Genomic DNA, 556,354 nt, shown 5'->3' on the forward strand with positions numbered 1-556,354 from the left:
CAGGCTCAGGGAGGGGCAGTCTTCTGCTGGGACTGGTTGGGGCTGAGGGAGAGAACCAGGAAAAAGACATGCTGTGGAGGGGAGCAGAGATCAATCACTAATGATTAAATGCAGAGTGGTGCATACAGAGCAAAAAGAGAAAGAAACACTCAGTGCATCATGGGAACCCCCCAGCAGTCTAAGTCTATAGCAGCATAACTAAGGGATGGTTCAGGGTCACCTGATCCAGCCCTAACTATAAGCTTTAGCAAAAAGGAAAGTTTTAAGCCTAATCTTAAAAGTAGAGAGGGTGTCTGTCTCCCTGATCTGAATTTTGATCCTGATCACTAAGCTTTGATCCTGAATGCTGACCTTTGATCCTGATCACTCTTCCTTGAGCCTGATCAGAAATTTTAAAAATCTATTTCCTAGTCCTTGTCCCTGATTAATGCATGAAGAACTTTATTGTTGAACTTTGATCCTGATCACAGATATTTGATCCTGATGAATGATTTCTGCTCAAAGAGTCTAAGTGCTTAACTTTGGTCCTGGTCTTTGATCATGATCATTCATCTTTGAAACTGAACTTTAATTCTGATCACTTAGCTTTGATCCTGATTGCTGATCCTTGAGCCTGTTCACAAATTTTTAAAATCTGTTTCCTGATCCTTGACCCTGATCACTGCACTAAGAGCTTTATTGCTTAACTTTTATCATGACCACTGAGCTTTGATCCTGATTGCTAATCTTAGATCCTGATCACTCCTCTTTGATGCTGATCATTCACTTTGTTTTATCCTGATCACTGATCGTTGATTCTGGTCACTCCTCTATTATCCTGATCACTGATCTTTGATTCTGATCACTCCTCTTTTATCGTGATCACTGAGCTTTGATTCTGATCACTCCTCTTTTATCCTGTTCACTGATCTTTGATTCTAATCACTCCTCTATTATCCTGATCACTGAGCTTTCATTCTGATCACTCCTCTTTTATCCTGATCACTGAGCTTTGATTCTGCTCACTCCTCTTTTATCCTGATCACTGAGCTTTGATTCTGCTCACGCCTCTTTTATCCTGATCACTGAGCTTTGATTCTGATTGCTGACCTTTGATCCTGATCACTCCTCTTTGATGCTGATCATTGCTTTCTTATGTTGATCACTGGGCTTTGAGTCTCGTTACTCCTCTTTGATCTTTATTACTGAGTTTTGACTCTGATTGCTGATCTTTGATCCTAATCACTCCTCTTTGATGCTGATCATTCATTTTGATCCTGACCGCTGATCTGTGATTCTGATCACTTGTCACTGGACAAGGGGTCTAATTGCTGAATTTTGATCCCAGTCTGGGAACTGTAGGGGCTTAGTGGTTAGCACTGTTCCCTCACAGCAAGAAAGTCATAGATTCAATTCCCACCTGTGGCCTTTCTGTGTGGAGTTTGCATGTTCTTTCCGTGTTTACATGGGTTCCCTCCAGGTGCTCCTCCCACATCCAAAGACATGCTGGTTAGGTGGATTGGAGACTTTAAATTGTCCATAGGTGTGAATGCAGGTGTGACTGTTTGTTTGTCTATATGTGGTCCTGCGACAGACTGGCATCCTGTCCAGGGTGTACCCCGCCTCACGCCGTATATCCCAGTCTTTGATCATAATCACTCATCTTTGATTGTAAACTTTGATACACACACACACACACACACACACACACACACACACACACACACACACACACACACACACACACACACACACACACACACACACACACACACGTATCTATCTATATATATATTTATATATACTTTGAACTTTGATGTATATAATAATTTAGAATGAATCCAGATGAAGGATTAAAGGAATTAGGACCAGATGCCAAAGGTAAGCTCCACCCCTGGATCTGGATCGTCACCACACAGGAATCGGTTTTCATTTTAAATGAACTAATTCTTTTATGTGTGTCATAGAAGTCTAAAACTTTAAAGCTACAGTCTGTATAATTTAGGGGCGTTTCTTAGCAGAAATAGAAGATAGTATTCATAATTACCTACCATATAATTGCCTGCAACAATTAATGACCTGTACATATGTACAGTGGGAGCGGGCCCCCCTCATGGAGGCCGCCATGTTGATAGAGTAGCCCATTTTGTAGCACGTTTGGAAGAGTGAAGAGAAAAGAAGATGACTCAGCGGTTGCTCCCCTGTACACTGGATGCTTGGTTGCTAACGCCGGCTAACAAGTTTGAAAACCTTCATTTTTTTTCTGAACTGGAGCATCATAAATGTTGATTTTCACAAGAGAAGGCAAGTAGAAAATCACGACCAGCAATGACATAATGCAATCTGCATTATGCAACCTCACTACTAGATGACACAAAATTAGATTAGATTAGATTAGATTAGCTAGAACTTTATTAATCCCTTGGGAAGACTCCCTCAGGGAAATTGAGGTTCCAGTAGCATTTTATAGCAGCACACAGGGTAAGAAGCACACAGAACATCAAAAGTGAAAGTAAAAAACAAACAAACTACACACTAGCTTTAAAGCTGGCGAATTCCTCCATGTACCATCATAGAATTTAGGAATTTGAAAATGCTTAATATGAAATTCGAACCATATAAAAGGAATGTTTAAAATGGATTTTGTCCATGTTTTGTGAATTTCTTCACAACCTGGCAACATGAATGTTACGCTGTCAACCCCCCCACCTCCTCCTCCCCCACACAGTAATTCACTCACGCCTTTATTGGAAAACCAAGTCATCTACATGTCGCTTTTGGGGAAATGTGCTGCCACTTCGGCAGGCATTTAAAGCACCTGTCATGAAACCCGAGGTGACTTTTCCATAACTTCTTAACGCCTTAATGTATATATGTTTCCAATAAAGTCAGTTGGTTGTAAAGACTCATTGAAAAGCAGGCGCTTGATGGCGTGTGACAGCCAAAGCACTGGATAGAGTTTCACATTCTATATATAAGACTGGTGACTACGTGTCCCTGCTGCTCTATTTAAATGCCACAGTCTCAGTGGCAAAACAGACGTGAGGACCGCAACAATATGATGGACCTTTTTGAGACCAGTGCCTATCTCTTTAGTGATTTGCGCTACCTGGAGGAAGGGGATCATGGGGCATTGCAGCCCTTGGACATCGTTGGGGTGTCTCCACTTTATACCGGCCACGACAGCCCGCTGTGCCTGGGGCTGGATAATGCTCTGTCTGAAACCGGGGGTGAGAGCAGCGGCGGGGAGGAGCACGTCTTTGCCCCACCAGGACTCCGTGAGCACTGTGAGGGCCAGTGCCTCATGTGGGCCTGCAAGATCTGCAAGAGGAAGTCGGCGCCGACGGACAGGCGAAAAGCCGCCACGCTGAGGGAGAGGAGGAGGTTGAAGAAGATCAACGAGGCCTTCGACACGCTGAAGAGAAAGACAGTGGCCAACCCCAACCAGCGGCTGCCCAAAGTGGAGATTTTACGCAGCGCCATCGGCTACATTGAGAGACTGCAGGAGCTGCTTCAAACGCTGGATGAGCAAGAGAAAATGCAGCAAAATGGATCGTCATGTGGTTTTAACAGCAAAGAACACAGTGTAAGCTTCAAAAAAAGAAAAGTCCGCTTTAAGTCCTATACAAGTCCTGGGGTTCATGGGTGCTGATACTAATCCCTGGATTCTGTAGTGATGGCGGTCACCATTAAACACACATTAGCTCAATATTGGACATTTTTGCTTAAGATCAGCCTCAACAAGTTTGTTTTTGTGGTACTTGTATGCTAATTAGCCATTGTAGCTTGCTTGGTTATGCATCTGCATGGTTGACTATCTTGTGTTTGGGTATTGGGCATCATGGCAATCATTTGATGGTGAGGAAGATTGCCTCCTGATTGACTCCCATGGGATAGCTACATCCAAGGTGGGGCTATAAACCACCACCTCCTCCGCTGTTGAGGACTTATTGTTTTGCCCGAACCTGGTCGATATTTCATGTTGAGGGTCACTTTCTGGCCTTCATGGCTACCATAGTGACTATGTGCCACACAAGGTCCCAACTGAATTTAATCCAAACTGACAATCCCCTAATTAATTTGTTACCCAGGTGTTATGACATGGATGAGGGGTTGGATTTTGACACTCAAGGGAACTGGGTACTGGTGGCATGGTGACAAAGCCTGCTGTAGTGTAGCACTAATCATTATACCTAATATCACAACTCCAAGATTAATTTATTTTGCAAATTGTTACATATAGCAGCCTTATGTTTACCCATAAAGACTTATTATATAAATAACTGATGTTTTTGCTCATGAGAGATTAGAGCATGCCATAGGTATTAAAGGCACTGCGCTGCGGTGGTTTGAATCATATTTATCTAATAGATTACAATTTGTTCATGTAAATGGGGAATCTTCTTCACAGACTAAGGTTAATTATGGAGTTCCACAAAGTTCTGTGCTAGGACCAGTTTTATTCACTTTATACATGCTTCCCTTAGGCAGTATTATTAGACGGCATTGCTTAAATTTTCATTGTTACGCAGATGATACCCAGCTTTATCTATCCATGAAGCCAGAAGACACACACCAATTAGCTAAACTGCAGGATTGTCTTACAGACATAATGACATGGATGACCTCTAATTTCCTGCTTTTAAACTCAGATAAAACTGAAGTTATTGTACTTGGCCCCACAAATCTTAGAAACATGGTGTCTAACCAGATCCTTACTCTGGATGGCATTACCCTGACCTCTAGTAATACTGTGAGAAATCTTGGAGTCATTTTTGATCAGGATATGTCATTCAAAGCGCATATTAAACAAATATGTAGGACTGCTTTTTTGCATTTACGCAATATCTCTAAAATCAGAAAGGTCTTGTCTCAGAGTTATGCTGAAAAACTAATTCATGCATTTATTTCCTCTAGGCTGGACTATTGTAATTCATTATTATCAGGTTGTCCTAAAAGTTCCCTGAAAAGCCTTCAGTTAATTCAAAATGCTGCAGCTAGAGTGCTAACAGGGACTAGAAGGAGAGAGCATATCTCACCCATATTGGCCTCTCTTCATTGGCTTCCTGTTAATTCTAGAATAGAATTTAAAATTCTTCTTCTTACTTATAAGGTTTTGAATAATCAGGTCCCATCTTATCTTAGGGACCTCATAGTACCATATCACTCCAATAGAGCGCTTCGCTCTCAGACTGCAGGCTTACTTGTAGTTCCTAGGGTTTGTAAGAGTAGAATGGGAGGCAGAGCCTTCAGCTTTCAGGCTCCTCTCCTGTGGAACCAGCTCCCAATTCAGATCAGGGAGACAGACACCCTCTCTACTTTTAAGATTAGGCTTAAAACTTTCCTTTTTGCTAAAGCTTATAGTTAGGGCTGGATCAGGTGACCCTGAACCATCCCTTAGTTAGACTGCTGGGGGGTTCCCATGATGCACTGAGTGTTTCTTTCTCCTTTTGCTCTGTATGCACCACTCTGCATTTAATCATTAGTGATTGATCTCTGCCCCCCTCCACAGCATGTCTTTTTCCTGGTTCTCTCCCTCAGCCCCAACCAGTCTCAGCAGAAGACTGCCCCTCCCTGAGCCTGGTTCTGCTGGAGGTTTCTTCCTGTTAAAAGGGAGTTTTTCCTTCCCACTGTAGCCAAGTGCTTGTTCACAGGGGGTCGTTTTGACCGTTGGGGTTTTTCCGTAATTATTGTATGGCTTTGCCTTACAATATAAAGCGCCTTGGGGCAACTGTTTGTTGTGATTTGGCGCTATATAAATAAAATTGATTTGATTTGATTTGATGAACAACCTCAACAGCTTATGTTTTTAGGGTAGTTGTATGCTAACTAGCTAGGCTAGCTTGTTAGGTTATGCAGTTGCATAGTTGACATTAACATGCCTTGTGAAGCTGATAGTGGTGATGAAACCTGTTATAACGTAGAGCTAATCATGATATGTTAATACTGAACGGTTAAATTATTTGTCAAATATTGTATGGACAAGAGGACAACATGTTTTTAAGACAGTTAGATGCTAATTCACCAAGTTAGCTTGTTTGAAGAACACAGTCTAGCATCATATGTGTGGCGGGAAACTTGGTGGTGTAGTGATTTCTTACGGAACCTGTCATGTTGTGACGCTAGTAATGGCACAAAATTTCATACAGTCACTTGAGTTTTAAATTATTTGCAAAATTACTACATGTGTAGCAGCCATACATTATCCAGCAAACACATACAGATCAGATTATCAGGAGCATTTGACATTAACAGTCTTAGCAAGCTTATTTTCAACTTAGATGCTAATTAGCCAAGCGAGCTTGTTTGGAGAGGTATTGACTGTTACATGTGTATCAGCCTTACATTACCCAACAAACACATATGATCACAATGTCAGGAGTATTTGAATGAACAACCTCAATAGGTCTGGTTTTAAGGGAGCTAATTCTTTTAACTGTTCTAGCTGGTTAGCTCAGTCATGAACTAAATATTAAGTTGAAAATGAGGATTTTTGTACTAGTTGCTTTTGTTTTACAAATGGCTGCTAACTATATCACTCTGTTGTCAAAACCTGTAAAAGTTCTGCAGGGCAGAAATATATGAAATCATCTTATGTGATACAACAAGCTAATACAATATGCTGATGTTAGCACAAATTTATGTGCCAAAAACAAAAACAAAAAACCACAGCATAAACCTGATATATTCACACAGATAAGCAAATCTTTTGCTTCAGCTGGCAGATCCTTGCAAATATTTGCATTGTATTGAATTTCTCTGGAATGAATTGCTAGCCTCTAAGCTAATTTTTATTCGGCTTCTCCCATGTAGCTCGGGGTCACCACAATGGATCCGGTATTATAGATCAACATGGTGATTTGACAAAATATTTCTGCCAGACACTTTTACTGGTGCAAATCTGGTTCTAGAGAGAAAGGTTTCCTCAAACTGGTAACCTTCTTGGTGGAAGACAGCTAACCCCTTGCACCACCACGCGGTCCAACATGCTATCTAACACAGTGATATTTGGTATAATGTTTGCAGTACTTGAGCTCAGTGGGATAAGGAGCTGGGACACCGATACATAGACATGAGTTTGATTCCAGGTCAGTCTGCATTGTCTCTGGTCACCCACCCATAAATGTGTCCGGGCCTTGGCTGGGGAAGTGTTCTGAGTCAAACTGGCATCCCATTCAAGTGGTGTCTTATCTAGTTCACACAACGGATGCTTGGGATAAATACCCGATGGGTCATTGGGTCTCGGGCCGTTAGTAGGACTTACAGTACTTGTGACACTGGTTTATTTTGCAGTTTTTTCCTCTTGCTGCTCTGCAGAAGTCCAGCCACGAGTACCCCTCGGAGACCTGGGTGACCTCTGCAGACCATTCCACTGCAGCAAACAAGGCAGAAGGTAAAGACGCCTCACGTCCAGTCTGTGGAGAAACAAAGGAAAATGAACCTGACAATAATGTGCGATCACAATTTATTTTCTGGTGTTTTATTTATTTATTTTTCAAGGATCCAGTGAGTTTTCTGCGTCCTCTAGCCTCCTGCGTCTGTCCTCCATCGTGGACAGCATCACCAACGACGAGAAAATCAGCCTCAGCAAGGACGTCTCTGAAAATTAAAATATTAATCGATCAGAGATTTTAAATTTTAAATTTCCACTATTCATCACTAAATTATTTCCTGTGTTTGATTGTTTTTGTGTTTTCATTTGTACAGCATCAGCATCAGACATATTTCACAGCTGAAAACTTGTACATATTTTTTAACGATTTATTTATTTTATATTCAGAAGATGGCAACGTATAAAAAAAGAAAAAAGAAGAAAGGAATGGATGTTGCATTGAAATACTTGTACATAACTGACTCAGAAATAAAAGTCTTTGCAATACTCTAGACAACATGTTTTTATTTTAACCTCTATCCAGGGCTGGCCCTAGGCAAGACTTTGTTTGGGGGCTCATGTGTTTTTAAATATATATATATATATATATATATATATATATATATATATATATATATATATATATATATATATATATATATATATATATATATATAGAGAGAGAGAGAGAGAGAGAGAGAGAGAGAGAGAGAGAGAGAGAGAGAGAGAGAGAGAGAGAGAGAGAGAGAGAGAGAGAGAGAGAGATTGTTGTTGTTACTGTGGCCTTTAGTTGTTCGCATTCTTTTTTAGATTAAAGATTAGATAAAACTTTATTGACCCCTTGGGAGGTTCCAGCAGCATTGTATAGCAGCACACAGGGTAAGAAGCACACAGAGTATCAAAAGTGAAAGTAAAATAAAAAAAAAGATTATATATAAAAGTATACTTATATAAATATAAGTACACAAATATAAATTCCAGAAATACTGCTCGCTATTGGTTTGTTCCACCACCATTGTATAGCAGCACACAGGGTAACAAGCACACAGAGTATCAAAAGTGAGAGTAAAAAAAATAATAATACAAATACACTTATATAAATATAAGTATACAATACAAATACCAGAAATACTGCTCACTACTGGTTTACTGGCTACTACTGTTCCTCTCCTTCCCGTCCTCTGTCTTCCTGTTGACTCTATATTTGATGAGTACATAAGTAAACTGAAAGTATACTCACTTATTTTTAATAAACAGCTGTGCTACTTGTAAACTCGTGAAAGTTTTTTGTTAGTGTTATTTTGCCACTAACATTTCAATGGATGAAAGTGTTGGGGGACCCATGTAAGTTTGGGCCCCTAGTCTTCAGCCTAGTAACACCCGTGCATAGCCCTGGCCCTGGTTCTGGAAGTTCATTCACTCTAATCCAGTCTGTTATATATATATATATATATATATATATATATATATATATATATATATATATATATATATATATATATATATATATATATATATATATATATATATATATATATATATATATATATATATATATATATATATTTTTTTTTTTTTATTATTTTTTTTTTTTTTTTCATGACATTATTGTGAAACATTTTGGACATTTGACACATTTTCTTGAGGCAAAACTCTTCAGCAAATAGATTTGTGGTGAGTTGACTCTTGGCTCCATCCTTTTGTTTTGCCTTCGGACACTTCAGGATGCCCCTCCCAGCGTTCATGGACATTAGAAGTCTGTAAAGATGGTCTAAACGGGCCTTGCTGTACTTTGCTGCCGGCCTGTTTCTCTTTGTTCCAGCTGGCATCCAGCAGGCCGAGTCCCACAGCGGTAACTTGAGTCCCCTCCAAACACAGTGTGGCCCCCTCCCATCATGTTCTGGGACATGATGGAAACTCACAGCAGCAAAACCCAGTGGGATAATGAAGTTATCCGACCTGTTGGGTCTTAATTCATCGTCACATGGCGAAGCGTTTACCGCGCATGTGAGCTGTTTAAAACGTGACACGACGCAAACAAATCCATTCAGGCTGGTTGGTGGTGTACTGACATGGGGGGGGGGGGGGGGGGGGGGGTGGTTGGGGGGGTGTCGATGATGTCGGGTGATGAGTGTTGAGGTTTATTCCTGGAACTCTATAAAACTGCCATTAGTCGAGCCTGGAAGTACGACAACAAGTCTTGTTTACAAAATCAAGTCAGTTTTGATCTGTTTTTGAGAGATTTTTGACAGTTAGGGTCTCGTATTTCCATACAGGTGATCTTTCGAGACTTTATTATTATTATTATCATTATTATTATTGCTATATTACGAAGAATATTGGCTCCAAACTCTTTGGGTTTAACTATGATCTTCAGCTTCACCTTTCAAGGTCAACCAGGGTCAAAGGTAATCTGACCAATAGGAAGGTGATATATGACTTTATATTAGTGACTAGCTGAGGTACTCGTTCTACACACGTGTAATAGAGAAGAATTTTAGCCACGTCATTGTATATTTCATGTCACTTTAGTTAAAGTGTAGTAAGTTGCGCTGCATTGTGTTGCATGTTGTCATTAATTTCCATCAAGCAATTTGTGACATTTCATTAGACTCAACTGAATGATGATTAAACAGTGACGCCACGTCACGTCACTGCAATGCTCTGGCAGCCGCCGTACACAGCGGGTACATTTTAATTCGAAAAATGTGCGCTTTAACTGGCACACGCCGCACACTGGCCCGTTCAGATTGTAATAAAAGTGTGATGCTGCTGCCTGACTTGAGTACAACTCCACCCCCTCAGTCCGGATCACCTTTCCTCTCTTTGCCACCTTTCGCCCACATTTATCCAATCCGAATGACATCCCGATATCCGCGCCGTAGATTCTGGAGAGCCGGATCAGTGAGTCAGTCTCTTGCTCACTCTTGGCACACAGCGTGATGTCGTCTGCATACAGGAGGTGGCTGATGGTTACTCTGTAGCAATCGCCTAGTTGTTCCCGATGTGTAGTGAGCACCTTGTACGGCAGCACCCTCACATTGGGGTGAATGTGAGTCATTATTGTAAAGCGCTTTAAGCATCTGATGCAGATGGAAAAAACACTATATAAATGCAGTCCATTTATCTATTTAAATTTAATCTATTCTTTCTCTGCATCCTTTTGCTCGGTGTCGTGGTGATCGGTGAACAGGATCTTGAAAAAAAAAAGAAAAAAAAATATATATATATCTGCGGCTGAACACTGCTTTTGTCTTTTTATTTTCATTCGCTTTTGTCTTTTTATTTTCATTCTCTTGTCCACACAAAGAAACTGCACCATCAAATTCTTTCTTTTATAACTTTACAGGGTTTTTGGTGTCGCTCATGACGCCGTATAATTCTCATTCGTCTGCGTTTTAAAAAGTCAAATCCGATGAAAGCGGAGCTGCTACGGCAGGATAAACTGTGAGGCTGGATGCCGTGCTTTATCCAGAGTTTTCTGGAATATCCTGCTTGGAAAGGGATTTAAAGTTGGCACCGCACCTCTGCTCGCTGCCAAACAAATGCTCTTGCCACTCAAATGTGTGTGTGTTTTTTTTTTTCCTTTTTTTTTTGGCACTATTTCTTCGATGGAAGTTAAAAGCATCTTATATTTATCTTGTTGAAATATGCTTCTCTGTAAGATCTTGTCTTTTTATGAAATTCCGGTTATCCACATGTAGAAAATGGGAATTCATTTACATTTTTTTTTCAAACAAAATCGACATTAAAAAGCAAATAAAGTTTGAGAATTTTGCACAATATTACAAAACAATTCCATAAAAATTATACTTTTAAAATTTGCATGATAGTTCTCTGTAAAAGAGAAAGTTTGTGTGCAACATCCTTGTTAGTGAGCATTAGCATGTGTGTTATTTGACGAGGTTTCTCCGTGTGAAATAATTAAATTCAGATACGAAAGCTCACAAATGGAAATAATGTTTGTCACATGACATCCAAACACACAATTCTGGTGAATAGTAGTCAGTCATATTTAGCTAGTGCTGCTACATCTAGCGAGGTAATGGTTCTTTAAAAAAAACCATGGTGGGGTGAGGCTTCTACAGTTGAATACAATAAATAATATGTAAAAATGATTTAGTGTGAACTTTGCATGAACACAGGTATTGTGATTTGTGGAGTTGTAAGCACGTGTGTCAACAATAGGGGGGTGTTTTGTGGGCTGTGGTGGACAAACTACGCAACACCAGCACTTGTAACAAAGTTGAAAGATATCTTCTGTCTCCAGTTCTTTTTTTGTCATTTATAAAAGCAGATTCCGATTTATGTGCGATTAGCATATGTCAACACGCTGATTATCAGGTGTGCTAATGTAAAGTACTGTTTTTTTTGTGTGTGTGTGTGTGTGTGTGGATTTTGACGTTGTATAACCTTAAGGCTGAATGATACTGAATAGTGCCCTCTGTAAGCGCTCTATGAGCCTTGTAACACACAGCCCCAGTCTCCCCTATTTTTTCCACACAAACTGGATTAAAAGTTCGAATATTAGTAATCTGATAACTCAGCATATTAAGAGTGACACTAAAGGAGTTTTGTTTAACAAAAAAAAAAAAAAAAAAAAAGAAGAGTGTTTTGGAGATGAGTCTTGTTGCAGGAATTTAATGAGTAATTGTTTGTCACGTGACGTGTCCAACTCGCAGGCAGGAGGCAGTTTAGAAGAAATAAGGCTTTCAGACGTGATGGGTATAAAAGATCAACCTCCTGGCCTTCACTTAACTCTGTCTGTGACCCCTGAGAACAACAAAAAAGCAAACACAGTTCAAACACGGTTCCCAAGAGAGCGGCTGATCATGTGCGCAAAGGCTGCGCACTAAAGCCACGTGCTGCGCAGATCTGCGTCCGGCCGCAGTGCGGAGAGCATCAGGCAGGTTTTCTCATCGTCTTAATGGCTGTTCGCAGTCCAAACACACTTTGATCGTCTCACACCGATGTCTTCTTCAGCTGTGCTGCAGGTACAGGCTGTTTTTTTAGCTGCGCAAAGTTCCCAGAGATCCGCAAACGGTTTGGCACATTGTGAGAAATATCCGCAGAGTTTCCTCGGAAGCTGTCAACAGCGCAATTACCCCAAAAACCCAACAGCTCCCACAGAAAGTCAAGAAAAACGGTGCAGTTGGTGATTTATAGGAAGTTTAATATCATTTGGAATTACAGAATAATATGTTTTACTCTGATTGTGTGAAAAAATATTTAAAATGGTCAGTTTTTTTCTGTTGTAGAAGTAAAAAATAATTTTCGTTATGCAAAAAAAACAAAAAACAAACAAACAAACAAACAAACAAACAAAAAAGAAACACGTGTCATTACCCCATCTAAATAATTAGAGTGGCACTCAGAGTGCCAACTTATGCCAGGACTTTTGCATGGTGATCCTTAAATATTTTGGCAAAACAAACCCAGGTCGCATCAAAATTTCAGTTATTTGTTATCTATCAACGGGTTTGCCTGCTAAGTTTGACTGAAATCGGTTTGTTAGAGTTTAAGAAATTGATCAAAATAGAAAAATCTACTGATAATAAGTGATCCAGAATCAACACCAAAATTGTATAGAATTGTCCTTTTAATACTTTTTTTTATTTTTTTCTGTTGTAGAAGTAAAAACAAATTTTCGTGGCACAAAAAAACCCAAAACAAAACAAAAAAAAAAAAACAACCAACCAACCAAACAAACAAACAAAAAACAAAAACGTGCCATTACCCCATCTACATAACTAGAGTGGCACTCAAAGTGCCAACTTATGCCAGGACTCCTTATTCATAGAGTTTTGCATTGTGATCAGCAAATATTTTGGCAAAACAAACCCAGATCGCATCAAAATTTCGGTTATTTGTTATCTATCATGGGAAATGTTCGGCTGCTAAGTTTGACTGAAATCGGTTTGTTAGACTTTAAGAAATTGATCAAAATAGAAAAATCTGCTGATAATAAGTGATCCAGAATCGGCACCAAACTTTTATAGAATCGTCCTTTTAATACTTTCACCAGAAGGTCGTTACAAAGCATTGTGAGAAATTTCTCAAAATGATGCCAAATGTGTTTTTATTTATTTATTTATTTATTTGTTTGGAAAAGTAAAGTAAATAATAATGTAAAGTGTATTTAGGTTCAGAATTCAAATCTGGAGTTTGATCAACACCAAAAACCTTTCCCACGAGTTTTCATGGAAATTAGCTAAAACATTTTAAAAGAAATTCACTGTAAGATCAAAAAAAAAAAAGAAAAAAAAAAAAAAGAAAAACTGACTTCTTCATAACGGCAACTTTGCAGAATCCAGAATCAACATCCGAATCCTGATCAGCACCCAGATTTAACAGATTTTGGTGGTGGTGATCGGTGAAAAGGATCTTGAGAAACGTGTCAGAATTATGTTAAATTTCTTGTTTTGTGTGAATTTAACAGATCATCCTTTCACCGTCATGTTGATCAATGCAAAACATTTTGAGATTTTTTTTTATTTCAAAATTCTGTTAAATGTCCTGTTTTTGCGATGCAAAAACTAAATAAACTCAGTACCAAATCTTAAGGAGTATTTGTTCATCATGTTCAAATAAAAATTTTCACTTAGTTTTATGGAAACTGGCTGGAAAATGTTAAAACAACAACAACAACAACAACAAGGAAAATCAAATTGACCTCCTTCACTACAAGAAATAGGCGGGAAAATGATCCAGAATCCACATCGTAATTTAACAGAGAGAGAGAGAAAAAAATCATCATTCAACCAAACGTTTGTGACAAACGTTTTGTGAAACACTTGTAGACTTCGAGCAGACAAACGCTGTGACTCTGGAGCGCCGTTCACACCATTTGTTTGACACGCATCAGTAACTTTTAACGGTTAAAATTTGTCCCATTCAGGCCAAAATGGCGGAAGAGGTTTGCAAAGCGGTGTGAATTGTGTGATTAGTGTTTTTAATGAGCTTTGGCAAACGGGGACGCCTCTTTTCCCGCCGTGATGAGCACTGAGGCGTTTTGCAGGAGGCTTTACTGCTGCGGCGGGAATTCATGGGGTTTGAAATGTTACACCTTCCCTTTGCAGCTGGGCTGTATCTGCAAGGGCGTTTTCTACGCCGTAAAAAGCGGCACATGGTCGTCCTTCTTCTTCTTCTTCTTCTTCTGCTGCCCCTCAGAACACGAGTCATATTCTTGGGGGGTTTTTACACATCAATCGTGCAAAATGAAAGAAGGCGAAAGCTGGCGTTCCTGAAACATTCCCAAACGTGGTGTTCATCGCGGCCTTTTCAGGGGTGTTGGAAGCTGCCAGTGGTGACGAGTGGGAAAACACCCGTGAGTGCAGATGTGGGAAACTCTGCATGGTACTGGGGTGGGGTGGGGGGGATTTGGGGGTGGGTGGGGGGTCGATAGTGGACTGGGACGGGGCAGGGAGGGAGCTGAACTAACCCCTGTCTGCCTTCTGGCTGGGCCAATGGGCCATGGTAATTAGATCTGGCCAGTGTGGGCCCTGGGCTCTGGACTGGGGGCATATAAAGGGGGGCCCAGGGCAACAGACCCCTCATATCACTCAGAGGTCTCCTCTCCCACCCCACGCCTCTGCCATCCATCCATCCTTTCTTTCAGACAACCAGCCATGGACCTCTTCTCACCATGCCAGGTCTTCTTCGACAGGGCGTGCGCCTCGTCTCCAGACAGCCTGGAGTTCAGCGCCGGCGCGGAGCTCGCCGGCTCAGAGGAGGACGAGCACGTCAGGGTCCCCGGAGCCCCTCACCAGCCGGGACACTGCCTCCAGTGGGCCTGCAAGGCCTGCAAGCGCAAATCCAGCTTCGTGGACCGCCGGCGGGCCGCTACCATGCGGGAGCGCCGCCGGCTGAAGAAGGTCAATCACGCTTTCGAGGCGCTGCGGCGCTGCACCTCAGCCAACCCCAGCCAGCGTCTGCCCAAGGTGGAGATCCTGCGTAACGCCATCCAGTACATCGAGAGCCTGCAGGAGCTGCTGCGGGAGCAGGTGGAAAACTACTACGGCCTCCCTGGAGAGAGCGGCTCAGAGCCCGGCAGCCCGCTGTCCAGCTGCTCTGATGGCATGGTAAGACCCCCGGGCCATGTGTTTGACACCCCTCACATTCATTCATCACATTGCTTCTGTTTCCCATCAACATTTCCTTTGAATTTTCCATTTTTAGCAATTTATCACATCAGCTTCTTTGTGTTATTTTGCCCCAAGACCTCACGTACTGCACGTCTGCGCAGTATCATTTGTTTTTCCATACAAATTACTGTATCATCTTGTATTCCTGCCCTGTCCTGTGATGCAGCTCTGATTAAAAGAGCCTTTCTGGAGGTGACAGGGGGCGAGATAACACAATAGAACTTGTAATTCTGGATGGACTAATGTCTTTCCCACCACTGGACACTTTATAGCCCTAATAAACCAAAGTAAATCCACCTCACTGAAATCTGGCAGGAAAACCTGGATGCTGTTCTGCATTCCATCCCGACTGCATGTTCTGCAGCCCTGCCAGGATTTTCTGCAGATTTACAAGGAGAAAGTGTCATCTTGCACAAACTGGTGTTGCTTCCACTGATACAATCGATTGGCCACGCTCGGGGGCGCGGCCGGATGTGGGAGCGCGCTAGGGACTCTTCGGCTGGAAGGTGGAAGTGAAATAAAGAACCCCCCATAACTTTGGAATTCAGGATTTATTAGGTTGTCCGAGATATCCGGAATGCCATTGATTGTTGTTGTCTCTCTTTTTTTTTTTTTTTTTTGCAACCTTTCGACTATGATTTTGCAAACATAACGCATCATCTATCACTTCTGCATTTCTCAGAGTGTTTGTGCACCGAGTCAAGGTTAAATGAGATTCTTCATCTTCTTGCAGACTGGAAGCAACAGTCCTGTGTGGCAACAGCTGCATGTAAACTACAGCAGCGGTTATTCTTATGCTAAGGATGGTAAGATATTTGGAATGGAAGCATGAAGTCATGCATGATCCATGCATGCATATACATATATATATATAAATAAATCCCTAAAAAAGTATGTTAAATTTGCATGTTTATTTTTTTCTTATGTGTGTCCTGCAGGATAAGTTAAAGATGCACATGCACACGCTGACACGTTCACGTATTTTCATTCATTTTTGCAAAAGACAATTTGTCCTCTTCAACATGTGTATCTTTCCTCACTAATCCTTTCATTTTTCCCAGAAAATTCCGGCACTAAGGAAGCCGGCGCCTCCAGTCTGGAGTGTCTGTCCAGCATCGTGGACCGCCTGTCCTCGGTGGAATCCGGCGGCCCGGTGGCCCTCAGAGAGACGACCACTTACTCCCCCAGCGGCTCCAACTCACAGCCCTGCACACCAGAAAGTCCTGGATCCAGACCCGTCTATCACGTCCTGTGAAGGGAAAATTACATTCCCGAAGACACCAGAAGTACTTTTGTGCAAATCTGCAGGAGAACGTGGCACCAACCAGCTTTTTTTTTTTAATGTACATAAGACTGTAAATAAGTGATGTAAATGCCCATTTATTATATTCATTCTTAGACTCATTAAAATGTATTTAATAATGAAATGTTGCTAATTCGCTGTGTATTATTCAAACATGATTTTGTATTTAAACAGTGCTGTAATTTCTACTTTACATGATGTTATGACCATTAAATCTTTCGTTGTTTTGTGCAAAAAAGAAAAAAAGGTGTTTGTTTCTTTAGGATTAAGAAGAATAAAATTAAAACTGTAAGTAGTGAGGATGAAAAAAGTTGACACTATCAGCATTAAGAACAAATATTAAAATATCAAAGATGCAACATTTATTGTCACTTTTGGGTCAGTTTCTTTTTAAAGCAGATGCCGATCACAGTGTTATTTCCTGTTATTGATACCATATTTTACTGACTAGTCATAATTTTGTAAGTTTTAAATGTGACTTGTACAAAATGCATGAACTGAAAATCAGTTACCTACAAAATTCCCTGAATTTGTATAATAATGTGTTTTTAAAAATAAAAAAAAAATTGCATGGGTTTGCAGAAATCATCCTGCCATATGCAGCTCCACAAGGGTGGCCTGGGTGGCCAATGCCACCTGTGCAATTTGATTGGGCACCACAAATTTTCTGGCAAATCGCTGGGTTTTAGTTTAATAAGGACCAGGTGCTTTAAGGTTTTTTTTTAATTATTATTATTGTTTTTTGCAGCAACTAGGGGGCACTGTGGTGCAGCGTCACCTTCAAATTAGTAAAAAAAAGGATTCAGAAAACACTAAATTCTTCCCTCACATTTCCTGGTATCTCCAGTCATAAAAATTATGAGTTTAACTGCAGCTTTGAAAATCGAAGGTTGATGAATAATTAATGTAAAAAATAATAATCAAACTGCCCCCTGAGTTAGTTTTTTTTTTGGGGGGGGGATTTTCATTGCAGCCACATTTTGTAGATGGTTCCGAGATAAAGCTGCTGATTCCTGCTCAGGAAATTCATCTTTACTGCAAAGAACTAAAATCGTTTGTTTGCTGATGATGGCGTGGTGAGTACACAAAAACAAATTCCATGAAAAGTTCTAAGTGCGTTGTGCAGATCTGAAACGGCAGAGATGGAAAGTTCACCTTTTAAGGTCACTGTGAAGATTCCTACAGCTGATTTTGGCCCCAGCATGCGTTTTTGTGTTGTTGCATTGTGTGAATTTATCATGCAGTAGATGGTTTGATCGGCGGTGCTTTTAGGGGATAACTTTCAGGACAATGAACTCTGTTTTGCACGTGTGTTTATTATTTTTGTGCCACAATATGTTTATTTTGGAGGAGATGGACAATGGGGATGATGAAACGTGGTTCGGGACACCCTGCTGGCGATACGTGGGTATAGTACACAGTGTCATGCGTCATGATATCTGTGATAATTAATCAATTTAAGATATGTTAAGCCATAATGTTATGAATAATTAGGGGCGTTGCCGCTTTGAGTGACAGGTAGGTAGTGTGTGCTGAGCCCTGCTAGCAGAGACCACTAACAGTGGCTGTTAGCTGTTGTGGACTGACAGTGTTTGTCCTTTCTGATGATTTATTACCAATCTCTGAGATTATAGCGCTTGCTGTGCAGTTAATTGTGCTAATGCACCGTCTAAGAAGTCTGCGCTCCAGTATTTCTGTCAAGTGAAATTTTCCTGTTGTTTAATTTGCTAGCAGGTATAGCTAGCACTAGTGTTACACTACAATTATTGATGCAATAAGCTGGTTAAACCACCTCCTAGTCCACAAAAATATGTATTAATAAAATAGCTGAACCAAGGTTAACCTGTTAGCTTTAGCTTGTTCTGTAACTCCGAGATGGAGGCGTGTCTGGGTTTCATTCTTCCCTCCCAGGTCACACGTGTTCTTACCCACATTCCACGTCTGGTAGGTGGAGTTGGGCACCGCCAAGATGGTGTAATCCAGGCATTAAAACCGCTCTTCAAAAAAAAAAAAAAGAAAACCTTTGTGACATCATAGGAGGTTTGTCTATTCTATATATAGTCTATGTTTTGACATCTTTTTTTCACCATGGGGGGGTAGACCCCCCAAGTCCCCCCTATAATTCCACCATGTGCGTAAAATTCTGGTGCCGCCCCTGTGTATCCATCAGACAGATCAGTCTCGTCTCCTTAATCCCACTAACGAGGTGTGGAGCTCACATTTAGAAACTAATTGATGTCAGATGACACCATTAATCATTTGACTCTGCTGTAATTACTCATGGCGCCTCCTGCGTATGTGAAGTGCACATTGCAGGTGTTAAATAGATCTGTACTTCTGCATCACAGCAACAAATTAAAGAAAAAATAAAAGGAGATGGATGTTATAGATTCTCATCATTCTGAGTTAAACGGAATACTTTGGGTTTTTTTTTCCTACCAAATGTGTTACCGTGAATTTTCCCGTCTGCGTTAGAATTGGGAACGAATGGCCCCTAATTGTACTTATTGTGACTGAGGGTGAGACCGTTTTATATGTGTGTCCACTTAAGTTATTCTGAGCCCATACAGCAAAAATTTTGATAAGTGGGTGAGTGAGTTAGTCTGTCCCAGTCAACTTTATGTAAGCACTAACTTGCAAACAATAAAGGATATCATTTTGTAACTCACCAAATTAAAAGAGCAGGTAAAGACAGTGAACTGATCAGACTATTGTCAACTTTGATGCAGCAAGACATTTGAAAAAGTAATTTTGTTTTATCCGTGTAACATCTCATAGGCATGTCTGCCACCTGCTGGATACAGTGGCCATTTTCACATGAGAGACAAGCTAGCAACCACAGGGAGAAATGTGATGTCCGTTATGTGGCTAAATATGGGATGAAATATACAACAGAAAAAAAAAAATTCAGTGGAGATGTGTTTTGGAAGAGTCAATGCAATGGTGTGGATCCTGCCTTTAATCATTAATCCTGATTCACTTGACCCTAATCCAACCATTGATTGTTGTTCTTTGATTGTGCTCCTGCTCACAACAATCATGAATGCAGGATGAAAGGATGCTGGATCAGAGATCTTTTGACAGATCCTGCTAAGAAACAATCAAACTGAAAGACAAAAGGGAAAGAAAAAACCTTCATCAAAGAGGTTATGTTTTCAGCAAACTGGATCAAAGTAGGTCAGTTAGGATCAAAGCTTAGGATCAAAGATCAGGACCAAGGCTTAGCAATCGTAATTTCAGTGATATGGATTACAAGTATGTGATCAGGATTATAGACCAGAATCAAAGATGTGTGATTAGGATCAAAGAACATGATCAGAATCAAGTGATGAAGATCAAATGCGTGTGATCAAGATCACATACCAGAATCAAAGTTCAGGATTAAAGATCAGGATCAAGGATGAAGCATTCAGGATCTAAATCAAGTGATAAGGATAAAAGGTATGTGATCAGGATGACAGATTAAAATTAAGGATCAAAGATAAATGATCAGGATCAAACATCAAGATCAAGCAATCAGGATCTAAGTGCAGTGACAAGAATCAAAAGTATGTGATCAGAATTGCAGACCTGGATCAAAGTTCAGGATCAAACATAAATGGTTACGATCAAGGATCAAGCAGTCTAATTCCAGTGACAAGGATCAAAGGTATGTGATTAGATCAATGTTAAGTATCAAAGATGAGTGATCAGGATGAACGATTAAGCAAGGTCATGGAATGTTCCATCTTTCATTTCATGAAATATTCTTACCTTTGCACTCATAAACCTTTATTATTTGTATAGTGTTTAAGTGTTGCGGGCGGCCGTGGGTGACCATTTGTCACCTGTGCTACTGTCACGTCTGAATAACCGCTTCTTGTTCCTGCAGAGGATTTAAAGTACAGAACATGGTGTTAAACATGCGCTCGGTGCAGCGGCAGCACGTTTTCTGCTCCTTCCGCTGTCATTGTTTGACTTTACTCCCTGTTACATGAGTCGCCTTCAACAGCTGCGTTTTATACCATTAAAAAATTCAATAATCACATCCTTCACAATTAATGGATACTTTTTTCAATTAAACTACTCTGTCAGTAAAAATATGTATTATATTTTCTGGAGTATAGATCACACCTGTTTACAAAATGCCTCTTGAAGAGGAAAATCCTATTAAAAATTCACATCAGGGTATATTTCCTGTATTATCAGCTCTTTAATTGTGCATTGGTGTAGTTTTCTTTTTGTCATTTTTTTCCCTTTTATTATTAGAGTTTAGTTTATTTCAAAAAGAATAAACTTAAAAAGTTGTTTCAATTTGTTTGACCTTAAGTTAGTAAGTTGGATCAACTGTAACTTACAAACATAAGTTCAAACAACTTAATTAATTTAGATGTTACCAATTGAATCAATTCAGTTAAGTTTTGTTCAACTATTCACATTTTTCCATGTTGATTCCAGGGAATTCCTCTATAAAAACAAATTCTAAACATCAGTATTAATAATGAATGTGCGATTTATCAGTATGTAAGTTACACCAAAGTATAAGTTGCACCTCTTTTCCTGTATTATCAGCTCTTGAATTTTGGATTTTGTGCATTGGTGTAGTTTTCTTTTTGTCATTTTTTCTTTTATTATTAGAGTTTAGTTTGTTTAGTTCATTCCCTGAAAAAAGAATCAACTTAAAAAGTTGTTTCAATTGGTAACACATGAATGAATTAAGTTGTTTGAATTTAAGTTAGTAAGTTGCATTAACTGTAACTTGCAAAAAGTATGTAAGTTACACTGGAGTATAAGTTGCACCCTTTTCCCTGTATTATCAACTCTTTAATTTGGGATTTTTGTGCACTGGTATTGTTTTATTTTCATTGTCATTTATTGTTTTATTACAAGACTTTATTTTGTTTAGTACATTGATTCCTGGGAATTCCTTTATAAAAAGTCATAATTATCAGTATTAATTAACAAATGTGTGATTTTATTTATTTATTTATTTTGGTGTATAAGTCACACCGCCATATAAGTCACAGGACATCCCAAACTAGTAAACAAACAATCAGCAAATTGTGATTCTATTGTGCAAATTGAAAATACATTAAAATCCTTTTTGCAAGTGCTTCAGTACTGTTTTCAAAAGCTACATACAACAATTTCTTAATTTTCTACAAGGATCTTATTCACAGCTGTGTGAAGCACGTGACAAGTGACAATTTCCCTTGACAAGCAAGTTGTGCTTGTCAAGGGAAATTTGAACTTTCCGTGTCCTAAAACTCAAGAATTCTAAAAATCTCAAAATCTACATTTTTATACATTAATACTGGGAAGTCAAAGCTCTGTGTGCCAACAAAAATTATGCATTTCTGACATTTATGCCTTTTCCCCCCCTGCATCTTGAGTTTCAAGTAGGAAATGTACCAGATACCCCGAAGTGTTCACATCATCCACTAGATGGTGACAAAAGCTGCTCAAATGTGTGGCAAGGTGTCGACTGTTTGAATTTTGGTGAAAATAAGACAGGCTAACAGCCAAAAATCATCTTACAGATGTGTATCTGCCCTTATGGGAAATTTACCTGTTGTAGGGGACAGTTTTAACACACCTTTTTGTTTGTTTTGCTTTGTGTTCTGAGAGTGTGCATCTCGTGTGTAGTTACAAAATATCCACATCTGCAGTGATGCGAACTTAGAAAGTGACACATTTCATAAATGCAAAATGTACATTTTTATAATAATATTGATAATAAGAATATTTAATAATAATATTACAGATTTTTCCACCATATTTTATTTGTATATTCAACATCACTGGCTGCGTTTTGTTGCTGTTTTGGACTCCTCAGCTGCTGTTATGCAGGATCAACAAATTCAACATTATCTGATAAAATCAGTGTATAAGAAAAACGTTTCTGCACATGTTGACTGTACACAAGCACATAGATTTATTTATACAAATATATTATGTATAACAATTGCATATCAACAGTTTGGAGTCTTGTTGTCTTTACGGTAATTACAGGACCATCAGTTTCAAAAATGCAAGTCAATTAAGAAAGAGTTAAAGTTACAAAAAGGGATCTGTCACACAGGTGGACTGATGTCGGGGGTGAAAGACGGACCCAAAATTTCCGAGCCTGAGCGCAAAAATGCCAACGCGTCTCAGCTCGTTAGAAAGAAGACTTTGCACACAAGGTCAAAATAATGCTTTAAAAATCAAAACCCTCCGTTTGTCAAATAATCAGCAGCAATAACGAGTAAAGACGTGAAATACAAATCTTTAAATTTAGGAATGTTTTTTGTTGGCTTTTCTTTTTTAAATGAAGAGAACAAAGCAAAGATCATCACATACAAAATAAATCAAACAATAAATAAATAAATAACAGACGCAGATGAACAGATGGGCAATTTGTGGGATGTGCCGCGCCACAAAATGCTTCAAACATGAAAAAAATAAAAATAATAACAATAGAATGAACAAAAGAGGAAAGAGTCAGGTAGTTTTTCAAAAGATTTGTTTCCACGTCGATAGGAAAGAAGACAAAACATTCAAGAGAGTCACGTCTCCGCTCACAATGATTGTCAAAAAGATAAACAACACGTCCACATTTATCGACAGAGTTCAGCTTTTATATAATGAATATGCCGTAAATAATAATCTGCAGGTCAAAATGTACATCGTCTCGAACAGGAACAATAAAACTCTGTTAATCTTTCACAAACTATAAAATCTGAAAAATAAAAATAAATCTACCATCATTTGAATTTATTCCCACTGTTTAAATGGAATCTGGCAACATTCTATTTGTCTGTCAGGAAGAATTAAAGTTTATTTCAGCTTGGGGTTTTAATAGCTTTGGTGATCATTCCGATCAGTTCTGATAACATTTTATTGATTACTGACAGAACCACTTCCAAACAATAAAAGCAAAGAAAGTGTCTTTGAATTAATTTTTTACTGGTGTTCCAAACCAAAAATATGCACAATTGTAGGAACGCTGGCGTGTATATATATATATATATATATATATATATATATATATATATATATATATATATATATATATATATATATATATATCCATTTTCTTCCGCTTTTCCGGAGTCGGGTCGCGGGGGCAGCAGCTCAAGCAAAGCCGCCCAGACCTCCCGATCCACAAACACCTCCCCCAGCTCCTCCGGGGGAACCCCAAGGCATTCCCAAGCCAGCCGAGAGATCAATCAATCAATCAATCAACTTTTTTTTTATATAGCGCCAAATCACAACAAACAGTTGCCCCAAGGTGCTTTATATTGTAAGGCAAGGCCATACAATAATTATGAAAAACCCCAACGGTCAAAACGACCCCCTGTGAGCAAGCACTTGGCTACAGTGGGAAGGAAAAACTCCCTTTTAACAGGAAGAAACCTCCAGCAGAACCAGGCTCAGGGAGGGGCAGTCTTCTGCTGAGACTGGTTGGGGCTGAGGGAAAGAACCAGGAAAAAGACATGCTGTGGAGGGGAGCAGAGATCGATCACTAATGATTAAATGCGGAGTGATGCATACAGAGCAAAAAGAGAAAGAAACAGTGCATCATGGGAACCCCCCCACAGTCTACGTCTAAAGCAGCATAACCAAGGGATAGTCCAGGGTCACCTGATCCAGCCCTAACTATAAGCCTTAGCGAAAAGGAAAGTTTTAAGCCTAATCTTAAAAGTAGAGAGGGTGTCTGTCTCCCTAATCTGAATTGGGAGCTGGTTCCACAGGAGAGGACCCTGAAAGCTGAAGGCTCTGCCTCCCATTCTACTCTTACAAACCCTAGGAACTACAAGTAAGCCTGCAGTCTGAGAGCGAAGCGCTCTAATGGGGTAATATGGTACTACGAGGTCCCTAAGATAAGATGGGACCTGATTATTCAAAACCTTATAAGTAAGAAGAAGAATTTTAAATTCTATTCTAGAATTAACAGGAAGCCAATGAAGAGAGGCCAACACGGGTGAGATATGCTCTCTCCTGCTAGTCCCCGTCAGTACTCTAGCTGCAGCATTTTGAATTAACTGAAGGCTTTTTAGGGAACTTTTAGGACAACCTGATAATAATGAATTACAATAGTCCAGCCTAGAGGAAATAAATGCATGAATTAGTTTTTCAGCATCACTCTGAGACAAGACCTTTCTGATTTTAGAGATATTGCGTAAATGCAAAAAGGCAGTACTACATATTTGTTTAATATGCGCTTTGAATGACATATCCTGATCAAAAATGACTCCAAGATTTCTCACAGTATTACTAGAGGTCAGGGAAATGCCATCCAGAGTAAAGATCTGGTTAGAGACCATGCTTCTAAGATTTGTGGGGCCAAGTACAATAACTTCAGTTTTATCTGAGTTTAAAAGCAGGAAATAGAGGTCATCCATGTCTTTATGTCTGTAAGACAATCCTGCAGTTTAGCTAATTGGTGTGTGTCCTCTGGTTTCATGGATAGATAAAGCTGGGTATCATCTGCGTAACAATGAAAATTTAAGCAATACCGTCTAATAATACTGCCTAAGGGAAGCATGTATAAAGTGAATAAAATTGGTCCTAGCACAGAACCTTGTGGAACTCCATAATTAACTTTAGTCTGTGAAGAAGATTCCCCATTTACATGAACAAACTGTAATCTATTAGACAAATATGATTCAAACCACCGCAGCGCAGTGCCCTTAATACCTATGACATGCTCTAATCTCTGTAATAAAATTTTATGGTCAACAGTATCAAAAGCAGCACTGAGGTCCAACAGAACAAGCACAGAGATAAGTCCACTGTCCGAAGCCATAAGAAGATCATTTGTAACCTTCACTAATGCTGTTTCTGTACTATGATGAATTCTAAAACCTGACTGATCCTCTTCAAATAGACCATTCCTCTGCAGGTGATCAGTTAGCTGTTTTACAACTACCCTCTCAAGAATCTTTGAGAGAAAAGGAAGGTTGGAGATTGGCCTATAATTAGCTAAGATAGCTGGGTCAAGTGATGGCTTTTTAAGTAATGGTTTAATTACTGCCATCTTAAAAGCCTGTGGTACATAGCCAACTAACAAAGATAAGTTGATCATATTTAAGATTGAAGCATTAAATAATGGTAGGACTTCCTTGAGCAGCCTGGCAGGAATGGGGTCTAATAAACATGTTGATGGTTTGGATGAAGTAACTAATGAAAATAACTCAGACAGAACAATCGGAGAGAAAGAGTCTAACCAAATACCGGCATCACTGAAAGCAGCCAAAGATAACGATACATCTTTGGGATGATTATGAGTAATTTTTTCTCTAATAGTCAAAATTTTGTTAGCAAAGAAAGTCATGAAGTCATTACTAGTTAAAGTTAATGGAATACTCAGCTCAATAGAGCTCTGACTCTTTGTCAGCCTGGCTACAGTGCTGAAAAGAAACCTGGGGTTGTTCTTATTTTCTTCAATTAGTGATGAGTAGAAAGATGTCCTAGCTTTACGGAGGGCTTTTTTATAAAGCAACAAACTCTTTTTCCAGGCTAAGTGAAGATCTTCTAAATTAGTGAGACGCCATTTCCTCTCCAACTTACGGGTTATCTGCTTTAAGCTACGAGTTTGTGAGTTATACCACGGAGTCAGACACTTCTGATTTAAAGCTCTCTTTTTCAGAGGAGCTACAGCATCCAAAGTTGTCTTCAATGAGGATGTAAAACTATTGACGAGATACTCTAACTCCCTTACAGAGTTTAGGTAGCTACTCTGCTCTGTGTTGGTATATGGCATTAGAGAACATAAAGAAGGAATCATATCCTTAAACCTAGTTACAGCGCTTTCTGAAAGACTTCTAGTGTAATGAAACTTATTCCCCACTGCAGGGTAGTCCATCAGGGTAAATGTAAATGTTATTAAAAAATGATCAGACAGAAGGGAGTTTTCAGGGAATACTGTTAAGTCTTCTATTTCCATACCATAAGTCAAAACAAGATCTAAGATATGATTAAAGTGGTGGGTGGACTCATTTACTTTTTGAGCAAAGCCAATAGAGTCTAATAATAGATTAAATGCAGTGTTGAGGCTGTCATTCTCAGCATCTGTGTGGATGTTAAAATCGCCCACTATAATTATCTTATCTGAGCTAAGCACTAAGTCAGACAGAAGGTCTGAAAATTCACAGAGAAACTCACAGTAACGACCAGGTGGACGATAGATAATAACAAATAAAACTGGTTTTTGGGACTTCCAATTTGGATGGAAAAGACTAAGAGACAAGCTTTCAAATGAATTAAAGCTCTGTCTAGGTTTTTGATTAATTAATAAGCTGGAATGGAAGATTGCTGCTAATCCTCCGCCCCGGCCCGTGCTACGAGCATTCTGACAGTTAGTGTGACTCGGGGGTGTTGACTCATTTAAACTAACATATTCATCCTGCTGTAACCAGGTTTCTGTTAGGCAGAATAAATCAATATGTTGATCAATTATTATATCATTTACCAACAGGGACTTAGAAGAGAGAGACCTAATGTTTAATAGACCACATTTAACTGTTTTAGTCTGTGGTGCAGTTGAAGGTGCTATATTATTTTTTCTTTTTGAATTTTTTTGCTTAAATAGATTTTTGCTGGTTATTGGTGGTCTGGGAGCAGGCACCGTCTCTACGGGGATGGGGTAATGAGGGGATGGCAGGGGGAGAGAAGCTGCAGAGAGGTGTATAAGACCACAGCTCTGCCTCCTGGTCCCAACGCTAGACAGTCACAGTTTACAGGATCCAAGAAAATTGGCCAGATTTCTAGAAATGAGAGCTGCTCCATCTAAAGTGGGATGGATGCCGTCTCTCCTAACAAGACCAGGTTTTCCCCAGAAGCTTTGCCAATTATCTATGAAGCCCACCTCATTTTTTGGACACCACTCAGACAGCCAGCAATTCAAGGAGAACATGCGGCTAAACATGTCACTCCCGGTCCGATTGGGGAGGGGCCCAGAGAAAACTACAGAGTCCGACATTGTTTTTGCAAAGTTACACACCGATTCAATGTTAATTTTAGTGACTTCCGATTGGCGTAACCGGGTGTCATTACTGCCGACATGAATTACAATCTTACCAAATTTACGCTTAGCCTTAGCCAGCAATTTCAAATTTTCACCTGAGAGATGTAGTCCCCCCAACATGTCCTGGGTCTTCCCCGGGGCCTCCTCCCAATGGGACGTGCCCAGAACACCTCTCCAGCGAGGCGTCCAGGGGGCATCCGGAAAAGATGCCCGAGCCACCTCAACTGACTCCTTTCGACATGGAGGAGCAGCGGCTCGACTCCGAGTTCCTCCCGAGTGACCGAGCTCCTCACCCTATCTCTAAGGGAGCGCCCAGCCACCCTGCGGAGGAAACTCATCTCGGCCGCTTGTACTCGTGATCTCGTTGTTTCAGTCATGAGCCAAATCTCATGACCATAGGTGACGATCGGAACGTAGATCGATCGGTAAATTGAGAGCTTTGCCCCCCTACTCAGCTCTCTCTTCACCACGACGGTCCGATACAGCGACTGCATCACTGCATATGCTGCACCGATCTGTCTATCGATCTCACGCTCCATCCATTCCTCACTCGTGAACAAGATACACGCACACACACACACACACACACATACAGAAATGATTTGAGATACAGTAGTGTTCAGAATAATAGTAGTGCTATGTGACTAAAAAGATTAATCCAGGATTTGAGTATATTTCTTATTGTTACATGGGAAACAAGGTACCAGTAGATTCAGTAGATTCTCACAAATCCAACAAGACCAAGTATTCATGATATGCACACTCTTAAGGCTATGAAATTGGGGTATTAGTAAAAAAAAGTAGAAAAGGGGGTGTTCACAATAATAGTAGCATCTGCTATTGACGCTATAAACTCAAAACTATTATGTTCAAACTGCTTTTTTAGCAATCCTGTGAATCACTAAACTAGTATTTAGTTGTATAACCAGTTTTTCATGATTTCGTCACATCTGCGAGGCATTAATTTTATTGGTTTGGAACCAAGATTTTGCTCGTTTACTAGTGTGCTTGGGGTCATTGTCTTGTTGAAACACCCATTTCAAGGGCATGTCCTCTTCAGCATAAGGCAACATGACCTCTTCAAGTATTTTGACATATCCAAACTGATCCATGATACCTGGTATGCGATATATAGGCCCAACACCATAGTAGGAGAAACATGCCCATATCATGATGCTTGCACCACCATGCTTCACTGTCTTCACTGTGAACTGTGGCTTGAATTCAGAGTTTGGGGGTCATCTCACAAACTGTCTGCAGCCCTTGGACCCAAAAAGAACAGTTTTACTCTCATAAGTCCACAAAATATTCCTCCATTTCTCTTTAGGCCAGTTGATGTGTTCTTTGGCAAATTGTAACCTCTTCTGCACATGTCTTTTATTTAACAGAGGGACTTTGCGGGGGATTCTTGCAAATAAATTAGCTTCACACAGGCGTCTTCTAACTGTCACAGCACTTACAGGTAACTCCAGACTGTCTTTGATCATCCTGGAGCTGATCAATGGGTGAGACTTTGCCATTCTGGTTATTCTTCTATCCATTTTAATGGTTGTTTTCCATTTTCTTCCACACGTCTGTTTTTTTGTCCATTTTAAAGCATTGGAGATCATTGTAGATGAACAGCCTATCATTTTTTGCACCTGCATATAAGTTTTCCCCTCTCCAATGAACTTTTTAATCAAACTACGCTGTTCTTCTGAACAATGTCTTGAACGTCCCATTTTCCTCAGGCTTTCAAAGAGAAAAGCATGTTCAACAGGTGCTGGCTTCATCCTTAAATAGGGGACACCTGATTCACACCTGTTTGTTCCACAAAACTGACAAACTCACTGACTGAATGCCACACTACTATTATTGTGAAGACCCCCTTTTCTACTTTTTTTTTTTTTACTAATAGCCCAATTTCATAGCCTTAAGAGTGTGCATATCATGAATGCTTGGTCTTGTTGGATTTGTGAGAATCTACTGAATGTACTGGTACCTTGTTTCCCATGTAACAATAAGAAATATACTCAAATCCTGGATTAATCTTTTTAGTCACGTAGCACTACTATGATTCTGAACACTACTGTACATGTTAGAATTGACTTAAAGCTCTTAAATAGCATAACTCATTTCTGAATCTGAGACTATATTTCTTTTAGTGTTCCAGTTATAATACTAGTCTTCTACTGAATTACTTTAAAAATAATACTACAAAACCATGGAATACACAGGTCCGAAATAGCCAAGCACCAGATCAACTCTGCACATTAATCTGGATTTTACTTCAGAATAACTTTTTTGTTGTTGTTGTTTGTAATTGTTATAATTACTAATGATAATTTGTATGTTATTGTTATATACTGCACATCATTCTTAGAATTGCTTTCAACTTTTTGCCACTTGTAAAGCACATTGGGCTATGAAAATTGCAAGCTGTTATTATTATTATTATTATTATTATAACACAAATGCTGCATTTAAAAAAATATACATTTTTATATTGTTTAAAGCTATGACAGATGTGCTCTCCAAATGTGTATTATTATTATTATTTTACTTTCATCTTATACTTAAAACAGCATTAATACCATATTTTAAAAATTACACTTTTAAAATAATTGAAAGCTACACTTTAGTGAAAATACTTATTGTCACACTTTGATTTTCTTTCCATATTTGAAATGTTCTGCTGTTTATTTATAATATGTTAACAAATTCCATCAGATTTATATTGTTATTTTGTAATGAAAAATTGGTAATAATAATAATAATAATTATTATTATTATTATTATTTAGTGTTCAGTAAGAATTAATTATAGTATTTGATGATTATATTATGAAGCAATTACAATTAGAATATTTTCAGTAAAACACATACAGAATTGTGTGTGTGTTATAGAAATTTTTAGATATTTCCCAGATCAATGTGTGAGTAAAATGTTATCACTAATAGGAATGACAGCCGAAACCCCCAAAAATACATTTTTCCTTGAATATTCATGAGGACTTAGTTGGACATTAAAAAATCTCTTGGTAACGTATATTATCTGGAATAGAGCTCTGTAGTTGGGACGAGCATTCAATCTGCTAACAATCGTAATTATTGCACATTAAGTGTACTCAATCTCTTTAAATGGCACTGAACAGATCTGGACTCAGCAGTTGCCACACTGGAAAAAGAGAATGTTTGAGCCAACTTAAAAAAGTGTTACAATTTGTAAAGACCTCAATGAATTAAGTTGTTTGAACTTAAGTTTGAAAGTTAAATCAACTCTAACTTTCAAACTTCAGTTTAAACAACTTAATTCATTCAGGTTTTTAAAAATTGTAACACTTTTTTAAATTTAAGTTCAAACATTCTCTTTTTTCAGTGCAAACACAGTGCACACACCCCGTTTACATTTCATGGTGTTTACGTGCAGTAATCCTGTAAAGTCGGGGAGTGTAAGGAACAAACTCCTGCTGGGTCAAATGTAATGTAGACTTTGCACAGCGAGAAACTTGTGCTTCCCATCACAGTTCCAAATGGCAACATCATATCGTTCACCAAATACTGAAATTCAACAAAATACAAACATATAGCATTCTAATCAGATATTTCTTGGTGACACAGTGACCCTAATTTGAATTGTAGGCTCCACTTAGCAATGGAAGCTAGCAAGAAAAAAATGCTTTGTACAATATGGCATTTTTAATATACAAATTTTATATAAAAATGTATGTAATCGTGTATGGATGTTAGTGTTTATGGATGACAGGGTTGGAAAATGTTGTAAATCAACATGAAGTATGTGCTATACTTAGCAACACCGTAGTTTATGTTTAATATTAACATCAAACTTAAAGTGTTAGTTGTTTGATATGATACAGGTTTGTATTAAAATATTTAAGGGTTTCCACTATGCCTTACAATCCCCTCCCATGCTGTTACAGCTAACCCCTGTGTGTGATAAACCAAACCACGCATTGATGGCCAAATGGCACGCAAATGGCAAATGTTAGAAAATGTGGTTCAAGTGCACATAGTAGCAAATATCTGTATGTCGGTTGTCATTTTTAGTCAACTCAAAAATGTTACGTTGCTCCCCTCTCTCCCCTATTTATGTATGTATCCCCTTAGAAATTGAGTATGAAATGTAAAAACTGAAGAAACTGTGTTATTGCTAAACCTACGAGATACAAAATATTTTCTTGCTACAATATAGAAGGTAGAAAAGAGTTCACGTTTATCCAAACCAGAACGAGGTTGAGGCAAAAAAAGGAAAACAAAAAAGTTCATTCATACTGGGACACGAGCACCAGTTTCAGATCCAACAGAAACACCACTGTACAAATGGGGGTTAAAAAGGCAACCAAAAAAAAAAAAAAAGACAAAACAACAAAAACACAACATGAGGACTTTCATAAAATCACAACATTGACATCTGAGGAGAAGAACTTATAAAAGGGAATACAAAGCTGAAACTCCCGCCTATGTGGGTTCAAAGCACCAGTTTGTTTTTTTTGTGGGGGTTTTTTTTGTGTGTTTTTTTTTTTGTGTGTGTGTGTTTTTGCTCAGCAGTCGGTGCGCTGCAGAGGACGGCGTCCTTGATGCAGCGTCCTGCACGACAGAGTACTTTGGGATCCTCAACACAAACAGATGGTCTTTGAGTTGCAGCGTTCACTCTTCTTCACTTCTTCTTCTTTTGGAAGAACCTGCAGGTGATTAAAGAAAAAAAAAAGCCAAGCTGAGAGCAATGCCTCAGGGAACACAACAGCGCCCCCTAGATTTGTAGCACCCAAGCTAAGAACAGTAGGGTTTGGGGCTACTGTTTTGTACTTAAACAATTATGAAATCGTGTCTCTTGAATTCTTTATTTGTGGACGTTTGGAATCTCAGGACAACTAACTACGTTCTGCCGACAACACCGTGTGCAGGAAGATGCTGAAGGGCTTTTTATGCTTCTACTACTCTGTAACTTGATGGCAAAGTAATTGCTTGGATGCTGTCGTGAACTTTTCAAAGTTCTCTGTTGGGGTTAACGCGCTGGTGGGTGTCATAATGCAATGCACCGCCAGGACAGTAGGGGGTGCAATGTTTTTTTTCGAAGACTGGCCTACTATCCCACGAGGTCTGTGGTCGTGAAAGTTGTTTGTTGGTTGTAAAATCGGAAAAGCGACATTCTGGACATGACGTAGCTAACAGACCACAGCTCGTGTGGCGTCCATCGGAAATTTTTGGGAGGTGCATGTTGGGAGGGGTCGGAGAGGGTTCACAATGATGTAGAGACCCCTGTTTGGCTACAGAGTAGCATAAATTGGTCTTAAAGGCTGTAATAGATAGGTCGGGCAAATTTCACATCCCCTTGTTTCGGAAAGAATTCCCTAGAATATAACAATTCATTGACCTTTGAACCCAATGACTTTGATTGACTGACCTTACTAGGGCAATTCTGGTATCTGTCTGTATATATCTGCCAAGATTGGTCAAAGTGGAGATGAAAAAACAAACATATTCCTTGACCATGATTCCAATGACATTGGACTTTCCCTAACTTACCCTTTATGGGCACCTCCAGGGTCGACACTCGTACCAAGTTTGGTAGAAATCAGCCAAAGGACCTGGAAGGAGTAAGCTGACAGACAGACAGGCAAGACAGACCAAACCTTAACCCCACTGATCGACCTTTGGCAAATTTGACCTTGCCCTGTCCAATTGTAGAACCCATCTATGGTGCAAATCAAAATGTTATATATATATTTTTTAATTTCTTTCATTTGTGTAGCGCCAAATCACAACAAAGTTGCCTCAAGGTGCTTCACACAAGCAAGGTCCAACCTTACCAACCCCTAGAGCAAGCACACAGGTGACAGTGGTAAGGAAAAACTCCCTCCGATGATTTGAGGAAAAAACCTCAAGCAGACCAGACTCAAAGGGGTGACCCCCTGCTTGGGCTATGATACAGACACACTTGACAAAAGGAATATACGGGAAATGTTCGTCTTTGGCCCCAATTATCTTGACCCCCAACGGCAAACTGGACCTCTTTTGGGCAGTTCTGGAAACCATTTACATGTGTGTGCCGAGTGAAGTCGGAGTGAAAAGTCAAACTTTTTACCTTTCACCCAAAACGAACCCTTGGAGTGCCACCCTGGGGTCAACCTGCATGCACAGTTTGGTAGAAATCAAACCAAAAGATATGAGAGGAGCTGAAATAAACAAACAAATGTTGCTCAAACTATACTATGGTTTTGGATGCAAGATTCTTTTCCAGTGATAAATGGGGACATTTTTGATCTTTTGGCCAGTAAATGCGTCAAAACCTTTGTCCGCTGAGGGTGTGAATTCTCCAGCTTCTTCAAAACTGCAATATAATTTCCCCTATAATGTTGCATCTTTTAAAACCTCACATTTCCTAATCTTCAGTGCAACTGTTGCTCGTATGAGGGTGATTCTTTAACTATGGGCACTACTGGCCTTGTAAATGTAATTTCCACCACACCACTGCCTTACAATATAAAGCGCCTTGGGGCAACTGTTTGTTGTGATTTGGTGCTATATACATGTGCTCTGATGTCACTGTTTATCTCCATAGAAACTACCCAAACAATCTTTCATACAAACTGTTTAAAGGGACATTACAGTGTTGTGGTGGAAATTACGGCAATAGTGTGGGACAACTACATTTTGTTTAAAAAAATCACAACAGTTGTATGACATTGAATACCCCAATTATGTTTTGATTATTTTACTGATATTTTATTCAGAGATATTTTAAAACATTAGAAAAAACGTTTCTTTACCATTCATTTTTATCATTGAAGATCAAAAGTCTGGGTGTGGGACAAGCACAAAACGGCAATATTCGCATATAATGATGCTGAAAAAAGGTGAAAAAGTCATCATAGACTACTAGAACAAATTTCTTAACACACTTTCATTGTAAAGATAACTATAAAAGTGTGAAATGTTCCCTTTTTTCTGTTTTTCATACAATATGATCAAAGGACATAATAAGTGCCCGTAGTCTAAGAATCACCCATGAATTACAGTAAAAATATCGCTGCCTCGGGCTCGCCCCATTTGACTCTCAGTCAAGACGGGCATCAGTCAAACTAATGGCTTGTCTACTATGTGTACAGCAGCCTCTTGGCCGTGAAAGCAAACCTCTGTGGTCAGCATACCAGCGCCGATAAAACATGATCTCTGCAAACCTCCATCTGCAGCTCGGCCACAAAATGCTGTTCCAAGCCCCTGAATACCTTCCCAAGCTGTGCTCGACCAACTGTAACACCACACATGCCCTAGAGGGACTTGGCTTCAAATAAGCAACGCCACTGGGATGTTGGTCCTCGGTACATTGGGGAAACACCTAAATACACTCAACAAAAATATAAACGCAACACTTTTGGTTTTGCTCCCATTTTGTATGAGATGAACTCAAAGATCTAAAACTTTTTCCACATACACAATATCACCATTTCCCTCAAATATTGTTCACAAACCAGTCTAAATCTGTGATAGTGAGCACTTCTCCTTTGCTGAGATAATCCATCCCACCTCACAGGTGTGCCATATCAAGATGCTGATTAGACACCATGATTAGTGCACAGGTGTGCCTTAGACTGCCCACAATAAAAGGCCACTCTGAAAGGTGCAGTTTTGTTTTATTGGGGGGGGGGGGGGGGGGGGGGGATACCAGTCAGTATCCGGTGTGACCACCATTTGCCTCATGCAGTGCAACACATCTCCTTTGCATAGAGTTGATCAGGTTGTCAATTGTGGCCTGTGGAATGTTGGTCCACTCCTCTTCAATGGCTGTGCGAAGTTGCGACGACGAACTGGAGTCAGGTCGAGACCCCGATGAGGACGCCGAGCATGCAAATGAGCTTCCCTGAGACGGTTTCTGACAGTTTGTGCAGAAATTCTTTGGTTATGCAAACCGGTTGTTTCAGCAGCTGTCTGAGTGACTGGTCTCAGACGATCTTGGAGGTGAACATGCTGGATGTGGAGGTCCTGGGCTGGTGTGGTTACATGTGGTCTTCGGTTGTGCTCACTATCACAGATTTAGACTGGTTTGTGAACAATATTTGAGGGAAATGGTGATATTGTGTATGTGGAAAAAGTTTTAGATCTTTGAGTTCATCTCATACAAAATGGGAGCAAAACCAAAAGTGTTGCGTTTATATTTTTGTTGAGCATAATTCAAAGGTCTGGGTTGAAATACCCGTTAATGTCAAAGAATTTGGTTTCAGGGTCTGATTAGTCTTTAAACCTGATGTGTCGCCAGATGTTGCCTTCACTTTGCAGTGCAGAGCCTCCTGCGCGAGTTCTAAAACGGAGGTCTGCAGAACTCCCAGTCATAGCTAACAGCATTGCACCAACTTAACAGTGAACCTGCTGCAGGTATAATCCATTTAGCCAGAACCGGTAATGTTTGCATGCACAACGGCACATGCTCTGTTTGCAAAATATACCGCTACGGTTCTAAGGCCAATGCCTTAGCCATTGGCGAAAATAACATATTGTTATTCTCTCTTGAAACTAATTGTTCTAAACTTGGAGGTCAGAGCCCACTGAGAGATTGTACAGTAGAACAACTTACTGTCATTGTTGATGAGGAGGATGAAACGGTTAAATAGATCGACAACATAACCCTGTCCAGGATATTCTCGCCCCCTACTGGTCGAGGCCTATACAGATCAAATCTAGTTTACCATCTTTATTTATTTATTTATTTATTTATTTATTGCAGTGGCAACAGTTTCTTCTTGGCCGACTTAAAATAATTTGGTACGTTAGTACTGAGGGTTGTAATATAATGTGAACCTAGCCGTTAACGGGTGCTTTTTTTTAATGCCATCTCATTAGGGTAGCCGCTGGCTGACAAAGTAGGAATGTTAATCCAGATAAACAACAGATTTAAAACAACTTGAACAAATGCTTCACCGATTTCTCCCCATGAAACCAGAAATATTTCAAATTTTAGCATGTTTCACCTGTGGAATTTTTATTGAACACTAATGTTACTCTTATGATTTTTGTTTCATACTTTTGGCCCTACTGTCCATTAAAGGCCCTACACACCCATGATACGCTCTTCTTAAAAATGTTTTAATTTTTTTTTTTTTTTTTGCTTTGATTAGACCTCTTCTCAGGACTGTAATATTTGCATTTTGGATATGAACTTTCTTACCAAATTTAACCAAATCTAATTCAATATGATATGAATATTTGTCAGAATTTCCCTTTGGGACAATGAACATAATTTGTTCACACAGTTTTAAGGAAGTTAAGACAAAAACAGACAAAAGATAATGCTGACTGTGCTGTTTTCTGTATATTCTCCAAAATGTGTTATATTTTTACAATATAATGACAAATGTTTGTAATTCTATTACAGATAATGATAAGATATCTTACTATTACTGAATTTTGAGGCAGTGGAAGTCAATAATATACAAAATGGTGATGCCCTTAAACTAGCTAGCTAGTTAGCTGTGTCGCACAATACACTTTTTAAGCATTGTGCTCTACCCAAGTAGAAAATATAGTAAAACAGATTGATATAGTCTGTGGTCAGTTGTAAGACAAGACGAGACCATCCAAACATCTTTTCACAGAGTTGTTTATTATCTGGGTTCTGTTGCTTGTTAGCTAGCTAGCTAGCATGGTGGCTAAAACTGCTGTGGATGCTAGCTTGAGGAGTTAGCTTGTAAATTATTGCAGCTGTTTGGAGCAAACCATGTATTCTAGTCAGCGTATGCGTCAACCTCTTGTTTTTTAGTTTAAGAATAAAACATGATGGAAATACATGATATTTTCCCACTTTTTCTTTAAAAAAAATCAAACAAAATGGGACATTTTTAAAAAATGAGAACAGTGTTTTATGTGATCATTTCATTTTTTAAAAATATTTCCATCATTTGTTAGCCTTGTCACAAAGCAGAACGATGCTATTGTAATGTTCATGTTTGTCAGTTTGTCTGTGCGCGGGGATATCTCCAAAACACAAAGAGCAATTTGAGTCAAAGTTGGTTGATAAACTCGACGGACTGTCCTCTCACAACACCGCTTATGTCAAGGTCATAGGTCTGAGATCAAGGTCAAATCAGAGGTCATCATCTAAAATACTTTAACGGCTATATCTTAGGAACTACAAGAGATATTTAAACGTGGTTTTCTGCGTAGATGTCTGTTGTCCTTGAGCTAATACGTAAATGTATCCACCTGATGACGTCAAGGGAAGTCGAAGAATGAGTTGGTGGCGGTGAGGCACTACATCAGCTGTAGACCTTGTTTACATGAATGAAATTGAAGCATAGCCTGATTTATTCCTCTAATAACAATTAGCCTTTAATTTGTGCCACTGTATATTTATGTACATTGCTTAGTCTGTTCTGCTGGATTGCACAGATAAAATGTGCAATAACGCTGAGTTTGGCGATGTGGCAACCCTGAGCAGAGGTCTAATCTTCTCTAATAAATAACGCGGGTGTGCAGGGCCTTTAAAGCAATGAAGCGCCTCACCTACGACATGTGGTTCTGCTGGGACGACAGGTTCTGCTGTTGTTGCTGCTGCATGAGGAGCTGTTGCTGCTGGCGCCGCCGGGCCATACGAAGCTTCTCGAAGCGGGCCTCCATCTCCTCCAGCACTTTGGGGGTATAGCGAACCACCAGCTTCACACTGTCCTTGGCTGCCTTCAGAAGCTCCACCGCTTTCTCGTGGTGTTCGCCCTCCACGCTCTGCAGGTTTTCGTGACAAAGCAATTTTAATATCCGGCTAAAAATAGCAGGGCAATAAGATGCTTTGATGAATTTTTAAGTGGAAAGTGGAAATGAGCAAGCTTAGAGTCGGGATTATTCCAAGTCTCACTCGTAGGTGTAGAAAAATTTTCGATCCTTATTTCGAGAGATGTTCAGCATTTGTGGTGTGTAGACTTGAATAATAAGGGCCTCGGTGCACCTGGCTTTGCATTCCACATGCTGTTCACGTCCTAATTATACCAAATGTCAGACCTACCATGCCGTTGACAGACAGGAGCTGGTCGCCTCGCTTCAGGCCACCGTGCCTCTCAGCCACGCCCCCAGGGATAATCCGAGAGATGTAGATCGGTGAGTTCTGCTCCTTGCCGCCCATCACATTAAAGCCCAGCCCTTCGTCTGTTTTGGGGAGTTCCACCACCCGCGGGTGGGAGTGACCCTCGCTGGCTGCAAAGGCAGCAACTGTGGCCTGAAGGAAACAAAGCGCAATCACCGCTGTTAAATAATTACAAGGAAAAAAGTGCATGAAGAATGAAAATATAGGGATAGTATTCGTGAGGCCACGCCCACATGTACACTGAAAAAAGAACCAACTTAAAAAGTTGTTTCAATTGGTAACACCTGACTGAATTAAGTTGTTTGAACTTAAGTTAGTAAGTTAGATCAACTCTGACTTACAAACGTAAGTTCAAACAACTTAATTCATTTAGATGTTATCAATTTAAACAATTTATTTAAGTTGGTTCAACTATTTTCATTTTCTTCAGTGTAGCTCTCTTGAAAGTGCATTTAACTCATAGGTAGAGATGCTGATGGACACTTTCTGTGTCAGACAAAATAACAACCTCCACCGCTCCAACCTCCATTGTTACATAATCGTAATTCTTCTGTGTTTTTCTTCTTGGCTATCCTTCAAAATCCAGATTGATTGTCTCCATTGTCAGCAGCTGTGTTGGTGTTTCGGATATGGCTGCTGAGTCCAATTTTGGCTGCTCATATCTTACTGCTGTGACAGCAGCTCAGTCCATCAGGGAGAAGAGATTTGGATCGGTGGGTGTCAAGGCCAAAAATCCATATCGCAGTATATATCAAACATTTGACAGTGTGCTGGTACAAAAACAAAAAAAAAAAACCTCCCAAACATTCAAAGTGAGTGTTCTTCAGGTTTTTGCTACACTGATAAAGAATTGTTGGGCCAACTTAAAAAAGTGCTTCAATTGATAACACTGAAATGAATTAGGTTGATTCAAATTAACAACTTGTTAACTTAATTTGGTTCAACCTACACTCTAAGAAATAAAATGTAGAATATAATTGATAAAGATAAGGTAACTTTTTCCACATAACTTTGTCAGTTAAGTGCAAAACAATATTGGGATTTAAGTAACAATTTTTCATTTGATTTAATTAATTTCAACTACAATATTGTTTTGTACTTACTTGACAAAGTTATGTGGAAAAAAATACCTTAACTTTATCAATTAAATTCAACACTTTATGTCTAAGACTGTATGTTTCATTTCTTAGAGTGTAATTCACCTGAGTGTTACTAACGCAAGCAATTTGTTTAGTTGTTAAAAAGAGAAAACCTAAAGAAGTCGCTTCATTTGGTAACACTGAAATGACTTGTTTGTCTAAATTAAGTTAACAAGTTGGTTTAAATTTAAGTTAATTTGAAGCAACTCAATTCATTTGAGCATTAATAGTTGAAGCACTTTTAAAAAATTGGTTCAAAAATTAGTACTGAAAAGGTGTAGGCACACACACACACACACACACACACACAGATTGCTTCAATTGATCATACTCAAATTAATTAAGTTTGTCTAAAATAAGTTGAATTTGACATAAGGAAAAAGAATTGTTGGACCAACTTTAAGAAGCACATAAATTAGTAACCTTCAAATGAATTAGTTCCGAAACAACTTAACAAGTCATATTTATGCCAACTTTTAATTGTTACCAGTTGCTGGACCAACTTTAAAAGTGTTTCAGTTGTAAAAAATTATGCTGATCCAAATTAACTTAACAAGTAATATTTATGCCAACTTTTCAAGCTTCATTTCGGGGAAACCTAATTTAATTGATTGTTACCAATTGAAGCAGTCTCTTTTGGTTTTCTCTTTTCTTCAGTGTACTATACTTATTTTCACCACTGTGGGGCAGTGCCACATGTAAAAAGAAAAGAAAATAAAGAAGATGTTTTGGTTTAACGTTAAAAAGTTAGTATTCAACCTGCCTTAAAAAATTTAAGCCACCTGAACTTGAAAAGATAAATTGAGGCAACTTTTGAAATTATTCAACTATTACGACACAAGATCATGTCTTTTCATGTCATAGTCATGAATGGTTGATCTATGGATATATTGTATGACTCCTATATAAAATTGTAACAAGTGTTTGAGCACAATTCCGCTGTGATGTTGAAGTTGAAACGGGAACGTCTGCTGCTCCTTCACATCACAGCGAGCGCAGCCATAACAAAGCGGTGGGATTTAGTCGGAGCTGGGGATTTAGACTGCACACAAGAAGTTCTCTGGCCTTCTAAGTACAAGGATTAACACATCCACGTTCACACCGAGAGGAGCACCCTGACAACTTTCACCCTTTGTCTCTACCGGCTGGCTGGCTGGCAGCTTTCTTTGAAGTGCAACCTCCTTGTACGCTTATAACAAAGCAGCCATGAGCGTGTTCGCCGAGCCTGGGAAAGCTGACCGCAGATGAACTGAGTAAAGAACACCTCGCGCCCCCTGAGCCACAGGTGCGTCGTGATCAACTCGGCCTCATTTAGACACGGGGTAGATCGGGGGAAGAAGGGAGTGAGTTCCTGTCGAAAGCTTTTGTAGACGTACATCCAGACCCCCCGGCAGCTCCTACGTTTGGCACGTTGAGGTCTTTGATGCCTCCTCTTGGTCGTCTCGCCGCGCCTGTTCCCTCTTCCACATTCGAAATGTTCACCCCATTTGTTTGTGCTCAAACTGCTTCATCCTGCCTATTGTATTCTTCCAACCTTTCCTCTGTCCTTCTCTTTGCCTCCCCCCCCTCCATGTCCCACTGTGGAGCTCTTCAGCATTCACGCCGTCGCCTCCCGGGCCTCACAGCGCATCGACCTTCACAACTTTATCTGGCTCTCCGAGAGCGAAAAAAAAAACAATCTGGCAGATGGCCGCCTCCTCTCAGACACCCAGACGTTTTAAAGATGAGCAGAGAGGAGAAGTCTGGAATAAAAACACTCAACGACCAACATATCTGACGTCAGTTTATTATTTAGATTCTGCTGTTTGTCAGGAGTACACGCGCGGCTACCTGGATAGTTGCCGCCTCCATTAAGAGCAGGAATAAGAGCCTCGGGCCACAAATTATAAGCTAAATTGATTTAATTAATGAAGCGATCACAACTGAGTTGTTGGGGTGAAACACAAATCTTAAGTGTCTGGAGATTGGCCGTCTCGCTAACTAAAGTACACGAGAGATACGAGAAGAGACGACTCCTTGAGCATTTCACGTATTTCGTCATTATTGCTGGCGCACTCTCTAGGCTTCTTTCAGGACCATTAAGAGGCATCTCTCTTGTTTTCGAACCACTCCGTCTGCAGTGGTGTTGAAATGTTGTTTGATGGTGGTGATGATGATTGTGCCCAATTGGCGCAGTGGTTTGGTTTCACCTCCATTAGCTCTTTGTTTTGTTGCCAGGTGGAGATTGATGTGCATTGTAGTTTTCATTGTATATTATACCTTTTAACCGCAGATGCCACAAAGTGGCTTTGCCGCTCAAAAATTGGAAGAGTAGACGAGAGCTCAAACTGCTGCCAAGGCACAACAATCCTCCATTTTTGCATTGTCATAACCATTGATTAAAATTTTGCAGTAATTACTATATTTTCCAGAGTATAAGTTTATATTCAAATTCAAATTTCAAATTCAAATTTATTAATTTATATAGCGCCAATTCACGATAAAATCGTCTCAAGGCGCTTCACACAAAAAACAATTAAAAAATTTAAAACACAATAAAAAAAAGACCATAAAAGAAAGACAACCATAAAAGAATAAAAAATAAAAACACTTCATAATACTAATGATAAAACAGAGAAAACAAATGAGTCTTTAAACATGACTTAAAAGTCTCCACAGTATCCGACTGCCGAATGTGTGTGTGTGTGTGTGTGTGTATATATATATATATATATATATATATATATATATATATATATATATATATATATATAAAATAAAAAGTCATGTTTATTGATGATGATGATGATGATGATAATAATAAGTATGTATGTAGGGCTTTCCCACTAATCCAAGCACTAAACAAATTAAACTCTAATAATAAAAGAAATATGTCAATAAAAAGTACACTACAACAATGTACAAAAATCTCAAAGAGCACATTTACTAAAAAAAAAAGTTAGCAATTATCATGACCACATATGCTAATGCCAGCTACAGTTGAGGCTACCACAACCCAGCGCCAGTTGTTAGCTATTGTTAGCCATTACCTAATCACAAATGACGCTAACAATAGCTGATGTTAACTGATAGGTATTGTTAGCTGTTAGCTAATTACGGTTATTGCTAGCGTGATGGAGGCAGGCTGGAGTGCACGCTAGCAACAGACGCTAGGGCCCATGGGATTTAGCCTTGCGGTTAGAGTTCCAGCCTCCCGTCTGACAGATTGTGAGTTTGCACCCCGAGGGGAGACACACAACACATAGGTTAAACTAACATTAGCCAGTGTTAGCTATTGCTAACCATTAGCTAATGTACAGAATAAATGAAAATATATGCTATATTCACAATGAATGTTAACCATAGTTGATGCTAGCTGGTAGCTCATGCTAACCACTAGCGCCATCTCGTCAGTTGGTGTCATTAGTCAATCACGCCACATCGGGGTAACGTGTCTGGCATGAAGAAGAGTATACTCAAAATCTGGTAATTTTAAGAAAACGTTGTTCAATAATGTTGTTATTGTTGTCATGTGACTATATTTGGAGCCCAACTCAGGACAAACTGAACATGTTTGCTCTCACTGAATATTTATGACGGCCAGGTTGAATCAGGATTAGTTCTAGTGTTAGGACACATTACGGTTCGAGAAATTGCTCCCGTTTGCTGAGTGCTGGCGTGTTTATTGGGCACGTTTTACACCGCGAACCCTTCAGTTTTGGTTTTTGTACGTTTAAAATGGTGGGAGGAAACCCACACAGAGAGAACATCCAAATAAATAACAAGATCAGATCTCAATAAACATGAACATGTTGTGGGTTCTTATTCATGATATACATGATCAATGCAGAAAATTATGAACAAATCGGTTAGAAATGTATCAAAAAAGAAAAAACCCAGAATCCATTTCAATGGATCTTTCTTATTCAGATCAGTTAATTGACTAAAATTTGCAGATTAAATTTGGTGAAACGCTGTTTGAGAATCTGATCAGAATACAAGTTTTTCATCCGGCTAAATCAAATTTAAAAATAAAATTTAAAGAAGAATTATTGAAATTCTCAAACTCTGACTCTATTGTTGGTTTGACTGTTACCTTTGTTAGCCTTTTTTTAATTTTATTTTTTGGGGGTAAAAATACCAGCATGGATTCTGATGTTCTCCTGAAACGTGGTGTGATGTCGTGTAGCTCAGCACGATCTGTTTACATTTCAGGCGGCTTTTGGAGAGCTTTGACTAAAGTTCTAAACCTCTGAGCAGAAGGATCCAGCTGGTGCACATATTTTCCTGCGTATATAGTAAAGCAGGAGCATGGATGTGAACATCAAACATGACTAAATCTCATCATTCTGAGCCATACTGATGCTTACTGATGGTTAGAAGCATCAAATTTAAAACATACCAACAGTTATGGATACAACAGCGTGACTTTAATACTGGTTAGACCCAAACTCACCCTATTAGCTGATACCAAATTATCAAGCAATCATTTACAAATGCACATATTTCACTCACTTCAAGTTCCTAATATTTTTTCAGTGTAAAGAGTAAATATTTAATCACGCCCAGTGCTCAGACAGTAAGTAACGCACGCTACACTTGCTGTCTGTAGGTACTCTGCCTTTGAGATTGGAAGATGCCTCAGAAGAGCGTTTGGAGTCAGGAGGTTGTTGGATGGAGGTGTTTGTCGATGTCTACTTTTGCAGGAGAACAAAGGTGGTTCCTGTCTTATTGTTTTTTGCAGCACTTGGATGCTAATCATTGAGCTAAGGTGAAGACTAGATGTCGTTGGTATTAGGTCTCTTTGGAAGATCCTTGGGCACTGACAAAATTACTTTGTCACACAAGTGGCTACTTGGGGTGACTATGATGAGGAGTGTCACTTGCATGGTGAGGGAGTGTCAGCTCCAAAGTTTGGTCAGTATGGTGCATTTCTCCGTGCATGATCCAGCACACAGGTGCCTCAGGGTTGAGGACCACAGCAAGTGGAGGAGGTCAAGGGGACACCCATGATTCAACCACCTACAGCAGGCAGATGGCTACTTGCAAGAGGTGGGAATGGAGCTGTACTGGGCCCACTGTGGTTCTGTGGAGTGATGCTTGCAGTGACACTCGGTGACTCCAATTACTCCCAGACTGTACTTGAGTAATTATACTGTAGAATGATGATTCCTTTGCACAGTTTCTTTACCTTGGCCGTGGCTCGCGCCTGGTACTCTGGGCAGCCGTTCACTGTAATCGTTTCATGCATGTACTGGTAGACCTGCGAAATAACGAAGAAAAAAGCAGTGTCAGTTCAAACTGTGGCTTTCTATCATTAAATAGCAGCATTTCTTCACATCCTGCAGCACTGCTAGCTGACTCATAGGAAACACTCAGACTAAACTCTCAGCAATTTAGTGATGCCATTAGTACATGCAGAACTAAAAAGAAGCGTCCTGACACGTCCCTGAGCCTTAAATCTCTGAGAGTGTGTCTTCACTAACAACTATAACTGACATCAACTTTGAAATGTGGCCACTCAGATGACTGAGGGAGAAAAATCTAATGTTTATGAAACATTAAAAGAGTATTTAAGAATTCAAGGGTACCAGTCAAGAGAGCTGACTACAGCTATAATCTCATATACATATTTTCAAAATGAATAATATAAAAGTATTGAGATCATAACTCAGGAATCGGAAGTGGAATCTTGATCTTCATAGGCTGAATTGGGTTTCTGAATGTCCAGCTGGGTGAAAAGCACAGTTTGGTGTCTGAATGCTGAAGCAGACAGAATCAATGTGGGCAGTTGACCTTTTCAGTTAATACGTGTCTTGTTGAAATACCTCAACACTGAACTTGGTCAAAGAAGGAACTGCGGAAAAGGTTGTAACAGGCATAACTGAAATGTTAAGTCAGGTCTGGCAGAGTACACTGGTGCCCCACATTGTCAAATCCGTCACACAACAGAACTGCCAACCACATATGCAGACAGCCAGTCCATCTCCACTTGTTGAAAGTACCCATCTACCTGCCACCGCGAGGTGAAATGTGGGCGTATCCTTGGCTTTTTCCAGCTGCTGAGAACTTCAACATTGAGGCACCTACGTGTGCTGGATCATGCACAGAGAAATACAACTACAACTTTGGCGAGTAACACTGGTTTTCACCTTGGCCACAGAATAGTGCCAGTGGGACCTGTGTTTGCGTCTGGTGGGATGTGTAAAAGGTCAGGTGACTGGAGGAGGATGACAAGGAGGTGTTGGACAAGAGCTGGGATCAGTAGTGGATGACTGCTGCTCCCACTTGTGGGCTTTGCTTGGCATGTGGAAACATTTCCTTGCCAGAAAACCTCTCACTTCTGAGTTTGCCACTACTTTGTACTATATAAAAATCAGTTGTATATGGGTACGTGTTTGCTTGTGACTGCCCTACTGCTAAGCAACAGCATACTGTCAAAGGCGAAGCAGTCACTCCAGGCATTGCCCAGGTACCCTACTAGTCCTTCTGTTAAAAGTAACGACAGGTGACGCTCTGATTTTATGTTATGTCAAAAACACACCCATGACAAAACGACTAAATCCAACCCCTTTGTGCCATACACTCTATTGTACACTCAGATCACACACCGTGTTAATAGCATAGCAATGGGGTATTGGACATGCCCCAAATACATTTGTTCTATGCTCTATGGACTTTAGACAATGTGAGATTGCCAAGATAAGGCATCTGGTCTCTTACAGTTTTGAGGGTGGGTCTACGGTAGACGCCTACTCAATGGGCATTGAGCCAAATCCACTGGAACATGGGATACTAGCCTTGGGATCTTGAGCACAAAACTAGTACAAATTCATTAGATGTTACGTCTGAAAGCAGGGCAGCTCAGCCGGACACGAGCGCTCTGAGTGTCTCTGACGCACAACAGCATAGCACCCAAATCACCTCGGTTCTCTGAATCATTCACTCATCACTCATGTTCAACCGCTTATCCGGGATCGGGTCATGGGGGCAACAGTTCCAGTAGGGGACCCCATACTTTTCCAGGTCACATTAACTGCCTCTGACTGGGGGATCCCGAGGTGTTCCCAGGTCAGTGTGGAGATAAAATCTCTCCACCTAGTCCTGGGTCTTCCCCAGGGTCTCCTCCCAGGTGGATGTGCCTGGAACACCTCCCTAGGGAGGCGCCCAGGGGGGCATCTTTACCAGATGCCCGAACCACCTCAGCTGGCTCCTCTCAAAGTGAGCAGCATCTCTACTACTCTGAGCTCCTCACGGCTGACCGAACTTCTCACCTTATCTCTAAGAGAGACACCAGCCACGCTCCTAAGGAAACCCTTTTCTGCCGCTTGAGATCTAGTTCTTTCGCTCATAACCCAACCCTCATGACCATAGGTGAGAGTAGGAACGAAGACTGACCAGTAGATCGAGAGCTTCAGCTTTGGTCTCAGCTCCCTTTTTGTCACAACTGTACGGTAGAGCGAATGTGACACCGCCCCTGCTGCACCGATTCTCTGGCCAATCTCACGCTCCATTGTCCATTCACTCCTGAACAAGACCCAGAGGTACTTGAACTCCTTCACTTGGGGCAAGACCTCATTCCCTACCCAGAGAAGGCAATCCATCGGTTTCCTGTTGAGAACCATGGCCTCAGATTTAGAGGTGCTGATCCTCATCCCAGCCGCTTCACACCCAATCCAGTGAGTACTGGAGGTCACAGACTAATGAAGCCAACAGGATCACATCATCTGCAAAAAACAGTGATGAGACCCTGAGCCTACCAAACTGGAAACCCTCCTCCCCTTGGCTATGCCTCGATATCCTGTCCATGAATATCACAAACAGGATTGGTGACATGGTACAGCCCTGGTGGAGGCCAACCCCCACCGGAAACAAGTCCGACTTACTGCCGAGAACCTGAACACTCTTGTGTTGTGCGTACAGAGATCAAATGGCCCTGAGAAGGAACCCCGTCACTCCATACTCCCACAGCACGTCAGCAAGGTTATAAACTTTGATCTGCGTGTATATCCAGATCTTACAGAGGGCAAAACATACCCGTGATCTTCTGTTCTCTTGTTTGCTTTAGAATCTGACTAAACGGCTTCAGAGTGCAGCTCCATGTTGCCTATTGCAACATATTTTTAGATTTATAGTGCTGATACATTCAAGGAAAGTGAGCATGTAGTCTGCACACACACTCAACTCCCAAAAGAAGCCTTTTTCCTGCACACTTCCTCCACCTTTGCACTTTTTCAGGCTGAGCACAGCTTTGGAAATGCAGGATCTTCTTTTTGTCTGCCCGCCGGCACTGCAGCTTCCTTTTCCTTCAGTCATCTTTTTTTGTTCTAAAACTCAGGAGCTTTAGTACACCTCTAAATTACACCCATTTAAAGACAGTGTGAATAAACCCGTGCTCTGACTGTGCCTTATTTATGTTTTTGTACACAGAATACATTAATTTTGGGGGTGTGGATTTCTGATAAATCTTCTAGACTTTCATTAGAGGTAAAATGGGAGTTGTGAGTTTCCACGTTCCAGCCCTCGCCTGCTTTCGTGAAATCTATAGACTTAGTCAAAAGGAATTGGACTTCTTTTTTAGTCTCCATGACTCATCCAAGCAGCATCTTCAGCCTAAAATAAATTTGCGTGGTATTCCCAGTTCTGCCCACAGGTAGAATCATTTAGAAAGTTGTAAATGAACCCATTTATGTAAAAGTGGAAGTGCAATACCTCGAATGTTGGTTGAATTAAGACACAGTCCTTCTGAAACCAGCAGAACTACCCTTTTACCACTCCCCGGGAAAATTTAAAACATTTCGTCCTTCAAGGGCAGTGGAGCCAATCACCCAGTTGGGGATGAGTTGACCTTAATGACTCTCCAAAGGAACATATCATTGTCTCAATTGTTGACCTGAAAGATATTATTTATCAGTGAGACACTTAAACTGGGTATAGTACTGTGTAGGGTATAACGCTCTGGAAGGCGTAACATTCCAGGGTGTATAACACTCTGGAGCTATCACGTTGGGTTATAGTAGACCAAGGAAGCTACATCAATGAAATGTGTAATAACTTTGAAGACTAAGCAAGAAGTCCACTTTCTTCTGATGAACCTTCTTGATATTTTCTGCCTGTTAGACTGAGGATCTTTGTTAGCCAGGTTTATTTTGTGATTTAATTGAAATTTTGTGGAGAATAGTAAACATTTTTGGACAATTCCTGCAATGTCCAATAATCAGTCTATTTCTCTGGAAGACACCATGGTGGCCATCTTGGTTCTGAAAATTGTGCTGTTTTTTAAGATCTCAACTTTGAGATGACCTAAGATTTTGAGTCCAATGGCTAAATACACATTTCAGGGCCAGTGACTCCAATGGTACTAATAACAACAGCGTACATATGGCCTAAGTCACATTAATGGGTTCCAACCCTGGATTTTTGAGCATAGATGAATACATATACATTTTTCAATTAGCAACATTGGATTTCGTGGCCCTGAAAAAGTGTATTTAGCCACTGGAATCAAGATCCTAGGTCATCTAGAAGATAAAAGGTAAGCCTCTATTTTTACAAATCCAAAATGGCCACCATGATGGTGGATTCCGGGTAAATTGAATCATCTGTTTTCTGTTTGGTTATTGTCCGCACTTATCAAAACTGTATAGTTTTGCAAATCTCCACAAAATTCCAACAACAGCTAGTACCTGAACTTACTGACTCTGACTATGCTGACTCATGGTCATTACCTTTGGTGAGTACTAGAAAGAACGAGATTGCAGGTTTTCCTGAAGGTTGTCCAATCTCATCTTTAGATACAGTAGATGGGGAAGAGTTCCGACACTTGTAAAGAACTCTCAGTGGAACTATTTTTGAATGAGATGGTTCAGGCGTCTGATTAGGATGCTTCAATTTGAAAATTTTCCAGGCGGAGATCCTGAGATAGGTCCAGAAACCGCTGGCCTGGGAAATACTTTGGGATCCTCCACATGAGTTCCTAGAGCAGTGGTGTCCAAAACTATTCCAGAAAGGGCAGAGAGGGTGCAAGTTTTCCGTGCAGTCACTGACTTCAGCAGGTGATTTCACTGATTAACATCCCTTTGAACAGGTGAGATGAGTTCATCCGTGAAATCACCTGCTGAAGTCACTGGCTGCAAAGAAAACCTGCACCCTCTTGGCCCTTTCTGGAATAGTTTGTACACCACTGTCCTAGAGGATGTGACAGAGTTACGTTATTTAGGATTCTGCCGGTGCCACCCATTATTGGATAAAGGCGAGAAAACTGAATGGATGAGTGGATGCTTCTGTTCTAAGGGCTGATATGACACCACCTCTCCACCGCCACACAAGAAATAGCTACAGTCTTTTAGATGATGATCTCGTCTACACTTTGTTCTTCAAGGAGTTTTTGCCCTGCAGGCACATTTTCAATTTCCTCGCGCTCAGATTTCCTTCATGTCTTTCTCCCCACAGTGGATCCCGATTTTTAACAGCATTGTGCTCGATAGGATCCCGGCTCAGGTACCTACAAGGAGGAAACTGGAAATGCTTGAGAATGGAGACACAGATGCCCTGGGGGATAAATGATGTGACAGTGCTTCTTGTAACCATGTCATCCTGACAGGGGCGAGGTACTAAGAAGTTTTAGCCTGGACCAAGTTGTCGGAAAAGTATTAAAATGCAGTGCAGGAAGATTTCAAACACCTTCGCTCCTGGAGGTCTTGCTGCAACACGACGGGAGAATATCAAGCGTGCACGCGCCGGCTTAATAAGCCACTTATGGTTTAATTTAATGCGAAGCGGGAGGCGAAGGCATCAGAATGTTTGCTTTTATAAAAACACAGTCAATTATGCTGATTGAAATTCTCTTCCGGAGTGGAAAATCAACTCAGAGACAGTCGCACTGGCCTTGTGGTTGTCAGTGGGACTCTTAATACACGGCAAATTCCCGCTGTCCATCATTTCCAGCTGGTTAGCTCTTCCAGCCGTCCCGCCTCGTGTCCTTCCTTTTCCATTTGCAAGGCTGATCAGCTCTGACAACTCATTCATGCTGAGGCGATGCAGAAGACCGCTGTCATTGATAAAGATGACGCGCGAAGGCAAGCGGATCATCAGAATTTCCGTCATTTAGCCCGATGCTGCTGAACAGGCCCATTTCCCTGACTTCCGTTCTTTATATCGACAGGCGGCTTGTCGTCTGCAAGAAGGCCGATTCGTGTTCTGTAACTTCTAATGAAGGACCGAGATCAGGATTCGATGCAGATTAGCAGTCCAGAAGGGTTTTTTTTTTCTCTTTCTTTTTTGGTCTCCTTTCTGTCAGCAAGACGACATTCCCAGACTTGAAAATGACCAACGTCACATGTTTGAGGAAGAAATAATATCTGGATTCCATAAGGTTGGGACTGTTCAGAGGTTAAAGATTGTCTACTATAATTAAATGTCACAGAGAGGACGAGCAGGAACGTTGGGCACATAGGTTAACCAGTATTTTATAGCCTTGTTAACTTCAGTTCATTGAACCATGATGGATGACTGGGAAGAAGGAGGAGTGAGCACACGTGGAAAGAATACGAACAGGAATAACACGGAAGATATTCCCATATTTGCTTGTTCCCAGGCTTTACAAAGTTCTCACCTTCACAGTGCATCCGAGAAGCTCATTGTTTGAAAACCTTGACTCAGCTCAGAAAATCTTAAGAGGCTCCGGGAGGGTGTCCGTGATGAATTGGGGTATTCCGTCATTGTGATGGGATTTACGAGGTGTTCAAAAATTATCTTAAAATGCTGTTTTGAAAAACATGTTTAGCCCACAGGTAGATGAAATCAGGAAGGATAAAATCCAAATATTCATCCACATTAACCCGTTCCTACATTAAGGGTCCTGTAAAAAAGGGCATTTTTGAGGTCGGACCCACTTTGAGTCAAATTGTCTCCATGTGTCTCCATACTGGATGCTTATTTTGCATTAAAATGAACAGAGGCTAGGTATGTCAGACGGGGGACTCGGAGAATTCAATTAAATTTATTTCATTTATATAGCGCCAAATCACAGCAAAGCTGCCTCAAGGTGTTTCACACAAGTATGGTCGAACCTTATCAACCCCCAGAGCAAGCACACAGGCGACAGTGGTAAGGAAAACCTCCCTCTGATGATTTGAGGAAGAAACCTCAAGCAGACCAGACTCAAAGGGGTGACACTCTGCTTGGGCCATGCTACAGACACAGTTGACAAAACGAATATACAGGAAATTTTGGGAACCCATGCTGGTGTACAGGATGGGAGCTGAAGAAGACTTGCATTCCCACTGGAGAATGGAAGTTTTATTTTGAAAAAATGTGTTGTTTGAACATCCATAAATTAGAAAATTATGCAACCAAGGGAAACTTTTATTAGGTCATTTATTAGATATGAACAATATGTACAGGTGAAAATCCTCTGAAAACCCCAACACATTACCTGTTATACGTTTAGAGATATGGCCGTTCAAGGTTGGCAAGAAAATAGGCATTTGTGCCAAAAAAAAGTGCCACGCCACCTTTTTGACCCTTGTGGAAGGAAAACGTTTTGAGTGGAATATAATATTTTGGATATTTCATATTGGACCCATAATCTACAAATTATATGAAAATAAAGCAAATTTGAGACCATGAACTGGGGAGATTTTTTTTTTTAATGACTCAAACTTAACACTGGTGGTGTCACATAGTGGTAGTTGGATGTAGGTGCAAGCGGTGCCCTGTGGCATCACTTCGGTTTTCTTGAGGCTGATCGTGAGGCCAAATTTGCGATCAGATAGGTGATCCGCCGCTTGCTGAAGGTCACGGCATTTCATAGCATATATTTATGTTTGTATATGATAACGTTTGTAGAAATTATCACAAATTTCCAGTTAATTCCCATTAATTTCCATAACTCTCTGTTAATTCATATTTCTCCTGTTAATTCCCACAAAAACTTTCCAACATGGAATATTACAAATTAATCAACAAATTTTCACAATTTCCTTAACCTCCCGTGGAAAATATTTGGAAATTTAATAGAAATTTGTAACCTTAATTGCAACTGGAATTATATTGAGGGGCAGAAACCATTTCATTTTGAACCTTTCACCAGCTGGAATTTCGGCATGGTCTCTGTGACACCACTTTCTCTGAGAATGGCTGTGGTTGTGAGCGTAGAAAGAATCAAAGGCACAGAAGGGCATTAAATCCCACGTAACTGCCGCGAGACCCCCTTCCCGATCCCTGTTTGTGATACAGATACACACAGCTGTTCCATCCCACCACAACCCCTCCTTTAATGCACTGCGTAATAACAGTGATAATCTACAGCTTGCAATAGCCAGCACTTAGACTGGGCCGAGCTGGCTCAGCACCAAGACAGCAACGTGTCGCTGCCCACAGACCTGTAATCATCTATAAACCATATCCACTGGAGCCGGCTAAGCACATCGCTGGTGGTTTCCCTGGTGACCGCGTTTAACCGCTCCTTAGAGGGTGAAGTGGTCTTTGTGAAACGCTGAGATGGCGAGCCCGTCTCGTGTTGTCAGTCGTGGGCAGATAAAACATGAACCAAGTGAAAGAGATCATCTCCTCTTATTTCCTGCCGCTATAACCAACTTTAAAACTAAACCAATCCATGCCCCCACCCTGAAAAAGGACATTATACTCTCTCTGTACTCAAAATTTGAAACACTAACTTTAAAGCTACAGTGTGTAGGATCTAGAGCCATCTAGTGGTGAGGTTGCACACTACATTATCTTGTCACCGATTACGATTTTGTCTCCTCTCATGTTTTCACTCCTTTGGTGACGGGGTTTCATGCAGCCTTGTCTTCTCTCGCTATAAACAATACAAATGAGCCTCCACTTCACAAAAATGACGGTTAGCCTGCTCAGAAAATAATCATGGGATTAACTGAAAAATAAATTCTTAGATTAAGTGATTAATCCCAAAAAAATATGACTGGATTACAAAAATAATTAGTCATACTAACAACCGCAACCTGCTACGTGGGCAAATACGGGACAAAATACACAACAGAATGGCAAAATAAAATTTGAATTAAATAATGGATAGCACGTGTGGCTGGGGATAGCGCCAAAACTTTTCATCAGTACTGCACATTAGTGACAGCTGGTGCAGTCTGCATCCACGTTCTACTTGACTGGTGCCCTCTGGTGTTAAAACATAATGAAACACAATAAACAGATGATTGCACTGGTTTTGAATATCCTGCTTTAAATACTACAGTCTGTATGCATGTGCACTAGTATGCATGCTGTTTTTTTTTTTAATATTATTTTTGCTTCATGTGTTTGCTGAAAATCAGCACATACCCTCGACTAATTACAGTTATTTTATTCGCTGGAGCAGCAAATCTCCTTAAATATCTCTTTCATTTCCTACATAATTACATCAACAACATGCCCCCCCCCCCCACTCCCCCACTGCAACGGTTGCTAATGTGTTCTGCTTTCATTTCCGGACAAACTGCACGCTCCCTGCATTCTCAATTAACGCGCATTAATGTCGAGGCCATCGTGGCGTCTGTCATCAGTTTCTCCGCTTATCAGCCGCCTGTTAGCTGAGCAAATACGTTCCGCCGGGTAATGTTACTGTATCACAAAGGACGCCGCCGCTGAACAAACAAGGTTTGTGATGATCGACCCCGTGCGGCGGCCAAACGTGCAGCAAGCAATCTTGTGTGCGCATCCTGCTAAGATGACGCCGGTTTGCATGTGAATGAAAGCGTTTTTTCCAGCAGCTAAGAAAAAAAAAAAGCTTTCGCACTTTGTTTTCGCCCGTTTAAAACGTGATTAAAACCAATTTCCAAGGGTGATTCAGTCCATTAAAATTCAGCGTATTGAGGGTGTCAGTCCTTCAAGTTAATGAAGTGATCATTTAAACGCTCTGTGTGAATATTTTTTGCCTGAGTTCGACTTCAGCTCCAATAAAGCTGAGCAGTAATCTGACATTTCGACGATGATGCCGTCGTTTGTTGCTCTAATGCAGCCGCGGCTCAAAGGTGAACTCTGGTTTTATTTCTTAAGATGCCCCCGGAGTGTATGTTGGACATACAGTATCTGCAGCAACCTGTGAGGAAGACAGGAAAACTGTTTTTTGCGATCGACCTGAGCAACACAGACATTAGAAATGACTTTATAATGAAGATTACCAAACTAAAGATACGGGCAGCAGAACGACTGATGGGTTTAATGGAATGAGTTTATGAGATCAATGGAGTCAGTGTGTCTGCAGGTTCAGCACTTTAACCACATACACATGCACTTCTGGTGCCTGAGTCCTTGAAGTGTCTGCAGGCCTGAATCTGTCTTGATCCGAGACAACTGCAAGCCCAGACACTCATGTTACCATTTATCATGCAGTTTCAGGTACAAATTTAACGACACTCTTGTGTGTCCTGATCAACTTATCATATATGTATTAATAGATCTTATCTTTACACAAGATTGTATACAAATATATTTGCCACACTCAGAGAGCTGAGATTGTTCTGAACATTTTGATATGCAACACTTGGGCATTATACTCTAATGCTACAGTCGCATTAGCAGTTGGCTTTGTCGCTTGATGGGTGTTCCCGACGTGCACATGCTAGCATGTTAGATGTGTTTATTTGTTGCTAGCTTTTACAAAATATACAAGAAACGTAGATTTAGAGTGTGCTCTGCCATCTTGGATTATTTTGTTCGCGCGAACAACCAGCTGACGTCACACTGCCTATTCACTCAAATTAGCACGTCACTCAGTATTTGCAATAAAACAGACTTCTGGTCTATTCTGGCCCCGCCTAGCTGGCGGCAGAGTGACCGTTGTCTCTTGAGACACCTAGTGGTGGCTAATATGAGCTCACTGAAAAGGTCTCTATGGTGGGAGATCTTTCCACGAGATCAGCTGAGAAGCAAAGAAGTGACACGTTCTCACTCACAACTCGTCAAATTTTAACGCAAAATGATTTTTTTGATTGAATGTCAATATGTGACGAGTTGGGTGAAACCATAACCATGCTCCAAACAGAGATGGATGTTCTGTGGTGGCGCGGAAGTCAATATTTGAGAAGTTGGGAGTGAAAATGTGTGAAAAGTAATTGTCACCTTCTGCGTCGATGATGGATACAATAAAAATGCCGTTATTCTGATTCACATTTTTTAAAAAACACGTATTTAATGTTGTGGCGGGAAAAGAACTTGAGTGCGTTTGGCAACTTTATCCAGATTCCTTCCAAACTGCAATGGTTAATACTTTACCTTTTACCCAGTAACTAACTAATCAATGCAAAGAGCCAAATCCAGATGGAGGCAATAAATAAATAAATAAATAAAAATAAATAAATGGCCTCTTTGGCAGATGTAATCAAAAACCTAAAAGCCTTGGGTGAAGCCGACTCCCTCCCTGCCGGAGACTCACCTCTCTGATGGCCGTGCAGAACTCACTTTGAAGGACTTTCTTCAGGGATTGGAGCTTGTGACCGGGAACGTCACCCGATTCCTGCAGCTTCTCCAGCAGCTCAATCGCCCTGGCAACATCTGGCAGACAGAGAGAGAGAGAGAGAGAGAGAGAGAGAGAGAGAGAGACAGAAAATACAATATGGACAGAGGGGGAGGGAGGGGAAAAAAGAAGCTCTGTTCAATTACATTAACAGCGCAGCAGTGAGAAAGGTGCTGGAGAGAATCAATGGGCTGGATAATGAAAATAGACTCTGTCGACCCAGGCGGGGGCTCGACAGAACAGCAGCCCCGTCCTTTGATTGTTTGCACTGGATCAGCTTTATGCATGAGAATAAAGCAGAGAGCGGAATAATCCGGCCCTCTCTTGTTCAAAGGCAATGCTTCCTGGTAGCAGCAGACTCCGGCGGGTATGCTGAAGCGTTTACACAAAACCGTTAGGCCCTCAACTAGAGGCTGTGACTCTGGAGTCTGAGCCCTTCTCCACTAATTAGCCTGAGCCGAACAAGCCTGCCGGCTTGGCTGATTAATTTCTTGCCCCCTGAAACTGGCAGGACGACTGCAGATACATAATGGAAGGAGAGGGAAGTAATTTGGCAGTCAATCACTGCGCGTGGACTGCAGGGTCAATAACGGGGTCAACGTTCTTCACTAAACGATTTCATTACTAAAGCCCGTGCGCGATCAACTTTCCAGCCAAACACGATGAAACTATTAAATCCTGCAGTTCAACAGATACAGAGCATCCAGAAAGTACTTAAAGTGGTTAATTTTTTTTGACATTTCGTTATGTTACAGACTTATTTCAAAATGGATGAAATTAATTGTTTTTCCTCAAAATTCCACCCACAGTACCCCATAATGACCATGTGAAAAAAGTCTGAGATTTTTGCAAATTTATTAAAAATAAAAACTAAGAAATCACGTGTACATAAGTATTCACAGCCTTTGCCATGAAACTCAAAATGGAGCTCAGGTGTCTCCTGTTTCCACTGATCATCCTTGAGATGTTTCTACAGCTTAATTGGAGTCCACCTGGGGTAAATACAGTTGATTGGACATGATTTGGAAAAACATACACCTGTCTACATAGAAGGTCCTGCAGTTGACAGTGTATGTCAGAGCACAATCCAAGCATGAAGTCAAAGGAATTGTCTGTAGACCTCCGAGACAAGATTGCCTCAAGGCACAAATCTGGGGAGGGGTACAAAAACATTTCTGCTGCTTTGAAGGTCCTAATGAGCACAGTGGCCTCCATCATCTGAAAATGGAAAAAGTTTGAATCCACCAGGACTCTTCCTAGAGCTGGCCGCCCATCTAAACTGATCAAGAACCCGATGGTCACTCTGTCAGAGCTCCAGCATTCCTCCTTGGAAAAAGGAGAACCTCCCAGAAGGACAACCTTCTCTGCAGCAATCCACCAATCAGGCCCCTATGGCAGAGTGGCCAGATGGAAGCCACTCATTAGTTAAAGGCACCTGAAGGACTCTCAGACCATGAGAGACAAAATTCTCTGGTCTGATGAGTACCTCTGCTGTGATGAATACTTATGTACATGCAATTTCTTAAGTTTTTTTTTTATTATTATTATTTTTAATAATTTTGCAAAATCTCAAAAAAAAATTCACATTGTCATTATGTCATTATGTAGAAATTTGAGGAAACAAAATAAATTTCATCAATTTTGAAATAAGCCTGTAACATAACAAAATGTGGAAAAGGTGAATACTTTTCAGGATGAACTGTGTATATTGAGACTATAAGAACATCTGCAACTTTTTTTACTTTAACTGCATGAAGCAAAAATATGATAAAAATTGGCTTTCTCTCAAACGTAAGCAGTATTTATTTATTTTTTTTTTTTTTTACAGACCAAATTAACTCAGTGAACATTTTCATGACTCAGTAATGAAAACAGGAAAATAATAATTTTATCCATGATGTCTTTTTTTTTAACCAGGTTTGCTGTACCGGTGTTCTTTCTCTCAGGATATCAACAACAAACAGAGCTTAGAAACATGGAAAAGCAGACTTGTATTGAATTCTGGGAATATACAGTAACTCAATAAGGCATATGGCAGGTGGAGAGCTTTTTTTTCTGTGCACAGTGCTGCAGGAGACGTTGTCCCACTGTGACTGTGTGCACGTGGAATCAGGCCATATAACGGAAATGCGAAACGCAGAAGGAGCTTTTATCGCATTTCGCTTCTACACTATAGGCGAAGTTGATAAGCACGCCTCACAGCAACATGACGCCAAACCCTCTGTAATAAAGTGCCGCCCACACGAGCTTTATTGGCATACAAGGTGAATTTTCTGGATCGTGCTCATCATCCATTAATCATCTGACTGTATTCAAAGCTTTCAGTTATCTGCTCAAATGCCTAAAACATCGATTCAACGGGCCTCATTTATGAATATAAAGGGACAGAAATTACACAAATAATTCTTTGTAAGTCAATTCTGCGAGCATGTGGTGGTGCTGCACTTCGCCGCATCCATAACACCATGGAACCCACCCAGACAGACACAGACAGACAACAGGTGAAACGCGTGTGTCCCCTTGGCTGTCTCCAGCGGCTGGGGTCCTCTCATACACAGAGAAACAGCCACATGATGCTCCCCACAATGCATGTGATACGTCTCATTTTAGTCCCTCTTAGTAACCACTCGTTTGGTCCAAAGTCATTCCAGTGGTACCCAAGTGTCTTCCAAAGAGACCTGGTACCAAAGACATCCAGTCACTTGTTAGTGTTTAAGTCTCAAAACCATACAGCAAGACGGAGAGCACCAGGACCCTAAAGACTTGGACTTTCACTCTCCTGCAAAGATTTTAGCATCTCCAAAAAACCTCCGTCCAACAACCTCATGACTCCATGAGATCTTCCCAGGAGCCTCTTGATCTCAAATACTGAATGTCTCTGCTGAGATAAGAAAATGTCTGTACAAGTTCAGTGCTACTGTGTATGCTATGCAGTAGACCACTGCTATTACCAAATATACAAATCCCCCCCACTTCCTAATGGCTGCTACTGGCATACAGTGGCTGCTGTCCGCTCCTACCCCTTGCTCACAATTTTCTTTCAACAGTAGACATAGTAGAGAAGCTTGAATCATCGACTGGACTGGGTTGCTTGACGCGAGGACGTTTCGCTTCAAATCGCAGAAGCTTCCTCAGCTAAAATTCTTGCTCTGGTGGTCTGACTTCTGTCTTGACTCTTGTAGAGAAGAATAATCAAGAAGTCACAAAAGCTGGAGTTTTAAACCTAACCAGACCCCTCCTACCGAGAGGCAGACTGCTATAGGCTGGTGACTAAACAATAGCTCTAATTAGCACCTATTGTGCTCTAGTTAGCACCCTCCTAATGACAGGGCAGCTGTCCCTCTCCTGTTGGCTCCCTTGATGACTCTGCTGATGACGTGAATGACTCATTACCATGAACAAAAGACTGAAACTGCTTTGACCTGAGTACCCCATTGTAAACAGGGGATAAAGCGTGTCTCAGACCCCCTCCCCGGTTAAGGCTAGGTTTCAAACATTTCACAAAGAATGCCTCCTTGACCCCTCTCTCAAACCATTTCTTCTCTCTGGTTAATATTTTAACTTCCTTGTCCTCAAACGTGTAGTTAGTGTTATGGATAAGACGCAGAGTGAGGAGCGGTCCAGTATCTGACTGAACCCAGCATGAAATAATCAGAAGCAGTTCCAAAAAGAAAACACATTTATTTTTCTCCCCTTTGTGCTATACATAAAATACTAATTAATTAAAGTTCTGGTGAGGTGAAAAGGCGGTGCGCTCTCTCAGCGTCTCAACAGTCGGAGTCCGAACGTTCAGGACTCAGGAGTTCTGCCAACACCCCCCCCCCCCCCCCCAGGTGACTTTCCCAGACTGTACTCTGCGAAGGAGGAACAGAGATGAGATTATTCAACACTTATTACTACGAAATATTGTTTAGAGGCAAACTTATCAGCTACACGTTTAGGTCTGGTTTCAAACTTAGTTCAAAGAGGCTGCTGCTCACAGCTAGTGGAGGATCATTAATCCGCACGCCACTGCCGTGAGGAGCACGCCAAACACTTTCCACCAATAATTACTTATAGCTGCGTATAAGACGCCAATTTACATTCACGGATAAACTTTTCAGAATATTCACCTCTGTCGTGTGCTGACAACGTTTGCCTCTCACCCTCGTCCTCCTTCACAGGCGCAATGTCAGACTCTGAAACGGCCCTCAGCGTCCCCACACGGTCGTCACAAGGTCGTATTCTCCGGCAATCTTATCCAACTCACTGCTGCTTTAAATGTAGTTCTTCATCACTACATTGGTACCAGCTGGAAGTCCTCAGATCTGCACGTGAACATCACAGGTGTCGTGGATTGTCCTGATAGAGAGCCGCACGAGAATGCAACAGGTGCAGCCAATCATCGTAACAGAGGAGAGAGACTCTTCTGCAGCACATTTTCCTCACAGAACAGCCCCAAATCACCTGGGAAGGAAAATAAACACAAAACAACCCAACCTTGTCCAGCCAAACCCCCCCCAACACACAACAGTTAGTGTCTTTAAGGTGGAGATGAACTGCAGACTGAGGTCCACTGGTGCCCTCTCTGCGGTGCTGGTATAGCCTTTTGTGTAAAGGTTGCTTAGTCTCACCTATGTAGTGTTCATTACAGTTTTCCTGACATCTGATAGAATACACTACATTGCTCTGTTTGTAACTAGGGATCATGTCCTTAGGGTGAACTAATTTCTGTCTCAAGGTGTTAACCGGTTTAAAGTAAACTGGGATTTTGTGCTGTCTGAAGATCCTCTGTAGTTTTTCCCCTACTCCTGCTAAATAAGGGAGAGACACTCCTCTTCTTCTTGTCTCCATCTCCTGTCTATCTGGTCTCTTTGTTCTCTGGGACTTCTGCACTTTGTCCAGGGACCATCGTGGGTCCCTGACAGACAGAAAAAAGTTAGTTCACCCTAAGGACATGATCCCTAGTTACAAACAGAGCAATGTAGTGTATTCTATCAGATGTCAGGAAAACTGTAACGAACACTACATAGATGAGACTAAGCAACCTTTACACAAAAGGCTATACCAGCACCGCAGAGAGGGCGCCAGTGGACCTCAGTCTGCAGTTCATCTCCACCATAAAGACACTAACCACACGTTTGAGGACAAGGAAGTTAAAATATTAGCCAGAGAGAAGAAATGGTTTGAGAGAGGGGTCAAGGAGGCATTCTTTGTGAAATGTTTGAAACCTAGCCTGAACCGGGGAAGGGGTCTGAGACACGCTTTATCCCCTGTTTACAATGGGGTACTCAGGTCAAAGCAGTTTCAGTCTTTTGTTCATGGTAATGAGTCATTCACGTCATCAGCAGAGTTGTCAAGGGAGCCATCAGGAGAGGGACAGCTGCCCTGTCATTAGGAGGGTGCTAACTAGAGCACAATAGGTGCTAATTAGAGCTATTGTTTAGTCATCAGCCTATAGCAGTCTGCCACTTGGTAGGAGGGGTCTGGTTAGGTTTAAAACTCCAGCTTTTGTGACTTCTTGATTATTCTTCTCTACAAGAGTCAAGACAGAAGTCAGACCACCAGAGCAAGAATTTTAGCTGAGGAAGCTTCTGCGATTTGAAGCGAAACGTCCTCGCGTCAAGCAACCCAGTCCAGTTGAAGATTCAAGCTTCTCTACTATGGAAACCACCTGGACAACTGAGGGCCTACACAGAAACGTCAACAGTAGACCCACATTATTTTTGCTGCTCAAACCGCACCAGGAGAGATTTTGTCTTAATAAAGAGAGCAGCAGAATCACACTACATCGTGCACTGTGTACTTCTGCCTTTATTGTCCTCAAAACTCGACAACAGCCTCTGTTTACTATCAACAACTCATTCAGGTCAAAGTGCCTAGTTGCCTGTGAAGAACTGAGTGGCTGACATGATCCTAGCAGCCAGTTTGGGCTGTTTACTGTAATTCTGTTTTAAGAAGTCCATTTTTTCCCCCTCTGTGTGTGCTTTTAGTAACATTATTTTCAAATAAAAGCATTTTCTTATTGGAAAAACAAGATTTGGTCAATGTCTTGAAAAATTTGAGCCAACGCTCCCCATTCTGTCCATTCTTCTAGCCAAGAATGGACAGAAAATTTGGAAATTTGCCTTACTCCACCCATCCAGCCATTGCAAAAACAAGGATCTAATGTTGAACAAGTGTACGAGTGTCACGCTAACAACACGGTGCGATTTGTATCATCATGGAGCAGTTAAGAGACAAACACTGTTGGGTTTCTTACGTCTTAAACATAGAAGAAGGTGCTGTGTTGGTACAGTCGTGTTGCACGGTAGTATAAAGTGATGACACAGTAGATCAAGAAATGCTACCTGCTCTGCACACGCACGATGTGAAGTTTCTTGATGATGCTTCTTGTTCTTGAAAAAAAATGCCCTCATATGTAGATTTTAAGACACATTTTCCACAAATGTGTATGACTGTGTTTAATAGCACCTTCCAATCGAGGGCGCTGATAGTCATTACGAGTTTTTAATGAGCTGGGATGCATCCAAACAGTGAGCGTATCTGTCTGTGAGGTATGTAAGCGTTTCTCTCTCATTAAATTGAGGTCAAGGACCATTAGATTAACAAAAAAAAGAGAAAAAAATCCCCACTGCTGTTATTGCCTTCACATGCTCATTAGCAACATTTTCTCCATCCACATCAAGCACTTTGACGAGATGCCGCCACGTACTTTCAGGATTGGCACACGGCACTGTGCCAACAGCACCTTTCCTTGCTTTCATCCCAAAAACGGGATGTTTTTCCGCACTCATCCTGGATTCCAGTTGGTTTAATTTCATCAGCATTTGCGTGAAAGAGAGGAGCTGCAGTTTAAAATGCGTTCGATGTGCGCTGACAGCCTGTGTAGCAACAAAAATAATGATGCAAATGCTGAAAGCCCGGTCCAGTCAATCTGTCATATTCCGCTGGAAGACCGCAGTCGCTACAAGACAACGTAATTGCAGAGTCGACTCAGAAATGGAGGGTAATGAGCCGTAATCATATAGCAGCTCAGATTTAACATAATAACTGCTGGTGATGTCGGCGCACCCTGCAGTTACACTATTTCCCCCCAGTAACAGTTAAATCTTTAAAAAAAAACCAAGAAGGTCTGATTGTGCAAAATCTTTCAGCTTCTTCTGTCTCTCATTCAAGCAACAAAAGCCCCTTCACTGGATTTTCACCATCACTGTTTTTCGGGTAAAAGTATGACACGGGATGAGCTACGCGATGTGCAATCCGTCAGATCAGAGGGGTGTAAAATCCCCGGGGAAGAAAGCGCTGAAAGGAGATTGTGATCCACGATGAAGCAGCTGCGACGGGCTGCAGGAGATCTGGCAGCCCCGTGACATCACAAATGACTCGCGGAGAGAAACATTTTTAACGTTACGTTACAGTCGAGCACAAAGACTAGAAAGGATGACCCGGATGACCTCGTGCTTTCTGACATATTTCTTTCTAGACATATTAACGACAAAAAAAGAGAGACCGTGGTCGTCTCGTGTTCTGCTGATTGATATATCATTTGCCCGATAATATCAGCCGATATGAGCCTTTCACCAACATATCAGTATCAGTGTTATTTTTGCCAATATGAAAACTTTTTTTGCAGAATAACGATGCAGAAAAATACTTTGGCTGTTTTTAGATGGTGGCATTACATAGTTTCTCCAATTTACAATAGGACCCCCATCACCCCTTGGTCACATTAGCTACAAGAGATGGTGGAAAAGTGACCAGCTGTCAAGAATTTTTTAATCAGAGTGGGCACTTTACAGCGACAACAGACAAGTAGTCACTATGCCACAGGTAGGCCAAACTAGCTACGTTGATTAGTTGTTAGTTATATTTAGAATTATTTACAATAAAGTTCATGTTTAAGCTGTAAAAAATCAAGAATTAATTACATTTATTTTCTCACAAGGGTTTGACAAGGAAAAGTTATGAATAATTGCAATTTTTTATGTATAAGTTGGAACATATATAGATATCGTAAATTTTTACTCCTTAATATCTGTATCATATCGGCGCCCTAAAAAAATCAGTATCAGTTGGGCTCTAATCAAAACCAAGGCATATATCCAGGTCCAAAGATCAATCGCTGGGGTCAAGGTCATTGAGGTCAAAGGTCAAAATATAAGTTTTCACCCCATCTTGTCACACATGGGAATGAGTTCTGGAATTTCCCACCAAAGTCAAATTTGGTGAAAGTCACTCGTCAGGGTCAAAGGTCATGTCTGTCTGTTGACCTGCTCTTCCCAGGTCCTTTTGCTGATTTCTACAAAACCTGGTATGTCGATGTTTGCTGAACCCAAAATTGCGCTTAAACAGTTCATTTGGGTAATGGTCAAAGAATTTAATGCACCAAAAGTGGCATTTAGCTCGATTCCAGAATTGGCCGAAGGTCACAGTCACTGGGATTCAAACGTCAGATTGCTGTAGACCTTAGTCTGACGCCGTTGATTTAATCTGGACCCGTTGAGTCCCCACAGCCTCGAGGGTCCAGATGAATGTAACATCTGTTTCAAGGTTTATCTTCGCCCTTCAGCCAGCCTGTTAAATTCATGCAGATCTGTGAATTAAACCGGCGTCCTCGCTGCAGCTTGACGCTGCACCAACAAAGAGAAACTCAAATGATCTCCTCCCCGTTATCTGCCAGAAAAGATCCAAAAAGTGGTGAGCTGTAATTACAGCATGTCCGTGACTCCGGTAACTTCTCCGACTGGTTACGCAGCGGCAGAACGACGACACAAGCAGCACGCAGTGTGTCAGCAGTTAATTTCCCTCTGAGCATCAGGGCGTTCTCGTTAATAAGTTCAATATGAGCTCTTTAATCACGTCATTTTGTCAAGACTCCACGGATTCGTTCTTCGAAGAGAGTTTCTGTTGACTGTCAGCAAAATTGTCCTGTGAGTGATGGTGACTGAACATTAAAGTCACTAAAACGTGCTTTTGTCTGCAGCTGAATCGGTTAATCAAATTAAAAAAACTGTCAGGAACTTAACAGTTAGAATTTAATGTAAATCACTTTTCGGGGGTGGGGGGGGAGCAGATTTTCATCTCAAATGTGGGAAGATTCTTCTTATCTGTTTTAGATAAACTAGATTTGATGTTTTTTTTTTTTTTTTTTAAAGTTGTACACCTGTGATAAACTTGTTTAAACTATCTTTAAAGTTACAGCATGTTGCTTGTTGCAACTATATAATATTTATATATATTATATGGTGAAATAGAGGACAAAAAATGTTTAAATGAATCCCCGTCGGCAAAGAAGCGACATATTGGAGGACAGCGATACTGTGGTCGGTGATGTCATAATGCAATTTGCGACCTCACCATTAGATGACAGCAAATCACACACGCTGAAGCTTTAAAATACTTTAAAATCAGTTGAAAATCAGTTAGCAATTTCTTCATTTTAAAAAGCTTTTATAAAAAAATCATTCCAAGACAAAATGAAGCTCTTTCATATTTTGGTGCTTCCTTACAGCCAAACCTGGAGTGGGGGGCACATTTTTTTAAAAAAAAGGGGGTGCGGACAGAGTTATTAAAGTTTTGTATTTTTCCATTACGTTCTACTCATATTTTGTTTGCAGTTTTGTGTTCATCTTAGTTGCATATTAATGTGGATCCCTGTGCAGTGGCGGATTGGGGGGGGGGGGGGGTGGAGCTAGACAAGCGCTGCTGCATACAGAATCGGAAGATTTACAGCGTTTAAAATAAAAATTTGCTATTAAAAACGATGACTAGAGAGTCAGTAGTTTCCTACATTGCCTTAGAATGAAGAAAAAAGGCGTGTCTTTGAACCAGTTTATCTCAAATATGGGCTAGTGTAAATAGTTTTAAAGGAGTTTACCATTGTTTAGAGTTGTAAAATCTAAAGTGACAAATGTTTCCCTGATAATCGCATACCTTTCTGGAAATTTCAAATGATTGGTGATTGAGTCTCTTTTTACTTGGCCATCTTTGTAGTTTTGTTAAGTTTGTGTTACCATATGTTACGTTGAATGGGAAGTGCAAACACAATTTACATGTTTGAAAACAAATTTACAACCAGAGGAACAAAAGTAAAAATGATTTACAACTTAGAAAAAAAACTTCCAAAGAATAAACAAATTTACATTTAGAAAACAAATTTACAAAAGTATAAACAATTTAGAAGTTAAACAACAAAATTACAAAAGAAAAAACTATTTTACAATTTAGAAAACAAAATTACTACAGAAAACCAAATTTACATTTAGAAAACAAATGTATACATTACAAAACAAATTTGCAAAACTTTAAATTTACACATTTACTAAAAATAAAATAAATTTACATTTAGAAAACAAAATTACAAAAAATAATACATTTTGAAAACAAATGAACAAGTTGAGAAACAAATTTACAAAACTATGAACAAATGTGAGTTCAGTTTTATTTCTAACATGTAAATTTGGTTTGTACTTCCCAGCCACTGTAAATTACGGATGACCTGACAACAAATTCATGCAGTTCGATAGGAAATCTGATCGTTCTGTGCTGTTTTTTTAAACTGTCGTTAAAATGCAAGTTTCTGGACTTGATATCAGGAGGTACATGTTCTGATGTGGAGTTTTGGGTATGTTTAAAAACCCAGAGTCAATATATCCTGCTAAGCTGTGTTCTAAGCTACTGTATTCAACATCAAGATGTTTTGTGAGTATTGTTAGAAGTAACGTTAACAAATTTGCAGTATCCCCAGCAGTTACCCACAAGTCCACACGTTTATTAATATTAGTGCACAACAGCAAACAGATAAAGTTATTACATAAGTTATCATTAAGTTTTATGCTGAGCATCATTTATTTTTAGCACCATGGGCACCAGTTATGTGCACGCCTGGGAACAGAGTACTGCAGCATGTACTACTGCTGTGACGCACAACAGGCATCAACCTTCAATCGTGCAGAATTGAAGGCAAATCAAAGAGAACCCGCCGCAGTCAGTTTGGCCTCCCTTCAGGAGCATAAACTTGCGGTTGTCCTCTGTGACCTTTACAACTCTGCTGCTAACTCCCAAGTGTAGAAACTGAAATAATCACACAGCGAATTAAAACGAGATGACAGGGTTTAGCATAGCATGCTGTGTCCCCGAGCAGAGGGAATGAGGTCTAATTTGAACTCCGGTGACACTCTGCTCAATGCGCAGCAACATAAATCACTGCCTCTGGGCTAACGGCAGTGAACGCACACGCCCAGAACGTCTCGCTCTTATTGTCGTCTATATTTATCCGGTCTCATTACTGGACACTGTCCCTTTAAGACGAGATAAACAGACAGTCTTCACTGTCTGAGTCTCGTCACTTTGTCTCTGCATTAAAAGAAACGAGTAACGTCGGGTTTTCAGGTGCATGTGATGGGAGACCGTAAAGTGCACAAGAGCGTTGTTACGGTGGATCAGGTAGTTATCAGTGTGCTGGTGCAAGTCCCGAAACTGCAGAAGTGGAATGAATTCATTGCAATCAGCTTTCTTTACAGTATAATGGACGGAGACAACAGCTTGAAATGTGACTGAAGAGGATCCAGTAAAGAAGTGGGCGATGATGCGTATGCATACTAAAGAGGTGAAAGCAAAACAGCCAAGATGTAATGCATAAAATGCATCAGTGATCACTGTGGCGGGTGGCGGGGGCGGCAGCGGCGGAGGGACAACACTGTGCAAAAAAAAAAAAAAAAAAAAGAAAATCTGACAGCTTCTGACTAGAGGCTTGTGCACACGGCATGAACAAAACACTTCCTGCCAGAGCACAGACTATTATCATTTGCAGCTGCAGCAGAGTGCAGGTTTCTCCTTGAGCCTTGATGATCTGTGGGCGGTTTTGTGGAATTTCCACTTAAGTCCTATACTTTGAAATTACTGCTTATTCTTCTTTAACACATGAATAAGGAGTCATTTACTTTTCACCAGCTGTGAAAAATCCTCTTAACATTTCAGGACACAGAATGGGCATCAAGTCTGAGCTTCTTGTGGTTCAACAATACTGCTTAAAATTCTGAAATATTCAGGTGGAAGGAGAATTTTACGTTATTATACATTTTTTAAAAAAAAGCTTTTATTTCAGGAGAACAACAAAACAGTGCCTTAGATCACTTTAGTGATGTTGTTAAATGTGTAAAAATCAAACTGAACAAAGATTTGTAGTTGTTGGACAAACTGAAAAAAATAAGTAAATAAAAATAAGTAAATAAATACATTGACACCATTGTTGTTCCCTTTTTTTGTACTTTTTAAAAGTTAATTTTGTGCAAAAATCCCAAATAGACAAGTGAAAGCTCACACTGCTTTCCGCACACTGCAATAAATAAATGACAATAGATTCTGTCCAGGATTACTGCTCAATGTTGGCGTGACCGCAGCAAAACGCCAAGCACCAAATTTGCTGGATTTTGGCGAATGTCACCCGGACACGGATGTCATCATCATCATCATCATCATCATCATCATGACGGCACGTACAAACCAGCCAATGGTATTTCTGTTTGCAGATACACTTGAAATCGTACTTCTACCTCTAGAGTGTGATGCTCCACTGTGCAATAACTTTGATTGACGTTGACCTTTGACCTTCATATTTATGCCATGTTGAGATACTATCTCTAGAAATTTACATGTGCAATATGAATTAAATGGGCCAAGCGGTTCCTGAGATATTCATCCGAGTATGCAAACACAGATAAGCTCCACCCTCCAATATTGTCGGTGCAACAGTTACCTCTTTTTGCAGTCTGGCTCACACCCAAACTGCTTTACCTCCTCTTTAGAACTTTATGCAAAGCTTTACTGAGGTCTAGTTGCCTTCGGTAAAAGGTCGTCACCTCTGGGACACGCCCCCTTTGTAGTGGAATGCCAGCGCTGCAGAGAATATATGGTAACAAGGCGAGCGGAGCATCAAACCCATTGTTCTTGAGCAGCTGCTTGCTTATCGCGGCCGTTTCCTTTGACAGTAACAGGAAGACTAAGATCTTTCCATCCCGCTGTGACCCAACAAGACAAATGTGAGTTTTGGGAATCTGTCTATTTCCTGAGAAACACAGCGATCCGCCAGCTCAGCCGTTCTCCCCAAATAAAAAAAAAAACGACAGCGTTTCTCTCAGTGATGATGTTTTCCTGAAAGTGGCAGAAAAAAGCGTCTCTCTCTCTCTCTCTCTCTCTCTCTCTGAGACGATGAGAACGCTCGTCATGCCGTTAAAGGCTGCCGGGCACCGACTGGCTGAAATCACGCCACTGCACTTGGCTCGGCTCCTGTCCGGCTCACCGGCTGAGGTCACATCTGAAGCACTGACCCAGAAAGCGTTCCGAGGTCCGATAAGCCTGACATTTTCCCAACAGAGGAGACGTTTCTTCTCATTTCCTGGACGCGTGTTTATCGGTGCAGCAGGTTTACCGGACAGATCTCACACGACGCAACGTGTTATTTGTACTTTGATGTCATTGGCTGGAGGCGACGAGGAACCCGACAGTTATAAAACATCAGTAAACTGCCGGACTGTTCAAAGTGTGTCCAAAGAACAAACAGACGCCATCCATCCATCCATCCATCCATTTTCTTCCGCTTTATCTAGAGTCGGGTCGCGGGTCAGCAGCTCAAGCAAAGCCGCCCAGACCTCCCGATCCACACACACCTCCCCCAGCTCCTCCGGGGGAACTCCAAGGCGTTCCCAAGCCAGCCGAGAGATGTAGTCCCTCCAGCGTGTCCTGGGTCTTCCCCGGGGCCTCCTCCCAATGGGACGTGCCCAGAACACCTCTCCAGCAAGGCGTCCAGGGGGCATCCGGAAAAGATGCCCGAGCCACTTCAACTGAGTCCTTTCGACGTGGAGGAGCAGGGGCTCGACTCCGAGCTCCTCCCGAGTGACCGAGCTCCTCACCCTATCTCTAAGGGAGCGCCCAGCCACCCTGCGGAGGAAACTCATCTCGGCTGCTTGTACACGCGATCTCCTTCTTTCGGTCATGAGACAAATCTCATGACCATAGGTGAGGATCGGAACGTAGATCGATCGGTAAATCGAGAGCTTTGCACAAACAGACGCATATCACCTTTTTTAAAAGGAAAATTTTTAAATAAAAATCTCTGTTACCTCAGAGGCTCAGGTCATTTGTTCACCTGCTTTTGTTTGTATGTTTGTTTATTATTTGGTTTATGTATCAAAAAATGAAAAACACATTTTGTTCAGACTTAATGGGTCAAAGTAGATTTCATTGGGAACGCCTCGTGACCCCTACGGGAAGAGTTCAAGGCACCTGCCCTGTATGGTTTGAGGTCTACCGGTTCTTCTCGCACCTGATTATTTAATTCTGGTATTGCCCAGCTCCTCATTGGCTGAGCACACCTGTGACATCCCATAAACTTTAATGAAATTTTAAATGTAAACTTTGCAAAATTTATAATTTAGGGATAATTTTTGCTATTAAAATTGTCCACCTGATTTTTTTAAAAATGATTTAAAATTAGGCTCATGTTTAAACTATGACATGAGGAGATGTGCAGTGTAGTTTGATTAATTCTTATGACGTAAATTTATTTGACATGTTTTGAAATTTTTAATTAAAGGATTGTTTTCTTGTTAAATTTGTTCATTTGATTTTACAAAAACATTTCAATTGATTTGTTTAAAATCAGGCTCATATAATCTAGGAGGGGTGCAGTGCAAAATTTAATTAAATTTGATGAAAATTTGATTTTTTTTGTTGTAAATTACAGATTTAAAACAAAACAATTTTATTAAATTAAATAAAAAACTTTTCATAATTTCATTTTAAAATTTTAAGTATTAAATTTGTACAAATAATTTAAAAAAAATTCAAGATGTTATTGTTTATTATTAAGATCATATGACCCACTCCACTCAAGCATAAAACTTCTCAGTACTGATACAAGCCAAATTTACATCACTAGCAGAGCCACTGTGGCGACACTGAGCAAGTGAGGGTAGCCAAAAGCTAAATCTTTTTTATTATTATTCTATGCCACTCTGAGAGGGTCCAGTGCAACATTTCTATGACTGTATTGATAAGCAGCATTATATTTGCAAAGATGGCCACGAGTTAAGACAATTTATCACGTCCATTTTGATCTTGCGCACAAGTGCGCCAAAAAATGCTACGCTAATGTGAACCATATACCAAAATACAAGATTCACTCAGTTCATACAGCTGTGAAAACAAATAAACCAACAAACAACACAAACACAGTGAAGAGATGAAGACGAGACAGGTAGCGGTTTTTGTCTGGTAAATCTCGACGTGTTATAACCGCGTTATAACAGTTGTCTGATTACTTTGATTGAAGTCGGTCAGATTTCTTCGTTCGTTCCAGTTGTTCGTTGTTCTCAAGATTGTACAGTATCTGGGACATAAGTGTCTCTTTCCCAGTGGGACCACGGTTTTTTTTTTAGGTTTTCTGCAGTGGCGGCTCTACAAAGAAGCTCAGGGGAGGGGGGCACTGCCCCTGTAACTTCAGCCTCATTTCTCCCTGTAACTTCTGAATACAGAATGAAGTAAAACGACTCCAAATTGGTAATGTGATTTAATCACGTATTTTAATTTAAACAGACTACAGATTAAATCTACTTGTGTGAACTATATCTACATATATCGTAAAGACATTATTAATGGTGTATCTATCTGTTCAAACAGCTAATACATGTGAACGGGTGTCTTAAAAACAAATCTTAAAAATTTTTAATTAAAGTTTGCAGGAACGGGAGTTATGTGACACGTCACAGAGGTCATCAAGGACCCAAATATTTACATATAGCAGTAGCATTTCCACATGTAGACACATAATTTGAACTTTAAAGAATGATAACGTAAGCAAATCATCTTGGAGATGGCGCATTTTGGATCAATCAGTCAATTCATGTGGCATAGAACGTGAGACGACAACATCTCAGGTGACATCATGGTGTAAGTGACCCTTAAATGTTCAAGTGGCTTAGCTTTTTCTATAACCCCTTGACCCAAACTAGCCATTTTCATGAGATTTAAAAACATCTTAAGTGCTACTTCAAAGTCCTGGTGGATGACTGAACCTCTGCTTGACCTTGAGAAGAATCTACAGGAAACCACACATTTGCACAATACACAAAAGAGTGGAAACATCACTCCAAATAACAGCATCCATAATACTCTTTGCAGAAAAATAAGGACTAATGTTAGCGTCTCATCTAAATGCACAAAATTTTGTTTAGATTTTCTTTGAGGTTTGATGCTTTACAGTTCAAACATGAACTTCATTATAAATAACTATAAATATAACCAACAACCAACCCATGTATGTTACGCTGCCTTCGCTCAGCATTTGCATAAAATAGACTTCTCATCAATTTTGGCCCCGCCTATCTGGTGGCATAGCAACCACTTGTTTCTTGATGCTGTAAAACGCCGACTCTGACTGAAAATGAATGGCAGCTGGTCGCTTTGCCTCTGTCTCTTGTAGCAAAATGTGACCAAGGGATGATGGGGTCCCAACCATGCTTGACAGAATTGCTTACAATGCTGTCAGAGCACCATCTGCTGGACAAACTATCTAATGACACCATTTCCATCAGCAAAAATCACACCAATAGTGATATATTAGTATTGTCCGATATTATCGGCTAACCGATATATCAATCAGGCTGTAATTTGGATGTAGATGATGATGCTGATGACCATGAGCCGGGTGAGCTGTCACACTGTTCGTGCAGCAAAATTGCAAAATTTTGTCAAAAACACCAGTGATCAAAACAGCTCAGTCTCACGTTTTTTTTCACGCCCCATCACGAAAAGCGCCCAATTTTCGTGACACGGTTTTTTATTTTGCTATTTAGAATCTTCCCTTTCTGCTAACTCTAACCATAACCATAATGTTAGTGTCTACCCGCCCCTAACCCTACCCATAACCTCCCCAGACCCCCCATCACCCCACATGTTGTGCCCCCTCGTGAAATTAATTCCTCACCCCCGGCCTCGTCACAAAAAGCGTTCCATTTTCATACCCTCGGAAAGATCCCATAGATTAATGTAGTTTTTGTAACCCAGTCTCAAGAACTGCCATGAGACTGGGTTGGATCAAAATATTACAGGGTCTTCAGCTCACTACAAAGCCCCCCCCACCATGAAAAGATCTTGAACCGCTGCTGGTTTGCGTGTTCTTTTCCACAGTGAAACTAAACTATGCTGTAATTCATCCTCAGGATGTCACCACTGGAAGCTGGAGGAGGTCAAGTTACGCGCAAACATCTGTTTAAGTCACGTGACAGAGAGAGAGAGAGAGGTCAAGTATGTTTGGAATTCGTGCAAAAAAAAAAAAAGAGTACAGTTTCTATGAGGAGGCGTGTTGGATGCGTTCAGATCAATCCGAAAGTTGACTCCTGTGGATCAAAGTGGAAGATGATGCTCAGGATTCTGATTGACGGCTCAGTCTGTCCGGTTTTTTATGAGATGTGCGCAAAGCGCGTTTAATCTGGTTAAGGTTGTTATATAACATTAATGCTGTCACATATTCTGGAGAACACACACACACACACACACACACACACACACACACACACACACACACACACACACACACACACACACACACACACACACACACACACACACACACACACACACACATCACATCACATCACATCACATTTTACGCGCGTTAAATTAACGATAGTGACCGAATGCACGCAGTTTAACTGTGCAAACAAGCGCCGGATTCTGCAAAACGCGCGTCCAAGCGGCGCGCGTTCTCCTCCGCAAGGACTCGCCGAGCTCATTTTGGCACGGAAATAACGTTTCCGCGCAACGACACCCGGGGACACACGCGGGGATCGAACCACCGGGATGCCCGCTGCTGGGAGAAGTTGCCAAAGCGAGAATAAACCGTCAGCCTGATGCCGAAACACCAAGCGCCTTACCTCGATCCAGAGTGAGCGGTTGGACCACTGTCGCCATGACTGCTGTTTGCAGGAGACTGAAGAGAGAGAGAGAGGGAGAGGGAGAGGGAGAGAGAGAGAGACAGAGAGAGAGAGAGAGAGAGGGAGCCGCAGCATCACAGAGGAGGAGAGAGAGAAGGGGGTGAGAGAGGGAGGGAGAATTTTAAACCATCTCATCACCTGGCACTGTTTTTGCGCAGCTTTTACGCACACACGTGGTGCAGTGGGTGTCAGCTACATTCACCAAGAATCCAGGAGGACACTCCTTAGTGTGTGCATACCTCTGCCAAGGACCAAGAATGAACCACAAGACTCGAGCCTTCCAGGTAAAATGGATTTGTTTGACTCCCTGTTCCATCACTGCTGTGCCAAGCTGCAGCTTTGTGAAAGTCCGGAGGACAAGAAACTGGACCAGGAGCACCAGGAGCAGGAAGCTGAGGTAAATGAACTGACTGGAGGTAGAGGAAGTTGCAGTGAGCAATGATAAATTGTAAATTAGCTGTCTGAAGGAGCAGGAAATTGCGATGAAGAATGATCTACTTTAACTGCATGTAGCAGTGGGAAGTTGCAGCGACCAGCTATATAAAGGAACTGGCTGGAAGAACAGGAACTTGCAATGATCAACAACAGAGAAGCAAGACGTTGCGAGGAACAACAATCTACTTTAACTGCATGGAGCAGTGGGAAGTTGCAGCGACCAGCTATATAAAGGAACTGGCTGGAAGAACAGGAACTTGCAATGATCAACAACAGAGAAGCAAGAAGTTGCGAGGAACAACAATCTACTTTAACTGCATGTAGCAGTGGGAAGTTGCAGCGACCAGCTATATAAAGGAACTGGCTGGAAGAACAGGAACTTGCAATGATCAACAACAGAGAAGCAAGAAGTTGCGAGGAACAACAATCTACTTTAACTGCATGGAGCAGTGGGAAGTTGCAGCGACCACCTATATAAAGGAACTGACTGAAAGAACAGGAACTTGCAATGACCAACAACAGAGAAGCAGGAAGTTGCAAGGAACAACGATCTACTTTAACGTTGCAGTGACATGAACTTACTGGCGGAACAGGAACTTGCTGTGGACATTGATCTAAATTAAAGAGCAGTAAGGTGCAGTGGCCAATAATATAATTTAGTTGATTGGAGGAACAGGAACTTGCAATGACCAACAATAGAGAAGCAGCAAGTTGCAAGGAACAACAATCTACTTTAACTGCATGGAGCAGTGGGAAGTTGCAGCGACCAACTATATAAAGGAACTGACTGGAAGAACAGGAACTTGCAATGACCAACAATAGAGAAGCAGGAAGTTGCAAGGAACAACAATCTACTTTAACTGCATGGAGCAGCAGGAAGTTGCAGCGACATGAACTTACTGGCGGAACAGGAACTTGCTGTGGACATTGATCTAAATTAAAGAGCAGTAAGGTGCAGTGGCCAATAATATAACTTAGTTTATTGGAGGAACAGGAACTCGCAATGACCAACAACAGAGAAGCAGGAAGTTGCAAGGAACAACAATCTACCTTAACTCCATGGAGCAGCGGGAAGTTGCAGCGACATGAACTTACTTGCGGAACAGGAACTTGCTGTGGACATTGATCTAAAGAGCAGTAAGGTGCAGTGGCCAATAATATAACTTAGTTGACTGGAGGAACAGGAACTTGCAATGACCAACAATAGAGAAGCAGGAAGTTGCAAAGAACAATGATATAGATTAACTTGTTGCTACTGCACAGTGAATACAGAGAATTCCACCAGGGAAGACATTTATTTTGGCAGGAAGCTTTTGTGCAGAGAATTTGAAGATGACTTCCTTGGAATGGTGTTGAAGAAGCATGGACTTCCCCGGCTATGACTGGTACCCAGGTACAGCCGAGTGGACGGGGACAAAGCAGATGAAGTATCTTGTCCAGGACACAAAGAAGTAGACTGTGGACGCAAACGCAGGTCTACAAACTCTAATGGACAGTTTTCCCTTTTCTTGGACAGTATTTGAGCTGATTAGGAAAGGTTGGCAGTGAAACCCAGGATCCATCTTCATGTTTAGAGTGTCTTCATTGTGCCCCCTGCTGGCACCCGCTACTGTGGCCAGGACACTATGAAGTCAGCGACGAAGAACCGCAAATTCTAAGAGAACAACAACACACATGCACATGTGAAGCAAACACTCAACTTTGGTTGATTGTAATTCCGTTACCACAGAGTTATCCTGATCCAAGTATTCCAGGAGTCACCACGCTTGGGTGGATCTAGCTTCAGGTGAAGGGTGGGTTGTGCAACCCTGCCTATATCCTCCACTGTACCAGATTTCTGGTTGTGGTGTGTACTGCTATTTACACTGGAAACATCACTGAAAGCCTGTGCGCTCATCATCTGCAGCGATGGACGTTCCCGATGTGGGAGCAGATTCCAGCCAGCTGCATGCAGATATAAAGTGATGTAACTGTTGGTTCGGATGGTTTAGCGAGCGCACAGAAAGAGGGCACAGAGAGATTAGAGCCTCCCATCCATATGGGCGGAATACAGCTCTGTAAAAAAAAAAAAAAGGCGGGATTATGCTGCAGTAACTAAATAAGGATGGAATTCTGAAAGAGATCCACTCCCACAGAAACAGACACAAGTATAACATCACTGGTGAATGAATTATTTTCCCGAAAAAAAAAGGCTAATATGACCGATCTTCAATAAGCTTCTTCTCAACTCCAACATGCATCACTAATGTTACGGTCATGAACAGACCACGGCTTGTTCATGTTTATGTTACTGACAAATCGAAACTGAATTTATTGCCAAGTAAGTTCACACATACAAGGAACTGGATCTGGTGTTATTGGTGCATAAAAAATAAGAAAAAGAAAAGAAAAAACCCACTTCTGTAAGAAGTAAAAGAGTCAAATAGGCAAAACTATATCCACTGTTAAATAAATATAACATAGTGGAATGGGGCTGTGCAAAAACAGGTGACAGGAGTACAGATGTCCAGGACCTTTCAGTGCAGGGAAATTCTGCCTGCAGAATTGGTCTAATGAAGTTACGAATTAGTCAAAAGTTGGTCTATGATCCCAAAAAGAATAAGCCTACATGATCAATCTTGAATAGGCTTCTACTCAACATGCATCGACTTTTTATAACGAGCAAAAAACGAACAAAACAAAACCCTGTCCTTTGTGTGTGTGTGTGTCTGTATGTGTGTTTGTGGGGGGTGCTGTGTACACCCATACACACGCTACAATCATATAGTGCAACGGACATCCTAGCTTGTTCATCTTATATAATTTTATATTGCTACTGAACAAGTTGACCTATTTCCCCCAAAAGAATAAGTCAAGGGGACCAATCTACAATAAACTTCTAATCCATCCCAACATGCATCACTGGCATTACTATAACAAACATTGCACACTTTGTTTGGGTGATATTGTGTTTAAGTAGTGACTGACCAAGTTGACCTATTTCCCCCCAAAATAATAGGTCATTGTGACCAATTTTCAACTAGCATCTAGGGCGATTTTGTAACGGAATTCCAATGACGGCTAAATCTGCCCATGTTTAAAAAGTGCTTGGATTGTAATTCCATTACCATAAATAAATACCCTCATTCCAAGATGCATCACTGGCAATAAAATGATAAGCATCTCTTGATCAAATCTTTACTCACCAACTTGACCTATGTTCCCCAAAAAGATGAGGGCAATATGATGACCAATCTTCAGTTGGGTTCTATTCCCATCCCAAGATGCATCAGAAGAAGAATAAAATTCTCTTCTACTGTTCAGGCGATACTGCTTTTATGTCATTACTGACCGACCTAGAAAACAGGTCAACATTATTATAAATCAACAGACTTCTGGTCCGTCCGACCGCATTGAAGGGTTGGTGTATTTGGACAGACGGTGCAGGATACTAGGCACTCTAGGCACTGGGGGGGCGTCTGAAACCCGTTGAAACATTATCGTCAAGCTAATTTCATTATAAATCTGTAACCAGGCAGCTCTGATTGGTTTGTAGAAAAACTCCGGTAATTTGCATGGAAATGCTGCTGAGGAGCAGTCCAGTCATGTCTGCTTCAGGTGCCTCACCACCATTACGTCAGCATAGGGGGCATAATGAGCCCTACTGGAGCAGTTACTTGGGGCTCTGAGCACGTCTGAGGCCACAGAGTGAATGATGCCATTCTCCCCGTAGCATCTGCTCGGTTGTGCAGGCAGCAGAGTTATGGCAGAGTGAGTCCGGGGAGCCGTGATTTAGTGAGACCTTTGTGCTGTCATGATTATAGCGCGGGAGGAGCGATGGTTTGATTAGTGTTGGATAATACGCTACATGAACGCGGATTGTAACGAACATGCTCGGTGGAAATAGCATGAAATTTGAACCAGCATGGGGCAAGAAGAGAAAAAGGGTTTCATCATGTGTGTAAAGCCGCGGCGTGACGCTGGGAGAAGATGACCTTGATCAGTGATTCAAAACATGAAAGAGAGCGAGAGAGAAAAATCGAAGGAGGGGATGAAAATTTGAAAGGAAAAACATGCTTTTGCAAATCCTTTTGTGCAGCGGGCCGAGGCCCCGCTGCAGCGGGCTGACTGCGCGGCCGACACCTGTGCTTGACCTTGGAGCAGTTTCATATCGGCTGAGCCAAACTGGACTCTGTGCATGTGAACCTGCATTCCCAGGGGCCAATCAGGTGGCAGCAGGAGATGACGTGCAATTATCTGTCCAAATGTGCATGAAATAACTCGGCATTTGAAGCCCCCCCCGCTGGTATATATAATGTTAAACTAGGTAAGATAAATGAAGAATGCACCCATAGAAACCCACGGCTTTGTAATGCATTCATTCATTCTTTCATTCACTCATTTTCTGTATCCACTTATTCCAATTAAGAGGCACGGGGGTGGGGAGGGGGCGGGGTGCTGGAGCCTATCCCAGCGGTCATTTGGTGGGAGGTGGGGTGCACCCCAGACAAACTGATGTCACAGCAGGTCGTGATGGCATCATGAAAAGTGATTTAATCCATTAGTTTGTGACGAAACTATTATTTTGCGATGGTATCATGAAATTTGGGGTGACACAGGGGGCGGGGCCATTAGGGATAGGATTAAAAATAGTGACCTAAACTTGACCGCATCACAAATATGTGACACATTTTGTAAAGGTATCACAAAAAAAAAAAAACAAACAAAAAAAAAACAGCGTGACACCAGGCTGACCCTGGACAGACGGCCAGTCTACTTCGAGGTCAAGCTTTGTTTTTTTGACTATAGTATTAGTGATTACATAAAAAACCCTACTTTTAAAGGTGATTTTAAACTTTAAATACGAAATCAAAAATGTTTTTATTTTTAATGACTTGTCATAGTCCACCTGCAGTACCTCCGCGGCCCACCAGGGGGGCTGCAGCCCACACTTTGGGAACCCGCTGATAGAGAGCACATTTTAATGAAACCACAAGTCACCTTTCTGTCAGTCACATGACCTTGAAGGGTCAAACCTCTTTAAGTCAAAGCGTTTGCAGACGATGTGGACTGAGCATGTCGTCCAGAACGCCTCTGATCGTGTATTTATCAGTAATTTACTGATCAATATTATTGTGTAAAAGCATCTTCAGACTAAATATTATTTGTAAAGAGGATTTATTTTTCAGGCCTTGCAGTCGTGCCGCTGAGCGTCTCTAATGATTTGTTTCATGCAAACGCTAATGACGTCTGAGCTGCAGGTCAAAGCAAAAACTCGACGAGAAAACAGCATGTTGACAAAATGCTGATGGTCCGCTGCCGCGCACAAACACCGATGATGACGTCCCGCGGAATAACAGATTGTTGAGTTGGGGTGAAAATATTCGGGGGGGGGGGGGTCACTCAAGGGGTCAGGTGGTATTTATCAGATGATCTACTGATAGCAGTGATGACAGCGATGAATGCGCGGCCATGTGAGTGGGCGGAGCCTGCAGCCTGCGGCCAAATTGCACAACAGCAAACACAAAGTGACTCAGCTGTAGCTGTTGTTACTGACGAGAATTTTTTTAAAGCTCATTTATGTAACGGCCACACTTCTGGTTGAGCGCTTGCTCCGTCTTGTGCAGAATGAATGCAGAAATCTAGAATGTAGGGGAAACTGGGGACGACGGTGACAGATGTCAGAGAGCTGATGCCCAACACGCCACAATATTTACAAGTAAATACACACATTTGGAATAGTGTTTTTTTTTTTTTGTGGTTATGACTTCATCATGAAGTCATTCATACCAATCAGTCACAAGTAATTTGCCGATCAATATATGCTTTCAGCTTCTTCTTTGTTGAGACATACAAAAAAGGTGCTTTTTTTAAAACCATGTTTTCCTTGACCTTTGACCAAACTACTCCAAAATGTAAGGGCCTGTAGATATTGACCCAAGTATTATTCACATCAAGTTTAATCCATATAGACTTCTTGGTTGCTGATTATATATATATATATATATATATATATATATATATATATATATATATATATATATATATATATATATATATATATATATATATATATATATGAGATTTTCAGACCATGTTTTACTTGACCTTAACATTTGGCAAAACTATTCCCAACTATACCAGGGATATTCCCAGAAAATTTGAAGGAAATCTGTTAGACCATTTTAGAGTTATCTTGTCCACAGACATGGACAAGAAAACAATACCATTTTGCCGCGTTGCCAGTGCGCAGGGTAATAATGGTAAAAGGGACTTGATGTTATTTCTAGTCTTCAGTATTATTCATTGTAAGATCTGCACTTTTTTGAAAGCATGTTTAAAATCTTTGCGTACTCCAAAAAAACAAAACAAACAAACCAACAACAACAAAAACAAAACAACAACAAAAAACATGTTAAAGTTTATCAGGCCCTGTGTTTCTGTACACCACGTGACAATAGGTGGCAGTGGACATGGTGACTCCTGGCCCCAGCCTCCCCTATTCTGAGAATTACAGCTGATTTTAGTTTCAGATTGCGCGCACACAGTGAAAGTTTCTTATATTTGCGCAGCACTAAAAAATAATAATAATAATCCAAACTCTTGGCGTCTTTGCAGCAATAAGCTCCTCCTTCCTCAACTTTATCCAGTCCAGATCGACTTCCAAGACTCGGTGGTGGTGTTTTTGTTTTTTTTTACAGGCTACAAGAGGCCTCGGATGACGTCACACTGCCTTGCTTTGCGGTTCTAAAAGCAGCGCGTGCAGAGCAGATCAACAGCGTCCAACAAAACAAACAAAACAAGAAGCACAGCGGAAATGCGCTTCCAAATCGTACGCACGGTGCGCATGACGCACCGCGCCGCCGCGCAGCTGGGCAGCGTTTTTGCGCCACGGCGCGCCGCCGCGGGACCGCAAACGGTCGCTGCCGCCAACAAGCTCTGGCGCAGAAACTGTGCGTCCGACGCTGCGTACCGCCGAGCCTTCACCTCAGCCCGGGACCAACCCGACGGGTTTTGGGGGGAAGTGGGTGAGGAGATCAAGTGGTTCGAACCCTGGACGAAAACTTTGCAGGCGGAAGATCCTGCGTTCCCGAACTGGTAGGTCCGCGTGGCGCGAAAAGACACGCGTCGTCTGCGGGCGGGAAAGTGGTGCTGCTTCCGCGCCATTCAGGAAAATGCGCGCAAATAGACCAGTGCAGCGCTTCAAAACACCCATTAAAGGGGTCATATTATACAGTTAAAAAAAAAAAAAAAACAACAAAAAAAACCCAAAAAACAAAGCAAACTGAGCTGCCACGTGTGTTAATTTTGTCAGCATATTAATCAAAGTTTTAAGTAAAACATCACAGTTGTGGCCAGAAGTCTTGGCAATGACACAAATTCTCAAACTTTGCTCATATCCTCATGTTTGTGTGGCATAAAGAGGAAAAATTCAAAGCATTTTCTAAGGATCAGCTTGGGAGTTGATATTGGCAAATATAAAATGACTTGGACTGGGGGAGGCGGGGCTTGATCAGAATTTCCCTAAAAATTATTATTATTGATGTTATTATTATTTCAAAGTCTCAAGTTGATTTTAATATAAACACACCTGCCGATAGTCTAAATTGTTGTGAAGCATGAACGCGACGTACAAAAGAACATGACACAAGTTAGGTGATGGGCAGGAATCCTTCCTCATGACTGAATTTCGCTCGGAATTGCGTTAATTTGGTGATGATGAACTGGTAGGGTGTGGCATCGCTGCCCAGAGCAGACTGATGACTGTGTGCTTTGTGCACGTTGTAATCCCTGAACATGTTTTATGTTCAGTACGATCATGTTTGTCTGCATCAGGTTTGTGGGCGGCAAGTTGAACATGTGCTACAACGCTGTGGATCTCCACGTGGAGAGCGGCCGTGGTGAGCAGCCGGCCATCATTCATGACAGTCCGGTCACCGGAAAGAAAGAGGTCATCACCTTCAGAGAACTTAAGGACCAGGTAAAAAAAAGTCTTCTCAAATCTTTGGTTGGAATTGCAGCTGCGCAGTTAAACGGCACGGCGATCGCCTCTTCTTTGCGTGTGTGTTGGTGCAGGTGTCGCGGCTGGCTGGCGTGCTGGTGAAGCATGGTGTGCAGAAAGGAGACATCGTGGTCATTTACATGCCCATGGTGCCCCAGGCCATGTTCACCATGCTGGCCTGCGCGCGTCTTGGTGCGCCGCACAGCCTCATCTTTGGCGGCTTTGCTTCCAAAGAGCTTTCTGTGCGCATTGATCATGCCAAGGTGAGCAAATCATCTAATTTACCTCCAACTGCATGCTCATTCTATCCCTCGTGCCCAAACTACTGTTTAAAAAAAAAAACAGCCTAAAACACTAAGTTGATTAATTTAAGGCAACAATAAGGAAGACATTCATAATTTCCTGGACTCATTAGTAATGTGCACCATTCGTCCTGCAAAATACTAATTTTTCAGGTGCCTGAGGGATCTTTCTTTCCTTGCTGAGCTCACAATAACTCATTCACGGTGCAAAACACGGTTTTATTTTATTTTGCCGGCAGCTGAATTGTATTCATGCCTGAAGGGCTGAGCTTTATCAAGAGGGTAATGAAAGCATTAATTCACTTCTCCGACCTTCCGACAGGGAATATTTCTCCAGATAATCTGCATTCTAACTTGAAAGGATTGTTGAGGGTTTGATGCTGACATTGTACTACTGTGCAATGGCCACTAGGGGAAAACGAGCAAACAATGTGACTGTCTGGGGGTCGTTTAGGGTCAGACTCCCTCAGTTACAGATTATGGGATGAATTTGTACATTGTTTGGTCAATGTGTGCATTAATCGGTTGTATTTGATGAATAAAACACAAGGGATTCAGTCTCATAGTAATTGAACAAGAAGAGCAATAGGATGCTTTAAAAAGCAGCATCTGTACTTACTGAGCTCACTCTGCTCATGGATGGTGGCAGTAACAAAAAAGAATGTGTGTAAATGACATTAGTATTATTAAGTGAACATTTATTTAAAGCTGCTGTATGTAAGATTTAGAGGCGTTTAATATAGCATTTATTCATTAGTGCATAATTACTTGCAAAAATGAAAAGATGAGTTTCCGTAAACTTAGAATGAGTCCTTCATATCTAAATGGGCGGTGGCCCCTTCATAGAGGACGCGATGTTGCACCTCCATCTTGATACAGTAGCCTAAAGGTACATACTTCCTTCCCATAGAAGCTCATGTTAAACCTTTCCAGCAGAAATCAACACATTTACAGCCTGGCGTGAGGAAAAAAAAGATTTTGGTCTGTATAGGTAATTTCCCTGTTTATGATGACTATATGGGGGGGGTACTTTTTGGGGGGAGTTACTGGCCGATAGTCTGCTAACCGTATGTCGTGGCCCGGTGTCCCTCGTAGTTGTCAGCATCGTCCATTTATTGCAATACGAGGTCTGTTAGGAAAGTATCCGACCTTTTTATTTTTTTCAAAAACCATATGGATTTGAATCACGTGTGATTCCATCAGCCAAGCTTGAACCTTCGTGTGCATGCGTGAGTTTTTTCACGCCTGTCGGTTGCGTCATTCGCCTGTGAGCAGGCTTTGTGTGAGCACTGGTCCACCGTCTCATCGTTTTTTTATTGTGAATAAATGTCTGAACGATTTGGAGCTTTGCTGCATCAATTTTTTTCCAGAAACTGTGAGAGACCTCCAGGTGGACACCGTTCGGAAAATTAATATGGCTTTCAGGAACGATTTTATGGGGATTACACAGATTAAGGAGTGATCCAGACGGTTTAAAGACCGCCCACAACTGCTGAGAGCGCGTCGCGCTCCGAGCGCCGATCCACAGGCTCAAACCCCGCTGAAACAACCAGATCATTTCCAACGTGAAGGCTTTGTTGATCCGGGACCTCGTCTGACTTTCACAAAAAGGCAGAAGTCGTGGACATCAGTATTTTTTCAGTACATTCCACTGTTACAGGAGTTTTTTTCATGGAAAGAAAAGCGGAGGGACGCGCCACGGAGCCGTTCATTACGCGGCACAAAACCACCTCGGTGTTGGTCTCACAGGACGGCTTTCAGGTGGCTTTCAGACGGCTGTCGGTGAGTTTTCAGTCGTGTGATTATCCGAGAAATTGAGCATGAGCTGGACATGCCCTAACATGTCCCGTGAGGCTTCATCACGGCGTTGCTTTGTGCCATACAGCTCCACCGCGACGCGCGGAACTCCTCCGCACGTCTGTCTTAATGTGCCGAAAAAGTGCTGATGTCCACGTCTTTTCACAATTCCTGTGCTAGTCAGACGACATACCGGATCAAGACAGCGTCCAGTTTAGAAATGAACGGCACATTCCACTGTTACAGGAGTTTTTGTCATGGAAAGAGGAGCGGAGTTCCGCGCGTCGTGGTGGAGCTGCATGACGCAAAGCAACGCCGTGATGAAGCCTCACAGGACATGTTGGGGCATGTCCAGCTCATGCTCAATTTCTTGGATAATCACACGACTGAAAATCCACCTGAAAGCCGTCCTGTGAGACCAACACGGAGGTGGTTTTGTGCCGCGTAATGAACGGCTCCATGGCGCGTCCCTCCGCTTTTCTTTCCATGAAAAAAACTCCTTTAACAGTGGAATGTGCCGAAAAAGTGCTGATGTCCACGACTTCTGCCTTTTTGTGAAAGTCAGACGACATCCCAGATCAACAAAGCCTTCACATTGGAAATGATCTGGTTGTTTCAGCGGGGTTTGAGCCTGTCGATCGGAGCGCGGCGCGCTCTCAGACGCTGTGGGCGGTCTTTAAACTGTCTGGATCACTCCTTAATCTGTGTAATCCCCATAAAATCGTCCCTGAAAGCCATATTAATTTTCCGAACGGTGTCCACCTGGAGGTCTCTCACAGTTTCTGGAAAAAAATTGATGCAGCAAAGCTCCAAATCGTTCAGACATTTATTCGCAATAAAAAATGACGAGAGGGGTGGACCAGTGCTCACACAAAGCCTGCTCACAGGCGAATGACGCAACCGACAGGCGTGAAAAAACTCACGCATGCGCACGAAGGTTCAAGCTTGTCTGATGCAAATCACACGTGATTCAAATCCATATGGTTTTTGAAAAAAAATAAAAAGGTCGGATACTTTTCTAACAGACCTCGTATCTCAAAAACTGTCAAATTTTTTTTTCTAATTTGGCAAGGGTGTAATATGACTTTGTTTCCGTCTAAAAATCATATTTGTAGATTTGTTTGTTTGGAAATGGCGGCCATTTTTATGCCAAAAATAGCCATTTTGAGACTTGAAAGCAAGTTTCTCACAAACTAACTTTTTTTCCTAATTTGTCAGGTGCATACTATGGGTCGTTGACATATTTCACGTCAAATTTTGTCATAGATTTGTTAGTTTGGTAATGGCAGCAATTTTTATGCCAAAAACAGCTAATTTGTGTATTTGGACCCACTTTTCTCAACAACTGTCTGATAATTTTTCTTTTCATTTAACAAGGGCACAATATTGGTCATTGACATTGTTCCCGTCCCAAAATTATTTGTGTAGATTCATTTGTTTGGAAATGGTGGCCATTTTTATTCCTTAAAGACATTTGGCTCTTCATCCAGAAAAGCTATGACTCTACTATTCCAACTAGAACTGATGATGAGTGAAATGCCTTTAAGGAGCTAAAGAGGTTAAGTTGACCTGACTCACCCTAATTGGATACCGTGACCCAGATGACTGAGAATCTCCAGGAAGTCTCGCGTATGCCTTAGCTAGATTGGTATTGATGCGATAGGTACGTGTCTTCGGGTTTCCTGCATCCCTCCCAGGTCAGGCTAGTCTTGCCCACGTTCCATCTTTTTTCCATTTCTGGGTTGGCTGGGAGTTGGGTGGAGTCAGGAACTGCCCAGATGGCAACATTTGTATGCGTTCCTTTTGAGCATCTTTACAAAACCCATGGGTGATGTCCCAGAAGGTTTGTCCAGTACATGATTGGATGCAGGTATGTAGTTGAGCGCCTTTTATTTTCGCACCTTGACATCAGAGTGTGAATGGATGAATGTGCCGCATCATTGAAAAGCACTTTGAGCATCTAAAGGCAGGAAACGTGAAATGGAATTCCTTTCTTTCAGCCCAAGCTGATGGTTACGGCGTCATTCGGCATCGAGCCAGGAAGAAGGGTTGAGTACATCCCTCTGGTGGAGAAGGCCTTGGAGTTGAGCTCTCACAAACCCTCTAAAGTTCTCATCTACAACAGGCCCAACATGGTAAGAGCGCTAAAGCATCACTGAGCCCAGTGTGATGGCGTGCCATTGTTTCCCACCCAGATGGGTCTTTAATGTTGTGCAAATATGCAGACGAGCACAACGGGGCTGAAACATTTGTTGCGTGTTTGCGGCTGAGATTTGGTACTCTGCTTGAACCAGGTTTAACTTCAGTTCGTGCATTATTGTAGTCATACTGAGATGTAATTTCCTTCTGCCTCTTATACCCAAGCTTGCAAAAAGACACATTTTTGGGCTTGGGGAAATCAAATCAGCATGGCAATTATTTCTCTCAAATTGGTTTTCTGGCCTCCATGCCTGAGTTAGTCGAAATGTGTTCAGAGTTATGCTGTTGAACTCTCTCCGGTGCTGTCGTGTTCATAGATGGGCGTTACACGATTGCTTTTTATCTGCTTTGGTCCCAGCAGTCGTTTCTATAAATGAACTTTGTAATGAATTAACAGATTAGCGTTGGGGCGCCGTGGGAGGATTTGACCATGTGGGTGTTTGGCTACGCTTGAGATGTGTGTTATTATGCTTTACATCAACAGAATCCCCAACTATACATATTGGACGTGATACAGATCTGGTTGAGACTTCAAAAATATTCATTCCAGTTTGTTGCGGAATACTCCAACAACCGAGATCATTGAAAAGAGTGGATTGCTCTCCATGGTTTGGAATGACTTTGTCAAATGAGCTTGTACTTCTGAAGTGGTCCACTTCATCCGAGTATGTTGAGGGCACATTAGTGGTACCCTTGGTGTCATCCATGCTGAAGACCCCAGCAACTGGGAATGCCCTTGGCGATGGCCACGTATCTGGCTCTGGCAGATGGATGACTACTTTTGGGAGATGGGGATGGAGCGGTGATCCATCTGGGTGGTTACCAATCAGGATACATGGCAGTTCCACAGTATGGACTCAGTAACGGAAGGCGACAACTGATGTCTTTGGTATCTAGTATCTTCGGAGTATTCTTGGGTACTGCTGTAATTTCTTTCTATCAAACTAGTACTTACTTAGAGAGACTAATACTAGGGGAGCTACGACCACTACCTTTGCACCCCCAAGGACTAAACCAAACCAACTGTTTTAGGTTCCTTCGATGTCCCCAAAACATAATCAGGATGTTCTCAAAAATAAAAACTGGCCTCAAGCCAGTTATCCAAGATGGCCACCAAAATAGGGTTTTTTCACTAAAACACCTTTATACAACATATAAACAACTTACATTTCACAGAGATTCAATGGGAAGACTGTTGCATGTCACAGCAAACTCACTTGTGCCTAAATTCATTCATGGGTTTAAGATTCAAAATGGCGTCCAAAATGGCCGCCAATAGACCCTTATCATTAAAATACGTAGTAGGAACAAACAATTGACTTAATAATGACAGAGATCATTGGTGATTTAGTAAAAAACCCTTGAGGCCAGTTTTTATTTTTGGGAACATCCTGATTGTGTTTTGGGGTCATTTGAGGAACCTAAAAAGGTTGGTTTGGTTTAGTCCTGGGGCGGGTGTGTGTGTGTGTGTGTGTGTGTGTGTGTGTGTGTGTGTGTGTGTGTGTGTGTGTGTGTGTGTGTGTGTGTGTGTGTGTGTGTGCAAAGGTAGTGGTTGTAGCTCCCCTAGTATAAGATGTTGAGTATCACTTTCATTGTGAAGGAGCATCAGCTTCAGGATTTTGGTCGTGTGGCATGCTTTTCTACGCATGATCCAGCGCATAGGTGCTTGACTGTTGATGACCCCAAGGAGGGGGATCTTGGACTAGTACCATGTGACATGTCCAAAAACAACTATAGCACAGTCCTAGTATAACTTTAGTACAACGTTGGCTGTACTCCTGGGATTACTAAAGAATGTCAAAGTTCAAAACATCTTGACCAAGACCATGGTTAATCATTGACATCATCCCACTCTCAAAATTTTTTCCAAGGTATTGACAAGGTTTCAGACTGTGGCCTTCTAGTGAGACCAGAACTTACTTCGTCAATAACTTGCGTAGTAGTAGTAGTAGTAGTAGTAGTAGTAGTAGAAGTTGTTCATAGTATTATTTTGGGTTTCAGGAGAAGGTGTCTTTGCATCCAGAGTTGAGTCTGGACTGGGAAGAAGAGATGGCGAATGCTCAGCCACATGACTGTGTGCCTGTTCCATCAGACCATCCTCTGTATGTCCTCTATACCTCTGGGACAACTGGAACACCGAAGGTACTGAGATTCATCAGGAAGTACTGGAATCTATAGCATTCACTGTATTGAATTCTTCGACTCACGGTTATCTCGTACTTGCCTTCAGACTTTGTGTCACTGCTGTCAGTTACGTGTGACTCATCTCCCCTTTGACTCTGCAACAATCCAGATGCAATCCAGAGACCATCACCCTGATATAAATAAAATGTAGCACCTCCACAGTGCCATGCAGGTGGGATCGCCTACAGGCAGTGAGACAGACAAACCCCTGCTTTTTCTCCCAATAGCATCATTTTGTCTTAACGGTTAGAAAATATCCACCTGTCCACCGCTGCCTGAGCTTAATAGAACTCGTACTGCTGTCAGCTACTGTAGATTTCTCTGTTATGGCTGCACTATAACGGTGGACAAGAGAACTTGTTCAGAAAGTATTTCTCCAAAACTATGACACAGAATTAAATTTATGCCTCCATTAATGCTTCTTTTTACAGATTCACCCTCATGATTAATGACTTTTCATCTGGACCTGTCACCATAATTGCTTTTTGGATGATATGTTATCCCTGAAGTAATTACAATAGTATCATTATTAAGGGCTTTATGAAGCAAAAATAATATAGGACCTAATACAGAACCCTGAGGTATCCCATATTTCACGAGAGATATTTTGCAAGTCATGTTAATATTCAAGTTGCACAGTGATTGTTTGACTAAAATGATCCCAGCTAAGAAAGAACAGGACCAGAAATGACAAAAAACAGTTAAAGTCTAACATTATGCAGTAGCTAATCCACATTAGCGAAAGCTGCACTGAGCTCCAGCAACAACTGTACCAAAGAAGTATTTAAAACCACACAACTAAAGCAGCAAATAAATTAGACTCTTAGTCGTGTTTTTTTTTTTATTTTTTTTTATTCATTTAATAAACAAAAGGGGCTTTAAAAAAGCCGTCGTACTGTTTCGGTCACATTAATTGGCTTTCTTCTGTCAGTGGGATTAAACCTAAAATGTTCCTGTACAGTGCATCTTGGGAACAAAGTCCATTTGGAATCATTCTTCCTGGAAGTACTTCTACAATAAGTCGATGAAGTTGTACTTATTGTTGTGACCGTGTAGTTACATCAACCTTGTTGTCACATGTTCAGAAAATCAGCTCTAAAAATGCTTAATTCTGCATTTAGTAACTATTTGTTTAATATTATTTGGCTCCGCCCTGTTGAAGCCTGTCAGATTAAAATGTAACAGCATCAACTCCTGGCTGGACCAGGTGATTTATTTTTTTTTTTAAAGTATCACCTTTTCATAAAAATCCACCTGATAATGTTGTGATTTGGATTCCAGGTCCATGTTTTCTACTCTTATATGTGGAATGATGCCTCACGTATCGTGAAGATTGTATCAAATTGTGTTGTTTTTGAAATGACCAAAAATAATTGATATACAAACAGGACACAGAAATCAAGGTTTATTACAATTTACACTTCAGAATGAGTTGTTTTGTTAATGTAAAATTCCTGCATAATTATTGTAAACATAAATGCAATAATATTGTAATATATATTAGAAAATATTGCGGAGCTTTGTGTAGTTTTACCCCAGTATCTTGGAATTTCAAAAATATGGAATTTTTATGTATATTTTTTTATTTAGCATTTTTTTCCCAAATGCACACATTTTTACATCTAATATTAATTCTAGAAAACCGTACCATTAACATGCCCATATTTAACATTTCCTGGTTCCTGACATTAAATTTCATGTTTCTTATTCCTGGTCAGAACCAACATTTTTCCACAAGTTTGGTGCAAATCACCTCATTAATTTTTTGAGAAATCCTGCAAACAGAGAGAGACAGATTTGCCCAAAGCGTAATCAGCTTAGCAGAAGTAACAAATGATTTAAATTAAAATCGGTTTAAGAATCAGCCAGTTGAAAAACTGTCTGGCTGTTGTTGTGTGTGGCCGAGCGGCTGTGTTTGGATTGATATTGAATCCACCGTTTCTTCACCGGTGGGACGGAGCTGTCACCATTCTGATGTTTTCCTTATCTTGTCCACCAGGGTGTCGTGCGGGACACTGGCGGCTACGCCGTGGTGCTGAAATGGACCATGTCAAATATTTATGGACTCAGTCCTGGAGATGTAAGACAATAAAGCTTCCCTCTGTGAGTTAGAACAAAGAGCATGCTGCCGGCTCAGAGATATGATGGTTGTCTAGGTGCTTTGAAGATGTGATCACTGTATAATATTCACTCTGTCTCAGATGTTGTCCTCAGTCATATAATGCATGAATATTTTTGATTTGCACTCATCTGTAGTGCTTTAAAATGATGTAGAAGCCCCTGAGTCGCAGGAAGGAGTCTTAAAGATGAACTAGGGGTTTGCAGCTTTCAGTTATAAAACGATATGATACGTATCTAAATACATGGGCTACGATAGAAATCAGTAACGCTATTATTTTTTTAATGGAATCATTTGGTTTTGTGAGATGCAGCGCAGTCTGATACAATTCTTTGTTTAATGTAGACATTCAATTTCAGAATAAACCAAAAGTGGCCCTTCAAATGTGTGTTTTGTGAAAATCCAGGGACAAGACTGCAACTAATCATTATTTTCATAATCCATTAATCAATCAATTATTTTCTCGATTAGTTGTTAGGTCAATAAAATGTAAAAAAATAATTAAAAAAGTGAAAAATGTTTATATTATCCAGAGCCCAAGATGACACATTTAAACGTCATGTTTGCCCACAGCCCAAAGATATTCGATTTACTTCCAGATAGGATTAAATCTGTTATGAAAATAACCAGAAAATCATTCGCATTTAAGATGCTAAAATAAAAAAATAGGATAAAATTTTTTTAAATGCTTCAAAACAATAAATCAATTAATAATTGATAAACCAGGGACCTTCTTCATGTTTTTGCTACTTAGTCCATGAGCCAGTCATGAATTTTGACTTAATCAGTACCACTTAAGGGGGAAAAAACAACACTTTTCCAGTCTCAGTGTGTCATGACCTACACAGAAATGTATGACAGCCATCCCAGGGTGGTAGCTGTAGCCAGGTAGGGATCAATGAAGAATTACACAGAGGTCAAACTTTAAAAAATGCTCCAATCATGTTGAAAACTATATCACATTATTCAACTGATCATAATGATTCCAAAAAGGTATAGTTTGGACTATCTGTGACTGAATGTTCCGGAGTTATGGGGTAAAAACAGCAAAAATGGTGACAAAGGTCAATTTCAGTTTGTATAGGGGTCAACATCCATTGAATTCTATGACATGTGACATATGTTACCCTGTAACATGATAACTAAGCATGACAGATGGTGCAAACTATTCCTTTTTAGAACCTTATTAACCCAAACAATAATTTGCACATTTTTACTGAAATTGGAGCAACTTTAATATTTGACCCCTGTGACAAACTGAAATTGACCTTTGTCACCATTTTTGCTGTTTTGACCCCATAACTCCAGAACATTCAGTCACAGATAGTCCAAACTATACCTTTTTGGAATCATTATGATCAGACAAGTGATGTGATATAGTTTTCAACATGATTGGAGTGTTTTTAAAGTTTGACCTCTGTGTAATTCTTCATTGACCCCTACCTGGCTACAACTACCACCCTGGGATGGCTATCATACATTTTTGTGTAGGCCATGATGCACTGAGGCAGGATTCTAAGTGTCGTTTGTTTTTTTTTTTCCCCCTTAAGTGGTACCGAAAACCTGCTTGGCCCATGGATTAACTGTGCTGCAGCACATTGGCACTAGCTCTGCTTGCCTTTTTCTTCACCACTAGGGGCAGCATAGGCGAAGCCCAGAAGAAGAAGCCAGTTGTTTTTAGCTTATAAGCAAACAAAACTTGTTGGCAAAGCTTCTTAGCAACAAAACAGTCCCACTCGCCTGGTTCATGATGATAAAATCAAACCAAAGACCAATTCATAGTACATTTAGGTCTATTCAGTGGTTGACGTAGCCGTGGGTGTTTTTTGTTTAAATTTATTTCTATTTCGTATCGGTGAATTGTTATATACTCCTGGATGGATGGATGGATAGCTTTATTATCATTGTCATTACAACAACGAGATTGCCACACTCACATTCCACAGACGAACAGCAAATTAATCGACAATTATTACTTGTTTATCGTAATAATGGCACACATCAGAATTAAGACAACACATATACATTTGACATTGTTTACGAGGTCTGTCAATAAAGTAACGGTCCTTTTTATTTTTTTTCAAAAACTATATGGATTTGAATCACGTGCGATTACATCAGCCAACCTTGAACCCTCGTGCGCATGCGTGAGTTTTTCCACGCCTGTCAGTTGCGTCATTCGCCTGTGGGCAGGCTTTGAGTGAGCACTGGTCCACCCCTCTTGTCTTTTTTTTCATTGTTCAGGAATGGCTCAGAGACTGCCGCTGTGCTTGATCAAAATTTTTTCAAAAACTGTGAGGCACATCCGAGTGGACACCATTCGAGAAATTCAGATGGTTTTCGGTGAAAATTTTAATGGCTGATGAGAGATTATGGAGTGTTACTGTCGCTTTAAGGACTTCCCATGGAGCGGGATGTCGTGCAGCACTCCCAGGCGCTGTCGTCTGCCTGTTTCGAGCTGAAAACCTCCAAATTTAAGCCTCTGTTGACCTAGGACGTCGTGAGAGAACAGAGAACTTTCAGAAGAGGTCGGGATCAGCAGTTTATCCGGACATTCCACTGTTAAAGGAGATTTTGTAATGAAAGACGTGTGGACAGATTGCGACGCGACAAGCCTCCACAGGAAAAACACCTCCGTGTTGATAACCATTTGTAAAAACCAGGCGGCTTTTGATGGCTTTCAGTTGAGTGAGTATCTGAGAAATTGTTTAACAGCTGGACATGTTCCAACTTGTCCTTGTTTTTCCTGTGGTGGCGCACCGCGCCGGCTGCCTGCCAACGCGCCAATCTGTCCGCACGTCTTTCATTACAAAATCTCCTTTAACAGTGGAATGTTCGGATAAACTGCTGATCCCGACCTCTTCTGAGAGTTCTCTGTTCTCTCACGACGTCCTAGGTCAACAGAGGCTTAAATTTGGAGGTTTTCAGCTCGAAACAGGCAGATGACGGCGCCTCGGAGCGCTGCGTGACGTCCCGCTCCGTGGGAAGTCCTTAATGCGACAGTAACACTCCATAATCTCTCATCAGCCGTTAAAATTTTAACCGAAAACCAGCTGAATTTCTCGAATGGTGTCCACTCGGATGTGCCTCAGTTTTTGAAAAAATTTTGATCAAGCAAAGCGGCAGTCTCTGAGCCATTCCTGAACAATGAAAAAAAAGACGAGAGGGGTGGACCAGTGCTCACTCAAAGCCTGCCCACAGGCGAATGACGCAACCGACAGGCGTGGAAAAACTCACGCTTGCGCACGAGGGTTCAAGGTTGGCTGATGTAATCGCACGTGATTCAAATCCATATAGTTTTTGAAAAAAATAAAAAGGTACGATACTTTATTGACAGACCTCGTATGTGCACTAAACCTGAAACAGTCCATTTTCCAAATTGAGGCGATGTGAATGTGTGGTAGCTGCTGCAACTGGAGTCACGCTGCCTGCCAGCTTGGGAACAACGGGGGCCTGCCGCAGGGGGGGGCAGGAAGGGAGGTGAAAGGGAAAAGCTAGAGCATGTTTCAGTCCATGTGTAAGTCTGTCAGTTTGTCTTTGTGGGTTGAGATAAGAATGGAGCCGAATAATCTCACCAAGACCAAGACCTCTGGAGATAAACAGTGGGCAATTTGTCCTTGAGGCTAGATAAGCCTGGAGTGTTGTAGTTGAGCAGTGAAAACACTTTTTAACAGTTCCACTTGAACAGCCAAATCCCATTATATTCCCAATGATGAATTAAGATGTACAGTAACAAATGTACTCTTGTTTTTAGACATTATTAAAAATTTTTTGTTTAAATGTCTGTCAGGTTTGGTGGGCGGCGTCAGATCTGGGTTGGGTGGTTGGACATTCGTACATCTGCTACGCCCCTCTGCTCCACGGTAACAGCACCATCCTGTATGAGGTGAGTCCACATAAACCAGTCACGTCAAATTAAAATGAACTACAAGGCCACTCAGGAAAGTCAGAGTTGTGTTTTTCTAATTTGAAAATGTTAAAATGTGTTTGTGAAACTCTATAAATAAAGAGTGCTGCAGTTGTGAAATACAAAATGTTTGCAAAGATGACGAAAAATTGGTCTTAAAATTATGCCTTCAAAATTTAACATATTTTCCGATGTACAAATTGCCTTTTTTCCCTTTAAACACCAGATGGAAGGTCCTGTGACTTATACTTTGGAAATTCAGCCATATCAACCTTACAATACAGTTTTATTAGATTTCAAGCTTTAAATACAGATTTTCAACCTTTCAAAGCTTTTTATCAATTTCAAAATAATATATATTTATTGATCAACAATTATTTTCAGTTTTTTTCCATCCAACCTGACATCTAATTAAGTGAATTAATGAATGCTTTTTAAATAAATAACAGTAATTTTACATTCTGGTCTGTCATTTTTGTGTTTGGCGCTCGTAGGTTTGTTCAGGTTGTTCTTTCAAAGCTTTACTATTACAGTATCTATGAATATAAGCAGGTTTGTTGTCGCATCCCACAGCAGAGTGCACTCAAGGTTCTTGAAATGGAGTAATATCGCCACCTGGTGGACATTTACCATTAATGCAGGTACAGTAGAACTTCGCCAAGAGCGCTAGTTTTAAATACAGAACAAAAAATATTAATGTTGTAAATACAGAACAAAAAATATTAATGTAATATACCATCAAATTGTACTTAAACAACTTTGTAGCAACTTCTGTAAAAAACAAAAACAAAAAAAACCACAGATGTGAGATAAAATACAATAATGCTGTTTTTTTTTTTTGTTTTTTTTTTCTTGGTCTAGACTGAGCTACAGGACTGAAAATCATCTTAAATGTTAATATTACTTTCTGAGTTCATCCTCGTTGTGCAGCTTTTTTATTTTACAGGTTTTTCTTTTTTTTTTTTTTTTTTGCGTGAACGTGCCACATGTTGGATGTGCATTCAGTTGTAACACTTTCAGTTTTGTGTGCTTGCTGCAGTATTTACATCCATGTCTCTTCCATTGTATTTCTTATTTTGATGACCGTTCATTACATTAGCGCGCTCATTTCCTCTCGCCAGTGCTGAAGCAGCGGTGCAGAGCAGTAAATTAATCTGTCCTCATTAAATCTGGGTTTGATGCCAGCTACAGCGGTTCTCCCTCGTCTCTGGTTTTTAGAAGCCGTCCCTGTTCACGCAAGATGTCGGTGCACAAATATTTAGGGAGTGATGGGTGATAACCAGATCTCACTACTACTGTTGTAACGCCTAAATAGATCCTTGTGATTCGATTGGTTGATTATTTGTCCCATTATATTTGCAATTTTGTTGGTTCTATATATTTTACTCCATTGGTCAACTTTTTTGTAAAAATATGTCAATGATACGCGCAGGCTATAGATAGCACATGGACTGGGACTCAACTATGATCTTTAGGTGTCATATAAAACAAATAATGAATGTTATTTTAACCGTCATGGCAGTGTCTTGATTCAGGGGCTGCAGCCTTTGAAGACTGCGTTCTACGAAGCTCTGATCTTCCAAGACAGTGGTGGTTGACCCAACAGTTCTGGAATGAGACGGCCTAGCCCATGCATTTTTGCAATTGTGTCATTAGCTTATCCGGCCCCCTACCTCATCTCGGCTGTGCAAGCTAGTGTAGCCTAGTCTAGATACATCTGTTTTATCCTTTGATTTTGGTGTAGAAAGAAGGCTGCATTCCAAGAAGGCTTCAAAATGGGACAGCCTAGTGTCACGCCACTATGACACATGCTGTCAACAAATGTAGCCTTTGAAGGATGCAGCCTCTGATTTGAGACACAACCTATATCAGACATCAGTCATGTCGGCTACATGGTTCCATTTATGTTCCAATTTGTCACCATAGCGTCTGTTTCCAGGGTAAGCCTGTGGGAACTCCAGATCCTGGAGCGTACTTCCGTGTACTATCCGAACACGGAGCCTCGTCCATGTTTACAGCACCGACTGCTATCCGAGCCATTCGCCAGCAAGACCCCAGCGCTGCAGTCGGAAAGAAATACCCACTCCACAGGTACAAAACAGGACATGTCCCAAAACACAGGATGTCTGTGCTCCAGCGTTTCTGTCGAGTGAAATTTTCATGTTGTATGTTAGCAGTTTTAGTGGCTATTATGAGGGTCAGTTAATCTACACTTACTGAGGAATAAAACGGTCATCATTTTTAATACTCATACCCAAACTACCAGCCAACCCCCCCACCCCCCCAAAAATAAATTAAACACCCAAAGCAAGGTTAGCTTTAGCTTGTTCCGTAACTCTGGGATGGGTTGTGTTTGGGATTCCTTCATCTCCACCTCCTACCAGTGATGTCATGGAGGGTTTGTCCCTTCAGTTGTTGACAAAGCTGAACATGCATCTCATAATTATGACATGCTAATTCATAAATATAGTAAATTGGGAGTCTTGTGCAATTTGTTGGTAAGGGAATTACAATAATAGCAAAATCCTATCATATTTCATCTCAACATTAAAAATTATAATTCCGTTAATGTAAAATTACTCTCTAATTATGATTGTGACATGCTGAGTTCTTATAAATTGCTCTTATGTGATAGCAATTCATATTTTTGAGATGGTAAGTCTCAATTGTGAAGGTTCAGTTTGGGACTGTATTTACTGGAAAAACCCTTTGTGATGTCACAAACGGGGTGGTTCCAAGTATTGCCATCTTGGCAGTGCCTCTCTCCGCCAAACTTCTGGTCAACGCAAAATGAATAAATGAGGGTGGAGTGTGGGGTATGACTTGTTTGGGCTACATTTGTCTCACCCAAGCCCACTGATCTTGTGGTAGCCAAGCTAACTAAAGCTAACAGGGTATGTAACTTGGCTTGGGGATTTGAATACATATTTTTCTGTTCTGGGTGGCAGTTTCAGTAATGGGTGGCTTTGGTACAGGTATGAAAAATAATGACCAGCATATTGGCTTGAACTATGGCACCATAAATGTAGATAACATCAGCAAACAATTGATAAGGGCTAATTAGTGATAACGGCTAATTAGTGCTAACGGCACAAACATACACTAAATAATGTTTTGTTTTTTACTGTGCAGTTACTTGTGCTAGTGGACCATCTAGGTCCACTAGCACAAGTTTTTGTACCAGGCTGTAAACAGGCTGTTTATTTCTGCTGTAATTTTGAATGAGGAGTGACTCACTTTTGCAGCCAGCGCCAAGTGGCCATTCAAGGGACTGCAAGATTTGGCACTTCCACATTGGCTTCATTTTTCAGCACCACTTGGCAAAAATGGGCTTTTGTGGTATCGCTAGGTTAGAATGACCCAAATCCTGGCGGACCTTAAGCTATTATCATTTGTTGGAGCAGAGTTTTATCAGGTGTCACTTTGCATCAGCTGTTGGAACATTGTTAAATATTTAATCTGCTTCTGAGGAACCGGTTTGGAAAAAACAGCCTGTTAAATGTCAAGGCAACAGAGAGTCCCCGCTTAATCTTTTACTTGTGTGCTCATAGTATTGCTTTTTATTGTACTCTTATTGTTTGGACATTGTAATATCTTGCCAAATCGACACACGGAGGTGGATGTCAACACTGAATTGACAGCTTTTAATTAAAGTGGCATTTACAAGAATGGTCCGACTTGGAGAAAGCGCCATCAGCTTTATTATCAATCCCATAATTTCATGCTAGAGAGGCCTCAGATGGTACTCTGATACAGCTGAACGACCCTGACTGGGTTTATTGACACAGCGAGACATTTACAGTCGCTGCTGTAATAGTTCTGCACTCTTATCAGTGTGCTTGAGTCATATTAAGTTGTCAAAGCTACGCTGTGAAATGGGCTGCAGGCGGCACCGCTTTGCATATGCACAGCATGACGGACGGGTCAGAGCCAGAAGTGGTTCTTAAAAAGGGGCACATTAACTCAGAGCTTAACGCCTCTCTCATAAACATGTCAGCAAAGTGTACGACTCCAGTCGATGGTACGCACTTAAAGCTCCTGGCACTCTTAATTATATTCTCTTGTACACTTGTGCACTTTTGTCTTTGCATTTCTTTGGACAGTTAGATTTTTTTTTTTCATTTGCAGTTTGGGGGGATCCTGGAGTATTTGTGACCTCAGTTGCTCCTTGTTACTTTTGTCCACCTTTTGTACCCTCTTGTCTCCATAGAAATCCTATGGGTGACGTCATGTAGGATGCATCCAAAATCTATGCAATTTCTGATTTTTGCACATTCTGCAAACATCCTGCATGCATGAGCGAGTGGCCACGTCTGGCACAAATAAACATGTCTAAATCATACATACTGTAGCTTTAAGTGAGTCTTCCCATCTTGCACATTGGACAGCAGCCAAAGCATCCAATCCCCCCTTGAAGATTTTTAAGGTTGCACAAGGTCACCTTATCGATGTGAATCCTGTTTGCACGGCACTCCTTAGAAACCTTGAAAAACACAGAATATGTGAATTTCCCATGAACGAGTGTGGTGGTAGATGTGCAGTGGAGCTTAGCGAGAACATAAGGTCAATTTTAGGTCAGCGAGTCAATTATAAAATCATTTATTCAACATGATTTAACTCTGTTCCTGAAGAACAGAATGTATTGTTAAGAGAATAGAAGTACTTTATTAATGCAGAGTTTAATTTATGACTTACAGTGTAGAAGTAAACTTTTTAAATGAGTATTGATCAGGTTTATTAACTAATTTGCTGTAGTTACATATTACTTTTTATTCTTTAATACGAGCGAAGCGCCATGACGCTCGCTCTGTGGTAGACGGAGGCACAAACTGGAAATGGCACAAAAAAAATCTGCCACAAACATGACAACGCTGTCGTGAAAAAGCCACAAATCGCTTGATATATACATATTATCTCTTTCGGTAGCTCCAACTCAGGTCCAGGAGTCGGTTATCCCTTAACCTTAATTTTACTGAGCATTGTTATGTTGACGGTGCATTTGAAGAAAAGTGCTAATGATGGCTAGCTTTTGTACACACAGTCATGCTAATCGCGCTAACTAACAGTTTGCCTAACCTGTTGGTTAACGGTACCCACTGTTAACGTTAAGCAAGATTTTCTTAGCTTCTTAAAGACTTTGCTTATTTCTTTCTTTTTTTCACACTAATATTAGCTTATATTAGCTTGTTGTTATGTTATACAATCAACTATCTGAAGCTTTGTGTCTTTTTGGAGCCAACATTTAGCTTTCATGCATACATGCATAGTCTTTACATGTACTGACACGCGAACTCAGTCTCTAACTGTAAGCATTCATCATAGCAGCAACAAATCAGTTAGCATTAGCGTTGGTGATAGTTAGCTGCTACCTGTTGTGTTAACGCCTCATGTTTTCTTTGTTTCTGGGTGACTTTTTTGTAGTATTCATCACCTTAGCAGCTGTGTTGTTGCATTTGTTTGCTACAAACTGCATTCCTAATGGTTAGCATTAATCACAGGTTAACAGCAGCCATTAGCGGCTAGCATTAACCTTGCTTATTGTCAGCGATAACCCATTAGCATTAATACCTTACTGAGGTTGTCCTGGCTTCTTAAGAGACCTTTATTTACTTATTTATTTTGTAGAATTAATTGGTTTAGTGTCTGTATTGTATCATATTTTGGTGACATGTTTTAAATGAATACATCCACTGACCTATATTAGTTTGTTGATGCATTGTATCGTGGGCTGTTTGAAGCTTTTAATCCAGCTTGAAGCTTTCATGCATGTTAGCCACATCTCCATGGTGATATGCGCATTTAGGATGATTAAAAAAATTATTTTTTGTCCTGCATGACTGAAGCGGCGATAGCATTGTATTGTTTTCACTTCTGTGTGTGTGTGTGTGTGTGTGTGTGTGTGTGTGTGTGTGTGTGTGTGTCTGTGGACGGATTTCCTTGAAACTTGGAATATTACTTTCATAGATGTCATGAGATTTTGGAGTAATTTTGTCACAGGATGTGGAAAACATGGTCTGAAAAAGCAAGGAGCCTGGATAGATGATGTAAAGCACATATTGATGAATAAAATATTTCTGAATGATTGGTATGAATAATTTCCTAATGATTTTATTTTATTTATTTTATTTTATTTTTTTAAATAAATCCTTATTTTTGTGTTTGTTAGCCGTGGTATCACAGATAACCAGGTGAACCGGGCTGCATAATATTCTTGTTGCTGGTGAACAATTACTTAAGAAAGAAAGTTCTGCTAGAAAGAGATAATAAAATATTATCTGGAGAAAGGGAGCAGTTGGAGTGTGCAGAGGAGAACAGTTATGATTCAGTGGAGATCGAACGATGTGATGAAAATTTATAGCCTGGGACAGAAGATAGAAGATGGCTGGACTGGAGATAGGTCATTTGTCACCAGGGAGGATGAGGCCGATGACTGATGACCAGCAGTCGTTTTGTCGGAGAACGTGGCGCGCGGGTGGATGTCATGTAGCTTGCACTCGTCGAGGTGCAGATCTTCTCTTGTGTTTAAATTAGATATGAGCAACTATCAGTGGGGGAGTTTCAGAGAAAACACGCATACGCTGGTGTGCCAGGTCATTTGTAGGGCACGAGCAGGGGGTGAAGGGCAGAGTCATGTGGAGATTTTCCCAGGATTAAAATCTTTGCATAATTCCATCGATTTGTCCAGAAATTGAATCTAAAATCCAAAGTTCATATTATATCTGAATCATTTATTCTGTTGAAGATCATGTTCTGTCGCTGCAGGCTGGGATGGTGCAGCAGCGCGTCACCAGTCTCCACCCTGGAATGAATTTTTACCCGAGGCCAAAATATGGCTATCAGGTATTGCGAAGGACTTGTGTCCGTCTGTTATGGAAATCTTACAGATGCTTAGGAAATCTTATAAATGCATATGTTTCATAATGCTTCATTTACATGTCCTCGTATAAAAACAGCTCAACAGTGCATGCGCAGCCAAAACTTTTGTTCCAGTTACAGAATATTGTGTTTGTTATTTTGCTGGGCTCATGTCCTTAACCATCTTGTGAAATTGCTAACATTATGTTACTCAGAGCTCAGTGTCTGTAACCACACCCCCTGGGGTGAGGGGGGCTTAAATGTGCTGACAGGGTGGGCAAGCCTGGTCTTCACCCTCCTGCAGACTTTCATATTCTGTGCTACTGGTGGGGGACTTCAAGCTTAAATAAATTACCAGAAGACCATCGGGGCACTTGCAGTGTTTATTTCACCGTGTTCAACAGGATACGGAACACTTTCGTCCAGCATAACTCCAGTCCTATTACTGCCAGGATCTTCAAATTCACAGTGAGCATTCTTGGGACACAGACCTTAGACAAGTTCAAAGATGGCTAACCTTGACTTATTTCAAAAGGTCACATTATATTTCCTATTGTTAGGCACATACGGCCAAGGGTATTTCAACATTGCGTTATATTAAACTACGCAGACCTTGTTGTGGAATTTCTGTGATGAATGTCAGCATAAAATGAGACTTGGGGGCACTTGGGAGTCAGACATACCATTGCAGAGAGATTTATTTTTGATCAAAGCAGAAACGGATGTACCTGGAGAAGTTCCAAAAGGTACCACATGCAATGCACCCACAGAGCCTTCTGTCATTCCATTCTCAGAGAACCGTTTTAAGGACCTCAGCCGTAACAAGAACATAATCATAATACAAACATAGCCATAGCCTGCTTTTAAACTCAGATAAAACTGAAGTTATTGTACTTGGCCCCACAAATCTTAGAAGCATGGTGTCTAACCAGATCGTTACTCTGGATGGCATTTCCCTGATCTCTAGTAATACTGTGAGAAATCTTGGAGTTATTTTTGATCAGGATATGTCATTCAAAGCGCATATTAAACAAATATGTAGGACTGCCTTTTTGCATTTACGCAATATCTCTAAAATCAGAAAGGTCTTGTCTCAGAGTGATGCTGAAAAACTAATTCATGCATTTATTTCCTCTAGGCTGGACTATTGTAATTCATTATTATCAGGTTGTCCTAAAAGTTCCCTAAAAAGCCTTCAGTTGGTTCAGAATGCTGCAGCTAGAGTACTGACGGGGACTAGCAGGAGAGAGCATATCTCACCCATATTGGCCTCCCTTCATTGGCTTCCTGTTAATGCTAGAATAGAATTTAAAATTCTTCTTCTTACTTATAAGGTTTTGAATAATCAGGTCCCATCTTATCTTAGGGACCTCATAGTACCATATTACCCCATTAGAGCGCTTCGCTCTCAGACTGCGGGCTTACTTGTAGTTCCTAGGGTTTGTAAGAGTAGAATGGGAGGCAGAGCCTTCAGCTTTCAGGCTCCTCTCCTGTGGAACCAGCTCCCAATTCAGATCAGGGAGACAGATACCCTCTCTACTTTTAAGATTAGGCTTAAAACTTTCCTTTTCGCTAAGGCTTATAGTTAGGGCTGGATCGGGTGACCCTGGACCATCCCTTGGTTATGTTGCTTTAGACGTAGACTGTATTTCATAATTATTGTATGGCCTTGCCTTGCAATGTGGAGCGCCTTGGGGCAACTGTTTGTTGTGATTTGGCGCTATACAAGAAAAAAGTTGATTGATTGATTGATTTAGCCAGTCAGGACCATGATTAGATGTTTAGTCGTAACCTGGAGGAACACAAAGTGTTATATCAACATGGAGGGGGATGACCCTGGGCCGGTATGTTCTGTCTCAGACATGAGGAAAACCTCAATTTTTCCTCCACAGATCTGGTTTTGCTCATTTCAGGCGTTTGATATGAATTACGGGATCCTTCAAGTCATGTACATTCCTCTCAGGTTTCATCATCCAGGTGTAGAACAAATTACACATGAAATTAACAGATGGAACAAGATCACTCAAAAAGTTCAGTAACTGTCTTCAGGATCTAGAAGATGCACATGAAGGTTTCTGGCTGTGCTCTCTTTAATGGCCAGACAACAGTACAGGTTGATATATAATACTGTAATACTACACATTCTGTTTATGTGTGCAGTATTATGTGCGCTAATGTGGTTTACGGCGTACTGCGACCTCATTATCATCTCAGTATTGGAGCTCCTCATCACATTATAAAGCAATTTTTGTCAAACATTTTGGATAGAATGTGCCATTAACCCCACAGCCCACAATTACCTCAAACTGATCTTATTTACATTCTATTAAAACTGTAAATGAAATGCTCATGTAGCCAAACAGCGTTCGCTAAGGTCGCAGCACAAGAGATCATTAATTCACAAGGCTGAAAAATGTGTTTAGTCTCCTTGAAGGACTTAAAAAGAAAAAAGGGCGTCCAAGTAAATTTATGAAGCAACTTTCATCTGTGTCGAGGAAAGACGAGGATGAGAACGATTGCTAAGCATGCTGTTACGCCTAAACGTACGCAAGCGTTGTGGTCAATTTTTATTATTTGGCGTGCTCACAAATGACTTTTTTCTGTTTATGATTACATGTGAACTATACATTTGTTTTGTTGCATGCATATAAGGCCAGTTTTACCTCTGCTGTCGATCACGTCTATCATAAGGCTCAAATTTATGTCTATGTTAGTTAGTTAGCTACTCTGTCTGGCAAAAAAAAAAAAACCCTCAAAAACCACACGATTGTCTTTTTTTTTTTCCAGTTAACATGTACAAATTACCTGAACATCTGCAGTAAGAATTTTCTAAGCAAAACTGTTTTTCTAAGTATGTTTTTTAAGTACATTAGAAATGCTGTTGCTCACAAAGGAGGGACTAACAAGTTTTCATGCTAACAGTTGACTGTTATGCTAATGAGTTTTCATGCTAATGCTAGGGCATTAGCATTGCTAATGGCCTTGCCTAACGTTGGCGTGTATGTATTTATATTAGCATTCATGTATTTTTAAGTACATTATAAATTCCGTTGTTCATAACAGCGACACTAGTGCTAGTTCAAGCTAACAGTATCACGTTATGTTAGCGAATTTTCATCTAATGCTGTCCCATTAGCATTGTGTTAGTATTGCTAATGTACAGGCTTAACTTTAGCATGCATGTATTTGTTTTAGCATTTGTATATGTATTTTTAAGCACATTGTAAATCTCATTGCTTACAATTAAGGCAGTCGTAAGTCTTCATGCTAACAATAGCCTGTTATGCTTGAGAATTTTCATGCTAATGTTAGCATTGAGTTTGCATTGCTCACAACCTGGCCTAACATTAGTCTGTATGTATTTATATTAGCATTTATGTCTGCATTTGTAAGCACATTATAAATCTTGTTGCTCACAAGACGGCAATAGTGAATCTTTATGCTAACAATAGCCTGTTATGCTCGAGAGTTTTCATGCTAATGTTAGTATTGTGTTTGCTTCACTAACAGTGTGGCCTATTGGTAGCATATATATATTATTTTTGCATTTATGCCTGTATTTTTAAGCACATTATAAGTCCTGTTGCTCACAATGGAGACATTCATCTCATGCTAATGCATGTAGCACCAAGCCAATTCTACAGCGTAATATTGTACAAAGACTGTAACTTTAAACTAAAACAGGGCAGCACTCTCTTTTTTTGGGGGCGGGCGCTAAAGGGGTAAAATATAACGCATATGATGTAATTTCTTTACTTCCGGGGTACAAACCACAGCATTTTCAGTGGGGTTTTGGGCAAATTACAATTAAGGCAGTTGTTTAAATATTTTTATTTTGGTTAGATTAGAGTATGTTTATCCACGTGGGTTACACTCGTCCAAACATAAATCCTGACAAAACTGTTGGATTTTTACTAAAAATGAACTTGGCAGGTCAAAACTTTTATCCATTTCCTAAATGTGATCTGTAACTATGTCCCTTCAGGTTGCGGACTTTATTTGTGGCCGGTGAGCGTTGCGATTTGGACACGTTGGAGTGGGCCAAGAAGAACTTTGGTGTTCCTGTCCTGGATCACTGGTGGCAGACTGGTAAGAAGACTTATGCCTTGTTAAATTAGGATGGATTCACAGCTGGATTTGGACATCTGTCTGATTGATTATCTGCTTCCACTTCCACTGTAACAAGAATGACAAAATGACATGCAAGGTTTTAAAGCTACATTTGAATGAGTTTTTGCTCCCCGTACGCTGTCTACTGGTTGCTAGCGCAGGCTAATGAGTTTGAGAACTCTTGTTTTTGTGGAATGGAGGATCATACATATTGCTTATCACAAGAGAAGGTAAGACATTGTCGCCAAAGCAGCAAGAACATGACTGGCGATGGAATAATGCAGTCTGCAACCTCACCACTAGATAACATGCAATCATGCACACTGTAACTTTAAGGTGTTGGGTAGTTTCTCAATAAAACAGAACCAGTGGTCTTCACACAGTGTGTCGGCCATATCTGATGGCAGGTGAAATTTTGTGCATATTGCGATAAGGATCTTGATCTTTTAAGGAGATATTAAAGGTATAGGGTCATTTTTTAAAAGATTTAAGCCATCAAAAGAATTTTCTTTGGCACCACTATAATTTTATTCCTTAAGGGATTCATAATATGATATTGCCAATAAGATAAAAATTCATGCTGTCTGGAAACAATTTAGAATTTCAACCCCTGAGGGGGAGAAATTCAAGGGATCAGATGCTATGACCAACATTTGGTAGCTTTGGAAGTGATTTACAAGACATCCTAAGGACGTTAATGTAAGGTGGGGCACAGGTAATCTCAAAACCTCCTCCTGTAGTTAGTCTGCATGACGGCAATGAAGGAAAATATATGTGAAATTTGAAAAGCCGTATAGCTTTAATTACAACATTTATATTGGCAAAATATGGGGATTGTTGTACTTTGTGGAGGAATGTGTTTGCTCCTCGTTGCCTCTTTGGTTCAGAGTAATATGATGAAAAACCAGGCTGTCAACCAGAAGGACGCCTTCTTAATGAAATGTCAAAGGATTTCTGATGGTTAAAGCTCAGGTTGTGCTCGCCGTGTGTGTGTGCACACGCTGTGAGATTTGCCGAGAGAACTCGTCAGTTTAGTGAAATGAGAAAAGTTTAAAAGAAAAATAAAGAAGGCTTGAGTTTCTGAGACACAGATCTTATTGCATAAAATCTCAAGTGCTTCATTCCAAGTATGACATTTTAATTTTTCATGTTCTTTGAGCTTTCATATCGTATTAAGCGCGTCAGTGTGATGAGACTGTGAATGGGGTCTTTGCTGTGTTTTATTAGCTCATTGACATTAGCTTGGCCTTGTGAAAAGGCATAACTTCACAAAATCACTATTCCCAGACACCCTGCTGTCATTATGAAGCACAGTTTATCTTCCCCCCACCTCTGATTAATCCTTCCACTGTTTTATATTGTACACCAGTGGATTGGACCTCTTCTGCTGCAATAATTATTGCATTAAAAAAGCCTCCGTTTGAATTTTGTAGCTCCTCTGAGAACTAATATCGCTCTGAGATATGATGAGTGATCATTTAAACAAGTTAGGCGCAGATGTGGAGGCATGCGTTAAGAGAACAGACCTCATTCCAAACAGATGAGTTAATATTTAGGAGTTTAAATCTAAATGAAAATCGATACTGAGTGAAGTGAATATAATTGCTTTGCTTTCAAATCAGAAGCTGCAGGTTTTGAGCATTTACATGTGATAATGGTTATTCTGAACACAGTATAAGTTTACACAACATTTCCTTCACATTTGCCTTCAGCTTTGACCTCAAAGGATAAAGGTCATCACTTTTACATACAACCCCAAATCAGAAAATGTTGTCGTCGTTGCATTATTTGTTTTACAATTCGGCCGGCTAGTCCAGTAGTCGTACCCTCTTCTTCTGCAGCCATGCCTTCATAACGTGCGCAGAATGTGGTTTTGTATTGTCATGTTGAAACATACATAGACGTCCCTGGGAAAGATGTTGTCTTGTAGGCAGTTGCTCTAAAATTTGGGTACTTTCCTGCATTAATGCTGCCATCATAGAAGTGTAACTTACCTTTTACAAGGGCATCAAAACAATGCCAAACCATGACAGACCCTGGCTTTAGGACTTGTTGCTGATAACCTTTTGGATGGACCTTTTTCCTTTGACACACAAAGCGTCCATTTCTACTAAGAAAAAAAGGAAAAAAGACCTGAAATACTGATTAGTGTGCCTACAGTACACTTTTCTGCTTTGTGATGTACCAACCCAGATGCCTCCAAGGCCAGAAAAGTCAGTGCCACTTCTGGACAAGGTTAGCATAAGGTGTTATTTTTTAAATTTTTTTGCATAGTAAAGTTTTAAATGGCATTTGTGAATGTAACTCCACATTGTAGTGTTTGACAAAGGTTTCCCAATGTAATCCTTTGCCCATGTGGTTATATCAGCTATTGATGAATGGCTGTTCTTGATGCAGTGCTGTCTGATGGATTGGTGAACACCTTGAAGCATTTAATGATATTGTGCACTGTAGAGGGAGAAACAGGCAAATCCCTTCTGATCTTTCTTTGAGGAACATTGTTTTTAAGCATTCCAATTACCTGTTTGAAATAACTTTTATTTATTTACCTCATTGCTAACCTTCAATTGCCTCATCTCAAGTTATTATTCATTATAATTTTTTTGATAGTGTTGCAGGTTGAAATGCAACAAAGGAAATTAAGTTGATCACATAAAAGAGGAAATATCTTGGGTTCGTAGGGTTTCTAATGAAATAGAAGTCAAAGTAAATGTATGAATCATTGTGTGTGTTCTTGCATTTTCCATATTGTTCCAACTTTTTATGATCTTGGGTTTGTGTATACGAGTCATTACACAGTTTCTCAGGCCAAACACATTCCAGTGACTAACACACTACATTTTACACGCGTGTAATACTTCTTTGTTTGCGTCACAATTGACTTATGAAATATCACAGCTGCTGTGGGTTTGGCTGATAAGATATGTAAATGGTTTGGCGGAACCCTGCTTTTGTTGCATTCTCCGCCCCGCAGCTTCAGATTTTAATGATTCTTGCATTGGCTTAAACTCTAAGAGCCTCTTGGATGAGAGTTTGGAGTCCAGGCTAAGTGCCATCTTGCTAATGTTGTGCCCCCCACCGCCCCCCTTTTGATTGTTGTCCTCCCTCAACAGCGGCGAACTATGATAAATGAGCTGGCAGCGGCATCGGAGCACAACTGTGTGTCACTTTGTTTTGTAATATCCTGTCTGTGCAAATCTCCGATCGATGGCGTACAAGACGACATCGCTGTGTTAAGTATGGAATCGATGCCGTTGTTGGACCGTTGGACAGCCATTGACCCGGAGTTTGTTCATGCAACGCTGAGCTCAGGCTCGATAAACCCACATGCCTGATTGCGTTTATCCAAACCTGAATCTTGCAATTCAAGTTTTCAGTTCAATTTATTTATTATTTATTAACAGTGTTGCCTCAAGGTGCTTACACACAAGTAAAAATATGTTTAAAAATATGTTTCATCATTCCAGTCTCTGGAGTTCGTCTTCTTGAGATCTGTTGTTGGATGATGTAATCAGTGTGGGAGCTGCACGATTTAACATAAGCAACAGTGGAAAGCGGCGCAGGCCGAGTATGACATTTACAGGCCTGTTGGCACTCTGTAAGTCAGGTGTCGTGTATAACGCATCGTTTAGTGCGTCGGGACGTAAAACGTTGAACAGAGCTGTAGAGCTCCATCTTTTCTCTTTTCATTGCTCTCTGGTTTGTTTGAATCACAGCGGTTTGACTTTCACCTTATTTCTTTTTCCTTTCTCTCTCACACACACACACAAAAAGCCGTCACGCTTCACGGTTATCCGTGACAGGTGCTTTATTGAGTTTGAAGAAATAACCTCTGGCGCCCCCTCCTTGATTTCTACCTTGATGTGTAAATCTCATCAGATTTTTCACTCCCTGCTAAAGTCAATAAACGGCAGCTGGCGGCGAGCACTGCGAACCAAATGTGTTCTTGACTTCTTCACGCTCTCCTTTCTCTCACTCTTCTTCTTTTTTTTTTTTTTTTGGAGTTAAAGCTTTTCCAGCCAGTCACAACCACGGTCTCTGGTTCTTAGGCCATCACCAGTCTAGTTAGTCACCAACACACCGCCAGTGTTATTTGGAAAGTATTATTTATGCCCGACATTCCGCGTTTGTCGATTGACACCCCGTAATAAAGTAAACCACTAACGATTCAATTCAGTTTACTTAAATAGCGCCAAATCACAACGTAAGTCACCACAAGGTGCATCGTAAGAGTGACATCTAACCTTACCAACCACCTTGGGGACAGCGGTAAGGAAAAATTCTGCAAATGCCCTTTTTTGTGTGGTTGTTTTGTTTTTGAGGAAGAAACCTCAAGTAGACCAGACTCAGAGGGGTGACCCTCTGCTTAGACCATTCTAACAATATCAGAGAAAAGAAAACCAATCAAATGAAGTAAGTCATTTATAAAATAAATCAGATTTCACGTGGTTGCTGTGTGAAGCTTCTGTCAGTCAGGACTATGCTTTTGCTCCTTCCTCTTTCTCCTCTTCTCATCTTTGTTGTTTGTCCGCATTTTTTTCAAAGACTTCCACTCCCGCATGGATCGTTGCTTGCCACTTGCCTCAAGCTCTTGTGTGTTCTTCCCAGATCTTCCAGTTGATGGAGAAGATCTTAAGGTTGGGCTTCAGGAGGTCCTTGTAGTGTTTCTTCTGCCCATTTTCCTTTGCTCAGCTGGGAGTAGGAGATCTGCTTGGAAAGTTATCTGTCATCCATCCCAGAGACGTGACCCACCCACCGAAGCTGGTTCTTGATAATGACACACTCTATGCTCTGGAGCTTGATTTCAGCCAGGGTGATGATGTTGGTAAGGTAGTCTTCCCAAAGGATGCAGAGGGTACTCCTCAGGCAATGTTGGTGGAATTTCTTGAGGGTCTTCATGTGGCGGCAGTAGATGGTTCTCGATTCCATTGACTAAAGCATTTTCAGGATGAAGGAATCCAATGGTGCTAATTCCAAAGATGTACATGTGAGCAAACTAGCGTTCCTTTTTTAAAACGTGGATGACTAAAATGGTCATTTTCATTGGATTCCTTTGCTTTGAAAATGTATATTTAGCCATTGGAATCAAGATCCTAGGTCATCTAGGAGCTGGGATATGGAAAAACTCCCATTTTAAGCCACCGTTTTTACAAATCCAAGCTAGGCGCCACGGTAGTTTTCGGGAAAACGGAATCACACTAATCTTCACAAAATTACTTAACGAACCTCACCAGTGCTTTGGTTGGTCTAGTTTGAGTTGACATCAGAAAGCCAAACTTCATTTTTCCACTTCAAAGTGCATCGCGAGGAATTGGCGGAACTTCTCCGCTAATCCTTTCCGATAAGACGTAAATGTATGGTGGCTTTGCGAGGGGATCCACATCCCTGTGCGCACACATGCAGCCAGGTTGATCTTTAGTTTGCATTTGCAGTTCAGATTTATCAGCTGGTTTATTTTGAAGAACAGCTGTGATACATCAGCGAAAGATTAAAAGCGCGCGCGCTGTCCCGATCTGTTACAGTGAACCGTTTTGCCGTCTCTGTGGAGACAGAACATGGATCAGGCGACTTAAGGCGATGTCACAGACTCGACAACTTGCCTTCATCATCTTCCTCTTCCTGCAAGTGGGAAGGGTGAAAGTAGTTTAGTATTCAAGTATTGTTTACTCCAAAAATAAAGAGGGGGGGGGGTAAAAAAAATCCCACCAGAACCTCAGAAAGACGCCTCCTTCTGACGCTCGTAATACACGATGCACCTGGAAAAGCAAGGTTTGTGTGTTTGCGCTTTCCAATGTGGAATGGAGTCATTTTTCAAGCTGGTGGCAGTCTCTTAAACCGCCGTGTCACGCGCTCAGCTACCATCTATAAATATTGATAAATTTGTCTTCCTACAGAGGGATTTGTCATTTGTATTCACCTGCAGCTGAAAAGAAATTGGACGGTATCAATGGCTGGTGCACTTGCTCATAAATCTTGTCAGCTGCAAGCTTTTAATCCTGGAATGCAAAATTCAGCAGCCAAAGGCTTCGCGGGCTCTGTGGCGACGAAACAGGTACAACTTGCGCGTCCTAGGCTGAATGAGATGTAAATTAATGTCATTACGTTTGAGATCTTTCCCCATCACTGCTAACAGTTGGTCACCCGTGCACAAATTTTGGCTCAGGGGTTTGTTTGCACCACGTCCCCATTCAGCCCACCCCCTTCCCCACTTGCGTCCCTTACCTCGCAGCCAAATGTGCAACACTGCTGATTGGTAAACAGTGGCTTCACACAAACAGCCAGCGGCGCTCGCTGCTTCCTAACGGAGCTCTAAGATTTTTCCAAGTCCCTGGTTGGGAAAAATGAAAAGAAGTCAACTGATAGAAAACTTGGGTTTGCTTTTAAGGTTGTATGGAGCGACACGGTGATGCTCAGCTGTGAAGCAGGCAGGAGGTCGCGGCTGGAAGCACGGCTTGATGTTATAGAAATAAAGGGGTGTAGGTAGAATACTAAACGTGATGCACGTGGAGGTAATAGCACTAAGCGGCTACACTCTGCGCATCTGTAATAGAGCAGCTCTGTCCGTTTGCAGCTGATGTCATTGAAGCTAGAAAATTGGTGAAGGAAATTGGAAGCCAGATGGTTGAAGATGAAGATTCATGTTAGACTACAGAGACAGATATTGAGAAGAGTAGTCAAATCGAGCTTACAGTGTTAGTGGCCAAGTGGTTAAGTCAGTGGTGGGCACTGTTCATCTAATCTGATAACAGATAATTATTGAAGCTAATCTTTTTGCTCGTGGATTAGCTTTTCAAATAAGTTTTAAAACCATCATTGGACCAATTATCTTCTGATAACTTTCAGTCCGATAACATTTTTTTTTTTTGCTGGTAAAGTGCGCAAAGTTTAACGGTCAAAAACGTTTGTAAACCCTAAAATCAAACATTTTAGTCGGTCTGTTGTGTGTTTGTAGCAGACTGGCTGCCTGTCGCTTGCCAATGACATCATCATTAAGCGCAAAACATGATTGGCCAGTCGACGCAGGGAGCATTGTGGGTAGTGTAGTTCAGGTTCACTTTGACAAGTGACAAGTGACAAAGTTTTATTCGGCACACAAAATATTCAAATAGAAAAAAAAATGAACAATTCCCCAAACAAACACAGACAAAACTAGTGAGTCCGAAAGGGTGTGGGCTGAAGCAAAGCTTATTAGCGCCCACCCCTGCTCGTACAAGTCCAACAATTCTTATCAGTCATATTTACATAAATACAAATTCACTACTACATGTCGACACACAGACATACACATCAATATACTATTCACTTATAATTATATTTATATAGTACCAGATCACAAGAAATTTGAATCAAGGCACTTTACGCCAGTAAGGACTAACCTTACCAACCCCCAGAGCAAGCACTAGGCAACTGTGGTGAGGAAAAACTCCCTATAAGGAAGAAACCTCAAGCAGACCAGGCTCTTGGGGGTGACCCTCTGCTTGGGCTGTGCCATATATACCTATATACATACTTATATACTTTACAAACATAAATATATACATACATACATATACACAGTCACTTATATACATATACACCTACCCATATCTATATATCTACATACGCATATACATACCCACACATTCAAATATACAATGAGTCCCACTTATAAATTGAACATTCCATATAAATCAAATTATATTTGCTTCTTTATGATACTTAGACATGATGTTCTTTTTGAGTAGTTTCTTAAATCTTACTACGGTACTACTCATTCTAACCTCTGTTGAACATTTGTTCCATTTCCTCACCCCAACCACAGACACACAAAAACCCTTTACATTTGTTCTTACTGGTGGTTTCATAAAAATTGCACAACCTCTTAAACTATATCTGGATTCCCTCAATCGGAACAGACTCTGGACATGTCTCGGTAAGGCTTGGTTTTTCACTCGAAATAAAGTTTGAATTGTAATGTAATCGACCAAATCTATGAATTTTAATAAATTTAAAGACACAAATAAAGAATGAGTTGGTTCACGATATTGTTTATTGCAGATGATTCGTATGGCTCGTTTTTGCAAAAGGAATATTGGATTGGTATTTGATTTGTAAGTGTTTCCCCATGACTCAACACAATATGTCATATATGGTACCATCAGAGAATGATATAAAGTAAGTAACCCTTCTTGCGGCAGTAGGTCTTTGGCTTTATACAGAATGGCTATAGTTTTTGACAATTTTGATTTCACATAATTTATATGTGGTTTCCAGCTAAGTTTATTATCAATTATAACACCTAAAATGTATTCTCTGTTACTAACTCAATTTCCTTATTGTTTATAGTTAAATTTTTACATTTGCGTGCCTGTTTATTTCCAAATATAATACGTTTAGTTTTCCCAAGGTTGGGTGACAACTTATTAGCGTCAAACCAAACCTTAAATTTTTCCAGTTCTTTCTCCACTATGTCCAGAAGCTGTTCAAGATTTTCACCGCTACAGAACACAGTTGTATCATCCGCAAAAAGGACACATCTCAGTGAACTCGACACCCAACGTATATCATTTATATAGATTAGAAACAACAAAGGACCCAGCACTGAGCCCTGCGGCACCCCACATGTGACATCCCTGAGTTCAGAATTTGTATTATGGAATTGAACATACTGAAATCTGCCTTGTAAATAACTGGCTATCCATTCATATGCCAGACCTCTGATTCCATATTTCTGCAGTTTAATTAATAGTATTCCATGATTAATTGTGTCAAACGCTTTCTGTAAATAAAAAAAAAAACACCTATTGTGTATTGTTTATTGTCAATTGCAGTTGCTATACTTTCCACAAAGTCCATCAAAGCATGTGATGTAGTTCGAGACCTTCTGAATCCATATTGTTCTTCACAAATGATGTTATGCTTCAGTAAATAATCATTTAATCTTTTAGCAAATATTTTTTCCAAATTTTGGAAAATTGTGGCAGGAGTGATATAGGTCTATAATTAGAAAATGTGTTTGTCACCAGTTTTAAACAGAGGAATTACTTTGGCTATTTTCATTTGAGAAGGAAATTTACCAGTACTTAGTGACATATTGCAAATATAATTGAACGGTTTTACTATACAATCAATAACTTTTTTTAATAAAGCCATATCCAAATTATTAAAATCAGTCGATTTCTTACTTTTTGAACCATGAACCAGATCAAGTATTTCCCTTTCATGAGTACCACCAATGAACATTGAAACAGATTTGTTAACGTTGAATTATTTACCCAGAAGTTATTAGTTGATGAGTCAATTTTACTGGCAAGATTTTTACCCACATTAACGAAGTATTCATTAAAGTGTTCAGCAATAGACTCGTCGTTATCAATCGTGATGTAGTTGTTACTCTGAAAAAATGGTTGATAATCTCTAGGTACTCTATTCTTTTTTACTATTTCATTTAATATGTTCCATGTGTTTTTGATGTTATTTCTATTTTTGACAAGTAACTCATTATAATATATTTTTTTTACTGAGTCTCATGATATTGATTAAGTTATTCTTGTATGTTTTATACTTACTTTCAGCTTCCTTAGTTCGTAGTTTTATGAATTGTTTATATAGTACGTTTTTCTTTTTACATGCCCTCTGAAGTCCCTTAGTTATCCATGGTTTGTTGCTATATTGATTTCTATATATTTTGTCAACAAATGGACAGTGTTTATTATACAAACTGGAAAAAATGGAGATGAAAGCATCATATGACCTGTCAACATCATCAACAAAAACATCTGACCAATTCTGACTTGATAAATCCTCCCTTAAATTATCAATTGTTTCAGGTGTTACTTTTCTACTCATGAATTTGGTATTGCTTCGATACTTACAACAACCCTCCAATGCAAAGACTGAGAAAACTGGCAAGTGATCACTGATATCACTGACCAGTAGTCCCCCACTAAGATTACCGGATATAACGTTAGTTAAAATATTGTCAATGAGAGTTGTTGAGTCCATAGTTATTCTGCTAGGATGAATGATGGTTGGAAACAGTCCTAAACAATACAAGGTGTTTATAAATGAAGTGATTTGTGGATGATTGTGAGGGTTTAAAAAAATCTATATTGAAATCTCCACAGACAAATAAATGCTTATTTCTGTTGATTTTGTTGTACATTCCTAAGATAATGTCTTCAAAGGTGTCAATATTTGTCCCAGGAGCTCTGTAAATACAACTAACAACTATGTTTTTGGAGTTTATAGATGTAATTTCTATGGTAACACATTCCATGATGTTGTCCACTGTAAATGACATGTTGTTAATGAGTTTACAGTTATAATCTGACCTTACAAACAATGCAACACCTCCACCCCTTCTCGTCTGCCTATTAACCAGGAACAATTCATAACCATCAAGATATACCAGATCTTTATTATCCTCATTTAACCATGTTTCTGAAATTGCAATAACTGAAAAACGTTTTTTGGATGTTTTCAAACAATCATTAATAGTGGACAGATTACGAGAAAGACTTCTGCTGTTGAAATGTATAATTGAAAAATCTTCATAATTGATTTTATAATTTTTGAATTGTTCTTCTGTAAAATATTTGCACTGTCTCACAATATTCTCACTGAAAAAGGTATCAGGATCATTTTCAGATTCGAAGGGGTGGTTAACAGAGTTATTATAATTAAATGTATCTAGACAGAGCTCCTGGGCAGAAATAAACGGATCATTATCCTTAGTCATTATGTCTCTCTTGTCTCCGGGTGTAGATGATGTGGATGAGTGGTTTGCTCCAGTCTGCATCATGGTGCTGTGATGTGTTTGAGTCCTCATACCTATTGTTCATATTTGTCCAGCTCCTCGATGTTCCTTATTACCATAACCGTTGCTTGTTCTGGTGATCCGTTCAGTTTGATGAATATTTTACAGTTTGAAGTCCATGTGTGCTGGATTTTTCCCTGTTTCTTTAAGAAGCGTGCTTTCCTGGCGATGTCGGCATTCCGTTTGGTGAGATGTTCATTGATGAAAACGTTTGTCCCTTTCAGTTTTCTTCCTTGTTTTAACAGTGCTGTTTTGTGTTTTCTGTTGATGAATCTCATGATGACGGTTCGTTTATCACCGTCATTTCTCCGGGGCAGAGGGTGGCACGCTTCAATGTTATTTAAATCCATTTCTATACCTTTAGATAGGAGGAAATCAGCAACCTGTTTTTCCACAGAGCTGACCTCCTGTTCACTGGGCTCCCCAGTGAACTTTGGACGTTACAGTGAGTGAGTCTGCTTGACACAAAAACAAAACAGACTAATTTTAACATTATTTTATTTCTTCATGGCTGTAATTTAATGGCCAAGACTCGGTGGGGGGAGAGGAGCTTTCATGACGCAGCTGTGTACAGAGGGACTTTTCTTGTCATGGACAGGAGACTTCAGCTTCAACAGTCCACTCAGTTGTAAATGGATACCATCTTGGCTAGAGACGTAACGTGCGTTGGAGTGGCGTTGCAGTGAGGGGACGTCTCACACGATTCAAGCTACGGAATCTGGGGATAAGGAGTGGCACCAACGGGCCTGTGTAGGTCATACTTTTGATACGGACTAAAGATTTAACACCCTGAAAGTCCAACCTAATGTAGCAGTGAGATGACAAATCAAGCACACAGTCATTGTCAACTTCTTCTTCTTGGTGCTCCTGTTAGGGGTCACCACAGCAGACCATCTGCATCTTCTTCTGCCACACACACAACTGCATTCCACCCCGAACCACATCCATAACCCTCCTCTTTGACCTCCCTCTTCTTCTCCTGTGTGGTGGCTCCATCCTCTGCATCCTTCTTCCTATATCAATTCAAATCAAATCAATTTTATTTATATAGCACCAAATCACAACAAACAGTTGCCCCAAGGCGCCTTATATTGTAAGGCAAGGCCATACAATAATTACGGAAAAACCCCAACGGTCAAAACGACCCCCTGTGAGCAAGCACTTGGCAACAGTGGGAAGGAAAAACTCCCTTTTAACAGGAAGAAACCTCCAGCAGAACCAGGCTCAGGGAGGGGCAGTCTTCTGCTGGGACTGGTTGGGGCTGAGGGAGAGAACCAGGAAAAAGACATGCTGTGGAGGGGAGCAGAGATCAATCACTAATGATTAAATGCAGAGTGGTGCATACAGAGCAAAAAGAGAAAGAAACACTCAGTGCATCATGGGAACCCCCCAGCAGTCTACGTCTATAGCAGCATAACTAAGGGATGGTTCAGGGTCACCTGATCCAGTCCTAACTATAAGCTTTAGCAAAAAGGAAAGTTTTAAGCCTAATCTTAAAAGTAGAGAGGGTGTCTGTCTCCCTGATCTGAATTGGGAGCTGGTTCCACAGGAGAGGAGCCTGAAAATTGAAGGCTCTGCCTCCCATTCTTCTCTTACAAACCCTAGGAACTACAAGTAAGCCTGCAGTCTGAGAGTGAAGCGCTCTATTGGGGTGATATGGTACTATGAGGTCCCTAAGATAAGATGGGACCTGATTATTCAAACCTTATAAGTAAGAAGAAGAATTTTAAATTCTATTCTGGAATTAACAGGAAGCCAATGAAGAGAGGCCAATATGGGTGAGATATGCTCTCTCCTTCTAGTCCCTGTCAGTACTCTAGCTGCAGCATTTTGAATTAACTGAAGGCTTTTCAGGGAACTTTTATGACAACCTGATAATAATGAATTACAATAGTCCAGCCTAGAGAAAATAAATGCATGAATTAGTTTTTCAGCATCACTCTGAGACAAGACCTTTCTAATTTTAGAGATATTGCACAAATGCAAAAAAGCAGTCCTATATATTTGTTTAATATGCGCATTGAATGACATATCCTGATCAAAAATGACTCCAAGATTTCTCACAGTATTACTAGAGGTCAGGGTAATGCCATCCAGAGTAAGGATCTGGTTAGACACCATGTTTCTAAGATTTGTGGGGCCAAGTACAATAACTTCAGTTTTATCTGAGTTTAAAAGCAGGAAATTAGAGGTCATCCATGTCTTTATGTCTGTAAGACAATCCTGCAGTTTAGCTAATTGGTGTGTGATCTCTGGCTTCATGGATAGATAAAGCTGGGTATCATCTGCGTAACAATGAAAATTTAAGCAATGCCGTCTAATAATACTGCCTAAGGGAAACATGTATAAAGTGAATAAAATTGGTCCTAGCACAGAACCTTGTGGAACTCCATAATTAACCTTAGTCTGTGAAGAAGATTCCCCATTTACATGAACAAATTGTAATGTATTAGATAAATATGATTCAAACCACCGCAGCGCAGTGCCTTTAATACCTATGGCATGCTCTAATCTCTGTAATAAAATTTTATGGTCAACAGTATCAAAAGCAGCACTGAGGTCTAACAGAACAAGCATAGAGATGAGTCCACTGTCTGAGGCCATAAGAAGATCATTTGTAACCTTCACTAATGCTGTTTCTGTACTATGATGAATTCTAAAACCTGACTGAAACTCTTCAAATAGACCATTCCTCTGCAGATGATCAGTTAGCTGTTTTACAACTACCCTTTCAATAATTTTTGAGAGAAAAGGAAGGTTGGAGATTGGCCTATAATTAGCTAAGATAGCTGGGTCAAGTGATGGCTTTTTAAGTAATGGTTTAATTACTGCCACCTTAAAAGCCTGTGGTACATAGCCAACTAATAAAGATAGATTGATCATATTTAAGATCGAAGCATTAATTAATGGTAGGGCTTCCTTGAGCAGCCTGGTAGGAATGGGGTCTAATAGACATGTTGATGGTTTGGAGGAAGTAACTAATGAAAATAACTCAGACAGAACAATCGGAGAGAAAGAGTTTAACCAAATACCGGCATCACTGAAAGCAGCCAAAGATAACGATACGTCTTTGGGATGGTTATGAGTAATTTTTTCTCTAATAGTTAAAATTTTATTAGCAAAGAAAGTCATGAAGTCATTACTAGTTAAAGTTAAAGGAATACTCGGCTCAATAGAGCTCTGACTCTTTGTCAGCCTGGCTACAGTGCTGAAAAGAAACCTGGGGTTGTTCTTATTTTCTTCAATTAGTGATGAGTAGTAAGATGTCCTAGCTTTACGGAGGGCTTTTTTATAGAGCAACAGACTCTTTTTCCAGGCTAAGTGAAGATCTTCTAAATTAGTGAGACGCCATTTCCTCTCCAACTTACGGGTTATCTGCTTTAAGCTGCGAGTTTGTGAGTTATACCACGGAGTCAGGCACTTCTGATTTAAAGCTCTCTTTTTCAGAGGAGCTACAGCATCCAAAGTTGTCTTCAATGAGGATGTAAAACTATTGACGAGATACTTTATCTCACTTACAGAGTTTAGGTAGCTACTCTGCACTGTGTTGGTATATGGCATTAGAGAACATAAAGAAGGAATCATATCCTTAAACCTAGTTACAGCGCTTTCTGAAAGACTTCTAGTGTAATGAAACTTATTCCCCACTGCTGGGTAGTCCATCAGAGTAAATGTAAATGTTATTAAGAAATGATCAGACAGAAGGGAGTTTTCAGGGAATACTGTTACGTCTTCAATTTCCATACCATAAGTCAGAACAAGATCTAAGATATGATTAAAGTGGTGGGTGGACTCATTTACATTTTGAGCAAAGCCAGTTGAGTCTAATAATTGATGAAATGCAGTGTTGAGGCTGTCATTCTCAGCATCTGTGTGGATGTTAAAATCGCCCACTATAATTATCTTATCTGAGCTAAGCACTAAGTCAGACAAAAGGTCTGAAAATTCACAGAGAAACTCACAGTAACGACCAGGTGGATGATAGATAATAACAAATAAAACTGGTTTTTGGGGTTTCCAATTTGGATGGACAAGACTAAGAGTCAAGCTTTCAAATGAATTAAAGCTCTGTCTGGGTTTTTGATTAATTAATAAGCTGGAATGGAAGATTGCTGCTAATCCGCCGCCTCGGCCCATGCTACGAGCGTTCTGGCAGTTAGTGTGACTCGGGGGTGTTGACTCATTTAAACTAACATATTCATCCTGCTGTAACCAGGTTTCTGTAAGGCAGAATAAATCAATATGTTGATCAATTATTATATCATTTACTAACAGGGACTTAGAAGAGAGAGACCTAATGTTTAATAGACCACATTTAACTGTTTTAGTCTGTGGTGCAGTTGAAGGTGCTATATTATTATTCTTTTTGAATTTTTATGCTTAAATAGATTTTTACTGGTTATTGGTGGTCTGGGAGCAGGCACCGTCTCTACGGGGATGGGGTAATGAGGGGATGGCAGGGGGAGAGAAGCTGCAGAGAGGTGGTAAGACTACAACTCTGCTTCCTGGTCCCAACCCTGGATAGTCACGGTTTGGAGGATTTAATAAAATTGGCTAGATTTCTAGAAATGAGAGCTGCTCCATCCAAAGTGGGATGGATGCCGTCTCTCCTAACAAGACCAGGTTTTCCCCAGAAGCTTTGCCAATTATCTATGAAGCCCACCTCATTTTTTGGACACCACTCAGACAGCCAGCAATTCAGGGAGAACATGCGGCTAAACATGTCACTCCCGGTCCAATTGGGGAGGGGCCCAGAGAAAACTACAGAGTCCGACATTGTTTTTTGCAAAGTTACACACCAATTCAATGTTAATTTTAGTGACCTCCGATTGGCGTAACCGGGTGTCATTACTGCCGACGTGAATTACAATCTTACCAAATTTACACTTAGCCTTAGCCAGCAGTTTCAAGTTTCCTTCAGTGTCGCTTGCTCTGGCCCCCGGAAGACAATTGACTATGGTTGCTGGTGTCGCTAACTTCACATTTCTCAAAACAGAGTCGCCAATAACCAGAGTTTGATCCTCGGTGGGTGTGTCGCCGAGTGGGGAAAAACGGTTAGAAATGTGAACAGGTTGGCGGTGTACACGGGGCTTCTGTTTAGGGCTACGCTTCCTCCTCACAGTCACCCAGTCGGCCTGCTTTCCCGGCTGCTCGGGATCTGCTGGAAGGGAACTAACGGCGGCTAAGCTACCTTGGTCCGCACCGACTACAGGGGCCTGGCTAGCTGTAGAATTTTCCACGGTGCGGAGCCGAGTCTCCAATTCGCCCAGCCTGGCCTCCAAAGCTACGAATAAGCTACACTTATTACAAGTACCATTACTGCTAAAGGAGGCCGAGGAATAACTAAACATTTCACACCCAGAGCAGAAAAGTGCGGGAGAGATAGGAGAAGCCGCCATGCTAAATCGGCTAAGAGCTAGTAGCTGCGCTAAGCTAGCGGATTCCTAAAAACACACAAAGTGAATAATGTGTAAATAATTTAGAGGTGATTCAGCAGAGGAAGTGCTTTAGTTAAGGCACGTGAAGATTACACTGTGAAACAAATCGTTATCTAGTTAACTAGATCAATCTAACTGCGCAGATTAAACAGCTAACAGATACAGCAAACACCGCTGTGCTCCGGAACAGGAAGTGATACAATACCGCAGTGAGAGCCAACCACCAGTAGAGGCCAATATACCCTCAAACATCTCAGTCAATCACCAGTACACTTCTAAAATGCAAGAGTGCACAGGCGAGCTCAGTACCCCAAAAAGGCCCGGAAAACTCCAGAGAACTGGCACAGCAGATGCCGGAGGAACACCCTCACAAGCGCTGACCAGATCAAGAACACCCTCTGGGAGGCAAACAGCTGTAAACTGAACCATTTTCAGAAGAGACTGTTAGTGATTTGACCTTCGGAGCTTCTTTTTGAATACAGAGCTGCTCTCCTGGTGCCGACTGAGAGTTTGTGATGGAGCAGGAATGATTGGTGTGCTCGTTATTTCCATGTGCGGCGGGCTCAGTCATTCCTCAGCCGCCTGCTGTCAGCCAATGTGCTGATTCACCGTGCCGCTCGCATTTCCTCCTGCACCATCATCACGTTGTTCAGACATATTTATACCTCTAATTCTCATCGATGTACCTACACAGGCATTAACCTACTTACCCCCAACAACCCCAACATGCAGAAAACCGAACCCAACACCCGCTTCCCCCCTCGAGTTGCAAGCAGTGTGAAAAAAAAACGTCATTTTGAAGCCGGATAATAATCTGTGTGCTATTTTAAGACCCGAGTGCCATTGGCAGGGGGGTGGAGAGGGGTGATGATGAAGGTTGCTGATGTCACGAGTGTTGCCTGGCAACAAATGTGTGTTTCCAGTTGGCAGCGTTTGGCTCCCGAATAGTGGCGGACGGCGTGCTGTGGGAGCTGCCAGCTTCTCTTTTTGCATCGTCATTTTTCTGTCTCTTCACTACAAAAATAAACACAGCTTTAAAAGTGAACTGGACTTTTGTCAAATCATCCGTCCCTTGACCGTTTGTTCCTCAGCCGTCACCGAAGTATTTCTGGTTTTCCATACACCCGTCCCTTCCTGGAAAATAGAATTTGGGACATTTTGGTGCACATCTTCATAATTCAGAAGACTTTAACTAAGTCAATAAATAGTTGGGTGAAGATAGATAAGGTTTCTAACGTTAAAACAAATGAGCTGAAATGCAACCCGTAACCCTAAATCCCAGGAGTGGCTGCGTCGTGGTCATGTGACTCCTGTGCTGTGGCTGCCGGAGCTGATGGTGACGAGCAACGGCACAACAATACAAGGCCTTTCGGTAGAGTTCTACTCTGCAGAGAATACACACTGAAACGATTTTTTTCCCCGAAGATATGTTGAGATTAGGAATTTGATTCAAAAAAATTTTGAAACAGTTCTCGACTGGCATCCATTCTCAATTCAATCGGGTGTCATCAGCGTTGCCATCTTTTCCTGATAGTTTATTTACTCCTGCATCCTGCCATCACCTGCGACATCAAGGATAAATGACCAGATTAAGGAGTAAACAAACACTCCTGTATAGAGTCCGACTGAAACTGATTTTTTTGGGGCCGATACCAATAGTGGGACTTTTGATGATATATACATAAAAAATGGCAGTGATTCCTAATATTTCATTATCAAACCCTTTTGACAAAATAATGTAATTGAGACTTGATATTTTATAGTTGAACATGAACTTCATTATCAGTAGAAATACAGTAGAACCGACAACCAACCCATTGTCTCCAATAATTCCCTCTTTTTACCTTCAAATTAAAGTGATAAAGTTCCTACTTCTTCTTTGGTTTATTCTTCTGACTATATTACTGTGCTGTGTAGTATTTTTGTGGACATATTTTGATATAAATGGATGTATTTTCAGTCTTCTAGCTGCACAAGATTCACCACCAACCATAGCCTTGTTTGGCTTCATTGTTGAGGTGAGCCCATGGCATCACCGGGGATTCCCTTAAGGTTTCCTGACTCCCTGCACAGGGAACAGTTGGGTCCATATTTGAAAATGGTATTTTCAGCACAACCAGGTGTACACACAAACCGAATACTGTTATTTCTCTTTCTTTGGAGGTCCACATCGATGGTATCACTTGCTCATGCATTCTTCAAACAAACGCCTCCTGGTCTGTCCTTCACAGTCAAGATTCCCAACTCCTTATACAGCTTGGAATTACCACTAAGCCGTGCACTACAGTTCCTCTGGATGATATTCGGAATGCCTTCTGACTACAACCCCTGGCAAAAATTATGGAATCACCGGCCTCGGAGGATGTTCATTTCAGACATGACACAAAACTAAAGTCATTTCAAATGGCAACTTTCTGGCTTTAAGAAACACTATAAGAAATCAAGAAAAAAATCTTATGGCAGTCAGTAACGGTTACTTTTTTAGACCAAGCAGAGGAAAAAAATATGGAATCACCTCAGTTCTGAGGAAAAAATTATGGAATCACCCTGTAAATTTCATCCTCAAAACTAACACCTGCATCAAATCAGATCTGCTCGTTGACATTGACCCTGTGCCATGACATTGACCCTACGTGTCTTTTTGCAAGGAATGTTTTCGCAGTTTTTGCTCTATGGCAAGATGCATTATCATCTTGAAAAATTATTTCATCATCCCCAAACATCCTTTCAATTGTCCAAAATATCAACGTAAACTTGTGCCTTTATTGATGATGTAATGACAGCCATCTCCCCAGTGCCTTTACCTGACATGCAGCCCCATATCATCAATGACTGTGGAAATTTACATGTTCTCTTCAGGCAGTCATCTTTATAAATCTCATTGGAACGGCACCAAACAAAAGTTCCAGCATCATCACCTTGCCCAATGCAGATTCGAGATTCATCACTGAATATGACTTTCATCCAGTCATCCACAGTCCACGATTGCTTTTCCTTAGCCCATTGTAACCTTGTTTTTTTTCTGTTTAGGTGTTAATGATGGCTTTCGTTTAGCTTTTCTGTATGTAAATCCCATTTCCTTTAGGCGGTTTCTTACAGTTCGGTCACAGACGTTGACACCAGTTTCCTCCCATTCGTTCCTCATTTGTTTTGTTGTGCATTTTCGATTTTTGAGACATATTGCTTTAAGTTTTCTGTCTTGACGCTTTGATGTCTTCCTTGGTCTACCAGTATGTTTGCCTTTAACAACCTTCTCATGTTGTTTGTATTTGGTCCAGAGTTTAGACACAGCTGACTGTGAACAACCAACATCTTTTGCAACATTGCGTGATGATTTACTCTCTTTTAAGAGTTTGATAATCCTCTCCTTTGTTTCAACTGACATCTCTCGTGTTGGAGCCATGATTCATGTCAGTCCACTTGGTGCAACAGCTCTCCAAGGTGTGTTCACTCCTTTTTAGATGCAGACTAACGAGCAGATCTGATATGATGCAGGTGTTAGTTTTGGGGATGAAAAATTACAGGGTGATTCCATAATTGTTTCCTCAGAATTGAGTGATTCCATATTTTTTTCCTCTGCTTGGTCTACAAAAGTAACCATTACTGACTGCCACAATCTTTTTTCTTGATTTCTTATAGTGTTTCTTAAAGCCAGAAAGTTGCCATTTGAAATGACTTTAGTTTTGTGTCATGTCTGTGATCTGCTTTTTTTCTACAAAATTAAACAACTGAATGAACATCCTCCGAGGCCAGTGATTCCATAATTTTTGCCAGGGGTTGTAGGAGTTCAGAATCCAGAAGATCTGATGTCTCATGGTCTGTTATGTTAAAACTGATTCAAATTTGGTTAAAAAAGTAAAAGAAAAAAGTGTATATGCATAATTTTTGGGTTAAACATATTTTGTTGACTAGAGCTGAAACAACTAATCGAGTTAATCGATTAAAATCAATTATTAAAATAGTTGTCAACTAATTTAGTCATCGATTAGTTGCTAAATAACTTTGTTTTACCGCAGATGTTTCATTTCGTCCATATAATCAACCGAGCTTTGCTTTGAATCTTGAACCAATGATGGAGTGCTTCGAGATGCTGTTTCGTTGGTTTCATTTGTTTTATTTTGCTTTATCTTAATTCTTTTTCCTCACTAAAACCCTAAAGAGCAAATGTCTGTGAGGAATATTTACCTTTTTTATGTTAAACTGACCTGTTATGGTCTTCTGAAACAGTTGATAGTTTCAAAAATTCAAATTTATTAATTTATATAGCGCCAATTCACGGCAATATCGTCTCAAGGCGCTTCACAACATAAAAAGTTAAAAATTTAAAACACAATAAAAACAACCATAAGAAAAAAACAGCAGTAAAAAAGTACAAGATTAAAAACACATCATAACACTAATGATAAAACAGGGAAAATAAATGAGTCTTTAAACGTGATTTAAAAGTCTCCACAGTGTCCGACTGCCGAATGCGTGCCGGCAGATCGTTCCACAGAGCTGGGGCACGGTAGGAGAAAGCTCTGTGACCGGCAGACTTCTTATTCACCCTGGGAACACACAGAAGTCCTGCACCCTGAGAACGCAGGGCCCGAGCTGGTACATAGGGGCTTATCAAGTCAGCCAGATAGGGAGGTGCAAGTCCATGAACAATTTTATAAACTAAAATCAATACTTTAAAATCCGATCTTGCAGAAACAGGAAGCCAGTGCAGCGACGCCAAGATTGGCGTAATGTGGTCAAACTTTCTGCTCCGTGTCAAAAGTCTGGCAGCAGCATTCTGAACCAATTGAAGACCCCTGATCCTGGACTGCGGTAAGCCAGAGAATAGAGCATTACAATAGTCCAATCTAGAAGAGACAAACACATCAATCAAAGTCTCAGCATCAGCCATAGACAGAATAGGACGAATCCTCGCTATATTTCGCAAATGAAAAAAGGCAGTCCTTGTAATGTCTCTAATGTGGAGATCAAAGGACAATGCAGGATCAAAAATTACTCTAAGGTTCCTCACTTTATCCGTATGATGTATAACACATGTATTTTATGCTAACGCTGATGCTAACGCGTTAGCACATCTATGGCGTTTTCATTGTTAAAGTTAGCATTAAGCTGCTGGCATTTCAGCATGTTTGTGCATTTGTTTTCTGTATAATTAATGGCTCAGCGTTTGTTGTGGTAAAAGAGTCAAATGTATTACAAATTATAATATTTTTAATTTTTTTTTATTTATATATTAATAATAATAGCAACAACAATAATAGTAATAATAACTAATAATGCTACAATACAATTTACAATACAGAGAAAGAGACATGAGTCACATGTGTCATTGTGAAATGACCACATAGTTTATAAGTTATACGGAGAATATTGCACATATAATGAGTCAGACTACAGTTTTTGATTTAGGTTTTATGGTTAACTGGTTATGCTAATTGCTCATATGCAGCAACAAAAATACCTCTTTTTTCACCATATATTTTACAACATTTATATGTTTCAATGTTGTTTTATGACAACTCAGCACTTTGATAAAGCAATGCCATTTGAAATAATTATTTTTGTTCTTTATTATAAACTGTTTTATTCTTTATTATTTTATATTTCAACAAGCAAGGGACATTTGACGAGTTGTTGATTTTCAAGTATTTTAAGTTTTCAAATAATGTTCTGTTGTTAAATAAAGTGATGGAAGGAGAGAAAAATTGTTTCTCTGGCACATTTTTAAAAAATTCCCCACTAATACCATTAATTGATTAATTGTGTTGAAACCCCATCAGATTCATCGATGATCCAAATAATCGTTTGTTGCAGCCCTATTGTTGACCTCCAGTTTACTTGTCTGCATACAGGCACCTTTTACCGCAGGTTTTGAAAAGATTCCAGGATGCGCTTCTTGTAATTAAATTTCTTCCTGGGTTATGCTACCCACACGCCCCGTAGGCCTCCTGTGGGAGACGCGGTACGCTCTAGCATTGTCTCTGCACGTAGCGTTGTTGTAAAAGCTGCAGTTGCTCAGTCGGGGCTCATTATGGAGCCGCAGAGACAGCCGCGCAGATGTTGAGACTCTTCTAATTACATCTCCTAGAGTGGAGGTGGCGTGTTTGCGTTACCTCGATGTTTACCGGCGGCTGTTGTCGTCAGGCTCGCTAACCCAGGAACTCATTTGGCATTCGTCACAAACCACATTAGCATTTGAGGTTTTGTTATCACCAGACGGGGGGATAACACTGCAAGTTAAGCAGTGAAATTGCCTGCACATCCTGCCGTCATCTTCAGTTGACAGAATGAGTTTGTCCCTGAAATGGTTGGAGTCTGATGCGCCATCGTGCACGCGTGTTTTTACCTGCGAGTGGTGCCTCAGCAGACTGCCAGTGTCGATCTTTCTCTGAGCTTTTAGTTTCCAGCACAGAATCTTTGCAGAACTAATCCCACGGGTTTACTGATGGAAGATTTGGACCAGAACTTGCATAGAAAAAAAAAAACCCCAGGAAAAAAATATGTAATGGAGACTGGCACATCTCCTGCAACTACCTCCCCCCTTTTGGTAGATCTGCAAACAAGATCGCACTCGTATAAAACATATTTGTGTGTCCAGCCAAGTAATTTGGAATCTGTTTCCTCTCACACTCCCCTCACGCTGGTTTTCTGAATGACCTTGGGTTCGAGTAGCGTGTTTGCTTCCTGGCTGAGTTACCGTAGCTTGTGACGAGCAGCAGCCCTGCTGTGGATTTATGTGTGATGTACAAAAAAAAAAAAAAAAACAAACACTCACAAACAGGTTTTTTGTTTTTCCCAGCAATGAGTTAACCTGGTGAAGTCAGAAATTTCTGTCTGTGCAGAAAACTCCTTACTTGATACCAAGTGAACATTATGTGGTGAGTTTGGAAGCACATGTTCCTCATGCAAGGATCTATGTTTTGTTTTTATTCTGAGCTCAGATTATATGGTGGCCATAAAAGTTGGTGCGTATGTCCCTTTATGTTTGATATGGTTTATCACGTCCTGCCTACTGTGCTGTCAAAGCCTCGTGGTCAAAGGTCACCGCGGTGGTTTTATAATGTCTCACGTTTCTTTGGGTTTTGACCCTGCCCCCTGTGACATCTTAAAAACTCTCAACACGGAACCTAAAGTGCATGACATCTTGGATCCCTGCATGAAAACTGTTTTTTAATTTTTGACCTAGACCTTTTTTGAATAATGACACAATCTGTATTTTTTTGGTCTCCACCCTGTTTTTAATTGCAGTGGCAAAACTCTCGTGGGCACCGTATCAGCTTATGCATCGCTAATCAACTACGGTCCATTACATCACAAAAAAAGAAATTGCCAAAATAATTTGCAGTCAGTTGTTACCATTTTCTGTACACGGAAATGGCACAGCAACGCGGCAGATTGTTTAGTTCTGTATTGACGGCTTTCCATGTTGCTGTGTGTATTTTGGCCGATGTCAACATGGTTTTGTGAAACTCCCCTCGAATTAAAGCTGACAGTTTGTTCTTATTGTTTGTTTTTCCGGCAGGAAACTTCGATCTGGATCACCGTCTGTATAGATCTTGCATTGAGACCGGTTGTTTTTCAGGCGTTTTGTTGTTGCCTGACTTTCGGTTTGTAGAGTTGCAGGAACAGCTTGGTGGTTTCTTTTTTGCCCCTTCCCTCCAAGTTGCAAGTAATGATCTCAGCTCTTGGATAGCACCTCCTGAGCTGACACAGAGCCGCGATATTGCTCCCCTTTCGGATCTTCCCTCCCGCTATGCATTCATCTCCAAGAATACGGCTCTCGGTGGCCGAGCTCATTTCCAGCAGCTCCGGCGAAGATTGATTTGTTTGCGTGTGGAGGCGAGGAGATGGAGAGAAAGGACAGAAGTGGGAATAGATATGACGGTGTGCTTTTATGTGGGGGCAAAGTTTCAATGGGTTGGACAATCGCGCACACCCTGTGATCGACTGCAGCCCGCGCCATAGCCCCGCCCGGCGTGACTCCACTGCCAGTTTACCCGCGATGCGTTTTAGTGTTGAGCTGTTTTATTGTGTTGACTTTGTTATGTGTTTAAGTGAACACAGGTGGCTGACGGACGAGAAGTCGTGTTACTTTAAGGCAGCAAATCAGTATTTTCATTATCATTCATGCATTTATTTCCTGTATTTTCATGATCAATCACTGTTTTTTGGAGTTTTACATCACACCTGTTGAAACATTCCTGATATTTGAATCAAAAGATAAAGATAACCTAATTAATTACCAGCCATAATTCTTTTAATTTTCCCTTTTCCTTTCTTTTTCTTGTCTTCCTTGCTCCCTCTAGGGGGCGCCACAGCAGATCAACTGTCTCCATCTCACCCTGTCCTGTGTCACACCACCCACCTCCCTCAGCACATCCATAAACCTCCTCTTCTCCTCCTAATTGGTGGCTTCATCCTCAGCATCCCTCTCGCTATATACACTGCGTCCCTCCTGTGGACATGTCAAAACCATCTCAATTTCACCTCTCTGACTTTGTCTCCAAACTGTCCTACCTGAGCTGTCCCTCCGATATGTTGATTCGTAATCCTGTCCATCCTCATCGCTCCCAAAGAAAATTGCAGCATCTCCATCTCTGCCTCCTGTCTTTTTCTTGGCGTCACTGTCTCCAACATAGCTGGTCTCACTACTGTCTTATAGTCTTTCCCCTTCACTCTTACAGATATTCTTCCGTCACAATTCTCCACCCACTCCCCCTGTCTTCATGTCTCTACCACACTCTCCGCTTTGGACAGTTGACCCCCAAGTATTTAAACTCATCTACGTTCTCCACCACTACTCCTTGTAACCATATAGTTCCACCGGCTCTCTTTTATAAAAAATATACTCGACTGACCCATTTTCATTCCCCTTCTCTCCAGAGTGTATCTCCACATCACCAGACTAGTCTCAACCTGCTCTCTACTCTCACGACAGATCACAATGTCACCTGCGAACGTCATAGTTCATTGAGACTCCTAGCAGATCTCGTACAGCAATCTGTCCATCACCACTGCAAACACAAAAGGACTTGGAGCCGATCCTTGATGTAATCTCACCTCCACCTTGAATGTATCTGTCTATTGTGCAACTCACCGCTGTCACACTGTCCTTGCCCATATCCTGCACTACCCTCACATTCTTCTCTTCCACTCTAGACTTTCCCATGCAAATCTTGACACCCTGTCATAAGCTTATTTTAAATCCACAAATGCACAATACAGCTTCTCCTCACCTTCTGTATACTTCTTCACCAGCACTCTCACAGCAAACATTTCATCTGTAGTGCTCTTTCTCAGCATGAAACCATATTGCAGCTTTGCACATCACCCTTATTCTTAACCATTGGTACTAGTACTACTTCTCCACTCCTGAGGCATCCTTTCGCTATCCACTTTGCTTGTGTTTTTTTCAATGAATTTTACAGCTCTCCTATGTAAAAATATTAATGTAAAGCTTTGGATTTCTCAACAGAAACTGGCTCAGCCATTAGCTGCACCTGTGTTGGTCTCGGGAACTCTCTTTGGCCACCTGCAGGGCAGGCTGGGAAACCTGTTCCAGGTTACAATGGTAAGAGTGTGGTGATAAACTTCATTGCATCGCTAATGATTATTAGCATTATGCAAAAAATGTTAGGCAACCCAGCGTTTTTCATAGAGTTTTCTCTAGATTTCTCTAGATTTTTTCATGTTTGTCAGTTAAAAAAAAACATCTATTAAAGGAACAAACCAGATACACTCACTCATCTTCAACTGCTTATCCGGAATCCAGTTGCGGAGGCAACAGCTCTATTAGGAGACCCCAAACTTTCTTTCTGGGGTCACGTTAACCACCTCTGACAGGGGGATCCCGAGGCATTCCCAGGCCAGTGTGGAGACATCATCTCTTCCTTGGGGTCCTCCCAGCTGGACGTGCCTGGAACATCTTGCTAGGGAGGGACCCAGTGGGGCATTTTTACCAGATGCCCGAACCACCTCAGCCGGCTCCTTTCAATGCAAAGAAGCAGCGGCTGTATTCCGAGCTCCTCACGAATGACCGAGCGTCTTGCCCTATCTCGAAGGGAGACCCCAGCCACCCTTCTGAGGAAGCTCATTTCAGCCTCTTGTACACGCGATCTAGTTCTATGGGTCATGACTCAGTGTTGCGGAAAATGTAGCCAGTCAACATTCTTGCTCCAGACAATGTGTCTAAATTTTGTAGCAGCAATCAATCGTCCAGAACTTTGCCTTGGAAAAATATCCAGAGATTCAAAGAAATTCTTGTTGTATCAAAACAGCAGTTTATTTGCCGGCAAAGGAGACGCTTCACAGTCTTCAGAAAAAAATCCAGCTTGTATCATGGACAACAGGGTGACATGCAGTTCTATACATTTTCGGGTATCATTGTTTCCACCCAAAAATGGGCTTTCAAGTCAACAGTTTTTACATCAACCAAAACAGATGTTTCTGACTTCATTATGAAAAATGCAAATAAATGTACATCTTGGAATCCACCCAGTCGGCAAAATGCAAATAAGCTTACTTCTTGGAATCCATCCAGTCAGTGGGGTTACTCTCGGTCAACATGCAGGTGATATCATGGAAATTTACCAGGTCAGGGCCTTTGTCTCTGATTCAGCAGGCCCTGAATCATGGATATTTACCCTTCGTGTTAATCGAGTGTTTAATCCAATATCAGAATTTAATGCTTTACTCAAATTACACCCTTACAAAATACATAACAATGTCTATAATGCACATTGAATTCATCTTCTGGCAGTTGTATTTTGTGCAAAATAACATGAAAATTCAGTAAGGTATATCTTATATATTATATTCTAATTCTAAGGTGGAACTATGCTAGTATAGTAAGGTATATCTAAAAAGGAAGAGTAAAATAGAAGAGTAGAAAAGAGTAGAGTAGAGCCACTTAGGTGCCTGGTCTTGAGAACCAGGGATGGTAGGTTGAAAAGCTTTTTTTATCCCATGGGAACTCTCCCTACCCACCCAAGCGGCTCAGGAAAAAAAAAGGTATAATAATAATAAATAATAAGACATAAGAAAGATAAGACATCATATATATATAACTTATATTTAAATATAAAGGGTAATAAACAACATATACAATAAATATGGTACTATATAATATACAGGAGTAGGTATTAAAACCTAAATATTAATACAGGAGAAGATTGTAGTATAGGAAATTTAGTATGTAGACTAGTAGTAAAAATAAATAATAGCTAGTAGGCTAACCTATAAATCTGTTATTTTATTGTAGAAACAGAAGCTATGATGTAATGTGTATTGGTATCTATCCAAAGTAACTGCTAGCATACTATAGGAAAAAAAAGCATAATCTATATGCTATCAAATGGAAACCTAAGAACTTAGGTACTATATGTTGATATCTTTAAAAAGAACACATAAATTGATGAATCATTAAAAATCTACACCATGTAAAATAAAATTGTAAATAATGAAAATAAGCTAGTTATAGTTAGAAGAGCTAAATTAGCCGTTAATAAGCCAACCGTACCCAGTAAGCTAACACGATAAACAAAAACAGTAATTAGTGTATAAAGTATAATAGTGTAGTTAAACCTACAATAACGGTATTAACAAATACATATAAAATAAATGTGGACAAAAGTATGAATTAATGTGGGTTATCAAACAGAAAAGAACCAATTATTTTGTAAGCTATGATAAACGGTGCTACAGCCAGCTAGATAATTAAGCTAACGTTAGCTGTTAGGTATAACTAATTGTACCCCACTCCTCCAGTATTTCCATAAAATAACATGTTTAACTTCATTTGGATATATCAAGTGTGTGTTCAGTAAGAACTATTACCTAATGTTTGTGCAGAAAATATATAAGTATGTGTATCTAACCTTGTGCACAGATTATATATGTATACTACCACATAGCATTAGCAGGTTAACATAAAATGCTTCATTAGCTCATCGCTGTTCTCTGATACAATTACACCACACCAACCCTCATGACCATAGCTGAGAGTAGGAATGAAGATTGACCAGTAGATCGAGAACTTCGCCTTTTGACTCCCTTTTCGTCACAACAGTACAGTAGAGCAAATGCAACACCGCCCCTGCTGCGCCGATTCTCCGGCCAATCTCACGCTCCATTGTCCCCTCACTTGTGAACAAGACCCCGAGGTACTTGAACTCCTTCACTTGGGGTAAGACCTTATTCGCAATCCATCGGTTTCCTGCTGAGAACCACGGCCTCGGATTTAGAGGCGCTGATCCTCATCCCAGCTGCTTCATACTCGGCTGTGAACCGACCCAGTGAGTGTTGGAGGTCACAGACTGATGATGCTAACAGGACCACATCATCTGCAAAAAGCAGTGATGAGACCCTGAACCCACCAAGCTGAAGACCCAAACCAGAAAACATGATGATACAAATACAACACATAAGATAATAATCACTGAATAATGAGATCAACATGGTCTTGAAAAATCCACAATATTTCAGTTTTAAATGTAAAGAACCATGTTTCTTTTTTTTTTTTTGTTATTATTATTTTTTTTTTTTAAGTCATTAATGCTTAGCACTTTATGGTATATTGTCATTTTTATGTTGTTTTTTTTTTGCTATGGTTTCGTTTCATGAATTTAAGAAAGTCTAATCATGCCTATTTTTTATTGTATTGTTTTTCTATTATAAAGTCAAATTTTCTGAGTATTTAATATCGCTGCACTGTTCCCTTTCTGTTAGTCACCGTGATTGATGATAACATGAACGAGGTGTCGCCGAAAACCCTGGGAAATATTGTGGTGAGGTAAGCTCACTGCTTCCACACGTACGTGCCTTTAAAACCACATCATGTCACTTTGGACGTGCTAATCAAATTTTAAAATGCATTATTTGGGCCATTAATCATGGTAATTCTGCGTCGGACAGCCGGTGAGTCGCTTTCATGCAGAGCTGCAGCTCTTTAACGTCCAACCTGCTGCGTGTCTGTTATCGCTCTCGAAGTTCGCTTCCCGGCTCTTTGGAATGGCTCATGTTGACTGGTGAGGGCATTTCCAAGGAATCCGTGTGCGTGCAAGGCATTCTGGGATCGCAAAATGTAGAGATTTAAACAGACAGGAACAGCTGCGACACTTAACCTCGTGTAAGTTAGCAAAAAAAAAAAAAAAAAGAAGAAAAAGGTCTCTTGTCGTCTTTGTTTAAAGGCGCACCCATAAGTTTAGCCGTGTTAAGTGCTCAAAGGTTGTTGGCAGAAGAAGAAAAGCAGTCTCAAATTACCCAGCAGCCAGTGTTCTGGTTCTGTCACCTTTCATAAAATGTCCAAATTCTCTGATTTTTAGCTTCTTTTTCATTTTCTGGTTTCTGTTCTCCTCTCAAAGTATTAAGATATTTGAAGACATTGCCTTGGGGCTTCGAGAAACAATATATTCACAATTTTTCTGAAATGTTTGGGACAAAACAATCAATTAATTGTCAAAGTAATTGACAGACTAACAGATATTGATAATATTCCTGTTTATTGTTTTTGAGGTATTGTGCTAGCATGGTGGAGATGGTTTCATTCACTGCATTTGTTTTTTTAAACTTGTTTTTTTGCCAAAGCCTAGGAATTATTATATATTAGCTCTGTCCAGCTGTGTGTTTTTGTGTTTTCTTTGTGTTTTTCGGGGGGGGGGGGGGGGGGGGGTTACTAGCCAAAAGACTGCTAACCCTGTGTCATGACGCGCCGTATGTTGTAGTCGCCGGCGGTCTCGCCGTGGTCTGTTTGTTGCGATATCTCAAAAACTGTCTAACTTTTTTCTAATTTGGCAAGAGCATAATATGGCATAATATTGACATTGTTCCCGTCTAAAAATCGTATTTGTAGATTCATTCCTTTGGACGTGGCGGCCATTTTTATGCCAAAAATAGCTATTTTGAGTACTTAAAAGTAATTTTCAAGGTAATTTTGTCAAGGGCGTAATATGGGTCATTGACAAATTTTATGTAAAAAAAATGGTCATAGATTTGTTCATTTGGAAATGGCGGCCATTTTTATTGCTGAAAACAGACAACTTGGGTATTTGGATCCAATTTTCTCAAAAACTGTCCAATAACTTTTCTTTTAATTTAACAAAGGTAGAATATTGGAAATTGACATTCTTCCCATCCCAATATTTGTTTGGAAATGACAGCCATTTTTATGCCAAAAATGGCCGTTTTGTCTTGGGCTTTAATTGAACCGGTAACCCACAGGGCCCTTGGCACTGTTTTTTTTTTTTTTTTTTTTTTTTTTTAACACATGATAAATTGCATCAGATATTCCTAAACATTGACAGATCCGACTGGATTGCTAAAAATATTAGCGCTGTAAAAGAAGTGTGAGTGCACCCTTAACATGCACAGCAGCACTGGTCACAAAATATACTCAACATTACCCACGCTACAACTCTCCAACTAGCGGCACATAGCTAGCTGCAATACATAATCTGTTTTTTGTCTGCTTTTTTTATATAAAATTCTGCTGTATTGAAGTACAACCTGTCCTGAAAACAGATGCTGAATAATGCACTCTTTTTACAATTTTTATTTATTTTTTATTGGTACCACATGCTAGCTGAGTAGCTACCGTGGTTACAATGTTCTCCATGAAATTATGGTGTTCACATTAGCTATCCATCTATATATATGTAAAATATAAAATATCAGTAATGGCATCTTCTAAACCCTTGGGAGTTATATTACAAAATTCTAATGAACAATCTTTAACTGCGGTAAAATATTTATCCTGCATGAATTGTTCATTTAAATTATGTATACCATACTATGAGTGTTTTAATAATTTCACCTTTATAAAACTGTAACTTTGTACTCCTGCTTCTCTTTAATATTTGCTTTGTGTTTTTTTTGGTTTGTGGTTATAATGTAAATGGGAAATTTCTTCACAGAAATTAAATCTTTTTTGTTTTCCCTCCCCGTCAAGGCTTCCTTTACCACCTGGTGCTGCGTTGTCACTGTGGCAGAACCGCGATCTGTTCAGGAAGCTTTACTTCACCAAGTTCCCAGTATGTTATGTGGTCGTTTCCTCACAATCACTTACTTTTTTGGATGTGAAGTCAGAGTCGAAATAAAATCTGAGGCAACACAAAGTGGCAGCAAGTTCATACATGATGATGTGGGCTGAGGTCGCCCTCTTGTGTTGAAATATTTTATTGCAGGAGTAGTAGTTTAGGGTTTCTGACAGACACATACACACATTTCCTTTTTGGTCACCAGGGTTACTATGACACCATGGACGCCGGCTTTATGGACGAGGAGGGTTTCATTTACATTATGTCGCGTTCTGATGATGTCATCAACGTGGCCGGCCACAGGCTGTCCACGGGAGCGCTGGAGGAGGTAGGACGGAGTGCAGAACTTGTCCTCATCTTGCTTGTGGGTGTGACTGTGTGTATAAATGTGTGTGTGTTTTTTGTTTAGGCTGTGATGCAGCACCCGGCGGTGAGCGACTGCGCCGTGGTCGGCTTAGAGGATCCTGTGAAGGGTCACGTCCCGTTGGCTCTGTGTGTCCTCAAGAATGGTGAGAGAGAAAACAAACAAACAAATAAACAAATGTGCAGTTGTCCGTTTTCAACTGTTTTTGTTCTTGTGATATTTGTGTGTTTCAGGTGTGGAGAGGAAGGAGGAGGACATCGTTAAAGAGGCAGTGAAGCTCGTCCGGGAGGCGATCGGCCCGGTCGCTGCCTTCAGAAGAATGTTTTTTGTTCAGGTTCTGCCCAAGACGCGCTCAGGGAAAATCCCTCGATCCACGTTGGCGAATCTAGTCAACGGCAAACCTTATAAGGTACGATACACACCTGAGTTATTTAAAAAACAAAAAAATAAAAATGTTGAACTAGTGACTACTTGGAAACAAAGGAACAAAATTTTAAGAAACTCAGAACATTGGTTCTCAAACTGGCTAGAACGCCTCCGCTTTGAGTATTTCATGAAAATTTGGACTTTACATTAATTTGGGGGCATCACTAGCTATTTTTTTTTTCATAGTAATTTTACTCACATTTTTCAAAAATTTTATGGGGGGGGTATAAGTTCTTAAACTTAATAAATAAATAAATAAATAAAAGTAAGACCCTTCGGCTGCTCCCTTGTTTTTTTTTTTTTTTTGTTTTGTTTTGTTTTACTTAACGTCGCCACAGCAAATCCGATGTGGTTCTGCATGTTGATTTGGTAGAGGTTTTACACCGGATGCCCTTCCTGACACAACTCCACATTACATCGAGAAATGTGGCAGGGGTGCATTCATTTAATAATTCAATTTAATTTCAATTTATTAATTTATATAGCACCCCAAGGCGCTTCACATGATTCACAACACAAATTAATCTAAAATCAAAATTAAAAGCAAGAAAAGCACAGTAAAAAGATAAAACACAGTAGAATAAAAAGAAATTACAAAGCAAACACAAACAGATAAAAAAATTAATGATAAGAAAGTCTAAAAATCTCCGTGTCAGACTGCCGAATAACAGCAGGTAGATCGTTCCAAAGAGCCGGACCACGGTAGGAGAAGGCTCTATACCCCACAGACTTTTTGTTCATCCTCAGAACACACAGAAGCCCTGCGCCCTGCGAATGCAAAGGCCTCGCAGGTACGTAGGGCTTAACCAAGTCCGCCAGGTAGGAAGGTGCCAGTCCATGAACAATTTTATAAACCAACAATAAAACTTTAAAATCTGATCTGGCAGAAACGGATGCCAGAATGGGAGTAATGTGGTCAAACCTTCTACTTTGTGTCAAAAGTCTGGCAGCAGCATTCTGTACCAACTGAAGTCCTCGAATGCCAGACTGCGGCAGGCCAAAAAATAAAGCATTACAATAATCCAATCTAGAAGAGACAAACGCATGAATCAGAGTCTCAGCATCAGCCATAGACAGGATGGGGCGAATCTTTGCTATATTTCTCAGATGAAAGAAAGCAGTCCTCGTAATGTCCCTAATGTGGAGGTCAAAGGACAACGTAGGATCAAAGATTACCCCAAGGTTCATCACTTTGTCAGTATGATGTATAACACATGAACCTAGGCTAAGCGCCAGCTGATCAAATTGATGCCGATGTCTTGCTGGACCAAGAACCATCATTTCAGTCTTATCAGAGTTCAAAAGTAGAAAGTTGCTAGACATCCAACTTCTCACTGCTGCAAGACAGTCCTGTAAAGATTTTACGTGGACAGGATTTCCAGCAGCTGTCGGCATATACAACTGAGTATCATCAGCATAATGAAAAGCAACCCCGAAACGCCGCAAAATGTTCCCAAGGGGTGCCATATACAGGGAAAAAAGCAGGGGACCCAGAACGGATCCCTGCGGAACCCCGAACTTCATGCCCTTAAAGTCAGAGGTAGTGTCATTGCACAAAACACAATGGGAACGACCAGACAGATAAGACGTCAGCCATGCAAGAGCAGTTCCAGTAATCCCGAATGTTTTCTAGCCTATCAAGTAGAATATGATGATCAACTGTGTCAAACGCAGCACTGAGCTCCAACAACACCAGTGCTGTAGTAGTATCCGAGTCCACTGCTCGCAGAAGATCATTAAGTACTTTAATAAGTGCTGTTTCTGTGGAGTGATGTCTTCTAAAAGCAGACTGCAGTGGCTCAAAAAGGTCATTCTCAGTAAGATAGTCCACAAGCTGCCGTGAAACCACCTTTTCCAGCATTTTAGAGCAGAATGATAGATTTGATATCGGCCTATAATTTTTCAATACACCAGGATCAAGATTAGATTTCTTGAGTAGTGGTTTAACCATGGCAGATTTAAAACAATTCGGAACAGATCCAGAGTTTAAAGAAAGGTTAACAATTTCCAGCACAGTCGGCCCAAGAATGGGCCAAAGATCCTTAAACAATTTTGTTGGTATAGGATCAAATAAACAAGTTGTGCTTCTAGTAGACATCATGAATTTCGTCAGCACACCTTGTGAGATACTGTTAAATTCCGTGAATCTAGGTAGCACCTCAGTGGTAGTCCCCAGCTCAGTAGCTGAATACAATGACTGGACCAAAGTATGCTGAGATGTGCTCAACCTAATATCTTCTATTTTCTTTTCAAAATAGTCCAGAAAGTCCTGTGCTGAAAAAGGAGAACGACCAACAGGTGGCTGTCCATGAATAAGAAATGCCACCGTATCAAACAAGAACTTTGAGTTATGCTTGTTTTTGTTGATCAATTCAGAATAATACGCCTGCTTCGTAGCCAATAAAGCATGCTTATAATCTAAAATAGCTTCACGCCACGCAAGGTGAAACACCTCAAGTTTGGAACTATGATCATTTCCGTTCCAACCCTCTAGCCTTCTGCCTAAGGTCACGCAAATAACTGTTGAACCAAGGTGTCTGTGCTTTGGGAAGGCGTGGCTTTAATAGAGGAGGCGCAGTCTTATCAAGTGTGGTTTTTAGCACTAAAATTCAGGCTATCTGCAAGACTGTCTACTGACTGAAATTTCATCAAGATTGAAGTTAGGATTTCAGGTAGTCTCGCTTCGAGTTCAGTCAAAGTTGAAGGTTTAATACGTCGCCGCAATGATAGGCAAGGTTGTTGCTCCACTAAACGCGGCAGCGTAATTGTAAACCTAATAAGCGAGTGGTCAGAGACCGCTCATGCAAGAGGCAGGATGTCGATATTTGTGACAGCAAGGCCACGTGCAAGAACCAAATCCAGAGTATTACCACTGATATGCGTTGAACCATGAATGAACTGCCGAAATGCTAGTGCATCCATGATTTCCATAAATGATTTACCAAGGGGATCAGAGGGCTTATTTATATGAATGTTAAAGTCACCAATAATCAAAATGTTGTCTACACTAGTTTAAAGACTAGAGATGAACGCGCCAAATTCATCTAAAAAATCAGAATATGGGCCAGAAGGCCTATAGACAGTGACAATGTAACATAGCTGATTTCCAGTTTTATGACCTTGGCAGTACTTAGCATCATGGGCATAGTGGAGAATCAGATGCTCAAATGAATTATATTTCTGACCCCCAACAGTTACTAAAGTAAACCTGGATTTATAAATAAAAGCAACACCCCGGCCTTTCCTCACATCATGTGAAACGTGACTAAAAGTGTACTCCAGTAGGCAGGCCTCATTCAGAGGAAGGACAGCTGTGGATTTAATCCAGGTTTCACATAATCCAAGCATATCCAGGCGATGATCCACAATTAAGTCATTCACCAGCAATGACTTCAGAGACAATGACCTGATGTTAATGAGACCCAAACTAAGGATCTCGGTGGGATCAGCTGATTTTAACGAAGTCATGCGGAAGTTCAGCTCCTCAGCAGCCAGTGACGCAGCGTGTTTCAGCGGCCGGAGGAGCTCAGGTGAAACGCCACATCTGCGAGCCTGCAGACGACAGCACCGGCGTAAAAACTCCGCAGCCCGGCAAGAGGCAGCAGCAGGAAGCTGCGGCACAAACGGGCACAGCTTTAGCGGAGCCGGTCCGGTCATCAGAGAGGACAGTTCAGGAGCAACAGGACGAATCCAGCAGCCTCTCATGCGCAGCACACGCTCCCACGCCCAAAAATATCATCCATCTCACAGGAGGCGAGGATCAGACCCTCTAGTGAAGGCTGCTCCGCTTTCCGTGCCTTCTAAAGCGCCTCCTCCGGAGAGGAGCGCAAGGAAAACGGAGCAGGTGGAGCGGGACGTCCGTGAGCACAGGTGGCAGAGCAGGGCGGGGCCCTCCCAGTCCGGACCCAGATGACAGCAGGGGCTCACAAAGAGCATTAATGTCCAAGAGAGACTGACGACCATACACAAGCAAGGCAGAGGTGTCCCGGCAGAACACACAGAGCAAAAACACAGCAACAAATAGCAAAAAACTCGACGAGCGGTAAACACAGGGCTGACGGCATGCCAAACACACAGGCGCCATCTTGCCACCAAATAATGAATAATAAATTGTATGTTTTTACTTTTGAAAACATTTTTAAAACTTGGTGACAACTTTGGTGCAAATTTGGGCTCATCATTAAATAATGCACTATTTTATTATTATTATTATTATTATTTACAATAAGATGTTCAAAGATGACACTAAATTATGTGGTATATCTTAAAAAAATATTAGATTAAATAATACACAAAACAGTGTTCACAGATGACATTAAAGTATGGAACATACCTTTAAACATGTAAGATCTTTAAAAAAAATACACAATAGGATGTTTAAAGATACACTAAAATATGAGACATACCTTTTATAAAAAATAAAGATTTTGTACAATAGGATGGTTCACGATTACACTAAATTATGGAGCATACTTTTAAAGAATTCAGATATTTTTTAATGCATGCATGGATATTTAAATATTACACCAAAGAATCAGCAATACCTTAAAAAAAAGGAATTTTTTAAAAATAGGTCACATACCATTTAAAAACTTTTAAGATAATTTTTTCTTTTCTAATTTTGCATCATATGTTGTTTCAGTATTACACTAATTTTATGGGGCATACTTAAAAGTTAATAATAATAATAAAGCAACACTGGATATGTGTTTATGTATATGAACATGAGCCGCTGTGGTCAACAATATTTTTCAAAAAAAAAAAAAAATTTAAGTCTGATTGGCATAGATTATAAAATACATTTCTAATATTAAAGTGCATTCTAACAAGTTCCTTTATAGTTTCTCTCACTTGGACTTATGAGACGGTAAAGATGAGTTTGTGAGTCGGCTGTCATTTAGTGGAACCGACGCCTGAGTTCAGGGTTTCATGTCTTTGTAGTTTGTTTCCTGATCAGATGAACCAGAAACACCAGACGGCTGGAAATGTGTCTCATTTATGTCATACCTGAGTTCATAGAAACAAATGTCACAGAATGCAGCATTATGTTATGCAAATAAATGAATCTTTTTCCCTCCAGATCTCACCAACCATCGAGGACCCGGCCGTGTTCCAAGACATCGAGCGGCAGATAGGAAAAACTCTGAGAGCTCACACGGACTGACACTCCGAAAAAACAAACAAACAAAAAGCACCTGAAGAACAAAGTCCAGAGATTCTGTGCACACGTTCAGCTAACTGTACTTATTTTCCAAACTAACAACCAAAACTGTGAAATGATTTGACCCTTCCTGCGCCACCACTGCATTCAGTTCATTCCCGTAAATTGTTAAAAGTCAACTTTCTGATGCTTTAATCCTTCAGGGTTAAAGGTGACCCATCATTAAAATTGTAGCAGAACACGCTTGGATACATTTCCAAGTGAGGCGTTCAAGTGCTGCGGTAAAATCACAAACGAGCCTCACATTCAACTCCAACGTCACAGAAACGTTTTTCTTTTCCCCTAATATTTAGAATTTTAGAGGTAATTAATACGGCAGAGCAAGTTTTTGTTTACATAAATTTCTTGATGTGTTCACAGTATTTGTATTTATTTATTTGTGTTTATATCCCTCACATATCCTGTGGCACAGGTAGTTCAGTGGATAAGGAGCTGGCCTGCCACTATGTGGGTTTGAATCCCACTCGTGCTACCTGTCTGACCTCGGACAAGACAATCCGCGTCGTCTCAGACCACCCAGCTGTAAATGGTATCGGCCTAAGCTGGTTAAGTAACCTCTGTTGGACTGGCGTCACGTCTAGGGTGAGTTATCGAGTCTCATCCACTTCACCCTACAGAATCGGTACATGATGTCCAGCACCAACGGGCATCAGGGCCTATATAGGATTTATGATTTTTTTTTTCCAGGATTTATGAGTTCTTTTTAATGATGCACATGAACACACCACCTGGAAATATGCATCCAGGCAAGTTGCTCGGCCGCATTAATTACGCTAAAATATTATTGTAATGAATCAACAAAGCAACTTTTAGTGGCGTACTGGAATGAACTGAAGCAACGTTATGTGGTCCAGTTTGTAATTCTGCAGAAATCAGATTTTTTTTGTATTGCAACTCTTCGCTGTATAATGAACTTTTTCTTTTACTTTTACAATTAATGATGTAAATCAGCAAAGTACAACTTCTGTTTCTACAAAACAGTGCAGACAAGTCGATCAACTTTTTTTTTCCTTTTATTGACAATGAAAATTTGTTTCCTCACCACTTAGTTCTGATCAAAGTACAAGTAGAAATAAATAAAAATAAAAAGGACACAAATTAAAATGAGTCATTGTCCGTGCAAATCGAAAAAGTAAAAAAAAAAAAAAAAAAATTTGTTGGAGTCGTCCACCAGAAAGAACTCTGACAGCTGGAACGCCGATGGAAACGATGAGTCAACAGTTACACCAATATGAGTCACAGCAAGCAACGGGGTTTCTTTTTTTTTTCGTAAAGTCACTCTGGCGTGATCGCACACTCGTTACAAGCTAAAGTATCCTGTCTTTTAGTTGTTAGCTCGGAGCGGGAGAAGGCTAGCTCGGCTGAGTGCAGACTCGTCCTGTGATTGGCCGTCGAGTCCGACAAAAAGGTACAGTACAAAGAGTGTGACGCTTTCTACAAATTATGTTCTTTTTTGTCCCCTCTTTTATTCTCCGACAGGACACGTTTGTGCGATGTGGTCATTTCGGTTTGTCCTTGGCTACTGGATAGTCCGTTGAGTTGTTGCGGTTGTATCAAAGTGCTTCTTGTTGCTTTCCGGTTAAAATGCTCCTTTCATTGACAGCGTGTCCGTCAGAAAGGGAAATGCAGTGGTTTTTGTGCACCACTAGAGGGCAGGTTTTCACACAACATCCAGTCTCTTCCTCTATAAAGCAGCACAGGTTCTTCATCATCATCATCACAATGAAAAAATAAAACCATATATACAAAATGATCGTCGAGGGTAATATGTCGACTTTTTGTTTTTTAAAGAGCAGCATATTAATCTATGGTCCACTAAATGAGGTGGCAGGGACACTTCTTTTTGTTTCTCACAAAATCTGAATATTTTTATACATAGACCTGTGTATATATTTATAAAACAAAGGTGTATTTATTTATATTCATTTACAGATAACCTGCACACCTCTTGTACGTTATGCTTCAACAAGTTACTGTACATGTAAAAGGTAGAAATGGTGATGATGGGGCGGCCTGCCGGAAGGCGCGGCGCCAACATCTGGTGCCTATGTTCTTTTAGAGGTGGGGCTACTTGGCAGTGCATTTTCATCAGAAGGGTTTTTGTTCCACGTTGAGCAGCTCCGCTAGTCCGCCTCGTCTCAAAACTGTGCCTGGAGGGAAGCACAAACACAGGCTCGGAATACGACTGGAATATTTTCAAAAAGTGTGAATAAACACAAGAAAAAGCTGAAAGAAAGTTGAGTCCCCCCCTCCCCTCAAAAAAAAAAAAATAAATAAATAAAGGGGAAGTTTACATTTTTGAACCTGGGGTTTATCCGCGCATTCAAAATGATCAAAATATTCAGCCACAACTTTGTTAAAAAAACACAAAACTTCACTACTTTGTTGGTAAGCAAGAAAAACCCTTCACTCATCAATAACCTCTTGTTCTGTACTTTCACCCTATGGTCACATTAGCTACAAATATTGACGACAAGCAGTTAGCTTTCTCGCTTGATGGCGTTCCCAGAGCGTGCATGCTAACATCTCCCTAAAATGTCTTGTAAATTACTTCTGAGGTGTTATCTGGTTACAAAAACAGTTTTTCCCCCAACTTTTACAAAATATGAGTAACAAATTTATTCTGAAATAAGCCAATTCAGAGCATATTTCACTATCTTGGATGACTTTGTTCGACGAACAACCAACTGACGTCACGCTGCCTATTCATTCAGATTTCCAGTCACAATGTCGCCATAGCTCACCATTTGTGTAGAATAGACTTTGTCTATTTTGGCCCCGCCTGGTTAGCGGGATAGCGACTGCTGTCTCTTGTCACTGCAAAACGTCTACTCTTATTGAAAATGGCAACTCATCTCTGTTGCTTGTAGCTAATGCGACCGTAGAGTTACGGTGTGTAGCTGTTGATCTCGTGACGGTTTTAATATTCTCAGCTCAGCGGCTACGCATTTGCTACATTTCAATAAAAGATGCAACGTACACAGGACGTTTAGCCATAGCTAATATGCAGTTCTTGTCCCAGATTAGGTTTTTAAGTGATGAACTACATTCTAATACAAACATGATGCAAATAATAAAATTGTTTTGTCACAAACCCAAAAAGAACAAAATAGGCCCAAGGTTCAAAAACAGAGCGACAAACATCAGCTAGCTAAGCTACACCGCGATATTTGAGTTTTAGCACAAACATCCCCCCAGGAAAAGTACAAGCTGATGTGAACAAACTTTTCAAATTTTTTTATACGTTGACAACTCTAACTTAATAAGTAATAGTAGTTCCTGAACCTGTTTGTTGCATCATAGTGTTAACACTTTGCAGGGAGCGATACGATGTCACAAAAAATCGGAAAAACAAAAAATTCGTAAGTGCTATTTTTTTTGTCGCGATCAGAATTTATTTTCTCCACATCATGAAGACAGAAACCTTTGGTGGACGCTGTTGTTCCGTCCACATTTCTTCACGACGAACCTCTGGCAGAGACCGCGACAGTAGAAACAATCGCGTACTTCCAGAACTGCTGATGTGCTCGTAGCATCGCTGGGTAGATGGAATTTAGAGCCAATATTTCATATTATTATTGAAATAAAATCCGGCACATGACACCTGTTGGGGACAAATACTTACTTTTATTTTTTAACTTGAACCTGAAGTCGACTGTACCTGCAGGAAAACGTCTGCACTCTGCAGAATCTTAATTTATGTTTTACACTGGGGACTAGATTTCAAAATAAGATGATGAAAGAAGTAGAAACAACCTGTAGGAGGCACTGTAGGATCAGCAAATGCTTTGTTTTTAAGCATTATGAAACTACTAAATCCTCATTTTGTTTTTAAATTTCCCTCTGTACTCAACACATTAGAGGTGAAATAAACTTTCAGAACCCATAAGTATTTGGACAAAATGAGCATAACGGTTACTGTCAAGTCAGGATGGAGACATGTTGAAAACTGGTTGTAAAAGTGATGCTTTGTGTTGACTAACACATTTCATCTGTCCAAATACTTATGGACCTGTGGGTTTGTTATCTGCTGTAAGTTTTCACGTTGAGGGTTCGTATTCTGAAGATTACTTTCAGCTTTGATTATTCTCTTCGCATATTTTGATTTAAATATCCGCGAATCGAAGTTTGTAAACAGACGGCGGTTGTTGCGTTGTTGTAGCGATGCATGGTTAGAGTGCGCTGTCTCGTGTGATTAAGTTTGAACACATTGTCGTTTACAACAAAAAGCTTTTGTTGTCATTTATGAAGTAACTAAGACTCCTGTAACTATTTTAAATTTATTTACTCAGAACCTGTTTAGATTCTACAGTGAAAATCTTTGGTATTTTAAAAGCATAAATGAGTTAAAATCAGATTAACAGGAAAGATAACCGTAAACCAGTTTACTTTTTTAAAAGCTCGCAACAAAATACTTTAAATCTTGTCATTTTGTGCATAGTTTATTATTGGTGGGGGTTTTTTTTATTTCTTGTAAAGACTAAATACAACGTATAACAGCTTAATTATTAAAAAAAAACATCTACAGACTAATATTTGTATAAAATAGTCACATTCCTGTCTGAAGTTACAAATCAGTGCGGTAAAATCTTCTAAAACTCCTCCTGAATCCTTTTTCGTAACTAATCCATCATAATATGGCGACGCTGACTTAAAATAGTTTGTTGTTCGTGCAGCTAAATTTATAACGTGAATAAATGTGCTGATGTTAGGTGACCGTTTCAACGCCGCACATAGTTTAACGTAGGTTTTGGACATCAATCAGTAGGACGGCAGTTTGCTGCTTTCCCCTCGTCAAAAAGCTGCAGTGTTGGCAGCGAACCAGCGGCGCACGTGAAGTTTTATCTCGTCTCTGTTTGTGTACTTAAAGGAGCGGCGGGTCTGTGTGTTACATACAGCGTACAGTTTACGATCCCTCGCTTCCTCCTCTCAGCATGAGTAGGTTCTCACCGTGGAGCTGTCCAGCCGCTGCACTGCAGACGGGCCAACTGTAGGGGGCGACAGCGAGACAAACACGTTTCAGTGAGCGCCAGGTGCCTCGCGTATCCATGGATGCACATCGGAACGTGCTACAACAATAAACATCTGCAGCCAAGTGAAAATAACCGCTTCTTTTTTTTCCCCCCTGCACAGTTCCAGAAGTGAGTCTCAGGAGTCAAACGGAATTTTAGTTTGAGCGGACAGACAGACCGGGACACACAGACACGCCATGTGTTAGTGGGAGAGCACTGGCTAAAATCTGCACAAACTGTTTCAGACGGTGTCCTCTGAACCGTCCACGCAGAAACTTGATGGCGTTACTTCAGGGGCCAACGAGCATGGGAACCGAACCCACGACCTGACCCCAAGAGGTCAACACCAGGGTGAGCACACTGAACTACAAAACACAACCGGCCCGAGAGTCTGAGAGCTGAGACAGAAGGTGCCAGTATAGTTCAAAAGATGGAAGACAAAAAAAATCCTTAATGTCTGTGAACGCCACACGATAATAGTCACAAAATTATGGATTTGTCCATGAAAGTGCATCTCTTAGAAGTTTTACTTCAGCAAAGACTTTCAATCTGCAGTTTTCCATTTAGATCAGGTCAAAATACTTGAAATCATTTACAGAACCGTAACCAGTCGTTTATTACAGAGCAGGAAGACGTCAAATTGACACTCGAGTCGAAGGAGTTTGACAAATAAATCAATGTTTACACTTTAAAATTTTATTTATTTGCTGTTATGATACTTTTTTTTTCATTTTACAATGTGTTTGGTCATGTTGGATTGCAAGAATTTTTGGAAACGTGTTCCAATTGTATCGTGTGCCACTAGGGGGAGCTCTCTGTTACATTACATTCTATTGTAAACAGGTGTGCTAATGGCTGTTTTGGTTTCAGTGTCAGCAACATACAGAAACCAATAACAGCAGAAGTTGTGAAATGAGCCAAATCTCAGTCCTGGTTATCGTTGCTGCCAGGTGAGGGAATCAGAAGCAGAAAACACTAAGTTTCTGTGAGTCAGTCAACTTTTGCAGTATACAGGCGCCTTACAGAGGAGGAGACGTACAGCAGGAACCATGTGCCAAGAAAAGACACACAAGGCCAACAAGCCCGGGACCTTCAGTGGGGGCATAGCTGACCTTGAAACCAGTCCAGATACATGTCATCAGGACTGTCGTCCAATGCCTCATACAGGACTGCAGAGCAGACGCCACGGTCAGACAGAACGAGAGATAATAGGTCAGAATGCCCCTCCCACATGGTCAGCTAGCGGGAGTGCGTTTGCTTTTGAACACGGCAGAAAACATCAAACATGACAGTTGATGTACGAAGCCTTAAAGGTCTGATAAATGACATTTTAATTGTTGAAGCAGCTCTCCCTCTGTGTGTGTTGCAATCTGAGCTTTTTGATTCCTCGTTTTCACAGCTGTACCGATCCTTGAGCACATTTAGTGCATGTGAGTCCCACGGTAGCCCCGCCCACGTAGCACTGTGCATGTAGCGTAGCGAAGTTCCAGAAATTCATCTCACCAAGAGACTACGTTCAGAGGCTAAAATGACTTTTGAAGAAGAACGTGACGGAACTAAAGTCAAATGGAGAATTTTTTGGGGGGGGGGGTCGAAGTTGACTCAGAGCTGGGGTTTGGGGAGGAGTGGCTAAAGGGCTCCAGCACGACATTAAATCATTTATAGGACCTTTAAAGCGTTATTAGCCCATTTGTGGGCTGAACTGCTGCAGGTGAATTACAGCATCAGCAGTTACAGGCGCATACCTTCAGGGGGCAGTCTCCGGGGGTGACCACTGGCGGTGAGCCGGAATCCAGCAGGGAGAGTCTCTGCTGATCCGGGCATCATACTGATACCGTGCACGTCCCGTGGCGGGAACTGCCTCCGCCATGACGGACCTCTGAAGTCTTTGTCGTCGCACTGACAGGGGAAAAAAAACCTCAATATTTCAGTTGTTTTGCTTCTAAATGGTCAGAAAATAGCAAAAAAAAAAAAAAAAAAAAAAAAAAAATCAACCACAACTCAGAAACCAAGGAGTTCTCTTCAGATGACTTATTTAAAGCATCCATTTTAGCACTGGTTCATGTGCGGTACAAACTCAGTGCAGCTGATGGAACTGCATCACGTGGACGTCCTGGGAATGGCATCAGGTGGTCGCCATGGGAATTGCATCAGGTGGTCGCCCTGGGAATTGCATCACGTAGTCGCCCTGGGAATGGCATCAGGTGGTCGACATGGGAATTGCATCACGTGGTCGCCCTGGGAATTGCATCACGTGGTCGCCCTGGGAATTGCATCAGGTGGTCGCCCTGGGAATTGCATCACGTGGTCGCCATGGGAATTGCATCACGTGGCCGCCCTGGGAATTGCATCACGTGGTCGCCCTGGGAACTGCATCAGGTGGTCGCCATGGGAACGGCATCAAGTGGTCGCCCTGGGAACGGCATCAGGTGGTCGCCCTGGGAATGGCATTAGGTGGTCACCATGGGAATGCCATTAGGTGGTCGTCCTGGGAATGGCATCATGTGGTCGTCCTGGGAATGGCATCATGTGGTCGCCCTGGGAATGGCATCAGGTGGTCGCCCTGGGAATGGCATCAGGTGGTCGCCCTGGGAATGGCATCAGGTGGTCGCCATGGGAATTGCATCAGGTGGTCACCATCTGAAGCCTGTGTCAGGCAACTAGCTAAATGATTAGCACACATCTTTACAAACTACATATTTAAACCATATTTGTGCCATATTTAAACACACTGTTGGCCTCATGTTCATTATAACTAAAGCTACAGTGTGTAGGATTTAGCGACATCTGGTGGTGAGGCTGCAGACTGCATAACGCAATCGCCATACACGTTAATGTTTCCCTTCTTATTTTTGGGTCTTTGTTGACAGGAATTCATGCTGCCTCACCTTCTGTTGTGGTAAGCAATATTTAGGATCCTTCATTTCCCAAAAATGAGAGTTCTCAAACTCGTTAGCCTGCGCTAGCATCCAGTACGCTGCGTTTATAGGACCAATCGGTGAGTTTGAGTTTGTCATTTTACACTCAACAGTATGAACTAAACCAGTTTGTTCATTTCAAAAGTTAATATTTGTTATAAGCGGCATTTCCTTGAGCTAACATCGGTATCGTGCTTTGTTCACGGTGGCGTTTCCGTTCTTGGTGTTGGGCGTCGGCTGCTGCTCACCTCATCCAGCCTCCTGTCGGTGCCGAGCGCCAGCAGATTATTGTACTCTCGCTCCAGAAGCTGACGTGCCTGAGAGAGAGAAAAAGAATGACATCACACTCTGAGTCCACACTTGCAGAGGAAGATAAATTTAGCAACGCGGCAGCAGCTGCTGACACGTTAACGTTATTTGCACCACAGATCCGTTTTACTGGCGTACAGAGGAGCTGAGCAGTGAGCCTTCGCAGGGCGACCTGCCAGACTGACAGTTGGCAAATCTGCATGTTCTGATTTAGATTGGACCCGCTTCTGAAGGCAGACACAAATATACCTTCTATTTTAGGATCAAAGCTGCTGGTGGATGATATTTCTGCTCGTCGTCAGAAACGCAGGAAAAGTTAATTTTCCTTTGAAGGTGGAGTGAGATCGGACAAACGGCGTGGGCGTCATGGAAATGGTTTGACAGCGAAATTGGAGGGGGGACCAAACAGTCTAAAAAGACGCGGAAGGCAGGCGGAATTGGAGAGATTCTCATCATTGTGATCCTTTTGTCATTGGTGTCTCACAGTTTCAGTTTATGTGAATTAGTTCAAGACAAGAAATAAAAGAAAATTCCTGGTGTACTAACAACGGCGAAAAACTGGCACATGCTGTTGTTTGAAAAAGAATTTTAAATATTTTCCTGAATATAAAAGCAAGTGCAAAAAAATTTAGAAGTACTATAGAGTGATATTCTTCCAGTTTTGTATCATGAATAAATGAAAGTAACATTTTCAAAATTAATATTTAAATTAATTTTTAGCTCCTGGATGAAATATAAGCCAAAATGCTACGGCAGCCATCACCAAACTTAAAAACGCCACATCCGACTTTCAAATCTGAAAATGTTCCGTTGCCCACTAAAATCGTTAATCACAGTTTGCATCAACACAATCCTAAAATTTTTGATTTCCAGATATAAAACTGGGGCCCTTTGCAAAATTCTGTTGTACCTGCATTAATAACAAATATCCACCGGGTGGAGACACTGCTCCATTTCAAGATCCTTGTGACACGACGACGACCAACCTGTTGCTTATAGTAGTAGATGTTAATGTAGGTCAAACCAATGGAAAAAAACTGTAAATCCTGTGGCTATGATTATTACATCTGATTGCATTTTCTAAAATAATCAAATATTTTGGTTAATTATGAAAAAAAAAATTTGTGTACCCCACCTTGCGCCCCATGACTGCTGGTATCTCTCCCCCCCACCCCCGGAACTCTTAACTGGAGTAAGCTGGTATAGAAAATCGATGGATAAAATTAAAATTAAATAGGTTTTAGTTAACATCAAATAACCTTTAATGAAAGCTCACATGCAGTCTGCAGTCCACACTTTGAGAATTGCTGCACAAATATAACAATTCTTTTTTTCCCCTTGTGACCTACATTAGCTTGCTGCAGAGGTTTCTAAAACGACCTCTTATCATGCGGGTGCCATGGCACTGCTCCTGCTATCTTGTATTTTGGGTTGTCGTTGGTGCAGCACCTGAGTATTTTGTGTCGGTATCTGGAGGAGCAGCGCCAGGCTGCTGTAGTCAAAGTTGTCATCCAAGGCGACCAGAGCGCCGTGCACGCCGCTCTCCAGCAGGATGTTAGCGTGGTCCCTCAAGCCTATACTCTGCAGCCAGCGGATAACGCGCTCGTTACTCCACACCAGCACGTCTGCAGAAACACAGACACCACGTTAAAACTCTGAACCTCGTGGCTCGTTTGTTACATTTTTTTTTTTTTGTACCTCTCATTTCGTGCTGGCTTTGTTCCCGCCGCCTCTCCAGTTCTTTCCGGTCGTAGTTGAGCTTCTTCAGACACATGATGCCATATTGTAAACTTGTTCTGTTTGGAAAATGTACACACAAACGCGTCACGATTACAAGTACTTGTAGGGCTTCCAAAATCTCTGCAACTTTGCGTCTTTGTGTCTTGTCTTGTTCTCCCCTGGTTCAGCAGATGGCTGTTGTGCTGCTGACGCTGCTTCACAGATCTGGCAACTTGCTTCCAACGAAGTGCGTGTTGAATAACACTCTTCTAATCACTACAAGGTTGTATTTGTTTAGTCTATTTCTGTTTAACACTTCTTTTAGTTTTTTAAGTGCATCGCTGTTGAATCTGATCTAAAATTCCTGTTGTGAATCTTAGGAGTGGTTAGCATTTTCATTAGCATATAGCTCACGCTAGCTTGGCTACACGTTCTTTTGTCTTTTTTGCTGTAATAGTTTCTTTTATTACTTTTACCAGTCTAATGCTTCTTTTAGCTTTTCAGTGTAACTGCTGTGAATCTGTGATTTGTAGCTCATTATTTTACTCCTGTGTGAATCTTGGGAGTGGTTAGCATTTTTGTTAGCGATTAGCTCACACTAGCTTGGCTACACTTTTTTTGTTGCTTTTTTGCTGTAATAGTTTCTTTTATTACTTTCACCAGTCTAAAGCTTCTTTTAGCTTTTCAGTGTAACTGCTGTGAATCTGTAAATTGTAGCTCATTATTTTACTCCTGTGTGAATCTTGGGAGTGGTTAGCATTTTTGTTAGCAATTAACTCACGCTAGCTTGGCTACACGTTTTTTTTTCTTTTTTGCTGTAATAGTTTCTTTTATTACTTTTACCAGTCTAATGCTTCTTTTAGCTTTTCAGTGTAACTGCTGTGAATCTGTGATTTGTAGCTCATTATTTTACTCCTGTGTGAATCTTGGGAGTGGTTAGCATTTTTGTTAGCAATTAGCTCACGCTAGCTTGGCTACACGTTTTTTTTTTCTTTTTTGCTGTAATAGTTTCTTTTATTACTTTTACCAGTCTAAAGCTTCTTTTAGCTTTTCAGTGTAACTGCTGTGAATCTGTAAATTGTAGCTCATTATTTTACTCCTGTGTGAATCTTGGGAGTGGTTAGCATTTTTGTTAGCGATTAGCTCACACTAGCTTGGCTACACTTTTTTTGTTGCTTTTTTGCTGTAATAGTTTATTTTATTACTTTCACCAGTCTAAAGCTTCTTTTAGCTTTTCAGTGTAACTGCTGTGAATCTGTAAATTGTAGCTCATTATTTTACTCCTGTGTGAATCTTGGGAGTGGTTAGCATTTTTGTTAGCAATTAACTCACACTAGCTTGGCTACACGTTTTTTTTCTTTTTTGCTGTAATAGTTTCTTTTATTACTTTTACCAGTCTAAAGCTTCTTTTAGCTTTTCAGTGTAACTACTGTGAATCTGTAAATTGTAGCTAATTATTTTACTCCTGTGTGAATCTTGGGAGTGGTTAGCATTTTGTTAGCGATTAGCTCACGCTAGCTTGGCTACACGTTTTTTTTTTCTTTTTTGCTGTAATAGTTTCTTTTATTACTTTTACCAGTCTAAAGCTTCTTTTAGCTTTTCAGTGTAACTGCTGTGAATCTGTAAATTGTAGCTCATTATTTTACTCCTGTGTGAATCTTGGGAGTGGTTAGCATTTTTTGTTAGCGATTAGCTCATGCTAGCTTGGCTACACTTGAATTTTCTGGTGCACAAAGTACACTACTTTACACTTTACATTACTCCTACGTGATGCTGGCAGATAGGGCGGCTGTCTAGAGAGTCGTGTCCGTAAGCAAGAACAGCTTCTTAGTTCAGTGGAGTTGAATGTTACGGGCACTCCAGACGAGGTTAATGTTGGGCCGGCGAGCATTTCCATTAGCATTAGCCTAGAAACGCTGGCTGTGGATGATGGCTTTTGGGGTGTGGTTAGGCGGAGGAAATCACGTAGGGCTTGGTGCCTGGTTGCGGTACCCCACGTGCCGAGCGTCACCTGTGAAAGCTGTCCACCATTTTCAGGTGCACCCTCAGGTCCTTCTTGGTGAGATGGTCCAGCATGCGGGCGTCCACCAGGCACTCCATGAAGTAGCTGCGGTACTGAGGTAGTCCGAGACTGGGCAGCCACTCGTTCCCTATCCACTCGTGGTTCATGTCGCCGTAAGCTAGAGTCTGAGACAAAATGAGGCTCGTGAGTTTTCCCTCTAAACGCCCACGTGCAGTTCATTCTGTAATTCTGTTTCGACGTTACCTGCGCCCAGCTGCCTTCTTCAGAATCCGATTTCTGTGAGAAAATATACTTGTGAGAAAATTACAGTGAAAAAAGACGACTTGTTTTATAGCCGGACTTGGAGCCGGATCGAGAATTTCAGTTTTTAAAGGATATTTAGAACTAGATTATTTCCACAGCACCTAAAATTTAAAGCTAACATCCGCACAAGTAACAAGACTGATCCACTGCATTTCCATTCTGTGGCATTTCCTGTCACATCCGTTACCGCTTTCGATGGTCCTGCTGTGATCTCGCCGTCCCACAGACTTCTCATTTTCAACAGGATGATGACATAACGTACAAACCGTATTTCAGCAGGACCACTGAGAGCGGTAACGGATGTGAAAGTCATAAAATTGTGCGTTGCTATGTCAACAAATTTCATAACATTCTTCCCTATTTAAGTATACCCCCCCAAAACAAAACAAAAAAGGCCTTTTAACGCTTTTTTCCAGACCTTTTTTTTTTGCACCCCAGCATGATTTGTGTTTTGGGGGAAATGTGCTAATTTTGAACATGATTCAAATTTTTGGATGCTCGACTGGACTGAGACGAAGCCGGATACCTCGCAGTCAACTCCAGGCAGCAGTTTTCACAGACAGCACGGCAGGAATATCGAAAGTTGAAGGAGGTGCGTTGACAGCGTTCACCATGGGGCATCTGTAGCCGAGTGTGGGCGGGGCCGAGGTGGCTGGAGCTCATCAAGCTCCTTTATTTAAAAAAAACAAAACAAAACAAAAAAACAACTTTTCCCAACTTTTGCTGAGTGGTGAGCCTGCACTGGAGGACTCATGGAGGGAACGTTGCCAGATGAGGAGGCGCTTGAGGAAATCGGCCAAGATTTGCCACGACAGTGCAATAGCTAGCTAGCTAACAAATAGCTTACAATAATTTAAAACACAGAGCAAAACATTTCCTTCACACTTTTTCATTCATTACTTAAAACAGCTGTGCTAGTTTGCACTCTGTACTACCTTTCCAGATAAAGCATTCCGAAAATCTGTCGTTTTCTCTTTCTTTCATAACAGATTCTTTAACTGTGCTAAAATAGTCACGAAACAAAGAACTCTAGACGTTAAAAGATGTTCATGCATAACGATGCTTTTGATCCTTTACATTCTTAACAAAATAATGTCAAAACTACTTTAATGTTTGAATTTGGTTCATTTTTAACTCAACAGTTGGATCGTCAACTGTAACAAAACCAACTTTTATAATTTACACGTAAAACCTGAACCTGTAATAATTTATTTTTATTTCATATACATTTATATAAATGATTAACAACATCACTCTATAGAAACACACAACAAAACATCACAAAATTACAACAATCAAAGTTGCAGTTAAATCTGCCACTTGCAGACTTTCAGTCAGTGCGACGCGCGTGCACACACACACACACAGATATATGAGTTGACGGTAAAAGAAAAGGACTGACCGTTTTGGAGGGGGCTGCCAGGGTCTCCATCTCCTCATGGGTCACCCATACATTGCCTGACGGCTGCACGGGGCGGAGGCCAAGAGACGGAGCGGCGGCAGGTTTGGTAGTAGAGGTCCGGTAGGAGGGGCAAGCAGTGTTAAAGAAGAAGAGCAGCACCACTGTAAGCCAATAGTGTTAAAGCATCACGGTCAGATGATGAACTGGCCCCAGCCCCCCCTCGGGTCAAAGGGCATATGCAGAGGACAAAAACACAGCACAGTAGAACACATGACATCACCACCTGGGAAGAATCCTGCATCGGGTCGGGGCGTCCGAGCTGACGTCACTGTGAACGTGTGCACTCGCATACACACACTAGAGCAACCGCGGGCTGGCTGCAAAGGAAATGGCGCGGTGTAATCCTTATGCCTGTTTAATTTTTTTTTAATGTCGAAGTAGTTTTGTGGTGTAAACAAACGAGACGCCCGTGAGCTTTGACAAGCGATCGTTTGGCTCAACCAAACACAATACAAAACATAAACATTGTGGATGCTCTAGTGATGCATTACGATAGTCGTACACGTCTGGACCAAAGATGCCAGATGAATTGGGAGAGCCAGGATCTGTTACTCTAGTTAAATTGGTTCTTCAAATACAGGTGAGGCATTGATTAGATGCGCTGGAGATAATCATCTGAGATGACTGTGCTCACACAAGAACAGCACAGCCGCTGGTTGGGCAGAGTTTCTAAGACGGTGCCTTTTACCTCCATCTTTTGATCCTGTTTACATCCAGCTCACCTGCTCCCAAACTGTACTGCATATGTACCAAAGAACCGAAAGATCTGGGATCATGACAGAATATCGACCTATCTAGCATCTGTTTCAGAGAACTGAAAGATCTGGGATCACGCAAGAATATCGACCTATCTAGCATCTGTTTTGGAGAACCGAAAGATCTGTGATCATGCCAGACCATCGACCTATCTGGCATGTCTCTCGGAGAACCGAAAGATCTGGGATCACACAAGAATATCGACCTATCTGGCATGTGTTTCTGAGGACCGAAAGATCTTGGATCACGTCAGTATATCGACCTATCTATTATCTGTTTCTCAGGACCGAAAGATCTGGGATTATGCGAGAATATGGACCTATCTATTATCTGTTTCTCAGGACCGAAAGATCTGGGATTACGTGATAATATGGACCTATCTATTATCTATTTCTGAGGACCGAAAGATCTGGGATTATGCGAGAATATGGACCTATCTGTTATCTGTTTCTGAGGACCGAAAGATCTGGGATTATGCGAGAATATGGACCTATCTGTTATCTGTTTCTGAGGACCGAAAGATCTGGGATTATGCGAGAATATGGACCTATCTGTTATCTGTTTCTGAGGACTGAAAGATCTGGGATTATGCGAGAATATGGACCTATCTATTATCTGTTTCTGAGGACCGAAAGATCTGGGATCACGTCAGTATATCAACCTATCTAGCATGTGTTTCTGAGGACCGAAAGATCTGGGATCACGTCGGTATATCAACCTATCTATAATCTGTTTCTGAGAACCGAAAAGATCTGGGATCACGTCAGAATATTGACCTATCTATTTCGGAGAACTGAAAGATCCTGGATAATGCCAGAATATCAACATATTAATCTGGCTAACACTGTAATCCACGTTGGAGGAACAGGTCTCAGACTGTTTTATATGGTTGGTTGTTATCTTTGCACTGGTCCTGGTATGGCCTCCTCTCTACGAGCGCATCATCAGAAAGGCTTCCAGATACAACAACATTTTTTTCTTGTTTGCAAACAATATAGACAGTAATCAGAAACTGATCACAGAATTTTAAGAAAATGTAGTTTTCTGCATACGTTCTATTTAGGTAGCTGCGGCTCGTCGGCTGTGGTTAGCATGTAATCGTGACGTCAGCTCGGATTAGACAGATGACATTCAGAGTGATTATTTATAATTGGAGCTGGTGACATTAGTGATTAAAAAAAAAAAAACGACCTGTGCAGGATTCCTCTCCACAGGCGTCCACATACAAATAACACCTGAGACGGAAGAATAAATTGGCCATCAGCTGCGTAAACCTCATGTCTAAACCCATAACTCAAACATTAATTCCACCCGTGTGTACTTCGATGGATGGTTGTGTTACTGCAGCAGAGGTGCTTGTTGCGCCGAGCGGCGGTGTTCAGTTAAATCACCGTTAGGGGAACATGACTTGAAACGGAGCCGCCCGGCTGTAAAACCACACGTACAGTAAAAACAACGGCCTCGATTTTCTGATCCGACAGCGATTTCCGCTGGAACTCGTTTAGCTAAGTGCGCCAACCGGGAAGGCAACTCTTGTGAGGGGAGGTGATGGTCTAGTGGCTAAGGTGTTGGGCTTGAGTCCAGAAGATCATGGGTTCAAATCCCCACCTGACTGGAAAATCACTAAGGGCCCTTGGGCAAGGCCTTTAATCCCCTATTGCTCCCGGTGTGTAGCGAGCGCCTTGTATGACAGCACCCTGACATCGGGGTGAATGTGAGGCATAATTGTAAAGCGCTTTGAGCGTCTGATTCAGATGGAAAAGCGCTATATAAATGCAGTCCATTTGTGATCAGACCCGAGGGGGTGTGTCCAGCGGTGTAATGACAGTTTGATGATGTGTGGAGGTGCATCAGAGTGGGAAATGAGCGGTGAAGAGGAAACGGTAGCAGGAACATAAACGACGGGAGTTACGAGTGCGTGCTCAAAAACAACAAACAAACAAAAAAAACGTGTGCATGATATGTGATGCCGTGCACCCTCTGAGTCGGACTGTTTAGAGTCCTGACAGACATTATGGAGTTACTATGGCAACGGGGAGGCACATTCGAGTCACCGCCGTAATATTCATTTTGGTTTAAAACGGGGCGACGTACAAACATAAACACCGTGGTTTGTTATTCTTGCTGTCACTTACAACAACACACAAGTTGACGTGCTGCGTGGGTTTCATGCATTCAAGCAAAGAAGACTTAAGGCGCCAGTTTACTTACAGAAACGTCTCGGGAGGAAAATAAAGCATCCTTCAGTTTGCCGACAAAAACCCCTCAGAGGCCGAGGTGACGCATCGACTCAGGAAAAAAAAAAACAACAGAGGAAGCGTGGCACAGCAAGGCGCCGTTTTAGCCGTGAATTTATCTTAGAGCAGGAAACCGACTCTTTGACCCCTTTAAGTGCAATGCTAACTGTGTTCCCTGCTCGTTCTTTGGTTCCATGTTTTAAAGTAAAATGGTGCCTTTTGTCTGACGTTTTGAAGGCAGAGCTGCTCTGGGTGGATTAAAACGAGAGCGTCATGCGCTCTAACCCACGCTGCCCTCGGCAGACGTTGACAATCCAGTGACGCTTTTTTCCCAGAAGGCTTTAACAAATCCAGTTTTGTGATTTTTTTTTTTTTTTTTTTTTCTCCAAAACCAATAGGCTGCTTGGGGTCACTGTGCACAAGACAAACCGAGCTTGTTGACAGTTGACTAACTCACTTTCTCCAGAGCAGCTCTCCCTCAAGATGTTTTTTTTTCTCTTCAAAGACATAAACGTGCGTTGTTTGGACGTTGCGTCCACACCCGTGTGTTGACTTACGGTTCTGGTGGTGGGAGGGGCAGAGGGGCTGGTGAGGGAGACCATCTCCTGGATGGCCAGGCGGAGTTTGAGCCGGTGCAGTGGGTTACTGATCCCGATCTCCCTCTGGATCTCCGTGTCAGACAGAGCCGACATGATGGCACCGCTCTTTACGTTGGCACGGCACGCCGCCACGTACCACGCCGGCATCCCCAACCACAGCTGGAGCACAGAGAGGAGAGCACGTTTTAAAAGCGACGCCCCGTACACAGCTGGACGTGCGGTGATCACTGCACCATATAGTAAACTAGAAGCACTCAGAGAGTGCAAACCTCCGCCAAGGCCATGGGGTCAATGACACCATAACATCTACATGCCGTGGAATCATTGAACCTGAAAAAGTCTAACAATGATGTTTGCTCAGTAGTAAAAAAAGTTTCATCTGCTGTGACTGGATAACATGTATCCTTAGCGCTTGGCATCACGTTTAGCAGAGGCACGTTTACCCAGAATCCTTTGAGATTTGTCTGTTTGTTACTAAACCTCAGAATTAGTGCATTATTCAACATTAAAAGATATATGCTATATTTTAACTTTATACAAATGACAGAATTGACATTAATGGAGTTATTCTATCGGTATTAATGTTATTTATAAATCAAAACCATAAGTCAGCATGACTTTATTTTTCAAGACCTCCGCCTGACCGGATTGTTGTAATCGATAGAGAGCTGGCTTTAGGGCTGCTCTCATGGTGCCTCTGTGTTGGGAGCGCTGTAGTAAACAAGAGCCTCCAGCAGGGGCAGAATGTTCAAAGACAAAAGTGTAGTCTCAGTGTGTGGGTCTGTTTTTACTTTTAATATTAGTAGAAGTTATTGTGGCATTAAAACTTAAATTTGTTTTACTAATATTTGCAAATGTACCACAGACAATATTGGAATTTATCTGTTATCGGTTATCTGTAACTTCCGATATATTTTTGGGTGGTTTATTGTTTTATCTTTATCGAAGATAACTTTTCAGTTATCTGGTTATCTGTTATTGAAGTTAATTTTTTGGTTATCTGTGCCCACCACTGCTTATAGACAAAAACAAATAAGAGACAAAATTCAATTTATTATTCAACTAAACTGCAAATATATGAATTTTTTTTAACATTTATGAAACACTTATCTAAACAAGGCCATAGGGTCACTGACCCGAAAGAGATTCCTTCCTTGGCACAGTGATCTATTTCTTTTTGTCTCTTTCTCTGAAATTGTATATAATAATCATTAGATTATTAATATATAAACAAAAGTAAATTTAAGAAATATTACAATTTGAAAACAAATGCACCCGAACGTGATGACAGCTGCAACTGCTTAATGCTAACTTTTAACATTGAAAATGCCATAGACATGCTAATGCATTAGCATTGGATCACCACTAAAATTTAATCGCTTGTTCCTCGTCATTTTCAACTACTCCACAAAATTTCATCAAAATCCGTTCAAAACCTTTTGAGTTATCCTGCTGACAGACAGACAAACAAACAAATGCGACTGAAAACATAACCTCCTTGGTAAATATTATTACAGTGAAATATACTACGTTTGATAGAAAAGTACAAAGTTCTGCTCTTTAATCTGTTTTATTGCATTTTATTAATTCATAGTCAGTTGCCGAGCCACATTAGAGCAACACATCTGAGCATCATGTCACAATTTCATAACTATTAAATTACATCAATCTTTTATTATTCTTTTATTTGCATCTGCAAATGATGATTGGAGAGAATAAACTGTTAAAGAAAAAAAGTTAAAGACAACATAACATGATGATGTTCAAAAAAATATGCAGTTGGGATGTTGCTCCACTGCGTCAGCAGCAACTCGTTTTTGGAGGGTCGTGACCTCTTACCTCCAGCCAGGCTACGACCGTGGGGCCGTCCCACTGTGCAAAAGGTAACCCTTTCCTCCTGGCCTCCTCCAGCAGCTCATGCCTGAGGAGACAGGAGATCTTACGTCAACAGGAGCGGGATGGAAAAAACGCCCCGTAAAGACACGTGTGCTGCTCTGATGCCCACGTGGGTCTGTGCGTGTTTGTGCAGTACGTTTTATCTCTGTCAGTCTGAACTGTACACCCAGAGTGGAACTGGAAATAAGGGCAATGCTTTATCGCTCATCTCTGCGCTGCCAAGAAGAGGAACAGACAAGTGCACAAGTGTAGCTACACTCAGACACACTCTAAACCCATGAAGACTTTCACTGACCACTTCACCATAGTTAGGGCGAACACTTCCCTTATCCTACACAAAAATATTGTGCATACTTGTTCCTTAATTTTTAGCACAGCTAATGCAACCAGTGGTGAGAAAGCAGCAGCACAACAATAAACGCTGCAGCACAGTAGTAAAAACCTGAAGAAGATACCTGGTTTTTCATGAAACATGCACTTGAGCAATGTAACGCTGCAGCACAGTAGTAAAAACCTGAAGAAGATACCTGGTTTTTCATGAAACATGCACCTGAGCTAAGTAATGCTGCAGCACAGTAGTAAAAACTTGAAGAAGATACCTGGTTTTTCATGAAACATGCACCTGAGCTACGTAACGCTGCAGCACAGTAGTAAAAACCTGAAGATACCTGTTTTTTCATGAAACATGCACTTGAGCTAAATAACGCTGCAGCACAGTAGTAGAAACCTGAAGAAGATACCTGTTTTTTCATGAAACATGCACTTGAGCTAAGTAACGCTGCAGCACAGTAGTAAAAACTTGAAGAAGATACCTGGTTTTTCATTAAACATGCACCTGAGCTACGTAACGCTGCAGCACAGTAGTAAAAACTTGAAGAAGATACCTGGTTTTTCATGAAACATGCACCTGAGCTAAGCAACGCTGCAGCACAGTAGTAAAAACTTGAAGAAGATACCTGGTTTTTCATGAAACATGCACCTGAGCTAAGCAACGCTGCAGCACAGTAGTAAAAACTTGAAGAAGATACCTGGTTTTTCATGAAACATGCACCTGAGCTAAGCAACGCTGCAGCACAGTAGTAAAAACTTGAAGAAGATACCTGGTTTTTCATGAAACATGCACCTGAGCTAAGCAACGCTGCAGCACAGTAGTAAAAACCTGAAGAAGATACCTGGTTTTTCATGAAACATGCACCTGAGCTACGTAACGCTGCAGCACAGTAGTAAAAACCTGAAGAAGATACCTGGTTTTTCATGAAACATGCACCTGAGCTAAGCAACGCTGCAGCACAGTAGTAAAAACTTGAAGAAGATACCTGGTTTTTCATGAAACATGCACCTGAGCTACGTAACGCTGCAGCACAGTAGTAAAAACTTGAAGAAGATACCTGGTTTTTCATGAAACATGCACCTGAGCTACGTAACGCTGCAGCACAGTAGTAAAAACTTGAAGAAGATACCTGGTTTTTCATGAAACATGCACCTGAGCTACGTAACGCTGCAGCACAGTAGTAAAAACTTGAAGAAGATACCTGGTTTTTCATGAAACATGCACCTGAGCTACGTAACGCTGCAGCACAGTAGTAAAAACTTGAAGAAGATACCTGGTTTTTCATGAAACATGCACCTGAGCTACGTAACGCTGCAGCACAGTAGTAAAAACCTGAAGAAGATACCTGGTTTTTCATGAAACATGCACCTGAGCTAAGTAATGCTGCAGCACAGTAGTAAAAACTTGAAGAAGATACCTGGTTTTTCATGAAACATGCACCTGAGCTACGTAACGCTGCAGCAGTAGTAAAAACGTGAAGAAGATACCTGGTTTTTCATGAAACATGCACCTGAGCTAAGCAACGCTGCAGCACAGTAGTAAAAACCTGAAGAAGATACCTGTTTTTTCATGAAACATGCACTTGAGCTAAATAACGCTGCAGCACAGTAGTAGAAACCTGAAGAAGTTCTCTCATTTTTCATACAAAAACAAGTAACGTCATTTTTGGCTTATTCTAATTTGTCATGGAAAATGAATGTCTATGTCTCGTGTCATAAAATCTCATTCCTGAATCTTATTGGAACCCACACATACGTATGGTATCGTTTCACAAAGGGAGAGATGGACACACCCATGTTTCATGAACATGTTTCACAACAGGATCTCGGAATCAAGAACCCATTCCCTGAGTATGTTGTCAAAGAACTCGACAAATGGGACGAGTGAGCATTCTAGTCGTAAAGATGACTGAAGACCTCAGTACAGAGAGGAAGGACAGACAAAAAAAAGCCTACGGGTGACAGGAAACGTGTTCGTTCAAACACGACCATTTACATTCACTGTTAGCCGTACAGAAGATGGTAGGAGAGCGCTTGCATTTTATGTTCAGGTCAGGTCAAATGCATGGAGAGAGATAAATATCCACTGAACATAGCTGGGAAAGGGAAGTAAGGAAACAGTTACGACAAATCATACAAACAAAAAACAAGATCTGACATTCCCATAACCAGATATTACAGCTGGTTATTTCACACGCACACATACAACAAATACACAGAGACACATATAAGGAGAGGAAGACATTCCAGGGGTGAAAATCAGGCCCCATGTTAGCGGTGGCACATTCTTTGTCCAGCCATGGATGCAGCTGAAATCGAACTGTAAAAAGGGAGGGGAAGAAAAAACGCCTTCAGATGGTAAATGAATGAAAAGAAAAAGCAATGGTTTCATCAACGGCCATGAAGGAAAAGAGATAGAAGAGGCGTCGGCTTTGGCACTGGTCTTTCAGGAGAGGACGGATGGCAGACACACAAGAGGTGGCAGACAAGGGGCGTGGCTGAGACAATGGTCACATCCAGAAGATCGTTTATTCATCCTCAACTTACCCGCTTTGTTAGAGTCAGAGGATGATGAGAGGAGTGGGGGGGGGGGAGAGAGAGAGTAAAGGAGAAAGAGAGAGAGAGAGAGCGACGGGGAGACAAAAGCACACAAACGAGTTAATAGGCAATTAAAAAAACAACTCTAAGCAAAGATGCACACATACAGACACGTAGGGCTGATCGATCGATCAAGTTTCAATGTCAATTCTGAAAATAACCCATTTGACATAAAAGGATTTTTTGGCACATTCTGTTTTGTAATGATAGTCTCCTTTCGCTATATGTGATTGCACAGGTTTGGCTGTGAAACGCTGAGAAAATAAGGCAGTAAATGTTAGCGAGAGAGAGAGAGAGAGAGAGACTAACATTCACTGCCTACCTCGCTCGACCACCTCTTTGAGCAGAAAGAGGACAATCCTCAGTCAACTCAACTGTGTTTCTCTTTTCTTTTATGAGTTGTTCTCACAGCTGATGAGTGAGTTTAGGGTGGTGAATGAGAGATGAGGTCCCAGTGTTTTCTCTATCTCTCACCGTCGGCTCCTCCAGCACTTATCAGGTAAGTACATGTGGTTTGGAGACATGGCCTTGAAGGGAGGCTGTTTACTAGTTTGAGGTAAGCAATGCTGCAGCACAGTAGTAAAAACCTGAAGAAGGTTCCTGGTTTTTCATGAAATATGTATCTGAGGCTGGATCAGGTGACCCTGAACCATCCCTTAGTTATGCTGCTATAGACTTAGACTGCTGGGGGGTTCCCATGATGCACTGTTTCTTTCTCTTTTTGCTCTGTATGCACCACTCTGCATTTAATCATTAGTGATTGATCTCTGCTCCCCTCCACAGCATGTCTTTTTCCTGGTTCTCTCCCTCAGCCCCAACCAGTCCCAGCAGAAGACTGCCCCTCCCTGAGCCTGGTTCTGCTGGAGGTTTCTTCCTGTTAAAGGGAGTTTTCCTTCCCACTGTTGCCAAGTGCTTGCTCACAGGGGGTCGTTTTGACCGTTGGGGTTTTTCCGTAATTATTGTATGGCCTTGCCTTACAATATAAGGCGCCTTGGGGCAACTGTCCCTGGTTTTTCATGAAATATGTATCTGAGGTACGTAATGCTGCAGCACAGTAGTAAAAACCTGAAGACGGTCCCTGGTTTTTCATGAAATATGTATCTGAGGTAGGTAATGCTGCAGCACAGTAGTAAAAACCTGAAGAAGGTCCCTGGTCTTTCATGAAATATGTATCTGAGGTAGGTAATGCTGAAGCACAGTAGTAAAAACCTGAAGACGCTCCTTGGTTTTTCATGAAATATGTATCTGAGGTAGGTAATGCTGCAGCACAGTAATACAAACCTGAAGACGCTCCTTTGTTTTTCATGAAATATGTATCTGAGGTAGGTAATGCTGCAGCACAGTAGAAAAAACCTGAAGAAGGTTCCTGGTTTTTCTTGAAATATGTGTTTGAGGTAGGTAATGCTGCAGCACAGTAGAAAAAACCCGAAGAAGGTCCCTGGTTTTTCATGAAATATGTATCTGAGGTAGGTAACGCTGCAGCACAGCAGTAAAAACCTGAAGAGGATCCCTGGTTTTTCATGAAATATGTATCTGAGGTAGGTAACGCTGCAGCACAGCAGTAAAAACCTGAAGAAGGTCCCTGGTTTTTCATGAAATATGTATCTGAGGTAGGTAACGCTGCAGCACAGCAGTAAAAACCTGAAGAGGATCCCTGGTTTTTCATGAAATATGTATCTGAGGTAGGTAACGCTGCAGCACAGCAGTAAAAACCTGAAGAAGGTCCCTGGTCTTTTATGAAATATGTATCTGGGGTAGGTAACGCTGCAGCACAGCAGTAAAAACCTGATGAAGGTCCCTGGTCTTTTATGAAATATGTATCTGAGGTAGGTAAGCTGCAGAACAGTAGTAAAAACCTGAAGAAGGTCCCTGGTCTTTCATGAAATGCGTATCTGAGGCAGGTAACGCTGCAGCACAGTAGTAAAAACCTGAAGACGGTCCCTGTTTTTTCTTGAAATATGTGTCTGGGGTAGGTAACGCTGCAGCACAGTAGTAAAAACCTGAAGACGGTCCCTGGTCTTTCATGAAATATGTGTCTGAGGTAGGTAACGCTGCAGCACAGTAGTAAAAACCTGAAGACGGTCCCTGGTTTTTCTTGAAATGTGTCAGGTAGGTAACGCTGCAGCACAGTAGTAAAAACCTGAAGACGGTCCCTGGTTTTTCTTGAAATATGTGTCTGAGGTAGGTAACGCTGCAGCACAGTAGTAAAAACCTGAAGACGGTCCCTGGTTTTTCTTGAAATATGTGTCTGAGGTAGGTAACGCTGCAGCACAGTAGTAAAAACCTGAAGACGGTCCCTGGTTTTTCTTGAAATATGTGTCTGAGGTAGGTAACGCTGCAGCACTGTAGAAAAACCCGAAGAAGGTCTCTGGTTTTTCTTGAAATATGTGTCTGAGGTAGGTAACGCTGCAGCACAGTAGAAAAAACCCGAAGAAGGTCCCTGGTTTTTCTTGAAATATGTGTCTGAGGTAGGTAACGCTGCAGCACAGTAGTAAAAACCCGAAGAAGGTCCCTGGTTTTTCATGAAACATGCACCTGAGCTAAGCAACGCTGCAGCACAGTAGTAAAAACTTGCAGAAGATACCTGGTTTTTCATGAAACATGCACCTGAGCTAAGCAACGCTGCAGCACAGTAGTAAAAACTTGAAGAAGATACCTGGTCTTTTATGAAATATGTATCTGAGGTAGGTAACGCTGCGACAGTAGTAAAAACCTGAAGAAGGTCCCTGGTCTTTTATGAAATATGTATCTGAGGTAGGTAACGCTGCAGCACAGTAGAAAAAACCCGAAGAAGGTCCCTGGTTTTTCTTGAAATATGTATCTGAGGTAGGTAACGCTGCAGCACAGTAGTAAAAACTTGAAGAAGATACCTGGTTTTTCATGAAACATGCACCTGAGCTACGTAACGCTGCAGCACAGTAGTGTTTTGGAGACGTGGCCTTTGTCCAAAGCTACGTACCCAATAAACTCAGATTGTGTCTAAAGTAAATTGTGTTAAATAATCATGATTTCAATTTTTTTTTTTTTTTTGTCATCATCGAACAGCCCTACAGACACATCCCATAAAAATGAAGGACATTTGTTGACAGGAGCACATGAAGTCTTCTACAATGCAGTACGGACCACACCTCGTGCAGCAGAAAGACAAAGACAGAGACAGAGAGACATATGCACTGAGACACAACAAGACGTCCTCCGCGGGTGTACATTCAAACGCTCAGTCACATTCTGACACCAGCGGTCACCTCTGCAAAGATAATCAGAGCACAACCATGACGCTACAGCGGTGCTGACCAAGATGCTGGAATGGAAACAGTGCAAGCAGTTTAGTGGCATGCGGCGTGGAAAAAGTGCCAAGATGCAAGGTGGGCGTGGCCTGAACCCCGGACACAACTACCAAGAATCCGACATTCTCTACCGAAACGACTGCACGGGAGGCAAAGTTATTGGTCATGACAGGTCAATGTGAACTTTGAGCAAATGACATTCATCATTGGGGGCACCTTGGGGGCACGCACGGCGGATGCACGCTCACACACAACATTCCCACTCAGAGTTGGGAGGGGGCGGGTGGGGACAGGGCGGGGGTCTTCCCTGACTGTGAGTGTAAGCGTTAGCAAAGCCATCCGTAGCTGCCAAACTGACAAAATTGCCGTTTGAGATTAATTGACTTCCAGCCGAGATCGATACTCCGACTTTGGCTTTGTCTCGGAATACAGTGAGGCTGAATTCTGCTCCAGGACAGCGATCCAGCTTCTGCTTCCGATCAATGGTTTCCTCAGCATGGCCAACGCCCAAGCTTCCACAGAAGGGAGCTGAAGGTAAACACAGCAGGCTGAGTGTAGAATCGGAAAGCTGGCTTTGGGAAAAATCCTGGAAAACTCTGATTTACTGAAGCTGTGAGTGCCTCTGCCTGTCAGTCTACTGAAATGTGCTGTGGACCTAAGACGTTTTTGGTGACTTGCTCTGGTTAAACCTTACTTCTTTTTCAACCTGCGGTCCTTCTCTGCTTGAGTTCCCAACTTGCCGACGCCCATGTCCTGACCCGCCATATCCGGGTCCATCAGGGTCCCTGTGAGAAGACGAAGAACAGAAAACGTGTCCAAACCCTTGACTGGTGTGATATCTACTCATATTTCCACTAGCTTGAACAGTTTACATAACATACAGTGTCACTGTCACTTAAAATTCCTTCAAGAGCAACAGAATCCAAGTTCGGACCTTTAAAGGATCATTCACATTTTCAAAATTTTAGTTATGAAAGCCCTGAGTATCTGAGGGGTCAATAACATTCAATTGGCTTCAAACAAATGGAGCTGCTATGAAATAGTAGGAAATCATAGAGAAACAAATAAAATTGTTGAAAATTATTCAATTTCTGTATTTTAAGTTGTACTAACTTTGTAAAGGAAGGAACTCTGGAATTTTACAACCAGGGCTCTACTTTTTTCGCATTTTATTTATAAAGGGACCATGTACAATAAAAACATAAATGTTTCCATTTGATGCATTGCACCAGAGTTAGCTTAAAGCTAATTTACATCTGCAGTCCCTTGACTTCTGGACATTTTGGTGGCTATCTTTAGTAGTGGGACAAAAATAAAATTAATCGGCACAATATTGATATAGAACACAAACGCCGTCATGGACAAAGAGGCTATATAACGTTACTGAGCGGGGCAAGCTAAAAGCACTTGTTGCAAACCGCTTCTTGTTACCACTAAACATGTCCACATGTCAGAAGTGTCCGGTAGCACAGAGAAGATCCCTAAGGAGGTCAACATTCAAGATTACTTCAGTTAGGGTTGCCAACTCTCTGAAAAATAAATAAGGGACACCTCACCACCAGGGCCGACCGACCATTGCCTTCACCCTTCCCAGCGTCTGTGTGAAATGATTTTTAACCATTTGACTGTTGACTTGACCCTGAATTTAAATAGATGCATACATGCATTTGTTCTGATACGAACACGTGGAAATTATTATTTAGCAATTTATTTTTAGTGCAAAATAAATTTTCACTCACAATTTCAATATGAGCATTCTGTCCTGCTTCAAAGCATAAAATAAAAATCTCTCTGTAGTGCTTAACAACAAAACAGAAAATTTGCATCATCCAAAACAATGTAACAGTGCACATTTACATATTTAGTGTAATAAAAAGTGCAAAAAATAAAGTTTGAAAAGTAAACAATACTTACAATACTTAGCTGTTGTCGCGCACCTTTTCCACCTAGCCATTTTCCTTTTCTCATTCGCCCCTGTATTTTTGCATTCTTTTTTGTTTTGTTTTGTTTTTTGTTTTTTTTAGGAGGAGTAACGACGTTACAGACATTACTGTCCGTAGGCATATCTGCAGTGTCGGTGTCTGTATTGATTCGATAGCCATGCTGCGCTTTGTTATTGTCGTCCAGCGACCGTCGTCGGCTCATGACGTCGGTATCTTCTTGCAAGCAGATGTTCCTCAACCAGTGAGATAAGAGTGATTCTCTATTGTCAACTCGTGTCTGTCAGCTCATTGGTGAAAAGCAGGAGAGAGGCTGGGATCAAATTTACCGTAAGTTTCCATATAAAGCGCCAGTCAATTCCATTGACATTTTACAGACTTTTTGATTCTCACAGAAATACGGGACAAACTGCGTCCCGTTTCAGGTCAATACGGAACGCACACTTTTATTTCCAAATAAGGGACGATTCCGTTTTTCAAGGGACGGTTGGCAACCCTAACTTCAGTACATGTAAAAAAAAAAAAAAAAAAAAATCTTATACAGTTAGCCAGCTAGCTTAGCTAAGGTATGACAAGTCGACTGCAGATGTCTTATATAACGAGCCCTTCATCAACATGGCACCCATTAATTTAGTGTTTGACACGAGTGAAAAGATGACACTTAAAATGTCAAAAAAAAAAAAAAAATAGAGCCTAGCTTGTAAAATTCCAGAAATTTCTGTTAAAGCCTCAGGTGAGATTCTATAAAGTTTCATACATCACTTTGATTAAAAGCATCCACATGGATGAAGGTGAGCGGCAGACCTGCTCAGAATTAGTGGCACCCCTGAAATAACTTGCAAACCAGAATTTTAAATTTGGTTAAAAAATAAATAAATAAATGAATGAATGCAAAGGAACCATTTTTGTAAAAAGAAAAAATGTCTGAAGTTACTGAACATCAACTAAAAGAAATTTAAAACAGACTAATTGTATGCTCCACACAATTTCTGGGAGTTTATTTATTTATTTTAGTTATTTTCACTAAATCATCAGTTTTACAGACAATCTGTACGAAAATTTGTAAATAATTTATTATATATGTTGAAATTTATTTAACGTATTTTCTCACGTATGTCTTTTTTTTTTTTTTTTTTTTTTTTACTACTTTGGGAGGTCCTCTGACTTATACTCTGGTATGACTTATATGTATACCAAAACAACAACAACAAAAAACCAACCCAAAATTAAAATAAAAAAAAAAAATCAGTCATTATTATTAATAATAATAATAATGATTTATTTAGGACTTTCCCAGGTATTCAAACCACTGAACAAAATAACCTTGAATGATAAAAAAAACTAAATGGTAATTATAAAAAGTACACCACAACACTGCACAAAAATCCCAAATTAAAAAACTGATGATAAGGAAGAAATGTGCGACTTATACTCCAGTACGATTTATATATGGGATTATCCTCTTTTTCTAACATCCCCTTTTTAAGAGGCACAAGTTACATTCTGGAAAATAAGGTACCTAGATTATCAAGAAATACCAACGCTATGCTCTGCCATCTGTCAGTTTCTAATGGTTGGACGTCTCGCCCACCTTGTGGATCCACCATGACTTGTCTGTGTGCCAGGTGTGCCAGCCGGCCCTTCTCCTTCTTGCCAAACAGCCGCCCAATGGAGGACTTGATGCCTTTCTTCTTCGGCTGTTTGTGGAGGGAGTCTTGGCTGCTGGCTACACTGCTCAGGGCGCTGGCGTCAGCCTCCAGAGACACCACGATTCTGCGGACACGGGATAAAAGCCGAAGAATTCTGTTTGTCTACAGAAAACCATTCGGTGAGCTTCCCTCATTTTAACCTAATAATCAGATCATGCATGCGATTGTTGGTGTTGAACAGAATTGTTGAAAATAGTCAAAAGTGATTTACTGTAAAAATAAAACCTTTGTCCAGCTGCCGCTTACCCTCGTGCGTCATTGTGCGAGGAGGCTGGCAGCGTGTGTGTCATCCGGACGGTCCGCGGCGTCGGAGGCGGGGACGTTTCACATTTAATGGTGGCCTTGTCTTCTCGCCCATCCTCTTCCACCGCCGCTATCTGAGAGATGAGGTCATCGTTAGTGGCGACCCTGCACTACTACAGCGTCCGTTTATCCAGACGTCGTTAAAGCAGCCGCAGCGTGCGTGCTGAACATCTGGTTTGATCAAATCTGTATTCAAATGTACCTTTCTCCTGTGTTTCCTCAGATCACTGGGCTGGTGGAGAAGAAAAGACAATCAATATTTTAATAAACTCTAACATTTTAGATGCTCATAAGATTTACTGCAGCGGCAGAAGACCAATAAAGAAATACAGAGCAGAATCAATAAGCTGATCAATAAAGTCTTTTTCTTCCAAAACCATCCAGGTATGAAAGACAATTTAATTTGAGTCCACAGGTCAAGGACGCTTTCAGAACCACTTGAGGGGATTAAACTACACAAAATGTATGGTGGCCATCCCAGGGTTGTAGCCATTTACACAGGGGTCAACATTTAAAAATGCTCCAGTCATACTGCGAAGTATACTACATTATTTGTCAGATTATAAAGATTCCACAAAGGTATAGTTTGGACCATCTATGAAACAATGTTATGGAGTTACGGGATCAAAACAGCAAAAATGGTGACAAAAGTCGTTGGTATAGCAGACAAAATTTAAAGCACTCCAATTTTGGCAAAACGTGATGCAAATTATAGGTAGAGTTAAACAGCTTTTAAAAAGGAATAGCTTGCACCATCTGTTATGTTCAGTTATGATGTTATGGTGTAACATATGTCATAGAATATAATGTATGTTGAACTCTGGAGACCAAACATTCAAAACAGTCAAAACTATTCCATTTATTTATAATATTTGCTCAACCAATAATTTGCATCACTTTTTTTAAAACCAAAATTGGAGCAGCTTTGAAATGTACAACAAAAACAGCAATGCACAAAATCCACAAATTAAACACCTGATTAAAAATAATAATTAAAAAAAATCAAATGGACTCCAATTTTTATTGTGATAGAAATGCTCTTAGCCAGTAATCCATGTTCATCTGATTTCTTTTGTCCAAACTGCATCAAACAACATCCTACTGTATATGTTGTCCATTGCATGTTTATTGGTCTACCTTGCTTATGTTTGGAATTTAACAGTCCTTATGTTACACACTACAAGCTCGAGGCTTCTTGCACAAATCCACTGTTCACTCTCCATGTTGTCCAACACATTTTATTTGTCCATCTTGCTTATTTTTGGAATTGAACTGTCCTCATATTAAGTAACAGCACAGTCTGTGATGTGCACATGTGTTACGCTGAGTTCCTGTCTGGTGTCAAATGTGCCCCAGGGAAACATTGTGTTAAAAATTGTTCCACATACAGAAAAAAGGTGCAACATCTACTTCGGTGTGACATTTACATTTTTGTCCTCACAATGCATTTTTCGACAGGTGCGAAAAATGCTGAAAATACGTTTTCCTTGTGAAGACAACTATATGTGAGTGTGTTACTGCCAGCATCCATAATATTTTATGAATTGACCAAGTGGACACTGTTTTTTTGGAACTCAGAAGTTTCCAACTTGGATTTCTAAGTTTCCCATCGTCTTGAATGCAGCATAATATTGCTTTTATTTGGGAGTTTCTACATCGTCTAATATAAAATTTGACTTTGATGATGTTTAACACAAAACCTCAGCCACATTTATCTGAAAAATGTAGACAATTTTTTGACAGTATGAACAGTTTAGTTAAAATCCAAATGTACGGTATCAGTATTTATATAAATAAAATTTTATTGAACATCTGTCTGGACCGCATTGTTACCAGTGTCATGACTCCCATGCGCTCCATATCACGAGCTGGACTCCGCGGGTCAAGTTTAGGGGTAGAGTGTCCGCTGGGAGGGGAGGAGGAGGCCAGCGAGGAGGCGGTGGCTGAGGCGGTGATGGAGGCGCCGTGGTGATGCATCCGGGCCAGGTTGAGGCCCTCAAGGCTAACGCTGGCCACTCGGTTCTCAATCTCCTCCGCCCGCAGCTCCGTTGACTCCTTCTCTTCCTGAATCAGCCTGGAAGTGAGGAGAGAGGAATGGATGCAGGAAGGTAAGGTCAGCAGAAGGTGGCAGCAAAGATCAACAATGAACCGATTCCAGCTTTACTCATAAAACACCTAAAGGAACCCATAAACCTGCACCTTCATTCTCCTGCAAAGGTATGAGCATCAACCAACACCTCTAGTCCTTCAGTCAGATTGGTTGGTCATTACAGGGACTTGGAAAAAGTGTTATGGTCATCCCAGGGTGGCAGCTGGAGCAAGGTAGAGGTCAGTGAAAGATTACACAGGGATCATAATTTAAAAATGGCACCTTGATTGTTTGATCGTAGGGATTCCATAAAGGTATAGTTTAGACTATCTATGACGGAATGTTCTGGAGTTATGGTGTAAAAACGGTAAAAACGAGAAAGGTCCATTTTAGTTTGTACAAGGGTCAAGTTTTGATTGTGCTGAATAACTGGTCTCCAAAGTAATAATCAAACAAGGTCAAAGTCCATCACATGCCATGGTATCCTACCCCATAACGCGATAACTAGGCTTACGAGATGGTGCAAACTACTCTGACCCCTATCTTTATCAATCTGAACCGGATAAATGTACCACCCTTCGATGGCTATCATACATAATATGAACTATGGGTATACACCTCATAATTTATGGGAGGTAAGTTTTGCCACCCTAGATGGCAGAGACACGCCCATTTTCAGGGAAGGTTCCTAAGGCCTACTCCGTCCAGTTAAAAATATGAAATTGGTGGAGTCAACAAATTTTCAAATGCTACACCTACAGGGCTGCTTGTCAACAGTCTGTGGGCTCGTATTGTTGCATCTGGTCCGTGGTGTCACAAGTCGGCTTCTGGGGAAGAAACGTTGTTTCGTTTTTACCGGATCTCCTTGTTGATTGCGTCCAGTTGCTCCTGGAGCATCATGGCCAGAGTTTGTGCATCTGAGTGGCCGCTGGGGGAAAGCAGGTCCATGGAGCTAAACAATGTTTCCTGGTCGTCATCGTCAATGTCCGACATCTCTGTGTCGCTCTCGAAGTGGTGACCTCCCAGAACCCCTAGCTGCTGCGCGCGCCATTCATGCTCTCCCAATGATTTAGCCTAAATGCAGACCATGAACAAGCCAAAGTCCAAACACAGGTAAACTTTTATTTACTCTCTTTACGTAACTCTTATTTACGTAACGTGATTAAACTTCACCGACTCCTGTTGGTCAAAGGTCAGACGATGCTCCTCACCTTGGTTTCCCGTAGGCCCACTCGACCTCTCCTTGGCCGGTGGATGACCTTAGCGGAGCGGTAGTGGTCCGACTGGGTTTCGGCCAGAGACCCCAAAGAGAATCGAAGCTCGGCTGATGTGTCCAGGTGAGACCTGCTCTCAAACACAATCAGACAAGGAAGAAAATCAATAAGCAACTTGCAGAATAAGGAGCAATATGTTAAAAAATTGTTTGCAGGAGCAGCTACAGATGATTACAAAATATGAGATTCAACCAATACTTAAAGGTAACAGTGAAACAAAACCAATCATATCTTACATTTGAGTATCTTCAAACCTACCTCCTGGTTATGACTTAACACCCCAAAAGATAAATCAAATCAATTTTATTTATATAGCGCCAAATCACAACAAACAGTTGCCCCAAGGCGCCTTATATTGTAAGGCAAGGCCATACAATAATTACGGAAAAACCCCAACGGTCAAAACGACCCCCTGTGAGCAAGCACTTGGCAACAGTGGGAAGGAAAAACTCCCTTTTAACAGGAAGAAACCTCCAGCAGAACCAGGCTCAGGGAGGGGCAGTCTTCTGCTGGGACTGGTTGGGGCTGAGGGAGAGAACCAGGAAAAAGACATGCTGTGGAGGGGAGCAGAGATCAATCACTAATGATTAAATGCAGAGTGGTGCATAGAGAGCAAAAAGAGAAAGAAACACTCAGTGCATCATGGGAACCCCCCAGCAGTCTACGTCTATAGCAGCATAACTAAGGGATGGTTCAGGGTCACCTGATCCAGCCCTAACTATAAACTTTAGCAAAAAGGAAAGTTTTAAGCCTAATCTTAAAAGTAGAGACGGTGTCTGTCTCCCTGATCTGAATTGGGAGCTGGTTCCACAGGAGAGGAGCCTGAAAGCTGAAGGCTCTGCCTCCCATTCTACTCTTACAAACCCTAGGAACTACAAGTAAGCCTGCAGTCTGAGAGCGAAGCGCTCTATTGGGGTGATATTGTACTATGAGGTCCCTAAAATAAGATGGGACCTGATTATTCAAAACCTTAAAAGTAAGAAGAAGAATTTTAAATTCTATTCTAGAATTAACAGGAAGCCAATGAAGAGAGGCCAATATGGGTGAGATATGCTCTCTCCTTCTAGTCCCTGTCAGTACTCTAGCTGCAGCATTTTGAATTAACTGAAGGCTTTTCAGGGAACTTTTAGGACAACCTGATAATAATGAATTACAATAGTCCAGCCTAGAGGAAATAAATGCATGAATTAGTTTTTCAGCATCACTCTGAGACAAGACCTTTCTAATTTTAGAGATATTGCGCAAATGCAAAAAAGCAGTCCTACATATTTGTTTAATATGCGCATTGAATGACATATCCTGATCAAAAATGACTCCAAGATTTCTCACAGTGTTACTAGAGGTCAGGGTAATGCCATCCAGAGTAAGGATCTGGTTAGACACCATGTTTCTAAGATTTGTGGGGCCAAGTACAATAACTTCAGTTTTATCCGAGTTTAAAAGCAGGAAATTAGAGGTCATCCATGTCTTTATGTCTGTAAGACAATCCTGCAGTTTAGCTAATTGGTGTGTGTCCTCTGGCTTCATGGATAGATAAAGCTGGGTATCATCTGCGTAACAATGAAAATTTAAGCAATGCCGTCTAATAATACTGCCTAAGGGAAACATGTATAAAGTGAATAAAATTGGTCCTAGCACAGAACCTCGTGGAACTCCATAATTAACCTTAGTCTGTGAAGAAGATTCCCCATTTACATGAACAAATTGTAATCTATTAGATAAATATGATTCAAACCACCGCAGCGCAGTGCCTTTAATACCTATGGCATGCTCTAATCGCTGTAATAAAATTTTATGGTCAACAGTATCAAAAGCAGCACTGAGGTCTAACAGAACAAGCACAGATATGAGTCCACTGTCTGAGGCCATAAGAAGATCATTTGTAACCTTCACTAATGCTGTTTCTGTACTATGATGAATTCTAAACCCTGACTGAAACTCTTCAAATAGACCATTCCTCTGCAGATGATCAGTTAGCTGTTTTACAACTACCCTTTCAAGAATTTTTGAGAGAAAAGGAAGGTTGGAGATTGGCCTATAATTAGCTAAGATAGCTGGGTCAAGTGATGGCTTTTTAAGTAATGGTTTAATTACTGCCACCTTAAAAGCCTGTGGTACATAGCCAACTAATAAAGATAGATTGATCATATTTAAGATCGAAGCATTAATTAATGGTAGGGCTTCCTTGAGCAGCCTGGTAGGAATGGGGTCTAATAGACATGTTGATGGTTTGGAGGACGTAACTAATGAAAATAACTCAGACAGAACAATTGGAGAGAAAGAGTCTAACCAAATACCGGCATCACTGAAAGCAGCCAAAGATAACGATACGTCTTTGGGATGGTTATGAGTAATTTTTTCTCTAATAGTTCAAATTTTATTAGCAAAGAAAGTCATGAAGTCATTACTAGTTAAAGTTAAAGGAATACTCGGCTCAATAGAGCGCTGACTCTTTGTCAGCCTGGCTACAGTGCTGAAAAGAAACCTGGGGTTGTTCTTATTTTCTTCAATTAGTGATGAGTAGTAAGATGTCCTAGCTTTACGGAGGGCTTTTTTATAGAGCAACAGACTCTTTTTCCAGGCTAAGTGAAGATCTCCTAAGTTAGTGAGACGCCATTTCCTCTCCAACTTACAGGTTATCTGCTTTAAGCTGCGAGTTTGTGAGTTATACCACAGAGTCAGGCACTTCTGATTTAAAGCTCTCTTTTTCAGAGGAGCTACAGCATCCAAAGTTGTCTTCAATGAGGATGTAAAACTATTGACGAGATACTCTATCTCACTTACAGAGTTTAGGTAGCTACTCTGCACTGTGTTGGTATATGGCATTAGAGAACATAAAGAAGGAATCATATCCTTAAACCTAGTTACAGCGCTTAAAGACTTCTAGTGTAATGAAACTTATTCCCCACTGCTGGGTAGTCCATCAGAGTAAATGTAAATGTTATTAAGAAATGATCAGACAGAAGGGAGTTTTCAGGGAATACTGTTAAGTCTTCAATTTCCATACCATAAGTCAGTCAAGATCTAAGATATGATTAAAGTGGTGGGTGGACTCATTTACATTTTGAGCAAAGCCAGTTGAGTCTAATAATAGATTAAGTGCAATGTTGAGGCTGTCATTCTCAGCATCTGTGTGGATGTTAAAATCGCCCACTATAATTATCTTATCTGAGCTAAGCACTAAGTCAGACAAAAGGTCTGAAAATTCACAGAGAAACTCACAGTAACGACCAGGTGGACGATAGATAATAACAAATAAAACTGGTTTTTGGGACTTCCAATTTGGATGGACAAGACTAAGAGTCAAGCTTTCAAATGAATTAAAGCTCTGTCTGGGTTTTTGATTAATTAATAAACTGGAATGGAAGATTGCTGCTAATCCTCCACCTCGGCCCGTGCTACGAGCATTCTGGCAGTTAGTGTGACTCGGGGGTGTTGACTCATTTAAACTAACATATTCATCCTGCTGTAACCAGGTTTCTGTAAGGCAGAATAAATCAATATGTTGATCAATTATTATATCATTTACTAACAGGGACTTAGAAGAGAGAGACCTAATGTTTAATAGACCACATTTAACTGTTTTAGTCTGTGGTGCAGTTGAAGGTGCTATATTATTTTTTCTTTTTGAATTTTTATGCTTAAATAGATTTTTGCTGGTTATTGGTGGTCTGGGAGCAGGCACCGTCTCTAAGGGGATGGGGTCATGAGGGGATGGCAGGGTGAGAGAAGCTGCAGAGAAGTGTGTAAGACTACAACTCTGCTTCCTGGTCCCAACCCTGGATAGTCACGGTTTGGAGGATTTAAGAAAATTGGCCAGATTTCTAGAAATGAGAGCTGCTCCATCCAAAGTGGGATGGATGCCGTCTCTCCTAACAAGACCAGGTTTTCCCCAGAAGCTTTGCCAATTATCTATGAAGCCCACCTCATTTTTTGGACACCACTCAGACAGCCAGCAATTCAGGGAGAACATGCGGCTAAACATGTCACTCCCGGTCCGATTGGGGAGGGGCCCAGAGAAAACTACAGAGTCCGACATTGTTTTTGCAAAGTTACACACCGATTCAATGTTAATTTTAGTGACTTCCGATTGGCGTAACCGGGTGTCATTACTGCCATGAATTACAATCTTACCAAATTTACGCTTAGCCTTAGCCAGCAGTTTCAAATTTCCTTCAATGTCGCCTGCTCTGGCCCCCGGAAGACAATTGACTATGGTTGCTGGTGTCGCTAACTTCACATTTCTCAAAACAGAGTCGCCAATAACCAGAGTTTGATCCTTGGTGGGTGTGTCGTCGAGTGGGTAAAAACGGTTAGAAATGTGAACGGGTTGGCGGTGTACACGGGGCTTCTGTTTAGAACTACACTTCCTCCTCACAGTCACCCAGTCGGCCTGCTTTCCCGGCTGCTCAGGATCTGCTGGAAGGGAACTAACGGCGGCTAAGCTACCTTGGTCTGCACCGACTACAGGGGCCTGGCTAGCTGTAGAATTTTCCACGGTGCGGAGCCGAGTCTCCAATTCGCCCAGCCTGGCCTCCAAAGCTACGAATAAGCTACACTTATTACAAGTACCATTACTGCTAAAGGAGGCCGAGGAATAACTAAACATTTCACACCCAGAGCAGAAAAGTGCGGGAGAGACAGGAGAAGCCGCCATGCTAAATCGGGTAAGAGCTAGTAGCTCCGCTAAGCTAGCGGATTCCTAAAAACACACAAAGTGAATAATGTGTAAATAATTTAGAGGTGATTCAGCAGAGGGAGTGCTTTAGTTAAGGCACGTGAAGATTACACTGTGAAACAAATCGTTATCTAGTTAACTACATCAATCTAACTGCGCAGATTAAACAGCTAACAGATACAGCAAAACACCGCTGTGCTCCGGAACAGGAGGTGATACAATACCGCAGTGAGAGCCAACCACCAGATAAGTGCACATAACTCATGCAAACTGTAGAAAAGCTTATAAATGCTGCTGTCAACTAACTGTCAGATTTAAGAGATCCAAGATCAGTGACACAGATGTTTCTACAATTATTAAGAACAGTTTGTTTCATTAAGTCAGAATCACACTTAAGAGCAGTATTGTTTAATTTCAAAAATATTGTTTAGGGGAAGAAAAAAAGTTTTAAAAAATTTCAATAGTATGGTTTTAAAAATTACAACATTTCAACAGTATAATTTACAAAAAAGCAAAAAATTCAATAGTTTTTAAAAAGCTAAAATTTCTATAGTTTTTAAGTAGCTAAAATTTTAAAAGTATGGTTTAAAAAGATAAAATTTCCAAAGCATATTTTCTAAAAAGGCAAGGTTTCAGAAATGTGTTTTTTAAAAGGGACATTTCAAAACTATAGTTTAAAAAAGGGGAAATTTGAAAAGCATTAGAAAAAAGTCACAATTTCAATAGCATAGTTAAAAAAGCTAAAATTTCAAAAGTATGGTTAAAAAAACAACAACAAAAAAAATCAAAAGTATAGTTAAAAAAGTCAAAATTTCAACAGTGTAGTTGGCACAAAGCTAAAATTCCTAAAGTATGGCTTTTAAAAAGTCAGAATTTCAAAAGTATTTGGAAAAAGCCAGTTTCAATAGTATGGTTTTGAAAAGCCAAAATGATGGTTACAAAAAGGCTAAAATGTCAAAAGTATGGTTTAAAAAAGGTAACATTTCAACAGTATTATTTAGAAAAGCGCCAAAATTAAATAAGAAATGTGTAATTTCTTTTCACAAAACCTAAGTCAACAACATAACATCATTAAACAAAGTTACAAACATGTCCTAACGACTTAATACATGACTTAAAAAGTCTGAACTTAGTTTGAACCTAAAAAGGGAAACTGTTAACTTAAAATTTTGACTAACCCTTTTTACTCTGTATCTTATAATTCTGACTTGAAAAATCCAATCTTTTGCTCCTAGTCTGTGGGGTATTTTATTCCTGCATATATTCTCCTCTTGAAGTTGTGTTTTTTTGGGTTCCCCACTAAAGAAAAAAAAAAAATCTGCGCACCTTTTGCAAGAAATGTCATCTTGGCATCAAAATAAAACTTGATAACTTGATTCTTGGGTCTTGAAATAATGAGCTGATGAACAAAAAATATTTTAATAAGCTTCCTACAAGCATCTATCTCATCAGCTGTTCAATCACGGCCCCCGCTCCCCCACTTTGAGAACCACAGATGGATTCGTGTGCAGAGTGAGCTGGCGCTGCCGACGTACCGTGACAGGGTGGGTTCTGTGAGGGATCCTGCCCTCAGTCTGAACTGGTCCAGCTCCGATCTCAGTTTCTCAATCTCCTCCGCCAGCTGCGACTAGACAAAACAGTTTGACATCACGTCACTCCGGCGCCCCAACATGGATCATCAGAGTCGCCGCGGTTGAACGCCGGAATAGATTCAAGCGAACTCATACATATGCAGTTAATCTCATTATCCTCCATTGCGGGAGATTTATGAATATTAAACAGCACAAGTTACCAACAACATTTAGGTAACCTAAAAAACAAATCGGGCATTTCTTGATCTCTAAGACCTACTTTTTCGTGGATTGACTCCTCGTACTGCTTCCTGTAACCCTCTGAGTCCTGAATCAATAAATTCTGCAAACACAAACACAAAAACAAACAAATGAGGTGTTTACCCCCTGTGGTCAGACAGGACGCACACTGATGGATGTCAAGTGACCGTCGCTAACCTTCTCTTCCAGCGCTGCCATTCTCTCCTTCAGGTGGAGCTGGAGGCGTTCGTTGGACTCCGTCAGGAGTCTGTCCACCGTGTCCGAAAGGCGTTTGTTGTGCTCCTCGTTCATCTTTTCTCTTTGACGAGCCTGGACCGCCCAGTGGCGGCGCCAACGTTAGCAAAGACAAACATTCAGTCATTAAGCGTAGAACATTTATCTCGTCATTTCACAGTGATGGACGTGGGCTTTGGCAACTTCTGTTCTAAAACAGTGAAGACATAACAACAGTTGGTGGTAGGTAAGCAGTTAAGTGCACTTGTCTCACATGCAGAAGGTTGCCAGTTCGAGGCCAGCCCTACCCATTCTCCATGCGAGGTGGAGTTGCTTCAGGAAGGCATCCGGCATAAGACTTGTGCCAAATCAATATGCAGATCCAGATCCAAGTGAAACAAGGGAGAAGCTGAATGGAGGCTTAAAGGCTCAGTCACACAGCACTTAACGAAGGGCAACGAAGCCCTAACGAAACAAGGAATCTGGACTTCCGTTGGCATCGTTTAACCTTCACTCAGCTTCGTTCCTGCAGCGGTCGCTTCTCAGGATTTTCAAACTGTTGAAAAATTTGAATGAAGGGCAAGAAAAACCTCAATTTGTACGTGTTTTGTTTTGCTGTCATTCTTGATGGTTCTTATCGTTCGCTTAGTTTTTGTAACGTTAGCCTATCGTTGACTTAGTTTTTGTAATGTTAGCCTATCATTTGCTTAGTTTTTGTAACGTTGCTTATCATTCACTTAGTTTTTGTAACGTTAGATTATTGTTCATTTAGTTTTTGTAATGTTAGCCTATCGTTCACTTAGTTTTTGTAACGTTAGCTTATCGTTCACTTAGTTTTTGTAACGTTAGCCTATTGTTCACTTCGTTTTTGTAATGTTAGCCTATCGTTTACTTAGTTTTTGTAACGTTAGCCTTTCGTTTGACTTCATTCAACCAGCTGAATGTTTTCACACGGTACAAAAGCCGCTTTTTGAGTGCTTTTATGGAGGAGCTGCAGCTCCGTCCCAGCGCCGAGTCCTGGAACGCAGAGATGCAGACACACACTGCTCCAGCTGTAGCTCAAGTGTCAAGGTGGCTTAAAGGCTCAGTCACACGGCACTTAACGAAGGGCAACGAAGCCCTAATGAAACAAGGAATGTGGACTTTCGTTGGCATCATTTAACCTTTGCTCAGCTTCGTTCCTGCAGCGGTTGCTTCATCAGGATTTTTAAACTGTCGAAAAATTTGAACGAAGGGCAACAAAAACCTCAATTCATCCGTATTTCGTTTTGCTGTCGTTCTTGACGGTTCTTATCGTTGGCTTAGTTTTTGCAACGTTAGCCTATCGTTCGCTTAGCTTTTGTAACGTTAGCCTATCGTTCGCTTAGCTTTTGTAACGTTAGCCTATCGTTCGCTTAGTTTTTGTAATGTTAGCGTATCGTTTGCTTAGTTTTTGTAATGTTAGCCTTTTGTTTGACTTTGTTCAACCAGCTGAATGCTTTCACACAGTACAAAAGCCGCTTTTTGAGGGCTTTTATGGAGGAGCTGCCTATCGTTTGCTTAGCTTTTGTAACGTTAGTCTGTCATTTGCTTAGTTTTTGTAACGTTGGGCCTGTCGTTTGCTTAGTTTTTATAACATTAGTCTGTCGTTGCTTCGTTTTTGCAACGTTAGCCTATCATTCGTTTAGTTTTTGCAACATTAGCCTATCGTTTGCTTAGCTTTTGTAACGTTAGTCTGTTGTTTGCTTAGTTTTTGTAATGTTGGGCCTGTCGTTTGCTTAGTTTTTGCAACATTAGCCTATTGTTTGCTTAGTTTTTGTAATGTTAGCATATCGTTTGCTTAGTTTTTGTAATGTTAGCCTTTTGTTCGACTTCGTTCAACCAGCTGAATGCTTTCACACAGTACAAAAGCCGCTTTCTGAGCGCTTTTATGGAGGAGCTGCAGCTCCGTCACCGCGCCAAGTGCTGGACTGTAGAGATGCAGACACACGTTGGGCCTGTCGTTTGCTTAGTTTTTATAACATTAGTCTGTCGTTGCTTCGTTTTTGCAACGTTAGCCTATCATTTGCTTAGTTTTTGCAACATTAGCCTACTGTTTGCTTAGTTTTTGTAACGTTAGCCTGTAGTTTGCTTAGTTTTTGTAACAGCCTTTCGTTTGACTTTGTTCAACCAGCTGAATGTTTTCACACAGTACAAAAGCGGCTTTCTGAGCGCTTTTGTGGAAGAGCTGCAGCTCCGTCCCAGCGCCGAGTGCTGGAATGCAGAGATCAGATCAAATCAAATCAATTTCATTTATATAGCGCCAAATCACAACAAACAGTTGCCCCAAGGCGCTTCATATTGCAAGGCAAAGCCATACAATAATTACAGAAAAACCCCAACGGTCAAAACGACCCCCAGAGATCAATCACTAATGATTAAATGCAGAGTGGTGCATACAGAGCAAAAAGAGAAAGAAACACTCAGTGCATCATGGGAACCCCCCAGCAGTCTAAGTCTATAGCAGCATAACTAAGGGATGGTTCAGGGTCACCTGATCCAGCCCTAACTATAAGCTTTAGCAAAAAGGAACGTTTTAAGCCTAATCTTAAAAGTAGAGACGGTGTCTGTCTCCCTGATCTGAATTGGGAGCTGGTTCCACAGGAGAGGAGCCTGAAAGCTGAAGGCTCTGCCTCCCATTCTACTCTTACAAACCCTAGGAACTACAAGTAAGCCTGCAGTCTGAGAGCGAAGCGCTCTATTGGGGTGATATTGTACTATGAGGTCCCTAAGATAAGATGGGACCTGATTATTCAATGCAAGATGCAGACACGCGCTGCTCCAGCAGTGGCTCCAGGCACGTTTCGCTTAAAGCGTCAAGATCAACGTCAGCTTCAGTTTCGTTTTATTCCCCTTTCATCCCTTTTGCACTCTTGATTCGCAGGCTATTCGGTGATAAAGCTCATTCTTCCACCTTTTCTCAACGAATTGTGATTTTTTTTTTTTTTTTTTTTCCCTTCGTTCAGGAATCATTGTTTGCCGTGTGACTGGGCCATTACTTTACTTTGAGAGGAATAGGAAGCTGGCAGCTCATTCACTGGGCTTCTAGTCTTACTTAAACCGGTTTGAGAACCTATGTTTTGCCAAACAATCTGGACTGCATCTTTCATCTGGATCTGATCCAGAAGCTTATGAGGAGAAATGAGTAAAATAAAAACTCTGACGCCTGTCGGTTCCCCGGTTTATCTCGGGATTCCACGGTGTGAAGTGGATGAGACTCTACAACTCCACTTGGAGGGGTGCTAATTCAGGTTACTTCTCCATTCAAGTCCCCCAGGTGGTGTAGCTGGGTGGACTGAGACTTCACCCTGGTTTGATGGTGTGCATGGACATGGCTCAGGATCTCTGACTCATCAGTCGCTCTTCAAGCTGTTGTGCACGTGCCGCAGTTGCCGCCTGGGTTGCATTGCCCGGCGGTGACTCACCCGCAGCAGCTCCTGGTTCTTCTCCTCCAGTTGGCATTCCAAGTGCCTCATTCGCTCCTCGATGCTTCCGTGCCGCTCTTCCGCCTACAGACGGGTGACAGCACAAAAGGGCACGGTGACCTGCGTGCCGGACGTTGAGAGCGCAACAAAGAGAAGCAGTAGCGACGACACAAGGCAAAGCCTCTACCCCAAACTCAAAGATGGAGGTCTATTGATTGAAAGCGTAACAGGAGAGAGAGAGAGAGAGAGAGAGAGAGAGAGAGAGAGCTGCACACAGAGTGACAAGGAGAAGAATGCCAAGTACAAACTCCAGCCAGAAGAGCCATGCAGCTGTCCCATGGTGGAGCAGAATCCCAGTAAACAGGCTCGCCACACAACACTAAGATAAACAAATCAAATCTGCTCTCTACAGGAGCTGGCGATAGTTGTGACACCCCACGGGACTACCTTCCTAAGAATGGAGCTCATGTCTTGGAGTTTAGCTTCCATAACAAAGTGATAATCGTCAGAGGAGGAAGAGGAACTGGAGTCGGACTAGGTGGCCGAGGGAGAGGAGAGGGACACGTTCAAACGTCAGGACACCACAGTCACACGTTCAGACAGGTACAGTAAAATCGTGGCATGAAAGCACGAGTGGGAAGGCGTCGACAGCGCGGGTCCCAACCTTGGTCAGGGCCGCTATTCTCTGGGCCAGTTCGGCCTCGACCTCCGGCAGCGTCTCAGCCTTCCTCATGGTCTGCTGGAGCTTCTGCTCCGCGTGCTCCAGCCTCTCCTGGAGCTGTCGGTTCTTCTCTTCCATCTGCAAAACAAAAACAAATAAATGCCAAAAATTCTAGAATCCGGATCAGAAAAATTACATAAATCATAAAGGACATTCCTAAAAGTGTCCATAACCCCAAAGGAAGTGACCACATCCACTCTCTCCAAAGGGGGTGGAGCCCAGTAATGGCCAATCCAAAGCCATAATACACCCACTTTATGACATGACGTAAAACTACATATATCATAATTGCTGTAAGAATGTTGACGCCCATGTATTTTCTTTAGTAGGACAGGATTAATAACTTTATTATAAACAATTATAAATATAATCAACCGATGTACGTCACACTGCCTTCACTTTTCATTTGCGGTGTTGCATCACTCAGACCTCCTCTATTCTGACCACGGCAACTTGCCGACATGACAACTACTTGCGTCTTTTCGCTGTAAACCCACTCTGATATAAAGTGAATGGCAGCTGGTCGTTACCTCTATCTCTTTTAGCTAAAGCGACGAAGGGGTGATGAGGGTCCCAGCCATGCTTGACAGCACTGGAAACAATAGATTGCCCTCTGCTGGCCAAACTACGTGTTTTTCTGAACTGTTTAAAGTAAATAAAAGTTTTCATATCAACAAAACTATATACAGATACTCATATCGGCAGGTCATGGCCAACGGCTTAAAAGGCAACTAAGAGGTTACTCCTCACTTGAGGGGAGGAGGAGTAACAGGAAGACAGAGGACGGGAAGGAGAGGAACAGTAGTAGTCAGTAAACCAGTACACAGCAGTAGTTCTGGTATTTATATTTGTGTATTTATATTTGCAAATAGTTTGTGTGCTGCTGTACAATGCTGCTGGAACCTCAGTTTCCCTGAGGGAGTCTTCCCAAGGGATTAAAAAAGTTCTAACTAATCTAATCTAGAGTCACACTAAAATGGACTACAATTCGCGAGAAAGTTTTCACACCTTACCACAGTTTTTTTGAACACACGATGATCTCGAGGCCATAGGCACATGCCGGATATCAAACGGCTTCCATGTCAACCTCACATGTTCCAGTCCCGAATGGACCTCGGATGGATGGATCAATCAACCTCAACACTGACCAGTACTGACTCCCGACAGGAGCCGATGTTCCCTGCTGCCGACGAACATCAGCGGCATCAATGAGTAGAACTGACGAACTGCCGTCATCAGGAACTCAAAGTTCAAATTTAAGCCTCGTATCCCAGTAGAAGTGCCACCAACTGTATTTGTCTGCTGTGTGTAGTTCTGCTTTGCTCGAGGTTTTGATCAGTTTTTAGATTTTTTTTTTTTTGGCAGCCTTTGCCCCCAGCGACAGATGCTCTGCTTCCCAAAGTATGGGGCCTGGCGGCTCGCTCTCCGACACTATTAGACACTTTGACTATTTTCTGTCTCCAAATGACGGTGTACTTGTTATACTCCTCAAATGCCCCCATCCTTTTTTCACCCTTGCTGTCTTATTCCCCCCCCCCCAATCATCCAACCTTAAACCCCCCAAACGTCTCTTCTTCAAACCTCGTCATCTGGACCGTGGGGTTCAGCTGCTGGCGAAGCAACAAAAACATCCTAACAAAGTCAGTGAGGAGTGTGCTCGTGTGCGGCTTCACAGCTTATTTCTGTATGTTTTGAAGACGTATGAAAGGATTTTCTGTGGTCACCTTGATGCTGAAGATAAGATACGAGGTCTGTCCAAAAAGTATCAGACCTTTTTATTTTTTTCAAAAACCATATGGATTTGAATCATGTGTGCTTGCATGAGCCAACCTTGAACCTTCATGCGCATGCGTGATTTTTTTCACGCCCGTCGGTTGCATCATTCGCCTGTGAGCAGGCTTTTTGTGAGCACTGGTCCTCCCCTCTCGTTGGATTTTCATTGCGAGGTGGAACGATTTGGAGCTTTGCTGCAGCAAATTTTTCCAGAAACTGTGAGAGACAGCCAGGTGGAAACCATTCGGAAGATTCAGACGGCTTTCGGTGACGATCCTATGGGCATCACACAGATTAAGGAGTGTTACAACCGGTTTAAAGACGGCGCACAATGGCGGAGGGTGCGCCGTGCTCCGAGCGGCCATCGACAGGCTGAAACGACCAGATCATTTCCAAAGTGAACGCTGTGTTGATCCAGGACGTCTTCTGACTACCAGAGAAATTGCAGAAGAGGTGGACATCAGCACTTTTTGGCACATTCCACTGTTACAGGAGATTTTGTAATGAAAGACGTGCAGAAGGTGGAAGTCTCACAGGACATGTTGTGACATGTCCAGCTCTTACACAATTCCTCGGATACTCACTCGACTGAAAAGCCACCGAAAGCCGTTTGAATCTTCCGAATGGTTTCTACCTGGCTGTCTCTCACAGTTTCTGGAAAAATTTGATTCAGCGCTGCTCCAATCGTTCAGACATTTTCCTCGCAATGAAAATCCAACGAGGGGGGAGGACCAGTGCTCACTCAAAGCCTACTCACAGGCGAATGACGCAACCGACAGGCGTGAAAAAACTCACGCATGCACACGAAGGTTCAAGGTTGGCTCATGCAAGCACAAGTTATTCAAATCCATAAGGTTTTTGAAAAAAATGAAAAGGTCTGATACTTTTTGGACAGACCTCGTATGTGCCAGTCAAGGAAAAATTACACTCAAACCCGCTGTTGCAGATCTGAAGAAATAGTTTTGTATCAGAGTAACTTTGTCTACACGGCGAAGACAAACACTGCCTGTGTGTCACGGCGTCTGCGGTCACCTTTGACGTGCAGCAGATTATTCAAGCAACACGAACATCCGGGTTCAGTTGTGGTCCAGCCTTCAGCAATTTTTTTAAGTTTTGAAGTGATTTTTGCTTGATTGCTTCGCTTTTTTGCCATTATTGGCATGTTGGTGTCCACTTCTGCCAATATGTCGCTAACTTATAAAGTTCACATTAGACATGGCTGGATTTGACTTTCGACCTGGAATCCAGAAATTTGAAAGTTAGTCTTTGCCTTTGTTACCATGGTTACCATAATGTTGTGAATATTTATTCTGGGACGTATATTTGAAATAACAATAAAACAAAAAGGGGCCATCTCTCAAAGAGAGGTCCGTGGACCACTAGTACTCTGTGAGCGACCTCTAGTGGTCCGTGAGTATATTGGTAAAATATCACATTTTAAATTAACATCATATTCATAACTTAAAAATGTTTCTCTTTTTAAAAATGACTCCAAAGTCTAATATATAATAGCATATATGTATTATTATTTCATTATTTTTTATTTATTTTTATTATTTACTATATTATTTTCATTTATTTTCATTATTTATTTTATTATTTTCAGCATTAAATTGCATGTAAATACAAAAATTTGAATTTGAATTTGCTTTTTCATGACAACCCTACAGGAAGAGGTGCAATCAGCCAATGACAGATAAGCTTGGGGCGCTGCTATCGGACGCACCATGTCTGCAGAAGATGACGATGATGAAGGCATATTAATTATATACATGACATATTACACCACACATTAGACAGACACACACACACGCACCCACACACACACACACACACAAAACTGAGCTTTAAATATAAGATTGAAATATTCCGTCGTCTTCTTTTCTATATACTGTACTAGATCAATAAAAACCTCTTGTTCTGCTTGTTGCCATGTTCTTCAGAGCTCCAGGAGCCCAGCTGCTGCATTGACCTGTCCTCATGAAAAAGCCACTCAGAACCTGACCTCCATGTCCAATTAGATAGAGTGAATCAAAAGAAACTGTCCAAATCAGAGGACAATGCACCACTTCCTGCTCAGATAGGACCACTTCAATTATGGGGATGATGATCTGTGTGCATCTGCTAAAAGACACTCACCATGTGGGTGAAACCATTAGAATTCATTTCCACTTAATAACGTCCTCTGACACAATGTCAAGAGCCTTTTTTCCTTTTGCTGATCCGTGCTTTAGAGGATGGTGCACACGTGGTGAACATTTCTCCGAATCCTCTCATTTGGAACATCTTGTCTACATTATTAAAGGTCCATTCCACTCACCTGTCTGAGGAACGCCTCCTTGTTGGCCAGCTCGTTCTCCAGCTTGTCGTTGATGTCGTGCACCGACGTGGACTCTCGCTGGGCGCTCAGGTAGCGTTTCTCCAGCGTGACGATCCGCTCCTCCATGTCCTCCTTCTGACACATCGCCTGCATGCAGACAGGCCAGGTGAGACCAGGTAAGAACTTCATTGTACTGTGTACATATGATGATGATCAAGCTGTGAATCTGGAATCCAGTTTGTAAATTCACAAATGCAACATGGACACACGATCGGTGTGATTTAGTGTGTGCACAGGGTTGATAGTTTGATAGTTTCAATCTTGAATTTATATAATACAGAATAATAATACAAAAGGAACCCTGAATGGAATATTGGTTTATTGCCCTAGTTACTACATCTTAAACATGAGCAAAATGCCACAGAGTGGATGCCACTCAGTGGGTATCGCTCTGTGGTTGCTAATCATAGGTGCAAAACTGAAGGAGATATGGATCACACACACACATTATTTTGTATTTTTTATATATATATATATATATATATATATATATATATATACGAGGTCTGTCAATAAAGTATAGGTCCTTTTTATTTTTTTCAAAAACTATATGGATTTCATTCATATGTTTTTACGTCAGACATGCTTGAACCCTCGTGCGCATGTGTGAGTTTTTCCACACTTGTCGGTGACGTCATTCGCCTGTGAGCACTCCTTGTGGGAGGAGTCATCCAGCCCCTCGTCGGAATTCCTTTGTCTGAGAAGTTGCTGAGAGACTGGCGCTTTGTTTGATCAAAATTTTTTCTAAACCTGTGAGACACATCGAAGTGGACACGGTTCGAAAAATTAAGCTGGTTTTCAGTGAAAATTTTAAGGGCTGATGAGAGATTTTGAGGTGATACTGTCGCTTTAAGGACTTCCCACAGAGCGAGACGTCGTGCAGCGCTCTCAGGCGCCATCGTCGACCTGTTTCAAGCTGAAAACCTCCACATTTCAGGCTCTATTGATCCAGGACGTCGTGAGAGAACAGAGAAGTTTCAGAAGAAGTCGGTTTCAGCATTTTATCTGGATATTCCACTGTTAAAGGAGATTTTTTTAATGAAAGACGTGTGGACGGATTGCAGCGTCGGCTCGCAACCGCCGTGACGCTCCGCCACAGGAAAAACACCTCTGTTGGAAGCCTTAAGGACAAGTTGGAACATGTCCAGCTGTTAAACAATTTCTCATATACTCACTCCACTGCAAGCCATCAAAAGCCGCCTGGATTTTACAAATGGTTATCAACACAGAGGTGTTTTTCCTGTGCCGCCGCACCGCGTCGGCTGCGTCCCCACGCGCAGACCCGTCCGCACGTCTTTCATTAAAAAAATATCCTTTAACAGTGGAATATCCGGATAAAATGCTGAAACAGACTTCTTCTGAAACTTCTCTGTTCTCTCACGACGTCCTGGATCAACAGAGCCTGAAATGTGGAGGTTTTCAGCTTGAAACAGGCTGATGACGCCGCCTGAGAGCGCTGCAAGACGTCTCACACCGTGGGAAGTCCTTAAAGCGACAGAATCACCTCAAAATCTCTCATCAGCCGTTAAAATTTTCACTGAAAACCATCTTAATTTTTCGAACCGTGTCCACTTCGATGTGTCTCACAGGTTTAGAAAAAAATTTGATCAAACAAAGCGCCAATCTCTCAGCAACTTCTCAGACAAAGGAATTTCGACGAGGGGCTGGACGACTCCTCCCACAAGGAGTGCTCACAGGCGAATAACGTCACCGACAGGTGTGGAACAACTCACGCATGCGCACGAGGGTTCAAGCATGTCTGATGTAAAAACATATGAATGAAATCCATATAGTTTTTGAAAAAAATAAAAAGGACCTATACTTTATTGAGAGCCCTCGTATATATATATATATATATATATATATATATATATATATATATATATATATATATATATATATATATATATATATATTATACACACACTCAAAAATATAAACGCAACACTTTTGGTTTTGCTCCCATTTTGTATGAGATGAACTCAATGATCTAAAACTTTTTCCACATACACAATATTACCATTTCCCTCAAATATTGTTCACAAACCAGTCTAAATCTGTGATAGTGAGCACTTCTCCTTTGCTGAGATAATCCATCCCACCTCACAGGTGAGCCATATCAAGATGCTGATTAGACACCATGATTAGTGCACAGGTGTGCCTTAGACTGCCCACAATAAAAGGCCACTCTGAAAGGTGCAGTTTTGTTTTATTGGGGGGGATACCAGTCAGTATCTGGTGTGACCACCATTTGCCTCATGCAGTGCAACACATCTCCTTCGCATAGAGTTGATCAGGTTGTCAATTGTGGCCTGTGGAATGTTGGTCCACTCCTCTTCAATGGCTGTGTGAAGTTGCTGGATATTGACAGGAACTGGTACACGCTGTCGTATACGCCGGTCCAGAGCATCCCAAACATGCTCAATGGGTGACATGTCCGGTGAGTATGCCGGCCATGCAAGAACTGGGACATTTTCAGCTTCCAAGAATTGTGTACAGATCCTTGCAACATGGGGCCGTGCATTATCCTGCTGCAACATGAGGTGATGTTCTTGGATGTATGGCACAACAATGGGCCTCAGGATCTCGTCACGGTATCTCTGTGCATTCAAAATGCCATCAATAAAATGCACCTGTGTTCTTCGTCCATAACACACGCCTGCCCATACCATAACCCCACCGCCACCATGGGCCACTCGATCCACAACATTGACATCAGAAAACCGCTCACCCACACAACGCCACACACACTGTCTGCCATCTGTCCTGGAAAGTGTGAACCGGGATTCATCCGTGAAGAGAACACCTCTCCAACGTGCCAAACGCCAGCGAATGTGAGCATTTGCCCACTCAAGTCGGTTACAACGATGAACTGGAGTCAGGTCGAGACCCCGATGAGGACGACGAGCATGCAGATGAGCTTCTCTGAGACGGTTTCTGACAGTTTGTGCAGAAATTCTTTGGTTATGCAAACCAATTGTTTCAGCAGCTGTCTGAGTGGCTGATCTCAGACGATCTTGGAGGTGAACATGCTGGATGTGGAGGTCCTGGGCTGGTGTGGTTACACGTGGTCTGCGGTTGTGAGGCTGGTTGGATGTACTGCCAAATTCTCTGAAACGCCTTTGGAGACGGCTTATGGTAGAGAAATGAACATTCAATACACGAGCAACAGCTCTGGTTGACATTCCTGCTGTCAGCATGCCAATTGCACGCTCCATCAAATCTTGCGACATCTGTGGCATTGTGCTGTGTGATAAAACTGCACCTTTCAGAGTGGCCTTTTATTGTGGGCAGTCTAAGGCACACCTGTGCACTAATCATGGTGTCTAATCAGCATCTTGATATGGCACACCTGTGAGGTGGGATGGATTATCTCAGCAAAGGAGAAGTGCTCACTATCACAGATTTAGACTGGTTTGTGAACAATATTTGAGGGAAATGGTGATATTGTGTATGTGGAAAAAGTTTTAGATCTTTTAGTTCATCTCATACAAAATGGGAGCAAAACCAAAAGTGTTGCGTTTATATTTTTGTTGAGTGTATACAAGTAGTGGAGCCTTGTAAAGCTCAAACACTTTATTTCCTGTATGGAGAAACCATGCAGCCGTACAAATACAGTTGGTGTGAACACTGAATGAAGTGCTGCTGTCACAGGGAGCAGTGTGGCGTAATAACACCGAGTCTGTCACCGCCGTCTGCCGGCGCTGCTGGTGATCAATACCAATTTCAGCCGAGGGACACAGAGAATTCAGCTTCATATACAGACATTCCCCGATACACATATTAGATTATGCAGTGATTGGGCCCTTAATAACCAATTACTAACTCATTTCTTAAACAAAGTGGCATTTAACTTGCTGGTTTTCTGCTTCACATCAATAGATTTTTATTTATTTATTTGTGGTGATTTTAATTCAGTTAATATGAGTGCTGCTGTGCATTTTTAAGTATTACATCTGTGTTATCATGCACAGAAAATGAAACAAATGCTTTCCCTGAGCAGCGTAATTATTATGTACATTACATCTCAAAATGCTTGTTGCAGCAAATAAGGACACTTTAACAAATGGCGCTGCACCGTGTGGTTTCTCACAAAGCTAAACGCCGTGCAGCAGAGCTCCTTTCTTTTGCAACAACTTACTGCTCCCTGGTTTAACAGCGTGCATTTGCATCACATCAAACAGAACTCTGACATCATTAATCAGCAGCAAACAGTCTGACGAGCGCATGATTTGCATAGTTGCTAAGAATATAAAATCTTTTAAATACATTAAGTTTTTCTACAACTGCACGTTGCACTTCTCAGGAGAAATTCCATCTTTCAGGCAAACTTCCATATCTTAAATCTCAAGAACTGTAAAACTGTCTAAATATTAATTTTTTATACATTAATACTGGGAGACAAAAGCTCTGCATGCCAAAAAAAAAGAAAATTAAATTAATTTTAAAAATCATGCATTTCTGACATTTATGAATGCTTTTTTTTTTAACTGAATCTTTCAAGTAGGAAATGTACCAGAAGTCCTGAAATGCTCACATCGTCCTCTAGATGGCGACAAAAGCTGCTAAAATGTGCAGGAAGGTCTTGACTTTTGGCAAAAATTACCATTGTGTCCTTCACCCTTGTGGGAAACGTACACGTTTTTAAATTCAGGGAATTTTTAACTTTAGAATTCTAAAATTCTCCAATTATTTTATTGTTGTAGAATCTCAATGGATGAAGAAAAAAAAACCCAAACTGAACAAATTAAATCATCTTTCCTGCTTACCAATTACAAAAAAAATATTCATAATATTATATTCCAGGTCTGCAGAGTATTGCCCCGCCTCCCTGGTCTCAAAAATGGACCCCTGTGGGGTCCATTTTTGTTGTCCCTCAACCACAGACGGTCACCGACAGGCCGTGCTGTGGTGATGTCATCAAACACAGAGGCGTGTCCCCTCAGAACTGACCAATCACATCTTGCAATATGTCGCAAATTTTGAGGTGTGATCTGTATGTTGCATCTCTCAATTTCCCTTTGTACTATGGGGTTGGTTTTGCATTAATTTAAAGTTCTCACTCTATGATGTCACAAAGACTTTGAGATTCCTGTTGCAAGTCAATGAATCCAAGTTGGTATTTAAATGCGTTCTCGTACATCTGCTCAGGAAAACACGGATGTCCAGATTATTTTTAAGGCTCGGGGCATCCTGCTACTTTCCGCGATATTTTCATCCGCCGTCTTGGGTGAAGGATTGCCACGAGTTCATGACCCTCCACCGTATTGATAGCAACACCAAGATTTACAACAGATTAATTTGCTGCATAAAACCTGCCGCCAAACACTCCGCACTCGTAGACTCGAACTGCACTTTTCTGAAGACAACAGAAGCGGCGCATGCGCGCTCTTGGTGCCTCCTTCAGCATTTATCTCCTGCCTTCCTGCGGGTCTCCCTCTTTAATCTAAGGAGCAGCCGGAGGAGGATGCAGTGACAGCGTTTTTATGTGGAGGGCTGCGTGTGACCTTGAGAAGTGTTTATTTTGGCACCCGGAGCCTCTGTCTGTGCATACGTCAGTGCACGTGCTGAGCAGATACACAAAATAATAATGAGGGAGAGCGCATGAGACTATGCTAATGCAAGCTTTTTTAAACGCTAATATTCTTTGATGTCTCTCTTGCGCTATGTAAATCTATGTGTGCGGCGCGTGGCCCCGCCCTGGCTGTGGCCGTTTGTGTGTGTTCTAACCTCTTTGATGTCCCTCTGGTACTTGTTGTTCATTTCCTCAGACTTGATCAGGTCTTTGCGGGCCGTCTCCAGCTCTTGCTCCACCTCAGACACCCGGGAGGAGAGGGAGGACATGCGCTCCTTCATCTGGGCCAGCTCGTAGTTCTGCTTCTCCAGCAGGTCCTGGAGCTCCACCACCTGGCTGGCCTCGTGGGCCGACTCCAGAGAGCCGTTAGACAGACGCTGGGGTTGGGGGAGAGAGGGATAATGAATTGCACCGCCAGGTAAGACTTTTTTAACCCTCAAGTGACCAAACTATTTTAGTGACTATTATGGTGGGATAATTATAGCATCAAATATAGAAGAACGGGTGAGTCAAGTAATTTTCCCCGTCATGGGACTATTAAAGGATTATCTTATCTTAGCAAACGTGCCAATACTTTAACACAAAGCTATTTTCATCCTCACTCTGGGCATATGCTTGTGCAGCTGTAAATCTTGCTATTCTAGATCTACTGGCTTCCCTGCAAAACAGTAAAATATAATGATTAGAATGGGCAAATTATGATACCATCTGAAGCTATTAACGTCAAAAATCTCATAGATCTTCCCCAGAGTCGTAAGTGACCCTGCACAAGTTTGGATTCTACTTGCCTCCTTGCAAAATTCTATGAACAAATGCAGGACAAATAGGTTGCCAAATTTATGGTAGGAAACTTTTTTCCGATTAAAATTACAAAAATGGTGCACAAAAATATATGCCCGGGGTCAAAAATTGCCCCAATGGGTTGCTTGAGGGTTAATGCCATCCAAAAAGGTTTGTAATTACATCTCAGAATTCAGAAGAATGCATTATTTTGAGGTCATTTTTTAGGGCCCTACCCAAAAAAGGTTTGTAATTGGTTGCATTTCACAAACTGGGCCTAAAAATAGTAACAGGGTCATTTGTTTTGTGAATTGTTCTGTAATTTGTGTCTGTATCATGGCCCAAGCAGAGGGTCACCCCTTTGAGTCTGGTCTGCTTGAGGTTTCTTCCTCAGAGGGAGTTTTTCCTTACCACTGTTGCTCTGGGGGTTAGTAAGGTTAGACCTTACTTGTGTGAAGCGCCTTGAGGCAACTCTGTTGTGATTTGGCGCTATATAAATGAAAATAAATTGAAAAAAAATGAAAATTGAAAATGGTAATTTAAAAAAAAAATCCTTATGTAAAGTACACACATGTATCCCTTTCAAATGCAACCTTCTGGATTTAATTATTACATTTAGTTTTAGAGAAAAAGCCAATTTATGTGGCATAAATAAATGGAAAATGTATTGGAATTCAAAATGTTTTGTTTTTCTCGGAATTTACCTTTTTGTTTTTTTTTTTGCAAAAAATAGCATTATTCAATTTTCATGCAAAATCTATGTAACTGGTGTCAAAATGTTCTGAAGAACCTGTTCTTTCATAACATACCATATTTAAAGACATCTGGGCAAAAAAAAAAAAAAAAGACTGTATGCTTATTGAATCACCACCGCCACCCCTGAAAAAATTATTTCAACAGACCAGAAATTCCTTGATTTATGTCCAGATCTTATGATCACTGGAAAGAGAACATCCTAAGCTTTAAAATGACACTACAATTGTCTTGATAGGTCTTCTCTTCTCTAAGAAATTACATCTGATGATCATCAAAATTAACCAGAGCATTAAAAGTCCACCCTTTTTGATACACCAGTATATGAAATGCGACTATTTACATCTCAGAATTGAGAAGAATGCTTTATTTTAAGGTCATTTTTTCAAAAAGTCCCCATCTTGAGAGGGGGTCCTACCCCCCCAATAAACCCCCTCCCCCCGCCTCAGTCACTTTGATCCCTCATTTTCAACAGTTACTCTCACCTGTGTAACGTTCATTCATTCATTTTCTGTCGCTCATCCGTAGTGACAGCAGACCAAGCAGCTCGTCCCACACTTCCCTATCCTTTGCCAAGTCCTGTAACTCTTTCTGGGGTATCCCAAGGTGTTCCCAAACAGCTGATGTTACCCATGTAATGTCCTAGAGCTTAATTTCTTAAAGTAACCTCAGCAGGTTTAAAATGACAATACATCTTTTATAGATATCACAATATAGATAATAAAACCTTCAATATCTGCGGTTAATGATACCAATCCAATACCCTTTTCCCCTCTTAAAAACAACTAATCTGTTAGTAAATACTTTTGGCTGGATGCTAACATAGTTGTCTAATTTCCTATACCCAATCCAGTAATTTTGGCCGATATCAGACTGATACTGATCCAAAATATCAGCTTGGTGTATCCCGAGTTAAAACATCATTACTTGATGGCTGGAACAGCTGGAATTGTTGTGCAATAACAAAGTAGAAGTGTGTGCATCAGATGCAGCCAAGGAGATGCATTGCCAAGATTGAAAATGAGCCAAAATAATTTGATAGTCACGCCAGTCACGCCCCGGCGTCCCGCAGAGTGCTGGAGGAGGCCTTGACAAATTAGTCTCGCTCCCACTTCAGATACTGTTTCTTCTTTAGAGAGACAGAATCATTAGCACTTCAACAAATTCAAGACCAGCAGCTCTGGGTTTTCATGCTCCACCTGCTTTGATTTTGGACGGTGACCAAAAAAAAAAAAAAAAAAAACAAATCCAGGTGACAGAGAATCACTCCACATGGGATCAGAGAAAGTGCTCCGAGTCTTGCATAAGTAATGTCATGAGGTTTTGGCGTTTTCCATCTGTGCACCAACAAGGGTGTCTGCATGAGGCAGATTAATGAGGGGAAGCCAGGAAGAGGTCCAACCTGCACAGATATAAGGGGGCATGATCATCGAAATAACGAGCCGTGTCTATGCAGCGTCTAAACAGCAAAGCTCGTTTTTGGCATTTATTGTGTAGAAAAGAGGTGGAACTGTGATCTCAGCTGCTCGTCCATCTGTGAGGATCAACCTAATTGGGTTTCTCTGCCCGTGATCAGCGATTTAGCAAAGCAGGGAACGATGCCCACCAGCGGCCGAACACTGGGACACGTGTGCTCGTAAAGGACCAACTTCAATGATTAAGCTCTGCTTTATTGCAAAGTGCCTCAGCTATTCCTCAGACAATACGCTTGTACAGCTGCATTCATTTCACAGACTTAAGAGCTTTAAAGCTCTCGATGCTAGCTTGACACGTTAGCCTTGAGAGCTATATAGATGTTGAGTAAACAATAAAAATAGAAACAAGAGACCCTGAAGTCATTTGGACAAAGTAAGAGTAATTTTGACAAACTATGAGGAAAGTAGCAAGTCATTTTTATGTAGTTGCCTGGATTTTGTACCCTTCTTGGGGACCCCACAGGGATTCAATTAGAAAGTTCAGCTTACCATAGCCAGACAGTCATCCAAGGAATATTTGTCCAAAATTTCATAAAAAGTCATTGAATAGATTTTGAGAAAATCAGCAGACAGTTATTTTTTTTAACCCTTCTTGGGGGGGGCTTTAAAATGACTCAAGGTCAATGAAAATCTTTGTGTAGATGGACACCGATTCAAAGACTGCATGCAGAATAATAGAGAAATGCCATTTATTTTCCTTGTTGGGGGCCCTTAGAACTAATTAATTAACTACCTTCTTGCCTGTAGGCTGCCTCTGAGAGCAAAATGAGAGAAAAAAGGTATTAAACAAATTTTCTGTGGTAAATCGAACTGTGAGAAATGTGCCATTATCTGCTTCCACTGCCAGAACTCAACCTACTTCCCAGATGTCACGATTCCCATGATTTCTCTGACACCTTCTCAGCTGTTGTGTCTCCATTGTGGCCCACCGAGCTCATGTAGCTACGTATGCAGTGACATAATCATTCAGTGTCTAATGTCTAATTTCTCTGAGAGCTCGAATCCTCGTTGGACCTCGTCTGTTGGGAAGACCATCAACTACACCTAGACCTCGTCATCGGTCCATCTATTACCTCTGTGATCCATATTCTTTTTTGAGTCTTCTGCTCTTGCTCTCATTTCCCTAGTCTGGTTTGGCGTTCATTGTTGTCACCTTCTCCCAGTTGAGTTAACTTCCAAACGGCATCTAGCCCCGCCCAGTGTGTTTTCTGAGATGTTTAGAAACCCATCGTGCACATATCGCCTCAAACAAACTACAACCCCCAAAAACTTTGGGTGGCTTCAGGTTAATATGTTCTTAACATGTTAACATAAACTCTGTACATTCTGTGAAGGTGTACTTCTTAAATTTTCTCACAAGACCTGGCAACACTGATCAGCATCACAGAGGCAAAGACCCTCCGTTGTGGATGAAAGATGCCAAAAAAATGGTCTAAAATTAAAAGTAAAAGAAAGAAACGGACACAACGGACAAACACGGGCCAGCAGAGATCCCTTTGGGAAGAACTCACAGTAAAATATGGACATATTTCACACACAAGTTTTTTCTGGATACCTGCTGGACAGGCAGAACAACACTCACACAGGTTGTGTTTATCTGATTTGGAAGTGAGAAATTCCGAGTTTGTCACGTGCTGTCTCACAGAGCAAACTAAATTTTGTGTTTTTGTGATACACCACAGAAATCGCAGCACAGTATCATCACTAGACTTCAACGTAAATTAAATTTTGTGGAAAACTGATGTGAACTACACCTTCAGTGTTGCCAATTCCTTTTGAAAACACATGAACTGAACACACGTTCATTCTCATTCTTTTATCTCTGCAAAACAGACCATGCAAACGGCCGTCTCCTCATTAACTCACCCGTCTACTCACTTTAATCTCGTCAAGCAGACGAACTGAGTAATAGCGCCTCCATTGATCTACGCGGGTATCCTCTGCAAGACGTCCACACTGCAGTTTGCATGTAAAACGATTTCTCAGACGCCTGCAGCAGAAATTCGGCTCACGCTTGGTTTTATGTAATCCAGTACAAATGGATGCACTTTCACCTCATTCATTAAACAAATAATCAGTGTTGTCGAAGGACATTACATCACAGGAACAGCTGTGACCTTTACAGTACTTGCACAGAGAACTGAATGTATGACCCAAACCTACTAAAGAAATGTGTAAACCTGAAGCGTAAGCTTCGAGTATAATTTTATTCTGCTCAACCAATAAGAGAAAATCCACCTCAGAACAGCAGATATCAGTAAATATTCCCGACTGACTTTTTCTGACGAGCTTCATACTCTCAGAAAATAATATTATTATTCCCAGTAAACATTGCGCAAAATTCCAGCCTTATATCTCCGTTAGTTTTTGAGATATTGGAGTTTTAAAAATGGACGTGACACAAATTATACTGTAAAAACGAGTGCTACCAAAAAAGGTGCAGAGTTCAGTAAGTTACTACTTTTGAACTATTCACACAAGGTGCATGAAATTTTCAGTTGTTCTTAGGAACAAAAGGGTTTTTAACTACTCAGTAAAAAAAAAATAAAAAAAATCCACAGTTGCATATTTGCCAGTTAATAGCTTGCTTGAAACTAAAACAATTTTTTTTTGTTTTATACACAAATAAATACGTATAGTTTGGTTCAAGATACTAAATTCACATTTTATGCATAGACATGTGAAATGATTTATTTTTTATTTTAGTGTCTTAAGTCAGATTAAAAATAATAATAATTATTAAACATTGTTCCAAAGCCAAATAAATAAATAAATAAGAAGAAGAATTTTATTTTTGTATTCAGCAAGCAACAAATTGGCAAATACACCATTGTGGATGTTTCTCTACCTAATAATTATGAAAAAAAATGATTTCGCCTGGCACTGACTTTGGTCATTCCTTGTAAAAATCCCAATGAAAATGTAACGTTTTTGTTGCTATATGGGCTTGAAAGACATACATGTTAAGTATATTTTCTACTCAGAGAGCTCACCTTGCCGTGGACCTTCTGCTGAGCTTCGCTGCCGTCCAGGATGTCCTCACCACCCTCTCCGGATGCAACTTTCCTCTGAATGTGAGCATTCTGCTCCCGTAAGGCCACAATCTAAAAAAAAGGTAGCATTAAAATATAAAGTGTTCATAACTTAGAAATAAGAAACAGAAGGTTTTGCACATCATTAAGTGTTTGATAAGCCCCGACGCTCATGAGTCTCGTAACTCTGTCATCCTCCTCTTGAAAAAACAAAAGTTGACACAGCGGGGAGCAATGATGGAAAACTTTATGCGCAACACTGATATATATAATAAAGGGTTCTATGTGAATTGGACTGCACTACCCAGAATTCCATTTTTTAGAGGGATGTGAATTTTCCTGCCTGAAGAAAATGTATAGTTTTTTTTTTTTTTTTTTTTTTTTGCGATAACTCAAAAACAATAAATACCACCATTTTGCAAGTCCACAACTTTTAAAGGCATAAAAAATTCTGTATTTTCTGGTCTTGTCTTAATGTACAAGTGTTGTGGCCTCTCACAGCCACTGTACTTATATAAGATTACGGCTCTAACTCCTGTGTGAATCCATTTTTTTCCTGTCGTCTTAATGTACAAGTGTTGTGGCCTCTCATGGCCACTGTACACATTACTTATATAAAATTATGGCTCTAAGTCCTGTGTGAATCCATTTTTTCTTGTGTCGCCTTAATGTACAAGTGTTGCGGCCTCTCACGACCACTGTACACCATACTTATATAAATTTATGGCTCTAACTCCTGTGTGAATCCATTTTTTTCCTGTCGTCTTAATGTACAAGTGTTGTGGCCTCTCATGGCCACTGTACACCATACTTATATAAGATTATGGCTCTAACTCCTGTGTGAATCCATTTTTTCCTGTGTCGTCTTAATGTAAAGTGTTGTGGCCTCTCACGGCCACCGTACACCAGACTTATATAAGATTATGGCTCTAAGTCCTGTGTGAATCCATTTTTTCTTGTGTCGCCTTAATGTACAAGTGTTGTGGCCTCTCATGGCCACCGTACTCCAGACTTATATAAGATTACGGCTCTAACTCCTGTGTGAATCCATTTTTTCCTGTGTCGTCTTAATGTACAAGTGTTGGGGCCTCTCACGACCACAGTACACCATACTTGTATAAGATTATGGCTCTAACGCCTGTGTGAATCCATTTTTTCCTGTGTCATCTTAATGTAAAGTGTTGGGGCCTCTCACGACCACCATATACCATACTTATATGTATAAGATTATGGCTCTAACTCCTGTGTGAATCAAATTTTTCCTGTGTTGTCTTAATGTACAAGTGTTGTGGCCTCTCATGGCCACCATACCCATACTTATATAAGATTATGACTCTAACTCCTGTGTGAATCCATTTTTTTTTCCTGTGTTGTCTTAATGTACAAGTGTTGTGGCCTCTCATGGCCACCGTACCCCATACTTATATAAGATTACAGCTCTAACTCCTGTGTGAATCCATTTTTTCATGTGTCATCTTAATGTACAAGTGTTGTGGCCTCTCACCGCTACCGTACACCAGACTTATATAAGATTACGGCTCTAACTCCTGTGTGAATCCATTTTTCCTGTGTCGTCTTAATGTACAAGTGTTGGGGCCTCTCACGACCACAGTACATATTACTTATACGTATAAGATTATGGCTCTAACTCCTGTGTGAATCTAATTTTTCCTGTGTCGTCTTAATGTACAAGTGTTGTGGCCTCTCACGGCCACCGTACCCCAGACTTATATAAGATTATGGCTCTAAGTCCTGTGTGAATCCATTTTTTCCTGTGTCGCCTTAATGTACAAGTGTTGTGGCCTCTCACGACCACTGTACCCCATACTTATATAAGTTTATGGCTCTAACTCCTGTGTGAATCCATTTTTTTCCTGTCGTCTTAATGTACAAGTGTTGTGGCCTCTCATGGCCACTGTACACCATACTTATATAAGATTATGGCTCTAACTCCTGTGTGAATCCATTTTTTCCTGTGTCGTCTTAATGTACAAGTGTTGTGGCCTCTCATGGCCACCGTACACCAGACTTATATAAGATTACGGCTCTAACTCCTGTGTGAATCCATTTTTTCCTGTGTCGTCTTAATGTACAAGTGTTGGGGCCTCTCACGACCACAGTACACCATACTTGTATAAGATTATGGCTCTAATGCCTGTGTGAATCCATTTTTTCCTGTGTCGTCTTAATGTAAAGTGTTGGGGCCTCTCACGACCACCGTATACCATACTTATACGTATAAGATTATGGCTCTAACTCCTGTGTGAATCAAATTTTTCCTGTGTCGTCTTAATGTACAAGTGTTGGGGCCTCTCACGACCACCGTACCCCATACTTATACGTATAAGATTATGGCTCTAACTCCTGTGTGAATCCATTTTGTCCTGTGTTGTCTTAATGTACAAGTGTTGTGGCCTCTCATGGCCACCATACCCATACTTATATAAGATTATGACTCTAACTCCAGTGTGAATCCATTTTTTTTCCTGTCGTCTTAATGTACAAGTGTTGTGGCCTCTCATGGCCACCGTACTCCATACTTATATAAGATTACAGCTCTAACTCCTGTGTGAATCCATTTTTTCCTGTGTCGTCTTAATGTACAAGTGTTGTGGCCTCTCACCGCCACCATACACCAGACTTATATAAGATTACGGCTCTAACTCCTGTGTGAATCCATTTTTTCCTGTCGTCGTATTGTATAAGTGTTGTGGCCTCTCACAACCACCATACACCATACTTATACTCTACTGGTGGTTGGCTCTCACTGCGGTATTGTATCACTTCCTGTTCTGGAGCACAGCGGTGTTTTTCTGTATCTGTTAGCTGTTTAATCTGCGCAGTTAGATTGATCTAGTTAACTAGATAACGATTTGTTTCACAGTGTAATCTTCACGTGCCTTAACTAAAGCACTCCCCCTGCTGAATCACCTCTAAATTATTTACACATTATTCACTTTGTGTGTTTTTAGGAATCCGCTAGCTTAGCGCAGCTACTAGCTCTTAGCCGATTTAGCATGGCGGCTTCTCCTATCTCTCCCGCACTTTTCTGCTCTGGGTGTGAAATGTTTAGTTATTCCTCGGCCTCCTTTAGCAGTAATGGTACTTGTAATAAGTGTAGCTTATTCGTAGCTTTGGAGGCCAGGCTGGGCGAATTGGAGACTCGGCTCCGCACCGTGGAAAATTCTACAGCTAGCCAGGCCCCTGTAGTCGGTGCGGACCAAGGTAGCTTAGCCGCCGTTTGTTCCCTTCCAGCAGATCCCGAGCAGCCGGGAAAGCAGGCCGACTGGGTGACTGTGAGGAGGAAGTGTAGTTCTAAACAGAAGCCCCGTGTACACCGCCAACCCGTTCACATTTCTAACCGTTTTTACCCACTCGGCGACACACCCACAGAGGATCAAACTCTGGTTATTGGCGACTCTGTTTTGAGAAATGTGAAGTTAGCGACACCAGCAACCATAGTCAATTGTCTTCCGGGGGCCAGAGCAGGCGACATTGAAGGAAATTTGAAACTGCTGGCTAAGGCTAAGCGTAAATTTGGTAGGTTGTAATTCACGTCGGCAGTAATGACACCCGGTTACGCCAATCGGAGGTCACTAAAATTAACATTGAATCGGTGTGTAACTTTGCAAAAACAATGTCAGACTCTGTAGTTTTCTCTGGGCCCCTCCCCAATCGGACCGGGAGTGACATGTTTAGCCGCATGTTCTCCCTGAATTGCTGGCTGTCTGAGTGGTGTCCAAAAAATGAGGTGGGCTTCATAGATAATTGGCAAAGCTTCTGGGGAAAACCTGGTCTTGTTAGGAGAGACGGCATCCATCCCACTTTGGATGGAGCAGCTCTCATTTCTAGAAATCTGGCCAATTTTCTTAAATCCTCCAAACCGTGACTATCCAGGGTTGGGACCAGGAAGCAGAGTTGTAGTCTTACACACCTCTCTGCAGCTTCTCTCACCCTGCCATCCCCTCATGACCCCATCCCCGGAGAGACGGTGCCTGCTCCCAGACCACCAATAACCAGCAAAAATCTATTTAAGCATAAAAATTCAAAAAGAAAAAATAATATAGCACCTTCAACTGCACCACAGACTAAAACAGTTAAATGTGGTCTATTAAACATTAGGTCTCTCTCTTCTAAGTCCCTGTTAGTAAATGATATAATAATTGATCAACATATTGATTTATTCTGCCTTACAGAAACCTGGTTACAGCAGGATGAATATGTTAGTTTAAATGAGTCAACACCCCCGAGTCACACTAACTGTCAGAATGCTCGTAGCACGGGCCGAGGCGGAGGATTAGCAGCAATCTTCCATTCCAGCTTATTAATTAATCAAAAACCCAGACAGAGCTTTAATTCATTTGAAAGCTTGACTCTTAGTCTTGTCCATCCAAATTGGAAGTCCCAAAAAACAGTTTTATTTGTTATTATCTATCGTCCACCTGGTCGTTACTGTGAGTTTCTCTGTGAATTTTCAGACCTTTTGTCTGACTTAGTGCTTAGCTCAGATAAGATAATTATAGTGGGCGATTTTAACATCCACACAGATGCTGAGAATGACAGCCTGAACACTGCATTTAATCTATTATTAGACTCAATTTGCTTTGCTCAAAATGTAAATGAGTCCACCCACCACTTTAATCATATCTTAGATCTTGTTCTGACTTATGGTATGGAAATTGAAGACTTAACAGTATTCCCTGAAAACTCCCTTCTGTCTGATCATTTCTTAATAACATTTACATTTACTCTGATGGACTACCCAGCAGTGGGGAATAAGTTTCATTACACTAGAAGTCTTTCAGAAAGCACTGTAACTAGGTTTAAGGATATGATTCCTTCTTTATGTTCTCTAATGCCATATACCAACACAGTGCAGAGTAGCTACCTAAACTCTGTAAGTGAGATAGAGTATCTCGTCAATAGTTTTACATCCTCATTGAAGACAACTTTGGATGCTGTAGCTCCTCTGAAAAAGAGAGCTTTAAATCAGAAGTGCCTGACTCCGTGGTATTACTCACAAACTCGCAGCTTAAAGCAGATAACCTGTACATTGGAGAGGAAATGGCGTCTCACTAATTTAGAAGATCTTCACTTAGCCTGGAAAAAGAGTCTGTTGCTCTATAAAAAAGCCCTCCGTAAAGCTAGGACATCTTACTACTCATCACTAATTGAAGAAAATAAGACCAATCCCAGGTTTCTTTTCAGCACTGTAGCCAGGCTGACAAAGAGTTATTTTCATTAGTTACTTCCTCCAAACCATCAACATGTCTATTAGACCCCATTCCTACCAGGCTGCTCAAGGAAGCCCTACCGTTAATTAATGCTTCGATCTTAAATATGATCAGTCTATCTTTATTAGTTGGCTATGTACCACAGGCTTTTAAGGTGGCAGTAATTAAGCCATTACTTAAAAAGCCATCACTTGACCCAGCTATCTTAGCTAATTATAGGCCAATCTCCAACCTTCCTTTTCTCTCAAAAATTCTTGAAAGGGTAGTTGTAAAACAGCTAACTGATCATCTGCAGAGGAATGGTCTATTTGAAGAGTTTCAGTCAGGTTTTAGAATTCATCATAGTACAGAAACAGCATTAGTGAAGGTTACAAATGATCTTCTTATGGCCTCAGACAGTGGACTCATCTCTGTGCTTGTTCTGTTAGACCTCAGTGCTGCTTTTGATACTGTTGACCATAAAATTTTATTACAGAGATTAGAGCATGCCATAGGTATTAAAGGCACTGCACTGCGGTGGTTTGAATCATATTTATCTAATAGATTACAATTTGATCATGTAAATGGGGAATCTTCTTCACAGACTAAGGTTAATTATGGAGTTCCACAAGGTTCTGTGCCAGGACCAATTTTATTCACTTTATACATGTTTTCCTTAGGCAGTATTATTAGACGGCATTGCTTAAATTTTCATTGTTACGCAGATGATACCCAGCTTTATCTATCCATGAAGCCAGAGGACACACACCAATTAGCTAAACTGCAGGATTGTCTTACAGACATAAAGACATGGATGACCTCTAATTTCCTGCTTTTAAACTCAGATAAAACTGAAGTTATTGTACTTGGCCCCACAAATCTTAGAAACATGGTGTCTAACCAGATCCTTACTCTGGATGGCATTACCCTGACCTCTAGTAATACTGTGAGAAATCTTGGAGTCATTTTTGATCAGGATATGTCATTCAATGCGCATATTAAACAAATATGTAGGACTGCTTTTTTGCATTTGCGCAATATCTCTAAAATTAGAAAGGTCTTGTCTCAGAGTGATGCTGAAAAACTAATTCATGCATTTATTTCCTCTAGGCTGGACTATTGTAATTCATTATTATCAGGTTGTCCTAAAAGTTCCCTGAAAAGCCTTCAGTTAATTCAAAATGCTGCAGCTAGAGTACTGACAGGGACTAGAAGGAGAGAGCATATCTCACCCATATTGGCCTCTCTTCACTGGCTTCCTGTTAATTCTAGAATAGAATTTAAAATTCTTCTTCTTACTTATAAGGTTTTGAATAATCAGGTCCCATCTTATCTTAGGGACCTCATAGTACCATATCACCCCAATAGAGTGCTTCGCTCTCAGACTGCAGGCTTACTTGTAGTTCCTAGGGTTTGTAAGAGTAGAATGGGAGGCAGAGCCTTCAGCTTTCAGGCTCCTCTCCTGTGGAACCAGCTCCCAATTCAGATCAGGGAGACAGACACCCTCTCTACTTTTAAGATTAGGCTTAAAACTTTCCTTTTTGCTAAAGCTTATAGTTAGGGCTGGATCAGGTGACCCTGAACCATCCCTTAGTTATGCTGCTATAGACATAGACTGCTGGGGGGTTCCCATGATGCACTGAGTGTTTCTTTCTCTTTTTGCTCTGTATGCACCACTCTGCATTTAATCATTAGTGATTGATCTCTGCTCCCCTCCACAGCATATCTTTTTCCTGGTTCTCTCCCTCAGCCCCAACCAGTCCCAGCAGAAGACTGCCCCTCCCTGAGCCTGGCTCTGCTGGAGGTTTCTTCCTGTTAAAAGGGAGTTTTTCCTTCCCACTGTCGCCAAGTGCTTGTTCACAGGGGGTCGTTTTGACCGTTGGGGTTTTTACGTAATTATTGTATGGCTTTTGCCTTACAATATAAAGCGCATTGGGGCAACTGTTTGTTGTGATTTGGCGCTATATAAATAAAATTGATTTGATTTGATTTATATAAGATTACGGCCTCCTGTGTGAATCCATATTTTCCTCTAACAGATGCAGCTCCAGCTTTGAAATTACAGCTAGGACGAGTCTGCCAGATGCAAAAACCAGCGTGGCTTCTGTCATTTCTTTTTGATGTTGTTGATCTGCTTTTCATCAGAGGCTGGAGAGAAGTGCACGTGACGGGCACAGCGTCGGGAATTTTTCTCATCTTTCTCTAAGACTCCTGCGTTGGATGGACAGAGCGAGGGTACGGGCGACGGCCTCCTTAGATGATCAAAGACGGACATTCTGAAGGTCAGACGGAGGACACACGACTCTGCAGAGCTTCAACACAACTGTAATTCTGTTAAAACACATTTGCTTGATTAGAATTTGAGTGTTTGTTTGTTTGACCCTCAGCTCCTCCCAGGTCCTTTGATTTCTACTAAACGTGGTATGTTGATGTAGGTGCAACATTGGAATTGACCTTAAAGGGAAAGTTTCAGCAAAGGTCAAGGTCATTGGGGTCAATGATGAAAAATTTTGTTTTTTTTTTCTTCACTCTGATGTCCATCAAACTTGGTCCACATATGGAGGTGGACCCCGAAGTTGCATAGCAAGGTTAAATTTTCCCAAGGTCAATCATTGGGGTCAAGGTCATGCTTGCCTGTCAAGGTCATGCTTGCCTTGCCTGGTTGCTAGTCGTCTCCTCCCAGGTCCTTTTGCTCATTTCTACTGATATTCCTTTTGGCAAAGGTCAGGGAACGAGATTTTTAGCCTGATTTTGATCTAACATGGATCAGACTTTGATGGATTCCTGAAGAACTGCCCCGAAAGGTCAGCCAGAGGTCATGTGATGTGACCGCTTCAATGCAGTAGAGCTTCGGTGCAAACGTCTGCTCCGTTTTATCTGCTCGGCCTCACCACGCGCCTTGATTTATCATCAACACACACACACACACACACACACACACTCACACAAAACCTGCCTCTGGGCTCGAGTCCCGTCTCGATGTGCAGTCCCCCTCCCACCCCCACCTCACTGTCTGCTCGTCTCCTCTCCTCTCTCCTCCTCCTCACTTCTTCTCTGCAGCACAACTTTTATATTCGACACCCGAGTGCCAGTCTGAGGGTTTGTCTCACGACGCTATGGGAGGAGGCGGTGTGACCGCTATGCCGTCGGTGCTAATCTTCAGCCATTCATCTTCTGCTTTTTGTCCTCCTGAAGGTGAAGGGGAGGACGTCTGCAGAGGTGCTCTGCTTCCATCCATAGATCACTCACACACTCTCACACATACACACACACACACACACACACACACACACACACACACTGCAAATCTGCACGTCTGGACTTTAAACTGCACTTCATGTTACCTGCATCTGACTCTCAGTGACACGTTACAGGCCCATTCGCGGCTCCTCTCAGTCTTGCTGTCTTCCCCTCCTCAAAACTTTTTTAGCTTCTTTTCATTATTTTGCTGTACAAAATTGTTTTATGGTTTTAACTGCTTTTGCTCGGTGATATGGGGATCTTTGTTTAATGTTGTTTTGGAGTTATGTTCAGCACTTTGTTGATGTTTTTCTTCATTTGTTTGTCTGTTTGTTTGTTTGTGAACAGCCTGGAATAAGCAATTTTTCATATATTGTTATGAATTTTATTTTTTTTACTGAAGATTCATGTCCTGATAGGCAAGAACTGATTCAATTTTCAAGGTCATATGTCAAATGTCAAAGTCAGAGAAATCTTGGAAAATTGGAAAAAAAAATTCCTATCTTTAAAATTGAATGAATTTTCAAAAATTCATAACTCTTTCAAAAAAGATCAAATGTCTTTCATATTTGAGAGTGTTATGTAGGATGGTATCCTTTATCAACTGACAAAGTTTGATTCGGATTTGATCCAGATTACAGATTTTGTGGCCATGTAAATTTAACATTGAAGCCTCCTTTTAATGTGTATTTTACATTATATCTTAATCAATCGTGCCCCAATCATTCTCATATTTGAAAGTGAGAAGCAGACTGGCACTCACTATCACCTGACAAAGTTTGATCCAGATCTGAGCCGGATTGTGGATTTTGTGGACTTTTGAATTTATTATTGAAAAGCCCATTTGGTGTACATTTTGCATTATATCTCAATCAAAAGTGCCTCAGTCACTCTTATTTTTCCATTATGGATTTACCTACATCACCAAAATTAGATGGAGGTTCCAATTTTATGCCTGTTTATCTTCCAGTAATCAGTTGGAAACCAAGTGCCAAAAAGCAATGACAGATTGTGCCCAGCAGAGATAACTAGTGTTCTGTAAAAATTCTCTGAAAAAGAAAAAAACAAAAAACCTGACAACACCACAAAAAAAAAGTGCATGAACTAAATACATACTGACATCTGATCACATCTAATTTAGCTTATGAAAAGTCACTTCTAACAGGAATTTGACCTTGAAATTTTTTTTCAAGGTAAAAATTTTGTGGAATTGGAAACTAGTGTTGGCGGAGTTTTGCGCTGTACGACCGCAGTGATCTAGTTATTATTACTACTCATCTCATTCTTGCCTACTCCAGACAGATTAAGCACATATACTGTTTGTTTTTCCTAATACATGAGACAATTTGGAAATGTTTGTGTATTCATTCTCTGTCATTTAAAGAAAACTGGCATATAAAGTGATGATTTGTCTGAACTATAGTTCTTATATAGAATTTGTCCAATTGCTTACAGCCTCTGAAAGTGGATGCATAATACTAGCTGTAATTCCTGAATTATTTATGTGATACTTTTGTTCAACTCCTTGAATTATAGCTGTAAGTCAACAGTACAGTCGGCAAAAGGAAAAACTGTGTCACCACTGAGTGACACTAAGTGAACCACAACTGTAATATTTAGTCATGGAAACCTTAGAAAATAATAACCACAGGAAGAAACTTGAAGTTTATGTCTGTGATGAATGTAAGAAGATTAAAAAAAAAAACTTTGTGTAGCAATGAAAGAACGTGATGCAGTTTATCAATCAATCAATCAATCAATTTTTTTATGTAGCGCCAAATCACAACAAACAGCTGCCCCAAGGCGCTTTATATTGTAAGGCAAGGCCATACAATAATTATGTAAAACCCCAACGGTCAAAACGACCCCCTGTGAGCAAGCACTTGGCGACAGTGGGAAGGAAAAACTCCCTTTTAACAGGAAGAATCCTCCAGCAGAACCAGGCTCAGGGAGGGGCAGTCTTCTGCTGGGACTGGTTGGGGCTGAGGGAGAGAACCAGGAAAAAGACATGCTGTGGAGGGGAGCAGAGATCGATCACTAATGATTAAATGCAGAGTGGTGCATACAGAGCAAAAAGAGAAAGAAACAGTGCATCATGGGAACCCCCCAGCAGTCTACATCTATAGCAGCATAACTAAGGGATGGTTCAGGGTCACCTGATCCAGCCCTAACTATAAGCTTTAGCAAAAAGGAAAGTTTTAAGCCTAATCTTAAAAGTAGAGAGGGTGTCTGTCTCCCTGATCTGAATTGGGAGCTGGTTCCACAGGAGAGGAGCCTGAAAGCTGAAGGCTCTGCCTCCCATTCTACTCTTACAAACCCTAGGAACTACAAGTAAGCCTGCAGTCTGAGAGCGAAGCGCTCTATTGGGGTGATATGGTACTACGAGGTCCCTAAGATAAGATGGGACCTGATTATTCAAAACCTTATAAGTAAGAAGAAGAATTTTAAATTCTATTCTAGAATTAACAGGAAGCCAATGAAGAGAGGCCAATATGGGTGAGATATGCTCTCTCCTTCTAGTCCCCGTCAGTACTCTAGCTGCAGCATTTTGAATTAACTGAAGGCTTTTTAGGGAACTTTTAGGACAACCTGATAATAATGAATTACAATAGTCCAGCCTAGAGGAAATAAATGCATGAATTAGTTTTTCAGCATCACTCTGAGACAAGACCTTTCTGATTTTAGAGATATTGCGTAAATGCAAAAAAGCAGTCCTACATATTTGTTTAATATGCGCTTTGAATGACATATCCTGATCAAAAATGACTCCAAGATTTCTCACAGTATTACTAGAGGTCAGGGTAATGCCATCCAGAGTAAGGATCTGGTTAGACACCATGTTTCTAAGATTTGTGGGGCCAAGTACAATAACTTCAGTTTTATCTGAGTTTAAAAGCAGGAAATTAGAGGTCATCCATGTCTTTATGTCTGTAAGACAATCCTGCAGTTTAGCTAATTGGTGTGTGTCCTCTGGCTTCATGGATAGATAAAGCTGGGTATCATCTGCGTAACAATGAAAATTTAAGCAATACCGTCTAATAATACTGCCTAAGGGAAGCATATATAAAGTGAATAAAATTGGTCCTAGCACAGAACCCTGTGGAACTCCATAATTAACTTTAGTCTGTGAAGAAGATTCCCCATTTACATGAACAAATTGTAATCTATTAGACAAATATGATTCAAACCACCGCAGCGCAGTGCCTTTAATACCTATGGCATGCTCTAATCTCTGTAATAAAATTTTATGGTCAACAGTATCAAAAGCAGCACTGAGGTCTAACAGAACAAGCACAGAGATGAGTCCACTGTCCGAGGCCATAAGAAGATCATTTGTAACCTTCACTAATGCTGTTTCTGTACTATGATGAATTCTAAAACCTGACTGAAACTCTTCAAATAGACCATTCCTCTGCAGATGATCAGTTAGCTGTTTTACAACTACCCTTTCAAGAATTTTTGAGAGAAATGGAAGGTTGGAGATTGGCCTATAATTAGCTAAGATAGCTGGGTCAAGTGATGGCTTTTTAAGTAATGGTTTAATTACTGCCACCTTAAAAGCCTGTGGTACATAGCCAACTAACAAAGATAGATTGATCATATTTAAGATCGAAGCATTAAATAATGGTAGGGCTTCCTTGAGCAGCCTGGTAGGAATGGGGTCTAATAAACATGTTGATGGTTTGGATGAAGTAACTAATGAAAATAACTCAGACAGAACAATCGGAGAGAAAGAGTCTAACCAAATACCGGCATCACTGAAAGCAGCCAAAGATAACGATACGTCTTTGGGATGGTTATGAGTAATTTTTTCTCTAATAGTTAAAATTTTGTTAGCAAAGAAAGTCATGAAGTCATTACTAGTTAAAGTTAATGGAATACTCAGCTCAATAGAGCTCTGACTCTTTGTCAGCCTGGCTACAGTGCTGAAAAGAAACCTGGGGTTGTTCTTATTTTCTTCAATTAGTGATGAGTAGAAAGATGTCCTAGCTTTACGGAGGGCTTTTTTATAGAGCAACAGACTCTTTTTCCAGGCTAAGTGAAGATCTTCTAAATTAGTGAGACGCCATTTCCTCTCCAACTTACGGGTTATCTGCTTTAAGCTACGAGTTTGTGAGTTATACCACGGAGTCAGACACTTCTGATTTAAAGCTCTCTTTTTCAGAGGAGCTACAGCATCCAAAGTTGTCTTCAATGAGGATGTAAAACTATTGACGAGATACTCTATCTCCCTTACAGAGTTTAGGTAGCTACTCTGCACTGTGTTGTTATATGGCATTAGAGAACATAAAGAAGGAATCATATCCTTAAACCTAGTTACAGCGCTTTCTGAAAGACTTCTAGTGTAATGAAACTTATTCCCTACTGCTGGGTAGTCCATCAGAGTAAATGTAAATGTTATTAAGAAATGATCAGACAGAAGGGAGTTTTCAGGGAATACTGTTAAGTCTTCTATTTCCATACCATAAGTCACAACAAGATCTAAGATATGATTAAAGTGGTGGGTGGACTCATTTACTTTTTGAGCAAAGCCAATAGAGTCTAATAATAGATTAAATGCAGTGTTGAGGCTGTCATTCTCAGCATCTGTGTGGATGTTAAAATCGCCCACTATAATTATCTTATCTGAGCTAAGCACTAAGTCAGACAAAAGGTCTGAAAATTCACAGAGAAACTCACAGTAATGACCAGGTGGACGATAGATAATGACAAATAAAACTGGTTTTTGGGACTTTCAATTTGGATGGACAAGACTAAGAGACAAGCTTTCAAATGAATTAAAGCTCTGTCTGGGTTTTTGATTAATTAATAAGCTGGAATGGAAGATTGCTGCTAATCCTCCGCCCCGGCCCGTGCTACAAGCATTCTGACAGTTAGTGTGACTCGGGGGTGTTGACTCATTTAAACTAACATATTCATCCTGCTGTAACCAGGTTTCTGTTAGGCAGAATAAATCAATATGTTGATCAATTATTATATCATTTACCAACAGGGACTTAGAAGAGAGAGACCTAATGTTTAATAGACCACATTTAACTGTTTTAGTCTGTGGTGCAGTTGAAGGTGCTATATTATTTTTTCTTTTTGAATTTTTATGCTTAAATAGATTTTTGCTGGTTATTGGTAGTCTGGGAGCAGGCACCGTCTCTACGGGGATGGGGTAATGAGGGGATGGCAGGGGGAGAGAAGCTGCAGAGAGGTGTGTAAGACTACAACTCTGCTTCCTGGTCCCAACCCTGGATAGTCACGGTTTGGAGGATTTAAGAAAATTGGCCAGATTTCTAGAAATGAGAGCTGCTCCATCCAAAGTGGGATGGATGCCGTCTCTCCTAACAAGACCAGGTTTTCCCCAGAAGCTTTGCCAATTATCTATGAAGCCCACCTCATTTTTTGGACACCACTCAGACAGCCAGCAATTCAAGGAGAACATGCGGCGAAACATGTCACTCCCGGTCCGATTGGGGAGGGGCCCAGAGAAAACTACAGAGTCCGACATTGTTTTTGCAAAGTTACACACCGATTTAATGTTAATTTTAGTGACCTCCGATTGGCGTAACCGGGTGTCATTACTGCCGACGTGAATTACAATCTTACCAAATTTACGCTTAGCCTTAGCCAGCAGTTTCAAATTTCCTTCAATGTCGCCTGCTCTGGCCCCCGGAAGACAATTGACTATGGTTGCTGGTGTCGCTAACTTCACATTTCTCAAAACAGAGTCGCCAATAACCAGAGTTTGATCCTCGGCGGGTGTGTCGTCGAGTGGGGAAAAACGGTTAGAGATGTGAACGGGTTGGCGGTGTACACGGGGCTTCTGTTTAGGGCTACGCTTCCTCCTCACAGTCACCCAGTCAGCCTGCTTTCCTGGCTGCTCGGGATCTGCCAGGGGGGAACTAACGGCGGCTAAGCTACCTTGGTCCGCACCGACTACAGGGGCCTGGCTAACTGTAGAATTTTCCACGGTGCAGAGCCGAGTCTCCAATTCGCCCAGCCTGGCCTCCAAAGCTACGAATAAGCTACACTTATTACAAGTACCGTTACTGCTAAAGGAGGCCGAGGAATAACTAAACATTTCACACCCAGAGCAGAAAAGTGCGGGAGAGACAGGAGAAGCCGCCATGCTAAATCGGCTAAGAGCTAGTAGCTCCGCTAAGCTAGCGGATTCCTAAAAACACGCAAAGTGAATAATGTGTAAATAATTTAGAGGTGATTCAGCAGAAGGAGTGCTTTAGTTAAGGCACGTAAAGATTACACTGGGAAACAAATCGTAATCTAGATAACTAGATCAATCTAACTGCGCAGATTAAACAGCTAACAGATACAGAAAAACACCGCTGTGCTCCGGAACAGGAAGTGATACAATACCGCAGTGAGAGCCAACCACCAGTAGAGGCAAGCAAGAGTTTAGGTAGTAAAACTTTGGGGACGAGTGTCGAAACCACAGGATTTCTCCAGTAAATGTTGAGTCTGCACCTCTGCCGAGTGTGATGTTGTATTATAGTCACCATAATGCTTAAAATGGTCATTAAACACCGGTGGCAGGTCTTACCTCCTGATTGGCAGCTGTAAGCTCCTCCTCCAAGGCCGACACTCTCTCCAGGGACACTCGTAGTCTCTCTCGTACCTAAAAACCAAAATATCCAATCAGGTGTCATAACAGGTTGATACATTTGCATTCAGCTTGACTGATAATGGCCATAGATTGTCCAGTTGATACACTGGACAAACCCTCAGTGACGCCACCTGTAGGTTTTCTGAAGAGCAGTTTTGAAGTTTAAACTCGGCCACTCTACATTTCACCATCTTAGCAGTTTGTTAACTTCGTCTAACTCCCGGCCAACCCAAAAATGGGTAAAGCGTGACCTGGGCGGGAACAATTACACCTGAACTTCATCCTCTGTAGCTTTGCTTGTTTGGAATTTCCAAACAAGCAAAGCTACGGCTAATTCGCTAATTCGGTTTGGGTGTTTGATTAATGCTTATTTTGTGTTTTTTCTAATGGATGGTTTGGGTGCGGATACTAAAACGTATGACTGACATATTGTCTTATCAACCATTGCACCAACAGTGGACCCAGTGTCACCAAGCTACCAGCTAATTTGTACTAACCTGGTGCTAACATATACATAAAAAAACCTAGTGAAGCAACAACCTCTTTGACGGTCCATTAGTATAATTAACTACAAAGCAAGGAATATTATATCACATATTTATAATGAAATGCTTCGAAAGAGACAAAGAGTAAACTCTGCCACACTGAGTACAAAGCAGCTAGCAGCCATTGCTAGTGGAGCGCTCACTCTCACCCGTACCTGCCCCTCATTAGCACCCACTCAAAGTGACCAGAGATCATTAATCTCCCCCCCCCCCCCTCCTGAATAGTTTTTATGAAAGGAGGAACTAGCTAAAGAGATGAAAACACCATTTTGTACAAAGCCATAAAATGTTGGGGAATTTAACATGGGCTTCTATGTGGAGTGACTCGTTTTTGGTGCCACCCTCGAGCAGCCATTCAAGGAATGGCAAGATTCGTCGCTTCTGGGTTGGCTTGGTTGGGGCTTGATCATGATGGACCAAAGAAAAACCCACCTGAACTTTCAATATCATTCCACTGCAAGAGTTAATGCACTGGAAAAGAATCAGGGCAACAGAATGAACTGTCCTCAGTTCTCTTTGTGACCTCATAACACTTTCCCGCGGCTTCCAAGCAACATTATGAGGATTTTATTGCTTATAAAATACCAGCTGCCGTGAGGAGATTCCCCTCTTATTCCCCAACAGAAATTCTCAGCGCACTCGTACATTTCCAGGTTCTTCACAGCCACGATGGAACAATTACACGCGCGGCACGACGAATGTACGCCGCCGCTGCTGTGTCCCAGTAGGATGTCAGATCTGAAAGGAGGCCAACCCTGGATTAGAAATTAGCTGTGGTTAGCCTTTTATTCCCTTGCACAGCGCGCTGTTGACCATCCTTTATGAGATACTGATTTTCGAGGACACGATGAACAGATTCCAGACGGGGTTGATTTTGCCACACAACGAATGAGGTCATGAGTTAAGGGACTTTGAGGTTAGAGGCTAAAATGAACAAATAAAAGCAGAAAACATACAAATCAAAAATGTATTTTAAAGTAACAGACATGACTACATCGAAACATGGATCCCTGAACTGTTCTAAACGTGCAGTCAACCAGCAGACGGCTTGATTTTAACGCTGTTGTGCTTCCACTTTCATATCGCCAATCTCTCGTAAAAATGTCAATGTCGACGCGAGGCTCTCGCGAAATTGGTCACAGTAACTAACTTTGCCAGATCCAGATAAAATCAATATGTCAGATTGGTGGCGGTATAACGAGTAAATATACTCGCTTGAACTTTATATTTACTTCACAAGTTATTCATACAATCATACTGCTTCAGAACACAAACATTATGCTATGCTACATATGGTATGCTAACAACAGCTGGCGTGTTCTACTGGAATCGTCCTTTCTGATACTGCGTGTTGTGCTGCCCCCCACTGGTGTACAAAAGGTGAGCAGAAGCAGCACCAACGTGCTGCACTTCAGTTGTAAAAACCGGAAAAATGTCCCTGGTTGTTCATGAAATATGGTGATGAAGGTAAAATGCCACTTTTGTGTTATTCTAAATTATCAAGTTAAATGATTGTCTACATTACAGGATAAACTGTATCGTGTTACATCTGATTGAATTTCACTGACTTGAATCATTCCATCATTAAATACATCATTCCTGAATCACTTGGAAGCCCACACATCTAGATACGTATTGTATAATTTTACGAGGGAGACATTCCCATCCCCATTAGATGAGAATAGGTCCTGTATAGGTCCCGCCCCCCACTGACGGTGATGTTTTTTCCAGGATAGTGTAGCATGAACATCCAGTCCATCGCAAGTTACTACCCCAGGAAATGACTGTTATCCATTTACAGCTGGATGGGAGCAATAGTTCCTACCATTTCACAGAGGGTGGACTTACCTTCTCATCTAGAGCTTTATGGTGTTCAAACAAAGACTTGAGCGCTTTGAGAACTTCAACCTCACTGGAGACTCCAGACGGAGACTGTGCCTGTCGCTTCACCACCGTCATACGCAGCGACCGCTCGTGTCTGGACACGAGACACTCCAGATGCTCCAACAGCAGCTGAAGAAACAGGGAAGACATAATGGTCACCATCATCATCATCACCACCATCATCATCACCACCCCAATCACCATCATCAGCATCACCACCACCATCATCACCACCCCCATCACCACCCCAATCACCATCATCATCATCACAACCACCACTATCATCATCACCACCATCACCACCCCATCACCATCATCATCACCATCATCATCACCACCCCATCACCATCATCATCACCACCCCCATCATCATCATCATCATCATCACAACCACCATCATCATCACAACCACCACCATTGTCACCACCATCACGACCACCACCATCATCATCATCACGGCCACCACCACCATTATCATCACCACCCCATCATCATCATCATCATCATCATCATCATCACCACCCCATCATCATCATCATCATTAGCATCATCATCACGACCACCACCACCATCATCACCACCACCCCAATCACCATCATCATCATCACCACCACCACTATCATCATCATCATCACCACCACCATCACCACCCCATCACCATCATCATCACCATCATCATCACCATCACCATCATCATCATCATCACCACCCCATCACCATCATCATCACCACCCCATCACCATCATCATCACCATCATCATCATCACCACCCCATCACCATCATCATCACCACCCCCATCATCATCATCATCACAACCACCACCATTGTCACCACCATCACGACCACCACCATCATCATCATCACGACCACCACCACCATCATCACCACCACCCCAATCACCATCATCATCATCACCACCACCACTATCATCATCATCATCACCACCACCATCACCACCCCATCACCATCATCATCACCATCATCATCATCACCACCCCATCACCATCATCATCACAACCCCCATCATCATCATCATCACAACCACCATCATCATCACAACCACCACCATTGTCACCACTATCACGACCACCACCATCATCATCATTACGGCCACCACCACCATTATCATCACCACCCCATCATCATCATCGTCACCATCATCATCACCACCCCATCATCATCATCATCATCATCACAACCACCATCATCATCACAACCACCACCATTGTCACCACCATCACGACCACCACCATCATCATCATCACGGCCACCACCACCATTATCATCACCACCCCATCATCATCATCGTCACCATCATCATCACCACCCCATCACCATCATCATCATCACCACCACCACTATCATCATCATCATCACCACCACCATCACCACCCCATCACCATCATCATCACCATCATCATCACCACCCCATCACCATCATCATCACCATCATCATCACCACCCCATCACCATCATCATCACCACCCCCATCATCATCATCATCATCATCACAACCACCATCATCATCACAACCACCACCATTGTCACCACCATCACGACCACCCCCATCATCATCATCATCATCATCACAACCACCATCATCATCACAACCACCACCATTGTCACCACTATCACGACCACCACCATCATCATCATTACGGCCACCACCATTATCATCACCACCCCATCATCATCATCACAACCACCACCATTGTCACCACCATCACGACCACCACCATTATCATCACCACCCCATCATCATCATCGTCATCATCATCATCACCACCACCCCATCATAATCATCATTAGCATCATCATCACGACCACCACCACCATCATCACCACCACCCCAATCACCATCATCATCATCACCACCACCACCACTATCATCATCATCATCATCACGCCCACCATCACTTCCACCATGATCATCATCATCATCACACCCACCATCACTATCATCATCATTATCATCATCACACCCACCATCACTATCATCATCATCATCATCACCACCACCATCACCACCCCATCACCATCATCATCATCACCACCACCACTATCATCATCATCATCATCATCATTATCATCATCACACCCACCACCACTATCATCATCATCATCACCACCACCATCACCACCCCATCACCATCATCATCATCACCACCACCACTATCATCATCATCATCACCACCACCATCACCATCATCATCACCACCCCCATCACCATCATCATCACCACCCCCATCATCATCATCATCACAACCACCATCATCATCACAACCACCACCATTGTCACCACTATCACGACCACCACCATCATCATCATTACGGCCACCACCACCATTATCATCACCACCCCATCATCATCATCATCATCACAACCACCACCATTGTCACCACCATCACGACCACCACCATCATCATCATCACGGCCACCACCACCATTATCATCACCACCCCATCATCATCATCGTCATCATCATCATCACCACCACCCCATCATAATCATCATTAGCATCATCATCACGACCACCACCACCATCATCACCACCACCCCAATCACCATCATCATCATCACCACCACCACCACTATCATCATCATCACGCCCACCATCACTTCCACCATGATCATCATCATCATCACACCCACCATCACTATCATCATCATCATCATCATTATCATCATCACACCCACCATCACTATCATCATCATCATCATACCCACCATCACTACCATCATCATCATCATCACACCATCACTACCACAATCATCATCATCATCACACCATCACTACCACAATCATCATCATCATACCCACCATCACTACCATCATCATCATCATCACACCCACCATCACTATCACCATCATCATCATCACCACCACCATGATCATCACACCCACCATCACTTCCACCATCATCATCATCACCACCACCATGATCATCACACCCACCATCACTATCACCATCATCATCATCACCACCACCATGATCATCACACCCACCATCACTACCATCATCATCATCATCACACCATCACTACCACAATCATCATCATCATCACACCATCACTACCACAATCATCATCATCATACCCACCATCACTACCATCATCATCATCATCACACCCACCATCACTTCCACCATCATCGTCATCACCACCACCGCCATCATCATCATCACACCCACCATCACTACCACCACCTTCATCATCATCACACCCACCATCATTATCATCATCATCATCATCACACCCACCATCACTACCATCATCATCATCATCATCATCACACCCACCATCACTATCATCATCATCATCATCATCACACCCACCATCACTACCATCATCATCATCACACCCACCATCACTACCATCATCATCACTATCATCATCATCATCATCATCACACCCACCATCATCATCATCACACCCACCATCACTATCATCATCACTATCATCATCAACATCACACCCACCATCACTATCATCATCATCACTATCATCATCAACATCATCATCATCAACATCACCACCATCATCATGATCATCATCACACCCACCATTATCATCATCACGATCATCATCACACCCACCATCACTACCACCACCATCATCATCACCACCACCATCATCATCATCACCACCATCATCGTCATCATCATCACCACCACCATGATCATCACCACCACAATCATCACCACCACCACAATCATCACCACCATTATCATCACACCCACCATCACTACCATCATCATCATCATCATCACAACCACCATCACACCCACCATCACTATCATCATCATCATCATCACACCCACCATCACTATCATCATCATCATCATCATCACACCCACCATCATCATCATCATCATCACACCCACCATCACTATCATCATCATCATCATCACACCCACCATCACTATCATCATCATCATCATCATCACACCCACCATCACTATCATCATCATCACACCCACCATCACTATCATCATCATCATCACACCCACCATCATTATCATCATCATCATCACACCCACCATCACTATCATCATCATCACACCCACCATCACTTCCACCACCATCATCATCATCACACCCACCATCATCATCATCATCACACCCACCATCACTATCATCATCATCATCATCACACCCACCATCACTATCATCATCATCATCACACCCACCATCACTTCCACCATCACTACCACCATCATCATCATCATCACACCCACCATCGTCATCATCATCATCACACCCACCATCATCATCATCACCACCACGATCATCACCACCACCATGATCATCACCACCACGATCATCATCATCATGATCACCACCATCACCACCACCACCATCACCACTACCATTATCATCACCATCATCATCACCACCATCATCACCACCATCATCATCATCACCACCACCACCACAATCACCACCACCATCATCTTCATCATAATCATCATCATGACTGGCTTTTGCCTGATTATTAAACTGACAGTTAATTTTGAGGAGTTTTACTGTAACAACCGTGAAAACCACAAGGACAAAGAGGTGAAGGTAACTGTAGTGCGTCAACAGGGAGTAAACAAGACGTGAGGAGAGTACGGGATGACAGCTGAGTGGGCGGGGGGGGGCAAGGATTATTTCAAGCACAGGTTCAACTGTGAGCGCAGAGAAGAAGATGATCTGCTTTAAGCTCCACGTTTGATTTGTTGACACGGTTTGAGGCTCTCGATACCCAGATAACATGCACCTGCTTTTCAGAGTGAGATGGGGTCGAGGGACTTTTGAGGAATATTATGAAGAAAAACAACAAATTATCACAGTCAAGATGATGAAACGAGAGAATATTTGGTATTTTTGTTTGAAGCACAAGTTAAATGATTTATAACACTTACGTCAATGTGCTTGGTGTGATTTTGCCTTTTTTTTTTTCCAACTGTTTCCACTCAAAATGTTTTCAGCCAAAATACAGCCATGCTGGTGTCGGAGAATCAGTCTTATCAAGAACAACCAAAGAAATTTAATTCATTTATTAATTTTTTTGGTTTCTTCAACATAGGAATGTCTGGCTACGCTCGATGACACCGGGACTGTGATGGTGTGAAGTGGATTTTTCAGCTTTCGTGGACGCACATACGTCTGTTTAAATAACTGCTCATCCGACACCTTAATACCTGTTTTTGGAATAACAACCAGCAGTAAATATTTCCATCCTTCATCTGTTGCTCCTTGTTACCGCGTCTCTGCTTCACTCCTCAGACTGGAATAAATCAGCGTTAAATAAGCCAATCATTTGGCTGAGATGCTTCACCAAAAACAACAAACAAAGTCATGTGTCATCACATTTGTTGTCAGCTCCTCAGTCTGCTGACTGCCTACACATGCCTGAGAAGATTTAATTATAAAACTGTAAAACCAGAGCTGCGACAAAGCCGGGCTTAATTAAAGTTTGCTTGTAATTGCTCATCGGAGGGTTTGAGGTGATGATAAAGTGAAAATGACTTTTGCCTGTCCATATTTTTTTCTCCTCATCTTCATCTTTTCCTGTTTTCTTGCTCGCCGTGGTGCTAAAATCTTGAATTCAACTAGAGAGAAAGAGACAATACAAGAGTGTAAAATCCACACTTAATCAGGGTTGGGATGGAAAACAGAGTCTTATCTGTCAATAGCAGGAGGTGCTCATTTGAAATTTTTTTAATAGCCATAAATGTGGGCAAGTAGAAAAATATTCCTGCAAATTGTAGAAAGCAAACAAGATGCAGTGATTTCCTTAAAAATGCAGCGGTCGGAGCATTTAAAATGATCTCAATATGCAGTTTGAAGTTTGTAAATTACCGATACTGGTACTGATACTGACATGATTTTGATACTGGTTCCTGAGTGATACTGTTTTTGACACCAATAATAAGTTCTTTCTGCTTTTTGCTCATAGACACCACAGCAGATTTAATATGGATCCACATGATGATGTGGCACACAATTTCCATTGGATGCCCTTCCTGGCCTGGTGGTATATTCAGAGCAGATTAATAGTATAAAAAACAAAACAACAACAAAAAACATTTTCTGTCTTTTAACTTATATGTTTTTCCATTTAACATAAACATAACTTAAAACCACATTTACCACAACTCCAACATCTTTGAATATAAATAAACAAGAGCCCAAGACGACACCTGGATGTAGTTTTTTCAAGTATCTAGGATGTGTGTTTTTTTTTTAAATATTGCTTTAGTTGGCAAATCTACAAATTGGGTTTCAAAATTAGGTATTAAATAATTATGAATTTTTAGATTCTGGAAAGTATCAGCACATTTTCATCAGTGACACATAAAGTATTGGGATTTAATAGCCAGCTTAAACGTGGGCAAAGTGAAGGTTATCCTCACAAAGCACATGTAGTAAACATACGAAAAAATTCATAGAAACTCCAAGTAATTGGCTGTCAAGGAGCTGACATCACATGACCATGACTAAATAAAAAAGTACAGATACTGGCACTGATACTAACACCATAATTTTGATACTGGTTCCTGAGTGATACTCTTTTTGTTTCAAAAAAAGAGGCAAATATTCCTCTTGTGCTTATTACTGTTATTCTAATACTATACTGCATTTTTGAACACTAAATAATAGACATACCAAATTCCTCAAGGATTGGGATGTGCACCATCTTCTTTTCTTTCCAAATTAATAAATAATCCAGATTTTCTTTTGAACATTTGAAGGTCTTCACACACCAGAGGGTAACGCCTCTCAGGACCGTTCTAATTTCAGACACGTTGCCAGTTTTGTGTTTTGAGGTGTACGTGGAAGCTCCCCTCACCCTGGTGTTATTCCTCTCGGCTTTCAGCTCAGAGATCTCCTCCTCCTTTTCCAGCAGCTGCTCCCTGCAGGCGTTCAGCTCCTTTGTCAGCACCGCGAACTCCTGAGCAACAACCAATCAGAAAAGCAGGGCGAGGTTAGCATCACGCAAAACTCTGCAGCAGCACCTGGTGGCGTCTACGAGGTAACAGTAGCTGTGGGCATGACGGAAGCAAGGGTGTACGAGGTCTGTTAGAAAAGTATCCGACCTTTTTATTTTTTTCAAAAACCATATGGATTTGAATCACATGTGATTGCATCAGACAAGCTTGAACCTTTGTGCGCATGCGTGAGTTTTTTCACACCTGTCGGTTGCGTCATTCGCCTGTGAGCAGGCTTTGTGTGAGCACTGGTCCACCCCTCTCGTCGGATTTTTATTGCTAATAAATGTCTGAATGATTTGGAGCTTTGCTGCATCAATTTTTTTCCAGAAACTGTGAGAGACCTCCAGGTGGACACCGTTCGGAAAATTAATATGGCTTTCAGGGACGATTTTATGGGGATTACACAGATTAAGGAGTGATCCAGACGGTTTAAAGACCGCCCACAGCGTCTGAGAGCGCGGTGCGCTCCGAGCGCCGATCGACAGGCTCACACCCCGCTGAAACAACCAGATCATTTCCAACGTGAAGGCTTTGTTGATCTGGGATGTCGTCTGACTTTCACAAAAAGGCAGAAGTCGTGGACATCACCACTTTTTCGGCACATTCCACTGTTACAGGAGTTTTTTTCATGGAAAGAAAAGCAGAGGGATGTGCCACGGAGCCGTTTATTACACGGCACAAAACCACCTCCGTGTTGGTCTCACAGGACGGCTTTCAGGTGGATTTCAGACGGCTGTCGGTGGGTTTTCAGTCGTGTGATTATCCGAGAAATTGAGCATGAGCTGGACATGCCCCAACATGTCCTGTGAGGCTTCATCACGGCCAGGGGCGTAGGTTTGCATATGGACCATAGGGACAAGTCACAACCAATATTTTGGGATGGCAAAATAGTCCCTACCAATATTTAGCATTTTTTTTATATATCAAAATCATTCACTATTTTTTTGCGAACTTGATACTATAATTTTAGTCGTCACGTTTTGTGTTTTCGATGTGCCAGAGTGACAGGGTTACCATGTTGCAATTTCATTGGCTCACGTTCTTCTCACATGGATGTAAACAAAGCGCATCTCGTGGCAGGCAGTGCTTCATTTGTAAAGTGGGAGGTCCCGGAGCACAGAGGATGGTTGGCTCCGGTGCAGTGTTGCCAGATGTACGATAATTATCGTATTTGTACGATAGTTTTGCTCTCTGTACGATCAATAATGGGAAAAAATCCAATATGTACGATAATTTCAGTTGGTTGCCCAAACACGCATCTCTCTCTGACACCCAAGAATCATTTTGCAGGCGTTGCACTCAGGCGGCATCAAAGACACACCACACACAGGGCTGCTGCTGGCTTTGGGCGACCGGGACAAAGTCATTTGAAAGCCCGCCCCCTCTCTATACAAGTTCCCATCCTATCTCTGCCGTGACAGGAAGATTCCCCAGCCAACATCTTTTTTTTTTTTCGAAACTTTATTTCAACAAATGCAATAACAAACGAACAAAACACAAGAGCAAAGAGATATACAAGAAAAATAAAAAAAAAAGGTTCAAGTTCCTTATGGAGGTGTCAACATTTTTTCTGTGTTCAACAAAATCTGCACAAGTGGCATCGGATGACGACAGCGACCTCAAGGTTGAATTTGACTCTTTCTAGTCTGGTAATTGACACGTTTGTGTCCCTTCACAGAAAAAAAATCTTTCTAGTCTGGTAGTGCATTTGCTTGTGCATTTGTGTTCTTTCTGTGCCATAGTTTCCCAATTACTATAATTACTGTTTAAAAATGTGACAAAATTCTTTGTAAATTAAAAAAAAAACAAAACGCAAAAATAGCTACGTTGTATGCGTTTTGTTTGTGTACGATAATTTCTCCCAAAATACGATAATTTTGAGGTTTTGGTACGATAGTTTCATATTTCATATCTGGCAACACTGCTCCGGTGCAGAAAAACAAGAAGGGCGGGGCTTGCGAACAATGCTGTGCGCCACACTTAAAATAAACTGCACACCCACACAAACACATCTTCACAAATGACACTAACATCCTGCCTTTTCCTCAGAAATTACTACATTTATGTTTGCTGTCTGTCTATGTACTTTTCTGTCAGTTTTGCGCTCTTTTTCATACTTTTCCCTCGTTTCAAAAATCACCGAACGCACTTTACCATAATATATGCAACATATAGCATACTGTTGGAGAGCACGGGTTCTTGACTTGCTGTCAGTGTTGAAATTTTTCAGAGTGAGGGCTTACATGAGAACTTACGGTAATGAGAATCAGCGGCGCACTAGTGTGAAACGTCCGTGTTTTTCCTCTGTGTTATGACATCACAGGCTTACGTTTACCGTAATACACCATTATATCTTATTGGAAATCCCTTTTTTTTTTTGCCAAATTAGGTTGCCAGATACCTACAACTGCATTATTGATGAAGAGAATAGATTATACATCTTGGTTGCAAAAACTTTTTTTTTTTTTAGCTCCACAAGTATATTTTTTTTGTTGTCTTGTTCTTTCAGGTGTAGGCCTATAGAATAGATTCGTGATTTTGGGTGCAATTTTGTTATTTAAGCTATTTGTTTGTTTGCCTACACACTTAATATTGTAAATAAAGTGTTAAATTATTCAGCATTATGTCGTCATATGTTATGTATTATGCTGTACTTGTGCGTCTAATGGTATTAGTGGGTTAAGGGGTGGTGGTGGGCAGGGGGGCCGGGGGGGTGGGGGTGTTATTGTCCCTACCAAAGCTGAGACCAAACCTACGCCCTTGATCACGGCGTTGCTTTGTGCCATGCAGCTCCACCACGATGCGCGGAATTCCGCTCCTCTTTCCATGACAAAAACTCCTGTAACAGTGGAATGTGCCATTCATTTCTAAACTGGACGCTGTCTTGATCCGGTATGTCGTCTGACTAGCACAGGAATTGTGAAAAGACGTGGACATCAGCACTTTTTCGGCACATTGAGACAGACGTGCGGAGGAGTTCCGCGCGTTGCGGTGGAGCCGCATGACGCAAAGCAACGCCGTGATGAAGCCTCGGAGCACGGTGCGCTCTCAGCAGTTGTGGGCGGTCTTTAAACCATCTGGATCACTCTTTAATCTGTGTAATCCTCATAAAATCGTCCCTGAAAGCCATATTAATTTTCCGAACGGTGTCCACCTGGAGGTCTCTCACAGTTTCTGGAAAAAAAATTGATGCAGCAAAGCTCCAAATCGTTCAGACATTTATTCACAATAAAAAATGACGAGAGGGGTGGACCAGTGCTCACACAAAGCCTGCTCACAGGCGAATGACGCAACCAACAGGCGTGAAAAAACTCACGCATGCGCACGGAGGTTCAAGCTTGTCTGATGCAATCACACTTGATTCAAATCCATATGGTTTTTGAAAAAAATAAAAAGGTCGGATACTTTTCTAACAGACCTCGTAAACCTATCTAACCTTGACCTTGACCGTATTCTGGAATCCACCCAAATGGGCAACACATTTTGCATAAATTGGGTTGAAATACCAAATTGCTTGATTTTGACCTTTGCCCAATTGAATTCTTGAAGGTCAAGTTTCAAAGAGAACTCAGCAACAGACAGACAAGCAGACATGACCTTGACCCCAACAATGACTGACCTTTGCTAAATATGATCTCACCTGGGCAATTACAATTACACAACCCCGCCTCCATTTGTGCACCAATCCTGGTGGATTTCGACATCTGTACCCAATCACATCGACCTTTGCAGAAACAAACCCTCTTAAGGTGATCCTGGGGTCACGTTTAACGGAAATCGATATGTGCGTCTGCTGTTGCGCGTTATGAACTTTGATGTTGGTACTTTGTTTTGCGATGGGTTCGAGGTTTCACGCCCTGGTGGAGTTTGTCGTTTGGGCGTTGTTGTGATGTCACGTTTGTGTAGCAAACTGTTGGCCTGAAACTGCACAGAAGTTTTCACAATTTTGAATTGCGTTACTCAAGAAGCGCCATGGCACACTCTCTGTCACGCCAGCGGCTTTGCCTACCATCTCTCATTGTTCATTTTTCTGCATTTAGATAAGAAATATTTAAATGTGCCTGAGCTCAAGATACACACATTTAGAAAAATTGTCTTCCAGCTATTTACTACTTCTTGGCGTCCCAGAGGAAACGTTCTCCCGGCAAACCTGCTTACGGATTACGGCGGGTCTGTGATAACAGCGTTCAGAAGAAGACAGGCAGCCCGTCACTCACACACGCCTCAAACTGCTTCGAAATTAAACGTGTAGGAAGAACAGCTGTGTCCTTGTAGTGGAGAAACATCAAGCATCATGGGAAGATGTGGACACCAACGAGTGGAAGGGTTACGGATATTTTACATTCATATTTAGAACCTGAAACAGTGTGTGAGGCTGTAATGATGTGCAGTTTAGCATAATCGTTTTCAGGGATATCCCTGGTTCCCAACCTATGGTCCAAGCTCCTGTTGGGAGGGCACCAAAAATCTAAGTGGGGAGCATGAGGGTTTGTCTGCTCTCACTCAAATCAAAATATGTTTCATTAGATGACCCAAAGTGAAAATGGGGGGGGAAAAAAACAACAATTTATTTTAATATGTTAATCTGTTTGTGTGTGCATGCATGGGTGTGTGCATGGGTCGGGGTGGAGGGCGGGTGCTCAGCGTCTCCTAGAATGGTCTCCAAGGAAAAACCATTTGGGAACCACTGAGGTAAATAACAACAATAAACCTTCAATGTAACAAGGTCCACAACGATCAGTAATGCATGATTTATTACACTATGTAACACAATTTTTGTTCCTGGCTTCTAAGTGTTATATTTCAACTGCTTATGTCTAAAGTCTATGGAAAAATGACTACATTCAGCACAAACTTTGATTGTATTTTTTTAACGTGCTAGAAAGTTCTAAAAGTTTCTTGAAATTTCTAGATAATTCTGGAAACTTCTAGAAAATTCTGGACAGTTCTAGCAGTTAAAGAATATTCTAGAAGACTACTCAGTAGTAGTGAAGGCGAATCGAGAATATTCTTGAAAACAGACAAATTTCAAAATATCATTGTCCTGATCACAGAAGCAAAGTTTCTGTGGAATAACAGCTATTTTCTATTTATTTAAGGTATAACAGGTTAGAAAAACACACTGTGTACCCAGGAACAAAATAAAAATAAAAATTTGTTACATAGTGTTATTGAACTTATCAATATAGACATTGCGCTGCAAAAACTGCCCCTCTCAAAATAAGATAAATGATCCAAAATCTAGCCAGATTATCTTGTATTAAGCAAAAAAATCTGCCAATGGGGTAAGAAAAATTTACTTGGTTAGAATTCTCAAAAGTAGCAAAATCTCTAGGCACCAAATAATCAAAATGTGTCTTAAAACTAGACAAAATTCTTATTTTAAGATTAGCTTCTGTCTTAAAATAAGGAAAACAATCTTGTTCCTTTGCTTGGATGATTTGAAATCCGTTGCCTTTCCTTGTTACTGGTTAAATACAGTTTTATATTAGCCGGGAAAAAAATTAAGAAAAAGACAGATACATTTTTTCTTATGTAAAAAGTGCTCGACAAGATTATTTTTCTATTTAGACAAAAAAATTAAATTTTCTTTAAACAAGTCTTTTTTTTTAAACTTTCTTATATATCAGTTTTTGCCTTACTGGGACATTATGCAGTTTCAAGATTATGTGTTGTGAAAGTGTAGGAACACGGACCCACAACAGGGGGCGCAATGAACGGACAATGGAGGAAGGTGAATAACAAGGTTTACTATTGTGAAACGAGCACAATGAATACAACAATCACAATTTTGGGTCGAATCCGCTGGTGTCGTGTGGGCAGGCTCGAAGGTAGGAGACGTCCGTCTCAGTCGAACCGGAACCACCCAGATCTCCTCTGCCACCGAACCCTGGAAATACTGGAACCGCCAAGTCCCGAATTCCCAGGTGGCCACTGCCTCCGCTCGTCGGATCCGGTACTGCTGGCGGGAGAGAGCAACAACACACAGGTGTGGATGCGACAGCACCCAGTAACGGAGAGGGGAGAAGCCGCCTCCACCTCTTGTCAATGTATAGCAGGAAGGTGAGTACTATCCAAGCAATGTAGCTACCAGTAGTCAACAGTCCTGAAAAGGTTTAACAAGTTTTAGCTGGTTGTTCAGAATATGAATGCAGAGAATGTTACCTCAGTCTTAGGCGATATCTCGGCACTGAGGTGGAGACGCCGTCCTCCTGATATACCTCTGTGCTGAGTGGAACAGCTGTGTCCAGTGATGGGTGACAGCTGTCACCCCGGCTGCTCCCATAAGGCGGCAGCGCCCTCTGGTGCCTGGAGCCCGCACTCCAGGCAGGGCGCCCTCTGGTGGTGGTGGGCCAGCAGTACCTCCTCTTCAGCGGCCCACACAACATTATGTTTCTATTTAGACAAAAATTAAGTCAAATTTTCTTTAAACAAGTCTTTTTTTTTTTTAACTTTCATATATATCAGTTTTGCAGTACTGGGACATTATGCAGTTTCAAGATTATGTTTCTATTTAGACAAAAATTAAGTCAAATTTTCTTTAAACAAGTCTTTTTTTTTTTAAACTTTCATATATATCAGTTTTTGCAGTACTGGGACATTATGCAGTTTCAAGATTATGTTTCTATTTAGACAAAAATTAAGTCAAATTTTCTTTAAACAAGTCTTTTTTTTTCTTTCTTATATATCAGTTTTTTCAGTGTGTTATGACATCTAATTAATTAAAAAATCAATTCTTCTAAATATAAAAATTTCTAAAATTCTGCCCTTTAAACTCACAGTCAAAACAAATCTTTACAGTGTAAATTAAATAAAATAAAAATGATCAAATCCACAATAATGAAGCGCTAACTGCTATATCATCACTTTTACAGCCAGTATTCTTTAGAAAGTCAAGGGATGGATACATGAACATCTCCAAGTCACTTAAAATTTAACAATAGTATGTTACTGTGGTAAATCTAAATGTAGGAGGTCATTGCGACCGAACAAGAAGACTGGTGAGGGAAGCCACCAAGACACCCATTACAACTCTGAAGGAGATAAACACGTCTGTCATTAGAGAAACGATGCATTATGCAGTTTTTCCTCAGTTTCATCATCAGTCACAGCGTCACAGTGGAGTGGAACAGAGAAGAACTTTCTTAAAAATAAGACTCCAGATTGCCAGAATGCACTTAGGTGACTTGAGCCTAGATTTGATAGTTTTTCTTGTGACAGTCCTTTTCTGCTTCACTCTACCATGAAGCTGTGACCGGTAACAGACAAAAAGTCATCACTCATTATAAACAGATTAACAGCAGCCTGAGTACACGTCGTAATTCAGAGTCTGTTGCCCATCCGCCTATCGAAGATCATAACTCTTCGAGGTGAACCCAAGGGGACCTGACAGCACTATGTCATGTAGCTACGACAGTGAAACAAATCCTATTAGACCTTAAGAAGAACAAATCCTCTGCAAAGTATCACAATCTGAAAGATGTGAGTGAAGTTTCTCCTTTAGTTTAAAGATGACTTGCTGAGAACTTCATGGTTGAGGATGACCAGAACTACAGTCGTGCGAGAACCAATACCCCTAAAGCTGGGAAGAGTGATGTCTGTGCTACCTTACATGACCTGCTGCTAGCATGACAAAACCCCAGATACGTGATGGATGACAGACAGATGAACTAACAGACTCCAACTTATGATGCTTTCTATTGGTATTACATCTGTTAGCTAAGACGAATCAAACTGGAATCAGATGCATTTTCAGTGTTACCTCACTACAAAGGTTCAATGTGTCTCAAACCCTGAGACTCTGATGGCTTCCACCTGCAGCAGCACCTGCCATTTGCATGTTCACATAATTAATTACCGTAATCTTTGTACATCTGACAATTTCTTCTGTCCACACTGCCTCAAATAACATCCAATACATTGTCCAATGCATGTTTATTTGTTCATCTTTCTTATGTTAAGTAACAGCACAGGCTGTAGTGTGCACATGTGCAACAATATGTTCCTGCCCACTGTGCAATGCAGTGTTAAATGTTGTGTTCCACATACAGAAAAACAGGTGCAACATATGTGTATTTTCCACTTCAAGAGGCCTTTTATTGACAGATGCGACTTATACTCTGGGAAAAAAAAAAATGGTAACTGAAAAACATGACATCATGCAAGCAATGCAAGAGTCATTCTCCAGTGTTTCTTGTTCAGTCCAACCATTCATTTTTCACAACTTGCCTCAGCCCAGACTGAAGTGGCAGCAGCCAAGTAAGGTTGCCAAGGTGACCTTATGGGCATAGTTACAGTTCCTTCTCAAAAATTCCAAGGTGTTTCCAGATATGCCCTTGATCTACCCAAAAGGAGGTTAGAGGAAGTTTGGGCATCTGACTGGACTCCCCCAGTCCAATCAGATGCCCAAACATCCTCTAAGGACTCCTTTCTACACAAAGGACCAATGGTTCTATTGGACATCACAATTCCTCCTGTTAGGTTCTTTTATGTGGTGTGTGATCTCAAAAAGAATTGGACAGGAAACGGACTTCAAAGTTTAGATGTTGTATTGAAAAGCTGCCTACATTGAAACATTTTTGAGTCTAGGCCGGCCCCATGTGGGCGGTCCTTAGCCTGTCGTGAATCAGTGGCTATGTGATTGGCTGCAAAGTGAAGTGAAGTAGGCAGGTATAAGCGGGTGTTATTTTCAGGTTGCGTTCAAAGCGGTATGTAAAAATTTCATAGTGCATGTCTGGGTGTCACACAACAAACCAGAGTGTTCCATCATGCCGCCCAAACAGATGCAAATACTTTGGTTTTTATCAATTACACAACTATAAAAAGATCAGATGGTTGTGCCAAATACATGGACATTTTGGATATGTGTTGGCCATTTGGAAAAGCAGTTAGGTTAAGATCCGATAGTTACAAGGACATTTTGGATGTGCGTCGGCCATTTGGAAAAGCAGTTAGGTTAAGATCCGATAGTTACAAGGACATTTTGGATGTGCGTCAGCCCTTTGGAAAAGCATTTAGGTTAAGATCTGATAGTTACAAGGACATTTTGGATGTGCGTCGGCCATTTGGAAAAGCAGTTAGGTTAAGATCCAATAGTTACAAGGACATTTTGGATGTGCGTCGGCCATTTGGAAAAGCATTTAGGTTAAGAGCTGATAGTTACAAGGACATTTTGGATGTGCGTCGGCCATTTGGAAAAGCAGTTAGGTTAAGATCTGATAGTTACAAGGACATTTTGGATGTGCGTCGGCCATTTGGAAAAGCAGTTAGGTTAAGATCCGATAGTTACAAGGACATTTTGGATGTGCGTCGGCCATTTGGAAAAGCATTTAGGTTAAGATCCGATAGCTACAAGGACATTTTGGATGTGCGTCGGCCATTTGGAAAAGCATTTAGGTTAAGATCTGATAGCTACAAGGACATTTTGGATGTGCGTCGGCCATTTGGAAAAGCAGTTAGGTTAAGATCAGATAGTTACAAGGACATTTTGGATGTGCGTCGGCCATTTGGAAAAGCAGTTAGGTTAAGATCCGATAGTTACAAGGACATTTTGGATGTGCGTCGGCCATTTGGAAAAGCATTTAGGTTAAGATCCGATAGTTACAAGGACATTTTGGATGTGCGTCGGCCATTTGGAAAAGCAGTTAGGTTAAGATCAGATAGTTACAAGGACATTTTGGATGTGCGTCGGCCATTTGGAAAAGCAGTTATGTTAAGATCCGATAGTTACAAGGACATTTTGGATGTGCGTCGGCCATTTGGAAAAGCAGTTAGGCTAAGATCCGATAGTTACAAGGACATTTTGGATGTGCGTCGGCCATTTGGAAAAGCATTTAGGCTAAGATCCGATAGTTACAAGGACATTTTGGATGTGCGTCGGCCATTTGGAAAAGCAGTTAGGCTAAGATCCGATAGTTACAAGGACATTTTGGATGTGCGTCGGCCATTTGCAAAAGCAGTTAGGTTAAGATCCGATAGTTACAAGGACATTTTGGATGTGCGTCAGCCATTTGGAAAAGCAGTTAGGTTAAGATCCGATTGTTACAAGGACATTTTGGATGTGCATCGGCCATTTTGCAATATGCACCATGGAACACTCTGACAACTCCCCCTGTTGATGTGACCCAAGTCATGTCACAAAAGAAGAAAGAAAAAAAAGGAGGTAATTATATTTAGATTTTTAAAAATGTGTAGAGTACACATGCATATATACATTCCAATTCTTTTTGCTATCACTCACCACATAAAAGAACCTAACCCCCCCCCCCATCTCAAAGGGTGAATCCAACCACCCTGCAAAGCGAAGTTCGTGATCTCGTTCTTTTAGTCACTATCCAAACTTCATGACTGTAGATGAGTAGTGGATTGTAAACTGGCTCATAGTAAATTTATGCCGTCCGCTTCGGCTCACTCTTCACCAACTGTCCAAAGCAACGGCTGATGCGGCCCCAATCCACCTGTCCATCTCCTGTTCAATTTAAGACAAAGACACTTAAAATGTCTTCACTTTCTGCATCAGCTCACTGCTGACGAGAGCTTCTTTCATTAAACCCTAACACCTAAAATATCACAATCACACTGACTTTTCACGGCTACAATTATCTCTAACTGAATGAACATTTTCGTGCACATGGAACTCGATCCACTTAATCAGGTTGTACAAGAGCACCAATTTGTGTCCAAGGAGCGAGGAAACGGAAAAGCACTCAAATTACTGTAATGTATTTTCCCCTTCCGCGAGAAACCGTGAACATAAAACCAGGCCTCAAAGCAACAGTTGGGGCCAACGTCTCTGACAGGTATCACCAATAAAACAACTAATGGCACTTCCTCTGGAAAAAAGTCAAGAAGCCAGAGGTTACACCATCAGGCCAAATGTACCTATTGAGTTAACGATTAGCTACAATGGAAGATAAGGTTGAGCTGTTACTGTAGTAACAAGAGATTAGAGGATGTGCGAGCTGGGTGACCAGTTCATCATCTTGTCCCAGGTTTGATAAGTATGGATCAATGATAAACGATGTTTGACTGCCTATATGTGTTGGCCCTATGATACACTGCCCAGAGTGTACTGTGCTTCTTGCCCTAGACTCCAGCTACCCTGTGATCCTTAATTGGGAAAAACTGGATACAGAAAATGAATGAATCCTGAGTGTGATGATTCTGCTGGATATCATGGTGGGCAGAAAAGCATTGTCTTGATCAAATTATTACAATCCCACTTGGGACTTGGCTGGCACATGGGTCTTTAATCTCTGATTATGCTCGTTAAATATCATTTTTTCTTCAACTTCCTTGGGAATAATCCAGTAATGAAGCTCCTCGCTCAGTATCTAATGCAGCGAGTCTTTGCCTCATTACGTTTTCGTGCATCGGGTCAGACATAAAAGAGAAGATGAGAAATCTCTCTCCCAGTGGAACACAGCTCAGCGAGTCACCTTCTCTTAGGACTCGGCCCTTTTGTATATTGCACCAACAATACTCCACTTCTGCAATCCACTCCCTCTGCAGCTCTCCTTTAAAGCTTCCTGTTAGACCTTTAGCGGTTACCTCAGGGGTGAGTAGATGTATTTCAAATCAAATCAAATCAAATCAATTTTATTTATATAGCGCCAAATGACAACAAACAGTTGCCCGAAGGCGCCTTATATTGTAAGGCAAGGCCATACAATAATTACGGAAAAACCCCAACGGTCAAAACGACCCCCTGTGAGCAAGCACTTAAGGCAACCTTAAGCAAGTATTTAAGGCAACCAGTATGAAGACATGGGTTCAGTCACACTACCTGAATGCGTCCTTGGACAAGACACTTCATCTGCATTGTCCCAGTTTATCCAGTTGTAAATGGGTCCCCTCCGTGGCTGGGGACGTAACCTATGATGGGCTGGCGTCTCATCCAGGGGTACCCGTAGACTCTTACCAGCTCCATGTGAAGGAATCTGAAGATAAGCACCAACACCATCGAGCTTCAGAGTATATATAAGATTTACTACTTCTCTTGAGCTCATGATGTCAGAACATCAATAAACGGTGACTGGGACAATATTTCTAGGATAGACTAAAAAAAATGCCAACAGTTGGCAGTGCCTGACTGATTAATAGACATATCTTTGGCATTCATTGCCAAATGATTCTGCAACTAATGTCAAACACAGTTTGGATTAGCTAGAGTTGTATATAACTTGTACACATTTAAAAAGTGATCTTCTTAGGTCATAAATTACAAACTTGATACAAAGCACACCACTGGAAAGGCTACACCATTGAAATTTTTTTTTAATGTCCCAAAAAACAAACTGTAAAACCTTTTGATTTCAGGCTATTCTCATGCTAGCAATTGGAAACAATTGGAGAGTTCTTTCCGTACCTTCTAGGGGCTGTTATGAAGCTAATTTTCATATGTAATGTCAAAAATGCAAGACTAAATAAAATACCGGAACACATATTATCAGAACAAGCTGACAAACAATGGACTCCAATTGGAAAACAGCTAATTTGTTAAGCTAGCTGGCTCAGTTAGCCCCTGTGTTGACTGGACTGGGATTTTAGCTACACTGGACACTAAAAAACGTTATGTGACAGGAATGTAGTGTAGCTAGCTAAACTTTAGTTATAAGTAATTGTACACACTGATCTGTCCTTAGAAACATTTATGGTGTGGTAGAACAAGATTTTATAGAACTTAGCTTGTACCACATGTAGCTAATATGCACACATTATTGATCTATCCTTAGAAGCATTTATGGCACAGTAGAACAAGATTTTATAGAAACTAGCTTGTGCGCATGTAGCTAATATGCCCACATTTTTTATCTGTCCTTAGAAGCATTTATGTTGCAGTACAACATGATTTCATAGAAATTAGCTTATGTCACATGTAGCTAATAGCTGCTGCCATTTCAAATCAAATCAAATCAAATCAATTTTATTTATATAGCGCCACATCACAACAAACAGTTGCCCCAAGGCGCTTTATATTGTAAGGCAAGGCCATACAATAATTACGGAAAAACATCAACGGTCAAAACGACCCCCTGTGAGCAAGGACTTGGCAACAGTGGGCATCATGGGAACCCCCCAGCAGACTAAGTCTATAGAAGCATAACTAAGGGATGGTTCAGGGTCACCTGATCCAGCCCTAACTATAAGCTTTAGCAAAAAGGAAAGTTTTAAGCCTAATCTTAAAAGTAGAGAGGGTGTCTGTCTCCCTGATCTGAATTGGGAGCTGGTTCCACAGGAGAGGAGCCTGAATGCTGAAGGCTCTGCCTCCCATTCTACTCTTACAAACCCTAGGAACTACAAGTAAGCCTGCAGTCTGAGAGCAAAGCGCTCTATTGGGGTGATATGGTACTATGAGGTCCCTAAGATGGGACCTGATTATTCAAAACCTTATAAGTAAGAAGAAGAATTTTAAATTTTATTCTAGAATTAACAGGAAGCCAATGAAGAGAGGCCAATATGGGTGAGATATGCTCTCTCCTTCTAGTCCCTGTCAGCACTCTAGCTGCAGCATTTTGAATTAACTGAAGGCTTTTCAGGGAACTTTTAGGACAACCTGATAATAATGAATTACAATAGTCCAGCCTAGAGGAAATAAATGCATGAATTAGTTTTTCAGCATCACTCTGAGACAAGACCTTTCTAATTTTAGAGATATTGCGCAAATGCAAAAAAGCAGTCCTACATATTTCTTTAATATGCGCATTGAATGACATATCCTGATCAAAAATGACGCCAAGATTTCTCACAGTATTACTAGAGGTCAGGGTAATGCCATCCAGAGTAAGGATCTGGTTAGACACCATGTTTCTAAGATTTGTGGGGCCAAGTACAATAACTTCAGTTTTATCTGAGTTTAAAAGCAGGAAATTAGAGGTCATCCATGTCTTTATGTCTGTAAGACAATCCTGCAGTTTAGCTAATTGGTGTGTGTCCTCTGGCTTCATGGATAGATAAAGCTGGGTATCATCTGCGTAACAATGAAAATTTAAGCAATACCGTCTAATAATACTGCCTAAGGAAAACATGTATAAAGTGAATAAAATTGGTCCTAGCACAGAACCTTGTGGAACTCCATAATTAACCTTAGTCTGTGAAGAAGATTCCCCATTTACATGAACAAATTGTAATCTATTAGATAAATATGATTCAAACCACCACAGCGCAGTGCCTTTAATACCTATGGCAGTTCAGCATTTCAGACAGTTTACTCAAATCTCAGCTATAATCAAGACAGCTTGTGGCTGGGTGATAGCATTTGCCGTATATCACCAAAATCAAACGTTTAAGCTACGGTGTACGAAAACAAGTTTGACGGCGGCATTAGGCGGACGTGACTCAACTCAGGTTCCAGCTCTGGGGTCGGTTCCTGGGAACAGAATGGAGATCTACACTTAATTATTCACGAGGTTGAAAATGCAGCAAATGGAACTTTGTTTCCATTGAAAGAGATTTATTTTGCCCTCTCTGTGTCTCACGGAAAACCACAACAATCTTTTTTTTTTAATTCCCAAGATACATCGCTTCCAGGCACTGCACTCATAAATAACCTGAAAATGCATGTAGGACTAAAAGATTCAGCAAGAAGACAGAGTGAAAGAAATGTAGAACTGTGTAGAAAGAGTGAAAACACCCAAACACCAGGTTTGCGTGACAGAGCATCTTTAACACATCGCTTAAAGCGTGTAGACTTGCTGCTGTGGTTTAGAAGTCGATCAATGACAGTCGACTGTTGGAACCCTGGGGACATCCAAGAGATCCCTGACGTGATGTCGATGTTACTAACTGCAGCCCGAACTTCACAAAGCTGTGGTTTATCAGAATCACTATCCAGTATTTTACCTGTGACCTGGTGGATCGCTATCACTACACCGCCAATTGTTTTTTTTTTTTCTTTCTTTTTTAAGGATGTACCATTTCTGGAGCAGTGCTCGCTGTCAACAATCAAAGCCATCAGTCGTGTCCTCATCGAGTCAATTGTGCAGCATCTCTCTCAGGAGAAACAGAAGTGCTGCTGTGACTGGCAGCGTAATGATGCACCGAGTGAACTCTGCACACCGCCGTCCGTCTACTGCAGGCGAGCCGGAGAAACGAGAAAAAGGTGCTGTCTGTGAACGCATCGTAACTCTAATGGACTCTGCTGAAGATGACTTTCGGAAAGCAGCAGGTAACGAGCTAAGGGGCAACAAACACAAGACTCATTGTGATTGTGAAATCTGAATGTCGGGTCACCCACTTCATAGGGTGTTTAATATTCAATAAACTGTTTATTTACCAAATTATACCAAAGACTGGACACGGAGAGACGGTAAATAAATGATAAAAGGAGACTCCCACCATTAACACAAACGTTACCGTTCCTGCAGTTGAAAAGTCGAAGATGCCTGAAAGATGCTGTATTTTCACAGCATTTTAACAAAAAAATGAAATGAAATCTGAGACAAAATAAATAAATACATTAATTTAAAACAATATGAAAAACAATTTTACACAAATAGGTCACATAATGCCATATGTTGCAGTTGGTAGTGGAGGTAGATTTATTGGGGCAATATATTTAACAAACATACCAGGTTTGGTGACAATCAGGCCAGAACAACTGAAGTCACCTTGCTGACAAGTGAAATGCTGTACGACCGGCTGTGTATCTTGTTCACTGGCTGAACCATAGTAAGAGATACTGGTGGAGCTACGACCACTACCTTTGCACCCCCCCAGGACTAAACCAAACCAACTTTTTAGGTTCCTTAGATGACCCCAAAACACAATCAGGATGTTCCCAAAAATAAAACTGGCCTCAAGCCAGTTAGCCAAGATGGCGTCCAATATGGCCGCCAAAATGGGGTTTTTCACTAAAACACCTTTACACAAAATATAAACAACTTAAATATCACAGAGATTCAATGGGAAGACCATTGCAGGTCACAGCAAACTCATTTGTGCCCAAACTAAATTCATTCATGGGTTTAAGATTCAAAATGGTGTCAAAATGGCCACCAATAGACCCTTATCATTAAAATACATAGTAGCAAGTTGTTTATATGTTGTTTAAAGGTGTTTTAGTGAGAAAAAACCCCATTTTGGTGTCATCTTGGACGCCATCTTGGCTAACTGGCTTGAGGCCAGTTTTTATTTTTGGGAACATCCTGATTGTGTTTTGGGGTCATCTAAGGAAAAAAGTTGATTTGGTTTAGTCCTGGGGGTGGGGTGCAAAGGTAGCGGTTGTAGCTCCCCTAGTAAGAGAGATGTGACACCTGCAGAACAACTCCATCAGCATTGACATGCATATTTAAATGGAATCTGCAAGAACACAACACCTGTCCTCAAACTCAACGTCGAATCAGTCAGTGAATGTGCTTTCTGTTAGCAGATCATGATGCATCAGTCTGAGTAATCATGCAAACCATCAGACCAACAGGATAAGAGATCGTCCCTCCCCGGCAGGGCTTAAACTCCCAGGTGAATCTCTGGCCTGCAACTTTTTGATTAGCAGAGGCTGGTCGCTGCAGTTTTAAATCAGACACTGTGGAACCAGGTAGACCTGGAGGAGTAGATGCACAATCAGCAGGTTCATCTCCTTAGCGTTAGAGATGCAAGGAGTGTGTCTGTGCTGAGCGAGCGCCTCTTCAACCTGCTGCTGAGCTGAAGGTGGGCGTGGCCTGATCATCCACCAAGGATTCCCTACAAAGAAACAATGCAAGGAGCCTGCAAAAGCAGCGATATGAGAGAATCTGCAGATTTGTCGGCCACTGACTCTGTCAGCACGGAAAACAATCAAATCTACGTCTGCAGAGATGCACCTAATAAAGAAATATCAGATTTTATACCTCCAACCTACACACGGTTCTAAAAATGTGAATAAAATCTAGTAGGCTTCTCCCAGAGGTGGCTCATTAAGACATCATGAACCCTGCACAAATAAATCATTCGCAATTAACATCAACTTAAACAAGCAGGCCGTGAAAAAGAAGAAACCACCAAATTGTCTCTGTAAAAAAAAAAAAAAAAAAAGCTTGGATTTTGTTTTCCGCCTGTGGTTAGTTTTGGTGAAGAGATGGTTGATTAGTTTATCTCCAGACTGTAAGAAAAGTGAAAATCAGCGAAAAAGCAATCAGAAGAATGATATAGGATGAAGTGATTTTATTTATAGATCAGAGGGGATAATTTAAAAATGACACGTGCAACAAAGCATATGTGTGAAAATCAACAAACTAAAGGTCACGCAGAGTGTGTGAATAGATACATATGTGTGTGTATGTTTGTGATTTACAACAACCTTTAGCTGGGGAGGGAACAGGGGTCATCTTCACGCTGAAAAATCCTCTCGAGTCCAAGCAATAAATCAGAGTGGAACTCATAGCCTAGCGGTTTACTGGCCTCCGAGCGCCTAATAACTAATTTTGATCTCGATCTCCTGCAAGAAGCACAGGCCACACCTCCACGACCTCTCAACCCCACTGCTTTTAGTGTGACTAGAATTCCTTGGGGGGGGGGGGTAGTTTTCTATCTGCACTGTTTGTGTTCTAACTTCAAAAAGTAGTAGCTCCCAGTTGACTGACTGATTTCCCTGCAGTCAGCCATTTCAGTCAAGTCACAAATGGTATTTTGTGGAAACATCTACAGGTACAAGACTCAGCGGTAATTCCATCACTCAAAAACAAAAAACCCCTCCAGTCTACTGAACATGTTCTAGTTTTACAGCAAAATTAATGCATAATAGAGCCTAACCGATACTGATATTTTGGTGGGCCGATACAATACTGACATTTGTGAGCAAAATAATTTATGATGGAGATATACTTGCCATTATATACACATAAAAAGCAGTAATGACTCCTAACATTTCGTTATCAAACCCTTATGACAAAGAAATATAACTTAGGCTTGATGCTTTTCTATTTAAACATGAACTTTATCATAAATTACTGTAAATGTAACCACCGTACATCACACTGCCTTCACTCGAACAGGCAGTCTACATGTTGCAATGATTCGGCATTTGCATAAAATAGACTTCTTGACTACTTTGGCCCCACCTACCTGGTGGCATAGCGACCACTTGTCTGTTGTTGCTGTAAAACACCCATTCTGTTTGAAAATCAATCGGCTGGTCACTTTGCCTCTGTGTATTGCAGCTAATGTGACCAAGGGGTGAGGAAGTCCCAGCCATGCTTGACAGGATTGCAAACAATGCCCTCTGCTGGAGGACCTATGTACTGACACCATGTACAACAGCCAGAGTTTTCATATTGGCAAAAATAAGACAGATATAATATGTTTGTAAAAGGCAATATATCACTTGTGCTCGAGTGCATACTGCATCAGCAGTAAAGAAAAGATCCAGAACACCAATGAGCCACCGTCAGCTGGGAATAGTAATCCAAATACACATATTCATCTCCATCTAGTCGTGTCTGAGGCATCGCAGCACCTTTTACACTTTAATAAGCAGCAAACACCACCTTCTTTGTCCACAAGGAAGACTCAAAAATGTTCTTACAGGTGAAACATCAGCCAGGATGTGTGAGTGTATGTGCGACTGCGAAGAGCAAAACGACGACAAAGACGCGCCGGGGCTCATTTCAGGAAAGATAACATGATAGAAAGTATCTGTACTCACATAGTATTCTGGTGCAGCGTATTGTGTGGTGATGGATTGGCACAGCTGTAATGGATTCCCATATTTAAAAAGGTCAGAGAGGAGGAGGGTGTTTGTTTTAATAGCCAATGAAGATGCCGGCCCGCTGTATTCCACATATATGTAACGCTCTGTCACGCACTTCTCATCGTGGCATCCGGGCAGCAACGAAGTTTCACATCACTGTGAAGCACCCAAACAAGCATCACTTGGAAATGTCAGGTCATCCATCATCGTTAACCCATGTAGAGCACAACGCACCACAGCGGGCGAATAGTCTGCAGCTTCTTCACGCGCTGCCGCAGAATATGTCGAGGATTCTCAAGCTCACTGACTCTGTGGTCCAGCCCATCCAGGAAGGAGACTCTCGCATTGCTGCTCAGGTGTTTCACGTGAAGGTTGGACTCAGTGACCCTATGGCCACATTAGCTACAAGCGACAAAAGTAAAGCGATGACTCGCGGTTCATTTCAATCAGAGTGGGCATTTTGCAGCAACAAGAGACAACAGTCGCTCTGCCGCCAGTTAGGCGGGGCCAAAAATAAACCAGAAGTCTCTTTTATACAAACACTTGAGCGACGCAACAACTGCCAATCTGAGTAAAAAGGCACCATAACGTCAGGTGGATGCTTCCTCAAAAAACAACAACAACATGGCGGAAAATGCTCCCGAACAGTTTATTTTGATATAAATCAAATATACTCATATTTGGCATTTTTTTTCCTCACATATTTTGTAAATGTTAGCGAGAAATAAACACTTCTAAATCTAAAAAGGCTGGTTTTATAAGCAGACCTCTGAAGTGATTCACAAGACACCTTATGGCGATGTTAGCATGGTAACTGGCGAAGCAGGAACAATGCAGTGAAAGACGTTGGACACAAACAAGTCAAACTTTGGTTCCATTAAGCAGTCGAGCATGAATTAAAAACTCACAGTGACCGTGACAGGTCCTTTATAATCTATTATTTATATATTTGCAGTTAATTTGGCTGTAGGGTAAAGATCCTTTGAGATGCAGCTACGTTCTTCCTCAGTGGGAGCTTCAAGTAAAAAATAGTTCTTCCATCCTACAAAGGCAGCTTGAAAACTGAAGACGAAATCTGGAAAACATGAGTCCCCATCAGATCTTATAAGATCTAGTAGGACAGAGATAATACATCAGAACCTGTTAAAGATATAGCATATTTGTTTAATGGAGGCAGTCAACCTGAACATGCTAACTTCAAACACAAAACAAACCAAACCCACAACCTTTGTAACGTGAGGCAAACATGCTAACCTCCGCGTCGCCATGAAATTAATATGCAGAAAAAAAGCTAACTGCAAGGCTAAGTGGATGTTAACTGAACTGAATATAAAGGCAGCTAAGTGAAAGCTAACCGAATACAAAGCTAACTGAAAGCTAATAATGAAAGCTAACTGAAAGTTAAACCTTTATAATCAACTAAAACTCATAATATAAATATATAAACTCACAGTATTACTCTTTAGTTAACTTTAGAGTCAACTAAAAAGTAATAGCTTATAAAGTGAACTGAACACGTGTGATTACTCATAACCACTAAACAGCTTGGCTAATAACTAAAATCACAATGTGAGTTTTAATTTGACAAAACAACAACAAAAAAGTCATAGAATCACAATTTTAGTATGAGCAAAAGCTAAACTTGTGTACAGGTGAGATGACAGCGGCGGGTTTTGCACTGATGACATCAGCAGGTAGGCTTTGAAATATTTTCAACACACGTTCCACGCATTATGCAAACTGGGACAAACTCTTGATTTGGTTGCAATCCCGAAACCGACGGCCATTTCTGGAAGGATGATGCTTGCTTCTAGTTGCATAAATGAGGCTCTAAACCTGATGACTGCATTGCCTAGCAACCATGCAAATTAATTAATCTGAAATGGTGTAGGTGTAGGATTGGTTGGGATTTAATTTTTCCAAAATTAAGTTGCCAAATTTGAACAATACTTTCCACATCTTTGCACAACTTTAGAAGTCTTGTGGTGAAGAAGAATTCCGACATCACTCAGGTCTAATTTTGGAATACTACTGGTTTGTACATTGTATGGAATAAATCAATCCCAGTGGATGCAGATACAGACGGCCGTAATAAAGAATAGTTCCTTTAAGTTTAAAGAACCACGCTGTCTCATGTTGATTTCTTGCTTTCTTGGCTAAGTGACACTGACTAAATACCAAAGACACACAGTAGGAATCTCACAGCCGAGCACGCGTACAGAAAACTGCTTTGGATGGAATACAACAGAAAGTGAGTTTGCGCTGAGAAACATTATTTCCTTTTATTTCTTTTCTAATGTTTGAAGCTTGAGCATAATGTCTAAAATGGCTTTGGAAAACTGATTTCCGATCTTCAAGGGATTCAAGGTCAAACACCTGAATCTTATATTCATCTACTGTAAAGGAAAACAAAATGAAATTGAACAAAATTGGAAGGTAAATTGAGCTCGAAAACACGCTTTAAAACAACGTGACAGGAATCAGGAAATTAAAAACAAACCGACCAAAACCAAATGGTTTCAGTATCTTTTTTCCTTTTTTGTTAATACAGCATTACAAAAGAGCTCAAGACAAACTTGAATCTTATGTTGACAAATTAAATCTCGTCCATTAACATTTACAACTCTCAGGCAACATAGAACACACAGTAAAATTTTCTAATGGTACCTCAACACATCAGTGTGATCACATAATCTCTGACGGTGGTTTATGGTCAGTTGTAAAACATTACATTTAATACAGCTGCTAGCTATTTATTCATGGATATGGCACTAAATTTAAATGGCTTGTAAATATCAAATGGCATGAATTAACAGTTACAGTCTCAGCACGTTGAGCTCAGGATGGCATTCTATAGCAGCGAGAGTGACACAGCATGGAGACAAACTGGATTTGTTTCCATTAGAACCAAATGTTCGGTCTTCTGTATGACACTATTAAGGCAGTAATTCCCAAACAATTTAACATGAGACCATCTTAACTTGGTGTAATATTGGGCATCAAGACCTCAACACAGAATGACTTGTCATTATTATATCCATAAGTGGGTTTTCAACCTTTCCAACCTTCTTGGTTTGTTTAGAAAAAGTTCGTAGATTTAAAAATGCAGGTTTGGCAGTATTAAGATAGTACAAGTGGTACATGACTTTAAAACACATTCTGTTTTCATGAATGCATTTAATCGAACCTTGGATTCAGGAGGAGCAGTGTGGTTTTCGTCCTGTTTGCGGCACACTGGACCAGCTCTACACGCTCCATCGGGTGCTCGAGGGTTCATGGAAGTTCACCCAACCAGTCCACATGTGTTTTGTGGATCTGGAGAAGGCGTTCAACCGTATCCCTCGGGGCACCCTGTGGGTGGTGCTCCGGGAGTACGGGGTCCAGGGTCCTTTGCTAAGGGCTATCCGGTCCCTGTACGACCGCAGCAGGAGCTTGGTTCGCATTGCCAGTAGTAAGTCAAACTTGTTTCCAGTGCATGTTGGCCTCCACCAGGGCTGTCCTTTGTCACCGGTTCTGTTCATTATTTTTATGGACAGAATTTCTAGGTGCAGCCAGGGTGTAGAGGGGGGGTCTGGTTTGGGAACCACAGAATCTCATCTCTGATGTTTGCGGACGATGTGGTTCTGTTGGCTTCATCAAATCAGGACCTTCACCGTGCAATGGGGTGGTTTGCAGCCGCGTGTGAAGCATCCAGGATGAAAATCAGCACCTCCAAATCTGAGGCCATGGTTCTCGACCGGAAAAAGGTGCTTTGCCCTCTTCGGGTCGGTGGAGCATCCTTGCCTCAAGTGGAGGAGTTTAAGTATCTCAGGGTCTTGTTCACGAGTGAGGAACAGATGGAGCGTGAGATCGATAGACGGATCGTGCAGCATCTGCAATGATGTGGTCGCTGTATCGGACCATCATGGTGAAGAGAGAGCTGAGTAGGGGGGCAAAGCTCTCGATTTACCGATCGATCTATGTTCCGATCCTCACCTATGGTCATGAGATTTGGCTCATGACCGAAAGAATGAGATCGCGTGTACAAGCGACCGAGGTGAGTTTCCTCCGCAGGGTGGCTGGGCGCTCCCTTAGAGATAGGGTGAGGAGCTTGGTCACTCGGGAGGAGCTCGGAGTAGAGCCGCTGCTCCTCCACATCGAAAGGAGTCAGTTGAAGTGGCTCGGGCATCTTTTCTGGATGCCCCCTGGACGCCTCGCTGGAGAGGTGTTCTGGGCACGTCCCATTGGGAAGAGGCCCCGGGGAAGACCCAGGACACGCTGGAGGGACTACATCTCTCGGCTGGCTTGGGAATGCCTTGGGGTTCCCCCGGAGGAGCTGGGGGAGGTGTGTGTGGCTCTGGAGGTCTGGGCGGCTTTGCTTGAGCTGCTGCCCCCGCGACCCGACTCCAGATAAAGCGGAAGAAAATGGATGGATGGATGGATGGATGAATGTATTTAATCTGGATTTCAATGTCAATTGGAACAAGAGGCATTTTTTGCTTTTATACATTTTTACAGACTGCACCTCACAGAGCGCCTGTACAAGCAATATGTCACTGCCAAATGGGCCGCCAACTTTTCCAACATTTCCTGCAAGAAATGGCAAGTAGAACTCAATGTCATCAGCATAGCAATGAACATCAAACCAAGAAGCTGTATAAATGGACCTAAAGGTGCCACAAACCAAATAACAGTGGGCCAAGGACCAACCCCTGAGGGAACCCCATAATAACGGGGTTGTTTGGAGTAGACACCCAAATATCCACTGTGCATTTACTCAACTGCCTGCACAACATGTCATGCTCAACTAATCATATTTTGATGTTTGGTCAATGCCTCTTTGCATTACTATGTGATGAGTTACTTATCTCCGTTGTGTCACATTGTGGCAACAGACAGAACTATCTGCTTGACTTTTGTGTCATCAGGGTTATTATGGTTATGTTTATGGTTAAGATTATGGTTAGCAAAGAGGCTATCAAATGTTTTGCATCAACATGCGATGAGTTGGGAAGTAAAACTACGCTGATCTGCGTCAGTAGCAACCACAGAAATGTCTTCTGGGATACATTTGAGGAAACTGTTGTCAAAAACCTTAAAAAGCAGATATGTTCATCATCGAAACCATGCGATAAAAAGCTCGTCTTGTCTTCCTGGACTTGTCTTCACCAGTAAATCCTCCAGTATCATCCACACTGTGTTTAACCAACAGGCGTGGCGCTTCAAACTGCTTGGGATAACATAATATTATGTGGTAGGTCAACTGAAATTGATGGAACTCCAGGAAACAATCCCTTGATGTACACTTAATATTAATGGCATCAACAGACAGCTATGCACATAGTGGACTGGCTGTGACGCTAACGAGAAGACATGCTGACACACAAGCACACACATGAACGTGCACACTCTCTCTCTGCAGGTAAACACTGAAAGTCAAATGGCTTCTGGCATTGTTCAAAATGAATTAGGGTTGCAGGCATGATGCAGTGAATCTACGGCATTTTATGAAAAGGTCTGCAGCAGCACGGAGGCCACCTGAGAGTCAGGAATGATCACTGGGTGCGCACACACCCTGATCAAAACAAATCTCTCTCTATATGAATGAACACAGTTTATTGGGCTTTATGGATCACGTAGCTTGGAGATTCAGAATGAGGTAGCCCCATGTTTACAGGCTAGACCAGGTCGATCCTCTGTACTACGGGGTGCAGCAGAAAGAGTATGTCTAGACGGGCGTAAATCAAAGTCAGACTGAGCAGAATGGCGTGATAATGCTGTCTGCTGGTGGGCTGGCAGAGCTGCTGAGATAAGGAACTGTGGATGAAGCTGTAAGGCCTGAAAATGGAACACAAACAACTCACTACTGACAAGCATGAAGTCGGACCTGACAGGTGATGAGTGCACGCAGGAAATGACTCAACGCCGGCGATATCACTTCTCTTGTTCACAGCTAAAACAACTGCGATTGGTTACAGCAAATATTAGCAAGAATAAATGAAGATAGTTCTGAATCTAAACGTTAAAGATCTCGAGAAATGATGATAGAGACCAGGGCTCAAAATAGAACGTGCGTGTGCTAGTTTGTGCACATATTATTCGAGCGGTGCATGTAATTTTATACTGCACCTGCACTGGTGCAAGTAACTTACTTTATCCAAGTTTTATCAACTATAAGCACCAGTAAAATAGACAGACAAAGATTAATTGGAAAATAATTGGTCCAATAATGGTTTTTAAAGTTATCTAAAAAGATAATCTGATAATTATCTGTTATCGGATTATTGGAAGTGTGCCCACCACTGCTGGTATCCTCCCCCCAATAAAACAAAACTGCACCTTTCAGAGTGGCCTTTTATTGTGGGCAGTCTAAGGCACACCTGTGCACTAATCATGGTGTCTAATCAGCATCTTGATATGGCACACCTGTGAGGTGGGATGGATTATCTCAGCAAAGGAGAAGTGCTCACTATCACAGATTTAGACTGGTTTGTGAACAATATTTGAGGGAAATGGTGATATTGTGTATGTGGAAAAAGTTTTAGATCTTTGAGTTCATCTCATACAAAATGGGAGCAAAACCAAAAGTGTTGCGTTTATATTTTTGTTGAGTGTAAATCATCATCATCATGTGAAATATATGTAATATTTTCTAAATGTGCAACATGTGCAATGTTTTTCATGTATTTTCTGAACGTGCAATATTTTTTGACAAATGTTAGACTGGATGATTTGTATGACTGACGATAGTCTAGGTTTTCATTCCAGTTTTTTTTTATATATACCCTTTATTTATCTACCTATTTATATTGTCACATACCAGCACTGTAGAGATGGCACCCTAATTTCATTGTACAATGTCACACTGCTACAATGACAATAAAGATTTTCTGATTGTGATAGTGGAGCAGATAACATCAATTTTTTTTCCAGAAAATCATGTAAATGCTGGCACAAGCACCAAATTTGGCATGATGATTCCCAAGTTACCACTTACCAAATCTGGTCGATTGGCCACTTGAAAATCCTAAATAGTCACCTAAATGACAGACTGAAAATTACTTTTTATAAAGAAATCCTCTGATCGCAATGTTTCACAGCATCAGTGAAATCCAAGATGGCCACCAAATCGACCTCCAAATTATTTTTTAAAAACAACACAATATATTCAATACTAAACACCATGATGTAGTTTCAAGAGATGAACACTTCCAAAACGTGCTGGGTGGAACTAATAATAATACTCAATTTAATGATCCTCACTATAATTTGGCAGATAAGCAAAATAAAACATAATAAATACCAAATAAAATATAACAAAACGTTATTTGACATCAATGTCATTTCATTCTATCAAATAGGAGAGTTTCTATGGAAAAAGCAATTTTTTTTATTTTGGAGGCCATCTTGGAAATGGCCGCCATCTTTAATTTTCAAGCGGCCAATTGACCATGTATGCTGAGTAATATCATGAGAATTATCATGTCCAATTTGGTGCTTGTAGCACCAAGTCCATGATTTTTCTATCATCTGCTGCCCAATGATGAGCTGCTGACTTACATAGAACCACATTCATTAGACCGACATCCTGGAATTCCTTGAGGGTTGAAATCCAGACGCCTTTCATCTCCTTTGATGGGATCTTCTTTGATGAACACCTCAAGCGGCGTTGTGGTTTCTCTTTGAGGAGAAACAAAAACTCAGTATAGTAGTATAGCAGTATAGTACAATTTGTGTATCTCCAGTACATTTTTAAGTGCATGACATCCAGATCAAAGTGTTGTTAAATCGTGTGTTATCGGCTCTCGCAAAAATGTGCAAGACAAAAAATTTAGTGCAGCAGATAACTGAAACAATCATGCAAATGATGATAAAAGCATCAAATTCAGCAGAAATACTCCTTAGACACTCCTCTTTTTTAAAAAAAACGATTGGCCACTTGACTTTTCAATCGGTGGTCAGGTAGGGGTCAATTGAAGAATTACACAGAGGTCAAAATTAAAAGATGCTCCAATCATATTGATAAATATTCCACATTATTTACCTGATCATAAAGATTCCTAAAAGGTATAGTTTGGACTATCTGTGACTGAATTCTACGGAGTTACGGGATAAAAACAGCAAGAATGGTGACAAAGGTCAGTGTCATTTTGTACAGGGGTCAAAAGTTAAAGTTGCTTCAATTTTGGTAAAAAGTGATGTAAATTATTGGTTGAGCTAATAGGATTAATAAATGGAATAGTTTTGATTGTGTTGAATGTTTGGTCTCCAAAGTAAAGGTCAAACAAGGTCAATGTCCATTGGACTCCATGACATGTGACATATGTTACCCCGTAATGTGATAAGTAAGGATGATACATGGTCCAAACTATTCCTTTTTAAAACAGTGTTAACTCAACTAGTAATTTGCATCACTTTTTACCAAAATTGGGGCAACTTTAACTTTTGACCCATGTACAAACCAACACTGACCTTTGTCCCCATTCTTGCTGTTTTTATCCCATAACTCCATAGAGTTCAGTTACAGACCGTCCAAACTATACCTTTTTCGAATCTTTATGATCAGGCAAGTAATGTGGCATACGTTTAAATATGATTGGAGCATCTCCTATGTCATTCTTCAATTGACTGAATTGACTGAATTCAAAAGAGGACTGTCTGAGGAGTATTTCTGCCGAATTTGATGCTTTTATCACCATTTGCAGAATTCCGCTCTAAATATTCTCTACTTCTAATCGGACAAAAAGTCTGTTTGCTGGAGCTGCAGCTCCACTTCTGTACTATAACGGTGCAGCTGAAAGATGATCTTACGCCAGTTAAACTCCAGCCACCTCTCTGTCTCTTTCAGTCTTTCCTCACCTGACCGATATGCCTGCAGAGCACACTGACACCGTTTCTGCCCGTATCACCGAGCAGGTTGTCAGCAATCAGTGGAGAGGATGAGAGGAGGTGAACACACTGTACGGGAGATAAATCTCACACATCATCTGCATGTGTTAGCTGTGGATGCACTCGTTCTCCATCAAGATGCGGTGTCTCAAACCAGAATACACACACACACACAAAAACAATACAGCATCATCGTGGCAGACGCTGTGCATCGCCTCCGCTGTGCATCGCCTCCGCTGTGCCATCTTAACGCAGTGATGGAGTCACGCCAAGGGTACAAGAATGGCTGATCCGCTGCATGATGCACCATCAAACCAGAAAATGACAGAGAGCACTCCAAACCCTCAATTATGCATGAGGGAGTTTGGAAAGTGTTTTTCGTAGCAGAGAAGATCGGGTTTGACATTCACATGACGCCAAAGGAAATCTGCTTGCTTCACACAGCAAATTTATCTTCCATTAAAAAAAAAAATAGGTGGGGGGATCAAAATGACCAAGGCTGCATGTTTTCCAACCTACATACATGATCCTTCAAACCTGACCAGACCATCTTCCCAATGCTATTCAAGAACTAGTAGTTTGAGGCGAGTCTGCTTCCAGAAACACATGTTTAGTGCCGCAGCTAAGAGAATATTCAGAGCAAACTTGTACAAATGGTGATACAAGCACCAAAGTTGGCACAAATACTCCTTTGACATCGACTGGCCACTTGAATTTTCAATAGTTGGCCAGGTAGGGGTCAATTGAAGAATTACACAGGGGTCAAAATTAAAAATGCTCAAATCAATTTAAAAACTACACCACATTATTTGTCTGATTGTAAAGATTCCAAAAAGGTATAGTTTGGACTATCTATGACTGAATGATCAGGAGTTATGGGGTAAAAACAGCAAGAATGAAAAGAATTTGTACAGGGGTCAAAGGTTAAAGTTGCTCCAATTTAGGTAAAAAATGATTCAAATTATTAGTTGAGTTAACAGGGTTTTAAAAAGGAATAGTTTGCACCATGTATGATGCTTAGTTTTCATGTTATGAGGTAAGATATGTCACATGTCATAGAGTCCAATAGACGTTGACCTTGTTTGACCTTTACTTTGGAGACCAAACATTCAATGCAATCAAAACTATTGCATTTATTAATCCTATTAGCTCAACCAATAATTTGCATCACTTTTTACCAAAATTGAAGGAACTTCAACTTTGGACCCCTGTACAAACTGAAACTGACCTTTGTCACCATTTTTGCTGTTTTTACCCCATAAAGCTGCGTTTACATATAACGACGACAAGTCACGAATGCCACGAAGTGCACATTCTTGGCCGCTGATCACGAATGTGATGATTCGGGGCAGAGGCGTCAGGCGTCCTCAGGAACTGCTGCAACCTGTTACCACACGTTACGATTAATGGCATGTGCTGCTGGAGAATTATCAGGAACCATTACACACGGTCAAGAATAGTGTTCCGCGTTGTTGCTTGCTATTGCGTGTAACAGCGCATCATTAAGTTCTGTCACGTTGTGAACGAGGTGAATTGTCTCCACACAGACACCCATATTCATCCAACTGAATTCAGATCGCTCCAGTTTTTCAGAAGAACTTTGTGACTGCATGCGTAGTTGGGCTCTGTGCCATGGAGTGGTGCAGAGAGGAGGAGGAGGACAGAACCAGATGTGGGGCTTCATGCGGCTCTCGTCTCGTGCATTTTCCCAAACATCAGGCACATGCAGCAGGTGGAACACCTGCAGGAGCGCGCTGAAGAGCACTGAAATGAGACTTTCAGCCGACTTGGTGTCAGCAATCAAACTGAATGTGGTGCAGCAGGGTTTAATTGTGCGCGCGCTTCTTCCTCCGCCAGACTGGAGGAGGTGCAGAGATGTCTGGCTGCACGTGAGTCTCCTCTCGCTCCTCTGGTTCCTCTGGCTCAGATTCGTTCTCCCACTCATACTTTTTTATAGCAGGTGGAACACCTGCAGGAGCGTCCCGAGGAGCTTCAGCAGGAACTGTGGAACGACACTTGGAGCCGAGTTTAATTGTGCGCACGTGACAGAAAACTGATTTGTTGTGGCACACAGTGAAATGTGACGCCGCGTTACAAGTCGTGTCAAAACTTGACAGTTTCCGTGTCACTTCGTAATAACGTGTGACAGTTTGGGCTCCAAGAACCATCACAGGAACCACTACGAATGTTGTCACGTTCTATTAAGGATCACTACTCATCAAGACGGAACAATATGCTCAGTTGCGACCTCCACGACGTGAGACGAAACGAGGGTGGTGTGTGTGACATTCGTGGAAGATTTTTTGACAGGTAAAAACATGCTCCACGAATATCAAGAATATCACGCACCAACACGCACTATTAAGAAACCTATTCAGATGCGTTAAGTCACATTAAGAATGTCAGGAATGTGTCAGGAATGACAGAAAAATGACATTCGTAACGCATCTTGGTTATGTGTAAACGCACCTTAACTCCATAACATTCAGTCATAGATAGTCCAAACTATACCTTTTTGGAATCTTTATGATCAGACAAATAACGTGGTGTAGTTTTCAAATTGATTTGAGCATTTATAATTTTGACCCCTGTGTAATTCTTCAATTGACCCCTACCTGGCCGACTATTGAAAATTCAAGTGGCCAGTCGGTTTTTTCAAAAGAGTAATGTGTAAGGGGTATCTGTGCCAGCTTTGGTGCTTGTGTCACCATTTACACAATTGTTTCAGTTATCTACTGCACTAGTTGGTTTCTTGAGGATGAGGATCAGCTCCTCCAAACCTCAGACCATGATCCTCTGCCAGAAAAGGGTGGATTGAGGCTTACTGCCCCAAATATCTTGGGGTCTTGAGGAGGGTGACATGTATTAATGCTGAAATTGTAATATTAGGCAAAATTGTAAATTGGATCAAGGAAGACACATGAAATAATCAAGCAAAAATCCATAATTTGGTTTTCCTCACACTACATGTAGACAAAAAAACGATTTGGATCACTTTGTCCTGCAGTGTGAACATAGCCTAACAATCTAGCATTATGTGAAACCAACAGTCGTCTCCTCAGCAAACATTCAGCTTAAATATAGTCACATCCCGCAGAATAACAGTTTTTCTTGAGGGCCTTTGAGCTTCTTCGCACTTAAATATCTTTTGGAGAGAGGTAACGTTGCCATGTCTGCTTCATGTTGCCTCCAAAAGGCCAAACACGTGAAACACAAAGTGGCCAATCCCGGCAGTTTGGCAGCTCCGTGCCCTGCATCCCTCTTCTTGGCGCTATCGCGCTGCCGAATCATGATGCGCCATGTGCACCCGTGTCTGGTGGGATGAAACGTTGCCAGATATGTGTTTGAAACCTCAGGGGTTCTTGTGGCTGTCAGATACGTGTCAGAGATCTCCAGAGCTAGAGTGCTGCCAACTCCGCCTCCAAATCTCAACAACTGCTCGGTTGCCAACTCTGTGTGAAATGGAAAGCGTTAGTGGGTTGAGAGATACGCACCAAAGGCTCTCCTGCACGGTTGGGTTTTCAGATACATGCTGCAGCTGTGAAGTATGCATCACACATCTTCCATAGCACCAGTAAGAACCGGGCTGGTTTCATCCTGCAATCGATGCTCCAAAATGAAACGTTTGTCCTGTGATTTTTAACCTAATGCCTTTATAAGTCCGAGCCAACGACTCAGTGGAAAGATCTCGAACAGTGTAATCGCTCCTTGATTATACTGCTGTGATAATTAACCTTTTCAAGTTCACTATTATTCTAATCAATGTCTTTGAGAAAAATCAGGGACTATCATCAGAATCATAATGTGCTTCGGCGATACTGGGCCAGAAAAAGCTGATTTTTAATTTTTATTAATTAGTGTTGTATTTATGAAAGACGAGTCTCACACAGATCAGTCTGCCTTCCACTTCATGAGTGCAGTTCCAGCAGTGCTGTGCTCACTGCTCAATAAGTGCATGTTTTAAAAGCATATTTATGCTCTGCTTCACTTCAAATATGTAAATAATTCTAATTCTGACAGATGGGCCGTGTGATGTGCTTCTTACCAGCCTATCAGGTCAAACGATCATGTGAATACTCACTATTTTTCATCACTTTATCTGTTTTTATCTCCTTTGAAAAGACTCTACTCAGGCCAACCAGAAGGGTGAGGGGTCAGAAAACCTCAATATTTTTGGGTCAATGTGCACTTTGATATGTTTTTAAAAAGCGTTACTAACCCTAATAATAATAAAACAGGGCTAGTATGATTTACATCAGCTGATTTAAATCACTGTAAAAAAAAAATCATATATATATATATATATATATATATATTTTTTTTAAATAAGTACTTGTATTTGTATTTGTATAGTCTCATTTAGAAGAGTGAAATAAATAAAAATGAAAAGTCAAATTTAATCAATAAAAAAGTTGAATTAAATTGAAAAAAATCTAAGATCATGACTTTTTAGAAAAGTTTTTTTTTTTTAATTGGCCCCTTATTAAAGTCCCTGAGTTACTGCAATATCTTAGAAAATACAAAATACAAAAATACAAAATCTTGTTCTTAGAAGATACTTAACATTATATGACAGATTTGGATTGGGGATTTTAAAAAAAACACATTTCATAGGGACATCTCTAATCAAGTCAAGTCTAGGAGCATGCACTGGTGCCAAACAGTGCCGTGTCCACCACACTATGGAACTCCAGTAGGTCCTGGATGGCAACAACCCATGCAGACAACAAGCCTGTCTTCACTTCTCGAAAGAAACCATCTATTTGTTGCATCCAGGTGAAACATGAGCAACCCCTTGGACTTCTTTAACATCGAGGCACCTACATTTGTGATCATCACCAGAGAAATGTACTACCACCTGTCCAAGAGGTCATCACTAATGTTCACACACGCACAACGCAAGTGGCGCTGCTTATCGGAGTCTCCCTAACACCTGATCCTGCAGCATCCAAAGATCCTTGATGGTGACCCAGCACCAAAGACATCTAGTTATTGCCTTTGGTCACTGTTTAGTGTCCAAGTCTCACAATCATAAGGCAGAAAGCACCAAGACCATAAAGACTAGGACCTTTGCTTCAAACCAAACCAAACATCCCGACCGCAAAGACATAAATCTAACAGGAACACAAGACAAATCATTTTTTTCCTGTTATCTTTATTATTATTGATAATATTCCACCTATTTTCTGTCAGCTAAGAACAGAGTCTTGTCTGCATAGAAGAAGACTTTCTTCTTAAGGTATATTTGGAAATGCAAATTGCACATTCCACATATGTGCAGGGTCAAAGCTCTCTCCTCCCTTTGTTATGTTAGATCTGAAACATGCTGGTGTGTTCTGCAGGCGACGCTCTTCAAGGTGTAAAACCTGCGTAACGCCAAACAGATAGCGTTGGTTCCACAAGGCCACACGTTCCGACACAAGCCTCCACGTTTATTTGACTGTTAGCCTCATTGTTCTCGTTAATCTTACAACACCTGCATTTAGTGCTGCGCAAACACAGTCAGCCACGCAAGGCTGCTGCTGATGGGCTGCGGGTAAAAGAAATCCAATAGCGTGGTGATTGACTTGGCAGAAGAAGAAGGACGGCTCGACCTTGAGCGACTGTGGATGAGAACCATGACGGTGCGCGAAACGGCTCAAAGCAAAAATCCCCAAACTGGCCGACAAATCACCTGAAAAACTTTCAGCTCATCCTCAGATGGAAAATAAAAGAGATACACGGCTTAAAACAGAGAACATAAAGCAAGATTTAAGTCCTGCACACGGCAAACATCACTGCTGCAAAGCCTGCAAATGGCTTCCTTCAACCACCAAGTACTGTTCATTCAGCGGTCAGTCCGGAGACGTTACGGTGGTCACGTGACCTCTGATCACCGCTGTCCTCCTGGATTATCAAACTATGCAGACGGAACATAAGAACAAAGGGTTTTTGTGTAGGTTAGGAACGGAAACGGCGTCACCGCCACCTAGCCGTCTGTGATGGCCGACTGCATCCGCCGGCCTTGTGAAGTATAATTAACTGTTACAAATACTGCAACTAATTCATCAAATAACTGAAAATGTGGGAGTCCTTCCAACCATCTTCATCATTTGTGTGCGGGAACACTTCGTTATGGCTTTCAGTTTTTAGTGAAAGAGTTGCCAAGGCTGCCAGAAAATAAAGAAAAGGTGCAAAGTGATGCAGAGCTTCAAAATATCAAATAATTTGATATAAAATAGAGCTAAGCATTTAAAACTAAATAAATACCACAAATTAAATTAGTTTGCAAATTAAATTATTTCAGGTCAACTGTTTCATAGTTTTATATGAGCGTCTTGATTGAATAGTCTCATGTTTTTTTTTTGTTTTTTTTTTGCATTTGTAGAATCATGCATCATCTGCAAACGAGGATTCTTTTAATGAATCTGAAAAGGTGTTTCTTTCAAGGAAAAACACAGCAGTATTTAATATTTGTTTATTTGAAAAGTACTTTGCTCTTGTGATAGTGAAAGTTGTAGACAACAACAGCCTGTACTATGAACCCCTGTAATAGCGATCAATCGATCGTAGCAATCCCTTGGTGGTGAGGAAGATCGCCTCTCGATCAGTTCCTGGGCGGGATGGTGGACGTGAAGAAAATATTCATCTATAGTTGATCTCGACATGCCTGTGCGTGAGTTTGTTTAATGTGGCAGTGCCGTTGCACGGCTACCAACACACAGCCCTCAACAGATCCTTAGCCTGCTCCAGTGGCCGGGAAGTCCCAGACGATCGGGATCTATGGACCTGCTGCAGACTTAGTCTTCACAGCCGCTGGGTTACAAGCTGTCACCTCCTCGCCCGATCTGCCAGAGGACTTCTTGTTCCACCAGAAACCTGTAAGCCATTTCAAGTTCAGGGTTCATGTTGTGCCCTCATGGTTAACATAGAGCCCATTGGGCACACAAGTACCCCACTGTATTCAATCCCCTACTTGATTCGTTAGCCAGGTGTCAGGACACGGATGAAGGGTTGAATTTTCACATCCCCCATAATAAGTAGAGCCCTGGCTGTCTGCCAGACCTCAACTATTGTAGGGGATAAACTGATTTCCTCACAGTGTTGAAGGTACTAGACCAGGGGTGGGCAATCATGTGCCACGAAGGTCCAACACATTGCAGGTTTCCCTTTCTACCAATCATCTCAGCAGGTGATTTCACTGACGTTCAGGTCTTTATGTTCAGGGGAGAAGCTCATCAGCAAACCCACCTGCTGAAGTGACTGGTTGCAAGGAAAACCTGCACTGTCTTGGCCCTCATTGCCCACCCCTGTACTAAACAACTGATGACTGCACAGGATTGGCATCTGCAGACAACAGGATACCGGACTGACTGCGAGATGCCATGCCTGATGCTAATGCAGCAGATGTTTTCATTTCCTGTTTCTTCAGGTTTGTAAAACTTTGTAAAAATCTTATAACTGTTACAATGGCCTAAGCAGTGGATCACCTCTCTGAGCCTGGTCTGCTTGAGGTATCTTCCTCAATATCATCAGAGGGAGTTTTTTCTTACCACTGTCACTTGTGTTCTTGCTTTCTGGGTTGGTAAGGTTACATCTTACTTGTGTGAAGCACCTTGAGGCAACTTTGTTGTGATTTGGCGCTATAAAAATTAAATAAACTGTATTTAATTAAACTGAAATATGACCATGACACTGGTGTTCTGCCCACCCCTACTCAAAGATGTACACATGTAAAAACCCTTCTCAGTTGGTTGGTTGATATGATACTGATCAGTTATTGTTGCCACAGAAGATGTTGTCCGCCCTCTAATTTGATCAGATATGCATGAGTATATACACAACTCAGCCACATGGTGTGTGCAGCCAGTACATTCTGAGTGCCGGTCCCAAGCCCGGATAAATGAGGAGGGTTGCGTCAGGAAGGGCATCCGGCGTAAAACAAGCCAACCCAACTATGCAGACTCAGAATCAAATTCCCATACCGGATCGGTCGCGGACAGGGTTAACAACGTCCGCCACCTGTGCTATTGCCCAACAGGGTGCCGGTGGAAATTGGGCTACTGCTGGGTGAAGACGACGAAGAAGAGGAGGAAAATGTTGCCATGAACAGCGGGAAAAGAAGAAAACTAGAAGGGTGGAAATGAGAGTGGGGACTTTGAATGTTGGTAGTATAACTGGTAAAAAGGGAGAGAGCTGGCTGATATGATGGAGAGGAGAAAGGTAGACATATTGTGTGTGCAAGAGACCAAGTGGAAGGGAAGTAAGAGCAGGAGCATCGGCGGTGGGTACAAGTTGTTGTACCATGGTGAGGACAGGAAGAGAAATGGTGTTGGGGTCATTTTAAAGGAAGAGTATGTTAAAAGTGTGTTGGAGGTTAAGCGAGTGTCTGACAGGGTGATGAGTGTGAAGTTGGAAATTGAAGGGGTGATGATGAATATCATCAGTGCATATGCCCCACAGGTAGGTTGTGAGATGAAGGAGAAAGAAGATCTCTGGAGTGTGTTAGATGAGGAGTGGTGATAGGAGCAGACTTCAATGGGCATGTTGGTGAAGGGAACAGAGGTGATGAGGAAGTAATGGGTAGATATGGTATCAAGGATAGGAATGGGGAAGGACAGATGGTAGTTGATTTTGCAAAAAGGATGGAAATGGCTGTGGTGAATACCTACTTTAAGAAAAGGGAGGAGCACAGGGTAACATATAAGAGTGGAGGAAGGTGCACACAGGTGGACTACATTCTTTATAGGAGATGCAAGCTAAAAGAAATCACAGACTGTAAGGTGGTAGCAGGAGAGAGTGTCACTAGACAGCATAGGATGGTTGTTTGTAGGATGACTTTAGAGGTAAAGAAGAAGAAGAGAGTGAGAGCTCAACAAAGGATCAGATGGTGGAAGCTGAAGGAGGAAGACTGTTGTGTGAAATTTAGCGAGCAGGTGAGAGAAGCACTAGTTGGAGGGGAAGCAATTTTGGACAACTGGAAAAGTACTGCAGATGTGGTGAAGGAGACAGCTAGGGCAGTACTGGGTATGACATCTGGACAGTGGAAGGAAGACAAGGAGACTTGGTGGTGGAATGAAGAGGTCCAGGAAAGCATAAGGAGAAAGAGGTTGGCGAAAAAGTTTTGGGATAGTCGGAGAGACGAAGAAAGTAGGCAGGAGTACAAGGAGATGCGGCGTAACGTGAGAAGAGAAGTGGCAAAAGCAAAGGAAAAGGCATATTGCGAGCTGTACAAGAAGTTGAATAGTAAGGAAGGAGAAAAGGACTTGTACCGATTGGCCAGACAAAGGGACAGAGCTGGAAAGGATGTGCAGCAGGTTAGGGTGGTAAAAGATGCACATGGTAATGTGCTGACAAGTGAGGAGTGTGTGCTGAGAAGGTGGAGGGAATATTTTGAAGAGTTGATGAATAAAGAAAATGAGCGAAAGAAAAGGCTGGATGATGTGGTGAGAGTAAATCAGGAAGTAAAAGAGATTAACAAGGAAGAAGTGAGGGCTGCTATGAAGAGGATGAAGAGTGGAAAGGCAGTTGGTCCAGATGACATTCCAATGGAGGCATGGAAATGTCTAGGAGAGATGGCAGTAGAGTTTCTAACCAGATTGTTTAATAAAATCTTGGAAAGTGAGAGGATGCCTGAGGAGTGGAGATGAAGTGTGCTGGTTCCTATTTTCAAGAACAAGGGTGATGTGCAGAGCTGCAGTAACTACAGAGGCATAAAGCTGATCAGCCACAGCATGAAGTTATGGGAAAGAGTAGCAGAAGCTAGGCTTAGAAAACAGTTGAAGATCTGTGAGCAGCAATATGGTTTCATGCTGAGAAAGAGCACTACAGATGCAATGTTTGCTCTGAGAATACTGTTGGAAAAGTACAGAGAAGGACAGAAAGAGTTACATTGTGTGTTAGTGGACTTAGAAAAAGCTTATGATAGGGTGCCAAGAGAAGAGTTGTGGCATTGTATGAGGAAGTCTGGAGTGGCAGAGAAGTATGTTAGGGTAGTGCAGGACATGTACAAGAATAGTGTGACAGCGGTGAGATGCGCAGTCGGAATGACAGACTCATTCAAGGTGGAGGTGGGATTACACCAAGGATCAGCTCTGAGTCCTTTCTTGTTTGCAGTGGTGATGGACAGGTTGACAGATGAGATCAGACAGGAGTCTCCATGGACTATGATGTTTGCAGATGACATTGTGATCTGTAGTGAGAGTAGAGAGCAAGTTGAGTCTAGTCTGGAGAAGTGGAGATATGCTTTGGAGAGAAGGGGAATGAAAGTCAGTAGAAGCAAGACTGAGTACATGTGTGTGAATGAGAGGGAGCCCAGTGGAATAGTGCAGTTACAAGGAGTAGAAGTGGTGAAAGTAGATGAGTTTAAATATTTGGGGTCAACTGTTCAAAGTAATGGAGAGTGTGGTAGAGAGGTGAAGAAGAGAGTGCAGGCAGGGTGGAGTGGGTGGAGAAAGGTGGCAGGAGTGATTTGTGACCGAAGAATATCAGCAAGAGTGAAGGGGAAAGTTTACAAAACAGTAGTGAGACCAGCTATGTTGTATGGTTTAGAGACAGTGGCACTAACAAAAAGACAGGAGGCAGAGCTGGAGGTGGCAGAGCTGAAGATGTTGAGATTCTCTTTGGGAGTGACAAGAATGGACAAGATTAGGAATGAACATATCAGAGGGACAGCTCAGGTGGGACGGTTTTGAGACAAGTCAGAGAGGCGAGATTGAGATGGTTTGGACATGTGCAGAGGAGGGACCCAGGGTATATAGGGAGAAGGATGCTGAGGATGGAGCCACCAGGCAGGAGGAGAAGAGGGAGACCAAAGAGGAGGTTCATGGATGTGCTGAGAGAGGACATGCAGGTGGTTGGTGTGACAGAGGAAGATACAGAGGACAGGGTGAGATGGAAATGATTGATCTGCTGTGGCGACCCCTAACGGGAACAGCCGAAAGACAAAGAAGAATGCATGAGTATATACACAAACATACGACACATATCAGAAAAGCTCTGATGGGATTTGGCAGTGGTAAAAATAAACTCCAGAGCACATCTCGTCTGCAGCATCACCAAGACACATCTGCCGCCGCAGCCACGGGAGCATGTCTATGCTAATCAGCTGGCGTGATCTGCTACCAGTTTGGCTCCAAACCGACAGGGAATCCTAGCCTACAAAAGCTGCTATTTATATCCCCCCCCCCCCCCCCCCCCCCCCGAGTTCTCCCACTGCCCGTCCCCTTCGTTAGCACTGCTGCTGGCTTCCCCAGACAAAAGCCCGTAATTAAACTGGGATCTGTGCAGCCAACAGTCCGAACATATTTTGGATTGTGTAATCTGTAAAACCCACCCCTGAGAAGGTTATAGGAGGAGGATGGAAGCTGAGAGATTCTGCATGATTTTGAACCTATCACACGTGAGGACGGCCGCCATCTGTGATTCATTAGCAGAAAAGCGCTGACCCTGAATTGAGAGCAGAATGGATTGACTCAAAATGTTTTTGTCACGCGAAAAAACACAAGAATCAGGTTAAAAAGAAATCTTCACCATCTCTGGATTATAATATACTACGAAACATCATTATGATTATGATGGAGATTAAATCTAAAAAAGGATTGTGGAAAAAAACCATTAATCTGTGTGTCTGGCTGGATGTTTCTTTTCCACAACAAACTGATTGGTGCACGGATTTATTACCAGGATAAAATCATCTTACGTTCCTCTGAGGGAGCTACAAATCACGTCGTAACAGCGCCAATGATGCCACAGATTATAAGACGCGCATTTCCATTTTGGAATTTGTCAGAACTAAAAGCCGCAATCAGAGATAAGCAGCGCACGGCTTCCCAAAATGAACTCAAGGCCGCCTCAAGGAGGAGCATCTCCTCGTCTCCTCCACCTACATCAGCACCGTGGCAACACTCATCACCTTGGAAACAAGGATTCCTTTTCTCTCAGCATTGTTACCATAGTAAAGCATGTGACCTCTCCCCCCTCGTGTGCGCTACAAATCTTATTCTTCTAGTGTGAGAGATGATCATCTGCTCCGCTGACAGTCACTTGCTACTCAGTCACCATCTCCAGAAGTCAGGAGGCGAAATTTAAATGAGACGCAGAAGCTTCTTGTCTATTCTTGCAAAGCGGCACTTGGCAGATTTTTCTACACTCAATTACTGCTCATAAATAAATAAATACAAAGTAAATCATACAAGTAAACAGTTAAGAAATGTATATCTAATATTTCAATACAACGTTCTTCTAGCAACTGTGACAGCGCCAACTTTTAGCGGGTTTTCTATTAAAATAGGTATAGAAAAAAAATCTTGATTCCCATGCTACATATTTTTTGACACTCAGAAATGATGACATCACAAACCAGAATGAAACTATATGGAAAGCTATATGGGAGCACTCCACTGGCTACATCAAAAAACAAAGCTAGCTAGCTATATTAGCCAGCTAGTGCGCAGTCATGCTAGGAATGGTGGAGCACATTACACGTGCTTGGTCTTGCAAAATGGGCGTGGCTAAAAGCTTCACGAATTAAGGAGCTAATGTCACAACCGCAATATTGAACAAATTTGCACAATTATTACTAGCACTAACACTAGGTCTTCCAGGCATGTCAAACTGGGAGGACACCACAGGGAAGACCCAGGACACGCTGGAGGTATTATATTTCCCAGCTGATTTGGGAATGCCTTGGAATCCCCCAGGAAGAGCTACAGGAGTTAGCCAAGGATAGGGAAGTGTGGCTGTCCGTCTGCTACAAAACATGTAACAGGTAGGTACTAAAACCTTTGATTTTCGTACTAACAATTGTTTTTAACTGTTAATCTTTATTTACTATGTTCGCGGTCTAAACGTTATCGGAACTAAATTTATTGGAAGCTAATTGGTCCGCTAATGGTTTTCAAAGTTATCTGGAAAGCTAATATGCTAACAAAATGTTAGCTTCGATAATTAGCAGTTAGTGGATTAGCAGAACTATGCCCATCACTGAAGAAGACAAAGGCAAAAAAACAAACAGGGAGCTCAAAGAAGCAAATAAGTGCAAACACAGGAAAACACACGACAAACAGTTGAGGACACAGAACTGAAATACAGCCAACCATAAACCCAGGGACCAGACAGGGGAGAGTACACAAAACCAATAACAGAAGGGCATGGACAGAAGACAGGGACACAGATAGGGGACAAACCATGAAAAGATAATAGCTGTATAGGGATCATGCATATTTTCTGCAAAATTTACTCTCGATTTGACTTGCAAAGGGTTCAGAACCCTTTTTGACAATAATGGTGTAATTAAAAGAATTTGTGAAATCCAGCAATTTATCACATTATAGGAGAAAAGATCAAGAAAGACATCCTGCTGTCAGACACAGCTCATATACTTAAATATTTTGTCAGTATTATCTTGAAATGACTTTGTTCTAAAACCAGGTACTCTGTTCTACAAGTCTTCCTTCATATCCTGTTAAATTTGGGCTGATGGCTACAAATAAGTTCTTCTATAGTTAGAAATCATGTGTTCCACATGAAAACATAGAAAATGGATAATATTTAGATAATCTGATTTTTAAGGGTGCAGGTGAAATTCAATGCAAAATAAAGAGTGAATAAAGACACACAGACACACACACACACACACACACATATGCCCTTTAACAAATAATATATATTAAAATAATGTAAAAAGTATGTTTATTTAGTTTATACTCTGCTGTGAAGTTTATTTTCAGTTTGAGATTTAAGTGCATAATCCCGAAAAATGTCTTTGCATATAATCGTAGTAGGATGAACATTTCAGAGCTACACAAGTTGACATTTGGTGTATGTTATAGTCCTAAGTATATTTTTTCCCCCTAGTTTTTGTATTTAAAAAGTCATTAATTTTTATTTATTTACTTTTTTTTTATTACTGCCTGCTTCTATTTCTGTGATCTCTTGCCTTTGTTTCAAAAATAGCTAAACCAAAGTTGCTCTTATTGCCATTATTAATATTCACTTATACAATAAGAAATATTGAAGGGTGTGATAGGGTTTTATTTAAACAAGAAATACATTTAATAACTATTAAATTAATAAAGCAAATTACCATGACAGCTGACTAGAACATGTTAAAACAAAATCAATATTTAAAGCAGTTTTAGAAATATTTTAAAACCCCACCTGATCTACAGTTAAGGAGCAACGAACTGCTGGTACAGTCCTTCAAATCCTGAGTCTGAAATTATTTCCCAGCTTCAATCATTCTCCAAAATCACTTTTTGTTCAAATCCATCTTAGATAAAATTTGATTCACTTTCAAGCACTCAGATATTTTAAAGGTCGCTGCCATTTGTTGGAGTCCAACATTATCACGTATGGATCCTTAATATAACCTCTTATCTACTTTTCTCTAATTTTTTCATCTTTCAGTGTTTACTGAGGAAGGCAGTCAGCATTACTTTCACAACTTCAACAACAACAAAGTAAAAGTGAAAAATCTGAAAGTGGTGTCCAGTATATCTCAATTCAAATTGTATTATAAATATAAGTAAATGTCTCAGGGTCTTCACTTTAATTCATTTTAAAAAAAGTTGTTAAAATACTGGCTTTGGTGAGTGATCATTCATTGCTGATGTTGCTACCAATCCAGACACGTCATTATACGTAGATGACTGCTCAGGTTAACAAGGTATGTTGTTTAAAACAAGACTAGAATAATGGTTTGGTGCTTCTTTAAACATTTAAGTATTACATTGACTTTATAGCATTTAAAAAAAATTTAGTCATGATTTCTGAATCATTAACAACAATACCGCAATTTTATCTGTTACCATATATCCATCTGTTACAAGACTTTGGAAAAGCCTAGGCATGCACCCTATACAATGCAGTGAGTGAGTGAATGAATGAATGAATGTTATCATTAGATATCACGTTTGACGTACCAGATCAACAGAAAAGCAAGTTCTTAATGTAATATTCCATAGATCTGCCTGCCACCTGTTGGACGGATGATGAAAATTAGGAGCAGGTGCGGTTGAAGTTCCATGTAGTGTGTCTGCCATCTGCTGGACATGTCTGGATCTGTTGCAGGCTGCATCCTTATCATCACCTGCATGATGGACGTTAGGTGTATTTTAACATGAGCTTGCTTTAGTTTAGTTCACGTTGTCAGTGAATCTTCACCGGTGATGGAAGGTGAAGATTCACTGATTTGTGATTCCCAGATCCATCTGGATGTTTCTTTGATTAAGACTGTAAAGATGCACGTGTGTTTTAAAGCGGTTTGGTTGAGTCAAAGCACCGCCAGCAGTTCCTGCGGCACACGACAGACGCTCGCTCGTGCAGAACAAAGCTGAGCCTGCAAATAAAGCATTCCAATCTTCTAAAACATTGGTCTGTTTAACAAACACTAATCCGCTCGAGCGTCGCTGGACTGCGGTGGCCGCGCTTAAGAGACAAATTTTTGCAGCGCAAACACATAATCAAACTTGAGACGAGCGTGACCGACATTCTGAAAGCTTGCAACTTGTCTCAGGCACTTTTTAGAAAGTGTGTGGCAAACGTGTGAAGGAGCTGCAGAAAGGCAAACATCACTTTTTATATTTATGCACAAAAGCAGCACAACAAGCATTGATGACTCACGAATCCCGCTTTATGGATGGCTCCTTCATTTAAATTCATTTTAATTCGCTTTAACGGCGTCGGGTTCCTTGATGCAACGTTTCATCCCGACAACTATGAGATGAGACCCAGAGAAGCTTTTGCACCGTCGGTCTGATGCGTATTACGCTGGGTCTCATTATCCGGATTCTTTCACAGTAACTCGCTCTCAAAAGCCCGACGTCGATTGAAGAGATTCCCAAAATCTGCTTGATGGAGTTGTGCAAACAACCGATTTAGAGAATGTCAAAGAGTACTGACAGATCACGACATGAGGGACGTCAGCGTTTGCTGGATTCTTGGAAACATCTGACAAAAACCGACACTGTAAATTACTGAAAACTTAAAAGTCTCATTTTTTTTTAATGGTCTGGCCACTCTACCATACAGGCCTGATTGGTGGATTGCTGCAGAGATGGTTGTCCTTCTGGAAGGTTCTCCTCTTTCCACAGAGGAAGCGCTGACAGAGTGACTATCAGGATCTTGGTCACCTCCCTGACTGAGGCCCTTCTCCCTCGATCGATCAGTCTAGATGGGCGGCCAGCTGTAGTAAGAGTCCTGGTGGATCTGAACAACTTCTTTTTATGGATAATGGAGGCTACTTTGCTCATTGGGACCTTCAAAGGAGCAGAAATGTTTCTGTACCCTTCTTCAGATTTGTGCCTCAATACAATCCTGTCTCTGAGGTCTAGAGACAATTCCTTTGACTTCATGCTTAGTTTGTGCTCTGACTGTCAACTGTGGGACCTATATGTAGACAGGTGTGTTTCTTTCCAAATCATGTCCAAACAACTGAATTTACTCCAGGTGGACTCCAATTAAGCTGTAGAAACATCTCACGGATGATAAGTGGAAACAGAATGAACCTGAACTCAATCTGAGTTTCATGGCAAAATTTCTTAATTTGCTTTAAAAAAAAAAAATTGCAAAAATCTTACTTAACGGATTTTCACCAAATTTTCACCACACACTGGTGTTAGGCCTTGGAAGACTCCATTAAATTTTGGAGGTGATCTGGATCCAGATTAGGATTTCACTTTGTTGACTTTTAAGGATTACGTCAAAACTACTTCATGGATACGACATCACGATGGAAAACCAAGCTCAGGAAGACACTATTTTGTTTCAGCTTCTGAATTAAATAGCAGATTGCAGAATCTTGATCAGTTGGACCATTCTGGATCAGTACACAGTTATTGCACTGCGTTGGGGAATCTGGATCCAGGTAAAGCCCGGGTCATGATGTGAATCACATATCTTTTATTTTGAGTCCTCGTCAACCCTTGGCAGAAGTCAGAAATCTCAACTTGCTCTTGTTTAATGTTAATTTACTGTCTTAATATAGTTACAAATTGTTTAAGCACTTATTATCATGTACACAGTATTATTATTATTATTATTTATTATTATTCTAACTTCTTTTTTGTCATTTGATTTTTAAATGGACCACAATGGAAATAAGTGTTTTTTTCACTGATGGTAACAGCAACATGACATTTAGCTAAACTGACTACACCGAATGGACTACAAAAACACAATAAATCAATAAAACTAACACGAACCACAATAACAACATTTAAAACCCCAAACTCTCATGGTGCGTTGCAGCACAATGTCTATTGTTTACTGGTTAGCTAAAATTACTAATTTTGCCAAAAATATTAGTCCTGTCAACTTTCCATTTTTGCAGCATTCATCTTTGACCCAAAACACATAAACATACCAAATGCTAAATGTCAGCTCTCCCCGGTTTCTCCATGATTGAAGCCATACACACGCACATACGTTCACGGAGGCCACTTGGCTATTAATATAGAGAGACAGTATACCATCAATCCCATGAGTGCATGAAAAAGCAGGAAGCGAGTGAGAGTATAAATAGTTAATTAGAGGACACAGAAACAGACTGGTGAGAGGCTTTAATGGGGTGATTTCCTCCTGAGATCAGCTTCAATGGAGTCACCGTAAGTGAAGGGGAGAAAAAAAAATCTCTGCCCGTCACGAATGCAGTGGCAGGATTCGCTCTCAGCTTTGAGGACATTTTCACTGAGTTCAGATGAGCTGCGACAGCATTAAATCAGGTTTGTTGGAAGTTGGCAATTTGAAGCAAGACAAGCGTGATAAATCATACAGTGTGAGAAAATAAAACCGCTGCTGATGGATGCCTCGCTGTAATCAGCGGTTTTGTGACACAAGTGAGAAAACAGAAGAAACAACAGGGAATATCAAAATGGAGAAGCCAGGCCCTGGCAAGAAAGACAGATCACAGAGGAGGAGAATGACTGATGGAGAAAGTAGAGACATGTTACTTCCTGACTGCTGGATAGCATCATGAAAGCAGCGAGGTGATGCATTTGTGGATCCTCTGAGGAAATTAATAAAAAAGCATCAGCGCTCCGATTGTGAATGTTATACCTGCTATACATTCAGCTCTGTCACCTCACATCTGTATCTGTCCCGTCGACTGTAATCCGTCTCATCCTAACGGCACCGTGCACAACAGTGCTGCACAGAATACAAATGAGCCCCAATCACACAACACTGTGACTACAGCCAGGTCACTGGATCCAGGTTCAACCCTTCAGGGTCCCGGGACTCGCCGGCACATCCAGGTCATTTCAGCATCCCTTCACTAATTTGTCTTTTAAGCTACTTGCAAATGCCCATATGTTGCATATCAAAATGCTCAGAACAACCTCCGCTTTCTGAATGTGTGACAGATCTGTCTTGAACACTGTCTAAAACATATCATTTGGCTCAAATTCTAAAAATATGAATATGTGCTTTTAGAAATTCTTCAATTATTTCATGAAAATACACCTTTATTCATGTGAATGAATTATTTCTGATGTAAGAAGTTGGTTTACTGGAGCCTTTTGGTCACAAACACAGTGTAATATAAGAAAAAGATTTTAGATCAGTATATAATAAATATTTAAAAATATATGCCATGCAGAGCAGCAATGCTACCAGCTGGGAGCTGCAAGGCATCCATCCATTTTCTATACCTGCTTACTCCAATTAAGGGTCACGTGGGGCTGGAGACTGTCCCAGCAGTCACAGGGTATGAGACAAGGTACACCCTGGATGGGACGCCACTCTGTCACAGGGCTACATATAGACAAACACATTCACACCCGGATGCACACCTACGGACCAATTTAAAGTTTCCAATTCATCTAACATGCATGTCTTTTGGATGTGGGAGGAAACCGGAGCACCCGGAGGGAACCCACACAAGTATGCGCAGAACATGCAAACTCCACACAGGAAGGCCCCAGGTGGGAAGTGATCTCATGACCTTTGTGCTGGGAAGCAACCATGCTAACCACTAAGCCACCGTGCCGACCAAAAGAACATATTTGTAAAGTAAAATTCCTTACCAGTGCCTTCTGGGTGTCTTCTGTTTTCAAATAATTCTTCACTGTATGAATAATATTCCTCATTGACACAAACTCATTGTTGATGCTGCTACAGTTTCAAACACGTCATTATATGATGCGGCCAGGTCATTATCTTTAATGCGGCCTGTCAAGAGTTGAATGCGCCATGTCAACATAATAACGGTATAAGAAATCCAGCAATTTCCACATTTGTTCCACAGATCCAGAATGTGTTTGTCAGACTGCTGAAGGGCTCAACGGTCACGAACGGAGGTCCTCCCTGATCCCACCACAGAAAGTCACAACTCACTTATTGTAAGAAAAATTAAATGAGCCCAAGAAGAATCTCGATGCTAACTGGACACACCGTGCGTGATTGTGCTCCCATTTAATGACGGTTTTCAAAGTCAGGTGGGTTCCGGGAGAATGTGTGCCATGTCCACAAGACCACCAAACTGCAGTGGGTCCTGGATGACAACCATCTAGGCAGACAACTGGTCCATAAATCACCAAAAATCAACAACTGATTTTAAGTTGTTGATTAGAAAAGTTTAAAGTTTAGACACTTCATACAAATGAAGTGTCTAAACTTTTTAAATGTAAAGAATAAAGTTTAAAAAAAGGAAGACAAACAAACAATCTGGTTTGTATTGGTTGTGCAGTAGTTGATTTATACTGACTTGAAATCTATCACAGAGCAACACCATGAGAAAATCTGAAGTGGCAGATCTAAGACAAAAAACAAACAAACAAGTGTACACGGAGACGTGTGCACGCCACAGTGCACACACTCAAACAATGAAGACCTGAGCAGCTCCGACTGGGTGAGGGCTCAATGACATTTCCATTAGATGACATGTACTATATTTGTTTGGTCACAGCAGGTTTGGCACAAAAAAACAAAAAAAAAGGACACAAAATTGATTTTGGAAATGAGATTAAGTTTCTGCCTTCAGCAGTCTCAGTATTGAAATTCAAATTAAACTTTCTGTTGGTACCGTATGCATAATGAAGCATTGCAATTGGACCCACATATATATGTGTGTGTGTGTGTGTGTGTATGTGTGCCACTTCATTTTTCACACTTCAGTTTTCCCACATTTTGTTGTGTTACAGCCTTATTCCAAAATGCATGAAATTCATTTTTTCCCTCAAAATTCTACACACCGTACCCCATAGTGACAATGTGAAAAAATATTTTTTCTTTCTTTTTTAGATTTTTGCAAATTTATATAAAAAAACAAAAACAAAGAAATCACATGTACATACGTATTCACCGCCTTTGCTGTGCAGCACAAAATTGAGCTCAGGTGTATCCTGTTTCCACTGGTCATCCTTGAGATGTTTCTACAGCTTAACTGGAGTCCACCTGGGGTAAATTCAGTTGATTGGACATGATTTGAAAAGACACACACCTGTCTACATATAAGGTTCCACAGCTGACAGTCAGAGCACAAACCAAGGAATTGTCTGTACACCTCCGAGGCAGGATTGTCTCGAGGCACAATAATAAAATAAATAAATAACCATTTGCAAGATGAGAGAGAACGTGCAGACGTCTGCTGAGGTTTAACAATCCAACAGTTCCAATTCAACTCTATTCATACAGCACAAAATCACAAAGAAATTCACACCAAGGCGTCACACACCGGGAAGATGAGCAATCACATGGGTGACAGTGGGAAGGAAAAAGTCCATCTCAGGAAAAAACTTCAAGCAGACCAGCCTCAGTGGGGTGACCATCTGCACTGTCACTCATATCATTATTACTGCATGTTTTTAGCTTGATCTGCTTAAATACAGCAAAATCATGCACACTATCGTGTCTAATCATACATGAACATTTGACTTGTTGACTGTGTCTGGTTTGCTCTGTCCACTGCTTGCCTGAGTGGTTGCCATCCAGAACAAAGGGTGGTTGTGTGATGTGCTGGATGTGGAGATACGTGGTGACAGTGCATGCTCCCAGACTCGCCTTGATTGAAATATCAGAAACAACCCTATCGCCCAATACACTCAAAACTAAAAAAAAAAGATAATCCAGAATCCCCACCTGGATCCCGACCATCACTAAGCATTCATGGTTCTCTCCTTCAAGAAGTATTGTACAAACCCAACATATTTCAATATTTCCTCCCAGGAAATATTAGCAGAAAAAATGGAAATATTTTTAAAATATGCCCTGAAAGCCACTAAAACCAAAGATTTGCCTGCCGTGTGACGCGAGTATGGTTCCACACAGTTGGGTACGAGTCAGGCGCCATTCAGCAGTGACCTTTGGTGATTTTTCAGTTGTACAAATCAATCATGACTTTCAGGTCAGATCTAAAGATCAGGAGCCAAAACTGTGTTTTTTCCAAAGAAAAATCACCGACACAATTACGAGATAAAGAAATTTAAAAGGTAGGCTCCATGTGAGGACGCCGGTTTTTGTGTGGAAATGTCAAGCTCACGGCACAAAAGAATATAAAAAAAACATTTTTTTAAAGTAATATTCTTCTTCTTCCCTGGAATATGAGACCATTCAGTCTGCAGCCAAACTAATCTGATGACATGCTGTATATTAACTCCCGTTTTAATGAGGATTAACACCGAACATAATGGTGTCAATCTGAAGGGCGCCACCGAGGTTCGAGGAGAATGGAGCAGAAACGGAGAATACGGAGCATGAAATCAGCATTAAAACAGGCACAAGTGTGAAATCTTATCAGGAAGAGAGAGAGAAAAATCATTTAAACTAAGTGAGTGGGAAGAAAAACAGACATCCGTGTTTCCCCCAGACGCCGGTCAAACTCCGCCACGGAGAGAAGAGTGGCAGCCACTTGTTAATGGGAGAGGAACACTTCAGCGATCGCATTCAAAGAAGCCTGCGGGAGCGTGTGGTGGAATACGAAACGAGCCGCACCGCCAGAATCATCATCCATCATAAACCCAGCAGTCCAAAAATGACACCAAAACCAGCCAATCAGCTCACGGAATGACACGTTTTAAAAGTTAATGCATCCAATCCTGAGTGAAAGTCTCTTTTTTAAAAATAAAAATACGTAAAAAAAAAAAAAAAAACATATTGTTCAAACTATAAATAGCTTTTTCTTTTAAAAAAAAGTAGTTCGGGAGGTCCTGCGACTTATATTCTGAAGCAACTTGTATGGCAAAAAAATGGAGGGGGGTGCTAACAGTGCAGAAAAATCACAGTTTGGGATGTTTCCACAATATTTCTGTTGTGTTCAGAACCCTCAGATATTCAGAAAGACCAACATAAAAAACCCAACTTCTAGACGAGTCATCCACTACTTAGCACAGACCACAGTTGCGCTAGGCTAACGTTACCTTTTGAGATAAATGAAATTGTCAAAGATGTTTTTGCTGATGTGTGGTGCTGGTAGCTTAACTAACTGTACATAGAATGTGAATTTATTAAATATAGCAATAATACCTTTAAATCAAAATTTAAAGATGTATTTGCTTGCTTGCCTCTACTGGTGGTTGGCTCTCACTGCGGTATTGTATCACTTCCTGTTCCGGAGCACAGCGGTGTTTTTCTGTATCTGTTAGCTGTTTAATCTGCGCAGTTAGATTGATCTAGTTAACTAGATAATGATTTGTTTCCCAGTGTAATCTTCACGTGCCTTAACTGAAGCACTCCCTCTGCTGAATCACCTCTAAATTATTTACACATTATTCACTTTGAGTGTCTTTAGGAATCTGCTATCTTAGCGCAGCCACTAGCTCTTAGCCGGTTTAGCATGGCGGCTTCTCCTGTCTCTCCCGCACTTTTCTGCTCTGGGTGTGAAATGTTTAGTTATTCCTCGGCCTCCTTTAGCAGTAATGGTACTTGTAATAAGTGTAGCTTATTCGTAGCTTTGGAGGCCAGGCTGGGCAAATTGGAGACTCGGCTCCGCACCGTGGAAAATTCTACAGCTAGCCAGGCCCCTGTAGTCGGTGCGGACCAAGGTAGCTTAGCCGCCGTTAGTTTCCCTCTGGCAGATCCCGAGATGCCGGGAAAGCAGGCCGACTGGGTGACTGTGAGGAGGAAGCGTAGTCCTAAACAGAAGCCCCGTGTACACCGCCAACCCGTTCACATTTCTAACCGTTTTTACCCACTCAGCGACACACCCGCCGAGGATCAAACTCTGGTTATTGGCGACTCTGTTTTGAGAAATGTGAAGTTAGCGACACCAGCAACCATAGTCAATTGTCTTCCGGGGGCCAGAGCAGGCAACATTGAAGGAAATTTGATACTGCTGGCTAAGGCTAAGCATAAATTTGGTAAGATTGTAATTCATGTCGGCAGTAATGACACCCGGTTACGCCAATCGGAGGTCACTAAAATTAACATTGAATCGGTGTGTAACTTTGCAAAAACAATGTCGGACTCTGTAGTTTTCTCTGGGCCCCTCCCCAATCGGACCGGGAGTGACATGTTTAGCCGCATGTTCTCCTTGAATTGCTGGCTGTCTGAGTGGTGTCCAAAAAATGAGGTGGGCTTCATTGATAATTGGCAAAGCTTCTGGGGAAAACCTGGTCTTGTTAGGAGAGACGGCATCCATCCCACTTTGGATGGAGCAGCTCTCATTTCTAGAAATCTGGCCAATTTTCTTAAATCCTCCAAACCGTGACTATCCAGGGTTGGGACCAGGAAGCAGAGTTGTAGTCTTACACACCTCTCTGCAGCTTCTCTCCCCCTGCCATCCCCTCATTACCCCATCCCCGTAGAGACGGTGTCTGCTCCCAGACTACCAATAACCAGCAAAAATCTATTTAAGCATAAAAATTCAAAAAGAAAAAATAATATAGCACCTTCAACTGCACCACAGACTAAAACAGTTAAATGTGGTCTATTAAACATTAGGTCTCTCTCTTCTAAGTCCCTGTTAGTAAATGATATAATAATTGATCAACATATTGATTTATTCTGCCTTACAGAAACCTGGTTACAGCAGGATGAATATGTTAGTTTAAATGAGTCAACACCCCCGAGTCACACTAACTGTCAGAATGCTCATAGCACGGGCCGGGGCGGAGGATTAGCAGCAATCTTCCATTCCAGCTTATTAATTAATCAAAAACCCAGACAGAGCTTTAATTCATTTGAAAGCTTGACTCTTAGTCTTGTCCATCCAAATTGGAAGTCCGAAAAACCAGTTTTATTTGTTATTATCTATCGTCCACCTGGTCGTTACTGTGAGTTTCTCTGTGAATTATCAGACCTTTTGTCTGACTTAGTGCTTAGCTCAGATAAAATAATTATAGTGGGCGATTTTAACATCCACACAGATGCTGAGAATGACAGCCTCAACACTGCATTTAATCTATTATTAGACTCTATTGGCTTTGCTCAAAATGTAAATGAGTCCACCCACCACTTTAATCATATCTTAGATCTTGTTCTGACTTATGGTATGGAAATTGAAGACTTAACAGTATTCCCTGAAAACTCCCTTCTGTCTGATCATTTCTTAATAACATTTACATTTACCCTGATGGACTACCCTGCAGTGGGGAATAAGTTTCATTACACTAGAAGTCTTTCAGAAAGCGCTGTAACTAGGTTTAAGGATATGATTCCTTCTTTATGTTCTCTAATGCCATATACCAACACAGTGCAGAGTAGCTACCTAAACTCTGTAAGTGAGATAGAGTATCTCATCAATAGTTTTACACCCTCATTGAAGACAACTTTGGATGCTGTAGCTCCTCTGAAAAAGAGAGCTTTAAATCAGAAGTGCCTGACTCCGTGGTATAACTCACAAACTCGCAGCTTAAAGCAGATAAGCCTGTTTAAGGATTGATGTGGAATTGTCCGATATTGGTATTACTGGAGAAGACAACAGAATAATTTTGGGGAACTTTGTGTAAATTCTCAAAGTCCAGGTCATGGTATTCAAGTAGGTAGAGTCAGGTCAAGTGGACTTCTTTAGTTCTTTGAAAACATTCCAAATGGTGGTAAAAGCACTTTAGATATTACTCTTTTGAAAATGCCCACGGCTATTCAAATTTTTAACATGGCAGATGGCTGACAGGTGTTAGTTTTGGGGATGGAAATTTACAGGGTGATTCCATAATTTATTCCTCAGAATTGAGTGAGTCCATATTTTTTTTCCTCTGCTTGGTCTAAAAAAGTAACCGTTACTGACTGCCACAATCTTTTTTTCTTGATTTCTTATAGTGTTTCTTAAAGCCAGAAAGTTGCCATTTGAAATGACTTTAGTTTTGTGTCATGTCTGTGATCTGCTTTTTTTCTACAAAATTAAACAACACAATGAACATCCTCCGAGGCCGGTGATTCCATAATTTTTGCCAGGGGTTGTACATATCAAATCGCATTGTATCATCATGTATCATCAGTATTGTCATGTATCATCAGTATCGTCATGTATCATCAGTATTGTCATGTATCATCAGTATCGTCATGTATCGTCATGTATCATCATGTATCATCAGTATCATCAGTATCGTCATGTATCATCATGTATCATCAGTATTGTCATGTATCATCAGTATCGTCATGTATCATCATGTATCATCAGTATCGTCATGTATCATCAGTATCGTCATGTATCGTCATGTATCATCAGTATCGTCATGTATCATCATGTATCATCAGTATTGTCATGTATCATCAGTATCGTCATGTATCGTCATGTATCATCAGTATCGTCATGTATCATCACTATCATCAGTATTGTCATGTATCATCATGTATCATCAGTATCGTCATGTATCATCAGTATTATCATGTATTGCTATATGTATCGTATCGCTGGTAGAGTATCGAGGTGCGTATCGAATCATTGTCAGTGATGAGATTCACGTTGCCAGACCCTGATGGAACCAACACACTATAGGACTCTGATGAAAGCGCGAGTCAGAAAAGTGTCTTGCGGGTGAGACAGAGACATGGACATTAAAGTGATGGATGAACAGAAACTTTTCAAACAGTCTGCAGTTGGTGCATAGGGTGAGTTAGCAGCCTGTCAATCACCTCTCCCACAACAAAGCGTGTCGGCAGCAACATGTCCATCAGCTGGTGTCACTGCCAATCAGGCTACTTACCGCAGCGGTCGACACGCCCAGCCCCTTCGCCAAAAAAATTAAAAATAAATAAAAATAACATCTCTCCTGGTTCACTGCTTTATCACACACACACACACACACACACACACACACACACACACACACACACACACACACACACACACACACACACACACACACACACACACACACACACACACACACACACTCTCTCCTGCAGAGGTACGCTGTGACAGCATGACAAAGAGCTCCCAGATGCATGGCTGAATATAGAGCAACGGGCCTCTGGCAGATCACGGGACGCTGCCACGCACACGCCGATGCAACAGCAAGAGCTTGTGTTGATGCTCGGAAGCACTGCAACACAAATTAAGCCAACTATATTATTAGGTTATTTAAATGTTTACTTGACTGATAAGTCTTTAAAAGTTTTTTTTTTTTTTTTATGAAAACAGGTATCAAATGTTATCATATCCCACCCCCCACTTTCTACAACAAACAGCCCAAATTCACAACTGACCAAAACCAGTTTATCTCAACTTTATCCAGTTTAACATTCTGGCGTGTTGAAAGATAAATGGTAAACTGACTGCATTTATATAGCGCTTTTCCATCTGCATCAGACACTCAAAGCGCTTTACAATAATGCCTCACATTCACCTCGATGTCAGTGTGCTGCCATACAAGGCGCTCACTACACACCGGAAGCAACTCGCGGATTAAGGACCTTGCCAGAGGGCCCTTAATGATTTTCCGGTCAGGCTGGGATTTGAACCAAAGATCCTTTGGTCTCAAGCCCATTGCTTAACCACTAGACCATCACCTCCCCTAAGTTATAGATTTTATATATATATATATATAAGTTCAATATATCAGTAAAAATGGAATCGTTTTGTTTGTGTTGAATGTTTAGTCTCCAAAGTAAAGGTCAAACATGGATTTTATGACGTTACCCCATAACATGATAACTACACATAACAGATGGTCAAAACTATTCCATTTATTAATCATATGGGCTCAAAAATAATTTGCATCACTTTTTACCAAAATTGCAGGAACTTTAACATTTGGCGCCTGTACAAAATGAAACTGAGCTTTCTCGCCATTCTTGCTGTTTTTACCCCATAACTCCAGAACATTCAGTCACTATACCTTTTTGGACTCTTCATGGTCAGACATATAATGTGGTATGCATTTCAATATGATTGGAGCACTTTTTTGTTTTTACCTTGACACCTGTGTAGTCCTTCGTTGACCTCAACAAGGTTGCAGATGCCCCCTGGATGGCCACCATACATTTGTGTAGGCCGTGGTACACTGAGGCTGGACTGTAAGTGTTGTTTAGTCTCCTTAAGTGATACCAAAACCTGCTTGGCCCACAGACTCAGAGGTGCAGGACTTGCAGGTGCAGTGATAAATGAGACCACAGTGAGTAAAAAAAAAATATGAGGGAAGCAAAAACACAGCTCAGCAGTTCAGAAGATTAAACTGGGGCCATTTTGAACCATCTTAAACCTGAAAAGATCTTGTTCTGGAACCCCATTTACTGTGGATTGCAATCACTTTAAACTAGGGGGCGCTGTAAGACGAAATCAGTCAGAGAGTGGTGGTAGTAGCAAGAAACAAGACTTGGAATGCCAAAATCTCAACTTTCTGGTGGGGATCCTGAACGCAGCACGTCCAAACTCCACTCGAGAGCCGCCTGCGGTTTCGGGTCTACATCTGTCTGGCAAGAGTACGCGTTGTATCTGCATCCAACTGTAAACATTTATTTATTTATCGTTACCCTCAAATAATGCTCTCACTTCCTGTAGCGAACCAGTTTGCCATCAGCGCCGTGGCAGAGAATAATATCAGTCCATCGTCCACCTTAAATGTCTGGATGGCACTCGTTCCAAATCTTTGAAGAAATTGAACAAACACGAGTCTGCAAACAGTGTGACCGAACATCATTAGGCCTCATCATCCGTATGCTAATTTTCCCATTTGCAGTCAATTATCACAAGTGCTTTCAGGAGGATAAGTCACGGCGCCGTTTGTTCAATTCCCACGACACAGGATGATCCGGCAGACCTGTATGGAATATTCAGGCTTCCTGTTGTGAGTCATGGCTGAAGGTGATTGGTACAGGAATGGAAACGGAGCATTTTCCTCGGGATGAGCAGGAATTAAAGGCCCGGCCATCTGCGCGGCCGTGCTCTTCTTCTGCACGTTTCATTCCATGGTGGCAAAGCTGATGAACTGTCTTCACTGTATCCATGGTAACAGAGGGCGGATGCTGAGGTCTCTGTAGGGTGGACAGTGTTCTGTTGCATGTAGCAGGTGGCGATCCCTCCTCCAGGCCGCGGCCCTCGGTCAGAGCCGCGCTCGGTGTCAGTTCACATTAGCACAGATCACAGCGGCCTGGTTTCTCTTAGCGTCGGTCTTATTCCAGAGGCTCCGGGATGGAGCGCTTACAAAATCTGGGCTCAGACTCCTGATATTCCTTAAAACCCCCCACAAAAAGAGAGTAGAGCACCACAGCGTAAAACTCCGCCAACACTAGTTTTGAATTCCACAAATTTTTACCTTGGAAAAAAATTTCAAAGTCAAAGTCCTGTTAGAAGTGACTTTTCGGAATATAAAATATAATTCAAAATATAGATCAAATGGGCTTTTCAATATTAAATTCATATGTCCATTTATTTATTTATTGCCGTAGAAAGTTTGTATTCCTATAGACATTTGGGAGCTTAAGTAGATTTGTCATGGATGGTCGTATGAGGCTGTGTTTGAAGGTGGGATGCATAAAGAGGTATACTTATGCTATTGTTAGATAATATCTGTGCAAATTTCTTATTTTATGTTAGTGATCAAGTATTTGCTTTTGATATGTGACTGGAAGTCTCTGAAATCTGGTTTAAAGTTTAAACATCAGTTAAGCTTCACTTCCATCACGTGCAAGTTTCAGATACAGGGAGAGCTCCCCCTGTTGGTGAGAGCCAGTAATATTATAAGTGTGAGACTAAACCACACCCACTGTAATGCCCATGTAGTATAAAAGTGTTGTACAAATTTGTGTCCCTTCACAGGATGGACTCTGTCTGTGAGGGACCCAGGCCTGGTTTCAGTGTGGCTTTCAATAAATTCAAAATGAGGAATATTACATTTTGGTTCTTGGAAAAGGGAAGTATTTTACATAAAGAACCGGGGGAAATTACATCATATTATACTATCATTTGAATATAGTATTTCATATTGTTTGAAAAAATCAGTTTGATTATCAATTACATAAAAATAAAAGGATTTCTATTAAACAGGTTATTGGAAGAGACTCAGACAAAATTAAATATTTGAAACTCCGTACCACCCACTTCCTGAATACAACTTATTTTTACTTGAACGCACAGCAAATATAAGATTTTATTCAGTTTATGTACTTACTGAAACGTTGTACAGCTATTGGGAAATTTGTTGGTGTTGTGCAAAAAACAGATTTTAGCTAACGCCTCCTCAGTGTTGTTAAGTTGAATTCAATCACAAGGAACACTGACAGCATGCCTTTCACAGTAAAAGCATTTGTTGGGGATGCTGGTATTAAGCGTTTTATTGTGAAATGGTGCGAGCAACATGAACTATCTGATGTTGTTTAACTTTTCTACTAGTAACATCAGTGAGCCACGTCATCTTGGAAGTATGAATGTTACAATGTTAATCAAAATAAAGGTTTTGAAATTTGATTCCCAAAATTTTCATAATAAAAGGGTGCACATCATCATGCCATGCACAAGCCATATTCGAAAGCTGAGGCCGATCTGACAAATAGAGAGATATGGGATCCTCTTAATTATTTTGTTATCCCACGGTATCAAAAATGTTATCACGTATTGAGTATTTTCTTGGGTAGTGGTATCAAGTTTGAAATTCTAGTATCATGATGACCCCAGTTTCATGCTGCTGAGATTTTTCTTCGTCTTCCTGCAACAGCTGTAGAACATCCAATAATGACCGAGAACTGAGCTCAACACCCGCAGGATGCCAAACGTAAGAACCAGCCACTAAAACAATCTGGTTATAAGGACACTGACAGATAAACCGACTCAGTCTGTCCACTCCACAGAGTTCCACGTTAATTGCTGTGGTGCTGGTGAACGTAGACGGCACCAGTCCCCTCCCGTCCTCGAGTCCTCTTGGGCCTCATTGCCAGCTGCGACATTACACACTTTCATTAAAAATCCTGAACGGTTCGGCGCTCCCAGCTCGCCTGCAGGGCTCTTGGCACAAATAGTCTCCTTTAAACAAAAACCACAACACACAACATCCTGAAATGTTCTCCGCACCTCTGAAGCTCCTCGCTGCTGTGTGAAACCCTCCACAGCAGGAGGCACCGTGTCTACATCGAGACACGCTATAACGGCACTGAGAACATCTTGGCTAATTAAGTTCTATGTTGGCTTCCTAATCACGCACATGTTCAGCGGCGCCACCCCGGTCAACGGTTTTATGGGAAAACAGCAGGTGCAGCGGCGGAGTCGTGTCGCCAGGGATCCTCCGCCTCGCTGCTGGATGAAGTGACGCCGATTGTCTGGCGTGAGCCTGCGGCATGTGCATTGATTTTGTAGGGATTCACTTGGGCGGATGATTAGAGGATGATGATAGCAGCAGAAACAAGGACCAGCTGCCTGGAAACAAGTTGGCTTTTACATCTCAGCAGTCTTATGTGGAAATAATTTCAGTCTGAAGTCTGAGTGAGACTGAAAACTCGGTAAAATGTTTCTCCGAAGACACTATACTCAAAAACAAGAGGCCATCATTCAATGGTCCTGAACCCACCGAGGTCAGGTGTGATCAACCAACCACCAGCTGGATGAACCACAGAATGCAACCGAGTTCACTCAGTATGTGGACTTAGAGCAGAGATACAGACTGCTTTACACCGATGAGTATCATCATACATAGTCCCAGAGGCCCATTGGTGCCCATGCTGATCAGGTTTGGGGGACTGCACGGATTGTCCTGGGTTGTCATCAGGCAATATATCAGAGTCCTTTTCATCTTATCCAAAATAGATACAGATGGAAAAAAAACACTAGTAGGGGGCATGTGAGTCCCATTTGGGACATCCTATCAGACTAAACCTCCAGCCTGCAGAAATGTTTGCGGCGATATTTGAGTTTCTTCAAAATTCACGTATTTTCAATTCGCTACTTCAAATTGCACAAGTTGGACAGTAACAGAAACTCAGAATGACCGCCGCCACACATTGCAGCAGTACAGTAAAGTTCAAACTTTTCTATGTTTTCTGGGCTATGCCAGAATATTAGTGGTGTGTGGTTGGTTGCAATGCCAACTGAGGAACGTTGGTTAAAAAATACCCTTTCCAAAGGGGGTGTGGAGCAGTACAGTGCTAAATCTGAGAACTTCCCCAAACTCCAGTATGAAGTCAATCATCTTCTACTTCCTACTTTAGAAATAAAGAGAATCTCCAAATAGTAAAGCAGCTGAATTTTAAGGTACTGATTTTTACTTCAATTAGTTGCATTTTGTAGGTCGATTTTTATTTTGAAGGGCTGAGACTAAAACTAAGAAAAAAACCATTACTCTTTGTTGGCTTGACTATGGATTGGACAGGACTGGACTGGAAAATGACGTCACCAAGATAAAAGGAATCCATCAGATGTTTTAAAACCAATTTAATGTTGGCAAAAGATACTAGAACTGTCTTTAATAAGACATAAAACCACTTGTGGAAACATTTAATAGTGAACTAAAGGAGGATAGAATGAATATCTTTGGGTCTTTGCAGTTTAATTCTGGTGGACACACAGACTAGAGGAGACAAACTAAAGTGGATTTAATTGGACAGATTGAAAGGTTTATTGGGACTGTGTTATTTACAGTGAAACAGCACAAGAAGAACATAAAGCTGCACGCTGGAAGTTACACAGACAGCAAACATCGCCGGCTCCCACACAAACCGCGGTTTGCCCTTTCATCAAACGTGCACAGCCGAGGTACTTGTGAGACGGATGCTGGGGTAACGAGAGAACACAGAAGCCCCGGACGACGCCCACGAGCAGAGCAGCCGGTTTCAGCACCGCGGACAGCGACGGGCCCCTGACAGGAAGGGAAACCCGCTGAGACACGTGGAGAACTGGAGACTGGGATGAGATCTGATGCCGCTCGCGTCATCTTTCTCCTCTGGTTATGATGACAGATGAGGGTTCTTTAAACTAACTGACAAAGTCATGTTATGTTGAAGATACATATCAAAAAGTAATGAATGAATCTCAGTCAAATCTCTTTTTTGAGTGTTGCATGACAAGAGATTTCGCAAGAACTTCACAGAATAATTTTTATATATGAATTCTGAGAGTGGATGTTATGGGGTCGATGTCCGTCTGGCTCCTCCCATATTGGCTGATTTCCAGGAAGCTTGATTTTGTGGAAGATGGTCAACCTTAGAATTCGCCCTCAATCATTTTAGCAATAAGAATAAATATATGTACAGCCACAGGGGGGCGCACTATTTGTTTGTACCTGAATTTTCAGTGGTTTCGCTGACCAACGTATTTCTGGCTCCTTTGTAACCGGCAGTGTATTCAAGGGGGAAAAAACACTGAATATGTCTAAATACGACTGGATAAGCATGAATAAAGTAGTAATAAATAAAACACAACCACGTGCCACTGATTTGACTTCAAAATCAGAAAAAAATTGAATGGCTTTCTTCATTTGTCTCTTTTTTTGTTGTTGTTGTTTTGTAGGAAGATTTGTGGTGAAAAAGTAAAATTCTTCTCATTGTTTTACCTGCAGGTGTAAAAGACCCTTTTTAAAAATATTTTTTCTTTAAGGTGTAAGTAAAAGTGGTTCGATTCACTTAATATCAAATCCTGGGAAGTGATTAATGCTGCAAGTACAGCGTTAAATAAAAAGTACACATTAATGTCTGATGGCGTTTCTCCAACATGGTGTCCGCCATCGCCGCCAAAGCAAAAATGTCACGCAGGCCAACAAGAGTGACGGCTGTTTCCGCATGCTTCTTTGAAATGCTGTTCCGGCTAAAAACAGGAAGATTTCCAAACTTTAACAGACGTGTGAAAGTCTACATGCGTTAGCTGCAGCAGTGTTACCTACACAAACACGTGCACAGTCAGACAAATGGAGCCGTCGCCGAGCTTTCGAAAGCACACTCATCCTCTTAATCGGCGTGGAATCCATCAAAGTGGGTCAAACTCCGTTCCCCATCTGCCCCGGCCAGATTTTAAATACAAAAGGGCTGATTAAAAAAAAAAACATACACAAGAAAATAGGGTAAATGCCTCCAACACATGAGGTTTAGCGCATTAATTAGCGCTCTGCGATGGAACACAAAGGTCGAGCACTTTGACATTTATCTGTCAGTTTGCCGAGTTTGAGCTCAGTCGCTTTTGGCCGCCTTTTGCTGCTGCTGCCTTTTGCTCGGCCGAGCGTGATCACGTGACAGTGGGACGGCGGGAGGCAGACAGCTGCAGAGCATGCGCACAGCGTGACACGCGTGCACATTCACATGCACGCTCACACGCACATGCCCAGAGTCATGTGCACAGACAGAGCTTCGGTTTGCATAATTACATGTTGGTGTTTATAACCATCCTTATTTAAATCACATCCCGGCAGATCTCACGCGCCCTCAACGGGTTTGGGCTCGTGTGACAAGGTGTGTTGCCGAATTCAGCTTTGACACACGTGCACTGGCCACCAAAGGTGCCGTACTCTACATGCAGCTCATATCCATGCAAAGCAAAACAAGGATTTGCTATATTAAACTGTTGATGACGACAAAATAAGTCATTACCCAGACAGCAAAAACCTCCTGGTTTAGACTAGGAGCACAGTTTCAGGAGATCCTGGTGTGCAACCAGCATGTTAGGTCAGTGGGTCTGAACATGTTTTGGACTGGATGACAATTTTTTTGCAGGCCAAACGTGGCCCAGATTGGTGTCGATGATGGGAATGAGCACTTTGCATGTTACTGTTTGGACTGATTTGTGTGCAAACAAAATAACTTCCATTTTGGACCACAACTAGCAGAAAAATTGAAGATTAGCCAAGGACACAGTGATCTGATTATGAGGAAAAGTTAGCGGGGAATTTTTTTAAAATGTGCCAGGGAAACAATTTTTCTTTCCTTCCATCACTTTATTTAACAACAGAACATTATTTGAAAACTTAAAATACTTGAAAATCAACAAATTGTCAAATGTCCCTTGGCTGTTGAAATATAAAATAACTTCCCACTGTCGCCAAGTGCTTGCTCATAGGGGGTCGTTTTGACCGTTGGGGTTTTTCTGTAATTATTGTATGGCTTTTGCCTTACAATATAAAGCGCCTTGGGGCAACTGCTTGTTGTGATTTGGTGCTATATAAATAAAATTGATTTGATTTTGAAAGAATAAAACAGTTTATAATAAAGAACAAAAATAATTATTTCAAATGGCATTGCTTTATCAAAGTGCTGAGTTGCCATAAAACAACATTGAAACATATGTTATAAAATATATGGTGAAAAAAGAGGTATTGTTGTTGCTGCAAATGAGCAATTAGCATAACCAGTTAACCATAAAACCTAAATCAAAAACTGTAGTCTGACTCATTATATGTGCAACATTCTCTGTATAACTTGTAAACTATGTGGTCATTTCACAATGACACATGTGACTCATGTCTCTTTGTCTAAAATTGTATTGTAGCGTTATTAGTTATTATTACTATATTATTGCTATTATTATTAATATATAAATAAAAATAAATAAAAAATATTATAACTTGTAATATATTTGACTCTTTTACAACAAACGCTGAGCCATTAATTATTATACAGAAAACAAATGCACAAACACGCTGAAATGCCAGCAGCTAATGCTAACTTTAACAATGAAAACACCATAGACATGCTAACGTGTTAGCATCAGCGTTAGCATCGGCGTTAGCATCGGTGTTAGCATAAAATATATCTGTCAACTGTTTCAGAAGACCATAACAGTCAGTTGAGCATAAAAAAGGTAAATATTCCTCACAGACATATGCTCTTTAGGGTTTTAGTGGAGAAAAATTAAGATAAAGTGAAGTAAAACAAATGAAACCAACGAAGCAGCAGCTCGAAGCACTCCATTGGTTCAAGATTCAAAGCAAAGCTCGGTTGATTATATGGATGAAACGTTATTTAGCAACTAATTGATGACTAAATTAGTTGACAACTATTTCAAAAATCAATTTTAATGGATTAACTCAATTAGTTGTTTCAGCTCTAATGCCCAAATATATATATATATATATATATATATATATATATATATATATATATATATATATATATATATATATATATATATATATATATATATATATATATAACTAAGTATAAAATATCTAAATATAAGTGGGAGGAAAATGAAATAACATAAAATAAGCATGTTGGTAAGAACAATAGGATATAACAAGTAATGTTATATGTCGATTTTGTCTTTGAAGTCTTTGTGAATTCAGTACGTTTTGGGCATTAAATTATACACAGAAGAAAAATCATCCCTAGTTTATGATGCATATTTTCAGCAATTTTACCTCTGATTTTCATTAATTATTGTTATTCATCTTTTCATCTGTATCCAGTTCTTCAGGACAGATCTGCCTTGGGATTTGGCACAATATTTATGCCAGAGAGACTTACTTCTGGAGTCTGAGGGGATCAGATGTGCACAGAGCAGAAAACTTTTTTTAGAACGTATAGTAAGAAATAAATCCAATAACAAATAAACATTTTGGCTTTTTTGGTTGACAAGTGATTTACTAGGGGTAATTGAGAAGTTTTGAGCCTAACCCAGAAAAAGTAGGGTGTGGTTCTCCATCTTTTGCATTGTAACAAACCATAATTTTTCAACATTGCACCCAGTGAGTCAAAACTTCACACATCGAGAAATGTTGGTTTCTCAGAATGCAAAAGATGGAGAACCACATCCCTACTTTTTCCGAGTCAGGCTCAAAACTTCTCAGTCGCTCCTAATAAACCTGTAGTCCCTTTGAATTTTAAGATTTAATCATAAAAACAATTTTCTTCAATGCCACTATAATTTTGTTCCATAGTATTCAAATGAAGGATTCACAATCAACAGTACAATCAAACCTCATGTTATCTGGTTAAAAAAAATTAATTCGGAAGCACATGGGTAAAACTTTGACAAAATACCACACCGTCTTGGGAAAATCCATTTCCCAGCATGCTGTTGGTGCGTCAAAGGGCACATTGGTGATTTAAAGTGCCAAAAAACTAAAGCAAAATGGAAACAAAGACATTAAAGAACACAACTAGCAAATATAGGCCACCAGAGAGTCTGTTGGGAAGATCTATGGATCAAAGTCACAGAAAAGCTTTGCTGGATATCTGCTGGACGAGTAGAAAATGCTCATGTAACTTTGTTGTGTCTGATGCCAAGACTAGAATGAGTCCACAAAAATCAGATGGAGTTGTTGAGTGAATAAAATCAAGTCCAGGCGGTGTCATCACGAGTGGAATCTGTGCTCAGAGAAAGTATTTGTCATTCACACCGTCTGGTGTCGTTTGATGATTCATGGCTTCTCTCAGGCCTCGCCTGTTCCAGCAGCCTGATCCTGCTTGTGACCGTGTGCAGGTGTGAGGGTGTGAATATGTGCACGGGTGCTGATTTCTACATAAGACAACGCAGCGACATGCAGCTACTTCTGCTTTCAGCTTAAGCAGCGTGCAGCAAACGTTCAGTCAGAGCCTCTAAACGCTGGCGCGTGAAGGTAAGTGGCGAGCAAAATGAGAAGGAGCACTTTTTAATCAGCGTCCGCGGCTCTGTCGTTTGTCTTTTCTGTCAAACTCTGAATGCAAACTCTTTATCAGACTGTCAGGAAGGAGAGCCAAACGTGGCGCGGCTTTAATGGTTTGATTAAGTGAGGGTCGGCCTTGGTCGCAGCCCCGAGGACGCTCGTCGCAAACCAAACCTACCACATTTTTGTTTGCTGTGGAAGCGGAAACAAAAGGAGAGAGATGTGAATCGTTTCCACTTTAATGACAGTCTGGGGAAAGCGAAGTCTGGGGTCCTGTGCTAGAGCTGTTGCCCCCGCGGCCCGATCCCGGATAAGCAGTTGAAGATGAGTGATGAGTGACAGTCTATTGGAATATTTTGGGACTGGGGTGGGGGGTGGGGGGGGGGACTTCTGACAATCTGTCTGAAAGTTAACTGCCAACTCTTGGTGCAACTCGGGTGCTCATTAGATTTGGTAGTCAGGTTACCTCGTTTCTGTTATCCAATCGCTTTCCATTAGCAGCACAGTATCGACCTCACAGCGTACTGCTGCGTTCACATGTTGGCTGTAAGCACAGAAACCGCATTACTTGCTGTCAAAAGTTAGAAATGTTTAATTTTTACCACCTGCCAGGAGAGGAAGACGGGCAACGAGGAATGGATCATGTATCATATTCTCCAGGGTACAACTCACAGGTTTTTCTTTTTTTACTAGTTCAGGAGGTCCTGCGAGTTATACTCCAGTGTGTTTTATACGTTTACTGAAAAATCATGCATTAATTATTCATAATACTACTGACTATTTATACATGGCTTTCACAGGAATCAACGTACTCAACAAACAAAAAAGCACACGACAACAATGCTCAAAATCTCAAATTAAAGAGCTGATGAGAGAAAAAAAAAATCACATTTTTATTGCACTTTTTCCGGCGCTGTGGGCCTGCAAGCAGTGTTCATCTGCATCAACAAACATTCAATATGTTGTCCAATGCATGTCTGTTTGTTTATTTGTTTTTGTCCATCTTGCTTATTTTTAGAATGTAAAAGTGTGTATGTTAAAGCTGTTGGACCAGCCACATTTTGCGAAACTGGCAAAATTTAGTTTCTCCTGAAATCCAAGCATTATAGCGTCGGTTTATTTTAGATACGACCTGTAAAATTACAACTCATTTTAATCAAGAGAACATATTTATCTGGGGGTAATTCCATAAGGGCGCCATCTGCAGGAGGGCATGTGTGTGTGCATGCACAAGCTTTTGAATAAACCCAAAGTAACCTTTGATGCTGATGTTCATCAACAGTCTTGTAAATCACTCCAGAGGTGTTTTCACATAATATATGAGAAACATGTTCAATTTACTCCGAAACGCCACAGTTTCAGAGGGTTTTCCACCATGTTGAGTTCGGAGCCAGAGAGAGACCAGCCAGTGACATCATTTTACCGCTCTACTCTGACTGGCTACCACTGTGTCCTTCACATAATGCTTCGTGAATGTCTGGGGAAGCCCCCACGTGACCTATGACGTCACCGTTGGTCTCAACCTTCGCTGCCATAAGTATCAAGGCTGTCTGTTCTTTTGAAAATTTTCCCTTCACAGGAACTTTTTATTAAATTTTTCTAGACAACGCAAATTTTGATCATATTGGTAATGATATATTATGAATCCCCTATTTAACAGCTAAAAAAAAATTTATTATAGTTGTGCCAGCTAAAATTCTTTTTATGCCTTAAATCATAAAAAGCTTAGTGGCCCTATATGTTTAAGTAGCAGCACATGCTATGGTGTGGACAAGTGCTACTGAGCTCCTGTCCATTCTTAAGCTTGCCCCCCAAGGGAAATGGCATATTAAAATGTGAATTCCACACACACCAAAAAGTGTGACATATATGTGTTCCCCCTCTTCAAGAGGCATTTTCTGACAGGTGGAAATTATACTACAGAAAATATGGTAAGTGCAGAGAGTTGGCCCATTTCAAACAGGTAAGTGTGAATAACTTGTGTGATAATATAGAGAGAAATTAATCTATATCTTCACAAAAAGTTAACTTTTTAAGGTACCATCAGAGCCAGGGCTTGCTGTGTTATGACAAAAACACTAAAATACTGTTGTATCTTGCAATGAAGAATACTACTGTCCGTGCTGTTAACAGTGAAAAATGGCCGCAACTAACATCACCTACAGTCTGCCACTGCAGACAACAGTTAGTGTGCTCTGATGATGAGTATGATGTTTTTTTATACTGCCAACATGTGAATGCAGCCTTAGAGTACATTGTGCTCGCGTTGCATTAGAGGCTGTATGGAAAACAAAGCACCGGAACCTCCACCAGTCCTTCGGGGCAAAGGTATTCTACCTGAGGGAACTTAATCACACGCAGAACTAATTTGACAACCAAGGACAAACTGGGCAACAATTAAAAGTTGTTTTGCTGCCCGCTCACCCCTGACAAATTGTATGACAGGGCATTATGAGATAGGGATAATGGGGTTTCCAATACAAGGACAAACAATCCCACAAAGCAAAAATACTCATTTTAAGCTCATTTAAATTTTCTCCGATGCCAATTAATGTTGGAAAACAGTCTGAGAGCATCTGCAAAGTGTGACGCATTCAGAGTGGCAGCTAATGACTATTTTCCAGAACAATTCATCAGGAGATTATTTTTGCTATTAGTAAATGTCACAAATAAGAAAAAAAGAATCATCACAATTTCTCTGAGGCAAAGTCACTGTTTGGACTCGTAAGAATTAGAATTTTTTTTAAGAACCTAAAGAACAATGAAATCAAGGGCATTTTACCCATGGTCCTGAAGGTCGATTTTCAAATAAAATATTTAACTATTATACTAACATTGGAAATGAACTGCACAAGTAAAAAAAAAAAGGAAAGAAAAAAAAACTGTCTTTGTGTCAGCATTATAAACATTTTATTAAAAAAATTTAAGTAGATCTAAGTTTAGAACTTCAAATTATTTTTTAAAAAGATGACGTCTACAGTGTCTGGTGTGTGGGTAATAATCACAACAACTTTACATACATCACACTTTCAGGATAAATACAATAATCCTCCTGAGCAGGCACACCACTTTGGAAAAGTCGGGGAAAGTCTTTTTTTTTTAAATCCCCACACTCCATAGAGATAGCCTGCAGACTATGGTTATGTTCTCATTGGCCCCATGGATACAGCTGTGTACAGGACCAACTAAATATATTCTTGACAGATATCATATTTCCAGTAGAAAACAATGGACTCAATGTTGGCTAGCACGTACTACCCAACAGTTACTGTAGTAAATACTAGAAGTAATCGCGTGAGTAGTAGGGATACAATTCCAACGTACTACACTGCCACCATCTTACCAGTCCTTTGACCCGGATATTTACTATGCATACCCACGTATGTGGCAAAAATTCCTATTTTGCAACGGCAGACTCTTCTGGGTGTATATTTGTGCAATGCCTTTGTCGCTCGTATGCTGCTACCATTTTCATATATGTCTGCTAACGTCGTAGAGGAGCTTGAATCTTCGACTGGACTGCGTTGCTTGATGCCAGGATGTTTCGCTTCAAATCGCAGAAGCTTCCTCAGCTAAAATTCTTGCTCTGGTAGTCTGACTTCTGTCTTGACTCTTGCAGAGAAGAACAAACAGAAGCTACAAAAGCTGGAGTTTTAAACCTAACCAGACCCCTCCTACCGAGAGGCAGACGGCTATTGGCTAGTGACTAAACAATTGCTTTAATTAGCACCTATTGTGCTCTTGTTAGCATCCTCCTAATGACAGGGTAGCTGTCCCTCCTAACGATGGGACTGACGCCTCTCCTGACGGCTCTCCTGATGACGTGAATGACTCATTATCATGAACAAAAGTTCATGGGGTGTTCACCTGAGTACCCCATTGTAAACAGGGGACAAAGCTTGTCTCAGACCCCCTCCCCAATTAAGGCTGGGTTTCAAATGTTTCACATACAATGCCTCCTTCACTCCTCTCTCAAACCATTTCTTCTTCTCTCAAGATTTTAACTTCCCTGTCCTCGTCCTCAAACATGTGGTTAGTGTCTTTAAGGTGGAGATGAACTGCAGACTGAGGTCCACTGGCGCCCTCTCTGCAGTCCTGGTATAACCTTTTGTGTAACGGCTGCTTAGTCTCACCTATGTAGTGTTCGTTACAGTTTTCCTGACATCTGATAGAATACACTACATTACTCTGTTTGTAACTATGGATCCTGTCCTTAGGGTGAACTAATTTCTGTCTCAAGGTGTTAACAGGTTTAAAATAAACTGGGATTTTGTGCTGTCTGAAGATCCTCTATAGTTTTTCCCTACTCCTGCTAAATAAGGGAGAGACACTCCTCTTCTTCTTGTCTCCGTCTCCTGTCTATCTGGTCTCTTTGTTCTTTGGGACTTCTGCACCTCATCCAGGGACCATCATGGGTACCCACATATTGTGAGGGCTTTCCGGACAAGTTGTTGTCTGCTAACGTCTTTGAATTTTCCTGGGAAGCTCTTCTTCCATGTTACCAGGCTCCAGGTGCATCATGGGATAGCAGTGTGTAGTCTGTTTGTGCGCTGTGGTGGTAGTACATCATCTGGGTGCCTTTCGACTTTTACTAAATACTTCCTGAGAATTCATTTCTTGGATATTTAATAAATCGAGAAAGGGACTGTGCACCTTTAATGATTACTTGAGGAGGTTAGGGCCCCATTAGTCCCACCCTAAAGCCGCGTCTGTCCCATAGGAGTAATATCTCTGGGCGTCAGAACAACACCACTAAATATAGAAAAACCCAGGAAAGAAGTAGAATAACCTACTCCATTCCTCCTCAGGAGTGCAAAAATAAAAGGGTTATTTTTCACGATAACAAGGTGGAAATGAATGTTTTTATCACCGCTGACTTCTTCATCCTGAATCATAAAGTGCAGGTTAATAGAGAGACTTTACACACAACTGAAAGGAGGGAAGCAAATAACCTCACCGCCACGAAAAGCACCAGAAAGGAACCTGCTGTGCAACTTCATTCCATTTGGCTGATTTTATCATGGCAAATGAAGATGATAAAAGGAATGTCGTTAGGAGTCGGTAAACAATCCGAAAGGAATGATGCTCAAATGTGTTAAAAGCACTTTTACAGAGCGATGGCTGAGACCGTTATCATCAAAAGGGTGGAACAGGTGGGATTTACGCGTACTGAAGAAGCCTGACAAATTCCCTCGAAGAGGAATTTTTGGAATTTTCTCCCTTTGATTTTGTGATATCCCAGACTACATGCGAACAAATGATCTGACAGGAATTCTATGAACACCAAACAGGAAAAACTTCAACTGTGAGTCACACAGGCTCAGCGGTTGGAGGGCAAACAAACACACGATGCTGGATTTAGTGACTTATATGGACGCTGTGACTCATTCGCCTTTTGCAGCCTGTGGCCTTGTTGTTATTTACACTGCCAACGTGCCGAAAATATCACCAGACGTGTTTACCGCCCTGCCGTTTCCGACTGTGGTCTCTTCATTCTCCCTCACTGGTGACTCAAACACAAAACTCCAACGTTCAGAGACAAAATTTTTCCAGAAATCTCTGGATTTCCAGGTTTGGAGCGTGAACTTTTGGCAATAATCAAACAGGCGCCTCTGCTGCTGAGAAATGAAGCCAAGGCAAGAAATGCCAAAACATGCAGTTCCTTGAATGGCCACCTGATGTTGGCTCCAAAAGCAAGTCACTCCCCGTAGAACCCCATGTTAAAATGTCCACAGTGACATGTTGACAAGCTGCGAAATTAAAAAAAAACTGTTTTAGTCTCTGTAGCTAGTTTTGCCATTCACAACCATTTTTAAGTAACGCATCAGTTAAATGTATTTTAAGCCATCAAATGAATAATAATTATGGGTGTGGTCACAGTGTGAAAATTTTCTGGTTTATTTTACTGAATATCTTTGTGCTCTGGACCAAACAAACATCTGAAGGTATCATTGTGGGATCTTGGTGGAAGGCCCAGCTAGCATCTTCTGCTAGCTGGGCTTTCGACCTGCCCTGCATGCTAGCTGTCACTCAAATATCATCCAAAAGCGCTGGCTTCACTCCAAACGTCACATAGTGGGGAATGGCTTTGATCAATATTAACTGCTTCATTTGCATGCATGGGCTCTGAGACCAGATGGAATCTGCTCATCGCAATAACCAATGCAGGACTCAAACAAACAAACAAACAAACACACTTTGCAGATGTACAGGGAGTGAGACAAATCACCAGGATGAAGCTCCGCCCTGAATCACTCAGATTCACAGAAACTGTGATATCAGCATCATAAATAGAACTCAGCAGATCACTGACCTGATGGATACAGATCATCATAATGAGCAAAAATAACAAAAAGTAGCACAAGCTGACCAGTTCTCATCTTCTGATAGGTCAGTTAGTCGAGGGGGGCGTGTCTCTCCAAAAAGTAGAACCCGACCGATATATCAGCCGGGCGATATTATCGGCCGATATAAGCCCTTTTCAAAGTACTCACTATTGGCCGAAATTCTGCCGATAGAATGCCGATAATTTCTCATAAGCAGAACAGTTACTGAAATAAAGTTTGTGTCGACAATGTAAAATGTCCTTGCACTGTTTGTCCAGTAGATGGAGCTCTGACTCCATTCAACTGAGAGCTGCTTCACCCCTGCTTAAATGTGTTCATCACCGGCGCCCGTACTTCGCCGTCACACTGCACTGATTGGTTGACAAAAGCATACAAGTAAGTTTATAAGGATGTTGTTTGTAATAACTTTGCGATTACATTCACCCCACATTTCTGCCGTTTCAGTTCAACTCAGTTTGATTGTCTATGTAGTAATAGTAGTAGTAATGTGTCAAATGTGCTTCATTGCATCGGTCACACTTTTTATTAAGCCCATGTTGTGTGGACCTTATTTCTAGCATGAAAAACTTTTGTTTACTGCTAAAAGGTTGAAACATTCAGCTGATCGGCTGATTTATCGGCTATCGGCAAATCAGCCAATGTATCGATTATCAGCATTTTTTTCATCCAAATATCGTTATTGGCATCGGCCTCAAAAAATCCATATCAGTCTGGCTCTACCAAAAAGGAACAACTTCAAGCGTAAATTTAGCTCGTAACAAGAATTTCAACATGCAGATTGACAGAATTATCAAACGGAACTATTTGACATAAAACCCTTAAGGAAAGAAGCAGATTTGGTACAATATGACCTCTCTGACTGTCCTGATGGGGGCGCTGTTTCACTGCCATACAAATAATAAAGAAAATGTGCTGGATGCACCAAGTGTCATGAATACGTGACCCAACATTTCTGAGTAAATGTGGTGACAAATCGGCACATTACCTCCAAATAAAACAGTAAATATTTAAATAAATTCATAAACAGCCTGCAAAATCCTTTCAGTTATCAGATCAGATTAATAAAACAGAACTTTATGATGAGTCACTGACCTGATGCACCACATCAGTATCACTGCAGATACTGACCAAAATAATCCGACCCAAAGAGGACGGATAAAATAAATCCACTGTTCCACTTAGTCCCGTTAGAAGGGCGCCAAAGATCCCAGATTGTATTCAAGGGTTTGTTTGCTCTGAGGATGTCAACATTTCAATGGTGCAGAGACTACATAAATAAGTTGCAAAAGTGCAATTTTTTGCAATAATGAATATATAAAATAAAAATACAACTTGCTGGACCATCAGAATTAATTTTTTTTTATTACATTGTTATTGTTATATTGCTATTTATTATTTAATGTATTAATATAATCAATTATTAAATTTATTATATTAATGCGGGAGGGGCATAATTACAGTTCTAGTGGTATTAATTTTTGCAATAAATACATTTCTGTCTGTGTGTGTTGGAGGGGGGAGTCTGCCTCCATCTAACAACTGAACCAAGTTGTGAGTGAACTTCCCATTAAATGGATTCACATATTTTTCTTTCTAAAAGAAAGAAAATCAGATATCTCCTTGGAAGAGTTAAAAAAATATCCAATAGTTCCACACAATCAGGCTGACACATTTAATTCAAGAACAAAAACAAAAGCTGTGGTATCGGCACATAGTATCAGTTGGTATTGGTGTTTGCAGATATTGATACTGGTATCAGTGGATTTAAAATGTAAGAAGTTGTATCATTAATTATGAACCTGTACTTTTGATTTTTTTTTTTTTTTTTAACCTTCCTACTGTGCGCACAAAGCACTAACAGCTCACTGCACCTGAAGAAAGGAAAAAGCACCAGCAGCGCCTCGGAGCGCGCGCACTTGCCTGGAACGTGTAAAACCTGGTCCCGTTTGGTGGGTGCACCTTTGGAGAGTTGGTCCCCGTGCTCATCTCCGAGAAAATCATAATCCTGATGGATGGTGAGCAAACACTCCCAAACTGATCCTTACTGAGCCAAAAGGAAGCTGCAGAAACATCCAAAGCGCTGCGCTCCCGGCATCGGACGGCGCAGCGCACCGCTCAAGATGCGCAAAGCCCCGATAACGACAGGAACAAAGACAGCGGCGGCCTTCGTTAGTCCCAAACTCGAATGTCGATGTTTTCATTCTTTGTGTGTCCACAGAGATTCTGGAAGGTGGAACAGGCGGAGACTGAGCGGCTCCATGACGACCCGACGCCCGCTGCGCGCAGCTCTGAGGACGGCTGGACCGGAGCTGCAGCAGGCGGATTATCGCCGCCGCCTCCTGCTCCAAACTCACCAATAATCTGTCAGAGCATCACAGCCTCCAACACGCTGCGTGCACAAGCACAACCCCGTGCGCGTGCACTGGAATAAAAACAAAAACAACAAATAACACCAAAGACTTTGCAGCTCTTCGTACAGAACAGGAGGCTGCTATGGAATGATGTTAGTGCCAAAATAAATAGGACATTAAATTAACAAGCGTGAGAGAAATTCGTGGGGGGGGGGGGGGGGGGGGGGGGCATCATAAAATAATCAGGGAAAATAATATTTAAAATGATGTGAAAATATATATGTTGTTAGATATAGTATATGGAAATGAATCAAACACTGAAATTGGAAACTGTACGAGACTGTAATAGACTGATGTCCTGTCCACACAACGACCACCCCACCCCAATTTATCTAATATTAAAAATGGCAAATAATTGAATAAATAAAATAAACTGCTGGGTCTTGTTGTGGATTCTTGAGTTCCTTCACTCTGGCAAATTTTCTCAATGGAACAAAACTCACTCAAACCAAAGCTGATGTTACTGAAGTATTTAAAGTGCAAAGTGATTCAGGCATAAAAGATAATATGCACCAAGTGTTACAGCCTGAAAGGTCCCTCTTATAACTTTCCCATGTAGCTCAGAGTTCAGTGTGATGATGACTGGAAAATCACTAAGGGCCCTTGCAAGATCCTTCATCCCCTAGTTGCTCCCGATGTGTAGTGAGTATCTTGTATGGCAGCACCTTGACATCTGGGTGAATGTGAGGCATTATTGTAAAGTACTTTGGGCATCCGATGCAGATGGAAAAGTGCGATATAAATGCAGTCCATTTCACTAGGTACATCACCATGAGGGGTAAATCTCAGGATTCCATATTCTGATTGAGCTGAAAATCACAGTCTTCTTCACGCTCTTCAAAAGGATTTGTTTGTCGAGACGTCAAAGTATTTTGCACATTAGCGCCATCGCTAATTGTGGCAAAGCAGATCCCATTAAAAAGGCAGAACGCAGTTTCTGAACTAGATTTGGGAATATTTGACCGTGATGTGAACCAAAATATAATGCAGATATTTTTCTGTATTCCACACCAGATATTCACTTTGGGCACTAATTTACATGTCTCGCTCTCTCACCATTTCATGTCAGTCTGTACTGTATTACAAAATAAAGGCAAAAAAAAAAAAGACCACAAAAGCTTTAAAAAAAATGCACATTTGCATGTTTATTAGAAAATTTGTCACCCACTGCCCCACCGCCCCCCTCAAAAAAGACCCTCGGAGCCGCCACTGTATTTTCCCATCCATTCTCCACGTCTATCTGCAGCTGAAAGCTGCTTCCAGATAATTATTTTGTGTTCCATCCATCTGCCTTTGATCACACATATAGAAATATTTCCAATTAGTTTTTCTTTCCATCTTTAAAGGTCAGATATCATATTAGCTATAAATTGTGTCCTGCAGCTTTCTCTGCACTTTGCGCTCACAGGCCATTAAACAGCGGTCGCATAAAGGGGCGTGTCTATGTTCTGCAGTGGACTGGTTTGTGACGTCACAGTACAGCTGTGCAGCGCCCGCAGCTTAAATTAAATCGTCCATGTAATCATTGGCTGGAGGCTCGAAATCCCACCGCCTCTCATTCTGATCAAAACTACCTTTTTGGTTTTTCCTCACAAGTACAAAACAAATGAATAGTTTATTGTCGTATACACTTGGATCAAAGCAGGATATTGAAAAAAATATGTTTCTAATCCATTTTTTTCATTAAATAGCTACTGTGATCCTACTGAGGACACCATTCTGCTCAGGAAACCAACCCCCTTAATTAGTGTATTTATGATTTTTTTTGTCAATTTAATTAATTTTTTTTTTTTTGCATATCTGCATATTTCCACAAATGCACCACTCTCCTCATGCAAATCCCTGAGTGCACACATGGTCCCACACAAATAGTTTGGTTTTGATAGCTCATGCTTGATCAGTCTGCAGTTCTAATCTGTGCATGTGGCTGCAGCCTGTGACGGACGTATCAGACAGCAGCAGCCATTGTGCGCAATATGCGAGGCCGCTTTTGAGGGACAGGATAAGACTTCATGCGTGCACTTGACCCCCAAAGTGTTTTTTTTTTTTTTTTTGCTACTTATAATCTTCCCCTTCTCCTAACTCTAACCATAACCTACCCCCGGACCCGCCTATTACAAAAAGCGCCCCATTTTGTGCCCCCATCATGAACCCATAGACGAATGCACTATTCGTAATGCCGCCACAAACTGCCGTGTGACTGGGTTTGGTATTCACAGTGAATTCCGGTATTGGTCAAAGATGTGTTCTGGCTCCTATGAGGTTCCATGTTTCTATAGACTGAGTCTTGGGTAGGGTCATATAGCCCAGTGATTTGGGTGCCTTTGTTTATAAGGAAAATTTGACTAAGCTTGACTTTGTGGACAACGCTGGGATTTTTTTGTGTCCTTATTGCACCACTTCAGACGCGTAGTCAAGAGTCTGTAGGTCTGGGTTGGTGATGACCTTGGAGCAAGACTAACATTTTCCTGGACTCAGCCTATCGACTCATGGTAAAAGTGTCAAACTTGTAGAGAGGTTCACTTATCTTGGTGTTGATCGTGTTATTTCTGTGTCCTTGGCCTTTGAGATTGGGAAATACCTGGGAGGAGCTTATGGAGTCGTGAGGTCACTGGATGGAGGTGTCTGGCAACGCCAATATCTTTGCAGGAGAATGGAGGACCATGTCTTTAGGGTCCCAGTGCTTCCTATCTTAGTGTATAGTTCTGATACCTGGATAAGTGACCTAAGACAATGACTGGATTTCTTTGCTCTTAGTATCAAAGAAATCCAGCCATTGTCTTACGTAGGTCACCTTGGGTACCAATGGAATGACTTTGTGTCAAACCGTTACTTAGGGAGACTCAGATGAGGGGTACTGCCTGCACTGTGAGGGAACCTCAGCTATGACACTATGAAAACATGGTGTTCTTCAGTCTGCATAATGTCAAGGTGCAGGTGCCCCAGTATTGAAGACCTCAGCAACTTGAAAAGTCCAAGGTCACACCCATGATTCACCTGTCTGAGGTTGGCACTTTCACAAAGTGGAGATGGGCCATTTGTCTTGCTGGGTGGTTGCCATCCAGGATGACTGTGGAGGATTCGATGACCTCCTTCTGACCGAGTCTAGTCATCCAAGCCTTTGATTCAGATCTTTGATCCAGGTGATTCACCTTTGATCCTGACTACTCACTTTGATCCTGATCTTGATCCCTGGTGCCCACCTTTGAGCCAGACTGCCCACCTTCAAACCTGATCTTTGATCCTTGCAGTTCATCTTTGATCCTGACTACTCACTTTGGTCCTGATCTTGACCCAGCTGTCCACCTTTGATCCTGATCTTTGATCCTGACTGCCCAGCTTTGGTTCTGATCGTTCATCCTGACTGCTCATCTCTGATCCTGATCCTTGATCAAGAGTGTTCAACTAGGACCAAGAGTCTAGTCATCCTAGCCCATCTTCATCTCTGTCGGTTGTTGGATTTTGTCCCGTTGTAAAGCTCTGATTCGTGCTGCCTGTGATTTCTCCACAGATACGGAAAGATGATGAAATCTAAGGGGCCATTATTTTCATCTGCGTTGTGCAAGATTTCAAAGCGGGTTGTATAAGACGTGTGGCATCATGGGGGAGACCCAAAGAAAGAAGACGAGGAAAAAAAAAGTCAGTTTGATACAGATGGATTCCTGCGGCATGTGTCTGTGGTCGTGCTCGTCACCCTCTGGGAAACTTCAACTCCTAACAGTCGAGACGTTTTCAGTGAAGCTCAAAGCTCCCTTGGAAGTTAGTCTCAAAGAGGAGATTCTGCCAGTAAGTTGTCATTTGGAAAAGAAAAAAAAAAAACTAGACAAAAAAAAAGGCCTCTTGCCGCTGAGATAAAGACAGGCTTTTGTCAAACGGGTAAACAGTCCGTCTGTGTTATTTGGTTAAAAAAGTTTTCATATACGCAACAATGACATAAAACCGATATCCGCCGATACTATCAACCAATATATTGGTCAGGTTTTATTGTGATCTGTAGTACTTGTGGGAAAAAAAAAATCTCAGACTTAGAAAAGCCCAGTGGAATGGTCAATCAAGTCAAAAATTCCATGTTGGAAAGATCCATAGAGACGACTTCATCAATCTGACGCGAAAGCGCAGAGTGAGAGGTATGCAGAATTATCTTCTGGTTGGTTTTCTTCTTGGATGTCATGTTTGATGATGGGTTTTATGCAATAAATTGCAGAAACTGGAAGAAAAGTTGTCACAAAGCCGCCAAAATGAAGATGATTTATCAACACATCCTGCAGAAGCCGACGTGTTTCAGGCGGTATCGTTAGCTTTAGCTGCTGACAGCTATTTGTTTCCTCACACGTAAAATAACAGAGACGACGGAGAACATAATCGGGGAGGTGAGAGAAGAGGCTGCTGCTTCTAATCATCTCCACCGGGGTGCTGTTGTGCTCATCAGCATGAACCCGCTGATTCTGCTCTATCACCTGTCAATCATTATTCATATGCTGACTGGGAACATCCAGAGTTGTAAAGTGAGATTCATAAGTTTGACAGCACTTTTAGAATAAAGATGTGTGCCTGAACATTATATCAATTTTACTTTCCATTAATGTTTTTTTTTTTTTTTTTTGCTTTATACTTGAAGCTGCAAAGGCCTGGATGTGAACCCGCCTACGTCTCACCCCTCCGTCAGCTCTGCAGCCTCATTTGAGTGTCCCTGATTTTGTGCACAAACTGCTGCATAAACACACAGAAAAGTGTTAACTTCATCTACATACAGTCTTTAAATTGCACACACGCATCTGGAGGTGTGTGTGATGTGAAGGTTTTCTGCCTGCAATCGTCTTCAGCAGTTAAAGCAACGTATTAATATGCTACGAACACCAGCTTTTTCTTCCCCCTTTTTTTTTCAAAATGATATAACTGTGCAACATTGTGGACCAGACTGAATGGCGGCGTAACATCACGACCATGAAAAAAAAAAAAAACAGGATTATACTGTTGATTGTCGCTGCTGGCTTTGCCTCCTAAGAATGAAATAAATAAATAAAAATGTCTTCAATGGGCAAAAAAAGCTGTTGTTTGATCATGTTCTGTCCCAAGATTGCTACAGAAAAGCCAGTAATTATATGTAAACTCAAGAGAGTACATACATCCGCCAACAGCCAACAATTCAGTGTTGACATTTTCTATTTATATCTTTTTCAGCATTGATCCTTATCTTTGACCCTGATTACTCATCTTTAATCCTTATCTTTGATTATGATTGCTCACCTTTGATCCTGATATTTGATCCTGACTACCCACCTTCGATCCAGATCTTTGATCCAGGTGATTCACCTTTGATCCTGACCACTCACTTTGATCCTGATATTGATCCCTGGTGCTCAGCTTTGATCCAGACTGCACACATTTGATCCTGATCTTTGATCCTCATGGCTCACCTTTGATCATGACTGCTCACTTTGATCCTGATCTTGACCCAGCTGCCCACCTTTGATCCAGACTGCCTGCCTTTGATCCCGATATTTGATCCTGATCGCCCAGCTTTGGTCCTAATCGTTGATCCTGACTGCCCAACTTTGGTCCTGATCACTGATCCTTGATCAAGAGTGTTAAACTACAATTTTGACCATTGCTCCCAATTGCTCACCTTCGATCCTTAGTGTTGATTCTAAATGCTCACCTTAGATCCTAATCCTTGATTCCAACTGCTCATCTTTAATCCTGATGTTTGATCCAAAGTGCTCACCGTCAATCCTAAACCCTGATCCCTATGGCTCACCTTTGATCCTGATTGTTGTTGCTGACCACTCACCTTTGATCAGGATGTGCTCACCTTTGATCCTGATCTTTTATTCCAGCTGTTCACCTTCGGTCCTCATCGTGCGTGCTGAATCATTCATTCATTCATTCATTCATCTTTGATTCAGTCTACTTACCTTCACTCCTCATCTTTGATCCTGGTGCCCACCTTCGATCGAGAACTTTGATCCAGGTGGTTCACCTTTGATCCTGATCTTTGCTCCCGACTGCCCACCTTCAAACCTGATCTTTGATCCTCACGGCTCACCTTTGATCATAAATGCTCACTTTGTTCCCGACCTTGACCCAGCTGCCCACCTTTGATCCAGACTGCCTGGCTTTGATCCCGATCTTTGATCAAGAGTGTTCAACTTCAATTCTAACCATTGCTCCAAATTGCTCACCTTTGACCCTTATTGTTGATCCTGAATGCTCACCTTAGATCCTAATCCTTGAATCCCTATGGCTCACCTTTGATCCTGATCCTTGTTCCTTACCACTCACCTTTGAGCCTGATCTTTGATCAGGATGTGGTCATCTTCGATCCTGATCTTTTATCCCAACTGTTCACCTTCGATCCTCAGCTTTGATTCAGACTGCTTACATTCACTCCTCGTCTTTGATCCTGACTGCTCACCTTCACTCCTCATATTTGTTCCAAGTAAACCCTTTGACCCAGTAATCAGGGTCAAAGGGTGGATCTTGACCTGTGTTACATATTGTTGAAGTAACCAGAAATCCGGACTAATTATTCAAATGAATCAGGATGACAGATCAAAGAAATGAGGATGAAAGATCAAGGACAAGACCTGGATCCTGATTAAAACTTAAATTAGCTCTCTCTGCACACACAAACTACTACATCTAATTTCACTGAAGTCTGTAAATGTCATTTTGAGATATTCTGCTGACAAACAAAACAACAAAACCATAAACTTCTTAGTTAGTGGACTGAAATGGAGGAAGTGGTGGCCTTAAAAGGTGCGAGAAGCAACCTTGGGACTAACTCATACGTTCAATCCCCCAAGAGGGAGGGAGGGGGCTTGTCTTACTCTCATCATTAAGGTGCCATTCAGCAAGGTTGTTAATCCCCAAATTCCTCCTTGGAGTACATACAGTTCGGAGTCTTGCATGGTGGCACGCTGTCATTGGTTTATGAAGGGGTGGATGTGAAGCATCATTGTAAAGCACAGCTTGCTTAGCATTTATGATACTTCACAGGAGCGCGTTGAATTTCCTCCAGTGTCACTGTGGAGCCTCGAAGGACATTTTATAGCAATAAATCTTATCTATTCCCCTTTTAAAAACACAACTTGATCAGACACTTGGAGGCTGGCTGAGTTTGTGGCTCTGGTCTTGTTTAGCTGAAGGCTGAGATGTGTTTTTTTTTTTTTTTTGCACCGTAGAAGTAAAGTGCATATTGGTGCTATCAGTCTTTGCTGGCACACACGAGGACGCCATCCTTTTATTCAATGCATGTGTGTCCCTCCCCTGATTAGGTTTTTTTTTTTTTTTTTTTTACTTTATTTGCAAGTTCGGGCTCATCAGTCTTCTGCAGCAGCACTGAGGGGAAAGAACAGACTCATAAGTTTCTCATTACCGCCCCCAGACTCATGAAGAACACCAGCCGCCGCTCACGGATAAAAAACACAAAATCTCGCTTTTGGGACGCGAAATGGCATTTCTGCAGCCGTTTTGCTTTCTGGCTCAGAAAATGATTTTGCAATCTAATAAAGAGGTGAAACAAACAAGGTTAACGTTTTCATGGTAATGAGAAACCGCTTTAAAAGTGAGCACATGGAATATTTAGGATGAAATCTGGATGAATCCTGCACCAAAATATTAATGTTCGTTTAAGTTCTAACAAAATAAGCGGGACTGTCAGACACTGTAGCTGCTGAAAAGTGGAAACAAATGATTAACGATTTGAAGCCAAAGAAAGCTCCAAGGGGCAGTCTGTTAAAGCTACAGTATGTAAGACTTAAGGGCGTTTAATAGCATTTATGGAATTATAGCATTCATAACCATCTGTTCTTTAGTGTATAATTACCTGCTACAATGAATAAATGTGTTTTTACAAAATCTGGCACATGGCTAAGAATTTTACAAACCACAAATCAAATTGCAAATCACAACAAATTGCAAAAAAAAAAAAAACATGAATTATGAAGGGAAACAAAATCATGAATATAGATGCAAAAAAAACAAACAAAAAAAACAAACAACAACAAAAACAATCTGCACCAGTTTTAACTGAATATGGAGTTATCTCCCAAGCTAAATGAACAGCTAACTGAATATAGCATAAGAAACAACTGGATATAAAGTTAAAAGAACATTAAGCTAAATAAATAGCTAACTGACTCTGGTGCTAAAGACACATGAACATCAAAATAATTGAGTATAAAACTAAAACAACAGCAATCTAAAACAAAGGTTAACTGAATATCATTTTAACCAAATAAGCTAACACGTTAACTGAACCACTAAGTGAATAAAGCTAAAACGAACATGACGCTAACTGAACACCAACATAATGTATAAAACTAAGACAATATTACTTTAACTAAAATGTTAACTGAATATCTAAGTGAATAAAGCTAAAACACCAAAATAAAGTGCAAAACTAAAACAATATCATGCTAACTCAAATGCTAACTGAATGTAATTTTAACTGACTATGAAGCTAGCATGTTAACTGAACCGCTAAGTGATTAAAGCAAAAACAAATGCCAAAAAAAAAGTATAAAACTAAAACAATATCACGCTAACTCAAATGCCAACATCGTTTTTACCAAAGATGAAGTTAACACAAGTTCACAGAACCGCTAAGTGAATAAAGCTAAAAGGAAAGTAAAGCTAATCGAACTCCAAAATAAAGTATAAAATAAGACAATATCAGGTCAACCAAACATAAGTTTCACTGAATATCACGTTTACAGAAGTTAACTGAGCCTGTAGGTGAATAAAGCTAAAGGGAGCATAATGCTAACTGAAGACCAAAATAAACTATAAAACTAAGACAATATCAAGCTATCTCAAATGCTAACTGAACCTAAATTTAACAGAATATGAAGTTAACACAAGCTAACTCAGCTGCTCAGTGAATAAAGCTAAACACAACATAACACTAACTAAAGACCAAAATAAAGTATCAAACTAAGACAACAGTAAGCTCTCTCAAATGATAACCACACATACATTTTACTGAATATGAAGTTAACACAAGTTAACTGAGCTGGGAGGTGAATAAAGCTAAAAGAAACGTAATGCTAACGGAACACCAAAATAACATCTAAAAGTATAACAAAAGACAATATCAAGCTAATGGATTACATAACAAAATCTTACAATACGTGAACTGAAAGTTAACTGTGTATAAGCATAACAGAGTATATAACTAATAAAATATCAAGCTAACTGAATTCAAAAAGCAGTTTAAATAATAAAAACTGGTCAAAATAAGTCATGCCTGGTGTAAAAGGATCATAAGTGTATTTATTTTATATTATTTATGTAATTACTCTAAGTCAATACAATACAGAACATGAAACAACAAGATAAAAATAATAAAATAAATACAAGCAAGCAGCACAAGTTTTATAGTTTTAGCATAATCATAAAGCACTTAAAAAACACAAAAACTTGGTAGCTGCTCTTTATTAGGGTGGAGAGGAGCAAATGTCGACATGTGAGAATTCAGAATTAGGGTTTGTTTTACATAAAAATGGTTTTAATTAGTATGAAATTATGAAAATAGACATTCCGGGGATCATTTTTTCTGTTGACTGACTGTTTCAGATTAAGTATCAAATTAGGAAAGTGTACAACTGACGCCTTCAAAAGCTCGTTAACAGGGCAGACAGACGGCCCACTTCTCTAAAGGTCACATCATCACAGCCGAGGTGACAGATGGACGTCCCGCCCGCTTTATCGAGAGAAACCACGCAGTCGCCAAACGCACCATCCATCGTCTGCGATGTGTACACACAACCCGACGTCTTCTGTCCTGTCGGCGACAACCAGCACAAACCTGCACTTGATCACGGCGCTTAATTGGCTTCTTGACAAACACAACAAACACCAAAAGGGCAAACTGCCAGAATCTTTAGCCAAAAAATGGTGGCAATTTCTTCATTCCCACGGCTGCTCAAAAGTCATCTCTTTCCATCTTCACTGACTCGGTTTGCTGCTTTTAACCCGATAAAGGCCTTTATGAAGTCTACAGCAGCAGAGCGACATTTCTAGCTTTGATTGTCCCGCCTCATTTGGAGAGCAGGAGAAACGTTCTCGCAAAAGATCACAGCTTCAACATCACTGTGCCAGCTTTAAAGGATTACAATCCTAACTTGTTTGGAGGGAGATTCTAGTGTGAAGCACAGCAGGAAAAAGGTCAAGAGGAGATCAGAACATGATGACAAGCTGGAGGTTGGAGTGCTGCATAATGAGGCTACTTTTGTTAGACACCACCACCTAGTGGGCAAAAAGCTTTATTACTTGCAATTTTTTTTTATTTAATCCTAAAACGTTAGTTCACTGTCATTGATCAAAACATGAAGTACAATTCAAGAACTAAAAGGTGCCAACTGACAGAGGAGCTGCATGTGTATATAACTTTGTGATGTCATAATGAAAGTTCAAACACTGGGAAAGAGATCAAAGAAAACTTTTGACGCAAGAAAATACTCACCACAAACACACAGACAGATGAGGTGGGCAATCATTTAATGTAATTATATATTATAATGTAATTATATATGTATAATATAATGAAACAAAAATAAATAAATTACATTGTGGAAATTGGATTCATGTCTCACATCTCTCTTGGGATGATGAATGCATCCTGTCACATGTGCATTAACCCAAAACAAGATATAAATTATACATCTTAAGATATCATACAGAGGATTTCTTTAAAATAAAATGTATTTTAACATGTATTCAACTGAATCACATCTCTTTACAAATACTGGCAAAATGTGTCTATTTATTAATGATGATGATGATGATGATGATGATTATTATTATTATTATTATTATTATTATTATTATCATCATTCAGAGCATTTCTGATATTACTTAAAATTTTAATGATTTGTTTTTAAGTTGGTTGTTATTATAATATTAGAAAGTTAAATTATTTTGGGCAGCAAAGTCTAAGATTTCTCTAATAAATTGGAAATATTGGTGTTTGTGACATCATCAACAGACTCTTTGGTCGTCTGACACTGAATTAATAAAGTATCATTAGCTTCTGAATTTTTGTTTGCAATAATTTCAAATTAATCTAATTGCTGGTTATAAGACTTCCACCTTTCTGTGAGAAAATTATCCATATTGACATAAAAAAAAACCCCGACTGAACTTCTCTAATCCCCATTATCTGTGAAGCAGTTTTTTTAAATGTATAATTTTATGCTCAACTATATGACGTCGTGTTAGATTAAATGCACCGTTTCACTTGACCGCAAGATGGCAGCATCTCACAGCTAGACTCTGGATTCTGCCTGGATACAGGAGAGACGTTTATTTCTTTATCAAACCTGCCAAAAGTGATCAGACTGTGACCAAAGTACTGATTCCCAAACATTTCTTACAATCTTAATCCTGTTTTCAGACTGTGGCTACATTAATCTTAATCCTATGATGGCTGCTTTGGGGTTCAGTGTCTTGCTCAGGGACACTTTGGCACCAGCAGCATTGTGGATAATTGAACACACCAACCTTTTGGAAATGGCCACTCTAACCCTTTCATGAGCAGAATGTTGGTTGCAGATTTAATGAGATTGTTGACTATTAATCAGATTAATTTGGGGTTGGTTTGTCAAAATGCTAACTCAACTCATTTGATCACATGTTTGAGGGCGTCTGCATCTTGTACCACCACGGAAGGACAGATACCTTCAAAACATTTTTTGGAGTAAAGGAGATGTACACCTGTATGTCATCTGCATAACATTGATATGAGACATCATCAAAAAACTCAAGATGTGTCCAAATGGGAGCAAATACAATGCAAGTAAAATAGGTCCCAGAACGGAACCTTGGGGCACACCACAGGACAGCATGGTGGAAGAGGATGTATATTTAGTTGCAGCAGGTGAGAAATGCCTGTTAGAGAGACAGGACAAAAACCAATCTAGGACTGACCCAGAGATGCCCACTCATGTCCTCAGTCTCTCTGATAAAACACCACAATCAACTGTGTCAAAAGCTGCAGACAGATCCAAAAGTACAAGTACCGAATATTCACCTGCATGTCTGCGCATTAAAATATCATTTCAACCTCTGGTTTCTTCTGGTTATTTTCTCCTTCAGCTGTGAAGGAGGAAATAACCTTCAGCCATGTGACATTTAACTGCTCCAGCTATTGTACACCATGGTGCAGTGTTCCAAAAGGAGCTACAGGTGATGGTCCTTCACTCCCTGGTCTGATATTAGGAAATACCACAGAACGGGTCTGAAGGAACCAGGAGCAAGAGAATCCACCGGAAGGCTTCTCCTGATTTCCACAAATTCACCCACAATTCACCATTATTAACATCTCAAAAGCGTTTTGCCACTAAATCCATGTTCCAGTGTGGCCTCGGAACTGGATCTGACCTGCATCAGACAAAGTGACAAAATTTATGGAGGCATGAAATGTAAAAATCACTGAAATATTTTATCACAGATTATTTAGAGATGAAAATTCAAAACCGGAGCTCGATCATTTGTAAGCATTTTACACATCCACACAGGATTTACAACGTGGAGTACAACTGTACACCATCTGCTTCATGTCTAATAATACTCCCGTCACTTCATATCTAATCTCACACATCCTGCTTCATGTCTAACCCCACACCAACTGTTTCATGTGTAATTCCACACCCACCACTTCATTTCCAACCCCACACTCTCTGCTCAGTCTCTGATTTCACACTTCCTGCACCATGTCTAATCCCACACCGGCCACTTAATCTCTGATTTCACACTTCCTGCATCATGTCTAATCCCACACTGGCTACTTAATCTCTGATTTCACAGTTTCTACATCATGTCTAACCCCACACCAGTCACTTAATCTCTGATTTCACACTTCCTGCATCATGTCTAACCCCCCACCAGCCACATAATCTCTGATTTCACACTTCCTGCATCATGTCTAATCCCACACTGGCTACTTAATCTCTGATTTCACAGTTTCTACATCATGTCTAACCCCACACCAGCCACTTAATCTCTGATTTCACACTTCCTGCATCATGTCTAATCCCACACTGGCTACTTAATCTCTGATTTCACAGTTTCTACATCATGTCTAACCCCACACCAGCCACTTAATCTCTGATTTCACACTTCCTGCATCATGTCTAATCCCACACTGGCTACTTAATCTCTGATTTCACAGTTTCTACATCATGTCTAACCCCACACCAGCCACTTAATCTCTGATTTCACACTTCCTGCATCATGTCTAACCCCCCACCAGCCACTTAATCTCTGATTTCACTCATGTCACTTCATGTCTAATCCCACACAGACTGTTTCATGTCTAATTCCACACCCACCGCTTCATTTCCAACCCCACACTTTCTGCTCAATGTCTGATTTCACACTTCCTGCATCATCTCTAATCCCACAACTGCCACTTAATCTCTGATTTCACACTTCCTGCATCATGTCTAACCCCCACCAGCCACTTAATCTCTGATTTCACTCGTGTCACTTCATGTCTAATCCCACACAGACTGTTTCATGTCTAATTCCACACCCGCTGCTTCATTTCCAACCCTACACTTTCTGCTCAATGTCTGATTTCACACTTCCTGCATCATGTCTAACCCCCCACCAGCCATTTAATCGCTGATTTCACACTTCCTGCATCATGTCTAATCCCACACCTGCCACTTAATCTCTTATTTAACACTTCCTGCATCATGTCTAATCCCACACCTGCCACTTAATCTCTGATTTCACACTTCCTGCATCATGTCTAACCCCACACCCACCGCTTAATCTCTAATATCATCTCTAATACCACCTTGGATCTGCTGTGGTGACCCCTATTGAAAACAAGGGAGCTGCCAAAGGGATTTATTTTTACTTCATGTCTAATCCCACACCTGCAGCTTCATTTCCAGCCACACCCTTGCCACTTAATTCCTGATTTCACACTCACCGCTCCATGTCTAACTAACCCTGCACCAGATGCTTAATCTCTAATATCACCCTTGTCACTTTGTGTTGAATACCACAACCGCCACTTAATCTCTAATGATTAATTTCTCAACCTTTACCATCTGATTGATGTCTAATCACACACCTGCCACTTAATCTCCAATGACACACATGCTTCTTAATCTCTAACCACACACCTATTGCTTAATCTCTCATATCTGTATCTAATACCTAATAAAGGCAATTTTAAGATACACTTGTCAGTTAACTTGTCATCTTCATGACTATCAGATGATATAAGCTGTAGCTGTGTGTAGGTTTCCATTTACTGATCTGTGGTTTAGCAACAAATGCAAGGTGTCACGGAAGTGAGATTAACTCTCCAGTCTCTGGACAGTTAATGTCTGGACAGCAACCGCGAACATTGCTGCTTTAGGTTTTGTTCACGATAAGAGAGGATTTCACCCCAAAAGGTGTCCCTCCGTTGTGGTATTTGCTGCCTCCGTCTTCCCAAACGAGCGCTAAGTGGCTGAATTTGTTGGGGAGCTGTGGACGACACCGTCCTCCTCCACATTTCATAGCTTTGAAATGAAGTTGAGTTTATGTGCAATTATTCAAACGTTTGCGCGCCGATGAATCCGCGGAGAAAATTGTCCTTGTGATTTCAACCCACATTATGAGCTCTGAAATGAGTGCTGTGTTAATGAAAGCGGCCTGCAGGATTTGCAACTCAACAAAAGAGTCTCCTTGAAAGCTTGAAAAGCAGCACCTCCAGGTTTCCGTCACCGCTCTTCACCGTGCCAGATCCCTGTCATCTTTTGCATTTCCACTCAGTTCTTTTTGAATACCGAGCGTTCATCACTGAGTGACTAAGACTGCGTGGTAACGTTGGCTCGACTTAAGTTGGTCACATGCGGCTGTGTCATGGTACTTTTACACGTATATGTAAAAACTGCTATGAACAATATTTTTTGTGTGTGCATTAAGCATGATAATTCAGTAAGGTATGTCTTCTATAATACATTCCAATTCTAGGGTAGAACTCTACTAGTGTATACTAAGGTATATCTAAATATCTAAAAAAGAGTAGAATAGAAGAGTGGAATAGAGCCACTTAGGTGCCTGGTCTTGAGAACTAGGGATGGTTCTCAAGACCAGATCTATGCATGTACTGCATATGTTGCCATTCATGCATATTGATGTTTATTTTGTAAGACAATGGGAAAACAGTCCAAATTTAACCAGCGTCACAATAGAAAGAATTTCCTGTTGAATTTCATGCAGGTGAAGCAGATGTATAATGATGGTTTTGTGCTTTTTCTTTCATACAACAGCCAATTTATTGGCTCCACGATGTTATGTTTTCATTGTTTTGTTGGTAATTATAATGAATAGTGCCACAGGGGTGGGGAGTGGGCCACAGCAGATCTGAGATGGATCCGGATGTTTGTTTTTTTTGGCCCAGGTTTTGCACCTGATGCCCTTGTTGATTCAAGTCCACATTACATGGAGAGTGAGCAGGGGTGGTCTTGAACTGGGAACCTTCTGCTCTGGAAACAAGCGCATTAACCACTTGGTCACCACATTGCTATAAGACAAAGGCTTTAGTTTTATTTTTAAAAAATCCCCCTCCCCTGTTTCACCTGAGGTTAGATCTGCCCCTGTCACATTTGCCCATGAATTTGAAAGTCAAAAACTCAAAAAATAACCACAGCACAACAACAATCTAAAATTCGAGCATCCTTTGCACTGACAGAACACCTCGCAGTGTCGTGGCATGCTCTGCAACGTTACGGTCTCCGTGGAAACACAAGTTACTACCAAAGTGTGCCAAAACTACAATGGACATGAGGAATTTCTGAACATTTTGAAAATCCTCCCACAGTTACAACAAAACATGGCACAACGACGGAGTATCCAGGATGATCACGGACACTCTCTGGGACTCAGTAAGGTTTTCCAAGACAAGAACAGGGTTTGAAATCTGACTTTCGGGAATGCAAATCTGTTACCGTAAGAATGGTGCTTTAGGGTTATCCACAGGAGTGAAAATAATAAAGTAACTTTCTAATGCATCCAACTAACATGTTCCTTTACTCTCGACATGTGGAGAAAGAAAGATAGAAAGAAGGAAAGGGAAGAAAACAAAAATCTACAACTTCACGGACCTCATCAGAAACAGGTAGCTGAACGCTCTGCAACGCCGGCATAGAAAACGCAACAAAAAACTACTGCATGACAGCACGTTAGTTTAGTTATGTGGGAAAGCAGCGGTTGTTGTTCACGGAGACGCATCGACAGGGTTTAACAGCAGGCACCCAGACTCAAGAAAACCGCCGCGATTAGCAGGCTTGTGGCCTAAACCTGCACGCTAACGTGAGTGAAGTCGACAGGATGCGCGTGTAGAGCAGCCGATGCTCGTTAGCGTCGACATTTAACGGGTCTCCTGTGCAGCTACTATGGCTGAGAAATGTCCTTTTTCCTGCGATCAGTCTCTGGCCTCGAGTCACCACTTTTCCTTGATGCGAGGCAAATGAATGGATGTGTTCTGTGGCGGGAAAGAGCAGGGAGACCGCTAGAGGCGGGAATCAGCTGATCAGCTGAGCGCCATCTCTAAATAACACCCGGAGGAAGACGATCTACTGACGGCCAAATTGCCGGGCTTTACCCTCCGTTGTCCTCACCCCCACCCCCACTTCATCATGACAAAATGTGTGTGTGTGTGTGTGTGTGTGTGTGAAGTGCTTGTATGTGGCGGTGGAGGCAAATGGCCTGTCCACAGGGGACGGATGGTGGCAAGAAGGAAACGAAAGGACAGAAGCGCCCAGCGGAAGAACAACGATTCACCTCTAAGGGCCCAGAAATCATCATGTGGTTTTGGAACGCTGTTCGTCTCGCAACCTCCTCCTTTCAATTCTTGGTTTTGGGAATTGGGAAGCTACAGCGTGAAGAGATGAAATAAACTATACATACTGTGGCTCTGCAGACAAACGGTAGATAATGAGCAAACTAAATTTAGTTTTGTGTATTTTCTAAAATTTTAGTGGGTTCCAAGACATCAAAACTCCAAATTCCATGTTGCATCCTGTTTTTCAGACAAGTAAAAGCATTTCAAAGGCTTATCTACCATAATCAGGTTATGTCTGGGTGCATGCACTGCTGCTGCACTTCGCCTCATTCACCACAACACAGAACCATCTTGGGTAGGATGCCAACCACTAAGGAAGACAACCAGTCCATCCCCACCTCTTGAAAGTACAGCATGTCGTGTGGAACTCATTTTTCAACACAATATTTAACAGGAACTTGGTGCCCCGTGTGCACACTACAGCATGCGCTGTTACTTATCATAGAAGAAGAAGAAGAAGAAGAAGAAGAAGAGGATCATATTTAACATGGGTAGTCAATGAAAGCGCAAAGCTTGTTACCAGAAGAGCCCATGGCACATGTCTCTCACTCATCCCCAGCACTGTTGTAGGAGAGTGATAGTTAAGAGCGCAGCTGGAATCAGGAAATGAACCCGGATCGCTGGCATCCCAGTCCAATGTGCAAAAGACTTTTTAATCCCACAAATAAGAAAAAGACACAAATAAATGTGCATTGTTATTTGTTGCAGTTTTTGGACAAAAGAAATCATCAGATGGACATGGATGGAGACATGAACAGTGGATTTATGCAGGAAGCTCTCAGCTGGTGGTGTTACCCTAAGGAATGTTAAATTCCAAAAATAAGTAAGATGGACAAATTAACATGCACTGAACGACATACTGGATGCAGATGAGCCCAGATTGCTGAAACAAAGCATTAGAAACAATAACACGTGATGTTTTTGGTATATAAGTCATATCGGAGTATAAGTCACAGGACCTCTCAAACTAGTTAAAACATTGAAGCAGATGTGAGCCGCATCAAGTCCATAGAAACACACCACATGACCAAATACTGACGGTGATGTTTCCTCACAATGCAAGTGATGCTCCTCATCAGAGTCTCCTTAATGAGTCACTTTAGGTCACAGGTTAGCATCCAAGTCGCACAACCATACAGGAAGATAGACAGCACAAGGACTCTAAAGACCTACATTCTGCTGCAGTAGGGAAGACATACAAACCCCTCAAAAACTGACTCACACACATTAAAGCTGAAAACATCACCCTCCTCCTCCTTATCACCTTCCTGGTTTTCCTCGTTCTTGTCACATATGCTGCACCGTTTGCTATTTAAATATGGTTGCAGGATGCACTCAGACGGTGGTTTCTAGGTAGGAGAAAGAATTCATTTGCAGGATTTAAGGTTGCAATGCAACACAGGTCACCAGGGCCAGGTCAAATTTCACCGCCAGACAAAATTTTATGATTTATTTGTTTGTTTGTATTGTAGCTCATGCAGGAGTGCATAATGCAACAATTAAGAAAAATTTGCAGTTGTTAAATTTAACTCCAAATTTAACTCCATAGGAACTTAGCTTTGAGTTAGCGAAAGTTAGCATGCAAGCTAATGTCCGAAAATGTCTTATAAATGACTCCAGAGGTGTTATCAGGTTACAAAATCAGCATTTTCAGTTTTAGAAGTGTTTATTTCTTGTCAGCTTTTACATAATATACCAGAAACTAAGCTCTTAGCAAGTTGCTATAGCAGGAAGTGACGGCGCCATGCTAACCTCCGCAAAATCTCTTGTAAATAAGTTCAGAGGTGTTATTAGGTTCCAAATGCAGCATTTTCAGTTTTATAAGTGTTTATTTCTCGCTAGCTTTTACATAATATACCAGAAACTAAGCTATTAGCAAGTTGCTACACCAGGAAGTGATGTCGCCATGCTAACCTTGGCGAAATCTCTTGTAAGTTCAGAGGTGTTATTAGGTTCCAAAAACAGCGTTTTCAGTTTTATAAGTGTTTATTTCTCGCTAGCTTTTACATAATATACCAGAAACTAAGCTCTTAGCAAGTTGCTATAGCAGGAAGTGACGTCACCATGCTAATCTCAGCAAAATCTCTTGTAAATAAGTTCAGAGGTGTTATTAGGTTCCAAAAACAGCGTTTTCAGTTTTATAAGTGTTTAGTTCTCGCTAGTTGTTACATAATATACCAGAAACTAAGCTCTTAGCAAGTTGCTATAGCAGGAAGTGACGTCACCATGCTAATCTCAGCGAAATCTCTTGTAAATATGTTCAGAGGTGTTATTAGGTTCCAAAAACAGCATTTTCAGTTTTATAAGTGTTTATTTCTCGCTAGCTTTTACATAATATACCAGAAACTAAGCTCTTAGCAAGTTGCTGTAGCAGGAAGTGATGTCACCATGCTAATCAGGCTTTTAAGGTGGCAGTAATTAAACCATTACTTAAAAAGCCATCACTTGATCCAGCTATCTTAGCTAATTATAGGCCAATCTCCAACCTTCCTTTTCTCTCAAAAATTCTTGAAAGGGTAGTTGTAAAACAGCTAACTGATCATCTGCAGAGGAATGGTCTATTTGAAGAGTTTCAGTCAGGTTTTAGAATTCATCATAGTACAGAAACAGCATTAGTGAAGGTTACAAATGATCTTCTTATGGCCTCAGACAGTGGACTCATCTCTGTGCTTGTTCTGTTAGACCTCAGTGCTGCTTTTGATACTGTTGACCATAAAACTTTTATTACAGAGATTATAGCATGCCATAGGTATTAAAGGCACTGCGCTGCGGTGGTTTGAATCATATTTATCTAATAGATTACAATTTGTTCATGTAAACGGGGAATCTTCTTCACAGACTAAGGTTAATTATGGAGTTCCACAAGGTTCTGTGCTAGGACCAATTTTATTCACTTTATACATGCTTCCCTTAGGCAGTATTATTAGACAGCATTGCTTAAATTTTCATTGTTACGCAGATGATACCCAGCTTTATCTATCCATGAAGCCAGAGGACACACACCAATTAGCTAAACTGCAGGACTGTCTTACAGACATAAAGACATGGATGACCTCTAATTTCCTGCTTTTAAACTCAGATAAAACTGAAGTTATTGTACTTGGCCCCACAAATCTTAGAAACATGGTGTCTAACCAGATCCTTACTCTGGATGGCATTACCCTGACCTCTAGTAATACTGTGAGAAATCTTGGAGTCATTTTTGATCAGGATATGTCATTCAAAGCGCATATTAAACAAATATGTAGGACTGCTTTTTTGCATTTACGCAATATCTCTAAAATTAGAAAGGTCTTGTCTCAGAGTGATGCTGAAAAATTAATTCATGCATTTATTTCCTCTAGGCTGGACTATTGTAATTCATTATTATCAGGTTGTCCTAAAAGTTCCCTGAAAAGCCTTCAGTTAATTCAAATGCTGCAGCTAGAGTACTAACGGGGACTAGAAGGAGAGAGCATATCTCACCCATATTGGCCTCTCTTCATTGGCTTCCTGTTAATTCTAGAATAGAATTTAAAATTCTTCTTCTTACTTATAAGGTTTTGAATAATCAGGTCCCTTCTTATCTTAGGGACCTCATAGTACCATATCACCCCAATAGAGCGCTTCGCTCTCAGACTGCAGGCTTACTTGTAGTTTCTAGGGTTTGTAAGAGTAGAATGGGAGGCAGAGCCTTCAGCTTTCAGGCTCCTCTCCTGTGGAACCAGCTCCCAATTCAGATCAGGGAGACAGACACCCTCTCTACTTTTAAGATTAGGCTTAAAACTTTCCTTTTTGCTAAAGCTTATAGTTAGGGCTGGATCAGGTGACCCTGAACCATCCCTTAGTTATGCTGCTATAGACTTAGACTGCTGGGGGGTTCCCATGATGCACTGAGTGTTTCTTTCTCTTTTTGCTCTGTATGCACCACTCTGCATTTAATCATTAGTGATTGATCTCTGCTCCCCTCCACAGCATGTCTTTTTCCTGGTTCTCTCCCTCAGCCCCAACCAGTCCCAGCAGAAGACTGCCCCTCCCTGAGCCTGGTTCTGCTGGAGGTTTCTTCCTGTTAAAAGGGAGTTTTTCCTTCCCACTGTCGCCAAGTGCTTGCTCACAGGGGGTCGTTTTGACCGTTGGGGTTTTTACGTAATTATTGTATGGCCTTGCCTTACAATATAAAGCGCCTTGGGGCAACTGTTTGTTGTGATTTGGCGCTATATAAATAAAATTGATGATTGATGATGATGATGATAATCTCAGCGAAATCTCTTGTAAATAAGTTCAGAGGTGTTATTAGTAGTGTGGCATTCAGTCAGTGAGTTCGTCAATTTTGTGGAACAAACAGGTGTGAATCAGGTGTCCCCTATTTAAGGATGAAGCCAGCACCTGTTGAACATGCTTTTCTCTTTGAAAGCCTGAGGAAAATGGGACGTTCAAGACATTGTTCAAAAGAACAGCATAGTTTGATTACAAAGTTGATTGGAGAGGGGAAAACTTATACGCAGGTGCAAAAAATTATAGGCTGTTCATCTCCAATGATCTCCAATGCTTTAAAATGGACAAAAAAACAGAGACGCATGGAAGAAAATGGAAAACAACCATCAAAATGGATAGAAGAATAACCAGAATGGCAAAGGCTCACCCATTGATCAGCTCCAGGATGATCAAAGACAGTCTGGAGTTACCTGTAAGTGCTGTGACAGTTAGAAGACGCCTGTGTGAATTTATTTGCAAGAATCCCCCGCAAAGTCCCTCTGTTAAATAAAAGACATGTGCAGAAGAGGCTACAGTTTACCAAAGAACACATCAACTGGCCTAAAGAGAAATGGAGGAATATTTTGTGGACTGATGAGAGTAAAATTGTTCTTTTTGGGTCCAAGGGTTTGTGAGACGACCCCCAAACTCTGAATTCAAGCCACAGTTCACAGTGAAGACAGTGAAGCATGGTGGTGCAAGCATCATGATATGGGCATGTTTCTCCTACTATGGTGTTGGGCCTATATATCGCATACCAGGTATCATGGATCAGTTTGGATATGTCAAAATACTTGAAGAGGTCATGTTTCCTTATGCTGAAGAGGACATGCCCTTGAAATGGGTGTTTCAACAAGACAATGACCCCAAGCACACTAGTAAATGAGCAAAATCTTGTTTCCAAACCAACAAAATTAATGCCTCGCAGATGTGAAGAAATCATGATAAACTGTGGTTATACAACTAAATACTAGTTTAGTGATTCACAGGATTGCTAAAAAAAGCAGTTTGAACATAATAGTTTTGAGTTTGTAACGTCAACAGCAGATGCTACTATTATTGTGAACACCCCCTTTTCTACTTTTTTACTAATAGCCCAATTTCATAGCCTTAAGAGTGTGCGTATCATGAATGCTTGGTCTTGTTGGATTTGTGAGAATCTACTGAATCTACTGGTACCTTGTTTCCCATGTATCAATAAGAAATATACTTAAAACCTGGATTAATGTTTTTAGTCACATAGCACTACTATTATTCTGAACACTACTGTATATGTCGTGGACATGAATGAGCGAAGCTCTTCAGCATCTCACCGTATCATTTAGGTCCTTCAGGCTTTTTTTCAGTAAATGCTTCTGGGGAGCATTACCATGGACAAAAACCTTCAGATACACCCAACTATGGGCCTCTTAACCCCCCCGCCATTTTAAGCATGTGCTATCAGGGTGCGCGCTGCCTTCCACTTTAGCATTCCCGGATTCAATGTCGACTCAACATTTAGCATTTCCTGTTTCGATGTCAACTGTTCACTGAATTCCCGTGATATCTCCTCTATTCACGTGAGATCTTGTCTTTCTCTTTTTTAAAATTTTCTTTTCTTTTTTGAGACAAATAAAAGTTACACAAAAACCTTACAGAGGATAAACATACCAGCGCAAAAACAACATAATGAAAAACAGGCTAATATCTTCTGTTGTAGCTCCTGGAAGTGTTCAACATTTGACATTTCCTGTTTCACTGTGCACTTCCTGTTTGTGACACAGTATACCATGAGCTAGCTTCGCTGCTCATGCGTCGCTTCCCTCATATAATTTGACCAAAATTTGTTGTTTGTTTGTTCCCTATCTCCTCCCACATCCTTTCCACAAAGTTGGTATGTGGATGAATGTTGACCCCAGAACAGCCCTTAAAATGATTCTTTTGGCAAAGGTCAAGGCCATGGGGTCAACTCGGATGTCTAACAAACTTGTCACAAATATGTTCCGTAATTTCCGGACTATAAGCCGCTACTCGTTTCCCCACACACTTAAAAAATGATGCGGCTAATTTATGGATTTTTACAGGCTTTTTCATAAGTCAAAATACGCCAATTGATGCTGTCCATTAATTGGCTGAAAGCTGCGATCCTCACGCGACGTAAATTCACACACACAATAAATATGAAGTCTTACCTGTTAGTTTTAGTGGATTCAACAGCACGTCCTGAAGAAAATGATGTCTGAAAATACTTCAGTTCCTTGTCGTGACTGAAGAAAAGTCCCTCGGCACTTTGCGCTACAGTTGCGCCTCCGTCAGATCAGTCACAAGTTGGAAAAGTCACAGCGCCTCATTAACATCTCATTTACCACAAACACCAGAGGCTCCTTAGTGCACGTGATGACATTATCTCATGATCAACAAAGAAAAAAAAAAGTTAAATTTACTCAGTTCTCCTGTGTGGCACGGAGATGCCGCGCAACACCGTGTGTGCTGGATGACATGCGCTTCAGAAAAAAAGCATTTACAGTATGTATTTAATTAAAAGCTAAAAGAAATCTTTCTAACATCTTTCTGTGTAAATATCTCATGTTACAACGTGGAGACCCACAGCTTATAGACAAGTGTAGCCTCTTTATGTATGTTTTCTTTTTTCTTTTTAAAATTGGTAGGTGTGGCTTATATTCAGGTGTGCTCTACAGTCCAGAAATATGGTAGTTGCGTTCTGGAAGTGCCCAGGTGAGATCAAATTTGCCAAAGATCAATCTTTGTGGTTAAAGGTAAAAAAAAATTTCACGCGAGTTCTCCCACCAAACATGGCACAAATATGGAGTTGGGTTCCAGAATTACCCTGGCAAGGTCAGCCAGAGAGTAATCATTAGGGTGAAGGTCACTGGGGTCAAATGTCAGCCTGCTGTTGCCGCGTCTTCATGCTGATGGTTGCTGGTACCTCGCATTTATAAAAGAAGGTTCTTACTTGCAGTAGTGGTGTATTTCTTAAAGATTTAATGGATTCTGTGGAAACATTAATGTTGATGCAATGGGAGGCTTTAAAAACGAAGTGCACACCGTTAAACTTATCAAAAGCATTAAAACCAGCTGCTTCAATCACAGACAATGCACAAGTTCATCTGTACTTTTTAAAAAAAAATACATACACTACTTTCTTTCTCTCCTTTACTTGAGTTGGTTCCTGGTTCGGGTGTCTGTTAGGAACTAACAGGAGCTACGTTGACCTACTCAGGGTAGTGAGAATTGTCAAACGGAGGGATTATAAGAGGGAAGTTCTTCAATGTTGGGCACCAGAGAGTCACAGTCGAGTCTGTGTGTGAAGGTCAAAAACATCCCTTTCATCAGTTACCCACAAGCCATCTGTGCACCGCGTCTCCGTCCTTTCCACTGTACAACAAAGTGTTGTAAAAAAAAAAAAGTAAAAAATTAAAAATCACACCGTGAAGGTGCTGGTCTCAGTCTGGGTCAGACACCCAAAGGACACTGTGGGTGTCACCATGTGGACAAAGACACAAATACTGAACCACTGTCCAACATTCATGTTAAATTAGGAAATATCCCCAAATTTCTACATGGTTCAGGGAGCACAGACTGGTGCTGCGCATCAGTGCATCTGTGACACCACAGAGCTGTTCTGGATCCTGACTGGAAACCATCCAAGCTGACCCCCTACCTGCTGCAGCAAGGTGACACAGGGTCACTAACTCGACCTTTTCAAGTCGCTTCAGTCTTCAACACCGAAGCACCTGCACCCTGGATGGTGCACAGGGAAATGCACCACATGGCTGTACTGTTGTAAATGATGGTTCTATTGTTCCTTGAGGTTTTATTCAGACAATTTATATTACGTGGAAATTAATCTGATTCCATGTTGCAAGTCTGATCCGTCAAAAACAAAAACAAACAAAAAACAAATGCATGAAATCAATTTTTTTTCCAAAACCGCCTCATTTGTAGGTGCTTTAAAATGCCATTCAAATGACATACTGTATTTGCAAATCTGCTTTGGCCTGAATTCTCAGATTGGATTCCAGGTGTATTTTGTGCATTTTTATGTCTGTGAGTTTTGATGGCACATAAAGCTTGGTAGATCTTGGGAAGAGTGCTGCTCACAGCCACAACAGACCTCACCCTAGTCCAACAAAATCTCTCACCGCTCGCTCCAAAAAAGAAAACAAAATGTTCAATGTTAGGCATGCGTACAGGGATGTGTTACTGGTTGGCAGTTGGGGTGGGGGTGGGGGGAGGAAGTTGCTATGCCCAACGTAATATTTAAAATCAGGTCCACAAAATAGTCACAGAAGATACAGAGTTTGGAATAAAAGTCCTTAACATTGACAAAAGTTGTGGAAAGATTGACTGCTGCATGCTCAATGTGACGCTTGCAGTGTGTTTCGGGCTTCAAACGAGCTACATTCCAGCTCAGCCACATTTCATACATATGGTGTGAGGGGGTCTGGTACCGCTCCAGTAAGTGAAAGTGGAGCGAGAGATTAAGGTGATTAAAAAAAAAGAACCATTAAAAGAAAAAGAACAATAAGAACCAAAGACAGAAAATGAGAATTGCCGCATGGACACAGAGATCGGATCTGGTCAATTGCTTTACATAATGTGGACGGTCACTCAGTCAGACCAGGTTTGAATTAGCATAGAATTAGGTACTCAAGGATCCTAAGCACTTGGACCTTCATTCAAAATGAAGGAGACTCAAACAAAATATGTTTTGCCACAGTAATGTGAGCAAAGCTAAAGGGTAGCATCCTGATGGGTGTGCAAACAAACACCTACTGTCTACAAATGTACTGTTAAAGTTACGCTGCATGCTCACAAAAATCTGTTAAACAGACAAACTGACGTTGCTTTAAAACCAAAGTGAAAACAGTATCGCTGAAGCTTTGATGCAATAAGTTCAAAGATAATCTCACAGAACATCTCCGAGAAGGTGAGACGTGTGAAATGGTGTCGCTCGAGGCTTCTCAGACAGCTCCCCGATAAAACATTTAAACGCTGCGCGCTCCAAAACATGAAGTCATTTCAAAGCCACGTTTGTGGGAAAGGGTTATTTTTAGTCACGTCAGAGGAGGCGCAGAATAAAAGAACATCAGATATTATTAGAATGTCACAGAATCCTATAAATAAAGGCTTCCTGTCTAAAAATAACGATCACCTCACTTCAAAGGGTTTAGACACTTATTTAAAACCAATTAAGACCAAAGTGACAGAAATGTGACGGAATTTAATTTAGTATTTAAAGTCAGCGGTCACAAATACTCTCTGGATTATGAAGTTTGTTGAGATAAAATTGGGGAATTATTTGCTTATTTATGACTCCAACAGCTGCCATAAACCATGACGTGAAGATGCTTCCGTCAGGTACAACAGCACGATGCTCAAGCCGTGATCTCGGGTCCAAAATTTCACTCTGATTGTCACCATTTTGTTCTCACCTCATTAAAATCTCTCAAAAAGAGGTGCTGATCAGAGCCGGTGCAGTGTGCAGACATCAAGGTGGGAAAAAAAGAGGGCCCATCATGAGCACGCTCACATGCACATCCACAGCCAATTATTCAGGGCAATAACAAGATTGGGTCATCTGATTGGACCTTTTGGTTCTTGATTAGGCTATTTTTTTTAGTTCATGTGTGACTGCTGCCGGCAAATAAATGACATTCAAAAAACACTAATTACGTCCACTTTGGTATATAGAAACAGAGAGCGGCATCTCCCATTTTAACAGCAAACTTGGGGTAGGCCAATTATCTATGATAATCAGCCAGGCATATGTGTGTGTATATATATATATATATATATATATATATATATATATATATATATACATATACACACACACACACACACAGAGTAATAAAAAAAAACAGAACCCATAGAACTTCTAATAAATCCTACAAAGGTCCAGCAAATTAAATTTCGAGACATGTTTCAAGACATGTTGGTCAACATGTGCTCATCAACCAAAAGAAGACATTTTGCCTGGAGGCCTATTTCGCCAACAAATCATACCGTTTGTACCATAATTTTGAAAGAACATGACTTTTATTCAGAACCTCAATGACCAGTAAAAGATCAAGGACCGTGACGTCACCCGGTATGGCGGAGCCGGGGTCCCACCCTGGAGCCAGGCCTGGGGTTGGGGCTCGCGCGTGAGCGCCTGGTGGTTGGGCCTTAGCCCATGGGGCCCGGCCAGGCTCAGCCCGAAAGAGTGACGTGGGCCCGCCCTCCTGTGGGTTCACCACCAGCAGAGGGGGCCATGGGAGTCGGGTGCAGAGAGGATTGGGTGGCGGTCGAGGGCGGGTGGCCTGGCGGCCTGGTCCATGCTCACAGCCCCTGGCTGTTGGGACGTGGAATGTCACCTCGCTAGGGGCGAAGGAGCCTGAGCTTGTGCGGGAGGTTGAGACATACCGACTAGAGATAGTCGGGCTCACCTCCACGCACAGCTTGGGATCTGGTACCCAACTCCTGGAGAGGGGCAGGACGCTTCATATTTCTGGCGTCGCCCACGAGGAGAGGAGGAGAGCTGGGGTCACATTGCTTATTGCTCCCCAGCTCAGTCGCCAAGTGTTGGAGTTCACTCCGGTGAACGAGAGGGTCGCGTCCCTACGCCTTTGGGTCGGGGACAGGTCTCTCACCATTGTCTCGGCCTATGGGCCGAGCGGCAGTGCAGAGTACCCGATCTTCCTGGAGTCCCTGGGAGGGGTACTAGATAGCGCTCTGACTGGGGACTCCATTGTTCTCCTGGTGGATTTCAACGCCCACGTGGCCGGCGACAGTGAGACCTGGAGGGGGGTGATCGGGAAGTACGGCCTCCCTGATCTGAACCCGAGTGGTGTTCAGTTGTTGGACTTGTGTGCTAGTCACAGTTTGCCCATCACGAACACCATGTTCGAGCACAAGGGTGTCCATAAGTGCACGTGGCACCAGGACACCCTGAGCCGGAAGTCGATGATCGACTTTGTAGTCGTATCATCTGACCTTCGGCCACGTGTCTTGGACACTCGGGTGAAGAGAGGGGCAGAGCTGTGGACTGATCACCACCTGGTGGTGAGTTGGATCCGCTGGGAGGGTAGGAGCAGACCCTCACGGTACGTTTGGGCCTGCCGGGAATGACTGGCGGAACCCTCTGTCAGCGAGGTCTTCAACTCCCACCTCTGGGAGAGCTTCTCCCAGATCCCGGGGGAGGTTGGAGACATGGAGTCCGAGTGGACCATGTTCTCCACCTCCATTGTCGATGTGGCTGCTCGTAGCTGTGGTCGCAAGGTCTCTGGTGCCTGTCGTGGAGGCAATCCCCGAACCCGGTGGTGGACACCGGAAGTAAGGGATGCCATCAAGCTGAAGAAGGAGTCCTACTTATCTTTGTTGGTAGGTGGGACCCCAGAGGCAGCTGACAGGTACCGGCAGGCCAAGCGTGCTGCATCCCGTGCGGTCGCAGAGGCAAAAACTCGGGTCTGGGAGGAGTTCGGGGAGGCTATGGAGGAGGACTATCGGTTGGCCTTGAAGAGATTCTGGCAACCCGTCCGACGCCTCAGGAGGCAGAAGCAGCTCTCCACCAGCACTGTTTACGGTGCGGGTGGGGAGCTGTTGACCCTGACTGGGGATGTTGTCGGGCGGTGAAAGGAGTACTTCGAGGATCTCCTCAATCCCATCGTCACATCTTCCGAAGAGGAAGCAGAGACTGGGGACTCGGAGGCGGACTCATCCATTACCCAGGCCGAAGTCACCGAGGTGGTTAGAAAGCTCCTCGGTGGCAAGGCTCCTGGGGTGGATGAAATCCGTCCTCAGTACCTTAAGTCTCTGGATGTTGTGGGGCTGTCTTGGCTGACACGCCTCTGCAACATCGCGTGGCAATCGGGGACAGTGCCTCTGGAATGGCAGACCGGGGTGGTGGTCCCTCTGTTTACGAAGGGGGACCGGAGGGTGTGTTGCAACTATAGGGGGATCACACTCCTCAGCCTCCCCGGTAAGGTCTATTCCAGAGTACTGGAGAGGAGAATTTGACTGATGGTCGAACCTCGGATTCAGGAGGAGCAGTGTGGTTTTCGTCCTGGTCACGGCACACTGGACCAGCTCTACACGCTCCATCGGGTGCTCAAGGGTTCATGGGAGTTTGCCCAACCAGTCCACATGTGTTTTGTGGATCTGGAGAAGGCATTCGACCATGTCCCTCGGCAGTGTGGTTTTCGTCCTGGTCACGGCACACTGGACCAGCTCTACACGCTCCATCGGGTGCTCGAGGGTTCATGGGAGTTTGCCCAACCAGTCCACATGTGTTTTGTGGATCTGGAGAAGGCATTCGACCATGTCCCTCGGCGCACCCTGTGGGGAGTGCTCCGGGAGTACGGGGTCCGGGGTCCTTTGCTAAGGGCTATCCGGTCCCTGTACGACCGCAGCAGGAGCTTGGTTCGCATTGCCGGTAGTAAGTCAAACCTCTTTCCAGTGCATGTTGGCCTCCGCCAGGGCTGCCCTTTGTCACCGGTTCTGTTCATTATTTTTATGGACAGAATTTCTAGGCGCAGCCAGGGTGTAGAGGGGGTCTGGTTTGGGAACCACAGAATCTCATCCCTGCTGTTTGCGGACGATGTGGTTCTGTTGGCTTCATCAAATCAGGACCTTCAGCATGCACTGGGGCGGTTTGCAGCTGAGTGTGAAGCGTCTGGGATGAAAATCAGCACCTCCAAATCCGAGGCCATGATTCTCGACCAGAAAAAGGTGCTTTGTCCTCTTCAGGTCGGTGGAGTGTCCTTGCCTCAAGTGGAGGAGTTTAAGTATCTCAGGGTCTTGTTCACGAGTGAGGGACGGATGGAGCGTGAGATCGATAGACGGATCGGTGCAGCATCTGCAGTGATGCGGTCGCTGTATCGGACCGTCGTGGTGAAGAGAGAGCTGAGTAGGGGGGCAAAGCTCTCGATTTACCGATCGATCTACGTTCTGATCCTCACCTATGGTCATGAGATTTGGCTCATGACCGAAAGAACGAGATCGCGACTACAAGCGGCCGAGATGAGTTTCCTCCGCAGGGTGGCTGGGCGCTCCCTTAGAGATAGGGCGAGGAGCTCGGTCACTCAGGAGGAGCTCGGAGTCGAGCCGCTACTCCTCCACGTCAAAAGGAGTCAGTTGAGGTGGCTCGGGCATCTTTTCCGGATGCCCCCTGGACGCCTTGCTGGAGAGGTGTTCCGGGCACGTCCCACTGGGAGGAGGCCCCGGGGAAGACCCAGGACATGCTGGAGGGACTACATCTCTCGGCTGGCTTGGGAACGCCTTGGGGTTCCCAAGGAGGAGCTGGAGGACGTGTGTGTGGATCAGGAGGTCTGGGCGGCTTTGCTTGAGGTGCTGCCCCCACGACCTGACTCCGGATAAAGCGGAAGAAAATGGATAGATGGATGGATGGATGATAACTGGAACTTTGGGGAATGATCATACACAGACTGAAGCTGAGGTTTGCTGGGCCTTTGTAAAACTTTATGGGTTCTGTTTTTTGGGGGTTCTGTTTGTGTGTTTGTTTTTTTTTTGCGTATGCGTTAACTCACGTTTCGGCTTAACTCAGTCAATTTGTCGACCCTGAAATTTTTGACTACTGTATAAAAGTCAACATTTTCATCAAATTTGACCGTTTTTACTAGGGGAGCTACGACCACTACCTTTGCACCCCCCCAGAACAAAACCAAACCAACTTTTTTAGGTTCCTTAGATGACCCCAAAACACAATCAGGATGTTCTCAAAAATAAAAACTAGCCTCAAGCCAGTTATCCAAGATGGCGTCCAAGATGGCCACCAAAATAGTTTTTTTTCACTAAAACACCAATGATTTCTCTCATTATTAAGTCTACTGTTTGTTCCTACTATGTATTTTAATAATAAGGGTCTATTGGTGGCCATTTTTGACGCCATTTTGAATCTTAAACCCATGAATTAATTTAATTTGGGCACAAATGAGTTTTCTGTGACCTGCAATGGTCTTCCCATTGAATCTCTGTGATATTTAAGTTGTTTACATGTTGTGTAAAGGTGTTTTAGTGAAAAAAATAAAGCCTATTTTTGCGGCCATCTTGGATAACTGGCTTGAGGCCAGTTTTTATTTTGGGAACATCCTGATTGTGTTTTGGGGTCATCTAAGGAACCTAAAATGGTTTAGTCCTGGGGGTTTCAAAGGGAGTGGTTGTAGCTCCCCTCGTATTTTTGCAAAAGGCGGGCACGAGCATAAATTCTGGTCCAATCTGAACTGAACCACATCATTCTTTCATTGTCATAGCGTCAACATCGTCTCCAGCAAGTTCTATGAAGATTTTCAAGCAAGCAAGTCTTCAAGTGTGCAAGTGGACATCATGGGAAGGATCTAAACAGGAAGGTCACATCCAGACCCGTAAATGAAAATCTTTGAATCAAGGAGCCCGAGGAGGAAGGAGAAGATCCTGAACCCACTCCAGATGAAGAAATCATCACCCTCCAGGAAGGAATCAACGCTTCAACTCGTCAAAACTATTGAAATATGGCAAGATAAGCTGATCTGAACATTTTTTTGGTCATCTTCATTAACTTGCGCTTTCAGCTAAGTCACAGGTTGTTTTTGTACACCCCAACTTGCGTGAGTTAATGGGGTTTCCCTGTACATGTATTAATTTGAGGTCATATCGCCCACCGCTGGTTTGTGGTTATGTGTGCAGTAATGACTCTGTTAGCTCCTCCTCCTCCTGTCTCATCCTCTGGTCTGTCTGTCAACAACTCCTCCTTGGGGTGGGGGGTGGGGGGGGGTGCCTTCGACCTACTTTGCGAAGCATAACTGGAGCTGTCAGTCATACAGACGTGGCGAGAGGATGCCGCTTCACTCCGGTTTAATAATACTTCAAGATTTCGCCACTGCTGCCCCCCCCCCTTTTTAAAAAAAAAAAATAAAACCTCAGAGTTAATGCCAAAAGTGGGATGTGCGTCCGCCGAATGTCTCCTTGTAGCTAAAAGATGATTCAGGCCTCCTTCATGTCCGAGTGGCTCCATTAGCACAGGAAGGTGGCGTTCACGTCCATTAGCCCAGAATAAACGGCAGCTGAATTATTGAGACCATCAAACACGGTGAACAACTGCCAGTCCATTAACTAAACAGGATGTGGCTGGCAAACGCTTCTTTTACCTACAGCCGCATTTATAGTGCGTCAGTGAACGCATCGATGCCCGTGTTGGACGTGTGCCAACCGCTGCGGACGCTGATGACTTTCCAGATCTTGCAGTTTTAAAGAGAGCAAGAATACTGAGCAAAGTTCCAAACCAAGAAAAAGAAACGCTAAATACAAAACAGGCAGAGCACCTGTTGCCACTTTATTAGGTACACCTGTTCAACTGCTTGTTAGCACATATGGTTAGTCAGCCAATCATATGGCAGCAACTCAATGCTAGATGTGGTGAAGACGACTTGCTGAAGTTCAAACAGCATCAGAATGGGCAAGAAACGAAAAACAAAACAAAACACACATTTCATTGCTTTAAATAGAAGGGTTGCTTCTAGCCACACCCCCTCTCCCATCATAGGCTCGGGGTACGAGTGCCAATGGTCTCAAGGAAAGCTGTCCAGCTCAAGGCTTTTGTGACATATGTCACAGAAATATACATAGCACAAATTAAATTTAACTTAGAGCAATGTTAATGGTTAGCAATGCAGTTAATGCTCACGTTAGCACTAGCACTGTTGTTATAGCTAATGGTTAGCATTAAAGTGAAATGTTATAGGATTTTGAAGACTGATACTGATTTTGATATTTAAGCGCCGATATCGATTGGTCTTCTTCATCTCCCCCCAGAAACACACAGCGTAAACAAAGATTTCCCCAAACATTTTTTTTTTTGTGTATTTTTTTAATTGTCATTAGCGGTAGCATTTTTATTATTGTTTAAGGTGTGCATCTAACATGACATCTAGCAACTTGCCATGAACACAGGTGATTTCTGTGCTGCTCAGCTGTCTTCTGTCAACTGATTGTTGTGTTCCACAAAACCTCTAGTGGAGAAACTATGTAGCAACGACAACACTCCTGCCACAATTGATCTTCTGTCTGTCAAATTATTTTTAATTCTTATTTATTGGCTGTTATAAATGCTAAAGCTGATTTATCTGCAAGTACCTCATTGTACCTCATATATTGGCCGTTTATTTCGGCACGCCGGCTTATCGATTGGGCTCTTGTTAGCATAATGGTTAACCTTTATGTTTAATGCTGTTAGCATATGCTTTAATGCAGTCTGACAAATGCACAATCTCCATGTAATAATGACAGGTATAACTAGTGGTAACGTCCACTCCTGAATATCTGTAAATTCTCAGAACATGTTTATCACTAGATATTGTGGGACTTTGAGCATTTTAAACATGGATCTGCATCGATATATGACCCCTTTAAAGGCTCTGCAAACATATAATCTCAGCCTCTTAATGGGGAATACTGAGGTGGTACATGGGGAAACATTAAATTTGGTCATGTATTAGTGTGCCAAGAACTGCAACTTCTGGAAACTAGCAAGGGCACCTGCACAGTGCGCTGCTTTATGCTAGGTGACAGATAGGGCCCAAAACTCCAACTGTGTGCAACTGCAATAGAAACAAGAAGATTTTGCACAAGTGGGCTGCCTTCGTACATAACCTGGTTAAACGCTGCCAAGAAAGACCGTTTCTAAGTTGCGCTTCTATACATATGACACATGCTGTGAGGTGGACAAGCAGAGTGACATGGAACATGTTTGCTAACTAATCCAAACCGCAGGGGGTCGGTGATCAGCCGCGCGTTCGTCTTCACAGTGCACGACTAATGCCGTCAGAGATGGAGGCAGATTGACTCAGATTTGCCAAACAAGATGGTAATTAGCTGCATTCGTCTTTTCAGCGGCGAGCGAGAGCCAAAGACGACAGATTAGCATGAGCAGCTGCTAATCTGTATTCCATGTGCACATCGCAGAGAAATAGTAATATTAATAAACGCTGCGATGGAAACGCTCAGATCAGAATAAGGTCCAATATAAACAACTTTGCTCCACCCTCGAGATATCGATCAATCAGCTGAAGCCTATAAATCATTAAATGTGTGATGCTCACATGCTGCAGCCACTGTGAGTCAGACTGCAGCCCGACGGCCCAAATCAAACGCTTCTTTGTCGGTAACAATGGCAACATTTAGCAGACTGAGTTTATTTAGGCGGCGGCGTGAACAGCCTTCGCTTTCTTCAGAGCTATCGGAACATTTTAATACGAGAGCTGTTCGACAGCAGTTCAGCGGACGCCGCACAAGTACAATCTGCCTACATGATTTTTTTTTTTATTTAAAGAGGCACAAATGTGAAATTTATCTACCGAGAACAGGAGTAAAATTGGCTTTGATAGTGTGAACATCTGCTCATTTTCCATATCTGAGGATCTACACAGGAACCAGCGCAATAACTTCCAAAATTTACTTACCAACGCATGCAAGTGCAGTTTTTTTGTTTTCTTTTTTTTTTAAAGGTGCCATTAAAGCCCACCAGGTGTATTTAAAGCTACAGTATGCAGAAATGATTATTAGTGCCGCCATGTTGCTACAGTAGCTTTAAAGGGAAATACTCAAGTTGCATTCCAGAAAACTTGGATTTGGGACTTATCCCACTTGGAGTGTCCTCAATCTGACGTCAAAGCATTCCAGGTGAACGAAGATATACGCAAACAAAAAATACGGATAACCGTGATTAGCGGATGTTTTCTTTGTTGCCAATATCAACAGAGAACAAGTCATGTTAAATGGCGACATCTAATAAAATTAAGAAATAAATCTGTCAGTTAATGTTTTCCTATTCACAGTGTGCATCTTTGTGGGCGGTGGCATAGTTCGGTGATGTCATGCATCTCGGGGAAGTTGAGCAGATTGATTTGCCCCCAGCTACGCTAGTAGGAATGCTAACCTCGAGGGGCATTAGGGTGCACTTTTCAGAGCCAGAGAACAGATACTTTGGGCTTTACGGTTTTCTGGAAAGCAACATTACTGCACCTTTTGCATTTATTCTGCACAGTGCATTCATCTTTTCACTGTCTACTGGTTGCTAGCGGAGGCTAACAAGACTTTTTTGTGAAACAGAGCATCATATACGTTGCTAATTAAAAGAGAAGGAAAGGAAGCGTGAATCCTCGTCACCAAAGTAGCAATAACGTGACGGAACAAAATCATAACCCATGATGTCATAATGCAATCTGCAACCTCACCACTAGATGGCGCCAAGTACATTTATAGAATAGAATAGAGCCTTTATTTTCACTGTACACACACACACACACACACACAAACACACATATATATATATATATATTTGAATGACGTGCGATTACACCAATCATGCTTGAACCCTCGTGCGCATGCGTGAGTTTTTTCATGCGTGTCGGTGACGTCATTTCCCTGTGGGCAGGACTTGAGTGAGATGTGGTCCCGCCCTCTCGGCTGAATTCCTTTGTTTCACACGCTGCTCGAGACAGCGCGCGTTGCTTTATCAACATTTTTTCTGGACCTGTGAGGAATATCCGAGTGGACACTATTCGAGAAATTAAGCTGGTTTTCGGTGAAAAGTTTAACGGCTGATGAGAGATTATGGGGTGTTTCTGTCGCTGTAAGGACTTCCCACAGAGCGGGACGTCATGCAGCGCTTCCAGGCGCCGTCGTCGGCCTGTTTCGAGCTGAAAACATCCTAATTTAAGGCTTAATTCACCCAGGACATCGTGAGAGAACAGAGAAGATTCAGAAGAGGTCGGCATGAGGACTTTATGCAGACATTCCACTGTTTAAGGACATTTTTTAATGGAAGACGTGCGTGCAAATTCGCCGAGTCGTTTCCGTGACGACTCGGCAAATCTGTGTGTGCCGCGACAGGACAAACACCTCCGTGTTGAAAACCATTTGTAAAATTCAGACGGCTTTTGATGGCTTTCAACAAGTGAGTAACTGAGAAATTGTTTAACAGCTTGGGCATGTTCCAACTTGCCCGTTAAAGTTTCCAACGGAGGTGTTTTTCCTGTCGCGACCCCCCGCGGTCGGGTCCGGCCCGACATGCGACTCTGCCCGCACATTCTTTCATTACAAAATGTCCGTTAACAATGGAATGTCCGAATAAACTCCTCATGCCGACTTCTTCTGAAAGTTCTCTGTTCTCTGACGACTTCCTGGGTCAACAGAGCCTGAAATGTGGAAGTTTTCAACTTGAAACGGCGAGACGCTGCCGCCTTGAAGCGCAGATTGCCATCAGGCGCCATGGGCCGTCCTTACGGCGACACTACCAGACCAAAATCTCTCATCAGCCGTTAAAATTTTTATCGAAAACCAGCTGAATTTATCGAATGGTGTCCACTCAGTTGTGCCTTACAGTTTTGAAAAATTTTTTATCAAACAAAGCAGCAGTCTCTGAGCCATTCCTAAACAATGAAAAAAAACGACGAGAGGGTGGGCGACTCCTCACTCAAAGACTGCCCACAGGCGAATGACGTAACCGACAGGCGTGAAAAAACTCTCGCATGCCCACAAGGGTTCAAGCATGTCTGATGTATTCACACGTGATTCAAATCCATATGGTTTTTGAAAAAAATAATAAGGTCGGATACTTTTCTAATAGACCTCGTATATATATATATATATATATATATATATATATATATATATATATATATATATATATATATATATATACAACAAAATTTGTCCTCTGCAATTAACCCATCTTATTTACAGTTAGACACAATCCAACCACCAGGAGCAGTGGGCCAGAGTCTGACGACGCCCGGAGACCAACTCCAGATGGAGAGACGTTGCCTTGGTTGGGGTAGAAAAAGGATAAGACTCTAAATAAGCATGTTTTTTTTGTTGTTGTTGTTGTTTTTTTAGGATTGGAAGAAAGCAACATTACTTGAGAGAAAACTGAAATTGTGATACCCAGAAGATGGTATAGTAGCAATTGCTAAATGCCAGACACTAGCATAGATGCTAAAATGAACCAAACATTCTGTCTTCCAGTGTTGTTAGATGACTTTTGAGACTACCTTCTACAGAATCCTAGGCTGAGTCCATGTACAGTATGTACTTCAGTGACATACACTATGTCCTATAGAGGCCCCAAGGGCCATTGCTGCACGTGCTTAGCACTAGATTCTGTAGCATGAAGCGGATGAGAGTCTACCACTCACCCTGGATGGGAAGCCAGTCCAACGTAGGTTACATCCCCACCCAAGGCTGGTACCCACTCATAGCTGGGTGGATTGGCATAGGACAAAGACAGGTAGCATGACGAGGAATTGAAACCAGGTCTACATATTGGTAGCTCATCTCCTTATCCCAGTGATCAACCTTCCCCACATGACACGTCACTTAAGTCTAAATCAAGCCATTTCAGGACTAGATTGCTCTCATAACGGGGGAAGGAGGGGGTTCTGAACATGCAGACAGAACCTTCTCCGCTTTCACTACCCGACCTAACCAAACCGTCCCCAAACAGCAACTATCTTTAAGCCTCTCGTCTCTGAATGAACTCGGTAACAAGATGCTCGATACACAGAAGCGCTTTCAGTTGGATGGTGGTTCGAGCAAAAACAATAACTCACACTCCAAATTAAGGATTCCTCACAGCCGTTTCACTACTTTGATGTTTAAAAGCTTTATCTGGAGAAAGTTCACGATGCTCTGAGGCAGAAGAAAGCGAACATGCCGCGTAGTCACACCTTCCCACAAACACTCACACACCATCTGTAACGCTTTAACGAGTTTGTCAGGACCACAACTATTTTTCAGCTTTAAGTGAGCTAATAACTGCTTTTCTAATTAACTAAAGATAATTTGGGCTGCCAAATGAGATTTGGTCATGAGATTTGGCTCCCTTAGAGATAGGGTGAGGAGCTCGGTCACTCGGGAGGAGCTCGGAGTCGAGCCACTGCTCCTCCACGTCAGGAGTCAGTTGAGGTGCCTCGGGCATCTTTTACATTGGGAGGAGGCCCCGGGGAAGACCCAGGACACGCTGGAGGGACTACATCTCTCGGCTGGCTTGGGAATGCCTTGGGGTTCCCCCGGAGGAGCTGGGGGAGGTGTGTGTGGATCGGGAGGTCTTGAGCTGCTGCCCCCACGACCCGACTCCGGATAAAGCTAACTTCATTTTTAGGTCAACTGAAGGCCGCATGATCAGTACACCTCATTGGTCCCAATGATCAAAGTCATTTTTAAGTTTTGGTAAAGTCACCTAGTTAGGTCAGGTCACATTAGTCCCGATTACCAAAGTAGTTTTTAGGTCAACAGAAAGTCATGTAGATACTAGCTCAGGTCATGCTGGTTTAAATATTCTTTTTAGGTCAGTTGAAGGCCACGTAATTGGTACACGTTAACGGCCCCAATTTTAAAGTTTCGGAAAAGTCACATAGAGAGGTCAGGTCAAATTCATTCATTCATTCATTCAAATTGGTCCAGATATCACAGTTTCAGTCAACAGGAAGTCACATGGCTACTAGCTCAGGTCACATTGGTCCAAATATCAAACTTCTTTTTAGGTCGGATGAAGGCGAAATAATAAGTACAGGTCAACGGTTCCAATGATCAAAGCAATTTTTAGGTTATCGGAAAGTCTCGTAGTTAAGAGAGGTCACATTCTTACTTATAAGGTTTTGAGACTGCTTTTTTGCATTTGCGCAATATCTCGAAAATTAGAAAGGTCTTGTCTCAGAGTGATGCTGAAAAACTAATTCATGCATTTATTTCCTCTAGGCTGGACTATTGTAATTCATTATTATCAGGTTGTCCTAAAAGTTCCCTGAAAAGCCTTCAGTTAATTCAAAATGCTGCAGCTAGAGTACTGACAGGGACTAGAAGGAGAGAGCATATCTCACCCATATTGGCCTCTCTTCATTGGCTTCCTGTTAATTCTAGAATAGAATTTAAAATTCTTCTTCTTACTTATAAGGTTTTGAATAATCAGGTCCCATCTTATCTTAGGGACCTCATAGTACCATATCACCCCAATAGAGCGCGTCGCTCTCAGACTGCAGGCTTACTTGTAGTTCCTAGGGTTTGTAAGAGTAGAATGGGAGGCAGAGCCTTCAGCGTTCAGGCTCCTCTCCTGTGGAACCAGCTCCCAATTCAGATCAGGGAGACAGACACCCTCTCTACTTTTAAGATTAGGCTTAAAACTTTCCTTTTTGCTAAAGCTTATAGTTAGGGCTGGATCAGGTGACCCTGAACCATCCCTTAGTTATGCTGCTATAGACATAGACTGCTGGGGGGTTCCCATGATGCACTGAGTGTTTCTTTCTCTTTTTGCTCTGTATGCACCACTCTGCATTTAATCATTAGTGATTGATCTCTGCTCCCCTCCACAGCATGTCTTTTTCCTGGTTCTCTCCCTCAGTCCCAACCAGTCCCAGCAGAAGACTGCCCCTCCCTGAGCCTGGTTCTGCTGGAGGTTTCTTCCTGTTAAAAGGGAGTTTTCCTTCCCACTGTCGCCAAGTGCTTGCTCACAGGGGGTCGTTTTGACCGTTGGGGTTTTTACGTAATTATTGTATGGCCTTGCCTTACAATATAAGGCGCCTTTTGGCAACTGTTTGTTGTGATTTGGTGCAATATAAATAAAATTGATTGAATTGATTGATATCACATTGCACGGCACCTGCACACGCTTCCAGACGATAGAAATTCAACTTAGCTTGCGCCTAGAACAGATGTAGACTAAACGCTATGAACAAAGGGGTTTTATGGAGGTTTTACAAAAGACTTCTGCCTTGGACATCTATTACTAGAATGTGCAGTATATTTGCCTTCCCATGGCCCTAGACCTTCAACAGATGTAGCATCATGGAAAAAAAATGGAGTTGCAAAACTGAGGGAGGAGCTACGGAACAAGACAAGATCCATCGCCATCCATATAGATTCCCATAGTTTATCTGGCATATTGATTATTATTATATGGTATGGGATTTTGCCAACTTCTGATTGGCCCATTCGTCACTTTCTGAGCTGTACCACATGCCGAGTTGACCGCTGGTGGAACCGAGTAGACCGCACGTGCAAAACGAGTACACCTCGCGTGCAGCAAGCTAATCGAGCGATGCCTTCTATCGATAATGACCAATCAGATAACGCGATACAACGCCTACTTTGGCTGTCAGTTTGTTGACAAGATGGCAGAAGACAGGTTTGTGTCTGTTAGCAACGATGACTTAAAACGTATTTTACACGAAAAATATGCAAAAAGCACCCACAGAAATACACAGTCAGCAGCCAACCTGTTTCGCACGTACATCACTGAAAAGGGACAAGCGCCCAACTTTGAAACTTATGACAGACGAATGCTTGACGGAGTACTCTGTCAATTTTACACGGAAACTAGACAGGCGAATGGCGAACTCTATAAGAAAACAAGCCTGAGGGAGTTCAAGCCAGGATGGGGTTCAAGCCAGGATGGGGTTCACCTCAGCCAAAGCCTCGGTGAACCCCATCCTGTCCAGGTCCGCATAATCACAGGTACACCTCATCAAAAGTCTATAATTGTATATTATTATACAAAGTAAAGACTCCCTATTTGATAGTTAAGAGTAGGATGGCAGAACATTCCTAGCATTTATCCAAAAGGCATTCACCGTAGCCTTCTAGAGTTAGACTGTCATACCCTACTGTACTTGTGGTTGCAAGTATCTATCTAGGATGCTATGTTCTAGAGGTTTCACGTTGCATCACGTAATGAAAGAATAGACAAAGTACACCAAACTGGGACACATTATACGATGTAAAACCCATTTAAAATGGTGTCATATGAAGGATCAATGTCCGCTGCCTTATTGAAGGCATAACAGCATGAGATGTAAGACCAACCTCCTGCAGCATTGCTTCGACGTTATTTGGCCATCGCACCACGTTACCTAACACGAGACATGTGATTAAGAAGGCGCTGTGCTGTGATGTGATGCATGCTGTTGGTGGGGGAGGCATATGGTCCAGCAGGACACCTGAGTCACTTCAGTGGGCTGGATGTGGGCTCTGCAGGGGAGCGACGGGAAGCCATTATATCTGCCGCAGAGAAGTGGAAGCTGCAGTATGTTGCTGCCAGATTGGGAGATGCAGCTATGGAGAACCAGAGGGGGTTCAACTCCTTGGGGAGTACATGCAAGTTATTATATTTCACCTTCAAAACTGTTTTTCCCATCCCATGTCCTTGTCACATCATGGTTTAGGTGCTGGAAGGAAATTATTTGTGATATAATAAAAGCCTCGCTGTTGAGATGAAGCTCATCGGAGTGGCTGTGGAGGTGGCTGGACGGAGGAGGGGAGTTCAGAGCCTTAAAATGTCGGTCTACCGCACAACAGGACTTTGACAGTGCATCAGTGCAGACTCTGGATCGTTATGTTTGGTGATCGCACATATTTTTAGAGGGTTTTACGTGAGATATGGGAGGAGCCTGTGCAGGATGTGACTATGGGCTCACCCAAATACTCATACGAGTTTCTAGTAGCCCAACATTTGCCGACGGAAAGTGAAAAGTTGATTAACGTTGACCAGCACCAAGGTCCGCCAGACTCTGTAGAAGCTAAGTCTATGTCAGTCGGGCACCATTGATGTTTGTCGAGGTCCCGGAAAAATTTTCAACATGCTTAAAATATCAGACCTTCGTGCCAAAACTGCAGCAAAAGTTGAGCTCCGCTAACACTATGTCACCTCCGCTAGTACGCCGTTACTGCTCCGTTCACCTTCACTGGCCATCGAAGGCTTGACCGGACACACCACCTCCTCTAGACACCTTGGGCTTGCAGAAATATGAAGAAATATGTAGAAGCTGTCACAACGAGGCACCAGTAACAAGTGACGCAATCTCAGAGTTAAGTCGAGTTTATATGGGCTACGTCACCTGACGTCCTAAACTTTGAGTCGGTGATCACCTCTGCCAAGGTCCACTACTGCTCTAGAGAGTGTGGTACCAATGCGCCAACTACATTGTACTGCAAGTTGGTGGACCATCGCCAATTGTCACCCTTCACTGAGCCACGTCGACCTGATGAAGCATTTATTCATACATGAGTAGGTTTGAAATTACATCTCGCGCTTTGCTGTGCTTACATTTTGCTTTAAAGTACTACCTCCGTGTACCCTGTCTCATGATAATGTCAGCGGGAGCTGTGGTGCAGCGACGCTCACAGCACATCACGGGATCATCTCACTCAGGAGTCCTTGAACAAGATTCTCAGCCGGCGCCAAAAGCCAGTGACATCATGCTCTATTTCTAGCATTCAAGTAGAACACTGGAGAGCTAAAAGGTATCCATTAACGGGGGACCAGCTGCATGGTCAAAAAGCACTGACTCAGACCACAGACCCCCCCCCCCCGCCAAGTCCACCGCAGCTGCCGAACTCAAAAGAAATTGAATTTCTGTTCATTGTTTTTGAAACATCTCTGTGACAGCGCCGTTAGAACCAAACAGCAGTCTGTTTCATCCTCAGTCAGCCTTGAAAAAGCTGACATGTTCCAGTCCTTAAAAAACAATTATGTCTATACTGGTTATTAACACCACATGCTTTTGTTTGTGTGTACTACTTAAAAAAGAAGCCTTATTTTGAGTTTATATTTCAAGTCCCCAAAGTTTTTCTTTCTGAAAATGTACTTTTTTGTTTGTTTGTTTGTTTTTGCCGAGTCATCCTGTAGCACAGATTTGTTTTTTTTGCCGAGTCATCCTGTAGCACAGATTTGTTTTTTTTTTGCCGAGTCATCCTGTAGCACAGATTTGTTTTTTTTGCCGAGTCATCCTGTAGCACAGATTTGTTTTTTTTTTGCCGAGTCATCCTGTAGCACAGATTTGTTTTTTTTTGCCGAGTCATCCTGTAGCACAGATTTAACACCAGAGATTCAACAAATATTCAAGCACCCTATTTTCTGGACTATAAGTCACAGTTATTTTATAGAGTTTGGGAGGTCCTGCAAATTATATTCCTTAGTGAATTATATGTCCTCAAAAAATAAATAAATAAAAATAAATAAATAAATAAAATAAAATAAAATAAAAACGTAGGGGTGAAAATCCAAAAATTTAGGTGAGTGTGTGTCTGAATAGTCTTTCCAGGTTGTTAACAGTTTTTTTTTCCACCAAAAAAAACAAAACAAAACAAAACAAAACAAAAAAGTATATTTCAAAAATAAATGTGACTTATACTGTGGTCAACTTATAGTTTGGAAAATACAGTAACCAGTGAGCCAACCAATTCAATTTTTTAATGTAATCCAAAAATCATAGGATGTGCTAAATGATTTTATATATATATATATATATATATATATATATATATATATATATATATATAACACTTTCAAATAATTACTATACTCGTAAATGCTTAAAAGCACCAAAATATAAAAAAATGGGATCAAAACGGTGATTGGAACAATTAAAAACAGCATGCAAATAATATAACACAGAAACAAATTAAAATCATCAAGTCAGATATTAGAATTGTAATATGCGCAGGACCGTTAATAAATAAAGTCAATATAAATTTAATATTGCATTTGCATTCAGAAGTGTTCTGATCAATACAAGCATATACAAGTAGTTCATAAACAGGGGTGCACATAACTGGTACTCATGGTGCTCATGTGGGCTAAACATCATTGATGCACAGCAAAGGGAAACACACTTCCTACAATCTGTCATTGCTTTCCTCTTATGAAGCGCTTCCCTTGTGTTTTCTGTTGCGCATCGTTTATTTTTTAGCACGCAGAAGCACCATGAGCACCAGTTATGTGCAACCATGCACGTTTCCTTTGTTTCTGTTTTATGTGAACTAAATCCTTTTTGCAGTGGGTGCGTGAGTCCACACAGCTGTGGCGGGAGAGCAGCCAGCAGTTGGCACTGAATACTTATGAGGAGCATCCGTGCAAACGGTGTAAGAACTCGACAGATGTAATCCAGGTGATCATGTTTGGATCGATAATGAAAAATAATCAGCAGAAGCAAATGAAAGTTGCAGGATATAAAGTAGCATTTTTCCATCATAGCAACCGAAGATGCAACATAATTAAGAACACTTACTAAAGTGTAATATTCTCCACCGGTGGAGGCACAATCAACATATGCATTCTTTTTTGGGATGGGGGGGGTTACATTTCCAGGTCAGCACTGCGAGACGCACTAAGTTTTCGGTCATAACCTTGTTTCACTCTGCTCACTTAAGATGCTCTCCAGGGATCAGCTCTCTAATTCATTCTGTCTGTGTGCAGATTTAGATTTGTGACAAATGCTGTTTTTTTTTTTGTTTTTTTTTTCGCCTCGGGGTCTGAGTCATGCCCAAGTTCTACCCACGGTGATGCAAACTATAACGCAGCGTCCTCCATCCAGCTCGCCCACCCAACACACACACTCATTCAAGCAGTCTCTCTCTCTCTCTCTCTCTCTCTCTGCAGGAGAGACGAGATGACATCACGGCGCTCAGAGTGCGTCTGCCTCCGCGCCGTCACATCATAAACACAAATTAGAAATGTCTTTGGTGACATTTTTATAAAGAAGAATGGCTGCTGTTGCCAGGTATCTGACTGCATTTGGATTCTATTTAAAATGCAAACTCTGCACAAGCTGGAGGATTACTTAGAACACGCAGTGCAGAGAAGGTGTTAGTGTGTCGGACAGCAGTGGTCTCAAACTTGCAGCTTGAGGGCCAGATATGGCCTGCAAACCAGTAGTTTGTGCCTCATACAATGTCTTATTGTGCAACTTTAAAGGGGAACTCTGACATTTTTAACTTAGACTCTATTTTTACTTGTTTAAGTGGCTATCTTATCACTCAGGACGAAAATTTATTTAATTGGCAGATTACCAATTTATAATGCGAGTGCCACCATAGACTAACTGGCTAACTAATGTAATAGGATGGGGCAATCGGAAACACTCATCATAAACTGCTTCTTTTCACCACTGAACAGGTCGTAATGTTATTAATAGTGTCTGGCAGCATCAACAGTTTACCTGCGCATGTACACATGTGCGTGTTTACCTCAAATGTAAACAGTTTTTTTAGAAGAATAACTATACAGTTAGCCATTTACCTTAGTGTCTTAAGCTGGCAGCTGGAGCTGTTGGCCACTGAGTGATCAGACGTCCATTGCTAAGTACGAGCTCATTCTGTAAGATTTATGTTCTAGTCAATAATCTGTAATATTGTGTCTATGCTGTTTTACCCGTCTAGCAAATATTCAGCAAAACATTCTTGCGAAATATAGATTGTGTCTGTAGTTCTTCCCAAAGGGATCTTTGGTAGCATATATTTATTAGTTGTGACTATCACAGTCTTCCGTTCCCATTTCACTCTTATCCCGTCTATTTCAGTGACAACTGAAGCGCTGCCAGGATGATAATATGATCTACCTGCTCTGCTGGGAAATTTGAGAAGGTGGCATTTTTTCAGTTTCAGGGACACTGCCTTCTATTCCAAAACAGAAAACTGCCAGCGGATTCATGGAATGTGGTTCAAGTGAGAAAGGAGCATTAGTGTGTTTTTTGTAGAGGCTACAACGCTACTCCTAAGAAGAGAGTGTACCCAATGCACAGAGCAGCCACCGCCTCCTTCTCAGGATGGTCGACTGATCTGCCAATTTCCTGACATCGCAGCACTCTGGTGCCCCACTAAGCTGTTCATTAGAGTGATAATTACATCTGCGGGAGATCCATCTGCACCTTGGTGTATCCGATCAGAATTCCTACCTCAGGCCCTTCTTCTTTTCCCGCCTGCAAACCCACAGTCAGGCAACAGTCAACCGGCCTCCACCACGAGCGGCGATGATTTATCAGGAGGAGGGCGAGATCTGTCTCTCTAATCAGACCCTAACCTTTCCAAGGTATCGATCAAACAACTCTGTCAGAGGCATCGTAGACATTCAGTGGATGCGCTGTCTGCCAACATCCTGTCCCTACTTCTGTCAAATTCAAGAAGATTAAAGGGAGAAATTGAGAGGTCGGGGAGAAAGTAACACTTTGGGGTAAATCGAGCAGAAAAGCAAGAAAGGCTGTACTTTGCGAATCAATGCCTGCAAGACAGGAAAATTGGAAAATAAACTACAATGAGGTATTGAAGTGCGAAGCATAGATTGGCGTGCCGAGGGGTTCAAATGTCTCAACTGCAACAGTCACCCAAAATTATCCATAATGAAGAATCCTGAACTTCTGATGCATTTGTTCTTCAGATCATTAACAGTGGACTCGTGCGTATCCTGTTACGGATTCGTCCTGTTTTCCTGCAACGCATCAACTGCACATCTAGCCTGCAGACGGGCGGAACTGGGGCACAAACAATAACGATAATCATGGGGAATCATGTGCCGCTCTGGCAGAGGAGACCAGCTGACTGGATGACTGCTGGAGCCCAGAGGGCCCGTTGCACATACAACAAAGACGCACTGGGTTGGGTGGAGGCAGAAACCGCGAGCCCCATGACGACGGATCCACCTTTCATCCGCCATCCCCGACTAGCTTAGTTACTTTTGTTCCCTCACTCTGCTGTTGTCAGGAAGCTTCAGGTCACCTTTCTCTCTTCCCTGTCATCCACTGCCCCGCCATCCTTCACCTGTTCACCCCATTGGATCCGCAGAAAAAAAAACAAACATCTTCCAATAGTGGGTTAATCTTTGGGATGACAGTGCCCGGCCTGACTTTGATTGATGGCTGTGCTGTTATTGTAGGATAGAGCGGGAGGGGTCACCAACCGAAGCAGACTGCTAATTAATTATAGCCCGCTTTAGATAAAGGCCCTGATTATTATCCCCAACAGGAATCACTATTTTGTTTGTCTGAAAGATGACAGTGAGCAAACGCAGCTGGAAATTTCTCCCAGTGGTCATGAATGAACAAACCAAAGGAAGATCAATTGTTTAATGCCATATACTAATCGAGTGCAGTCTTGGATTTTATTACAGCTCTGGTGTGCGAGCGATCAATTGGCTGGTATCTCATTACAGTGCGGCTGAGCGGAGGAAGAGCCGAGATACAAAACCGGCAAGATGCAGCCGAGATGCCGCTCCTCTGCTCCAAGGGCAACAGTTTGTTTGTTTTTTATTTGTTTTTTAGGGTCCACGGTGATGACGACACGCGCATAAATGCAAGTTTAAAACTCAAAATTCAGACGTCGAATAAAAATTATACTTCCCTTTCACCAGCAAGCGTCCATGCAAAACACAGATGAAATCTAGGCTCGAGGTTCCAGCCTGACTTCTAGCAAACTGGAGTTGAGATTCCACATCATCTTTTTAACAACTTTGTTCTGCTTTACTGTGAAGTGGTTACTGGAAAAGCAACAGATAAACAGCTGCTGTGTGTGCAGTCTGTCCAGTTACATCCATGAGAGGTGTCATAGGTGTCTTGGTGGCTTCCCTCACTAGTCTCCGTCATGCACAGGCCACTCTGTGGGTGAGGATGAGTGTAAAAAGCAAAACGGCAGCTGCAGTTGCCAGAATAATTCTGTAAAAATAGCAAAATATGTCAATTTTACAGTATAAAACCGTTGTAATTTGTAATAAAAAGTCATAAAAGGAGAATGAGCTTGGGGAAGGAAGCGCCACCATTCTGTCACAAGGTGTGAATTAGTCTGAAAATGTAAATGAATTGCAGAATGCAAACATGATTTCCCCCCAAAACTCATCATAACATACTTTGTACAAATACAGCAATATGGCAATATGACACACAATTCATTATATTTCAGAGTAGTTCCTATTGTGCAACAGCACAATAGGAACTACTCTGAAAATATAATGCACATCAAACATTAAAGCAGTATATGCAAAGTAAACGGCTGTTCAAGACCCATTCTTCTCATAAAGGTGTAGTTGTGTTTGAAAAATTCCACGTTAAACCTCCCGTGGCGGTCCGAAGCAAAATGGTAGCAGCACAACAAATTCTGTTTGAACCAGATAAGAGTTCATTCTACACAGCTCACATTTTCTAGTAATATACAGTATGTTTTTGGTTCAAGCCAATGAAAGTCTTTTTTACAGAGGCAGTTGGTAGAAGTTACAGAAGGTTAACAGGTTGCATGGCAACACGCTTGGCAACAGCAAGTAAACAAAGTGAAGACAAAGGCTTACGCCAACCCCTCAGGGCCACGCGAGTACAGTAACATGCAGCTGAGAGCTCTGGAGAGTGCTTCCTGTGACACAGGGGGCGTCGGGAGATGGGAGGAGGTCATACGGTGCTACAGGCGTCGGCTTGTCTCCGTGTTCTATCTCTCTTTTTCAAAGCAGAGCCCATCGAACATTGAGGCATCTTATCTGATACAGGAACAAGGAGTCACTATAACTCAGGGAAGATACTGCAGTAATGCCGGATATTTAAAAAAGATGGCACAGTAAGATGCGACCTGTAGCATTCCAAGTATATATATATATATATATATATATATATATATATATATATATATATATATATATATATATATATATACACACACACACACACACACACACACACACACAGGACAGTCAATGGCTGATACAAATACATACAACTGACTTTTACGTATGACAGACACAGACGGACGTCACTCCGACAACAGTTCGTTAGACCGGGTTTTGCTTCCATGTGTTTGCTTCAGGCGATCTGTCCACGTCTTTCAGCAAGGCATCACAGCTGCATCATCCCAGTCCACCCAGCTCTAAGTGGGTACCATTCTTGGCAGGGAAGCAACCTGTGACGGACTGGTGTCCCATCCAGGGGAGCCATGGAGTCTAATCCACTTCACAATAGATTAGAGATTAGATCAGATAGAAACCTATTGATTCCTTGGGAAGACTTCCTCAGGGAAATTGAGGTTCCAGCAGCATTGTATAGCAGCACACAGGGTAAGAAGCACACAGAGTATCAAAAGGAGAAGTTAAAAAACAATTTGTAAAACACCAGAAATACTGGTTGCTAATGTTCCTCTCCTTCACGTCGCCTGTCTTCCTGTTACTCCTCCTCCCCCCGAGTGAGGAGTTGTACAGTCTGATGGCCTGAAGGACAAAAGCGTTTTTCAGTCTGTTGGTCCTGCACTTGGGAAGGAGCAGTCTGTGGCAGAAGAGGCTACAATATGTGGTACTAATCACTGGCTCTGTGGACCTCGAGGCCTGTCCAGGTGTTTCAGGAAGCTCCTCAGATGAGACGTTACAAGCTCAACCAGCTCAACATTATTATTTTTACAAAATCAATTATTTAATTGATTTCCAGAGAAAGCATTCCAGTCTGCCAAAGTGAAATAACGTTTCCAATAATAACAATAATGTTTCTAATCTGCAGAGGGACATTATTATGTCCCCCTGCAGATTGAAAGTTGAAGGTGACATTTTGATTAAGAGTCACGGCACAAAACCCTCAGCGAGCCATCCACCCCGCCATCTTAAGCCACGCCTGCAGCAAAATCAGCTCCTCCCACGCCAATACATGCATTCCGGGCAGGATGCAAAAGAAGGAAACTTCTGAAAATGGACACGGACCAATTCAGAATTCTGCAACTTTGCAACACTTTGAGATGTGTGCAAAGCCACAGAATAATTGCAAGGTTGCTCGGCAGCTGAGACTCGAGCGTAGAGCATCGCTCTGACTCCAGAAGAACAAAAACTTCTAGTTTGGTCCACCTTTGCATACTGTGCACAACACATTGCACACAGCCTTTGCTCTGTGCATTTTCTGGAGTTTTCTAGAAGCGTCTCTGGTTGTTTGAACACTTTTTTGCAGTGATGCTGTGGTTTTGTTTTGGTGGTATTTTAAATATGGTGCACATACTGGAAACAGTTCCTGTTGCTTTTTTATTCTGGTAATAAATGCAAAAAAAAAAAAGAATTGACAGGGACAGCAAGTGAGAACAAAGGGAGGCAGCCTATGAAAGGGACAGACAGGGGCGCTGTCGGGATGTTAAGCATGTCGGAGAGGACGCGGCGTTGCCTGGAAGCCGAGTGGGGACGGCGAACGTCACTCTGATCACTCGGAAGTGTTGTGACAAGCGGTGGAGCCGTGACCTCTGATGGAGAGAGGGCAACAAAACGGAGGACATGAGGGACACACAAGGCAAAGTGCAACAAAACGGGAAAGGAAGCGACAGCAGAATGGAAGCGCGCCGGGGCCTAATCCTGCTAGCACTCGGGGCTCCAGCGACTGACGAGTGATATCAGTAAAGACACATTTGCAGGCTCCCTATCGCCTAAATGAGGCCACTTCTGGCTTTAAAGGAGGAGAGCCGCTCCATCTTTTCCTCATTCGTCACCTCCTCTGCAGTCACACACATGCATGCGGTGGAAGCGCTCCATTTTCCATTTTTTACCAATCCGCTCTACATGATTATTCCGGCATTGTTCCATAAGGTTGCACCGCGAAAAAAAAACAAAAAAAACACGGCGAAATAACTTTTATGCTAAAGAAGTGCAGCTCTAATCAGGAGGAAGTAACTAATGAAAATAACTCAGACAGAACAATCGGAGAGAAAGAGTCTAACCAAATACCGGCATCACTGAAAGCAGCCAAAGAGAACGATATGTCTTTGGGATGGTTATGAGTAATTTTTTCTCTAATAGTTAAAATTTTATTAGCAAAGAAAGTCATGAAGTCATTACTAGTTAAAGTTAAAGGAATACTCAGCTCAATAGAGCTCTGACTCTTTGTCAGCCCGGCTACAGTGCTGAAAAGAAACCTGGGGTTGTTCTTATTTTCTTCAATTAGTGATGAGTAGTAAGATGTCCTAGCTTTACAGAGGGCTTTTTTATAGAGCAACAGACTCTTTTTCCAGGCTAAGTGAAGATCTTCTAAATTAGTGAGACGCCATTTCCTCTCCAACTTACGGGTTATCTGCTTTAAGCTGCGAGTTTGTGAGTTATACCACGGAGTCAGGCACTTCTGATTTAAAGCTCTCTTTTTCAGAGGAGCTACAGCATCCAAAGTTCTCCTCATTGAGGATATAAAACTATTGATGAGATAATCTATCTCACTCACAGAGTTTAGGTAGCTACTCTGCCCTGTGTTGGTATATGGCATTAGAGAACATAAAGAAGGAATCATATCCTTAAACCTAGTTACAGCACTTTCTGAAAGACTTCTACTGTAATGAAACTTATTCCCCACTGCTGGGTAGTCCATCAGAGTAAATGTAAATGTTATTAAGAAATGATCAGACAGAATGGGGATTTTCAGGGAATACTGTTAAGTCTTCAATTTCCATACCATAAGTCAGAACAAGATCTAAGATATGATTAAAGTGGTGGGTGGACTCATTTACATTTTGAGCAAAGCCAATAGAGTCTAATAATAGATTAAATGCAGTGTTGAGGCTGTCATTCTCAGCATCTGTGTGGATGTTAAAATCGCCCACTATAATTATCTTATCTGAGCTAAGCACTAAGTGAGACAAAAGGTCCGAAAATTCACAGAGAAACTCACAGTAACAACCAGGTGGACGATAGATAACAACAAATAAAACTGGTTTTTGGGACTTCCAATTTGGATGGACAAGACTAACCAACCTCAAAAGAATCCAACATCAGTGAAAAGTAGCACACTAGCGTTTCACCTGTGGCAGCGCAGAGCTGAGCTGGCGCTGCAGTGAGTCCCGGTCGTACATGACATCCTGAAGATGCTGCTGGGCCAGGCCCAGGCTCTCCTGGGTCTCCCTCAGCGTGTCCAGGAGCCGGTCCCTCTCATCCAACATGTTGACCATCAGCTGCTCAAAATGGGAGTCCGGGTCGGAGGTGCTGCTCTGTGAGCCACGCTGGTTCAGCGCCGTGTCCTCACTGATGGTTGGCATCACCTCGCACATCATTTTGGCTCTGCAGGGAGGAGCACCAGGTGAGGTTACTTCAATAAGTCCACATTAATGAGGACGACAGCATCCAAGCAAGCTGATAGGCCGGTCTGACTTTAGCTTATGTTGCGTTCACTGCGCAGGGTAAAAGATGCAAACGCGGGTCAAAACATGAGGTTCACAGGTCCTCACCTGTATCTATCAGAACCTAAAATTTCAGATCTGTATATATAGCCGTATTAACAGAATCACTTGCGGAAATTTGTCAGTCGATTATGCACGGTGGTGCAAAAAAACACCATGCTCTGCGCACACTGAATGTTTACTGTCAAAAATTGCAAAATGTCGTTTGTGAACCTGATTTTTATGGAGTACTCCAAGTGCCACAATAAAATTTTTTAAAAAAGAATACAGTACATAAAAAATTACAAAATGAAAATCAGAAATTGTAGAACTTTGAGATAAAAAGGAGTAATTTAAAAAACAAAAAAAAAAACAACTCATAGAACTATAAAGGAATAATTTAATAAGATTTTAAAAATTAGATGTAAAATTTGAAACAAATTGCAGGATTTTGAGAAAAAAAGGAGTAATTTAACAAACACATAAAAAAATCCAATAGAAAATATTAAAACAAATCAAAATTAATTGTAGAACTACTTGTATAAAGAAATAATTAAACAAGCAAAATATATATCTACCTATCTAAACGTATATATCTACCTTAAAAAATGTCTGCTTACAACCATGTAAAGCTGTTTCTCAAATAAATAATGATGAACTGAACTGACAAATAAAAAAAATATTACTTACAAAATTTGAAAAAAAAATTAAAAATTGTAGAACTTCGAGATATATAGAAATAACCTAAAGACAAAAATGTGATATAAAATTTTAAAAAAGGAAATTCAGAAATGATAGAACTTTGAGATATAAATAATTATTTTAACAAACAAACAAAATAAAACAAATCAGAAAAAATTAAAAAGTTAAAACAAGTATAAAATAAAAAATAAAGAACAAATAAAGCTGCAGATGTAAAGAGCTATGAAAATACTGGGAAAATATTCCTTCGAGCACATTTGTCATTTTAAACGATTTGGGGGAAAGTGATTTTTTTTTTTTTGTGCATTTTTAAAAACAATTTGTATGTATAAAGGTTATTTTTCTCTGTGTACTTTAAACAAAATGATCTCTCCTAAATTCCATACAAAATGACCATAATGATTTCTTATCTTACAAATACGTTTTCATATATTAAAATTAAGTCTCATTTGTAATGTTATATTCTGCGTAATAAAATAAAATATCAAACTTTTGAGACATTCTACCTCCAACAGGTCACAGTGGACAAACGTTAAACTTACTTTTCTGTCCAAAAACAGAATTAATTCTCAAGAAAGAGGCAGCATGAAGTAAATTCAGTCTATACAGATTCATCAAGTGACTATGAATCATCTTTAGCTGTACTGTTAAAAATGGCAATAACCACGGCAACAACCTTTCCGGAACAAACAGCCTCACACAGAATAACAGTCTGTACTGTTCTCTGTATGTTCTCCAACCCAACACTTTCAACCTGATATTTACCTCCACATCGAGTGAAATCAGAGTGACGCCTGAATACTTTTGAGCCTGGTCTCAGTTTTAACTTCTGAAGTGAGACATCTGGAGTAATACTCCATAAAACCTGCACCAAAAGCTGTCTGAATGTCTGCTACGTGGTACCTACTACACTTGAGACTGGACCCGACTCGGTCAGAACTAAGCTCGGTGGCACGTCTGCATTTCAGAACTGCAGAGACATCTTGGGAGGCTGGGTGTTCTGCCCCAGATTTCACGCTTGTGCTGCTTAATGGGCCAGTCCAGATCGGGTTGCATAATACATCAGATCTACGCTGGAATAGTGGATAAGTGAGGCCGTATTCCTCCTCTCCTGAGGGGATCCTGCAAGAGTCACCTCAACCACTATTACGGTGCACTGGCTCAAAAAGCAAGAGTCAACAAGGAATGATTTGAAGGATTTAAAAGGGACTGTTTGGTAATTATAAAACAATCCATGTTTGGTTCAGAGGACCTGGACTACAAACCGCTAAAAGCTGGGTTTGATTCCCATTCACTGTATCCCTGGACAAGATACTTCATCTGCCCACTCTGCTGTAAATGGGTACCAGTCTTGAATGGCACCCCATCCAGGACGGGACTCATAGACCATCACCTACTTCATGCTACGGATTCCAGAGTAAAGCAACAGCCATCTCAGGGCTTATTTCGGACTTACTTCTTCATGATTGGAAACTCCTGTCTTTTATACTCGACACTGTTACACAGACATACCACGTTCGTCTGGAGATGGACCATATTAAACAAAGTACGAACCATAGGTGATGCTAATCGTCAACAGCTAACCTACCCATAACTTAAACTTTAGCATTAATTCATCAAGCGTGGTGGTCTTTCGGAGGCAAGGACGACTGTCTGCTGATTGGATCCCATACAGACAGGGGTGCCGCCAAGGATTTTGGGCCCCATGAAAAGAAATCTTACTGGGCCACCCCCCATATTATTTTGTCAGTATTATAATTGTATTAAGGGAGTCTCTAGAATACTTCTCCTTTTCAGCACTCCTGCATACGGGATGTGGACACAGAGACAATCTAAACTTAGGGTTGATCTAGAGAAGCTTGCGCATGGGTTTGTTTAATGTAATAAAGTCCCAGATGATTGGGTTACAAGCCATCACCTCCTCCACCTGATCCACTGTTGAGGACTTCTTTTTAAATCACAGCCCTGTTAGCAGTCTCGTCTTCAGGGTTCCTGTTGGGCCTTCATGGCTAGCATAGCGGCCACGGTGGTGCACGAGATACCTGCCGTATTTCAACCCAACAGGCAATCCCCTACTTCATCCGTTACAGACGAGGAGTTGGATTTTTACACTTTTTAGCATTAATTATTGTAAGAATCATAGCATTTTCTTTATCATCTGTCCAAAGTCAAAAGCGCCATGTTAGCAAAACAGTGTCCAGTACACATTCGGAATGTTCTGGAATACATTCATCTCTGGTTCAAAAATGTACGGACACATAAACGGCTGTGCTGGATGTTTTGTTTAGACCATTTCCTTCTTAAAACAATCCAAACTGAGTTAGAATCCTGAGATAACAAAAGAAATGTTATTAAATTACACTCTAAAAAGTAATTCAGTGGCTTTGTATATATCACAGTATACCGCAATACTTAGTAAAATCTACGAAACACATTCAGTTGATTGAGTTGGATATACCAAATGAAATGTATAAAAATTTAACAGTCAATTTTATGTGAACTTTACATTTATTGTTTCATTGAATTAAATTAACATTTGCTTAACAAATTGTATTTTTTGGAAATATACTTAATTTGTGTGGTACATTTCATTCAGAATATTTGGAAATCACTAATATACTTAATATTTTTGACTTAGATTTACCAAGATCATCAAGTATATTTAAATGATTTCACAACTTTTAAATTTACTCAATATTTTTAAGTGTAATGTTTCACCAATAAAAACTGAGTAGAGCACAATCACAGTTTTTAGAGTGATAAGGTGTTTGGACACTACGGGAGATTCCAGCGTCATAATGCCCGATTTCCGTCCCCTCCGGATGGGTTATAATGGCAGGTCAGTGTCTCAGCGTGGTCTGGCAGGACATTGGGGTCTCCCGTATCTGTACCAGGCACCCGGCCAGACTCCCACATATTCACCAATCAGCCACCATCCGCTGCCGTTTAGACCGGAGAGACGGAGCCTGCGACCTGCTTGGCTGAACACACACATGCACCAGCTTCCAAACACACCGGCGGACAAACCGGTGCATTTTAACTAGATGGCACTAAACCTTTTTCCTGACTCTGGTTTAATAAGAGCCGCGTCCACTGGTTATATAAAAATACATACTGGCATCACAAAGAATAATCAAAAGAAACTCCGGGCAAATACTGATTTGCTGAATGTCAAGGTTTGTGTTGCACGTGACAGTCGGTTAAAAGACAAATCCAGCCTTGCGGAATGTTCTACCGCACCGAATAATAGGCTAAAAAGTCATGTTGTTGTCACTGTTGATGTCTTAAGTACATCTAGTAGCTACAATTCCAAAAAACATAAAACAACTTGAAGAAAAGGGCAAGAATTCTCTGCATTTACAATAAAAGTAGAATCACAGAGAGCGAGAGGGTGGAAAAATGAAAAAGGCATTGCATTCTGGTCTTCTGAAGCTCCAGAACCTGATGTGAACCTCTTCTGTAAAATGCAAAAAAAAAGCAGCTCTGCAATAAAGAACTTTGTGGTGTGTCTGAAATGTGGCACGTACATGTTTTAATTGCCAAATGACACACAGAGAGCAATCTCACACACACACACACACACACACACACACACACACACACACACACACACACACACACACACACACACACACACACACACACACACACACACACACACACGTCTACCTTCAAGAACGCCACAATTCTTTGGTTAAAACCAATGTGTTTGATTCATGAAGCCCTCAAGCTGAATGCTGCAAACCGCTGGAGCTAATCTGAATTCTCAAACATGCAGTCTGGTGTGATCTGTGGAGTCACTTGGCTTTTTACATCAGCGCTTGTGAGTAATGCTAATTACACGCTAACATGCTAATGCTGACCTTTGAAGTGAATGAATTACACTGCCCAAAATGGCGACACATACCACATACATTAGAAGAAGTAACTCCCATCTAGGCCCTGAGTTTCATTGCTGTCAGCGCTTATCCGCGGATTCTGTAGCATAAAGCAACTAAAGCGTCTATGATGGCCCCCAGGACGGGCCACTGGTCCATCGTAGGTTACTTCCCTGAAGTGTCTTGTCCAAGAGCACAGACAGGGACTGCAACCTAGACTCGAACCGATGTCTATATACGATAGCCAAACTCCTAATTGGCTCTGCTAAGTTAGCAGTAATACAATTTGAAAATTGAGGGGCGCACCAGAACAATTAGAATTTGTCTACACCTGGAAGCTGCGATCACATGACTTCAATTTGACTTGTGCTGGCAATGGCGCCACATGGTGTTGTGGAAGTTTATCAGTCTCTTAAGTTATAGTCAAGGTAGGATTATTTTATATTATATGAGTTATATGTTCCATCAGCTGTTAATATATAGACTTGACCGAAAGAGCAGTCGGAAAGATGCTGACATTTCACAAACAAGCTGCAGTCAGTTGTTAAAATTCCATCGACCAAATTCTGTCCGTTCACACAAATTCAAAGTGTATTAACTTCTATAGTTAGCTAGATGCCTATAGTCTAGTTCAGTTGGCTCTTGGTTTGTATCGCTATTGTTTAGAAACCAATACTGTATTATGCCAGGATGTTTCAATGGGTAATACCAGGCTGCTGTCTTGTAGAGGCCTTGAGACCCATTGGTGCCAATGCTTATCCCTGATTTCTGGAGACACTACAACTCCCCCTGGATGGGACACCAGTACAACACAGGTTACTTCCCCAGCTAAGGCTGGTACCTGTTTACAACTGGCCAGAAGTATCTTGCACAAAGACACAGACATGTAGGGTGACCAGGACCAGGTCTACATGCTGTAGTCCAAGTGCTTATTCCACTGATCTACAGGCTGCACTTGAGTTAGTAATTTTAACCCTCTGGGGTCCGAGGGCATTTTTTGGACAGTTCACTCGCCTGGCATAAATATTTTATTATTGCTGTTAACAGCTCTCCCTGCATCCCACAATCAAGTTTTATGTCTCTTTTTTTAGGACAACCTGTGCTTTCAGAATTTATATGTTTTTGTTGTGTTTTATAAGTGTAATAAAAGTTTACAATCAAAAATAGGCAAGGAAAAATAAAGCGAAAAATAACTTTCCACACACATTTATTCAAAACACATAGCAAACTATAATAAACAACTGTTTTAACACTTTATAAATGTAATTGGAGGTCTTGTGTGAAAGACTGTACAACAAAAAGGTTCAAACAATAAACACAAATGCACAATTTGAACAATATATACAAAATGGTCTATGCGTTTTGTTGTCCATTGATATGGTAAACAGTGCTTTACGCAGAGAAAGCAACAGAGTTATCCAGTAACATTCACATGCAAACTAGTGGAGCAATCCTGATAGTTACACACTCTTTGTTTGAGCACATGAGATTGTCATCAGAAGCTCTCCGTCTGCTCCTGCTTGGCCCCAGAGGGTTAATAAATTACTGAAGTTTGCATTTGATGTACAACACAATAGTCGCTAAGTGCTACATCACCAAATTTTAAGCCCCACCCATTCTTGTAGAACATGCAAAATAAAAAAATACAACTCTCCTTTTCAATTGAGTGTGACGGCGGCTTTAAGCCGGCGAACAGAATAGCGAAGACATATTTAGTTCAATGTTTGTTTTCCTCTTAAGCTTTGCAGAATCAAAGTGCATTCCGGATGTTTTCCCGCTCCGTGGCACAGACAATCCCTCACTGTCCACTTCATGCACCTTGTGCTTTGATCTCACCATGGCTGCCCTTTAAATCATCTCTACTGTCTACGAAAAATCAATAGATACAGAGGGAGAAAATGTACCGAGTGATCTGCTCGTGTGGCTCCCTTAGATGTACGACGCAGCCTTCCTGAAAACTTAACACAAACCGGATCGCTCAGACAAACACTTATCTCTTTAATTGGGTTTACCAAAGGCATCAGCCCTGTCTCCTTAGCCGGAAATTGAGAGAGGGACAGAAAATACACAGTGTCTATTAAGCCTGTAAATACAGCAATAAACCTCCACTGCTTTCTTTAAAAATTCACTTTTGCTGCTAAATTGCTGGTCCCCTGCTGGTCCCCATTTGCCATCTACCATTACTGGAGTGCATGTTTGTTCAGCGTGTTCCCTTCTCTCTTGTGTACAACAGGAAAAACTGGCAACAGTTCCGCGAGTGGAAACCGGACGACCTCACGTACACGCCCACATAGGAGAAGACACTTCGGGGACCTAGTGTAGGTTCTATCAAGGTAGCAAACTTTCTGGACCTGCAAGATGGTCTTTTTTCTTCTTCTTTAACTTACTTCATGTTTGCACAGGTTTGGGAATGAGCATGTCAGAGGGACAGTGCAGGTTGGACGGTTTGGACATAAAGTCAGAGAAGCGTGACTAAGATGTTTTATGTGTGTGCAGAGGAGGGGTGTGGGGTATACAGGGAGAAGGATGCTGAGGATGGAGCCACCAGGTAGAAGGAGAAGCAGGAGGCCAAAGATGTGTCACCTCAGCCGGGGAAGTTCCCTGTGATGGACTAGCGTCCCCTCTAGGGGCAGGTGTAGGCTCTCATGTGCGTCACGCTAAGGTGTCCAGTGATACGCATCAACCTGATGGCCCTCTGGGCCTAAATTGGACTTACATCTACTGCTTAATAGCAAGGAGATGGACATGCCCCAAATCCACCTGTGCTCTTTATTTTGCCAAAGTGTTCATCACCATTATGATCAAATTCTCAAAAACTTTAACCAAACTGTTTCATCTTAAATATTCCACAACAGACAGACGATCAAGTGAAATCAAACACAACATATAGAAAAGGGCTTTCCTAGGAATCAAAGAACTAACAATAAACCCAATAGCAAAAGAATAAAAGCCAGTAATAAAAGTACACTACAGCAATGCACAAAAATCCAAATTTAAACAGCTGATTTAAAAAAAAAACAAATCAATCAACTGGATTCACATTTTCATTAGTGTTTTAAATGCTGTGGATCAGAAATACGTATCCATCTGATGTCCAAACTGCATCAAATAACAGCCAGTATGTTGTCCAACACACATTTAATGCATGTTAATTAACAGCACAGGCTGTGGTGTGCACATGTGCTACACAGAGTTTCTATCCACAGGGAAACACTGTTTAAAAAGTGAGCTCCACATACAATGAAAACATGCAAATTATTCTCCAGAAAATACGACACACTCCTCAAGTGCCCTAATTATTTTCCCACGTGGCTGAACTGAAATTCAGCACGTTTGTTGGAGTCAGACTGAATGAACGTCTCAAAGTGTATTTAACATTCATCTCTGTACAATGCTAGTTGATGCTTTCCTATTCAGAATCTGAGGTCTCCAAGATGAGGCTCAGGGAGGACGAATAAACATGTTAAGTGTGATGCTAAAATTGTTAAGGAGCCACTGGCGGGAAAATGGCGATGAGAACGGCAGGCAGGGATCACTGGGCTTTTTCCTCTCCGTGCCATATGCCAATCGAAGAATTATTCAGGGTGGTAGCAGACTGAGGTTTTTCTCCCAAATCAGTGCACCAAATCCAGATCCTCATCCAACACTGGGATACCTGGCTCCAGAATAAATTCTAGCTGGAAGCAGATACTGGCTGAGGAAAGTGGCAGCAAAGCTCAACGTGAAAAAGACAAAAATCCATCACAGGGAAACCTAGTTCTGGGATTTTCTGTAAAAAAAAAACTATCAGATCTGTTTCATATGTCCCCCCTCCAAAAACCCCCCACCAATTTTGTAAATTCCTTTAAAAATGGCATATTTTCCATGGTAACTAATAGAAAGAAATTCTTCACATCTCAATCAAAAAACAAATTGGATTTATCATATCGTTGAACAAGGTTTTGTGCAGATTGGCTGCACCATATTTGGGAAATACTCAAAATATTAAAAAGCAACACGTTACTGTGTCAAAGGAACAAAACAAACCGACATAGAATCCACACCTGATTGCGACTCAACACTAAAATTTCACATTTTTAATCTTCCATCCATCCATTCATTTTCTTCCGCTTTATCTGGAGTCGGGTCGCGGGGCAGCAGCTCAAGCAAAGCCGCCCAGACCTCCCGATCCACACACACCTCCCCCAGCTCCTCCGGGGGAACCCCAAGGCGTTCCCAAGCCAGCCGAGAGATGTAATCCTTCCAGCGTGTCCTGGGTCTTCCCCGGTGCCTCGTCCCAATGGGACGTGCCCGGAACACCTCTCCAGCGAGGCGTCCAGGGGGCATCCGGAAAAGATGCCCGAGCCACCTCAACTGAGTGCTTTCGACGTGGAGGAGCAGCAGCTCGACTCCGAGCTCCTCCCGAGTGACCGAGCTCCTCACCTTATCTCTAAGGGAGCGCCCAGCCACCCTGCAGAGGAAACTCATCTCGGCCGCTTGTACCCGCGATCTCGTTCTTTAGGTCATGAGCCAAATCTCATGACCATAGGTGAGGATCGGAACGTAGATCAATCGGTAAATCGAGAGCTTTCGGTCATGAGCCAAATCTCATGACCATAGGTGAGGATCGGAATGTAGATCGATCGGTAAATCGAGAGCTTTGCCCCCCTACTCAGCTCTCTCTTCACCACGATGGTCCGATACAGCGACCGCATCACTGCAGACGCTGCACCGATCCGTCTATTGATCTCACGCTCCATCCGTCCCTCACTTGTGAACAAGACCCCGAAATACTTAAACTCCTCCACTTGAAGCAAGGACACTCCACCGACCTGAAGAGGGCAAAGCACCTTTTTCCGGTCGAGAATCATGGCCTCGGATTTGGAGGTGCTGATCTTCATCCCGGACGCCTCACACTCGGCTGCAAACTGCCCCAGTGCACGCTGAAGATCCTGATTTGATGAAGCCAACAGAACCACATCGTCCGCAAACAGCAGAGACGAGATTCTGTGGCTCCCAAACCAGACCCCCTCTACACCCTGGCTGCGCCTAGAAATTCTGTCCATAAAAATAATGAACAGAACCGGTGACAAAGGGCAGCCCTGGCGGAGGCCAACGTGTACTGGAAACAGGTTTGACTTACTACCGGCAATGCGAACCAAGCTCCTGCTGCGGTCATACAAGGACCGGATAGCCCTTAGCAAAGGACCCCGGACCCCGTACTCCCAGAGCACTCCCCACAGGGCGCCCCGAGGGACACGGTTGAACGCCTTCTCCAGATCCACAAAACACAAGTGGACTGGTTGGGCGAACTCCCATGAACCCTCGAACACCTGATGGAGCGTGTAGAGCTGGTCCAGTGTGCTGCGACCAGGATGAAAACCACATTGCTCCTCCTGAATCCGAGGTTCGACCATCGGTCGAATTCTCCTCTCCAGTACTCTGGAATAGACCTTACCGGGGAGGCTGAGGAGTGTGATCCCCCTATAGTTGGAACACACCCTCCGGTGCCCCTTCTTAAACAGAGGGACCACCACCCCGGTCTGCCAATCCAGAGGCACTGTCCCTGATTGCCACGCGATGTTGCAGAGGCGTGTCAGCCAAGACAGTCCCACAACATCCAGAGACTTAAGGTACTCAGGACAGACTTCATCCACCCCAGGAGCCTTGCCACTGAGGAGCTTTCTAACCACCTCGGTGACTTTTGCCTGGGTAATGGATGAGTCCGCCTCTGGGTCCCCAGTCTCTGCTTCCTCTTCGGAAGATGTGACGATGGGATTGAGGAGATCCTCGAAGTACTCCTTCCACTGCCCAACAACATCCCCAGTCAGGGTCAACAGCTCCCCACCAGCACCGTAAACAGTGCCGATGGAGAGCTGCTTCTGCCTCCTGAGGCATCGGACGGTTTGCCAGAATCTCTTCGAGGCCGACCGATAGTCCTCCTCCATAGCCTCCCCGAACTCCTCCCAGACCCGAGTTTTTGCCTCTGCGACCACACGGGCTGCGGCACGCTTGGCCTGCCGGTACCTGTCAGCTGCCTCTGGGGTACCACCTACCAACAAAGATAAGTAGGACTCCTTCTTCAGCTTGACGGCATCCCTTACTTCCGGTGTCCACCACTGGGTTCGGGGATTGTCGCCGCGACAGGCACCAGAGACCTTGTGACCACAGCTACGAGCGGCCGCATCAACAATTGAGGTGGAGAACATGGTCCACTCGGACTCCATGTCTCCAACCTCTCCCGGGATCTGGGAGAAGCTCACCTGGAGGTGGGAGTTGAAGACCTCCCTCACAGAGTGTTCCACCAGTCGTTCCCAGCAGACCCTCACGATACGTTTGGGCCTGCCAGGTCTGACCGGCTTCCTCCCCTCCCAGCGGATCCAACTCACCACCAGGTGGTGATCAGTCGACAGCTCTGCCCCTCTCTTTACTCGAGTGTCCGAGACACATTTTTAATCTTGATAAGATTATTTCCACCATCATCAAAATTAAACATAATGATCCAGAGCGGCGTGGCCCACTGACAACGCAAAATATTTTGCGGCCCACCCAAACAATTAATCAAAATTTTGTAGTATTTCCAGACACATATTTTGTTGAACTGGATCATTTAAATGAATAATAACCTGAAATTTTAATTCCACAGCTTATTACTTGCAGCAACATTTTTAAAAACATCACAAATATTTTGATTAATTTTTTTTTTTGGGGGGGGGGGGGGGGCAAAATTGAAAATCAAATACGCTTATTTATTTATTTTTATGACCTTTTATGGCCCATCAGGGGACAGCGGCCCACACTTTGGTAATCACTAATGTAGGACTCTTATTTGGCTCTGAATCATCACCAATATTTCATTTATCATTCCAACAAATTTTGTGAAAACTCAGCTGAGGACTTTTTTGGAAGGGGAAATTGTTCAGAATGTCAATTAATAATAATAATAAAAAAAAGAATAAACAATTTAAAAAAAAAAAATCCACATCTTTTTCTGCTAAACTAAAGGAAGTAAAATGACCTGTATCTCACATCCTCATCAACACTAAAATTTCATAGATTTTCTCTTTACAGTATATAAGAGCAATTTTCATTCAACCAGGTGTGGCTGAAAAACCTTTTTGAGAATTTGATTGAAATGTTGAAAATAATGAGTTGTTTCTCTGGACAAAAAAAGAAAAAGAAAAACAAAAAAAAAAGGTTCTTCCACCAAGTTTTGGAGAGATTAGGTCAAACCTTTTGGGAAACCGATGAAAATATTTGAAAGACAATCTTGGTGTAAAAGAAATAAAAAATAAAAATTGGGCATCGAGATCAAAAGCAGAATTTATCGGGACATTCCTCACAAAACTGCTCCAATTTGGCAAAGATATAAAAGTGACAAAAAAAAAAAATCTGCAAACGTCTTCAGTTAATCTCATTAATGAGGATAATTGTGTGCAAAGATAAGAAGCGCTGCACAAAACAGCAGCATGCATCCTTAGCGGTACACCCATGTGAGGCAGTTCAGCTCTATTCACCACCTGGGAACATCAAAAAGACACGTGAAGAGCGCGCCGGAGCGCCACAGGACTCACCACGGCGCTCTGCGGCTTTGCAGATAAGCTGCACGCTTTAGAGACACGGCAGTACAATAAAAATAGCACCAATTGTCTTGTGCCTTTATCACCAAACATTAGCTGTGAATTTATAACTCAATAAGCAAGAAGATGCCTATTTAGGAATGAGCAAAGCACCAAATAAATAAATGAAAAAAAAAAAAAAGCCCATTAAGGAGTGAATCACTAAATAAGAGGTCATCATTTATTATCATTTGGCTCATTTCACATTGGTTCCTTCCAAGAACTGTTCAGATGATCGCGCATTTACTTCCTAATGTCGATTACTCGCATCATGTTAGGGTCACCGAAGAAGCTGACTGGTGGGAAATTCGACTTTTAAAATAACATCGGTTTGATTTCTTGGCTGGCAGCCGAGCACAAAGTGCATCTGTATCGATGCATTTGAGGCTAATGGAGAAACGGTTGCTGGCTGCTCTTTCCCACGTCGGTATCCGTAGGAGAGTGACAGGTGGGAAAGAGTGACGCAGCGGTTTTTGTGAATGGAGGAGGACAGATTACACACAGAGGAATCCCATTCATGCAGCTCCGAGTGGCAGACAGACTTCTGAAAGCGAAGGATGTCTGCCAAGAAAACTGTGGCTTAACTGTTCAATTTAGAAGTCGCTGCTGGAAGGCACGATAGCAGCATGAGAGTGAGAATCTACAGAGCTAGCGCAGGTCCAACTGAAGCTACAGCAAAATGAGATGCGTGCATGCTAACTGATGACAGCTACAGATACGAACAGCCTTGGGTCTTGCAGGGAAACCACCCAAGTAGACAACCGGTCGATCCCCACCTTTTAGAAAGTAGCCAATGATCTGCCACAGCAGGATGAAACGTGGGCATCCCCTTGGTCTTCACCAGCTCTTGGTGTCCTGCGTTTGTATCATGCCCAGAGAAACCTAGTCAAATTTTCAAAGCTAACGTGACGTTCTCCCCCAATGAAAGCAATACTCCTCATCGCAATGAAGTCTGCCTATGTTATCCTAGACGTACCAAAGGAACGTCCAAAGAGACCTAAGATCAAAGACATCCAGTCGACACCTGAGGTAACCCGTTAGTGTCCAAGTCTTGTGCTAAACAGTAATGGAGGAGCAGCAAGACCCTAAAGATTTGGACCTAGGTTCTCCTGCAAAGGTACTGGTATCACCAAACAATGCCGTTCGGGGAATTTATGACCTATAAACTCTTTTCAGCCATCTCCAGATTGCAAAGACTGAAGACTTAGAGGCGTAAATGTCACTGACAAGACAAACAAATCTTTGGACAAGATTTAACACTCAACGCTTACAGATACACTTTTAGATTGTTCCACAAGTCACTGAACATCCAGATTTTAGTCTTGATCAGGGACGATCACAAAGAGAAACATTTACACCAAATGTACCGGCACAATTATTCGCTTCAAGCCTCTGTTGAAATAACTGTGTTGTAAAATGTCATGTATTAAAATTAGGGGCTTCAACAAAAGCGTGCAAGTTGAAAATATCTTCAAAGTAGCAAGATTCCAACAACTTATGTTCAGACTCATCTTCTCTGTTGGCTTTTTGAGCAAAAGAAATTTGATGTTTGGTGGCCCGAACTGGGCTGCAGCTCAAAATAGCACTGCTAGGCCATCAGGGCAATATTAATATCTACCCCTGGATGAGCTGTCAAACACCAGATGCACCAGGGTTTTGGACAAATGATATAATGATGTGTCTTTGGGCTACAGCAGGGGTGCTCAAGTTTGGTCCTCAAGAGCTACCTTCCTGATACTCTTAGTTGTCTCCCTGCTCCAACACACCTGAATCCAATGAAAGACTCGTTAGCAGGCTTTTAATGAGCCTTTCATTGGATTTTAGGTGTGTTGGAGCAGGGAGACAACTAAGAGTATCAGGAAGGTAGCTCTTGAGGACTGAACTTGAGCACCCCTGGGCTACAGGAACAGGAAACTGTGATGGACCATTTTCAAACTATTTCCTGAAATCATATTGGCAAAATCAATCATTTTAAAAATGATTATGGTAATTAATATAATTGTTAACTGCAATCCGAGTGTGAGCCTCTGAGAGTTGAGGGGCGGTGTTCAGTGCCATACTGACTGACTGCGTGTTCGACTGAAAATAAGTCTTATGTGCACATGAAAGGACAGCATGTGGCCTTAAACATCGCCCACAATCCCCTGCAGCAAGGTCGTGCAAACCACCAATCGATAGATATTGAATAAGTCTACAGATCGAGTTGAATAAAAAAGGCAGTAAAGCTGTGGACGGAACACATTTTAACCAACCGCGCCATCTCCCACCGCTACATATGAAGGGTTGGCAACAGGAAAAACTAGGAAATAAACCCTTAAACCATCATTTTATAGGCTTCAGCCACAGGTAGCCTCCCTCTGCATGATGCTACGAGACAATAAAAGCGTCAACTGCACATTGGATATCTTAGCTAGTACACCATTTGCATAATACTGGGGAGTCACACCACTAGATTAAGCATCCTGCCTCTGCATTTAGCCACACTGTCACACTCAAAAATGCACGGCACAACTTCAGTGGCATGCAAATGCAAATATTGTCATGTTCCATTATTGCCATGGTTGCAAATGTTAATATTAATTTAGGGGATCAGAGAGAGAGAGATCACAGCACTGAGGAATGGAGCCTGCAGTGGTGAATACTGGAGCATTAAAACCCTACAGTACAAGTGCATTGATTAATCGATTTAAACTAACTGACAGGAAAATAATTGATTACTTTGGTAATTAATCATATAAGTCAAAACAACATGCTAAATTTTGACTTGTTCCAGCTTCTCCAATGTGAGGATTTGCCCTTTTTCTTAATTGGAGATCATTTTTACTATTTTATAGTTTTTGATTTATTTTAACGTGTTGCATATCAGGTAAATTATCCAAAGAGTTTAATAAAAATGTTCAAAAATGACACACAATCTCATTCTCACTTCTAATTCAATTTTTAAATGGGTTTAAACCCATTTATTTTGGATAAAATACAGATCTAGATATGAAGAGTTTAAAGAGTAGCAAAAAGCTGAGTCATCATGTTACAAGATGACAAATTTCTAATTTTTACCAAACACAACAACACATATTGCCAATAATGTACTGATCTGCTTTAAATTAACGTATCCTTTGGAAGCTACATTAGCTAATTCTGCATGGCAACAGATTAATCACACATTGATCACTTAGCTATCATTGTATGTTATGATACATGTTAGTGGATTACATTAGCCCTGTTTTTGATGAGTCACTCAAGCTAGCATGCTGTCAAATTAATCATGCTAACAGTAGTAACACTTAGCAAACATTAATGAATAAATGTTGTAAATTTAGGGAGGCATTAGTTGTGAATTTGATTAGTCACTTAGCTAACACACCTCTTGACTTAAATTTGTGAATTTGATTAGTCACTCGAACATCAGTGAGCACTTAACGAATATAGGCCTGACTGAAACATTAACTGTGGATTATAATCACTCAAGCTAATGTTTGTGAGCACTTCACCAACATGCACCTGACTTAAAACTTAGTTATCAGTTTGATTAGTCAATCCAGCTAACATGAGCAAGCACTTAACAAGTTAGTTAAAATAATATCTTTAGACATTAATTCCATTCATTGCCCAAGCAATAGCTATGTGTGAAATACTTTACACAGATAATTTTATTAGTCACACAAATGGATGATCACTTAGCTAATACACTCAACAAAAATATAAAGGCAACACTTTTGGTTTTGCTCCCATTTTGTATGAGATGAACTCAAAGATCTAAAACGTTTTCCACATACACAATATCACCATTTCCCTCAAATATTGTTCACAAACCAGTCTAAATCTGTGATAGTGAGCACTTCTCCTTTGCTGAGATAATCCATCCCACCTCACAGGTGTGCCATATCAAGATGCTGATTAGACACCATGATTAGTGCACAGGTGTGCCTTAGACTGCCCACAATAAAAGGCCACTCTGAAAGGTGCAGTTTTGTTTTATTGGGGGGGGATACCAGTCAGTATCCGGTGTGACCACCATTTGCCTCATGCAGTGCAACACATCTCCTTCGCATAGAGCTGATCAGGTTGTCAATTGTGGCCTGTGGAATATTGGTCCACTCCTCTTCAATGGCTGTGCGAAGTTGCTGGATATTGGCAGGAACTGGTACACGCTGTCGTATACACCGGTCCAGAGCATCCCAAACATGCTCAATGGGTGACATGTCCGGTGAGTATGCTGGCCATGCAAGAACTGCAACATTTTCAGCTTCCAAGAATTGTGTACAGATCCTTGCAACATGGGGCCGTGCATTATCCTGCTGCAACATGAGGTGATGTTCTTGGATGTATGGCACAACAATGGGCCTCAGGAGCTCGTCACGGTATCTCTATGCATTCAAAATGCCATCAATAAAATGCACCTGTGTTCTTCGTCCATAACAGACACCTGCCCATACCATAACCCCACCGCCACCATGGGCCACTCGATCCACAATATTGACATCAGAAAACCGCTCACCCACACGATGCCACACACGCTGTCTGCCATCTGCCCTGGACAGTGTGAACCGGGATTCATCCGTGAAGAGAACACCTCTCCAACGTGCCAAACGCCAGCGAATGTGAGCATTTGCCCACTCAAGTCGGTTACGGCGACGAACTGGAGTCAGGTCGAGACCCCGATGAGGACGACGAGCATGCAGATGAGCTTCCCTGAGACGGTTTCTGACAGTTTGTGTAGAAATTCTTTGGTTATGCAAACCGATTGTTTCAGCAGCTGTCTGAGTGGCTGGTCTCAGACGATCTTGGAGGTGAACATGCTGGATGTGGAGGTCCTGGGCTGGTGTGGTTACACGTGGTCTGCGGTTGTGAGGCTGGTTGGATGTACTGCCAAATTCTCTGAAACGCCTTTGGAGACGGCTTATGGTAGAGAAATGAACATTCAATACACGAGCAACAGCTCGACATTCCTGCTGTCAGCATGCCAACTGCACGCTCCCTCAAATCTTGCGACATCTGTGGCATTGTGCTGTGTGATAAAACTGCACCTTTCAGAGTGGCCTTTTATTGTGGGCAGTCTAAGGCACACCTGTGCACTAATCATGGTGTCTAATCAGCATCTTGATATGGCACACCTGTGAGGTGGGATGGATTATCTCAGCAAAGGAGAAGTGCTCACTATCACAGATTTAGACTGATTTGTAACAATATTTGAGGGAAATTGTGATATTGTGTATGTGGAAAAAGTTTTAGATCTTTGAGTTCATCTCATACAAAATGGGAGTAAAACCAAAAGTGTTGCGTTTATATTTTTGTTGAGTGTATGTTTCCAACTTAAATGTTAGCTGTGAATTTGTTTAGTCACTGAAATTTATGCCAGTGATCACTTGGATAATATAAATGGTAAATGGACTGCATTTATATAGCGCTTTTCCATCTGCATCAGACGCTCAAAGCGCTTTACAATAATGCCTCACATTCACCCCGATGTCAGGGTGCTGCCATACAAGGCGCTCACTACACACCGGGAGCAATAGGGGATTAAAGACCTTGCCCAAGGCCCTTAGTGATTTTCCAGTCAGGCGGGGATTTGAACCCAGGATCTTCTGGTCTCAAGCCCAACACCTTAACCACTAGACCACTAATATGTTTGTGCTTAAACGTTAGCTGTGAATTTCATTAGTCACTGACTCACTAATGCTAGTAATCACATTGCTAGCACCATTGCAATTTAAACATTAGCTGTGAATTTCATTAGTCACTCAAACTAATGCTAGTAATCACATTGCTAGCACTATTGTGACTTAAACATTAGCTGTGAATTTTATTAGTCACTCAAACTAATGCTAGTGATCACTTTGCTAACACCATTGTGACTTAAACATTAGCTGTGAATTTCAGTCACCCAGACTAATACTAGTGATCACTTTGCTAACACCATTGTGATTTAAACATTAGCTGTGAATTTTATTAGTCATTCAAACTAATGCTAGTAATCACGTTGCTAGCACTATTGTGACTTAAACATTAGCTGTGAATTTTATTAGTCACTCAAACTAATGCTAGTGATCACTTTGATAACACCATTGTGACTTAAACATTAGCTGTGAATTTCATTAGTCACTCAAACTAATGCTAGCAATCACGTTGCTAGCACTATTGTGACTTAAACATTAGCTGTGAATTTTATTAGTCACTCAAACTAATGCTAGTGATCACTTTGCTAACACCATTGTGACTTAAACATTAGCTGTGAATTTCAGTCACCCAGACTAATACTAGTGATCACTTTGCTAACACCATTGTGACTTAAACATTAGCTGTGAATTTTATTAGTCACTCAGACTAATACTAGTGATCACTTCGCTAACACCATTGTGACTTAAACATTAGCTGTGAATTTTATTAGTCATTCAGACTAATGCTAGTGATCACTTTGCTAACACCATTGTGACTTAAACATTAGCTGTGAATTTCAGTCACTCAGACTAATGCTAGTGATCACTTTGCTAACACCATTGTGACTTAAACATTAGCTATGAAATTCATTAGTCACTCACACAAATGCTAGTAATCACATTGCTATCACCATTGCAATTTAAACATTAGCTGTGAATTTCAGTCACCCAGAGTAATACTAGTGATCACTTTGCTAACACCATTGTGACTTAAACATTAGCTGTGAATATTATTAGTCACTCAGATTAATACTAGTGATCACTTTGCTAACACCATTGTGACTTAAACATTAGCTGTGAATTTTAGTAGTCACTCAAACTAATGCTAGTGATCACTTTGCTAATAGATCTGTAACACAAGCGTTAGCTGTGAATTAGTTGCTCAAAATGTGTACAGGTGGTGATGAACTGGGGAAATTTTTATAGGAAATCAAGTGTGTGAACCACTTGCTCCTCTGTGCCTAATATGTTAGCGAAATAAGAGTTTGAAGTTTGATTAGTCACTCCAGCAGCACTCTGCAAAATTAGATTATTTGCTCAAGCTAGCATTTAGGTAACTTTTGATGTGCCATTTACACTTCTTCCACCAAAGGACATGGGCACCGGTTGGTTCATGCACCAATTTTCAATCTTTCAGAGTGTTTCAACCAAAATTAACTGGTTGTTAACCTGGAAAAAATGGTTAGGAGCTGGTCTTAAAAAGCTTCATGGTTCAAGAATGCCAATCGCTGATTTAATATGATGTCTCTAATGTAACTCATATATTAAAGACTGGCTCAGTTCCTACAGTTAGCATGGTTTGGCTACAGGCTTTGGGTGAATGTTGGGAAATGAGAAACATTTGGTGCACTTGGTGTTTAGGCCTTCACTCCTGAAGCATTATGGGAATGCACACCGGCCTTTGGGAAACCAAAATAATATGCATTGTATTTTCTGGAGTATAAGTCTTGGTTTTTGACTAGTTTAACAGGTGTTCCAACTTAGCAACCAAAAAAAAAAAGTGTGTTTGTTATTATTATTACTTGTATTCACAGACCTTCCCCATGAATGAAAGCACTCAAAAAATAAAAGAACACTACAACAATGCACAAAAATCCCAAATCATAAAGCTGATAATACACACGATGGAGGACATACAGTAGTGTTCAGAATAATAGTAGTGCTATGTGACTAAAAAGATTAATCCAGGTTTTGAGTATATTTCTTATTGTTACATGGGAAACAAGGTACCAGTAGATTCAGTAGATTCTCACAAATCCAACAAGACCAAGCATTCATGATATGCACACTCTTAAGGCTATGAAATTGGGCTATTTGCCCTATTGACGTATCCCATAATCCCTTGCGTGCCAGACAGTCACTGCAGTCAAACATATAGAGAATCAACACGATGACAATTGTAAATGAATATTATACTACAAAAATGTATTTTTTTTATGCTTTTCGTCACGTTAATAAGAGACTGCTACATGAGACCCTGAAAACTTGCTAAAATAATAATAAATAATCTGTGTCTGCTACGTTTAATCTGCATGGAATTTAATAAACGCAAACTGACATTTCAGACATATTATATATATTAGTCTGGAACAAAGAGGACAATCAGTGTTGTAAAGAACAATAATCAAGACGTTAAAGAGCAAACTTCATTTCCCCCAGAACGACATGACCAGGAAGCAAGCGTAGCTCACAGCAGCTCCCATTGAAAATAACAGAGAGACAGCCTGTGATTCTAGCATGTTTACATAAACACAATAATAACATCTATAAACCGAGAGAATATGTTCACGAGAGTTTTAGGCACAATATAAAAATAGTTTTATGTTGCGATGTTAATGGTGGTGTCTGTGTGCAGCGGTTAAAGTGCAGCGTGATCAGAGAGTCTCAGTGTTACTGAGATCTTGCAGAGCGGCGAACTCGCCGAGGTTTTGCGGGATTTGAAACGTCAATAGGGCGGATTAGTAAAAAAAGTAGAAAAGGGGGTGTTCACAATAATAGTAGCATCTGCTGTTGACGCTACAAACTCAAAACTATTATGTTCAAACTGTTTTTTTAGCAATCCTGTGAATCACTAAACTAGTATTTAGTTGTATAACCACAGTTTTTCATGATTTCTTCACATCTGCGAGGCATTAATTTTGTTGGTTTGGGACCAAGATTTTGCTGGTTTACTAGAGTGCTTGGGGTCATTGTCTTGTTGAAACACCTATTTCAAGGGCATGTCCTCTTCAGCATAAGGCAACATGACCTCTTCAAGTATTTTGACACATCCAAACTGATCCATGATACCTGGTATGCGATATATAGGCCCAACACCATAGTAGGAGAAACATGCCCATATCATGATGCTTGCACCACCATGCTTCACTGTCTTCACTGTGAACTGTGGCTTGAATTCAGAGTTTGGGGATCGTCTCACCCCTTGGACCCAAAAAGAACAATTTTACCCTCATCAGTCCACAAAATATTCCTCCATTTCTCTTTAGGCCAGTTGATGTGTTCTTTGGCAAATTGTAGCCTCTTCTACACATGTCTTTTATTTAACAGAGGGACTTTGCGGGGGGATTCTTGCAAATAAATTAGCTTCACACAGGCGTCTTCTAACTGTCACAGCACTTACAGGTAACTCCAGACTGTCTTTGATCATCCTGGAGCTGATCAATGGGTGAGCCTTTGCCATTCTGGTTATTCTTCTATCCATTTTGATGGTTGTTTTCCGTTTTCTTCCACACGTCTCTGGTTTTTTGTCCATTTTAAAGCATTGGAGATCATTGTAGATGAACAGCATATCATTTTTTTCACCTGCCTATAAGTTTTCTCCTCTCCAATCAACTTTTTAATCAAACTACGCTGTTCTTTTAAACAATGTCTTGAACGTCCCATTTTCCTCAGGCTTTCAAAGAGAAAAGCATGTTCAACAGGTGCTGGCTTCATCCTTAAATAGGGGACACCTGATTCACACCTGTTTGTTCCACAAAATTGACGAAGTCACTGACTGAATGCCACACTACTATTATTGTGAACACCCCCTTTTCTACTTTTTTTTTACTAATAGCCCAATTTCATAGCCTTAAGAGTGTGCATATCATGAATGCTTGGTCTTGTTGGATTTGTGAGAATCTACTGAATCTACTGGTACCTTGTTTCCCATGTAACAATAAGAAACCTGGATTAATCTTTTTAGTCACATAGCACTACTATTATTCTGAACACTACTGTATGTTACCCATGAAAACACACTGTCATCGGAAATACAGCATTGTTTGGGAACTACTTTTTGCGCAGGAATTCATCAAGCACGTCAGCCGCGGATGCGTATTAACACAGAATATACAAAAACTGTATAGTTGTTCAGCCAAAACAAGAGCGTCCACTTTTAGCTTGCCATAAGCTAGTGTCGCTCGTGAGAGTATGATATATTCCTTGCAGTATGCAAACTGGGAAAAACTTGGATTTATTTGCACTTCCATATCTGACTGCCACTTCTGGAAGGGTACTGTTTTATTTATATCCTAAATGGTTTAAGGTGAAGATGGAGATAAAGGTTAGAGTTAAATAAATTTTGTGAAATACATAAGAAGTTTGCTCTTCCAGACCACTGGCACAATTCTGGAAGTCTTGCAGAGTAGCAGAATTCTGATTTTCTATCTCTCTCTTATATATATATATATATATATATATATATATATATATATATATATATATATATATATATATATGTGTGTGTGTGTGTGTGTGTGTGTGTGTGTGTGTGTGTGTGTGTGTGTGTGTGTGAAGAGTTCAGATGCAAAATCCAGTAAGTTTTTGTTTTTTAATGGAGAAAAATGCAGTTGAAAATGGAAATTTAAAGGAAACCATATTCAGAAATGCAGACTTTCATCAATAAAATGAAAACAGTTTGTTCAAATTCTTTCATATTTTGAACACTGATGGTCCCCTTGACAGCCAAGTACATGTTGGCCGCAACTAACAATTTATGGTTTTGGAAATGCTGGGTTTTGCTTCTGAACTCTTCATATATATATATATATATATATATATATATGAAGAAAATGCATCCCATTGAGTTTTTCTGTCACAAATATCCAGATGTGACCTTGAGCTCTAAAACTGAAATAGGAATTTTTCAAACTACTTATATCTTGTTTCATTTTTTTGGACATATAAGAGGAGTCGACAAGGAAAATCCTGGTTGTAGTTGCAGCTCTAACCTACAGGATGAGTGCAGCTTTTAATTCATTTATTTCCGGCCTTGGAAGTGTAGTGATGGTTGGATGAGAGGAGAGAGAGAGAGAGAGAGAGAGAGAGAGAGAGAGAGAGAGAGAGAGTGTGTGTGTGTGTGTGTGTGTGTTTGATGCTCTCTCGCTCCTTGCATCCTCAATAATAAGCTGTTTAAAGGAGGGGCAGCTGCTCCTGCTGTCACTGCGGTGCGCATCGCCTCGTTGCACCGCTGGAACATCTCCTCATCCTCTGAAATCATCACAGGGGAGAATCCTCGGCTTTTGCCTCAAGTCCAGGCTGCAGCCCGCCCCCTTTAACTCTCTCCTCCTGTGGATTTCTGCAGAGCCTCACAATGTCAGGCGTGAAATCCTCACAGGTTATGCGCGCGGACGCATCCGTGCGCCACGACGCACGTGAGTTCAGTCACCTTTAGCTGCAGGAACAGGACAATGTAGGTCAGCGTGCATACTCACGGTTTATTCCTTCACTCCGAGCAGCGGATCAATGACAACTGCAGTCCGCGCGATCCGGAGCATCGAGCGCGCGATCCGGATTTCAGGCGGCGTCGGATCCGGTGTCGAAGGCGCGGCTGCTGCTCGCCGCCGGCGGCGGCATGGTCACACGGACAAAAGAGGGGGAACGGCCGTTCCTGCCGGTGACATTTGATTTTCCGGCTGCACACGCCGGTGGAGGAAAATTATGGCACGTTACAAATTGTGCTGTTAGAAGCTGAAGCTGGAAAAGACCATTGGAGGAGAGGATGGAGGGGAGGCGCGCGCAGCCTTAAAGTTACAGCTGTTCAATTCTGTGTGCAGACCTGCCGTCATCACAGAGAGAGAGACTTCTTTCCCCAAAGCAGGGGGTCAGACAGGGATGCAGTTTGAGCCCAACCCTCTTCAACATCTACATCAATCAATAGGCATCACTCCACTGGTTTTTGGCACATGACCTGATGTTGCTGTCTCCAACCAAAGAAGGGCAACAACAACAGCAACATGACCTTCTACACAATTTCTCCCAAACCTCAACAGTGAATATAACCAAGACAAAAATTACGATATTCCCAAAAGGACCCAGCCTCCAGTCACACAAATATAGTTTCTTCCTGGATAAGACGTCCTAGAACACACAACAAACTACACCTACCTTTCAACAAAGCTGTAAATGACCTGAGACACGAGGCAAGAAGGGCTTTCTGTGCCATCAAAAAGAACATCAAAGTAGACATCCCAATTCAAACTGGCTCACAATATTGGACTCCGTCGTAGAACCTGTTTCTCTTTATGGTTCTGAGGTCTGGGGCCCGCACATCAACCGAGATTTTGCAAAATGGGACAAACACCAAATTGGGACTCCACGTGCAGAATTCTATGCAGAATTCTATCGGAAAACAGTGAACAACTGATGCAGAGCAGAATTAGGACAGTACCCATTAATTATTAAAGTTCATTCATTCATTCATCTTCAACCTCTTGCTCAACTTCAGGGTTACGGTTGGCTGGAGTCTATCTCAGCAGTCATAAAGCGTGAGGCAGGGTACACCCAGGACAGGACACCAGTCTGTCGCAGGGCCACAAATAGACAAACAAACACAGACACATCCACACACACACACCTACGGACAATTTTAAAGATTCCAATCCACCTAACCCGCATGTCTTTGGATGTGGGAGGAAACCGGAGCACCCGGAGGAAACCCACGCAAACACGGGGAGAACATGCAAACTCCACACAGAAAGGCCACAGGAATTGAACCCACAACCTTCTCGCTGTGAGGCAACAGTGCTAACCACTAATCCACCGTGCTGCCCTATTAAAGTTCAAAAGACAGCAATTAAATTTTCTGACCACCTTAAAAATAGTGACCCCAGTCTGCTCCATAACAAAGCCCTGATCCACAGAGAGACTGTGGAGAGACGCCCCCTCAGCCAGCTGGTCCTGGGACTCTCCACACAAACACAAGCAGAGTCACCAAACACAAATGTTAATAAACTAAACCAAATTCTAAGAAAACAAAAAGAAAACTATGTGACACTTTGGAAAAATTCAACCAAAAACCAGAGTAAATTTGATTAGACAGAACACCGTGACAGAATACCTGAGCACTGTGACCAACACAAAGCTCAGGAAATCCTTGACCATGTACAGACTCAGTGAGCACAGCCTCACCGTGGAGAAAGGCCGCCACAGACAGACCAGGCTCCCCAGAGAAGACAGACTGTGCACCCACTGCTCACAACACGGGGTGGAGAGCGAGCTGCACTTCCTGACCACCAAGACATCAGAGACATGAACATCCCACAGATCACAAACACACAAAACACTTTGAGAGCACGACCAACATCGACAAACTTCCATATCTGTTGGGTGAACAAGCAGCAAGGTTTGTGAGCTGCTGCGACAAGAAAAGAAGGAACACCAGACATAAACCACCGTAAACCCAAAACAAGAGATTAAACTGCTATGTTACTTTATCTGTGTATAATATAACACATTTTATAGGGCAATATTGACTATTATTTCAATCCCAAATCTCCTGTTTACACATTTATTTACTGTAGAATATTATTAACTGTATGGTCATCTTCTTAATTTTTATTTTTGCTCTATGTAACACTTGCTTTGACCATGTAAACATGTTTCCCATATCAATAAAGCTCCACTGAAACTGAAAAAATTCAAAACTAAGAGAGTGAAGCTTTCAATTACATTTAAAAACCTCAAAGCAGTGGATTTGATAAGATGTGAATACTGTAATATGTCCTTTAATGGTCACTAACTAGATGAGCACTCCACAGCATACCTCTGCCAAGGCTGAGCAGAGGGATGATATTCATGAAATTGCAATTTTTTTTTCATTTAAAAATCCACTTTTAAAGTCTAGAACTGATATAATTCAAAGTCAGTTTCATTATAGATTAAAGTTGAAAGAATGTAATAAGTTTAGAGGAGACGGCTTTTCTGTTTTTGAGTTTAAAAAACAAATCACAAAGAAAGCAAAGAAAAATGCAGAATCCGGAACCAATTTCCATTCATTTTCTGCTGCTTATCCTGGTCTGGGTCACGGAGGCAGCAAACCTTGCAGCTCATCCCACGCTTCCCTATCCTCGGCCAAGTCCTGTTCCTCAGCCAGCTGGAAAATACTATACCAAATTCCAGTCATCATCAAAAAAGTTCCTTCCCAACATTAAAAGCACTTTTGCTCCTTCTCGTTTGAATATTTAAGGAGATCTGAAACAGGGGAGGAGCCAGAAATTTATTTGTTGGGTGGGGGGAGGGGTGTCCCATTTTGAAACAATGAAACATTTCCTTAATCAAATCAAATCAAATCAATTTTATTTATATAGCGCCAAATCACAACAAACAGTTGCCCCAAGGCGCTTTATATTGTAAGGCAAGGCCATACAATAATTACGGAAAAAACCACAACGGTCAAAACGACCCCCTGTGAGCAAGCACTTGGCGACAGTGGGAAGGAAAAACTCCCTTTTAACAGGAAGAAACCTCCAGCAGAACCAGGCTCAGGGAGGGGCAGTCTTCTGCTGGGACTGGTTGGGGCTGAGGGAGAGAACCAGGAAAAAGACATGCTGTGGAGGGGAGCAGAGATCAATCACTAATGATTAAATGCAGAGTGATGCATACAGAGCAAAAAGAGAAAGAAACACTCAGTGCATCATGGGAACCCCCCAGCAGTCTAAGTCTATAGCAGCATAACTAAGGGATGGTTCAGGGTCACCTGATCCAGCCCTAACTATAAGCTTTAGCAAAAAGGAAAGTTTTAAGCCTAATCTTAAAAGTAGAGAGGGTGTCTGTCTCCCTGATCTGAATTGGGAGCTGGTTCCACAGGAGAGGAGCCTGAAAGCTGAAGGCTCTGCCTCCCATTCTACTCTTACAAACCCTAGGAACTACAAGTAAGCCTGCAGTCTGAGAGCGAAGCGCTCTATTGGGGTGATATGGTACTACGAGGTCCATAAGATAAGATGGGACCTGATTATTCAAAACCTTATAAGTAAGAAGAAGAATTTTAAATTCTATTCTAGAATTAACAGGAAGCCAATGAAGAGAGGCCAATATGGGTGAGATATGCTCTCTCCTTCTAGTTCCTGTCAGTACTGTAGCTGCAGTATTTTGAATTAACTGAAGGCTTTTCAGGGAACCTTTAGGACAACCTGATAATAATGAATTACAATAGTCCAGCCTAGAGGAAATAAATGCATGAATTAGTTTTTCAGCATCACTCTGAGACAAGACATTTCTAATTTTAGAGATATTGCGCAAATGCAAAAAAGCAGTCCTACATATTTGTTTAATATGGGCATTGAATGACATATCCTGATCAAAAATGACTCCAAGATTTCTCACAGTATTACTAGAGGTCAGGGTAATGCCATCCAGAGTAAGGATCTGGTTAGACACCATGTTTCTAAGATTTGGGGGGCCAAGTACAATAACTTCAGTTTTATCTGAGTTTAAAAGCAGGAAATTAGAGGTCATCCATGTCTTTATGTCTGTAAGACAGTCCTGCAGTTTAGCTAATTGGTGTGTGTCCTCTGGCTTCATGGATAGATAAAGCTGGGTATCATCTGCGTAACAATGAAAATTTTAGAAATGCTGTCTAATAATGCTGCCTAAGGAAAACATGTATAAAGTGAATAAAATTGGTTCTAGCACAGAACCTTGTGGAACTCCATAATTAACTTTAGTCTGTGAAGATTCCCCATTTACATGAACAAATTGTAATCTATTAGATAAATATGATTCAAACCACCGCAGTGCAGTGCCTTTAATACCTATGGCATGCTCTAATCTCTGTAATAAAATTTTATGGTCAACAGTATCAAAAGCAGCACTGAGGTCTAACAGAACAAGCACAGAGATGAGTCCACTGTCTGAGGCCATAAGAAGATAATTTGTAACCTTCACTAATGCTGTTTCTGTACTATGATGAATTCTAAAACCTGACTGAAACTCTTCAAATAGACCATTCCTCTGCAGATGATCAGTTAGCTGTTTTACAACTACCCTTTCAAGAATTTTTGAGAGAAAAGGAAGGTTGGAGATTGGCCTATAATTAGCTAAGATAGCTGGGTCAAGTGATGGCTTTTTAAGTAATGGTTTAATTACTGCCACCTTAAAAGCCTGTGGTACATAGCCAACTAATAAAGATAGATTGATCATATTTAAGATCGAAGCATTAATTAATGGTAGGGCTTCCTTGAGCAGCCTGGTAGGAATGGGGTCTAATAGACATGTTGATGGTTTGGAGGAAGTAACTAATGAAAATAACTCAGACAGAACAATCGGAGAGAAAGAGTCTAACCAAATACCGGCATCACTGAAAGCAGCCAAAGATAATGATATGTCTTTGGGATGGTTATGAGTAATTTTTTCTCTAATAGTTAAAATTTTATTAGCAAAGAAAGTCATGAAGTCATTACTAGTTAAAGTTACTCTGCTGAACATTCATACTAACATATTATATCTTAGACAAAAAGCAGTACACATAATCAATAGGAAACCCATGACCTACGTCCTCCATCGCGTGAAGATGATGTTCCTGGGAAAATTCAAAGAAGACAACCAACATGCATGAAATGGTAGCACCATCTGAGGGACTGCAGCATCATGAACTGTTTAAAAAAAGTCTGCTGCTGCAAAACAGAACTTTTTCCCAGTGAGATCAAGTTTGTAGTTTAACTTGTTACCTGATGCTCACGCGAAGGTGACCGCCGTGGGGGAAGTGCACCAGCGCGCACACGACACGCCAAGTATTCAGCACAGAACTGATGAACTACATGTAAAGTCAACCACAGCTATGCATAGTTTTATTACTAACCCATCCAGCAGGTGGCAGTCACACCTATGGGATATGACCCAGCATCCTGAGGGGCTTTATTAATTTGATGAATTACAATCATTAGTCACAATGCGTGGACTGTTCTGAGGGGATTGAAACCCAAAATCCAACCCCACAGCTGCACCTGCAGCCTGAAGCAACGTTTTCAGGTTCGTCTCTGTCCGTGGTGCTGAATCTGATGGACTCCAGCTCACAGCACTGGAAAACACTGACATTACTCTGACATTATTACGACTGGCTGTTTTATTGTGCTGCTTCATAACTTTCAGGGACGTTTGTTCCTGCTTTAAGCTGCGTGTCGTCTGAATCACAAAACATTTTCACAGAGCAAAACAGTGACAGTGCTTCTGAAATCCTCTGGATCGGTCTTCAAAGTGATCTGAAATTGCCAAAAACATCCAATCTGGAGAATTTGCCACGCTGTATATTCTTGCTGCCCATCACTGGCAAAGATATTTGACAGGTGCAAATTCTACGTCTCTCTGTCACTCTTCTGTGGTGCACGAGTCAAATCTGAGCTGGGAAGATGCGTTCAGACGCTGCTACAGTTTTCTCCACTGCAGCCTCAGTGTTTCTCAGCTGTTCCTTTCCCTTTTTGTGATAAATTACCCGAGCAAACCTGCACTAAGTGCTGCTCTCTTTGGTAGTGAAAAATACCACACATGCAGCCCATAAAGTCTGCAAAAAGGCGCTGGGTATATCCTGAGAATTTCTATTCTTGGCTCCCTCAGCGGTGTCAAATTCAGGAACACAGACGGCCACAGACACACTTACATTCATATTAAGAGTCAACTGTTGCTTGTAAGTAAATAAGTAGGGCATCTGCCCTTTTTTTTTTACTAGAGGTTCCTGCAGCAAATCTGATGTCATTTTGCAAATTTGTACAACATTCTAATAAAAACTCAAGACATGTTTTACAATTAAATGGGCCAAGCAAGTTTTTGGTACCACTTAAGGGGACTCAACAACACTCACAATCCAGCCTCAGTACACCATGGCCTGCACAAGAATATATGGTGGCCATCCCGGGGTGGCAGCTCTAGCCAGGTAGAGGACAATGAAAGATTACACATCAACATTTAAAAATGCTCCAATCATATTGAAAAGGAGATCACATTATTTGTCTGATCATAGGGATTCCATAAAGGTATAGTTTGGACTATCTATGACTGAATGTTTTAGCGTTATGGGGTAAAAACAGCAAAAATGGTGACTAAGGTCAATTTCAGTTTGTACAGGGGTCCAAAGTTAATGTTACTCCAATTTGGGTAAAGACTGATGGAAATGATTGGTTGAGGTAATAGGACTAATAAATGGAATAGTTTTGACCATGTTGAATATTGGGTCTCCATTGGACTCCATGACTGTTTTATTGATGCAGGGAGATCATTCCACAGAACAGGGGCACGATAAGAGAAAGCTCTGTGACCCGCAGACTTCTTATTCACCTTAGGGATACAAAGTAGTCCTGCACCCTGAGAAAGAAAGCCCGGGCCAGTACGTAAGGTTTAATTAGGTCAGCTAGGTAGGGAGGTGCCAGTCCATGAATAATTTTATAGGTTAGTAGCAGAACCTTAAAATCTGATCTCACTGGGACAGGAAGCCAGTGAAGGGATGCCAAAATGGGTGTAATGTGGTTGAACTTTCTGCTTCATGTCAAAAGTGTGGCTGCAGCATTTTGAACCAATTGGAGAGCCCTAATGCTAGACTGCGGTAAACCAGAAAATAGAACATTGCAGTAGTCCAATCTAGAAGAGATAAATGCATGGATCAGGGTCTCAGCATCAGCCATAGACAGGATGGGATGAATCTTCGCTATATTTCGCAGGTGGAAGAAAGTAGTCCTAGTAAAAATAATAATAAATAATAAAAATAATAAATAATAAAAAATGTAATAAATCTTACAATATCTTAAACTTCAGTCTGTGTACAATCACTATTCTTCCAATCATCTTCCCAACATGTCTTGGTCAACCAAAGAAAAGACATTTTACCCAGAGGCCTATTTCTCCAACAAATCACCATTTGGAGCATTATTTTGAAAGAACATGACAAGAACACCAAGAAATTTGCTGGACCTTTGTGGGATTTATTGCAATTTTTATGGGCTCTGGCTTTTTTCCCATTATAACTTGCTAACTAAGCATAGTAGATAGTGCAAACACTTCCTTTTTATCTCTCTACTGTGCTTAGTAGATCGTAGAGTCAGTGGAATCATCTCTCTACTATGCTTAGCAAGTTACAAGGTAATATTCATGGAATTCAATGTAGACCAAGTATTCAACATGGTTAAAACTATTCCATTTATTAATGCTATTAGCTCAAGCAATAATTTGCATCACGTTTTACCAAAATTGGAGCCACTTTAATTTTTCACCTTTGCACAAATTGAAACTGCTTGGTCACCATTTTACCCAATAACTCAATAACATTCAGTCATACATAGTTCAAACTAGACATTTTTGGAATCTATGAATGTGGTATACTTCTCATTAAATGTTGACCCCTTCATTGATCCATACCTAGCTATAGCTGCCACCCTGGAATGGCCACCATACCTTGTTGTGTAATCAGTGGTATACCGAGGCTGAATTGTAATTGGTGTTTATGTGATATCTTTTATTTCAACATTGGTTTCTGGCTCATGAACTATAACACAAATTATGAAATTATTTGCTTCCAAAATAACTGGAACTGACCACCTTCAACACTCTTACATGCCTGTCACGGTTGCCAGTGCAAACCTAGACCCATGCCTAGAATGGGACGTAAACGGTTCTATCTGCAGACTGACAACGCTCCTATGAACTGGAAACGGCACCGACATATATATTAATGGGAGACATTTTTACCGACCAAGATTATTAAAGGGAAGATAACTTTATGACCATAGGTTCTGATGTCATTTGGGCCACACTGTTGATGCATTAGGCTTTGTTTGCAGCTATATTTCCACATTATTATCCCTCCAGGACTTTGCCTTGGCACCTTTTCCTGCAGCTGATGAGTCACAAACAGCACTTTGTCTGTCGTAAAGACCTCTGGCAAAGTCACACCCGCAAATTAGACAACGGCCCTCTTCACAACATCAGTGGTAGAGAAATCACGCTAAAATCTGTGTCAGTTAAAAGCAGAGATCAAAGCAATAAAGGAATCAAGAGGATGCTATAAAAAGAAAAGAGTCCCGTGACGCCGCTCAGATCTTATCCTCCTCCTCGGAGCTTGACACACTAAATGTGTGAGTGTCATTAACTTAGTAACCCGCCCTCTTCTGTCATGCAAATACTCCCCTTTCACACGGAGGGCGAGTGCACGCAAATCTCACATCAAAATCTCAATGATCTCACTGCTGCCTGAAAAGGCTAAGCGGTTGAGGCCAATTACAAAAAGACGCGCTTCCGTGCGAGAGCCAGATTGTCCAGCCGACGCCACGATGCACATGTTGATGTGTTGGTTTTTCCGGAAGCTGAAATGAAAATGTGTATTACCATGTTTGACATGTTCTGGAAACACACTGTACAGACTTTTATGTATGGAAGCGTCTCTGTTTCTTCTCGTACTGGCTAAAAATAATACATTGCAGAATTTATCCCGGATATCACGGCGAAATCAAGAAAGCAGGAGTGCACATATCAGCTGCAGCGTGCACAGAGGTCTGCTGCTCTCTGTGGCTCTGTTGAACCTCGTTTTAAGGCTGGAATCATAAATGAGCCCGGCTGCCAACCTCTCGCAGGTACCGCGTTTGATACCCTGACAAGAGAGATGAGCTCGGGCTGCAGTTTGAAACAGAACTGAAAGGGATTACAGGTGTCTGAAGACTTGTAAATCTTATTATCGGCTCAGCCCAACCCCCGAGAAAGCAATGTTACTGCTCCTTAATGCGCAACTCATCCGTCAGCTGTCAGCACAAAATGCAGAAGCTCATATCCCCGTCGTCAACAGTTTAAAGAGTTTTTTAAAGCTGTCGAGCGTCTGTTGCTCCTTTCAGCTTTATGACCTATGGGTGATGTGACGCAGCGGTCTCTGCCCGTCCATCCTCAACTCTGGTCAGTAACCAGCCCGGTGAACTTTGTATGACCCCTTGACCTTCTCTGGTTCTCCATACCACTTGTTTGACACAAAGTCATCCCAGTGGTACCAAAGAGACCTAAAGACATCTAGTCAATGCCTTAGCTCACTAGTTAGCATCCAAGCCTTACAACCATACAGTAAGACAGGAAGCACCAGGATCCTGAAGACTTTCTTAAGGACCTTTATTCTCTGGCAAAGATATTGGTATCACCAAAAACCTCCAGTGACCTCCTGGCTCTGTAAACTCTCCAGAGTCATCTTACAGTCTCAAAGGGCAAAGATCCAGAGACTCAAATGCATACAGATGCACTTCTGAGGGTCGAATCCTGGAAGTCACTGAAAGCCTGGATCTTAGTGTCGATCAAGGACCATTGCAAACCCAGATACTCTGGTTCCACACCCACTTTCTCAAGTGCTACAATCAGGGTATAGTTTTGATTTTGCAAAGACCACAGCATCCTCTGTAAAGTCAAGGTTACTGAACCCATACTCAACAACCAAAGCCAATGGGTTTCTTAACATGGAAGAATGACCACCCTCCACACACACACACATCCAACTTGTAGGGCGGGTTTTTTTAATTGCATGCTGTCTGTTTTTTGGATGATTGCAAGGTAACGGAAACATGTGAAATGAGACAAAAATCTGAACTGCAAAAACTGTCCTTCTCAAAATAAGACAAATAATCTGAAATCTAGCCAAATTGTCTTGTATTAAGCAAAAAAAATCTGCCAATGGGTAAGAAAAATTTAACTGGTTAGAATTCTCAAAACTAGGAAAATGTCGAGGCACTGAATAATCAAAATGTGCTTTAAAACTAGACAGAATTCTTATTTTCAGATTAGCCTCCATCTTAACCCCTTAACGCCTATTGTCGCATATACGAGGGCTGTCAATAAAGTAACGGTCCTTTTTATTTTTTTCAAAAACTATATGGATTTCATCCATATGTTTTTACGTCAGACATGCTTGAACCCTCGTGCGCATGCGTGAGTTTTTCCACGCCTGTCGGTGACGTCATTCGCCTGTGAGCACTCCTTGTGGGAGGAGTCATCCAGCCCTTCGTCGGAATTCCTTTGTCTGAGAAGTTGCTGAGACTGGCGTTTTGTTTGATCAAAATTTTTTCTAAACCTGTGAGACACATCGAAGTGGACATGGTTCGAAAAATTAAGCTGGTTTTCAGTGAAAATTTTAACGGCTGATGAGAGATTTTGAGGTGATACTGTCGCTTTAAGGACTTCCCACGGTGCGAGACGTCGCTCAGCGCTCTCAGGCGCCGTCGTCAGCCTGTTCAAGCTGAAAACCTCCACATTTCAGGCTCTATTGATCCAGGACGTCGTGAGAGAACAGAGAAGTTTCAGAAGAAGTCGGTTTCAGCATTTTATCCGGATATTCCACTGTTAAAAGAGATTTTTTTAATGAAAGACGTGCGGACGGATTGCAGCGTCGGCTCGCAGCCGCCGCGACGCTCCGCCACAGGAAAAACACCTCTGTTGGAAGCCTTAAGGACAAGTTGGAACATGTCCAGCTGTTAAACAATTTCTCATATACTCACTCCACTGAAAGCCATCAAAAGCTGCCTGGATTTTACAAATGGTTATCAACACGGAGGTGTTTTTCCTGTGCCGCCGCACCGCGTCGGCTGCATCCCGAAAAAATCTCCTTTAACAGTGGAATATCCGGATAAAATGCTGAAACCGACTTCTTCTGAAACTTCTCTGTTCTCTCATGACGTCCTGGATCAATAGAGCCTGAAATGTGGAGGTTTTCAGCTTGAACAGGCTGACGACGGCGCCTGAGAGCGCTGCGCGACGTCTCGCACCGTGGGAAGTCCTTAAAGCGACAGTATCACCTCAAAATCTCTCATCAGCCGTTAAAATTTTCACTGAAAACCAGCTTAATTTTTCGAACCGTGTCCACTTCGATGTGTCTCACAGGTTTAGAAAAAATTTTGATCAAACAAAGCGCCAGTCTCTCAGCAACTTTTCAGACAAAGGAATTCCGACGAGGGGCTGGACGACTCCTCCCACAAGGAGTGCTCACAGGCGAATGACGTCACCGACAGGCGTGGAAAAACTCACGCATGCGCACGAGGGTTCAAGCATGTCTGACGTAAAAACATATGAATGAAATCCATATAGTTTTTGAAAAAAATAAAAAGGACCTATACTTTATTGACAGCCCTCGTATGGTACAATATTTGACTCAAATATGCAACATACCAAATTGACCATTATGCCTGTTGTCGCAAATTTGCAACATACCATTATTATTATCATAACATTATAACATAAATTATTACCAAAATACCAGAATTACTATTTGCTGTGCAAAAACGTAATTAATAATCTCAACATTATTTACCATCTACTTAAAGGCAAAAACACACATTTTTTTTTATATACAGCTATATAAATTCAGGCGTTAAGGGGTTAAAATAAGGCAAACAATCTTGTTCCTTTGCTTGGATGATTTGAAATCCATTACCTTTCCTTGTTACTGGTTAAATAAAGCTTCATATTAGCTGGAAAAACTTGTTAAGAAAAAGTGAGATACATTTTCCCAAAATAAGACATTTTTCTTATGTAAAAACGCTTGACAAGATTATTTTTCTATTTAGACAAAAATTAAGTAAAATTTTCTAAAAAAAAAATGTTTCTTACACATCTTAGACTTTCTTAGATATCAGCTTTTGCAATGAAGAAGCTTTTTTTTAACCAGAAGAAGGTAAAATGTCACATAAATTAATCCGTAAGGTGCTCTTTCATTTTCAGTCGGGTGGTCGTGCATTTTATTAACAATTTCTATCATGATGGTTTCTGCACAGAACTTCTTCAGCATGCGGCACTTTCTGCAAACTTGACCTGTGCCCATCCCATTAAACGCCCCCCCCCACCGATAATCGGCCTTTACTGCTAATCCAAATGTAACTTATGGTCGAGTTTGCATTTACAGTCCTCATGAGTGGAGTTTTATTTTTATGGAAAGCATTCTTTGCACTGAGGACAATATGGAAAAATGCCTGTAAGGTGCCTGTAAGTAGGATGTTAAATAAAAGGCAGACGAGCTGGACGGGCTTATTGTTAACGTTTAAATGGGCTGCTGATTTCGCCGGCGAAAGTCATTTCACTGCAGAAAAAAGAAGTTCACGCAGCAGCCAATTATCAGACGACTTTGAAATATTTGTTAGCTGCTGCTTTTGTTTTTTTACACGCAACGTGTTTGTCTGCGACTGCAGCTCAGGTGGAGGGAAACTGTTGTCGTTACAATAAGGTAGGCGGTTTGATTCCTGGACACTCATGTCTGTGAGGAAAGCGCTTAACGACTTCATAACTTAATCTTGACTCAGTATGTCCTAATTATTCCTGCTATTCATGACATAATGTCTCACAAATGCAACTTAGTATCTCATAATTCTGACTTAGTACCCCGTGATTATGACTTCATTTTTCTTAATTATTATCTAGTACCTCATAATTATGATGAATTTCTTAATCAGGACTAAGCACCTCCTGATTATGGTTTAATTATGACTTAGTACTTCATAATTACGACTTATTTGTTAATCAGGACTAAGCACTTCATGATATGACTTCATATTCCTTAATTATGACTTAGTATCTCATAAGTACGACTTTGTATTTCTTAATTATGACTTAGTATCTCATAATTACTACTTCATATTTATTAATTATGACTTAGTACCTCATAATTATGACTTATTTCTTCATCAAGACTAAGCACTTTATGACTGTGATGTCATATTCCTTAATTATGGCTTAGTATCTCATAATTGCGACTTCACATTTCATATTCATGACTTAGGATCTTATAATTACAATGTTGTATTTCTTAATTATGACGTAGTATCTCATAATTACAACTTAGTATTTCTTAATTATGACCTAGTACCTCATAATTATGACTTATTTCTTAATCAGGACTAAGCACATCATGATTATGACTTCATATTCCTTAATCATGACTTAGTATCTCATAATTATGACTTTGTATTTCTTAATTATGACTTAGTATCTCATAATTACAACTTCATATTTATTAAGTATGACTTAGTACCTCATAATTATGATTTATTTCTTAATCAGGACTAAATACTTTGTGATTGTGACATCATATTCCTTAATTATGACTTAGTATCTCATAATTACGACTTCGTTTCTTACTTATGGCTTACTATCTCATAATTACGACTTCGCGTTTCTTAATTATGGCTTAGTATCTCATAATTACGACTTTGTGTTTCTTAATTATAGCTTAGTATCTCATAATTACGAATTCGCATTTCATATTTATGACTTAGGATCTCATAATTACGACATTGTATTTCTTAATTATGACTTAGTATCTCATAATCAAGATTTCATATTCCTTAATCATGACTTGGTAATGTTTAAATGGGCTGCTGACTTCGCCGGCCAAAATCATTTTCCTGCAGAAAATGTATTTCTTAATTATGACTAAGCACCACCTGATTACAACTTCCTATTCCTTAATTATGATTTAGTATCTCATAATTATGACCTAGTATTTCTTAATTATGACTTAGTACCTCATAATTATGACATATTTCTTCATCAGGACTAAGCACCTCCTGATTATGACTTCATATTTCTTAATTGTGACTTAGTACCTCATAATTATGACATATTTCTTCATCACAACTAAGCACCTCCTGATTATGACTTAATGCATCTTCATTATGACTTAATACCTCATAATTATGACTTAGAATTTATTTATTGTCTACGACTTAGAATCTCATAATTTTAATTTGTATTTTTGCAAATTGTGACTTGGCATATCACAATTTTGACTTGGTAACTTTAACAGCCTTCAGTAATAGTCATGTATCTTGTAATCATGACTTATGATTTCTTGACTTAAAATCTCAATTGTTAGAAAAAATGTTCATTATTTCCATTTATTCTCTTGAACCAAGTTATTTCAAGGGTTCATGTTTTGAAGCCTTTATTGTTATTTCATCTGTTTGACTAATTCTTCTCCTTCAACTTTATGGCATCTAGTTTTGACTCTTTATTTAGATCTTTAATAGACAAGGGACAATAGACAAGGAAAACTCATCCTGCTGAAGATATGGAAGGACCGAAAATTCTCCTCTGACTTCACGTTGAAAAATATGTCAGAGTTCAACGTAGGCTTTCTAACGTGCAGCCTCACTCTTGTCCAACCTCACACAGAAACACAAGTATATAGTTGCTGTAGCCATTAAGTATTTATCAAGTGCGGCTCTCCGCAATTTCAAATCCAATTGACTTTTCATAGCAGCGTGGCAGGAAGATGGAAATGGAGAGATTTCTGGTTATGAGGAGTGATCACTTCACCTTAAACTGTGCGGGTGTACGTTTGGCCACAAGCAATTACAATCTCATACACCTTCATATTTCTGTTCAAACACGATCTATTTTTAATGCCGCTGGGTTTTTGATGATGTTCACAAGTCGTGTTGATGCAGTGATGTTACTCTCCACATCTCATGCATGTCAGACAAGATACTGGGAATAAATAGGTGCATATATATTTATATAAATAGAGCTGCTATTGAAACTTTAGAATTATTGGGCAGAGCTGCAAGAAGGGGTGGAGCCAGGCCATTTGAAAAGAATTCTAAGATTTGGCATTTTATGGAAGAGCTGATTTTCAAGAAACTATGTTAGAATGTTGAACCCAGTGTGGAACATATTTTAGTAGAGATAGGGGATGTTTTACTATGATGTTTTATCCTGCCCCCCCCCCCCCCACACACACACACACACATACACACACACAAAATACAGAGTGATCATCATGCACCAAAGGGTACTGTACATCTGCATGCCTTTGCACAGCCCCATTCCACTGGTACATTTATTCAACAATAGACATAGTTTAGCCTATTTTTCTATTTGACTCCTTTACTTCTTAAAGAAGTATTTTTTGCCTTTTCTTTTTATTGTTGTTTATGTACCACTTACTTCTTAAAGAAGTATTTTTTGCCTTTTTTTTATTGTTGTTTATGTACCACTTACTTCTTACAGAAGTATATTTCCTTTTTCTTTTTATTGTTGTTTATGTACCACTTACGTCGTACACAAGTATTTTCCATTTTCTTTTTATTGTTGTTTATGTACCACTTTCTTACACAAGTATTTTTTCCTTTTTTTATTGTTGTTTATGTACCACTTACTTCTTACACAAGTATTTTTTCCATTTCTTTTTATTGTTGTTTATGTACCACTTACTTCTTACACAAGTATTTTTCCCTTTTCTTTTTATTGTTGTTTATGTACCACTTACTTCTTACAGAAGTATTTTTTTCCTTTTCTTTTTATTGTTGTTTATGCACCAGTGACATCATATCATTTATTTGGCAATAAATTGATTCTGATTCTGATCCCAGTGGGGTTTCCCAAACTTTTGCAGATTTGGTTCAAGAACGTTTTGCGGTTGATTAACAATGAGTAATTATTGCACAGCAGGTGGTAACATGATGTAGACAGCAGTAGGTAAATGAGGATGAGCATGCCCAAAATTTAATTATTGTTCCATCAACAGTATTTAAGCAAACTGGTGGATAATTATGCTGCATTCTGCCAGTGGACTGAAGAGAAGTGTGCACACAGGATGTTTTCTGTGTGCATATGTGCTTTCTTGTGTATGTGCTTGTGTATTTCTGTGTTTGTGCTGAAGATAAAGCATGACACTAGGTGAGCACAAAATTAATGAATTAGAATTTGATTGTATTTCTTTTTATTCCCTGAACATTCGAGACACATATTTTTATACCAACTTTCATGAAGGGCTTCACGCAACAGTGACTTTTTATGTACATCAGTGATAGTCATGGCCACAACTTTGTACTTAGTGCAGAAAAGTGCAGAACTATGGTCCACCTGTTACGCACAGGGATATTCATTCTCAATGAAAGAAGCACAAAGTAAACTGTTAACTCTTTTAATATGCCCGACATTTACAATGAACATTTAAAAAAAGATTCTGCCTATGAGGAGGTGGTGACGTCTTAGCTGCTGAAATGGCACACCACCCAGATTTCAAATATGCAATATGCAGATGCAATCAAAACTTGCTGAATTCACCTTTGATCTTGATAAATCTCATTGCGTGTGCAAACCTCAATGATTTGCATGTTCACGTTCCACAAAACTGTACAATTAGATGGACACACCCCAAGTTGTAGATGCATGAAGACAAACATGCTAAAAGATAGAAAGATGCTCGTAAAGCAGCATGCACTTTTGCTGTGAATGCTATGGTGTTTGCACACGTTTTTACACATGTAAACTTTTAGTAAATCAGACACTTTGTCTCTAGATGGGACCTGCATTGAAAAATGCAGCACAGCTCCGCCCACCAACCCCTGTGATTGGCCTGCAGAATTTGTGATGCAAGACTTTGGAATTGAAATCATGTACAAGAAACCCGCCCCTTTCAGTAAAAAATGACTAAATCAGGAACAAATTCTATAAATAGTATACATTACAGTGTACTTCACAGGGTATTTATACATAGGGTTTATAACCACAAGTAAAAAAACGACTGTTGAGCTTGAAGCCAAAGTGCTCTCGTCCCCACTCTCCACTTACATTATAGTGCTTTTGCCCACGTGGCCCATTAGTCAGCAGTCGTTGTGGATTGAAATGATTCAGCGAGCACAGGGACAGTTTCAGCAATGTTAATCTTTTGTGTCTTATCTACAGGTGCATTATCCAGAGCAAATGGCCTCTGTGCTTATTTATTAAGTCGGCGCCGGCTCCTGCAGGGATGCCGTGCCTCCCTTTGCTTGTGCCGATGATGGCGAAAGAGCACGACTGCCTCCTGCGTGTGTGGTGAGAAGATGGATACACAGCTCTTCTTTCTCGCCTTTTAGGACGTAGAGGGCAGTTTTCTCAAGATTTGTTTACGGCGGTTACAGGAATTGAACCCCCCCGGTTAACACAACTTTAACGTTGAGTCCGACTCACTCACTGCGTGCGCTGTGCCCTTGATGTGAATAACACTGACGTGAAAATAAATTGGAGGAGAACTCAGTGTCTGGTTTTAACGTGTCAAGGAGAAAGAGATCTGTTGCATCTGTTGCTGATTGGCCGAGCAGTGTCCCAGTTGCCAGGCAACCATCCAGCGGTGTGCAGGGCCTGGCTAACAGACAGCTGCTAATGAAGCCTGGGTGGCGGGTAGACATCCTTTCTCATGCCTTACACGTCCGGAACACTCGGGTATGTCTTTACACCATCACGATTTAAGCAGGCTCCTCCCACAGTGGCCACAGGTGGTGCCAGCCCATGAACGAAGCTGTGTCAGAGGTTGTAGAAATGGGCAGATCAGCGGTCACGCTGAGAGAACCAGCAGAGCGAACATCTGCTCGGACACAACAGAAATCCAAACAGAATGGACGCTATAACAAGAAGAGCGCTCAGAGCGTGTGCACATCATCCAGCTTCATGCCCATAGTGTCACTGTTGGAGTCAGAATGTTGCACACCATCTGTCTGGTCTTCTTCAACATTGTGGAATCAACCAGGTCGACACATTAAGTCAGGGGTAGGCAACCTGTTCCAGAAAGAGCCATGAGGGTGCAGGTTTTCTTTGCAGCCACTGACTCCACCAGATGATTTTACTGATTAATATCACTTTGAGCAGATGGAATCAGTTAATCAGTGAAATCACCTGGTGGAGTCAGTGGCTGCAAAGAAAACCTGCACCCTCATGGCTCTTTCTGGAACAGGTTGCCTACCCCTGCATTAAGTCCTACGTGTCCCGCGTGTCACGGCTCCTGTTCTAAATGAAAACGAGAGTGGCGGGTCTCTCTGCAGATAAGAGCCTCCCCTCGAAGTCTGGCGGCGATCTCCTCAGGCGTCAGCTGATTGATGTGCACCATAAAGGTTTGATGAGGGCCATGTAGTGAATCAGACCACTGACTGTTCCTTTTTTTTTCCCCCCTATTTATTTTACAAAACAACAGATAGCACAATCATACAACATGACAGAAACACAAAGAAATACAGGGATACAGAAAGTATATGGAGGAATGTGCATGTGTGTAGTGTGTGTGTGTGTGCACAGAGTAAGTACATGAGTGTTATTTCACAACAAATTTAACATCTGGGAGAATAAACAATTAATAACAGATCATAAATGTGCAGAAAATAGGGACAAACAATAACAGGCCCTGGCAACAAATATAAATAAAGATAAAGGCAAGAGTACAAAGACAACATGACAACATAAAACAAAACAGACATGATACACAAGGAGGTATATATACATATATACATATATGTACACATACATACATACCCACACATAAACACACACACACATACACACTAGAGCATGACACGGGAGTGGATTTTCACTCCCGTCCCATCCCGCTCCCAGAAAAAAAAATCCCATCCTGTCCAATCCCGGACTGGAGTAAAAAAATAAATCCCATCCTGTCCCACTCCTGTAAAGATGACGCCCAATCCCTCCCGCTCCCACTCAAAATCAGTCCCACTCCCATCCCACTCCCGTATGTCTCACGCCGTGATGATCAATCAGGGACTTGTGACGTGGAGATGTCTGGAGTTTGACTGAAGATGTGAACATGTCCTGTATCTGGTAGCAGCCTGTGAGCAGGACTTATGTCTCTTTTGTCCTTTATTTCACAATTATGAGAGAGTTTTTGGAGCGAGCAGAAGCACCACAGCAGGGCAGGGGCGTAGCACCAAATTGTGGGCCCTAGGTACTAGCCATATTGAAGACTCCCCCCCCCCCACCACCACCACCACTGTTCTTTTTTATTAACGCAAAAACCAAATTTCTAATGCGTAGTCAAATCAGGTCTAAATCATGTATAGCTTAGATCACACCTGGGAATCAGAACCCTTTTTAAAGTTGGGGGAGTAATATTGAGTTGGGGGGTCTGGGGGACCAAATCGCACCATTTTTCTAGAAAATGGTGCGATTTGGTCGATTTCTATTGACGAGATAATCTATCTCACTCACAGAGTTTAGGTAGCTACTCTGCACTGTGTTGGTATATGGCATTAGAGAACATAAAGAAGGAATCATATCCTTAAACCTAGTTACAGCGCTTTCTGAAAGACTTCTACTGTAATGAAACTTATTCCCCACTGCTGGGTAGTCCATCAGAGTAAATGTAAATGTTATTAAGAAATGATCAGACAGAAAGGGGTTTTCAGGGAATACTGTTAAGTCTTCAATTTCTATGCCATATGTCAGAACAAGATCTAAGGTATGATTAAAGTGGTGGGTGGACTCATTTACATTTTGAGCAAAGCCAATCGAGTCTAACAATAGATTAAATGCAGTGCTGAGGCTGTCATTCTCAGCATCTGTGTGGATGTTAAAATCGCCCACTATAATTATCTTATCTGAGCTAAGCACTAAGTCAGACAAAAGGTCTGAAAATTCACAGAGAAACTCACAGTAACGACCAGGTGGACGACAGATAACAACAAATAAAACTAGTTTTTGGGACTTCCAATTTGGATGGACAAGACTAAGAGTCAAGCTTTCAAATGAATTAAAGCTCTGTCTGGGTTTTTGATGAATTAATAAGCTGGAATGGAAGATTGCTGCTAATCCTCCACCTCGGCCCGTGCTACGAGCATTCTGGCAGTTAGTGTGACTCGGGGGTGTTGACTCATTTAAACTAACATATTCATCCTGCTGTAACCAGGTTTCTGTTAGGCAGAATAAATCAATATGTTGATCAATTATTATTATTATCATTTACCAACAGGGACTTAGAAGAGAGAGACCTAATGTTTAATAGACCACATTTAACTGTTTTAGTCTGTGGTGCAGTTGAAGGTGCTATATTATTTTTTCTTTTTGAATTTTTATGCTTAAATAGATTTTTACTGGTTATTGGTGGTCTGGCAGCAGGCACCGTCTCTACGGGGATGGGGTAATGAGGGGATGGCAGGGGGAGAGAAGCTGCAGAGAGGTGTGTAAGACTACAACTCTGCTTCCTGGTCCCAACCCTGGATAGTCACGGTTTGGAGGGTTTAAGAAAATTGGCCAGATTTCTAGAAAGAGTTGCTCCATCCAAAGTGGGATGGATGCCGTCATTACAGCAAGAGCCCACTAAAGTATTTTAAAGGCCTGATGAAAGTGTAATATGTTATATTTAATAAGATATTTTCATGAAAAAAGAACAAATGTGCAGTTTACTGCATTTTATTTTTTACTGTGTAAAAACACAGCTTAGAGTGCCACCTGTGAGCCTGGACTAAACCATTGTACAACTGTGCAGGGGTGGAAGGGCCCTCAGAGATCTTTCAATATTATTGTTAGAGCAGAATTATGTTTTGCAACATTTATACATACATTCTAATTATATTCATTTACAACATGAATTGTATGGACATTAATAATATGCAACACAAAAATGTATTTAATGCCAGTTTTTTGTGGGCTCCCCCATGCTCTGGGCCCTGGGTACATAGTACCCTTTACCCCCCAGTCCGACGCCCCTGCAGCAGGGGGAGCGGAGTTTTTTTTTCTTTTTTTTACGTGCGCGCGCGAGCGACTCGTCTATGGACAATATTTTATTAATTAACTACACAGATGTATAATAAAACAAATGGTGACTGGTTTCTAAACACAATTATGACAGAGCTTTTTGGGAAAGAGTGAGGAGCAGCAAGCAGCTGAGTTTTTATTTTTACATGCGCGCGCGAGCGAGTTCATCTGTGGAGAATTTTTATTAATTAACTACACAGATGTATAATAAAACAAATGGTGACTGGTTTAGAAACACAATTATGACAGAGTTTTTGGGGGAGGAGCAAGCAACAATACCACAGCAGACAGCAGAGTTTCTTTTTTTCATTATTATTATTGTTTACATGTGCGCGCATGAACGGGACAGTTGGTCCTCAAACTGCGCCTGCAGAGGTGGAAGGACTGCTGAAAGTGGCCATCATCCAGACGCTGCTCCTGAAGCAAATAATGATACTGATAATGCGCTTTCCACAACAACTCGCTCCGTGTGATCAACATCCGTCATGTTAACTCAACTGGCAACCGGAGCCGGCGAGCGGAATGGAAGCTCCTCCTATTTGATGACGCACCGGGGCGAATTTTCGCAGCAAAAGCAGAGTGACACACCAGGTGAAGGAGCCGCGTCCGTCGCCACGCGACCCCCGCAAATTTGTAGCGTCTGATCGCGTTGTGAACGTGTTTTGGTTGTTTTAAATAGATGAAAATCATCATCTATTTTTGGCAATCCCGCTCCCGTTCATTTTTATTCCCGTCCCATCCCAATCACGTGATTGATAAAATTTTGACTCCCATCCCGCGGGAACCCCGCAGGAATCACGTGACCCACGGGAATTCCCGAATGTCATCCTCTAATACACACATATATCATGTCATATATCATATAAAAATAATTATTATAATATTATCAATAATTATATTATTATCAATAATTAAAATATAAATAGCCTAAATTAAAAAAATTATATGCATATATATATATATATATATATATATATATATATATATATATATATATATATATATATATATATATATATACACACACACACACACATACACACACACATACAACTGGTGTGAGGTTATGAGACAAAAGTTATTAATATTGACCAGATGCAAGTGGGCTCTGTGAGGGGGGTAGAGGTGAGTGTGCTGTCAAGAGTGACATGGTTTTGCACAAGACAATGCAACGCTTATCTCAATGAGTCCGTCATATCTTTTGAGTAAGCGGAAGTCACTTTATTACGCTTGCCCACCTCCAGGATTGGAGATCTCCAGGATAATCTCCGGTTTGACATTTGATGGGCCACATTAAAGAAAATGTGCACAATACATTCGCATCTTGATGGCAGAAAAAACACATCTGGCACCTACTTACTGAACACTGCCACCTGCTGGATGGTTGGTGGATCGTACACTGATGATGGAAATTAGGAGCAGGTGTAGTTGAACTTACAAGAAACATGTCTACCACCTGCTGGACAAGTCTGGGCTTGTTGCAGAGAATAATCTCATCATATCCATTGTGGAAATTAGGGGGAGGTGTTGTTGAAATTACTTTTCAATTCAAACAAACTTTTTCCGTTTCATTTCCAAAGTCTGGATCTGGTGGCTGCAGCTAGTTGTTGTAATGTTACTCCTTAATTTATATCTGGAATATTATAATAAATAGCAAAACACCACCTGGCTTGTCCTTGTTAATGCAACAATACATCATGTCGTAGTGTGTGGATGCTGCTCTCACAGCAAGCACTAGTCATAGTTCCAAAACTGAAAATAGTTGAATATCAGAGTTGCCAAATACAAATATGTAAGCTAATCACAGCTGATGCTAACCACAAATGACACTAATGCTTAGCGTCATGCTAATGGCTACTTTAACAATTAGCTTGATGGTGATCAATCATACGAGGCAGATATGTCGCCTCCTAGAGGAACATGAATCTTCGACTGGACTGTTAGTTAGTTCTGACATTAGTTCATTAGTTTCAGTCTTTTGTTCATGGTAATGAGTCTTTCACATCATCAGGAGAGCCGTCAGGAGAGGCGTTAGTCCCATCGTTAGGAGGGACAGCTACTCTGTCATTAGGAGGGTGCTAACTAAAGCACAATTGGTGCTAATTAAAGCAATTGTTTAGTCATTAGCCAATAGCAGTCTGCCTCTCGGTAGGAGGGGTCTGGTTAGATTTAAAACTCCAGCTTTTGTGGCTTCTGTTTGTTCTTCCCTACAAGGGTCAGACAGAAGTCAGACTACCAGAGCAAGAATTGTAGCTGAGGAAGCTTCTGCGATTTGAAGCGAAACATCCTTGCGCCAAGCAACCCAGTCCAGTCAAATATTCAAGCTTCTCTAGTATGGAAACCACCTGGACAACTGAGAGCCTTCACAGAAACACTCCTAGAGGAAATCTGCATGTGCATGTTGGTTGAGATAAATTGCGCTGAAATTAACTGAAAGTTAGTCTCAAATTTTGTGGCCAAACTATTAGCGTGAGTGCAAGTCATGCTAATAGTTGTAAGTATTGTAGACTACACAGCGTATTTCCCTGCACTGCTCACATACTCCCTTAAAATATCAAATTAACTACGACTTGGGATGCTTGGTCCAATTAAACTGCCTGTGGACTGTATATACTGTATACCTGACATCAAATGGCTAATGTATGAATTGCCCAACTGGTCCTCTTATGTAGCTGATAAACAATGAATTACTTCCTCCTGACTGTTGTGTTTTCATGACAAGGGTAAAGTGTCTTGGGCCTGCTAAGGTGCCAGATAAGCAGGAAACATAAATAATTTAGACCACACCGAGGGTCCGCAGCAAGGAGAAACCAGCATACTGTACCAGTCCTCAACTGGACACATTACGCTGGTGGCGGGTTAAAGCATCTCTCTCTGGCTAAGACAGCGGCTTGGAAGCAGAATGGAGCTGTGTTTGAAATCCATCTTTTCACAATTTATTAAAATGAGGCTGTAGTTTTCTGAGGTTACGGGCCTGGACTGAGTACAACAAACAGGAAAGACCGCCTGTAGAGGGGTGATTAGTGAGTGAGCTTGACGATCAGTGGAAACAGAAAGAAGTGTTTTTTGAAGCGAACGTTCCATTGCTCGGGGACGCTATGCTGAAATTAACCGAAGTCTGTCTTCTTCAGCCCTGAGGGACAATAGACAAACAGTTTTAAATGAAAGCGGGTCAAGACATCAAAACAATCAAATGAGCCGTACCAGAGAAAAATGAAATTAATAAACAGGGGAAAGCTGATGTACCGATGAACAAATCACAAATCTAGTTCATTATTTCATCATTATAACAGTTACTGGGTGGTACTGTATGTGGTTCTAAAGGCAGCCAGCGTACTATTATTATTGTCCAGAATAGTAGCCTTGGTTTGTACCATAAATTTAAATGAATTAGTGTTAGTGAGTCTTTGAACTCATCAGCGGGGGGAACTTAGAATAATGTTTTGTAGAATTTAGCCAATACTGAGATGACAGTAATTCTCAAGTCCCAGAACCATCACCTCTTTTGTTACTCCAGCTACTCAATACTTATCTAATTAGCAACTGGGCTACTGACACAACTACTGTTTCCCTAAACCAAGATGCCAGCATCAACAAAAAGCCATATGTGACACATTTAAGGCTAATCTACACAATTACTAGCTGTTAACAGTGGAACCTGAGACACATGTACAGGTTGTAGCTAACAAACCCAGCTAACATATGGAACCGGACGACTAGCTTGTATCTAAATTGACAAACCAAGCTACCAAACAGAACTTAAGAACTAGCTTTTAAAGAAATTGACAAACCAAGCTAACAAATGGAACCTCAAACCTAACATGCATCTAAATTAGCAAACCAAGCTAACAAATGGAACTTGAGGACTAGCTTGTATCTAAACTGGCAAACCAACATAACAAATGATTGACTGTTGAGTTTTATATGATACTCTGTGAAGTATTTAATGGCCACATAGACCATCTACATGACTGCCACCATGTTTTGCGTTGACAGAAACAATCAGTGCTATTATTTTGCCAGAGTACCGAAACAGTGACAGTAAACAGTGTTTTTGTAAGACATTTGCACAAGATGTTTGACAGTACTGCACATAACTCTGAGTAACTGAATAACTCTGTTCATTATGTATTCATCCTACATAGGGGGGAGGAACTATACAGTCTGACTGTCACAGCTAGGAAAGACCTCCTCTGGTGTTCTGTGGTGTACCTCTGTGGACACGGTCTGTGGCTGAAGGTGTTCTGACAGGACATCAGTGTGGCATGCAGGGGGTGGGAGGTGTTGTCCAAGATGCTGAGCAGTTTCCTCAGCATCCTCCTCTCTGACACCTCCACCACAGACTCTAGCTCAACCCCCAGGACAGAGCCAGCTCTTCTGATGAGCTTGTTGAGTCTGTTCATGTCAGCTGCCTTCAGCCTGCTGCCCCAGCACACTACAGCGTAGAAGATGACAATTTAAAACCTGTGGATAATGTCCATATGTAAATGGTGCATAAATGAGGCTTAAGGTGCTCAGATGCCTCGTATTTGTATTTAGCATCTTAATTAATCATGGGTGTGTTTTGGGTGTTATACCAGTTGTTGATAGTTGTCCTATCATCACATCATATTACAGTATCATCCCCTCCTATCGTGTATTTACACAATTTTAATTGCAATCTTGCCCCGCATCCTCATGGGCACACTGATCTCACCATCACATTCATCTCACATCCATTCCTCTTTTTAAATTAATCTCCCTTCGACTGGGAGACAGAATCCCCTTCCTTTTCTTTTTCTCCTCCGTGTGATTTAACAGGTTCATGAGCTCAGATGTGGAGCAATTTATAAAGCATGTTATGTGTCGGACGCAGCTCGGAGAACCGACCAGCATTTGAAGGACCCAGTATGAAATAAGCAGAGCACGGTACAAAGGCTAACTGAATTTAATACATAACAGTGATCATAATAATAATAAAAAGTGCGGTCTGGCGTGGTGCGCTCCCAGCAGCGCTAATGGTCCGGAGCCAGAAGCTGTTTCGGACCCAAGGACCCCGCCGACACCCCCCAGGTGGCCGCAACAACCGAGTCTGTGAAAGAAGGAACCATTATGTGAGTCCACACTCTACACACAGAACACTTAAAGGTGTACAAACAGCAAACACTTCCTGGCTTGATTACTGATCAGCTTCCAACCTGCAGGCATGGAACATCCCGTTCACAAATCACCACCGCAGTGGAAGCTGATACATGACTAACATACAGCTCAATACAATAAGGTGTGAGGGACACCACATTTACTGACTGTATAACTGTTAGTCACAAAATCCAACGTACCTCAGGAAGTGTGCTGACGAGCGTGAGACCTCACCCTCTCCTCTTTCACAGACCGTGCATCAAACCTGGACATTCTCAGCGTCCGCTGCTGATGAGATGGCTCCCAAGACGACGATCTCACCCGTCTGGTCACAAGGTCGAGTCTCTGGCAAATGCACACTGTGCACTTCAGTCTTAAATGCCAACATACTCCAATCCCTCCAGATGCACCTCAGCTGTGAGTCCTGACGAGTCGCAGGTGATCAGGGTGAAGTCCTAACAGCCTCAGCAACACAGCCACTCAGTCCCAAATGCACGCCACCTGGGAGGAAACACAAAAGGCAAACAAACCAGCAGCCAGGCCCCCCCAGCCATATAACAAAGCAGGCCTATAAATTTCTGCAGTAAATCACTTCAAGCTCACTGCTTTGTGATACCAACAAAAAGACGATTTTGTCAAAAACTGAAAAAAATGTAAAACAAAATAAAATCATTCTGTACATTGCCTCTTAAACTGTTGCATTTTTATGGCAACGTGACAAATAATAATATAATAATAAATCAAATCTATTAGAATCCTTGCCTCAGTCATGAATAATTCCCAGAGGTAGAGTTGCAAATTCAAGTTGAGGACTAGTGCTGAATTCTAAGCACACCATGGACTTCAAAGTCATCTCCTCCAGATGTAGAAGGTTGCTTAGTAGTCAGGAACATCAAAGAACACACTAGAAAGAATCCAAATACAATTTAAAGCCCTGAACATTTCCCCCTTAATCGCTGAGAGTCCATCATCCCTAGTCTGCATTTGTCAAGTGTTGGGTTCACAGATACTCCTGGGTCACGGTGGCATTAGGCCAACCAAGTCTGTTACCTCAAATACTCTTCTCCCCAATCCCTTTCTCCACTTCCTCCTGTTGATCCACAAGGTGTTATGATTCCACAAGTTATGTGATCCCTTCAGGGTCAACCTCCAAGTCTCTTCTCATTTGGATACACCAGGAAAACCGCCAAAGGTAGGTATCATATGCCATCTTACCTGACTCCTAGCATGAATCCTGCATGTCATGATTCCATAACAGATCTCTAAGAGTGAAAAGGAATCCTGCTGTTTCAATAGCTACCCAAAAAAACTCATCAGGGTTGGAAGATAAATGATGACCTTTGGCGTTGTACAAAAAAACCATCCTGACCACTTCATACTGGGATGAAAAATATCTCAATGGGCATTGGTGGCTCTATGTGACATCATCTCGATATAGTGGAGATACACTCTAGACGAGAGCATGTGTGGGCCATGAAGGGCCAAGACTGTGCAGGATTTCTTTGCAACCAATCCCCTCAGTAGGTGAAATCACTAGCAAGGAAACCCTACATCGTCTTGGCCCTTCATTGGCCCTACTCGAGAGACTGACTAGTATAACTGATACTCTCCGACCATCAAATGGGCTTTTGACACTGAAAATCCTCCCGAGTTCTCAAAATAACTTGCATAGTGTCAATATATGAATGATTTGAGATGAAAATAGCCTTGAAAATTTCAGATAGTTGTGCCGGTAACTTGCTAAAAACATGGACACTGTGGCCTTACATGGCTGGACACCCCATAATAATGACCCCGGTGCCCCTTATTCACACAATACAGCCATCCAAAGCACCCGTAGGGTCATGCCAATAATCTTTTTCCAAGTCAAGATGCATATCCAGGATCAAGTGCTGATCCAATTGGTTAGTTTTAGATCGCAGACCAAGAGTAAATATACAACTTTGGAAGTGGGAAAAAAATAGACCTTCTCCTCATTAATACCATCAAAATATACGGAGAAGCAAAGGTCAAGTCGAATATCAATATCTCACCAGCGTTCGTCAGTCCCACGTGATTATCAATGCCCCACATGAAGCCTGTAGAACAGAGGCATACAACAACTGTAGCCCCGGAACAAACATCTGAAGACACCCCAGCTCAGTCAAATCCCACTATACCCGGCGTCACAGACAGATCCGACCAAATCACCAGCAAAACGGCAGCAGCCTTCTGGGAAATCCACTTCAAATCTGAGAGTTTAGCAGATCTTTCACCATTTGTTCATGAAGCATTTGAGCCTTCATTTCAATTTTTCTTTCATGCTTTGCTGAGCCATGATTTATTCATGACTGGTTGAGAGGTACTCACAGGAAGACCAGGAAGCGAATCAATAGAAGAAAAGCTCTCTTCCTCGCTTTATTTACTCATCTCTCTATTCTGTGCTTGACTTATTCTGTCAGAAATCAGATGCAAGATTTTACACCCTTGATACCTTTTACAGTTTGCTGATAACTCTTAACGTCTTTTCCAATTCCAAGGTATTTAATGGAACAATGATGGTAAATTGTGTAATTTTGGATCGAAGTAAGCCTTGTCTTGGTTCCAGGCATCAGAAATCAATGACAAGGTCCGATCTCTACCCTCAGAGGTTATTGAGATCAGATGAGCATTTGATTTTTGTTTGTCTGTCTATTTGTTACCCCAAGGTTATCTGGGTTTACATTCAGGGACAATATTCTGGAATGTCTCAAAGAAGAGCCACATCTGGTGAAGATGCCCCTTGGTCATCTCCAGAAGACATCCAACTGGGAGAAGGTCTGGATGAAGATATAGGACATGCTGGAGGGATTACATCTCTCTGCTGGTTTGGCAATGCCTTTGGATCCCTCAGGAGGAATTAGAGGGCCTGGCCGAGGATAGGGAAGTGTGGGTCACTTACCCACACTTACCCTACAGTCACATTCACAACAAAAGACGCCAACAAGCACTTGGCTGTGCCAATTGATGGAAGTTCCCAAAGTGTGCATGCTAGCATCTCCATAGGATCTCTTGCAAATCACTTCAGTGGTGTTATCTGATTACAAAAACAGTGTTATTAGATTTAGAAGTGTCTATTTAACTTTTACAAAATATATGAGAAACATTATTAGATATATACAGAATCACAGCTGTTTCTGAGAGTATTCCACCATCTTGGGTTATTTTGTTTCAGGAAAGAACTGGCTGACGTCACGCCCTCTATTGATTGACCGTCGTGGTGTTGCGTCACTCAACATTTGCATAAAATGGACACCTGGTTTACCAACTGGCAAGTCATCACTTTGCTTCTCTTGCTTTCTGTCGCTTGTTGCTAATGCAACTGTAGGATGAGTTTACTGTCACTGTGTCCCAGACCTGGAAAGGTGGCAGAAAATGAATGAATGAATGAATTGTGGATAGAGATCCATTACCATAACATTTCAGTTTCTGACAAATTGTTCCAATTAGTCTGCCAGACATTTGACAGGGAGCAGAAAGTTTGACCATATTACACCTGTTCTGGTATCCCTCCATTCGCTACCTGTTTCTGTGAGATCAGACTTTAAGGTTCTGTTATTAGCCTATAAAGTTGTTCATGGACTGGCAGCGACCTACTTGGCTGATCTGATTAAACCCTATGTGCCTTCCCGGGCTTTGCACTAATCTGATGCAGGACTGCTTTATGCCCCAAAGATAAAGAGATAAAGAAAAAGTCTGTTGGTCAAAGGGCCTTTTCTCATCATGTCCCAGTATTGTGGAATGGTCTCCCAGTGTCGATAAGACAGTCCGATACTGTGGAGACCTTCACGTCAAAACTGAAGACACATTTTTTCCATGAGTGCTTTGGTTAATATACTTGTAGTGTGTTATTCTACTTTTTAAAAATTATTATTATTATTAAAATCCTTTTACTTGTGTTTTTAAATTGTTGTTTTAATTCATTTTAAATTGTTTTGTGTTTTGTTTGAACCGCCTTGGGGCGATGTTGCCATGATTTGGTGCTTTTAGAAATTGAATAAATTGAAATTGAATTGAACTGAAGCCGACAGAAACTTGCGTCTTGGAAATTAATTAAAGGTGCATGAACTAAAGTTCCTGAAATAAGGTATAAAGTCCTTGGAGGTCTGCAGAAGTTGCAGTCACTCCTGTATCAGCCCATTGGTGCTGGGGCTCATCTTTGTGTATCGTGAAACAGATAAACTGGAACAATGCAGAAGAAGCATCATGTCAGAAGACATAGGTAGGTTCAATTCATTTCATTTATATAGCGCCAAATCCCAACAAAGCTGCCTCAAGGCGCTTCACACGAGGAAGGTCTAACCTTACGGACCCCTCGAGCAAGCACACAGGTCACAATGGTAAGAAAAAACTCCCTCTGATGATCTGAAGAAGAAACCTCAAGCAGACCAGACTCAAAGGGGTGACCCTCTGCTTGGGCCAGGTTGACTGGGACTTGAACCCAGGTCTACATTTTGGTAGCCCAGCTCCTTTCCCCACTGGTTTACCTTCTTTATAGATGAGTTGACTTTAACGAGTTGATGAGATAAAGTTGACCACAGTCTAAATTCTAATCTGGGGCTACACATGTAAAGCTGCATCTGAAACCAACGAAACAAAAACTATGTGTTGGAGCAACATACGTCTGTTGTTACACAGTTAGATTGACACTCCAATCCAGAGAAGATAGACAAAAAAGAAGCATCCATCAAGACAGAGACAGAGCTCCAACAGCTGTGTTACTGATCTGACGCCACCAGTTTTGTGACAGCTCATCAAACTGTGAGGATGAACGCGAGATGGATGGCGAGGATGCTCACATCCTATTTTAAGATCTTAGTATTTGTGTTTGAGGTGTTCCAAAGGCTTCAAAAATACTTCAAATTGTATTTTTCTCCTCCTTGCAAATAAGTGCTTCAACATGTCACACATGTAATCGTTTTCAGATCGTCCTGGTCAAAATCTGTGGATCTATCTTGACCATCTGTCGCGCATGGCCTGAAGCGCATAGCACAAGTGCATTTGGGGCACCACAGCCTCACTTTGCAAAATTGATATGATGCATCACCTGAGTGCAACCTTGGGCAAAAGGCATGAGGTTTCAGATTTTGCATGTTTACAGTGCACTCATTTCCTGTTGCATGCAATACACAGGTGCTGCGCCTAACCACGCCTATTTTTAGGTAAACACAGGCATTCAAGAGTGCAGTGATATTTGCTACTTGCGCAACGTAGACGCTGAATGTGAAAATCTCAATTGCGCCAGTTTTACATGAGGAATGACACTTGCGCTTTGTGCTGATTTGCACCCGTTGCAAAATAGGGCCCACAGTCCCAATAAAAGGGACAACTTTGAGCCACATGCGCTTGGTATTTTCTTGCTCCACCACAGAAGATCTAATCTCTGTTATGAGTTGTCTGTTTGCTAATGTGTTCTCAGGCTGAATCACATATTTCATAAAAACAGACATCCAAATGATGAACAACACCCATCGTGATCAAAGATCAACCAGTGTAAAGTCAGATTACACTGTCACACAAATAAAACAAGTTCCAGACAAAATAAAAAAAAAATTAAAGAGGACATTTTCTGATCCGAGTACAGTGGTTGCATCCATGAGGGCAACTACAGCCCACTTTAAAATTATGAATCCTGAGCCAAGAACATTTTACATCAATGTGCTCCAGTTCTTTTTATATACTGGAATATTACTTCATAATATACGTCAGTGAAATAAAATATTTAGTACTTGTAAATAATAATAGGCAATTTATTGTTACTCAACGCCAAGCTAATGTGAATTTGAATTAAATCACTCCCCCCCCCCCACACACACACAATGAAACCCAGACTTCCAAAGGGCAGGGAGGAGGCGTCTCCTAGCAACTGGCTCTCAGATGAAGCATTCAGGCTTTTCTGGAGCAGAGAGCAATGGCACATCACTGTGGTGGACCTGATAAACTACCACAAGAATTGAAGAAAAGAAAAAATTTTATATATAAAGTCATATTAAAGTGCTTGAGATGCCACAGGTTTGGGGAAGATTACTGCGTTTTGCATGAATTGCATCTTGCATATGATTCTTGAGAATGAGAATTACATCATTGACTATATCACAACCCTGTCAAAATTAATATGGCATCGTAAAACAAAGCTCTTTATCCTGTCGGACGTAAATTTGCAGGCCAGACAGGTTTACACTGGTTGAGCACACTGAAATGAAAAAGGGCCACAGTCAATCATCTGTCAGGATCTTATCCCCGCGAGCATCACGCCGTGCGTCCGAGTTCCCTTCATTTACATATATTCTAATGTTGTTTATACTCTTAAAGTGCATTTGCCAATTCACAACTGTCTTACTAGTCAGTTGACTGAATCATTGCGTGTCCCATTATGCCATTTTTGTACAATAGAAAATTGTAAAAAAAACAAAAAACAAAAACAACTCACATATCAAACTAACAGTTAATTAAAAGTTAGTAGTTTTGTAAAAATCTATAATAATGATGTGCACATTTATAATCATAGGCCAAAACAACTGGCCTATTACAGGGGAAAAAACTGACAGAGTAGAAAATAACTTGGAATATTTTTTTTTTTTTTTAGAGATTTCAAATGTCAACGATGTGGATAAAATTTATCTTAAAATTGTTCCATTAATTTTATTGTTTAAAATTCTGTCAGTTCAGTCACTTTTTGCATTTACACCAGACCATTATTTTACAGTGATCCATTCTTCAGCCAAAAGCTGAGCTAAAATTCTGATTTGAAAAATTTACATGGAGCCAAAAGCAAGGTGTTCCATCAAATTGCCACTTACAGAACTAATAAAGTGAGACCGAACTGAAAAATGGGTCAGGTGAGGTTTCCCTGCTGAGTCAAATTAATCCACAGGCTCCTGGCAGTGCCCTTCCGTCTCCACCCGTCTTCCCGGTACACCGGACGCTGCCCGGCAGATCATGGTAATAACGCCGCCGGATCGGTAGTTGGCATCACTTTTGGTCCGAACTACGACGGTATCTGATCGTCTTCGAACCTCCGACTTTCATTCCTGATTAATTAAAACATTGGTCCAATAATTTCCCCTCTAGCCCCTGGGCGTCCCTCTTAATCATGGCCCCAGTTAAGAGAAGAAAACCCACAAAATAGAAACGTAGTCCTACTGCATTATTCCGAGCTGGAATATTCAGGCGTCCCGCTTTAAACACTGTAATTTCCAAAGTAAACGCTTCAGTAAACAGATACAATCCACCTGACTCATTGAGAAAATGCTCTAATGAAGATTGTATTTTCTTTGGAGGTTCATAATCACTTCGTTATTACATCTGATTCTTTGCTGTAGATCTGAGAGAGTTGTCACTGTATTGTTTTGTTCTGTTTTGCTCTAATAAAGTCCTAAAAAAACAAACAAACAAAAAAAAAAAAAACGCTTTGGACCCCATGGGACACTCAGTTAAGAGCGCCAAGATCCAACTACAAGCTTTTTAACTGCAGCAACTTTATTACCGCGGCTGCTGGCAACAGACAGACACAAAATACTGACAAACAGAGAGAAATTACTTGGATTTAAATAGCGCCGCTAACACACGTCAGCTGTGTTTGGGTCAGATGACCTCTCACCTCTCCCACAATGCAGTGGGTAAAAGTTGTACATGCTAGCTAGCTAGCTAGTGTGACTTTCAGTTGCTCTTTATGCTAGTTCATGGCAGCACTGACCACGTTAGCCAAGTATGCTAAGCATAACTGTTTCTAAAAACAGAGTGAAACAAATAGTTTGCTGTCAGATGTAATGTAACACTGTGTAGAATAAATACAATCTCCACATATGCGAATGTATTTCTGAGTAGCGGCTGTGCCAGCTATCTGAGTAGTGAGCTAAGATACAGCTAGGCTATCCATGCTAATCTGTTCATAAAATTATTTAGACACATTACAGGTTTTTTTTTAGCTGTTGCCATTCAAGCATTTGTACATCAATTATAAGCCTTAGAATCTGATCAACAAACAAATGCTCTTGTTGGCTGAAGGTTTAGTATACTGTATTTACTGTCAAAAATCTAATTTACCTTTTTATTATATGGCTGTGATGCTACACGCGCTCTGATTGGCTGATTACCGGTCGGATATTTTCCTATATCCACACTGGTTACCATGACAGTCGGTCCGCAACGCGTATTTTCATTACAAACCAGGAAGCTAAAAACACGATTAGAAAAGCGAAGTCAGACACAAACCAGACTGACCGATTCTCCCACTTAGAAATCATGGAGGGGTCTGAAATTTTCATCTTAATTGCATGTCCACTGTGAGAGACATAATCTAAAAAAAAAAAAAAAATCCGGAAATCACAATGTATGATTTTTTTAATAATTTATTTGTATGTTCCTGCTGCAAATATGTATTTGAACACCTGTGAAAATCAGTGTTAATATTTGGTACAGTAGCCTTTGTTTGCAGTTACAGAGGTCAAATGTTTCCTGTAGTTTTTCACCAGGTTTGCACACACTGCAGCAGGGATTTTGGTCCACTCCTCCATACAGATCTTCTCTAGATCTTTCAGGTTTGGAGTTTCAGCTCCCTCCAAAGATTTTCTATTGAGTTCAGGTCTGCAGACTGGCCAGGCCACTCCAAGACCTTGAAATGCTTCTTACGGAGCCCATCCTTAGTTGCCCTGGCTGTGTGTTTGGGGTCATTGTCATGCTGGAAGACCCAGCCATGACCCATCTTCAATGCTCTTATTGAGGGAAGGAGGTTGTTTGCCAAAATCTTGCAATGCATGACCCCATCCATCCTCCCTTCAATACAGTGCAGTCGTCCTGTCCCCTTTGCAGAAGAGCACCCCCAGAGTATGATGTTTCCACCCCCATGCTTCACGGTTGGGATGGTTTTCTTGGGATTGTTCCATCATCTAAACATGGTAAGTGGAGCTGATTCCAAAAAGCTCTATTCTAATCTCATCTGACCACATGACCTTCTCGCATGCCTCCTCTGGATCATCCAGATGGTCTCTGGTGAACTTCAAACGGGCTTGGACATGTGCTGGCTTGAGCAGGGGGACCTTGCTGCCCTGCAGGATTTTAAACCATGACAGCATCATGTGTTACTAATGTAATCTTTGTGACTGTGGTTCCAGCTCTCTTCAGGTCAATGGCCAGGTCCTCCTGTGTAGTTCTGAGCTTTCTCAGAATCATTCTAACCCCACAAAGTGAGATCTTGCATGGAATCCCAGACCGAGGGAGACTGACAGTCATCTTGTGTTTCTTCCACTTTCTAATAAATAATCATAACAGTTGTCTTCTACCAAGCTGCTTCCCTGTTGTCCTGTAGTCCATCCCAGCCTTGTGCAGGTCTACAGTTTTGTCCCTGGTGTCCTTAGACAGCTCTTTGGTCTTGGCAATGGTGGACAGGTTGGAGTGTGATTGATTGAGTGTGTGAACAGGTGTCTTTTATACAGGTAACAAGTTGCCTTTGATTCTATTAGAAGCTTTGGTGGTGTTTAAACTCAAAATTGGCTTGTTAGTAGCTGAGAGTGTACGGGAGACAAAATTTAAAGTTATCAGTTAGCAGTTATCTGTAGCTTCCGATAAATTTTTACGCAATTTATCAGTTTAGCATTATAAAAGATAACTTTTCAGTTAGCTGATTAGCAGCTATCAAAGCTAACGTTTTGGTTAGCTGTGCCCACTGCTGGTGAAGTGAAACATTTACCACAAAGTAGTCAAAATAGGAATGATGGGGAATCTGCTTCAAGGGAATCTGTCAATATGTCCACACTTGCCAGAGAACAAAGTACAATGCTGGACAGCAATAAACATCTAAACTGCTGTGAGTAAATGTTGAGGCTTGTAAGAATGCTGGCTGTGTTCCAGGCTCAGGTTGGTTGGGCAACTCAGGAGCCAGTGAGGACAGAAACAATGTGTAGGAGAATTTAGAGAGGAAAAGCTTTAGACTTGTGAGTGTTGCTGAGATGTTTGGTTAGTTCTCCGCTTAAGAAAGGAACCTGCACAGAGACATGGCCGGGGGAAAGATGAAGAAGCAGGAGGACGAGAAGGCGGAGTTGCAACTTCGGAGACAAATCCGGCTGTTTTCTGCCGTCTGTTTCATTGTTGGTTCTGTGGTGGGCAGAGGGATTTTCATCGCACCCAAAGGAGTCCTGATGAACAGCGGAAACAGCGTGGGGCTCTCACTGCTGGTGTTTACGCTAAGTGGCGTCCTCTCCTTGTTTGGTAAGAAACCTCGATCTTTGTAGTCGTCATTAAGTCCAACATCGTTATTGAGACATTTATATCTTGAATGAAGATATGCTCATTCTACTTCTCAAGAGTTGTGTCAGGGCATCGGGTGTGAACATTGTGCCAAATCAAGATGTTGGTTCATACTGAATCTACCTTTGCCACCCTGAGTGAAAGAAAGCAGCTGAAGAACAGCCAGAAAAAAAAAAAAAAAAAAAAAAAAAATATATATATATATATATATATATATATATATAAAACGAAAAGTGCAATGACGAGTACTCACTGTAGAATTAGTCATGAATCACAAATGTCCACGATGAACAGGAGACAATGAGTGAGCCGAGGCAAAAAGATAAATATCACCATAATCAAACAGTTAAAAAAAATTGCCAAAACAAGTGTTTTCTCTCACATAAAAATGACGACGCAACTTCAATTCCCTGACATGAGCATTAAAATAGAGGCCATTATCAAGTACTATACCAGGTTGTTTTATATGTACTTGCCAACTGAATTTCCACTCCATCGACAGTGGTGGATGGAAGGTCAGACAGCTTTATTTGAGTCTTTAAAAACACAAGTATTGCCTGAGCAGTGTTTAAAACCAATTTCAGGTTATTTAAACGTCATGTTAAAAGCATCTTTTTGAGTTTTTGCTTAATAAATTACGGTGTCATCTGCATAAAAAAGGTGATTGTATAGAATACCCCAACACAAAGTCTGTTTATATAGTAAGTACATTAATTCGGCTTCTCCCTTTATGCTCAGGGGTCACCACAAAACATCTGATATGGATCTGCATGTTGATTTTGGCACATTTTATGCCGGATGGCCATCCTGATGCAGCTCCATGTTATATAGAGAATGTGCACAGGTGGTCTTGAACCAGAAACCTTCTGTTTTGGAAGCAAGTGTATTAAGACTACTTGGCCACCACGGTGTCCACAGTAAGGTAGTATATATAAATGATAAAAAGAAATGGGCCTAATTTTTAGCCCTGAGGAACACCCTTTATAACACATAGGGCTGCAACAAACAATTATTTGGATCATCGATGAATCTGATGGGGTTTCGACTATTAATCAATTAATCGGATTAGCTGGGATTTTTTTTTTAAATGTGCCAGGGAAACAATTTTTCTCTCCTTCCATCACTTTATTTAACAACAGAACATTATTTGAAAACTTAAAATACTTGAAAATCAACAAATCGCCAAATGTCCCTTGACTGTTGAAATATAAAATAATAAAGAATAAAACAGTTTATAATAAAGAACCAAAATAATTATTTCAAATGGCATTACTTTATCAAAGTGCTGAGTTGCCATAAAACAACAATGAAACATATAAATGTTATAAATTATATGGTGAAAAAGAGGGGGTTTTTTTTGCTGCAAATGAGCAATTAGCATCAGCAGTTAACCATAAAACCTAAATCAAAAACTGTAGTCTGACTCATTATATGTGCAACATTCTCTGTATAACTTGTAAACTATGTGGTCATTTCACAATGACACATGTGACTCATGTCTCTTTGTCTAAAATTGTATTGTAGCATTATTAGTTATTATTACTATTATTATTGTTGCTATTATTATTAATATATAAATACAAATAAATTAAAAAATATTATAATTTGTAATACATCTAACTCTTTTACGACAACAAACGCTGTGCCATTAATTATTATACAGAAAACAAATGCACAAACATGCTGAAATGCCAGCAGCTTAATGCTAACTTTAACACTGAAAACGCCATAGACATGCTAATGCGTTAGCATCGTCGTTACCATAAAATACATCTATCAACTGTTTCAGAAGACCATAACAGGTCAGTTTAACATAAAAAAAGGTAAATATTCCTCACAGACATATGCTCTTTAGGGTTTTAGTGGAGAAAAAGTAAGATAAAGCGAAATAAAACAAATGAAACCAACGAAGCAGCAGCTCGAAGCACTCCATCATTGGTTCAAGATTCAAAGCAAAGCTCGGTTGATTATATGGAAGAAAGAAAACATTTGCGGTAAAACAAAGTTATTTAGCAACTAATCGATGACTAAATTAGTTGACAACTATTTTAATAATTTATTTTAATCGATTAACTCGATTAGTTGTTTCAGCTCTAATCCACAGTATCAAAACCTTTGGACAGTTGAAGACATAAAACGGCACAGTGATGGACCTTATCAACAGAATCTATGACATCACTCGCTCTTAAGCCAGCTGCAGTAGTGCGTAGCTGCGTGGTTATTTGGAGCCAGAATGATGAGAATCCCAGGGAGGTTTCTCTGGATGGATAGCCCCCCTCCATGTTCCAAGCCCATCCCCACAAAACTCCATCTGATGTTCTCCAATCTTGCTGAGCTAAAGTCACTGGTCCTGCACTCTGCTCCACCACACACAAGTTAAGGTCAGAGAGTTAAACAGGTACACACTGTACTTCACATCTTTTAACTGATAAAGGATTCAAACACTGTGACATGAACACAATGTTTCGATACAAACGGTTGTTATAGAACTGACTAGGATCTCCTCTTGTCAGCAACAGAAAAACAAATAGTTTTTTGCCCAGATATCAATCATCATTTTAAACATTCGTCTTTACATATTTAAAATGATAAAAATCACAAGCAGCAAAGGAGCAATGACTGTGTCATTTTACCTGGCGAGGGAGTCTTGCAGATTCTGTACAGACGTTTGAATGCAGTTCATCCAGATCCACAACAGAAATGAATAAGTTCACCTTCTGTATGCGTGTTTATGTACAATCCAGTTCTTCCAGTTTTCATACAAAAAGAGGAAGGCATCAGAACATGACAGGTTATTGAGTGTGTGGACCAATGCACAAGTGTCAAATCTTATACCCCGTCACACATATGCCGAATGAGGCTGAATGGTGTCAGATCACACATCCGGCCACAGTCACGAAGTATGAAGGTGGAGCCAAAGGACAGTCTCTGAGCAGTCTACATCATTGGTCCCATTCACTCGGCTGTACCGAGTGTGTCAGTTCAAAACACTCTTGACGCTGTCGAGATGTGACACACATCTGACAGCAGTCTACAGTATGTGCAGTTTCTGTGCCATCTGAAAGCAATCTACATATTCTGACGGCATCATAACAGCATTTGAAATGATCTGATCGCAGGTGATTGAGCTTTGAGGTGGATCGGTTATGGCAAAGCCTACCGGCATGTTTTCGCCATCTCCGCTGGACCCCGGCCAGGGAGGACAAAGGAAATGTTGATATGTAATAACATGTATGTGGCACACATTCATCATGTGCAGTGAACATGAACAGTGTGCAATCAAATCAAAAGCACCGTGTGCCGCTGCAGGTCAACACGACGCTCAGATCTGAACAAGCCGTTATATCCATAATAGACCTTACAGGACAGATATATTGCCAGTCCTTCCCATGGGCAACATAAATAATGTGAAATATTGTGCCCATCATATCTGTGATTCCACGGGCAGGTGCGCCCCCCCGTGGTCTCATGCACAGTCATGCATCATTGCACGCGTCAGAGGCTCTGAGCTGAACGGATCTCACCGCTGTAATATACATATTATTACTTTATCACCATCTAACTCTGTAGGAGCTATGACGTGGAACTGTATCGCCAGCCCATGACAACATTATTAAACATGAATCTCACCTCCAGCACGGAACCAGGAGTGTTTCACAGTGCAGGGCAGGCAGGAGCCAGGAACCACAGCCAGTGGTGAAAAGTCTCTCACCTGGTTGCTGTGTGCTGCAAACAACCACAGCATAAAGCAGACATTGCGGTGTACAGAGTTGCATTGTGCTGAAATGAGCAAAAAAAAATTAACTAAAAAAGAAATTAAAGTTCGCTGGAAGGGCTGCATCTGACGAATGGTAGGAAAGCTTGGCCCACTGCCAGCAAACTTTCAGCAAAGGTAAGCAGAGGAAATTAAAATGATGTCCTCTGTGTGTGTGTGTGTGTGTGTGTGTGTGTGTGTGTGTGTGTGTGTGTGTGTGTGTGTGTGTGTGTGTGTGTGTGTGTGTGAGAGAGAGAGAGAGAGATAAATAAATTCAAATGAACAATGCAAGCTTGTTTCTTTACTAAATTAATAAATGATTAATTTATACATTTATCTATCATATGTCATTTTTTCAGTTCAATTTATTTTCATTCATAGAGCGCCAAATCACAACAAAGTTGCCTCAAGGCGCTTCACAAGTCAGTGTCTTTATTAAAGAGCATAAGACAAAGACTTTAGCATAAAGTACGTATTTTAAATGTGTGACAGCATCCTGTATCATAACTGAATCTCTGCTGTTTCTGACAAACCAAAACGTGGGAAAATCGGGTAAAACGTCTGGGAGTTATGGATTATTGTAGTTGGGGATACACCTTCCTCAACTACAAATAAATGCACTGGGGCACAACAGGGAACCCATCCAAGATGGCAGCTGCACTGATACGTCGACTCCAGTCCATGAGGCGTCAGCGTATAAAGTGTCTATGGTGGTGGCTACATGAGCTGCTAGCTGATGCGTTCACTGCGCAATGGTCATTTCAAAGCGTCACTGAGTATCGCCCCATTTCTGTTTAAAACTGACTTTAGAATGATTTAAGAGGTTTTACCTTGTCATCTGATGGTTAATAATCACATTATTCCCTTTTATCACTTTGGGTGAAGAGAGTCGGACTCATATGAGCTGCTGTTGTCCGAAATGACGCATGCGTAGTGAAGGCAGGCGGACCGATTTTTAGGGTGGGGACCGTTCGGTCTGCGACACTGGTCTTGCCAACACTCTATGTCTTTACCCATTGTTGGATTGGTTAGCGTTAAACAAGACAAAGACTGCAACATCCAGAGCACCCCCCCCCCCCCCGAGCTTCAAACAGCGTTGTAATTTTGTCATTTGAAGCAGACGATTCAGATGAACATCCGGTCCATTACCCGTGACAAACCTGTTGTAATCAGTCACGAAGTACAATAAACAACAACTTCAGAGCAGACGCAACCCTTGCGTACCCTCCTGTGGTCTCAGACTGTGGTGATCCGGATCATAATCCGGATCCTGATGCTAACGCGTTAGCATGTCTATGGCATTTTCAATGTTAAAAGTTAGCATTAAGCAGTTGCAGCTGTCATCACGTTTGGGTGCATTTGTTTTCAAATTGTAATATTTCTTAAATTTATTTTTGTTTATATATTAATAATCTAATGATTATTATATACAATTTTAGAGAAAGAGACTGTGCCAAGGAGGGAATCTCTTTAGGGTCAGTGACCCTATGGCCTTGTTTAGAGAAGTGTTTCAGAAATGTTAAAAAATTCCTATATTTGCAGTTTAGTTGAATAATAAATTGAATTTTGTCTCTTATTTGTTTTTGTCTATAAGCACATGCAATATCAATATCAGTGCTCAGATGACAGTAGCTTCTGGGAAAGGTGCAAGTTGCAATAAACTGTGATGCCAAGCGCTAAGGATACATGCTATCCAGTCACAGCAGATGAAACTTTTTTTTACTACTGAGCAAACATCATTGTTAGACTTTTTTAGGTTCAATGATTCCAAGGCATGTAGATGTTATGGCGTCAGTGACCCCATGGCCTTGGCGGAGGTTTGCACTCTCTGAGTGCTTCTAGATTTTAATGAGTATGGTGATACCAAGAAATATGAATGACTGCATGGAAGAAATAATGAGCTCTTGCAGAAGAATCACAAATGATTGATAAAGTGCACAATTATGAAACAAATAACATCAATGGTTACAATTTATATTTCAGAATAATTTGTTTCTTTATACGTTCACTACAGATTACTTTTTGTTTCTTGATGATCTGTGGATTAGGTTTGGAAAAAGTATATTAAATGCCAAAAACGTGGATTTTGTGAATCTCATCACTGACAACGATTCAATACACACCTCAAAACACTACCAGTGATACGATACATATAGCAATACAACCCCTGGCAAAAATTATGGAATCACCGGCCTCAGAGGATGTTCATTCAGTTGTTTAATTTTGTAGAAAAAAAGCAGATCACAGACATGACACAAAACTAAAGTCATTTCAAATGGCAACTTTCTGACTTTAAGAAACACTATAAGAAATCAAGAAAAAAAGATTGTGGCAGTCAGTAACGGTTACTTTTTTAGACCAAGCAGAGGAAAAAAATATGGAATCACTCAATTCTGAGGAAAAAATTATGGAATCACCCTGTAAATTTTCATCCCCCAAATTAACACCTGCATCAAATCAGATCTGCTCATTGACATTGACCCTATGCCATGACATTGATCCTATGTGTCTTTTTGCAAGGAATGTTTTTGCAGTTTTTGCTCTATGGCAAGATGCATTATCATCTTGAAAAATGATTTCATCATCCCCAAACATCCTTTCAATTGTCCAAAATATCAACATAAACTTGTGCATTTATTGATGATGTAATGACAGCCATCTCCCCAGTGCCTTTACCTGACATGCAGCCCCATATCATCAATGACTGTGGAAATGTACATGTTCTCTTCAGGCAGTCATCTTTATAAATCTCATTGGAACGGCACCAAACAAAAGTTCCAGCATCATCACCTTGCCCAATGCAGATTCGAGATTCATCACTGAATATGACTTTCATCCAGTCATCCACAGTCCACGATTGCTTTTCCTTAGCCCACTGTAACCTTGTTTTTTTTTCTGTTTAGGTGTTAATGATGTCTTTCATTTAGCTTTTCTGTATGTAAATCCCATTTCCTTTAGGCGGTTTCTTACAGTTCGGTAACAGACGTTGACTCCAGTTTCCTCCCATTCGTTCCTCATTTGTTTTGTTGTACATTTTTCGATTTTTGAGACATATTGCTTTAAGTTTTCTGTCTTGACGCTTTGATGTCTTCCTTGGTCTACCAGTATGTTTGCCTTTAACAACCTTCCCATGTTGTTTGTATTTGGTCCAGAGTTTAGACACAGCTGACTGTGAACAACCAACATCTTTTGCAACATTGCGTGATGATTTACTCTCTTTTAAGAGTTTGATAATCCTCTCCTTTGTTTCAATTGACATCTCTCGTGTTGGAGCCATGATTCATGTCAGTCCACTTGGTGCAACAGCTCTCCAAGGTGTGTTCACTCCTTTTTAGATGCAGACTAACGAGCAGATCTGATATGATGCAGGTGTTAGTTTTGGGGATGAAAATTTACAGGGTGATTCCATAATTTTTTCCTCAGAATTGAGTGATTCCATATTTTTTTCCTCTGCTTGGTCTAAAAAAGTAACTGTTACTGACTGCCACAATCTTTTTTTCTTGATTTCTTATAGTGTTTCTTAAAGCCAGAAAGTTGCCATTTGAAATGACTTTAGTTTTGTGTCATGTCTGTGATCTGCTTTTTTTCTACAAAATTAAACAACTGAATGAACATCCTCTGATGCCGGTGATTCCATAATTTTTGCCAGGGGTTGTATATGACGATATGATGTGATATGATTCACTCCTTCCTGATTCAATGCGATTTGATATGTATTTGATGATGATTCAATTCCTCACAATCCAATACGATGTGATTTGGTACAATTAGGGTGATACAATTAGGGATGGGTATTGATAAGATTTTATCAATATCGATGCCAGCTGGTAGGAATAACAGCTGATCGAAGGCACTGCATGTGTAGTAGGCTGGATCATCCACACACCCTGCTGTGTGTGTGTGTGTGTGGTCAGAACAGCTCATCGATCCACTGTGTGTGCTCATAACAGCTGATCGAAACACTGCTTGAGCAGCAGCCTGGATCATCTACACATACCACTGTGTATGTGTGTATGCACATATCATCTGATCGCTTTAACTGACATGCAATCACTTCATGGGTTGGATGTCATTCGACATCCTGCAGTGTGACATTGCAAATCTTCAGAAGTGCGGACCACAGTGCTCGTTCTGCCATCCAGGGTTTTCATGTATTCCATAATCCCTTGCACACCAGAGAGTCGCCGCAGTCAAAACAACATAGAAAATCCACATGATAATTGTAAATGAATATTATTCTACAAAAATGTATTTTTAATGCTTTTCATCATGTTAATAAGAGACTGCTGCATGATATCCTGAAAACTTGCTAAAACAATTCTAACCAATAATCCGTGTCTGCTACGTTTAATCTGCCGCGCCGGCTGCGTCCCGACGCGTGGACCCGCCTGCACGTCTTTCATGAAAAAAATCTCCTTTAACAGTGGAATATCCGGATAAAATGCTGAAACCGACTTCTTCTGAAACTTCTCTGTTCTCTCACGACGTCCTGGATCAATAGAGCCTGAAATGTGGAGGTTTTCAGCTTGAAACAGGCTGACGACAGCGCCTGGGTGTGCTGCACGACGACTCGCTCCGTGGGAAGTCCTTAAAGCGACAGTATGACCTCAAAATCTCTCATCAGCCGTTAAAATTTTTACTGAAAACCAGCTTAATTTTTCGAACCGTGTCCACTTCGATGTGTCTCACAGGTTTAGAAAAGATTTTGACCAAACAAAGCGACAGTCTCTCAGCAACTTCTCAGACAAAGGAATTCCGACGAGGGGCTGGACGACTCCTCCCACAAGGAGTGCTCACAGGCGAATGACGTCACCGACAGGCGTGGAAAAACTCACGCAGGCGCACGAGGGTTCAAGCATGTCTGACGTAAAAACATATGGATGAAATCCATATAGTTTTTGAAAAAAATAAAAAGGACCTATACTTTATTGACAGCCCTCGTATATATTAGTCTGGAACAAAGAGGACAAACAGTGTTGTGAAGAACAATAATCAAGGCGTTAAAGAGCAAACTTCACTTTCACCCAGAACGACATGATCAGGAAGCGAACGTAGCTCACAGCAGCTCCCATTGAAAATAACGGAGAGACAGCCTGTGATTCTCCCATGTTTACATAAAATAAACACAATAACAATGTCTAAAAACCCAGAGAATATATTCATGAACCGGGAACCAAGCGCACTAACCACTTGGCCACCACCCCTGCTCAAAAAATAAGCAAGATAGACAAATAAATATGAGGTGGACAATGTATTGGATGTTATTTGATGCTGATGTTGGAAACACTACAATAAAAATGTGAGTCCATTTGATTTTTTTTTAACCAACTCTTTAATTTGGGCTTTGTATGCAATATTCCAGTGTACTTATTGGACCGTAATTTGTTCACTGGGTTGATTCCTATAACATAATTTATAAATTTATGTCATGTAGGGTTTATGTCTGGTTGTTAGGTGTTTGTTGTTATCTGCTTGGTGTGGGGGTTTTGTGTCTTTTCTGTTTGCTCACAATGGGGTTTGCTTGGTTTTGGTTTTACTGCACTCTCTTGGCTGGTGGTGGGATTTGGGTGTGTCTTCTCTCTTTGTTTGTCACGCCTCCTTCCTGTCTGCTTTCCCACACCAGTACCTCATCTGCTCTGATCACTCTTCTCATTTAAACCGTCTGTTTGCACGCATGCTTCGCCAATTCGTTGTTCCTGAGTGTCTTCGTTCCAGCTCTTGATCGTGTTTTTGAATCTCTTGCCTGTTTATGATCTCGTCTTTTTGTCTCATGTTTTGGATAGTGTTGCTGATTCTGGCCTACTTACCCGTGTACCGACCTATTTCTGGCTCTACCGTAAAACCTCCTCTTTACTCTACGTTCTGGTGTGAGTCATGGGGTGTGCAGCCAGTACATTCTGAGTGCCGGTCCCAAGCCCGGATAAATGAGGAGGGTTGCGTCAGGAAGGGCATCTGTCGTAAAACAAGCCAAACCAACTATGCAGACTAAGAATCGAATTTCCATACCGGATCGATCGCGGCCCGGGTTAACAACGTCCGCCACTGGTGCTGTTGCCCAACAGGGTGCCCGTGGAAATTGGGCTACTGCTGGGCGAAGACGACGAAGAAGAGGAGGAGAACGTTTCCACAAACAGCGGGAGATGGATGTGTTGAAGGAGGACATGCAGGTGGTTGGTGTGAAAGAGGAAGATACAGAGGACAGGGTGAGATGGAAGCAATTGATCTGCTGTGGCGACCCCTAACGGGAACAGCCGAAAGATGAAGAAGAAGAAGTTCTGGTGTGAGACTATTTGTGTCCAGCATTTTTGGGTCCAGGTGCCTCTCAATTTATTAAAAAAGACAATTCTTAAAACAAATGATTAAGAATTAGTATTATGTTGTTAATAACAAACGTGTGATTTTTCAGGATATATAAGTCACAGGACCTTCCATACCAGTAAACAACAACAAAACTCTTGCACTCTGGAAAATATGGAAGTTTCTTAGCGATCGCGTGAAAATGTTGAGAAATGAGGTTAAAAAGACAAATTAGAATAAAATCCTGTCTCACTGCAAAAATAGTAAATAATCCTAAACCACATCACTAAAATTTAGTGAGTTCCAAGTTTTGTTGATATTTGTCTTATTATTTGTGTGTGTGTTTGAGTAAGTCTTGTGTTGAGTAAAATCCTTGACGAGGCACAAAACATAAAACCGTCTTCACGAATGAACGTTTTCAGTTTTCCTTCAGGTTTTTCTGAACTTCATCACAGAAGAAGTCATCAATCCAACCAGGTATTTCCCACCTGCTCTCCACTCAGTTTATTATTACACCTTGTTGTGTTGACAATACACCTGTGTGTGTGTGTATCCTGTCAGAAACATCCCTCTGGCACTGAGCTTATCCATGGTGACTGTGACCATCTTCTACATGCTTATTAATGTGGCCTATTACACGGTGATGACGCCTGCTGAGATGCTGCTGTCGGATGCTGTGGCCAGTACGACACCACACACAACACACACACGCTGACAGTGTACTCGTCTCGTCTCTGCAGACGTTTGCCAATCGTACACTCCACTGGATCGCTTTTCTCGTCCCTGTACTGGTGGCCTTGTCGTGCTTGGGGACGCTGAACGGCTCGGAGCACACACGTTGCGCGCTGCGTGGATCAAACCTGTTCACACGTGAATTTGAAACCTTTTCACACTTGAAGCCACGCTTCTATAAAAACTGCTGCCTGGAACCGAGATGCAGTTCGCTCTGATCACCATGTTGGCCCTCAACACCAAGACAACAAGGGTGATCGGCCCCCCTGCTGTGAACAATACACAGCCATCAACGATCGTTTCAGCAATCAGCAGCTGCACGAGGGTGACCGCTCTCCTGCAAAGCCTCCCTGCTGTGTTTCTGTGTAGGCTCTCAGTTGTCCAGGTGGTTTCCATAGTAGAGAAGCTTGAATCTTCGACTGGACTGGATTGCTTGATGCGAGGATGTTTCACTTCAAATCACAGAAGCTTCCTCAGCTAAAATTCTTGCTCTGGTGGTCTGACTTCTGTCTTGACTCTTGTAGAGAAGAATAATCAAGAAGTCACAAAAGTTGGAGTTTTAAACCTAACCAGACCCGTCCAACCAAGAGGCAGACTGCTATATGCCAGTGACTAAACAATAGCTCTAATTAGCACCTATTGTGCTCTAGTTAGCACTCTCCTAATGACAGGGCAGCTGTCCCTCCTAATGATGGGATGGACCCTCTCCTGGTGGCTCCCTTGACGACTCTGCTGATGACGTGAATGACTCAAGCTGACTGTGCGAATGGCACCACATTTTCTAAGTGCCGCATGAGTGTGTTACCAAGCAACACAAATGGCATGTGAGTGTGCCTCCCCCCCCCCACGCAAACACAAATGGTATGGGAGTGTGCGGTGTGGCTCCCCCCAACACAAATGGTATGTGAGTGTGTCGCCCCCCCCACCATGATCCAACATTGTCAGGTGCGGGTGACAGTGGTGAGCACAGCTAACCAAAGAGTTAGCTTCAATAAGTGCAAATTAGTTAACTGAAAAGTTATCTTTTATAATGCTAAACCGATAAACTGCCTAAAAATTTATCGTAAGCTACAGCTAACCAATAACTGATGACTTCCAATTTTGTCTCCCGTACACTCTCAGCTACTAACAAGCCGATTATGAGTTTAAACACCGTCAAAGCTTCGAATAGAATCAAAGGTGATCACATACCCAAACACAGCCAATGAGTCAGCGCTTCTGTGTTTGTGCGCCCTGCCCATTGCTGTAGGGAAGCATCATTTACCTTGACAGCATACAGTGGACCAGCCATGAAGCAGAGGTCTTGAAAAAGAAAGCAGGTTTGACTTATGGTTTTGATTTATAAATCAAATTGATCTGGATAGAATAACTACATTCATGTAAACTCTTAAAATGTACAAAGTGATATATCACACATATCTTAATTTAAAGTAAAAGTAATGCAATTCAAATGTGAAGATTTGAACATTAACACACAGATGCCCAAAGGGATTATGGGTAAACTTAGCCTCTGATCATACTGATTGGTTGACTAATTCATTCTTTGTAAAAACCAACACAAGAGAATCAATGTAACGTGTTGGTGTTTACAAATGTGCTTTTGTAAAATATGTATTTTTTTCAATTCTAAAAAAACAAAATGCACAAAAACAAAGTTTAGCAGTTTGAATATTAAATATCTTGTCTTTGTGGTGTATTCAATTGAATATAGGTTGGAGAGGATTTGTAAATCATTGTATTCTGTTGTTATTTACATTTTACACAACGTCCCAACTTCATTGGAACTGGGGTTGTATTGTCTGCTCTTTATAACAGGGATTAAATATTACATATTGTGGTGTTTTGTTTTGGGTCTTTTTTATAGTTAGAACACAGTACATTCATTGTTCTTCTAATGTTCTGTGCTCACTCATTATTGTGTCCTTAAACAGTTTTGTTGATTTATATACATATGGACAGCATCGAAATGCTCCGCTGCTCTGTGTGCGCAATGTGGCATCACACCTCCCATGTGCTCGCACTGTGTTCATGCGCCTACACACGAGCGTGCGCAAAACCGTCGCCATGGGATCGTTCACGCCTGTCTGACCGTGTCCCACCTAACAGCAGGTGGATTTTTTTGTGGTTCACAAATTCATTTTTTTTCGCACTGTGTCAGCTGGTTTCCACTTCTTTCACCCAACTTTGTGTTCTATGTAAAGGGGCCATTAGGTTTGAACTGTTTGACTCATATCATTATTCTCTCCTCTACATTCCCAGACTACTGCACTAAGCAGCTGCAGATCCTTCAAGACGTTGCTCAACAAGAAGTCCAGACATACTGAAGATCCCCCAAAACCACCAATGGATCTACTGGACATCCCCTTAAAAAGTCATGACTGAGAATACTTTTTGTCTGCTTTAAAACTCAAATCATATTGTAAACATTTTAAACCAACTGCAAAATGGTGTTTTGTTATTTCTATTATTCTTGGCAAATTATTATTTTTATTATTTAAGCTCAAATTAACAGGAAACATTCCTGGGACACAGATATTGGTCAAGTTCAAAGATGGTGAACTTTGACCCTATTTTAAGAGGTTAAAATGTCACATTCTGTTTCAATCTGTTCCTTTTTTTTTTTGAGTGGCGGGACTGACAGCCAATCAGAGTAGAGTTGCACTGTGACGTCAGTGGCTGGTCTTTCCAAAACCTCTTTGTGTGTTTATATACACATTTGTCATATATTATGTAAATGGTAGTGAGAAATAAACACTTCTAAAACTGAAAACTCATAAGTCATTTTGCGGACATTAGCGTGCATGCTAACATCAGTGAACTCAAAGCTAACTTCCAATCTCGTCAAAAGATCAGTGTTACCAGCTCGTCCTGTTACTCTGTTTAAGAAGATGAGATTATGGAATCTATCATGTGGGGCATTGGGGGAGGTCTGTGTTTGAGTGAGAATGTCTCCATGTGGCGGCCTTGCGGCAGACTGGCGGCCTGTCCAGAGTGAACCCCACCTCTCACCCAGTGACTACTGTAATAGGCTCCAGCATCCTATGGCATACCAGATTTAGGTTTGTATCATGGAGGCATTGTTCACTAAAAGGTTGTGAAGTCATACAGTGGAGTGAAATGTATGTAACGAAAATTGACTGCAAATGGAACAAAATTGTAAGAAACTGATGTATATCATACAATGGGTTCTTTTTCTGTGCAATGGAAGAAAAGATCAATGGTACGACATGCAATCCACCAATTAAATGACAAGGATCTATTTAGATGTTATGTAATAGGTATTTGGTTGCAGGCTGAGTTGAGGGAAGGAGACCATGAGTTAAACCACCCTTGACCCTGTGAGTACTGACCAACCGGTGGTACTGTACAACCCCAATTCCAATGAAGTTGGGATGTTGTGTAAAAGGTAAATAAAAACAAAATACAATGATTTGCAAATCCTCTTCAACCTATATTCAATTGAATACACCACAAAGACAAGATATTTAATGTTCAAACTGATAAACCTTGTTGTTTTTAGAAATGGATGCCTACAACACATTTCAAAAAAGCTGGGACAGGGGCAACAAAAGACTGGGAAAGTTGATGAATGCTCAAAGAACACCAAATTGGAAACAGATGAGTGTCATGATTGGGTATAAATGGAGCATCCCCAATAGGCTCAGCCGTTCACAAGCAAAGATTGGGTGAGGATCACCACTTTGTGAACAACTGTGTGAAAAATAATCCAACAGTTTAAGAACAATGTTTGTCAACGTTCAATTGCAATGAGCTTAGGGATTCCATCATCTACAGTCCATAATATAATCAGAAGATTCAGAGAATCTGGAGAACTTTCTACAAGTAAGCGGCAAAGTTGAAAACCAACATTGAATACCCGTGACCTCCGACCCCTCAGGCGGCACTGCATTAAAAACCGACATCACTGTGGAAAGGATCTTACTGCGTGGGCTCAGGAACACTTCAGAAAACCGTTTCAGTTGACACAGTTCGTCGCTATATCAACAAGTGCAAGTTAAAACTCTACCATGCAAAGTGAAAGCCAAACATCAACAACATCCAGAAACGCCGCTGCCTTCTCTGAGCCCGAGCTCATTTGAAATGGGCAGATGCAAAGTGGGAAAGTGTGCTGTGGTCTGATGAGTCCACATTTCAAATTGTTTTTTTTAAATCACGGACGCCGTGTCCTCCGGACAAAAGAGGAAGAAGACCATCCAGATTGTTACCAGTGCAAAATTCAAAAGCCAGCATCTGTGATGGTATTGGGGTGTGTTAGTGCCCATGACATGGGCAGCTTACACATCTGTGATGGTATTGGGGTGTGTTAGTGCCCATGACATGGGCAGCTTACACATCTGTGATGGTATTGGGGTGTGTTAGTGCCCATGACATGGGCAGCTTACACATCTGTGATGGTATTGGGGTGTGTTAGTGCCCATGACATGGGCAGCTTACACATCTGTGATGGTATGGGGGTGTGTTAGTGCCCATGGCATGGGCGACTTACACATCTGTGATGGCACCATCAATGCTGAAAGGTACATCCAGGTTTTGGAGCAACACATGCTGCCATCCAAGCAACGTCTTTTTAGGGACGTCCCTGCTTATTTCAGCAAGACAATGCCAAGCCACATTCTGCACGTGTTACAACAGTGTGGCTTTGTAGTAAAAGAGTGCAGGTACTAGACTGGCCTGCCTGCAGTCCAGACCTGTCACCCATTGAAAATGTGTGGCGCATTATGAAGTGCAAAATATGACAACGGAGACCCCGGACTGTTCCACCTACAAAGCTTCAACAATTAGTGTCCTCAGTTCCCAAACACTTATTGAGTGTTGTTAGAAGGAAAGGTGATGTAACACAGTGGTAAAAATACCACTGTCCCAGCTTTTTTGAAACGTGTTGCAGGAATCCATTTAAAAATGAGCAAATATTTGCACAAAAACAAAGTTTATCAGTTTGAACATTAAATATCTTGTCTTTGTGGTGTATTCAACTGAATATAGGCTGAAGTGGATTTGCAAATCATTGTATTCTGTTTTTATTTACGTTTTACACAATGTGCCAACTTCCCTGGAATTGGGGTTGTACATGCCTCCTTCCCCCCTGACTGCGTCAAGATTATAGCCATTTTTGCAGTGTCGGCCTGGTTCCTGCACATTCTTGCGATGTGTGATGGGGGCTTTATGGTTCCACAAATAACCACTTGAGGCAGCCTACAAAAGTTACTATAGTCACCACCAAATTTCCAATCACTGTATTCTGCTTTTATTTACATTTTACACAACATCTCAATGTCATTGGAATCGGGGTTGTAGTACCATCACTGGTGAAGCGAAACAGTTACCACAAATTAGTCACGTAGGAATAATGGGGAATCTGCTTCAATTGAATCTGTCAATATGTCCACAATTGCCAGATAAAGTGCTGGACAGCAAGAAACCTCTAAACTGCTGCGATTAATTGTTGAGGCTTGTAAGAATGCTGGCTGTGTTCCAGGCTCAGGCTGGTTGGACAACTCAGGAGCCAATAAGAGCAGAAACAATGTGTAGGAGAATTTAGAGAGGAAAAGTGTTGTGAAAGTGTAGGAACACGGACCCACAACAGGGGGGCGCAAATGAACGGACAATGGAGAAGGTAAATAACAAGGTTTTACTGTTGTGAAACGTGCACAACCAATACAACAATTGACAATTTGGGGTTAAGCCGAATTCCACTGGTGTCGTGTGGGCAGGCTCGAAGGTAGGAGACGTCCGTCCAAGTCGAACCAGAACCACCCAGATTTCCTCTGCCACCGAACCCTGGAAGTACTGGAACCGCCAAGTCCCGAATTCCCAGGTGGCCACTGCCTCCGCTCGTCGGATCCGGTACTGCTGGCAAGAGAACAAAACACACAGGTGTGGATGCGGCTGCACCCAGTAACACAGAGAGGGGAGAAGCCGTCTCCACCTCACGTCACAATACTGCAGGAAGGTGAGTACTTATCTGAAGCAACGGCTTTGAGTAGACAGCTGTCCTGCAATGCTCAATAAGAAAGGCAATAATACAGCAGAGAATCGTTACCTCTATCTTAAGGCGATATCTCGGCACTGAGGTGGAGACGCCGTCCTGGTGATATACCTCCGTGCTGAGTGGAGTCAGCTGTGTCCAGTAATGGGTGACAGCTGTCACCCTGGCTGCTCTCGTAAGGCGGCAGCGCCCTCTGGTGCCTGGAGCCCGCACTCCAGGCAGGGCGCCCTCTGGTGGTGGTGGGCCAGCAGTACCTCCTCTTCAGCGGCCCACTCAACAGGACCCCCCCCTCAACGGGCGCCTCCTGGCGCACGACCGGGCTTGTCCGGATGGCGACGGTAGAAGTCGGCCAGGAGGGCCGGGTCCAGGATGAAGCCCTTCTTCACCCAGGAGCGTTCTTCGGGGCCGTACCCCTCCCAGTCCACCAGGTACTGAAAACCCCGGCCCGTCGAGGAGCCGGCGCACGGTCCAAGCCGGTTCCCCGTCGATGATCCGGGCAGGAGGTGGTGCCGGACCCGGGGTGCAGAGGGGTGAGGTGTGATGGGGTTTTATCCGGGAGACATGAAACACTGGATGAATCCGCAGCGAGGCCGGAAGCCGGAGCCTCACTGCGGCGGGATTGATGACTTTGAGAATTCGGAAGGGACCGATGTATCGTTCTTGGAGTTTCGGGGAGTCCACTTGAAGGGGAATGTCCTTGGTGGACAACCACACGTCCTGCCCAGGACGATACGTGGGAGCCGGGGCCCGCCGCCGGTCTGCATGTTTCTTCGCCCTCGTCCGGGCCTTCAATAAAGCAGAGCGGGCGGCACGCCACACCCGACGGCACTTCCGTAGGTGGGCCTGGACCGAGGGCACACCGACCTCTCCCTCAACCACCGGAAACAAGGGGGGCTGATACCCCAAGCACACCTCAAACGGGGAGAGGCCGGTGGCTGATGACACTTGACTGTTGTGGGCGTACTCGATCCAGGCCAGGTGGGTACTCCAGGCCGTCGGGTGCGCGGCTGTCACACAGCGTAGTGTCTGCTCCAGTTCTTGGTTGGCCCGCTCTGCTTGCCCGTTGGTCTGGGGGTGATACCCGGACGAGAGGCTGACCGTGGCCCCCAGTTCCCGGCAGAAGCTCCTCCAAACGTGTGAGGTAAACTGGGGACCGCGATCGGAGACGATGTCTGATGGTATCCCATGCAGACGGACGACGTGGTGGACCAGGAGGTCCGCTGTCTCCTGGGCCGTTGGTAGCTTCGGGAGGGCCACGAAGTGGGCCGCCTTGGAGAAACGGTCCACTATCGTGAAGACGACGGTGTTTCCCTGGGACGGCGGGAGACCCGTGACAAAGTCCAGGCCGATGTGGGACCAGGGGCGATGAGGCACGGGCAGCGGCTGTAGCAGCCCTGAGGTCTTTCGGTGGTCGGCCTTGCCCCTGGCGCAGGTGGTACAGGCCTGGACGTACTCCCGGACGTCGGCCTCCAGGGACGCCCACCAGAAGCGCTGCCGGACGACTGCCACGGTCCTTTGCACCCCAGGGTGACAGGAGAGCTTAGACCCGTGACAGAAGTCCAGCACTGCCGCTCTGGCTACCGGTGGGACGTAGAGTCTGTTCTTTGGTCCGATGCCGGGGTCCGGGTCACGGGTCAGGGCCTCCCGGACGGTCTTCTCCACGTCCCAGGTGAGGGCGGCCACGATAGCGGACTCCGGGATGATGGGATCCGGGGGATCCGATGGTTCCGTTTTGACTTCGTCTTCGTGTACCCGGGACAATGCATCCGATCTTTGATTCTTGGTCCCGGGACGGTAGGTAATCCGGAAGTCAAAACGGCCAAAGAACAGTGACCAGCGGGCTTGCCTGGGGTTCAGCCGCTTGGCGGTCCTGATGTACTCCAGGTTCCGATGGTCAGTGAAAACCGTGAACGGCACGGCTGTTCCTTCCAACAGATGTCTCCACTCTTCGAGGGCCTCTTTCACCGCAAGGAGTTCTCGATTGCCGACGTCATAGTTCCGTTCGGCCGGGGTCAACCTGCGGGAAAAATAGGCACACGGGTGAAGGACCTTATCGGTCTTCCCGCTCTGGGAGAGCACCGCTCCTATCCCTGAGTCCGAGGCGTCCACTTCAACCACTAACTGGCGGCTAGGGTCGGGCTGCACCAGAACTGGTGCAGACGAGAAGCGCCGTTTCAACTCCTTGAACGCGGCTTCGCACCGATCCGACCAGGTGAAGGGGACTTTTGGTGAGGTCAGGGCTGTCAGGGGGCTAACAACCTGACTGTAGCCCTTAATAAACCTCCTGTAGAAATTAGCAAAGCCGAGGAACTGTTGCAGCTTCCTACGGCTTGTGGGTTGGGGCCAATCTCTCACCGCCGCAACCTTGGCCGGATCAGGGGCGACGGAGTTAGAGGAGATGATGAACCCCAAGAAGGACAAAGAGGTGCGGTGGAACTCACACTTCTCGCCCTTCACAAACAGACGGTTCTCCAACAACCGCTGTAGGACCTGACGGACATGCTGGACATGAGACTCAGGATCCGGGGAAAAGATGAGTATATCGTCTAGGTACACGAAGACGAACCGGTGCAGGAAGTCCCGCAAGACATCGTTTACCAACGCTTGGAAAGTCGCGGGAGCATTAGTGAGACCGAACGGCATGACCAGGTACTCAAAATGACCTAACGGGGTGTTAAATGCCGTCTTCCATTCGTCTCCCTTCCGGATCCGAACCAAATGATACGCATTCCTAAGATCAAGTTTGGTGAAGATTCTGGCTCCATGCAAGGGGGTGAACACAGAATCCAACAAGGGCAACGGGTATCGGTTGCGAACCGTGATTTCGTTCAACCCCCTGTAATCAATGCATGGACGAAGCCCGCCATCTTTTTTACCCACAAAAAAGAAACCAGCACCCATCGGGGAGGTGGAATTTCGGATCAACCCAGCAGCTAATGAGTCCCGGATGTAGGTCTCCATTGATTCGCGTTCCGGCCGTGAGAGGTTGTACAGTCTACTGGACGGGAACTCACTGCCTGGAACCAAATCAATGGCACAATCATACGGGCGGTGGGGAGGAAGCGTGAGAGCCAGATCCTTGCTGAACACGTCTGCAAGGTCATGGTACTCCGCCGGCACCGCCTTCAGATTGGGCGGGACTCGGACCTCCTCCTTAGCGTGGGAGCCGGGAGGAACCGAGGAACCTAGACACTCCCGATGGCAGGTCTCGCTCCACTGCACCACTACCCCGGACGGCCAATCGATCCGGGGATTGTGCTTTAGCATCCAGGGAAAACCCAAAACCACACGGGAGGTGGCTTGAGTCACAAAGAACTCGATCACCTCCCGGTGGTTACCTGACACCACCAGAGTTACTGGTGGTGTCTTATGCGTGATCGGTGGGAGTAGGGAGCCATCTAGTGCCCGAACCTGTACAGGCGAGGTAAGAGCCACCAGAGGGAGCCCTATCTCCCTGGCCCATCTACTGTCTAGCAGATTCCCCTCAGAGCCCGTGTCCACCAGTGCTGGGGCCTTCAGGGTTGAATCCTCATACAGGATCGGGACTGGGAGTCGTGTGGCAATGTGGGTGTGTCCCACGTGAATGTTTCGGCCCACCCCTGGCCCAGTCTCTAGGGGCGGGCGTTGGAGTTTAACCGCTCGGGGCAGTCGCTTGCAAGATGCTCACTCGAGCCACAAACAAAACAAGCTCCGTAGGCCCGCCTCCTTTGTGCTCCAGGTGCCCTAAATGTTGCCCTGCTCGTGTCCATAGCTTCGTCAGCAGGGGGAGCCGTAGGCGCACGGAGCGCAGGAACAGAGGAGCGTGGGGAGGGCGGAGCCTGGGCGGAACCGGAAGGGAGAGGGACGACGCGTGCCTGGCCACGCCCTTCGCCTCATTCCCGACGGCGTTCTTCTAGCCGGTTGTCGAGTCGTATGACTAGATCGATGAGCCCATCTAAGTCCCGCGGTACGTCCTTCGCCACCAGGTGCTCTTTCAGGACCAGTGACAGTCCGTTTACAAAGGCGGCGCGGAGGGCAGTGCTAATCCAGCCGGATCTCGCCGCCGCGATGCGGAAGGTGACTGCATAGGCAGCTGCGCTCCGACGCCCCTGTCTCATTGACAGTAGCACGGTTGAAGCGGTCTCTCCTCTATTGGGGTGATCGAACACCGTTCTGAGCTCCCGCACAAACCCATCGTATGTATGAAGGAGCCGTGAGTTCTGCTCCCAGAGCGCTGTAGCCCAAGCGCGTGCCTCCCCACGAAGCAGGTTTATTACATAAGCTACTTTGCTAGCGTCAGTCGCGTACATCACGGGACGCTGTGCGAAGACGAGCGAACACTGCATCAAAAAATCCGCGCATGTCTCCACACAGCCTCCGTACGGTTCTGGAGGGCTTATGTATGCTTCTGGGGACGGAGGGAGGGGCCGTTGAACGACCAGGGGAACGTCACTATCACGCGCAGGATCCACGGGAGGGAGAGCCGCAGCGCGCCCTCCACTTGTGCGGCGAGAGCCTCCACCCTGCGGTTTAGGAGAACATTCTGCTCGGTCATTAAATCCATCCGAGTGGTGAAAGCGGTGAGGATCCGCTGCAACTCACCGATTACCCCTCCCGAAGACGCCGACGCGCCCTGTTCTTCCATTGGCCGTTCAACAGCCGGTTGACGCCCCTCGGGATCCATGACGCTGGCCGAGATATCCTGTTGTGAAAGTGTAGGAACACGGACCCACAACAGGGGGGCGCAAATGAACGGACAATGGAGAAGGTAAATAACAAGGTTTTACTGTTGTGAAACGTGCACAACCAATACAACAATTGACAATTTGGGGTTAAGCCGAATTCCACTGGTGTCGTGTGGGCAGGCTCGAAGGTAGGAGACGTCCGTCCAAGTCGAACCAGAACCACCCAGATTTCCTCTGCCACCGAACCCTGGAAGTACTGGAACCGCCAAGTCCCGAATTCCCAGGTGGCCACTGCCTCCGCTCGTCGGATCCGGTACTGCTGGCAAGAGAACAAAACACACAGGTGTGGATGCGGCTGCACCCAGTAACACAGAGAGGGGAGAAGCCGTCTCCACCTCACGTCACAATACTGCAGGAAGGTGAGTACTTATCTGAAGCAACGGCTTTGAGTAGACAGCTGTCCTGCAATGCTCAATAAGAAAGGCAATAATACAGCAGAGAATCGTTACCTCTATCTTAAGGCGATATCTCGGCACTGAGGTGGAGACGCCGTCCTGGTGATATACCTCCGTGCTGAGTGGAGTCAGCTGTGTCCAGTAATGGGTGACAGCTGTCACCCTGGCTGCTCTCGTAAGGCGGCAGCGCCCTCTGGTGCCTGGAGCCCGCACTCCAGGCAGGGCGCCCTCTGGTGGTGGTGGGCCAGCAGTACCTCTTCTTCAGCGGCCCACCCAACAAAAAGCTTTAGACTTGTGAGTGTTGCTGAGACGTTTGGTTAGTTCTCCGCTTAAGAAAGGAACCTGCACAGAGACATGGCCGGGGGAAAGATGAAGAAGCAGAGGACGAGAAGGCAGAGTTGCAGATCAGGAGTTGTACCAAATCAAGATGCTGTTCATACTAAATCTACTTTTGCCACCCAGAGTGAAAGAAAGCAGCTGAAGGACAGCCAGAAAAAATATCATGTAAAGTGCAATCATGAGTACTCACTGTAGAATTAGTCATGAATCATAAACAGAATCCAAAGGAGACAATGACTGAGCTGAGGCAAAAAGATAAATATCAACATAATAAAACAGTTAAAAAATTACCAAAACAAGCGCTTTCTCTCACATAAAAACTAAGACGCAACTTCAATTCCCTGACATTAGCATTAAAATAGAGGCCATTTTCTAGTACAAAACAAGGCTGTTTATATGTAAACTGAATTTCATCTGAATTTCCACTCCATCAAGTGGTGGGTGGAAGGTCAGACAGCAGTATTTGAATATTTAAAAACACAACTTTTGCCTGAGCATTGTTTAAAACCAATTTCGGGTTATTTAAATTACTTGGAGTCATGCATCTTTTTGAGTTTTCACTGAATAAGTTACAGTGCATAAAAAAGGTGATTGTATAGGGTACCCCAACACAAAGTCTGTTTATACAGTATAGTAAGTACATTAATTTGGCTTCTCCCTTTATGTTCACGGGTCACCACAGCAGATCTGATATGGATCTGCATCTTGATTTTGGCACATTTTATGCCGGGTGGCCATCCTTCATGTTATGTAGAGAATAGGCACATGTGGTCTTGAACCAGAAACCTTCTGTTTTGGAAGCAAGTGCAGTAAGACTACTTGGTCACCATGGTGTCGGTAAGGCAGTTTCTACAAATGATACAAAGTAATGGGCCTAGTTTTTAGCCCTGGGGAACACCCTTTATAACACAACCCTGATTTCCAACATTCCAGTTGGACACACTGCATTCTGCCAAGGAATTAAACTATTTGAGTGTACCAGAGGAGACGTCTCCTATAATTATACAATCCACAATATGAAAAGCTTTCGACATTTCAAGACATAAAGGGACACGACGGACCTTATCAATAGAATCTATGACATCACTCACTTTTAAGCCAGCTGCAGTACTGCGTGGTTATCAGAATGATGCATGCAATCATGCAATCCCAGGGAGGTTGCTCCGGACATGCACCACACACAAGTTACGGTCAGTGATGTTTCGATACAACCGGTTGTTATGGAATGAACTAGGATCTTCTCCTGTCAGCCACGGTAGAACAAAGTTTTTGCCCAGATATCGATCATCATATTTTTACATATTTTTATCTTCACATATTTAAAATGATAAAATCACAAGCAGCAAAGGAAGGATTGTGACATTTTACTGGGGGAGGGAGTCTTGCAGATTCCAAATAGACTTCTGAATGCAGTTCATCCAGATCCACAACAGAAATGATTAAGATCACCTTCTGTATGTGTGTTTATGTACAATCAAGTTCTTACAAAAAGAGGAAGACATCAGAACATGACAGAGTATGTGCAGTTTGTGTGCCATCTGATCACAACATATTCTGACGGCGTCAAAACAGCATTTGAAATGATCTGATCGCGGTTGATTGAGCTCTGAGGTGGATCGGTCACGGCAAAGCCTGCCGGCATGTTGTGCCACGTGTCCACCTCCACTGGACCCCGGCCAAGGAGGGCAAAGGAAATGTTGATATGTAATAACATGTATGTGGCACACATTCATCATGTGCAGTGGGTGTGAACAGTGCGCAATCAAACTGAAAGCACCGTGTGCCACTGCAGGTCAATGCGTCACACATCGCACTCCGCCGCAGATCTTAACAAGCTGTTATATCCATAAAAGACCTTACAGTACAGATATATTGCCAGTCCTTCCCATGGGCAACATAAATAATGTGAAATATTGTACCCATCATATCTGTGATACGACGGGCAGGTGCGCCTCTCCGTGGTCTTATGCATAGTAATGCATCATTGCACGCATCAGAGGCTTGGAGCTGAACAGATCTCACCGCTGTAATATACATATTATTACTTTATCACCATCTAACTCTGTAGGAGCTATGACGTGGAACTGTATCGCCAGCCCATGACAACATTATTAAACATGAATCTCACCTCCCACACGGAACCAGCGCCAACCTTAGGCTGTTAGCTTTAGCTTGTTTGTAACACTGAGGCAGGAACGTGTTCAGGCTTATTGCGTCCTGCCCAGATCATGCCAGTCTTGCCAACGTTCTACGTCTTTACCCATTGTTGGGTTGGTTGGAGTTAAGCAAGACAAAGACTGCAACATTCAGAGCCCCCGCCCCCATCTGAGCTTCAAACTGTTTTGTAATTGTGTCATTTGAAGCAGACCATTCAGATAAACAGCCGGCCCATTCCTTGTGACAAAACTGTTGTAAATCAGATGCAACCCTTGCGCACCCCCCGTGGTCTCTGGTGTCCCCCTGTGGGGGGTTCATGCTCCAGGTTGGGAACAAAATTAAGTGCTATAAAGCAACGGCCCGGTGCACAAATATTACACATTAATAACAGACCAGCACCAAGCTTAGGGTGTTAGTTTGAACTTGTTTGGTAACATTGTGGCGGGGACACGTTCAGGCTTACTGCGCCCTGCACAGATCACGTCGGTCTTGCCAACGCTCTATGTCTTTACCCATTGTTGGGTTGGTTAGAGTTAAGCAAGACAAAGACTGCAACATCCAGTGCGCCCCCACCCCATCTGAGCTTCAAACAGCTTTGTAATTGTGTCATTTGAAGCAGACCATTCAGATAAACAGCCGGCCCATTCCTTGTGACAAAACTGTTGTAAATCAGACGCAACCCTTGGGCACCCCCCGTGGTCTCTGGTGTCCCCCTGTGGGGGGTTCATGTTCCAGGTTGGGAACAAAATTAAGTGCTATAAAGCAACGGCCCGGTGCACAAATATTACACATTAATAACAGACCAGCACCAAGCTTAGGGTGTTAGTTTGAACTTGTTTGGTAACATTGTGGCAGGGACACGTTCAGGCTTACTGCGCCCTGCACAGATCACGTCGGTCTTGCCAACGCTCTATGTCTCTACCCATTGTTGGGTTGGTTAGAGTTAAGCAAGACAAAGACTGCAACATCCAGTGCGCCAGTGTAATTGTGTCATTTGAAGCAGACCATTCAGATAAACATCCAGAAACTTTGTGGTCCATTCCTCATGACAAAGCTATTATAAATCAGTCACGACACACAATAAATGACAACTTCAGAGCAGACACAACCCTTGTGCACCCCCCTCTGGTCTCTGGTGTCCCCCTCCAGGTTGGGAACAAGATGTAGATCATGTGTGATACAATCCCAATTCCAATAAAGTTGGGACATTGTGTAAAATGTAAATAAAAACAGAATACAATGATTTGCAAATCCTCTTCAACCTATATTCAATTGAATACACCACAAAGACAAGATATTTAATGTTCAAACTGATCAATGCTGCGCTGGTAACAATCTGGATGGTGTTTTTCCTCTTTTGTCCGGAGGACACAACGTCCATGATTTCCAAAAACAATTTGAAATGTGGACTCATCAGACCACAGCACACTTTTCCACTTTGCATCTGTCCATTTCAAATGAGCTCGGGCCCAGAGAAGGCAGCAGCATTTCTGGATGTTGTTGATGTATGGTTTTCACTTTGCATGGTAGAGTTTTAACTTGTAGATGTAGCAACAAACTGTGTTAACTGACAACTCACTGGTTAACTGGTTTTCTGAAGTGTTCCTGAGCACACGCAGTACTATCCTTTACACAGTAATGTTGGTTTTTAATGCAGTTCCACCTGAGGGATCGAAGGTCACAGGAATTCAATGTTGGTTTTCGGCCTTGCCGCTTACGTGTAGAAAATTCTTGAGATTCTCTGAATCTTCTGATTATATTATGGACTGTAGATTATGGAATCCCTAAATTCCTTGCAACTGAACACTGAGAAACTGAACATTGTCCCCAGTGTCATCGCTCTGTCCAAAGATGGAAGGACCTGATGCATCATTAATTGATGTGTTGTTGTTGATTATGTCCTGTGAAAGTGCATTTATTCACAATTTTCAGAAAACTCGTCTGTTTCTTGCAGGACAGACAGAGAATTTCCAAAATGGTTTTGATGTTGACGTAGTGTCACTGCACAAGTTACCACTGGCCTTCTATAACAGTTTATATGCCTACAGTGGTTGGTGAGCAAACATACAGTGCATCATAAGGGCCACTTTAAAAACAATTTAGTGGCTATCTGGCTGAAAGATGAAGTAAACTAACCAATAAGGCAGAACGATCCCTCATATATCACGATAATCGTATCCTGGCACCAGTATTAATTTTGTTTTTAATGAGTATGGTGATACCAAGAAATGTGAATGACTACATGGAAGAAATAATGAGCTCTTGCAGAAGAATCATAATTGATTGATAAAGTGCACAATTATGAAACAAATAACATCAATGATTACAATTTATATTTCACAATAATTTGATTCTTTATACGTTCACTACAGATTACTTCTTGTTTCTTCATGATCTGTGGATTAGGTTTGGAAAAAAGTATATTAAATGCCAAAAACGTGGATTTTAGACACGTGAATCTCATCACTGACAATGATTCGATATGCACCTCAATACACTACCAGCAATACGATACATATAGTAATACGTGATGATACGATTCACTCCTGTTCCCAATTCGATGCGATTTGATATCTATTTGATGGTGATTCAATTCCTTACAATCCGATTCGATGCGATTTGGTGCCATATGATTAGGGATGGATATTGATAAGATTTATCGATTCCCTCATCAATACCTCTTGTGAATTTTCTGTGTACTAAAAGTAGGCTTTACAGGTTTTCTATGTCGACATTGGTCACCGGATCCTTGACCTATGGACAGAAATAGAAATGAACAAAATCTGTAGTTTTTGTCAAAAGCATTTCCTTTCAGATGTTGATATTGTTTAGACATATCATGTTGCTGAATCTCCTGCCTGTTTAGGACCTCGTCTTTTTGTCTCCTGTTTTGGATAGTATTGCTGATTCTGGCCTGCTTACCCGTGTACTGACCTATTTCTGGGTTGACAGTAAAATCTGCATTTTACTCTTAGTTCTGGTGTTTTGATTTTTTTTCTTCGCTTGGGACTCCGGCGAGGGTGGTCACATCTCCTCCTCTTCTGTGTTTTTCTCTATCTCTGCCCCAACCTTCAAAAGTACCAACTTTACCAGACTGGATTGGAATAACCATGGAATAGATCAGCTGGTCTCTCAATGCTAATGACACCATTTTTTTCAACAAAGAATCAAGGCTGGGGGACCCTGCTGCCCAGATGGAACCTTTCCTGCGGGCTATGTTCTCGACGCCTGGGAGAAGTGGCGCGTTACGTGCTTGGCACCACTCTCTGTGGAAGATGTCAAGGATTTATTCTTATTTGCCTTTATGGTAGGATGTCTTTTGCTGCTTGGATTATGCGTTGGCCTGACCTACCGGAAAACTGGCAAGATTGCTGCTACCAAAACCACAACCCCACATCTGTCTGTCATGATTAACGAGGTGGGCAATCTCAGATTGTGTTAACTTTTGAACTCAAACACAAGTGGAAACCATTTTGGAGCAATATGTCTGCCCTGAAAAAGAACTGATGTTGGAGACCAGTGAATATTCACAATTGGATCTGGACAACGAAAGAGAGGCCGTATTGGAATTCTGTGTCTCTCTGCCCAACCCAAACATGGCAGCCTTATCAGCTGCCGAAGATCAAAATGCCCTGCTGTTTTCCTCCAGAAGGATTTCAACGGACTTGGTGAAGCATTTGGCTCCCTCTACATTTTGCCGTCCCCTACAAAAAACACTTGGACTCAGAAGAACACAAAATATGGTAGTTTCTTAGCGATCGCATGAAAAATTTGGGAAATCAATTAAAAAGACAAATTAGAATAAAACTGAGTCTCACTGCAAAAAGTAGTAAATAATCCTAAACCACATCACTAAAATTTAATGAGTTTGTTTTGAAAAGGTTGGAAAGGTTCAGATTTTTTTTTATTTGCCTTATTATTTGTGTGTGTGTGTTTGCCTCCGTCAAGGATGTTGAGTAAACATCAAGAAGTCATCAATCCAACAAGGTATTTCCCACCTGCTCTAAACTCAGTTTATTTACACCTTGTTGTGTTGACAATAAGCCTGTGTGTGTGTGTGTGTGTGTGTGTGTGTGTATCCTGTCAGAAACATCCCTCTGGCTGTGATCTTATCCGTGGTGACTGTGACCGTTTTCTATATGTTTATTAATGTGGCCTATTACACGGTGATGACATCTGCTGAGATGCTGCTGTGGCTATGGTCAGTGCGACGCCACACACACACACACACACACACACGCTGACAGTGTACTAATCTCATCTCATCTCTGCAGACGTTTGCCAATCGTACCCTCCACTGGATTGCTTTTCTCGTCCCTGTACTTGTGGCCTTGTCGTGCTTGGGGACGATCAACGGCGGCATCTTTGGATCACCCAGGTGAACCTGTTACACACGGCTTTTTTGGTGCCATTATTGTAGATAAAGTATTTGGAAATGTGTATTTCAATCCGTGTGTATGTAACCAGATCCACAAATGTGTCAAAAAAACAAAACAAAAAAAAAATATGTATTGGATGTGTTCTTACATGTGGTTTTTGCTACACTGCTGCCGCGGAAGATCCGCAGATCTATGCAGCGATTTGTACCTTGACTTGTCTGTGCTTCTATGGCTATACAGCTTTACACCACCAGGGGCGCAAGCACCAATGATATTGGTTAGGGTGCCTTAATTGAGAGAGTGGCGACATGGCGAGTCGGGGAAAAAAAAAAGGTCACGTGACTCATGGTGCCATATTGGTTCCAAAATAGCGTTCGCTGTTAATCTGCCTGCATGTAAATGCAGCTATTTTATTTATTTGCTGAAAATGCCAGGTTGTTGTGCATTTGGGTGCACAAATAGACACAACAAGGGCTTCAAGATGTACAGATTCCCTTCAGATCCGAACTGAAGAAAATTGAGAAAATAAAGTCAGCTGTGTGCGATGGAAGTGACTTCATCCTCAAAGTATTGAGAGGTAAATTTATTGTTCAGTCCCATGTACAGTAAAACTCACCTAAACCGTTGTCGTATAAACCAGATATTCACAGTCACTGGCCAAAAAAGTCCCAACATTTTGTATTGTTTTCCATGTAATCAACACCGTATATATGGGATTTTGTATAACAGATTTTCACTCAGATCGGATAAAATCTCCTGTCCGATCGCAATGTATTTCCATTAAAAACCCTGAGCAGTCTGGACGTGCAAAGTAACAGAGGTACAATTTAAAGTTAAGTAAAAAGTAGTAAAGCGCTGACACTCACCGTTTTGGGGAAAGTGGGACCGGAGTCAATTCTGTGATTAAAAGCCTGACCGTTTATTTTTTTCACACTGTGCTCAGACTCGGACCCGCAACCTGGACGTGCACCTGTTAAATCAGACACAGCAAAAGGCTATGATTTGACACTTTTCTGCCTTCACTCTTTCATATTTTAATAGTTTTTGCAGTGTGCACGCTGATTACAAATGGATCAGAAAAGTCTGCAACTTTACAACACTGAGTGGAAAAAGAGGAAATTGTTCAGCTTACCTTCGAATTGGAGGTGATGATTGTAGAAAGAAAAGCTTGTTGGGGGTCAAATTAATCCAGAATAAAGCATAATCCAAACTTTAAAACTGTCATGTACGTCATTGCATGACACGGAGTTACAGAGCTGCTAAAGCATAAAACCAGGCTTTAAATTAATTAAATAAATGATCATAAATTGTAAATTTTTGTAAATTTTGTCGATCTAGTTATACGGCTAGACAACCGACTAGAAGAACATCGCCGGGAGCGAGGCGAGGGGCGTGGCCGGGCACGAGCCGTCCCTCTTCCTTCGGGGTCTGAACGGATGTCGTCGTCCCCCCACTCCACTGCCAGAGCCCTCCGTGAGGCGACAGCTCCCCCTGCTGACGAAGCTATGGACACAAGCAGGGCTAAAGTAAAATCAGAAAACAGACAACAGAGGCTGGCCCGCGGGGAGTGTTTTTTCTGCGGCTCGAGTGAGCATATACAGAGAAATTGGCCCAAACGGTCAAACTACAATGCCCGCCCTTAGAGACTGGGCTAAGGGTGGGCCATAACACTCACGAGGGGAAATCCCGCAAATCTGCATGAATCCCAATTATGATCCTGAGTGGGGATCTCACCCTTCACGGCCCAGCACTGGTGGACACGGGGCTGGAGGGGAATCTGCTGGACAGCAGATGGGCTAGGGAGGTAGAGCTCCCTCTGGTGGCCTTACCGTCACCTTTGTCGGTTCGGGCACTAGATGGCACCCTTCTCCCATTAATCACACACCAGACACAGCCATTGACATTGGTTGTGTCTGGGAATCACAGGGAGGAGATTGTGTTTTATGTAACACCTTCTACCTCCCTGGTGATTTTAGGTTATCCCTGGATGGTAAAACACAATCCCCGGATTGACTGGCCGTCTGGGGTTGTAACGCAGTGGAGCGAAACATGCCACCGGGAATGTTTAGGATCCTTGGTTCCACCCGGTGTACTAGCCAAGGAGGAGGTTCAAGTCCCCCCCAATCTCGCGGCGGTGCCAGCTGAGTACCATGATCTTGCTGACGTCTTCAGCAAGGATCTGGCACTCACGCTGCCCCCGCACCGTGATTGTGCCATAGATTTGGTACCGGGCGCTGAGTACCCATCCAGCAGGTTGTACAACCTCTCACGTCCGGAACGCGAATCAATGGAGACCTACGTCCGGGACTCTTTGACTGCCAGGTTGATCCGGAACTCCACATCCCCGATGGGGGCTGGTTTCTTTTTTGTGGGTAAGAAGGACAGCGGACTCCGTCCATGCGTTTAAGGAGTTGAAACGTCAGTTCTCGACTGCACCAGTTCTGGTGCAGCCTGACCCTGATCGTCAGTTTATTGTCGAAGTGGATGCCTCTGACTCAGGGATAGAAGCCGTGCTGTCCCAGAGTGGGGAGTCCGATAAGGTACTCCATCCTTGTGCCTACTATTCCCGCAGGTTGACCCTGGCTGAGAGGAATGACGTCGGCAATCGGGAACTTCTGGCGGTGAAAGAGGCTCTTGAGGAGTGGAGACACTTTCTGGAGGGAGCCACGGTTCCCTCCACGGTTTTCACGGACCATCAGAACCTGGAATACATCCGGACCGCCAAGCGGTCGGTTTGACTTCCAGATCACGTATCGCCCCGGGACTAAAAACCAATGGTTCGATGCACTGTCCCGGGTGCATGAAGAGGAAGTCAAGCCAGACACCATCATCCCTGAGTCCACTGTCGTCGCAACCCTCACGTGGGACGTGGAGAAGACCGTCCAGGAGGCCTTGACATGACACCCGGACCCCGGAGATGGACCAAAGAACTGGCTGTACGTCCCACCAGAGGCCAGGGCTGCGGTCTTGGACTTCTGTCACGGTTCAAAGCTCTCCTGTCACCCAGGGGTGCAAAGAACCGTGGCAGTGGTCCGGCAGCGCTTCTGGTGGGCATCGATGGAGACCGACGTCCGGGAGTACGTCCAGGCCTGCACCACCTGTGCCAGGGTCAAGGCAGAACATAAGAAGGCCCAAGGACTCCTCCAGCCGCTGCCAGTGCCTCGTCGCCCCTGGTCCCACATAGGCCTGTACTTCGTCACGGGTCCCCCTGCGTCCCAGGGTATGACGACCATCCTGACGATAGTGGACCGGTTCTCCAAGGCGGCCCACTTCGTGGCCCTCCCGAAGCTCCCAACGGCCCAGGAGACTGCAGACCTCCTGGTCCACCTGTCGTGCGTCTGTATGGTATCCCCACGAACGTAGTCTCGGATCGTGGTCCCCAGTTCTCCTCGCAAGTCTGGAGGAGTTTCTGTAGGGAACTGGGGGCCACCGTGAGCCTCTCGTCCGGGTACCACCCTCAGACCAATGGACAGGCAGAGCGGACGAACCAAGACCTGGAGCAGGCCCTGCGGTGTGTCACCTCCGCACACCCGACGGCCTGGAGTCAACACCTGGCCTGGATCGAATACGCCCACAACAGTCAGGTCTCATCTGCGACCGGCCTCTCCCCCTTTGAGGCGTGTTTGGGGTACCAGGCCCCATTGTTTCCAGCCATAGGGGGAGAGGTCGAGGTCCCCTCGGTCCAGGAGATGCCGTCGGGTGTGGCGCACTGTCCGCTCTGCCCTTCTGACAGCCCGGACAAGGGCTAAGGACCATGCAGACCGCCGGCGTATCCCGGCCCCTGCATACCAGCCTGGGCAGGAGGTTTGGCTGTCTACTAAGGACATCCCTCTGCAGGTGGACTCCCAAAAACTGAAGGACAGATACATCGGACCTTTCCCTATCACCAAAGTCCTCAGTCCAGCCGCAGTGAAGCTGACAGCCTCAGCTTCACTGCGGATACATCCAGTCTTCCATGTGTCCCGGATAAAACCGTGTCACTCCTCCAACCTCTGCACTCCCGGACCAGCGGCGCCACCTGCCCGGATCATCGATGGAGAGCCTGCGTGGACCGTCCGCAGGCTTCTGGACGTCCGTCGACGGGGCCGGGGGTTCCAATATCTGGTGGACTGGGAGGGGTACGGACCCGAAGAATGCTCCTGGGTGAAGCGGAGCTTCATTCTGGACCCGGCCCTCCTGGCCAATTTCTACCAACGACATCCCGACAAGCCTGGTCGGGCGCCAGGAGGCGCCCGTTGAGGGGGGGGGGTCCTGTTGTGTGGGCCGCCCAAAGAGGACGTACTGCTGGCCCAACACCAGAGGGCGCCCTGCCTGTAGACGGGCTTCAGGCACCAGAGGGCGCAGTTCGCCGCCAGGAGCTCCAGGACCTCTGACAGCTGTCACTCATCACCTCATCATGCCATCCATAAAAGCCTGGAGAAGACACCACACCCCTGCCGAGAAATCGTCTGAATTATTCAGGTAGACTCTCAGCCGTCTTCATACGTATCTCAGCTAAGCTTTGTTGTAACGTACCTTTGCATCTGAGCTGGTAGCTGTGGTTCAGTGATTTTGTGAGTTTGCAGCTTTTCCATTTGTAGCCGAGTCGGAGGGAGTTTATTGGAGTTGGCGTTCCCGCTCTGCACTCCAGTACTCAACAAGTGGAAATTGGGGTCTGCATGGTAACACTCAGGACTTGTGAAAACAGGAGGTGGAGGTGTTTTCTCCTCCCGAAGAAGAACTCTGCTGTCTGTTTACTGGGTGTGTGCTCACACACCCACTCTTGACTGTTTCTGCTTCCTGCCAGCAGTACCCGATCTGACAGCTGGAGACGGTGGCCACCTGGTGACTCGGGACTTGGCGGCTCCGGTGTGTTCCAGATCTGTTGGCGGTGGAAATCGTGTGGGTCCCAACTCTTCTCTGGACAGGCGTCTCCTATCCTCGAGCCTGCCCACACGACACCAACTTTCTAATTGACTGTAGTATTGAATTGTATCTGTATCCGTTGTGCACATTTCACATTAAAAGTGTTACTTCTTATTTCCATTGACCGTTCATTTACGCCCCCTGTTGTGGGTCCATGTCATTACACTTTTCACAACACAAACACCATATTTAAAGTCAGAGTGACCTCTTCGTTTTATAATAATCAACTACACATAGTGTAAATGTGCAACTGTGCTTTATATTTGTTGTTGTCTATCTGGGCCAGAACTCCCTTGTAAAAGAGGTTCTTAATCTCAATGGGATTTTTCCTGGTTAAATAAAAATAAATAAATCTGTGATATCATGTCATTCTGGACGTTACACCTCGATCACAGGCGCCACAGTGCGGACGTCTGAACGGCGTCTAACAGCCATGATAACATGATATTACAGATACACGATGTGGACTGACAATGGATCTGTGATATCATGTTCATTCTGGACGTTACACCGTGATCACAAGTGCGGTATGTTGGTGCATCTCCGTAACGTGCAGTGCGGCTGTCTGAATGGGGTCTAATAGCCATGATAACATGATATTACAGATACATCCTCTGACACATGAGGTGGACTGACAATAGATCTGTAAGATCATGCACATTATGGGCATAAGTGGCGCACTGCACAGAGCCTTCGACTCACCGTGGGGCAGGGCGCCGCGCAGCTGCATGTGATGTTACAGCTATGATGATGGTCATAAGTCACATACATTATGAAACCCATGAGAGCCATGACCATGTATCTGTAACAGCCCGGTCAGGTGAGTTGCACAACATTTCAGAGCCACACTGCACCGCGCACGGCTGAACGGGCTGTCACAACTGTAATACACATCATATCACAGGAACATAGACAAGGGATTGACGTATTACCAAGCCATCATAGTATGAATAGAATAAATAGTCACCCTAGGAATGGCTCCAATGGACCCGCTCGGCTTACTTTTATATATTCCCTCTTTTGACAGATATGAGTCAGAAGTCATTATATATGGATCACCAACATAATACAGGAACGTAGTTGACACCATGGCCGCATCCATGTGAAAGTGTTGGCTTTCTGCGCTTTTGACAGGCCTGTGGCAATCTCATGGCTTCCTGTGCTTCAGTCCAGCTGGAATAACATCTGATTGAAGCGCTGCACATGCATGTGGCTGGTTCATCCACACACCACGCTGTGCATGGTCAGGACAGCTGATCGAACCAGTGGAACATGTGTGCTCATAAACACCTGATTGCTTTTCAGCCTGCCTGCCCATGCCAAACAGTTGGAAGCACAGGTAAACTCTACCTGCATGGCGTTTCCGCCTGACGCACCTCCGCCGGTGCCAACGGGGTAACTGCAGGGTCATCAGCCGGGAGCCACCCTTCATTGATGTTTCGCTCCATTAATCCCAGAACATCTCACGGTGGTGGAGCAACGGCAGGGACGTCTCCCTGCTGCCTGAATGTGGTGGGTTTCTTATTCAGAAATGTGGTCTTAATCAGATTCAAATCAAAATATTACTGTCCAAGTGTCCATGTAAAGTAAGCATCTAGATCAGGAATTGTTTGAATGGCTCCAAATGTAAATCCATTCGTGATTTGAAATCATAATATTTGGGCTAAAATCAGCAGTTCTTCACTGAGTAAGTCTGTGTTTGGGTCTTCATCATATCTGCAGTACCCTTTTTTTCTTGGTCTTGTTAATCACTGGAGAGATCTACCAGCTGATCAACCTCGCCTCCACTGCTCGCTGGTTTTTCATCGCCTTGGCAACCTTGGGGCTGCTCATTCATCAATACCGTTTCCCCCTTCACCCGAGACCTTTCAAGGTGAGCGTGTCAGGAATTAAACCAGCAATCTGTAACAGCTTCTCTTTTCCACTCTAAGTGTTGACATCCAAAGGTCCCAATTGTCATCGCAGTCATCTTCACAGTGGTTTGCTTCTTCATCGTGAGTCTGTCTCTGTACTCGGACCCCTGGAACACAGGGATAAGCTTGGCTCTCACACTGACCGGGATCCCAGTGTACTACGTGACCATCTAACACTCCTGCCTGCCCAACAAATGGAGACATGCCTTAAGTGAGTTTTCTGGCAACTGAACATTTTTAGTAGAAAATGCAGTGGACAGTTTAAAATTCCACGTACCAGTTTGTATTTCATGTGATGCCTTAAACTAATCATAAATCAATCCAAAATAACATCAGGTACAACCAGCCAATGCCACGTTCACACCGGGCGTGACCAGACGACACACCAGGCGATGGTGTGTCCATCGCCCGGTGTGTCGCTCTGCTTTCGCTGTGAAAATTCGCCCAGTGCATCATCAAATAGGAAGAGCTTCCATTCCGCTCGCCAGCTCCGGTTGTCAGTCAAGTTAACATGATGGACCTTGATCACACGGAGCGAGTTGTTGTGGAAAGCTGACAAACGTCATGAGATGTTCCCAATTCGGGGAGTAACATTATTTGCTGCAGGAGCTGCGTCTGGATGACGGCCACTTTCAGCGGCCCTTCCGCCTCTGCAGGACCCAGTTTGAGGACCTCCTGTCCCGGGACATAAGTCCTGCTTACAGGCTGGCAATCAGAGACAGGACATGTTCATATCCAACTCAGTCAAACTCCAGACATCTCCACGTCACTACATATCCAGTCCCTGATTGGTCATCGCGGCGCGACAAGACGAAAAAGTTCTGATTTTTCAACTTGGGGAGGAGGGCAACGCGACGCGGCGCAATATCACACCACAAATGTGCCAATCGCTCAAAATTGCTTATATAGTTAAAAATTCCCTGAAACAGTGCGTTGTTTTTTTTTTAATACACGCCAAAATAACTGGTCTGTTGCAATATAAAAAAAGGCAGAAAAAACAGAGAAGTTGAATGATTTTAAAGGGTGTCTACATGTATAAAAGTTATCTTAAATTTCATCCATCCATCCATCCATTTTCTTCCGCTTTATCCGGAGTCGGGTCAGCTCAAGCAAAGCCGCCCAGACCTCCCGATCCACACACACCTCCCCCAGCTCCTCCGGGGGAACCCCAAGGCGTTCCCAAGCCAGCCGAGAGATGTAATCCTTCCAGCATGTCCTGGGTCTTCCCCGGGGCCTCCTCCCAATGGGATGTGCCTGGAACACCTCTCCAGCGAGGCGTCCAGGGGGCATCCGGAAAAGATGCCCGAGCCACCTCAACTGACTCCTTTCGACATGTAGGAGCAGTGGCTCGACTCCGAGCTCCTCCCGAGTGATCGAGCTCCACACCCTATCTCTAAGGGAGCGCCCAGCCACCCTGCGGAGGAAACTCATCTCGGCCGCTTGTACCCGCGATCTCGTTCTTTCGGTCATGAGCCCAATCTCATGACCACAGGTGAGGATCGGAACGTAGATTGATCGGTAAATTGAGAGCTTTGCCCCCCTACTCAGGTCTCTCTTCACCATGACGGTCTGATACAGCGACCGCATCACTGCAGACGCTGCACCGATCTGTCTATCGATCTCATGCTCCATCCATCCCTCACTCGTGAACAAGACCCCGAGATACTTAAACTCCTCCACTTGAGGCAAGGACACTCCATCGACCTGAAGAGGGCAAAGCACCTTTTTCCGGTCGAGAACCATGGCCTCGGATTTGGAGGTGCTGATCTTCATCCTGGACGCCACACACTCGGCTGCAAACCACCCCAGTGCACGCTGAAGGTCCTGATTTGATGAAGCCAACAGAACCACATCGTCCGCAAACAGCAGAGAAGAGATTCTGTGGTTTCCAAACCAGACCCCTCTACACCCTGGCTGCGCCTAGAAATTCTGTCCATAAAAATAATGAACAGAACCGGTGACAAAGGGCAGCCCTGGCGGAGGCCAACGTGCACTGGAAACAGGTTTGACTTACTACCGGCAATGTGAACCAAGCTCCTGCTGCAGTCGTACAGGGACCGGATAGCCCTTAGCAAAGGACCACGGACCCCGTACTTCCGGAGCACTCCCCACAGGGTGCCCCAAGCGACACGGTCAAACGCCTTCTCCAGATCCACAAAACACATGTGGATTGAGAGAGGTTGAGAGATACCGACTAGAGATAGTCGGGCTCACCTCCACGCACAGCATGGGCTCTGGTACCCAACTCCTGGAGAGGGGCTGGACGCTTCATCTTAAATTTCATGAATTTCATTTTTTTTTATTCTGTCCATTTTTGAATTTACACCAGACAACTTATTATTTTATAGTGATCCTTTCATTCTTCAGCACAAACTGAGGTAAAATTTGATTATTTATACAGTTGTGCTACAAAGTTTACATACTATGGCAGAATTTTTGCTTTTTTAGCCATTTTACAGAGAAAATCAATGACTATTCCATATTTAATAAATAAAGCATATTGTGATTGATGCGCTTTCTATTACAAAAGCGAATCAAACATTGACATAGCTTTTACCAAAGTGCTCTAGCACCCCCTAGTGGGTGTTAACCAGTAAACCATTACCCTGAGTAGCAAACTGTAAACTCCGTGAAACAGTAAAATCACATTTACATAACAGAACTCGAATACCAACCTTGTTCCCTCATCAACCAGGTGCTATGAGACCGTTTGCAGCTTAGAATTGCACCTTAAAATGAGCCTTTTATCCGTTTTAACCGTGGAGTACATTTTCGGTCTGTACTCAGAGTTCCCGCTGCTGCAGAGTTTTGCAGCAGTTACAACCGATTTACGACACTTTGTCGTTCTGGACCTTTCAAAATAAGAGCATTGGTCATAACATTGGTGGAACACTGAAACACGCTTGTGAACCAATTTGTGATAAAAAACAAAAAAAACAAAACAAAAACAGAAGCAAGGTCATTTACAGGGGCCCCCTGCAGAATGTGCAGCTGACTCGACAACACTGGGAGCCTTTTTACCCCTCAACCTTCCAGAAAATCTGTCAAGGTGTGCACACTGGCTAGAGAACAAAGTACAATGCTGGACAGCAACAAGCCTCTAAACGTCTGTAAATAATTGCTGAGACTTAGAGTGTTGGCTGTGTTCCAGGCTCTGGCTGGTTGGGCAACTCAGGAGCCAGTAAGGACATAAACAATGTGTAGGAGAATTTAGAGAGGAAAAGCTTTAGACTTGTGAGTGTTGCTGAGATGTTTGGTTCGTTCTCAGCTTAAGAAAGGAACCTGCACAGAGACATGGCCGGGGAAAAGATGAAGAAGCAGGAGGATGAGAAGGCAGAGTTGCAACTTCGGAGGGAAATTGGGTTGCTGTCTGCTGTCTGTTTCATCGCTGGTACAGTGGTGGGCAGCGGGATTTTCATCGCACCTAAAGGAGTCCTGATGAACAGTGGTAGCAGCGTGGGGCTCTCCCTGCTGGTGTGGACACTAAGTGGGGTCCTCTCCTTGTTCGGTAAGAAACCTCGATCTTTGCAGTCTTCATAAGTCCAACATCATTATTGAGACATTTATATCTTCAATGAAGATATGTCCATTCTCCTTGTAGATCAGGGTCCATATGCTCGGTGCATCTCAAAGTCCTCTCAAAAAGCTCCTAACTTAGCCTAAAATATCCTGGCAAGGACTCCCAGCCTAAGAGAGACCCCAAGAGGTGTCTGAGAGCAACTCTGGGCAAGGAGTTGACAGAAACTCCTATCTTAGTGAGGAGGCAGGGTTGACCACGTTGCTAGGTATGACGTGGTCCTGTAAGAGCTGTGATTGGTTGTCACAGAAAGGGAAGGGGAAGTGAAAAAAAATTAATGCACTCTGCACTGCTACATATGAATAAACAGTAAAATCAACCGATCGTATAACTACATTAAGAAATGCGTAATTGTGAAAATAATCTAATGTCATTATGATGATACTCAGCAAATTTAAATTGGAGTGATCGCCGGGCCGGTCGCTAAACCTGTAAATTCTTGTGCTGCAATGCATTATGGGATTTCTGGGTTTTGGAGTTTTAAATGTTGTTATTGTGGTTCATGTTAGTTTAACAGTCATTAGTGTTACTGATTTCTTGTGGGGGTTTTTTGATTCAGTTGGTTTAGTGAGTTAACTGTCACCATGTTGTCACCATAAGTGAAAAGTGTATCGTGTTTGATGCCGTCCCTGTGTTGTTTTATCTGAAAAATAAGAGCGCCTCCTCATGGCAGAGTGCCAAAAAACATGCAATTCACCACAAAATGAATTGTTACACAGCTTGAAGATGTTTGAATGTATCTCATTCACATGCCAATTATCTACATACTAAAAGTGTGCGTGGGTGCGTGAATTTATTAATAAGTTCAATGTAAGTACATAATATAATTGTAAATATGTTAAAATTACATGCATGACACAAGAAAGTGAAAACACTTATTTCCATTGTGGTCCATTTAAAAATCCAATCACAAAATAGAAGTAACCATAAAATAATATCAATAATACTGATAATAATAATAAAAAGAATGATAATATTAATGTGTAAATATAACAATAACCTAAACCATTTATAAATGCATTAAGATGGTAAATTAAAATAAAATAATTACATAGATCAAGCTGGTAGTGTGTTAGTGACCCACTGTCATCCTACATACGAAGAATGTCCGCTTCCTCTCTGTCTTTTCCACCAGCTTCTCTGCTTAAGACACTCTTAGGCTTCTTAAACGCCCTCCTCACTACTCTTACCAGTTTGGCACCTTAGGAGCTCTCTTAAGTATTTGAAACCACAAGTTTTGCCTGAGCAGTGTTTCAAACCGATTTCAGGTTATTTTAATTACTTGGAGTCATGTTAAAAGCATCTTTTGAGTTCTTGCTGAATAAATTAAAGTGTCATTTGCATAAAAAAGGTGACTGTATAGGATACCCCAATACAAAGCCTGTTTATATAGAAACTACATTAATTCGGCTTCACCCTTAATGCAGAGGAGTCACCGCTATCTGATATGAATGTGCATGTTGATTTTGGTACGTTTTACACCACATAGCCATCTTGATACAACTCCATGTTATACAGAGAATGGGCACAGGTGGTCTTCAACCAGAACTCTTTTGTTTTGGAAGCAAGTGCACGAAGACTACTTGGCCACCACTGTGTCCACGGTAAGGCTGTTTATATAAATGATAAAAAGTAATGGACCCAGTTTTGAGCCCTGAGGAACACCCTTTATAACACTCAACAACACTGATTTCAAAACACCACGTTTCCATACAAAACGGTTGTTATCGAACTGATAAGGATCTCCTCCTGTCAGCAACAGAAGAACTGTTAGTTTTTTGCCCAGAACAATCATCAATCATCATTTTTGACATTTGTATTCACAACTTTAAAATGATAAAATCACAAAATCACAAGCAGCAAAGGAACAACGATCATGTCATTTTACTGGGGACATTCCAGACAGACATCTGAATCCAGATCCACAACAGAAATGAGTAAGATCACCTTCTGTATGTGTTTGTGTACAGTCCAGTTCTTCTTACAAAAATAGGAAGGCATCAGAACACGACAGGTTGCATGCACCAATGCACATCAAATCTTACAGTTCCGTGAATAACCACTTGAGGCAGCCTACAAAAGTGGCCACCAAATTTCCAAGTCAAAATTCCATTTTTTTTCTGACATCTGTGAAAATGATTAATTAACCTGAGTGAATATTAATTGGGTTAATCCATTTGTTTTTGAAAACCTAAACCTGATTTTGCCATTACTCTTCAAGAGATCTTTTTCTGCCTCTAAAATGAATATGTGCAAATATTACGACATTGCACTATTTCAAGCATAAATAAACATTTAATTTTCTCCATCATAACAGGTATAAAACATTTTAAGTGCAGTCATAAACCATATTAGTAGTTGGCAGTAAAACTGGACAAAAATGACAAGGGATCCATTTTGATTTTTAACATGACAAAATTTTGCCATCATTCAATATTACAATATAAAATACAAAAAAATTAGTGAATGGAAACTTGTGGTAAACATTTCAGCTTATGCTAGTTACATATGTACATATATCTTTCACTTCAGAAACATCAATTATATGTTTTGGAATACTAAAATACATAAATACACACTGTAATCATTCAAATCTGTTGTTTCATTCATGTCAAATTTTGATTTTCATCATTGCTACAAGCAGCCATCCTGGATTTTTGCATGACTCAGCACATTTTGAAGAGTACTCCAATATAAATATTCTTGCCACGTTTCACGCTTGTATGATGATTTGAACAATTCTCCTCTAAATGGGCAGTTAGCTGCTCTACTACAAAATCACGTGCTATAAAACAACGGCCCTGCGCACAAATAATATACATTAATAAAACACCAGCGCCAGGCTTACACTGTTAGCTTTAGCTTGTTTGGTATCATTGAGGTGGGGACATGTTCGGGCTTATTGCGCCCTGCCCAGATCACGCCCGTCTTGCCAACGCTCTACGTCTTTACCCATTGTTGGGTTGGTTGGAGTTAAGCAAGACAAAGACTGCAACATCCAGAGCGCCCCCCTTCCCCCATCTGACCTTCAAACAGCTTTGTAATTGTGTCATTTGAAGCAGACCATTCAGATAAACATTCAGAAACTTTCTTGTTCCATTCCTCCTGACAAAGCTGTTGTAAATCAGTCACGATGTGCATTAAATGACAACTTCAGAGCAGATGCAACCCTTGCACACTTCCCTGTGGTCTCTGGTGTCCCCCCGTGGGGAGCTCAGACTCCAGGTTGGGAACCAGACCTAGACAATGTAATAATAATGCAGTTTGACTTTATTTTTAATGTATGAACAGCTGAAAATAATTAACTTTGACTTGTGCACTTGAAGCCATATGTTTACATGTAGTTTGGCTTGCGTGCACATCACGGGGTGTTCTTAGGTACAAGTAGGGTGGGGTTCCAAGAAGAAAAAATATTCAGAACAGCTGATCTTCATGAACAACAGGTGTATTTTTTTATTGGAACAAATCACAGTACCCTCCTGCCACCCTTGGAGGTGGGTTAATAAACAATTGTCACTTGAGATTCCGTGTGTAAATTGTTTCTCCACTCTGGCAGGAAGTCTGTGCTACGCTGAACTTGGCACCAGAGGACATAAGCTGGCTTTTAAAAGGTCAGGGGCCCACTACATCTATCTGCTGGAGACACTGGGGCCACTACCTGCCTTCTTATACCTCTGGGTTGACTTTCTGTTGATCAGGTTTATTGGCTCTTTGATATTACAGACAGAAAATTGATGCCATCATAAGCAGTATGTAACACAGATATTTCCTGTCTACAGGCCGGCTGCAACCTCCTATGTGGCCCTGGCGTTCGGGCGTTACGTGGTGGAGCCGTTCTTTGCACCTTGTGCTGCTCCCACAGTGCTTGTCAAACTCGTCAGTATCCTCGGACTGAGTGAACATCTCTTCCTCTGATGCCCACAGTGCCAACATGTAAGACCAGGATGCGTTTGATCGCCTGTCTAATCCGCTGTTTGTGTCCCTTCAGCGCTCGTGATGGCAGTGAACTGCTGGAGTGTGTCCATGGCATCTCGCACTCAGGTCACCTTGACTTTGATTTGCCCTGATCCTCATCATTGTCCCCGGTGTCATCGCTTTGTCCAAAGTTGGAAGGACCTGATGCATGTTGCAGTTGATGATGTCTTGTAAAAGTGAATTTATTCACAATTTTCAGAAAACCTGTCTGTTTCTTTGCAGGGCAGACAGAGAATTTCCAAAATGGTTTTGATGTTGACGTAGCGTCACTGCACAAGTTATCGCTGGCGTTCTATAATGGTTTATACACCTATGGTGGATGGTGAGCAAACATACAGTGCATCATGAGGGCCACTTTAAAAACAATTTAGTGAATATCTGGCTGAAAGATTAAGTAAACTAACCAACAGGGGCAGAACGATCCCTCATGTATCACGATAATCGTATCCTGGCACCAGTATCAAATCTTTTTTTTTTAACTGTATGAGTATGGTGATACGAAGAAATGTGAATGACTGCATGGAAGAAATAATGGGCTCTTACTTGTTAATATAGTGTTACACAGCATGAAAATATAGCAAAATTTCAATGCTTTTGAATTTTTTTTAAGCTGCCTCTAAAAATGTATTTATACAAACAAAATTTTACACAGCATGTTTTCTATCAATCGGAACCTATTCAGGGGCTCAGAGCATTAAATTTCAAATCTTTGCAAAATAAGGCTCCCCCTACTGTGGAAGCTTATGCAGGTAATTTGGTCCAAGGGAACCATACCAACAAGCTGGAGAAGGCCAGAAGGGTGCTTTGTGCCCAAAGAACAGGGATCCCCACAGATCAGCCAGTTCCGGACCATCTCTCTACTTAGTGTGGAAGGAAAGATTTTCTTTTCTGTGCTTGCCAGCGCTTACATGACCCAGAATGGATATATTAACACCTCTATCCAGAAGGGTGGTGAAGGGTTTTCCAGGCACTTGGAGCATACAGGGGTCCTCAGCCAACTCATCCAAGAGGCAAAGGAGAAGAAAGGCAGCTTAACAGTTGTCTGGTTTGACTTTGCAAATGCATATGTGTCTATTCTCCATAACTTGATCCGAGTTGCTTTGGACTACTACCACATTCCTCATAACATCCAGGGCATGATCACCAGCTACTTGAGAGACATCAAGCTACGATTCCAGTCCGCCAAGTTTACAACAAAGTGGCAATCACTGGAAAAGGGGATAGTGACAGGATGCACAATGTCTCCCATCTTGTTCATCATGGGAATGAACCGGATCATCTCCGCTGCGAGTACAAAGTCAAGGGGGGCAAATTCTGCTGCAGGTTGTCAACAGCCAGTTATCAGGGCATTCATGGATGACTTTACTGTGATATCACCTAGTACTTGTTCAAGGGGAAGTGATCCCCAACATCCAGAGGAACCCAATTAAATGCATTGGAAAGTGGTATGACGATTCCCTGTCAGACAAGAACAGCATCTTCAACACCTCAAAACAAGCTGAAGAGTGGTTGAGGAAGATTGACAAGTCAAGCCTGCCTGGGAAATATAATGCTGGATTTACCAACATGCCCTTCTCTCAAGACTCATGTGGTTTTTTACTGTGTATGAGGTGCCCCTGTCAGCTGTTGAAGAAATGAGAGGAAATTCAACAAGCACCTTTGTAGATGGTTGGCAGTACCACCGAGCTTTACATCCTTGGGTCTCAGTGGTGGAGAAGTTCAGAGCTGCCAAGTGCATACTGTCCTTGACATATCGAGACTCTCAAGACCAACGCAACAGGGAAGCTGGAGTCAGAATAAGATCTAGCCACAAGTGGCACCAGCACAACAATTATCTGGCCAGAAAATTCTCACCAAGGACCTCACTGGAAACCCTAGCACTGGAAGACAGGACCTGGAAACAGCGCATTTCCAGAGGTGGTCAAAGTCCACTCGTAAGGAGAGGAGAACCTTGATCCAGGAGGAAGTCCAAAACCTTCAAGAAGGGAGAAGAGCAAAATCAATCAAGCTCGCAACTCAAGCAGCCTGGATGAAGTGGAACCTCTTCCACAGGAGAGCCATCACATGGCGTGAACTATAGCAGTTGGAGCCCCTCTGGATATCCTTTCTACTCTGAGCAGTGTACGACACCTTACCAACCCCAGGCAATTTGCACAGGTGGGGGATGAGGGAGGACCCGTTGTGCTGGTTGTGTGGCAACAAAGGTATAATGATGCACATTCTGTCAAGGTGCAAAATAACTTTAAGACAGGGGAGATGCAGGTGGCGCCATAACAAGGTGTTGGCAGTGCTCACAGAACTTCTTGAGCAAGAGAGGAAGAAGAAACGACCAGCCAAAGCAAGACCACTGCTTGACACCATTGTCTTTGTGAAAGAGGGCCATAGCTCTATCATCCACAGCCAAGCTGGGCAGAATCTCCTGCAGTCAGCCCAGAGATGGGAAATGGAAGCCGATCTCGGGAGGAAACTCCAATTCCCAGAAGCGGTACTGTCCACTATCCTGTAGGAAGCTGTAGCGAGGGAAAAAAAGCCAAATACCAGCAACTTGTCTAAGACTGCCGGAATAAGGGATAGACAACGTGGCTGATGACAGTGAAAGTTGGATGTTGAGGATTCCCAGCTCAATCTTTGTGGAACCTAATGACAAAGGTGGGACTGAGAGGCCATTTGAGGAAGGCAGCCGTCTGTAGGCTGGAAGAAGCCTCCCATTGGCTCTGGCACAAGAGAGAGGACATAAGCTGGAAGTCTGGAAGAGAGGGGCAGTGACCTGGCCAGTCAGTACAGACCCGCCAATGTAGGGTGTTGTGGTTAGGGATCGAAACACCCCAAGAAGGTTGGGGACCACCTGATGAACTCTCTTCCAGGCCAAGGCTTCAACCATAAATAACTTACACTGGAAAATCGGAGTTTCTTATCGATCACATAAAAATGTTGAGAAATCAATTAAAAAGACAAATTACAATAAAAGCCCATCTTACTATAAAGAAAAAAAATCGTAAACGACATTGCTAAAATTAAATAAGTCCTTTGTTTTGAAAAGGTTGACAGTTGTACCAAGTTTTGTTGAGATTTGACTAATTTTTTATGTGTGTTCACATCCTTGACAGAGGCAAAAAACATGAAAACATGTTTATGGATGAATTTTACGGTTTTCCTTCAGGTTTTATCTGAACTTTGTCTCAGAAGAAGTCATCAATCCAAACAGGTATTTCCCACCTGCTCTCAGAATCACAATCAAATTTATTGCCAAGGAAGTTTGCACATACATGGAATTTGATGTGGTGTTACTGGTGCATAAGCAATAAGAAAAAAAAAAACACTTCTATAACAAGTAAAAAGAGTCAAATAGGCAAACCTATATTTACTGTTAAATAAATAAACCGTAATGAAATGGGACAGGTGATTGGAAACAATCCAAAAAGGTTGGGGATGACATGATAGCCTCTCTTCCAGGCCAAGGCTTCACCCATTGCAAATGGGTGTATGTGAGCATGGGTTGTGGCCAAGTGGTTAGTGCACTTGGTTTCAGTGCAGAATGTTCCTGGTTCAAATCCCAGCCCTGCCACATTTCATCATATAATGTGGACTTGTGCCAGAAAGGGCATCCGGCGTAAAACTTGTGCCAATTCAACATGCAGATCCACCTCTGATTCGCTGTGGTGACCCCGAGTGCAGGGAGCAGCCGAAGGTACTTACTTTTTTAGAGGTGTAAAGTGATTTGCTAAGGTGTGATGATTATCAGTCACATCTGTGCATTTAATGTAATTATTACTCAGATCTTGATCAAAGGATGAAAGCTTTCATGCCTATGTTTTGCTTAGACTCCTGACTACCCACAACAGATTAAGCTGAGTTGTTAAGATGGGAAAGATATCAGTCACACATAGGTGCAAAGTAAAATAATACAATAAAAATAATAAAAACTGCACTTTTAGACAAAGGTAGATGAAATGGGAAAACTGTTAAAATCCGGTGTTGATGAAATGAGAGTAGATGACATGGGAGTAGAGCAAATGGGAAGATGGCGAGCCTCACAGACTCATTGTTCATAGTTGTCTAAAAGTGATCCAGCATTCTCTCCTCTCTGGTCAGACATTTAATAAGCTGCCTATAATTGGGGAGTTTGTGGGAGAGGTTACCTTTGTTAAAGTCATAGAGCGCAGTAACTATAAAGAGTCAGGATTAGTTTGCTCCACACACAGTATCTGGTCAGCGAGCGTGCATTGTGTCTCCTGTACATTGGCCTGTGGTGGAACGAAAACACCGACCAGAATGAATGAGGAGAGCTCACAGGGCGAGAAGAATGGTTTGCACTTAATAAAAAAAAGTTTCCAGATCAGGAGAGCAATGCTGTTGGATCACTGTCACCTCATTACAGCAGCCACTGTTGACATAAAAACAGTTTCCACCAGCCTTCATTTTGTGGGAGAGTCCTGCATCTCGGTCCACTCTGGAAAGTTGAAGCCTGGCAGCTATAGCGGAAAGTCCTGCATTGATCCACAAAGCCTCATCTCCATAAAGCACAAAGTTGCAGATATAGCAGAACCTCTGGTTTACACCACCAATAGCTGGACTTCGTCCATTTTGCAGAGAGTGCACGTTGGAGACTAATATTTTATTTATATATTTTTTGTAATTTAACCAGGTTAGTCCCATTTAGATCGAAATCTCTTTTACAAGGGAGACCTGGACAATTAGAAAGCTTTCAATTAACGTAACCTGCATGTCTTTAAATGTGGGAGGAAACTGGAGCACCTGGAGGATACCCAGGCAAACACAGGGAGAACATTCAAAATCAATCCCATGACCTTCTTGCTGTGAGGCAACAGTGCTAACCAGAAAGACACCATGCTGCCTGGAAGTGGTGTACAGTGACCGCGTCGGTGAAGCTGCACAAGCGCACCGGTGCATCTCCACTTCTTCCAGCATTTCACTGCGAGGGCCAGGGTGAGGGCATCTTTGGCCAAGATGCCCAATAAATCCACTGGTCTCGAGAAAGATGGGAAAAAAAATTCCGCTGGTGTTGTTTCCCTGATCGTCATGAGTTCTTCGTGGGTGAAAGAGATCTGGGAACCGTTTCAATTCACAAAAGTAACACACAAAAACACACTATAGGGTGCGCATAAAACACTGAGGCAGCCATATGCGGTGCCACCTTGGTACTCATCCACTCAGTTATTTCCAAACACCTTGTGTAGAAAAGAAGCCTGTGTGTGTGTGTGTGTGTGTATCCTATCAGAAACATCCCTCTGGCTGTGATCTTATCCATGGTGACTGTGACCGTCTTCTATGTGCTTATTAATGCGGCCTATTACACGGTGATCACGCCTGCTGAGCTACTACTGTCTGATGCTGTGGCTGTGGTCAGTACGACAATCTCACACACACACACACACACACACACACACCCACACACAGTTTACTAATCGATGGTCTCGTCTCTGCAGACATTTGCCAATCGTACACTCCACTGGATCGCTTTTCTTGTCCCTGTACTGGTGGCCTTGTCGTGCCTGGGGACATTGAACGGCACCCTCTTTGGATCACCCAGGTGAAGCTGTCACACTCGGCTTTTTACCTTGTAATGTGCGCATTTAGTTAATCATGACAGAACCTGATACTTTAGCCTGACTGTGTTGCAGGATGTTTTTTGTGGGATCCAGAGAGGGCCACTGGCCTGTGCTCTTCTCAATGATCCACATCCGCAGACGCACACCTCTGCCCGCCATACTGTTACTGGTAACCTGGTTTATTAGTATTTTTGGGATCAGTATTCCCATTTTCCCAGACAGTAACAGCTATCTATCTGCAGCAGGCAGCTCAGTCAGTTATCAGCCAACAGCGCCCTCTGGTGGTAGTAATCAGACACTGAGCCATCTCTGAAGAATAAAATCTAAATTCTTGATTCTCAGCAAACTCTATCTTTTTCCAAATAGAAAACCTTAACCCTCCAAAATTATTCCCCCAAAAGACATCCATAAGTTTGCAAGTTATCCTGTAAGGAACAAGAAAAAGAAATAACTGTCAGAAAAACCTGAACAATGGTTGTACTTAAATTGCTCCTGTTATATGTGTAAATTACCCGATTTTTGAAAAGAATAGTTCATTACAGCACATTATCAACTTTTAGAACCACAAGGACCAAATTATGCATTTTCCAAATATGAAATATTCGCGACAACATCCATTTCACTTAAACTTACCAATCCAAAATTTAACATCGACTCAGTTTACATAGACAGTAAAAATCCAGCTATTGGCCTTATTCTAAATAAGACTATGTTTGGATTATGGCGTTTATAGAATATTTCATTCATATTCCCATTTACATATTATAGAACAGAGTCTGATTAATGACTCACAGCCACATTGTTTCCCCTCCATCTGATGTGTAGCTAAATGTTGATAAAACCCGAGTAGAAGGTCAGAGTCTGATTCAGGTCTCCACATGTCTTACTCTGATGTTGATCTTATTTGGACTAAGGTCATCAGAAAATACCACTGACACGACAGGCTCTAATTCAGAAATGTGGTCTTAATCAAATTAAGATCAAAATATTATGGTCCAAGTGTCCAAGAAAGCATGTCTAGATCAGGAGTCATGTGAATGGCTCCAAAAGTAAATCCATTCTTGATTTGATTCTGTTGTATCTCATAATATTAGGGCTAAAATCAACAGTTCTTCACTGAGTAAGTCTGTGTTTGGGTCTTCTTCATATCTGCAGTACCCCTTTATCTTGGTCACAGTAATCACTGGAGAGATCTACCAGTTGATCAACCTCACCTCAGCTGCTCAGTGGTTTTTCATCTCCTTGGTAACTTTGGGGCTGCTCCTTCATCGATACCGCTTCCCGCTTCACCCGAGACCTTTCAAGGTGAGCGTGTCAGGAATTAAACCATCGACCTGTAAGACTTCACTTTTCCACTCTAACTTAAAGTTGTGTTGATATCCAAAGGTCCCAATTGTCATCACAGTCATCTTCCCAGCGGTTTGCCTTTTCATTGTGGGTGTCTCTCTGTACTCGGACCCCTGGAACACAGGGAAAAGTTTGGCTCTCACACTGACTGGGGTCCCAGTTTACTACGTGACCATCTACTGCTCCTGCCTGCCCAACAAATGGAGACGTGCCTTAAGTGAGTTTTCTGCCAACTGAAAATTTCAAGTAGAAAACGTACTGGACAGTTTAAAATTCCATGTACCAGTTTGTATTTCATGTGATGCCTCAAAGAAATCATGAATCAATCCACAATAAAATCAGGTACAACCAGCCATGAAACGTATACCCCCGTTACACTACAAGCGGAATCCCCTCCGAATGAAAATTTGACCCACAACCTGGACGTGTCGAGGTGCATTTGGAAACATCGTGCAGCAATCTCAGAGCAGTCTAAACAGTTGGGCACCGTCGTGCGGCAGCCCCAAAAGTTTTGCTCATGGTCAAAACATTTGTGGCACAGTCAAAGTGGAAAAATATCAAATGTCAGTCAAGGTAGACTCCAACTGCAGTCTGTCTGCATTCTAAATACTCTCATGGCATCAAAACAGCTTTCAGAACAGTTTGATTGCACTCGAGAGACATTCGCTGCAGTCAGGCACGTCTTATCCTGCCGGCATGTCCCGGACTGCACCCCTGTGCATCCTGGTTGGGTTGCGGATCGGAAATATTATGTGTATTGTCTGTGGCATGCATATATCTTGTGAACTAGACGTGAACATTACAAAATTAAACCAAATGCACCGTGTGTCACTGTGAGTCAATGCGTTACAGAGCCGTGGAGCAGCGCACACATCTCATTGAGGTGTTATATCCATAATAACCTTATATTACAGACTGGTGGGAGTAAGAGAGAGAGAGAGTGTGAGAGACCGTGCACCAGAGGAGCGTGCAGCTGCTGTGTAATGCTTTACTGTCAGGACCTGCCTTACCTCCCCTCTGAATTACGTATATTATCCAATATTTGTACTGATACATGTGTCCAGGGTCCCCTGATTATGGGTTTACTGTGATATACCACGGACTGGTGGCTATTACCGGTGGCCACAGTGGTAATAATGGTTGTGGGTGTGCACGTTCTGTGCTCTGATGGCCGTACTACTCTGAACACGGTTACATGCACTGCAGTTGTGCAATTGTCAGACAACCCTGGTTTCCATGTTCACAGTTCATACGGTGGATATCATCTGACTTCCAGCAGGAAGACACGGCAGGTCTTCAAAACATAGCAGACCACAGTGCTCACTCTACCATGCCCCTCCCTTTGCTTGCTTTCCATTAAGACTTCCGGTGGTGATTGGACCGCACTGCATGGCACTCAAGTGCATTCTTGTTATTCTTACTGCATTCTGGGTATTCGTACTGTGTTCCAACTACATTAGCACTGCATTCGTAAGCAGTTGAGGCGGGATTCACCCACATTCTATGTAGTCGACCTGTCTGAACATCTGTTCCTCCCGACTGCGCCTCGAAGTTTTGCTTTTTTCAGTTTGTTTCCTGCTCATTCGTGCTAAGTGTGACTGGGCCCTTAAGCTTTGAACTGTCTGATCCATGTCATTATTCTCTCCTCTACATTCCCAGACCACTGCATGAAGCAGCTGCAGATCTTCCTAGAAGTTGCCCAACAAGAAGTCCAGACATACTGAAGATCCCCCAAAACCACTGATGGATCTACTGGACACCACCTTATAAAGTCATGACTGAGAATACTTTTGTCTACTTTAAAACTCAAATCATATTATAAACATTTTAAATCAAATGGGAATGGCATTTTGTTAGCTTTATTATTCTTGGCAATGAGAATCACATCAGTAACTATGTCACAACCTGTCAAATTAACACAGCATTATATAAAGCTCTTCAACTTGTTGGACATAAATTTGCAGGCCACAAATTTCAAGAAATGAAGAAGAGCCACATTGTCCTAATAGTCTCTTGACCAAATCTTTGCACGTCCCATAATGCCGCTTGTTTTGGATGGAAAGTTGAAAAAACTAATGATTGAAATATAAAACCAACAATTATTAAATTAGACTTAAAAATTGCCTGTAACAGTGTGCTTTTAAAGGACATCAAATCAAATAAAATCAATTTTATTTATATAGCGCCAAATCACAACAAACAGTCGCCCCAAAGTGCTTTATATTGTAAGGCAAAAGCCATACAATAATTACAGAAAAACCCCAACAATCAAAATGACCCCCTATGAGCAAGCACTTGGCGACAGTGGGAAGGAAAACTCCCTTTTAACAGGAAACGTGACATATGTCACGTTTTTTAATGTCCCAGGTAGCAAGACAACATAAAAGTACTCATGACTGTCAGTGTCTCCGCACACGTGCTAATAATTAATGATCGCTGATGTATTTTATCCTCTCACTCTGAGCATTAGCAGGTGCATTTCCGGAAAACATCTCACTCGGCAATTCTCTGCATTTTTCAGCGTGATGTACTTATTAGCAAAAGAGAAACATCCCAATAACTAACAGACAGAGGGAAACAAACCTGCTCCGTCTGAAAATGAAGCCTCTGAGCTGTCATTCGAAAGTGCTGCCTTGGATTTACAGAGGATTTACAGAGAGGAGACGACACGCTTCACAAAACTCTTAACTTTTACAGATTGTCAGATTTTGGAGCCCAAAGTGTAGAGACACACTGTTTGTGTGGATGCTGGTTACTGAAGCTGTGTGGACATGGACGTCGGGACATCTGACAGTGTTTTTAACAGACTGCCAGGACACAGAGATGGATTTGTTACATTGGAAAAAGTCAGAATACATTATTTCCAGGAATTAATAGATGCTATTTTACGTGCCACAATTGAGGCAGAGCTGCAGCCTGCAATCTCGCGCACGCCTTTGATAGCCTGGAGTTTACATTTGTAAATTAATCCATAACACAACTGTGAGTCTGGCATGTTCAGGATTTTATCCCTTTTGTTTTGTGGCTCGATATCTATTTTTTTATTTATTTTGAGAGAGTGAATTTGGAGCTGAAACGTGTATGTGTGTTGCGAAGCTCGCTGTGTGCTAGTGTGTGTGTGCACGCGCTGTGCACCTGAGGAGACACTCGCTATCCCCCGGCAGCAGATATATTCTTTTACATTTTGTTGATAACAACACTCATAATTAATCATGCACAAAACTGATTCTGCAGCAGAGATTGTTATTGACAGGCAGCATTTATGACTCGTGGCTGCAGATGCACATCAACCTTCTTGGAGCTGCAGCTTTTACCATGACTATATCAAAATGAACAGTTATCACTTAAAAACGAGTCATCATAACACAACATCACACTTATGTCAACTTTGGAATGGAAAATTTTCAAGTTGCACTGCAGAGACGTCCGGTTGGTGAGCCTCTCGCTCGTGTTTGGTGTCATTAGAAACAACATCTTGCTATGACACCTCGTGGTTAACTGATCGATTGTTATGCACCACTTATCGTGTGTGTGAAGCGTTGCGTGTTCTCCAAAAAAGCGAAAATTAAAAAGTGAAATAGTCTGCGAATCTGAGCAAAAAACAGAAGAGTGATGGACCTCTGCTGAGAGGAGCTTCTTTCAGAGACTGTTCGTCAGTGTGGTCCGGGTGTGAGGGGAGTGCTGAACCCTCACACCGGCCAGAGAGAGACAGCAGCCGGGTGAATAGCAAACTTTGACTGTGGGTGCCCGGCCACAGGGTCAATAGTCACTCCCGGTTATTACAACGCCTCATGGAGCGGCTAAACAATCAGCTGTCATGGCGCCTCACAGAGCAGCTAACCGATACATTGTTATCATGCCTTATGGCGCGGCTGACCGATCAGTCGTTATGACGCCTCACGGAGTGGCTGACCGGTCGGATGTTATGACGCCTCACGGAGCAGCTGACCGATCCATTGTTATGACACCGCACGGGGCAACTGACAGGTCAGATGTTATGACACCTCACACAGCGGCTGACCGATCCGTTATTATGACACCTCACCGAGCTGCTGATCGGTCAGATATTATGATGCCTCACGGAGCGGCTGACCGATCCATTGTTATGACGCCTTATGGCGCGGCTGACTGGTTGGATGTTATGATGCCTCACGGAGCAGCTGACTGATCCGTTGTTGTGAAGCCTTACGGCGCGGCTGACTGGTCGATGTTATGATGCCTCACAGAGCGGCTGACCAATCCGTTGTTGTGAAGCCTTACGGCGCGGCTGACTGGTCGGATGTTATGATGCCTTACGGCGCGGCTGACCGATCCATTGTTGATGCCTCACGCAGCGGCTGGCCGATTGTTGTTATGACACCTCACGGAGCGGCTGAACGGTCGGATGTTATGATGCCTTACAGAGTGGCTGACTGATCTGTTGTTATGACGCCTCACGGAGCGGTTGACCGATCCGTTGTTATGACACCTCACAGAGCGGCTGAACGGTTGGATGTTATGACGCCTTACAGAGTGGCTGACCAGTCGAATGTTATGATGCCTCATGGAGCGGCTGACCGATCCGTTGTTATGACGCCTCACGGAGCGGCTGAATGGTTGGATGTTATGACGCCTTACAGAGTGGCTGACCAGTCGAATGTTATGATGCCTCACGGAGTGGCTGACCGATCCGTTGTTATGACACCTCACGGAGCAGCTGACTGGTCAGATGTTATGACGCCTCATGGAGCGGCTGACCAATCCGTTGTTATGACGCCTCACACAGCGGCTGACCGATCCATTGTTATGACACCTCACGGAGCGGCTGACCGGTCAGATGTTATGACGCCTCATGGAGCGGCTGACCAATCCGTTGTTATGACGCCTCACAGAGCGGCTGACCGATCCATTGTTATGACACCTCACGGAGCGGCTGAACAGTTGGATGTTATGACGCCTTACAGAGTGGCTGACCAGTCGAATGTTATGATGCCTCACGGAGCGGCTGACCGATCCGTTGTTATGACACCTCAAGGAGCGGCTGACTGGTCAGATGTTATGACGCCTCATGGAGCGCCTGACCGGTCAAATGTTATGATGCCTCACGGAGCGGCTGACCGGTCAGATGTTATGACGCCTCACAGAGCGGCTGACCAATCCGTTGTTATGACGCCGCACGGGGCGGCTGACGGGTCAGATGTTATGACACCTCACGGAGCGGCTAACTGATTGAAGCTGGACGCCAGTTAAATGATGTCTCCGAAAGTCAATGTAAGTCCAGATTTCGTGTTTCATTTTGGCTTCAGTGTCCTTTGTTAGTGTTTGTTAGTTTGACAGGGGCTTTACATTCATTGCTAGGAAAGTTCAATGACCAAAATACCAACATTCTCTGCGCAATTAACATGTTTTCATTATTATTTGATTTCTTTATGCGACTGACATCGTTATTCAAGCATTCAAAAGGCTATTCCTACCTTCACACAACTCCAAACAGCGGCGAGAAAGTTTCTTGACTGTTCTTGTTGTTGATCGAAACCGCGTCTCCCTAACCAGACAGAACTGTGACATCATCATACATGCGCGTAGCTGCTACTCTAGCGCAACTTGAAAATCATGCATTAAGCTACAGTAGTGTTCAGAATAATAGTAGTGCTATGTGACTAAAAAGATTAATCCAGGTTTTGAGTATATTTCTTATTGTTACATGGGAAACAAGGTACCAGTAGATTCAGTAGATTCTCACAAATCCAACAAGACCAAGCATTCATGATATGCACACTCTTAAGGCTATGAAATTGGGCTATTAGTAAAAAAAAAGTAGAAAAAGCGGTGTTCACAATAATAGTAGTGTGGCATTCAGTCAGTGAGTTTGTGGAACAAGCAGGTGTGAATCAGGTGTCCCCTATGTAAGGATGAAGCCAGCACCTGTTGAACATGCTTTTCTCTTTGAAAGCCTGAGGAAAATGGGACGTTCAAGACACTGTTCAGAAGAACAGCGTAGTTTGATTAAAAAGTTGATTGGAGAGGGGAAAACTTATACGCAGGTGCAAAAAATTATAGGCTGTTCATCTACAATGATCTCCAATGCTTTAAAATGGACAAAAAAAGAGACGCGTGGAAGAAAACGGAAAACAACCATCAAAATGGATAGAAGAATAACCAGAATGGTAAAGGCTCACCCATTGATCAGCTCCAGGATGATCAAAGACAGTCTGGAGTTACCTGTAAGTGCTGTGACAGTAAGAAGACGCCTGTGTGAAGCTAATTTATTTGCAAGAGTCCCCCGCAAAGTCCCTCTGTTAAATAAAAGACGTGCAGAAGAGGTTACAATTTGCCAAAGAACACATCAACTGGCTAAAGAGAAATGGAGGAATATTTTGTGGACTGATGAGAGTAAAATTGTTCTTTTTGGGTCCAAGAGCCGCAGACAGTTTGTGAGACGACCTCCAAACTCTGAATTGATTGAATTGATGATGTAATGACAGCCATTTCCCCAGTGCCTTTACCTGACATGCAGCTCCATATCATCAATGACTGGAAATTTACATGTTCTCTTCAGGCAGTCATCTTTATAAATCTCATTGGAACGGCACCAAACAAAAGCTCCAGCATCATCACCTTGCCCAATTCAGATTCGAGATTCATCACTGAATATGACTTTCATCCAGTCATCCACAGTCCACGATTGCTTTTCCTTAGCCCATCGTAGCCTTGTTGTTTTCTGTTTAGGTGTTAATGATGGCTTTCGTTTAGCTTTTCTGTATGTAAATCCCATTTCCTTTAGGCGGTTTCTTACAGTTCAGTCACAGACGTTGACTCCAGTTTCCTCCCATTCATTCCTCATTTGTTTTGTTGTGCATTTTCAATTTTTTTTCCCTTGGTCTACCAGTATGTTTGCCTTTAACAACCTTCCCATGTTGTTTGTATTTGGTCCAGAGTTTAGACACAGCTGACTGTGAACAACCAACATCTTTTGCAACATTGCGTGATGATTTACCCTCTTTTAAGAGTTTGATAATCCTCTCCTTTGTTTCAGTTGACATCTCTCGTGTTGAAGCCATGATTCATGTCAGTCCACTTGGTGCAACAGCTCTCCAAGGTGTGTTCACTCCTTTTTAGATGCAGACTAACGAGCAGATCTGATTTGATGCAGGTGTTAGTTTTGGGGCTGAAAATTTACAGGGTGATTCCATAATTTATTCCTCAGAATTGAGTGAGTCCATATTTTTTTCCCTCTGCTTGGTGTAAAAAAGTAACCGTTACTGACTGCCACAATTTTTTTTTCCTGATTTCTTATAGTGTTTCTTAAAGCCAGAAAGTTGCCATTTGAAATGACTTTAGTTTTGTGTCATGTCTGTGATCTGCTTTTTTTCTACAAAATTAAACAACTGAATGAACATCCTCTGAGGCCGGTGACTCCATAATTATTGCCAGGGGTTGTATAACACATACCAGGTATCATGGATCAGTTTGGATAGGTCAAAATACTTGAAGAGGTCATGTTGCCTTATGATGGAGAGGACATGCCCTTGAAATGGGTGTTTCAACAAGACAATGACCCCAAGCACACTAGTAAACGAGCAAAATCTTGGTTCCAAACCAACAAAATTAATGCCTCGCAGATGTGAAGAAATCATGAAAAACTGGTTATACAACTAAATACTAGTTTAGTGATTCACAGGATTGCTAAAAAAGCAGTTTGAACATAATAGTTTTGAGTTTGTGGCGTCAACAGCAGATGCTACTATTATTGTGAACACCCCCTTTTGTACTTTTTTTTTACTAATAGCCCAATTTCATAGCCTTAAGAGTGTGCATATCATAAATGCTTGGTCTTGTTGGATTTGTGAGAATCTACTGAATCTACTGGTACCTTGTTTCCCATGTAACAATAAGAAATATACTCAAAACCTGGATTAATCTTTTTAGTCACATAGTACTACTATTATTCTGAACACTACTGTAACTCTCAGTTCTTAATGTTAGCAGCTACATTCCACTGAAGCACACACTGGGACGCTTCTAGTAGTGATATCACTTGTCAGAAACACCCGAGTACTCACGATTTCTTTGTTTATGGACGTCTCTGCAGCTGTTTGTTGCGAATGCCGTATACTTTGAAACCGGTCACGGACGCGCACAAAGTAATTCCGGTGGATCATCAGATAGTCATTAACAGGCAAAATCTGAATTGTTATGATTTTGGTGCGACATGTCCTTTAAAATTACAGGCCAAAATAATCGGTCTGTTGCAAGAAGAAGAAGAAAAAACTGCCACAAAAACACTGAGAAATTTAGATATTTCAAAGAGTGTCTATGTGTATAAAAGTTATCTTAAATTTATTTCATTCATTCATTCAATTTATTTCACATTAAACTACCATGAGGGGATCAGCCAGAGGAAAAATCCCCAACATAATAATTAATTAAACAACTGCAAATTATAAAGAAGACGATGCTCATATGGCCGAGGGTATTTTAGGATTGCGTTGCTTTTTAAAGTTCTGTCCCTTTTGGAATTTACACCAGACAATGATTTTATAGTGATCCTTTGAGTCTTCAGCACAAACTGAAGCAAAATTCCGATTACTTATATATTACATTTGACATGGCGCTAACATCAAGCTGTTCTTTGCCCTTTGTTGACTAATAAATCTGTACTGAACTGAAAAATAAGGGTTTTCAGGCACTTTCAACAGTTAATCGATCACGTATTATTGGGTAAAAGTAGTTGTACATGCTTGCTGGATAGCATGGATTACAGTTGCACTTGATTGCACTCGTACATCATCAAATATTGCGCTCCAATACGTTGTGTTTACCTGTAGACTGGTGTTCTCCATCTATCGTTTGTAACATATGTGATGATCATGTTCTGCACAGCCAACACGACTCACACGAGATGCACCGTGGAAAGTCCCAGCGGTAACAGACGGGCTGTCGTGCGTGACCTGAATGATAAAAGAAAAGTCCAACTGCCAACTCACGTCTCTCAATGTGCTTTAGGACGACACTCCATCACTGCTTTTTCCCTCCTTCTTTCTTCCACAAAAGTCAAATTTATTAGAAAGTGGTGACGTGTGACAAAGGCAAACCTACTGGAAACAGGACGGGATTTCAACAAGAATGTGTCTCACAATAACTCTGACGTTTCCAAAATGCTCAAAATCAAACAACGTTGTTTCAATATGTCAGTTTTGACATTTACTGCACACTGCATTCCTGTCTGCCAGCACGTCTGAGTGACAGGAGCGACCTTTTCACACAAGTTCACATTGTCTTCCTCCACTATTTATTTGCTTGCTTTTATTTTTATTGTACTTGAGAATGCAAATATAAGGCATCCTCATGTTTTATTTTTCATGCCACTAGAAAGTACTTTTAATTTCTTGGTCTACAGAGGGCTTGATGTGAAATATTCTTCCCTTTGCATAAATGGAAAATACTCATTATTTGTTTTATATGACACCCAACTAGATCCTTGTCATTTGATTTTTTTTTTTTTACTAAAATTTAGACAGATGTGAGCTGTTTGTTTGTGACCTGGTCCTTTCTGTGTGGGGTTTGCATGTCCTTCCCATGTTTATGTGGGTTCCTCCCACTTCCAAGACATACAGGTTAGATGAATAAGCAGGGCTCTGAAATGAGAATTCTGAAATCTGTGGAAATTTTGCAGGGGGTCTAGGGCCTGCGGGGCCACAGAAACCAAAACAATTTTGTATCTAATGATACATTTTCGGCATCTTCTGGATGAAAAAAATCTCAAAAGAAGCACATATTTAAATGATCCTAGATTCAACATTTCATTTGAACTGTCAATGAAATGTTGGAAGTAGGACCTGGAATGACTTTCCTTGTAATTGTAAACCAAACTATCCATTAAATCAGAACAATTAAACTACACAAAATTCATGAAGACTCAAAAGACTGTTAAAAGCATTTCAAAAACCACAGCTAAAGATTCTAGAATATTTTAAAAATCATGGTAAAATATCAATATCAATTATAGTAAAAAATTCACTTATCTTCTTATGTGAATTACTGTAAATCCATTCAAAGCCACAGTGCCTTTTTTTTTCAATGAAGGAAAGTCTACATTCATAAAAGAGTCACATAATCTTGTCTGAAGTCCTGTTTGAACAACACAATGTTTATTTTCCAGGGAGAGAAGAATTCTGACCATGTATCCTGATGGCACAAGATGCAGTTTGCTTTTCCCGTTAGATTTTATCTTTTGGAAGTGTTCATGAAGACGACTTTACATTCAAGCCAGCGCCAAACCTTTTCACACCGTTTCTCGTCACTTTCCTTCTGTCCGACGTCACTATGTGACATAGACATGCCACAAAATTGTTCTTTTAAAAACGTCATAGCTCTAAAAGTATGTGATGTCCACATGCTACTTTTAGCTTAAAAACAGCATCTTGTTGCGACAGGCACACAGCATTGCCGTAGCAACCAGCCAGTCCTGCTTTACGACAACTAACAGCCACGCTTTGAGTGAGGGATTTTTCTCTGTGACTACGTTTACATGCCGTTAATATTTGGGTTAAATTCAATATTCCGGTTTCTGAATCATTAGGAGTAACCCGTTTACATGCTTAAGCAGACAGAGTTACTCCTGTATACATGGCCATTGGTATCATTTGGAATATCCCATCTAAACAGCGATGCACGTTTTCCACCAGTGCTTGATTTGGTCTGGCGTTCGTGCAAATCCTGCTTCGTGTAAAACCCCTCACTACACACTTTATACACTTTTCTCAAACAGGCATTAACATTTTCTCACTTTTCTTTCCTGTGTAAACACTCTCTTTTTTCTTCTGGGCAAGAAGATTATAAATAGACACACGCAGAACACAATGCGCATGCTGTCCCCTCGCTCATTGCCTCCGGGGGTACGGATGCGGGACCCGCAAAGAATCCAAGTCATGGCCACGGAACTCTGCGGTGCGGTATACCAAGACCCTGCAGCACTGTGGATTTTTTCCGCAAGAAATCTATCCTTGCGGGCAGCCTCCGCCTCAAAACAGCGAGTGTAGTCTCTGGACCTGTTGCCACAGTTGGTGCAGCTCTGCACAGCAGAGAGAGGGGGCACTGTGAGTGGCCCGCTGCGGTGTTTACCGAGCCCGCAGACTCAGTAAGCGCATCTGAGGCAGAGCAATCGTGGTGACCCGTGCCGCGACCGGCCCGCCTGATAAGGACGCAGAACACAATGCACTGTTTATCTCTGCTTCTGTGGTGTCCGGTGGGTTGCGCGCACCACATACAAGTAGCTGCCGTACTCAAAAGACCAAGATTCCTTGTGGATAGGACATGCGCAGAATGCAAAATAATGTTCCTTTCTATGGGGATATCCCGATGCACGTTTATATGACCTGATATTCGGGTTAGAAAAGGAGTAACCCAGGGGTCTTATTCGGGTTTTTAAAAACCGGAAAATTAGCATATTTGGGGTTTTGCGGATGTTTACATGGACATGCGCAACCGGGTTATTGCTAATATTCCGGTTATGAAAGAGTTATTGGCTGCATGTAAACATGGAATTCCGCAGATCCGTGGATACTTATTTGTATAATAGATACAGATCAGTGTATATCAGATTTATAAACTTGCAAGATGTCGTAAAAAAGAACCCATTGTGATAGGCATTTTAAAAACTCAGTGACGATCACGATTACTGAGTACAACACTAACACCCCCCCCCCCCCCCCCCCCCATTATGAAATTCGTGGAATTCCGTGGATCCACTGAGCTTTCACCATAGGTTTGAGTGAGAATGTTTGTTTGTCTCCATGTGGTGGCCTTGTGGCACACTGGCGGCTTGTCCAGAGTGATCCCCACCTCTCACCCAGTGACTACTGAGATAGGCAGGTATAGAAAATGAATTAATTAATTCATTGAAGAATGTCTATTTTCCTTCAAGAAAATAAATAAATAAATAAATAAAAATCAAAGCAGGAACTGGTCCAATTCTTCACGTGACAGCGCCTCTACAACCGACAGCGATGTCCCTGAGAACACTGTGTAAGCTTGTAATTGACTTACGGTGTACCGGATTTCGCTTTGCATCATGGACGCATTTTTCACAAACATGCTGTGAAGTCATGCGATGGAGCAAAACGTATATCAATCAATCAATCAATTTTTTTATATAGCGCCAAATCACAACAAACAGTTGCCCCAAGGCGCTTTATATTGTAAGGCAAGGCCATACAATAATTATGTAAAACCCCAACGGTCAAAACGACCCCCTGTGAGCAAGCACTTGGCTACAGTGGGAAGGAAAAACTCCCTTTTAACAGGAAGAAACCTCCAGCAGAACCAGGCTCAGGGAGGGGCAGTCTTCTGCTGGGACTGGTTGGGGCTGAGGGAGAGAACCAGGAAAAAGACATGCTGTGGAGGGGAGCAGAGATCGATCACTAATGATTAAATGCAGAGTGGTGCATACAGAGCAAAAAGAGAAAGAAACAGTGCATCATGGGAACCCCCCAGCAGTCTACGTCTATAGCAGCATAACTAAGGGATGGTTCAGGGTCACCTGATCCAGCCCTAACTATAAGCTTTAGCAAAAAGGAAAGTTTTAAGCCTAATCTTAAAAGTAGAGAGGGTGTCTGTCTCCCTGATCTGAATTGGGAGCTGGTTCCACAGGAGAGGAGCCTGAAAGCTGAAGGCTCTGCCTCCCATTCTACTCTTACAAACCCTAGGAACTACAAGTAAGCCTGCAGTCTGAGAGTGAAGCGCTCTATTGGGGTGATATGGTACTACGAGGTCCCTAAGATAAGATGGGACCTGATTATTCAAAACCTTATAAGTAAGAAGAAGAATTTTAAATTCTATTCTAGAATTAACAGGAAGCCAATGAAGAGAGGCCAATATGGGTGAGATATGCTCTCTCCTTCTAGTCCCCGTCAGTACTCTAGCTGCAGCATTTTGAATTAACTGAAGGCTTTTTAGGGAACTTTTAGGACAACCTGATAATAATGAATTACAATAGTCCAGCCTAGAGGAAATAAATGCATGAATTAGTTTTTCAGCATCACTCTGAGACAAGACCTTTCTGATTTTAGAGATATTGCGTAAATGCAAAAAAGCAGTCCTACATATTTGTTTAATATGCGCTTTGAATGACATATCCTGATCAAAAATGACTCCAAGATTTCTCACAGTATTACTAGAGGTCAGGGTAATGCCATCCAGAGTAAGGATCTGGTTAGACACCATGTTTCTAAGATTTGTGGGGCCAAGTACAATAACTTCAGTTTTATCTGAGTTTAAAAGCAGGAAATTAGAGGTCATCCATGTCTTTATGTCTGTAGGACAATCCTGCAGTTTAGCTAATTGGTGTGTGTCCTCTGGCTTCATGGATAGATAAAACTGGGTATCATCTGCGTAACAATGAAAATTTAAGCAATACCGTCTAATAATACTGCCTAAGGGAAGCATGTATAAAGTGAATAAAATTGGTCCTAGCACAGAACCTTGTGGAACTCCATAATTAACTTTAGTCTGTGAAGAAGATTCCCCATTTACATGAACAAATTGTAATCTATTAGACAAATATGATTCAAACCACCGCAGCGCAGTGCCTTTAATACCTATGGCATGCTCTAATCTCTGTAATAAAATTTTATGGTCAACAGTATCAAAAGCAGCACTGAGGTCTAACAGAACAAGCACAGAGATGAGTCCACTGTCTGAGGCCATAAGAAGATCATTTGTAACCTTCACTAATGCTGTTTCTGTACTATGATGAATTCTAAAACCTGACTGAAACTCTTCAAATAGACCATTCCTCTGCAGATGATCAGTTAGCTGTTTTACAACTACCCTTTCAAGAATTTTTGAGAGAAAAGGAAGGTTGGAGATTGGCCTATAATTAGCTAAGATAGCTGGGTCAAGTGATGGCTTTTTAAGTAATGGTTTAATTACTGCCACCTTAAAAGCCTGTGGTACATAGCCAACTAACAAAGATAGATTGATCATATTTAAGATCGAAGCATTAAATAATGGTAGGGCTTCCTTGAGCAGCCTGGTAGGAATGGGGTCTAATAAACATGTTGATGGTTTGGATGAAGTAACTAATGAGAATAACTCAGAACAATCGGAGAGAAAGAGTCTAACCAAATACCGGCATCACTGAAAGCAGCCAAAGATAACGATACGTCTTTGGGATGGTTATGAGTAATTTTTTCTCTAATAGTTAAAATTTTGTTAGCAAAGAAAGTCATGAAGTCATTACTAGTTAAAGTTAATGGAATACTCAGCTCAATAGAGCTCTGACTCTTTGTCAGCCTGGCTACAGTGCTGAAAAGAAACCTGGGGTTGTTCTTATTTTCTTCAATTAGTGATGAGTAGAAAGATGTCCTAGCTTTACGGAGGGCTTTTTTATAGAGCAACAGACTCTTTTTCCAGGCTAAGTGAAGATCTTCTAAATTACTGAGACGCCATTTCCTCTCCAACTTACGGGTTATCTGCTTTAAGCTACGAGTTTGTGAGTTATACCACGGAGTCAGACACTTCTGATTTAAAGCTCTCTTTTTCAGAGGAGCTACAGCATCCAAAGTTGTCTTCAATGAGGATGTAAAACTATTGACGAGATACTCTATCTCCCTTACAGAGTTTAGGTAGCTACTCTGCACTGTGTTGGTATATGGCATTAGAGAACATAAAGAAGGAATCATATCCTTAAACCTAGTTACAGCGCTTTCTGAAAGACTTCTAGTGTAATGAAACTTATTCCCCACTGCTGGGTAGTCCATCAGAGTAAATGTAAATGTTATTAAGAAATGATCAGACAGAAGGAAGTTTTCAGGGAATACTGTTAAGTCTTCTATTTCCATACCATAAGTCAGAACAAGATCTAAGATATGATTAAAGTGGTGGGTGGACTCATTTACTTTTTGAGCAAAGCCAATAGAGTCTAATAATAGATTAAATGCAGTGTTGAGGCTGTCATTCTCAGCATCTGTGTGGATGTTAAAATCGCCCACTATAATTATCTTATCTGAGCTAAGCACTAAGTCAGACAAAAGGTCTGAAAATTCACAGAGAAACTCACAGTAACGACCAGGTGGACGATAGATAATAACAAATAAAACTGTTTTTTGGGACTTCCAATTTGGATGGACAAGACTAAGAGACAAGCTTTCAAATGAATTAAAGCTCTGTCTGGGTTTTGGATTAATTAATAAGCTGGAATGGAAGATTGCTGCTAATCCTCCACCCCGGCCCGTGCTACGAGCATTCTGACAGTTAGTGTGACTCGGGGGTGTTGACTCATTTAAACTAACATATTCATCCTGCTGTAACCAGGTTTCTGTTAGGCAGAATAAATCAATATGTTGATCAATTATTATATCATTTACCAACAGGGACTTAGAAGAGAGAGACCTAATGTTTAATAGACCACATTTAACTGTTTTAGTCTGTGGTGCAGTTGAAGGTGCTATATTATTTTTTCTTTTTGAATTTTTATGCTTAAATAGATTTTTGCTGGTTATTGGTAGTCTGGGAGCAGGCACCGTCTCTACGGGGATGGGGTAATGAGGGGATGGCAGGGGGAGAGAAGCTGCAGAGAGGTGTGTAAGACTACAACTCTGCTTCCTGGTCCCAACCCTGGATAGTCACGGTTTGGAGGATTTAAGAAAATTGGCCAGATTTCTAGAAATGAGAGCTGCTCCATCCAAAGTGGGATGGATGCCGTCTCTCCTAACAAGACCAGGTTTTCCCCAGAAGCTTTGCCAATTATCTATGAAGCCCACCTCATTTTTTGGACACCACTCAGACAGCCAGCAATTCAAGGAGAACATGCGGCTAAACATGTCACTCCCGGTCCGATTGGGGAGGGGCCCAGAGAAAACTACAGAGTCCGACATTGTTTTTGCAAAGTTACACACCGATTTAATGTTAATTTTAGTGACCTCCGATTGGCGTAACCGGGTGTCATTACTGCCGATGTGAATTACAATCTTACCAAATTTACGCTTAGCCTTAGCCAGCAGTTTCAAATTTCCTTCAATGTCGCCTGCTCTGGCCCCCGGAAGACAATTGACTATGGTTGCTGGTGTCGCTAACTTCACATTTCTCAAAACAGAGTCGCCAATAACCAGAGTTTGATCCTCGGCGGGTGTGTCGTCGAGTGGGGAAAAACGGTTAGAGATGTGAACGGGTTGGCGGTGTACACGGGGCTTCTGTTTAGGGCTACGCTTCCTCCTCACAGTCACCCAGTCGGCCTGCTTTCCCGGCTGCTCGGGATCTGCCAGGGGGGAACTAACGGCGGCTAAGCTACATTGGTCCGCACCGACTACAGGGGCCTTGCTAGCTGTAGAATTTTCCACGGTGCGGAGCCGAGTCTCCAATTCGCCCAGCCTGGCCTCCAAAGCTACGAATAAGCTACACTTATTACAAGTACCATTACTGCTAAAGGAGGCCGAGGAATAACTAAACATTTCACACCCAGAGCAGAAAAGTGCGGGAGAGACAGGAGAAGCCGCCATGCTAAATCGGCTAAGAGCTAGTAGCTACGCTAAGCTAGCGGATTCCTAAAAACACGCAAAGTGAATAATGTGTAAATAATTTAGAGGTGATTCAGCAGAAGGAGTGCTTTAGTTAAGGCACGTAAAGATTACACTGGGAAACAAATCGTAATCTAGATAACTAGATCAATCTAACTGCGCAGATTAAACAGCTAACAGATACAGAAAAACACCGCTGTGCTCCGGAACAGGAAGTGATACAATACCGCAGTGAGAGCCAACCACCAGTAGAGGCAAGCAAGAGAGGGCAAGAGAGGTATATAATGGAAATAGACTGCAAATGGAACAAACTTGTACAAATTTTGATCTGTATCATACAATGGATTCTTTTTCTGTGCAATGGAACAAATAATCAATGGTACGACATGCAATCCACCAATTAAAGGACAAGGTTCTATTTAGTTGTTATATAACAAGTATTCGGTTGCAGGCTGAGTTGAGGGGAGATGATCATCAGTGAAACTACTCTTGACCCTGCGAGTACTGCCCAACCGGTGGTACTGTAGTACCATCACTGGTGAAGTGAAACAGTTACCACAAAGTAGTCAAGTAGGATTGATGGGAAAACAAGCTTTTCTTCCATCATTTCGAGTACTTCTGTTTTCTGCAGGACCAAAAAAATGCATTTTGATGTCATGGTTTTGAAATGTGAGGTTGAGGCTGCAGGGTGACAAACATGTCCCACAATGTAATCTCCCCCCCATCCTCAGTCGGGGCCCCCTGCAGAATGTGCAGCTGCCTCAACAGCATTGTGACCCTTTTTACCCCTCAAGCTTCAAGGGAATCTGTCAATATGTCCACACTTGCCAGAGAACAAAGTACAATGCAGGACAGCAACAAGCCTCTAAACTGATGCGATTAATTGCTTGAGGCCTGTAAGAGTGTTGGCTGTGTTCCAGGCTCAGGCTGGTTGGGCAACTCAGGAGCCAGTGAGGACAGAAACAATGTGTAGGAGAATTTAGAGAGGAAACGCTTTAGACTTGTGAGTGTTGCTAAGATGTTTGGTTAGTTCTCCACTTAAGAAAGGAACCTGCACAGAGACATGGCCGGGGAAAAGACAAAGAAGCAGGAGGACGAGAAGGCGCAGTTGCAACTTCAGAGACAAATTGGGTTGCTGTCTGCTGTCTGTTTAATCGCCGGTACAGTGGTGGGCAGCGGGATTTTCATCGCACCCAAAGGAGTCCTGATGAACAGCGGCAACAGCGTGGGGCTCTCCCTGCTGGTGTGGACGCTAAGTGGGGTCCTCTCCTTATTTGGTAAGAAACCTCGATCTTTGCAGTCGTCATAAGTCCAACATCTTTATTGAGACATTTATTCTCCTTGTAGATCAGGAGTTGTGTCAGGACATCGGGCATGAACGTTGTGCCAAATCAAGATGCTGGTTCTTACTGAATCTACTTTCGCCACCCTGAGTGAAAGAAAGTAGCTGAAAGACAGCCAGAAAAAAAATATCATGCAAAGTACAATGACGAGTACTCACTGTAGAATTAGTCATGAATCGCAAATATATGTGATGAACAGAATCCAAAGGAGACAATGACTGAGCCGAGGCAAAAAAGATAAATATCACCATAATCAAACACAGCTTAAAAACATTTGCCAAAACAAGTGTTTTCTGTCACATAAAAACGAAGACGCAACTTCAATTCCCTGATGTGAGCATTAAAATAGAGGCCATCATCAAGTACAAAACCAGGACAGGGGTGGGTGGAAGGTCAGACAGCTTCATTTGGGTCTTTGAAAACAAGTTTTGCCTGAACAGTGTTTTAAAACCAATTTCAGGTTATTTAACACTTGTAGGCCCAGACATTTCCAGTTCTGCTGCCTGCTCCCTCCTCTTTGCTAAACATGTTAATTCCTCTCAATATGCTAACTTATTGGGAGGTCTCCACGGTAACACTCGGCCCGGCGGCCACACCCGCAGAGGTTGCTACCTGTAATGACAAAAGCCAAACTGCCTGTTTGAATAAAGTCTCATCGGAGTTTGAAGTTGAATTTCTAAGGTTGAATTTGTTTAGCATCAAATGTTCAGCCTCAAAAAGTTCAACCTAAAAAAAAATATCAACCTAAAAACATTCAACCTCAAAACCATAGAAAAGCAGGGAGAAACAATCAATCCCTGTCTCGATCATCCAGTGTTCAGTAATGTATCACGTTGTCGCTATGTATCTGCATATTGATTTGGGCACATTTTATGCCGGATGGCCATCCTGATGCAACTTCATGTTATATACAGAATGGACACAGGTACAAAAGTTACAAAAGTCGCCATCAAATTTCCAAGTCAAAAGTCCATTTTTCTGACATCTGTGAAGAAGATTGATTAACCTAATTGAATATTGGTTGGGTTAATACTTTTGTTTTTGAAATCCTAAAATCCTGATTTAGCCATTAGTTACTCTTCAAGAGATCTTTTCGTGTCTCTAAAATGACAATTTGTAAATTTGATGACATTGTACTTTTTCAAGCACAAAATATTTAATTTTTGCCATCATTACAGGTACATAAACATTTTAAGTACAGTAATTAATCATGTTGTGTCCCCCACCCCATCTGAGCTTCAACCAGCTTTGGAATTGTGTCATTTGTAGCAGACCATTTGGATAAACCTCTAGAAACTTTCTGGTCCATTCCAGAAAGCTACAAAGCTGTTGTAAATCAGTCACGATTTACAATAAACAACAACTTCAGAGCAGACACAACCCTTGCACACCTCCCTGTGGTCTCTGGTGTTCCCCTGTGGGGGGCTCAGACTCCAGGTTGGGAACCAGACGTAGGTCATGTGTGATAATATGCAACCCCAATTCCAATGAAATTGGGATGTTGTGTAAAATGTAAATAAAACAGAATAGAATAATTTGCAAATCCTCTTCAACCTATATTCAATTGAATACACCACAGAGACAAGATATTTAATGTTAAAACTGATAGACTTTTTTGTTTTTGTGCAAATATTTGCTCATTTTGAAATGGATGCCTGTAACAAATTTCAAAAAAGCTGGGACAGGGGCAACAAAAGACTGGGAAAGTTGATGAATGCTCAAAGAACACCTGTTTGGAACATTCCACAGGTGAACAGATTAATTGGAAACAGGTGAGTGTCATGATTGGGTATCAAAGGAGCATCCCCAAAAGTCTCAACCGTTCACAACTACATGAAAAAATAGTCCAACAGTTTAAGAACAATGTTTCTCAACGTTCAATTGCAAGGAATTTAGGGATTCCATCATCTACAGTCCATAATATAAACAGACGATTCAGAAAATCTGGAGAACTTTCTACACGTAAGCGGCAAGACCGAAAACCAACATTGAATGCCCATGACCTTCGATCCCTCAGGCGGGACTGCATTAAAAACTGACATCATTGTGTAAAGGATCTTCCCGTGTAGGCTTCAGAAAACCATTGTCAGTTAACACAGTTTATCGCTACATCTACAAGTGCAAATTAAAACTCTACCATGCAAAGCGAAAGCCATACATCAACAACATCCAGAAACACTGCCGCTTTCTCTGGGCCCGAGCTCATTTGAAATGGACAGAAGCAAAGTGGAAAAGTGTGCTGTGGTCTGATGAGTCCACATTTCGAATTGTTTTTGGAAATCATGGACATTGTGTCCCCTGGACAAAAGAGGACAAAGACCATCCAGATTGTTACCAGAGCAAAGTACAAAAGCCAGCATCTGTGATGGTATGGGGGTGTGTTAATTCCCATGGCATGGGCAACTTACACATCTATGATGCCACCATCAATGCTGAAAGGTACATCCAGGATTTGGAGCAACATATGTTGCCATCCAAGCAATGTCTTTTTCAGGGACGTCCCTGCTTATTTCAGCAAGACAATGCCAAGCCACATTCTGCACGTGTTGCAACAGCGTGGCTCTGTAGTAAAGTGCGGGTGCTAGACTGGCCTGCCTGCAGTCCAGACCTGTTGCCCACTGAAAATGTGTGGCGCATTATGAAGTGCAAAATACAACGCATCTGAATAGGTTTCTTAATAGTGCGTGATATTCGTGATTTTAATGGAGCATGTTTTTGGCTGTCAAAAAATCTTCCACGAATGTCACGCACCACCCTCTTTTCGCCTCATGTTGTGGAGGTCGCAACTGAGCGTGTTGATCCGCTATGATTAGTGGTGATCCTTAATAGAGCATGATAGCGTTCTTCTCTGATGTGCGCACAATTAAACCCTGCTGCACCGCATTCAGTTTCATTGCTGCAGTATGCTGAAGAAGAACAGTGACACCAAGTCGGCTAAAGGTTTCGTTCCAATGTTCATCAGCGCGCTCCTGCAAGTGTTCCACCTGCTGCATGTGCCTGATGTTTGGGAAAATGAGCGAGATGAGAGCCGTGTGAAGCCACACATCTGGATCTGTCTGCGTCCTCCTCCTTTCTGCACCACTCCATGGCACAGAGCCCAACAAGCATGCAGTCACAAAGTGCTTCTGTGGATTTTGAGGCGCAAACTGGAGCAATCTGAATTGTTCAGCAGCTGATGGATGAATATGGGTGTGTGTGGAGACAATTCACATCATTCACAATGTGACAGAACGTAATGATGCGCAACAACACGGAACATTATTCTTGACCGTGCGTAGAGGTTCCTGATCATTTTCCAGCAACACGGGCCATTAATCAGAATGCGTGGTAACAGGTTGCAGCAGTTCCTGAAGACACCTAGCCTCTCTCTCAGATCATCACATTTGTGATCAGCAGCCAAGAATGTATACTTTGTAGCATTCGTGACTTGTTGTTGTTATGTGTAAATGCAGCATTAGGTGCAAGTGGGGTGGGGTTGCAAGGACAAAAAAAAAAACTTGGAACAGCTAATCTTCACAAACAACGGGTATGTTTTTTTTTATTGGAATGAATCACAGTACGCTCCTGCCACTCTTGGAGGTGGATTAATAAGCAATCATCACTCGAGATTCCGTGTGTAAATTATTTCTCCACTCTGGCAGGAAGTCTGTGCTATGCTGAACTTGGCACCACTTTTAAAAAGTCAGGGGCCCACTACACTTATCTGCTGGAGACACTGGGGCCACTACCTGCCTTCTTACGCCTCTGGGTTGAGTTTCTGTTCATCAGGTTTGCTGGATCTTTGACATTTCAGATAGAAAATTGATGCCATCATAAGACGCAGTATGTAGCACAGATCTTTCCTGTCTACAGGCCGGCTGTAACCTCCTATGTGGCCCTGGCGTTTGGGCGTTACGTGGTGGAGCCGTTCTTTGCACCTTGTGCTGCTCCCACAGTGCTCGTCAAACTCGTCAGTATCCTCGGACTGAGTGAGCGTCTCTTCCTCTGATGTCCACAGTGCCAAAGTCTAAGACCAGGATGTGTTTAAACACCTGTCTGATCTGCTGTTTGTGTCCCTGCAGCACTCGTGGTGGCAGTGAACTGTTGGAGTGTGTCCATGGCGTCTCGCACTCAGGTCACCTTGACTTTCATCAAAACATTTTCCCTGATCCTCATCATTGTCCCCGGTGTCATCACTCTGTCCAAAGGTGGAAGGACCTGATACATCATCAATTAATGTGTTGCTGTTGATGATGTCTTGTGAAAGTGAATTTCAGAAAACCTGTCTGTTTCTTTGCAGGGCAGACAGAAAATTTCCAAAATGGTTTTGATGTTAACGTAACGTCACTGCACAAGTTACCGCTGGCATTCTATAACGGTTTATACGCTTACGGTGGATGGTGAGAAAACATACAGTGCATCATGAGGGCCACTTTAAAAACAATTTAGGGAATATCTGGCTGAAAGATGAAGTAAACTAACCAACAGGGGCAGAACGATCCCTTTATACATTCACTATACATCACTTCTTGTTTCTTCATGATCTGTGGATTAGGTTTGGAAAAAAGTATATGAAATGCCAAAACATGTGGATTTATGTTTAAAAGCAATAATTAAATAAGTAAATAAAAATATCCACATCCAGAAGCAGTATTGCAATGGTTCTTCCTCTTTGTACGATTGATCACTCCACCATTTTTTAAGGCAACTGGCTAAAAAATCTTTAAAATGGTGAGTTTAACAATGGATAGGAGCTCAGTTGCACATGTGGACATCACAGTGTGTGCTGTTACTTACACCCCCGTCACACTAGAGTACGAATGACTCCAAATGCCGTACGAATGAGGATTCGAGCCACATTCAGGCAAATTCGAGCTGCATTCAAACTCCTCCTACAGCATTCTTACAAGAGTCGGCACATTCGTGGGGCCAGAGCATATGCACTCTAAACTCGTGTTGCGCTTGTGGAAAACAATTGAACAGTGGTCAGGGTTCAGTCGTAACGCAATGTGACTGCAGTCGTAATATTCATAGGGAAATTTGTACGCAATTCGAAGCATTCGAGGAATATGAATTGATAGAGCAGATGAAATCCCAGCCGAATGGCCTGACCCTACCTGCACACACCTCCCCGTCACACTAAAGCACGAATGAGCCCGAATGCCACATGAATGGGCATTCGAACTACAGTCGGGCAAATTCGAGCTGCATTCAAAATCCTCGTTCAGGAATCTTTATGCCACACAGTCGGGCACATTTGTGCAGCTAGCTTGAAAGTACAGCACATGCACACCACTATTGAGCTACATCCAAAGTGGGGAAACGCCTCCAGTGATCTCATGGCCTCCTGCACCTTTCAGTCCAGTTGTAATAACAGCTGATCGAAGCGCTGCGCGTGCGGTAGGTTGGATCACCCACACAGCTCGCTGTGCGTGTTTGCGCACATATCATCTGATTGCTTTACCTTTTGTGCGTAAACCTGTCTGGTGAGTGGGGGGGGAATAGCATGAGTGCACCCGGGGGTGGGTGGTAAGACATCCAACCCATGAACTGGCATGTAATCAGTTCAAGGGTTGGATGTCTTCAGAAGTGCGGACCACAGCACTTGCTCTGCCATGCCCCTCCCCTTGCTTGTCTTCGGAGTATGTACAGCATTGGAGATGCATTCTACATATTCCTGATCCATTCTGCCGGCATTGTGGGGTTTCATGCTGTGTTCTTTTTTCCCCTTGTCTTATTTCTTTTATTTTGTTTTTTGAGTTTTTCATGTGTCATGCTGTGTTGTGTCCGCATTCGACCTGCATTCTGGGTAGTCGACCTGGATTCGGGAGCTGCTGCACTCCGAATGTGCACAAATCATTCGACGCAGCTTCAAAACATATTTTGGGTATTCTTACGGCATTTGTACAAATCTGTACGAATGTCTGTCCCATACAAATACGGCTCGAATTCTGGCTGTTCTTCCCATCCCGGCTGTTTGTACAGCATTCAGACTCATTTGTGCTCTAGTGTGACAGGGCCATTAAGGATGTTTGAATCCAAAAAATAAGGAAGATGGACAAATGAATTGGGTGTCATTTGATGCAGTTTGGACAAAAATAATCATCAGCTGGACGCTAATGAAGAAATAAACAGTGGATTTTGTGCAGGAAGCTCTCAGCATTTGGTGTGTATCACAAGGACTGTTAAATTAGAAAAATAAGCAAGATAGACAAATAAATGTGAGATGGACAATATATTGGATGTTATTTGACACAGATGAAGACTGATTACTGGTGTTGGAAACACCATAATCAAAACATAAGTCCTGTTATGGTTAGAGGTCCGTACGGGACCAGACCGGTACAGACGATGAACTCAAATGCTGGGAGTAAGGAACAGAACTGGTTGTGTAGGAAAAAATATTTATTTACAATAACTGGATAAATAATAATGCTGCGCTGGCATGCCTGCAGAGTGGAGAGTCATCCTGCTTGTAATGGTGGAAATTAGGGAGATGCAGGTTCCTGAGATAGTCTTGAAAGAGAACTGAATTCCAGGAGTATATGGTACTGGAGCCGGGGCCAGGTGGGACGTACTAGGAGAACGGAGGAGAGAGGAGGTGCATGATTGCACTTGTAACACTGAAGCCTTTAACAACAGACGGTTCACTGAAGGCTTAAAACAGGAATGAACACAGTTCTGGAAATAATGTTCACAGTCTAGGAAATAAGGTCTGCTGTTCAGGAATCGTTCAGTTCATGATTATCTTCAGAGGTCAAAGATCAGGTGATGCGCATCTTGTGACGCAGTTCCAAATTAAGCAGGATTTCACTTTAGAAACGACTTGGAAATTTCTTTGTAGTTCAATGTCAGAGTTCTTATAGTTCTGGGAAACAGTTCTTGGTACACTTCAAGTAGCCAGTTCTTGGAAACAGTTCTTAGTCATGCACAGTCACAAACTGCAGAGTGAGAACGGGATCTCACAGCACATGAAGGAACTTAACTGAAATGTGGCAGAGCTGTGTGTTCTGTAGCTGAGAGCCAGAGCGTTCCAAAGTGACATCGTGCAGAATGTGGCGTAGGAGCCAGGAATGTGTGCGACAAGGAAGCCACGCAGGAGAGTGTTTGGGAACACCATAAACATCAACGGGTTCTAATACGGAAATTAGACTTGGCCAGGTTACCGAGGAACGAGCTGCAGAGAGCTCAGATGTCAGAGCACATGGAAGCGGCAGGAAAGATGAGGTCAAGGTCATGGAAGCTTCACGATCAGGATGCAATGCAAGAATCTGGCAGTGAATGAGCTGAAAGCCTGGGTTTAAGTAACCCGCTGCTGATGAGCCGCTCATGAACGTCAGGTGCATGTCTTTGATAAGAAGCAGGTGCTCCTCGGCTCTGAGTGCACCATCTGGGGGAAAAACAGACAAACAACACACAAGAGGAGAGAGACAGAAGGGGAGAGAGGCAGCCAGAAGGCTGGCCACAACAAGTCCATTTGATTTTTTAATCAACTCTTTAATTTGGGATTTTTATACATTATTCCAGTGTACTTTTGCTTTTGGACCTTATATTGTTTAGTGGGTTGATTCCTATAACACAATTCATAAATTAATAAAAAAAAAAAGACATAATTCTTAAAACAAATGATCAAGAGTCAATATTATGTTGTTAATAAGAAAGGTGTGATTTTTTAGGAAATATAAGTCACAGGACCTCCCATACCAGTAAAAAAATAAAAATAAAAATATGACTTACACTCTGGAAAATATGGTCGTTCCTTATCGAACACATGAAAATGTTGAGAAATCAGTAAAAAAGACAAATTACAATAAAATCCTGTCTCACTGCAAAACAGTAAATAATTCTAAACCACATCGCTAAAATTTAATGAGTTCTTTGTTTTGAAAATATTGACAGTTCCAGGTTTTGTTGATATTTCCCTTATTATTTTGTGCATGCGAGTAATTTTAGTGTTGAGTAAAATCCTTGACGGAGGCAAAAAATATGAAAACATCTCCATGAACGAACTTTTACACTTTTCCTTCAGGTTTTATCTGAACTTTGTCACAGAAGAAGTCATCAATCCGACCAGGTATTTCCCACCTGCTCTCCACTCAGTGTATTTCCAAACACATTGCTGTGTTGACAATAGACCTGTGTGTGTGTGTGTGTGTGTGTGTGTATCCTGTCAGAAACATCCCTCTGGCAGTGATCTTATCCATGGTGACTGTGACCGTCTTCTATGTGCTTATTAATGTGGCCTATTACACGGTGATGACGCCTGCTGAGATGCTGCTGTCTGACACTGTGGCAGTGGTCAGTACGACACCACATACACACACACACATACACACACACACACGCTGACAGTGTACTAATCTCGTCTCATCTCTGCAGACATTTGCCAATCGTACACTCCACTGGATTGCTTTTCTCGTCCCTGTACTGGTGGCCTTGTCGTGCCTGGGGGCATTGAACGGCGGCCTCTTTGGATCACCGAGGTGAAGCTGTCACACATGGCTTTTTATGGTGCCATTACTGTAGCAACAGTATTTGCAAATGTGTATTTCAATCCATGTGTTTGTAACCAGATCCACAAATGTGTAAAAAAAAAAAACCTGTGTGTGTGTATTGGATGTGTTCTTACGCATGATTTTTGCTACACTCCTGCCACAGAAGATCTGCAAATCTGTGCAGCGATTTGTACCTGTGTCTGTACTTGTCTGTGCCTCTGTGGCTATACAGCATATCGGTCACCTCTACCGTTTTAAGCCTTGCTGGGCCCTCGAAGAACATCCATTGATTCTGAGGATGGGACCGATCCGATCCAGTATCTGTATCAGCTACTGATACCAACGTAATTCAACTATTGGAAAATACCGTTACAACCTGCAGCATTTTCCGATATCGGAGAGGAGCCAAGTCTGTGAAACCTCTCAACTGCTGCTGGCTATCTGCTGTTTTCTGCTGAGCGTGAGGAGGCGAGGGGGGAGGGGGAGCTTTCTGAACTGAAGCTGTGCTGTTTGAGAGAGGTCTCTTCTGCAGCTGAGGAGCAGTGTTCTAAGCCATAGATAGTGGCACATTTCCCCCCGGCTCTGGGGTTCAAATTGTCTGTGCCACCGAGCATGGATTTCCCAAAAATTAACTGAATTGTTGCCGAGAATGTGTGCTGAAAAATCAGCCGCTTTAGTTCCCCCTAGGCTGTGAAACACTATGGAACAGCACAGCAGAACAGAATTTCTATCCACGAATTGGGGGAAAAAAACACCATTTAGCAAACACTGTCTGTTGATATTCAATTAAACGAAATACACCCACTTAATGTACGACTGCAGTGCCTTTCAAAAGTATTGGAACACTTGGTATTTCACACATTATAATTTGTTCATGCCATTTAAAATACAAAGAAAAAAAATAAAAATCTAAAATTATCGTCCTTAACATCAAACTGAAAACAAATCTGTACAACTTGGTATGAGAGGCACAGACAAGTCTCCACACAGGTGCAAATTGCTGCACGGATTTGCGGATCTGCCGCAGCAGGAGTGTAGCAAAAGTCACGTGTAAGAAGGGATAGACCGATTATCGTCCGATTACATGCTGGCACATAATCAGCCATTTGTTTTGTTTTTTTGTTTGGGTTTTTTGGGGTTTTTTTGTTACACATTTGTAGATCTGGCTATATACACACAGAACGAAATACAACCCCAATTCCAATGAAGTTGGGACATTGTGCAAGATGTAAATAAAAACAGAATACAATGATTGAAAATCCTCTTCAACCTATATTCAATTGAATACAGACAAGATATTTAATGTTCAAACTGATAAACTTTGTTTTGTGCAAATATTTGCTCATTTTGAAATGGGTGCCTGCAACACATTTCAAAAAAGCTGGGACAGTGGTATGTTTATGACCTTCGATCCCCCAGGTGGCACTGCATCAAAAACCAACATCATTGTGTAAAGGATCTTACTGCGTGGGCTCAGGAACACTTCAGAAAACCATTGTCAGTTAACACAGTTCGTCGCTACATCTACAAGTGCAAGTTAAAACTCTACCATGCAAAGCGAAAGCCATATATCAAAACATCCAGAAACACCGCCGCTTTCTCTGGGCCCGAACTCATTTGAAATGGAAGGATGCAAAGTGGAAAAGTCTTCTGTGGTCTGATGAGTCCACATTTCAAATTGTTTTTGGAAATCATGGAAGTTGTGTCCTCCGGACAAAAGAGGAAAAAGACCATCCAGATTGTTACCAGTGCAAAGTTCAAAAGCCAGCATCTGTGATGGTATGGGGGTGTGTTATTGCCCATGGTATGGGCAACTTACACATCTGTGATGGCACCATCAATGCTGAAAGGTACATCCAGGTTTTGGAGCAACACATACTGCCATCCAAGCAACGTCTTTTTCAGGGACGTCCCTGCTTATTTCAGCAAGACAATGCCAAGCCACATTCTGCACGTGTTACAACAGCGTGGCTTCATAGTAAAAGAGTGCAGGTACTAAACTGGCCTGCCTGCAGTCCAGACCTGTCGAAAATGTGTGGCGCATTATGAAGCGCAAAATACGACAACGGAGACCCCGGACTGTTGAACAACTGAAGTCGTACATCAAGCAAGAATGGGAAAGAATTCCACCTACAAAGCTTCAACAATTAGTGTCCTCAGTTCCCAAACGCTTATTGAGTGTTGTTAGAAGGAAAGGTGATGTAACACAGTGGTAAACATACCACTGTCAGTTTTTTTGAAACGTGTTGCAGGCATCCATTTCAAAATGAGCGAATATTTGCACAAAAACAATAAAGTTGATCAGTCTGAACATTAAATATCTTGTCTTTGTGGTGTATTCAATTGAATATAGGTTGAAGAAGATTTGCAAATCATTGTATTCTGTTTTTAATTTACATTTTACACAACGTCCCAACTTCATTGGAATTGGGGTTGTACACATTTGCAAATACCTCAGCTACAATAATGGCCCCATGGTTGTTGATCTGTGCATGTGGTTAAATCAAAGAGCCTGATGCTTCAGCCTGACTGTGTTGCAGGATGTTTTTTGTGGGATCCAGAGAGGGTCACTGGCCTACGCTATTCTCAATGATCCACATCCGCAGACGCACACCTCTGCCCGCCATACTGTTACTGGTAACCTGACAAACCTACAACAAAACCCAGCGAATGCCATATTTGAAGTCACTGTGTCCTTTTTGTTTTACAATAATCAACTACACTAAGAAAAAGATAAAGAGCATCTGTACAATCAAACCTTAAAATCAAATATTTTAAAGTAAAAGAAACATTATATTTGAGAACCAGACAAAGCTCAGACTCTTCATTTGGTTTATAATATTTTTGGGATCAGTATTCCGATTTTCCCAGACAGTAACTGCTATCTGAAGCAGGAAGCTCAGTCAGTTATCGGCTATACAACAGTGCTCTCTAGTGGTAGTAACCAGTCACTGAGCCATTTCTGAAAAAGAAAATCTAACTTCTTGAGCCTCACCAAACTGTTCTGTTTTTCCAAATAGAAAACCTAAACCCTGCAAGATTATTTTTCCAAAAAAAACTTCCATATGTTTGCAAGTTATCCTGTAAAGAATAAGAAAAAGAAATACTGTCTGAAAAACCTCATATCCCTGTCACATTAGAGCACGAATGTGCCAAAATGCTGTACGAATGAAGAATTGAAAGACAGTCTTGCAAATTCAAGTTGCACTCGAACGCCTCATACAGGATTCTTACAGCAGTTGGCACATTTGTGTGCACTCTTCTTTCGTGTTGCACTTGTGTTGGAAAACATTTCAATGGTGGTTGAGTTGCTGTTGTACTGCAATCTGACTGCAGTTGTAATATACGTGAGTACGTGAGTTCACTGCATTGCACCACGACTGAAGGCTATTCCCAGTAATAACGGCTGTGGGTGTGCACGTCACTAATCAGATGTCCATAATAATTTGATCACACATGCACTACAATAAAGCAATAGTCAGAGGACCCTGGTTGACATGTTCCACCTTAGATTTGGAATGTATAATAGAAGATAAACCTTCCTGAATTTTCATGTAATTGGTCCATGGGTTGGACACAGCAGGTTTTCAAAAGAGTGGACCACAGCGCTCGCCCCCACCCTGCTTGCCTTCCAGCCAGACCTTGGACATACAGCACTGCATGGGCATTCTGAATATTGATGTTGCATTCTGCTGGTGTTGTGAGGTTTCATACTGTTTTCTTTTTATTTGTTGTCTTTTTTTATTTTATTCAGTTTTTATTTTTTTTTGTGTTACGTGCTGTGTTGTGTCCGCATTCGACATGCACTCTGTGTAGTCAACCTGGATTCGGAAGCTGCTGCACTCCGAAAGTCCGCGAATCTTTCAAGAAGGCTTCCAAACACATTCTGGGTATTCGTACGACAAGCGTACACGGCTGTACAACTGTCTGTCTTGCACTAATGCGGCTTGAATTATGGCTGTTTTTCCCATTTGGCTGATTCACATGGCATTCACGCTCATTTGTGCTCTAGTGTGATGGGACCCTTAATGGTTGTACTTAATGTTGTACGTGTAAATTAAGACTGTTTTTTAAAGAATAGTTCATTAGAGCACATTAACAACTTATAGAACGACAATGCCCAAATTATGGATTTTCCTAATATGAAATTTTAGTGACTGAACATCCACATCACTTAAATTTACCAATCTGAAATTTAACATCGACTCAGTTTACATGGACAGTAAAAATCCAGTTATTGTCCTTATTCTAAATAAATCTATCTATGGATTATGACGTACAGAACAGCTTCTGATAAATGACTAACAGCCACATTGCTTCCCCAACATGTGATCCAAAATGTTGGTCAAACCTGAGTAGAAGGTCAGAGTCTGATTCAGGTGTTTCCTCCACATGCCTTAAGCAGACTCTTACTTACTCTGATGTTGATCTAATTTGGGCTAAGGTCATCAGAAAATGCCATTTACATGGCAGGGTCTTATTCAGAAACGTGGTCTTAATCAGATTAAGATCAAAATATTACTGTCCAAGTGTCCATGTCAGCATATTTAGATCAGGAATCATCTGAATGGCTCCAAATATAAACCCATTCTTGATTTGATTATTAACTGGGCTAAAATCAACAGTTCTTCACTGAATAAGTCCGTGTTTGGGTCTTCATCATATCTGCAGTACCCCTTTTTCTTGGTCATGTTAATCACTGGAGAGATCTACCAGCTGATCAACTTCGCCTCCGCTGCCCGTTGGTTTTTCATCGCCTTGGCAACCTTGGGGCTGCTCATTCATCGATACCGCTTCCCGCTTCACCCGAGACCTTTCAAGGTGAGCGTGTCTGGAATTAAACCATCATTCTGTTACAGCTTCACTTTTCCACTCTAACTTAAAGTTGTGTTGACATCCAAAGGTCCCAATTGTCATCACAGTCATCTTCACAGTGGTTTGTTTCTTCATCGTGGGTCTGTCTCTGTACTCAGACCCCTGGAACATAGGGAAAAGTTTGGCTCTCACACTGACCGGAGTCCCAGTTTACTACGTGACCATCTACCGCTCCTGCCTGCCCAACAAATGGAGACGTGCCTTAAGTGAGTTTTCTTCCAACTGAAAATTTTGAGTAGAAAATACACTGGACAGTTTAAAATTCCACATAATTTGTACTTCATGTGATACATCAAACTATTCATAAATCCATCCAAAATAAAATCAGGTACAACCAGCCATGAACCTTAAGGTTTGAACTGTTTGACCCTTATCATTATTCTCTCCTCTACATTCCCAGACTACTGCACCAAGCAGCTGCAGATCCTTCTAGAAGTTGCTCAACAAGAAGTCCAGACGTACTGAAGATCCCCCAAAACCACTGATTGATCTACTGGACACCACCTTAAACAGTCATGAGTGAGAAGATGTTCTGTCTACTTTAAAACCCAAATCATATTATAAACTTTTTAAATCAACTGAAAATTGGCGTTTTGTTATTTTTCTTATTCTTGGCAATGAGTGGCAATGAATGAATCACATCAGTAACTATGTCACAACCCCGTCAAATTAATACAGCATCATAATAAGCTCTTCAATCAGAATCAGAATTTATTATTATTATCATAGTACATGACACCAGAAAAAAAACTGTGCATGACAATGAAATTAAAAATATTAAAAATTCTGATTCAACTTGTCGGACAAACATTTGCAGGCCACAACTTGAAGAAATGAAGAAGAGCCACACTGTCTTAATACTTTCTTGACCAAATCTTTGCACATCCCAAAACACTGCTTGCTTTGGATGGAAAGGTGTAAAAACTAATGACTGATATATAAAACCAACAAGTATTAAATTACAGTTAAAGATTGCCAGTAAAATTACAGACCAAAATAACTGGTCTGTTGTAAGAGGGAGAAAAAAAAAAAAACAGCCAGAAAAAAACTGAGAAGTTGAAGGATTTCAAATGGTGTTTACGTGTATAAACGTTATCTTAAATTTATTTCATGAATATCATTTTTACCCGAGGTCATGAAATATGGCCATCGGGTATTGCAAAGACTTTGCGTCCACCCATCCGTTTGTCCGTGCTCAACGTAAGTCCAGTCCTATTACGGCCAGAGTTTTCAAATTAACAGGGAACATACTTGGGACAGAGACCTTGGAAAAGTTTTTTTTTTCTTTGCATCCTGAACAAATTTCCTGGCAGTTTTTGTTAGTCCACCTAACCGTGGTTTGGTTCCAACAGAGTCCCTCATTTTCCACTTCTTAATTAGAGTTTGGATACTGCTGATTGGCATTCTCAGTCCTTTGGATTTTTTGGATTTCAACTACCTTTTCCCACAGATCCTTTGACAAGTCTTTTGCTTTCCCTCTGCCTCAGAAACAAGAAATGTCAGTGCAGCACTGGATGAAAGATGCAAGGGTCTGTCAGAAGCCCAGAAACTCACTGACTTTTTATACACACTATGATTTAAAAAGAGTAAACACAGTTGTTTGACAATAAATGGCTCTACACAACCACTAACCATGAGTGAAATTTTTTTTTGCGTTGTCATTCATATTATCTGAAAAATTGCCAAAAAAAAAAAATCTAACAATTCTGCAAGGGGTATGTAAACTTATGAGCACAACTGTATCATTTGTAATGTATGTGATGATTGTGTTCTGCACAGTCAACACGACTCGAACTAGAAACACTGTGGAAAGTAAAGTGTGTCAGAGTTCCAGCAGCAACAGACGGGCTTTCGGGTGTGACCTGAATGACAAAAGACCAACTACCATCTCACATCTCTCACTGTGCTTTAGGAAGACACTTCATGACTGCTTTTTTCCCTCTTCTTTCTTCCACATAAGTCAAAATTTATTAGAAAGTGGTGACATCTGACAAAGACAAAGCTATTGGAAACAGGACGGCGTTTCAACAAGAATGTGTCTCACAATAACTGATATTTCCAAAATGCTCAAAATCACACTACGCTGGTTCAATATGTCAGCTTTGACATTTACTGCAAACTGCAGTCATGTCTGCCAGCACGTCTGACAGGAGCAACCTTTTCACACACGTTCACATTGTCATCCTCCAACTATTTATTTTTTATTTTTATTGTCCTTGAGAATGCAGTAAAGTACTTTTAATTTTTTGCCCTAGAGGGGGCTTGATGTGAAATATTCTTCCCGTTGCATGAATGGAAAATACTCATTATTTGTTTTATATGACACTTAAATAGATCCTTGTCATTTGATTTTTTTTTTTAAACTCAAAATTAGACAGCTGTAAGCAACATGTTTGCAGCCTGGTCCTTTGTGTGTGAGGTTTGCATGTCCCCCCCATGTTTATGTGAGTTCCTTCGGGGTACGTGTTCCAGTGTCGCAGACCTAGCGGTCCGCCCCTAAAAACTGCCACTCAATCCAGCCACTCGTCTGAGACAGTCTCTTCACCCAAAGTGATCAAACTGAATGATGGGTTTATTAACCATCAGATGATAAAGCTAAAACCTCTTAAATTATTCTAAAGTCAGTTTTAGGCAGAAACGAGGCCGTTTTAAGCAGAAACGAGGCAATACTCGGTGACGCTTTGAAATGACTGACGCAGTGAATGCATCAGCTAGCAGCTTGTGTAGCTGTGGTGCTCTGATTGCTTCCTCAGGTTTGTATGACAAAATAATGCTGAATTTATGTGGAAATGATTGCTGTACAAAAGTTTCAGATATCTGTCGCTGAGTTAGATGATGACTGGAATGCAGTTTGAAGGTGTTAATCCATGAACTGTGGCTTGTGATGCATGCGCAGTGAAAGCAGGGTGGGACGATTTTTAGGGGGGACTGTTCTGTCTGCGACACCGGTGTCGCCGACCCTAAAAATGACGCGGTTCACAGAATTTGCCTTGTTTCTGCTTAAAATGACCTAGTTTCCGCTTAAGACTCAATACAGTATGATTTAAGAGGTTTTACCTTTATCATCTGATGGTTGATAATCCATTTGATTGCTGAACAGACTCCGTCTCAGACGTGCTGCTGTGGTCCGAAACGATGCATGCGCAGATGCAAAAGGCAGACCGATTTTTAGGGGCGGGCCATTTGGTCTGTTACACCGGCACCCACTTCCAAAGACATGCAGGTTAGATGAATAGGTGACTATAAAATTGACCATAGGTTTGAGTGAAAATGCGCTTGTCTATCTCCATGTGATGGCCTTACGGCACACTGACAGCCTGTCCAGGGTGAACCCCACCTCTCACTCAGTGACTACTTTGATAGGCTCTAGCACCCTATGATCCAGAACTGGAAAAAGCAGGTATAGGAAATGAATGAATGAGTGAATTCTTTGAAGAATGTCTACTTTCCTTAAAGCAAAAAAAAAATCTTCACCTGACAGCACTTCTGCAGCCGCTCGCGATGTCCCCGAAAAAATTGTATAAGCTTCTAATCAACTAATGGCACACGCGATTTCGCTTCGTATCATGGACGCATTTTTTATGAAATGGCTGTGAAGTCATGCAACGGAGCAAAACTTATGCAACAAAATTAAATGTAAATGGAACAAAATTGTACAAAATTAATGTATATCATAGAATGGATTCTTCAAGCTTCAAGGGAATCTCAATATATCCACACTTGACAGATAAGTCAAGTGTGCCTCTACTGGTGGTTGGCTCTCACTGCGGTATTGTATCACTTCCTGTTCCGGAGCACAGCGGTGTTTTTCTGTATCTGTTAGCTGTTTAATCTGCGCAGTTAGATTGATCTAGTTATCTAGATTACGATTTGTTTCCCAGTGTAATCTTTACGTGCCTTAACTAAAGCACTCCTTCTGCTGAATCACCTCTAAATTATTTACACATTATTCACTTTGCGTGTTTTTAGGAATCTGCTAGCTTAGCGTAGCTACTAGCTCTTAGCCGATTTAGCATGGCGGCTTCTCCTGTCTCTCCCGCTCTTTTCTGCTCTGGGTGTGAAATGTTTAGTTATTCCTCGGCCTCCTTTAGCAGTAACGGTACTTGTAATAAGTGTAGCTTATTCATAGCTTTGGAGGCCAGGCTGGGTGAATTGGAGACTCGGCTCCGCACCGTGGAAAATTCTACAGCTAGCCAGGCCCCTGTAGTCGGTGCGGACCAAGGTAGCTTAGCCGCCGTTAGTTACCCCCTGGCAGATCCCGAGCAGCCGGGAAAGCAGCCCGACTGGGTGACTGTGAGGAGGAAGCGTAGTTCTAAACAGAAGCCCGTGTACACCGCCAACCCATTCACATTTCTAACCGTTTTTCCCCACTCGGCGACACACCCGCCGAGGATCAAACTCTGGTTATTGGCGACTCTGTTTTGAGAAATGTGAAGTTAGCGACACCAGCAACCATAGTCAATTGTCTTCCGGGGGCCAGAGCAGGCGACATTGAAGGAAATTTGAAACTGCTGGCTAATGCTAAGTGTAAATTTGGTAAGATTGTACTTCACGTTGGCAGTAATGACACCCGGTTACGCCAATCGGAGGTCACTAAAATTAACATTAAATCGGTGTGTAACTTTGCAAAAACAATGTCGGACTCTGTAGTTTTCTCTGGGCCCCTCCCCAATCGGACCGGGAGTGACATGTTTAGCCGCATGTTCTCCTTGAATTGCTGGCTGTCTGAGTGGTGTCCAAAAAATGAGGTGGGCTTCATAGATAATTGGCAAAGCTTCTGGGGAAAACCTGGTCTTGTTAGGAGAAACGGCATCCATCCCACTTTGGATGGAGCAGCTCTCATTTCTAGAAATCTGGCCAATTTTCTTAAATCCTCCAAACCGTGACTATCCAGGGTTGGGACCAGGAAGCAGAGTTGTAGTCTTACACACCTCTCTGCAGCTTCTCTCCCCCTGCCATCCCCTCATTACCCCATCCCCGTAGAGACGGTGTCTGCTCCCAGACCACCAATAACCAGCAAAAATCTATTTAAGCATAAAAATTCAAAAAGAAAAAATAATATAGCACCTTCAACTGCACTACAGACTAAAACAGTTAAATGTGGTCTATTAAACATTAGGTCTCTCTCTTCTAAGTCCCTGTTGGTAAATGATATAATAATTGATCAACATATTGATTTATTCTGCCTTACAGAAACCTGGTTACAGCAGGATGAATATGTTAGTTTAAATGAGTCAACACCCCCGAGTCACACTAACAGTCAGAATGCTCGTAGCACGGGCCGGGGCGGAGGATTAGCAGCAATCTTCCATTCCAGCTTATTAATTAATCAAAAACCCAGACAGAGCTTTAATTCATTTGAAAGCTTGACTCTTAGTCTTGTCCATCCAAATTGGAAGTCCCAAAAAACAGTTTTATTTGTTATTGTCTATCGTCCACCTGGTCGTTACTGTGAGTTTCTCTGTGAATTTTCAGACCTTTTGTCTGACTTAGTGCTTAGCTCAGATAAGATAATTATAGTGGGCGATTTTAACATCCACACAGATGCTGAGAATGACAGCCTCAACACTGCATTTAATCTATTATTAGACTCTATTGGCTTTGCTCAAAAAGTAAATGAGTCCACCCACCACTTTAATCATATCTTAGATCTTGTTCTGACTTATGGTATGGAAATAGAAGACTTAACAGTATTCCCTGAAAACTTCCTTCTGTCTGATCATTTCTTAATAACATTTACATTTACTCTGATGGACTACCCAGCAGTGGGGAATAAGTTTCATTACACTAGAAGTCTTTCAGAAAGTGCTGTAACTAGGTTTAAGGATATGATTCCTTCTTTATGTTCTCTAATGCCATATACCAACACAGTGCAGAGTAGCTACCTAAACTCTGTAAGTGAGATAGAGTATCTCGTCAATAGTTTTACATCCTCATTGAAGACAACTTTGGATGCTGTAGCTCCTCTGAAAAAGAGAGCTTTAAATCAGAAGTGCCTGACTCCGTGGTATAACTCACAAACTCGTAGCTTAAAGCTGATAACCCGTAAGTTGGAGAGGAAATGGCGTCTCACTAATTTAGAAGATCTTCACTTAGCCTGGAAAAAGAGTCTGTTGCTCTATAAAAAAAAGCCCTCCGTAAAGCTAGGACATCTTTCTACTCATCACTAATTGAAGAAAATAAGAACAACCCCAGGTTTCTTTTCAGCACTGTAGCCAGGCTGACAAAGAGTCAGAGCTCTATTGAGCTGAGTATTCCATTAACTTTAACTAGTAATGACTTCATGACTTTCTTTGCTAACAAAATTTTAACTATTAGAGAAAAAATTATTCATAACCATCCCAAAGACGTATCGTTATCTTTGGCTGCTTTCAGTGATGCCGGTATTTGGTTAGACTCTTTCTCTCCGATTGTTCTGTCTGAGTTATTTTCATTAGTTACTTCATCCAAACCATCAACATGTTTATTAGACCCCATTCCTACCAGGCTGCTCAAGGAAGCCCTACCATTATTTAATGCTTCGATCTTAAATATGATCAATCTATCTTTGTTAGTTGGCTATGTACCACAGGCTTTTAAGGTGGCAGTAATTAAACCATTACTTAAAAAGCCATCACTTGACCCAGCTATCTTAGCTAATTATAGGCCAATCTCCAACCTTCCTTTTCTCTCAAAAATTCTTGAAAGGGTAGTTGTAAAACAGCTAACTGATCATCTGCAGAGGAATGGTCTATTTGAAGAGTTTCAGTCAGGTTTTAGAATTCATCATAGTACAGAAACAGCATTAGTGAAGGTTACAAATGATCTTCTTATGGCCTCGGACAGTGGACTCATCTCTGTGCTTGTTCTGTTAGACCTCAGTGCTGCTTTTGATACTGTTGACCATAAAATTTTATTACAGAGATTAGAGCATGCCATAGGTATTAAAGGCACTGCGCTGCGGTGGTTTGAATCATATTTGTCTAATAGATTACAATTTGTTCATGTAAATGGGGAATCTTCTTCACAGACTAAAGTTAATTATGGAGTTCCACAAGGTTCTGTGCTAGGACCAATTTTATTCACTTTATACATGCTTCCCTTAGGCAGTATTATTAGACGGTATTGCTTAAATTTTCATTGTTACGCAGATGATACCTAGTTTTATCTATCCATGAAGCCAGAGGACACACACCAATTAGCTAAACTGCAGGATTGTCTTACAGACATAAAGACATGGATGACCTCTAATTTCCTGCTTTTAAACTCAGATAAAACTGAAGTTATTGTACTTGGCCCCACAAATCTTAGAAACATGGTGTCTAACCAGATCCTTACTCTGGATGGCATTACCCTGACCTCTAGTAATACTGTGAGAAATCTTGGAGTCATTTTTGATCAGGATATGTCATTCAAAGCGCATATTAAACAAATATGTAGGACTGCTTTTTTGCATTTACGCAATATCTCTAAAATCAGAAAGGTCTTGTCTCAGAGTGATGCTGAAAAACTAATTCATGCATTTATTTCCTCTAGGCTGGACTATTGTAATTCATTATTATCAGGTTGTCCTAGAAGTTCCCTAAAAAGCCTTCAGTTAATTCAAAATGCTGCAGCTAGAGTACTAACGGGGACTAGAAGGAGAGAGCATATCTCACCCATATTGGCCTCTCTTCATTGGCTTCCTGTTAATTCTAGAATAGAATTTAAAATTCTTCTTCTTACTTATAAGGTTTTGAATAATCAGGTCCCATCTTATCTTAGGGACCTCGTAGTACCATATCACCCCAATAGAGCGCTTCGCTCTCAGACTGCAGGCTTACTTGTAGTTCCTAGGGTTTGTAAGAGTAGAATGGGAGGCAGAGCCTTCAGCTTTCAGGCTCCTCTCCTGTGGAACCAGCTCCCAATTCAGATCAGGGAGACAGACACCCTCTCTACTTTTAAGATTAGGCTTAAAACTTTCCTTTTTGCTAAAGCTTATAGTTAGGGCTGGATCAGGTGACCCTGAACCATCCCTTAGTTATGCTGCTATAGACTTAGACTGCTGGGGGGTTCCCATGATGCACTGTTTCTTTCTCTTTTTGCTCTGTATGCACCACTCTGCATTTAATCATTAGTGATCGATCTCTGCTCCCCTCCACAGCATGTCTTTTTCCTGGTTCTCTCCCTCAGCCCCAACCAGTCCCAGCAGAAGACTGCCCCTCCCTGAGCCTGGTTCTGCTGGAGGTTTCTTCCTGTTAACAGGGAGTTTTTCCTTCCCACTGTAGCCAAGTGCTTGCTCACAGGGGGTCGTTTTGACCGTTGGGGTTTTACATAATTATTGTATGGCCTTGCCTTACAATATAAAGCGCCTTGGGGCAACTGTTTGTTGTGATTTGGCGCTATATAAAAAATTGATTGATTGATTGATTGATAAGTACAATGCTGGACAGCAACAAGCTTCTAAATCGCTGTGATAAATTTCTGAGGCTTGTAAGAATGTTGGCTGTGTTCCAGGCCCAGGCTGGTTGGGTAACTCAGGAGCCAATGAGGGCAGAAATGATGTGTGGAAGAATTTAGAGAGGAAATACTTTAGACTTGTGAGTGTTGCTTAGATGTTTGGTTAGTTCTCTGCTTAAGAAAGGAACCTGCACAGAGACATGGCCGGGGAAAAGACAAAGAAGCAGGAGGACGAGAAGGCAGAGTTGCACCTTCGGAGACAAATCGGGCTGTTTTCTGCCGTCTGTTTTATCGTCGGTTCCATGGTGGGCAGCGGGATTTTCATTGCACCCAAAGGAGTCCTGATGAATAGCGGCAACAGCGTGGGGCTCTCCCTGCTGGTGTGGACGCTAGGTGGGGTCCTCTCCTTGTTTGGTAAGAAACTCCGATCTTTGCAGTCTTCATAAGTCCAACATCGTTATTGAGACACTGATATCTTGAATGAAGATATGCCCATTGTCCTTGTAGATCAGGAATTGTGTTAGGGCATCTGGTGTGCCAAAATTGTGCCAAATCAAGATGCTGGTTCTTACTGGATCTACTGCTCCCACCCTGAGTGAAAGAAAGCAGATGAAGGACAGCCAGAAAAAATGTCTATGATGAACAGAATCCAAAGGAGACAATGACTGAGTTAAGGCAAAAGATAAATATCACTATAATTTGCCTAAACAAGTGTTTTCTCTTACATGAAAACGAAGACGCAACTTCAATTCCCTGACATGAGCATTAAAATAGAGGCCATTATCAAGTGCAAAACCAGGTTGTTTTATATGTACTTGCCAACTGAAGTTCCACTCCATCGACAGTGGTGGATGGAAGGTCAGACAGCTTTGAGTATTTGAAAGCACAAGTTTTGCCTGAGCAGTGTCATGTTAAATGTACCTTTGTAATTTATTTAGCAAAAACTCAATGTATCATCTGCATTAACAAAAGGTGATTATATAGAGTACCCCAACACAGTCTGTTTATATAGTAAGTACTTAATTAAGCTTCTCCCTTTATGCTTGGGGGTCACCACAGCTGATGCAACTCCATGTTATATAGAGAATGGGCACAGGTGGTCTTGAACGAGAAATGTTGTTCTGGAAGCATGTGCACTAAGACGGTGTCCACGTTAAGGCTGTTTATATAAATGATAAAAAGTAAGGGGCTAATTTTATAACCTAAATTTATAACCCTTTAACACAACACTGGTTTCAGACATTTCAGTTGGGCACACTGCATTCCGCCCAAGGAATTATAATATTTGACTGTACTAGAAGAGATATGTCCTATAATTACATGATCCACAGTATCAAAAGCTTTGGACAATTCAAGACATAAAGCAACACAATGATGGACCTTATCAATAGAATCTATGACATCACTCGCTTTTAAGCCAGCTGCAGTTGTACTTAGAACCCGACCGATATGGATTTTTTGAGGCCAATGCCGATAACGATATTTGGATGAAAAAAATGCTGATAATGGATAAGTCGGCTGATTTGCCGATAGCCGATAAATCAGCCGGTATTATTATTTTTTAAATGAACAAAAATGTTCTTTTTTGGACCCTTAACAAAAAAGGTATGAGCTAAAAGCTGAAGCTTTGTCCTCATATTGATTAACTTAATAACAGAGAAGAATTTTCAAGTTAAAAAAAAAAATGCAAAAATGCAATTGGAGCAGTTAGGGGGCTATTCAAATGGGCCAACTAGTAAGATATCACTCCTGAAAACGATCTTTGCCATATCACGAGGTAAATCTGGACTTTGGAAAACCATGTGACGGAGAACCAATTCCGATTGGACACTCACATTGCGCACATCATCACACATCTTCTATGAGGAGTACCAAGATGGCCAACGGTGGATCAAAAGTCCGCAGAGTTAACTTTTCAGCAAAAAAAGAGTAAGTTTCTATCTCATATCATTAAAAAGTTATTTACAATTTAGTAAAGCTTGGTCCCAGCCGTTGTATATGACGGCGTCGGCCCCAGAGGGTTAATGGCGAACGGCAGTAATTCCCAGAACCCTTCCGGACGACCATTGAATCTGAATGTTTCAACCTCTTAGCAGTAAACGAAAGTTTTTCATGTTTCAAGTTTTTCAAAATAAGGTCTACACAACGTGGGCTTAATAAAATGCATGACCGACGCAATGAAGCACATTTGACACATTACTACATAAATTGAGTTAATCAAACTGAGTTGAACTGAAATGGGAGAAATGTGGGGTGAATGGAATCGCAAAGTTATTACAAACAACATCCTTATAAACTTACTTGTATGCTTTTGTCAGCCAATCAGTGCAGTGTGACGGCGAACTACGGGGCCGGTGATGAACACATTTAAGCAGGGGTGTAAGCAGCTGTCAGTTGAATGGAGTCACAGCTCCATCTACTGGACAAACAGTGCAAGGACATTTTACATTGCCAACACAAACATTATTTCAGTAACTGTTCTGTTTATGAGAAATTATCGGCGTTCTATCGGCAAAATTTCAGCCGATAGTGAGTACCTTATTTTCCGCACCATAAGGCGCACCTAAAAGCCTTAAATTTTCACAAAAATCGGCCATGCGCCCTATAATCCGGTGCGCCTTATGTGCGCACTGAATTCCAAAATCTGTAAAAACGACCGACGTTGTCTTTGACCGTCGGAATATCGGACCATTTCCCGCTGACACAAGGACATAATACGTAAAGTACGTACACTAGCAGCGTAGAGTACGTACCCTGGCAGCGATAAACCAATCGTAGAGTACGTACGCTGCCAGTGATAAACCAATCAGAGAAGAGTCCGTGAGTCCGTGGTACGTACACTTACCTCCGCCACTCCTCCGGTAGTTACCGTATACTACAGGTATCCTGCAAAACAACATGTTTGTCTAAGGACCCCCGAAAATGGCGCCAGCGAAGAGACATGCTTACGAGGCACAATTCAAACTGCAGGCTATCAGTTACGCGGTTGTTCATGGGAATAGAGCAGCTGCGAGAGGAAACAAGAAAATGAACTGCGCCAAGTTAAAAAGACCAAATGGAGTTTCCGCAGAAACAAAGCGAGGTGGCCACAGCTAGAAGACCAGCTGTTCAATTCAGACACAGAAGATGAGGACTTCGATGGATTTGTGACAGAACCATAATAAAAAATAATGTGAGTACCATATTGTTAAATACCGGTAGTTCAAAGTTGTTAAAAAGTTCAAATAAACTCACCGTTTTGCTTCCGTGACCTTTTTTTTTTTGTAGACTATATGTTTTAGCGTGTGCCTTTTGTAAGGGTTAAGTACCTGCTAATTGAGGCTGCGCTTTATAATCCGGTGCGCCTTTTGTAAGGATTAAGTACCTGCTAATTGAGGGCGCGCCTTATAATCTGGTGCGCCTTATGGTGCAGAAAATACAGTACTTTGAAAAGGGCTTATATCGGCCTATAATATTGGCTGGCTGATATATCGGTTGGGTTCTAGTTATACTGCATGTTTATCTGGAACCAGATTGATGCACGCAAGCACACAATCCCAGGGAGGTTGCTCTAGATGGATAGCCCCCATGTCCCTCCCTCCATGTTCCAAGCTCACCCCCACAAAACTCCATCTGATGTTCTCCAATCTCGCCGAGCTAAACTCACTGGTCCTGCACTCTGCTCCAACAAACATCCCTTCATCTGCAATTGTTGGTGCACATATGCACCACATACAAGTTAAGGTCAGTGACTTCCACGGGTATGCACTGTACTTCACAGCTTTTAACTGATAAAGGATTCACACACTGAAAAGAACATGTTTCAATACAAACTGTTGTTACAGAACTGATAAGGATCTCCTCCTGTCAGCAACAGAAAAACAAATACTTTTGCCTAGATATTAATCATCATTTTTGACATTTATCTTCACATTTTTAAAATGACAAAATCACGAGCAGTAAAGGAGCAATGACTGTCATTTTACTGGGGGGCGGAGACTCGCAGATTCCAGACAGACTTTTGAATCCAGATCCACAACAGAAATGAGTAAGATCACCAAAAGTCGAAGTCTATCTGGGTAAGAGAGCCCTATACAAACATTTAATCTATGAGTGAAATACCGCTGGACTGCTTCAATGTTGTCTACATTTGTTTTCAGCCTAGGTGACCATACACAATTGGAGGTTTCCAGGATAGGCCAAACATAACTTTTGTACAGTGATACATAAAACATATAATTGTGCCCCTTGAACATGTTAAAAATATTTCTAATTACAAAATGAGCATTTCGAATAATAGAATTACAGTGGTTTGAAAATTTCAAATTAGATTGTATAACAACCCCAACATCACAAATAGTGTCAACGTTGTCAATAACACAACTGTCCATCTTATAGAGGTATGGATATTTCACATTGTCAATCCCTAAGTACTTGGTTTTGTTTGCATTAAGTTTTAGTTGCCAACTAGTGGCCCATTCATGTATCCTTAATAAATCAGCTTGTAATGATTCACAATCAATAGAGTTGACAGCTTTGTACACCTTTGTATCATCTGAATACATACTTAGACAGGAGTATAACACCACTGAGTTAATGAGAGTTGAAAAACAAATAAACAGCAAAGGTCCGAAAACCGTGCCCTGGGGAACACCACAAATTACATCTTTACCTGTATGTGTTTATGTACAATCCAGTTCTTCCAGTTTTTCTTACAGAAAGAGGAAGGCATCAGAACATGACAGGTTATTAACACCAACATGGGCAGTTAGCTGCACTACTACCAAATCATGCGTTATAAAGCAGCGGCCAGGTGCGCAAATATTACACATTAATAAAACACCAGCGCCAAGCTTAGACTGTTAGTTTTAGCTTGTTTGGTAACATTGAGGCGGGGACATGTTCAGGCTTACTGCGCCCTGCACAGATCACATCAGTCTTGCCAACGCTCTACATGTTTACCCACTGTTGGGTTGGTTGGAGTTAAGCAAGACAACCCCCAACCCCCTCCCCCCACCCGAGCTTCAAACAGCTTTGTAATTGTGTCATTTGAAGCAGACCATTCGGATAAACATCCAGAAACTTTCTGGTCCATTTGTCGTGACAAAGCTGTTGCAAATCAGTCACGACACACAATAAACGACAACTTCAGAGCAGACGGAACCCTTGTGCACCCCCCTCTGGTCTCTGGTGTCCCCCTCCAGGTGGGGAATCAGATGTAGATCATGTGTGATAATATAATGCAGTTTGATTTTATTCTATAATGTACGAACAGCTGAAAATAATTAATGTTGTCTTATGCCCTTGAAGCCACATTTACATATACCTTGGCTTGCGTGCACGGCACAAGTAGGGTGGGGTTCCAAGGAGAAAAAATATTTGGAACAGCTAATCTTCATGAACAACAGGTGTATTTTTTATTGTAGCAAAACACAGTACCCTCCTGCCACCCTTGGAGATGGTTTAATAAACTTTCCTCACTTGAGATTCCGTGTGTAATTTATTTCTCCACTCTTGCAGGAAGTCTGTCCTACGCTGAACTTGGCACCACTTTTACAAAGTCAGGGGCCCACTACACCTATCTGCTGGAGACACTGGGGCCACTGCCTGCTTTTGTATGCCTCTGAGTTGAGTTTCTGTTTGTCAGGTTTGTTGGATCTTTGACATTAGAGGCAGAAAATTGATGCCATCATAAGATGCAGGAAGCAGCAAAGATATTTCCTGTCTACAGGCCGGCTGCATCCTCCTATGTGGCCCTGGCGTTCGGGCGTTACGTGGTGGAGCCGTTCTTTGCACCTTGTGCTGCTCCCACAGTGCTCGTCAAACTCGTCAGTATCCTCGAACTGAGTGAGCGTCTCTTCCTCTGATGCCCACAGTGCCAACATGTAGGACCGGGATGCGTTTCAACACCTGTCTAATCCTGTTTGTGTCCCTGCAGTGCTCGTGGTGGCAGTGAACTGCTGGAGTGTGTCCATGGCGTCTCGCACTCAGGTCACCCTGACTTTTATCAAAACGTTTGCCCTGATCCTCATCATTGTCCCCGGTGTCATCGCTCTGTCCAAAGGTGGAAGGACCTGATACATCATTAATTAATATGTTGCTGTTGATGATGTCCATGAAAGTGCATTTATTCAAAATTTTCAGAAAACTCATGTACGCGTATTTCTTTGCAGGACAGACAGAGAATTTCCAAAATGGTTTTGATGTTGATGTAACATCACTACACAAGTTACTGCTGGCGTTCTATAACGGTTTATATGCCTATGGTGGATGGTGAGCAAACATACACTGTGTCATGAGGGCCACTTTAAAAACAATTTAGTGGATATCTGGCTGAAAGATTAAACTTTCGTCCCACTGAATAATAAAGCAATGAATAATGAGCCACATATGGATTTGTCAGAAATTTCAGTGATTATTTGAATAATGAGCCACATATATGAACATTGCACAATTAAAACACTGCAAGTGAGTGCGAGTGATTGTGTCAGCGCACACAGCGCAGCTCTGATCAATTACAAATGAAATGTTAAATATATCATAAAGATACTTTTAAAGCTGCTCATGAGAAGGAATGAACATACAACTGTTTTACCAAGCCATTGCAATATACACATTACAAATAATTACCTTTTAGGCTGTTCCGAATACATTCTCCACCTCATGCAGCTCAAGAAAAAGAGAAAAAGAAAAGTGACAGCTGAAACGGTTCTCTGTGATTCCTGAAGCGATTACAGGTGTTTTCAACAGCCAAACTCTGTCAGAAAATGATTAATCCGCTACAAAATAATAATTTTATATACAGTGTCCAGTGCACAAAGCAGGTGGGATTATTACAACGAAGTGCGTGAGAGGGCAGAGCCAAAAATGCCTGTCCTGTTCTTGTAGCCGTCAGGTACTCGGACAATGGGCTTCTAACAGCCTCATCCTCACCACAAACATGCCTCCAACATCCTCGTAGTACTCTGTACACAAACAGCCCCACGCTGTTTTTGGTCAATTTTGAGCTTCTTGAAATTAGCGCCATGCTCAGAGATAAGCCTCGTTAGCCAAATATTCTGCCTCTAAGAGCCACTATTCTCCCACATTTGTTGAACAACTGGACTCGTACCAAAAAAAAAAAAAAAAAGATATGTGGCCCATTATTAATTATTATTTTTTACTTATTTTGTTTAGTGGGTTGATTCCTGTTACATAATTCATAAATTTATTTAAAAAGTCATAATAATTAAAACAAATGATCAAGAGTTAATATGTTGCTAATAACGTGTGATTTTCAGGAAAAATAAAAGTAGCAGGACCTTCCATACCAGCAATACTACTACTACTACTACTAATAATAATAATAAATACAACTTGCACTGTGGAAAATATGGTAGTTTCTTCGTGATCACATGAAAATCTTGAGAAATCAGCTAAAAAGTGTTATGGTTAGAATCACTAAAGGACGATAGTTGGAGGGTCGGGATGCCGACAGCCAGACACAGGAGGGACCTTACAAAAACAAGGTGTTTTAATGTTCCAGTGATAACACAACAGTGTCAAGAATCTCCACAGTGCTAAATCCAAAATGCAGTCACAACTGGCAAGGTGCAAAAACCCAAAAATCAAAAACCAACTGTCAAAAAGTGACAGTGAGAATGTAAGCAATAAACTCTTCAAGGTGGCAAAAATCCAAAATGATGAAAAAGACAAACTATGTGAAAACCACTAACCAAAACCAGCTGTCCAAAGGGACAGTGAGAGTAACGTGACTTACAGCAGGATGACACAGTTGTGAAATGAGGGTCATGAACAGAAGGGTTGACAATCGACTGCCAAATCACATAAACCAAGGTGTGACTTAAATGCAAACTAACTGATAACACACAGGTATGAGAATTATATGAGGGCGGGGAGCATGGGAAAGTGACACAAGGAAATCACGAGTGAAACAACTATCCAGATAAGGCTAAAAAAAACAAAAAAAAACAACAACAAAGTTTATCATCGTTGACATCAGAAAAAGTCATGAGGGCGGGTGGGATTTATTTTCTTACAAAGAGAAAACAAACAATACAGTAAAATTTTCAGGCTGGGAAATGAAACTTCCCCTTTACTGTCGAGCACTTCTGGCACTAATGAGTCACCACAGTAGACAACGCGAACAAGGGAAAAACTCCTCTTGCAACCGTTGTACTTAATGTCCACGCTACCTCCATTGTTCACATGCATACTGGCTGGAAATATTGCTCATAGGCACCTCGGAGGAACACTCACTCCATACCATGGCTTCAGTTTCTTGTTGGTAATCTGTACCATGTCATGTCTATGGTTGTCAAGAGGTAAGTTCCAGGTCCGGTAAACTTCAGCTATCTTCGGCTACAGCACACTCACTACCTAGCGGACATACCAGTTCTTGCGCCAGCTGTACTACTGTCAATAAAATTTGGCAAAAAAAAAATTGATGTGGGCTGATTTTGACATGTGGATGGTTTTTTTTTTTTTTTTAATGGGGCCTAAGTGTGATCATAACACCAAGAGTAAAGGCATAAACAGAAAAATGATACACAGTGCAAAAGGAACAGAAAATACAATAACATGGAGAGAAAAAAAAAAGGGCATGAAACACACGGAAGATGAACAATACAACGGACTCGGCCCCCGCAGTGACAGCTTTCAAACCGTCGCGCTCAACTGCCTGGCAACCAAGCGGGACAGTGTACCAGGAACAAACATTAAACCCTAATAATCCTGAAACATAACCCAAGACCCCTAAGACAACCTAACCAAGAGCACCCACTGGGGTGAAAGTAAACACAAGGCCCCACGGATCCGGTGTCGCAGACCGAACGGTCCCCCCTAAAAATTTGTCCGTCCTGCCTTCACTGTGCATGCATCATTTCGGACCACAACAGAACATCTCTACATCCAAAACAATCAAAGGGAATAATGTGATTATAAACCATCAGATGACAAAGTAAAACCTCTTAAATCATTCTGAAGTCAGTTTTAGCAGAAATGATGCCGCTTTAAGCAGAAAACGAGGCGATAATTGGTGAGTTGCTACTGATGCTCTGAAATAACGCAGGCGCAGCAGCACATCTTGCTACTGTGGCGCTCTGATCACTTCCAGTGTCTTTTATTATTAAATAATGCTGAATTTATGGGGAATGATTGTTGTACAAAAGCTTCAGATAACTGTCGCTGAGACAGATGATGACTGGAGTGCAATTTGAAGCATAAACAAAGTGATAATCAGTGAATCGCTGGTGACACTCAGAAATCACGCTGCTGAGCTCAGAAATGATGCATGCGCAGTGAAGGCAAAGGGGACCGATTTTTAGGGGGGGACCATTCAGCTGTTGCCACGCATGGCTGACCAGGGTTACCATGGCAGCCATACGAGGTCGGGGAACGGGAGACTCTCACCCCGCCAAGACACACCAAGACACACACCCAGGATATTTGAGGAAGAGAATATCAATACACACACTCCCAGACAGGTGAAACCACACACCCACACTTGCACACCATGGGCGAGAGAGTGGCATGCGACCTGTGCCTGTTGGGAAAGTGTAGGTACACGGACCCACAACAGGGGGCGCAAATGAACGGACAATGGAGGAAGTCAAATAACAACACTTTACTGTTGTGAATGGGCACAACAAATACAACAGATTACAACAATAGACAAAAAGCCAAATCACAAAAGGTGTCGTGTGGGCAGGCTCGAAGATAGGAGACATCTGTCCAAAGCAGAACCGGAACCACACGATTTCCTCTGCCACCAGACCCCGGGAATACTGGAGCCGCCAAGTCCCGAACTCCCAGGTGGCCACTGCCTCCGCGTGTCGGACCTGGTACTGCTGGCGAGGAACAAAAAACAATTAAATGTGGGCGCGTTTGCACTCAGCAATCCGCACGGCAGAAAAACTACCTCCACCTCTCGTTGGAAAAGGAGTCTGCTATACAACGCACAAAAGTCACAAAAGGTTACTGTCACACAGTCAGCTGAGAACGTTACCTTCCAGGTAGAACGATATCTCGGCAAAGAGGTGGAGACGTGGTCCTGCTGATGTACCCCTGCTGATCGGATGATTGGTAACAGCTGTTGCAGGTGATGCGTGACAGCTGTCACCCTGGCTGCTCCTGTGAGGCGGCTGCGCGCCCTCTGGTGCCTGGAGCCCACACTCCAGACAGGGCGCCCTCTGGTGGAGGGCCAGCAGTACCTCCTCTTCTGGCGGCCCACACAACATGTGCCCACGCATTCACACACACCCACAACCAAGACAGGTTATTAAAGACATAGGACGACACTGGGATAAAAAAAAAAAAACCCTGGCACGCCCCAAACCCCAAGAAAATAAAAGCAAATCACAATAAAATCCTGTTTCACTGCAAAAACAGTTTGTTTTGAGAAGGTTGGCAGTTCCACCAAGTTTTGAAGATTTGCCTTATCATTTGTGTGTTTTTTTTTTTTTTGTTTGTTTTTTTGAGTAATTCTAGTGTTGAGGAACATCATGGCAAAAAAACATGAAAACATCTTCATGAACAAACTTTTATGCTTTTCCTTCAGGTTTTATCTGAACTTCGTCACAGAAGAAGTCATCAATCCAACCAGATATTTCCCACCTGCTCTCCACTGAGTTATTACACCTTGTTGTGTTGACAATACGCCTGTGTGTGTGTGTGTGTATCCTGTCAGAAACATCCCTCTGGCTGTGATCTTATCCATGGTGACTGTGACTGTCTTCTACATGCTTATTAATGCGGCCTATTACACGGTGATGACGCCTGCTGAGATGCTGCTGTCAGAGTGACCTCTTCGCTTTATAATAATCAACTGCACGTAAAGAAAAAGATTAGGAGCATCTGTAAAATTAAGAGCCAATTTTGTTAAGGATCAGGCGGGCTGTGATTCAAGCCGACTCTGATTTCAACGAAACATGGCTCAGAGATGGAACCTACCAAGAAATGAACTTTCCCAAAGTTTTTCCACCGAAAACCAAACCTTGCCAGGGGTCATCAAAGTTCAAGGCAAAAACATGCAAAAACCAAAGCCAAAGCGTACTTTATTGTCAAAAATCTAAGTAACAGGGTTAGCACAGAAAATCGAAAGTGCGTTTGACCAGTCTCCAATGTGCAGTTAAACTAAACATATAGATAAGACATTGACAATAATCACACACACACACACACACACACACACACACACACACACACACACACACACACACACACACACACACACACACACACACACACACACACACAATGTGCAGTAAAAACTAACATACTGATACAGACATGTACAATAAATACACACACACACACACACACACACACACACACACACACACACACACAAAATCACACAGCAGCAGAAGTACAATCAGTGGACATACAGGTTATGTGCAGTGATGCAGTATATAAGGTGTGAAGAGTAAAGTGCAAGTGACATGGTGAAATGAAATGTTCATGGAATGTTCTTCAGTGTCTTTGAAATGTTCATGTAGTTTACTTCAGTGTGTTGATGAGTCTGACGGCTTGTGGAAAGAAGCTGTTTCCCAGTCTGCTTGTGCGGCACCGCATGCTGCAGTAGCGCTTCCCTGATATAGGGAGAACAGTTTGTGTGCTGGTTGAGTGGGGTCTTTGATCTCTTGGAACAGTGTGACGTGTACAGGTCCTGAATGGCTGGTAGGGGTGATCTGATGATCTTTTCTGCAGTCCTCACCACCCTCTGTAGTGCCTTCTTGTCTGCAGCTAGACAGCTGCCATGCCAGACAGAGAGGCTGCTGGTCAGGATGCTCTCAATGGCACCCCTGTAGAAGGTGGTGAGTGCAGATGTGGGGAGGTCAGCTCTTCTCATCCTCTGCAGGAAGTGGAGTCGTGTCTGTGCCCTTTTTGACGAGGGAGGTGGTGTTTGTGGTCCATGTGAGGTCATCTGTGATGTGCACTCCAAGGAACTTTGTGCTTTTCAAAGACTCCACAGCACTGCCATTGATGATGAGTGGGATGTGTGTTGGTTGTTCTTTCCTGAAGTCTACAGTTATTTCTTGTGTTTTGTTGATGCTGAGTAGCAGGTTGTTCCTCTCACACGAGTTGGTGTACCTCCTCTCTGTATGCTGAGTCGTCGTCGTCTCTGATGAGGCCCACCACTGTTGTGTCATCGGCGAATTTGATGATGTGATTCGTTGCGAATCTGGCACAGCAATCATGGGTCATCAGTGTGAACAGCAGAGGAGATAGCACACATCCTTGCGGCACCCCGGTGTTTATGATGGTGGTCACTGAGGAGTTGTTGGCGACTCTGACTGTCTGCGGTCTGTTTGTGAGGAAGTCCAGCAGCCAGTTGCACAGTGAAGTGTTGATGCCTGTTGCCTTCAGCTTGTCTACCAGATGTTGGGGGATGACAGTGTTGAACACGGAACTGAAGTCGATGAACAGCATCCGTGCGTGACTTTTTTTGTTCTCCAGATGAGCCAGGCAGAGGTGGAGTCATCAGTGGAGCGCTTGGGGCGGTAGGCAAATTGATATGGGTCCAGGGTAGTGGGGAGGGTGGATGTTATGTGGGCCTTTACCAGTCTTTCAAAGCACTTCATCATGATGGGAGTGAGTGCTATGGGTCTGTAGTCGTTTAGTGGTGATGCTGGTGACGTCTTTGGTAGTGGTACAATGGTGGTAGCTTTGAAGCTTGCTGGTATGGTGGCTTGGTTCAGAGAGATGTTGTAAATGTCTTTGAGGACGTCGGTGAGTGAATCTGCACAGTCTCTGAGCACACGCCTGGGTATGTTGTCTGGACCTGCAGCTTTTCTGGGGTTCACCTTGAGTAGGGTCATCCTCACGTCCGCTGGGTCCAGTTGAAGTGTTATGTCATCTGGGCTGACGGGGGCTTTTATAGGTGTTGTTGTGTTATTTTCTTCAAACCGTCTGAAGAAGGTGTTAAGTGAGTTGAGGAAGTCTGTGTTGTCCTCACACGGTGGGGGGGCTGGCTTGTAGTCTGTGACTGACTGGATACCTTGCCACAGGCGTCTTGGGTCTTTTGTGTCTGGGAAGTGGGAGTTGATTTTCTGTCCGTAGGCACGCTTGGCTGTTTTCACGCCCCGGTGCAGGTTGGCACTGGCTGACTTGAGGGCCTCCTTGTCCCCAGACTTGAAAGCAGTGTTGTGTGCTCTCAGGAGGTCACGTACCTCCCTGGTGAACCAGGGTTTTTCGTTTGCTCTTACTGTAATGTCCTTGGTGACGGTTACGTCTTCCATGCATTTTGTTATGTTACTGAGTCTGTGTATTCGGTGAGGTTGACGTGCTGGTTGGTGGTGGCTGCCTCCCTAAAAACAGACCAGTCTGTGCTTTCAAAACAGTCCTGTAGAGCTGCTGTGGTTCCCTCTGGCCAGGCAATGATCTGCTTCACAGCTGGTTCGCTCCTCGTCAACAGAGGTCTGTAGGCTGGAATTAGCATAACAGAGAGATGGTCTGATGATCCCAGGTGGGGGTGTGGAACAGCTCTGAAAGCCTGTCTGATGTTTGTGTAGACCTGGTCGAATGTGTTCTCCCCGCTTGTTGCAAAGTTCACATGATTGTGATAGTGTGGCAGTACTGTTTTTAAGTTGCCCTGATTAAAATCGCCAGCGATTATGCAGACCGAGTTCGAGTGTGTGTTTTGTAGTATACTCACAGACTGGTACAGAATGGAGAGCGCTTACTTTGTGTTTCCGCTGGGTGGAATGTAAACAGCTGTGATGTTGATGGTGTTGAATTCCCTCGGTAGGTAAAATGGGCGGCAGTTGAGGGTTAAAAACTCAATGTTTTCTGAGCAGTGGCTTGGGATAACTGCAGCGTTTGTGCACCAGTTGTTATTGATGTAAATGCACACCACCTCCCCGAGATTTACCCGTGCTGGCGTGGTTTCTGTCCGCTCGGAATGTTGCTAGCCCTTCCAGTTGAATGGCGCTGTCCGTAACGGTGTTGTGAAGCTACGTCTCAGTGAGGATGATCATGTTGCAGTCTCTCACATTTCTTTGTGTTGTTAATTCCAGCTTGAGGTAGTCCATTTTATTTTCCAGTGAGCGAACGTTGGATAAGAGGATAGATGATAGTGCAGTTCTGTGAGGGTTTCTGATATAAAACTGATATTTCATTAAATTCCCATCTTTCAAGTGGTTGTAACATTCAGCGTCGTCAAGTCCCCAAGGCAGTTTAACTATCAAACGACTTATGGAGGCAAACTCTTTCATCTTACATACATATTTGGTTAGGAGATCGAAGGCACTGAATACAGGGGGCGCTCAAAGTCTGGCCATTTTGCAAAACTGGCTGTATTTAAAGGCCCATAGCCCTCTGCGCAATCAAGACCCCAACTAGATTTCAATGGTATCAACAAATATAGGCCCTACTCTATCAAATGCAACTGAGAAAACATTGGGGTCTTGATGGCACTGGCCACCAGGGGGCGCCAAAGTACTCGACTTGCCCAATCTTGAGGAGGTTTAGCGCCACCTGGTGGCCCGCTCCATGAGCCTTTTAAACCTGTCTGAACTTTAAAAATATTGGCTCTTAAACCTTAAAAAACAAATATATAAAATAACAGAAATATTCAATTTGAGAACCAGATGAAACTCAGACTTTTCACTCAGTTTATTTAATTTTTTTATGTTTTGGGGGGGGGGGTGTTCCTATCTTCCCAGACAGTAACTGCTATCTACAGCAGGCAGCTCAGTTATCAGCTACAGAGCCATCTCTGAATAACAAAATCTAAATTCTTGATCCTCACCAAACTGTAATATCTTTTTTTCCAAATAGAAAAGTTTAACCCTCCAAAATGATTCTGCCAAAAGACATCCATAAGTTAAGTTATCATGTAAGGACTAAGAAAAAGAAATAACCTGTCAGAAGAACAATGGTTAGACTTTAATAGCTCCGGTTATATATGTAAATTAAGACTATTTTAAAAGAACAGTTAATTACAGCACATTATACACTTTTACAACAATGACCTAATTATGGATTTTCCAAATCTGAAATATTTGCAACTGAATGTCCACTTCACTTAAATTTACAATCCAAAATTTAACACTGACTCAGTTTTCATGGAGAGTAAAAATCCAGCTATTGGCTTTATTCTAAATAAGACTATATTTGGACTATGGTGTTTACAGAATATTCCTTTCATAGTCCTGTTTACATATTATAGAACAGAGTCTGATTAATGACTAACAGCCACATTTCTTCCCCTCCATCTGATGTGTAGCTAAATGTTGATAAAACCTGAGTAGAAGGTCAGAGTCTGATTCAGGTGTTTCCTCCACATGCCTTAAGCAGACTCTTACTTACTCTGATGTTGATCTAATTTGGGCTAAGGTCATCAGAAAATACCATTTGTTTGGCACGGTCTTATTCAGAAACGTGGTCTTAATCAGATTAAGATCAAAATATTACTGTCCAAGTGTCCATGTCAGCATATCTAGATCAGGAATCATCTGAATGGCTCCAAATATAAACCCATTCTTGATTTGATTCTGTTAATTGGGCTAAAATCAGCAGTACTTCACTGAATAAGTCTGTGTTTGGGTCTTCATCATATCTGCAGTACCCCTTTTTCTTGGTCATGTTAATCACTGGAGAGATCTACCAGCTGATCAACTTCGCCTCCGCTGCCCGTTGGTTTTTCATCGCCTGGACAACCTTGGGGCTGCTCATTCATCGATACCACTTCCCGCTTCACCCGAGACCTTTCAAGGTGAGTGTGTCAGGAATTAAACATTTGATCTGTAACAGCTTCACTTTTCCACTCTAAATTTAACTTGTGTTGACATCCAAAGCTCCCAATTGTCATCACAGTCATCTTCACAGTGGTTTGCTTCTTCATCGTGGGTGTGTCTCTGTACTCAGACCCCTGGAACACAGAGATAAGCTTTGCTCTCACACTGACCGGGGTCCCAGTTTACTACGTGACCATCTACCCAAAAAATGTAGCCAAAAAATGGAGACGTGCCTTAGGTGAGTTTTCTTCCAACTGAAACTTTTTCAGTCGAAAATGCACTGGACAGTTTAAAATTCCACGTAGCAGTTTGTATTTCATGTGATGCCTCAAACTAATCATAAATCCATCCAAAATAAAATCAGGTACAACCAGCCATGAACCTTAAGATTTGAACTGTTTGATCCATATCATTATTCCCTCCTGTACATTCCCAGACTACTGCACCAAGCAGCTGCAGATCCTTCTAGAAGTTGCTCAACAAGAAGTCCAGACGTACTGAAGATCCCCCCAAACCACTGATGGATCTACTGGATACCACCTTAAAAAGTCATGAGCGAGGATATGTTTTGTCTACTTTAAAACCCAAATCATATTATAAAAACTTTAAACCAACTGGAAAATGGCATTGCTATGACTATGTCACAACCCCGACAAATTAATACAGCATCATAAAAAGCTCTTCAACTTGTCGGACATAAATTGGCCACAAATTCAAAGAAATGAAGAAGAGCCACTGTCTTAATACTCTCTTGACCAAATCTTTGCATGTCCCATAATGCCGCTTGTTTGGGATGGAAAGGTGTAAAAACTAAAGACTGAAATATAAAATGACTGAAAAAAAAAATTCCCTGTAACAGTGTGTGTTTTTTTAAAAATATACATGCCAAAATAACAGGAATGTTGTAAAAAAAAAAAGGCAGAAAAAACAGAGAAGTTGAAGGATTTCAAAAGGTGTCTATGTGTATAAGTTATCTTAAATTTCATGAATATCATGTTTAAATTCCGTCCCTTTTTGAATTTATACCAGACAACTTATTATTTTATAGTGATCCTTTCATTCTTCAGCACACACTGAGGTAAGATTAGATTATTTATACAGTTGCGCTACAAAGTTTACAGACGATGGCAGAATTTTTGCTTTTTTTAGCCATTTTACAGAGAAAATCAATGACTATTCCGTATTTAATAAATAAAGCATATTGTGATTGATGCGCTTTCTATTACAAAAGCGAATCAAACATTGACATAGCTTGTACCAAAGTGCTCTAGCACCCCCTAGTGGGTGTTAACCAGTAAACCATTACCCTGAGTGGCAAACTGTCAACTCCGTGAAACAGCAAAAATTACATTTACATAACAGAACTCGAATACCAACCTTGTTCCCTCATCAGTCAGGTGCTATGAGACCGTTTGCAGCTTAGAATTGCACCTTAAAATGAGCCTTTTATCCGTTTTAACCGTGGAGTACATTTTCTGTCTGTACCTCAGAGTTCCCGCTGCTGCTGCAGAGTTTTGCAGCAGTTACAACCGATTTACGACACGCTGTCGTTCTGGAGACAAATCGGGCTGTTTTCTGCCGTCTGTTTCATCGCCGGTAAAGTGGTGGGCAGCGGGATTTTCATCGCACCTAAAGAAGTCCTGATGAACAGCGGAAACAGCATGGGGCTCTCCCTGCTGTTGTGGACGCTATGTGGGGTCCTCTCCTTATTTGGTAAGAAACCTCAATCTTTGCAGTCTAAGTCCAACATCGTTATTGAGACATTTATATCTTCAATGAAGATATGTCCATTCTCCTTGTCGATCAGGAGTTGTGTCAGGGCATCAAGGCGTGAACACTGTACCAAACCAAGATGCTGGTTCATACTTAATCTACTGCCCCCACCCCAAGTGAAAGAAAGCAGCTGAAAGACAGCTAGAAAAAAATATCATGCAAAGTACAATGGTGAGTGGTGGGTGGAAGGTCAGTTTTATTTGAGTATTTGAAACCACAAGTTTTGCCTGAGCAGTGTTTAAAACCAATTTCGGGTTATTTAAATTACTCAGAGTCATTTTTTTTTAGTATTTGCTGAATAAATTAAAGTGTCATCTGCATAAAAAATGGTGACTGTATAGAACACCCCAATTCAAAGACTGTTTATATAGTAACTACATGAATTTGGCTTCACTCTTTATGCTCGGGGGTCACCACGACAGATCTGATATGAATCCGCATGTTGTTTTTGGCATGTTTTAAGGTAGATGGCCATCCTGATGCAACTCCATGTTATATAGAGAATGGGCACAGGTGGTCTTGAACCACAAACCTTTTGTTTTGGAAGCAAGTGCACAAAGACTACTTGGCCACCATGGTGTCCACGTTAAGGCTGTTTGTATAAATGATAAAAAGTAATGAACCCAATTTTGAGCCTTGAGGAACACCCTTTATAACACTCAACACCACCGATTTCAGGTATTCCAGTTGGTTACATTGCATTCCACCTACCAAGGAATTAGACTATTTGACTGATCCAGAGAAGATATCTCCTATAATTTCATGATCCACAATATGGCAGCAGTGGCTTAGTGATTAGCACTGTTGCCTCACAGCTAGAAGGTCATGTGATTGATTCCCACCTTTAGCCTTTCTGTGTGGAGTTTGCATGTTCTTCCCGTGTTTGCGTGTGTTTCCTCCGGGTGCGCCGGTTTCCTCCCACATTTAAAGACATGTAGGTTAGGTTAGTTGGAAATTTTATAATTTCCCAGGTCTCCCTTGCAAAAGAGATCTTGAAAACTGGACAAAAACTACAAGGGATCCACTTTCATTTTTAACACGACAAGTGTTACAATATAAAATACAAAAATGGATGGATGGATGGATGAATGGATGGATGGGATTTATTGTCATTGTCATTACAAGTGCAACAACAACGAGATTACATCCACAGTCACATTTCCACAGACAAACAGCAATTAATCCACAATTATTACTTGTTTTCCGTAATAATGGCACACATCAGAATTAAGACAACACATATACATTTGACATTGTTTATGTGCACTAAACTTGAAACAGTCCGTTTTCCAAACTGAAGCGATGTGAGTGTGTGGTAGCCACTGCAACTGGAGTCACGCCGCTGCTAGCTTGGGGGGAACAGGGACCTGCCACAGCTAAAACCGCGGAGCCCGCAGAGGGGAAAGGGGTGGCGTGAGCGGTGGCCGGGATGGGGCGTGTGATGGGGGGCAGGAGGTGAGGTAGAAGGGAAAGTGGAGCATGCTTCAGTCTTTGTCCATGTGTGAGTCTGTCTGTCCTTGTGTACTGGAGTAAGAAAGATAAGGAGGCAGCCAATCTTCCCAAGGCCGTAGAAATTCTTCTGGAGGATAAACAATGGGCATTTTATCCTTGACAGGCTGATAAGCCTGCCGTGTTTTTGGTTGAGCAGTGAAAAACACTTTTCCAGCTTCACATGAACAAACCAAATCCCAATTATGAAAAATTCCCCGTCCTCTGAAATCTTCACCTTCTCCTGCAAGACACGCATTTGTTCCGAGATGTTATCCAATTTGCGTCTGAGTTCAAGGGTTAACGCAGTCTGAGAATGCATTGCCTTGCCCAACTCATTAATCATGACGGACAAGCGAGGGGTCGTGGTTTTGGTGGCAGCCGTCTTGCCAATCTTCCGGTAGGTCAGGAAAGCACATAAGCCAATAAGTACCAGCCCTCCTACTATGAATTTAAATTTGAAAAAATCCTCAACATCCTCCACAGAGAAAGGCAGAAAGCATGTGACCCGCCAAGTCTCCTAGGTGTCGAGAACATAGCCCGCAGGGTATGTTCCATCCGGGCACACAGGGTCCCTCGGCCCTGATCTTCTTGTAGAAAAAATGGTATCAATAGCGTTCAGAGACCAGCTGATCAATTCCATGATTAATCCAATATAGTTTGAAGAATTCACAGCCTGGTGATGTAGGGACTTTGAAGGTTGGAGCAGAGATAGAGGAGAGAGGAGAAGATGCAACCGCCCTTGCCGGAGTCCCAAGCCAAATTTAGTGAATGGAAACTTGTAAACATTTCATCTTGTGCTAGTTACATATGTACATAAAAGTTTATTCATCTTTCACGTCAGTAATATCAATTACATGTTTCGGAATACTAAAATACATAAATACACATGGTAATCATTCAAATCTGTTGTTTCATTCATGTCAAATTTTGATTTTCATCATTGCAACAAGCAGCCATCCTGGATTTTTGCATGACTCAGCACATTTTGAAGAGTACTCCAATATAAATATTCTTGCCATGTTTCACGCTTGTATGATGATTTGAACAATTCTCCTCTAAATGGGCAGTTAGCTGCTATACTACAAAATTGCGTGCTATAAAACAAACGCCTGTACACAAATAATATACATTAATAAAACACCAGCGCCAGGCTTGAGCTGTTAGCTTTAGCTTGTTTGGTAGCATTGAGGAGGGGACATGTTCGGGCTTATTGCGCCCTGCCCAAATCACACTGGTCTTGCCCATGCTCTACGTCTTTACCCACTGTTGGGTTGGTTGGAGTTAACAACACAAAGACAGCAACATTCAACATCTTTGTAACTGGATCATTTGAAGTAGATCGGTTACACATCCAGAAACTTTGGGCCCATTCCTTGTGGCAGAACTGTTATAAACCAGTCACAATTTACAGCAAACAACAACTTCAGAGAAAACGCAACTCTTTTTTCTCTCTTTTTTACGGAACGAATCAGAGTACCCTCCTGCCACCCTTGGAGGTGGGTTAATAAACAATCGTCACTTGAAATTCTGTGTGTAAATTATTTCTCCACTCTGGCAGGAAGTCTGTGCTAAGCTGAACTTGGCACCAGAGGACATAAGCTGGAAGTCTGGAATAGAGGGGCAGTGACCTGGCCAGTCAGTACAGACTCGCCAATGTAGGGTGTTGTGGTTAGAGATCGAAACACTCCAAGAAGGTTGGGGACCACCTGATGAACAGTCTTCCAGGCACCCATAAATAACTTACACTCTGGAAAATATGAGCTTCTTAGCGATCACATAAAAATGTAGAGAAATCAGTTAAAAAGACAAATTACGATAAAATTTCATCTCACTGAAAAGAAAAAAAAATACTAAACCACATCGCTAAAATTTAACAAGTCCTTTGTTTTGAAAAGGTTGACAGTTGTTCCAAGTTTTGCTGAGATCTGACAGATTTGTTTATGTGTGTTTGTGTAATTCTTGTGTTAACATCCTTGACAGAGGCAAGAAACATGAAAACGTTTATGGATGAGTTTTATGATTTTCCTTCAGGTTTTCTCTGAACCTCGTCTCTGAAGAAGTCATCAGTCCAAACAGGTATTTCCCACCTGCTCTCAGAATCACAATCAAATTTACTGCCAAGTATGTTTGCAAATACAAGGAATTTGATCTGGTGTTATTGGTGCATAAATAATAAGAAAAAAAAAACACTTCTATAAAAAGTAAAATGGGACTGGACTTAAATGGGAATTGGTCGGTAATTCATGCAGATAGTTTGTCCACAGTAGGTTCTGTGATGAATGATATGTGCACTTAATCATCGGTCCTATGAGACTGTCTCACCATGCAGCAAAGTACAGAAGAGTTGGAAGGTAGAGGATTAACTTCATAATGAAATTAATTAAGGTCCAATCTAAGGTGTTTGACAAACTGATGGCATTATTTTCTGTTGTGAAAGTGTAGGTACACGGACCCACAACAGGGGGCGCAAATGAACGGACAATGGAGGAAGTCAAATCACAAAGCTTTACTGTTGTGAACACGCACAACAAACGCAACAGATTACAATTATAGCAGTAAGCCGAATTCCAATGGTGTCGTGTGGGCAGGCTCGACGATAGGAGACGTCTGTCCGAGTCGAACCGGAACCATCCGATTTCCTCTGCCACCGAACCCCGGGAATACTGGAGCCGCCAAGTCCCGAACTCCCAGGTGGCCACTGCCTCCGCTCGTCGGATCCGGTACTGCTGGCAAGGAACAGAAACAGTCAGGTGTGGGTGCGGCCGCACCCAGCAACACACAGGGTGGAAACACCACCTCCACCTCTACTCAAAAACAGCACTGTAGGATTGGAATGTGAGTACTTATCCAACCACGTCCAATACGGTCTTCAGCTGACCTAAGCACAAGCAACAAAGTATTACTTCTCTGAATAACACAACTGGCTGAGTTCGTTACCTCCTTAGTAGAGCGATATCTCGGCAATGAGGTGGAGATGCCGTCCTGCTGATATACCTCCCTGGTGATTGATATCAGCTGTCTCAGGTGATGGGTGACAGCTTTCACCCTGGCTACTCCTGTGAGGCGGCAGCGCCCTCCGATGTCTGGAGCCCGCACTCCAGGCAGGGCGCCCTCTGGTGGTGGTGGGCCAGCAGTACCTCCTCTTCAGCGGCCCACACAACAATTTTCTATCTGGACTGGGACTAACAAATTCTTTCAAATCTATTATATAAATAGTCTGATCCTATTCTGTATTTGTTTTGACACATATTGGCTGTACAAATATGGGACTGAGTTTGAATAAATGTAACAGCATAGTAATAGCATGGAAAATGCAGATTTATGGTGAAACTCTTTTAAAAACACTGATCATGTCTACTGATTTCTATTTATGTCTGGTTATTAAACTCTAACCAAGATGGCAGTTTTCTGGCAACAGCCAGAAAATGAGCATGATTGCCAGGGCCTCCATCTAGTGAGTAAAAAGTAGTCAATGGTTGAAGAGCAGTCGTAGGTGTACAGGGCGTATAGTAGTGTAGCTACCTATATTTGGGGAGTTTGTGGGAGAGGTTACCTTTGTTAAAGTCGTAGAGAGCAATAACTAAAGAGTCAGGATTAGTTTGCTCCACACACAGTATCTGGTCAGCAATAGCGTGTTGTGTCTCCTGTACACTGGCCTTTGGTGGAACGTAAACACTGACCAGAATGAATGAGGTGTGCTCACGGGGCGAGAAGAATGGTATGCAATTAATAAAAAAGTTTGCAGATCAGGAGAGCAATGCTGTTGGATCACTTATGTCGTTACAGCAGCCACTGTTGCTGTAAAAACAGATTCCACCAGCCTTCGTTTTGTCGGAGAATCCTGCATCTCAGATCGCTATGGAAAGTTGGAAGCCTGCCAGCTATAGCGGAAAGTCCTGTATTGATCCACAAATCCTCATCTCCATGAAGCACAAAGCTGGAGATGTAGCAGAACCTCTGTTTTTCACCACCAGCTGGAGTTCATACATTTTACAGAGAGTGCACCTTGGAGAATAACATTTTATTTATTTATTTTGTAATTTAACCAGGTTAGTCCCATTGAGATCAAAATCTCTTTTGCAAGGGAGACCTGGACAATTAGATCGCTTTCAATTAACGTAACCTGCATGTCTTTAAATGTGAGAGGAAACCGGAGCACCTGGAGGAAACCCACGCAAACATGGGGAGAAGATGCAAAATCCACAGAGAGCCAGGAACCATTGCAATTCACAAAAGTAACACACAAAAACATGCAGCGCCAGCTTGGTACTCATCCACTCAGTTTATTTCCAAACACCTTGTGTTGAAAAGAAGCCTGTGTGTGTGTGTATCCTGTCAGAAACATCCCTCTGGCTGTGATCTTATCCATGGTGACTGTGACCGTCTTCTACGTGCTTATTAATGTGGCCTATTACACAGTGATGATGCCTGCTGAGATGCTGCAATCTGATGCTGTGGCTGTGGTCAGTACGACAACAATCTCTCACTCACACACACACACACACACGACAGTGTACTAATCGATGGTCTTGTCTCTGCAGACGTTTGCCAATCGTACACTCCACTGGATCGTTTTTCTTGTCCCTGTACTGGTGGCCTTGTCGTGCCTGGGGACAATGAATGGAGCCCTCTTACCTGGGATCACCCAGGTAAAGCCGTCACACGCGACTCTTTACCTTTTAATGTGTGCACGTAGTTAATCGCAACAGAACCTGATACTTCAGCCTGACTGTGTTGCAGGATGTTTTTTGTGGGATCCAGAGAGGGCCACTGGCCTACGCTCTTCTCAATGATCCACATCCCCAGACCTCTGCCCGCCATACTGTTACTGGTAACCTGACAAACCTACAACAAAACCCAACGAACGCCATATTTAAAGTGACCTCTACATTTTATAATAATCAACTACACATAAAGAAAAAGATTAAGAGCATCTGTAAAATCAAACCTTAAAATCAGATATTTTAAAAATAACAGAAATATTACATTTGAGAACCAGATGAAGCTCAGACTCTTCACTCGGTTTATTAGTATTTTTGAGATCAGTATTCCCATTTTCCCAGACAGTAACTGCTATCTGAAGCAGGCAGCTCAGTCTGTTATCAACCATAGAACAGCACCCTCTAGTGGTAGCAACCAGTAACTGAGCCATCTCTGAAGAATAAAATCTAAATTCTCGATCCTCCCCCAACTCTAATATCTTTTTCCAAATAGAAAACCTTAACCCGCCAAAATTATTCTTCCAAAAGACATCCATAAGTTTGCAAATTCTTCTTTACAAAACATCTCAGGTTTGTTGGTTTCTGAGCATGGACAGCCCGCTTAAAATCACACCACAAATTTTCAATAATATTCAGGTCTGGGGACTGAGATGGCCAATTCAGAAGGTTGTACTTGTTCCTCTGCATGAATACCTTAGTAGATTTTGAGCAGTGTTTAGGGTTGTTGTCTTGTTGAAAGATCCAGCCCCGATGCAACTTCAACTTAGTCACTGATTCTTGAACATTGTTCTCAAGAATCCGCTGATATTGATTGAAATCCATGTGACCCTCAACTTTAACAAGATTCCCAGTACCTGCACTGGCCACACAGCCACACAGCATGATGGAACCACATCCAAATTTTACTGTAGGTAGCAAGTGTTTTTCTTAGAATGCTGTGTTCTTTTTCAGCCATGCAAACCACCCCTTGTTATGTCCAAATAATTAAATTTTAGTTTCATCAGTCCACAGAACCTTATTCCAAAATGAAGCTTGCTTGTCCAAATGTGCTTCAGCATACCTCAAGCTACTGTTTGTGACACATACACAGAAAAGGCTTCCTTTGCATTACAGCATCATTCAGCATCTCCTTGTGCAAAATGCGCTGCATAGTTGAACGATGCACAGAGAAACTATCTTCAGCAAGATCATGTTGTAGGGCTTTGGAGCAGGTCTGTGGGTGGACTGTTCTCACCATTCTTTGCTTCAGTTTATCTGAGATTTTTCTTGGCCTACCACTTCAGGCCTTGACCCTGTGAGTACTGACCAACTGGTACTCAGTGTTGCCACAGTTACTTTGAAAAAGTAATCCAATTACTGATTACTCCTTGAAAAAGTAACTTAGTTACTTTACTGATTACTCAATTGTAAAAGTAACTAAGTTAGATTACTAGTTACTTTTTTAGTTACTTTCCACAGCTGCCGACAACAACTCACTTTATAGTCACCCTTTCTTGACTTCAATGAAAATAAATACTTGTTTTATAAAAAGTAAAATAAAGACCTCTTTCTTGACCTCATGTTTAACTGTTGACAGCACTGTAACAGTAAAACGTGCAATTTCAAACCTACATTGTTTAGTAATGTAACTATTAAATTCTAACTCTCTAAACATTTTACTTGTCGAAATTATTATTATTTTAAGCAATATTAGTAGTTGTAGTAAAAAACGGCTTCAAAACTGGACCTTTAATCTAGGGGTGTTGTGGGGGGGCACATCCCTGCCCCACGCCCCCATTCCATCTGGATTCGCCCCTGCTTTGGCGTTTGAGCACAAAGAATGGATAACATTTATTTATGCAGAAAACAGGACCAGATTTACAGGTAAGAAAGTTTTATTGCGTTTTCACATCATGTGGTCCTCAGAAAGAGAGTTTAGGTGCATTTGAGTGGAAAATAGTGTTAGTTGTTGACGCGTCGCGGAGGATCAGCTGTTTTTAACGAGACGATACGGAGCGGCTCAGCTCAGCTCTAAATAAAGGAGGGGAAAAAAGTATAAAAATGTCTTTGTAAAGCTCAGTGCAGGTGTGCTGATCACCGTGCTTTAAGAGGTGAGGACGAGTCGAGCAGCTGCAAAAAACCGTGGATGAAAAGCTCACAGCTCGCTTAAAGTGTGCAGTTCAGTCGAACCCTGACCTCCTGCCCACAGACCAAGTTTAATGCTGCTGTCGACCCACAATGAAAAATAATAGTAACGCACAGTGACATGGAGAAGTAACTTTAATCTGATTACTGATTTGGAAAGATTAACGCGTTAGATTACTCGTTACTAAAAGAAAGTGGTCAGATTAGAGTAACGCGTTAGTAAGTAACGCGTTACCGGCATCACTGCTGGTACTGTCATACTATCACTAGTGAAGTGAAACAGTTACCACAAATTAGTCAATTAGGATTGATGGGGATAAACATCCATCAAAACACTTCCATCATTTCGAGTACTTGTTTTCTGCAGGACCAAAAAAATGCATTTTGATGTCATGGTTTAGAAATGTGAGGTTGAGGCTGCAGGGTGACAAACGTGTCCAACAATCTGATCCCCCCCATCCTCAGTTGGGTTCCTTTGCAGATTGTGCAGCTGCCTCAACAACACTGTGACCCTTTTTACCCCTCAAGCTTCAAGGTAATAAGTCAATATGTCCACACTTGCCAGAGAACAAAGTACAATGCTGGACAGCAACAAGCCTCGAAACCTCTGTAAATAATTGCTGAGACTTTTAAGGGTGTTGGCTGTGTTCCAGGCTCAGGTTGGTTGGGCAACTCAGGAGCCAGTGAGGGCAGAAATAATGTGTTGGAGAATTTAGGGAAGAAAAGCTTTAGACTTGTGAACCTGCACAGAGACATGGCCGGGGAAAAGATGAAGAAGCAGGAGGACGAGAAGGCAGAGTTGCACCTTCGGAGACAAATCGGGTTGCTGTCTGCTGTCTGTTTAATCGTCGGTACAGTGATGGGCAGCAGGATTTTCATCGCACCCAAAGGAGTCCTGATGAACAGTGGCAACAGCGTGGGGCTCTCCCTGCTGGTGTGGACACTAAGTGGCGTCCTCTCCTTGTTTGGTAAGAAACCTCGATCTTTGCAGTCTTCGTAAGCCCAACATCTTTATTGAGACATTTATATCTTGAATGAAGATATGCCCATTCTCCATGTAGATCAGGAGTTCTTGTTAGGGCATTGGGTGTGAACGTTGTGCCAAATCAAGATACTGGTTCTTAATGAATCTACTTTTGCCACCATGAGTGAAAGAAAGCAACTGAAGGACAGCCAGAAAAAAAAAAAATCATGCAAAGTACAATAGCGAGTACTCACTGTAGAATTAGTAATGAATCACAAAGGAGACAATGACTGAGCTGAGGAAAAAAGATAAATATCACCATAACCAAACACAGTTTAAAAACATTTGCCTAACAACTGTTTTCTGTCACATAAAAACGAAGACGCAACTTCAATTCACTGACATGAGCATTAAAATTGAGGCCATTATTAAGGGCAAAACCAGGACAGTGGTGGGTGGAAGGTCAGACAGCTTCATTTGAATATTTGAAAACATAAGTTTTGCATGAACAATGTTTAAAACCACTTTCAGGTTATTTAACTAACTTGGAGTCATGTAAAAAGCATCTTTTTTGAGTTTTTGCTGAATAAATTAGTGTCATCCACATAAAAAAGGCGACTGTGTAGGGTACCCCAGAACAAAGTCTGTTTATAAAGTAAGTACATTCGGCTTCTCCTTTTATGCTCGGGGGTCACCACAGCAGATCTGATATGGATCTGCATGTTGATTTTGGCACATTTTATGCCGGATGACCATCCTGATGCAAATCCATGTTATATAGAGAATGGGCACAGGTGGTCTTGAACCAGAAACCTTCTGTTTTGGAAGCAAATGCACTAAGACTACTTCGCCACCATGGTGTCCACAAAGGCTGTTTATATAAATGACAAAAAGTAATGGGCCTAATTTTGAGCCCCAAGGAACACCCTTTATAACACAACACTGATTTCAGACATTCCAGTTGGCCACACTGCATTCTGCCCACCAAGGAATCAAACTATTTGACTGTACTAGAAGAGATAACTCCTGTAATTACATGAGCCACAGTATCAAAAGCTTTGGACAATTCAAGACATAAAGCAGCACAATGATGGACCTTATCAACAGAATCTATGACATCACTCACGTTTATGGCAGCTGCAGTTGTGCTGTGTGGTTATCTGTAACCAGATTGATGCACACAAACAAACAAATACAAGTCAAGGTGAGCAACTCCCACGGCCATGCACTGCACTTCACAGTTCACTCACTCATCTTCAACCACTTATCTGGGATCAGGTCGCAGGGGCAAGAGCTCCAGCAGGGGACCCCAAATGTCTCTTTCCCAGACCACAATAACAAACTCTCTGGGTGATACCAAAGCGTTCCCAGACCAGTGTGGAGACATAATCTCTCCTCCTAGTCCTGGGTGTTCCCCAGGGTCTCCTACCTGGAACACCTCACTACGGAAGCACTTGGGGGGGGAGTAGGAACGAAGACTGACCAGTAGATCGAGAGCTTCAACTTTTGGCTGACCTCCCTTTTCCTCACAACAGTAAGGTAAAGCAAATTTAACATCGCCCCTGCTGCGCCAATTCTCTGGCCAATCTCACGGTCCACTGTCCACTCACGAGTGAACAAGACCTCGAGGTACTTGAACTCCTTCACTTGACGAAAGACCTCATTACCTATCGGGAGTAGGCAATCCATCGGTTTCCTGCTGAGCACCATGGCCTCAGATTTAAAGGTGCTGATCCTCATCCCAGCTGCTTCACACTCGGCTGTGAACCGATCCAGTGGGTGCTGGAGGTCACAGACTGATGAAGCCAACAGGACCACATCATCTGCAAAAAGCAGAGATGAGACCCTGAGCCCACCAAACTAAAAACCCTCCTCCCCCGACTACGCCTCAATATCCTGTCCTTGAATATCACAAACAGGATTGGTGACAAGGTACAGCCCTGGAAGAGGCCAATCCCCACCAGAAATGAGTCTGACTTACTGCCGAGAACCCCAACACAGCTCTCACTTTGCGAGTACAGAGATTAGATGGCCCTGAGAAGGGACCCTCTCATTCCATGCTCCCGTAACACCCCCCGCAGTATCTCTCGAGATACCCGATCATATGCCTTCTCTATGTCCACAAAATGCATGTAGACTGGATAGGCATATTTCCAGGCACCCTCCAGGATCCTTGCGAGAGTGAAAAGGTGCTTGGTTGTTCCATGGCCAGGACGGAACCCACATTGTTCCTCTTCAATCTGAGGTTCGACTATCGGCCGAACCCTCCTTTCCAGGATCCTGGAGTAGACTTTATTAGAGAGGCTAAGTAGTGTGATGCCCCTGTAATTGGCACGCACTCTCTTGTCCCCTTTTTTTAAATACGGGGACCACTGTTGTGTCAGCTGTTTTGTTCGATAATGCCAAAGGAAGCCGATGATTTTGCACTTGAAAACACAGAACTTAAACAATACACTGGTCTCCACTGCTCATCAAACCCTACTTCTGTGCTGGTATGCTCATGGCCACAGCCTTACATAGTGGCACTCAGTGCCCCTGCAGGTAACCTCGGTTACTACACCCATGGAACACACAAGATACCACAACAACCACCCCAGTTCACCACTCCTTAGGCACTGTCTCAGACCTCAATGCAATGTTGAAAAGACATCTCATCCAAGACAGTCCTTCCACACCCAGAGCCTTCAGTATTTCTGGGCGGTTCTCATCAACCCCCGGGGCTTTGCCAATGCTGAGTTGTTTGACTACCTCAGTGACTTCCACCAGAGAAACTGATGCTGGTCCCCCATCAGCTTCCAGCTCTTCCCCCACTATCGAGGGTGCTCCAGTTTGATGCAGAAGTTCCTCAAAGTGTTTCTTCCAGTGCCGGATTACCGCCTCAGTTGAGGTCAATAGAGTCCCATCCTTACTGTAGACAGCTTGGATGGTTCCCTGTTTTCCTAAGGTGCTTCACGGTCTGCTTGAGGAAGAAACCTCAAGCAGACCAGACTCAAAAGGGTGAACAACTGCTTCGGCCATTTTACTGAAAAGGTTTACAATACAGAACATAACACAACAACTGATGAGAGTCCATGCAAGGCAGGCGTAAAGTCCACTGTCGGTGGGGGGGAATCGAGCTACTCAGTGGCTCTGTTCCTGCGGCAGAGTCTGTTCTGCGTCTGTTACAGAAATCATCTAATCCAGTACATGCATCCAGTGCATCTCGGACAGAGAGAAAGAATTCAAAAACAAAAAAACAGAATCAGTTAACCAGAAAAAAACTATAAAATATAAAATATAATTTGGCAGCATTAAGGAACAGGAAAGCAGAACTACTACTAAGGTGATCGCCGGCCACAAGCCTTAAGCTTCACTAACAGACCCAGACTTTAGATAACGTTGATGCCAAGATCTGCTCTGTTTACAAATTAAATTAATTTAAAAGGGTAGGAAGCACAGTAACATACTGTGCCAGTATGCTATCCGTACAAAAGGGAGAATAAATGCGTCTGGACTTGAAAGTCTCTACAGAATCTGACTGTTTTATTAATGCAGGGAGACCATTTCACAAAACAGGTGCACAATAAGAGAAAGCTCTACGACCCACAGACTTTTTATTCACCGTAGGGACATAAAGTAGCACTACTTTATGCGCCCTGAGAGCACAGAGCCTGGGCTGGTACATAGGGTTTAATTAGGTCAGCTAAGTAGGGAGATGCTAGTCCGTGAACATTTTTATAGGTTAACAGTAGAACCTTAAAATCTGATTTGATCTCACAGAGACAGGAAGCCAGTGAAGAGACACTAAAATAGCGTAATGTGGTCAGACTTTCTGCTTTCAAGAGTCTGGCAGCAGCGTTTTGAACCAATTGGAAACCCCTAATACTGAACCGTGGTAAACCAGAAAACAGAAAATTCCATTTGTCCAAACTAGAAGAAAAATGCATGGATCAGGGTCTCAGCATCAGCCATAGACAGGATGGGACAAATCTTCGCTATATTTCACAGGCATTAGAAAGCAGTCCTCGAAATATCCCTAAAGTGTAGGTCAAAGGACAACGTAGGATCAAAAATCACCCCAAGGTTCCTCACTTTGTCAGCGTGATGTATGCACACGGGCCTAGGCTAAGCATTAGCTGGTCAAATTGATGCCGATGTCTCACTGGACCAAGAACCATTGTTTCAGTCTTGTCTGAGTTCAAAAGTAGAAAATTGCTAGACATCCAGCTTTTCACTGATGCAAGGCAATCTTCTAAGGATTTTATCTGTATGAGATTACCAGCAGTTATCGGAATGTATCAGCAGAACTGTTCTAAATCCGTCACGATTTACAATGAACGACAACTTCACAGCAGACGCAACCCTTGCGTGCCCCTCTCTGGTCTCTGGTGTCCCCCTGTGGGGGCTCAGACTCCAACTTGGGAACCAGACGTAGGGCATGTGTGATAATATAATGCAATCTGACTTTATTTTTAATGTATTAACAGCTGAAAATAATTAAAGTTGTACTTAGGTACAAGTGGGGTGGGGTTCCAAGGACAAACAATATTCGGAACAGCTGATCTTCATGAACAACAGGTGTGTTTTTTAATGGAATGAATCACAGTACCCTCCTGCCACCCTTGGAGGTGGGTTAATAACCAATCGTCACTTGAGATTCCGTATGTAAATTATTTCTCCACTCTGGCAGGAAGTCTGTGCTACGCTGAACTTGGCACCACTTTTACAAAGTCAGGAGCCCACTACACCTATCTGCTGGAGACACTAGGGCCACTGCCTGCCTTCTTACGCCTCTGGGTTGAGTTTCTGTTGATCAGGTTTGTTAGATCTTTGACATTACAGGCAGAAAATTGATGCCATCATAAGATGCAGGATGGAGCAAAGATCTTTCCTGTCTACAGGCCGGCTGCATCCTCCTATGTGGCCCTGGCATTCGGGCGTTACGTAGTAGAGCCGTTCTTTGCACCTTCCGCTGCTCCCACAGTGCTCGTCAAACTCGTCAGTATCCTCGGACTGAGTGAGCATCTCTTCCTCTGTTGTCCACGGTGCCAACGTCTAAGACCGGGGATGGGTTTGATCGCCTGTCTAATCTGCTGTTTGTATCCCTGCAGTGCTCGTGATGGCAGTGAACTGCTGGAGTGTGTCCATGGCGTCTCGCACTCAGGTCACCTTGACTTTGATTAAAACGTTTGCCCTGATCCTCATCATTGTCCCCGGTGTCATTGCTCTGTCCAAAGGTGGAAAGACCTGATGCATCATCAATTGATGTGTTGCTGTTGATGATGTCTTGTGAAAGTGCATTTATTCACAATTTTCAGAAAACTCGTGTTTCTTTGCAGGACAGACAGAGAATTTACAAAATGGTTTTGATGTCGACGTAGCGTCATTGAACAAGTTACCACTGGCGTTCTATAACGGTTTATACACCTACAGTGGTTGGTGAGCAAACATACAGTGCATCATGAGGGCCACTTTAAAAACAATTTAGTGGATATCTGGCTGAAAGATTAAGTAAACTAACCACCAGGGGCAGAACGATCTCTCATGCATCACGATAATCGTATCCTGGCACCAGAATCAAATCGTGTTTTTTTCTTGATGAGTATAGTGATACTAAGAAATGTGACTGACTGCGTGGAAGAAATAATGAGCTCTCTTGCAAAATAATCATAAATGGTCCATAAAATACACAATTACAAAATAAATAACATCAATGATTACAATTTATATTTCAAAATCATGAGTTTCTTAAAACATTCACTCCAGATTACTTCTTTTTTCTTCATGATATGTGGATTAGGTTTGGGGAAAAAAGTATTTGTCAAAAAATGTGGATATGTGTTTAAAATAAATAAAAAAAGATCCACATCCAGAAGTAAATAACCAGAATTGCAATGGTTCTTTCTCTTTGTACGACTGTCACTCACTGTTTACGCCACCAAATGTTTATGGCAAATGGTTAAAAAAATGTTTTAAGAAACAGATCAAGAACGGTGACTTTAACAATGGATAGGAACTCAGTTGCACGGACATCACAGTATGTGCTGTTACTTAACTTTTCCTCCTAGGCAAAAGTATATATTTTTTTTTTACACATTTTACAAACTTCATGTTTTGACAATAGCAAGGCTCCCATTTTGACTTAAATGGGAATTGGTCGGTAATTCATGCAGATACAGTTTGTCCACAGTAGGTTCTGTGATGAATGACATACAAAACTTAATCATCGGTCTTATCAGACGGTTTCACCGTGCAGCAAAGTACAGCAGAGTTGGGAAGGAGAGGATTTTAATATAAAAACACCCGAATACCAAAAATATGGAAGATGGACAAATAATATTGGGTGTCATTTGACGGTTTGGACAAAAATATTCATCAGCTGGACACTGATGAAGAAATGAACAGTGGATTTATGTTGGAAACTCTCAGCGTTTGGTGTGTACCACAAGAACTGTTAAATTCCAAAAATAAGCAAGATGGACAAATAAATGTGAGGTGAACCATTATTGGATGTTATTTGATACAGATGAACACTGATTACTGGTTTACAGTGTTGGAAACACTACAATAAAAATGTAAGTCCATTTGTTTTTTTAATCAAGTCTATAAAGTCACAAAGTTAAATTTAGCCTCTCTCATTTTCGTTACATACGGCCTCAACTATCTGTACAGGCAGCTAAAGTTTTTATGCATGCAATGATTTGATCACATATTAAATACTGCCTGACTACATGGTCCAATGCAAATGCAACAGCGCTCAAGCCACTAGAGACCCTTTATAAACAAACTATCAAAGTATTGGATAGGAAGCCTCAGCGCTACCACCACTGTTATTTTACAAAAATATAAACTTTTAAATTGGCAAAATATGATTAAATATGTAAATGTATGTCTCTTGTTTAAAGTTATAAATGGTCTGTCCTCTCCCCCTCTGGAACAGTTTGTGAATGTAAGGTCTGCTGCTGTTTGTAACACCAGGGGAGCCACTAGAGGAGACTGTGTGGTCCCACTGAGAAGTGTTTTTGGTCAGGCTTCTTTCTCTGTGAGGGCAGCACAAGAGTGGAACACAGTACCTATGGTCATTAGAGAAATGACGACCCTTAACACATTTAAGGTTAATCTGAGGAAGTGGTTCGTTGACCATCAAACATGTCAGCACCAAATCTCCTGAATATTCTTAGAAAATATATTTAACCTGCATGTTTAATTCTTTTTTTTTAAATATATATAATGTTTACTAAATTGTATAATAATGTGAAGTGTTTTATGTATGTATTTTAACTAACACTTATTTTTAGGGTGATTGCTACCACCTGCCCAGGGACTGCAGATGAAAAACAGCCACTAAGGCTAATTCTGGTGCATTTACAGAAATGTTCATTAATGTACATTGTCCCTGTCAAATAAACTAATAAATAAATAAATAATTTGGGATTTGCATGCATTATCCCAGTGTACTTTTGTTATTGGACTTTAGTTTGTTTTGTGGGTTGATTCCTCTAACATAATTCATTTATCTGTGTGGATTGTTTTTTTTTGGATGGAATATATAAAAGCACATAACATAGGTACTAATATACCATTTAAAATCACAATATGTACTGCTTTAAATCATAGAATCCAAAAATCAACAAAAAATAAAACATAAAACCAATAGCCAAAACAAAAAGTCCTCATAGTTCTTGAAACAAACGATCGAGAGTTAATATGTGGTTAACAACAAATGTGTGATTTTTCAGGATAAATAAGTTGCAGGACCTCCCATACTAGCAGAAACAATATGTATGTACGCGCGCACACACACACACACACTCAACAAAAATATAAACGCAACACTTTTGGTTTTGCTCCCATTTTGTATGAGATGAACTCAAAGATCTAAAACTTTTTCCACATACACAATATCACCATTTCCCTCAAATATTGTTCACAAACCAGTCTAAATCTGTGATAGTGAGCACTTCTCCTTTGCTGAGATAATCCATCCCACCTCACAGGTGTGCCATATCAAGATGCTGATTAGACACCATGATTAGTGCACAGGTGTGCCTTAGACTGCCCACAATAAAAGGCCACTCTGAAAGGTACAGTTTTGTTTTATTGGGGGAGGGGATACCAGTCAGTATCTGGTGTGACCACCATTTGCCTCATGCAGTGCAACACATCTCCTTCGCATAGAGTTGATCAGGTTGTCAATTGTGGCCTGTGGAATGTTGGTCCACTCCTCTTCAATGGCTGTGTGAAGTTGCTGGATATTGCCAGGAACTGGTACATGCTGTCGTGGGTTGAAAATATAATTTTTTGACCAGTTTTGGGATCAACCTTTACTGACATAGCAAGTTTACTAGGAATTTCATGGACCCATATTTGTGATATTCTCAGTGAGTAAAATAGCAATAGTTAGCTATAGTATACATTTACTATTTTCCCAAAAATAGTCACTTAAGAATACAGCAAAACGTCCCTCTGTGGATTCACGGTGCCCTGAAGTTAGTACGTGCATACGGAGAAATCTACGGCGCTTAAGACTCATGAAGTAAAACAAAATTTTAAAAAACATACACAAACTACTACTGCTCTTAATGCTAGTTTTTGCAAAACTTTGCCATTTTTTTATTGCCAACAATCTACTACATACACCTCAATTCCTAAAGACTGACTGATCAAACCTTTTCCATTTTAGCACTTAGCATCCAGCTACTGATATATTTCGGTTCATATATTAGAAAAGTACAACATATATTAAAATGTGCAAATCAAATTACATTTTCCCTTAAATAAAATGATACTTTCTAGTGACTTGTTCACAAATGCACAACTGTGGCAGAGAACGTGTGTAAAACTTTACACTTTGGTTTTGGAGCCACGAGAGGAAATGGGTCCAAAATTAGACAGAAAGATCCACGAGGCTTCAGTGTATCAAATAAGAAGCTTGCTAACTAATACTGAAACAGCCCCGTATTTCCTGAATTTACTTGCAGCAGCTGTTGAAAATGAAATAGACAGAAATGTCTGTTTGTCTTGGTCGCTCCAGGCCGTAACTCTTGCTTGTGTTAATCCACTTTAAGCAGTTTATGCTTGGCAGAAGTGCAGAAAAATCTAAACTAATGTGGATCCTTTGCTGCAGATCATCTCATGTTACATCTGCAAAGACTTCTCTTCCGAGTGTTGTTGTTAAAACCACGAAAGTCAACCATCAGGGGACATGAAAGTGAATATACTGCATACTGACCGAGGTGATGAACGAAGACAACCGATCATTACGACCACAGTTCACGTGCAGTGGTTTTGTGTTGTACCAGAATGTCAAACCGTAGCAAATTTTTAAGAAACCACACAAGCGACTGGTGTTTTAAGCTAAATATACAGTTAGCATACACTGGGAAGCGACGCTGCAAAAGACTAAGTTATGGAAACAATCACCAAACAGAGCTAGAATGGTATTAAACTATTAAAATCAACTTAATGAAACATGAAAGGGTCTCACAATGGTAAGCCACCATTGTGAGCAAGTCATCTGGTGTTTCCTCCTTCTCTTTAATTTACGAGTTTAGGGAAACAAACTATAGGGTAAGTTGTCTTGAATACGCATTTCCTATTGGAAACTATCAGACTATTTAAAATACCAGTCAGGTGACTTTAATAGCGTTCAACAACGAATGAAACCCAGCAGCAAGCTTTAATCTTCTTGGCATACACTTTAAGAAGTGTAAGCCAATGATGTTATTTATCATTTTAATTCCTTCTTAAAGCGCCAATGTGATTTAGCTTAAACGTAATACAGTAGTTATAACCATTTCTTCATTCCTGTATAATTAATTACCTGGAACAATGAACTGATGTATTTTAAGTTTAGAATGAGCCTTTCTGTCTACATAGGAGCGGATCGCCTAGATGACACTAAATCTTATACACTGTGATTTTAAGAAATGTATATACTGCTACTTAACGTATTTTGCAGAGTATAAGTCACAGTTTTGTTTTTTTCCCTAGTTTGGGGGGGGGGGGGTGTCCTGCAAATTTATACTCTGGTTTATATATTGAAAAAAAAAAATCTCATGTTGGTTAGTAATAATAATTATAGCAACTATTTATACAGGACTTTCCCAGGAAGCAAAGCACTAAACAAAATCCATCCATTTTTTATACTGGCTCATAATTAAACAAAATAAACTCCAATAATAAAAGAAAAAAAAAAGTGCATAACACACAAAAATCCCAAATTAAAGAAATGCTAATAAAGAAAAAGGTGCAACTTATATGTTTTTTTTCCTTTTCTACAGGTGCAACTTCTATTCTGGTGCAATTTATACTCCAGAAAATATGATAAATTGCTGTTGTTTTAATAGGCATCACTAAAAAGTCAAATCAAATTCAGTGTTACAGGATATGCTGAGAATATTCTTTGGCGTTTTAGTGACAGCCCAGTTTAATGTAGCTTTAATTATTTTAGCTGTGAATGTGTGCATGACATCACTCCTATGCTGCAGCGGTTCCAAACACGGTTTGTGCACAATCTCTACATTCTGGTGAAATGCCACCTACTGTTTTTTGATGGCAGATAAATCAGTTCTGATCTATTGTTTTTGGTTTTTTGCTGCTATGGATGTACGCATGGATGTTTCAAATGAGGTGCACGAAGTATCAATCCATCTTAAATTTGAAGACAGGAGATTGTAACTAAGCTGTAAATATCAGCTTCATGTTTTAGACGTTACAGTCCCACAATATCAATTTGTTTTTGGTGTCAAGTATGTTTGTTGCCGTCTTAACATTTTCCTGCGCTTGCAACTGATTTTCGGTTCATGTGAAGGTTTTTCTTGTGCATAGTGTTTTGAAGAACAAATGTTCCTGTCATGTAAATGCGCATTAACCTCTTAGCTATGTTATAGTGGAGGAATGTACTCTGACCAGCTGATGTTAGCTAAGCCTATGTCGTCATCATTTGCAGAGAAGCTAATGTCCACCAAGACCTTGCTGAGGCTGTCGTTCATGGTGTCCAGGATGAAGCCCTCGGTGAGTGAGCGGTTCGTAGACATGCTGCCGCCGGCCTTGTCCAGCTGTCTGGAGCAGCTGCTTTGGAGGCAGTCTGCACTCGGAGAGTCCGTTGTTGCAGCCGCCATGGAGTAACCGCTTGTGACCACCTCTCTGGGCGAGTTAAAGAAGGGGAAATCTTTAAACGGCGTGCTGCTCAAGCTGAAAGTGGTGTAGTCGTGGCACTGAGGAGTGACGATAGGTCCAGTTGGTGTACGAATGGGGCTGAAGTCCAGGACGCTTTGGCTCCCTTTGCCCACGGGCGTCACTCTGCAAAGCTGAGGAAACACACGCACGGGAGACTTGCAGGGAGTGGACGAGGCCAGATGACTGTTACTTTTTGTTGGGGTCTTGTAGGAATTCTGTCGGACGGGACTGTGCTGGGTCTCATCCAGCTCAGCGTCACGCATGTCCTGGAATGTGGAAACACTGGTCGCGAGACCGGAGTCAGTGAATGTATGAGTGGTGTATAAGAGGACAGGCTCCTCGTGCAAATGGTGAGCTAAAGACTGCTTACGTCGGGAGCTGCTACCTTCTTTTAAGGGGCCTCTAGGACGCCTGGATTTTATACATATCGGGTCCTCCTGCTCACATTTTACTGGAGCGCACATCGGCTCCTCTTTTGAACTTACTGGAACAAGTACCAGTTCCTCCTTCACCTCCACCTTAAACTCTTCAAGCTGACAGGGAGGCACAGACGCAGGCGACTCGTCCTTCTGCGGCACCTGATAAACACAAAAACAACACGACAAGATTATTTTACTAAAATCTAATGTTGGATGAGAAAACATGAATCACTCAGCAGTGATTTTGTTTTAAACTGAAGCGCTTTCTCGTCTTTAAAGTGGACTTTCAGCCCACGAGGGATAAATGGTTTTGGAATAAAGTCTCAGCCATTTCTTGTTTTCATTTAAAGCAGAAAAAGCCCTTTCACACCTCAATCATGAGCAAATATCACCACCTGCTGGTTCTTCAGCAGGTTTGAAAGGGGTTCTGTCACCAGTAACCTTCTGTAAAAAGTATTTTATACTTTATAAAACTGTTAGCTGATCTGTAGTTTTGAAGAAAGGCATAAGCTACCTTATCTAGATTTCTTCTAATGAACAGATCCCACATCTGTACAGATTAGTCATTCCCAAACTAAAGAATACCCACCTGCAGCCCACACTGTGAAGAAAACTGTGGATTTCCACCATAAAACACATTTTTTTTTGTTCTCTCCCACATTTACACATTTCACATAAAAAGTCCTGCAAAGTTTCTCCCAAATGGCAATCAAACTGAAAACAGCCACGCTGTTCCATTTGATCAAGAAGTCCACAATAAACAAAGCAGAGGAACTACTTTCGAAAATTCATGATACTCCTACACATTTTATTAAACTTTCGATACTTTATTATTTATTTTTGTCTTTGGTGTTATGAAAACATCACTGTACCTTCATCATTTAAGTGCAACATACAGTAGTGTTCAGAATAATAGTAGTGCTATGTGACTAAAAAGATTAATCCAGGTTTTGAGTATATTTCTTATTGTTACATGGGAAACAAGGTACCAGTAGATTCAGTAGATTCTCACAAATACAACAAGACCAAGCATTCATGATATGCACACTCTTAAGGCTATGAAATTGGGCTATTAGTAAAAAAAAAAGTAGAAAAGGGGGTGTTCATAATAATAGTAGCATCTACTGTTGACGCTACAAACTCAAAACTATTATGTTCAAACTGCTTTTTTAGTAATCCTGTGAATCATTACACTAGTATTTAGTTGTATAACCACAGTTTTTCATGATTTCTTCACAACTGCAAGGCATTAATTTTGTTGGTCTGGAACCAAGATTTTGCTTGTTTACTAGTGTGCTTGGGGTCATTGTCTTGTTGAAACACCCATTTCAAGGGCATGTCCTCTCCATCATAAGGCAACATGACCTCTTCAAGTATTTTGACATATCCAAACTGATCCATGATACCTGGTATGCGATATATAGGCCCAACACCATAGTAGGAGAAACATGCCCATATCATGATGCTTGCACCACCATGCTTCACTGTGAACTGTGGCTTGAATTCAGAGTTTGGGGGTCATCTCACAAACTGTCTGCAGCCCTTGGACCCAAAAAGAACAATTTTACTCTCATCAGTCCACAAAATATTCCTCCATTTCTCTTTGGGCCAGTTGATGTGTTCTTTGGCAAATTGTAACCTCTTCTGCACATGTCTTTTATTTAACAGAGGGACTTTGCGGGGGATTCTTGCAAATAAATTAGCTTCACACAGGCGTCTTCTAACTGTCACAGCACTTACAGGTAACTCCAGACTGTCTCTGATCATCCTGGAGCTGATCAATGGGTGAGACTTTGCCATTCTGGTTATTCTTCTATCCATTTTGATGGTTGTTTTCCGTTTTCTTCCACGCGTTTGTTTTTTTTTTTTTTGTCCATTTTAAAGCATTGGAGATCATTGTAGATGAACAGCCTATAATTTCTGCACCTGTGTATAAGTTTTCCCCTCTCCAGTCAACTTTTTAATCAAACTACTCTGTTCTTCTGAACAATGTCTTGAACGTCCCATTTTCCTCAGGCTTTCAAAGAGAAAAGCATGTTCAACAGGTGCTGGCTTCATCCTTACATAGGGGACACCTGATTCACACCTGTTTGTTCCACAAAATTGACGAACTCACTGACTGAATGCCACACTACTATTATTGTGAACACCCCCTTTTCTACTTTTTTTTTTTTTTTTACTAATAGCCCAATTTCATAGCCTTAAGAGTGTGCATATCATGAATGCTTGGTCTTGTTGGATTTGTGAGAATCTACTGAATCTACTGGTACCTTGTTTCCCATGTAACAATAAGAAATATACTCAAAACCTGGATTAATCTTTTTAGTCACATAGCACTACTATTATTCTGAACACTACTGTACACCGGAGTGCCTAAATGACCTCAGTTACCATTTCCTGTTTAGGTTCTCAAATACAGACACTTTAAAAATAAATAAAATAAAAACTGGAAACAACAGCAAAGGCTGCACATTTCTTACTTTTGGAGCGATTCTGACTTTCTTGACCCGCCGGGAAGTGTTGCATTTCTTCTTGGCGTCAGGAGGAAGAACCTGTGTGTAAGGTGGCGGCTGGTAGACAGAAGACTGGAGAACGGGGAGTTGGACAGGAACTAAGTAGGAATTTGTCCGTGGCAGAAGAGGTTTCATCTTTCTCCCTAAATGCAGAGAAGATGAAGAAAGAGGAATAAAAAGGTCAGTAAAAGGCAACTCAGAAGCTAACATTGACACCAACTGCAGGTTAAAATAAAGGAAGAACAAATTTTTCCCTTATGTCTGCAAACATCTGCAGCAAACTCACCTGAAGTGATTTTATTTGTGCGAGGAACTGCCCCTTTCTGCTGCTGAGGAAAAGAAGACTGATTACTTTGTAATACACTGAAACTGACCCAACATCTTGATGGTTTCATTTAAAACTACACTGTGATGGAGAACAGACTCAAAATTCAAAAAGTATTTGGTCTCTGCAAACACGTTCCTACTTTCTCTGGTTAATCTTTCAGTGAGACTGGAGGAATAAATTTATCTTACTTGCTGAGACAATAAAAGCACTGGAACTGGAACAGACAACGGGTCACTACCACTGGGCTGTAAAGAAAAAGAGAAAGAGGAAAACACTAGACTGGGGGGAAATATCCCACATAATAAGATGTATAAAACATGGATGCAGAGATGAATAATGATCTGAATGAAAACACTCCATCAGCATGCCTTATTTTGCTTCTGATATTTAGTAAGTAAGTAAGTACGTAAGCTTTATTTATATAGCACTTTTCACAGACCAAGGTCACAAAGTGCTTCACACGATATAGACAATAAAAACAACACATACAAATATAGAACAATAAAATAAATTGACACTAAAATGCCAGTTTAAAAAAATGTGTCTTTAGTTGCTGTCTAAAAACATCCACAGAATCCAGTGAGCGAAGAGAACAGGGAAGCTCATTCCAGAGGCGAGGTGCCACATCTTTAAAAGATCTGTCCCCTCGAGTTTTAAAACAAGTTCGGGGAACCATCAGCAGGTTTTGCATTATATCATGTTAGCGCTGCGGGTTTGAGATTGTGTAGACAATTTGATTGCTTTGTCTCTGACAGTCCATGTTTGTAGATGGCAGGTCCCTGGATTAGATGCTGTAACGGTTCTTAAAAACACGAAATTCATATAACTACGTAGATAACTGTCTGCACCTTTGCATGACATGATGCCTCCTAGTGGCAATTGCGTGAATTAATGTACATAATGAAGGTATTCCAGTTTCTGGGCAATAACATATATTATTTTGTAAAGGGTAAAGTTACTGTATGTGTTGTCTATAATATAAATGTGTTGCATCCAATGCTTTCAGGTAGCAGACAATTTAAGGAGCTAATTGGCAATAAACTGTAGATCATCTAATAAATCACACAGGAAGACTGAGATAAACTAACATTATGCAGTTACATGTAGCATGAACCACTGTGGGTTGATTGATGCACATTCTACAACCTTGAAGCACCGCCAGCATGAGCTAATCTGCATACATTAATTCCTGCAATCATGTCACGCAAAAATAGAGTCCATCATGTACATAAATGTATAAATTCAATGTTTTTATTAAATTATTCAACGAGTGGTTACGCACTTGGTTTCAGTGCAGAAGATTCCCAGTTCAAACCCCACCCCTGACACATTTGGCAGTTTTTTTTTTTTAAAGACCCACAAAATAGCATTCATACTGTCAAACACACACACACACAAAGATTTCCAGCGCAAGTCTTTTGAGCTCAGTTGTTCGTACCTCACACACTTGTCCAATAGTGAGGAATCGATTGGCCTCAGGCTTGATGGTCCAGTAGGAAAGTTTACCATTTGAAGACACCTCACGGATAAACATGTCATGCACAGAGAGGTTATGGCGGATGGAATTCTGGAATTGGAAATGAACAAACGCTCTGTCATCTTACGCCGAAAGCTTGAGGTTGACGGCAGAGGAGATTAGAACAATCTTTAAACAGTCACTCCGTACCTTCCATCCAGGTTTGGCCACCTCTTTGAAGTAGGGGAAGTGGTCCTGAATCCAGGTATAAATCTGTTTCAGCGTCATCCTCTTGGACTTTGTGCTGTTGATGGCAAACTGAATCATGGCCATGTATGAGTATGGTGGCCTATCCGACTTCAGGTGCTTAACAGGACTTTCTGCATCCATTTGTGTTGTATTGACCTGTAAACGAAAAAGAGTCCATATCTTTAAGATGCAAATTAAGAATCAGTTTTTCAGGTGAAATATAACAGTGTCATCAGTAATGACAACCTTGACACTGATCATTCATGTTCACCCAAGGTCAAAAACTATATTAACAATTTAATGGTGGTATAGGACTTCACGTTTGTGTTGTTTAGCAACGGCATCTTTCAGCAATTTCTTGAATAAGCCATTTTAAATATCACCTTTAAACAAGCACTTTGACCAAAATGTGACCTTGAATTTCAACAAATTTTTGTCCAAATCAAATCACTTTGTCCTTGGATGAGCCTCAATCATCATTCTTCCAAGTGTGACCCACACTGGATCTCAACTGATTTATACCATTCTCACACATACTCCTGAAAATTCCTGTGCACATGCGTTACTTCAAATTAGAGTTTACAAACTGGTAACTTCACAGGAGTGAAGAGAATTTCTAATCTGGCTACAGCTCCATAAATACGAGATCTTGATCAGTTTTAATCATTGCAAATTACCTGATGAAACAAACAACTTTTAATTTTTTCCATTTGCCTGACATCATGTAGCCTGCTTCATTAAAAACATTGACAGTAACAATCGCAACAAGGTGACAGGAACGAGCAGCAAACCTGAACAGCCTGTGAACATACATTCTGGTTCTCCTTGCCTGTCGCCTTCTTAGCAGGATCATGTATGGTGCCACATTTGCTCATTTCACCCAGATGGTGAATATTGGTGAGGTTTCTCTCCAGTGGGCCACAAACAAGTTCCTCATTAACTGAAATGCGGGGGACAAAACAAAAATCAATTGATATCCAACAAATAAAAGGCTGTCACAGGAACTGAGCTACTTCATTGCAAATAAAGAGTATGTCCACTAAATCAAAAAATGTGATTTCCATACATGGTTTAATCTGAGTGACAGGTTGAGGATCCACATGGATGTCCATAGATTCTTCTTTCACCAGCTGTTCATTTGCGGTCTTTGAAGAAACACCTTCAAATGTTGGTTGACAAAACGTCCCATTGTCCTGGTTATCAGCTGAACTCAGAAGGATAAATTTCTTTGGTCCCTGGTCACCACAGTCTTTGCCTTTGGCGGTGAGTGCTCCGATAACACCTTGAAGGTCTACCGTTTTGGGGATGACAACCACCTGCATGTCAGACATGGATGGATGATCCATGATCCGAATCCCTTCAGGGAATATCTCACTGACAGGTGATTTCGGATGTCCTGTGGGAGCTGATCCGTTAGGATCTGATTGTGATTCAGCTGGTGGCAGATCATTCTGAAAAGGCAACTTTCTTCTTTTGAGAATCAAGGGTCTCCTTGGACTCCGTCTCATGGTCATCAAATCACCCGAAAGACCTCAATGGTGTTCTGTAGTGGAATAATCACACCTACATCAAAACCGATCAAAGACATTTTTATTGCACTAGTGCTAAGTTACAAAATGGCTTAGCTACTTCTGTCAACAAAGTGGCTATCTGTATGTAGCTGTATTAATAATACCAAGTTATATTTGTATGTAGCGTTACAGTGAGGTTATAGATAAAGTTTAGGTGCACAGTGTTAGATGCTGTAGCATAAGTGACGAGGTGTCGGACGTTTGAACCACTGACCTGGATTTGAATCCCAGTTACGTTAAGGATCTCTGACTTCAACTACTAAATGACTGTGTTAAAGATAGATGATTACAATTACTTTGCAACCACAAAGTGTTTAAGATTGTCACTTCAAAAGGTTATTTTGGCAACACATACAGATAGAAAGCAAAATAAAAGGAGCATACCATCATAACCGTGTGACCTAGATTGACCGATAAAAGCACTATACAAATAGCATTTTGTACTATTAATATGGTTACATACAGAACAAGTCACTACTGCCTTTTATCAGTGTTAAGGAATAAGGATGCTTTCCTACATCTGTGAACCTGATCGTAGTCAGGACCATTTTATGCATTAGGATCATTTTGATACTTGTTTTTTTTTTTGTATAATTATGCACTCATTATTTTGCATAGATTTGCTTGGAGAAGAGTCAAATCTCATCAATCTTTTGTATGCCTTTTTGCTGAGTTACAGTTTTATTATTGTGTTAATTTTTGCATTTTACGTATAGGTTACTTTTATTACCAAATAGCCTTTTTTTTTCCCACAGGAGAAAAATACCCACCACCTTCTGATTTCAACAACTTCCTGGAAAGTACTATTTATTTATAAGGTACAAAATAACAATGACAATCTGAATCGTGCTCTATACCGAATTAAAGAATATCTAATTAATGGGAAAAATATCGAATTACTCCATCATGCAAGTGCCTTTTAAAGATAAGTAATGAAACATTACAATTGTAGATTTATTCAACGGAGTTCGGCGTAATGTCTTTATCGCGCTACAAACAACCATCAGGTTTAGTTTTTGGGTTTATCTGTTGTTTGTGTAAACACTCTAATGAATTAAGTATCTTTTGGTTGTGTGTTTTTAAACCAGAACCAAACAAAACTGGCGGTGCTAAATAAAAACACAGAAGCTAAAGCTAAGCTAACTAGCGGTGAGTGACGAACACAAACTAAAGCCGAACCTTCACATTACTGTAACGCTTCAGGCAATTCCACTTGGCTGGACTCTCGTTCGCAGCTGAAACAATTGATTCATAGCCGGTATCGAATCAAATACTCCCCATTTACCGATAATATCAGGTCGACTCGCAAGCGTTTTTGAATTTTGGCGCTGTAAGTGCAACCCGTTGTTCTGACTTTTTATGCGGCGCTGCCAAATTCAGTCACCTTAATCACGTGACACCGAATCCACCAACGGTGGCTGGAAAGAAGGGGACGGTTGCCCAATCGGAAGCGGTAGTAGCTTCTTCTTCTTCTTCTTCTTCTTATGAATTTCCGGCAGGCTGCGCGCCAGTCAGCGCATTGCTGCCTTTCACTGGCAGACCATGACTACTGCACTCTACTCACAGACTATGCTGCAAGCCAGAGCTAAACACAAAATCCATCAGGGCTTTGTAGACCTCTTGCTGACGTGCAGACGGATCAAGCAGCACTTTAATAGAAACAGACCCAAACCCAAGATCAAAAAGATGTGAGAAAAGAACTCTCCTCTGCTCAGAAAATCTTTTACACTCCATCAGAACATGAGGGATAGTCTCTTTCTTTGTGCAGGTTTCACACAATCCATTGTGGTGTTTACCAATTAGACATAGGTCAGCCGCCAGTCCACAGTGTCCCAACCTCAGTCTTGTTAACAGTACTTGCTCCCTTCTGTTATTCCCCCAGGTTGGGCAGTCACCAAAAACAGACTTCTGCACACTATAAAAATGTCTACCCTTATTTCCATTGTCCCAATCCTTCTGCCATTGAGCCCACACTACTTTTTTAATCATGGCTTTATGTTCAGAGCTGCTATGAGCCACCTCAAGCTCTACAGTGTCATGTCTTAAAGCATTCTTTGCAACCTGATCCACAATTTCATTACCCCTAACCCCCACATGTGCCGGGACCCACATGAAGCACACAGCTGACCCTCCCTTCTCCACTCTGAGCAAAGCAGTCAGCACCTCAACCACCAGATCAGGCCTACACCGGGAAGAGGCCGACTCCAAGGACTGCAACACAGCAGATGAGTCAGAGCAGATGACAACCATCTCCGGTCTCACTTCTTCCACCCATTCAAGAGCCCACACCATAGCCAAAATTTCAGCTGTAAATACTCCTACTCCATCAGGAAGTCGTCTGCCAAGACTCAGAGACAGAGCAGGAATAAAAATCCCAAATCCCCCTCTCCGGCTAGTGGGGTCAACGGACCCATCAGTAAACAATTGCAGATACCCATCCCAATTGTTCTGCATAGCCTCCCTCACCACAGTTACAGGACATATTCCCCCCTCCCCTTTAAGGTGATCTTTCACAGTCCAGTCCACTTCCAATTGAGGGAGTAGCCAAGTAGGAACCGCTGGTCAGACAACTACCGGAGCTGTATCCCTCTGACTGAGCTCTGGCAACTCACCCTTCACTTCTAAGATGAAGGTTTTCCCCCTCCCTCTTCCTGACTCCCATGAGTCCTGAAGGAGTCTCCTCCCAGGGTGGTCACCCCTCTGACCCAGGACTTTGCCTACAAACTGGAGTGCTAGCTTAAGCCGTCTCTTTTGAAGGGGCATCTCTCCCACTTCAACTAGGAGGGCTGGCACAGAGGTTGTTCTGAATGCACCACAGCACACTCGAAGTGCTTTTGCTTGGATCACATCTAATTTTGCCAACGTTGTTTTAGCTGCATTTCCATACACAAGACAACCATAATCCAAAAATGAGTGAATCGTAGCTCTATAAATCATCAGTAGTGTAGCTTTATCAGCTCCCCAGTTGCTGCCAGAAAGGCACCGCAATACATTTATTACTCTACTGCATTTATCTACCACCTTCTCAATGTGAGTTTTGAAAGTCCCCCTCTCATCAAAATGGACCCCTAAATACTTAAAAGATTTAACCCTTTCCAAATTTAAACCATATAATTGCAAACTTGCATTGCCCAAATTTCTCTTCCTCCCAAACACTACAAACTTTGACTTTTCCACAGATATTTTAAAACCCCACCTACTTGCCCACTCCACAACATTATTCAAGGCATTTTGTAACTTTGCAAATACAAAACCCACATTTCTCCCCCTCTTCCACACAACCCCGTCATCAGCAAAAAGTGACAACCCATAACCTGGATCCAAATTGCTAAAAATATCATTTATCATTACATTAAACAGTACTGGACTAACTACACTGCCCTGAGGAGTTCCATTATCAATATCCCGTACTTCAGAAAAAGTTCTACCAACCCTAACCTGAATTCTCCGATCCTGTAAAAATGCCCTAATCCAATTTAGCATGCGACCACGAATACCTGCATCATAGAGCTTAACTAATAGCCCCTCCTTCCACAACATATCATAGGCCTTTTCAATATCGAGGAACACAGCAACAAGAACTTCTTTACTCGCACTAGCTTTCTTTATATCAGAATCCAAGGTCAACACTGACTCCATGGTGCTCCTCCCTATTCTAAAACCATTCTGGTAGGGAACAAACCATTCATTTTTTTCAAGCTTATAAACCAGCCGGTCAGTCACCATTCTTTCCATAATTTTACATAAAACTGAGGTAAGTGCAATAGGCCTGTAAGAACCCGGGTTCGTCCCTTCCTTCCCTGGTTTCAAAATTGGTATAACTACAGCCTGCTTCCATGCCCATGGAACCTGTCCTTCCGCCCACACATTATTAATCAGAGCCAGGACTTCCTCCAAAACATCATTAAGATTTTTGAAAAAACTGTAGATTAACCCATCCTTCCCTGGTGCTGTAGAACCCCCCCTACTAATTGCTTTCAATAGCTCCTTCATAGTGAAGAATAAATTGACAGAGTCCGAATTATCTAAATTGGTTTCCAGTTTATGGTACTGACCCCCCAGCATCATATCCCTTCTACAGATTCCATCCTCCCCCAAATTTGATCCACTGTGAATTAGCTGAAAAGCCCTGACTAACACGTCAGCCTTCTGATTGTCATTCACTGCCACAACTCCATTCCTTTCCAACACTGGAATAGAATGTACACATTTAACCCCAGATATGCGTCTCACTGCAGACCATATTTCATTAATAGAGGTGTCTGTGCCCATCCGACTACAAAACTTCCTCCAAGACTCTCTCCTAGCATTCTTAATAATCCTTCTAACAACAGCCCTAAGTCTTTTATACTCTATTGCATTTTGCTCCAACGGATGTCTCCGTAATTTTTTATACGCTTTATTCCTATTTCTAACTGCTACACTGCATGCTTTATTTCAGCATGGTACACCAACCTTGTTTTTAGGACCTATCTTTTCTGGTATAAACAGATTAACATTATGGGCAATCATTCCACACAAACTATCATTCCACTCATCAATCAAATCCTCATTTATCTCATCCAAATCTGTACTACAGGCCTCTGCAAACTCTCCCCACCTCGCCCTACTAAGGTCCAAATGCTTCGGGTATGTGACCTCTTCCACCAGCAGAGACTGACCAAACCTCATCAGAATAGGAAAATGGTCACTTCCTATAGTATACCCCTCCAAAGTATCCCATATTGCCTTCCTTGCCAAAGGAGCTGAAGCTATAGACAGATCTATGCATGACAGGCTCCTGTCCTAACATCCAACCTAGTAGTAACAAAATAAATTTCATTTAGGCAGACCAACCCATGCCGATCCATAAAATCTTCTACTATTTCTCCATTACTGTCTCTGTCCCTGCTGCCCCACAGTGGATTATGTGCATTAAAATCCCCCACCCAAACTACATTGCGACCAACTACCTCCAAAGTAGCCTCAAAGTCATCAATACATAAATTCAAACATGGATTATAAAAATTTACAACAGTCATTCCCCCCAAACTTCCCCAAACATTTACCGCTACACATTCTAATTAGGTATTAAAACACACACTCTCATATTGCACACCGGCCCTAACAAATATTGCACAACCCCCTCCCGACCTGTCTTTACGATCTTTCCTCACAGACTCATACCCAGAAATAACAAAATCGAGACAAGGTTTCAGCCAAGTCTCTTGAATGCATATGAGCTCTGGCTTATGACTTTCTTTAAAATACTCTATAAATCTTTTTAACTCTTGGCCATTAGCGATAAGGCTTCTGGCATTCCATTGTAATATGTGGAACATTTAAGTGAGGTCGAGCGAACCTGAATCTCCATTTGTTATCACAGGGACATTTTGCACACTACGAGCACAAGGTAAGTTCAGGAGCTCTGGTGAGACTGACAAACCCAAAAACCTGCCAGCTTCTTTAGCTATCATTGCTTTAATAGCCGAGGGCGTATTAACCTGGCGAGCAGCCCACAAAACTTCAACTAGAAAGGCCAAAAATGCAGTTTTATCCACAATAAAAGAATTTACTGAAATCTTTACTCCATGAGCGGGAAAATTGACCTCTTGGGGGCGCATCCGCTCCGGCTCTCTAGCCTCATTCACTTTTTTAACAGCTTCTGCATAGGTAACATTGTCTTTGGCCTTTACTGCTTCTATCTGCTGCGCTCTCATAGCATGGTCACATCCGCGAAAAGCAGCCATATGACTGCCACCACAGTTACAACATTTCACTTCAGTAGTTGTGCATTCAGAACGATCGTGCTCCCCTCCACACTGCCCGCACCTTCTGGCACCTCTACAAACTGCCGCTACATGCCCAAAACGCTGGCACTTAAAGCAACGCAGCGGGGTGCGCTCATATGGTTTGACCGGGTAAACCACAAACCCTAAGCTGACCCTTTTCAGGCAAAACCTCATCCTTAAAGGACAGAAGCACAGCTGTACTTTCCCTTCTTTCTCCACCACGCATTGTTTTAAACCTCCTCACCCCAGAAACTTCTGCTCCCTTTAGATTTTCAAGTATCTCCTCCTCAGATATGTCCGTGTCCACCCCATAGATCACACCTTGCACCCCTTGATACTGGCTGGACCTCGGGATAAACCCCTCCACTGCTCTATCTCCCAAATGCTGCAAGGCCAGCGCCTTATTTCTCTGACCCTCAGATTTACAGAAAATCAATACATTCCCATTAGAAAGCACTTTTGCATGGAGAATATCCCCAACTGTTTCTCTAATGGCTATGGAAAGTTTAAGAGAGTTCAGGGGTTTATCTGAACTCTCCCCAAACTTCAGAATTACTTTAAACCCCTCTTCCCCTCGCTTAGCCATCTTTAAGTGACCTTGGTCCCTTCCTCCTTCACTACTTATAGATCTAGGATGCCCTCTTTTCCCCCCAACCCTGAGAACCCCCCCCCTTCCCCATACAATCAAGCACCCAACCCAGGCAAATAAGAGTCCACAGTGCACAAAAGGGGGAAATAAACGACGACTGCCAAAGGTTCACCAACGAACGCCTCCATGACCCCAAGCTCCCTACGAGAAGCAGAGAGGAACAAAAACAGTCACAACAGGAGCAAAGTAGGCACTGTTCTACATATTAATCATCAAGCAGAAACTTGATTTCAAGTCAGTAAGATTAAAGAAGAGGTTCCAAGATATTTTACAGTGAAACAACTTAGGTAAGATTTTTTTTTTTTTAAATAAAAACATTAAACGCTAAAAACCTGTCCCGGTCCAGTAGATGGCGGTATTCAATTATTAGGTTTTTGGCCAAACTGCGTAAACATAAACATGACGAAGAAGAAATTTCAGCGGGATGACGAGCAAAAAGAAAACTTCGGATTAAAGTTTTTATTTTATAATTGCTGTTATTATTATTTTAGATATTTGGTGATGTGTCAAATGAAGGCGAGTATAATAAATAAGATGACAACGAATTTCCCTTCACGTACTTACAAGTGGTTGTGGAACTTTTTGTGATATGAGCGGTTAACATTAACTGAACACTTTAGTCAAACGGTTGCTGATTTTCTATGGTTTTGCTTTCTTTCTACTAGAACTTCAACCATGATTTCTATTCATGCCCCGTAAAACCACAGCGAAGACTTCCCTGTTGTTCGCCGAGCCGCCGCTGCGTGGTGCCAGAATCCGAACGGAGCCTGATGTCCGAGCGGCCATAAATCCAAAACCATTTTTCACAGAAAGTCAAATACACAACAGTACAGCTCTTAATTCGTGGGTAAGACTCTTTTTGCTCATCTGTCTTTTATTTTGAGTCAATTTTTTGGGTTTGTTGAGGTGAGTGATTGGAAACCAGGATTCAGCCTGTTGCTGGACTATAAAATGTGAAATGGTTAAAGATGCACTTCTTATCAAAAATCCTAATCATCTCACAAAGATTGACAAAATTGTGAGAGACGTCAGGAGATTCTTTGCTGATTTGATACAGAATGACCCAAAAGAGTTGTTTGAAGTTTATCAAGCAACAAGTCATACAGTCCTCCTTCTGCAGCCTCTTAAACATGAATCTCTGTTGCATTTCGTACTTGTATTGTTGTGAAGTGAATGAAAGGCATTGAAGGGTGTGAAATATTGTTAATAATCCCCCATCAATCTGTCACCAGTGATGCCACAGACAAAATTTGCATGATGTACTTTTTCTATTTACAGTCACTGAAGTGGGTCAAAGTGGGTCACTGTCCAAATACTTATGGACCTGGCTGTATTTTTCACGAGGAGTCAGTTTAGGTAATGCGCCCCCAGTCCAGGACTGTTGGGTCTTAGTGATTTTAAAGCTGTGATCAATGGTAAAGTGATTGATTAAATTGGTTTTAATCTGGCTAAGGTAATCTTAACTGTTATTTTGCAGTTTTAAGCAAGCCCAGACTTATTTCCAGCTAATCTGACCACTGGGGGCAATGTTTGATCACTGTACTACTATTTTTATTTATTTATTTTTAGGTAAGTCCACAGTTTGACACGTTGGTTACAGTTGCACCTCCAGTGAGACGAGGGAGGAGAGAACACAATTCTGGCTCAACCGTCAAAGGCAGCGCACAGCTGCCCAAGAAGAAGACCGCACACAGGTTCACGCCGCTGCTGTTCGAGAGGCGATCAGGAGGTGGCTCTCATCCATCAGAGCAAACCCACAGAAGAAAACCGGCGGAGCCTGCTGTCGAGTCTGGAAGTCGGCCGCAGGGGCCGCGCCAAAGTAAAAGCGTGGTTTGGCCAAAGAGACGTGCGCTGTCAGTCAGAGACACGAGGGAGGGAAGCGCGTCATCCGGCAGGCGTGTGGATCAGCCTGAAAGTTCAACCGATCATGTGACCGAGAGATGCAGCGACGCTTCAACTCCTCCCCCTCCTGAGCTCTGGACCAATGGTGTCTGTCCACCATCACCTGAGGTGGAGACTCCAAAAGTATCACAAGAAGGAGAAAGTCATTCCTCCTCCACCTGTGCACACTTTCCGCTGTTTCACGCTGCCGCACCGCCGTGTGCTGTGCCGCCTGACGTTTTGGTGTCCGACACGCCGGAGAGGGATTATGGGTTAAAGGTGACGTGGAGGAAGAGGAGAGATTTGATGCTGCTGTTTAAAGACAGGGGACATCTTTCTGAATCAGACACACTAATACACAGTTCACCATGTGGACAGCCAGTAACAAGACGATCAGATGATGATGTCATCAAAGAGGGGAAAAAAAAAATCAGTAGGTACTGAACGTTTTTAAAAACTTTCAGGACGACCCAGGATGTTTTATTCCAAGATTTATGTCAGATAGTTGAAATTATAAATAAATCAAAATGGAAATTTTCAAGAAAAAATGTAATTTAGATCATTTTCACTGACATTGTCCTGTTGTAAAATGCCTGAAATATCACTTAACCATCAGAAGCACTTGTTACACTCAAATACATTCTGAGGCCATAATTCACTCAGTGCCTCATGCTGCCACTAGGGGTTCTAATTTACAAAAAAAAAAAGTACATAATGAACATCAGAGAGCTCTCAAAATAAGGATAAGGGTGGAGTTTCACCCTGTTGCTGTGAGTGAAGTCTTGTTTCTGTTTAGCTTGTCCTGCTGCCGCTGACCTTTGCAGAGATTGTAAATATAGTATCCAAGATGGAGGCGTAACAGTGACGTAATTAAAAACAAATGCATAGTCTGCACTAACCCCCACAGCACCCTGGGAAAACACTGCTAAGCTTATCATTGAGAGGTGACACTTTACTAAAGTGCAGTTCAGTGATTTAGACTTTTTGGCCCCAAACCAATTGGCTTCTTGGGCTCACCAAGGTTAACACACATACCAAATTTTGTGACAATCAGGCAATTAGGGAAGAAGTTATTGTGCTCGCAAGTTTTAAAAGGTACACTAATGTGACCTTGATCTTTGAGCATTTGATATCAAAGCCAGTAGGCTTCTTGGATTCAGTGTATCTGACGGACATGCCAAGCTTGGTGACAGGCAATTAACAAAATAAATTTTTGCATTCAAATAATTTTTGCATAGTACACTCCAGTGACCTCCACCTTTTGACTCCCAATTCAGTAATCTTCTTGGGGTCACTATGCATAATGCATATACTAAGATTGGTGATAATCAGACCAGTACAACTGAAGTAATCTAATTCACAAGTGAAATGTCACATAACTGAGTGACGTCTAGCCCACTGGCTGCGCCGTGGGAAAAACATGCAATAAGAATTTTTGACATTCTGCTCTGCAGAAGTGTAATCTGAGACATGAGATTAATTAAGAGACTAAATCCGACCCTTTTTGCTGCACCTTACTTTGCACAGAAAGAATATATACCATGTGAAGCGCAAAGAGCACCTTGAATTCACT

General features: G+C 41.8%; 10 protein-coding genes and 2 long non-coding RNA genes across 26 annotated transcripts; 9 read left to right on the forward strand and 3 right to left on the reverse strand.

The window, feature by feature from the left end:
* The first annotated feature begins 3,003 nt into the window (after positions 1–3,003).
* myf6 (myogenic factor 6) lies at positions 3,004–7,774 on the forward strand. The gene is made up of 3 exons (XM_034163633.1): positions 3,004–3,565; positions 7,297–7,372; positions 7,480–7,774. The coding sequence occupies exons 1-3, from the start codon at positions 3,038–3,040 to the stop codon at positions 7,587–7,589; spliced, it is 714 nt and encodes a 237-aa protein (XP_034019524.1). The 5' UTR covers positions 3,004–3,037; the 3' UTR covers positions 7,590–7,774.
* A 7,018-nt stretch (positions 7,775–14,792) lies between these two features.
* myf5 (myogenic factor 5) lies at positions 14,793–16,936 on the forward strand. Its single transcript, XM_034163632.1, has 3 exons — positions 14,793–15,432; positions 16,229–16,301; positions 16,557–16,936. The coding sequence occupies exons 1-3, from the start codon at positions 14,980–14,982 to the stop codon at positions 16,748–16,750; spliced, it is 720 nt and encodes a 239-aa protein (XP_034019523.1). The 5' UTR covers positions 14,793–14,979; the 3' UTR covers positions 16,751–16,936.
* Positions 16,937–32,321: 15,385 nt separating this feature from the next.
* On the reverse strand, positions 32,322–74,543 carry lin7a (lin-7 homolog A (C. elegans)). Of its 2 annotated transcripts, none has more exons than XM_034163680.1 (6): positions 74,381–74,543; positions 56,385–56,503; positions 45,165–45,236; positions 38,778–38,987; positions 38,289–38,500; positions 32,322–32,469 (listed from the first exon to the last, which is right to left on the reverse strand). In XM_034163680.1, the coding sequence occupies exons 1-6, from the start codon at positions 74,415–74,417 to the stop codon at positions 32,445–32,447; spliced, it is 675 nt and encodes a 224-aa protein (XP_034019571.1). In that variant the 5' UTR covers positions 74,418–74,543; the 3' UTR covers positions 32,322–32,444. The 2 variants fall into 2 exon arrangements, with proteins under 2 accessions (XP_034019571.1, XP_034019572.1); XM_034163681.1 differs by having other exon boundaries at positions 38,285–38,500; positions 74,381–74,532.
* Positions 74,544–74,802: 259 nt separating this feature from the next.
* On the forward strand, positions 74,803–143,561 carry acss3 (acyl-CoA synthetase short chain family member 3). Of its 2 annotated transcripts, XM_034163803.1 has the most exons (16): positions 81,608–81,952; positions 82,691–82,835; positions 82,931–83,119; positions 86,956–87,090; positions 89,156–89,296; positions 91,338–91,418; positions 95,248–95,343; positions 97,304–97,455; positions 106,205–106,308; positions 132,041–132,136; positions 135,292–135,355; positions 137,510–137,591; positions 137,803–137,925; positions 138,007–138,106; positions 138,195–138,370; positions 143,468–143,561. In XM_034163803.1, the coding sequence occupies exons 1-16, from the start codon at positions 81,672–81,674 to the stop codon at positions 143,549–143,551; spliced, it is 2,049 nt and encodes a 682-aa protein (XP_034019694.1). In that variant the 5' UTR covers positions 81,608–81,671; the 3' UTR covers positions 143,552–143,561. The 2 variants fall into 2 exon arrangements, with proteins under 2 accessions (XP_034019695.1, XP_034019694.1); XM_034163804.1 differs by lacking the exons at positions 81,608–81,952; positions 82,691–82,835; positions 82,931–83,119 and adding an exon at positions 74,803–74,837.
* A 1,313-nt stretch (positions 143,562–144,874) lies between these two features.
* On the reverse strand, positions 144,875–376,071 carry ppfia2 (PTPRF interacting protein alpha 2). 10 transcript variants are annotated; one of them, XM_034163796.1, is made up of 33 exons: positions 375,913–376,071; positions 352,250–352,505; positions 227,360–227,461; positions 220,484–220,648; positions 218,028–218,102; positions 202,989–203,099; positions 197,143–197,364; positions 191,353–191,487; positions 187,203–187,337; positions 186,539–186,622; positions 183,060–183,191; positions 182,902–182,964; positions 182,586–182,677; positions 176,310–176,442; positions 175,955–176,172; positions 174,843–175,083; positions 173,212–173,241; positions 172,953–173,083; positions 172,589–172,770; positions 169,752–169,842; positions 165,720–165,722; positions 162,786–162,867; positions 160,905–161,105; positions 157,295–157,357; positions 155,833–155,865; positions 155,578–155,753; positions 153,546–153,643; positions 153,297–153,472; positions 151,787–151,855; positions 150,366–150,519; positions 149,733–149,789; positions 148,505–148,596; positions 144,875–145,758 (listed from the first exon to the last, which is right to left on the reverse strand). In XM_034163796.1, exons 2-32 carry the CDS (start codon positions 352,496–352,498, stop codon positions 148,538–148,540), a joined length of 3,762 nt encoding a protein of 1,253 aa, XP_034019687.1. In that variant the 5' UTR covers positions 352,499–352,505; positions 375,913–376,071; the 3' UTR covers positions 144,875–145,758; positions 148,505–148,537. The 10 variants fall into 10 exon arrangements, with proteins under 10 accessions (XP_034019687.1, XP_034019686.1, XP_034019684.1 ...); XM_034163795.1 differs by having other exon boundaries at positions 148,559–148,596; positions 191,353–191,499; XM_034163793.1 differs by having other exon boundaries at positions 191,353–191,499.
* A 75,290-nt stretch (positions 376,072–451,361) lies between these two features.
* On the forward strand, positions 451,362–462,623 carry LOC117504450 (cystine/glutamate transporter-like). Its single transcript, XM_034163922.1, has 10 exons — positions 451,362–451,425; positions 455,274–455,389; positions 455,483–455,535; positions 455,697–455,791; positions 458,630–458,674; positions 460,709–460,832; positions 460,917–461,020; positions 461,112–461,208; positions 462,195–462,344; positions 462,426–462,623. The coding sequence occupies exons 3-10, from the start codon at positions 455,491–455,493 to the stop codon at positions 462,621–462,623; spliced, it is 858 nt and encodes a 285-aa protein (XP_034019813.1). The 5' UTR covers positions 451,362–451,425; positions 455,274–455,389; positions 455,483–455,490.
* Positions 462,624–479,922: 17,299 nt separating this feature from the next.
* On the forward strand, positions 479,923–494,081 carry LOC117503778 (cystine/glutamate transporter-like). Of its 2 annotated transcripts, XM_034163025.1 has the most exons (12): positions 479,923–480,159; positions 483,867–483,993; positions 484,078–484,193; positions 484,287–484,412; positions 484,505–484,604; positions 488,234–488,278; positions 488,379–488,502; positions 488,584–488,687; positions 491,240–491,336; positions 493,371–493,520; positions 493,603–493,780; positions 493,975–494,081. In XM_034163025.1, the coding sequence occupies exons 1-12, from the start codon at positions 479,946–479,948 to the stop codon at positions 494,037–494,039; spliced, it is 1,446 nt and encodes a 481-aa protein (XP_034018916.1). In that variant the 5' UTR covers positions 479,923–479,945; the 3' UTR covers positions 494,040–494,081. The 2 variants fall into 2 exon arrangements, with proteins under 2 accessions (XP_034018916.1, XP_034018917.1); XM_034163026.1 differs by lacking the exons at positions 488,584–488,687; positions 491,240–491,336.
* An 8,041-nt stretch (positions 494,082–502,122) lies between these two features.
* On the forward strand, positions 502,123–536,190 carry LOC117503779 (cystine/glutamate transporter-like). The gene is made up of 11 exons (XM_034163027.1): positions 502,123–502,406; positions 507,910–508,035; positions 508,145–508,244; positions 512,530–512,570; positions 525,311–525,438; positions 525,517–525,624; positions 525,716–525,806; positions 533,454–533,580; positions 533,665–533,780; positions 533,875–534,000; positions 534,103–536,190. The coding sequence occupies exons 1-11, from the start codon at positions 502,193–502,195 to the stop codon at positions 534,204–534,206; spliced, it is 1,281 nt and encodes a 426-aa protein (XP_034018918.1). The 5' UTR covers positions 502,123–502,192; the 3' UTR covers positions 534,207–536,190.
* Positions 517,549–518,181, forward strand: LOC117503781. Its single transcript, XR_004558661.1, has 3 exons — positions 517,549–517,689; positions 517,842–517,949; positions 518,148–518,181. It is a non-coding gene; the product is annotated as an uncharacterized LOC117503781 (long non-coding RNA).
* Positions 518,213–523,622, forward strand: LOC117503780. Its single transcript, XR_004558660.1, has 4 exons — positions 518,213–519,424; positions 519,519–519,655; positions 523,007–523,051; positions 523,564–523,622. It is a non-coding gene; the product is annotated as an uncharacterized LOC117503780 (long non-coding RNA).
* Positions 536,191–539,474: 3,284 nt separating the features above from the next.
* foxm1 (forkhead box M1) lies at positions 539,475–547,866 on the reverse strand. 3 transcript variants are annotated; one of them, XM_034163835.1, is made up of 10 exons: positions 547,660–547,865; positions 545,976–546,452; positions 545,701–545,849; positions 544,871–545,065; positions 544,643–544,771; positions 543,393–543,449; positions 543,163–543,205; positions 542,844–543,019; positions 540,406–540,522; positions 539,475–540,369 (listed from the first exon to the last, which is right to left on the reverse strand). In XM_034163835.1, the coding sequence occupies exons 2-10, from the start codon at positions 546,421–546,423 to the stop codon at positions 539,650–539,652; spliced, it is 2,034 nt and encodes a 677-aa protein (XP_034019726.1). In that variant the 5' UTR covers positions 546,424–546,452; positions 547,660–547,865; the 3' UTR covers positions 539,475–539,649. The 3 variants fall into 3 exon arrangements, with proteins under 3 accessions (XP_034019726.1, XP_034019725.1, XP_034019728.1); XM_034163834.1 differs by having other exon boundaries at positions 539,475–540,522; positions 545,722–545,849; positions 547,660–547,866; XM_034163837.1 differs by lacking the exon at positions 543,393–543,449 and having other exon boundaries at positions 539,475–540,522; positions 547,660–547,864.
* A 5,183-nt stretch (positions 547,867–553,049) lies between these two features.
* On the forward strand, positions 553,050–555,353 carry rhno1 (RAD9-HUS1-RAD1 interacting nuclear orphan 1). The gene is made up of 3 exons (XM_034163862.1): positions 553,050–553,187; positions 553,566–553,747; positions 554,470–555,353. Exons 2-3 carry the CDS (start codon positions 553,589–553,591, stop codon positions 555,223–555,225), a joined length of 915 nt encoding a protein of 304 aa, XP_034019753.1. The 5' UTR covers positions 553,050–553,187; positions 553,566–553,588; the 3' UTR covers positions 555,226–555,353.
* Positions 555,354–556,354: the final 1,001 nt, after the last annotated feature.

This window comes from Thalassophryne amazonica, chromosome 22 (genome assembly GCF_902500255.1).
Source record: "Thalassophryne amazonica chromosome 22, fThaAma1.1, whole genome shotgun sequence".
Lineage (NCBI taxonomy): Eukaryota > Metazoa > Chordata > Actinopteri > Batrachoidiformes > Batrachoididae > Thalassophryne > Thalassophryne amazonica.

Excerpts from the sequence above, each read along its gene's own strand:
- myf6 (XM_034163633.1), top strand. The coding sequence starts at position 3,038 with ATGATGGACCTTTTTGAGACCAGTGCCTATCTCTTTAGTGATTTGCGC. Across the intron at positions 3,566-7,296 it reads TTAACAGCAAAGAACACAGT|AAGTCCAGCCACGAGTACCC; the intron begins GTAAGCTTCAAA and ends GCTGCTCTGCAG. Across the intron at positions 7,373-7,479 it reads TGCAGCAAACAAGGCAGAAG|GATCCAGTGAGTTTTCTGCG; the intron begins GTAAAGACGCCT and ends TTATTTTTCAAG.
- myf5 (XM_034163632.1), top strand. The coding sequence starts at position 14,980 with ATGGACCTCTTCTCACCATGCCAGGTCTTCTTCGACAGGGCGTGCGCC. Across the intron at positions 15,433-16,228 it reads CCAGCTGCTCTGATGGCATG|ACTGGAAGCAACAGTCCTGT; the intron begins GTAAGACCCCCG and ends ATCTTCTTGCAG. Across the intron at positions 16,302-16,556 it reads TTATTCTTATGCTAAGGATG|AAAATTCCGGCACTAAGGAA; the intron begins GTAAGATATTTG and ends CATTTTTCCCAG.
- lin7a (XM_034163680.1), bottom strand. The coding sequence starts at position 74,417 with ATGGCGACAGTGGTCCAACCGCTCACTCTGGATCGAG. Across the intron at positions 56,504-74,380 it reads ACCGCTCACTCTGGATCGAG|ATGTTGCCAGGGCGATTGAG; the intron begins GTAAGGCGCTTG and ends TCTGTCTGCCAG. Across the intron at positions 45,237-56,384 it reads TCTGCACGGCCATCAGAGAG|GTCTACCAGTACATGCATGA; the intron begins GTGAGTCTCCGG and ends GTTATTTCGCAG.
- acss3 (XM_034163803.1), top strand. The coding sequence starts at position 81,672 with ATGCGCTTCCAAATCGTACGCACGGTGCGCATGACGCACCGCGCCGCC. Across the intron at positions 135,356-137,509 it reads CTGGGAAATATTGTGGTGAG|GCTTCCTTTACCACCTGGTG; the intron begins GTAAGCTCACTG and ends CTCCCCGTCAAG. Across the intron at positions 137,592-137,802 it reads TTTACTTCACCAAGTTCCCA|GGTTACTATGACACCATGGA; the intron begins GTATGTTATGTG and ends TTTGGTCACCAG.
- ppfia2 (XM_034163793.1), bottom strand. The coding sequence starts at position 352,498 with ATGATGTGCGAGGTGATGCCAACCATCAGTGAGGACACGGCGCTGAAC. Across the intron at positions 203,100-218,027 it reads TTACAGCTGCCAATCAGGAG|ATTGTGGCCTTACGGGAGCA; the intron begins GTAAGACCTGCC and ends CCTTTTTTTTAG. Across the intron at positions 153,644-155,577 it reads ATGGTGGACAGCTTTCACAG|AACAAGTTTACAATATGGCA; the intron begins GTGACGCTCGGC and ends TTTTCCAAACAG.
- LOC117504450 (XM_034163922.1), top strand. The coding sequence starts at position 455,491 with ATGGCAGTGAACTGCTGGAGTGTGTCCATGGCATCTCGCACTCAG. Across the intron at positions 458,675-460,708 it reads GAAGTCATCAATCCAAACAG|AAACATCCCTCTGGCTGTGA; the intron begins GTATTTCCCACC and ends GTATCCTATCAG. Across the intron at positions 462,345-462,425 it reads TTCACCCGAGACCTTTCAAG|GTCCCAATTGTCATCACAGT; the intron begins GTGAGCGTGTCA and ends TGATATCCAAAG.
- LOC117503778 (XM_034163025.1), top strand. The coding sequence starts at position 479,946 with ATGGCCGGGGAAAAGACAAAGAAGCAGGAGGACGAGAAGGCGCAGTTG. Across the intron at positions 493,521-493,602 it reads TTCACCCGAGACCTTTCAAG|GTCCCAATTGTCATCACAGT; the intron begins GTGAGCGTGTCT and ends TGACATCCAAAG. Across the intron at positions 493,781-493,974 it reads CAAATGGAGACGTGCCTTAA|ACTACTGCACCAAGCAGCTG; the intron begins GTGAGTTTTCTT and ends CTACATTCCCAG.
- LOC117503779 (XM_034163027.1), top strand. The coding sequence starts at position 502,193 with ATGGCCGGGGAAAAGACAAAGAAGCAGGAGGACGAGAAGGCAGAGTTG. Across the intron at positions 533,581-533,664 it reads GTTGAGTTTCTGTTGATCAG|GCCGGCTGCATCCTCCTATG; the intron begins GTTTGTTAGATC and ends TCCTGTCTACAG. Across the intron at positions 534,001-534,102 it reads TGTCATTGCTCTGTCCAAAG|GACAGACAGAGAATTTACAA; the intron begins GTGGAAAGACCT and ends GTTTCTTTGCAG.
- foxm1 (XM_034163834.1), bottom strand. The coding sequence starts at position 546,423 with ATGACCATGAGACGGAGTCCAAGGAGACCCTTGATTCTCAAAAGAAGA. Across the intron at positions 544,772-544,870 it reads TGGCCAAACCTGGATGGAAG|AATTCCATCCGCCATAACCT; the intron begins GTACGGAGTGAC and ends TTCCAATTCCAG. Across the intron at positions 543,206-543,392 it reads TGCTTTTATTGTCTCAGCAA|CAGCAGAAAGGGGCAGTTCC; the intron begins GTAAGATAAATT and ends TCTTTTCCTCAG.
- rhno1 (XM_034163862.1), top strand. The coding sequence starts at position 553,589 with ATGCCCCGTAAAACCACAGCGAAGACTTCCCTGTTGTTCGCCGAGCCG. Across the intron at positions 553,748-554,469 it reads GTACAGCTCTTAATTCGTGG|GTAAGTCCACAGTTTGACAC; the intron begins GTAAGACTCTTT and ends ATTTATTTTTAG.